The sequence below is a fragment of the Pectinophora gossypiella genome, chromosome 7 (assembly GCF_024362695.1).
Source record: "Pectinophora gossypiella chromosome 7, ilPecGoss1.1, whole genome shotgun sequence".
NCBI classification, from domain to species: Eukaryota; Metazoa; Arthropoda; class Insecta; order Lepidoptera; family Gelechiidae; genus Pectinophora; species Pectinophora gossypiella.
In genome coordinates, this window is record NC_065410.1 from 881062 (window position 1) to 1457777 (window position 576716).

At 38.3% G+C, this 576716-nt stretch overlaps 7 protein-coding genes and 1 long non-coding RNA gene across 12 annotated transcripts; 5 read left to right on the forward strand and 3 right to left on the reverse strand.

Moving 5' to 3' along the window:
* Nucleotides 1–44847: 44847 nt before the first annotated feature.
* On the reverse strand, nt 44848–46580 carry LOC126368238 (uncharacterized). Its single transcript, XR_007566557.1, has 3 exons — nt 46437–46580; nt 45888–46013; nt 44848–45021 (listed from the first exon to the last, which is right to left on the reverse strand). It is a non-coding gene; the product is annotated as an uncharacterized LOC126368238 (long non-coding RNA).
* Nucleotides 46581–155588: 109008 nt separating this feature from the next.
* On the forward strand, nt 155589–157901 carry LOC126368167 (uncharacterized). The gene has a single exon (XM_050012053.1). It carries the CDS (start codon nt 155589–155591, stop codon nt 157899–157901), a length of 2313 nt encoding a protein of 770 aa, XP_049868010.1.
* Nucleotides 157902–199135: 41234 nt separating this feature from the next.
* Nucleotides 199136–205405, forward strand: LOC126368160 (uncharacterized). Of its 2 annotated transcripts, none has more exons than XM_050012045.1 (4): nt 199136–199675; nt 199820–199996; nt 200384–200596; nt 201232–205405. In XM_050012045.1, exon 4 carries the CDS (start codon nt 201478–201480, stop codon nt 204838–204840), a length of 3363 nt encoding a protein of 1120 aa, XP_049868002.1. In that variant the 5' UTR covers nt 199136–199675; nt 199820–199996; nt 200384–200596; nt 201232–201477; the 3' UTR covers nt 204841–205405. The 2 variants fall into 2 exon arrangements, with proteins under 2 accessions (XP_049868002.1, XP_049868003.1); XM_050012046.1 differs by having other exon boundaries at nt 199146–199675.
* A 14791-nt stretch (nt 205406–220196) lies between these two features.
* Nucleotides 220197–455637, forward strand: LOC126368174 (GRIP and coiled-coil domain-containing protein 1). 2 transcript variants are annotated; one of them, XM_050012064.1, is made up of 11 exons: nt 220197–220269; nt 353926–353950; nt 442068–442175; nt 444557–444660; nt 446380–446525; nt 448759–449014; nt 449364–449577; nt 450598–450992; nt 451762–451968; nt 453398–453585; nt 454312–455637. In XM_050012064.1, exons 2-11 carry the CDS (start codon nt 353941–353943, stop codon nt 454481–454483), a joined length of 1800 nt encoding a protein of 599 aa, XP_049868021.1. In that variant the 5' UTR covers nt 220197–220269; nt 353926–353940; the 3' UTR covers nt 454484–455637. The 2 variants fall into 2 exon arrangements, with proteins under 2 accessions (XP_049868021.1, XP_049868020.1); XM_050012063.1 differs by lacking the exons at nt 220197–220269; nt 353926–353950 and adding an exon at nt 429406–429693.
* LOC126368170 (ATP-binding cassette sub-family G member 1) lies at nt 321203–378140 on the reverse strand. Of its 2 annotated transcripts, XR_007566549.1 has the most exons (9): nt 377961–378140; nt 356029–356204; nt 341470–341775; nt 335120–335694; nt 331803–331997; nt 329168–329563; nt 328826–328926; nt 322712–325089; nt 321203–322630 (listed from the first exon to the last, which is right to left on the reverse strand). XR_007566549.1 is itself a non-coding variant. In XM_050012058.1 (8 exons), exons 2-8 carry the CDS (start codon nt 356172–356174, stop codon nt 324589–324591), a joined length of 2220 nt encoding a protein of 739 aa, XP_049868015.1. In that variant the 5' UTR covers nt 356175–356204; nt 377961–378140; the 3' UTR covers nt 321203–324588. The 2 variants fall into 2 exon arrangements, 1 of the variants encoding a protein (XP_049868015.1); XM_050012058.1 differs by having other exon boundaries at nt 321203–325089.
* On the reverse strand, nt 378521–385813 carry LOC126368207 (uncharacterized). 2 transcript variants are annotated; one of them, XR_007566553.1, is made up of 3 exons: nt 384915–385813; nt 383886–384080; nt 378521–383253 (listed from the first exon to the last, which is right to left on the reverse strand). XR_007566553.1 is itself a non-coding variant. In XM_050012105.1 (2 exons), the coding sequence occupies exons 1-2, from the start codon at nt 384934–384936 to the stop codon at nt 383237–383239; spliced, it is 1068 nt and encodes a 355-aa protein (XP_049868062.1). In that variant the 5' UTR covers nt 384937–385812; the 3' UTR covers nt 378521–383236. The 2 variants fall into 2 exon arrangements, 1 of the variants encoding a protein (XP_049868062.1); XM_050012105.1 differs by having other exon boundaries at nt 383886–385812.
* On the forward strand, nt 421789–426159 carry LOC126368206 (ELAV-like protein 1). Its single transcript, XM_050012104.1, has one exon. It carries the CDS (start codon nt 422155–422157, stop codon nt 423235–423237), a length of 1083 nt encoding a protein of 360 aa, XP_049868061.1. The 5' UTR covers nt 421789–422154; the 3' UTR covers nt 423238–426159.
* Nucleotides 455638–462049: 6412 nt separating the features above from the next.
* LOC126368187 (uncharacterized) lies at nt 462050–465294 on the forward strand. Its single transcript, XM_050012080.1, has 2 exons — nt 462050–462790; nt 463399–465294. Exon 2 carries the CDS (start codon nt 463418–463420, stop codon nt 464885–464887), a length of 1470 nt encoding a protein of 489 aa, XP_049868037.1. The 5' UTR covers nt 462050–462790; nt 463399–463417; the 3' UTR covers nt 464888–465294.
* The last annotated feature ends 111422 nt before the right edge of the window (nt 465295–576716 follow it).

Sequence of the window (576716 nt, forward strand, 5' to 3'; positions counted from 1 at the left end):
TTTTCATAACAACTACTCAAAGTTTGGAGCGAGGTGAAGTATCCTCCGACTTAGGTACTTGCCTTGCAGATGTTTCGGTTTATACACCTAACTACGCCAGAAAGTTTCGGAACTCTATATATTTCAACTCCTAATTTAGATATTTTGAATATTTTGTCATATTGTCAATTGTTCATGTATTGTCGAATACTATTTTTATTATTCACATAAGAGGACGACTATAGAATTCCATTTGCTTTGATCCTGAAATACTTCTCTTGCTTTCCTCCTTATTTTATCAATCGTTTCATAAACGCACGCCGGTTTAGAGTAGATCGTACTGAACCTTTTCTAAGGACATCTCCAATGTGGTCAATGTACGTCATTCTAGGTCTTCCTCTGCCAGCCCTACCACCAACATTCGCTTAATATACTGCTTTCGTAATTCTATCCTAGTAATCCTATTTTTCACAAATAAACAAATTTTTAATATTATTTGTTTGAGTAACAGGATGAAACTGTCGCAGTAAATAAGCTTCTTTCATGACTGTGTCTATTCCAATGTCAGTCCCAAATATAATAAATATGTAATGAATGTAATAATTATAGTTTTTCCTTGTAGGTACACCTTGTATATTATGTTGTAAGCATTGATGTATAATATGTTACACATTGTAAGGGTACATAATGTTACACACTGTAACACGTTGTAAGTGTTTAGTCATTTATACCTCTACAGTCGTACCTACAACGAGTTTTCATAGAGTTGCGACACGACGCATTTGCTTCAGCGTGCGCTGTAGTCAATTTATTTATTTTTTCTACTCCTCTACTTTAATCTGGCATTTAAATAACCAAAAAGTCTAATATAAGTACATACATAATTAAACTCTTTGAAAAAGTGTACGCTCTATGGCCTATAAAAGCATTGTTTACAAAGTGTAAGTAACTGTACTATAATGTCGCCAAAAAAGCATTGTTGTTTTTTTTTTTGACCTGGAAACTGGCACCTTTACTTTGTTTGGTGCCATAGATATACTATAAAAAAAAAGTATACATTTGCCGCCATTTTCCCGCGCGTTGGAAAATAAATTGGAAATTTTTTGTGTTTCGTTTCAAAACACTAAAAAGTATAAAATAAAAAGGAAAAATGGATGAAGAACTATTGATTACCATATCACACAATACCATTCAAAATTTACATCTTCATTTTTATAAATAAAATTTTTCTTAGTATAATTTTTGTTTCATTTAAAAGTACGTCGTCGTAGAAAAAGTATTGTATGCAACGTTGTATAACTAGGTCAAAAAATGCTCGTGGCGTCTCTTATTGCGATGTTCGCCAAGGCTCACATCGCAACTCACGCCACTCGCATTTTTTGACCCTTCTTATACAACTGTTGCATAAAATACTATTATTTATTTATTTTGAGGAAGACTTACGGCCATATACATTTTCTAAAATAATAACCAAACAATAACTAAAGGCTAATTACAAGTCTCCACCTAATAGTGGCTAAGTTATTTACCCTTTTACAATCATAAATCAAGAATTAAGTAAAGTAGGTTAAAGCAGGTTAAGTAAGGTAGGTACAAACATTTGACATTCTCAAACTAGGGCTAATAAGTTACTTGTGTCTCAAAGAAAGTTTTCGCAATTTTTTGTCGCATCATGGATACTTTAGAACAAAACAAGTCTAGATCGTACTCAGGTGGTAAGCTGTTAAAACTGTCAATAGATCGTATCAAGTAGGTATCATGCCTATAGTTAGTTAGTTCAAACTAGCAATAGGCTTTTTTCCCGACTTTTAAAGAGGAAGGTAATGTTTGTCTGTTTCTTTGTGGCCTCCTGTAGTCTAAACGCGGGCTTGATGGATTTTGATGTATGAGGTATCGTTAGATTCGTCTTGATCACGGAAGTGTGGATTCAAGGCCAAATGCCCCCGTTTTTAAACGGTTTTATTTTAGTCTAATATGCCTAAAAGCTATTCTGCCTAGTACTAAAATATTTCTGAACTGGAAGTTCAAAATACTTACTTGTTGTGGTGTGGGCTGCTTAGTTTACCTACCAAGCAAACCCTGGTGTTAGTGTTCTTTCATGAACCACCTTTCGGCCGCTGACATTGTTTATGTTATGACGATCACTACCATCAGAGATAGTAATGACCGGGACCACCTACGTAGGTCGATAGCTAAGTAACTATTTAGTTATTTTCTAGTTTTCAGTGCATATAAAATAAAACCGTTTAACTTAAAAGTTTTTTTACCGACTTTTTATTGTCAGGTAAGTTGATGGAAAATATCGCAAGCGGGGACCAACAGAGGGTTACTTCTATTAATTTTGGTTGCTGGTTGTGAAGTTCACCATTTAGCAGAATGTTACTTAGGTAGGTATTATCGTAGGTCCTCGCGATACTTTCCATCATCATTATAAATTATACAAGGTGTTAGTGACAGCCTGAATACATACATACATAAACTCACGCCTATTTCCCACCGGGGTAAGCAGATACTATAGAATTCCATTTGCTTCGATCCTTACACACTTCTCTTGCTTCCTCCACATCCATCAATCGCTTCATACACGCGCGCCGGTTCAGAGTAGATCGTATTAAACCTTTTCTAAGAACATCTCCAATTACCGAATACTATGGAGATGATTCAGCTCATTATTTTTATTTAATATCAAGTGGAATTTTCCATGAAAATAATATTAACTCAGAATCATGAACTGAATCATCCCCCTCAGTATTCGACATGATGTCACTAACACCCTGCATTTAGTTAGTTAGGATTTAAAATATGTTTTTATTTATTTAACTATTAATTACGAACACATTTTCATAGTGCAATTTATATTGGTCAAACGGAATGCCGCCATGGAATGCCATGGCTTAGTTTTAGCATTTGATTAAAAAATATTCTGGAGGGCTTCTGTTTTCCTCTTTTTAGTATGCAGTCGGGTTTTATATTTTTTGTAGCAGAAGAGTCTATAGCAGTGACGAAAGTGAACGTTAGGACCGCCATAAGTAATATTGCATCTCTTATTGAAATTTCTTCAGAACGATTGTACATAATTTGTTGTTTGTGTTTCTTATATTGCAGTATTTTTTATTTATTTTTTAAAATTTATTATGCGGGTACTCGCGTTTCACCGATCGGCGTGGGTTGAAAATCAGTGTTGCCCTCTGGGTAAATTTTCACTGAACCCTGGCCTTTTTTGGTGAACTGCGGCACCCATATACCTTTATGTTTTCCAACTAAATATTGATTTAATGTGTATATTTTAATGTTGTAAATGTATATGTGTGTCGTAGATTTTTACTAATTAAACTTTTTTATTTTTTTATTGCAGTGTTCACTAACGCAGTTGGCTCGAGCATTATACATGGCGATACGGCCCACTTGTTCTAACAGAAAGCTCGGTAAGGTGTGGGTCCTTAGTTCATCATACGATGGATGTACCTCTGACTACCCCAATTGTGATATAGCCGTGAGCTTATCTGTGTGTGTGTCATTCGATGTAGTAACAATTTCCTTGGCTACCTATACACCCAGTCGTGCGGTAGGTATCTCAAAAGGTAGTCGTATATACTGTGCTCGTAATATCAGTACGTCTGATGATCCTTACATTGTAAGCGATACGGGATATCTTGCAACCGGCACACAATATGCCATCAGCAGCTGTGCCTGTCACGTGATGATGTGAACGCTTCCTTAGCTACGGCGAATGAATAATGTGTTCTGGCATTGTGTTTGCAAACTGTATTATTACATTTTGGTACCGCAAGTTATGTTAGAATTATAAGAGCCATGGTAACCTAGTCGGAGGAACGCTTGGCTCTTATGGCAATTAATTATAAAATTAACATCTGCTAATCGTTCATCCTTTTCTTCTTCGGGGGATAAATAAAATAAAATAATTATTTGGAATATTATTCATATCATTATAATTATGGGCACCTTCGCGCCCGGATTAGTCAGGACGGACTTTTTGACGAGTGCAGTAAATAGCATTATTTTTTAAATTATTGATAAGTCATTTCGTGTTTAGAAGTGTTCTTCTTCTTATCGTGTGGGTTGTGAGGTGACGTACCAACCTCATCAACCCTGGTGTCAGGGTTACTATTGAGCCGCCAAAGGCCCCTGACATGACTCATGTAACGACTACTTACTTAAGAAGTGTTTAAGTGTGTAAATAAATAGTTTTTTTTTATTTTTTGGAATTGTTTTTTTTTGCGATACGGATAAACTTAAAAATAACTGTTTATTTTTTTATATTACGAATTGTATGATTCCATAGAGATTGCATGACTTATCTGTGAAAACTGTTATGTTGTAAAGCTACTAATACTCATTATGTACTTATGTAAATCTGTTATTAACACAACTATTTGTTTCCCAAAAAAAAATTACAGGTATAACTTAATAAAATTAGAAGACGTCTGCAGGAATCAAAGCCAATAACTGTCTGACACCCTGCCACCATTCCTTCACAACTCAAATCCTGCATAATCCCCAATTAAATAATTAATAAAGCTGAATTACTATAATATTCATCAATAGTATTAATTGTGACAAAGCAACCACAAATCTACACTACGTACGGGCACGAGTACTAATATGTATACACTTTGCAACCATGTCACATTAACTTTTTTGACAAATTAAACCGTAAGCCTCATTAAATGTCAAATGTGATAGTGCGACAGGGTTCTAAAGTGGGTACATGATATTGCTCATGACTGTACCAGGTACGCATACACGTAGGTATAATATGGCATTGACCTATGGAACTGGGACATCCCTCCTCTCAAAACCTCTCGCCTTTACCTCTCGCCTATCCTCGCGAGAACTTCATCTAATATTAATTAAGAGGTGAACCAAATCGCTAATCACTTATTTAGCTAACACCTTCGGAGCGAGAGTTTCGTACACAATTATTATTATTATTAATCATCTAAAGTGGATAGTTCTTGACCACTTGTTTCGGTGTGTTCCTGTTTGGGCCATATTGAGTTTTCTACTGGGTCAAAGATAAATTATATAATGCTAATATAGCAATAGAAGCCAGTTTAAAGTTAGCAAAAATCAAAGCTATTTTTCTTTGTGAATTATTTTAGAATATTCATTGGGGATTAAGTAACAATGAGTGCGATAGTTGACTGCTTTTTTCTGATGACATCATAAAAACAGTATTACCAGAGAATAAGGAATAATACTACATATAGAACGGCAACTCTCCGCTCGGCGTCTGAGCTAGGTTTACCTCAATCCCCCTCGAACTTAGTTTAGACTTGAATCGTGAAGCCTGCATACGGACCGTTGTTTTATTAGTTTAATTTATATGTTCGAATTTTGAAATTGGACACCGACGTTCTTTCGTCTGATTCAAATATGGATCTTACAGTAATTGCCCACGCTGGCTCGCCTGCGCGGCACATATAAATATTTGCTTTTCATGATGATAGTTTATCAGGTTGACACCTGAAGACCCAGAAGATGAAAACCAGCCCGCGCCTAAACGCAGGCGGCTCACTGGGCCTCCCCCAACGGGGTCTCAGCCGGTGGGCTAGGCCGCGAAGGCGGGGCCAACACCTAAGAACCCTTCCGTAGTTACGGGAGGCGTAGAATACAACCTTAAGGGGCAGGTGCCCCAGATGGGTCAACGTGTGAAAGTTTAGACAGACGTTAGTGGCCAGGAGCGATGCAAACCAACTTTTACATTGTTTGTACTTAACATGGCTGACCGATTTAGACGCAGATATATCAAGCGATGGGTTAATGGGGTATTTACTGTTCAGGGGCATACAGAGCACAATATAACGGAAGACCTTGCGACATAGCCGTGAGTGGGAAACCATAATAAGCATCACAAGCATTTCAATAAACCACGCTCATATTTGGCACGCGGGCGATTCCCCGAGAGTTCAGACCTCGCGACTTCGCAGCGACAACAGCGAAACACAAAAGCTCAGTTATTTAAAGTGACAGTATTAAATGCGGCATTGTTACTGGAGTGACACAAATGACTCAACCAGCCCAGTTGGAGCCGGGCCAAGAGTTCCAAGTGGTTGATCGTAGTGGACAAGCACGGTTCGATATTACCTGGCCAATGGTTTTGAGGGTCGTTACTTCCTTTACTTTATGATATTATATATTTTACACCTATTGAGAAATAGGTCATGTGTGCTATCTAGCTTCGGATAAACGGATAAAGCACAGGATAGGTATAAGGATCAGCAGGGCATGTGCAACGTGATAAAATGTTGTCACGGTAATTTTATCGCTACTGTTGATATATATGTCGTTGGTGCTAACGGTTGCAGTGTGTACACTTTTTCTAGTAGGCAAAGAAAAATGAAATCGCTTTTGTCCGCTTATCATCCTGAGGCATAAGTTGCGAAACTTAAAACAAGAAGTTGCAAACAAATAATAACGCAAGGCGACAGTGTCATCAGCCCATTAACGTCCCCACTGCTGGGGCACGGGCCTTCCCTATGGATGGGTAGGGAGATCGGGCCTTAAACCATCACGCGGGCCCAGTGCGGATTGATGGTTATTAACGACTGCTAATGCAGCCGGTACCAACGGCTTAACGTGCCTTCCGAAACACGGAGGAGCTCGAGATGTAAACTTTTTTTTTTTGTTTTTTGTGGCCATCCAATGACCGGCCTTTGCGAAAGTTGCTTTACTTCGACAATCGCAGACCGAGCGCGTTAACCGCTGCGCCACCGAGCTCCACGACAGTGTAATCAAATAAAATAATAAGTATGTTTTGTTTTTATGAAATGCATACAATATAATCTATTTATCTATATATTTGTGAGTTCCCATAAGATCCCATAAGATTGACAGATTATATTAATAACTCATTGGTGCATGTCCGCATGTCCGGTACCGGAAATTTTGGAATCGACTAAGAGAATGGGCAAACGAAGAATAAACCGGTTAACCTACATACGTCTGTATGAATATTGTATGAATTTTGACTGGGAGCTAGCCAACGCTCATTATACTAGTACGTGATCTCATGAAATTTTGATTCACCGTCAGGCTTCAAAGACCAATAGTGAGGAATTACCACTAAATGCATCTATTAACCCAAATGGGGATTGATTTTTTAGTGACAATAATAAAATGCTCTATTTAAAAGGCCTTATTTCATTATTGTTTGGTGCTGGGTACGAAGGAAACTTTAACATTTAATCTTAAGGTCCAGTCTCCGTTTGCAGAATTCAGAATTTGAACATTTTGACCCCTCTCAGGGAGCACCCCCGCTGACGGCCACTATACCTGAAGTTGCTCTACTTTACTATTCCAAGCATTCGGCAAAGAAAGAAGCAAAAGTAAACTTCATCATCATCATCATCAGCCCATGAACGTCCCCACTGCTGGGGCACGGGCATTTCCTATGGATGGATAGGGAAATAAGGTCTTAGACCATCACGCGTGCCCAGTGCGGATTGATGGTTAGTAACGACTGCTAATGCAGCCGGGACTAACGACTTAACGTGCCTTCCGAAGCACGGAGGAGCTCGAGATGAAATTTTTTTTTTTGGTCACCCATCCTATGGCCGGCCTTTGCGAAAGTTGCTTAACTTCAAGAATCGCACACCGAGCGCGTTAACCGCTGCGCCATCGAGCTCCACGAAAGTAAACTTAATGCTCACGAAACAGGGTCTGGAATTGAATGTAGGTACCTTACTACAGTAGAAATAATTGTACCTACCACAGAAATAATTATACGTAGTAGTAGAAATAATTGTACTCTGTAGTACTCTGTAGTTGGTCAGCTGAACTTTTGATCAAATGACCATCTTTATTTTAAACTTTGTTGATTTGTACGTTGTTCTTTTGAAATTTGCTCCAGAAAGTTTTGATTTTCTAATATGCAACCGTAATCATTTATGATCCAAACATGAATTCGAAAACAAATTCGGAAATCACTGCGACCTCAAAGAGAGAGGAGAAGCATTCTACCTACAGGGCTACCATGGCTCAATATAAGTATATTACAAAAATTTGTGTATGTGTGTGTGTGTGAGTGTGTAGTGTGTGTGTGTGTGTGTGTATACTTGTTCTTTAATAGAGATCCACGCTTGAGACAAGACGATGCTTTGGAGAACCGTTGGGACGTCAGAACGTCTTTTGGCGTGACTTCTTAATGTATTTTTCCTTGGATTGTCTATTTGACTGGAGAAATGGGGAACGGTGAGGGCTCCCGATACAAAATTCACCACGGCGGGGACACTGTCCATCAAGACATAAAATCTCAACAATATACCTCATGGTGCGGCGTTACGGATTGTTTACAAGAACAGATTATTTTTTATTTTTTCGATTAAAATTTTTCTCTTTCTGAGTTACCCTAAGCACGGGTTATAAATAAAAACAAAAACCATTTATCAAATAAGTAACCTTGTAAATAAAACCGATTAAGTACGAGATTGTTGAAGAGTGAAAATGTGTTTCAATGAAGAGTACTGAATCCTGTTGAACTAATTAATTAAGAGCGCCTGTTGTTGTTTACTTTGTTTACGGTTGCGAGTTAATTCTGTTGCAAAATTCTGTGCAAATTCTTCGAGACAAGATTTAAAGTTACATTTTACGCTAGCATATGTGCCCGGTTGAACGCCATAGACTCGCCCCTTTTTACATGGGACTTTAAAACACATAATAACGGGTTCTTACCGCGTTTAAAGTAGGGATATGAGACTCCCGATATTTCGACACTGTTGCAAGTGCCATGATCACGGGATGACTGATGAGATTAAACACAGCTGGTAATGATAACATAGGTGTTCGGGTACCCGATTTCCTCAGAAAGGAGGACTTATTTCTGATGTCCGTTTGGAGGTTGAATTGCGTCGTGTATTAAGTTCAAAATAAATTATGAAATTCTGTTTACATAAATAAAGACAGATCTAAAACTAACGAAAAACACTTTCTTTATCATATTTAACTTATTTATGATTTGTAATCAAGAAAAACGTAATAATAAGTCCGACATTTTATCACCTTTTTCTATGACATCACAGTGTGCTTTTTCATACAAAGTCCATAGTACCTATTTTACGTGTTCCTAGGTCTGCCAACCATTGCCCAATGGCTCAAATTAGCTTCCAAACGTTTTTTCGATTCTGCTCCGCACCACCCAAATCCCCTGGTAGTTGCGGCTTCCGAGTACATTCCGCTTAGGGACGGTACTGAAAAGTATCGGCGCCCGAAGGACGTAATATACGATCCCGACGACCCGAATACTCTAGCCATAGAGGCAGCCAATCAGCTCGCGACAAACACTTCAGAGCCCCGATATCGACCCCGCCGGCGTGGTCGACGATTTCCCTCATTCAGCGCTTATCGCTATCGACCCACTAGGGTCGATTAATTCTTTCAAATATTTTTCCTCTCAGACGACGCCCTGAGCCGAGGTTCGCGCCCAACTGGGCACCCTCAGGCCTGTTGTCTTAAACGTTGTACCGGGTGAGAGCCTTCAGCGCTCCCCATTTGTCCGGCCAAGTAGTTAATGCCATCTGCGGCAAAACTACAATAAGTCACGTCAAAAAAAAAAAAAAATTTACGTGTTTTGACGTTTAGTATAAAAAGTAAATGATTTGACTAGTTGGAAACTAGCCTATTGATTGATACTGTCAGTGCACTATGAGCAACGTAACACGCCATGACGCCTGTAGCCCCGAACTAGGCAGTGGGGTAGGTGACAGAGGTGTGTATTACACCTCGCCAGCTATGTTTAAGTCCCCTATAAAAGGGGGCGAGCCTATGGCCTTTAACCGGGAACGGGATAATATCCTGATAATCATCATCATCAATTTAAGAGCCACGCTCTTGTCGGTGTAGCATTTTCCATTCCAGCCTATCAAAGGCCAATTCCTTGACTTCCCTAATACACGACGTTAACCTTTTCTTTAATCTGTTCCATGTAAGCTCTCCTTGGTCTTCCCCTTCCTCTCTTTCCTTCTAGCTTTCCTTCTATGATGTTTTTAATGAATTCGTCGTGTCTTATTAGGTGTCCAATCATCTTGCCTCTTCTGTCCTCAATAATTCTCAGTATGCTGACGACCGAGGTAGCCTTGCTATTACTACCCCTGCCGGACTCAGACCGCCACGGGATGTGCCATCGTGGAAGCCCGTTGTCAAGAACGTTTCTTTTCTGTAAAATACTCTCCATGCTACTTTTTTAGGGAAAAATAGGGCAGTGGTTTCCCTCTTGCCTTCCGCCCCGCAGTACTCTGTCTGACGCGAGTGGGATGGCGCCCAGAGTAGTCTATTACAAAGCCATACTAGGACTCCTGTCCTGATAATAACACGTGATAAATCAATTATCCAAACATGGATTCAGACTCATAAAACGAATCCAGTGTTTAAGAGCTCAAGCTGGGATTCGAACCCGTGATTTTACGATGTAAACGCGTTCTCCAGACTATCACGGATTTTTGACTAAACCACTTGCACTTGTTGAAGCTTACTTTATGAAAAAAAGATGTGTTGCTGTTGCAGTTTCTTGTCATTTCTCCTCAGCAATACCTTGCGAAATGACGTAGATTCAAAAATGTTAAATTAACTTTCAATAATTAAAGCACATAATAACGGGTTCTTACCGCGTTTAAATGGGGATATGAGACTCCCGATATTTCGACACGTTTTGCAAGTGCCATGATCACGGGATGACTGATGAGATTGGAGTGGAGAAGGTTATAATTATTATGTGCTTTAATTATGATAATAACCGCGTAAACTTAAAACTTTCAATAAGTTTATCTATGATAATTATGTTGAATGAAAGATTCTGATTCTGATTCGGCCGCAAGAAAACTGTACATAAAATTTCATGGCTGACATTGCCAACTGACGTATCTGTGATTTTTTGGTAAAGTGATTTATGTGTTTTTGCCAATTGTAAAAGGTGCAAATCAGTTTCGCCAAACATTGCAGATACGTCTTTTAGCGATATTAGCGACAATATATCCGAGCCCTGTCTGTATACTTAACGAACGACATTATACATGTGGTTAATACCGCCAAGAAAAGCCACGCTGCTTAGTGATGCACGTTGTCTACAAAATATTTAGGGAGAAGAAGGCGTCGTGCTGCGGTTTGCATAATATTGCATCGTACTAATGACAGTTATGTCGCTTCATTGGCCCCGTTTCCTGCAGACACCTCCTAATTTTATTTTAAGTTATACCCGTCATTTTCTTATCCGCCGAAAAGGAAAGGGACGATAATTTTTAAACGAATGAATAACTCGGGCGAATAAAATAGGAATCTCGCTGGTATGCAAACCGTTTGACATACCGGCTCCCGGGTTATATGTCTACTTAACTCTGTCGGGTTATTGTCCGATGTAAAATTTTTAGACGGTTGTTTTAGATTTTTGCTTAAAATTTACGTGTGTTCCATAAATTTTATGCCTGTCGATTACCCGTCCCTTTCTTTTTCAGCGGATAATAAAATGACAGGTATAATTTAAAATAAAATTAGCTGGCGTCTGCAGGAATTAGTACTACTGTATTCTCTGCATAAATTAAAAGAAAAAATAGACTATGATAGATTTATTTTTTACCTTTAATCGAGGTCTAAGAAGGAGCGAGCTCGCCCAGAAGGTGCCTCTCCACTCTGGCCTTGAAAGCTCTCGGGTTATATGCATTCGGAAATACAGAAGACGGCAGAGAATTCTACTCCTTAGCAGTGCGCATGATGAAGGACGATGCGAAGCGTTTTGTCCAAACAGTTGGGATACCCACCAAATAGGGATGGAACCGGGCTGTTAGTCTGGAAGTCTGAAGATAAAAGGGGGGTGGTGGAATGAGCTCGTGTAGATCCCAATATTGGCCTCCCTTCAACCGGAAGGGGTGTGGAGCATTGAGTATACTCCATCAACATCTCCATTGCGGGTAAAAGGAGGATTTGTAGCCCAGAACCAACGGCTTGACGTGCGTTTTGACGAACGAAATCATTTTACTTTTTGGACATTCAAACAAAGGACAGTCCCAGAAAGTTATTTCGATAGTGTCCCGGTCGGGAATCCAACCTGGACCTCCAAACACGACGCTTAAGGGTTTAGATTCATGTAGGTTTTTTCGGCATATTTTGCACTGTAAATATCTACCTCTAGATGAGAAAATGCAAAAACAACGGCCTCTGTGGTCCAGTGGATGAGCGTTGGGCTCATGATCCCGAGGCCCTGGGTTCGAATCCCGGTGGGGACATATCACAAAAATCACTTTGTGATCCCTAGCTTGGTTAGGACATTACAGGCTGATCACCTGGTTGACCGAAAGTTAGATGATGCGTGCTTCGGAAGGCACGTTAAGTCGTTGGTCCCGGTTACTACTTACTGATGTAAGTAAGTAGTCGTTACATGAGCCATGTCAGGTGCTTTTGGCAGCTCAGTAATAACCCTGACACCAAGGTTGATGAGGTTGGTGTTCCACCTCACAACCCACACGATAAGAAGAAGATAAAGAATGCAAAAACAACGCTCTTGTACGAATGTTTCACATAGACACACCACACTGTATGAACTAACCGCTTGAATCTAATCGTTATAAATGAGGCCTAACAAAAGCTTCTTTTTATACCCCGAACCACACGTGTAACAAATTCAAAAGCATTAGCTTCATAAAAACATTTTATGTAAAACCAGATAGCAGATACATTTGCTTTACAAACGTACCTATTATACGTCATAAAGTAACGTAGGTAAAAAGGCAAAAAGCTGAATAGGCATTTCAAAGGCACGTGAACCTTTTGAAACTTACGAATAAGTTAGCAAAGTACATTAGATCATACATGAGCGAATGAATAAGTGCAAGCCTTGAATGGCTTGCAAAATCCACCGAAATGTGAATAGAATCACAGCTGAAATAACATCTCATTAATTTGAAACGAATTTAGGGAGTTCAAATTTTTGGGTTGAAGTTTATAACGTTGATGAGTGTTTTTGTAGCTTTACTAGCCACAGACGATTGGTATGAGGTGCGATCCATACTGGCTCGCATAAACCACGGGGTAGAAGAAAGAGGATGGAAAGGCCCTAATGCACTTTTTGTATGAGGTTCGCGGTGACAACCGGTTCAGCCCCACAGATAGCTACGATTGCTCTACTACTTACTGCTGTTATGATAGGCTCTAATATGGCTAGCAAAACCGAACTTCGATTTGAAGGTTCGGCCACATGGCGCACAGAAAAACTGGCCAGCAGAATTAAATGTATAGTTGTAGGAGGGCTTGTATCGACATGGGATAGACATTTAGGAGTCGCCGTCGCCGGACACGGCTTGGATGATGATGATGATGACTTACTGCTACTAGAGGAGCTCGGTGGCGCAGCGGTTAACGCGCTCGGTCTGCGATTGTTGAAGTAAAGCAACTTTCGCAAAGGCCGGTCATAGGATGGGTGACCACAAAAAAAAAGTTTTCATCTCGAGCTCCTCCGTGCTTCGGAAGGCACGTTAAGCCGTTGGTCCCGGCTGCATTAGCAGTCGTTAATAACCATCAATCCGCACTGGGCCCGCGTGATGGTATAAGGCCCGATCTCCCTATCCATCCATAGGGAAGGCCCGTACCCCAGCAGTGGGGACGTTAATGGGCTGGTGATGATGATGATGATATGATGATGCTCTACTACTTCTCGAATTTCATAGCCACTTTACCGGAGACAGGCAATCGCTTGTAGAAGTTCCATCTTCTATGTATCTAATCACGGAAACATATTTTTATTTATGATTCTTATCTTATAAGTACTTATATGGATATAATAATTATTATTTATGAAGAAAAAATGTATGAGGTAGAAATATACGAGGAAAACCCTGGCTCATGTAACGATTAGGTACCTACTTCATACTTATTGACGTAATTTGTAGCCGAGACGGACCGCTTAACCTACCCTGCCTTTTTTTGATGTGACTTATTGTAGATTTGCCGAAAATGGCATTGTCTTGGCCGGACAAATGGAGAGCGTTGAGGGTTCTGACCCGGCACAAAATTTAAGACAACAGACTTGAGGGTGCCCACTTGAGCGGGAACCTCGGCTCAGGGCGTCGTCTGAGAGGATAACATGTAAAAGATTTAACCGGGTAGCGGGTCGATAGCCACATATAGCGCTGAATGAGGGAAATCATCGACCACGCTGACAGGGTCGGTATCGGATTTCTGAAGTGTTTGTTGTCGCGAGCTGATTGGCCGCCTCTATCACTAGAGTAATCTGGTCGTCGGGTCGTATATTACGTCTTTTGGACGCCTATATTTTTTAGTACCGTTCCTATGCTGGATGTATTTGGAAGCCGCAACTACCAGGGGATTTGGGTAGTGTGGAGCTTAACGTGTCATCCGAAATATAGATCATCTTATTTTCGGACAATCGGGTGATCAGCTTGCAATTTCCTAACAAAAATAGAGATTACAAAGTGATTTTTTCGTAATATGTGCCTAATGTTTGTTTAATGAACCCCATACTGGATACATGGTACGTACAGTCATAAGCAATATAATGTACACACTTTAGGACTCTGTCGCACTAACATATTTGACATTTAGTAAAACTTACAGTTCAATTTATCAAAAAAGTTAATGTGACATGGTACCAAAGTGTAGGTATACATTTAATGCTCGTGACCGTACCTCATGTCTTCTGTAGCCGCAGTATTCGCAAATAAGCAAATAAGGAAATGAAACACGATCATTTCTATCAACCTAATTGTCCAAATGTTCAATCAGTCATGCCCCTATTACAATAAATAAATAAATAAATTACTTTTCAAATATGAGTGTAATCAATATTGTAGCCGAATTGAATTGAAACCATTTCAATATCAAAAGCAACTTTAGTTTAAATATTTATAGGTAAGGCGGAAGTTTATTTTGATATAGCGGTTGAGGAGGCTTACTTAGTTCACTAACTCATGAACTCATAATTTACCGCCGGTACAATTTTCTCGTAAATATAGAGCGATGCGGCTCACATTGATCAAATTGGAAATGTCCTTAGATAAGGCTTCGTACGATCTACTCTGAACGGGCGTGCGTGTATGAAGCGATTGATGAATGTGGAGGAGGCAAGGGAAGTGTGTCAGGGTCGAAGAAAATGGAATTCTATGGTTTCTGTTTACCCCGGTGGGAAGTAGGCGTGAGTTTATGTATGTAGGGCTCACCACTTGTCATGTCAGTCTAACAGAAAGCTAGGTGAGGCGCGGGTACTCAGTTCATCTTGCAATGGATGTCCCTCTGATTTGCCCATTTAGGCTGTTTTAAGACAGTAGGTAAACAGAAACTTAGCAAAAAAAAGTTATTATAAAGTTAGTGATTATTTAGAAGATATGAATGCATGGGATTAACTTTCTGAGACCTGATACAGGCAGAGATATAGGCAGATGAATTACTCAATTGTAAACAATATTTCATGATTATTTATTTTTTTAAAGAACGTCTAGGGCCATGTGCCGAGGTTTTTTCGGTTTTTCTTGTTTTTCTTGGATTCTCTTTATTTCTATATTGCAATAGGCTCTTCTCCTATTACATGAGATAGAAAGCGACAAGGAGTGGCTGTTTATATTATACACTTCTGCCTACCCCTTCGGGGACACAAGCGTGATGCTATGCCATGTTTATGTATTTTCTGGTAGACTGAAACTGGCAAGAGTTAATGCGAAGAGCTTTACCTTCAAACTTCATTTAAATGTACATCCACTGTGAAACATTCGCTTCGTAATCTCTGCGGAAACGCAGTTGAATTTCTAAATGTTCTGTCGCAGTCAGATTGTCAAAACTGGAATATTGCAATTATACTAAATAGGTTGCGCTATGATAATAATATAGGGTATGGCGGCCAATCAGCTCGCGAACACAAACACTGAATTCAGTGCTTATTCCAATTAATTCCTTCAAATATGACTCTTTCAGACGATGCCCTGGGCGGAGGTGCAAAGCTGGGCACGACTGGGAACCTTCAGGTCTGTGTCTTATTTTTTATTGGGTGAACCTACAGCGCTTCAAATTATATGCGATAAATATAGACGATAAAGTATCCGCAAAACTAAAATAACGCATACTCATCATTTCCCTAGTGTTATCCCGTTTTTTACAAGCTCAGCTAACTGAGGGAAATCCAGACCAATTACAGATTAGGAAGTATGTGACCTCCGAAAATATATTTCTACAATAGGTAGGTACATTTTTCAAATATATTTCTTACAACAATGCAGACTTAAGTTCCAAATTGATCAAATTTAACTAATAACACTCAGAAAAGAAGCAATCTTACGAAGATCTTATTCTATCGTGTGGGTTGTGAGGTGGAGTACCAACCTCATCAACCCTGGTGGGTTACTATTGAGCCACCAAAGGCCCCTGACATGGCTCATGTAACGACTACTTACTTATATCAGTAAGTAGTAACCGGGACCAACGGCTTAACGTGCATTCCGAAGCACGGATCATCTTACTTTCGGACAATCAGGTGATCATCCAGGAATGTCCTAACCAAACTAGGGACCGCAAAGTAATTTTTGTGATGTGTCCTCCCGGGAATCGAACCCGGGACCTCCGGATCGCGAGCCCAATGCTCAACCACTGGACCACGGAGGTCATCTTAGGAAGATTACAATATTCCAGTTTTGACAATTACACTGCGACATTTCCAAATGTATTTAATGTTGGAAGATAAAATTGAATGTGGCCATTGGAACGGCCCGGTCGATATAAGATAAGCCTTTGCATTTTTCATGCATTATTATTGCGGGGTTGGAAGTACCTATCAATGTAGATACAGGCATGCCATACATATTTAAGTTTTATCCAACTACGCTGGAAATTCCGTCACATACCGTATATCTCGCACTTACCATACATTTCGGTAATTGTAATCCCTTTTCTAATTTGGAGGAAGAGAGAGAATTATGTCAGTATCGGAACAAATGTAATTCACGGTCTTGAGACAACACTAACAGCATATGCTATATCTGGTTTTGTCCCAACAGTTAGGTAAGTTAGTGCACCAACCACCTGTCTATAAGAGAATGGAGCTTCTCTCTCATTTTCTTGTAGAATAGCATCTTTTACAATCGGTGTCACAGTTTTTGTAGTCCTGCATATCGAACCTCTGTAGTAGTCGCTTGCTCTGCTTACCCCGATGGGACATAGGCGTGAGTTTATGTAGGTATGTATGTTTTACTTTCAGATATGGTTCTAAGCTCAAAACTATGAATAATTAATTGCACATGCTAGTTTAATGACATTTCTCTCTTTTTTTTTTTGTTATGAATACTACTTATACAATTACGATGTCAATTTGCGATGCCCTAGTTGGGTTATGTACTAATACTATTATTAACTTTAAGACCTTTTTATAATTTACATGATGCAAATGAATAAATGAATGAATGTATGTCGCAATTGCGGTAGTTAGAGGTATCAATAACTAAGTAACTACCCACGCCTCACCGAGCTTTCTGTTAGACCGACGTCATAGTGGTGAGCCGTATCGTCTATAATAATCATGTATAATAATCTAAAAACTACTCCCCTTAGGCACTAATACGTAACATGCACACACTTCCGCATGCAAATTCAGGACGTTTTATTTATTTTATTTTGTTTGTTTAAAGAAAAGGTCATGAGCACTCTAAGTCGAGAAGCTCGGTGAACGCGCTCGATCTGCGATTGTTGAAGTTAAGCAACTTTCGCAAAGGCCGGTCATAGGATGGGTGACCACAAAAAAAAAGAAAAAAAAAGTTTTCATCTCGAGCTCCTCCGTGCATCGGAAGGCACGTTAAGCCGTTGGTCCCGGCTGCATTAGCAGTCGTTAATAACCATCAATCCGCACTGGGCCCGCGTGATGGTTTAAGGCCCGATCTCCCTATCCATCTATAGGGAAGGCCCGTGCCCCAGCAGTGGGGACCTTAATGGGCTGATGATGATGACTCTAAGGCGATGATCATAAATTCGAAGATCAGAGTGGAGAAAGTAACAAGTGATGTAACAGCGTCTTAGTTGACAATGTCACATCGCATAAGCAAACACCGCAACCAGAAAGTTCTGGAATGTCACCGTAATCCTTTTTTCTCTTTTCTGACGCATAGCATCGTCCTTGTTTTTCTTTACTAGAAGTTTCCCCCCGAGATTATTCGAGAAAATAGTCGACAATAAATTCTGGTACAGACCATAGGGTATATAAAGAGCGGCAAGAACAAGGAGAGCAGTTCGGTTTTTTTAAAGTGATCGGAGTAATAGGAAGAAGTGGAAAAGTAGATGTGAAGAAAAAGTGGAAGTGAAGCAGTGTCAAGTGCAGTGTTAAGTGCAGTGTTAAGCCCAGTGTTAAGCGCAGCATTAAGCGCAGTGTTAGTGCAGCGTTAGTGTAGCGATTCGTGCTGTGTTCGAGTGTAGCGAAATAAAGTGAAGTGACGGTGACGGAGTTATACCGCGAAGCTCTGTGCGGAAGCTTTACCATGTGTATAGTAACAAATTCGTTTTTTCTTGGACTCAGTGAATTTCCTTCAATCCCGAAACCCACTTCCGTAACAGTACCTTAGTAGAATTCTGTGGTTTCTATCTCCACAGCGGGAAATACGAGTAATCTTATTAATGTAGGTTGATTTCTTCCTTTTTCGAATCATTTGTCCGGTATCATAACGCTTGTATCCCAGAAGGGGTAGGCAGAGGTCTATACTATCATCAGCAACTGATCCGTGGTCCAGTGGTTGAGCGTTGGGCTCACGATCCGGAGGTTCCGGGTTCGAATCCCGATGGGGACATAGCACAAAAATCACATTGCGATTCCTAGTTTGGTTAGGACATTACAGGCTGATCACCTGATTGTCGGAAAGTAAGATGATCCGTGCTTCGGAAGGCACGTTAAGCCGTTGGTCCCGGTTACTATTTACTGATGTTAGTGAGTAATCGTTACATGAGCCATGTCAGGGGCCTTTGGCGGCTCAATCATAACCCTGACACCAGGGTTGATGAGGCTGATATTCCACCTCACAATCCACACGATTAGAAGAAGCAACTGATACTATGATTCAAACATGAATTCAAGATTTAGTAGTTTAGAGCCCTAATCGGGATTCTAACCTGTGATACCATGATGTCAATCACGCGTTACCGGACATGCTAACACAGATTCTCAGTCTATCTTTATTTAAATAAAACTGCACTTCATTGCAACTGGCTTAACATTGTTCAAAGCAAATATTGTCGAGCTCAAGTTAAAACTACCGGGGTTGTGTTACTAACTACGCCATGTTTTACTCTTGCTAATTGTTTCGCGACATCTAATGGAGTTTTCTACTCCACCCCAGGGCTATTATCATCCTGAATATTAATAAGCTCTTTGAAACTTTAGTAACTTAAAAAAAAATAGCTTAAAAATGGGTAAAATTAAAATGCCATTTCTTTTGTCGTTTTTTTATTGGAGAGTAGTGTAATGTAGGCAAAAAAATATATGTTTTGCCTGTCATACATACTGATGAATTCAAACTCAGTATCATGACGCACATGTACTCATAATAATAATAAACTTTATTGCACAAACACCATTATCTTACTAATATTATAAATGTGAAAGTTTGTGAGTATATTAAAATTTGTGAGTAACTACTGAATGGATTTTGATGAAACTTTACAATAATGTAGCTTATGTATCAGAATAACACACAGGCTTTAACAATTAAAAAAGAAATCGGAAATTCTTACCGCGGAAACCGAAATCCACGCGGACAAAGTCGCGGGCTGCCGCTAGTACAAAAATAATTTTGTTAAAAAAATTACACAATATCCTGCGCAATTTTACATTGCAAGTAAAATCAGTGGTAGTTCAATAGGGGTCCCCAAACTAGGCTGTGCCTGTATCTTAGGGAACCTTAAAACATGTAAATATTTAAAAAAAATTATATAATAATTATAATTATTATTTGTATATTCTTTCCATGTTTCGGGACTATGGAGACCAGAACTTTTGGAACACTTGCGTGGGGCCGATCTTAACACGTGTTGTGACTATATATTTTATTAGATTATTTAAGACTGTCACATTTTATAATCGTTTACATCTTGGCTAAGGCCCCAGATAAGAAAGACCATCTTCTACAAATAAATGTCCAATGTCAAAAATTCTAAACAATATCGCCCAAGGACTTTTGAAATAGGTTAAATTTGTTTTTATATAAAACAATTGCCATATATTGACTTGGTATTTTCTTACTCGGCCACATCGTTAATTAGCATCAAACGAGATGGAAGTTCCAACCTATTTTTTTGCATAAAAAGAATAGTACCTATTTAACAAATTTTAGTTAAAAAAAATGTTGAAAAGACGTTTTTATTTCTTTTGCAAAATCAAACTGTGGTTTTATTTTTACGAGTTTATTTTTAAATAGGAAGTCATGGAAACAATAATATACCTATTCCTCTCATGCTTATTTTTTAATTTTGAATGATTTTCGAGGTTGCGAGGTGATTATTTAGGAATAAAGGTGTCAAATGCTAATTAATTTCTACAATAAATTGGATATTCGATTTCCGATTTCAGGAATTTATTTTCGTTGCATATTTTGACGTCTGCGTTATATTTCTCTATTATTACGCCTCTTTCCCGCCATCTTTTCCTGTTTTGTGCAAGTCTCATCCATTGCTTTCCGGCGTACCTCACAATGTCAGGATTTTGTAGTCTTATGCAATGATCACGTGTAGTGGCACCCCCTTTTACTTTCTTACTTTGCTGTTGGGCAACGTCTCCAAACAATTTATATTGGAATGGCTTCGTTGCCAAAGCGTCGCCAAGTGAGTTACCTACCTGCTATATATTTCAATATGAATTGTTTGGCGACGTTTTTTACCAGTACCAGTAAAAAGAAAAATGAGAAATAAAAATTAAAGAAAAATCAGAAAGATTCAGGGGAAGAAAAAATTGCCCGTGGTACTACTGGTAGTACCAATGGCAAAAAACGTTTGGCGACCATCGCTTATGCTTAAACGCAAAACCTTCATCGATGAAAATCACAAACGTTTGTGTAAATAAATACAATTATACGATATCCCGCAATCACACAATATTCGTTCAATTTAACGAACTTTATGCCTCCCAAAGTTTATACGTCGAACATAAAATGAACATACATTGAAAATTATTATTGTTTGCGAAATAGTCGTATCAATAATTATACTATCACTGAGTTTAACACGATTGCACGCGAATTTTAAGTAGGTGATGTATGGGAATTGAAAACTGCGAGAAAAAGTTAAGCATGGTCTGGGGCAGTAAGCCTGGCATATACAATAGCGGACAGCTACTCATTGATTAAGACATTTCCACATCTGAGACAAATTCACAATAAAACTCGTAAATAGAAAATTAAATAGAAAAATCTCGGAATTTGAACCTAAGCATAAAAAAATCGTAAGGAAACCCACATTCCCGAGAAATGCATTTTGGAGATATGTGAGGTACCGTTATTGGGCTGGTTTTCCCCTCGCGGATTGGGAGTTTAGACAGGCAGTCGCTTCTATAAAAATCTGGAACTGTCACATCTTCATACGCTGGTGTTGGTACTTGAACCCGTAGCTTTTGTCAAGCTGGAACGAGCGTTACCCATTACAACCGGGTCTTGACTCTATCCATCCGAAATTTTACGATTTATATGCAATACATGCACGTCCCGGTTTGCCAAGAGCTGCTGTGTTAAAGTTCCGTCCGAATCAAACTTTTTCAAATTAATTTTCTCTTTGTTATTTTCCCTTAACACCGATGAGTGTTATATAAACAAAAATTCTCTTAAGTTATATAAACGAAAAGTGATTGCATACTTATATATTTCCAATAGGCAATTTTCCTATAACAATTGTACAAATAAAACCCCATTATACTTCCAATCACTCGGACCGTTCATCTGTGACCTTCGTAGATTGGATGTCCTTTCACCTTTCACCTTTATAAAAATGTTGTTTCATAAAACATAACAATATCACGCATATAGTATACAGGGTGTTAGTGACATCGTAACGAATACTCAGAGGGATGATTCAGACCATGATTCTGAGTTAATATCAAGTGGAATTTTCCGTCGCAAAATTCATGTTATTTTTTTAGTTTTTTTTAATTATTTTCAATTCTATACTTTTGCGATGGAAAATTCCACTTGATATTAACTCAGAATAATCAGCTGAATCATCCCTCTCAGTACTCGTTACGATGTCACTTACACCCCATACAAGTACATACAGTAGCCATACAAGTAGATATGGGTGTTAGTGACACTGTAACGAATACTGAAGGGGATGATTCAGACCATGATTCTGAGTCGATATCAAGTGGAATTTCCTGTCGGAGAAGTCATGAAAATTTTAGTGCTTATTTAAATTATTTTCCGTTTCATACTTTTGCGATGGAAAATTCCACTTGATATCAACTCAGAATCATGGCCTGAATCATCCCTCAAAGTTTTCGTTACGATGTCACTAACACCCTGTATAAACCTACTCCTAGCCAACTGTGTTTAAGTCCCATCTAACAGGGGCAGATAGCCATAACCGGACACAAATCCTGCAAACCTCGTGATATCAATATTCAATTATCTATGATTTAAACATGAATTCAAATCATATTATATAAAGTCGAATTCAGTGGTTTAAACCCCAGACCGGGGTTTCGAAATTCGAACCCGTGAGACGTCGTTCTTACCGTTACGTAGACCAAAATTCGTAAATAAGTCAAAACGAAAAATAAAGTTGATTTTTTATCATCTTAAACAACTTTTTAACCGAATTCAAAAAAGAAGGAGGTTGTCAATTTGACCCACACATATACATATATAAATATTATTTCTAAATTATCATTTCATAATGTATCTTTGATATTACAGTTTTCAATTCCACTTCACGCACGTGTGATGTGTCATGACAAATACGGATTTACACACGTTTTCCGGACACGGATCTTTCCAGAATGCAAATCCGGGAAACCGGAACGGACTGTCCGAAAATCCAACCGTACATTTAAATGATGAGAAAAAACAAAATATCTGTTCAAAATTTTATCTGGTTTGGACGTTACTTGTCAATAGACAGTCTGTAATTTATTTTTTCTTTGCCCAGCAGTGGGCGTCGTACGGCTGATAATTATGATGATGATGATGAATATTTTTTACGACTTCTTTGTTTATAATTTTATTCTAAGCGTGTCTGTGTAGAGCATAAATCTATATGTATGTCCCTCTTTGGGTTTCGACTTCTCTCTCTCTCGTAAATAGACAGATATAGTAAATTGTCAACTTATTGTCTTTTTTTGCAATTATTTTAATAAGTAAGTAAGTAACTTAACTGTTTTGCCAACGGCATGAAACAGTTTTTTCACCTAACGTCTATGTGATGGTAGCGAAACGGACAAGCCCCATTTTTTACCTAACATGTAGAGTTTGTGAACATAGGGTTTCTATGGTTGGTTGGTTAGAACGAGTAGAGTTACAATGTTGGCTCTACATATCTGATAACTTTTTGAAATTGCGGTCGATATGTTTTCGTCTTGGCAATGTTTTATTGTAGGTTTTCCCCAAATAGCATTAACTACTTGGCTGACCAAATGGGGACCGCTGAGGGCTCACTCATCTAATAATAACTATACTAATGAATACGACATGCAATCTACGGTAATACCTGTCCGTATGCACATTTGTGGAACAAATTATCAAATCAAATTATTAATCATCGTCTTGCAACTAATATTCTATTTTTACTTTATATATATTTATTTATTTATTATACATATTTTTTTATTTATTTATTTATGTTTTTTCTCTTATTCTATTTTACTTTTTTGCGCGCTACACTGCAGCTGTACAAGTGTACTATATCCTCTGCCGAAGGTTGTCTGGAAGAGATCGCTCTTAGCGATAAGGCCGCGTTTGCCCACCTTAGAATAAGTTTACCCTGTAAATGTTTTGTGAATTTGTGTGCAATAAAGTGTTTTATTATGTATATATCTGGATTGATTCCATCTCGGCTCTTTAAGGCCGGTACTTTTAAGTGATCACGGGCCTAAACCAAGTGATCACTCAATAAATTGGGTTAAGTTGCAGGTCGGTCTGTCTGTAAGAATTTTCGGACTATTCGGCATGTATTTAATATTGTTAGAACGCGGCTGCCGGTAAAGTAAATTCAATGTCTGTAGTGCTCTATGTAAGTAGGTATGTACCTCGTAATTATTGTTCTCTGCAGTAGGAGTAATTATTTTGTATGCGTAATGGTTTAAGAGAGAAGAATCTGTACGGGGGTATGTGACTTAACCTGTATTGGGCTGGTTGGACAGACAGTCGCTTCTGTAAAAAACCGAACTTGTCAAATCTTCAAGTTAGGTAATCGGACCCTGTGAGAAACGGGACAATGCTAGGGAAATGAAGAGTTTAAGAGAGAAGCGCATACCTTATCTCATCAACAGTTTGCCTGAGAACATTAAAAATGAGCCAAAAACGTTTGAAAATAAGTTAAAAAATATTTATTAGATTTAATTTAGCACGTACTTACCTATTTTTAATTCTTAATTATTGTAATTTAACTAAGTGAGCGAGACTGTGATCCTGCAGACAAATTGCTTATGCAATTTTGCAGGACATTGCATTTAAACTAATGTTATACTTAAGGCTTAATAATAATAAATAAATAAATAATAAATAAGAATGTTTAACCCTTCCACGGACAGAGATCATGAGTCAATGATGGTTCATAATAGGTAATATGACACCTTGGGATCGGAATGTCATTAGACGTTCTGTCCTTGAAAGTGTTAAGAGATGGTGTGACGACTTGGACGCTTGCCGGAAGGACTGGCCGGTGTACGTACAGGACCGCATAAAATGGACAGAGGAAGGGTCTTTGCACAGCACTGGGATCTTGTAGGCTAGATAAAATTAGAATAGTTCAATTTGATGATGATCTACATAAAATTTCGTGTGACCTTGGTCGTAATTTTGTTATAAAGCATCTCGTTGCTTATTTTGTTGTAACGAGGGTGAGAAATCTTCTGTGGCGACGCAAACCGCGGAGCACGCAAAATATCAAGGGCTTTGCGCACTACGCGAATAGGGCAAATTTTCCCGAGCGCACATTTTCTAAACGCCTTGTGTCACATAGTCTAGATGCGTACTGCTTTCATCCTAACTCGATACATAATCTTTTTATTTAATTTTGTTACGCATTCAATGTTTTAATCCGTGATAAGTCTTTTCAGACAATCCGTGATAGCTCTGTTCGGAAAACGCGTGTTCTACATCGTAGCGTCACGTTTTTGAATCCTGACTCGGGTTCAAAACCACAAAATTTGGGTTGGGTTGGAATTCATATTTGGATTATAGATAATTGATATCAAATGATTTCGAGAATAAGGCTCCCCACCTATTGCGTGATTACTATCGAGGCCGGTAGGACCCCTGACGGCGGCAGACTATTCATATTTGACTGTGTGCAGTCGTATCCATCGGGCCAGCAACCGTGAGACCCATCGGTCCGCCAGCAAAAATAAATAAAATTAAATAAATGTAGTGCCTTTTAATTTCAAGACCAGTAGAAACCCCAGACGAACTCAGACAAATCCGAACTACTTACAGTCTTTAGTAGTTTGTCTTTATGCATCAGCTGCGTTTAGAGTGAATCGCAGGAATTGCTTTTTTGCGGAAAAAGCGAGGTATTCGCAAAAAGTTTCCACTACATTTGCCGTCACATAGAAAGTGGTAATTTAGCCTCTTATGAGGTAAAGTGAAAGAGAATTCGAGATAAGTGTATTGTGATTGTGTCGGTGTTTTTCTTAACGTTATTACTTGGGGTAGTGGTGTGTCTTATTGGCTCTGCTTTATTGATGGTTTATTTACTTCTGTGCTGGACTTGAGTGTAAAGAAAAAACATAGAATGCACATGTAGTTCAACACATATTAGAGCGTGTGTGTGCGTGTGTGTGTGTGTGTGTGTGTGTGCGTGTGCGTGTGCGTGTGCGTGTGCGTGTGCGTGTGCGTGTGCGTGTGCGTGTGCGTGTGCGTGCGCGTGCGCGTGTGCGTGTGCGTGTGCGTGTGCGTGTGCGTGTGCGTGTGTGTGTGTGTGTGTGTGTGTGTGTGTGTGTGTGTGTGGGTGTGTGTGTGTGTGTGTGTGTGTGTGGGTGTGCATCGCGCCTGTATCAAGGGGTGGGCAGAGAAGTAAAACATAACGCCCACTCTTCGCCAGATTATGTAATAAGGGGCAAGCCTATTGCCACTAATGAATTCAAACTCATATCGACTCGCAAAGAAGAAGAAGAATTCAAACTCATAAAGGCGTACTCATTTGTCCCGGACACTTATTTATTTATTTATACAAACAACCCAAACACAGACACTACACATTGACGTTATCGTACACGCGCAACTGTGTATATGACGTCTGACGCCCATACGATTGAAGACTAAACTATGCCCGAGGGGTGTGAGGTAAACCCAGCTCAGCCGCTAGGAACCAAACCTCCGCGGTTGCCCATCTATAAGTATTATTCCTTATTCTATGCTAGCAAGTACTTGTTTCCCGCAAATCAAACTTCGTCTCGCGAGGGCCATGCGCCGATCGATCTTGATTTAACACGAGCGAGTACCTCCAAGCTTGACGCAATTAAACCACTTAAACCCAGCGCACATTTAGATAAGATATTGAATAACGCTCCAGAAATTTGAAATACTCGAGTTTGTTTACTAGATACATAACCAACCTAACCAATAATTATAAACCAATAATAAAGACCTCCGTGGTCCAGTGGTTGAGCATTGCAGTTACGACCCGGAGGTCACAGGTTCGAATACCAAGGGGACATATCACATAATATAATTTGTGAAAAAAGTTTTTTTTGTTAAATGTTCCCATCGCAACATTGGGGTCAGAATTGTTACTGAGCCTCCTCTAACATGACACTGTAATGACTGCTTATTTACATCAGTAGTAACCGAGACCAACGGCTTAATGTACCTTCCGAATTACGGAGCATCTTCGGGTGATCAGCCTGTTATGACCATCAAACAAGGGATCATAAACTGGTTGTTGTGATATGTCCCCATATTCCACCTCACCACTCAACCGCTTACGTATTTTCTCATTACTCGGGTACATAATAAAATTATTTTAAAAGGCCCAGGTGGTAACTCACCCAGTGTAAACTCACCCAGTGGGTGAGTTGCCAGCTTTTCAGATTATTAGGGATCATTTCACCCAATACCTCAGCTGATTGTAGGTGACTTTACAGTGGGTAAGTTACCACCTCATCATCACTAATTTAAGAGCCACGCTCTTGTCGGTGTAGCATTCTCCATGCCACTTTTTAGGGAAAAATAGGGCAGTGGTTTCCTTCTTGCCTTCCGCCCCAAATCCACTACCACCTAAGCCTTCCAAAATACAAATACAATTGCAGAAGCATATATAAAAAAATAATTGTTGCTTGATATTTGGGTCACATTATGTATAGAATGATGCTATTGCTTACATTGCTATATGTAATGAAAAAGGCCATCTGTTATCCATGAAATTTGAAGGTTTAATGAAGAAAAATCTCTACAGCGTCATCTATATTGCTTTTGAGGAACGTAGCCTGGAAAGCTACTGGAAGCATTGCTTCCAGAGGGTGAAAGAAATTACTATTGCGAACTCCTCGCAGAACATTTCATAACCTTTTTACACGTTTTTATATTTTATTTTTTGTGGTAACCCTTTGAATTTTGGTTTTGTTTTTATAAAACGCCTTAGGATCCATGTGGTATAGTGATGAAAGGAAATAAAACGCTCTCTCGGAAGAGTTCAGGAGGATCGAATGAAGCACGGGGGTATACCTATGATTTTTGAAATCAGTTTTCGAATTCATGTTTGGGTCATACATAATTATCATGTGCTCAGCGGTAAAGGAAGACATCGTGAGGAAACCCACATTCCCAAGAAATACATTTCGGAGGTATGACGTATGTGACATAATCTGTGTTGGGTTGGTTTTTCCCTTGCGGGTTGGAAGGAGAGACAGGCATTCGCTTCTGTAAAAAACCGGACCTGTCAAATCTTCAGGTTAGGTAAGCGGACCCTGTGAGAAACGGAAAACGTGGGGATGATGATCTCAGCTATCACCGTAGTTCACAAGTTACAATAGGAGTTACCTACTCCACGCTTGACATAATTAAACGACATAGACCACTTACTTCGCCATCTAGTTACCGAACTTCGGTTTGTTCCTGGCATTTCCTGGTTTCTCTTAACAGTTGAGACAATGTAGCGAATTTCATATTGAAATAGTTAAATCAGAGCTCTCTTTGGGAGATCTCTTCGAATTGTTTATTTTCTAATTTTTTTTACATTTTGTTTTGTATAAAATCTGTGAAATATTATTTAATACTAGTTGTAAGATTTTTTTCAACATTTAACATAATTATAAGCAAGCTCACGATTGTACTTTTAATATGATTTAATTGCATTAAAGAGTGTTTGTATTGTATTGTATTGTACATCACGTACTTGGGATTGAGACGCAGTTGGAATTTATTTATTTATTTCGAATACTAGTATTTTTTGTTTTATATTTATTTTTCTCCTAATTCAGAAAGGAAGTTGAGGTGCTACACTTATCAAATCGATTTATAAAAGTATATTATCCTATAGATGTTTGACGTAAATCTCTTGTAGATTCCTTGAAAGGCATTTCCGGCTAAATGGTTAATGCCATTTGCGGCAAATCTACAATAAGTCACGTCAAAAACAAACTTAAAATGCATTAAGGGTGTAGGGACCCGTCTAGTTCCTATCTATTACCTAGTGTAAAACGTAAAATAAGTTAGCCTTAAAAGCAAAAAATACACGGAAACAGACAATTAATTAGTTTCATTCACGTTGAATTACTTTGAAATCGTTTTTGCGTCCTTCATACAAGCGTGCCTTTAATCTGAGCCACGTTTCTAGCGGGAGCAAAAATAAACCATCTCAGCTCTGCCAATTAATCGGACCAACTAATCTGGGTATTGCAATCGTTTCCCGCCTTCGCTGAGGCTACAAAACAAGCGATAATAGTTTAATATTTTATTTCAATCAAATAAACACAAATACATTTAGGTGCGAAAATCATGCACTAGTCGTCAGAAATTTATTTAGATACATTTGAAAATATTTATTTATTGTGGTACATCAACAGTAGTACATACACAAACACACAATATAAAATACACATAGAAAAAGTTCCGGTATGCCTGCCAATTATAGACGCACACAACACAGATAATAAAAAGTATAAATTAAAGTTAGCAAATTAAAAAGAACAATAATTGAAAATAAAATTTAAAAAAGAAAAAAATATAATCTACATAAGTACTGATTTTTTTGGTGTTGATAATAAATAGATAAAAAATATAGAATTATTGTATCCTTTCCAATATGTTGATATATTCATTACGACATACATTTTATTGCCTAACCAAACCTAACCTAACCATGCGGATCAACATACCCATCTTATTTATTTATTTATTTTTACAGTCTCAGTTATCAGTCTGAGTTAGTCTCAGTTAGGTGTCAGTTATCTTAAGATTCTAGTACCAGTAGAAGACTACCTCTAATTCTCTGATGATGGTCTTCCTTCTCCAATAGGTATGTAGGTTACGTAGAATACATACATTTATAAAAAAACGCCCGTATTATTTAATGGGGTGGGCAGAGCCACAAGTAATCGAAGACAACTTGCAGCTACTGTACCTGGGTGTGCTGCATGAAGAATATTATGTGAAAATACGCTTTCATGTCGCTTATCGCTTTCCTCCTGCATGCAACCGAAGCGCAAAAGAACAGACGCTGGGAATATCGCTCGTCCTGAGTTACCAATGCGTCAAAGTCTTGCAAAATAAAAAGCGGAGGATTTTCTTAAAGTTTTCTTCGCAGACCTAAATACAACTAGACTTCGCATGGACTTTATTGCACTTTACCAGTCCACCTGGATAGTCAATTAAGAACTCGGCATTTCAACGGGGTGAGAGACCTTAACGCGTTGTAGACGCAAATCTACAAAAATATTTTAAACAATCGACATATTTGTTCGTCCACTCGTTTGCATAACTCCTCATTTCCTGTCATTATGATGGTACATAGATGAAGTCCCATATAAAGTTTCACCCCTTTTTGAAGCCATGAGCCATGTCAGGGGCTTATGGCGGCTCAAAAATAACCCTGACACCAGGGCTGATGAGGGTGGAATTCCACCTCACAACCCACACGATAAGAAGAAGCATTTATTTTGTTTGTTTTCGGTAAATCCGATGCTTACACATAGATGTGTTTTCAAGCGAAAATCAGAAAAGAAATAGACTAAAAACAATTAGAGTATTGTAGATAATATAATATTACGCTTTTCTGACGCATGAAATATTATTTAGTTCTGTTGTGCTGTAGTTACACAAATAAAATGAACCAAAAATGCAATTATTTCAGTGAAAAAATATTGTATGTAGCGTGATTAAGTATTTTATTTTATGATTGATTCTTATGTAATTGTAGATGCATGTGTAGCACAACAACATAAATTTGCATGCTTACTTGTACACTGAAAACACGGACTACTGTATACAGTAACATCTGTAAATACTGTTTTCTGGCAAATAAATTATTCTATTCAAAACACAATTTTAAGAATAGAGTAGTATTCTATTCTTAAAATTGAACTGTACATGCAAATGACAGACGAGATGTCAAGCCACCGTAAACTGACTCGCCGTAGCGGGAATCGCCGTTCACAGAGTCGCTGTCAACGTTACAATTCGTTACAATTACCGACTTCATATCTAAATAAAATTTCTCCAGACAACTTTATTATAGTCATAGTCATAGTCATTTATTGATAATAATAATTACACGTCACAGATATTACAAAATTCAATAAAATTAAATATTATGACATAAATAATATTATCAATTACAGGTCCTCAAAACTAATGAATGCCTGCTCAATAAGCCATTTTTTAAGTTTAATTTTAAATATAGTACAATTCTTTAGGCAGTCTATCTTACACTCCCGGGCCCATGACATGCACAGTCTTCGCGCTCCTCCGGAGCCTATGAGGCACCCTGTTGAGTAACATGCGCGTGCCGAGCATCTTGTCCTCGTCTGTCACCTCTGCAATTGTACAACTCTCTAACTTATTATGCCCTACTGTTGGTAATGTTGTAATATAGCGCCCCATGCACGATGCTTCTGACCCTCTATATCATTCAACGCACCCCATTTGTCACAGCCAAGTGGGGTGGCCATCTGTGCATGTATATTTCTATTTTTATTAACTGTAATAGGATAGTTTCCAAAAAGTCGAATCACTTACTTGTTACTAAACGTCAAAACACAAAATGACTATGGAATTTGAACTGTGACGTCATAGAAAAACGTGATAAAATTTAGGACTTATTATTAAGTTTTCCTTGATTAAAATTAATATTAATAAGTTAAATAGATAAAAGAAAATGTTTTTCGATAGTTATGGACCTGTCTTTATTTTGTAATCATAATTTCATAATTTATCTTGATCCCAGTACACGACCCTATTGTTTTGAAAGTATGTACATAATTATAACTTTTGATTACGTATGTTGTTCTTTCATTGCTGGCTTCTTCAAACATACATAACTCCATACTGACACACTACTCTTGCTTCCTCCACATTCATCAATCGTTTCATAGACACGCGCTGATTCAGAGCAGATCGTACTAAATCTTTTTAACTACGTCCTTCTAGGTAGGTATTCTTCTGCCAACCCTACGTGCAATCTTATCTACCCTTTTCGTAATCCTAATATCCTTCATCCGATCTATATGTCCAAATTACTTCTAGAATACTTCATAATAATATCATGTTTGTTTTATATCAATACTGTTATTTTGTTTGCTCTACTCTGAACCGGCATGCATATTATAAAACGATTGATGAATGTGGAGGAAGCAAGATAATTTTGTCAGGCTTGAAGGAAATGGAATCCCATAGTCTGTGCTTACCTCGATGGCAAATATGTGTGTTACTTTGTTTGCTTGGGACTCTACCGCCGACTTCCCGTACATACGTTAGTCATAATACAAATAGACGCCAATTGACTCTGACTAAGCAGCATACAATAATTGTTTTTGAACATAGTGAAAAGTCTATGTTGTATCCGATCTGTGGTTTTTGCAGATGCGATGCGAAAGTGTCAGCTTTATACATTTTAGTCCAAGCTTTAGCTTGACTAGAAAACTTTTATCCCAAAGAGAATATGTGAATGAAGTTTGAGACTGATTTGAACATCAACATAATAATAATGTAATCTCACTCACTATATTCCCAATTGGGGTAGACAGATGTGCATCTTTCGCAAGATTAATTAAATACCCACGCTTACCGACCTACGGTAAATATAAACCGGGTGAGAGCCTTCAGCGCTCTCCATTTATCCGGCCAAGTAGTTAATGCCACCTGCGGCAAATCTACAATAAGTCACGTCAAAAAAAGTTAAATATTTACAATAAATATTAAGGTCAGATTATATATTTAATATAACCGAGCTTTCTGAGAATGATTTATGATATAAATATGACTATATAATTTTGCATTACTAAGTAACGTAACTGTTTAGTTTCGGTGTTTCTTAGTACTGATCCGCCAAAGACCCATGACTCGGCAATTATTGCCTTTCCAAATAAAAACAATTTGTAATTTCCATATTTACGAATCGAAAACTTCCAATCAAATACATTTTATTGCACAGAAATTAATTTATTTTGTGATTCTCGCGTGAATAAATCAACATTTTGTTTATAATCTTAGTTCTAAATACAAATTCTTTTACAAGGTAAATATAATAATTGAAGAACATAGAAATTAACATTCCTTTGTATTCGGAAATACGATGATTGCCGTGGAGATTTTAGGAAATAGAAGCATTGTTTTTACATTGTTTTAAGTTAGAAATAGAAGCACCTTCAATCAGAGAGCAACACAGGGGGAGTAGACATACGTAGGCGTATCTATATGTACCCAGGACAGGTCTTCTTCTCTTCTTATCGTGTGGGTTGTGAGGTGGAATACTAGCCTCATCAACCCTGGTGTCAGGATTATTGTTAAGCCACCAAAGGCCACTGACATGGCTCATGTAATGACTACATACTTACAATATTAGTAAGTAGTAACCGGGACCAACGGCTTAACGTGCCTAATAGGACAGGTAGTTCTATAAAAAAATGTTGCAGTCGGCCTGCGCGCTGGACTGAATCTAGGTGGCGTGCGTAGCTGATACGACGTCCTTGAAAAATGCCTAATTGTTCGGTATTTTGTTGCTACAACGGATTTGCCTAGTCAAATTTACAAAAAAGATGGAGTTGGCTCTATTTTTCAGTAATGTTATATCACATTCATCATCAACAGCCCATTAACGTCCCCACTGCTGGGGCACGGGCCTTCCCTATGGATGGATAGGGAGATCGGGCCTTCAAACCATCACGCGGGCCCAGTGCTGATTGGTGGTTATTAACGACTGCTAATGCAGCCGGGACCAACGGCTTAACGTGCCTTCCGAAGCACGGAAGAAGCACGGCTCGAGATGAAAACTTTTTAGTTTTTTGTGGTCACCCATCCTATGACCGGCCTTTGCGAAAGTTGCTTAACATCAACAATCGCAGACCGAGTGCGTTTACCGCTGCGCCACCGACCTCCTCATATCACATTATTACCACTTAATTTACAGAAGCAGAAAATGTAGTATTGGCAACTAACGCCATGGCTACTCCCCTCCGATCCGCGGAGGTCCGTATTGCTCTATGCCGTAAGTAGGTAAATAGTAGCTGTCATAATAAAAGGGAAACAGGCAATCTCTCTACTGTTTTTACGACATTCCCGGGTAGATAAACATCGTTAACGTCCAGTTTTTGGTTCGCTCAGTGCGGCATTGAAGCAAGACTTCAAGTCAAGATAACAGTTTCTTTAACCTAATTAATTACGTCGTTATTCTTTGATTTTCCCTCAGATGGTGACAATATTTTTTCAGGAAATTGTTTTATTAAATATTTTAGGTAGGTACTTATAGTTAATTGCGAAGTGTTTGTTAATTTTACTTGAGTATTTGTTTGACGTGACTTAGTTTAGATTTTGCTCCGACGGATGATTTTTGTAGGTATTTATTTTTACATAAAAACGACTAGAGGATTGCTAGAAATGAAGAAAATGTAAAACATAGATGTTTTTATAAATTCAACGTTTATTGTCACTGGATTATTGCATCCCAGTTTTTCAAATTAATGCAAACAAAGATCGACCTGATCTTTTATGAAATAGTGATTATATTTGTATCTAAAACTAAAAAAGTTTTGTTTGCTTACTTTACTTTTGAGTGGATTTTAAATTTGATTATCATATACAAAGAAAAGTATGCAATGGCAGTGTGTCAACGGTATTTTTTCTTTTTTTTTATAAAGCTTCGTATGTATTGGCGGGAATTTTAGAAGTTTTGAACTGAAAGTGTTAGTGGGTTTCCTAACACCTATCATATTTGGAACCTCTCGCGTGTTTCATTCAAATATCCTCTTAGGATAAATATATCTTGCTTACCGTAACTTAACCTTGACAATGGCCCCGATTCCTGCAGACACCTCCTAATTTTATTTAAAGTTGTACGCGTCATTCTCCGCCGAAAAGGAAAGGGACGGATGATTGTCAACAAGTTAATTTTAAAATGAATGAATAACCCGGGCGAATAAAATAGGCATCTCGCTGGTATCCAATCTGTTTAACGTGCTGTCTACTTAACTCTGTCGGGTTATTGGCCGATGTAAAATTTTTAGACATTTGTTTTGGATTTCTGCTTAAAATTGACGTGTGTTCCATAAATTTTATGCATGTCGATTACCCGTCCTTTTCTTTTTCAGCGGATAAGAAAATGTCAGGTATAACTTAAAATAAAATTAGATGGCGTCTGCAGGTATTTGCACCAATATCAGTCGTGACATTCCATTTATTGTCCTCCCACGGGAGGAAATATATCGCTGTATCTATTGCTTTGATAATTTCACCCTTAGTTATTCCCTTAATAACATTGTAACACAAATATCTATGGAGCTATAGGATAATGCTCGTGAGATCTGAAGCGTTTTGGAGTGGAACCTTATCGTATAACATGGCGCGTTTGTACATTAAGTTCGACTAGGTTCCATCAATTGAATTGGAATCTGTATCAAGCTATCAAAGTTCTACTATAACACGCTTCTAGATTACAGTACAGAGCTATAGCAATTGCATCCTTGTGATCTATACACACACACACACACATACACATACACATAAACACACACCTATTTCCCACCGAAGTAAGCAGATACTACGGAACTATGCCTACGACTATGTGATCTATCTACTATTAGCACGGCCTCCGTGGTACAATGGTTGAGCGTCATGCTCACGATCCGGAGGTCCCGGGTTCGAATCCCGATAGGGACAAATCACAAAAATCACTTTGTGATCCCTAGTTTGGTTAGGACATTACAGTCCGATCACCTGATTATCCAAAAATAAGATTATCCGTGCTTCGGAAGGCACGTTAAGCCGTTGGTCCCGGTTACTACTTACTAATGTAAGTACGTAGTTGTTACATGAGTCATGTCAGGGGCCTATGGCGGCTCAATAATAACCCTGACACCAGGGTTGATGGGGTTGTTCATCCACCTCACAACCCACACGATAGAAGAAGAATATTAGTAAGAGAACGGACCGTGACATATGTTACGTCATCGACTACCACGACGGGACCAGTTTATAGTAGTCACTGTTTGAATTGGCTTTCGAAAAAATAGGGTTGCCTCACCTAATCCTGGAGCGTTTTATAAAGGAGACAATTATATGTGACATTTTCTTGGTGAAATTTCCGCTCTCCTGTATTATTTACAACGATAATAATGATTACATTTTAAATACTTAAACTCAACCCCTAATATCAACAATAATAAGGTTGCTACCATCTCGCTAGGACACCATGGTTGCACAACCAACAAGACACTCGGTGTCAACTGCGTACATTTTGTTGATGTCGCGACCTCAATGACGTCCCTATAATGTCCTAATGAGACATGGCTCTTATAAGACAACTTGCACTTGCCACTTTTGAGACGAAGTCTCAAAATACAATAAAATGCCAGATAATATTTAAAATTTGTCAGAAAATAAATTTAAAGTTCTTTTTTTTTGAAGCTGCTTTATATAAAAAAAGCTTATTAACGATTACCTACATGATAAAAGTTCTCTAGAGATTAATGACTACCTAAATGATAAAAAATTCTGATATTGAATGTGTTCCTCTAGTTATTAAAATAACTTGTATACATACATAAAGATGTGTTGCTGTTGCAGTTTCTTGTCATTTCTACTCCTCAGTCATAACACCTTACGAAATGACGTAAATTCAAAAATGTTACATTGACCTTCAACAAGTTTATCCATGATAATTACGTTGAATAAATGATTCTGATATCTGATTTCTGGTGACTTAATATGATCAGCCCATCGCCCATTATACGTATTATGTTAGGGAAGATACAATCCCTCTGTCAGCTCTTCAAGATTAACAGCTGATTACATTTTATGTTTATTCACTACCACTCTATCTTAAAAGCGATACATAATTTTATTTTTAGAACACTTAGGACTTTGTTTTCATTCAATAAACCGATAAATTATTAGTTAATGAAGTAAAAATATCGGAGCACTTCATTCTACGAATAGATGTTATCTGACTATTACCCGTGTTTAAGTAAAACTGACCACACCGCTCCATTCAAAAACGATTCAATAGTCACAAACACAGGAGTTCAGAATCGTATTTCTGGGATATTTCCTCACTCCGGTAAAAAGCAAGCTACGCAGACAGTTTAGAATAAAACGACGTATCCTTTGTAACATTACCTAGTTTTGGTATCGTGAAAGCTCTCCAGCGGATTTTTACAATCCATTAGCGAGTCTGTTAGGAAAAGAATAAAAATTGCGAATCTCAGTTAATGTTTAATGCCTTTTTATGCTGGAGCGTTATACCACAGCTTTTTATTTAAAATAGAAATAGATTGACGGCCCTTGTTGGTAATTCGCCTCACAACCCACATGATAGAAGAAGAAGATAGAAGTTGCCGGAATTTGAATATGATGATAGTCCATTATAATTAGGGGTCGAGCCGCTGATGTAGAAACTATTTTCATTATTCAAAAAAGGGCAGTTCGCGCTATTTATAATCTGCGTTGTCGGGACTCTTTAAGGGAGCTGTTTAAAGAAATAAATATACTGACGGTCGCAAGTCAATATATTTATGAAAACATTATGTATGTGCGTAAAAATGTATCTCTCCTTCCGAGAAACTGTGAAAGGCATACTTACAATACAAGGAATAAAAATAAAATTGTTGTTCAAAATTCTAGATTAAGTAAATTAAATTCATCTTTTTTGGGGTTATGTATACGTTTTTACAATAAAATACCAGATAATATTTTAAATTTGTCAGAGAACAAATTTAAAGCTCACGTGAAGCTTACTTTATGTAAAAAAGCCTATTATAAGATTAATGATTACCTAAATGATAAAAATGTCTGGTATTGAATGTGTTCCTCTAGTTATTAAATAACTTGTAATGTACCCTCATTGATTTAAAAGATGTGTTGCTGTTGCAGTTTCTTGTCATTTCTTCTCCTCAGCCATAACACCTTGCGAAATGACGTAAATTCAAAAATGTTACATTGACCTTCAACAAGTTTATCCATGATAATTACGTTGAATAAATGATTCTGATTCTGATTACAACCGTTACGTATATTTTTTTTAACAAAATACACTGTTATAATATAATAAATTATTAATTTGTTTATTTGATAACCTATGACGAACATAATAATTTCGACCACCACGGCTAGACTTACGCCACCTATTGTAGTCGAAACGTATATAGCGAAAGTTCACACCCTTAGCCCCCTTATCTATTTTCTGCACTCAGGAATTGGTCAGCTGAAGTAGAGCAAATTCTCTTACAATCGAAATCATCCATCGATTACCAACCATCATCAAATCAAATCAAATACACTTTATTAAACAAAACTTGACTTTAACAATCAGACATAGCACATAGATACATTACACTTTGGGCGGCCTTATTGCTCTGGAGAAATTTCATCCCTCTTAGTATAATAATAAGATAAATGATAAGCAGTTAAACGCATTACAGGTATCTACGTTTTTCTTTTACTTTTAATCCTGTAGAGAAGTTAGATAGCTTAAGTATACCCACTTATAGATTTTTATAAAGTTTCTTAAAAAAGATGGCGGAGCAAGCCCCTTCTTAGCCGTCCCCTTCGGCAATTTTTAGACCCCTAGCTCTTATAAGGGCCTTATCATACTGGCGGTTTGGGAGCGGTTGCGGAGCGGAGCGGGCGCGCGGCGAATGCATTGCGGAAACGCCGCGGCTGCGCAGCGGATGCGTCGCAGATTCGCAACGTTTTCATCGCGTATTTGTAGCGGGTTAACAACGTTCAATACAGTCAGTAACAAAATGGCTTCCGACGAGGAATCTTTGCTATTAGCTTTGTTACTTCGAAGACGCCGGAGAAGAAAACGAAAACATCGACGGATATGGGAGGATCCATTATCAATTAATCGAATGCAAGAGAGCGACTACTATGTATTGTTTTGTTTTTTTCTTTGCACTTTGGCATGGCAGGCGAAATAGGAAAGAAGTATGAAGGAGGGGCGGGATGAATCTGTCATCTTCTTTAATATATGCAACCATACACATAATGCGAGAATGAGATGTATGAAGATAACCGCCCATGCATTACGGAATGTCGTTTGAACGAGACGGTACAAAATGGCGTCCACGTTGCTATTCATAGCGGTTAAGTTGCGCGTTCGCGACGAATTCGCTACGCATGCGCGGCGAATTCGTTACGCGTCCGTAACGCATTCGCCGCGCGCCCGCTCCGCTCAAACCGCTAGTATGATAAGGCCCTAAGGGAGTGATTAAACAAAGTAAAGATTTTGCACCCCCTAACTTAAGCGAAAGAGGCCAGAAGGGGATTAAAATTTGTAACAACTTACTATATAGACGGAGTGTGGGGGAAGAATTTAGTATACCATCATTCTTACAAGCAATATTAATTGTGTGAACTTTGGGAGTAAGTACTTATAATAAAACACACTTATACACACAAAACTCTCGTAATCTGTTTCCAAACCGGGTTAGAGCCCTCAGCGCTTCTAATTTGTCCGGCCAAATAGTTAATGTCCTTTGCAGCTAAACAAATCATAATTAAAACACATAATAACGGGTTCTTACCGCGTTTAAATGGGGATATGAGACTCCCGATATTTCGACACTGTTGCAAGTGCCATGATCACGGGAAAACAATAAAAAAAAACAATGAAAAAAAAAATGTATAAACAAATCATGTCAAAAAAATACCCAATGAGTTTTAAAGAGTATCAAATAATCAGGAGACGAGTAGATGTGATATGAAGTCTCAAGTTGCATATAATTATGATGAAGCGTACTTTTTTAAATTCAAATAGTATATAGTAATCTTGGCATTATTATCCCTCTTAAGGAGGTTAAGAAAGTGTTGACGATGTAGCGAGGTTTCCCCGTGTAGATGTCTTATTGTACATTTGCCGTAAATGGCACACACTACTTGACCGGACAAATGGGGAGCGCTGAGGGCTCCCTTCTCTTGCTTCGTACACAATCATCAACCGTTTCAAACACACACGCCGGTTTAGAATATATCGTACTGAACCTTTTCTGAGGACATATCCAATTCCCTGTTTATTATTGTATATTTTATACTTATTCCAATAAAACACATAAATTATTCTATACAATTATTATAATAAAGTAACCTACCCTCCTTCCTATGTAGACCTGGACCGCGAGGGAACAATTAATTAATTAAGCTTCATAATTATAATATACGTAAGTAATATGAGGTGGTAAAAATACGGCTATATTGAATTTTCTGTTAAATACATTAACTCCGTGATTGAATGCATAGCACCTTATCAATATAATATTTAATTATTTTTTTTACTTAAATTCCATCTTTGCTTACCCCCGTAGGAAATGGGCGTCAGTTTATGTATGAATTTAATAAATTAATAAAATATTCATTTATTTATTTAAGTAGGTAATTTCCGGAAAAGATAGTGTGAAAGAGAGGATACAGACTAAGTAGATAGGTAGTTTCAAAAATAAATAATAACAATAAAAGTTTATTCAGGTAAAACCTACGACACAAATATACATTTATAACATTAAAATATACACACATTAATATTTAGTTGGAGAACATAAAGGTATATGGGTGCCGCAGCCCACCAAAAAAGCCAGGGTAATATAAAGTGGAAATTGTTCAACCTACCTATTCCATATGGAATGATATAAAATAATTATATTATATTTTGAAAATTCCAACACTGGTGGAGTGTAATGGTAGCTTGGAAGAAATCGCTATAAGCAATAAAGCCACCACCACCTATAGATAACATTGTTTGTGCTTAACTGTTTCCTTGTTTCAGTGCAATAAAGTATATTATGTTTATTGTAGACAAAAGCTTCGATCCATGTTAACGGGCATTTTAAAAAATGCTCTGCTCTACGCAAATTATTATTTGACATATTGTTCTTTTATTTTCTGACTCTGGATACCCTCTCCGCTTTAAAACTACACCTACCTATGCCTTATGACAAATACTCGTATTTTTAGTAGACAGTTACTAAAAAAAAACCGAAATTGAGTCGATTATTTTATACACCAGTGTAGTATATATACATCATGATGGACAGGAATCCAATCGTGTTTAATAATAATCTCGGAGAGATAAGAAATCGAAAACGTTGTTTTTCATTACTCCCAAATTTCATTCATAAACTAAGTAAATTGTGCGCCTATTACGCTATCGATATTATACTCTACTAGATGTTCATGTCCTAATAACCTCTGAACTTACAAGCTTATGTCTTCTCGAATATGGTAGATGATCCTCTCCTATTAGGTGTGAACGACTGACTCGGTCTTTTTATTCTATCGTGTATCCTGGTGGCCCCTGACATGGCTTAAGTAACGACTATATACTTACATCAGTAAGTAGTAACCGGGACTAACGGCTTAACGTGCCTTCCGAAGCACGGATCATCTTACTTTCGGACAATCAGGTGATCAGCCTGTAATGTCCTAACCAAACTAGGGATCACAAAGTGATTTTTGAGGATTCGAACCCGGGGCCTCCGGATCGTGAGCCTTACGTTCAACCATTGGATGACGGAGGCAGTTAACAGACTTGATAACCCGTCACTATATGTACAGTTCGGAATATCCATGGGAGTACATATTGAAATACTCTAATTTGACTCCACAATAGCTTTTAAAAAATGAACAGTTCAAGTTTCCACTTAAACCAAGTTTCCAAATCAGTAAACCGATCTTATTGTCAATATGCTCTACACTCAACGTTGGCACAACTACGGTAAGTAAACGATTTTTTTAATGAACCCACTACGTGTATCGTATTCGAAATTCTAATTGCACTTTTGCTGAGCGAACGCTAGAATCAGCACAGATAAGTGGGTGATCCGAAAACAGAAAAATAAAGTTGGTCTCGATAGTGGAAGGGGCGGCGGGCCGGGCGAGGGCGACTGCGCGGCGCCGGCGCCCCCGCGCCACCCTCCGTCGCCCCCAACTCAGTCAAATCCAACCCTCTGTTCGACGCGACGCTTTCGCGAACGATTTTTTTCGCTCCCAAAAAAAAGTTGCATTCTAACCAAATTATGCCAGCACCTGTCATAAATGTTGACACCAAAACTATCCATCCAAAGTGGAAAGTGATTTTGTAAAGTGTTGCAAAAGTGAAAGTGAAAGTGAAAGTTCCGTATGCACTATTATGAGATTTTGCAGTCAAAGTGGATTCGTCGCATCGATGTTTTGCAAGTAATTATGCACATTTGTGACGTAATAAAACTAGTTAGAACGTTGGTGGGATGAATGCGATCGTTTTGTCGATTTTCGCCCTTTTTACGGGCGAGAGCAATCGCGGTAATAAGATACAATTCGGGGTGTTTACTGTGGGGGCAAACCTCGTATCACAAGCTTAATGTATTACGTATATATTCGTTCTTATAAACGCTGAATGTTGCTGTTTTTTTCTGTGGTAAAATTTATGTTAATACGAATTTGAAAAAGGAACAGCACATAAAGTTTCAAAATTTTAGAAAGCTCTATGAAAATTATGTTTCCTACAAATTACTTTAAATGTCCAAAAATATTATTGTTTAATCAATTTTATATTAAAATTGATGGCTTTGCGATATCGTCCAGAGGTTTTTAGCACCCCTGACTTCATTGCTGGTGAAATTGGAATTGTTAGGTAATATTCAAATTCAAATTCAAAAATATCTTTATTCAGTAAGTAACATAGTTAAGTTACATTTTGAATCGTCAATTTTTATATAACGAACGTCTCATCCGCCTAAAACTACGAGTACTGCAGCTTCTCACAACCTGTATAGCCGGGGAAATAAAGCTGCAAGAAAAACCTCGGCACAGGGCGCTAGACGTTCTTTAAAAAAAAATATACATAAAATATTGTAATGAAAAAGAATCAATGTGTATATAATGCGTTTGCATACCTAACAGTAATTTAAGCAATTCAATATAAGAGACTCACCTCAAAAATCTATGAAACATTTTTGGCTATCCTTAAATTGGGTAAAAAATCGCACCCTTCGTGGAAAAACGCAGTAAGTTGATTTTATCAACTTTTCAGGAGCTAAAAAAAACTGTCCTACTAATTAGTTATAAGTCCTGGAAATAACCTTCAAAGAGAAAATAATAGCAAAATGTAGCCCGGATTGACTCACATTTATTAATTTTTAATTAATTGTGTATATTTATAAAAAAAAATAAAAAAACACGATTGCGTAGATATTCCACGAAACTATAATCAAACGTTCCGTTGTAAGTACAGACACTGCTTTATTATTACGTAGTGCAAACAACATTGACAGTTGTAACTTTACCTACAACGTTGTTCACCTTCCGATTTCATCGTACTCGGATGTTGTAAGTATTAGTTACTTCGTTCTTACACGAAAAATTTTAACAAAATGTTTTGCGTAAGTTGAGAAACCTATTTGTTCCACGTGAAAGTAAATGATCTTTGATAGTGTAACTATAGAAATTGCTTTTTTAATAAGGAAATATCTCAAAATAATTGTATGTATCTTTAAATACATGTTTGTTGCAGGGGTTTGTCTAGAATGTAGAAGTATGTATGCTCATACATTATACGGGGTGGCCCAGAACTTCAAGTTCAAAATGAAAAATTAGATAGAGTGGCTCATTGGCTACTAGAAACACCCCCATGTATGTTCAGCCATTATTTATTATTATTTATAGTTTAGGAGATATGACCTGTTTTGTACCTTTTTTCTAGATTTTCTAGCTTACTGCAGTAATCATCAGTTTGTCGCTATCCCTTACTTCATAATTATCTTATTATACTTCATAACTATGTCTAAAGACATATACCGCTAGGTAAAAAAATAAAAACAGTCAAATCAAAGATAAAAAAAATGTTATTGGAAGTCAAAGTGAGAATTGGACCAAAATTGTCACAGTTGTTAAAACTTCGCCGAAGAATAATTAACACATGAGATTGGCATGGACGCTGAAAGTAAGTATCTCTGAAAAACTGCTCCATTTAATAGGCTTTTAGACACATCCAAAAAAAGTACCCTTAATAGAAGCAAAAAACTAAGTAATTAGACCTCAAAGATTGCAAGATAGACAGATTTGAAGGAAAAATTACATTCTCATACAATGTAGGTAGCTGCTTCTTTCTAACGTTGTTAAAGGTGCTCAAAGACACATTTTCAATAAAAAAATCACGCTCATAATCGCTAACAGGGTAGACATAGCAACAGTCTGAAGACAAACCTTGCAGTCACTTTTGGTATTCATATTGTAATGAAGGAAAAAGTTTGGGTATCCCCAAACCGTTACTACATACATACTATGAGATACTAAAATAAAATCTTTCTGTCTTAAAATCTTTGAGGGCTAATTACTTAGTTTTATGCCCAGGAGGTCGCGGGAAGCCGCTGGATGCGGGCAGCGCAGGACCGATCGTCGTGGAGATCCTTGGGAGAGGCCTATGCCCAGCAGTGGGCGTCATACGGCTGATGATGATGACCCTATTAAGGGTACTTTTTTGGATGTGTCTAAAAGCCTATTAAATGGAACAGTTTTTAAAAACACTTTCAGGGTTCATGACAATCTCATGTGTTTATTATTCTTCGGCGAAGTTTTAACAACTGTAACAATTTAGACGAATTCTCACTTTGAATTCCAACTTCCAATGACTTTTTATCTTTCATTCGACTGTTTACCTAGCGATACACATCCTTAGGTATAGTTATGAAGCAAAATAATTAGAAATTAAAAAGAAAAAAATTGAATTATTAAAAAAGGGATAGCGACAAAATGATGATTTCTGAAGTAAGATAGAAAATCAAGAAAAAGGTGTAAAATGGGTCAGATCTCCTAAACCGTAAATAATCGCTGAACATACATGGGGGTGTTTCTGGTGGCTAATGAGCCCCTCTATCAAATTTTTCATTTTGAACGTGAACTTTTGGGCCTGTATATTGAAATAAATAAAATCAGTGTTAAATTAAGTGTTTATTCTAATTTGTTTTAAAAAAATGAATATTTATTTACTAGCTGTGCCGAAAGCCGTTTGAGCCGCATGGGTTTTCAGTTTTCAGGGAGTTATTTATATTTGTAATTAAAATCTAACTTTGAATTTTAAAACGTTTATTAATTATTACATGCATAATCACAAAATATATTTATACGGTACATTTTGGCACTTGCCTTTATTAGAAAAACCTTCATTTTTAGTTAGTCATTAAGAGTTTTCTTGAACATTTTGCTCCTTTCCGATCACCCCCTCTTTGCTTTTCGGTAGAACCTGCAAATGACAAAATATAAAAAACTATTAAGTATGATAACAAATTACTAAAAAGAAAAATAACCATTAATACCCATTATAGTAAGCTTAGAGATGAGCCAATTTTCCAACGTATCCAAAAAAGCGACAGTGTCAGTGATAAAAATGTATGTGATTACATGTCAATCTCTCAAATCACTATCACTGTCGTTTTACGTACTTAATCGTTTGCAACTTGGCTAAAACCCCATAAAAGCCAGTTGGTTTGCATAAGAGATAACTCTAGAAAAAACTACATTAAGCAAATCAAAAATATTTGTGGTTGTTATGATAAGAGGAAAATAACAGAATAATTATACCACAAATACACAGGCACTGACTATTTCAGAGAAACTTTACCACGCGCCGCTTCCAGGTTAGTAGGTAAATACCTATATCAATCTAGAATACAAATACTGAAAGGATATTCCGGCATACAAAACATGGAACGTTTTCAGCTGCTTATCTTCCCGGCCAAGTCGTAAATCAGAAATGGTACTAATATTAATTTTAAAATTAGTACTATTTCTTAATTACCGACATACATAAGTACTCAAAGTGACACCCATAACGCAGCCGAGCGGCGAAATCACTAGGACATTGCAGTCTGGTTACCGGATTGCCCAAAAGTAAGATGATCTGTGCGTCGGAGGGCATGTTAGGCAGTCGGTTGCGGCTTAAATAAGTATGCAGGTGTGTCGTCGTTACATGAGGCATGTCAAGGACCTATGGCGGCTCCGTAGTAACCCTGATACCAGGGTAGATGAGGTCAGTCAATTGTCTCAACCCACACGAGAGAAGGAGAAGTTTACTCGACTTTAGTAGGATACGGATAGGTACATACGAACCTTGAAGAGAATGTGTCTCATGTTGACTACGACGAGAAAATATCCCATAGTTTCTTGAAATATTTTTGCATTTCTGGTCATTCTTCCACTGGGTTGTACTGGATTGGGTTGCAGTATTAGTGGAATCTGTTAATTGTAACAATGGTTTAAATACATTGTTTGTAGGTAGGTACATAATGGACGTTAAGAAATAAAAAGGACCCATTACCAAATCACCCTAATAATTAGACACAAACCTAGATATTTTATCGTTATTTAGGTATTAAATAGAAGGTTAGTACCAATGCGTTAATAATAAAATGCATATCAAACTCAAGCGAACAAATAACAACAAAATCAAGGGAGTTTTTGCAAAAGTTAACTTATATAACTAGGTAGATTATTCACAACCACGCCGAAATACTACAGTTGATGCTTCTGTGTAGGTAAACCTTACAAAACAAAATATTTATAATATTAATAGTCTAATAAATAGTAATATACTAAGTAGGTAAGGTAATAGGTACTTACCTAAAATCTAGCTAGTCTATTTATAAGTAAATTACTCACCATCTTTGATTTTGTCCAAGTTGAGCATACGTATAATCCTTGGGTTTTTTACTTCCACACAAAGATATGCACGCTTCGAGTAGCCACCATGAACAAATTAAATAGAGAGATAATTATTACATCTATCCAACATTCGTCAATCATGACTTTTTATTCTAACAAAAATCGACCTTATTATTACTACAATGCGATCGTTATTTGTAGGGTCGTATGCTGACTGACGGAATACCGTGGTAAAACCACGATCACAAATAGACAATCAGCTTTCACTCTACAAATAACGATCACAGTGAAATATTAATAAGGTCGTTTTTTTATAAACTTCGTCGGCAATAATTTTGTCTATGGGTGATATTTGTTTTACCGTGGTAAAACCACGATCAGCATACGACCCTACAAATAACGATCACAGTACAGTAATAATAGGGTCGATTTTTGGTTGAATAAAAAGTCGATATTGACAAAAAATTGGTGGATAGATGTAATACCTCTCTAATATCGCCGGCGCGGCGTAAGTACAGTAACCAAATAAAACGTAGGGATTTACGCTAGTGATAACTAAGTATATTTATTTAGGACATTAATAAGTAGTATATATTTGTAGGTAATTAGAATAACACGACAAATGATTCAAATTATTGCCTTTAAAAGAGTTGTATTCATATAATACGAAGAGTATAGTGTAAAAATATGTCATCGAAAAATGAAGTTAATTGAAATAACGTAATAGTAATATCAAACCTTGCTTGGAAAAAACTACGTATTTATATTTACACCAAACCGTTACGCTAAAAGATTCGCAGAATAGGCAAGTAGCTGGAGTTACACCAAAAAGTAACGCTACAAGATTCGTGAAAGAACGAAGTAACTAGACGTACAACCATTGTCGTGTCGTATAATGTCGTGAAACATGTCAGTACGTTTACTTACGACTCGACCATCCTAAAAAACTTTCGTGTAAAATCGACGTAAGTGTTATTATGACTTTACTATATGGGAAAATTAGAAAAAAAAATCATGTATTTATACTTACTTTCTTATTATGGGGGAAAAATATTTTTATGAATGTTGCACAATTTCATTATTTTTGTAATATTTTCTTCATTTTTACTGATATCGTAATGAAAATTTGTGAGAAGGTGTATTCGTGTACGCTGAATTGAATGGTGCAATAAAAAAAAAATGTCGCTAGTCCACTTACTGCGTTTTTCCACGGGGGGTGCGAAATATCCATCTATACTCGACTATCCGGTATTACTAGCTAAAACCGTAAAATTTACTTTCTACTATATCTATTATTAATATAGAATCAATAGCCATTCTCATTCCTGATAAATTATTCTATAATTATGATTTTTGTTGTGTTCAGGATAAAGCTCCTGTTTCTCGCTTCAGGTCGATCTCAGTAATGCCTCAGTGTATAATGTGCTTTACAGACTACCTCTCGTTACTGCCTACGTCTATCACACATTGCTCTAATTGGCACATATTCTAGTCAAAACAGACAGATGGATTATGTTCCATGGAAGCGTATTTCCTTTCATGCGGATCTAGCCCTACATGCGGAAGAGGTCCGCATGCACCCGCATATCGGCACCTTATAGTGAAAACCATGTAAAGGCCTTATTGAAAAAATCACATTCAAATGTACTTACCCTTATTTTTTTTTTTTTTTTAATATGAATGTTGATACTGACGAAGCCTGTGGTGGATTTACATTACAATACAATACAAAAACTCTTTATTGCACTTAAATCACATTAAAAAAAACATTCTGTTTTTTATTATTATTATTCCTGAATAAATTACGTAATTATATCTTTTCGTTAACAATTTTTTTACAAATATCGTGCCGAGGTTTTTCTTGCAGCTTCTTTTCCCCGGCTATACAGGTTGTGGGAAGCTGCGGTAGTTTTAGGCGGATGAGACGTTCGTTGTGTAAAAATCGACGATTCAAAGTGTAACTATTTTACCTACTAAATAATGATATTTTGGAATTTGAATTGAATTTGTGCCCGTGTTAGGTTTCGAACGTGCAATCTAACAATGAGAACCAAGCGTTTTACCGACTGCGCTACCAAGGATCCCTTGTCTACACCTATATATAAAAAAAATATATATATTATAATGGAAATGTTAATTGGAAATATCGCGATATGTCAACAACACAATCCACTTTATACGCGGCTGACGCGCGGGAGCTTATTTCGAATGCTAATAGCTATCAGCCAATAAAACGATTTATCGTTCCTTCTAGAGATATTGCTGTTAGACCTTTTTTTTTGGATTTTATGATACAAACTTAAAAAAACGACTCTACTAGATAGAGTCACAGCCCGGACACTGCATACGGAAACCTCGTTCTTACAATGACACTAAACAATTGCAACTAGTGTCGTTCTACCACGTGCAAGCGAGACAAACAGTTCTCGCGCGCTCCCTTCTTAAGGGCTTAAATTGGCTACAGCGGGAGGGTGTCCCTTCGAAGTAAGTACATAACATAAAGTCGAAGTACATAATACCAGATATTATCAACAAAATACCCATAGAGACTAAAAATAAAATAAATGGTAATAATATACAAGCTACAGTAAAAACCTATTATTTGGAACAAATAAAATAATATCATATTAAATAGTATATACTACTTTTGAAAGTAAAAAAAATAAATAAAAATAATTCAAAGTTAAAAGTAGCATCCTGTAGCCACCAAACGGGTTTCACTCATTACGCACACTATCGTAACATTGAATGATACCTATCCTAGCATTCTTTTGTCGAACGATCATTACGATGAACATAGCAACTTGTTATTCTTTATGTGAGGTTAGTTTGATATAGGTTTTATTATCATCTTTAGATAATAAAACTTACTGATGTTTGTGAGACGAACGAACTGAGGAGACTGGTACCGAGACAAACCGTATTGTGGTTTAACGGTATCAGTGGTGTACCTAATTATGTAATACATGATATAAATAAATAAAAAAAAAAACTGCTTATTCTACCAAGTAAATCCAGCAGGGTCTGCATTACAACAGCTCCGCGCGCGACGCGAATTATATCGAGGGCTTCAACCAAGAAACGCAGCGAATACTATCTACGTAGACGGACGTCGAACGGCTATTGGTCGAAGCCCTACAGGTAGGAACGTAACAAAAACGACAACAAGGGCCGTGCTCCTGACAGTGACTAACTTGATTTTCATACTCACCCGTATCCGAGAATGAAAAATATTTTAACAACACTGCATTATTGATATATGGACGCGTCCCAACGAGTTTGGGCCGAAAGGTTTTGGCGGGAGATTCGTCTGGGACTTTGAATTTGGAATAAAATAAAAAACAAATGAAGTCGTAATTTTGTAAGTATTTAACTGAAGTATGTAAGTGGAAATACAAACGAGTCTTGGCGACTTTGTGTTGTTGTTGAGAACTTGAAACTCTCGGCTATGCCTGGAAGCAAGTTATTGAGTCAGCACAAGATCGTCAAAAATAGAAATCTGTTGTTTTAGGTTTACGCGGTTATTATCATAATTAAAACACATAATAACGGGTTCTAACCGCGTTTAAATCAGGGATATGAGACTCCCAATATTTCGACACTGTTGCAAGTGCCATGAGCACGGGATGATTGATGAGATGGATTGACGCGGTAAGAACCCGTTATTATGTGTTTTAATTAGAAATCTGTTGTTTGGAGAAGAGAAGATTTTCATCCTTGGTATCTATCTGCGTTGAACAAAATGATTTTGATTTTTTATTTTCTTTCCATTAGACGCTCACCCATCTAGTTCCTAACAAAAAGCGCCATAACTTTACTAATAATTAACCCTAAGCACGTCCTATATGGCTCCCCGAACAGCCCTAAAAAGTTTTAACTCTCAACCCGCGATATAAAACTCACCGCGAAAATAAATTGCGAATTACACGCGACAAAAAACGTAATTAAATGGTCATGTCAAACGAACATGGCGATCCAGATTGTGAACGGAATAATTAATTCGTCCATTCGTCTGTTTGTTTTAAATATAAAGGTTTTTGGGTCCGAGTAGCTCAGTTGCAAACGAGTACGCGGCTTGTTTCAATTGGCAGGAATCCCGAATCCCAGCTCGACTCAAAGGGGTTTTGTTTGGAATATCTTTATTTAGAATGAAGGTGTGTCCCTGAAATGCGTCCTTCTAACATGCTGTTCAGAGCTTCCAGCGTTACCAATTTGTTCGGTCAAGTAGTTAATAACATCGGCCCATTGGGACGATTAATTCCTTCAAATATAATCCTCTGACGACGTCCGGAGCCGAGGTTCGCGCCCCGCTAGACACTCACGGGCCTGTTGCCTTAATTTTTTGTGCCGCGTTAGAGCCTTTAAAACTCTCCATTTGTCCGGCTAAGTAGTTAACGCCATTTGAAGCTTCGAAGACTTCGAATACTTGCTATACAAATCAAAGAGTCTTGAACTTACCAAAAATTGCTTAAGTACCTGAAAAGAAAAAAACATTAATTAATCGTTATTATTACTCTCTTGTACTATTTTTAGTCCCATTCGTGCATGTCATAATGATTCCAATCCAAATAAGTGACTTTGGCTTACGTCTCACGAAATTATGTTACTTTCAACACCTACTAATTTATTCATAACCACTTCTAACAGTACCCTTCTCAAAATAAAATAGAGAATAATTTATACCTTTTCTTTCTTTTTTTTTATTTATTTAGTTAGGTAAGTATACCAACAGTACACATATTGTAAAGTTATAAAATACAAGTCTTAAATTAGTTTTTGTATATGTGCTCCAATTACAGGTACACACAACATTCGTAATTACAACAATAAACTTATATATCTAAGTGTATATATATTTATATATAAATAAATATGTAACTTAAACAGAAATTAACTTCTAAATTAAAACAGCCATAAATCTTCTTAGAAAACATAAGAGTTAAAACTATAACATATACATAGGTATACAACAAAATTAAGTATTGTTGGAAACAAACGAATTAAAATTAAAAATACAAATGGGAAAATGTACGTTATGAATTTATGATGATATAGAGTTTGTAACATGCCTCAGTATCTTAGCTTTCAGTGTGTGAATGGAATCATGGAAAATATCCTTTATTTTAGAATTTAATAGGTTGTATTCGTCACAGATCCTTAATACTGGCGAATGTGAAGTGAGGTTCTACAGAATGGTAGTTCGAAAGTTCTATTAACAGGAAACCGAGGAATACAGCGAGGAACTTTCAGCGCCAATTTACTTAAAATTTGCTCTTTCTTATTTTTTTTTCTGAACTTGCAATAATATGATCGGGGTTACATATAAATTCTTCCAAATACATTCAAAGTAACTGTGCGGCTAAGTTAAATAGTAGTACTTAATTTTTGAGGTTAGCCCTCTAAAGAGGCAGTCGTTGGGTAGGTACATAAAGTCGGTAAAATTAATTAATGGTTTGGCTAAAAGCGTTCTAAAATGGTGACCACGTTTAGGTAACGCAGTTAATTAACAACGAAACAACGTTCTCGAAATGCGCCATTTTGTGTTTTAAATATGTACGTGTACCAGTAGTATGTTTAAAAATTCGTCTAGATTTCAATCTTCTTCTTATCGTGTGGGTTGTGAGGTGGAATACCAACCTCATCAACCCTGGTGTCAGGGTTATTACTGAGCCGCCAAAGGCCCCTGACATGGCTCACTTAACGACTACGTATTTATATCAATAAGTAGTAACCGGGTCCAACGGCTTAACGTGCCTTCCGAAGCACGGATCATCTTACTTTCGGACAATCAGGTGATCAGCCTGTAATGTCCTAACCAAACTAGGGATCACAAAGTGATTTGTTGTGATATGTCCCCACCGGAATCCGAACCCGGGGCCTCCGGATCGTGAGCCCAACGCTCAACCACTGGACCATGGAGGCTGTTAGTTTTCAATAATAACATAGCATCACGCCTACACAGGCGCTTATGTGTATGTTCGGAGACACCCCCGAACAAGTAGGCAGAGGTTTACAATATATCACCCACTCTTCGCAAATTATGTTCAACACCCGTATTTTAAGATATTAAAAAAATAATAATAATAAAAAAGTTTATTTAGGTAAAATCTACGACACACATATACATTTACAACATTAAAATATACACACATTAATATTAATATTCACTCGCATTTTGGTATTGCAAGTTGACATTCACGTCCTCCGCTTGATGACTTTAATCATTGAAATCCAGCATATCATATTGCCAACATCATCATCATCAATTCAAGCCACGCTCTTGTCGGTATAGCATTTTCCATTCCAGTATATCAAAGGCCAATTCCTTGACTTTCCTATAAGACACGACGTTAACCTTTTCTTTAATCTGTTCCATGTAAGCTCTTCTTGGTCTTCCCCTTCCTCTCTTTCCTTCTAGCTTTCCTTCTATGACAACATAACCAACAAAAATAATACAAAAATAATGACGTCATAATGAGGAGCTCGGTGGCGCAGCGGTAAACGCGATCGGTCTGCGATTTTTGAAGTTAAGCAACTTTCGCAAAGGCCGGTCATAGGATGGGTGACCACAAAAAAAAGTTTTCATCTCGAGTTCCTCCGTGTTTCGGAAGGCACGTTAAGCCGTTGGTCCCGGCTGCATTAGCAGTCATTAATAACCATCAATCCGCACAGGGCCCGCGTGATGGTTTAAGGCCCAATCCCCCTATCCATCCATAGGGAAGGCCCGTGCCCCAGCAGTGGGGACGATAATGGGCTGATAATGATGATGAATGACATCATACCTACCCGGAGTAAACTCCAGGTAAAGTTGAAGAGCCGTCTAAGAATACCGATTTTAAGCTGAGTTCGAGGAGGTCGCCTCAACTAAAACCTGTGTGGAGTTAAGATCTGAGAATATGAGTGTTAGTTCCATGTAATAGAAGGCGAATTCCCTCAATCAGCGCTTATCGCTATCGACCCACTAGGGTCGATTAATTCTTTCAAACATTTTTTTGCTCTCAGACGACACCCTGAGCCGAGGTTCGCGCCCAGCTGGGCACCCTCAGGCCTGTTGTCTTAAACTTTGTATCGGCTGAGAGCCTTCAGCGCTCCCCATTTGTCCGGCCAAGTAGTTAATGCCACCTGCGGCAAATCTACAATAAGTCAAGTCAAAAAAAGGCGAATCTGTTACAATTAATTATAAATGTACATATCCCGGAAACCACGTGATATCAATTATCTATAATCAAAACATGAATTTATAACGTCTAATTTAGTGGTTTAGAGCCCGAGCGACACTCGTCTTCGAACAGGGCAATTACGGAATCAAATTATAACAGTATTTGCAATTATAGTCGACAAGTTTACTGAGAATACGTAGGAGGCTGCTATATAAGTAAATTTTATGGAGTGTTCTCAGACAGCCTCCGTGGTCTAGTGGTTAGAGCGTTAGGCTCACGATCTGGAGGTCCGGGTTCGATTCCCGATGGGGACATTGTCGAAATCACTTTGTGAGACTGTCCTTTGTTTGGTAAGGACTTTTCAGGCTTGAATCACCTGGTTGTCCGAAAAAGTAAGATGATTCTGTGCTTCGGAGGGCACGTTAAGCCGTTGGTCCCGGCTATTAGCCGTAAAAACACCTCCATATATATAGTGGAGTATGCTCCATACCCCCTCCGGTTGATTGAGGGGAGGCCTGTGCCCAGCAGTGGGACGTATATAGGCAGTTTATGTTTATGTTATGTATGTTCTCACAAACCATTACAATGTGGCGAGGTTAAAAATTAACTTCAGTAGCGACTAACGGCCTCCGTGGTCCAGTGGTTGGGCATTGGACTCCGGATGTCCCGGGTTCGAATCCCGGTAGGGACATATCACAAAAATCACTGCGATCCCTTGTTTGGTTAGGACATTACAGACTGATCACCTGATTGTCAAAAAAAAAAGATCCGTACGTCGGAAGGCACGTTAAGCCGTCGGCCTCGGTTACTACTTACTGATGTAAGTAAGTAGTCGTTACATGAGCCATGTCAGGGGCCTTGGTGTCAGGGGTTTTGGGTGGGTTAGGAGTACAACCCAGGTTTCTGTTAGACCAAGGTGATAGGTGGTGAGCTGTATTGCCATCTATACTTAATGATTCAGCCAACTGCTTGACAATATAAGTAAAAAACCGTGTAGTTTCCTAACGTAAAACACGTTTAAACTAGCATTAAGTTTCACTTCCAGCGAGAGCCCTCAGGAGATTCAGCTGAATCTACGCTAAGTGAAAGTTTTAGGTTTGAGTTCGCCCCAACTCTACATAAAGTGTAGATTTCAGACTTGAAGCGACACGCGTCTCACTTGAGCCTCTGTTCTATTAACCAGATAGCCTAATTCCCCAAAGAGCGACTTTCCAAGTCACATTTACATTTTGCTAGTGGCGCGACCATGGTGTACTAGTGAGATAATTATGGTCTTAAAGCCGTGAAAAATATGTATTGCTTCTTCTTCTTCTATCTAGTGGGTTGTGAGGGGGAGTACCGACCTCAGCAATTCTGGTGTCAGGGTTACTGTTGAGCCGCCAAAGGCCCCTGATATGGCTCACGTAACGACTACTTACTTACATCAGCAAGTAGTAACCGGGACCAACGGCTTAACGTGCCTTCCGTAGCACGGATCATCTTACTTTCGGACAATCTGGTGATCAGCCAGTAATGTCTTAACCAAACTAGGGACTACAAAGTAATTTTTGTGATATGTCCTCACTGTGAATCGAACCCGGGACCTCTGGATAGTGAATCCAACGCTCAGTCACTGGACCACGGAGCTCGTTGTGTTGCTTTTCAACAGTTACTTATGATTAAAACAATTATGTAACGAAAAAGATACGGCATTGCGCAAAATTGTTGTGTTGTACAAAGAGGAGCAGCGTGGAGCGAGTATTCAACAATAGAGCTTATGATTCGGCTAAATACACAAATTCCTCGACTAGAATTTAATCCGCCGTCTTTCAACTGAATTTCAACATTATTACACGGAGTTCTGTGACGAACAGAATTAGATATGCCATTATTTACTCACGTCATTTGTTCTCTTGTCCCATTTTTAGGGTCCCGCATTCAATATCGAAAACCCTTAATGTTTACCTGTCGGTTACAATAATAGGTCTTTGAAGGCTCTCTATTTGATGAGCTTTTGGGAGTCGTCGTTTGAGAAGGTTAATAACGGGTTGTGGTAGTAATACATTATTATACCTACACAATATATTATTATATCCCTAGACGAATATATGACGGCTAGGGAGGTGAATGGACGCAACCTGCGGAATGGTGGTAGACTGGTAGGTGTTTGTCACAGACTCGCCAAGTCCGATCGGCTGACCCACGTCATGGGCCCGTCGGTGTACAATAAACTGCCGACACACGTCACTGACGCACCGTCTACGTATACCTTGTTTTAAATCGCGACTCAAACTTTGGCTTCTTGAGCACACGTTCTACTGTTACGATGAATTTATTAATTTGTAATTTAGATAATTAGGTACTGGACAGTACAGTTCAAATATTATGTAGGTACATTATTTGTATGAATGTATTGATGTAACAATTTTATTTTAATTTTTAATATTGTAATTTGTGACTAATTTTGATCCTGACGTGTAATACGAATTATTACCAATAAATAATATGAATATGAATATCTTTATGTATTAGGTACAACGCCTCCGCATTACTTTATTGCATCACAATTTTTATTTTCCAAGATACATTGGAGTAGAGCGCAAAATTATAGATTATTTATTAAATTTTTAAGTCGATAGGTAATAAATTAAGGAGGAAAACAGATTATTCTTATAAAAATATATACAATATAAGTATTTAAGTTGGTACTACAAAGGAAGCATTTGACTTTGAGCACAAAAGCAATATCATGCAGTATAACTTCGGACAGAGTAAAGGTCAATTTTAATCTAAAATTATAATTTCTGCTTTATATAGCTCAAAAAGTACGTGGTTCATTAGAACTACTTGAAGCACACCTAAATTTTTCGAGTCATTGAACAGACAGAACCTTATAAACGTGACTGGAATCGTTCTTAACTTTTGTAAAGAATTTTTTTATAAGATACAAAAAAATTCCTACTGGCGAAATCCACAAATCTTTGAGAGAGTAACAAAATGCGAATACAAATGTATAATAAATGTCTCAGGCATGATTGATCATCGTGAAGGAGTCCTCGGGATTTTCCTATGCTTTTACGACGGTCAGCGTTTGGGGTTGACGTTTTATGATGGCGTAGAGTAACGAAGCTTTGATAAAAAAATCGATATAGTCTGTCCTCTCAGTCCTACATTATTTTGGTGTACATAAAGGATTTTTTTATGTAACACGGTTCCTCTTGGGTAGTCAAATTGATTGTACTTGAATAAACATTTTCTCATTTTCTGCTTATAATTATATTCAGGAGATAAGATTATATATTAGCTGTTAGAATTTTTAGGTTTGTATGGAAATTCGCAATATATAGGTAAGTTCAAATTGGTTTTCTAATTTTTTTTTTTTAATAAACAAACTAAAGTCTTGTTCAAGATAAACTATGAAATACTGATAACTTATAAAGACAAAGATATTATAAAACAAACGAAAAACATTTTCTTGTTTCTACTCAATTTATTTATGACTTTTAATCAAGAAAAACGTAAAAAATAAGTCTGACATTTTATCACGTTTTTCTATGACCTCACTGTGTGCTTTTTCATATTACAAATTCCATAGTAATTTCGAGTTTTGACGTTTAGTACAAAGTAACCGATTTGACTAGTTAGAAACTAGCCTATCCACCTTTTTAGGTTTTTGATAATATTAATTCTGGCTTGAAGGGATATTTGAATTTGGAAATCGAACGTCACCGTCGCAGGCAATTGTTTTAAGCTAGCACGCGAGTTTGCGGGGACAAGTAGTTTTGGCGGGAGAAAGACAACGACGACTTGGGATGAAGAAGTGTTGAGAAGTTCAGAATTATTACGTTTTAGTATCATTCATTGTAATAATACCTACGTATCCACAAAGCACAAAGATCGCTCCACTAACCACCCAGAAACTAGTCACCAGTTCAGTGGAATCGATTTATCTGCATTCCGCCCGATGTCATGGAATTTGGCATCGGACGCACAAAGCAATCCGGCTGAGCGTCTAAACCGCTGACTAACATCGGTAAATTCGGTAATGCTCTTTTGGTTTGTCGAAAACCACGTATAGGTACACTCGTATACCTATCTCAAGTTGACTATTCTAGGACTTTGGTAAATCTTGTTGGTCTTTGAACAGATCTAAAGCCAGATGCTTTCAAAACAACTTTTGTCTTGTTCATACATAGACTCACGCTTATTTCCCTCTGGGGGTAAAAGATTATGGAATTTGTTTCAATCCTGATACACTTTTCTTGCTTCCTCCAGGTTCATCAATCGTTTCATACACCCATCACGTGTGTAGCACGTGTCACGACATTATGCTGAGGGAGATCCTTTTATTTTTCATTTTTGGACGCTTCCACAATGTGTAATTTAGGTGATTGATATTATATTTTTAATTATTTTTGTCATTCATATTTTAAAGTAAATTTAAGTTTGTTAAAATGGCGTCCCATATGGAAATAAATGTTTGTCTTTCTTTTTTTGTTTATATTCTTGAATAATTCGGGTGTTACCCAGTAAAATAAAATGAGATAAATATACTCCCCAAAAAAAATATACATATAACATTTAAGTAAGTATAGTAAAATATATAATTTGTCCAGTGTGGAGATAAATGCTTCGTAGGGCACGTTCCGGTACCGGCGACAATTTTAGTTAAGTAAGTAAGTAGTCATTACATGAGTTATATAAGGGGTAGTTAGTAAACCCGACAACACGGTTGAAGAGGTTGATTTCAGCCCAAATGACAGATGAAGAAGAACATCTGTTGCTCATGGGTGACTATACAAGAAGAAGAGAAAGAGACAAAATTAGTTGAGCACCTACAGCTGATCTAACTTCTTAATAAATAGTCGTCAGCTCACTGTCGAATTGGGGACAATTTGCATTACAACGACCTTTATCTGTCAACAGGCTCCTCGAAGAACTTTTAAGTTAAACATTTGAAATATTCATGAGAAGCAAAGGATTTGCTCTCAAAGGACCGTTTTGGGGCAGAATAATAATACACCCACTTTAGTCAGACTTGAACTACAAATATTGCACGTCAAGTCCTAAATTGATAAAGACCTAAGTCATACAAGGACTGACTATCTAATCTAATCTAGTCTACAAGATCCCACTGCTGGGCAAAGGCCTCCCCTTCTTACAATACAATACAATACAAATACACTTTATTGCACCAAAATAAAAAGAAATAATTACAAAAAGTCTCTTAATTAAGTACATGGCAAATGGCGGCCTTGTCGCTTAAAGCGATTTCTTCCAGACAACCATAAGGTGAGGAAAAATGTAAAAAAAATAATTGAAAGATTGCGGGTACAAACTATAAGTACAACTTATTACCAATAAAGTACAATTTTACCAATAAAATACATGCAAATAAATATATAACATACTTACAAATATAATATATACCTAACCTATATACATAACCTAACATATATACCTACTTCTTACTTTCCTTCCTTTCTTCCTTTTTTTTATTGATTTTTTTTACGCACAAGACCGCGAAAATGGACTCACTATATTGAACTAACCACGGCGGCGCAACCAACAAATTGTATGTAGTGTTAGATAGAATAGAATAGATCGACCTAGTACATCACTGTGCTAATGAACGTCACTTAGGTACACAGTACTTTGACAGGTCCAACTCGTACTGCGCATTGAAACTATTGTAAAACATTATCTATATTGAAATAAAACACTAATTGTACTGAACTAGACGTTATCTAAACACGCGGGAGCGTATCAAGCCAAGTTCAGCAAGTAACAGAACTGGCGAGCAGCACCGTGTGTAATATTATTCTGTTGTTTCTTTATTTTATGTAGATTGTCGTCCTTTGTAGCGTTAATAAAGTAACATGTTGTGTTTGCCTATAATTGGACGAGCACTAGTCCAGTATTTGTAAATAGGTTAAGTTACATGTAAAAGTGTTTTTGTCTGTTGGCAAACCTAATAAAATAAATAAATAAATAAATTACACGAACCATTTGGAGCCACTTGTGACCTCATAGTTCAAAAACTATTTCACATACACGTATCAAATTTGGCTTATATATTAAGACTTGCGAGATACATATGTGCCTTAAATTTCATAAACGCGTCTCAAACGGTTATTTAGATATTAACGTCCAAAAATCGTCATTTTTATCACTCAAGTCGGACCTTAGGCTACCAAAATATTATCTAAAGTTTTAAGAAGAAATTATATTTTATGTTGTTATAAATACAAATACAGCGTCATGTCGAACATGATGGATCATCTGTAAGAGCGATAGGCTGATCCCCTATCATCATACGGTTTATCATTATCCACCTTAGGACTATCAAAAGTGGCTGCAAATAGTTTCGTGATTATTTGTAGTTCTGCCCACCTCTTCGGGGAATACGGGCGTGAGTTTATATATCGAGGGTTGAAAGGCAAATGGGTTTAAGCGACATTTTGGGCGAAATTGACTTATATATATATTCGGAATCAGCGATTTTTTCCGCGTCGACTGATCTTGGTTTCAGATCAATCGAAGCTACTTTTTGGCGCTTCAACCAATTAGCACTTTGGGTACATTTTTAAAAACCCGTGTTTTAACCGACAAAAAAATGCACAAAATTCTGGGCGGGTGGCATATCAGTCGTATTCCGGGATATGAGTCGGTCACATAAGCTGTTATGTCTTTTCATTTTCATGATTCGAAGTCTGTTAAAGCGTTTTCCCTGACAGTGTTTTGTTATAGATAAGTCGGTTAAATCATTTGTCCTTAGACGAAACGAAAATAGATTTGGCGCTTAAATCTTTTTGCTTTAATCCAGATTTTATAAATATTGTCGCTTCAACCGTTTTGCCTTCGACAGTTTAAAAGTAAAATTGGCACTTGAACTGTTTTGCCTTTACCGAAAATATTCATAGAATTTGACTTCAGCTATTTATGCTACATTTTTTTAAAATTTTTGTCGTATAAAACAACTATCATTTTCTTTTGAAAGGACTTAAAACGTTTTTCCAAAACAAAAAAGAAATAATGTTAACATTTCAGTCATCGCAATTTTGTATGAAACCTTGTGCCCGCATCACTTCAACATATCAAAATAAGTATGGGCAGGTCCTGGTTGGTCGGTTCACACAGCTAAAAATTACGATTGGGAAGACCGGGAGTGTGCGTGTCATCATGTCACCCAAGCCGTATCCGTTGATGGTGACTTCTATTTGTGTCTATCCCAAGTCGTTGTTGTGGTAGACTTTGACGTGGCTAGCGGAACCGAACTTCGAATTGAAGATCTGGTCACATGGCATACAATCAAGCTGGCCAGCCGAGTTTACCGTGTAATTGTAGGAAGGTTTCCGTTGAGTTTTCCGTATTTGGCGTCTTGGACTAAGATTTTCGAGGACTATATCACGCGCTATTCCAGGTTCAGACACACTCATCCCAACTATCAGTTGGCATGTTGAAAGCCACATGGTTGCGCTTGAGTACGTCTTTGTACCGCAGGTATTGTCCACCTTGTTTACAGTTCCTTCTAGACACCTCGAAATAGAAAACCTTTCTGTCATCCATTCGCATCCATTCGCGTGATGTTTTATGATGAGAGCTTCTATTCCGAATATGCCAGAACGACGTAATACTTCTGTTATTGGAAAACCATCTTGCCGCTTTATGCGAAGGATGGACCTTAGACATTTAAAGTGTTACGTATCAAGTACGCCGCTGAGACTTTGTACACTAATATTTTAAGTTTTCCAAAGGCTGCCACCGCACCTGTTATCCGGACTGGCAACTCCGATGACTTTGGAGTCATTTCGTATTTGAGAACCCAAATATTTTAATTTTGAAACTTCCTCCAGCTCAGCGCCCTTTAAAGCAACATTGGAAGAAGCTACATCCCCCGAGCATCCTCTGGATGGTTATTTTAAAAGGGTTTTGCACAAAACTATAAATATTCTGGTGTGTGACTTAATTGAATCGGCCATTCCTCGGCAAGTTTGGTTAACTGACGCATAGATGTGAGACGTGAGAGATCAAAAATGATCTTATTCATTTAAGCCTTAATTTCAACTAAGCTATAAATAACAATTCCACAGAGTATCCCACTTATGCGTGATACAGAAGCGATATATAAAGAAAATAGACTAGGAACCATGGCTCCATGTGTTATGACATAGCCTTGTTTCGCGCCGTAGCTCTGAAAAGTTACTTCTAAATCAAACTGTCGTCATCATGTCGTCATGATATTGTCGTATCAGGATAAGTCATAACTTTTCAGGACAATCTGTTTTCTTTAGAGCAATCCACAAGCCGCGTGAAGCCTCACGCAGCACATAACAAAGGCCGATGTTGTTTAAGCCTTTTGGCCTGAATCTGTTTAATAACAAAACCGTACCCCCATATCTCTGTCCGGACAAAATCATCATTGGGTTTCCGGAAGCACCTTTTCTGCATCACGGGATAGAATAACGTTAAGGCTAAAATTTAATATCGATCGCCATCGACTCGCAAAGAGGAAGAAGGCTAAAATCATTCCAGCAGCTGACTCCCATATCTTCAGGATAAGTTTGTATAACCAGTTATTAATGTGTAGGCATATTATACAGTTCAGATGGTATTTTTGATGTGTTGGTATTCGTCATCCTTCTTAGCGCGGTAAGAAGTTCTTCGAAGGTCGGGGGTACCGCTAGATCTTAAGCGAAACCCCCGACCTTGTTGTAACAAACTCGACCGATATGTTGTAACTAACAAGTCACTGGTATTACTATTGGGATTTAAGACATCGTTAAAATGTGTCCAAAGCGCTGCTAATAAGTCTTTCTGATCAGTGAGGCGTTGGGTCTTTTCCTTGTTGTAGATTGAAACTCTCTTCAAAGTTTGTGGCCGAAAACAGTCTTGAAGCTGTCGAAAATCTACCGGAACTGGATTGATAGGAATCAGCATAGAGCTGAATTTCACAAGCTTATTCCACCTGGCATTTGTTTTTGAGACATATGGTGACAGAAAAGCCCGCCTGTAGTTCCCCACGAGCTGATTTTCACGTTAGAACCATCGCACCAATCTTAGTTTTGCGGTCTGGTTTACCAACCAATAACTTCGGTAGAGCAGAGCACAGCTATAAAAATGCTCGGCAAAGGAACACCATCTATTTATTATTATTATCATCTATATTATCTCATCGACAGATGTGTCTGCTGCGATGTCCGACGTATCTTGTTTCTAAAAGCATGATCGAGTTCTGTTATTGTTTGTCAACTTCGACGGTATCTTATGGCCAGCTCGAAGTGGAGGTCTTAGGCGCAAATGTAACAGAAATTTTGATCAAACAAGTCGCTGATCTATCCACCCCTGGCCGCCTCTTAATATGAGAGCAATCAGTACTTCACTGCAGTCTGTCCTAGTACCGCGTACCATCTAGTAGGAGCCAGTGCTTGGAACTTGCATCCAGTCACGTGGTCTTAAATTTTTCAGTAAATCGGAAACAGGTTGTGATAGTGAGATTAAACTCAGCACAGAGTGTAAGCATATTAAGACTTTTTCAAAGCTATTTGTTTCTTTTATTGCCCGCATTCAGTTGGTGACAGTCATCTGTCATCCGCCATCATACGCGGTTTACCATATACTTAAAAAGTCGAATTAAGCATGTGTAACAATCTTTATGGTTATATTCTAGATCCTGTTTCTTAATGAAATCGATTTACTCATTATATCCGCCGTGATTTTTCCTAATATTGTAAGGTACAAATGCCTTGCCCGACTAAAATCTCTCCCAGGAAAAACGGCTTAAGGACCGACTTTATTTCCGATCTTACTAATATTTGGATTTCATACAATTGAAATTAGTAGCGGATGGTCACTTAAGATATTTTCCTTCCCTGTCATATAACCTTTTATGGAGGTTAAGCTGATTTGCCTCTAGTCTTCTTTTTTTAAGAAGTCGTTTAACTCATTTAGCTTTAGTCAAACTAATAAGTGAGAGGTCTCTTAAAGCATTTTGCTTTTAGCCAATATTTGGCTCTAGTGGATATCAACCGTTTTTCCTTCAACTGTAATTTAGTTCAATTGAGGCATTTTGTATTAAGCGACTTCTAAAATCTATAACTGATGTGTTTTTCGAACCAAATAAATACAGAATTCTGCAACGTTTAATTTAAAATAATTCTTAGCATTTTGAACACTTTTGATTCAGTAGTTTTTTTTATATGAATTTTTTTCGAAAAAATAAAACTTTAAATGGCTCTCCTGTAAAGTTCACAAAATGTCGCTTAAACCCATTTGCCTTTCAACCCTCGATATGTATGTTAAAAATAAATTTCAGGACTGACCATTGAACTTAGCACCCATTTAGATCTCACTTCTTTTGTCGTTGAAGTCAACAACCAAGGCATAGGTATATAAATCATAATATTGAACTTGGCTCTCATTTCATATTTATGTTTTCGGTGGGATATTTAATAATAGCTTTGTATAAACGCTACTGCGCCCTACGTGCCCGAAAGTACATAAATGTTTTTATTTTCAACTGAACATATTTCACGCCACTTAAGAAGATAATATAGGCAGCCATTAATCGTAGCTAACGACTTTGCCAAAATAAATCGCTTAGCAGTAAGCTATTTGAGTGGCAGTAAGTACTACTATTTATTTCTAGTTTTTTACCAGCTAGATATGCCGTCTAGGTTTTGCAAGTGGCTTTATTACTTCAGACGACTTTAATATGACACCAATTTCTTCAAATCGGCTATAGAAAGAAATGTGTTGATACCTAAGTATTCTTATTCTCTCTCTTCTATCGTGTGGATTGTGAGGTGGATTACCAAACTCGTCAACCCAGGTGTCAGGGTTACTATTGAGCCGCTAAAGAACATGACTCATACGACGACTACGAGTACTTACTTACATCAGTAAGTATTATCCGGGACCAACGGCTTAACGCGCCTTCCGAAATACGAAGTATTCTTATTGATTTTAACATTATAAAAATAACATACTTTATACTACATTATTTATATATGTACAAAATTCAAGGTTAACGGTTGGGAGACAAACTCACTGCATTTAAGCTGCATCCCGGTTGCAATTTTGCAGTTTTTGTGCGAATGGGGTTTCATTGCAATTATGATAATTACAGTCAGTTACAGTGTGGAGCTGCAAGAAATCAACCAGTCTATCATCACAAATTTAAGAGCCACGCTCTTGTCGGTGTAGCATTCTCCATGCTACTTTTTAGCCGTCTACGAATAGCTTTAATTTTGCAATTATAATAATACAGTCAGTTGCAATGTGGACCTGCAAAAATCGACCCGTCTATCGCTACTAATTTAAGAGCCGCGCTCTTGTCGTTGTAGCATCCTCCAGGCTTTTTTTAAACTTTAAAAACAAAGATGATAAGTTGCAAACATCAACACACACCAATATTAAATGAAAAGTTATTTATTATTTCCATCCTTAAAATTCTTAGTAATACTAAACGTGATTCAAATATCCACCTAGGCAGATCTACGAATAGAATCCAGACTGCTCCGAAATGGCTAAGCTAAATCAATTAAATGTGAACACGGGCTTAATTCGTTTTTGGATCCCATTTGGTGCTGGATTTATTTAGCGCCGGCGGTGCCAACGGCTCGATGGACAAATACAGACAGTGTTGTAGCTTGTAGACACACCCCGGACACTTCATACAAACTACCTCGTTTTACACAGACACTAAACACTGATATTATCAACACGTGCAACTTTGTGGGTGACGTCTGAGGGCTGCCAATTACAGCACCTAATTTAAACGTTATTACTTAGGTAGGTAGTACTACTTACGAAAGATACTTTTATAATAACTAGTTAATATTTTTTTATTTACCACACAAATCATAAACAATAAATTTTGAACAATGAAGGTTCACAATAATATAAATAAATGGGCTTTAGATAATAAACTGCGCCGCGCAGGCGTACACTGCGCGGGCAATTACTGTGAGATCCAATATTTGAATCAGATGAAAGAACATCGGCATCCAATTTAAAATTTCGAACATATAAATAAACTGGTAAAAAAATAAAAACAACGGTCCGCGCACAGCCTTCACGATTCAAGTCTAAACTATGTTCGAAGGGGGTTGAGGTAAATCTAGCTCACACCTCGGTAGGGGGCGGAGCGTTGCGTATTCGTAGTATTATTCCTTATTCTATGCTGTAGGTAATTTTTTGCTGTAATTTGCTGTTCTCACTCTTTATTAAAGAGCTGCGCTCTTGTCGGTGGAGTAATCGCTATTCCTCTCTTCTTCCCGCCAAAACCTTCACCTCCTGATACGACACGACCTGCACCTTTTCTTTTATTTGTTTCATAAATGTTCTCCTAGGTTTACCCCTTTCTCTCTTCCCTTCAATTTTTCCTTCTATAATGTTTGTTATAAATGAATCATGTTGTATCAATTTACTGTTATAGGTCGGAAATTCTGTTGCATAATCTAAACTTGATGGTAGTACATAATATAGAGTTGATATTACCGTTAACCTTACGTGATCGTTTAAAAAAGTATTTTCTGAAGTATTGCACCAAATTTCACACCTTATACTTATTGGTATAAACTAGCGGCACGTTACGGTGGCCATTTTGATATTTGTCTCGCTTACCAAGTTTTGTATGCTGTTTTAACTGTGTTAAAAAAGCAAATAGCTGTGCTTTCTTGTGTTCATCAAGTTTCGTATTAACTTATAAATCAAAATAAAAGAAAAAAACAAAATAATTTATTTGCTTCAAATAGTACATCATATAGTATATAGATTTAATAGTACATCATATATAACCCCGTTATTGGGACTTCCTAGTAAGCCTCATGTAAAGACCTGTCTCAGGAAGCCCCGAATAACTGTATTGACGGAACGAATTGCTGTTGTACTGTACTGTAACTAATTATGATAGTTTATTTTAAAGTTTGTTTTAAGTGCAATATAGAGTTTTATATTGTATTTTATTACAAAGAGTATTTAAGATAATTTTGACTAAATTAAAAAAGAAGTGACACATGCTCAAATCTGCTTCACGTGTCTTCTATTCCATTTTCTGTTGCATTAATGTCCACTTAAGTGTCTATGTGACTATTTCAAATAAAATAAATACTTACTAAACAAGTTAGCTAGCTACATTACTGTAATTATATCTGGGAGATTCTAAATCAAGAGCGGTTAATGATTATTGAAACTTATGAAAATTGATTACAGACAACCTTATTTGTCTTAAGTCTGTGCCTGAAGGGTACAAACAGAGGTTACTTGTCGCTCAGATTTAGCACAGAATATATAAAGTCCCGGCCGTTGGTCCCGGCTATTAGCCGTAAAAACACCTCCACGTGGTAGAGTATGCTCCATACCCCCCTCCGGTTGATTGAGGGGAGGCCTGTGCCCAACAGTGGGACGTATATACGCAGTTTATGTTTTATATAAAGTACTACATACAGTAAGGTTCCAATTTATATACTTAAGTTTATTAATACTATTAAGACGCTATAAATTTCCCAAATAAGTAAAATAAATAAATAAGGATTACCCCCCCCCCCCTCTCCTCCCGCACCCCCGCACCGAATTACGATACCGCAACAGTCCCCGCACGCTAAGAATACCATACGGGCTTTTAGTTTTGAATGTCTGGCGAGTAAATTGTATTTGTCGTATTTTGTTTGAATTCAAATTCAAAAATATCTTTATTCAGTAGGTAACATAGTTACACTTTGAATCGTCAATTTTTACATAACGAACGTCTCATCCGCCTAAAACTACTGCAGCTTCTCACAACCTTGTGACGATGACGGTGATAATAAATAAATTATATATCTTTAAGTATAACTGAGTGTTTACGCGTCAAATTAAGTAAGCGTAAATATTTAATTTTGTTAATATTTTTATCCAGCACAGGCCTAAACCAATGGTTGCCGAATTTGTTCTCGAATTCATGTTGGATCACAAAAATGGAGCTCAGCGGTGAAGGAAAACATCGCGAGGGAACCCACATTCCCGAGAAATTCATTTTCGGAGGTATGTGACCTATTAACCTGTGTTGTGCTGGTTTTCTCTTCGCGGGTTGAAATGTCGGACATCGTTTTTGTAAAAACCGGACCTGTCAAATCTTCAGGTTAGGTAAGCGGACTCTGTGGAGAACGGGATGATGTTACTATTTTTTACAGTGTTAAGATGCTAAATTATTAGACGTAAAAAAAAGCAACTGGTTGTATGGTGTGTAAATATGAGGCTACAAAAGTTTATCGTATATTATAATTTCGTATTTCTGCCTTTTCAGACTCTAATAAATCAACTAGAAATGTTTCGAAGACCCTAGTAGGTCACTTACACATACGCGCATGTAAAAACGCAAATCGAGTATATTGTATAGAGCGTCCGCGCTGCGGTTTTACTCAGAAATCCTCGGGGAACTATAAACTAACCTATTTGTACAGATCCGTAATATTTATACAACTACTGGTGTATAATTGTTATATACTAGTTGGTGTATAAATATTATGCCGTTTTAAACAAACATTCCATTTAGGATGTCAGTTTCCACGTTCCGACCCAACTAATGGGTTGCCTGAATGTTGTTTCTCAATTAACGGGTTATGATGAGGGCTCTATTTCGTATGTGGCGTTTATTGACTAATTGAGTAGGGTTATATTTGTTTTTATTCAGTTTTGTATTGTAATAGTTACAAGGGTTTTATTACGGTATGGTAATTTTGATTCGATGTTTATTTTGGTGTCCGTCAGAATCGCAGGTCACTATTTTGTTGGCATATTTTAAGTTGAATTGGTGCTCAACAATTTACTACTTGACAATTGAATCAATAAAAAAATAAATAATGTTGGATATGGTAGCTTTTCATTTAACGATAATTAATAATAATATAATAATAATAATTTTTATTGCCAAAAAAGTAGGTACAATTCTTTCCTTAAGATAGCTTAGTCTTGGACACAGGTATAAATTGGTAGGTACCATAGCTGACTAAGTATATGAATACTTACTTGTATTACAGCCTATGATGCCTCTCTCCTGGATATTTATGTTACTTAAGCTAGCTAGTATACGCACTTATGTTACCAAAACAAAGGAATACAAAAGTTTTTAATGACTGGTTTTTATTATCCAATAATTTTAATTTTAATAAGAGACAAAATAAGAATACGATTTTTTTATCTGTGTATAACAAGATCCATAACACGTCGCGGCCATGATTGAACTTCGTGTGACGTCACATATGACTAAATAAACAAAAAACTATCTGTCAGGTTTCAAGTTAATACTGTTTGACGGTTTCTTTGTTTAATGAAATATTACATTACTGAGCAAAATGTCAAGTGATCAAGCATTTTCGCGCGAAATTGAAATTATCGAAGAAAAATACGTTTTTTATCTCTATTATAGAGAAAATAAAATATTTGAAGCCAAGCCAATTGCTGCCTACCTAGTGCCGCCTAGTGTCTTTCACTAGACATTTGCTACCAACGTATTTTCGAAATAAAATAACATGAAACAAATTATAGAGTGAGGAACACAATAAGCAACTGCTTTCCAGAACAATAACACTCCTAATTAGACCCATGCTGACCTTATTTATCTAAAGCCCAGAAACAATAACTCAATATTAATCTCAACAATGCTTCCGTTGAGTAAATATAGGCTGTAGTTCGTAAGGGAAATAGTGTTGCCTAAATATCGATAGTTTTATTATCGATACTATGTTCAGTCTATCGTCAGTTTAATATCAAACAGGCACTATTTTAGATGAGTGCTTACTTAATTTGTATGTTTCTTAAAGTAAATATAGGCTGTAGTTCAAAAGGGAAGTCGTGTTGCCAATATATAGATAGTTTTGCTATGGGATTCTCTTAAAATGCATAAATGGTTTTGTCATAATTTTAATTAACATAATCCTTTTTGCATAACGTTTTTAAGCATAATAGTACTTTCCCATAATAACATCTAAGCATACTGGTTTGTTAGGTATAACTTATTTTTGGACTAATATTTGTTGGTATAAATTTGATTCGCATATAAATAGGTATCCATTATTCTTTTTTAGAATAATAGTGTTTTGTCATAATTTTTACAAGACATAACAGTAAGTTAGGGTGCGGCGGGGGTGGCCCTCGGGCCACCCCTACGCCGCCAGCATGTTTATCTTACACACAAAAAGTATACTGAATGATGACCAACAGCATGAAATAGAGTCAAAAAATATAAAAAGTCACAATCATGAACCAAATGCAGCCTAGGAAAAAATAAGTTTCGGAAATGTTAAAAGTTGTGCCAAAGCTTTTCTCATTCGGAGTATAGTTTTTATGCTTGTAATAATTATGCTTATATATCATTATTGCCATTAATTATTATGCTTATAGTAGTTATAAGTTTTAAATTTATGCTTAAAAAGTTATGACAAATTAATACTATGCGTAACTAATAATAGGACAAGTAACATTATGCCATGGTAAATTATTACATAAACTTTTATGCGTTAAAATAGAGAACCTTTTGCTATTGATTATAATATGTTGGAGTTTATCGTCATTTCAGTATTTTTGTTAGATGAGAGCTTTTTTTTACCTTCTTCTATCGTAAGTTGTGAGCTGGATGACCATCCATCCTCATCAATCCTGGTCTCAGAGTTATTATTGAGTCTCCTAAGCCCCCTCATGCCTGTCGACTTATTATCCCGGGTGAGAGCCCTCAGTACTCCTCATTTGTCCGGTCAGGTAATTAATGCCATATGCGGCAAACCAGAAATAAGTCACGTCAATCAGAAAACGTTTTTTTGTGGACAGACGTCATAATCCAAGCGCTGAGGTTGCTTGTGACATAAAATGTATATTCTTTTTAAATTCAAGTTCAAAAATATCTGTATTCGTAACATAGTTACACTTTGAATCGTCAATTTTTACATAACGGACGTCACTTCCGCCTAAAACTACTGCAGCTTCAGAAAAATAAACATAAAATATTGTTATACAATAGGTGTACCGTATTACGTAATCTTATCGATACTTTCCCAACACGCGACACTAAAGAAAGATAGGTTAATAGTTTACCCGTGGGTTTACCCGGATAGATTTACCCGGTTCAAGGTTCGTTCAGGGATAAGTTGGAAGGAATCCCTTTGTTCCAGTGTGCTCTGGGGACCGGGCCGGCCTGTCATTGGTTGGGTTTGTCCGGGTTCGCTTGGGTTTGCCTGGGCTTCCCGGTTTAGACCCCTCTTATCCATTCTGGATTGTCATGTGGCATATGGACTTTATGGATGGCAAGTGTGGATTAAGTTGTCAAAGTAGTTTGGGGGTGTTAGCAGCACGTAGAGTTGAAGATTTTCGGGAAAATTATAGTTTGGATTCCACAAACTGTAACTGGTTACCTTGTCCTATAGACTTTTCTGGACGCTTTATACCAGCGTTTTATTCACTTGTGGAGTTTCTACATAAAGCAGCAGCCCCAGAGCTTTCAGTAACCCAGATTATGTGTCATTGTGGGTGTCATTTCCCCAAAAATCTTTTGTAAATATTTATATTTCTTAAAGTCGACGAATATGATGCTTTTGCATTCGTATTTTAACAATTATCGTCGAATACTACGAATAAGTTTTGTTTAAAATTTCCTATTACTTGAGTTGTAAGGTTTGTTATAATTATACCTGTTACAAAAACACAATGATTATACTTCTCTTCCATATCTTTGGCATTTAATCTTTGAACCCCATAAAGTTTTAATTAAAAACTTTTAATTTTTTGACGTGAATTATTTTAGATTTGCCGTAAATGATATTATTAAGTTACTTTAACTTTACTTGGCCGGAAAATAAAGCGCGATTTCATTCGCGATTCAAATAATTTCATTTATGGAATTCATGATTTTTCAAATTTTTCTTTCATTCAAATGTGACGTTCACGTTGAATTCATTATTCTTCTCGTTCTAAAGGTTTTACTGATTGCGACCTACAAATACCTTTTCGATGTAATGAACCCGTATAAAGTTACTTTCTTATAATAAATTAGAATTCTAATTAGACGCTCTCAGTGAGATTTTATTCTCAGAACTTTTTTATTTCTTTTAAGAGTGCAACAAATAAGCTCACGACTATAATTGCATCTCAAGATGAACTAAGTACCCGCACCTCAACGAACTTTCTGTTACACCAACGTGATAGGTGGTGGGCCGTATCGCCGTCTAATAATGGTCGCGCCAACTGTGTTAGTGAAAAACCGGAAAAATGCGACTACGTAATTGATTGGGTTTAGAACAAAATATATTGTCCTGTAGTCATACAGCAACACACATCATAGAAGGGAAGCTACAAGGAAAGAGAGGAAGGGGAAGACCAAGAAGAGCTTACATGGAACAGATTAAAAAGAAGGCGAACGTCGTGTCTTATAAGGAGGTGAAGGAATTGGTCTTTGATAGACAAGAATTAAGAATGCTACACCGGCAAGAGCGTGGCTGTTAAATTAGCGATGATGAGAGTTTTATATTCTTTTTAGTACTCTTATCTGGGTTAAAATTATTGCGGCGCATATGTATACACTATACGATGCAGCCGCGTAAGTTGAACTATTCAAATCTATTGAGCTTACACTCAGTTCGCAATTAGTTACTTAAAGGCATACAATATGATTAAGTATATATATTTTTTATATTTTCTGACATTGTTAACAACACATCATGAAATTACGAAAGATCCATCACCATCTAGATATTAAAAAATCAGATTATTTGCATTAAAAGCTGACTCATTTCTTTTTGCCCGTATTCATAATACAGGATGGCCCAGAGGTTACGTTCAAAATGAAAAATTAGATGCCTCTGAGCCTTCCTGTATACCTAATTAGTTCTTAAAAAAAGGACACTGTTACTGGCAATACATTTATTGCATTTTTATTATTCTTAACTTAAATAATTTTGTTTACTTCCAATCCAGAAGTGGAATCCTAATAGACTTGAAAGTAATTAATACCTAACTCTCAGTATCTCAATTAAAATCGACCGTGGCTTGCCTTGGTAGTAATTAAGATGTTAGGAGCTTAGACACTCATTATGAAAGGTTTAGTGGTAATTAGTATATAACTTCTTACATAGATAGTGCTACTACATTATACGATCTACGATGGAATTAAGTAGGTACTTATAAAATATTATAACGATAAATATCCCTTCCTCATAGAAGCCATAAAATGGTTCATCAAATGAAATATACTCTATTGCGCACATCAGAACATACAATATATAATATACAATATTAATTATAACTACAGTAGAAATGGGCGACCTTATTTCTGTGAAGCAATTTCCTTCGGACATAAGCTGGACTGCATCTAGGTAGCCAGCAAATGCATCCGGTTTGCAGTTCTAATTCAGTCTCTCTGTAATTTGAAATTGTTATCGACATTGATTGTATTCAGTACTTCTTTTGGCGTGACTTATTGTAGAATGGCCTCCGTGGTCCAGTGGTTGAGCGTTGTGCTCACGATCCGGAGGTCCCGGGTTCGAATCTCTGCGGGGACAAATCACAAAAATCACTTTGTAATCCCATTACAGGCTAATCACCTGATTGTCCAAAAGTAAGATGATCCGTGCTTCGGAAGGCACGTTAAGCCATTGGTCCCGGTTACTACTGATGTAAGTACGTAGTCGTTACATGAGTCATGTCAGGGGCCTATGGCGGCTCCTTAATAACCCTGACACCAGGGTTGATGGGGTTGGTAATCCACTTCACAACCCACACGATAGAAGAAGGTTGTAGATTTACCGCAGACGACATTAACTTGGTCGGACAAATGGGGAGCGCCAAGGGCTCTCAACCGGTGTAAAATTTAAGACACCAGGCCCGTGGGTGCCCGTTTTATTCAGTATCTATAATTCTATACACTAACACAAATGCAGGCTCCGCATGACATATGAATACAGCATAAGAGGCTTTTCGTGTCGTACACAATATACGTGATAGATGTGTCTGTCTACGAGTACGTACTACGTATGGGTGTACTCAATGTTGGTTTATTTCAGAAATGCCTTTGGTATCTCAAACTTGTTCGTCTACGCATGTTTCGGTAAGCTCCAAAGTCAAAGTGAAGTCAAAGGTTTGTAATGTTGGTATTTCGACGTATTATCGAAGCATGGTATTTTTGTAGAGGACATATTTAAAGATAGATAATATAGTCTCTCTCTTCATTTAAGAGTTTTGCTCTTGTCGGTGGAGTAATTGCCATTCCTCTCTTCTTCTCGTCATATCCTTCACCTCCTGCTATGACACGACCTGCACCTTCTCTTGTATTTGTTTCATAAATGTTCCTCTCTTCCCTTAAATTTTTCCTTCTATGATGTTTGTTATAAATGAATCGTGTCGTATCAGGTGGCCAATCATATTTCCTCTCCGGTTCTCTATAGTCTTCAATATGGTTCTCTTTTCTTCAACTCTTTCCAGCACTTTTTCATTTGACACCATATTAATAAAACCACCATACTACCGCTATACCACCATATTATAGATAATATAGTGTGGAACAAAATACACACATAATGGAAGTTATAATCTTTGGTCGCTAACCAATGATTTTCGGATTTATTTTCGAATTCATATTTGAATCATAAAATTATTATCACCTGCTCAGGGGTGAAGGAAAACATCGTGAGGATAGGTACCCACGTTCCAGAGAAATCCATTTCGCAGGTACCTGTGTGACGTAACATGTACCTATTGGCATATTTTTCCGTGTTTGAACAACAGACCGGCAGTCAGTTCTGTAAAAAACCGGACCTGTTTAATTTTCAGGTCAGGTAAGCGGCCCTGTATAGAGATGATGATGACTCTTTGGTAATGTGCTTCCAACCTTGATGTTTTGTTAGTAATATCGGAAAATTTTATCATTTTGTTTACAATGTTGGATAAAACCTATATAATAACATTATTTCTTTGCCTTTAAGTGCCTAATTAGGAATTGATTGATTGAAATAAAATCATAAAGGTGAAGTGAGTTTATTTATACTGAAATGTTTTTGTAATAAGTTCAGTGGGTGCATAGCGAGCTAAAGGTGAGAGCCTTGACAAAAAAATGTTATTGCTGTAATAAAATTAATAAATATAAAAGAAAAAAAAATATATTTAAAGAACTTTTGGCTTTTTAACGAATAATAAGTAATTACACTCTATCAAAGTAGCTTATACATCTCAATGTTTTGAAGTGTTTTCAAGTACTTTTCCAATTTACCCTTGAGACAACGATCATACTTATTTGACTTTGAAACATCTTAATTACTGCGTTTGAAAAATAAAATAATTTTAATGGGTACATTGATTTTAATTAGAACTTTTCAGACAAATCGAACAGGTTTTGATGACTTCAGGTATTAATATTACCATTATTCAATGGTGTAGAGAATGTTTTTATTGGCATTATACCTATGTCAAAGCAGAGCCTGTATTGGGCTGGTTTTCCCTTCGCGGGTTGGTAGGTCAGACAGGCAGTCGCTTTTGCAAAAAAACCAGACCTGTCAAATCTTCAGGTTAAGTAAGCGGACCCTGTGAAAAACGGGATAACGTTAACGCAGAGAATATATATTAACCGATTTCAGAATTTAAACTTTCTACTTATTCAATAAAATATTATTATTCCTTACTTTATATTTGACAGATTTTTAAGTCGATTTAATTTTTAAATTAAGTTTTTTCATCGTTACGGATTCGAATTGTAATTCGGTTAAAAATTGAGATCACATTTTTACTAGGATTGATACCAGCGAGTCTGTCGCGAGTTTTTGTTAACAAAAATCACATCCTTATGTGATTTTTCAGAATACGGTGATATGGTTGTCAACTTGTCACCGTAAGGCGATGATGTGATCCGCGACGTTTTTACGAGATACTCAGAAATATAAGATTATATTTCTAAGAACCAAATACCTTTTAAAATCCAAATCCCATTGTGGAAATTCGGTTTTTGCAGCTGAACCCTACGTAGATAATTATATACATTGTTCGAGGTCCACTTCAATTTCATCAGTCATCCCGCTATTATGACACTTGCAACAGTGTTGAAATATCGGGAGGCTCATATCCCTGATTTTACGCGGTAAGAATCCGGTATTACGTATTTTAATAACGCAAGATCTATGTTTAGCTTCGGCATGGTATTTTGGGTTTTAAAGTTAATTATGTTACTTCTTATGAGTAATGCCGTCTATCTCGCCGTTTCCAAAGTGATTGCTTAAAGTATGTGAGATCTAATTCAATTAAGCGATATACAATTCCAGATTTAGCACAGAATTCGTGTTAGATAATTGTTGTGATTAAATTGGAATTGTAAAGGTTAACGCTGTGAAATACAAACGACTTCATTAAGTATTTCACGTGAACAACAATGATGTATTTATTATTTATACGGTTGTCTCAAGGTTTGTTAGAAGAAAACTTGAATGTCAAGTTGATATTGTGATTGCAGTACATACGTACATAAATCCACGCATATTTCCCACTGAGGTATACAGATTGTTGGGCTGCTTATTAATTTGGAAGTTGCTTCTGGAGGAATGTGTTGGATGTGCTATAACGAGCTCTTCGAACGTCGAACGAGTTCTGCGAAATTGGAGGTTGTTTGATTTTCTAATATTTTTATTTTTATATGGTTGTCGCGAAGTCCTTTAATAAATTGTAACGTTAGGAAGTTGTTGCTTATGAATCCTTACAACCGTCACATGTGAATTCGCAGTCCTGCGCCAGGCGCTTCAGTTCTGACGTGTACGTCGCTATGGATTCATCTAACTCTTGCACGCCCCATACGTGTATTATTCTATTTTCTATATCTCTACGATACAGAGTAACATTAATTTTATCTCATTGCAAGTTTGTGTTGCCAACTTTCTCGTTGCGAAAAGTAAACCTGCAGGTGCAAAATAAAGTTTCAAATTCAAAAATATCTTTATGCAGTAGGTAACATAGTTAAAAAGGAAAGACGGGGCAAGTCACAGGGACTGTAACCTGGAACCTGACAGAGGGCAGCAGTAACTGTAAGTACTATTCAGAGGCGGAGGACAGGAGTCCTAGTATGGCTTTGTAATAGATTACTCTGGGCGCCATCCCATTTGCGTCAGACAGAACACTGCGAGGTGGAAGGCAAGAGGGAAACCACTGCCCTATTTTTCCCTAAAAAAGTAGCATGGAAAATGCTGCCCCCACAAGAGCGTGGCTCTTAAATTGATGATGATGAACATAGTTACACGTAAATCGTCATTTTTTACATTACGAACGTCTTAAAATTACTGTAGCTTTAATGACAAAGAGAATCATTAATGTGCTGTTAATTTAAAATGATTTTGAAAGTTGGTATATTTTATTACACCACGTTTATAGTTTCCGAGGGGACATCATGTCAAAGATTGAAATTTGATTTATTTTATTTGTTTGATTTTGATTTAGTTTTGATACTACGCAGTTTCCAAAATTTGGGCCTAGTTAATGGTAGTGGGTTCGCCTCCTAAGACTTAAATGTATATAATATACACTTTTGCCTACTTCTTTGGGGATACAGACCTGATGTTACGTTATGTTGAAAAAAAAATTGCTAAAAATACACAGGACGAATTTCCATTACATAACTTCACACTAAAAAGGGAAGAGAGTGACGTCAAATAAGAAAGTATTATTTCTATTCTCGTCCCCAGATTGAGAGAATCTGGGAATATTTTACCATTTGTAAGAGCAAGGGTGACTAATATTTTAGCAGACTTTATAAAAAGTAACACAAAGGTTTGTACCTTTTGTGGGTAGGCAATAAAATACCGGTAACCGAACGCGCTTTATAGCGGAGTCGTAAAGTATACATGGAATCGTGCCAACCTGATAACGGGAAGATTACACGAAAACTGATTTGAATATTTTTATGGCCATCCAAATGTACACGCGAACGGGAATTTTTATTAAAAGTAAACCAAATGATCAGGGAGACGCCATTTTTGATCCGGTTACCTACCAAAAAAAGCAAACAAAAAAAATGCTCGATAATATCCAGTTTGAACGGAAGGCTAAATCGAACATCAATCAACATTTTTCCCTAAAAAAGAAACATGGAGAATGCTTTACTGACTAGAGCGTGGCTCTTAAATTAATGATGATGACTATCCAGTTTAACAATAAAATTAATAGTAAAAAGTGACATACAATAATTAACGAGACTTTTCTCATAGTGAAGCGATTCTTGCGATATCGAAACAGTTGGCTATTGAAAATTTGAACCATCAAAATGTGTCTTTAGTATTTCCATGAACTACCTACTTAGGTTGAGGTAGAGTTGTAACGTCATCACAAAATAGTCATAAGTCGACCTGTTTGTCATGTGATGAAGACACTAGTATAAAGCTAAATACGGTACCAGTATAAGTGCTAGTAACGATATTTACGTTAAATCTATATGTAGTATAACTAGTTACCAAATCCGAAATCAGGGCTTCTCATACACTCAAATCTGATATTAATGAAGTAACTAATACCAGTGGCAGCGTAATTATATACTAGAAACTCCGTCAACGATTTTATAGGAAGTTTGTTTTTATTCCATTGTTTGGTTCAACATGTTAGCTTGTAGCTTTCCTCACGATGTCAACGTCTATATTGAAGACTGAACATGTTAGAAATCCCACAAAAATCTAGCACCTGTAGCATATAAGTCAGATCTTAATACCTAGTTGCTTCTATGCATGAGTGGGAGTAAGTAACTTAGTATTATATTATTATTGGTGCTCATTCCAGTCTTAATTTATTTTAAGTCATACTTGTCATTTTCTTATACGCTAAAAGAGAAAGGGACGGGTAATCGACAGGCATAAAATTTATGGAACACAAATCAAGTTTAGTGTGTCTAAAATAGACATGTGTTTCAAAACCCTTCCAAAATTTTATGTTGGCCAATAACCCGACGGAACTAAATTGATGAGCGAGATGCTTATTTTATTCGCCCGGATTATTCATTTATTTTCAAATTAACAGTTGTCAATCATTCGTCGCTTTCCTTTTCGACGGATAAGAGAATAACTTAAAATAAAATTAGGAGGTGACCGGTATAACTTAAAATAAAATTAGGAGGTGTATGCAGGAATCAGGACCATTGTGTATATTATGATGTATTTGTGTAAGCATGATGTGTAAGTCACGGTAAGTCACAGTGGTGTACACCGGTTTGCTTCTCGAACGGATAATAATAATAATAAAAACATTTATTTCCTCGATATACGTTGTTAAAGGTCTTAAATCTAGTACAGTAGGTATATTCCACTTGTTTTCAGGTGTGCAAATTAAGGCGAGGGCATGCATAACATAATTTCAGTCAAAACAAACAGAATTAATTGTGGGATTATATAAAATTAAATTAAATTACTTACAATTTATAGCATCGGATTGAACCGCAATAACAAGACTTGCACTAGTAAGTTACTTATTAATTTATTTAAATTGCAGTTTTCACTTACACAGTTGGCTCGACCATTAATAGACGGTCATTACGGGCGGGATATAGACGGGCTCACCAACTAACACGTTGGTCAAATAGACAGGTCGCTGAGGTGTTGGTACTTAGTTCAGCTTGCGATGGAAGATTTCACTTCATATTAACTCAGGAACATGGTCTGAATCATCCCCCTCAGTATTCGTTACGATGTCACTAACACCCTGTATATACGTATATACTATATACATAATAATAATATTTTCTGTGTATAATTATGATTGATTCGGTACCTAATTGGTGATACACGTGTTAGGTACACTTTATGACACAGACATTAAGTCGAAAGTGATTTATCACGAACTTGTCGAAGTTAGCAGACTGAAATCAGTTATTTTAGTTCTAGTACGTTGAAAAGTCAGTCTAAATTACTAGTCATGTAGGATCTATGTTGTCTGATAGGTTATAGGTTGTAAAAGTTGTAGAACATGAGATTGTAATGTGGGGAATAATAAGGGCTTATTTATCATTGTCGGTATGTTAGTGCCTCATTTATTTGTAACTAAATAAGAAAGAAAGAAAGAAATGTTTATTATAAAGGGACACCACAGTAACAAATACAAAACAAATAACAAATATACAAATATAAAACACGGAGCACACACAACTTACAATCAAACAAAACACATAGTAAAAACAACATTCACGAGAAATACAAATAATAATTGAGTGTATGGACTGGTCAACGATGGTGGTGGTGTCCTTTATAAAAGGGCCTCACTCAGCATAAGCCGCGGCGCGAGCCACGACGCTGGTATTCTACGCTGGTAACTAGTAAACCAGTCAAACGTTATCCCACTCTCGCCACCTACCAACTCCAATTGTACATACATACATACATACACTCACGCCTATTTCCCACCGGGGTAAGCAGAGACTATGGAATTCCATTTGCTTCGATCCTGACACACTTCTCTTGCGTCCTCCACATTTATCAATCAATCAATAATACTTTATTGCACAACAACATATTTATACAAAGGACATAAACATACTTATAATAAGGCCATATTGCTAAACAGCTATTTCTGCCAGGCAACCTTAGGGTGAAATTAGATTATGCATCTGAAGATTATGATTATTGAGTAGATCGTACTAAACCTTTTCTTAGGACATCCAATTTGGTCAACGTAAGTCCTTCTAGGTCTTCTTCTGCCAGCCCTACCATCAACTTTCGCTTTATATACCGCTTTCGCAATTCCAATTGTAAATCAAAATCATGCATGAACAAACGCACATAAATAACATCAAAATCGGTTAACGTTATGGAAAATTGAGCTCGGACATTTCGTTACAATTGTTTTTTTTTTTTGGATGTGATTTATTATAAGGTTTGCCTCAGATGGTACTAAGTAACTAACCGGCCGGAATATGTTACAATTTGCTACTTGACGGTTGTAACAATAAAATATGCAAGAAAACGGTAGTTTATCCCTAAACAATAATTATCCAATAGTTGTATTTATTAAGAACATTTTTAAATATTTAATTTTTACAAAGTAAGCCTATTCTTCTTTTTTTTGTTGTAGTGTTGCCTGGCTGTAACTTTTCATTCCTTTTGTTATTCCGTTATTTTTTGGTTTTTTTTTTAACAAATCTACATACATGTTAATTACATAAGTTGTGCACGTCTGTAATTGGTGCAAACACTAGTACTAGCCTTAAGAAAGTTTTATTAATTGTTGTGTGTTTGTACTGTTATGTTTATCTATATCTTTCTTTTATATTTTTCTTTCTGTACTTAGGAGTGCAGATGGATGTGTGTGTGTGTGTGTGTGTGTGTGTGTGTGTGTGTGTGTGTGTGTGTGTGTGTGTGTGTGTGTGTGTGTGTGTGTGTGTGAGTGTGTGTGTATGTATGTAATGTGTATGGTGTGTGCATGTGTGTGAGTGTATGTATGTATACGTGTGTGCGCTTATGTATATTTATAATAAATAAACTCATCGGCCGACTAGTCGCCGTCGAATTATATATTGTTACTAATTATGATAAATATAGATATTATTACTAATTTATTACCTATTGGTTTCAATAGTTATTAATTTATTTATTTTTATTGATATTATTTTTAAGACTATTGTCTAATGCATCCTGTATGACGTATAATGAATATTATGAATAAATGATTTGATTTGATTTGAGTTCCCGACCACGCACATCTCAATTTTAAACGTAAAATAAAAACCCTGCATTTGGTTCGTTTTCTAACAATTTGTTGTTGCCTGTTTGTTATGGAAATTCCGTTTACCATATAAACGCTCTTTTTAATAACATTTGCATTAAGTACATTAATCTCTCATATAAAATTAATACGCAATCTGTTTTTAAATTAATTAATAAATCATCCCATTCCTATCAACAACCATTTGTGTCATCGGGTGACCTCAATAATATGATTTTAATTATGCGATAATGCTTGTAGTAATAAGCTGCTGATTTAAGTATGTGTTGTAACGAGATGAGTTTAATACCAAACCGTTGATCGCAGGTTCCACTTTCGGTCAGATCAAGTTTTTTATAATGGGTAAGTATGGGTTTTAATCCATTCTTAGGACTCTATCTCACTAAGACACTGTTATATATTAAATTACAGGGTAATCATATAAAATATAAACTGCACACTCAATTCAGAACCATCGAGTTTCATTGCAATACAAAATCGTCAGTTCGAGTTTGGAATTCGGATAGTATCTACGTTCTGTATAATTTTATTGAAATAAATTCTTTTAGCGTAATAAAAATAGTTTTTTAAAAATCATCACGTCACCCGCACCGTAATAGCACCACGTATGCAGTTTGTATAATCCCCAGATCATAGATATTTGTTTGTTTAGGTTTTCCACGAAGGGCAAGGCAAAGGGAACTATGCCCATACAGCCATGTCTTATGTATTTTTTTCTTGATGATGATTAATGAAATGATGAAAGATGATGACGATGAACGATGAAACCTAAGTGCAGCAGACAAAATACCCACGGAGCAGAAAAAATATTATTCACTTTCTATTTAAATTGGAAATATATCAATAAAATAAAAATCGTAAAAGGCAATAAATTAAATTAAAAGAAACATTTTCATTTGCTAAATTGTAGAAATCAAAATGTTATTTGACTTTACAATCGAAAAACACATTGTAAAAAATAACAAAACAATTACTTACCGCCCAAATTTCGCACAACAATACAGATATGCAAACATTGGATAACTTGTGCAATTGGTTATAATTTAATTATTCTGTTTATTGTTCTAAAACGGCTTGTATGTTTACGCTGAAGTTAGCTCATTGAATTTGCCTACAGTTTCAAACAAAAAGGCATAATGTTTGCTAAGGGGTTGTTGAAACACTGTAGCTTGTAACTTCTGAACTACTTATATTGCGTATAATTACATTAAAGGAGGAAGTTATTCACCGAAACAACTAACAGGTAAGTAATTGAGTAGTTACACGATTCATTTACTACTTAAGCAATTATCAGCTGGTTTTGGAGAAAAGAGAATGTGTTCAGCAATTGTTTTTTCTTACGAATATATCCCAATTGGAGTAGACAGAGGTACATCCATCGCAAGATGAACTGAGTACCCACACATCACCGAGCTTTCTGGTAGATCAACGTAAGGTGGTGAGCTGTTCGCCACCTATAATGGTCAAAACAACTGTGTTAGTAAAAGCTGCACTTAAGATAAATTAATAACTCACTGGTTCAAGTCTAATACCAGGATTCAAACTGGCGCTCCTGGTCCTCTTCCCTCAATCCAAGCTTTGTTGTGCCATATCAGGCGTTGTTCTTGCTATGGTTCCCATCCAAGTAGTCGGTGGGCGGCCAGAGAATCTTTTAAGTTGCTTTACAGCAATTATTTTATTTATAGTTCTTGTTTAATGCTACTGTCAATTTTATTTATTTATTTATTTTATTTATTTGGGAAATTAACAGCGTCTTAATAGTATTACAAAAAATAAAGTAAGTATATAAATTGGAAGGCCATTACAAACTTCCACATACAATTAGTTAAGTTCAACAGCTAATGTCAATTTTCAAAAACGAAAACTTTATTCTTGAAGTTATTTTATAAGAAAGAAAGATAGATTTATTGTTTTTAGACGCCACAGACAAAGGATAGAAGCGACACGGAAAGTAACGCCTCGTATCCACTAGGCAACAATTAAGCGCAATACGTAACGCTCAACCTGTGTGGCCAGCTGATGCGCAAAATGTCGCGCATTTTTGTTGTTTGTTTAGAGAGCATTGTAAGCTGAGCATCAATTGTTGTCGTAACATAACGCGCAACAACTCTAGTTCATTTGGCAACATGTTGTCAACGACAGACGCGTATTAGAAATTTATGAATGCATGGGATTAACTGTACGAGAACTGATATTGGCCCCGATTCCTGCAGACACCGCCTAATTTTATTTTAAGTTATATCCGTCATTTTCATATCCGTCGAAAAGGAAAGGGACGGATGATTCACAGCTCTTAATTTTAGGAAGAATGAGTAAATGAATGAATAACCCGGGCGAATCAAAAGGTACGTCGCTGGTATGCAATTCGTTTGACGTGCTGTCTACTTAACTGTGTCGGGTTATTGACGGATGTAAAATTTTTAGACGGTTGGTTTAGATTTGTGCTTAAAATTGACGTGTGTTCCATAAATTTTATGCTTGTCGATTACCCATCCTTTTCCTTTTCGGCGGGTATTTACAGGAATTAGCACCACTAGGCAGCTAAATTACTCAATTGTATTAAAATATTTTATGTTATTTTTTTTTAAAGAACGTCTAGATGTTTTTCTTGCAGCTTCTTTTCCCCGGCTATACAGGTTGTGAGAAGCTGCAGTAGTTTTAGGCGGATGAGACGTTCGTTAGGTAAAAATTGACGATTCAAAGTGTATAACTATGTTACCTATTGAATAAAGACATTTTTGAATTTTGAATTTGAATTTGAAGATGCGTAGACAGACAACGTTGTCAAATAAAGCATGTTTGACAACATGTTGTGCAACCTGTCGCGCGCCAAATCCTGGAAACTTAGATTCAAAATGTTAATGAATTAAATTGTTTAAGAAATTATTTTAAAAGCACAATTATATAACAACCTATTTATATTACTTTCATACTTAGGTACAAATTAGAAGCTCGACTATTTCATTCAAGTTTTTTTACAGTTCAATTTTCCCTTGCCCAAAAAGGAAAAGCTTTACTTAGTTAATCTGTTCTTAAACTCCCACAAACAACTTAAAAGAAAATAGCTATTGAGAAAATACGGACTGCAAACAGAGCTACCAATCTTTTTTAACTAAAGCCTAAGTAAAGTAAGTACCTTTTCCATTTACGGAGGCGTACCAATTCCAGTCAAATAAACTATGACAAACAGCCGTACTTTACTCATTTCTAGGTCATGTCTAGTAAGATCGTTGCGTTAAAGAGATGTTGGATTCTCTCCAATTGTGCCACAAAACAGAAATCTTAAAGCGGCACCACATTCATGAGTTGCGGCGCCGTAATGAAACTATTTGCCGCGCTTTTGACCGCTTATTATAATAATTTGCCTCAACTAACATTACTGCTTGCGTGAGCAAACGAGAAGCGCTGAAGGCTCACACCAAGTAGGTGGCACCACCTAATTTTAAATTAACACGCCTGCAGGATTCCTAATGCACGTGTACCTAAGCCAGCTAAGGCGATTCTCACACTGCCCCGAATGATGCAGCGTAGCATCCACGCGGTTACATTTTCTGTGTGTTAGACCGTGCGTATTTTCTGTACAAACGGAGATACTTACAAGCAACGGAAGAACACGCATCCACGTGCTACGCTGCATCATGCGGGGCAGTGTGAGGATCGCCTAAGGAATTGTCGTTCTCACTACAAAATGTAGGTTAGGTACTACAATTTTGCGTTGCGTAGCCGCACCGTCACACCGGACAGATGTGTTACATCCCTTACTGAAAGTATTATTGCGACTTTTTCCGAAAGAATACAAGAGTCTTACGATTCTTGTAAAACGTTAGTATCTCGCTTCGTTGGATTTAACGGGTTTCCTACAATGAGATTTAAATTCACATTTAAGCGGCAATGGTGGAACGAAACAGTAAATTGCTGAGGTATTACTATTGTACCCGTTGTTTTGCGCATAATGTAGTTGAAGATGATTGTGAAATGTTATACTTTTGGAATGAAAAATACAGCGGAGTTTAACAGAGATTTTTGTTGCCAAAAGTAAATAATTAAAAATAAGTGAAGGCTGAATAATACCATCATATAGGTGTTATCTACATAAATGGGGCTTAAAGGAGTCGCCATACTGTGAATGTGGTCATCCGGATCAAACCATATCTCACATAGTGAACGAGTGCCCTCTACACCGGTTCCCAGGTGGCATAGCCGAGCTGCATTGTATGACGGATGCGGCAGAGACTTGGTTAGGGGAGCTTAAGCTGGATATATATGATCCACGCAGGATATTTTATTTTTGTCTGCCATACGCAATAATAATAGGCGTTATCCTGTTTTGCACGGAGTCCGTTTACCCTAATCAAAAGATTTGACAGATTAGGTCACATACCTCCGAAACGCTTTTTACGGAAATGTGTGTGTGGAGTATCCTCATGATGTCCTCACGGTGATCCTTCGCCGCTGAGCACGTGATAATCATTAGATTTGTTATCATGAATTAGAAAACAAATCTGAAAATCATTGGTTTAGGCCCGTGCTGGGAATCAAACCTGCGATCTCATCGTGAGAGTTAAGTGTTCTTCCAACCGGGCTACCTCGACAAGGCCGGATGAACAATAAAATAAATATTTTTTATATTATTTTCACATGAGATAAGTCTTTAAACCTCAGAGTTATAACAAAAACATTGAAACCCTTTCACAAGGAACCTATTTAAAGATATTCCTCTGAACCACAAGGTTTACTATACTATAGCCATTGTAGACATAAATTACGCTTTCGCATAGAATGCTTATGCTAACAAATTCTTTGTCCCTCTATTGACCCTTCAGTATTAGTACCGCTTTTCGGATCAAAGAGCTTGTAACAAAGAGCAAAAGGGACCTCAGCCCTTATGCTGAAGTTGAACGATCCGAAAATTTCTGAGAAAAATTCTTATCATATTTTTTGGGCATTTTTTTTCAATCTTGTAAGTATATAACAGAACCCCGATACCGACCCCACCGGCGTGGTCGACGATTTCCCTCATTCAGCGTTTATTGCTATCGACCCACAAGAGTCGATTAATTCTTTCAAACATTCTTCCTCTCAGATGACGCGCTGAGCCGAGGTTCGCGCCCAATTGGGCACTCTCAGGCCTGTTGTTGTAGTAGTTAATGTCATCTGCGGCAAATCTACTACAAAATAAAAGTTGCAATGGGCATAGTAGCGTCCGACACGAGCCGGTCCGTGCTTGACACGGTTCTCCCCAGTATGAAACGGTGTAGTGGGCATAAGCCTTTAAAGTGAACTGAGGGATTGTGTCCGCTATAATATGATTAACTATCTACCAGTACCTTAGTATACGGTTCAACCGTTCAATCTTTATCTTTTTCTTCTTCTTCTTCTTCGTCGTTACCTCACTGCTGAGGATCGCGACCACAGGTTATGGTTTTCCACTCGGTACGGTTATATGCTGCGTGGACCGCCCTCTGTATGCTGCCGCCCACCGTCTTCTTCAGGATGTCAGACCACCTCGTAGGTGCCCTTCCTCGCGCACGTTTGCCATCCATTTGCCCAACGATGATCTGCTTCTCCAGACTGTGCTTCGGAGACCGCATAATATGTCCGAAGAATCTTAGGGCACGATTCCTGCATATTGAGAAGAGCCGCGTCGTGGTCTTGAGCTCAACCTTTATTTTTGATCTAAAAACTCTAACATCTAGTGAAGAAATGCAAATAATCTGATACTTGGGGCGTAGTTTGTGTTTATATGTTAGTCTATTTCAGTAAACGCAAACTTTGATATCGTGACCTTTAGATTCAAAGTCGATTGTAATTTTAACCGAACACCGACTCTACTTCAGGTCAAGGACCTCATAAACCAACATAAAAGATGTTTTAATGTTTTAATTATTAGGTATTGTTTGCGTAAAATTCAAAGTTTCAATAGAAGTATCCTAACACTCTTTTCATTGTAATTTATGCAGGCTCGTTTTAGGCTCCGTACACATTACGCGAATGAGTCGCGAACGCACCTACCCTGCGCAACCTCTGCACGCAGATAATAAACATTTTCTTCATTTATAATAATACAGTATCAAACAGTTTCGTGTGCGTCTTTAGCGCAACTCACGCAAAGCTCGCATAATGATATGCTCTCTATACTTACCTCTTTAAACTTAGTGATTTTTAATTATAGACAAACGCGATGTAGTAATTGTGCTGTGGTTCAGTGCTTTCCCGACGACCCGATTACTCTAGCCATAGAGGCAGCCAATCAGCTCGCGACACCAAACACTTCAGGACCCCGATACCGACCCCGCCGGCGTAGTCGACGACTTCCCTCAATCAGCGCTTATCGCTATCGACCCACTAGGGTCGATTAATTCTTTCAAATATTTTTCCTCAGACGACGCTCTGTGTCGAGGTACGCGCCGAACTGGGCACCCTCACGCCTGTTGTCTTAAACGTTGTACCGGGTGAGAGCCTTCAGCGCTCCCCATTTGTCCGGCCAAGTAGTTAATACCATCTGCGGCAAATCTACAATAAGTCACGTCAAAAAAAAAGTTCAGTGCTTCACCGGTTCGAACCCCGGTACCAGACTTGCACATATAAGTTATTAATTTTAAGTGCAGTTGTCACTAACGATTGGTTCGATCATTATCAACGACAATACAGCTCAGTTTTTTTTTTTTTTTTTTTTTTTTTTGACGTGACTTATTGTAGATTTGCCGCAGATGGCATTAACTACTTGGCCGGACAAATGGGGAGCGCTGAAGGCTCTCACCCGGTACAACGTTTAAGACAACAGGCCTGAGGGTGCCCAGTTGGGCGCGAACCTCGGCTCAGGGCGTCGTCTGAGAGGAAAAATATTTGAAAGAATTAATCGACCCTAGTGGGTCGATAGCGATAAGCGCTGAATGAGGGAAATCGTCGACCACGCCGGCGGGGTCGGTATCGGGGTCCTGAAGTGTTTGGTGTCGCGAGCTGATTGGCTGCCTCTATGGCTAGAGTAATCGGGTCGTCGGGATCGTATATTACGTCCTTCGGACGCCGATACTTTTCAGTACCGTCCCTAAGCGGGATGTATTCGGAAGCCGCAACTACCAGGGGATTTGGGTGGTGCGGAGCAGAATCGAAAAAACGTTTGGCAGCTAATTTGAGCCATTGGGCAATGGTTGGCAGACCTAAGTCAATGTGCAGATTTTCATTGCGAAGGAACCACGGAGCTCCCGTGGCTTTCCGCATGAAACGATTTTGTATTACCTGTAGACGGTGGATTTGAGAGGGACTCGCATGAGCGAAAACTACCCCTGCATAGGTCATGATCGGACGGATGCAAGTCGTGTAGATTTTCACCTTATTCCTAAGGGACAATTTACTTCGCTTGTTAAGAAGACAGTGAAGACGGCCCATTACAAACGCGGCGCGATCGCGCACACGTTTGATATGGGCCTTGAAAGTAAGACGTCTATCTAAGACTACGCCGAGATATTTGACTTGCTCCTCCCAAGGGATCGGCTTGCCAAACATCTTAATGATTTTAAGTTGACGGCGTGACCGTGGCGTGTTATAATAGCCCTTTGAAAAGTACACCGCTGCACTTTTCTCCGGGTTTACCTCGATTCTCCATTTGCGAAACCACTTGCCCAAGGCATTGGCCGCGCGTTGGAGGATTCCGGTCATCATAACTCGACCACGGCACGAAGAATAGATGGCTGTATCATCCGCAAATAAAGCTAATTCGGTATTAGGGGATTTGGGAATGTCACTAGTATACAATGAAAATAGTAAAGGGGAGAGGACGGAGCCTTGTGGGACTCCGGCATGTATCGGGTGCGGTGACGAGAGCGTCCCTTCTACGCGGTAGCGAAAGGTTCGATTTGAGAGGAAGTCTCGTATGATGTGCACGAGACGGTCTGGCACTCCCAGTGAATAAAGCTTGTAGATCAAGCCGTTGTGCCAGACTTTGTCGAACGCTTTCGCCACATCGAAGAAGAGCGCTCCCGTAGCGACAGGTTTTTTTAAGTTTAATCTACTGGAGATATGTTCAACAATACGGTGCACTTGTTGAACGCAGGAGTGTTTGGTTCTAAAACCAAACTGCTCTGGTGGAATAAGACTATTGGATTCGGCGTAGTCCCGTAATCTAGCAAATATGAGCCGCTCATAAATCTTCCCCATGGTATTGAGGAGACTTATAGGGCGGTAACTGGAAGGTTCGTTTTTAGGTTTCCCAGGCTTTGGTATACCAATTACAATTGCTTCTTTCCACTGCTGTGGAAAGACGCAGTTGCTCATGGCGACGTTGAATATTGCCGTTAGTAAGCAGATGAGGGGAGCACCGAAGTTTTTAAGGACACGATTCGTGATACCGTCTGAGCCAGGGGCTTTTCGGGTATGAAATCTTTTGATGATACCTAGTACCTCTTCCTCAGTAACCTGTGGAAGAGGAGGATCGGTGGGAGGTACAGTAGCCCTACGCTGAACTTCAGAGTTCACCGTCGAGAGGTGCCTACGATCGATAGGGAGAGTACTGGGCGAACATTGGGCTTCGAGACTGTCGGCAAGGCATTCGGCTTTTTCGTCATCGTCAAAAGCGGGGGGTTGGTTAGGCCTATTGAGAGGAGGAGTAGGAACAACCGTATCCTTTTGAAGAGACCTAGACAGCTGCCAGATGGCCTGGTGGTGGGGCTCAATGCCGCTCAAAAGATTATCCCACCGATTCTGTCGCATGTCATTAATACGTTTTCTTACAGTATGCTGCAAGAGACGCAAATGACGGCGACATTCCTCGGTGCGATTGGAATCATATGCGCGGGTGGCTGCGTTTTTCTCCGTTAGCAGATCACGGATATCGGTAGGCAGTTTCCAGCGATGGTCTTCCATCTCCGGAACCTGTTTTGAACTTTCATTCAAAACCGACCTCACGTGATCCGTGAGGGAGTTAATAGCTGTCGAGGCCTCCTCTAAGGAGGCTATTTCTACTGGGATACTATCTAAGTATACTGAACTAGAAGACTGGAGGCCTTCGGCCACCTTCTCCCAGTCCAGTACTGTCTTAGGGGTTGCTGGATTATCAGGGGCGTCTAAACGGGAGCCTAGTTTTAATATAACAGGTCGGTGGTCGGATTGTAACTCGTGTAGTACTTCTATAGAACATAAACGTAAGTTTATGTTCTTTAGAAGCGCCAAGTCGAGTATTTCTGGTCTGTGGTTCAAGTCAGGGGGATATCTAGTGGGCTGCAATGGTGTTATTATATCATAATGGAGGGGCTCGGCTAGAGTTTCTAATACCCTGCCTCTTGTGTTTGTTGTTAAGCAACTCCAAGAAAGATGTTTAGCGTTAAGATCGCCAGCAATTATGACTGAATTACTGAGATTAAAGAGGGCTTCGAGGTCACTTCTAAGTAACCTCTTAATACAGCTCAGTGCCTATCATGTTCGTCTATTAGAAATCTCGCGGTTGGGTTGGGACACGAATTGAGATATAGTCGAGTCGTAAACTTCTGTTATGGAAACGCGATGCACGGGACAGTTACGCGCGGCGCGTCGCGCGTCGTAAGCGCGCGTACACGCGCTCGGGCCGCGAACAGATCGCATTCACCGAGTCTATCCAGAGCCTAATTAACGCAAATGATCCCGACTCCAATTTTTTTTTGTGAGAATTGAGAATGGTGAATGCGAAAATAAGTGTTAACATTTAAAAAAATTTAAACATTAAATAAAAGCCTTTGATTAATCATTCGTAGGCATTGAAAGCTTTTGAAATATTGTGGTGGTTGAAAATTATTTCAAATTAAAGATTATGTTTTGGAAAAGTATTTGGATTTATTATTTATAATAACAATTGCTGCTTCATTATAGCTTCATTATAGTAAATATAAACAGACTGTGAGAAGTGTGTCAGGATCGAAGCAAATGGAATTCTATAGTCTCTGCTTACCCCGGTGGGAAATAGGCGTGAGTTTATGTATGTATGTGTATAAACAGACTGTGTATAATCAAAGAGCTAAAGTTCAGCCACTGAGCCCAGCGAATTATCACAGTTGTCATATTTATAATTTTTTTGTAGGTGATTTGGTCTATTACAGAAACAACATGTAACCAGGAGGCCTTAAGTGCAACCAGTTAATTTATTACTTTGCAAGAAACTGATTGTTCCAGTGTTTACAAAAGCCTTCTGTGTCTGACCTTCTAATAAGAAGGGTGAACCAGCCAAATACAGGTTAAGTCACATACGGCCGAAACGTATGTTTCGGGAACTCACGGTACTTTCCTTCACCGCTATACAGGTGATAATCATTTATGTTCCAAATATGAATTCGAAAATAAATTCTAATTCACCAACCACACCCAACTCTGGTGTCAGGGAAAAAAGTAGGTTATAAAAATAAACGTTAATAAGGGATCTTTTATTTTCCTCCTTCCGTTGAGGTTTCATTAATCGCTATCGGCTCACTTACCACAGAACGCAGCTCTCCGACGTAATCCTCTCAGACAATGTCCTTCGCGCCTACCTTGGTATCACCCACCGTTCAAATTCAAATTTAAATTCAAATTCGTTTATTCGTTTGTTTATTTGTTTGTTTATTCGTTTATTTTTTTGCGTATGTTTGTTTTTCGTTTTGTTATTTTGTACCGCGTAAGCACAGAACTCCATTCGTCTGACCAAGTAACCGATACTATCCGAAGCAAAATACAAATCTTTGTTGGTAACATAAAGTTACATGTCAATAGACGATGGTAAATACATTAATTAGGTGTATACATTATTATAATAAAGAAATTCATTAAATTCATAGAATACATTCTTAAACAACCACTTCTTTATGAGCCTTTTAAAAGATTGGGTGGACGCGTATCCAGTGTTATTACTAAGTTACGTTAAAAGAACGAATAAAAGGATTAGCCTCTAATAGCCCCTCGCAGTCTGTATTTCCATTTCAAATAGTTCTGATCACAATTTCACCAGGATCAGCGGCATTGGTTCCGAATTATATCAAAGGCTGTTACTAATAGACGCAGCGAATGCTATCTACGTGGATAATCGTCGAAGATATGGCTGTTGGTCGAAGCCCGCGATGTAATTCGGAACACGTGCTGGTGAGATTGTGACCAAACGCGCACTATTTGAAAATAAAAAGATGTAAGTACCTCAGAACAGTGACTTTGTGCATCGGTCTCTGTAACATGTACAAAATTTGAACATGACAGACGAATAACCAAGAATTTTAATCATGATTTCCATTTACTCTATTGAAACGGTGACGAAATTCACAGAACGGTCTATAAATTATTTCAGTGGGTTTTAGATATTATCATTACTTTGTTTTATAAAATATTTAAACGCATTTACCTTACAATGTCGTATTGGGTATGCCTGTGTGTTGGGTATGATTGGTGACTTGTATGAAAGATTTGATGAAATATAAACTGTCTCTTAATTATTTATATAATTAAATTTTTTAATAAAATAGTTAAAATATTTTTAAAAGACGAGAAGACCCTATAGAGTTTAATATATTTTTTAATGAATAAGTACAGATAGTGTTAAAGAATTGTATAAATAAATTATTTATTTATATGACCATTATTTTAATACCACCCTCTGTCTAGGATGGCTTAATGCATTTGGACCCTCTTTAATCCACGCCACGTAATTCCATCCCCTACTAATCTCATGAAGACGGTCTTACTCCATACATGTACAACTTTCTATACTATAATTTCACACACAGTTCACCGTTGGATATTGATTATAACAGACGGCGAAACCCGTCCGATTTAAGTTGGTTTAACAAAAAGCTCTATTTCGCGCGGGTATTCAGTTCATCAAGCGAATGATGTAGAGGTACTACTCCAATTGGGCTGTAGATTTCATCTTCGGATTATCGCTTGAAGTTTTAAAATATTTATACCCTGCAGGCTGTTAGAAATAGTTCGAAATAAATTGAAGACTTGAAACAGAGTAATGAAAATCATGACTAGAGGGAATTCTTGGTTATACGTTTTTCATGTTTAATTTTGTACATGTTACGGGTGAATAACAAAACGTGCCAAGTTTGGTGGCGAACTTTCATATTATTTTTTCGTGAAAAATTGGGTTCCGATATGAAAAAGGATCCAAAAGCATCTGAAAGAATGCCGGAACCTAATTTTTCACGAAAAAATAATATGAAAGTTCGCCACCAAACTTGACATTTTGATATTCACCCTTACAGAGACCGATGCACAAAGTCACTATTCTGAGGTTCTTACATTTTTTATTTTCATATAGTTCGCGTTTGATCACAATCTCACCAGCACTCGCGGCACGTGTTCCGAATTATATCGAGGGCTTCGACATGTACTCGTATAAGTCGACTTAGTAGTTACGGTATATCATAAATATCATTAATATACAGGGTATTAGTGAAATCTTAATGAAAACTTTGAGGGATGATTCAGACCATGATTCTCAGTAGTTGTCAAGTGAAATTTTCCATCGCAAAAGTATAGAATTGAGTATAGATTTGCGACGCAAAATTCCACTTGATATTAACTCAGAATCGTGGTCTGAATTATTCCCCCGTTACGATGTCACTAACACCCTGTATGTAATGATTTATAATAAGTAACATAACAAAACGCAACAAAATAGGTACATAAGCTCACAACTACATCCCAAATGTGGTAGTCAGAGGTACATGCATTGTTTTATTCTATTTATTCTACGTCTAGGGCCCTGTGCCGAGGTTTTTCTTGCAGCTTCTTTTCCCCGGCTATACAGGTTGTGAGAAGCTGCAGTAGTTTTAGGCGGATGAGACGTTCGTTATGTAAAATTGACGATTCAAAGTGTAACTATGTTACCTACTGAATAAAGATATTTTTGAATTTGAATTGAAATATGACGTCACTAGGCAAAATCTCACGTGTCCGACCGTTTTCGCGCGAATTAAAATTCAAAAATATCTTTATTCAGTAGGTAACATAGTTACACTTTGAATCGTCAATTTTTGCATAACGTACGTCTCATGCGCCTAAACCTACTGCAATTATGAAATTAATAAAGAAAAATATTTAGCTTTTAAAGATAAATCTTTTTTGAGAAAATAAAATTAAAAAGAAGTATAAAATAAGCAATTGTAATTTAAATTTCAAATACAAATACAAAAATTCAAATACTTATCCTAAAACTGTCAAGTAGTCAATTGTACCACATAATGACAGTAGACAAAAGTATTTTACTGTATAAAAGGACCATCCTAAATAACTAAGAAGCAGTTATATCTCAGGATTCAGCGTGTGTATTATTATTCCGAGTGTATAGATATGTATACTATAATGAGTGTATAGATATGTATACTATTATGAGTGTATAGATATGTATACTATTGCACAGTATTCGCAAATAAAGGCATGATGCTATGTTATGTTCTTGTAAACGTAGAATAATGTAACAGTGACAACCCTAATTCGCTTTATACAAAATATCTAGAAACGTTTCTCTAAATATTCAGGAACATTGTGAAAGCGTTTGTTGAGAACTTTCAACAAGCTTACAGAGTGAATTGTGTTTGAAAGGTTTCTTCTCATTTCAACGTGAAGAAAGCCGGTTAAGGGCGAGTCGGACACAGGAATTATAGGGTTTCGTCTTTTCATAAAGTTACAGCTATTTTAAGGAATTTTCGGTGCAATTTTATGTTTCGAGGTAAATAATATAATAGGTAATAGAAAATCATGCTTACGAGTACCTATCTTTGGCGTGCGAGAAGGAATTTTAACAGACTAGTAGGTGATCTAGGCATTGATATTTTTAAAGAAAGAAACATTTAGAATACTAGTTACACTGCGGCAAGGCGTATTTTAAGTCAAGGAACCCTGACTGTGTAACCTAACCTGTATTGGGCTGGTTATCCCTTCGCGATAAGCAGAAGCAGTCGCTTCTGTAAAACACCGCACCTGTCAAATCTTCAGGTTATGTTATGGGACCCAGTGAGGAACGGGTTACTGTTAGGGAGATGAATTATACCAACATTGAGATCGCAAGTTTTACCAAATGATTAATTTGCCTTAGCCGCAGTTCATAACTACCACAATTTGTCTCGCTGGTATTTCGAATATAACAGATGCTTAAGATTAGTACATGTGATTTATCAATAGTTAGAGGTGCTATTAATTACGAATGTTAGTGTAAATTAAGACTCTCTCTCTTTATTTAAGAGCTGCGCTCTTGTCGGTGGAGTAATCGCCTTCATTACTCCATAGATAGGGCGTGTAGAACGGTGGTTGCCCCACGAACGGAGGAACGCAACGGTGGGTGGTGTGTAAGTAGAGACAAATAAGCTAAAATTTATACTTAGATTTACATTCGGACTTTGATTAGAATAGAAGAAGCGAAAGTGATGTGTTAGAATCGTAGTGAATGGAATTCAGTGGTGTCTGCCAACCCCAACGGGAGAAAGGCGTGATATTGTTTATAGGATTACGAAAGCAGTACTTATATAAAAAGAAGGTTGACGGTAGGGCTTGCAGAGGAAGACCTATAAGGACGTACATTGACCAAATTGGAGATGTCATTAGAAAAGGTTCAATGCGATCTACTCTGAACCGTCGTGCGTGTAATGAAACGATTGAAGAATGTGGAGGAAGCAAGAGAAGTATGTCAGGATCGATGCAAATAGAATTCCATAGTCTCTGCTTACACCGGTGGGAAACAGGCGTGAGTAAATGTATGTATGTAAGTAAGCTAATTAATGAGACAAAATTAAATAGGTTAGTTTTATTTACTTCATTTGTTTGCTGTGCGCGCTTACTTTTATATGCGCAAATGTCAAATTGCAATATTGTTTTTTTAGATGAATTGCTTCGATGTGGCCTTTTTACTTCCTTGGTCATTTAAATTTAAAATAAATTTGAATTTCGAATTTCCGAAGAACGCATCCAATTTTAAAATAGTCAGTATTAGAAAACGTCAATTTCCATAGGTAAAAACTTGGAATTACTAGACACGGACGTACTATACTAAAAATAGGCCTCCCAAACCAAAAAGGGTTCCTATTTTCATTATACACAAACAAAAACTACGAAAAGATAAGCAAAACACACAAGCACTCACACCTCCTGTTTGAAACAGCTCGACGACGAAAAACAGAAAAAAAAACGAAACAAAACACCTCGCCTAAAACGAAACAAAACAGCGTGAATGTAAAGGACTTTCTGACGTCACAAGTCCCATCATTACCAAGTCTAGTGGGGAAAGTATGGTTCGTGGTGGATTAGCAAGTAAAATCTATATGTGGGAACGAAGCGCGAAGGGGAAAAGAGGAAAAGATGTTTTCGTGTTTCCGTTTTTGATAAAAGGCACACCTCGAACACTTCATACAAAACATCTCATTTTACACAGACACTACAGTAGACGTTATCGTACACACGCATCTGTGTGTGTGATGCCTGACTAAAGTAAGACCGAGGGGGCTGAGGTAAACGTAGCCGGGTGGGGAGCGGAGAGTGGCCATTCTATAAATAGTTTTCTTTATTCTATGTAAAAGGTAAGGGTGTTATCAAAAAATAGTGTTTAGTTGGGGCTTTGTCACTGTTTAAGATAAATAATTGCTTAAGCAATATTAAAGTTTAGTTAGTTCCGTTAACTACAGGGGGTCTATAATGACCAAATGTAAGCGACACGAGGGAATCTAAAAATGCCACATTAAAGTAATTCTTCTAAAAAATATTAAATATCTATAACTTTCACTTCAATATTGCTATTTGATATGAAAGTTGACTTACTCTTCATGCGCAAATATAAAATATAGGCTCTGTCGCTTCAATTTGGCCTTTTTTTAATCCTATACTTGTCGATGTCAAACTGTGTTGTAGATAAAAGGCCTGAACTGTCTTTGGCGATTAGGGGAATGAGTTATGTATCAAGTAGTGTAATTACTAAATTACTCACAGGTAATTTTGTTCGACAGTAAAACCAGAAGTACAAAAAGAAAAAATAAGAAGAATGTAGAATTACTAGAGAGTAGTAGAGGAAAAACAATGCAAAATGTGATTTTCGCTTTCTATCCTGTCAGGGATTACGGTCAAGAGCTCTACGACTATGTAAATAGAGAGTTGGGTTCCGTAAAAATATTTTTGCGTTAAACAACATTTGCATTTTATTCCGGAAATGCATAAGTCATCGCGCAACATGAATTAATACTACGTTATATCAAGGGAATGAATTTTAAATGTTTTTGCATTTTTATGAGCCCTAAAAGAACTTAATAAATATATTTTTGTAACGTTTTATGCTTTGTAATACGAAGCAACACAGCCTCTAGGTCTAGTGGTAAGAGCGTTAGGCTTACGATCTGGAGGTCCGGGTTCGATTCCCGATGGGGACATTGTCGAAATCACTTTGTGAGACTGTCCTTTGTTTGGTAAGGACTTTTCAGGCTTGAATCACCTATATAAGTAAGTTGATGTAAGTTGATTCCGTGCTTCGGAGGGCACGTTAAGCCGTTGGTCCCGGCTATTAGCCGTAAAAACACCTCCACCAACCCGCAGTGGAGCAGCGTGGTGGAGTATGCTCCATACCCTCTCCGGTTGATTGAGAGGAGGCCTGTGCCCAGCAGTGGGACGTATATAGGCTATTTATGTAATACGAAGCGAACTTCATAACTAAACCAGGGCCTCTGAGTCATGTGCGGATCTAGGGGGGGAGGGGTTTGAAATGGTGGTCACGACCCCACGATCCCACCCCTGGACGACAGGTTGGGTCATGCGTTGCCACTGCAATTTTATCTAATTCTCTATGGAGATAAGTTGTCTGTGACCTGGTTACCCCTCTCGTCCCTACATAAAACTAGATCCACTCCTGCTCTGGGTTCCGTCGGGTCAAATTTAAAGACAGTTCTTTTTTCTACGGTTGAAGTGGGAAGACCTGTGCCCAACACTGGGAGGCGTATCAACTATTTACATAGTTATGTTACGTGTTCATATTTTGCCTAAATAGCGCATAATGTCATAACAGTTCATTCAAAGAGTGAAAACCCAGTTTCTCTGTATACATAATAGTATTCCAAATTATATTATTATGATTAAGTTTAAAGGAATGTGAAACTCACGCCAGCCCAGGCAAGCTACCTGTTATATGATTCATACAATATTCATGTCCCGAGGTGATTGTGAGTAAAGCCTCGTTTATGAAGACGCGGCGCGATTCGCGAAGCGTTGCGCGGTATATTCAAACATATGGCAATCTATACGAGTGTTCACGCACGCAATTAAGTGATGTCCCTAAATAATAATAAAGTAACAAGTTTTGCTTTGTCCCGATTTTGATGGGCAGCTCCGGTCAAATAGTTAATGCGTAAGTCGCGTCAAAAAGAGATGGGACTTTCAGAATAATTAGTAACTGGAAAACTTTTGCCCATCTTGTTTGTCTTAATTTCTTGAAATTTTAATATGAGGTCATCAAATCCGTTCAGTGGTTTACGAACATACATATTGTCCGACGGAATTTTGTTTACATTTCATTGTCATAAATCTACTTTCTGAACATTAATAATCTCAGTAAGTTAATTACTAATCTAATTTAATATTCATAAAATTATTCATATAACGTAGGATCAAAGTTCTCGTCAACCAAAGAGGTTATAACTTATCCCATCATAAACATAAAATAAATTTAATGTTAAAGCCTTGACAAGTTTTCTTTGAGAAAGCAACCAACAAAATTGTAGGACCTCCAATCTCAACTTCCAATATTTGAGTTCTTTGAAACTTTCCGTAAATCCACAATAATATCTCACTTATTTTAACTATGTTGGTGAGATTTCATTTCCCGTACAAATAATCTTGTATAAATAATTGAAGCATTTGTCCATTCCGCTAAGGAGAAGCGTAGTGGAGTACCAGTACTTATACCACGAGTAAGTTTTTACTTACTATTTACTACAGAAATATAATAGGTACCAAACGTGACACGTAAAACGTATTAGGTGCTAAACGTGATGAGTTGAAGGCCCGTCCCCCTGCCGCTATTCATTATAATTACCAAAACGGTGTGCTCACGTACCCTCTCTGTGCGCGGGAGTTCACTGTAAAGATAGGCTACATAAGCCATCTTCGGGCGCATCAGCGTCGTGCCGACTAGGAGTCGAAGTGGTCGCCATGGCCGAAATCGGTCGGAGAGATCATCATCATCATAATAGGTACCCTATATACTTAAAGTTGAGGAGCTCGGTGGCGCAGCGGTAAACGCGCTCGGTCTGCGATTGTTGAAGTTAAGCAACTTTCGCAAAGGCCGGTCATAGGATGGGTGACCACAAAAAAAAAAGTTTTCATCTCGAGCTCCTCCGTGCTTCGGAAGGCACGTTAAGCCGTTGGTCCCGGCTGCATTAGCAGTCGTTAATAACCACCAATCCGTACTGGGCCCGCGTGGTGGTTTAAGGCCCGATCTCCCTATCCATCCATAGGGAAGGCCCGTGCCCCAGCAGTGGGGACGTTAATGGGCTGGTGATGATGATGATGATATACTTAAAGTATTAGATTATCATCATCTCCCTAGCGTTACCTACCGCTTACCTAACCCGAAGATTTGACAGGTCCGGTTTATACACAGAAGCGACTGCCTGTCTGACCTTCCAACCTAAAGGGAAAACCAGCCCGATACAGGTTAGGTCACATACCTCCGAAAATACCAAAATTATCAGATAATCGTATTATTATAACAAGTAACAAAAACAACTCTAGCCATAGAGACAGCCTAGCCATAGAGGCAGCCAATCAGCTCGCGACACCAAACACTTCAGGACCCCGATACCGACCCCGCCGGTGTGGTCGACGATTTCCCTCATTCAGCGCTTATCGCTATCGACCCACTAGGGTCGATTAATTCTTTCAAATCAGACGTCGCCCTGAGCCAAGGTTCGCGTCCAACTGGGCACCCTCAGGCCTGTTGTCTTAAACGTTGTATCGGGTGAGAGCCTTCAGCGCTCCCCATATGTCCGGCCAAGTAGTTAATGCCATCTGCGGCAAATCTACAATAAGTCACGTCAAAAAAAAAAAACAACTTCAACAAACGTTTCCATTACTGCAGCACTTAAAGAATTTATTCGTCGACTCAAATCAGGCGTCAACTGCATTTGTATTACAAAGGTGTTGCAGCTCAGCCCGCGAATTGATTCGACACTTTTCACGTGCAAGTGTGAGTGTTCGTTTAGGGCTTATACAGACTATTAACGGTAACAGTTGCATAGATCGATGATAAAAATTGGCCTTTCAAATAAATATCAGAACTTTAGCCGTCTATTTTTTAAGTATTTTTGACGGGACTGACTTTAGCTTTTCCTCTTATGGAATTAACTACTTCTTCTTTGCGAGTCGATGGCGATCGAAGCTAAATTTTTGCTGACCAATAATTGGCCACGCTTACGGCTTTGTCAGTGGCTTCGTACAGGTCTTCAATAGTGCAGGTGTTAGGGCACTTAGGACAGCACAAAAGGTGAGCCATAGTTTGTGGTGATACTCCACACTCGCAATCATCGCAACCATTAACTACTTGGCCGGATAAATGGACTACTTGAGATGAATATAGTGAATAGTATGGAGACGGCTGATCAGCTCCAATAGTATGATCCAAAATATAAGCAGCAGAACGTGATCAAATCCGTCTGATTCCAGCAGACACCTTCTTATTTCATTTTGTTATACCTGTCATTTTCATATCCGCCGAAAAGAAAAGGGACGAATAGTCAACAGGCAAAATAAATATGGAACACACGTGAATTTTGCGCAGAAATCTTAAAAAAAAAACTCTTACGAAATTCTTACACTGCCATGTGACCCATCAGAAATAAAATGACAACACACGTCAAACGGGTTGCATACCAATGAGATTCCTCTTTGATTCGTCCGTGTATTGTTTCATTCACTCATCAGCTCCTAACTTCGAAAACAAATTCGTCAATCATTGATTTAGGCCTGTGCTGGATTCGAACCTGCGACCTCAAAGTGAGAGGCAAGCGTTCTACCAACTGGAATACCACGGCTACTGGGCTACCCTGGCTCATTGTTTCATTCACTCATTCATTTTAAGATTAACTACTGTCAATTATCAATCAGTATGTTAAAAATTGGAAATTGACCTTCAACAAGTTTATCCATGTCAATTACGTTGATTAAATGAATCCGATTCATCTATAGCTTTCCCTTTCGGCGGGTAAGGAAATGAGAAGTATAAATTAAAAATAAATATGAGAGTGAGAATAAAAAGGTCGTGTACGTCGGGCCTTAAATAAAATATTCCAGATTCCCTGTGTGTCGTTATCTCATGAAAGTTTAAACCACGTGAGCCAATTTTCATTTGACATTCATATGCAAATAAATTCTGCTTCGCTCTAGGGAAACTTTTGCATTTTTTCTTTTCCCGGTTATTTACCTTGTTTAAGGAGATACTGGTTCAGTTCTGACTAAACATTGTCCTTCACTACAAAGGATACACCAGGGTGATGTTCCGTACCCTAAATAGGAACTTTCTCGGCAGTTAAAGGCACAATTGTTATGTAAAAAGGTTTTTATTACCGAGCCAAGAAAGAAAAAAATCAATAAAAAATCGGCTAATGTCCTTGCTATGAAAGAGTTGTTATAACAGGAACATTTCCACTGTGGGAACGTTCCCGAAAAGGACACATCTCTGTCTTCAACCACACTATTGACACGCTCGATTCTGCCGTGTACGTGTAAAATGTGAAACGAGCATTCTTCCGTGATTTTCCCACTACACGGTGAGTTCTTCAGAAAGGGAGATTAGCTTCAAAATGTTTTTTTTTTTAATTCTGCTCCGCACTACCCAAATCCCCTGGTAGTTGCGGCTTCCGAATACATCCCGCTTAGAGACATTACTGAAAAGTATCGGCGTCCGAAGGACGTAATATACGATCCCGACGACCCGATTACTCTAGCCATAGAGGCGGCCAATCAGCTCGCGACACCAAACACTTCAGAACCTCGATACCGACCCCGCTGGCGTGGTCGACGATTTCCCTCATTCAGCGCTTATCGCTATCGACCCACTAGGGTCTATTAATCTTTTCAAATATTCTTCCTCTCAGACGACGCCCTGAGCCGAGGTTCGCGCCCAACTGGGCACCGTCTTCAATACAGGCAATACCCTGGGCGCTGCTAATGTCTATAGACGGCGGTGACCACTTACTATCAGGTGGCCTGCCTGTTCGCCGTCCAAGTTAAGTACATAAAAATACTCACACAATCCGCCACCGTAATCGGATGTAATTAGATAAAAAAACTCACTGTAGTGTGATGCTTACTTCTCGAACGGGGAGCGCGTGTTTGATCCGAGGCACCCGACCTGCATCAATAAGATATTATAGTCAATCTTAAATGCAATTTTACTAACACAGTTGGCTCAACCATTAACAGACTAATATGCTCAGTTAGGAATTCCTTTCTTCATACTATCATCATCATCACCAGCCCATTAACGTCCCCACTGCTGGGGCACGGGGCTTCCCTATGGATGGATAGGGAGATACCATTCTTCATACCATTTAAATATTATTTAACACTTTCAAGGACAGAACGTCTGCGGACTTTCTAATTCCATACTACCTATTATGAACCATCAATGACCCATGGTCTCTGTCCGTGAAAGGGTTAAAGAAAGTTTACATGATATATGTTTTTAAATTTTCAAACTTTAGTATCTACTTTTTGTATTATTTTAGTCAGTGTTGTGTGTGCGCCTATAATTGGCGGGCATACCGGATCTTTTCCTATGTGTATTTTGTTTTGTGTGTTTGTGTATGTACTGCTGTTGATGCACCTTAATAAATACCTAAATAAATAAATGGTAAGTCGTGGTAAACCTACTCAGTTTTTCTTGTAACTGACGTGCGAGTAGCTCAGTCAAGAATAAGTGTAGTACTATGCTTATGTTGTGTTATACGTGTATGTTGTAAAATATTACAGTCATTTTCAGACAAGTATGCACATTAAAACTTTGCAGCGCCGGTATTTTGAAATGCATAATTCGAATATTCTCGTCAACTTCATCCTCATAACACAACGCACGTACATATTGTACTTCCGACGTAGAACCGATTTTGATACTCACATAAATGTCCGATGCATTTTCTTGTAAATAGGTATACGTAACAGCCTCTGTGGTCTAGTGGTTAGAGCGTTAGGCTCACGATCTGGAGGTCCGGGTTCGATTCCCGATGGGGACATTGTCGAAATCACTTTGTGAGACTGTTCTTTGTTTGGTAAGGACTTTTCAGGCTTGAATCACCAGATTGTCCGAAAAAGTAAGATGATTCCGTGCTTCGGAGGGCACGTTAAGCCGTTGGTCCCGGCTATTAGCCGTAAAAACACCTCCACCAACCCGCAGTGGAGCAGCGTGGTGGAGTATGCTCCATACCCCCTCCGGTTGATTGAGGGGAGGCCTGTGCCCAGCAGTGGGACGTATATAGGCAGTTTATGTTATGTTATAGGTATACGTATGCATGTTAAATTATTGTCAGTTCCATACTTTTGCGACGGAAAATTCTACTTGATATCAATTCAGAATCATAGTCTGTATCATCCCTCAAAGTTTTCGTTACGATGTCGCTTACGCATAGAACATAATGTAATTAAACATAACCAGGTCCTTAACAAGAGCCTCATTGAGTTTTAAATATGACCCTCCAGGCGATATAGCGAGGCATATACGGGAATACAAAACTTTTCACAGCATACAAAGTACTAACTAAACATTTTAATCGTCAAACGTAAATATAAAACATTCAACAAACACCGCACGTAAAACACAAGCTTCATCTACTAGATAGAATACGTTTAAAATTTCATACCAGTGCAGTGGAGCGATGTAAATAATGTGAGTGGATAAAATTTCATTCCATTTCTGTACTCATAACTAGAGAGAAACGCCGTCTGTGGTCCTGTAATTGAACGGTTCGATTCCCTTTCGAAACGTTTGTGACTCAAAATCGGCTATTAGCCCGATATACTACTTTTTTAAAGTAAGTATGGCCTCCGTGGTGCAGTGGTTGAGCGTTCTGCTCTCGATCCGGAGGTCCCGGGTTCGAATCCCGGTGGGGACAAATCACTTTGTGATCCCTAGTTTGGTTAGGACATTGCAGGCTGACCACCTGATTGTCCGAAAGTAAGATGATCCGTGCTTCGGAAGGCACGTGAAGCCGTTGGTCCCGGATACTACTTACTGATGTAAGTACGTAGTCGTTACTTGAGTCACGTCAGGGGCCTTTGGCGGCTCAATAATAACCCTGACACCAAGGTTGATGAGGTTGGTCATCCACCCATAACCCACACGATAGGAGGAGGAGGAAGATAAAGTAAGTATGTAGTCTTTACACGAGCCATGTCAGGGTTGATGTGGTCAGTCATTGATCTCAAAACAGTCAGAACTCACTTGAGACAACAGAAGACCGCACACATCTCCCTAGCATTATCCCGTTTTTCACCTGGTCCGCTTACCTAACTTGAAGATTTGACAGGTCCGGATTTTTACAGAAGCGACTACCTGTCTGACCTACCAACTTGCGAAGGGAAAACCAGCCCAATACAGGTTAGGTTAGGTTAGACATGCCTCTGAAATGCATTTGTCAGGAACGTGGGTTTCCTTACGATGTTTTAACAGTACAGAAGACTGCAGAGAAGAATGTTCATATTCTATGCAAACTGCCTGACTGGGAAAAATAAAAAATAGAACGAGTGCAGCTGCTGAAAGAGATGGCAATATCTTGTCTCGTTCTCGTTCGTACTCAAAGTGGTCCTGTATCTCACCGGCTTGCTTCTCAAAATGGGGGAGCGCCGCCGCGAAAAAATCTGATGACGTCACCAAAAGAATCTGGTGAGTAACGTCACTGGGTGGCATTCGAAAATTTCAAATCAACAAATCCAAATTCAAAATTCTCTGTTCTGTGATATAACATAACATAAACAGACTATATACATCCCACTGCTGGGCACAGGCCTCCCCTCAATCAACCGGAGGGGGTATGGAGCATACTCCACCACGCTGCTCCAATAAGGGTTGGTGGAGGTGTTTTTACGGCTAATAGCCGGGACCAACGGCTTAACGTGCCCTCCGAAGCACGGAGTCATCTTACTTTTTCGTACAATCAGGTAAGTAATCACTTGCATGTTACGATTACAGTCTAATCAAGAAAAAGGAGCAGCCTGTACATGGACTGGAACTGGTTCTGTTCTCTTTAAATACATGTACGACTGGTGTATTGTTCGGAGTATCGGGGAGGGATATACGGTACACACAAATATCCTACTACCCACAACATTATTTTTATTTTATTATGTTCTGTACTTTAATTGTTCTTGATGTATATAATGTTTTTGTTAATTGATTGATGACAGGAAACCTAGCATCGAGACAAACCATTCCTGGTTTAGCGATGCTATGCGTCAAAACTGTATACCTACTCAGTTTATCAAATAAATAAAAAAAAAAAAGGTGATTCAAGCCTGAAAAGTCCTTACCAAACAAAGGATAGTCTCACAAAGTGATTTCGACAATGTCCCCATCGGAAATCGATCCCGGACCTCCAGATCGTGAGCCTAACGCTCTAACCACTAGACCACGGAGGCTGTGTGTTCTGTGATATAACTGATTATTTTGAAAGTGTATTGCAGAAGCCGCTGTTAATATTAAACTAGAACATGGCATGTAAATAAAATATTTGCTCATTCGAAGTTGTCCTACAAAACAACTGAGTACAACATACAATTTGGCTAACATTTTAGTGATATTAATAAAATACCGCATAAGTTTTTGGATCAAATAATTGTATTATTAAGCACAATACATTATTTTATTTTATTTTTATTTAATTTTTTTTAGTTTTCTTTATAGTCACTCACAAACTATATTCTCGATAATTGTGTTTAGAAAGGGCCAAAAGCTCATTGCACTTGTCATTGGTCAGTCAGGCAGTCGCTTCTTTAAAAAACCGGACCTGTCAAATTTATGGCTAGGTAAGCGGATCCCGTCAAAACGAAATAATGCTAGTGGGAGATGAGTTTCGTGTATCATAATTTAGTCGTAATAATCTTCTTCTATCGTGTGGGTTGTGAGGTGAATTACCAACCACATCAACCCTGGTGTCAGGGTTACTATTGAGCCGCCAAAGGCCCCTGACATGACTCATGTAACGACTACGTACTTACATCAGTAAGTAGTAACCGGGAGCAACGGCTTAGCGTGCCTTCCGAAGCACGGAAGCACGGTCGTAATAATAAAACTATGTATTCAGAATTAGGAGTCCATTTTTTCCCAGACTATGGTGGGTGAAGCAAAAAGAGGGTTATGTTTTTAATGATAAATCAGTTGCAGTTGAAAATCAGCGCCGCAATCTAGCTATTGCTAGGCTTTTTTATTTAATAATTAATTACTTCTAAACAATATTTATTATGTTTATGCCGAATAAATATTTTTCTTCCATTTTTATAAGAATAAACATAGATACTTACATTCGTTTCAGTTATTCGGTATCACCTATAAGCAAACATCAAAATTTCTACGTTGAGTACAGCTGAGAACCATTTAAAGTTCAACATTGTTATGTTGAACGAACTAAGTTCATATGAATATCTGAACTAAAATGTAGGTAACATAGAAACCCGGGCCATTTAACCGATCGGCAAGGCGATTCAATAAACTCAAGCAGTTTTTCCGAATCTATATTGTATGCAGTGGTTTCTGTGAATAGATTCTTCGATTTCGCGCTTCATAAAGCCAAAGTTATTTTACCAAAACGAATATGTATGCAGTGCCCTTAGCAACCTTCCTCACGATACGATGCAATTTATGTCATATTGAAACAGGTTAGGGAGTATAAAGTGACAACCAATAGTACGTAAATATTTTACAACATACATACATACATACATAAACTCACGCCCGTAATCCCAAATGGGGTGGGCAGAGCCACAAGTAATCAAAGACAACTTGCAGCCACTGTTGATACGAAGTCCTAAGATGGATATGATGAACCTTATGGTGATAAGGGATCAGCCTATCGCCCATAACATCAGTCCATCATGTTAGAGGACGCAATCCCTCTGTCGGTTTTTACGACATGCCCGGGAAGACAAGCAGCTGAACGTGTTCTATGTTTTTTATTTGCTCCCAGAACAGCATAGAAGCAAAATATATTAAAAATAAGAATATTTTACAAATAAGTAGTCAAATAAGTGTCAAAGTGTCTAACACAGTTGACTCGACCACACCTATTACGTTGGTTTAACAGAAAGCTCAGTGAGGTGTGGGTACGGTCACAAGCATTAATATGTATACCCTCTGGTACCATGTCACATTAATTTTTTGACAAAATGAACTGTAAGTCTCGCTAAATGTCAAATTATGTTAGTGCAACAGAGTCCTAAAGTGGGAACATTATATTGCTCATAACTGTACTTAGTTCATTTCGCGTTGGATGTACCTCTTATTACCCTAATTGGGATATAGTGGTGGACTTATGTTTGTAGTCAAAGTATAGTGTAGTCTGTCATAGCGGTAAGTAGTTAGAAGTAGAAACATCTATGCTGGACACGTCCAGCTGCTCGTCTTATCGGGCATGTCGTAAAATGAGACAGAGGTATGGTAAATTGTTTTAGTCGATAGGTGATCCCACGTTACTACAAGGTTTATCATATCCATCTTAGGATTTCCTTCCAGGGATTCTTTGGCTGCAAGTTATCTACTTATATCTTTTACTAATTACTTATATCTCTGCCCACCTCATTAGGTATTACGGGCGTGAGTTTATTTACCTTCGTATTTACAAATAGTTGTATACTGTAAAAATCGTCCCCTAGCATTATCCCGTTTTTCACCTGGTCCGCTTACCTAACCTGAAGATTTGACAGGTCCGGTTTTTTACAGAAGCGACTGCCTGTCTGACCAAATACAGGTTAGGTCATGTACCTCCAAAAAATGCATTTTTCGGGAATGTGGATTTCCTCATGGAGGTTTCCTTCACCGCTAAACACGTGATAATCATTTATGATCCAAACATGAATTGGGAAACAAATTCGACAATCATTGGTTTAGGCTGTATAGTAATAATGTGTTATAACGTCGTCAAATATAAAATCGCCCATCCACGCGATCGTGCCGTGTCAAGGGTCGTTAACTTCGTGTAGGGAAGCAACACACAACTTAATAACCGGACAGTTCCGGGTGTCCGGAATTGAAATATCCGGGTGGTAAAGCGAAGTTTGTCTGCTCGAGCGTGAAATTCGGAACATGTGAAATTTTAGTACCGCATAAAGTTTGATAAGCGGGCTGAGACCAGTATAAACTAATATAAAATGAATTTTAATTGTATGAATAGTTTGTTTTCGACGTGCAAAGTTAGAAAACATATTTATTAGTTCACTTGCTAATATTTATAAGTACGTCCATAGTTGACTCCACCAATATTCACGGCGATACGGCTCACCACCTTTACGCTGGCCAAACAGAAAGCTCGGTGAGGTGTCGTTACTTAGTTCACCTTGTCATGGATGTACCTCTAACTACCCCAATTGGGATATAGTTATGAGTTACTAATACCTTATAGACACCTAATCAATCAATAATTCCTTATTGCACAAAGACATAAGTATAGGACATATACAAACGAATTAAATGAGCAGAATAGACGTCCTTATTGCTAAACAGCAATTTCTGCCAGGAAACCTAAGGGTGAAAGAACTATAAGTGCCGTAACATGAAAAAGAAAGCTGTTAGTCCTGGCTACTAGTGTGAACATCCTCTTATCTGTCTATTTCTGTAGTTCCGTAATTTGAGAGGAAGGAGGAGTGTTTTGAAGCCGTGGTAGCTCAGTTGGTAGAAGGCTTACCTCTCACTTTGAGGTCGCAGGTTCGAAGTCAGCACAGGCCTAAACCAATGATTGTCGAATTTGATCATATATGTGATCATAAATGATTATCACGTGCTCAGCGGTGAAGGAAAAAGTCGTGGAAAAAACCCACGTTCCCAAGAAATGCATTTTCGGAGGTTTGTAACCTAACCTGTATTGGGCTGGTATTCTCTTCGCGGGTTGGAAAGTCAGACAGGTAGTCGTTTCTGTAAAAAACCGGACCTGTCAAATCTTTAGGTTGAGCAAGCGGACCCTGTTAAAACGGAATAATGCTAGTGAGATGATATTTTGTTTCTGTGCCACTGAGGTAGACTTAAAGAATTTTTTATTTGCTCTCAGTGCAGTATAGAAGCTATGTAAAAAGATTCACATGATCGAGTAACAAACACTCCTTAACGTATTCAGCCACAAAATCGAGGCAATAACCTCTAGGAACATTTTGAGTGATGACCGAGCTGTTTTTTGTTATTTCTAAAGTTCAATGAACTTTCTGAGGTTAGGATTCCTCCTAGTCATTATCGTTTGGGAAAGTTTGCAAGTCATTTAAAGTTCGTCAGAGATGTTCAAAGGTTTTTCTTATTAGATAATGCTGATATAGTCGACAAGGTTTCAACGTTCCCAATTACTTACTACTAAAAATAAAGTAACGGTAATGATAAAATAAAAATAAAAAATAATATTTCTTTATCTACGTACAAACAGTCTCATAAACTACCATACAAACAAAAATAATATTCAAATTGGGACTGTATGCAGACGGCAGGAACCCAAACTAGGTAGTATCTTGAGATCCTGGTCTCCCCCCACGAACCACATTTCGTTTTTTTTTAAATAAGTACCTATATCTGATGTCGGAGTTACCGGGTTAATGCCATCTGCGGCAAATCTACAACAAGTCACGTCAAAAAAAAAAAAAATTAAAAATAGGTGTCGGAGTTACTATTGGGCCGGCAATGGCGCCTGACATGGCTCAAGTAACTGCGAACTCATTTAAGTAAATAGTAGCCGGGGAAACTACTTGACGTGCTCTTCGAAGCACAGTTCATATTATTATGAATTGTTGGCAATCCAACAATTCATGATGATCACAATCTCGTGATGGTAAGTGACGATGAGGTCTAAGGAGCACAAATACAAATATAATTTATTGCACCAAAATAAAAATAAATTAACTACAAAAGGATCTTAACTAGGTACATGGAAAATGGCGGCCTTATCGCTTATCTTATTCTATCGTGTGGTTCACCAACTTCATTAGGACCCCTATAACGACCCCGCCGGCGTGGTCGACGATTTCCCTCAATCAACGCTTATCGCTATCGACCCACTAGAGTCAATTAATTCTTGAAAATATTTTTCCTCTTAAACCCGAAAGACGAGGTTCGCGCCCAACTGGGCACCCTCAGGCCTGTTATCCTAAACGTTGTACCGGGTGAGAGCCTTCAGCGCTCCCCATTTGTCCGGCCAAGTGGTTAATGCCATCTGCAGCAAATCTACAATAAGTCACGTCAAAAAAAAAACCAACCTCAGAACTCCTGACATGTATCGACTACGTAGTTACAATACTAAACACCATCATTAAGTAGTAACCGGGACCAACGGCTTTACGTGCCCACTAAACATTTGAACCACTCTAACTTCGTCAACTGTAAAATACATATGTGACAGGATGCTGAAGAGGAAGACCAAGACCAAAACAATATCGGCATACGTCATCATAAAAGATCTGAGTTCCTGCAATGTTTCTGCACACACGTCAGACAGAGCGAAATGGAAAGAAAAGACGCCAAAAGCGGACTTTTAAATCATGCAGGGGGAGGGAGGTTGTAGAGAGAGGGAGAATGAGACAAGATGATTATAGCGCCCCTCTTTCAAAGTTTTATCTGAAATCAAAATTTTGACGCACGCTACTCTTTCAACAATCCTGACGTTAGATAAGAAGTTTTCGTGACACAAAAAAATATTTTCGTGTTTCACTCTTATCTGAGAAATATTGTTCACCTTGGACCTTGAGGAAGGAAACCGCTTCCATCCGACAGTATCCCGATAAATTCAAACAAAATCTGAAAGTAACATAAATTTTATGGGTATTGTTGTAATAGTGCTGATAGTAGTTTGTTTTGTTGTGTAGTGTCGTACAGTATACTTAATAGTTAATAGAATAAAATAAATTTATTGCCAGTAACAATTTTCATTTTTTTTACAAGGTGATTATGAATATTACGAATACGGGCAAAAGGAAATGGCTCAGCTAACGTGCTGTGATGGAGCCATGCTATGCCGCCATCCAGCGCTGGTTTTCAGTCACTTCCTCTTCCTGGGATATTGTGCGGAAGTAATTGTCAACGAGGGCTAGAGGATATTAAATAAATAGAAATATACAGCAGATTTAGGTAAAAAAAACATTCAAATCAAAAGACAATCAAATAAAATTATATGTAGGTACTTTTGAGTGTGTGTGAGTGTGTTTGTTCGGGTGTAAGTGTGTATTTGTATGGTTTATATACTCGTAAGTAAGTAAATAAGGATTTACTTTTCATAGGATACAAAAAAAATATACTAAATACAATAAAAACCCCACAAAACCAATTTCTCGGTTTGTCTGTGGGGATGGAGTTCGCTTAAAATTATTATATTTTAAAGTACAGTTAACTAAGAGATCGTTTGTATAAGATGTTTAAATAAAGATTTACGGAATTTACTTATATTGCACTCCTGACGTATGACGACCAGCAGACATATATGTACAGATACGGTACTCGTTTATGAAGTGTTATGTTATGTCACCGAAGTGTTGGCTACTCCTGGTACAACATACCTGCCCATAGACATCGTCCGCGGACACTGGCCTTGCTCAACAAGTTATCTAAGTATAACTATCTTTGTATTTAAGTTTTATATATACAGGCATTACGGCGCTGCACTATCTCGGTTTACATATTATATAATATCAAATATCTCCTATATTTAAAGGTTGCCCGGAAAAGTTTGCAACTTAGTAATATGGCCGCCTTATAGATTTTACATCTTCTGGTTCTGATGCCTTATATAATATAATATTATTAGATTATTACGTACGTGTGTTTATCTGTTTGTCAAAGCTCAATGTTGTTTTTTTTCAACTCAAATGTGTTTTATGTGACCTCAATCTCAACAACTTAGTTTATGAACTAGACCTGAAAGAAATAAAATTCTTCTTATTTTTCTCAAGTTCTCGGCGCTGGTTTCGCTTTATTGTCGTTAACTTCTCACTTTATTTAAAGTGCTCTGTTCGGAATATTGCAAGGAAACAATCTCGTTGCGATATAAAAACAGGGTTTTGAGGGTTCCGAACCTCAAAAGGAAAAAAAACAGAATTCTTTTAGGATCACTTTGTTGTGTGTCCGTTTATCAGTTTGTCCATCTGTCAAGACTCTTTTTCTCGTGTCCTCGTGGAGATATCAAGTTGAAATTAACAATTATTACTTATGTTTGTGGCCTCTTAAAGATATAAAAAAATCAAGCTTCTAAATCAATGCAAACCAAAGATATCCCTGTTTTTGCATTCACAAACTTATATTTGCAGTTGGTTAACTAATCGCGATGTAGTCAGTGTATGGAAACGACAGTTTTACAACAGCAAAATAAAATTGTTTCTTCAATTACAAACTTATTTGCAGTTGGTAAACTGATCGACACCTATGTCGATGTATGGAAACATTAGTTTTTCAACGGCAAAGTCAAAGCCTCGGAACTCTTACGTGATCGGCTTTTTTTCTAGAGCTAGTATAATAACCGCAAAATTCGTCTTCATCTTTAGTGGCAAGACGGACCTTTATAACTCACAAGAAAAATAAAGTGACATAAAAATATATCCTTGTTTACCTAGATTTTGGATCCCTCTGCCTATGCCACAAGGAAAGTGGTATTATATTGCTACAACGTATAAGTGTGTAAGAGGATTATAAGGGTAAATTCTGCCCGACATAAGAAGTGAGTTATGTGCTTGAAATTCTCTTTCTTTACGATATATAAGCACTTGTGCGGCAAATATATTATGAGGTGTTTTTTTCCTTATATTAGGTAACACTGTACAAATGGTTACACCAAGAAAGTTTTTATTAAATCTACAACCTACAACAGATGTAGAAATTTTGTTATCATAAATGAAATAGGTATTTATCGAGGTTTCATTATTCTATTTGATATCCAACATCGACAGAAATGTAATTTATCGACTACTTATTTTGAAAGTACTATGTTCATATATATGTCGGAGTTAGTTATGAATTAAGAAGAGATATTGATCAAATCGGAAACTAAAATGAAGTTACAACACTTTCGACATGAAGTTGCAACGCTCCGACAACAGGTGGCATACGGCCAGAGCTAGGTGGCTTCGAGGCAGTCACTACACAGTCATCGTGTCGAGCGGACGTGCACTGCTGTTCTAGACGGACAGTCTACCGCGAATCATCGTTATGAACGGACGTGTGGAATAATTAAGATCGGAAAGTGAAGTGCTATAGTCGCTCACCTATAACTTGTAGAGTGACTTCAAGAAAGTGTGATCGGAAAAGAGCACCTAGCAAGTACGTTCACATGTCCCGATGATTCGGTCCGAATGTTGGAACCATGGGTGGTGGAGGGCCCTTCTCTTTAACGTCCTTAGGCGTGATAGGTTACGAGATACTGTGTAACTGTTATCAATACCGTGACGTTGCCTTGAGTGTGGACCTTATGCTGTGACTTTATCTAATCGTGGTACAAAAAGTATGTGGAAGTAAATAAAGTGATTGTGATACTAATGATGGCCATTAATGTCTTCTAACGCCCACACTGAAGATGGAAAATCATACGATAATGAATAGAGTGTAGTTAGACCATCTTGGTCAGTATAAATTCCCTCCTCCTTCCTCATGATGATACGGCATATATATGTCAAATTATGTTGCACTCACTAGTAGCGATTTGACGCGGGGGTCATCCAAAATGCTGAAATATAATTTTAAGAATTGAATTCACCTTTTCAAAAAAGCAATATTGATATATGTATATTAGTAAACATTAACATTGAACATATAAAATGTAACTTTTCAATCAAGAATCAATAACAGCAATCAACATTAACGAGAAATAAATGACAATAAAGGCAATTATCGTTTCACTGAAAACTCGACATGATAATTGTAATATAAACGACATTCATACCAAATTATGTAGGTATTCAAATAATAATTTATTTCAATTAATATGGAAACATGACGGTAATTTGTTCATTTGCTAAGGCTTCATCTACCCTATACACAGGGTGATTTCTTGATGAAATATAATTCAAACCAACCCAACCCTGAAACCAGGGTTGATGAGGTTAGTAATCCATCTCACAACCCACACGATAGAAGAAGATTCAAATCAGAATCAGAAGACAAATTCAGCCTCTATCTACATACACAATAGTTCAGCGTTGAGCTAATGATCCGGAGGTCCCAGTTTCGAATGTCAGTGGGGACATATCACAAAAATCACTTTGTGATCCCCAGTTTCGTTGGGACATTGCAGACTGATCACCAGAAACGTCAGCACAACATATTAATTGTATTCTTCTTGCAGAAGATATTTGAATATGACGGAAAATATGTTTTTAAATCTAAAAAAGCTTATTACTCTCATTAATAAATAACTTGTAATGTACACCTACGCTGATTTAATGCATGTGTTACTGTTGCAATTCTTGTCATTTCTTCTCCTCAGCATAACACCTTGCGAAATGATGTAAATTCAAATTATGTTCAATTGACCTTCAACAATTTTATCCACGATAATTTACATTGAATAAATTTAATGATTTGATTCATCCCTGACAGTCGTCATTTCAGTACTGAGTACTCACATGTTATGCCTATTTTCTGCATATTACGTACGTCACATTACACAATGTGTATAGCTCTTTTGTGTCTTATCTTAGAATTGATATTCGCATAGTATATCTCGATAACGTCGGTCTATAGAGGTCTGACAACCAATTGATGGGTTGAGCCTCTGTAAAAGCTGATGAAATCCCCCTTCGCGTTATATTTATGGCCTTTGAAGTATATCTTTAGTATTTTATTTAAAAAAAATGTTAAATAATGTTTTGTTTATTTGTTTCAACATTATTTATTGATCTGTTACCGTACTGTTTAAGTGGGTCGTTAGTATTCTTTATCCGGAGTTCGCTCAAGATATTGGGATCCAATAGTCTACGTTCTAAACATTCATTAACACGTTGACGGTCAGTTTTTCACCATGTTTTGACACAAGTATATTGAATAGACGAATGTGACCGTTCTATCAAGAAATTGATTTCATTTGTTCTTTATTCCCAGTCCAAATCCAAATTGGAGATTTCCTTAGAAAAGGTTTAATACGATCTACTCTGAACCGGCGTGCGTGTATGAAGCGATTGATGAATGTGCAGGAAGCAAGGGAAGTGTGTCAGGATCGAAGCAAATCGAATTCTATAGTCTCTGCTTATCCCGGTGGGATATAGGCGTGAGTTTATGTATGAATGTATGTTTATTCCCAGTCTAGTACAGGAGTAAGTTTCGCGTAACTATTAGCAAACCATTTAAGTACAAAGACCGAACTATTTGTCGTTCACACCCGCAGTCTGACCTACTTCTTTTTTCTTCCCCAGAGGTTTCACCCCACAGTTTTATTTCCCGATAAACTATAAATTCGACGCGAGTAATATATTGGGACGATTTATAGAATGTCTGTTATAAATTCGACTTGACATGTCACCTTTGTCTTTTACCTATCTTTGCTCGCTCCGATGCCTTCATGAAGTGCGTAGTTCGCAAAATGTATTTAAACAAAACTGCCTATGATAAAATATTTCTAATAATCTATTTTTCAATGTTATACTCATGTTGATTCCTACAAACACCTTCAATGTTATATACCTGTTGAGTGACGTAACAATTCGTAATCCTACCTACTACTTAATACAACCTAGAGTTACATACACATATAAGTTCACCGTTAGAGTAGGCAGCGACTACGGAATTCCGCTTACTAATATACTGACTCTCCATATTTGCTTCTTCCACTCTCATGAAAGTCATGCATGCTCGACGGTTTTGAGTACTCTGGTCTTTCAAAAAAAATAATTGAATGTAATCGCGTAATCTACGCTGAGGCCTTCCTCTTCCAACTCTACCACTTACACCCTCATTATATTCGCGTCAACTCGTGATCGGGTGCTGCGTATGTGGACAGGCCTGCTTCTGTCAGGGAGCTCATAAAACACTGTTTCTGTGATAAAGTCATATAAACTCTTTATTTTTCACTTTCCTTCCACCGACTGTAATTGGAATACCATTGTATTTAAGTCTATAAATTATGTAATACAAACTGGATTTAAAAAAAAGAAAAGAAAGGAAAACATGAAACAGTAGGACTAGGGCCCTGTGCTGGGAGGTTTTCTGGCCACGTCTTTCCCTCAGCGTTACAGATTCCGATGTAGTAGTAGTTTTACAGCTAGTTACATAATATGTAATTTAATTTTTTGACGTTCAAAAAGCGCTGACTTTGTAAGCCAATTTTGAAAAATAAATATTTTTGATTTTTTTATATATCTTTTTCATAAGTCAACTTTCACTCATTCTCTGTACATATCCGAATCGTCTAAAGTATAAGAACCGTCTTCCTTTTCTCAATTTTTGTCACTTAATTTTCTTTTTTTGGACTAATGTTATGGGCGATAGGCTGATCCCTTATCACCATAAGGTTCATCATATCCATCTTAGGACTTCGTATCAACAGTGGCTGCAAGTTGTCTTTGATTACTTGTGGCTCTGCCCACCCCATTTGGGATTACGGGCGTGAGTTTATGTATGTATGTATGTAATTTTCTTTTAGCACTCCCCAGTGAACTCCTCAATAACCGATTTACACTAGTATAATTAATGGGACCTCTGAGAGGTAGTCATCAGTTAGGTACTTAGGTCACCCAGACCTAAGGAAGTAGGTATATAAATCTAAGCCATCCATTATGAGATCCTGATAAATGCCTGACGATAATGTCTGAACCGGTCACGGTCGATTAGTTTGATTTCTTTTGTGGCCTTCTTATTTGACACATAACCGTAAGTAGTATGTACCTACTATTACGTGTAGGTTGTGAGATGGATTACCAACCCAATCAAACTTGGGGTCAGGGTTACTATTGTGCCGCCAAAAGCTCTTAACATGGCGCAAGTAACGACTACTAACTTACATCAGTAAGAAGTAACCGAGACCAACGGCTTAACGTACCTACCGAAGCACGGATCATCTTACTATCGGACAATCAGGTGATCAGCCTGTAATGTCGTAAACAAGCTAGGGATCACAAAGTGATTTTTGTGATAATAATATGTCCTATGGATTTGAACTCGGGACCTCCAGATCGTGAGCCTAACGCCAAACCACTGGACCGCGGAGGCCATGTGTTGTAAATAACCTTGATAGCCCTGTACGGAGAACGCGTGGCTTATATCGCAGTGTTTACCCCGATACCGACCCCGCGGGCGTGGTCGACGATTTCCCTCATTCAGCGCTTATTGCTATCGACCCACTAGGGTCGATTAATTCTTTCAAATATTTTTCCTCTCAGACGACGCCCTGAGCCGAGGTTTGCGAATAACTGGACACCCTCAGGCCTGTTGGCTTAAACGTTGTATCGGGTGAGAGCCTTCAGCGCTCCCTATTTGTCCGGCCAAGTAGTTAATTAATTTGCCATCTGCGGAAAATCTACAATAAGTCACGCCAAAAAAAATATTATATATCGCAGTGTCACAGGTTAGAATCCTGCCTCAGACTCTAAACCACTGAATTCACCTCAGAATTCGTGTTTAGATCATAGACAAAACGTCACATGGTTTCCAGGATATGTGTCCGGTTAATGGTATATGTTGCCATAACGACGAATTTATCGATTGATACCTCAATTAATTACCACTACCCACTAACCACTACCCTATTTTGTCCCTAAAAAGTAGCATGGAAAATGCTACACCGACAAGAGCATGGCTCGAATCGAATATAAAATTTAGGAGCTACGATTGAACATACTTAAATAATGCCGGTTATTAATGTGTTGCTCTATTTATTAAATAACTTTATATAGATTTATCACTTTGCGTAATGGCGCAAATTCAAATATGTATAATTGACCTTCCACAAATTTATCTATGATGATTATGTTGATTCTATTTATAATTTCATTGCCGCTAAAAACTATAATCCTTGCCTATGGCTTTGCTGTGGACAGGGAAATAGATTCTAGGCGCCTGGTACCCGACTGGATACTATATTTGATACGATAAATCGTAAAAATGTACTTAAGTAAGATTAAAACATAGATATTTCATATCTCTCCATCTGTACCGTCTCCGTATAACAAGTACACAAATCATAAACAATACAACAATATGAAAACTCAAAAATAAAAACGCGATAAAAACGGTTCGTTTGAAGCAACATCTGATTTGAATTCAGTTGAAAAAATGTAATTTCGTATTCTCTCGGGTAGCGATATAACTTTATTTCGATATCATGCTGCAATAAACGAAGATTGTGTTAGGTATTTCATCAAAAAGTTTATCTTTTAACAATGTATTATTCCAGCCAAGTAGTTAATGCTATTTGCGACAAATCTACAATACGTTACATAAAAAATCCGTTTATTATTTTAAATTCTCATGCGTCTTTCCGCCGAAGAGCCGTGGTAGCCCAGTTGGTAGAACGCTTGTCCCTCACTTTGAGGTCGCAGATTCGAATCCAATACAGGCCTAAACCAATGATTGTCGAATTTGTTTCCGAATTCATGTTTGGATCATAAATGATTATCACGTGCTCAGCCTGTGAAGGGAAACATCGTGAGGAAACACACAATCCCGAGAAATGCATTTTTGGAGATATGTGACCTAACCTGTATTGCGCTGGTTTTCCCTTCGCGGGTTGGAAGGAACACCGGACCTGTCAAATCTTCAGGTTAGGTAAGCGGACCCTGTGAAAAACGGGATGATGGTGCGTCTTTCAATCACGAATATGAATTCACCAACTTTTCGTAATGTCAACTGGCAAATTACAACATTTGTATCTGTCGATGAACTGTGAAGATTGACCTTATATGCCTTCTAATGTCTTATTAGCAATAGTCTGGCTCAAGTCACAACTCTATCTGTGTTCTGTCTCATAAATCAGTCAACTCGACGTAGTTAGGTTCGTTTCACAGAACTAATGGGTCGAATAACTGAATGTAGGCTTGTTTACGATGTCGACTGGATGGCACTTCTGAACTAAATAATTCAACTTCTGTTTCTTTGTAGCTAAGTTTTTTTTTATTTGTGGAACTCTGGCTGGTCTGGTTCTATGTCTCATAATTTTCATCCAAAGCGGCCCAGCGGTTTTGGCGTAATAATACATAACTCTGTATGTACTTACATAGATACCTATAGAGTCTTCTTCTATCGTGTGGGTTTTGAGGTGGATTACCAACCCCATCAACCCTGGTGTCAGGGTTACTATTGAGCCGCCAAAGGCCCCTGACATGACTCATGTAACGACTACTCATTTACATCAGTAAGTAGTAACCGGGACCAACGGCTTAACGTGCCTTCCGAAGCACGGATCATCTTACTTTTTGGACACTTAGGTGATCAACTTGTAATGTCCTAACAAAACTAGGGAACGCAATTTGATTTTTGTTATATGTCCCCACCGGGATTTGAACTCGGGACCTCCGGATCGTGAGCCCAACGCTCACACCATTGGACCACAGAGGCCTAACGGCCTGTAGGTAACCCTGCAGAGTTATAATTAATAACTATGTAACTTTAAAATAATACCGACAGAGTTATTTTAATATCTATCGTATTTATAGTATTCACACAGGATAAACGATAATGACTAGTTATTGGTATGGATAAATTCGACGCTGATAAAATGGTCAAAACATTGGTCATCTTTACAATAACATTAAGTCCAACTGTATAATAATCTTCTTCTAACATGTGAATTGTGAGTACAGTGATCGACCTCATCAACCCTTATTATTGAGCCGCGAAAGCCGTACGATATATAATATTTCATCATCATCAATTTAAGAGCCCACGCTCTTGTCGATGCAGCATTTTCCATGCTACTTTTTAAACTCTTTAACTCTTTTTTTAACTTTTTTTATTTTAAAATTTAAGCAAGAAAATTAATTTAATCATCTGGAAATAAGTATCGGTAAATTAACACTTTTTTAAACACCTCGGTGTGGTATAAAAAAGATTTCATGATATTTTCCCTGTTTTTAAACGCTATTAACCCTTCCGCGTGTTATATGGAACAATTCTTGAATTTTTGCGAACATTTTGGGTCTGTAGCGACAAAACGAGGTCACAGAAATGGGACAGTTAAGTAATCATTGAATCCCAACTTTTTAAGTGCTCGAGGATTCAGTTAGAAGTTGTTTTGGGTTCAAGATATTTACCTCGTGGAAAACGTCTTTGTAAACAGTAATGAACGCATGTTTATCATGCTAACTTTTCATCAAAATGTAACATTATGGTCTATCCATTAGGTAGGTGTACCTGACGCCCTGCGTTCGTTTCCCTGTTGGTCGGGTGACGAAAAAATAACTTCCACGAACAGTAACTATAGAGCGACTTCTGGCCTGCTGTGCGCGTGGAAAACCCTACGAGGAAATCCAAATTGGGGCGACCCACAGAGACCGGGCGACGCTCGATTGAATTAAAAACTCTCGGCATGTCATGGCAGCTTGCGAAACACTGCAAAAGGGAAAGCTGCAGACTGGAAAATGGAAATCTGTTATTCGAGCTATACATCCCAACAGGGGATAAAAGGATTAGAAGAAGAAGATAGAGCAGCTTAGTGGAGTATATTACATACTTAGATAAGTTGTCGGTAGGTTGCCGGTGGTCGGATGACATTTTACGTCGGAAAGCAATGGATGAGACTCGCACAGGACCGAAAAGGATGGCGTGAAAGAGAGGAGGCCTATACCCAGCAGTGGATGGATACAGGCTGAGTAGTAGTAGTAGATAGGTTGTACTCCTCAGGCCTCACACATCTTTTCCATCGTTTTTTAAATCGCATTATTTAAACAGTGTCTTTTTTTACGGAACAGTTCAGATACAGACAGAGAGACAGAACACAGATACAGTTAAACGCAATTGATCTGTCGCAAATGTCAGTCATTGAACACAAACCTGTGAATACTGTGGAGGTTGTACTAGTAGGTATGTAAAGAAGAATCACGACCATTCCTGAGATATGATTCAGAATATTATTAGTTCCACATGTGCTACCATTTCAGTATTGGGTGCTATCAAACTGTCAATAAAATGTACTCGTAAAACATGATATTCGATATATTTATTGCTATACAGAGATACGACATATTATTATTAACACTAGCTTTATTTATTGGTAAGAACTCTTTCCACTACATTATATTAACAGTAACTATTTATTTCCAGATCGCCACCATCCCTGGAGTCTCTTGAATTAGGTAAGTCAAGCACATGTTCATCTTGTATCTTACCTAACTTATCTTAAGTTACCCTATTAAGCTCGAAGCGGCTGCCACGAAGTCTAGCTAAGCATCAGAGTTCAGTAGTTATGCGCTAGCCGCTAAATTAGCTGGACAGTTGAATTTGTGATAAATAGTATGCTTGAAATCTCTATCTATCTCTCTCTCTCTGTAGCATAGAATAAGGAATAATATTACGTATAGAAGCGTCTGAGCTAGATTTACCTCAACCCACTCGGACATAGTTTAGACTTAAATCGTATGGCGTCAGACGTCACACACACAGACACGCACAAATTTTCCTCGTATGACATTCACTACTTCAGCGAACAAATTGTGGATTTGCTTCACGGCGACAGAAAAAGACATTCCGTATAATGAAAAAAAAATTTAAAGCCGCCTCTTATATGGTTGAAGTGCAAAACTCACATTTAGCCAGCTATTTAAAAAGATGGCATTTTTGCGGCAAAGGTCATTTTTATGACCATTTCAATTATGCTAATGGTCCATCAGAGTGTGATCAAAGGCTAAATGCCTTTATTTTTCCAATGTTTTAACAGCGTTAAACTCACTCAACTTTGATATTTAATTCAAAGGAGGTAACAAAGTGACACGTAGGTACCCTAATTAGGATAAAATCTAGAACCTAAATGTAGGCGGCAGCACTGTTGAGTGTTCCTAAATTTTGTCAGTTATCCATACTGTCGGGTTAAAATTCGTGATAAATTGTTACAAAATGTAGATTAACATGGAGTATATCCCGTCTGAAGGATGTTACGAAAAAGAAAAGCAGCCAGTTGTAAAAAGGGAGTTTTGAAAAATGGGTCTTAGCGGGAAAAAAAATTATATGAAAAAATCTAAACTGCATAAGTTAGATGCTTGAAATTTGATATGCACTCCCACACACACAAAGATTTGTAACACGCCACGCGGACGAAGTCGCGGGCAAAAGCTAGTTATGTATGTAAATTAATGTTATGTATTACTTTGGTTCCAGATTCTTATTGTTCGAATCTAATTCCATTATGTCTAAGAAAGCTTTATAAAACGCTTTGAAATAACAGAATTCAAAATCCCCATACTTATCGCGCTTTCTTTAAAAAAAAAACCCTTCTTTCATTATTCCTATCTCTCGGGAGTAAATGAAACCCTTGGGTTATTGGCAATACTGGACCGAATTTAAATTAACTGCCGGTTTTCATATGCGGGTTTTTTTCATCACTGGGTTATTCTATTTATAATTAAAAAACCCAAATTCCGGACCCGACCTTTTTAATTACTTTTACTTGTTCTAATTTTGTGAAATTAACGGGTTTCAGGTTTGAGAGATTTGTTGTCCGGTTTTGATTATAGAGAGAGAGTTATAAATATAAAGCTTGTTACACACAAAGCCGAGAAAGCGGGTCAAGCTGGCTGGGCCATGAGAATAGAGTACCTACTTTAAAAGGGAAAATTTGCCCTATTAGGGAACCCTTATTAGATCACTTTCTTCTCCGTCGGTTTGTCTGTTTATCCGACCTTTTTTGCGTTTACAAACTTTTTGCAGTTGGTAAAGTAATCGCGACCTATGTGTGATGTATGGAGACAATAGAACCCTTGTTTTAAGTTTACGCGGTTACCTAATGGCCCCGATTCCTGCAGACACCGCCTAATTTTATTTTAAGTTATATCCGTCATTTTCATATCCGTCGAAAAGGAAAGGGAAGGATGATTCACAGCTCTTAATTTTAGGAAGAATGAGTAAATGAATGAATAACCCGGGCGAATCAAAAAGGTACGTCGCTGGTATGCAATCCGTTTGACGTGCTGTCTACTTAACTGTGTCGGGTTATTGACTGATGTAAAATTTTTAGACGGTTGGTTTAGATTTGTGCTTAAAATTGACGTGTGTTCCATAAATTTTATGCTTGTCGATTACCCGTCCCTTTCCTTTTAGGCGGATAAGAAAATGACAGATATAACCTAAAATAAAATTAGATGGTATTTACAGGAATTAGCACCATTATCATAATTAAAACACACAATACCGGGTGCTTACCGCGTTTAAAGTAGGGATATGAGACTCCCGATATTTCGATAGTGACTGCAAACATTATGTATTCTTTTGTTTGATTTATTTATAATCATCCTCCTCATTTTTCCTTAACATTTCATTTTTAAAAACAAGGGTGAACAGACATCCAAGTCGTACTATTTCTCGAATATTCTACGAGTTCTGTTTACGGGCATAGACGCTGCTACGAAATGTATTGTCATAGTCGCGACACTTTGACGGACAGCCGGCACTAATGCATTTTCAACCGATATGTCAATGTGAGTGACGTGTGCTCGGTAAACAATACTGAATAAATTGAATTCTCCGTATCCCACGTAGAACATAAAATTATTATTGACGGCGCAAATACAGGGTGTTAGTGATGCCGTAACGAATACTGGGATGAATCAGCTCATGAAGCTGAGTTAACATAAAGTGGAATTTTCCTTCGCTATAGTATGAAATTATTATTTATTTTATTTATTAAAAATAAGTACAGTACTTCATACATTTTTTACAATTGACGGTGCAACAAAAACCAACTTTGGTTTGTCCGTGCACCGACATTCACCATCATCGCTTCCAATTTGCAAAATATTATGCTCGAACAAATAGGTACAATAAATAAAGAACATGTACTTAGGTAGGAATTTATACACTTGCAAGCGAAGTACACAAAAACTAGTTCGCTGCATCAGCTTCACCCCGCGCGTCCCACGTAACTACCGGACAGCGCGACACACAGGAGGTTTATGCGGTTTCTCTAATATTTTTCCTGATTTAAGAAATGGTGCTTTAGTTGGCAATAATTATAAAACACAAAATTGCGTTACTGAAAATTAGATATCAACCCCTCACGTGCAATGTTATTTTTCGATAAACACATTGTAATTTAGACTATAGACACACTATACCCAGAAAATAATGTGCCCCACATATGGGACAAGCACGTATGAGTTTCAAAGTCTTTACGTCATATGCGGTTCATACACAGTGAACGTGTTAACTCAGAGCTTTAAAACATAAGGAACATAGCATAGTGTAGTTTCGCTTTTTACTGGTCAGCCAGTATCACAGTATCACAGTCAGCCAGTATTAGTAAATTTGCGACGAAGTCAATATAAGATATAATTGATATTAACTAGTCACTTTGCAATATAGTCTTTAATATAGGTAGTCATATATAATCCTACATAGATAATCTAAGACCAACCCACCCGATTACACTATGGTCGGATATGTACCAACTATATTGCTATTCTTATGTATTCAATTGATGCGAGTGACGCGCGCGTCACACGACGCCTCAAAGCATTTTACAGGAAAATCAAAGATATTCCATAGGGAATAGGCGTAGGTTTATGTATGTGTACGTATACAAGGATATTCACTAATATGACTGTCAGCATATGTGATACTTGATTTCCAACCGTACAAAGGAAAACATTTCTAATTAAAACCAACGGAGGACTCTCGAACAGAAAGAAAAATAAAACCACCCACTCATTATTTTTATGTAAACGAAACATTTACGTTCCGTTTCATTATACAACTTTGAACAAGCCACGAACTCTTGCGATTTTTTTATTTTTTTACGCAGATGTGTTCTTTTTATAAACTTAAATGTGTCGGAGTATACAGACGGACAGACAGACACAGCTCACGTCCGTAACCCCCATATACAGGTGCACGGGTATGAGCATTAATATTCGTACTTTTAACTTTTTTTAATAATTAGATAATACTTTCCTTTCCCTTTCTTTTCCTTTTCTTTTGGTTGTTTTGTATTTTCCTGTTTGTGCAATAAAGTATCACTACATAGTATAAAAGAAACTCGCTTTTTCTGTCCCTATATCCCTATGTACCCTTAAATCTTTAAAACTACGCATCGGAATTTGATGGGTTTTTTAATTGATAGAATGATTCAACTATGTATAATAACATCCATTAAATAGTGAAGAAATACTGTTATTTTTGGGGTTTTCAATGTGATGTCGAAAATAATTTCATTCTTTCCTCAGCATTGAACCCGAGCGAAGCCGGGGCGGGTCGCTAATTTGTTATATTGTTATATTTATACTTAGCATTTTACATCAATGTATATGTCACCGTAAAATTGTAAATAACGTTAGATTATAATCTATCTCGCGAGATTGTGAACTGTCGAAAAATTGTGAAACGTAATATACTGCTTACAATTTAACGTATTATTATTCGTCAGATATTCGTTAGATTCGTCCTAGTTTGGTTAGGACATTACAGGCTGATCACCTGATTGTCCGAAAGTAAGATGATCCGTGCTTCGGAAGGCACGTTAATCCGTTGGTCCCGGTTACTACTTACTGATGTAAGTAAGTAGTCGTTACATGAGTCATGTCAGGGGCCTTTGGCGGCTCAATAGTAACCCTGACACCAGGGTTGATGAGGTTGGTACGTCACCTCACAACCCACACGATAAGAAGAGAAGATTCGTCAGATTATAATCTATCGAAGTAAAACTGTTAAATCACAATCTTACAATTGTCAAATTGTCAACTGTCCGACGGCTGTCCTTGATTGGTCGGCCTTACAGTAGACCGTTCTGTGTCCATAGAGTTAGGAATAAAACACAGGTGTCAGTCAAATAAAATAAATGCTCTTCAAGATTGTGAAATCAAGTACGTATTTATTAATTATTTAGTAAGTAATCAATAATTCTGACATCACATTGTAAGAAAAAATGTATCAAAATTAAAAAATCTGAAACGTATCATTCAGTATACTTTTCGTGTGTAAGATAAACATGTTGGCGGCATAGGGGTGGCCCAAGGGCCACCCCCGCCGCACCCTAACCTACTGTTATGCCTTGTAAAAATTATGACAAAACACTATTATTCTAAAAAAGAATTATGGATATCTATTTATTAATCCCAAAAATAAGTTATACCTAACAAACCAGTATTCCTAGATGTTATTATGGGAAAGTAAAACTATTATGCTAAAAAACGTTATGCAAAAAGGATTATGATAATTAAAATTATGACAAAAACATTTATGCATTTTAAGAGAATCCCAAATTAACATTATGCTCACTCTAATAGTTTTGTAACTCTATGGTATAGCACGCGAGGTGCGTTTCGTATCACAATTTGACGGTTTCACTTCGATAAATTATAATCTACCGAAAAATAATACGTTAAATTGTAAGCAATATGATACGATTCATAATTATTCGACAGTTCACAATCTCGCGAGATTGAAATCGATAGATTATAATCTAACGTTATTTACAATTTTACGGTGACATATATAACTGTTAAATCTCATCAAATGATAAATACGGATTCAAATTCAAATTCAAAAATATCTTTATTCAGTAGGTAACATAGTTACACTTTGAATCGTCAATTTTTACATAACGAACGTCTCATCCGCCTAAAACTACTGCAGCTTCTCACAACCTGTATAGCCGGGGAAAAGAAGCTGCAAGAAAAACCTCGTCACAGGGCCCTAGACGTTCTTTAAAAAAAATAATTCTAAAATGGATACATGATATTGCTCATGACTGTACAGAAGAAACATTATTATGGTCATGGCTTTTGCATCTTAGAAAATGGTGGTAGCAGTGGCTATACAGATTGTGAAAAGTTGCAGTATTTTCAAGCGGATGAGACGTTCGTTATGTTAAAATTGACGATTGAAATTGTAACTATGTGACCTACTGAATAAGGATTGTTTTTGCATGTGAATTTGATAATACAACTCACAAAATTTAAGACACTCGTCTTGATTTCGGGATTATTATTAAAGTACCAAGATTGATAAATAACAATTAATAACTGTGGCAGCAGTCTATCTCCGATTGATAGCTCAGTACGTTGAAGAGAAAATAATCCCTCTATGAGGTGTTAGCCAAGTTGCAATAACGATTCGATCGCACAGCGATAACGCAGGCGTACCTACACCGAATTCCCGTCCGAATTAAATGGAGTTATCTGGCTTGCGGGCAAATTTACACTTTATATTTTTTGCAGTCAACTCGCCTGAGGACTCGGTTACTATTGAGCCGCCAAAGGCCCCTGACATGGTTCAGGTAACGACTACTTACTTACTTACACATCAGTAAGTACTAATCGGAACCAACGGCTTAACGTGCCTTCCGAAGCACGGATCATCTTACTTTCGGACAATCAGGCGATCATGCAATGTCCTAACCAAACTAAGGACCACAAAGTAATTTTTGTGATATGTCCCCACCGGGAATCGAACCCAGGACCTCCGGATCGTGAGCCCAACTTTCAACCAATGAACCACGGAGGTCGTTAAATTATTTTAGTTTGATAGACTCCCCCAGGGCAAAAACAGCCCGTGTGACATTCAAGAATGCTAAAAATATCTCAAGCATTATCTTGGAAATGTAGGTATTCTTTTTAATGAGATTTTTTTATTCCCCTGGTATTGAATCGTGGAATTTTCGGGTCCGGAAAATTAGCGTAGTCCCGCTCCTAGGGAAATCCTTTGCTATTAAAACCGGGCGTCGTCGATTTGTCTCCTTTACAATAAAAAATAATACTTAACCTGACTTTTCCCTCTTCTATCGAAAAGAATTCGGTCAAAGTACCAGGTCGGAATTTCGGCTGTTTTGTAAATTATTCAACCATCCTTTTGCGCTTGGCTTTTATTAAATGTCTGCCTTTTCAAATACTTACAATCGTTAAGAACGACTATTAGATAGAAATAGTCGTGCTTTTATTGTGTTTTTAGCGCTTACTTTACATTGCCTGTATAGGCATAACATACATATAAAAACTTATGGCACTACGTAGTACAATGCAATGCAATAATACAAAACAGTGAACGTAGAAGGAAAACCGGAACACTGCAACACGTAACGCTTCCTGTCTGATAGGACCTCGAATTGAAGTTACAATTTACATAAGCTCACAATTCCACGGAGCAGCGTGGTGGAGTTGATTGAGGGGAGGCCTGTGCCCAGCAGTGGGACGTATATAGGAAAGAAAGAAAGAAAGAAAGAAACATTTATTATTTAGGACACCACAGACACGGATTACATATAATACATTATAATGACATCACATTAGAAATCAACGCACACACGAAATATTTTCTATATAGAAACAAGGAAAACGAACACAGAAACTTATACCTAAATTAAAATGTGACGTCATGTCGTATATATATATTATTCATAGGCTATTTATGTGTAAGTGTAGGCTTCTTCTTCTTATCGTGTGGTGTCAGGGTTATTATTGAGCCGCCAGAGGCCCCTGACATGGCTCATGTAACGACTACTTACTTATATCAGTAAGTAGTAACCGGGACCAAGAGCTTAACGTGCCTTCTGAAGCACGGATCATCTTACTTTCGGACGTGCCAGCCCAATACAGGTTAGATCGCGTACATCCGAAAATGCATTTCTCGGGAATGTTTTCCTTCACCGCTGAGCACGTGATAATCATTTATGATCCAAACATGAATTGGAAAACTAGTTCGACAATCATTGGTTTAGGCCTATTTAGGTTTGTTCTGGATTCGAATCTGCGACGTAGTATTATTACGTATTATTCCTTATTCTATGTCTGCGATCCCAAAGGTAGGCGAACGCCACAGTTTATAAATATAATAAGATCAATTTCCGTAAATAGAAATACCTTATCTACGTCGGTATTAGGTTAAAATATATTGGAAATTGTTAGAGGAAAACCTTCGTGAAATAAGAGGTAAACGATTTTACTTATTTACACTAAGTTTCACAGCAATCCGTAAAGTGTCAGGAAAAAATGGCCAAGGGTGAGTCTCTCATAATTTGGGTGCCGTAACAAATAGATACGGGAGTAGTTATATAAACCATTTTTTTTTTCTTTTCTTTTCACCCAGTAACACCCCAGCAGACCACACCCTACAGAATTCCTATAGACAACCTAAACCTTATTATCTACTGATTTTATTAATACATAACATAACATAAACAGCCTATATACGTCCCACTGCTGGGCACAGGCCTCCCCTCAAATTAATATCGAACTTTTAAGTAGGTAAGTATCTTTAAAAACCTAAGACTAGGAAATTATAATTATTGGCTGACAGACACGAGACTGATCTTTTAAGGTTCTCGTTTTTCTTTTTCACTATATGATACTGAACCCTGAAAACTAACGGTGAAGAACGTGTTCAAGAAATCGACTTACTGTCAGTGACAGGTTTAGCGGCTAGTGGTGGGACGTTTTATAAATATTACGTGATATTAAGAGACCAAACATGACAGAAAAATAAATAGGAAAGGAAACCGATGAGTATAAAAAAGATTTTTAACCAGTTTGACTTAGGAATTATTTTTTCTAAACAAGAGTAAAGAAATAAAAAATATACCAATTTATTTATTTCTTTTATTTAATTGCAATCCCACCACTATAAAAAACATTTATGAAAGAAAAATTGTTATTTTGACTCACTTTTTGAACTCCCAAGTTTTCTGTCAATTTTTCTTGTCAGCTTCTTCATTAACCGTCTAACCCACAATACAATAAAAAAATACGCCTACTATTGAAAAATATAATAGGGTCAATTTCTAGACTTGACTTGTTACGTACAAAAATGCGACAGTCATTGCACTTTACCTTTAAATACCTTTTGGTTGATAGAATTTATCAAACTTCTTCTATCGTGTGGGTTATGAGTTTGGTCATCCTAACCTCAGCAACACCACACAAGGCCCCTGTCATGGCTCATGCAACTACTGCGTTCTTACATTAATGCGTAAGAAGCATGGATCATCTTTCTTTTGGACAATCGGGTGATCAGCCTGTAAATTAAATGGGCACCACAAAGCGATTTTTGTGATTTGTCCCCACCGCCTACAGCAATCGAACCCGGGACCTGTAGACCATGAGCCCAACGCTCAACTGCAACTAGCAACAGGTGTTTATCATAATCATCATCACCCTATCGTACGTTACCCCGAACACACAAACAGAATTCTTTTGTTAAAGAACTCTAGAAAAAATGTATTTACCAGCGGCCGCAACGTATCCTTGTTTATTATTTTTTGTAGTTTAGTTTTTTTTATTACTTTTTCTGTGTTATTCAGAAATGTATACTATGTTATTAGTGCTTAGTTTCATTAAGCCCATTCAGTGATTTCTGTGCGAAGGTGTATCTAACATCCAGTTTTAAAAACTTTCAAGCTCTTATTATTATTATTTTTTGGTTATTATGGTGTACGAGTACATGCTTCCGTCTAAACGCACTGTAGTAGACTCACTATTTACCACTTCTATTATAGTAATATGTGGATATTTCATTTGGTTATACATTTAGTTATAACTTAGGCTAATATTATCTTAAGTATTACCCATTGTATAACTGTTTTTTATATAAAATAAAAATAAAGCACTAAAATTACATAAAACGCACATTCTTACTTAGAATAATTCACCCGGTAGCAATCTCATCCCTAGTAAGGGCGTCCTCAAACGTTTTAGCATGCGTAAGAACGCGTTTGTTCTTGTCAAAACTCCTTCGCCGCCACAAGTTTGTGATTGTCGGATATTCGTCATCGGTGTTGCCAGTAATGTATGTAACAAATGTTTTATGGTCGCTTACTAAACTTTGACTTGTAGAACAACCATTACTTCGGGAAACAAAGCGTCACTCATGGGGATAAAGGAAAGATGATGTGTGGAAAAGTTTTTGTTTTAAGACGACAGGTTTTTTTTGGATATTTTTCCTCACTGCTTCCTTATTTAAAGTTAAGCCACTTTGCTCAATTTTGGGCCAAGGATATTCTTTTTCGTCGTGTGGTTGTAACTATCTCCTTCTAGCACATTATAGGATCTGCAGATTCTAAAAAAACAGAACAATTAACTAGTTTCTATGCTAGACTAAGAGCGAATAAGAAACATAGACCACTTTCAGTTGCTCTTTCCAAGTTTGTCGTATCTTCTTCTATCGTGTGGGTTGTGAGGTGGATTACCAACCCCATCAACCCTGGTGTCAGGGTCACTATTGAGCCGCCAAAGGCCCCTAACGTGGCTCATGTAACGACTACTTACTTACATCAGTAAGTAGTAACCGGGACCAACAGCTTAACGTGCCTTCCGAAGCACGGATCATCTTACTTTCGGACAATCAGGCGATCAGCCTGTATACGTAATGTCCTAACCAAACTAAGGATCACAAAGTGATATTTGTGATATGTCCCGACTGGGATTTGAACCCGGGACCTCCAGATCGTGAGCCCAACGCTCAAACCTCTGAACCACGGAGGCCATTAGCTTGTCGTGTGATCCTATAGATACTTTTCTAACTCATTATGGTGTTACCTATAATAATTTTTATGGGCTTTTGTCGCCTTGAGGTTCATCACATCCATTTTATGACTTCGTATCATCGAATCAGGTATATATAGAAATATAGTATAAATAAACCATGGTATAATAACCTTTATTATACCATATTTTATGAGCAACTAAATAATTTTGAATTTTTGAATTTAGACATAAATAGAGATAGTTTTTCACTATCCTTAATAGTGATAAAACTATCTAAATTTTAAATGTTAATGGGAATCTTTTTGTAAACGTAGGTATGCTTTTCTCTTAAAAGATTTGGAAATTCCATGTAGTGAACTGACATACAAAGCAGGTTTATTTTTGTTCCGGATATAACACGGGTTGACAACATGGACACACTTTCGTTCTAAAAAAAACCTATATTATTCCACACCACATCGATTCGGTCTTTGCTTCACAAATCTTAAATTATAACAAATATAGTCACTTAAGTAACCATTTCTCAACATTCTAAGTGCTAGGGTCCAAAAATTATTATTAAGAAACGCGATCACGTATTTCAGTCCCCGAGGTCCGACTTGCCGAAATTGGACTTGTTAGGGCATCGTAACCCTCTCAGAAAGAAATATGGTTATTGAACAAGACGCTCTCATAATAAAACGTACTCTCCCTCTGTCCCTCCTTCGAGATATACTCTCAGAAGTAATATTTGTCAAATACCAACCTAGAAAGTAATAAAGTTCTTTTGACCAAGCTTCTCTATTCTCTAGCCTATTGGAGGAACAGCAATTTGTTGTTATATATTATACAGTGCAAATACTTAAGTATTTGCAAATCGCAGATCACATTTCGATTTACTTTCTTGAGGTCAAAATGGTGGTTCAACCATTCTTAAACTCAAAATCATAAAAAATATCTTTACTCGGTGGGTTCTAAGTGCGTAATTACGCTTGGAATCGTATTTTTTTACAAACATATTTTTCTCGGTGGGCCACGACTTCTTTTGATATTTGGCATCCTTTCTGTAGCCTTCCTTGCCCATTGTGTTTCCGGCATCCAGGTAACGTGCCCAATCCCGCTTCAGACTGGCAGCCTTCTGCGCAACGTCTGTGATCTTTCAAGATCGGGAGGTGTAGAAGAAAGAGAGAGAGGCCTTTGCCCTGCAGTGGGACGATGTGGGCTAGTAATGAAAATAATGAATATATTTTCGTCAAATGTCTCAATCTACTGCAGCTCCTCACAACCTGTATGATTGAGAAAAAGTACCCGCAAGAAAAACCTCAGCACAGAGCCCTAGACGTTCTTAAAAAATAAAAACAAACACATTATAAACGCAACCACGGTCGCGTCACTAACGAAATGTTTGCTTAAACGCTACCTCATCATTATCATTATGTTTATATACCAAGGTTGTAATAATAACACCCAAGCAAATTTCAGGAACAATTTGGTGTAATATTTTTACTAAGTTCACGTACATCAACTTGCGCAATAGACGTAAGTAAAGTTACGCTCTCATAAATGTTATTTTATTAACAAAAGTTTTGCTGTAATGAGAGCACAGATCCGCAACTTGTGTTCCACACTTCCGCTGATGGATCGTAAGAATTTCATGAACTTAAGATAAAGAGGAAACGGGTAAGCGAACTTAAAATATCAAAATAAAGTATGGAAATGAGCATAAGGAAATTATAATGAATTCCTTCATGAGTCTAAGGCTGCAGGCAGATTGAAATCCCATATAGCACGCGTTGTCAGAATTTTCAGTTTTTTTTTTAATTATAATTACTAATACACAGCAAATAAGATCGATTTTAATTGTTAATTGAAAACTTCTCGAGTCGGTTATTAGCCTCCCAATCCTCAAAACAAAGAAAAAAAGGTACATTTGTCATCTTCCTAGCGTTTAGTTTTCACATAATCCGCTTACCTAACCTGAAGATTTTGATCGGCCTCTGTGGTCCAGTGGTTGAGCGTTGAGCTCACGATCCGGAAGCCCCGGGTTCGAATCCCGGTGGGGACGTATCACAAAATCACTTTGTGATCCCTAGTTTGCTTAGGACATTCCAGTCTGATCACCTGATTATCCGAAAATAAGATGATCCGTGCTTCGGAAGGCACGCTAAACGATTGGTCTGGGTTACTACTTACTGAAGTAAGTGAGTAATCGTTACATGAGCCGTGTCAGGGGCCTTTGGCGGCTCAATAATAACCCTGACACCAGGGTTGATGAGGTAATTCACCTCACACGATAAAAGAAGACCTGAATATTTGACAAGTCCAGTTTTTAGGTTCGGTCAGCAGACATTACATTAGAATATTCAACAGCCCTATTTAATGTCCCTTTCTTCCACACGTGGCCTTCGTAGAGCGTCAAAATGGCAAGTCGAGACCCTAATCCTAGCAATAAGGTCACTGCGTTACAAGAGGATTAAATTCGGGGTAGGAGTTAGTTAATGGATGTCGGGGAACCGATTCAAATCCTGAGACTTAAGCTTATATCTTTAGTTTTTAATGTATTGTATACACACGTAAGTCTGCTGTGTGTATTTATTTGTTTGACAGCGTAGGTCTATGTTTCTTACAAAGCGAAGCTTAATCTTTCGAACGCCGGAACGCGGATCTCGACCAGACACAATGTAAAATCTATTGTGTCTGGTATCTCGGCATATGAGAGGTTAATACACGTGCATAGGCAGTAGGCCTGCGCCTTTAAGGTTAACTTTTCTTTTACTTTTGATGGGTTTGCTCTTGGCCCCAGACTTGCCTGAAGGCATTGACGGGGCCTAAGATGGAGCGAGCTCGCCGAGAATGTGCCTACAGTAGGCACCTTCACATCTTCATAGTCACTGGTTCTGTGTGTCACCAGTTTATTTCTCAAACGGGGAACGCCACCGATTCGAACCCGGCGTATCGGACTTGCACCAATGATGTATTACGTTAATAAGTAACCTTAACTGCTGTTTACATTCACACACACATCATTATGGACAGGGCGATACGGCTCGCCACCTATCACGTAGGTCCAAAAGAAAGCTCTGTAAAGTGAGGGCACTCAGATAATCTTGCAGTGAATGTACCTCTAACTAGCCCAGTTGGAAATAATATAATAATAGTCATTAGTTATCTTATATCGGTATATAGTTCATTAGTGTGTCATTTTATACAGGGTGTTAGTGACATCGTAACGAATAATGAGGGGGATGATTCAGGCCATGATTCTGAGTTGATATCAAGTGGAATTTTTCGTCGCAAAAGTATGGAATGGTAAATAATTAAAAAAAAACACAACAATTGTCATGAATTTTCCGACAGGAAATTCCACTTAATATCAACTCAGAATCATGGTCTGAATCATCCCCCTCATTATTCGTTACGGTGTCACTAACACCCATACGTACTTGTATGCTACCTGTATGTACTGGTACGGGGTGTAAGTGACATCGTAACGAATACTGAGAGGGCTGATTATAGCTCATTATTCTGAGTTAATATCAAGTGGAATCTTCGATCACAAAAGTATAGAATTGAAAATAATTAAAAAAATACTAAAAAAAATCATTAATTTTGCGACGGAAAATTCCACTTAATTTTAACTCAGAATCATGGTCTGAATCATCCCCCTCAGTATTCGTTACGATGTCACTAACACCCTGTATACACTACGTCTTACTTATCTAAAACTTCACTACATCGAATAGAATGGTTTTCATAGCGGTTTATATACGAGTACTGTGTTTGTGTAGTACACACTAAAATATATTTTATATTACGGAAACACAGCATTTTAATCTTTCTTCTACCCTTTGAACATCATGGCGATGGGGTGTTGCTTTTTCCACTTTTTGTTAATTTTAAATAATGCATGTGCATTTCGAAATGTTAAACATGTGTTTTTACTTATATTTAACACCAGGGTCGCACAGTGTTTTGTCCTACTTTGTCACTAAAGATTATGATAAACCGTCTATCAGCGTATCGTCCATAAACATAAGACAGTTTTATGTTAGATAGGACATAATCCCTTAGAGCGATGCCACACGATGCGTTACGGGTTCGTTACTAATAAGACTTCAGATCTTCGTCATTCTATTTACAAAATAGAAAGAAAGCACAACAACAATACAATTACAAAAAAAAAATTTACACAAATATAATACAGAAACAAAAAAGATGTTGCTCCACTCACTCAGTATTGAAGACAGTGGCCCCGATTCCTGCAGACATCTCTTAATTTTACTTTAAGTTATACCTGTCATTTTCTTATCCGCCGAAAAGGAAAGGGACGGATGATTGACAGCTCTTAATTTTAGGAAGAATGAGTAAATAAATGAATAACCCGGGCGAATTTTTAGACGGTTGTTTTAGATTTGTGCTTAAAATTGACGTGTGTTCCATAAATTTTATGCTTGTCGATTACCCGTCCCTTTCCTTTTCGGCGGATAAGAAAATGACAGATATAACTTAAAATAAAATTAGATGGTATTTACAGGAATTAGCACCAGTACGTTGCTATGACGCAACGGAACGAACGCGAGCGACAATTCTTTACATCGACCTACTTATTCAGTTTATCGTTTTCTTTACAGCAAAAAAAAATCGACATGCATCTGCATGCAATCGACAACCCGACATAATTAAGTTGATAGCACACGTCAAACGGGTTGCATATGAGCGAGATTCCTATTTTATTCGCCCGGTTTACTCATTAATTTTTAATTAACAGCTCTCATCGTCCGTTCTTTTCCTTTTCGGCGGATAAGAAAATGACAGGTGCAGTCATGAGCAATATCACGTACCCACTTTGGAACCCTGACGCACTATCATATTATAAAAAGTTAATGTGACATGGTTTCAAAGTGTATACATATTAGTACTTGTGATCGTACAACTTAAAGTTAGGGTATGTCTGCAGAAATTGGGGCCAATATTTATAACTTCTTCTTCTGTCGTGTGGGTTATGAGGTGGACTACCAACCTCATCTACCCTTGTGTCAGGATTACTATTGAGCCGCCAAAGGCCCCTGACATAGCTCATGTAACGACTACTTCAGTAAGTATCCGGGACCAACGGCTTAACGTGCCTACCGAAGCACGGATCATCTTCCTTTCGGACAATCAGGTGATCAGCCTGTAATGTCCTAACCAAACTGGGAACCACAAAGTAATTTTTGTGATACGTCCCCACCGGGAATGAACCCAGGACCTCCGGATCGTGGGCCCAACGCTCAACCACTGGACCACGGAGGTCGCGTTTATAACTATCAAAGTAAAGCTCTTTATCTTCTTATTAACATCCTACGTATACTATATACTTAGGTAAGTACGTACACGTCTTCCTCGATTAAGGAGCGGTGTGTGTCGCGGTAGTTAGTAAACATTTGCTTCGGAAAGATTTACGGCGAACGGCGACGGCAACTTTAGCTTGGAACGACATTAAATCAAATTCACTTTAGAATTTACACACACTGTATACAGTGTTTAGTTTAGTAACTAGGCATGAACGTTATTTTTAAAGGTATTTTTGTTATATTATTATTACATTTAATAATAAAATAATAAAAATAATATACCTTCAAAAATAATAATAATAAATAATAAAAAAATGTATCTCAGCTTGGAGACTGCCCTCAAGATCATGTCAATGTGACAATTCTCATATATAAAAACAGGTACTTGAGCATGATCTTGAGGGCAGTCTCAGCTAAGATTCGTTTATTAATACCACCTCTAGCGTTGACTACAGATTTATTAAATTTAACTTATTATAGACGGCACTTGGCAAAGACAATTTGGGTAAATCTTTAGAGGTCAGGAAATACGACGATTATTGCTAAAATCAACCCATCACCATTTGGCTGATTGAGAGCTAAAAAAGAGAAATAAAGCTAATCAACACGTAATCGTGAAATGGTTTTAAAAGTAGCGTAACTTTATTTTCCCTTACGTACCGAATTTAGCGGAAAAACAAAACAAAGTATTCACTCGTAATTGAGCTGGTAATTATAATTTAAATCAATTTTATGATCGAATCTGTTTTTACCTAAATGGCTAAAACCTTATAAGGGCAATAACTTAACTTACAACATAATGTAAGATGCGGTTCAAATACCTACCGTTTTAGTCTGAATTCGGTTTACCTCGAAATTACGAGGTTTTAATATCTGCTGCGAATATTCGGGGGTTAAATAAATGGTGGTAAGGGCTTTTAAAATATGCATAAGACCTACAATTTTTTTGTTAAATTTTAAAATTATTTTGCGCATGACCTCTTTGGGGCCAGAGGACTCTAACTTGTGTAGATTTAGCCACAAAGAGGCTGAAACTCCCCTACGTATACTAGATGAGTGTGAGCCCCTGATAAGAAAGTGCTGTGTCATCCTTGGAGGACATCTATTGACTCCACAACTAACAACATACTACACTATATGTATAGATAGGACAGGCCTTAGAGGAGAACTCTAGTAGAAGGCGCTGATCACAATAGATCTTACAGATGTAATATAACTGAATGAAATTAAAAAAATCCGTTTAACTAATTTGAAGATTTGACAGGTTCGGTTTTTTACAGAACTCTTTCCCCTCTGACTTTCCAACCCACGACGGGAAACCCAGCCCAGTACTAGGTCACATATCGAAACAAATTTCTCGGGAATGTGGGTTTACTCACGTTGTTTTCCTTCACCGCTGAGCACGTGAATCCATTCCAAACATGACTTCGAAAACAATTCGAAAATCATGTAAGTATCTATAAACTTCCAATATCAAAAGGTAAAACTTCATTACTCGAATGCGGTAAAGCAAAGAGGAGGGTTATTTCTCTACGAACATCCCTCATGTACGACCTAATATTATAAAAGCTTGTTCTGATTTTATTATATAAAATCAAGAAAGCGTCCCAATAAAATAAATAGAGGCCCAAATATTCCGATATTCTGAACGTCAAACGTTGTAACGAACTGTGATAGATATATCTAGTATATCATACTATATCTACTTTGTTCGGGGGCGATATCGATTGGGCTCCGAGAGACGCTGAGTTGGCGATTAATCACTATCAGATGAAAATCTGTAGAAAAAGTTTTGCTTGAGATTTTTTCTATAATGTTAGCTGGTTTCGGATGAGGCCGCTGCTAAGTGGAGCTTGTTGCTTACAGATCAACAGACTTAAGATGACGTCAGCTACTGGATGGGTGACCATATAGTATTATATTTGATTAATAGCCCTCGATGTCCCTCTGCAGGGTAAAGGCCTCTCTTCCCTTCTTCCACTCCTTCCTGTCCCCAGCTTGTTCGTGCCACCGTTTCGAAAAGCGGTCTCAACATTTAGACCGGTGAGTCGGTCAGACCATTTAGTATACCTACATAAAAACTTTATGAGTTTGAAATCATATTTGGATCATATATAATTGATATCACGCTGTTTCCAGGATTTGTGCCCAGTTAAAGGCAAAAAGCTCGCCCCTTATTACGTGGACTTATATAGCTGGCGACAGATAGCAGATATGCTTGGTAGAAGCGTACGAGTATAGTGCCACTCCTCGCGAGTTATGTTTAAGATTGCATTTGTTATTTATGTTAATTTATTTAATACAGCCAATGCAAAAAACTTAATTAGGTAGTTTCCTAGGTCAAAGATAAATTATGAAATTCTGATTTCTAAAGACAAATCTAACGGTGAAAAAAACTGTTTCTTCTTGCGTGTTTTTGTGTGTTTTTTGTTACTTATTTACAATTTTTAAACAAAGAAAAATGTAATAATAACTACGACATTTTGTCACGTTTTTCTATGACGTCATAGGTTGCTTTTCCATACAAATTCCATAGTAATTTAGTGTTTTGACGTTTATAAAAAGTAACTGATTTATCTAGTTAGAAACTATCTTACTGTATACGTTGCAAGGACCGGATTTCCAGAAACAGTAGTTCAACAATAGAGTTGCAAATTTAAAAGCTTTAAACTAACCATGCAAAAAACGACAAAGCATGAAGTCGATGAAGAATTGGTGTGATGAAGAGTATTCGAAGATCCTGTCAGTCGTCATCTCAGTACTCACACCTTACATACACATATTCTTCTTCACAATCCATTCAATTCACACTTTCATGGGTAATCCCATCCATATCCATCCACATTCGAAGCTTTAATACACTCTATATATATAACACGATCCAGTCTAGTATAGATAGATAGATAGATAAAATACTTTATTGAGCACAATGGACACAAAATACAGAGATAAGGACAGCATATACAGACAAGCACAACAGGCGGCCTTATTGCTCATGCAGCAATTTCTTCCAGGCAACCTTTGGGTACAGGAAAATTTTGTACAAGTATAATAATAGCGGGTTAGTGCATTCTAACAAAATAAATAATTAAAAAGAACAACCTACATAAAATAAGTAAAAACTACATATTTATATTATACATAAATACCTATACCTATACCTATATTATGATCTTGGTAATCCGATTACTTTAGCCATAGAGGCGGCCAATCAGCTTGCAGTAACCACTTCAACTCTCCGATGGGTATTTTCCTTGCTCTTCGAGATAATCTTTTACGACAATGCCTACAGGCGAGGTTCGTGTCCGCTTGGGCACCCTCTGACAAGATGTTTTATTTTTTTACGGGATGAAAGCTGTCATCGCTCCCCGTTTCTCTGAACAAGCGGTGAGCTCTAGAGTCCAAAGCAAATGTGCAAGAAAGATAAATAGATAAAATAATCATTAGGTTTAGCACACACACACACACACACATAAAACAGAATTATAGTTTCATTGTATTCACAGATAATACCAGTAGGTAACAGAGAACACTATAAAGTTATCTTCTATACGTATACAGGGTGTTAGTGACATATCAAGTGGACATTTCCGTCGCAAAAATTTTTAGATTTTTTAAATTGTTTTCATTTCTATACTTTTGTGATGGAATATTCCGCTTAATATTAACTCAGAATAATCAGCTGAAACACCCCTCTCAAGTACATAATGCGTGTTAGTGACACCGTAACGAATACTGAATGGGATAATTCACACCATGATTCTGAGTCGATATCAAGTGGAATTTTTGTCGAAAAAGTCATGAAAATTGTAGTATTTTTTAAAATTATTTTCGGTTCTATTCTTTTGCGACGAAAAATTCCACTCGATATCAATTCAAAATCATGGCCTGAAACACCCTCAAAGTTTTCGTTAACTAACACCCTGTATATGTGAAAACATTAAAAACTACCACATTTATTTAATGTGTGTATATTTTAATGTTGTAAATGTATATGTGTGTCATAGATTTTACCTAAATAAACTTTTTTATTATTATTTAAACAAAGCATACAATACTTTTGAGTATTTTTCGGAGAAAAATCTGTCTAATCCTTCATTACTCTGTAAGCAAAACAGTTAAATTTAAAAAATCCAGCTAACATAAACGACAAGATATTATGGCGTACACGAAAAACTGTAATCCAATTAGCAGCTGTCTTTAAAAAAAAACAAAGAACAACAGATTTTTTTTTAAATCTGATCGTGACAAACACCCTTTGTAATCATTATCAAGGAGTGGCAAAAATCTAAGGCGTGAGGCAAAAAACTGCCAGTGCGGACACCGCGTAATCCCTCATCCTTACGGGAAAGGGGATAAAAGGAAAACATTAAATGGCATTAGATGGTTGAACCCGGCCTTTGTGGGGTATCTCACCATCTCCCTTTTGTAAGGAATAGTCCAGTCATTAAGGGGTGCGTGATCGATTTTCAGGCCGATTCGGTTTGTGGTCAAAGATAACATACATACGTATAGATATAATTATAGACTCACTTCTAAGAACGCTCACAGACTAACGTCACTCGACATGAAGGCTGCTTATCAGAAATCAGAATCATTTATTCATCGTAATTATCATGGATAAACTTGTTTAAGGTCAATGTAACATTTTTGAATCTACGTCATTTCGCAAGGTGTTATGGCTGAGGAGAACAAATGACAAAGAAACTGCAACAGCAACACATCTTTTAAATCAATGAACCCTCATCTTCCCGGGAATGACATAGCATCACGCTTGTATCCCCAAAGGGGTAGGCTGACTTGCATAACCTATACACCCACTTCTAAGGCAGCTATATGTTCATGTAATTGGGGCCAAGTCTATTGCCATTAATCGCAATCGCAAATCATGGAAACCACGTAATATCAGTCATCTATGATACAACTCATATAGTCGAATTCGGTGGTCAAGAGCTCACGCCGGGATTCGATCGTGTGACATTACAATGTAGGTAAGTCACGCGTACTTCGAAAAAGGCTATCACGTATTTTTTTTTCGGGCATGACGGAACAACAAATTGTTTTTACTGTTACTATATTTTTGGCGGCGAGGGTGTGCTGCCGCTAAAGGATGTTTTCGGGGTACCGAACTGAGCATAGTACCCCGCTAGCCACAAGTTGGTAGTGTGACTAGGGATCGACGATCCAACAGTGTTGTGTTGGAAGTTGTATATATGCGTCTTGCCGTGTAAACTTCGATACCGCGTTTCACGACCGCTTGAAGAATGTGGCGCCATTGTTGCATGTGAGCGGAACTAGGTGGCCAACTAGTTGGGTCCGCTACATCACTCCCCCCCTCAGACCGGAGGTCGATTCAAGTGCTTCAGGAATGCCGTGGTGCCTGTAATCCCAGTGAGTCGGGAAGAGGTGTGTACGGCGTGAGTTGTGCTCCTATCCACGGTGAGTCGGGATGGGGAGCTGCTCCTATCCGCGGTGAGTCGGGATTGTGGAGCCGGCGACTGGCGTGAGGCGAGAAGGCGGCCTGCCACGTGGAGCGTGTGCTCGACAGCGAGGTGTGGCAGTGGACCTCGTGTGCTGTGTCGCTGTTGCGTGCGGAGTGCCAGGTCCAAGCAGCTTGGGCAGCTGGTCATGGAACTGTAGATGCTCCGAAGTCCTGGTGTGGAGTGTCCAGGCAGCGTCATAGGCGGCTGGCAGGTGGACGTGCTGATGATGCTCCGACTGAAGGCTGATGATGAACGCCTGTTGAGGGTTGATGCGAGGTGATTGATGCTGGTGGCGGATGATGCAGGTGCGATGCAGTTGACTCCGACTCCCAGAAGGTGTAGGCAGGAAGTGTTCTGTCGAGGGTCACCAGTTTGGCGGCGAGGGTGTGCTGCCGCTAAATGATGTTTTCGGGGTACCGAACTGAGCATAGTACCCCGCTAGCCACAAGTTGGTAGTGTGACTAGGGATCGACGATCCAACGGTGTTGTGTTGGAAGTTGTATATATGCGTCTTGCCGTGTAAACTTCGATACCGCGTTTCACGACCGCTTGAAGAATGTGGCGCCATTGTTGCATGTGAGCGGAACTAGGTGGCCAACTAGTTGGGTCCGCTACATATTTATAACTAACTACACTGTACTGCCGCTGGATGCGGGCAGCGCAGGACCGATCGTCGTGGAGATCCTTGGGGGAGGCCTATGCCCAGCAGTGGGCGTCGTACGGCTGATGATGATGACACTGTACTAAACTGCACCGCACTGTATACTGTAGGTATAAACATTTACAGGTCATCTGTTTTTCACAGGGTGCGCTTCGTCATCATCAGCTCATTAACGTCCCCACTGCTGGGGCACGGGCCTTCCCTATGGATGGATAGGGAGATCGGGCCTGAAACCACCACGCGAGCCCAGTGCGGATTGGTGGTTATTAACGACTGCTAACGCAGCCGGAACCAACGGCTTAACGTGCCTTCTGAAGCACGAAGGAGCTCGAGATAAAAACTTTTTTTTGTGGTCACCCATCCTATGACCGGCCTTTGCGAAAGTTGCTTAACTTCAACAATCGCAGACCGAGCGCGTTTACCGCTGCGCCACCGAGCACCTCAAGGGTGCGCTTACCTAACCTGATTTGACAGGTCCAGTTTTTTACAGAAGCGACTGCCTGTCTGACCTTCCAACCCGCGAAGGGAAAACCAGTCCAATACAGGTTACGTCACATACCTCCGAAAATGTATTTCTCGGGAATGTGGGTTTCCTCACGATGTTGTCACCCACTGCTGAGCACGTGTTATCATTTATGATCCAAACATGAATATATTTTTTTCCAACAAATTCGACAATCATTAGTTTAGGCTTGTGCTGGATTCGAACCTGGGACCTCAAAGTGAGAGGCAAGCTTACCAACTGAGCTATCACGGCTCCACTGTAAACGGTTAGGTATAAATATTAAAATACTAAATCAAAAGCTGTTACGTTATTAAGCACTGTTAAAGTAAAATTACTATTCTATTTATATCGTACTTCAAAGAATCAATTACTGATTTCGTACAAGAAAATTCTTGTTTTAGCAGTCTATCAAAATAATTTCGTTCTAGAGTAATACAAAGCCAAAATAACGGGAACCGAATCTGTGAAAATGTACAACCAATCGGATTTATTAATCGCTTTATTTGGTTAACAAGTATAAAACTCTTTAATCACAAAGAGATTGTTTGATCAGAAGCAAAATTAAGTGATATTGGGTAAAGAGGCGTGATAATCTAGTAGTCGAAGTTCGCTTGAACCTTCTGAAGTTGTTTATCGAATTTAACACTCATTTAGTCGACTTTTGACAGATTCTACTTTTGACATCATTGTCTACGCTTCTACGTTTGTTACATTTCATATATTCTAGAGGTATGTTTGAGATACATACATACAAAAACTCACGCCTATTTCCTATCGGGGTACGCAGAGATTATGGAATTCCATTTGCTTCGATCCTGACTCGCTTCTCCTTAACTAACTTGTCGTGTATCCGATCTCTCGAACTTTGGCATTGACTGTGTATTGCTCGTGCTAAATAAACCTAAATTAATTAATTTTAGTGTTTTATTACTCCAAAAACATAACATAACTCACTTCACTTATTCTTCTGATGTATGACAGATTCTCGGTAATTAACAGTTCGGTAACTAGCCTGCTGTAACTAACACCTGTAGATATTACGTAACGTAATACATAACATGGAGGAGCTCGGTGGCGCAGCGGTAAACGCGCTCGATCTGCGATTTTTGAAGGCCAGTCATAGGATGGGTGACCACAAAAAAAAGTTTTCATCTCTAGCTCCTCCGTGCTTCGGAAGGCACGTTAAGCCGTTGGTCCCGGCTGCATTAGCAGTCGTTAATAACCATCAATCCGCACTGGGCCCGCGTGATGGTTTAAGGCCCGATCTCCCTATCCATCCATAGCGGAGGCCCGTGCCCCAGCAGTGGGGACGTTAATGGGCTGATGATGATGATGATGATACATAATATAAACAGCCTATATTCATCCCACTGCTGAGCATAGGCGTCCTCTCAATCTAACGGAGAGGTATGGAGCATTCTATATTACGCTGCTCCAGTACAAGATGGCGGAGGAAAAATATGCTTTATACAATTTTCGGATAGACGCCAATAATTTCACGAAAAAAGATGTAGCCAGTCGAGTGCTAATAGACTTCATGAATAAAATCTACAGGTTTATACAGTGACCAAAAAGCGGAAAATATAAAATAATTTTACAGTTAAATTCACAAAATCTCGGAACAAAAAAGTAATATGTTTTTGAAGCGCATTTTCGGTTTGGTTTCCCGCAACGCTGCCCGTTTTCACTTTATTCTCAGCACGTTGGCACTATGTAATGGTCGCCTTTGCCCATTAAGAATTTAAAAAAACGAACCCTGATTGTTTCACACCCACTTTTGTGTGTGTTTAGTATTGTTTTTATTGTTCTTGCCGTCTTACGTATAGAATATAGATGTTGTCCCTTTTAGGGTCGACGGAAAGTGATTTCTGGGTTCGGGAACAATTGGAATTTCACTGTTGGTTTCCAGTTTCATTTGTTTATACGAAGTTCGTTCGATTTATACACAATTTCGATTGGGAGATGGAGCGAAATGTATTATAATAAATTGGGTACTTATACAACATACGGAAATATCGGTGTGGTATGGGTGCTTAGTTGATGTTGCGATGGATGTACCTCTGAATACCCCAATTGGGATATAGTCGTGAGCTTATGATATAGTGTTATGTTTATGTTAGGTATTTAGATGACCTCTGTGATGTGAACGCAATAGGCTCGTCTACTATAAGGCCCCAAACTGGATGACAGCGGCAGCGGCGCGGCGGCGGCGGCGGTGCGGGGAGCGGCGCGTTCAAATGCTAAGATTTATATTGAAGTGTTCTCGATGGCAGCGGCGCGGCGAGCGGGGTACGAGCGGTGCGCTCTATTCGAGCGGTGTCTCTGCGTTTGAAACTCGCCTTTTTGTTTCCTTTGTTCATTATAGGGATTCAGATCTTCTTTTGCCCATAATAAATAAATCGTACGAAACAAAAGAACTACTGTCGAAAATGCGTTGTCGCCGTTTCGACATCGCGTTCATTTGAGACACAACTCTATACCGCCGCAACACCGCGCGATCTGCCCGCTGGCATCGAGAACGGAACAGCGGCCGCCGCGCCGCTCCCCGCGCCGCTATCGCCGCCGCGCCGCCCCCGCTGTCATCCAGTTTGAGCCCTAAGATGCGACTTAAACATAGGTAGTGGCGAAGAGTGGGTATATACCTATACACTTCTACCTACCCTTTAAGGAATACAGTCGTGATGCTACGTCGTTAACACGTTCCTGTCCCTAGTGGGTCAATAGTAACCCTCGCACCAGGATTGATGATGTTGATCATCGACTACACAACCAACACGAGAGAAGTTTAGATTGATCAACATACAAAAATATATTCTCGGGTGCATTTACCGGTTCGGCTGATTTTGGAATCGAAAACACTTTGAATGAAAACCCCCCTGGTTACATAAACTGCCTATATACGTCCCACTGCTGGGCACAGGCCTCCCCTCAATCAACCGGAGGGGGTATGGAGCATGCTCCACCACGCTGCTCCACTGCGGGTTGGTGGAGGTGTTTTTACGGCTAATAGCCGGGACCAACGGCTTAACGTGCCCTCCGAAGCACGGAATCATCTTACTTTTTCGGACAATCAGGTGATTCAAGCCTGAAAAGTCCTTACCAAACAAAGGACAGTCTCACAAAATGATTTCGACAATGTCCCCATCGGGAATCGAACCCGGACCTCCAGATCGTGAGCCTAACGCTCTAACCACTAGACCATGGAGGCTGTTAGACCACGGAGGCTGTTAATAATAATCTTTAAAAAACTTGGTTCTTCATTTGCACGTATATAAACCTTTATCACTTGGCGCACTTAGTTAAGTGCGCAATGCAAACAAATGTCAAATAGCAATATTGCTTTCTGAGATGAATTGCTTCGATGTGGCCATTTTAACCCCCCAGGTCGAAAGTAATCTGAACTGGCGAGCATGCATGGAGTCTTTGGTGGAAGTGGAGGAAGCGAAAGTGGTGTGTCAGGATCGTAGTAAGTGGAATTCCGTGGTCTCTGCGTATCCCAACGGGATACTTCTTCTCTGAAGCCTTCTTCTTATCGTGTGGGTTATGAGGTGGATTACCAACCTCATCAACCCTGCTGTCAGTGTTATTATTAAGCCGCCAAAGCCCCCTGATATGGCTCATGTAACGACTACATACTTACATCAATAAGTAGTAACACGGACCGACAGCTTAACGTGCCTTCCGAAGCACGGATCATCTTACTGTCGGACAATCAGGTGTTCAGCCTGTAATGTCCTAACCGAACTAGGGATCACAAAGTGATTTTTGTGATATGTCCCCACCGGGATCCGAAGCCAGGGCCTCCGGATCGTGAGACCAATGCTCAACCACCACTGAACCACAGAGGCTGTTAAATAATAGGCTGAAATAAGCGTGATTTTATGTATGTATGTAGAATGTCAATACCAAAGACACTTATACTAGCGTCTTGAAGGCTCATCTGGATTACTTAATAAGACCCCACCTGAGAGTCTACCATTAATTTTAGTCGTGTTAGCCATCCCTGATCTTTCCGCTTCATTTATCCGGCACCGTCGCCTGACCCACTTAACGTGTCTGCCAAACATCTGACACCACTAGACATGTACATAATATATTATACATATGTCTAAGTATACAGGGTGTTAGTGACATCGTAACGAAAACTTTGAAGGATGATTCAGGCCATGATTCTGAGTTGATATCAAGTAGAATTTTCCGTCGCAAAAGTATGGAATGGAAAATAATTTAAAAGAACACAAAAAATTTCATGAATTTTCCGACAGGAAATTGCACTTAAAATCAACACAGAGTCATGGTCTGAATCATCCCCCTCAGTATTCGTTACAGTGTCACTAAGACCCATACCTACGTGTATGGCTACTTGTATGTACTGGAACGGGGTGTAAGTGACATCGTAACGAATACTGAGGGGGGTGATTTAGCTCATTATTCTGAGTTAATATCAAGTGGAATTTTCGATCGCAAAACGTATAAAATTGAAATTTAAAAAATAAATAATAAAATCATGAATTTTGCGACGGAAAATTCCACTTGATTTTAACTCAGAATCATGGTCTGAATCATCCCCCTCAGTATTCGTTACGATGTCACTTACACTCAGTATGTGTAGTCACTGTAGTACACCAGCTTGCTTCTCAATCGGGGAGCGCACCGGTTCAAACCATAGTACCAGCCTTCCACCAATGAGTTATTAATTTATCTTAAGTGAATAGAATAGAAATAGTTCATTATAAAATGACGCCACATGTAAAAACAAGACAATAACATCATATAAAACTTTTACAAAAAAAGCAAACACCTCAAAGTGCAAAAAAGTACAGTTTTCACTAACACACAGTTGGCACGACCATTTTATACATTTTATAACTCACCACCTATCACGTTAGTCAAGAAAGCTCAGTGATGTGTGGGTACTTAGTTCATCTTACGATTTCCAAGTAAACTTAGTCCAGTTTAATAGTGAATGCAGGCGTGAGATGCACGTCATATTCCTAAAACTGATCGTGTTTGCGCGTACTAATTTCAGCAGCTATCGAGGCGGAACAGAATCTAGGTATTTGCGTCCCGTTTCAGCAAAATTAATCCATTAGCCAGCTATAACCGTAACAGTTAATTGATTAGGTACTACACGCCCGTATTGAGTGGCTGCAACCGTAATGGATGTTCAATATATCGCTGGAGTGGGGACGGATTCGGATTCATAACGTCAAGAATAACACAGCGTATAGAACGGCAACACTCCACACCAAATAAAATAAAAAGAATAGAATAAAAAATGATTATTATTAACGGACGCAATACACAAAAACAAGACAAAGTCACTTGAAATTTTCACAAAACAATTATATTATAACAAAGCAAATAGGATGTTCGTTGAAATCTAAAGGTGGTGGTGAGTAAAAGGGCTTTATTCAGCACAAGTCGCAATTCGATGCCGAGCTAAATTGATTTGACAAGACCGGTCTTTACAGAAGCGACTGCCTGTCTGACCCACCAACCCTGATGGAAAACCAGCCCAATACAGGCTAATATACTTCTTGATCTCTCCTATTTTCCAGACACACCACGGTCGCTAAAAATATGTTTCTTAACTTTTTTAATATCAATTCCGAGCTGAAAACGTTTGTTATATTAAAGGCTAGCAACTAACTACGTCCCGTAGATGAACGCAAATTGCTGTCACCAGGGATTTAGCTCCTGTGTACCTCTGGCCAATTTATTGCCATGTAATCTTCCCTCCGATAACGGTTGAACTAATCTCTGTCCTCTCTAGCCTCCGAGTGATAGGTCAAAGGACTCATTAGTTACCACAGAGATAGAATGGAAATAACCATAAATAACACAGAACCCGCTAACCAGAACTTTTAAAGAATATCATTATTTTTGTAACAAAATCTTAGATCTGGATGTGTTCCATGATCCGCTGAATATATATATGAGAAAAATTCTAGATTATAATAAAGCTCAACAGATGTTAATTACTTATATTTTTACTTATATTTACCTAATATTTTTCTAATTTTTAAGTTTGCTTTGTAATTTTAATTTTACTTTATTTTTAATCACACACATCACCAGCCCATTAACGTCCCCACTGCTGGGGCACGGGCCTTCCCTATGGATGGATAGGGAGTTATTTTTAAATACTTATCTTTAATTGTATAAGTTATGTACGCCGTAATTATCATATACAGGGTGTTAGTGACATCGTAACGAAAACTTTGAGGGATGATTCAGGCCATGATTCTGAGTTGATATCAAGTGGAATTTTCCGTCGCAAAAGTATGAAATGGAAAATAATTTAAAAAAACACAAAAAAAAACATGAATTTTCCGACAGGAAATTCCACTTAATATCAACTCAGAATCATGGTCTGAATCATCTCCCTCAGTATTCGTTACGGTGTTACTAACACCCTACCTACTTGTATGGCTACCATGTACTGGTACGGGGTGTAAGTTACATCGTAACGAATACTGAGGGGACTGATTTAGCTCATTATTCTGAGTTAATATCAAGTGGAATTTTCGATCGCAAAAGTATAGAATTGAAAATAATTAAAAAATAAATAAAAAAAATCATGAATTTTGCTACGGAAAATTCCACTTGATTTTAACTCAGAATCATGGTCTGAATCATCCCCCTCAGTATTTGTTACGATGTCACTAACACCCAGTATATATTAGTCATAATACCGTAATCTTATAAATGTAAAAATGTTTTAATGTATGTGATGTGGCTGTACTTTATAAATAAATAAACACAGAGGTTTGATTATTTTGTCGGTGAATATTTTCTTACTTTGCTTTTGTAATTATGTTTTGAAATTACTGCCTCGTGGATCTATAATAACATCGTACGAGTATCGTGTGACTGAATTAGATTTTAATTACAGAACAAATATAGCATCATGGCTGTATACAGAGGTGTATAGCCTGTAGAGGTATTCCCTCCTCGCCAGCTATATTTAAGTCCCATTGTAAGGGACATACCTAATAGTCTACCATTTATGGTCAGTCACATCTCTAGCGCGAGCAAGCCATCGCGTCTCAATGTTTGGATCTTGTAATTTAATTGATATCCTAAGTAATACAGTTCATTCGATTATTTGTGTGGGGTTTTATCATAATTTACCAGCGCTCCCCTCACCCATGTCATAGCAGGCGAGCCAGTTCCCATTAACCGGGCAGAAATCCGTTACAGAAAGCACCATTATAGACAACGTTACGATTCAACACCTATCATAGTTGAACAGATTGGTGAGGGATTTGATTGGGTATGCGGTTGAAATAAGGTGACATTTCAATAGGGTAGTTTCAAACAAGTCACATCAGTTACTATTTACTAAACGCCAAAACACGAAATTAATATGGAATTTGTATGAAAAAGCAACCTGTGACGTCATAGAAAAACGTGACAAAGTGTCGTATTTATTATTACATTTTTCTTTGTTAAAATTTATAAATAAGTAAAATAGAAAAAAGTTTTTTTCACCGTTAGATTTGTCTTTAGAAATCAGAATTTCATAATTTATCTTTGAGCTAGGTAACTACCTGATTAAGTTTGTGGCATTGGCTGTATTAAATAAATTAACATAAATAAGAAATGAAATTGTCTCGTCCTTTATTAAACATAAGGCTATATTCCTATGTTCCATTATGTTCGAGGGGGTGAGGAAAATCTAGCTCAGCCGCTGGTGGGGAGCGCAGAGCCGTTCTTCACGTAGTATTATTCCTGATTCTATGTAGCAAGTAGAAAACTTTGCTGCAGCCGTACGACAGCAGCAATGCATTTGCTTGTCGAAATTTTTGGCATGAGTAATTGCATGACTGTGTGTAGTATGTAATACCTATGTGTGCGTATGTCTTTCAAATGAAAAACAAATATGGAATCTCCTCCCAACAATTTGAACCAAAGTAATTTCCTTTCAGAATCCATTGAAACACGCGAAATAATTCCCTCTTGTCTTTACATATTGTATCCCAGATAACCCGGATGTGACCTACTTACAATGATATTAGAGCCGAATTCTAATCGCCAGACGTCTTTCTCCTGTTGTTTTTCCAGCCGCTCGATCCGATGGCTCCTACATATTTTCTTATAGCAAAAACCGTCTATTATGCATGCGATGCATTATTTATGTGTATTGAACGCTCGAGCGGCTTATTTGCCCCGGGATGTTTGTAAGGATTCCTGTGTAAACAACTCTTGTTCGGTATCGAATTTGAAAGATAACAAGTAACAACCACAAAATTTTCTTTTATTTATCAGATATAGCAAAGACGGAGCGTCTCGAGTCGAGGCTGTATTTTAAGTGTTATACTTAGTTGATTGAGCAATATGTTTGGAGCAAGGAAAATGTAGCAATGTTTTTACAGAGTTTCCAAGTTTTGAGAATCTCTTCTAAAGCTCTCTTTCAAAGATACGCCCACCTTTTGTTACAAGTTTTCATTGTTTTTTTGTTACTTTTATATGTACTATAAATATATTTTTGGGCGGTAGGCAAGAGGGAAACCACTGCCCTATTTCCTTAAAAATTAGCATGGAGAATGCTACACTGACAAGAACGTGGCTCTTAAATTAGTAATGATGATAAATAATTTAACTAACTAAAAAAATATATGATGGTAAGTGGTAAAGTTAGAAGAGGGCGGCTAAGGCATGCCTACCTCTATCATATCTAGGATGTTTGAAACAAATACCTACTATCAACTAAATAAATGCTAGTATATATTCAAAATACTCTAAACAGACGAGCAGGCATGATATCTTTGATGAGAGTGGCAGAATCGAAAATAGTCTCTCATGATCCTGAGATCGTAGCAAGTGGAATTCCATGTTTGTTTGTAGCAATGCTGTCAAACAAATAAAATGTAATCAAACGCCTATTTGCATCGCTGCAAAAAGTATAAATGAGTGTGAATGTGCGTGTACGTGTGCGTGTGTGTGTGTACGTGGTGTGTGGCTTCAAAAGATGACATAGAGAGAATTATGTAATCAAAAATAATCTGTTGTAATACGTATAATGGTGTGTGTGTAATGTATCAGTCTTGCTTTTTTGTAATTGTTTAGTGGAAATATAATATGATGTTATTGTCTTTTTTGTGTGTGTGGCGCCCTTTTATAATAAACAACAACTTTTATAATAAAGTATTTCTATTCTATTTTCTCTCTTTACTTGATAACTATCAAATAAATAATTTCAATTGGATTCCACTATGTAGAAAACATCCAAAATGTTTCCATAGCTCGATTTTCGTAATAAAAAGAGCAAAATAATTTCCGTTACCGCAATATTATAATCGTTCGAAAAGCGAAAATTTTCTAGAAATTTCCCCAATCCCAGCGCGGCTATTCATTAAAACGCCGTTATAATTTCCTTTTAAACTTTCGGCAGGTAACTTTGTTGGTCTTAAAACACCAGTCACGTTTCGTCTCAGTAGACGGTTCTAACGAAGCTCCGTTCAGCTTCGACTCTCGAAGCTAGTTTTTCAAGGACGAAATATATACGAAGGACGTGACATAAGATTCTGTCCTAGTTTTCTAGCCATATGAAATAAAAGAATAATACTAAGTATAGACGGTACGATACGGTAATGCAGGACGGAAGCGGCAAGTCACAGGGACTCAAATCATCACCTACATAAATGGGGCGTAAAGGAGTGGCCATAGTGTGAATGTGGTCACCCGGATCAAACCATATTTCACATAGTGAACGAGTGCCCTATGCACCAGTTCCCAGGTGGCACAGCTGAGCTGCATTGTGTGACGGATGCGGCAGAGACTTGTTTAGGGGAGCTTAAGCTGGATATATATTATTATCTACGCAGGATATTTTATTTTTGTCTGCCATACGCAACAATAACAGTGACTGTAATCTTGAACCTTAGAGAGCAGCAATAACTCTCAGAACTATTCAGAGGCGCAGGACAGGAGTCCTAGTCCGGGTTTGAAATAAAGTACTCTGGGCGCCATCACACTCGCGTCAGACAGAGTACTGCGAGGCGGAAGGCAATAGAGAAACCACTGCCCTATTTTTCTATAAAAGTTGTGAGGTAGAGTACCAACCTCATCAACCCTTGTGTCAGTGTTACTATTATACTGACATGGCTCATGTAACGACTACTTACTTACAAGTAACCGGGACCAACGGCTTAACGTGCCTTCCGAAGCACGGATCATCTTACGGTCAATATTTTTGTCACCAATTCCCGATACGGATATTATCAAAACTAGGGCCCTAGGGACTAGGGCCCTGTGCTGAGAGGTTTTCTGGCCACGTCTTTCCCTCAGCGTTACAGATTCCGATGTGGTAGTAGTTTTACAGCTAGTTACATAATATGTAATTTAATTTTTTGACGTTCAAAAAGCGCTAACTTTGTAAGCCAATTTTGAAAAATTAATATCTTGAATTTTTTTAATTATTGAATTTGAATTTTTTTGTTAAGGACTTAACAGGCTTGAATCACCTGATTGTCTGACAAAATATGTTGATTCCGTGCTTCGCAGGGCACGTTTATTAGCCGGCTATTAGCTGTAAAAATAGCTTCACCAACCCGCATTGGAGCAGCGTGGTGGATTATGCTTCATATTCTTCATATTCCTCCGGTTGATTGAAGGGAGGTCTGTGCCCAGTGGGACGTATAGAGGCTATTTATGTTTATGTTTTTATGTTTTCTTAAGTACCCCATAATGATAGGGTTTCTTGTATCCAATAAATTCCTTAGCTGAGTTTTCTTTCCATTATTTTTCCGCCTTTCATTATCCCCATTTTATTCGGCCAATTAGTGAACGCCAGCCGAAGCAAATGAACCATAAGACAAGTCAGAAAATAAGGTTGTAATAAAATAACCTGATGGCTATCATAAAAGTGAAGAGGGATGGGTCACGGGCGAACCTGGATTGGGCAGGATGTCTTAAAACCGGAATAAATAAAAACAAAACAGTCAACCCTCGTCAATGTCCGGCCAGATACCTACTTTTAATTTAACAGTCTGCTTAACTCCAAATGTCACCAAATCTCGGAATTTCAGAACGCTCTCTTTTGTATTTTTTTAAATAATAAGGAACAAAATCACACAGCCTCCGTGGTCTAGTGGTTAGAGCGTTAGGCTCACGATCTGGAGGTACGGGTTCGAATCCCGATGGGGACATTGTCCAAAATCACTTTGTGAGACTGTCCTTTGATTGGTAAGGACTTTTCAGGCTTGAATCACCTGATTGTCCGAAAAAGTAAGATGATTCCGTGCTTCAGAGGGCACGTTAAGCCGTTGGTCCCGGCTATTAGCCGTAAAAATAGTAGGTAGTAGCCGTAGGCTGTTTATGTTACGTATGTTAAGGAACAAATACGTCGTTCAAATCTTTCAAATTATTAGTTTACTCTGCTTACTTTTTGTGTAAAATGTTTAACTTCAGACTCTTTTCTCGTACATTGAACCGTGCAACAATGCATTGTTCGTATATCTGAGACAATTATCTTCTTGAAAAACAATTCGGAATAATGCACACTTTAAACTCTGACGAGCGTAAACAAAAGAATTGCAAGCGCCCGTTCTCATTCACGTTTTTATTGTTTCAGATAATGCTCGCGATCTTCAGTGAAGCGCCAATGCCTTGAGGCAATATGAGAATCCACCGGAGTCTGGATGTGAGGCTGATCGCCCTGTGCACCACCTGCCTGCTGCTTCCCGCCATCGCCTGCCCCTCACAGTGCATATGCAAGTGGAAAAACGGGAAACGATATGTCGAATGCTCAGAAAAAGAACTAAAGGCCATACCCAACGCTCTAGACTCCGAAACACAAGTCTTAGACTTCGCCGGCAACGACCTGCAAGTACTCCAAAAAGAAACATTCCAAAAACTCGGATTACTAGATCTACAAAAAATCTATCTGCCAAGGTGCAGACTACAGAAAATTGACGGTCATGCTTTCAAAGGCCTCGCCAATCTCGTCGAATTGGATTTATCTAACAATTACTTAACAGTCATCCCTTCGCCCAATTTCGTATTCTTCCCATCCCTTATGAGGCTCTCGCTGAACAACAATCCAATAACGAACATAAAGACTCACTGCTTCCAACATCTGTCCTATTTGAATACGCTCGAGTTGAGCGACTGCAAAATCGAGACCATAGAAAAGGATGCTTTTGCCGGATTGAATCACTTGGAATGGCTGCGACTGAACGGTAACAGACTATCAAATATTCAAGGCGAAAATTTATTCCCTGACACGCTGCGCGGGATTGACTTGCAAAATAATAACTGGAACTGCGATTGCCACTTGCGAGTGTTACATAGTTGGTTGCTGAATTTCAACATGCCCCACGCCGTGGAGCCGATTTGTTCGTTGCCGGAGCGATTGCGAAAACGAACCATAGTCAGTGTGGCCGAGAATGATCTCGCATGCTTACCAAAAATGACACCAACTTCCGTGTTTTTAGAAACGAACGCCGGAAATAACGTAACACTCGAGTGCTTAGTGAAAGCTATACCAGAAGCGAAAATTTCCTGGTTATACCAGGGACAAATTATACATAATTATTCAACCGTGTTGCTGGAACCCCGCGACATTTATTACGTTGAAAATGGCGCTACAGACAAGAAAAGTGAATTGTATATATTCAACGTCAGCAACGAAGATAATGGGACTTATTCGTGTGTCGCCGAGAATCCAGCGGGGAAGGCGAGGGCTAATTACACAATTAGAATAATAGTAAAAGAGGAGCCAGTCGTTATAGTGGTAACGTTCCCACAGAGACACTTAGTGGTTATTGTGACAGTGGTGTTCTTAGTGATAGTTTTAATGATAGCTATAGTAGCGGTCGTATTATTAAAATTCAAAACTGACACACGGAGTCGCAAAAAGAAGGAAAGCGGTAAAGACGTTGCTCTGTGCAATCAAATTTTGCCGTCGAGTCGGAGCAACGGATCGTTGCCCAAAAATAATGGAAGTGTTATAGTGAACGCGCACTCTCATCATGCTCTGCATTATACCGTGCAGACGAACCGTGATTATGAGACGAGTGATGTGTACCAAGGGAACATGAAAGGCTTTGTCGACAGAAACCCTGACCTAATTAGCGACGCGGAAACAGTTGCCAACAATGCGCATAATGAGAACACAGTGATGTCTGTGTACAAACAAACTAACAACGGCGAGGGGTTTGAAGAGGAAACCGCATTCACCGCGCCCAGCGTGCCCCGGCAGGTCACGTGGCAGGACCAACAGGCTATCAACACGGTCAATCTGCCGCAAAACACGATAAACAACATGTACCAACATTCCGCAGACGTACACCTGAATCCGGGATGCTTTTTAGATAATGAAGGCTATCCGTACGATTACGGCTTACCGAAACATCCTTGCCGGCCGCCTATAATGTCGAACTATTCTGTAGTAGGACCATTCTATCAAACGTTGCCCCACAATAGGCCAAAGGGGCAGAAACTTGTATGCAAATTTGCCAAAGATACAGAATTCAACACGACTCCGCCGCCGTGCCCTAATTTCGAGCTATTCAGTGCGCCGAACGTGCGACGTACGTTAGACGGGTACCCGGTACCACGTAACAGGCCGATCGCTTTTGTGGGAAATGGAACTGTGTATTACAATGAGGAGTTTGTTCCGTCGCCGCCGGAGGGCTATAAGACGGAGCCCGTAGTGCAGTGTTGTGCGCCCGCAGAGGCGTGTACTTCTTGGAACCCGAAAGGAACGTGTGCAGTGATGGTGCCAGTCGGTATAACTGAGCCTAGGTGTTACCAGGTAGAGACGCGATGTGTGGACACGCAGACGACGGAGCCGACCGCGCGAGTTCCTGGTGAAGGGACCGAGAATGTTCTCAAGCCACTACCGCAGGTGTCGAACGCTAAATGCGCGTCGGATATCTGTTCCGAGAGCCCTGATGAAGGATATGTCGGCGACGCTAACGACATCTGACGACGTCGTCACAACGATAACGCGTAAACAGGGCTATTTAGACGCTAATAAAGTGATAAAGCGACTGAGTATAAAAGTAGTATTGTACATAGGTTTGAAAGGGTTCCAAAGGTGCATCAAGCTTTGGGAAGTTCATATGTACAGTGTACATTACTTTATTCAACACAAGAATAAATTAAGTTACTTTGTCACACTATAAAATATCATTTTAAGCTCATTGTGGTTAATAGATTTGTATACCAAATTTGGTTCTAGTCAGCTGTTTGATATTATATTTTACGTAGAACTAGTAGTTTGTTTTTGTTACAGTTTGTATATTTTTTTATCTTTAATAATTAAAACATGTACATTCTCTTAGAGAATACACTACGTATAGTGACAATGTCGATTGATTTGTAGATGTAAATTCACAAGTAAAAATAAGTGTCAACATTCTAAACTATAACATCAGGCGTGATAGAAAAACTTGAACACTTTGTTCAGTACCATGTGCAGTAACAGAAATTCGTACACACATAGGTACAAAAGTATTTTTACTTTGCATATCTCTTATTTGAAACTCCCGACGCAGCGAATGTGGAGTGCCATCACATTTTGTGCTTGTTTTCAGAGCAGATTTCAAGTTTTGACAGACTTGCATTTCCAATTAGAGTGTGAAACTTTTGGAACAGTCTCAAGTTGTACTTCAGCAATGGCTTTTTATTTCACTCGTGATTCTTGCCAAGAGAATCTCCTTTCAACACCGAATGGAAGCTTCAATAAAGTCGAATAATAAAACTGTATTGTCTAAGCTAAAATCGATGGAACGTCCCCAAGTAAGTATCACTTCAAAATTTAATATATTTTTTTCAAACAAAATTCTTTGATTCGAAGTTCAAAGTTATGTTAATGAGTAATCTCTGATAAGCTAAAATTTTAACTTACATTTCTATAAAAAAGGTTTGGGTAACCTAGGTTTTTTCCATGCCATTTGTTTTATTATAGTAATTTGAGCAGTAATATTTAAATATGAAAATAAAAAGTAAATTATCATTTTGAAACACAATTAAATTATCCTTACTAATCCACTGTAGGGAGAAAAAATATAACTTTTCAATCCTTTCTACGAATCGGAAAATTGTTTCTACCGGATTGTGTTCTTTTGACAGGATATAATTTGCTTTTTAAATCCTAGTTTATTACAATCAAAAACAAATAATTACTTTATTTTACTTTATATTGTTTTTAAAAATAACAAAATTTTTAAATCCACTTGTAGGCAATTGTGGATCAATCGAAAATATTATGATTGCAAATGGTGCAACGGACACAATTTATTTGAAAAATCGCCAATTTAGTAGACAAAAATACGTAGAAGTAGTGTTTGATATTTGTTTTATATTTTATTGATGTTTAATTAAAAGTTTGTATACAAGAAATAGAAAATAAATTGTTTTTTCATACTTAATATTGTTAATGCAAGTACATTTAACACTACAAAATATTTTGTCGTCAGAGTTTTGATTCAATTTAAAATTAAAATGTTGATCATGTTAGATCAAATTGAATTTGCAGACAAGTTTTAGTTTTAAATTAATTCTTTTCATAATTGAACGTAAATATTTTTGTGTTACTCAGCAAGCTCGAAGTATTGTGTAATTATAAATATTTACCTCTGTATATAAAATGTAAATAATTTAGGTTTTTAATAAAAAATAAATTAAATTAAATCTTTTCCGTGAGGAATTAAGTAGTGATGTAATATGTAACGTAATGTAAATCGATATCAGGGTATCTCCCTTTACTTGTATAAGGCGTTTCACTAACATTTTTCCGTGTCTATTTCTTATCCGTATTTTTTGTGCTTGTAATATTATATTTGAGTTACAGGAGATTAACTATACTGTCATATTGGACGTGATTATGATTGTTTACCTAAGATCAACATGATAAGCTGTGTGATATAGGTAAAGACCTATTTCAATACTATATAATGTTGCTTTATAGTGAAAACTATGTAAGTGCCATTACTTCGAATTATTTAAATTAATTTTCATCCGGGTAAAAAGTTAGACCGTTTTTTCTGGGTTTAGACTAGTTTCTTATTTTAAACAGACGCGCATGTGGTTTTTACAATAAGAAACATTAGTACACGACTGTAACAATACAATAGCGTTATCCCGTTTTCACAGCGTCCGCTTACCTAACCTGAGTATTTGACAGGTCCAGTTTTTTACAGAAGCAACTGCCCGTCTGACTTTCTAGCGCGCGAAGGGAATATCAGTCCAATATAGGTTATGTTACATTACACATACCTAGCGGAACGCTATTTTTAATTACACTTCATCTTTTTTCCAGTCGGAAAAACCGATGGCATTTTACAAATCCCCTCTCAAAGTTCAAGTGACAAGCGGCACAAAGTTTCAAATACCTAAATCCAAATGTTCTAACATTCTACTAACAACTTAACGCGCATTCCTGCAAAATTGTCGACTGCTGACTCGCTACCCCCATTTCTCAGGCGTTTTATCGGGACTATAGAAACGGATAACTTAGCACTGTTACCGCCCACACTGCTAGCGGATGTCGGAGTATGAGAGTCTTCTAAGACTTGGTATATGAAGTCACTAACTCCTTAATGGGTTAGGCACAGTCATAAATCATCTGCTCTCGTATGGGTTGTGAGACCGTAACACCTCCGAATAGTAGTGGGCAGCATTATGGGTCACAGCCCACTCAACATACATCTATTTAATATAGGGATAACGGACAGCCCACTTTGTAGAGGCTGTCTGGACGCAGAAGAAACTGCCCCTCATGTAAAACTGGAGTGTCAGCACAACGGATAGAAATCCTCAAAGGAATGAGGTCGCTTCGCGAAGCCTGTGTAAGCCCCAGGAGGCTTCTGAGCTTCTGGAAGGAGTTAGGTTGACTTACACGCATAATGGGCCATCTTAGAGTCTAAATGCGGAAAACAGAGCCCACTAACATAACATGGGTTGTGAGAATGACCGACCTCTTCAACCCTGGAGTCAGGGTTGTTATTGAGCTATTAAAGGCCCCTGGCATGCCTCATATAACAACTACATGCTTTAAGTAAATAGGAAGACAGTAGTAGTAAAACTTTGTGAGTTTGAATTCATGTTTGGATTATAGATAATTGATATCACGTGGTTTCTTTTCCTATTACTGTTGCCATGTATTATGTTATGTTGGTTTCCAGGATTTGTGCCTGGTTACTGGCAATGAGCTCGTCACTGTTAGATGGATGGGACTTAAACATAACAGTACAGTCATGAGCAATATAATGTACCCACTTTAGGACTCTGTCGCACTAACATATTTGACATTTAGTGAGACTTACAGTTCAATTTGTCAAAAAAGTTAATGTGACATGGTACCAAAATGACATACAGGCGTGACGCTGTTATGTTATTGTTATGTTGAGGTTGGTTACAAGAGCTGACCATCTTTCTTCATCATTTATTTGTCTCCGGTTTCAAATGTCACCGAAACATTGTGTAGCGGACCCAACTAGTTGGCCACCTAGTTCCGCTCACATGCAACAGATGGCGCCACATTCAATAATGCAGTCTTCAAGCAGTCCTGAAACGCGGTATCGAAGTTTTCACGGCAAGACGTATATATTCAACTTCCAACACAATACTGTTGGATCGTCGATCCCTAGTCATACTACCAACTTGTGGCTAGCGGGGTACTATGCTCAGTTCGGTACCCCGAAAACATCCTTTGGCGGCAGCACACCCTTGCCGCCAAAATTGTATCAATAATCTTAAATAAAAAAAAGATCCCACAGATCCGCCTCAACCGTACTCTTAATAAACCGGCACCACATACCAAAAACGTACCTCAGAATTTTGTTAACAAACAAATTTGTAAGAGCGCTCTTGAAAATTCCAAATAGAAAACTGTGCAAAGTACAAAGTGGTAGACACAAAATAGGGTCTTAACCCTTGACTTTTTGGTTCAAACTCGTCCGTCAACGAATTAATTAAGCTTGTCACTTTGACAGATTCCTTCTAGTAATTAATGAACTTGGCTTCTGCGTTATTTTGGATAATGAGACGCGCCATTGATGGTAGCGGCTTATAATTCTATAACATTGTAATTTGTTCCTATATTTGAACAACTTTCAACCAAATGGGGAAATCATTCAGTGCCAGTTGAAACCGTTTGAATGTATCTGTCTGTATATAGCATCACGCCTGAAGGCAGAGGTGTTTAGTATACAGAGTGTTAGTGACGTCGTATCGAAAACTTTGAGGGATGACTTAATTCATATTCAAATTCAAAAATATCTTTATTCAGTAGGTAACATAGTTACACTTTGAATCGTCAATTTTTAAATAACGAACGTCTTATCTGCCTAAAACTACTGCAGCTACTCACAACCTGTATATCCGGGGAAAAGAAGCTGCAAGAAAAACCTCGGAACAGGGCCCTAGACGTTCTTTAAAAAAAAAAACATAAAATATTGTTATACAATTGAGTAATTTAGCTGCATAATATCGGTTCTCAAACGGTTAATCCCATGCATTCATATCTTCGAAATAATGACTAACTTTATAATACCCTTTTATGTTTTTCATTCACATTGGTCATTCACAGGGTATGATTCTATGAGTTGATATCAAGTGGAGTTTTCCGTGTATCCGAATCATCCCCCTTAGTATTCGTTACGATGTCAGTAACACCCTGTATACTCTACTGTGTACGTCACGTCCTTCGTCAAACAGCTTATCTGAAAATATGAGATCAAAAACATAAACCCGACTACGGAAAAATCGCGCTGTAAAAAGTATGATACAAAAATATCATAATTTTTACAGCGCGAATACCATACTTTTTACTCTTTATCAAACACATAACCCTCCTTTTTGCTTCGCCGCAGTCGGGTAAAAGTCAAAACTAGATCTTTAGACTATCGACTGTTAAAGCAAATCTAATAGTGCTTCTTATAGTAATAAATTCATTCATAATTCAAAATACCTAAGGTATTCCATATTATTTTTGTCTCATAGTGTGGATAGTCCGTCAATTCTATACTATCGATGGTATCGATAGGGCTTTATGAGCAACACTATTGATCATGGCAATATTATCTATATTATTGACACGTATTTTTTGAGGTAGGAACAACACTAACCAAACGATATATATATATATATATATATATATGTACCTATACTTAACATGTTTCTAGATTAATTTTGGTACTTGTTTCTTTTTTAACTGACTTAGAAAAAAGGAGGTTATTTGAATACTTTTTTGCGATATTATTTTTAACATAGTCAACAGTCTAACGTTACATAAATAAAATAGATGAAGTGCGTCTTATTCGGGCCCTAAAAGCAAGAAAACAAAAGTATATTATTCAAGAAATCGTTAACATTATAAATACATAAATTGCCTATATATGTCCCACTGCTGGGCACAGGCCTCCCCTCAATCAACCGGAGCGGGTATGGAGCATACTCCACCACGCTGTTCCAGTGCGGGTTGGTGGAGAAGTCCGGCTATTAGCCGTAAAATCACCTCTACCTACCCGCAGTGGAGCAGCGTGCTGTAGCTCCGGTTGTTTGACGGGAGCCCTGTGCCCAGCAGTGGGAAGTAATAGACTACTTATTGTATGGGACATACCTAATAGTCTACCATTTATGGTCAGTCACATCTCTAGCGCGAGCAAGCCAACGCGTCTCAATGTTTGGATCTTGTAATTTAATTTAAAATCCTAAGTAATACAGTTTGTGTGGTCATTCATTCGATTGTTTGTGTGGGGTTTTATTACAATTACCAGCGCTCCCTACACTTATGCTTTATTTATTTATTTATTTATTTTTTGCTTTATTATGTGAAGAAATAAACCACGCTAATAAATTGACGTCAACATGCTCAAATCAAAAACTACGTATTTTATTATCAACGACGCCATTTATTTGAAAAGAATTTCTGTGAATATTTTACTCACTGCAGATGTCACTTATCCGTTTTCCCTGACAGAAAATCCAATTTCTATAACATCAGACGCATACTTACCTCCAATAAAGAATGCTTGGAAAATGTATAACATAATAAATGTAGAGAACATCGATATAAAACAAGATTCTATGAATGATTAGGTCGGGAATATAAAAAGTACAATTTAGCAGAGTGTGACGAAGCAAAAAAAGAGCTGTAAGTATTTATGTTTAGTGAACTGTCTTTTTGAGCCAGATTATTTAGTATATTTTTTAAAGCCGTGGTAGCCCAGTTGGTAGAACGCTTGCCTCTCACTTTGAGGTCGCAGGTTTGAACCCAGCACTGGCCTAAATCAGTAATTGTCGAATTTGTTTTCGAATTCGTTAAAAAAAGTTTGGTTCATAAATGATTATCACGTACTCAGCGGTGATGGAAAACATCTTGAGGAACCCCATATTCCAGAAAAAAAAATCAACAATTCTGAGGTATGCGATCTGACTTGCAATAGGTTGGGTTTTCCTTTGCGGGTTGGAAGGTCAGACAGGTCGCTTCTGTGAAAATCGGACCTGTCAAATCTTCAAGTTATTAATATTTAATAAATAACATAGATTATAGTCGCTACATGATCGACTTAATTATAATTTATACAAATAAGTAGACAAAAAGTGTTAGTGAAACGCAAATAGGGAAAACTTAACACATATTTATAAACACTATCTTTTGTAAGAAAACTGTTAGTTTATTTATCTACTATAATTTGTGTAAAATAAAAAAAACATAGCAATAATATTATCTATGAAGTTCTATCGTCGGAACGGAAACTGTATGTACGTAATTTTCAAATTTCTCTTTAATTTAGTGCGCGTAAAATACGTTGAATTTATACGTTATTAAACTATGAAATACGTGGATAGCCAATTTCGACGCGGCTTTTCACAAAAATAAATAAATGAACATTAACCAATTATTTAAGGCAATAAATGTAAATCCAACGAAATGCCATTTAGTAGTGAAATATTTTGATTCGAAACTATGATTATGGCTGTCAAATCTTTAAAAAATTTGGTCAATTCTATTTGTTTTTTTTTAGCGGTAAGACCGGAGTTAACATAGTTGGGTAACCAACTTTCCTTTTAATTAAAATCCGGACTTGAACTTTGACAACACTTCATTATTATCGAGTGCGAGTATTAAGTAAATTAAATTCATCTTTTTTAGGGTTATGTATACGTTTTTACAATAAAATACCAGATAATATTTTGAATTTTTTGGAAAATAAATTGAAAGTTCATGTGAAGCTTATTTCATATAAAAAAACTTAATAAAATTATTACCTAAATGATAAAAATGCCTGGTATCAAAATGTATTTCTCTAGTTTTTAAATAACTAGATTTAAAAGATGTGTTGCTATCGCAGTTTGTCATTTTTTCTCCTCAGCCATAACACCTTGCGAAATGACGTAGATTCAAAAATGGTAAATTGACTTTCGACAAGTTTATGCATGATAATTACGTTGAATAAATGATTCTGATTCAAAGGATTTGATTACAGTCCGTCTACCTGGAGTGTGTGAGCAGCAGAGCGAAAGTGTTAGACAAACACTGATTGGCGAAATGCGCCTGCTTGATATAAATGTCCGTCAGTCAGTCACTCGCATCCTCTTCCGTCTCACTCACACTCACTTACCTAAGGCGGTGACACAAACTTGCTCAAGGACTATACAAAATTAACCTGACATCTCGTACCTTAAAAAAAAATGGACACACTATCCTGTGCGACACTTATTGTGTTTACAGAGTTCTAATCTCTGCTAGACTGGGAGTAAAGAAAAAAACATAGAATGCGTTCAGCTGCCTATCTTCCCCTGCATGCCGTAAAAGACGACAAAGGGTCAGCATCATGTCGATGATGATGGATCATCTGTAAGAGCGATAGGCTGATCCCCTATCATCATACGGTTTATCATTATCCACCTTAGGACTATGTATCAAAAGTGGCTGCAAATAGTTTGATTATTTGTAGTTCTGCCCAGCCCTTCGGGGAATACGGGCGTGAGTTTATGTATATATGTGCAGATTTCTAATTAATTTCACTGCGGATTTCATGGCGAATCCGGAAGCGAGAATTATATTTCCGATAATGGCTGTCTATTCTGTCATTGATCCAATCTGTCACGTAAGCAAGGAGCTGCCACCGAGCCTTCATAACTTCTGACATAACCATAATGTACACAATAAAGGCATGCAATAGTAAAGCAGGTTCAATTACTAAGTAGGCAAGTAAGCAAGTAGGTTGTACATCATTACATTGTGTACGTTCATTAGCTTGATTGAATTGACTGGTGTATAATAGGGGTAATGTACTAACTAATTACAAACATGATGTTCTAATTATGTTGTAAGTAATAATGAAAATTACGTTAGTAATAACGCATCATTTAAAGCAATATAATTCAATGTAGTTTGCAATGATTCTTTGATTTGTCTATTCGAGTCGGATAACGAAGAACGTGCAAGTTAATCTATTATAGATGAAGATTTATTCATAAATAATTTAAATTCAAATATAGAACTTTCTTTACTAGGTTTATTTATGTGTTGTAACTTTTGAACAAATTCCGATGGAACGACGCCGTAGCAGGAGCTACGTTGCGTAGCACCTCGCTACGCATATACGTAGCAAAGAATTATTATTCTAAGTAGAACCTTCTAGAACCATCCATATATTATAAGAGAATTAATGTATTTTACACGCAATAAAGACAACCCCCCTTAGGTTGTATTGATACTGAATTTTTTATATAAATCGTTTGTAAAACAGTGGACTGGGTAGTTCCCCGATATAGCACAATGATATCACAATGTTATTCTCTAGTGAAAACAAATTGTAGATGTGCATGACATTGGAATAAAACGTGTATTTTTAAGTATGGCTTTTTATTTGTTGTCTCCTTTTTGATAGGACCCTTTAGACAGTTTGCGTCGTCTAGTGGTAAGAGTGTTGTGCTCACAATCTGGAGGTTCGGGTTCGATTCTCGATGGAGACATTGTCGAATTCGCTTTGTGAGATTGTTCTTTGTTTGGTGAGGTTGACTGTAGGCTGATCATGTAAGAAAAAGTAAGATGATGCCGTACCTCGGAAGGCACGTTTAGTTGTAAGTCCCAGACTACCAGTCCAAACTCCACTGAAACACTGACCTTCGTGGACTAGCGTGGTGAAGTATGCTCCGTAACGCTTCCACTTGAAGGAGGCCCGTGCCCAGTAGTAGAACTTATATAGTTGTTTATGATTATGATGAAAAGAACGAAGTAAAAAACAGAACCTTCAATTAAGACAAAATGGTCTACAAAGAATAAGCAATGCAAAAGCGTTACTATAACTGAAACTGTTCTTATCTGAAGTACTTTTGTAAAGTCATCCTTTCTCATAACCATGCAAAGATAAAATAAAACCTTATTTCTATGGGCTATTATCTGACTAAGACACCGTGGTTCAACTCATAAGGTGAGGTAGCGCTCATACGACTGTATACATTTTGTTATTTATATTTATTTATACATTTATTGTCACAAAATATTTTTACAAACATTATTAATATGACGTCATTAAGCCCGAAGATGGTTTGTTCCGACACCAGGCCCACAACACGTATTAACGTTGTATTGTATTGTGACATATAACGAAAGGGTCCTCGATATAGACCGCCTGGTTTTACAAGACTGTTCCAAGAAGGTAGAACAAAGTCAACAACGAAGTCGAGTCTTTTTTGGTGAGCTGCGGCACCCATATAATAACTTTATGTTTTCCAACTATATATTCATCATCATCAGCCGTACGACGCCCACTGCTGGGCATAGGCCTCCCCCAAGGAACTATATATTAATGTGTGTATATTTTAATGTTGTAAATGTATATGTTTGTCGTAGGTTTTACCTAAATAAACTTTTTTATTATTATTAACAATCTACACCGAACAACACTTCCACTCACTACACTACACCTCTCTCTCACACACACACACACTTTTTTTTTATTGGTAAGTTGTACTTATAGTTTGTACCCGCAATCTTTCAATTTTCATATTTTTCCTCACCTTATGGTTGTCTGGAAAAAATCGCTTCAAGCGATAAGGCCACCATTTTCCATGTACTTAGTTAAGAGTCTTATTGTAGTTATTTCTTTTTGTTTTGGCGCAATAAAGTGTATTTGTATTGTATTGTACTTCCGCTGGATGTCACTCACACATGAAATAGTACAAGTATTGCAAGTATTTAGTTAAATAGTAGCAGTATTGTGGGTAGCGCGACAGTGGTTGCGCCACCGTGGTGTTCTATAGAGGGCCCTAAGAATATCCTACTAATCTAATCTAGCCTATAAGATCCCACTCCTGGGTTAAGGCAAGGTGTTCTCGCTTGGGTTGATCGTCTATCGTAAGATTGTAGTTGAATTAATTTGAAGCAAATTAAAAGAAAATTGTTTTTAAAACCAGACATAATTTAATATTTTTTCTTTTTTCACATGACACAAAAATAAGGCAAAGGAACGACCTATATTCAGCCTACTGTCAAAAACATTATTTTACTCTACATTATTTTAACACGAGGCATCTTTCCATTTTTCACGGTCCCGTCCGTACTCCGGCCAATTCCTCCGGCAAACGACCAAGTCGTCAAGCCATCTCTTTCAAAGTCTACCACGACGCCAGTACACGTCATGAGGCATCCAATTCGTGACGACACGTGCCCACCGCTCAGAGCGTATGCGACCAACATGTCCTATCCAATCCCTAGTCTGGCGGCTTTACGAATAAAGCCGACATCTTCCTAACTAAATCAAAAGCGTCACACCAAGAAGTAAGTACACTTTATATCTCTCTAAAAAAAATATAATCTTGATAAAAATATAATATATAAGAAAGACTTTCTTGGAACGTCTCTACTAAACTTAACTTAATAAGCGGTCTCAGCTTGCATGGCAGAAACTTACTGAATTCTTCAAGCTTATCTTTACATTGCGGGTAAAATGAGGAATATTTTGCGAAAGAATGAAAAAAGGTGAGGTGAGGTATGGATACTCGGTTCATCTTGCAATGCTGACACACAACACTCACAGTCTTCACAGATACGTCTGACGAACTTAACATTTAATTACGTACGACCTATTACAAATAGTTTACTATGCTTAAAGTGTCTCTAAGCAGATATATGGTTGGATAGCTTTTTTTTTGACGTGATTCATTGTAGATTTGCAACAAATGACATTAACTACTTGGCCAGACAAATGATGAGCGCTGAAGGCTCTCACCCGGTACAAAATTTTAAGACAACAGGCTTGAGGGTGTCCAGTTGGGGCGAACGTCGGCCTAGGGTGTCGTCTGAGAGAATAATATTTGAAAGAATTTATCGTTCCTAGTGGGTCGATAGCGATAAGCGCTAAATGAGAAAATCGGATTCTGAAGTGTTTGTTGTCGCGAGCTGATTGGCCACCTCTTTGGCTAGAGTAATTGGATCGTCGGGAGGATGAAAAGCTAGAAATGTCTTGCAAATTTGAAACAGAAAAGTGTCCTTTTCCTTACAACATACAAATCTACAAAAACAACAAAAAAAACGCTACAACAGCATGTAACTTTGTTAGAAGCAACTTCCCAAATCCATTTAAGCGGGGAACGTACGCGTAAGTAATGAATATATCACGAAAACAAAGCTTTGTTAACGTCACAACTTTTATTTCAGGGTTCGTGACAAATTAAGAAGAAAGTATCGGTAGAGAGAGGTGGAGTGCACAGAAGTTAATGGAATACGGCTCGCTCTAACATAAAAAAGTTTAGGAAAATAGGGGCCCGCATTGCGAGCAGACAAGCGGCGGCCGCGGTAGCCTAGTCATGGTAGCCTATGAGTAGTTGGAAGAAACCTTAACTCTCGTTGTCTTTCTCAAGGAAAACATCTTGTTTTCCGTTTATATCGGTCACCGACCTTTAGCCTTAAATGGCCGTAATTCGTTAAAGAGTGAGACGGTACAGACTGTCTATATTTTCGTTTTCTGTCTATTTTCGCCGCACGCCCTGGACTTATGTTGAGCAAGGTCTTTGTATTCCGGGCGCCACCGCAGGTGATCGGACCGTCCAGTGCGTTGCATTTATGTACACTTACTATTATTATTATTATTTGTTTTATAATTATTATTTTTTTAATAATTTTTGTTCTTGGTGTTTTTTTTGTGTATTGATATTGATATTCGTGTCTGTGGTGTCAGGAAGTAATAAATGTTTCTATCTTTCTTTCTTTCTATTTTGCTCGCACTCACGGTAAAAATAAGTTTTTTTTATGGAGTATCCAGGGTGTGACCTCACTGTAAATAGTCATTCAAGACCGGTCCGTTCTTCTCGTCCCCCCGTATGTTTCTAAATAGTTAGCGACAACTCGACATCGTTGAAACTTTTTGCCATGAAAGTTGTACATAATTCTCAGGTATCTAGAACGTTCCAGAACGAGGTAAGTATGAAAACGATAGTGTGTCCAATTGTTAAAGTTTGTTATAAAGCGGAACTGCATCCGTTCTGTTATTAGAGATTTTCAGATAGTTTTTAGTTACGACTAGTTCCCGTAATAGTTTTAGTTCAAATTGCGAATATTTGGCAAAATTCTGAATATCATATTTGAAATACATTCTTTTTTTTTTCTAAAAAAATGTGTATTTTAAGTTGGTTACGTATGCTAGAGTTAAAATTTTGGCACAAGGCCACCGCTCAACCAACCAGACGGAATGTGAAGCATACTCTACCACGCTGCTGTAATACGGCTTTGAAGATCTGTTTATTTGTTGTAGATAATATTGTGAATTGGTAAGAGTGGAAAGGAAATTGTCGTTTTATGTTGCTTTCTTCTTAAGTATCATAAAAACATCGAACATCGCAAAACAAACCAATCTAAAAGACATCACAGGTAATAGAATATTACTTTGTAGTCGCTACATAAGGCATGTCTAAGATGGCACTATCCAACATCAATAGCAGTCTCTCCAAGACTTTTTGAAGAGGTCTCAACTTAGACAGGTAACAGCTGTTATAACTGGTCACGGTGTTTGCAACAAGAGAGAGAGAGAGAGAGAGATAAATGTTTATTTCACAACACTGCACCTATTTATAACAAACATCTATTTACACTAGGTGTCCCAGACAGCCCCCTGTGCAGAGTCTGCATGCAGGCGGAGGAGAAAGCGGCCCACGTGCTACTGGAGCAAGCAGGAGTCGTCAAGTACCCACCCAGGCACCTTGACCTGACGGGGTGCCTCCCTGAAGTGGTCAGCAACATCAGAGGCTTGTTCGATGTCCCTGGCAAATTAGGCTGGCTGGAGTAATTACAGCAGTAACTGTCAGTACTATTCAGAGGTGGAGGACAGGAGGCCTAGTACGGCTTTGAAATAGACTACTCTGGGCGCCATCTCAATCTCGTCAGACAGGGTACTGCGGGGCGGAAGGCAAGAGGGAAAGCACTGCCCTATTTTTACGTAAAAAGTAGCATGGAGAATGCTACACCAACAAGAGTGTGGCTCTTAAATTAGTGATGGAGTAATTCAGCCGTTTCAGGTATCACGCAAAATAGGTCGACTTCTGGAAAACGCCTGCGAGTCCTAATACCAATACCATGAGCCATGTCAGGTGCTTTGGCGGCTCAATACTCATCCAGACACTAGTGTACTTAGATGAAATTGGTCAATGACCCCACAACCAACACCAGAGAAGAATCAAATAAAAGCTTTGTTATATAACATTAGGATACAAACATTTATGGCGGATAGATATAAATATCAGTTTATGGAATATGCATGCTCTTATATAACTCCTTTTTTGTGAGTTACAAGTAATGTAAATTAAAGCGAATAATATCTGTTCAGAAACTTTTATAAAAAAACTTTCAGCTTTCTCAAACAGATCGCACAGTCAAGAAGAAAATCGTTTTTTTTTTCTAAAGTTCTGAACTTAGTTAAGAAATATTATCGAGACAGAAAATATAAGATACGACTTAGTACGTTTTGAAGCATAAGGTCAAAAGAGCGAAATGTCAAGTGGTAGCAAATTGTCAAAAGAGCAGAATGTCAAAAGCGCATATTGTCAAAAGCGCACAATGTCAAAGGCGCAGAATGACAAAAGCGCATAATGTCAAAAATTCTACTTAAACGGATTAACTGGTAGTAGGTATAGTTGTTAAACACTGATTGCCAAATGAGATTCGATGCGCTGTCCGGCTATTATATTACGTAACTAATAGCAATTATTTATTTATTTATTGTTACAATACAAAACAAGTTGTACACACATGGACGAAAGATATAGTACAATTTGGTGCGGGACGCGGGTGCAACATCTTGTATAAAATAAATACTTACAAATAGGAAACAAAAACCTACTAACATTAAATACATAAATTAGATAAACATAAATTAATAAATACATACTTACATATTAAAACATATATAAATACATACAAAAAAATCTGTAAGTATTATTCAGGTAATCAACAGCTGATATAGTATAAGGCTAAGGCTATTACTTATAGATTACCCCGGGGTAGCACTTGAAATGTGTATCACATAGTTAACAAGTTACAACATGGGAAACCTTCGATATACAGGACATCGTAACGAAAACTTTGCCGCGGGACTCAGAGCATCATTCTCAGTCTAAATCGCAAAAATATGGAGCTGAAAATAATAAAAAAAAAAACACCGACATTTCATGAATATTCCGACACGAGAAATTTTGAAGGACCGACGGACTTTGAAGGCAGTCATAATTCCAGTAACGTATTAACGTTATACGTTGAATACACCGGAACAAGTCGTAATCTAAACGGTATTATGTGCTCTAACCTCGAACCGCTACTAATAATGCCGGCTCGTAACGGTACCGTACCGGTACAATGTGCAAAGATAGTGTAACTATAAATATGTTAAACTATCGACCTACTAGGGTCGATTAATTCTTTCAAATATTTTTCCTCTCAGACAACGCCCTAATCCGAGGTTCGCGCCGACCTGGGCACCCTCAGGCCTGTTGTCTTAAATATTGAACTCACGATCGAGTAGGGAGGGACATAGTCCATATATTATTTGTAAGTACATAAAACATAACATAAACAGCCTATATACGTCCCACTGCTGGGCACAGCTGGCCTCCCCTCAATCAACCGGAGGGGGTATGGAGCATACTCCACCAAGCTGTTCCAAGTTAAGTCAAGTTATTTGTATGTATGTAACTATTAAAAATGTAATTTTAAGCAAGAAGCTTATAATCCTATCATCTTTAATTAATTCAAAATGAAGGAGCATCTTACTTAAAATCGAAATAATACCCTACTAATATACATTGAAAATCACAAATTCATAATACCTCTGAACGTAATTTGACAAAGCACACCATCGGATAAAAAGCCATCGACAATACAATAAATAATAAAGTCCAAATGAAGTCATTTTTCACCTTACCTTACCGCGAATCACCGTTTTGAGTAGTAAGTCCATTCAAGCATAATTTCTTTTCGCATTTTTTTTCTTTTTACAAAACAAATAGTAAAATTCCAGGTTTAAAAAAATGTCCATGGATATTAAATGGAACTAATTGAGAAGTCACAATAATTACTCACAAAGAGAAAATTAAATAGAAAAAATCTGACTCGGACGGGACATAAACCCGCGATTCTTGTCAAGCCGAGACGAGCGTGTTTTAGAATTCGAAAAAACGAATAAAAAACAAACCATGTAATATATTTAACGAATAAGAATTAGGTAGTTTCTGATGACTCAATAAAGACAGATCTAAAGGTGACCAAAAGGCGTTTTTTTTAATTTAACTTATATTTGAATTTTAATCAAGGAAAATTTAATAAAAAGTGCGACATTTTGTCACGTTTTTGTATGATTTTTCATACAAATTCCATACTAATTTCGTGTTTTGACATTTAGTAAAAAGTAACTAATTTGACTAGTTGGAAACTACGGCCTGTCACAGAAACACATGGTAACAATAACTAGTATTTTAAGAAATTGACAGGCTTACTTAGTAATGAAAAACAAATACGAGTAGTTTGAGAAACTTTTCAGATTTGATTTAAAGGTAAGTATGTATTATTTTTTTAAAAACTTTCCTTACTGTATTGTCATGATATTAATTAAATAAATAAATCTCTAAATAACGATACACATACTTAGACGTTATTCCGTTTCCACGGTGTCCGCATACCTAACCTGAAGATTTGACAGGTCTGGTTTTTTACAGAAACGACTGCTTGTCTGACCGTCCAACCCGCGAAGGGGAAACTAGCCCAATACAGGATGGGTAATAAAGATAAAGATAATTTATTTATAATAAGATAATTTATACTTTTGTAACTACAATTATTTAATATAAATATGCGTAATTTGTGTGCTCGTATTGTTGACGTGACTTTAAATAATAAATACAACATAAAACCGTAAGCACATTATCTAAGCCCGAGTCTTACAATGTTCAGTCTTATCCAAGAAGTAAATAGTTACTTCAAGCACACTTTGATCCAACCAACCACTTACTCCAAGAGAATTTTAGAGCAAGATAAATTACCTTGAAACAGAAAGTTGGAGTCCGTCCAAAACTGACCTTTACCCAAACATCTCCCGCATGCCAGACATGACAGCGGAAAAACTACCGCATTGGGCAAAAAAACGATGGCGAAACGCGAATAAAGGAAAGTGGTTCGCATGTTCGCATTTCTCACTTTTTCGCATGTATGCATCTACGATGTGAGGACTATAATTTATCTGAGATAGCCGCGTCTGGTCACATAAATCACGGAGCGTTTTTCACGCGGAGTCGAGATAGGGATAGAGGAATATACGGATTACTGTTTCGGACGAAAACGCTAAATGGTTTTGACCGCAACGTTATTTTTGTTAAGTTTCATACTGGTTCAAAGACCTAAGAGAAAAAATGAGAACTAAGAATAATTATAATAAACGCGGCTTCGATATTACTTAAGATATATGTATGTTGCTTGTTATCCCATTATTATTATTATTATTATTAATAGCCCTCAATGTCCCACTGCAGGGCAAAGGCCTCTCTTCTCTTATTTTTTTTTTGTTATCCCATAGCTAATGTCATATGCGACAAATCTATTATACGAAAGAGTATTTCTATTTCTACATCACGTCAAAAAAAAAGCATTGTTCAAGTCGACTAAGAGATTTTCTTGTTCTTTCTAACCACAACATTATAAATTCTAGACAGCACAGATCAACTAATTCACATGACTGAAGATTGAACGACATATGGACAAAACGTCGTTGGGATGGAGACGGCACTTGAAGAAGTACTTACGTCACATACACTGAGACATCACATAGATGTTCCCTGATACCTGTACGCGAGAGGAGCTGATGAATGCCACCGAAAATGCTGTCCGAGTAGCAAAATACTGGGCTGAAAACATCTGAATGCCATCGAAACAACAAGAAGAAGACATAGATTTTTTTTTATTTTTTTTTTTTGTGATAGTTTACCTTTTAATTTTGAAATTGTAATTTTTTATTTTTTTATTGTTTTTCATGTTCATAGTCTTATTTTTCTTTTTGTTTCTTTTTTCATTCATTGTTTATTTTTTGTGTTATATTAGTTTTTATATTGTCTTTTTTTCTCGTCATACAGCGCATTGGATTACACTGTAATGTTGTATGTACCTTTTTTTATAAATAAAAATAAATAAATAAATAGATGTTATCGGTTTATGACGTCATGACGCTTAACAGGAGCAGTACCCCGATTGTGAGGGCCGGACCGAACGCAGCCCGCGAGGTCACTGCGACCTTGACAGATCTATTGTGACCTGCAGTACCCCGATACAGTGACTCCATCTTGCTGTATCCAGGAACGTTGCAGTCATGGTATTCCACGCCGTTTGTTCCTGGTAATCTTCCTGCGGCCCGGTCCGCGGCGGCACCGACTACATCCCCACAATTCAAGCGTAGACCGCTTCTCACCGCCAGCCGTGCCGAATGTATAAAAAGGCAATAGCCACCCGGTACCTACGAGGCTACTTCACACCAACTCATGATATGTGGCTCTTGTTTTATAAACAAAACAATATCTCTGCTTATTTATGTGTCTGACACGTGTCGGGGGAATTGTGTGGGTATCGTTTGGACATCGGCCTCCATGGTCCAGTGGTTTAGCGTTGGGCTCACGATCCGGAGGTCCCGGGTTCGAATCCCGGTGGGGACATATCACAAATATCACTTTGGGTTCCCTAGTTTGATTAGGACATTACAAGCTGATCACCTGATTGTCCAAAAGTAAGATCATCCGTGCTTCGAAAGGCACGTTAAGCCGTTGGTCCCGGTTACTACTTACGAGTTACTTAGCGAGTAATCGGTATATGAGCCTTTGGCGGCTCAATCATAATCCTGACACCAGGGTTGATGAGGTTGGTATTCCACCTCACAACCCACACGATAAGAAGTTAGCTCAATCTAGATGTCCACATTTGTGACCCCAACGTTCTACAGCAGGGTTATAACTTTGTCATATCAATTATTTGGTTAGGCAGGCTGATCAACCCCAGTTTTCCGAAAAAGAAAGATCTTCTAACTGGAATCGTCTTCGATTCCATGTTTCGGAAGGCATGTTAAACCGTTGGCCTCGGCTGCATGTTCAACGCTTCCACAAGCCCGCAGTATTGGAAATAGGCATAAAAACATGGATGCGGGACGTATCCTACAAAGTGCTGATAACGTCATCAGAAGAATTCGGCGCGTAATTTCACTGTGCAAAAATCGACCTGTTTTTGTTCTGTGATAGGAATCATGTAAAACGTAACAAATCGTATAAACCTATAGCATATCTAAATGAACTATTTATAGAAAAACAAATAGATTTTGTATTTAAATGTACTAAACGACGTACGACGCGGAAGAATTGTGAATTTCAGACACCTCTGGCATTGAATTTTTCTAGCATATGGGTTTGAAGTGGATTACAAATCTCAGCAACTGTGGTGTCAGGGTTATTATTGAGTTGCCAAATGACCCTGACATGGCTCATGTAACGACTACGTACTTACATCAGTAAGTAGTAACCGGGACCAACGCTGTAACGCCTTTCGAAGCGTGCATCTTACTTTCAGACAATCGATGGGCAATTATCATTGGAGTCCATATCGCAAATCCATTTGTATCTGAGCACAACAAAACGCTTGAATGAGTACCTGGCCGTCAGAATCATGACACTACGACAATAAAATCTCCAACTGGGCCAGTGGAACGAAAAGAAAAAATAGGACGAAGTTTTTGGTCCATTGTAAATAACGGTCCCATATAATACGAGTGGCCGCCGAAAGTCCATGCTATTACGAAGAGCATAAATTTCATCAACTTATTGTTATTACTTGCAGTCCTGCCTTTGACTCGACGCCAGTGACGTAACTTGGCTTTTGGTTTTCGTATCTTGACGAATAAAACGTTGATTGGTCTTAATAAATTATTTGTACTAAAAATAGACTATTTGTACTAGATTCGAGTAATAAGGTATTTACGAAAACAGGATTAGGAGCGTTACAAACCAAAAATAAACATAAGTAAGTAATCGATTTTTTTACGCAACGTGATAAAATTATCAATTTTGTCGGAATCGATAAGTTTGTTTTTTCCTCTAACATGTGTGCGACGTGATTTTGTTCGTATTTTGACAGAACAGCATTAACTTATTTGGATTCACATAATGCTCCAATCGACAAAACGACATAATTCAATCGTCAGAATCGATAAAATGACCGTGACAAAATGTTATCACCTTGCGCATGCTAGCGTTACTGATCATCCGAAAATAGTCAAGATTCTATTTTAGTATGTTATCACCGCTGAGAATGTGGTAAATAGGTAATACAACGAAGCAATTGTATGTATTCGGATCTTATTTATTTATCACTTACTAACGCTTCGAAATAAGTCATAGTTCGTATATGTATTATGTACACGAGTGTATTTAGGTACATCACTACGTAACCCTCCCAAGAGAGAGGGGAGAACTCACAAGTACTCCAGTAGTAATTTAAATTTATTATCATTGTACTATATAATTTGTACTTAATTATTTAAAGCAAAGAGCTGGAGTTGCACCCGTGGAAGGTTAAAGATGGGCCTAATGAATTTTTAACTCTTCAGATTTATGGTATTTTTATGGGATTTTCTATGGAGCCTTTCTTGGGGCTTCAGGTCACGTCCGACCTTCCTTTTTATTTTGATCCTTTTTATTACATATTTATGTGGGCGGGTATCGTATTACCTTTTTTATCGGTTGAAGATATAATAATATAATAGGTACGTCAAATAGTAACTATTTACTTGTAACAAAAGTTAGTTACCTACTATAAGCCAATGAGTGACATTATATGAGAGTGAGTAACCGTAAATAAAGTGAGTAATCTTATATTGCACTGCATGTAAATCAAAAATTGTTTATTCCCAATAATACACACATATATCCACGCCCGTAATCCGTAATGGGGTGGGCAGAGCCATAAAATAACATAAGCTAATTACTATACCCTGAGGAGCTCGGTGGCGCACATGAGAGACCACAAAAAAAAAGTTTTCATCTCGATCCCCTCCGTGCTTCGGAAGGCACGTTAAGCCGTTGGTCATCAAAATTCAAGCGTAGACCGCTTCTCACCGCCAGCCGTGCCGAATGTATAAAAAGGCAATAGCCACCCGGTACCTACGAGGCTACTTCACACCAACTCATGATATGTGGCTCTTGTTTTCATCTCGATCTCCTCCGTGCTTCGGAAGGCACGTTAAGCCGTTGGTCCCGGCTGCATTAGCAGTCGTCAATAACCATCAATCCGCACCGGGCCTGCGTGATGGTTTAAGGCCCGATCTCTTTATCCAACCATAGGGAAGGCCCGTGCCCCAGCAGTGGGGACTTTAATGGGCTGATGATGATGAAGAATTACTATACCCTAATTGGGGTAGTCAGAGGTACATCAAACGCAAGATGAATTAAGTACCTACACTTCACCGAGGTTTCTGTTAGACCAACGTGACACGTGGTGAGCCGTATCGTTGTCTAGAGGTATAATCGACTAGCCAAGTGTGTTAGTAAAAACTGCACTTGAGATAAATTAATAACTCATTGGTGCAAGTCCGGTAGGGTAAGGTGGTGCAGGAGTGCGCACTTAAAGTTCAATTAGTTCTAAAAATAAAACAAAAGCAATTAGGAAAATCAACTCTATTAAATATTATACAGTAACTAATAGACTATTATTTGGAATATATTATTTTCATCTATAATAATTATCTTTGGACGTATTTCAATTAAATCACAAAATGAGATTTGCGCACTCTTACACTCAGGTGTGTGTAAGAGTGCGCTATGAGACGGATAAGAGTGCGCAGTTTATTTGTCCACGCAAAAGTCACATATGTAAGCTCCTACGCCTGTATACGCTGTACATTTTTCATGCCACCAGTTTTTGCATCCGGAGCACTCAATCCAGTCTTCATCAATAGGTTTTTTATATATTACGTCGCACCCTCCAGATTTCCACTTTTTTATTTTGGGAGCATTCTTAGGCTTTTTAGGCGTCTTAAAATCTAATCGAGGCTTTTTTGGTATTTTGTTCTACTTTTATCGGAAATGTAAGATCATATCTTCCTGATTTGGTTGCAATTGAAGTTCTGAGCAACCTCTTTCTTAAAGTAGATACCGCAATTCCAAGAGATTTAGCAACCGATCTCTTACTTCACCTCCATTGACGCGTTTACGAGCTTCTTCTTTCTAATAACGAAAGTGGTCAATTTTGTCGGTCAGTTTTCCTTTATCTTCTGGTAATGCTGCAAGTCAATAAAAATTGCATAAAAAATAGAAATCACTAAAATATCCACCGTAGTGTAAGAGTACGCACGCGCCATCTTACACATCCTCGTAGTGCGCACTCTTACATTTTTTCTCAAATCGCAGTAATGACTTTACTAGCACCATCTCTGCGCAGCGATTATAATTATTTCTTTCGAGCTGCAAGTTGACAGGTTAGGTTGTTTAATAATTGTAATCAAATACTTGTAGTGGGTTGTTTTTTGAAACAATCACACATTGAAATAGTTGATATTTAACATAAAAAGCATTAAAAAACTTCTGGCTTACCTGAGAGACACAGTTTTCACTCAATCGCGATTATTTTTGGGGAGCGTAAACCGGCATAGTAGGTGTTCAAAACATGATTGAAATTAGCAGCAAATATCTTTCAGTTTTTGCACAGAGCCATATGCGCACTCTTATCGCCTGCGCACTCTTGCACCACCTTACCCTACTGGTGTTCAAACCAGCGTTTCTCTGGTTTCAACTTGATCAAGCAATAGGTATTTCATTCCACTGTCGAGGAACGAAACAATATACAAGCATTGAGGTCCTCAGTTTAATATCTCGGTAACTTCGAAACCTGTACTTTGACATAATTCCGTGCGGTTTTTGCATAATTTCGACATGAAATCGCGTTTTGTCTAATGGCGGGACATTTCACCTGCCGTTTAGAAGCGAGATGGTATTTCTGAACTGGTTTGGAAGTATGGAATTAATTTCGCCGGGATAAGTTTCCATTCTGAACAACCTTGGTTGTAAGTAAGGTTTAAAATGGGTTTTAACAAAATTAGTCCATGTTACCGTATTTTGGACGTGATTTGATTCTAAAGTATACTAAATGTAAAACTGTAAAAATAAATAAATAAATAAATACATATGGCTGCCGAAGCGGTGTACAGCCATTTAAGACTGAAGTAAGACACTGAGGGGGTGAAATCGGCGGCCGATACGAATTGGTGCGGGCGGAATGTTACCGTTCTATGCGTGGTGTTTGCCTACCCCAACAGTAAATAGGCATGATCCTAATATGTATCCCAACAAAAACATTTTCATGTAAAAATGTTGCCAAGACGAGATCATATCAATCACAATGTCAAAAAGTCATCAGATCCCATGTAGCGCCAAGTTTCTAAATCTACACATCCTAATTATACAAACTATAAGTTCACAAACTCTACACGTTAGGCAAAATATAGGGCTTGGCCGTTTCTCACATTTATACAACCTTCTCGGACTTCTGTGTCAAACCGATTGACTCTCTGAGCAACCGACCTGACGGAAGTAATGTAACACGTTTGCAACATGCAATATGTACGTATGTATGTCTGTTGCGCCGTGCGCGTGCCAGCCCCAACACCATCATGAGCGCATTTGGTGGACCTGTACGAATCGCCGCTGCTGAACCGCTGGATGCGATTGCACGCTGTTACATAGCTGCCCGCGGCTTCGGTGATTCGGGCCGGCCTCGTGTAGTTTATTTCAAAGTTGTCGTCTTTCGAATCTGTTACTGATACTAGGATAAGTTTTATACAAAATATTGACTAGTTTCTGAAATAAATATTTTGAATTTGTTACTGTTAAAACGTTTATGTTACCCTCCAGTTTTTAGTATCCAAAACTTATATCTGTATTCAAAGATGTTAACTCGAATCTACTTCCACTCGACTCGGCCTCAGCCAAGTATATTGGTATTTAAAGTGAACATTTACGTCTTGAATACTTTACCCACTGGAGTCGAGCATATCATACTGCCGACATAATAATAATACGAAAATAATGACGTCATGCCTCTACTCAAACAAAAATAAACGCTTATTTTCTTGTAAGCTCGATATAAGGTTGAGGCGCCACTCAGTGGATCAGCTTCATACAACAGCCCGAACACGCGGACTTGATGTGGATTATGTGAAGTTTATCAATGATTTTAGACTAAAATAAATAACTCCAAGGCGACAAATGTTTAGTTCCTAAGAGGCTAGACTATCTTGATTAAGATAGAATGATTATCCTTCAGATAATGTTCAAAACATTTTGGAAGCGATATCGCTGTCGTTGTATGACGCCCGTCCATAGTGCGCCAACAAAGAATAAAGAATAATACTAAGTATAGAACGGACCCTTTCCGCCCCGTACCAATTTGTTTCGCGCGTCAAGTTAGATTTACCTCACCCCCTCTGCGTCTCACTTTAATATAAGTAGGCGTAAGTCGCTAAGAAATAACTGTCTTGATCTCGCGGTAAGATGGCACACGATTAGAATGAGATTTTTCTATGAAGTGTCCGGGGTGTGGCGCCACCTAAGAACACCTATTTTGAGCTGAGTTTAAGGTGTTTTTTAAAGTCGCCTAAGTCTAAGTGTTTCTTAAAGTCGACGGGGTAGAGGAAGGTTCGAGTTAACATTTTAGAATGTTAGGGTGCATTTCCACCAGCGATGTGATATGCAGCTATGCTGCGAAGATGTGAAATCTACGCTACGAAACTATGTGACCTTTTCCACCAACACTAAGATATGTAGCTGTGCGAGGAAGATGTGCTGCGAAGATGCGCCTCTGCAAAGTAGCTGTGTTACGAGCTATGCTACGTATCCACAGCACACATCTATAGCTCCCATCCTTCCATATAAAAAAAACATATCTTAGTTGAATCCGTTTCCACCGGTGCTATGCTATGTGCACCAATGAATATGATTGGTGGATATCAATCGCATCCTTAGCATTACAGCTATGCTGTGAAGATGTGAAATCTACGCTACGAAAATATGTGACCGTTTCCACCAATACTACGCTAGGTAGCTGTACGAGAAAGTTGCGCATCTCGTCAGGGTAAAAAGCTGAACAACAATTCATCTTCCTCCATGAGTTCTTCTTCGCTCATTGCGAGATATAAAATAACTTTTTGCTTCCACGATGGCATGTCTCCTTTCAGCGAAAAACGCGGGCATACTGCAAGCATTCCCGATGGCTCATAGCAAGCATCTATAGCACGCATCCATAGCACGCATCCATAGCACGCATCCATAGCAGACATCCATATCACGCATCTTTCCATATAAAAAAACACATCTTAGTTGAATCCGTTTCCACCAGTGCTAAGCTATGTGCACCAATTACTATGATTGGTGGATATCAAACGCATCCATAGCATCGTAGCATAGCAAATCTCTGGTGGAAAAGCACCCTAACGCTGCGTTTCAATTGACGCGGAGATGAGCGGAGATGTGCAGGAATCAACCAATCACCGTGAGGGAGAGAGTGAAAGAGCGTCTTCGTTTTTCGCTCTCTCGAACGCTGTGATCGGTCAAATCCGCAAATCTCCGCTCTTCTCCGCCCATCTCCGCGTCAGTGGAAACCCGGCCTTAGTGTCTCCGGACCGTCCAACTTTTCCGCTAAGTACGTGCGAAAGGAATGATGCAAATTAGCACCGTTACAACTAAGCACTTAGTTTTGTGCAACAAGTGCCGACTTACTTTCTGTCAACTTGCTCTTAGGTCAAACATTGTAGTTGAATGGATTTTTTAACCTTAATATTTTTTTGCAGCTTATTTCCAGCAGTTGTGAGAAGCTGCAGTAGTTTTAGGCGGATGAGACGTTCGCTATGTAAAAAATGACTATCGATGTGTAACTATGTAACCATTGATGGTCCTGTAACTATTACTATTACCTAGCCGAACGTCAGTAACCGCTCTGTTGAACTATTATTGCCCTATAACACGATTGGCATATCTTTACTGGCAACTCAATTTTATGGTCTACTGGAGGATTGCGAATAATTCAGACGTATACTATTCTGACTTGACTCTAGCTTAAATAGTTGAGAAGGCTTTATATGCTAGTTACTGTTATGCTACATCTTCTTCTATCGTGTGGGTTGTGACGTGGATTACCAACCCCATCAACCCTAGTGTCAGGGTTATTATTGAGCCGCCATAGGCCCCTGACATGACTCATGTAACGACTGCGTACTTACATCAGTAAGTAATAACCGGCACCAACAGTTTTACGTGCCTTCCGATGCACTGATTATCTTACTTTTGGACAATCAGGTGATCAGCCTGTAATATTCTAACCAAACTAGCTCTAACTCGGGACCTCCGGATTGTGAGCACATCGCTCAACCAGTGGTTTGATAAAGATCTTGCTGGCTGATCTCCAGGTTATCCGAAATGACGATGATCTGTTAAGCCACTGACACGCTGATGTAAGTACATAGACATTACATGACTCATGTCAGGGGCCTTTGGCAGCTTAATAATAACCCTGACACCAGGATTGCTGAAGTCATCCACCTCACAACCAACACGATTGGAGGTCATGCGAAATCTATTAAACTGGATACATTATTCGTTTCGTAGAATTTATATCAGTATTCAATCACCGTAAAACGGGATATATCCACCCACATATTTTATAAATTATGCCCGCAAATATACGTCGTAGCTATGACGCATTTTGAATATTTGCTCTCTCTTTACTTTCCCTGCATTTTTACGCTACATCCTCTTTGAAATACTTGAAATACTTACGGAGGGGGATTTAAGGAGGGCGCACGGAACTTCCAACAACTCCTTAAAGGAATTTCAAGTGCGTGTATGTATTTAATGTACTGTGAAAAAGTAACAATAAATTTCACAACGGGATATAAATCTTGCTTGTAAGATGAAGGGATGTTATTTTAGTTGGTTATTGCAGTTGTACGGGAGTTTGCGTGACTGCCTGTTAGGGTGCGAGATATAATAACAATATAGTGTATCTACCCCTTTATATAGAGGTTGTTTTAGGTCAACGAACTATTATGAGCGAAACAACAATACTTTGTTGTGTCTACACAAGAAAAATTTAACATAATCTAATGGGTAAATGGCTTCATATCATTTAACTAAGCACGTACATACATACATACATACATAAACTCACGCCCGTAATCCCTAATGGGGTGGGCAGAGCCACAAGTAATCAAAGACAACTTGCAGCCACTGTTGATACGATGTCGTAAGCTGGATATGATGAACCTTATGGTGATAAGGGATCAGCCTATCGCCCATAACATTAGTCCATCATGTTAGAGGACACAATCCCTCTGTCAGTTTTTACGACATGCCCGGGAAGACAAGCAGCTGAACGTTTTCTATGTTTTTTATTTGCTCCCAGAATAGCATAGAAGCAAACTAAGCACGTATCAAAAGAAAAATTAAAGGTGAACTTTCTATTACAAATAAGCTAAATTCTTTGTCACACTTTTGTTGGTATAATTGGCTTTCAATCCTATGTTGTGTACAAATTGTTAAATAACTAAATAATAATGAAATAACACTAGTAACCCTGATACGGGGGTTAATGAGGTCGATCATTCATCTCACAACTCACGCGAGAGAAATGATGAGAAAATCAAAGTTTGCCAAGATTACAAAATGCTCATATTTTTTCTCCTATCAATTGAAATCAGAATCATTTATTCAACTATATTATACGTCATTTCGCAAGGTTTTATGGCTGAGGAGAAGAAATGTCAAGAAACTGCAACAACAACACATATTTTAAATCAATGAGGGTTTACGTTGCAAGTTATTTAATTCCTAGGGGAACACATTTCTATCATATAATTTAGGTAATCATTATTAATAATAAATTGTGGTAGCCACATCCAACGCGAGATGAACAAAGTACCCACGCTTCACAGAACATGGCTTACACATTTTTACAATGATCAGACTATCACTGTCTTGCGTCACTTTGTCACAACGAGTGATAAATTAACTTCTACACATATACCGATTTCACAGAACACCACAAACATTCCTTTTTCTGTGCCCCAAATCCCCACTTCGCGGAGGGCTAACCTCGAGAGGGAAAAGTGACTGATCGCTTTTCATAAAATCCGCCAGGCTTAACGAGTTTGGACCGAGAACTTTTACCGTTTGCGCTAAATACGCAGCGTGCCATTTGTTTAAGTCGTAGAGGTGTGATAAATCGATTCCGGATACTTACAGACGGAAATACGGATTCTCATTTGCCTAAATTTGAAAGGTAGGGGGAAATAATTTTGTAGAGGAGTCCGTGGCCTAGTGAGGGACCAGGTTATAGCTTACAACCCAGTAAAAAGCCAGTGGCTTATAAAGAAGCCTACCTGAATGTAACTCTGGCAATTGGTGACCAATTAACCCCTTCAACAACCCGCAATGAAACAGCCAGATGGAATATTTTTAGTGGAAGGCGTTTCCGCGTGACTAATATCAATGCAGAACTGGCAAACATTGTCTTCAATATCCTTCTTCTCAAGAATAAGCTCACAACTATATCCCAAGTGGGGTAGTCAGAGGCACATCCACGTCTCACCGAGCGAGTATCGAAATCAGAATCATTTATTCAACGTAATTATCATAGATAAACTTATTGATGGTCAATTTAACATTTTTGAATCTACTTCATTTCTCAAGATGTTATGAGTGTCTGAAGAGCAGAAATGACAAACTGCAACATAATAATATCTTTTAAATCAATGTAGGTGTTCATGTGAAGGTATTGAATAACTAGAGGAACACATTTATTTTAATAGCAAGCATTTTTATCATTTACCTAAAATCATTGACACACAGGGTCCACATAATAATATCAGCGTCGTGGTTCACGCTGCGACTTGTGCTGAGTGAGGCCCTTTTAACTCAGGACGTCCACCACCACCTTAAATGATCATTTCGACAAACATCCGTCTTGCTTTTTTTGTAATTGTTAAGTGTTTCTAACGTTATAAGAGAATGGCAATGAACAGTCAATAAATTTGTTACCTATGGTGGCGATAGCGAAATAGTTTTTTCACCTTAAGTTCATGTGATGTTTCTTTCTTTCTTTCTATGTGTGTCTGTCTGTTTGTTTGTCCGTCTGTCAGGGCAAAACGCAGCGACGAATTTCCGTGATTTTTAAGTGGAGAAAGATGAAGAGTGACATAGACTACTTTTTGTCTCGTTTTAACTACCTAAATGGAGATGGAATTTTCTAAGAAGCATCCGCAATTTTCAAGGTAGAAATCTAAATATTGGTATTCGGATTTATTTGTGACTAACAAAAACATCGTGCATCCTTTTTTATTCAAATCTGTTCCCAACCCCTTAAAAGAGGAGGTGAAATTTAATATGGGACTTTCCGCAGTTTTCAGGGTAGGAAGCTAAAAATTTGTTCAATAGGAAAGGGGGACCGTGGTACCCCGAATTTAACGCTAGCGAAACCGCGGGATAAAGCTATAAAGAATAGTTGCATTGGTTTTAATTCTAGTAAGATAAGTATATTATTTTATACGAGTATGTACTTATAACTTAACACCTCCGTGGTCCAGTGGTTTAAGCGTTGGGCTTACGATCCAGAGGTCCGGGTACAAATCTCGGTGGGGACACATAACGAAAATAACTTTGTGATCCCTAGTTGGTTATAGGAGGTTACAGGCTGATCACCTGATTGTCCGAAAGAAAAATGATCCGTGCTTCGGAAGGCACGTTAAGCCGTTGGTCCCGGTACTACTTACTGATGTAGTCGTTACATGAGCCATGTCAAGGGCCTTTTGCGGCTTAATAGTAACTTTGACACCAGGGTTGATGGGGGTCGGTAATCCACGTCACAACTCACACGATAGAAGAAGAAGTATTAAATACACTCATACAGTCAGATATGTTTATTTTATTAACGGTTTACCATTTGTTCAACTTGTGGAGGTGTGATAAATTGATTCAGGATGCCTACAGAACGTAAATACGGAATCTCATTTGTCTAAATTTGAATGTTAAGGAAAATAACGCCGAACAGTTATTGGTTCGAAAAACATGTCAAGAAAATTCGTAGAAAATTTCAAGCGTGAAATATATTAGAATACTCGGCCAAACAGTAAATTTGTGAAAGCATAAATTATGTTAAAATGGCGGTTACAAAAAAATTGTATTGTCGAATTTGTTCTCCAATTCATGTTTGGATCATAAATGATTATCATGCGCTCAGCGGTGAAGAAAAACATCGCAAGGAAAATCACATTCCCGAGAAATACATTTTTGGAGGTATGTGACTTAAGCTGTATTGGGCTGGTTTTCCCTTCACGGATTGGAAGGTCAGACAGGCAGTCGCTTTCGTAAAAAATCGGACCTGTAAAATCTTCAGGATAGGTAAGCGGACCCCGTGAAAAACGGGATAATGCGAAGGAGATGATGATGGCGTCAAAGATAAATTTTAAAATGCTTTCGCTCCCAATGCCTCTAATCATTCGTTTTTTTTTTATTTATTTATTTGGCTCACAAAACAGGTTGTGATTACAACACTAAAAATAGGTACAAAAAAATAATGTTTTGAACTAGATCCCAGCCCAAGACATGTGTGCTCAGCGTAGCCAAATATTACGAAGCTTGTACGGTATGTTTGTTGCGGCATCTAGTTTTACAAAATACATAAAACGTAAATGTACCAGGTGCATTACCTGTTGCATTACACAAACAATGCATTAATTCTTTACCGGATGAGACTGTCCAAATCGACGCCAGCTATCCTGAGGGAAACTTCGGACGGAACCAGCTACTAGATGGTTCGATTAGTCTTTCGCCCCTATACCCAGTTCCGACGATCGATTTGCACGTCAGAATCGCTACGGTCCTCCATCAGGGTTTCCCCTGACTTCGACCTGACCAGGCATGGTTGACACCATGGTATTTCACCTCACAACCCACACGACAAAAGAAGAAGAACACGAAGATACAAATATACGTCGTTAAAAATAAAACCCAGTGAATCTAATTACGTGGTTTGGCTGTGGGAGCGGTGTGTGAATCTTTACAAAGTCAGTGGTGTAAACTTAATAATTATTTCAACAAAAAACAAGTGAATAACCTGTGGCCACCCTTACTAATTATTTGCAAAGCCAGACTTCCTTGAAGGAAGTTGGATATTAAATAAAATACCTACTTAAAGTTGGAATAAAAGACTACTACTGCGGTAGACGTTGCGTCAGAAGTTTTAAGCAGCTCCGTAACTAGCTAACTGGGGAAATTAGCTCTGTTACTATCAAAGAAACTCAGAGATAGTCAATCTAGCGAAAAGTTCTTTATCATAATCCCAGAAGATTGCTGAGGAAAAATATGAGTATAGATGACTGATGACTGAGTCACCGTTGTCTTTTGGTTCACCGGCTTGCTTTGCGGGGTCGCCGGTTTGAACCCCGGTACGGGAATTGCACCAATGAGTTACTAATTTATCTTAAGTGCAGTTTTCACTAATACAGTTGGCTCGACCATTATAGACGGCGACACGGCTCGCCACATATGACGCTGGTCTAACGGGAAGCTCAGTGAAGAGGGGGTATTTAGTTCATCTTGCGATGGATGTAACTCTGACTACCCCAACTGGGATATCCCAGTTAACATTTTTGAATCAACTATATAGTTGTGAGCTTATACTATGTTATGTTAATATGGCGTCTTCGCATAATAAATAAAATATTGAACCCGATACATTTATGAAAACATCATGTATGTACGTAAAAATGTATCTCTCTTTCCGAGAAACTGTGAAAGGCATACTTTACAATACAAGAAATAAAATTAAATCGTTATTGAAAATTCTAGGTAAAGTAAATTAAATTCATCTTTTTTTGGGTTTTTACAATAAAATATCAGATAATATTTTGAATTTTTCAGAAAATAAATTTAAAGCTCACGTGAAGCTTACTTTATTTAAAAAGCTTGTTATGAGATTAATGATTACCTAAGTGATAAAAATGCCTGGAATTAAATGTGTTCCTTTAGTTATTAAATAACTTGTAATGAACATTGATTTAAAAGATGTGTTGCTGTTGCATTTTCTTGTATTTTTTTCTCCTCAACGTAAACCTTGCGAAATGACGTAAATTCAACAAGTTCATCCATGACAATTACGTTGAATAAATGATTCTGAGGATTTGATCACAGTCCGTGCGCAAGTTTTTGTCTCTACTTGGAGTATGTGACCAGCAGAGACAGGTAGACAAATACTAATGGGCGAAATGCGCCCAACTTGTCTTGTACCCATGACAATTACTTTGAATAAATGATTCTGATTTTGATTCCCATCCAAACAATTGACCGTACTTACATTTGTTTAACTTTGTCAATCGGTAGCAACCCAGCAGCGCCGCAATAAATGGATTTTGCAATGCAATCTGAGAACAAATAAAGCAAATGACTGTTAACCGACCTCCGATAGAAACTGCAAGTCAAACTATATCCGTGATAGGACAATAATTGGTGAAACTGGCAAACCAGGCTATTGCCGGCTTTGTTCGGGATATTGGATATTCGAATATCCGACATTATGGACGTCTGCATAATGATGACATAGATTGGAAAATCTGGACTTGATGTGGATCCGGTGCAGTGTATGGTTCACTCTCGTCCCGGCTTGACAAGAACTGGGGGGTTAAAATGGCCACATCGAAGCAATTTATCTAAGAAAGCAATATTGCTATTTGACATTGGTTTGCATTGCGCACTTACTTTTATATGCGCAAATGAAAATTGCAATATTGGTTTCTTAGGTGAATTGCTTCGTTGTGGCCATTTTAACCCCCCTGTTGTCACCTTATTACATTACACCTTATGTCAATCTAATACATTTTTATCACCGATTGTGACAATACTAACGTTTGCCTCTTACTTTGTTGTCGCAGGTTCGAATCCAACACAGGTCTAAACCAATGTTCGTCGAATTTGCTTTCGAATTCATGTTTGGATCATAAATGATTATCACGTGCTCAGCGGAGAAGGAAAACATCGTGAGGAAACCCACATTCCCGAAAAATGCATTTTCGGAGGTATGTGACCTAATCTGTATTGGGCTGGGTTTCTCTTCGATGGTTGGAAGGTCAGACAGGCAGTGGCTTCTGTAAAACACCGGACCTGTCAAATCTTCAGGTTAGGTAAGCGTACCCTGTGAAAATGGGATATTGCTAGGGGGATGATTGTGACAGAATACCAATCCGCCGACGTTATCGACGATTTGCCATATCGCTATCGGCCCACAAGGGTTAATTGTTTTAAATATAATCCCTTCGCGGAGGTTCGCGCCTAACTCCAAGTAGTTAATGCCATCTCCGGCAAATCTACAATAAGTTACGTCAAAAAAAAATCTGTTGATTGTCATTATCATTTGTAACTTGACACAGTAAATAATTATATAAGCTTAGTGGCAGCTTTTAAAAGAAACGCCGTTTGAATCATCTGATAAAGATGTAAAGGCCTGAGATGATGATGAAGTTTAGTAAGCTTGTGAGATCGAATTCCGTCCGAATCTAAATTTTTCGTTTAAATTTTCTCGTTATTCGAATATCCAATAGTATCTGAACCCCACTCTATACTCCGCACTAGCAGTTTGTTATCGATTTATTCCGTAAGATAAAACGCAACTTTTTTACGGTAATGATCGGAAAACGGATGGCAATAACATCGGGAGGATAACTGTGACAGATTGTGATAAGATACTGAGATGAGCGAGCGACAGGGATAGCAATCCATCGTCTATAATGTAAGCCTATAATACGAACGATCACGTACAGTGAGAATTAGAGGTAATCCCATCCAAAAAAAAAACATTTCGACCAAAACCTCCCACAAAGGCGACTTCTTCTTCTTCTATCGTGTGGGTTGTGAGGTGGAGTACCAACCTCATCAACCCTGGTGTCAGGGTTACTATTCACTCGTGGACGTGGACTACGACGACCTCCGTGGCCCAGTGGTTGAGCGTTGGGCTCACGATCCGGAGGTCCCGGGTTCGATTCCCGGTGGGGACATATCACAAAAATTACTTTGTGGTTCCTAGTTTGGTTAGGACATTACTGGCTGATCACCAGATTGTCCGAAAATAAGATGATCCGTGCTTCGGAAGGCACGTTAAGCCGTTGGTCCCGGTTACTACTTACTGATGTAAGTAAGTAGTCGTTACATGAGCTATGTCAGGGGCCTTTGGCGGCTCAATAGTAACCCTGACACCAGGGTTGATGAGGTTGGTACTCTACCTCACAACCCACACGATAGACGAAAAAGGGTTACTATTGAGCCGCTAAAGGCCCCTGACATGGCTCATGTAACTGTAAAGGCGACTTAAAAAGGTTATTTCAATCTTACTTCAAATCCCTAAGTGCTTCATGAATTGTATCGTGTATTATGTTCAAGATAAATTATCAAATTCTGATTACTAAATAAAGACAGATCGAAAACTGACAAAAAGCATTGACTTTTTTCTATATAACTTATTTATTAAAAAGGGAAGCTACAAGGAAAGAGAGGAAGGGGAAGACCAAGAAGAGCTTACATGGAACAAATTCAAGAGAAAGCGAACGTCGTGGCTTATAACGAAGTGAAGGAATTAGTCTTTAATAGACAAGAATAGAGAATGCTACATCGATGCGTGGGCCTTAAATTACTGACGATGAACTTTTTTATATGAATTTTAATCAAAAAAGTCAATAATATTTCAATTTCAATAATAATTTTATATAATAATAAGTCCGACATTTTATCACGTTTTTCTTTGACGTCACAGGTTGCTTTTTCATACAAATTCCATAGTAATTTCGTGTTTTGACGTTTAGTAAAAAGTAATTGATTTGACTAATTGAAAACTAGCCTATTTTAAAATGAAAATTCTCATTGCAATGTTCGCGGCAGCGGGGACGTACCCTTGAGTGCTTCTGTGCGTGTTTATAGCGTGCTTACACAAGTTATCACCTCGCTGATTCTATCGCGTACGGTCTCTCTATCTCGCTCCAGTAAATCACGGTTCTAAGTAAAAGAAAAGGATAAAAGCGTAGAAAAGTGTTATGGATGATAAAAATGCACAGAATTACATTTTAACAATCTGTAGTTATAAATCTATTGAGTTTGGCAATACCACAGGTCGTCTATGTAATGTATTAGTCTTACCGATGAACGGCCTCCATAGTCGAGTGATTGAGCTTTGGGCTCACGATCCTCTAGATTCAAATTCAAATTCAAAAATATCTTTACCTACCGAATAAAGATATTTTATAATTTGAACAGAAGCTGTATAATGGAGTTGAATTAGATGATACCTTTGGTGTTATTGCACCTCACAGCCCACACGATAAGAAGAAAACCGATGTCAGAAGAAGTTATAAACTCACAAACATTATTTTATTTACTTTTTTTACCTCAGATGAATATATTTGCACTGACAATCCTGAAATTACATTCATCACATAGCCCGCTTTTTCCAGCTTAAAACACACATAATAATTTAATCCTCGCTGTGCCCCATATCTCTGTACGTCAGGGGTGTATAATGTGATACTTTAGTTAAACAATTACTCCAACCTCGTAAGGGTACTGGGTACAAATGACAAATGACAGGCCCAGCCGATGTCGAATCAAGTGTCGACTACAGGCTCGCCCGGCCTTTGTTCTTACTGAATAATGACTGCAACTTTACCTAACTACTTCCCTTTGTTTTGATGTTTTGTTTCTAATACGGTGATTTTCGTGTCTGCGATTGATGTTTATTGTTGTGATGCTTTGAGAGGAATGTTGGCATGAATGGAACGGAAATGCACTCATATGTCAGAAGGGGAGGGAAACATCTTCTTCTATCGTGTGGGTTGTGAGGTAGATTACCAACCCCATCAATCCTGGTGTCAGGGTTACTATTGAACCACCAAAGGCGCCTGACATGGCTCATGTGACGACTACTAACTTGCATCAGTAATTAGCAACCGGGATAGAAACCACACGGAAAATAATATAAAAAGAACACTAAAGTTAAAACATATTAGAAAAAAAAACATAAATTAAAAATAATAATAACAAATATTTAAATATGCAACTGACGGCCCGATCATCTGCGGTGGGGCAGGGCGTCCTAAATAAAAGGACCTCCTAGTCCTCCTCCTCTACCTTACCTAGGCTTCTAAGTTAATGCTTTCCGTAGCTTAACTGTGTCTACACTGTCTTGCTTCACTTTCTACTTCTGTGCTTGTCAATTCTACTCTTCCGTGCTTGTGTTATTTATGTACATTATTTGGGAACGTGAAATAAACATGATTGGAGTGTATTTGCTGTGTTCGAATTATTATAACGATCCCGGTAGGTGCACCCCATAACGGCATCTGCAACTGCTTGTATAATCGCCACGTCACCTCAACAACTGCATACTGGTGGCGCGACAGTCGTTACGCCACCATGGTGTCTTAGTGAGTTATGGCTCTAAAAGACCCTACATTAGACTGCTTTTTTTGACGTGAATTATGGCAGATTAGCCGTAGAGTGCATTAACTACTTGACTGGACAAATGGGGAGCGCTGAAGGCTCTCACCGGATACAACGTTTAAGACAACAGGCCTGAGGGTGCCCAGTTGGGCGCGAACCAAATTAGACTGCAAACATAAGCGTTACGTTGGTAAGTCAGACATTTTTTTTTCTTAGCGCAGTGCATATTTATGTTGATAATTTAATTTCCTAAATAAACACTTATATTTTGAAGCAGATGTAAAACGAATGCTAAGAAAAAAAACACCTACCTATTAGTTTATTCACCCTTTAGTTTATCCATCCTGTTTAAAAAAATATGATTTATGTAACAATGCATCTTCTTTATATTGGAAACATTATTTGCAGATACTTTTTACCACAATCTGCACCGAAAAACTGGCGTCCGAAGGACGTAATATACGATCCCGACGACCCGATTACTCTAGCCATAGAGGCAGCCAATCAGCTCGCGACACCAAACACTTCAGGGCCCCGATACCGACCCCGCCGGCGTGGTCGACGATTTCCCTCATTCAGCGCTTATCGCTATCGACCCACTAGGGTCGATTAATTCTTTCAAATATTTTTCCTCTCAGACGACGCCCTGAGCCGAGGTTCGCGCCCAACTGGGCACCCTCAGGCCTGTTGTCTTAAACGTTGTACCGGGTGAGAGCCTTCAGCGCTCCCCATTTGTCCGGCCAAGTAGTTAATGCCATCTGCGGCAAATCTACAATAAGTCACGTCAAAAAAAAATGCACCGAAAAAAGTATTACAAACATAAATCGTAGCTGTTGTAAAACACGTTAAAAACTGTCATCTTCCAAAAAAATTAAGGTTAGAATTTATCACGAAAAGTCGTGAACAGTCTCGAACCCAACCAGGGCATGAATTAAGTAGAAAGTTTTAAATTAGTTTAGACAGGCCAGGCCAGAATCGTTCAAGTCTCGACCATCGACGCTTATACTGCTATTTGGACTTTGATTAGTTGGGGGGGGGGGGTTATTTCGGAAGTGGGGTAATGGACTTTCGATTAGCAACAAGCGTACGATTGATTGTTTGCGTAATGGGTTCAAGTGTTCAATTTATTAACTATAAATAAAGATGAATATTATACTTCCGCCATTGAGTTATTAGAAAAAGATTAAATACAAGGGACAAAAACTAACTTATCGTCGCCATAAGGTAAAAAAATCACTATCAAATGTGTGATTTTCCTTCAACAACAGTTTAGGTGTGTTGTTTAGTTGTAGCTTTTATTACAAAAAGTCACATCAGAATGTGAATTTTCAAGAGAATATGCTTACGTGGTTTTCACTATTAGGCGACGTTGTGTCATAATTTTATATTCTACAACAAAACGGACAGTCAAAAGCGAAGGTGGTGTGTCTGGGGGGTTAAGACCACATCGAATCAATTCATCTAAAAAGCAATATTGCTATTTGACATTTGCGCATATAAATGCAAGTGCGCAATGCAAACAAATTTCAAATAGCAATATTGCTTTTTTAAATACTTACTGTGGTCTTTTTAACCCGAAAATCGTAGTGAGTGTAATTATTTTTTTTATGACGTGACTTATTGTAAATTTGCCGCAGATGGCATTAACTACTTGGCCGGACAAATGGGGATCGCTGAAGGCTCACCTGGTACAACGTTTAAGACAACAAGCCTGAGCCCAGTTGGGCGCGAACCTCGGCTCGGCTGAGAGGAAAATATGAAAGAATTAATCGAGTCTAGCGGATCGATAGCGATAACCGCTGATTGAGGGAAGACGTCGATCACGCCAGCGGGGTCGGTATCGGGGTTAGTAATTCCATGTGCCTACCCCTAAATATGCGTGATCTTATGAAAGTATAACAGACACGTTGGTCAGAGAACAAATTTAAAGCTCACGTGAAGCTTACTTTATGTAAAAAAGCCTATTATACGTATAAGATTAATGATTACCTAAATGATAAAAATGTCTGGTATTGAATGTGTTCCTCTATTAAATAACTTGTAATGTACCCTCATTGATTTAAAAGATGTGTTGCTGTTGCAGTTTCTTGTCATTTCTTTTCCTCAGCCATAACACCTTGCGAAATGACGTAAATTCAAACAAGTTTATCCATGATAAATTATTACGTTGAATAAATGATTCTGATTCTGATTCACGTTTTGTTCATGTATCTGACTGTAGCTATCGCAATGTTATCCGACTATTTTTGAACTAGTTTTACCTAAAATACAATCAGTATTAATGAGTTTCGGAATATACCTCCAGCTTTTCCCCCTGTACAGCTTGTCGCTAATTCTCGTCTGCATTCCCGAGTCTTTCAGGCGAAGTTAAATTATCTTTCCGATTGCGATAGAAGCTGGAAATCGCATGTAAATCACGCTGCGGAATTAAAGAGCGTTTGGATAAGGTAATAACGGGAAAAATCGTTAGAAAATTTAGTTATGTAAATTGACAGCTATGATTAGTTCTTCACCCTTATGTACGGGTTGTGAAGATAACTTTTGAGTCGGCAGTGGCTCATGTAGGTAAGTCATATAATGATTACATACTCATTTTACGTGTAGTGTTTCCCGAAAATCGGCTAATATCCATTAATAATCGATTATTTTCTATGGACCCAAATTAGTAAGTAACATAATTATTATGCCTAATAGAATGTGACGTATCATTCGGTCACCGTCTAAAAAACCTTTTGTTGGATATGGAGCTATATTCTGTCGACGATTTTATGAAAAATTGACATTGTATTTTATTGTAATTACTAAAATGTCATTTTATTTTATACATAATTATTTTATTACACATATTAGCCATGACATTGTATTGATTAATTTATCTTGTGACATATTATTATAATTTTTTTATCTCTATGTTGACATTCTTTTGTTATAATTTTCGACGATCATAATTATATTATTTAGGTATGTTGTTACCGTTTTATATTGTATCTGAATGTGTTGTACAATTAAATGTGAAATAAATGAATATAATCTATCGATTAATCGGTAGTATCGATATTTAGATTATTTAGGGGGCTCCATAATCGATTGATTGATAACTGATTTTTCGCCAACTATTCTTACGTGAGTAAATAGAAGCCGGGACTTACTGCTTAACGTCCGTCCGAAGTACGGGTCATCGTTCGGACAATCAGGTGATCAGCATGCAATATCTTAACTAAACTAGGGATCACAAAGTGACTTTTGTGATGTCCTTATCAGGTTTAAAACCCGGGACCTCCGGACCGCGAGCCCAACGCTCAACCACTGAACCACCGGGGGTGGTTATTTATTACCGTTGTTAGTGACATAGAGCTTATGGACATGAGTTGTATCCTATCTGTATTAATTTACGTTGACTTCATTATAACGACATCCGTGGTACAGTGGTTGAGCGTTGGACTCACGATCCGGAGGTCCCGGGTTCGATTCCCGGTGGGGACATACCACAAAAATTACTTTGTGGTCCCTAATTTGGTCAGGACATTACAGGCTGATCACCAAATTGTCCGAAAGTAAGTAGTACTTTAGTTTTACTTTTAGGTATTTATTTTTTGTTGCACCATCCCGCATCCAAGTTTGTAAATGTTTATTTCCTTTTGGTGGTTGCCTGGAAGAAATTGCTCTAGAGCAATAAGGCCGCCCAAATTGTACTGTATTCATGTGTTATGTCTGATTGTATAAATGTAGTTCTGTGCAATAAAGTATATTTGATTTGATTTGAAAGTAAGATGATCCGTGCTTCGAAAGGCACGTTAAGCCGTTGGTCCCGGTTAGTACTTACTGATGTAAGTAAGTAGTCGTTACATGAGCCATGTCGGGGACTTTGGCAGCTGAATAACCCTGTCACCAGGGGTTGGTAATCTACCTCACAACCCACACGATAGAAGAAGACTTCATTATGTTACATTACTTCCGTGTTCATTGTCGGGGGCAAAGTTCAAACAAAGCTCTTGCTTTGGGAGTATTTTAAAATAATCCTTTACAACACTCGTGTTGGCTTCAATCTTATTACATAATGAGTTCCTCGTTGACACGCTAATGAAAGCAATATGCATGTTGTTATATTATTGAACAATATCTGCAATGTTATAAACAAACTCTTTGGACAGATTGGCATACGACCACGGCTATCTTCTAAACAGAAACAGAAATAAATAATTAAATGTTTATTTTTTTACTTATCGATAATAACATACATTTTAGGTAGCAACTTGATTCTATACATAATTTAAAAAATATATTTAAATAATAAATAATTTTAATTTTTTAACTTATATTTAGAAGAAATTCAGAGAAATATACCTATTTTTTTTGTTTTATACTTTTTAAAGCGTGATTTTCCGTTTGTCGGATTTTAGTTTTGCCACTTAATATACATATTTTTATTTATTTATTTTGGGGTGTTATTTATTAAGAAAATGTGCTTCCCATACGTGTTTTATGCAAGATTTGGAGATAAAACCTACCCGGAACATGTCTGAGAAATCATGTTATCAATCCAACGGAATTATCGAAAAATAATTATAATAATGTAAGTCTACTTAAATTTATTGTTTATATTTTTATTGTGTTATTATTTTTTGTCTTTATATTAGTAAGTATAATTGTTCTTGTAATTTCATAAGACTTGTACGCGTATGTAGGTGTTGGCATCCCCAACAAAATTATATTTTTAATATTTAAGTATGGCAATACTTGCCTTCGAATCTCGAAACTAACGTGTACCTATCGTGTGTTAAACATTTTATAATATAAATTAATAAAAGTGCAGTCAACATTGTCCAGCTGTGTTATTCCCATACCTACCATCAAGCAGAGCATCGACCACATCTAGATGCCCACATTGGTCCTTCGTCCCGGTAATAAGAATCAGCCAGCTGCGAGGAAGATTGCCGCGATCAAGTCGCGATTTACATACGACTTCGGCTTTCTAACGACAGTGCAGAGAAGACGAGTACTATTTGGCACACGCAGAAAAATACACAGTGCAGCAAGATATTTCATCATCGTTGAAGAACTACAACATTTACATCGTTTCATACAATTTCTATCAAGATAATTTCGCATTATTACATTTCGCCGCCATTTTACTTCTTTCGTCATCGTTTTCGTCGTGGTGAAGTTCCCTGCGAGCGACAGTCACCCGTGTCTACAGGAAATAAGGTCGGATTTTGCAGCATATTTTCAGAATTCACCCTAAACACAATTGAAACGTCCCGCGCTTTACCGGAAATTCATCATCGACCGCTCATCGACCGAAGCGCGAAACGTCAACGCGCCATTGGCTGAACACAGAAGCAACGCGATCGCCTATTCGTCGAAGTTGAAGTTCTGCCAACGCGACGCAATAAGGAGGTATTGGTACACGAAATCGAGTGAAACGCAAGATAGTAGTTCTCAACGCAAGTAACAAGGACAGCATATATTCCTACTAATTTTAAGAGGTTGTTTAATTTAGTCGTGTACGTTTGACGTTACTCAGTAGTTTTTTAGTAGCGTAAACGCAATTTTTATACACGCCATTTTGATGTAATTCCGTGTTACAACAGAATATTTAGAATTTTTTGAGTGTATACGTTGTTATCATTGTGAAAATGTCTGTTTCTAACGGAGAGGAGGACGTAGCTGCAAAACTAAGCAAACTTAAGTTAAACCGCGGCTATAATAAAGGTACGTTGACACGTTTTCATACCACATTATCCGACGTCAATAAGTTAAAAGATGTTCCGTTAGCCACGCTTGAAGAAAAGCGCAAAAAAGTGCTATTGACTTATGAACAATACGAAAATTATAATAGAGAAATAATCTTTCTAGATCCTAAAGAGGAAATGTCGGAAGATATCGCGACAACAGAGGACAAAATGTATTCCGTCCTCTCTATTTTGGATCGGGAAATTGCGTCCCGCAAGCAGGTTTTGCAGCCTCCGCCTCCGCCTCCTCCAGCTAAGAGATTGGTGAACCTACCAACTTTAGGGATTCCTATATTCGCAGGTAAATATTCCGAATATACACCATTTATTGAACTGTTCAAATCTGTAATTCACAATGATGCCACGCTTGACAATATACAAAAACTCCATTATTTGAGAAACTTTTTAAGCAGTGAACCACTTAAATTGATTCAAAACTTACCACTCACCAGTGCCAGCTATGATGAAGCAATCAAAATGCTCGATGATAGGTACTGTCAGAAATTTCAGGTCATTAATGAACATGTAAATATTTTATTGGACTTGCCCCACATATCTCGTTCGACTCCCACCCAGCTTAGGGAATTTATTTGTCAAGTCAGACAACACTTGGCCGCAATCAAAAACATGAATACATGCGTTGACAACTGGGATCCCATCCTAATTTGTATTTTGGTACGGAAATTAGATTCTTACACGGGAAGAGCCTACCACATGGAACGTGACACGTCTGCAGAGCCCACGGTTAAGGAGCTGCTGGCATTTTTAGAGAAGAGAGCGCTCGCAATGGAAAATGCTGAGCCTCCTGCGAAGCCCTCTACCAGCAACGCCTATGGTAACAGGCAGTCCAGATTGGCAGTCAACGTAGCAGCGGTGGGAAGCAAACCAGCATGCAATTACTGTAAGTACACAGAACATAAAATATTTTCATGCAGTAAATTTAAACTTCTACCTATAGTAGACAGAATTAACTTTGTTAAAGAAAAAGAGCTGTGCAATACATGTTTAAATAAACACATGGGTAAATGTAGATACCATTTTAGATGTGGTCAGTGCAAGCTAAACCACAACACACTGATCCATCTCGATTCAAAGACAGAGCCAGTCATTATGCTCTCAAGTAAAGTATCTAATGACATTTTACTCCCCACAGCTCGCATCAAACTTATTGCCCAGGACCAGAGAGAGGTCCATGTAAAAGCAGTGCTAGATTCTGCCTCCCAAGCTTCCTTGGTGACAAGCAAGCTTGTGAAAGTCTTGGGATTGGCTCCTGTGCAGAATAGCACTCACATCATAGGAGTCACAGACAATAAAAGCAGTGTAAAATTTTCCATCCCATTAGAAATACATTCATTGAAGTCTCCTTACAAAACATCCATCAACTGCCACGTAGTGGACACAATAACATGTCGCTTGCCTCAGCAGAAGATAGACACATCCAGGATCAAAATACCTGCAGGAATAGAGCTGGCTGACGATGACTTTTTCCTACCATCTGATATACACATGCTGATTGGTGCCGACGTATTTTTTCAGATACTGGAGCTTCCGGCGAGCCAGCAGAGCGAGCCTCGGCCGAGCCACACGCTACTGCCGAGCCCGGCGGCGCTGCGGCCTGAGCCGTGCGCCTACGCGACATCTACCGCTCCGCCCGAGGATGGCCCGCGCATTTTAAACACTAAGTTTGGACATATAATTGGCGGTGCTTTACCAAGTCAGCATGAGGTAACAAAGCTTATATCGCTCTTATGCACGAAGTGTGACAACAATTTAAATGATACTATGGCAAACTTCTTCCAAACTGAGTCTGTACCTGAGGTATATAAGGAGCAACTTTCAGAACATGACATTGTAGAAAATAACTTTCAAAGTACTATGAAATTGGAAAATAATAAATTCCAAGTGGACTTACCACTAAAGATTCCTATTTCTGATGTGAATGAAACATTAGGTGAATCTTTCGATTTAGCTTTGTATAGGTTCTTAAGTCTTGAGAAAAAATTGAATAACAATAGTGTTTTACACTCAGAATATACTAAGTTCATAAACGAATATGTAGAGCTGGGACACGGTCATTATATTAATTTGGATTCTTATAATTTGAGGCAGGATCCCGTATATTTTCTCCCACACCACGCGGTTATAAACGAGAGCAGCAAAACCACTCGTACACGAGTAGTGTTCGACGCGTCTATGAACACGCGCAGTAAGGTTTCTCTCAACGACATTTTACTTAACGGCCCAGTCGTGCAAAGGGATCTCTTTGACATAGTCATTTTATATAGATTCGGAGATTATACATTTAATGCAGATATCAAACGTATGTTTAGGGGGGTCTTAGTAAATCCTGAACACACCTCATTACAAAATATTTTATGGCGTGAAGACCCTTCCCAACCCATTAAATGTATACGATTAGATACCGTCACATATGGATTAAAATCGTCAAGTTATTTAGCGACTCGATGCTTACTAGAGCTTGCAAAACAGAATGAAACTAACTTACCTTTAGCCGCTTCCATAATTAAAAACTGTACCTATGTCGATGACGTCATGGTTTCGCATTCTAATTTGAATACATTACTTGAGGCAAAAATGCAACTAACACAATTGCTGGCTCTGGGTAGCTTCGAATTGCACAAGTGGTCATCCAACAACAAACAGGTGTTGTCAGATATTCCCACGAGGCTACAACAGTTGGATGATATAGAACTTCAAAAGGAAAATTATAATATAAAGGCGCTAGGTCTGTCTATAGACGTACAGGAAGATTGCTTTGTCATAACACCTCCCACAAACATGCATACACAAAACATCACAAAAAGAAATATCTTAAGCCATATTTCTCGATTTTATGACCCACTAGGCTTTGTTTGTCCGATTGTGGTGAAGGCGAAGGTCATTATGCAGCAGCTATGGCTTGAGAAGATGGAGTGGGACGCATGTCCGCCTCAGCACATACATGACGAGTGGGTACAATTTTCTAATAACCTAGCTTCTATGGACACTATTAAATTAAAAAGAAACATACAGATTCCCTCAGACGCTGAAGCTGTGCAGCTCATTGGATTCGCAGACGCCTCGAGTTCTACGGGCTACGGTTGCTGTGTATACCTACGAGTGGTTCACTCATCAGGTACAGTTGAAACATCCTTACTGTGTTCGAAATCACGCATCAATCCACGCACGAAACCGTTGACCGTTCCGAGGCTCGAACTCAACGCATGTCTGTTACTAGCAAAGTTAATAACCAGAGTGCATGAAACGCTCACAACGAAGATACGAGTAGACGATGTTTACCTATTTTCTGACTCGCAGATATCTTTAGCTTGGCTTAAAACGGAAGTCACAAAACTACAAGCGTATGTTTCGAACAGAGTGAGAGTAATCCAACAACTCACTAATAGATGGCGCTGGCTGTATGTGAATACTCAGGAGAACCCTGCAGACTTGGTGAGCAGAGGAGTGGACGATCCGCGAGTACTAGCTTCCAGCACACTGTGGTGGAACGGACCAGCCTTCCTTCAGCACAGGGAGTATTCATTTAACAATAAAATACAGTCGCCTACAGAATTACCTGAATTGAAACCGCAAGCAGAAGACGCAGATCATGGCGCAGTTATCCTTTCTTGCACTTTAGATCAGTCGCAGGTACTCGACATGATGATACGTAACATTTCAGACATTAACAAAATGCAGCGTATCTTAGCATACATACTTAGATTTTGTCATAATAGTAAGCCGACGAACACAAAAATAAAAACGAAATTTTTGTCGAGCAATGAATTGCAGAGGGCTCTGCTACTTTTAATTAAGCACGAGCAAACAGTCTATTATAACGAAGAAATAAAATGCTTATTGAAAGGCGATCATATTAAAGGCTCATTAAAACCTTTGCATCCATTTCTCGACGAGGAGGGCGTACTTAGAGTAGGAGGTAGACTACACAACTCAGACATTCCATACACACAAAAACACCCTGCTATTTTGCCAAAGCAATCGCGACTAACGCAACTTATTATACGTCACGAGCATTTTCGATTGCTTCATGCAGGGCCCAAACTGCTATTAGCGCAGATAAATCAAAAATACTGGTTAGTAAACGGTATCAGAACGATTAAAAAAGTTATTCATAACTGTTTAGTTTGTTTCAGAATGAAAGCAAACACTGCAGGACAGCTCATGGGTTCCTTGCCAAAACAGCGTGTCACCGCTTCAAGGGCCTTTCAAGTTGTTGGAGTGGACTTCGCTGGGCCGGTGCAGTTAAAAAATTCACGCATTAGGCGAGCAACTCTTAGTAAAGGTTACATCTGTGTATTCGTCTGCTTCACAACAAAAGCGGTTCATCTAGAACTAGCTTCAGACTTATCCACGGATACCTTTCTCGCCTGCTTTAAGAGATTTATTTCGCGTCGATCACTGCCCACCGAGGTCTTCTGCGACAATGGGACCGCATTTGTAGGGGCAAGGAACAAATTAACTGACTTGTACAAGCTGCACGGCTCCGTTGACCACCAGACACAGGTGCAAGGGTTTGCGTCCCAACAAGGAATAAAATTCCACTTTATTCCTGCATATTCACCGGTGTTCGCTGGTCTAGCGGAGGCTGCAGTCAAAAGTTCTAAATATCACTTAAAAAGAACAATAGAAAAAGATATACTTACTTACGAACAATTGAATACGGTTTTATCTCAAATTGAAGCCATTTTAAACTCGCGACCCATCATGCCGATTTCATCCTCGGACATTGCAGATTTTAGTTACTTAACACCAGGACATTTTTTAGTAGGAGGTCCACTTGTGTCCTACCCTGAACCTGACATAACGGAGGTTCCTGCTAATAGGCTCAAATTTTGGACTTTGGTTGAGAACATGAAACAATGTTTTTGGAAAGCGTGGCACAAACAATACTTAAACATATTGCAAAGTCGACCAAAATGGCGCGATAGTTTGCCTAACATAACAGTAGGTTCATTAGTTATAATGCGCGAGCCAAATTCAGCTCCTCTGTACTGGTCTATGGCTAGAGTGACTCAGATTTTCCCAGGCGGAGACGGTAAGGTCCGAGCCTTAGAGTTAAAAACGTCCAATGGCAAGACGTATACTCGATCGTTATCGAGCGTTTGTATTTTACCTTTAGAATAAGTTTTATTATTTACATAAGATAGCATAAAACACTTTTCTCTTTTTTTGTGTGATGTATCCTAAGATAGGTTTATTCTATAAGAGTTAATTATTATACTATTATTACCATATACATTCATATACCTAATTGTAAAATGTTGAATTAGTTATTTCACATATATGTTAAGCTTGCTTATTAGAGTAAAAAGTAAAAAAATATATCACGTTTCCTACAATTTCATTGAATTTATAAGCTATATTGTTATTACTATAAAAACAAAGTTAAGATTTGCAAGTTTAATTTAATTACTGTGTTAGTTGATGATATGATATACCCGACTTGTAATATTATTTCGCAGCCATGAGTTATTCATTTGATTTCTTGAGGATAGAATAAGTTGTATTGTATTCTTTTAGTTTAAATTCTCTCAGGCCGCAGCATGTTGGCATCCCCAACAAAATTATATTTTTAATATTTAAGTATGGCAATACTTGCCTTCGAATCTCGAAACTAACGTGTACTTATCGTGTGTTAAACATTTTATAATATAAATTAATAAAAGTGCAGTCAACATTGTCCAGCTGTGTTATTCCCATACCTACCATCAAGCAGAGCATCGACCACATCTAGATGCCCACAGTAGGTATGTCTATCTGTAGTATTATACACTGCATGTCTCCTTATCATGTAGGTCAGCTGGAAGAAATCTCTTTTTTAGAGATAAGCTTACCTGTACTGTCTGATTTCTTTGTGTGTTTCTTTCTGTGTTCTATTGTGTACAAATAAATAAATAAATAATAAAACCCGCAAATAATAGCTGTACAAAATAAGCCCTTTCGAAAAATGAAACTTTTTGGTCCGCACTCTATGTCACCTAGAGGCCGCCACATTGAATATAACGTGACGTCACATAGCCTATAACAACCGGACAATCAAGACGCTTCTAGTGACATTTTATTTATAGAATTCTGACAGGTGGTATAGAAGTTAGGTTGAGCAAACGTGCTTGCATATACACATACATAAATAAATACATAGCGGTAAAGTAAAACACATAACCCTCCTTTTAGCTTTGCCGCAGTCGGATGAAAACAGTATTTTCTTACACAGTAGCAGCTGGATAATTGCACTAGTTTTCCAAACCTGTAGTCGGCAGAGCCATACAGAAAACAACACTTGGTGTAAGAATGGATATGATGGACGGTGTGAATGATTCCGTGTTTCAGAAGACACGTTAAGCCGTTGCTCCCGGCCATTAGCCGTAAAACATCTCCACCAACCCGCAGTGGAGCAGTGTGGTGGAGCATGCTCCATACCCCTTCCGGTAGATTGAGGGGAGGCCTGCGCCCAGCAGTGGGACTTATATAGACTGTTTATGTTTATATAATTATGTTTATGTGAAATTATAAAAAAAAACAATAAGTACTTACCTAAAGAATTGTACAGTCATGAGCAATATAATTAATGTATCCACTTTTAGAACCCTGTCGTTTAAACTGTACACTGTACTTTACACTTAAAGTACATAGTATTATTCTATATTCTATGCTTAAACTTCAATTTGTCAAAAAAGTTAATGTGACATGGTAGCAAAATCCTCTTGTGACCGTAGAAAACATACATCGATCTCTTCTCTTGTCTAATATGTTTAGAACAAGTTTTATTATTGAAAAGTTGGTGAATGTGTCTGAACTATTTTCGCCCCCGGAAAGTTGGAAGCGATTGCCCGGGTTGACACTAATCCCTCGAGACAGACATCGGTCCTAACGTTTTGTTATCAGCCCTAACATTATGGAAAATTTGTGCGCAACCGACAATATCGAAGGGGCCTATTGAAGGCGATTTAGATCTTGAATTCTTATTAGAGTATACAGAGTGTTGACATCGTAACGTAAACTTTGAGGCGTGACTCAGACTATGATTCTGAGTTGATATCAAGTGGAACTTTCCGTCGCAAAAGTACAATAAATAATAAAAAAATTAATAAAAATAGTTTATTTCTTAACCTGTTACATTTTAACAAATATTTTTTGGTTACTCCTTTTAAGTAAAAAATATACCTGTAGTAGGAGTATCCGCTCTTCCAACAGACATTATGTAATACCAGGTTTGACGAAATGAAAAATGAAAAATAGGAAAAAAAATAAGTATAAGAAATATAAGAAAAATAAAATAAGTACAAAACAAAAAATAATCAAAAAATTTTTTTATGAATTTTCCGACAGGGAATTCCACTTGATATCAACTCAGAATCATGGTTTAAATCATCCCCCTCAGTATTCGTTACGGAGTCACTGACACCCTGTATACCTACTGACGGTCAGCGCTAAGCATAAACTCACGACTATATCCCAATTGGGATAGTCAGAGTACACGATAACCCGAAAGCAAGATGATCCGTGCTTCGGAGGGCATGTCAAGCAGTCGGTCCCGACTTCTATATACTTAAGTATGTAGTCGTTACCTGAACCATCTCAGGGGCCTCAATAGTAACGCTGACACGAGAGCTGTTGCGGTCACTGATTTCACAACCCACACAATAGAAGAAGAATATACAATTGAAATAATCAAATCTCACGGCTGTATGCCAATGGTGCAGTCAGAGTTAGATCCATCCCAAGATGAACTAAGTATCCACACCTCACCGCGCTTTCTGTTAGACCAACGTGATAGGTGGTGAGCCGTATCATCGTCTATAATGACCGAGCCAACTGTGTTAGTGAAAATTAAAAACTCATTGGTGCAAATCCGGTACCAGGGTTGGAACCCCTAAGCCAAACCTCTGCTTTGTTATGAAAATTATCGAAGTAAAACAGTTTACAGTGTACAGAACCCTATCGCATTACCATACTTGATATTCATTGCGTCTTTTTGTTACAATATATTTAATAAGTGAATGCGACATAGTTCTAAAATATGTATAAATACTATTTTCTGTGACCGTACCAGACTTTTTAGTGGAGGAAAGAGTGTGTCAGGACCGAAGCAAATAGAATTCCATAGTATCTGCTTACTCCGGTGGGAAAGAGGCGTGAATATGTATTGTGGTGAATATCAGTGACATAACCCCTGACGGCTTGTGACTCTTCGGCTTCAGCTTACGTAGATATGAATATTATGACGTCATTGTATATTTCCTACATTTCAGAAATCAGAATTTAACGTAATTATCATGGATAAACTTGTTGAAGGTCAATGTAACATTTTTGAATTTACGTCATTTCGCAAGGTGTTATGGCTGAGGAGAAGAAATGACAAGAAACTGCAACAGCAACACATCTTTTAAATCAATGAGGGTACATTACAAGTTATTTAATAACTAAAGGGACTCATTCAATACAAGACATTTTTACCATTTAGGTAATCATTAATTTGTAATAAGATTTTTTTACATAAAATAAGCTTCACATGATTTTTCATTCTCTTTGATCTCTCTATCGGCCCTTTCACCATTTTTGTCTATCTATCTCTATCTGTTACTAAAAGTAGCTGTCAATGTAGCGATTAATACCCAGAGGGATATTAACTCCCGGCGATTTGTCACTCTTTATCACTTCCAAAACACTAGGCACTAACAGTTCTCGGTGTGCTCATACATGATACCGTATGTTAATAACAATATAGTACACTTAGCTATACTACACACATAACAATAAAATGGGGGAAATAACTGCTTACGACGTTGATAATATCCTCTTCGCATGGTGAAATATCTATATTTATTTACCCGACTGCGACGAAGCAAAAGGAAGGGATATGTGTTTGACCTCTATGTATACTATACATGTATGTGTGTATGCACGTCTGTTCCAACCTAACTTCTAAACCATCTGTCAGAATTTAACAAATCAAAAAAAAAATAAAGAAAGCTTTTATTATCAGGATATAAAGAAAGAAGGCGAATGTTTGAGGTAGGATACAATATCATCATCATCAGCCCATTAACGTCCCCACTGCTGGGACACGGGCCTTTCCTATGGATGGGTAGGGAGATCGGGCCTTAAACCATCACGCGGGCCCAGTGCGGATTGATGGTTATTAACGACTGCTAAAGCAGCCGGGACCAACGGCTTAACGTGCCTTCCGAAGCACGAAGGAGCTCGAGATGAAAACTTTTTTTTTGTGGTCACCCATCCAATGACCGGCCTTTGCGAAAGTTGCTTTACTTCAACGATCGCAGACCGAGCGCGTTAACCGCTGCGCCACCGAGGTCCAGATACAATATCATCATCATCAATTTAAGAGCCACGCTCTTGTCGGTGTAGCATTTTCCATTCCAGTCTATCAAAGGCCAATTCCTTGACTTCCCTATAAGACACGACGTTAACCTTTTCTTTAATCTGTTCCATGTAACCTCTTCTTGATCAAAGCTAGAAGCTAACTAGCTTTTTTGTTCAAGTTAGAGGGAAAGAGAGGAAGGGGAGGATACAATATGAGATATACGAAATGAACAGAGGTTCCCAAACTAGGCGGAGCCTGTATCTTGGGAAACCGTGGACCATGGAGTAGATTGATGCAAATTGAGGTGTCACTAGAAGCATCTTGATTGTCCGGTGGTTGATAACTATGTGACGAGCGGAAAAATCACACTCTAAAAAATATGAAACAAAGAAATTAGCATGTTTTTCTGAAATTCTTCTGAAGAGTGATGTTTAGAAGATAGCCATGGTCGTACGCCAATTTGTCTTAAGAGTGTGCTTACCACAGCATACGATCTTCTAAACATCACTAAGTACTCGGAAGAATTTACGAAGCATACCTATTTTCTTGTTTCATACTTTTTAGAGCGTGATTTTTCCTCAGGGCGCGTAGGGTTTTAATTTTTTTTTTACTTTTTTTGAGCATAATGAGAGTGTTTTCTGAGCGGTCGGACTTCTCACTTCTTCGGTGATGGATGCAGCTTACAGCGTGCAACATACAGCGTGCATAATAAATTTTGATTAATTGTATTATATTAATAAGTTCTAACATACTAACACCAGTATTTAAGTGATTTTGTTCTAACACACCGGGTATTATGATCCGAAATAAATAACACAAAATAACAATGAAAAAGAATGAAATCACAGCTGGTATCTGTAGTAGAGTTTGTAACTTTTGATTTGTATCAAACCGTACGATCGCCTAGCAACGCCCTTTCTTTATTAGTTCCTGGTACGAACCGACACTTGTAGGGTGAGTGGTTAGTTGTGGACTCACATTTTTGAATTACGTAAAGCTTACTTTATGTAAAAAAGCTTATTATAAGATTAATGATAACCTAAATGATAAAAATGTCTGGTATTGAATGTGTCCCTCTAATTTTGATTTAAAAGATGTGTTGCTGTTGCAGTTTCTTGTCATTTCTTCTCCTCAGCCATAACACCTTGCGAAATGACGTAAATTCAAAAATGTTTTGACCTTCAACAAGTTTATCCATGATAATTACGTTGAATAAATGGTTCTGATTCTGAACACGCCTAACAACGCACGACAACATCCCTATCGGGGTAGGTAGAAGCACATTCATCGCAATTGGTCTGTTAGACCAACGTAATGGGTGATGAATGACGAACCGTCTATGATGGGCGAGCCAAATGTGTTAGTGAAAACTACACTTCTCTTCTATCATTTTTATTGCGAGATGGAGTAACAACCTCATCTACCTTGGCGTCAGGATTATTATTGAGCCGCCAATGGCCTCTGACATGACTCAGTAATAACCGAGACCAACGACTTAACGTGCCTTCCAAAGCACGGATTATCTTACTTAAGAACTTTAGGGTGATCAGCCTGTAATGTGCTAACCAAACTGGGGATCACAAAGTGATTTCATTTAAAATTGCACTTAAGATTCATTAATAACTCGTTGGTGCAAGTCTGGTTAGTCCGGTACCGGGATTCGAAACGGCGCTTCCCGTTTGAGAAGCAAGCCGGTGAACCACATTTTTTTGAAATGTTTACCTTATCGTACAATAATTAAAAATATCGTATTGAACGTTACCTCTCATTACGGCCTCCGTGGTCCGGGTTAGACTTTTCAGGCCTGAATCACCTGATTGTCCGAATAAGTAAGATGATTCCGTGCTTCGGAGGGCACGTTAAGCCGTTGGTCCCGGCACTCTCTCTCTCTCCTTGGCATTTATTATTCCCATCTGATGGTGGGGTCTGCCTTCTTCGTACTTCTCTTCCACTTCGCTCTATCGGACGTGTCGTTCTCGGAGACATTGCTCATACACAGGTCCTTTTTGACCACATCCGCCCATCTTGTTTTTGGTCGTCCTCTTGGTCTAAGCCCTGGTATTGGCTGTAACGTTACCCACATAATCTGGAGGTCTTCTTTTTACGTGCCCAAACCAACGGAGCCTGCTCTCTGCTCCGTTGGTCCCGGCTATTAGCCGTAAAAACACCTCCACCAACCCGCATTGGAGCAGCGTGGTGGAGTATGCTCCATACCCCCTCCGGTTGATTGAGGGGAGGCCTGTGCCCAGTAGTGGGACGTATATAGGCTGTTTATGTATGTGCAATATGGGACTTTCCAGGGTACGTTTACCAAAAACAATATAGATGGCGTTGTTCAGTTTTAACGTGATAATTACCTATTTTTTAATTATCGGGTACCTACATAATTATACCAAAATACAATGTGTACCAACCAGCAGATATCATCTTAAAGTAAGTAGTATTTAAGCGTAATAAAAAAGTTTAAACAACCACTTATTGCATAGGACGTCACTCACTATTTTTATTCTTATTTAAACTATGATCTTTATTATAATTTTAAAAATAAGGAGAAAGAAATCACAAAATCCACCTAAATCGTAATGCGATTAAAATGTGAAAACAATTTGCTTTATAAATTTTGAAATATAAAAAAGAATTACGTACTTAGTCCTTGCATAAATTATTGTTTCCATGAAATCAGTTTAACGAAAAAAGAAAAACAAAATACTCTGCGTCCGATATTGACCTTTTCACCCTGAAACCACTTTAACAAAATATTTCTATGCCATAGTCAACTCTAACGCAATCACGCAAGGTATATTTATGAGACTCCTCGGGTCGTTACGGATATGTGTTATTTTTCTTGGAGATTTTTACGACAGGGCTCAGGGTTATGATTTTGAAATACAACCTCTATATCACATATGTAACTGTTATGGATGGACTAAACCATCGAAGACGTTCATAGGTAAGGTAGGAAATAGTATTCTGTTCTTGGATATCACATTGCCTTACAATAGGCTAGTTTCCAACTAGTCAAATCAGTTACTTACTTTTTACTAAACGTCAAAACACGAAATTACTATGGAATTTGTATGAAATAGCACACTTTCATAGAAAAACCTGATAAAATGTCGTATTTATTATTACGTTTTTCTTGATTAAAAACCATAAATAAGTTAAGTAGAAAAAAAAATGTTTTTCATTAGTTTTAGATCTGTCTTTATTTAGTAATCAGAATTTCATAAATTATTTTGAACCTAGTTCTCGACCCAATTACGACGGGAAAGAATATGGGCTTTGGTAGAAAGAAATAGCGGGTTTTGTTATAGTAGTAGTGACCTCTCTCTCTCTCACACTGGACGTAGCAATTAGAGGATTCGATCTCGGGGATCCTGAATCCGGAAATTCCAGGATCCCGGTCATATTTTAGTCCCGAAATTTTCGGGATTGAATTTAACGAATCCCGGAATTTTCGGGATTATTTATTTTTAGATCAGTCAATAAAACGTGCGTGTAACGAATGTGTAAACGTGTATAAAATTTTCGCTTCTCGTCGTGTAAGTATTGATAGATTTTTTCTTAACAAAAATGCATTAATTTGTCTGAGTAAATATAGATGAAAACCAGTGTTATTTTCTGTAGCATGCGCCTTAAGCATAGACTTAAATGTTTTTAGCATTAAAGTCTTTTTTATAGTATAATTAAACAAGTTTTAAGTAGATGATGTTTTTATAATTTATTGGAAAATATAAAAAAAACTAGGCCATTATCAAACTATTTCATAAATTATTTAAAGAAGTGTCAAGTCGTAGGTGTCAAGTCATGTTCTACAAGTACATTGCGTAGCTTCCGGTTTTGTGTTACGCCCTTGGCCAGACATTGATTTTTCCAATCGGAATGTAAATATATATAAACTGTTATGGAAAGCGGCTCTGACATAGTTACTTTAACGTAGTAAGACCGAATGTCCTTTTAAAATCCAAACCCCTTTTTAACTATTGTGTCTGTAGATCTCTGCCTGAGGAGGTTGAAGCAAGTCAAGGCGCATTTCCTTACTTCTATTTCCTCTTCATCTTCATAATCTTTCTACGCCTTTTCTTCCATAGTATATGTAGTTATCATAAAAACTATATGTGTATTATTATTATGTTGTTTACGTACTCGTAAGTGTATCTATCTTTGTATTTATTTTTATACGTACAAGTATTCCCATGCTGCACTATCCAGCTACATTATTCCTCTATAATATTATATATCTCCTATACTTAAAGGTTACCTGGAAGAGATTGCTACTTAGCAATAAGGCCGCATATTGTATTCATTCTATTTCTCTTTTGTTTTGTATTTTCCTGTTTGTGCAATAAAGTATTTGTTATGTAAAGCATTATCGTCTTTAATCCGTTAAAGTGATATATTTCACATGGTTACGGACAGTAACTTGGGCCTTTTGGTCACTAGGACACTATGGTGGCCGCCACAGTCGCGTCACCACCAAAATGTGTGTAGTTGCAGTTGAGGTAGCGTTTATACAACTGCATACATTATACATTCCCACCACCACCACCACCACCACTCACAAATGTGAGGACGTGATAATCATTCTAAGATGCAAACATGAATTCGAAAACATATTATTGGTTTAGACCTGTGCTGGATTCGAAACTGCGACCTCAAAGTGAGAGGCAAGCGTTCCACGCACTGGGCTACCACGGCGGCGTGTACTTATGTTATGTTATGAAAAATATTCGATATAAAAAATCCATATTTTCAAATGATTTACAAAAAAATATCGCTGCCGCGTTCCGATATTTTCCGATATTTATATCGACATATTTAGTGTACTATGTATGTATAGTAAGTACTCGTATTTCATAAGACGCAAGGCCTCCTACTATTTCAATATTCACCTCTCGGGGCAGGTGTTTGCACTCGAAGTGCCGATAGCGAGACTGTAATATTCAATAGGTGCTGAGTACTGAGTGACTGAGCTGACGGGGGCAATCTGGCCGGATTTCGGTCGCATTGCCTCAACATATTCGAACGGAGATCGCAATATGAAATATTGCTTAAATGATGCACTTACATCGATAAAAATACATGGCACCGCAACAAAATGATTCAGACCATGATTCCGAGTTGATATCAAGTGGAATTACCTGTCGGAAAATTCATTTCAATTATTTTCAGTTCTATAGGTACTATTGCGATGGAAAATTTCTCTTGATAGTAACCCAGATCATGAATGGAATTTTTTGTTGCACCATCCCGCATCCAAGTTGTTTGTAAATGTTTGTTTCCTTTTGGTGGTTGCCTGGAAGAATTTGCTCTAGCGCAATAAGGCCGCCCAAATTGTACTGTATTCATGTGTTATGTCTGATTATTGAAATTTAGAATGACCTCGTAATCACTTTGTGATCCCTATTTTGGTTAGGACATTACAGGCTGATCACCTGATTGTCCGAAAATAAGATGATCTGTGCTTCGGAAGGCACGTTAAGCCGTTAGTCCCGGTTACTACTTACTGATATAAGTTAGTAGTCGTTACATGAGCCATGTCAGGGGCCTTTGGTGGCTCAATAGTTACCCTGACTCCAGGGTTGATGGGGTTGATAGTCCACCTCGCAACCCACACGATAGAAGAAGATGACGGTGTTATTTTCATATTACAAAATCCTCAATAATGAAATCCCCGTGAGTAAGCGTTTAATCTCAAGAAGATTAAGTTATTAATAGGTACCTTAAAGAGGGGCGATAATAACGCAAAATTCTAAGGATTATAGCTGGCGGAATAGACTAAAAAGGGAAAAAAATGCTGCTTCAGTGTTTTGGCAAGATTTCGTAGCTGATTAGTGTGTTTAATTGCTTTAAAAAATTAATTTACTTATAACTAATAATTTAATTATAACTCAATATAATAATTAATACTCAATATTTAACAGAATATAGAAAGCATCTGCAGATCAAATCTGACAACTACCCCTATGGGAATAACAGTGATTTTTTTTTGACGTGATTTATTGTAGATGGCGCAAAGTATAAAGTACTTGGCCGGAAACAGTGAGATAATTATAAAGCTAGATAGAGCGAAATCGATCGACTTGGGGCAACACAAGTAATCAAAGACAACTTGCAGCCACTGTTGATAACATAACAAGTACTTTATTGCACAAACAGGAAAAAACAAAATACAAAACAAAAGAGAAATAGAATTAGTACAATAGGCGGCCTTATTGCTAAGTAGCAATCTCTTCCAGGCAACCTAACAGGCAGGGAACATAGTACATGACAGCCTAACTTCTCTGTAAATAATTTATGAAATAAAAATCTCTAAATTACCTTTAAACACGCAACCCGAGATGTGTATTTTCTCTACTCCCAGTCTAGAAACAAACATACACAAAATATTACAATTGAACACAAAATATTAAATAATTAATAATATTGGCGTATCCATAAACACAAAACGTCATAAAACGTAGCTGCCTATTTCACCCCATACCTTACAAAGCCTTACGGTACAAGCATCTACCCAGAACTATATGAAACCGTATTTTAGAAGGCACTTAATTCCGTACAATGTTACCTAGAGAAATCGTTGTCGTGAATATTAACGAGTCACGGTTAACGAGTAACAGTTAACGAGTAAGGAATAACGACATGCGTGAACGGGTGTCGTAAATTAACGACTGGAATTACGACATGTGCCTGAAATTGTTTTGTTGGCCTATGTTCTTATAAGCTAGAGGTACACTTACTATAACCTATTTGTTTACGGTGTACATATCGTCGCCCTACAGTAAAAACCACGTAAGCGCGCCTTTTTGAAAAATCACATTCTAATGTGAATTTGAATTTATTTCCGAATTCATGTTTGAATCATAAATGATTCAGCGGTAAGGAAAACATCGTGAGTAAACGCATTTCGGAGGTATGTGACCTAATCTATCTTGGGCTGGTTTTGACTTTACGGGTGGGAAGGTCATACAGGCAGTCGCTTTTGTAAAAACTGGACCTTTCAAATCTTCGGGTTAGGTAAGCGAACCCCGTGAAAAACGGGATAACACTAGGTCGATGATGATGACATTCTAATGTGAAATTCTTCAACAAAACCATGATTTATTTCAATTAGCCTCATTCCGGGTTTTACCTGTACTGACACTAATTATCTACCGCGTTGTTTTGTTAACAAAATTAACACTCGAACACCTGTGTTTTTTCATAAAAGCACTTACGCGGTATTCACTAAGACGATGATAAACATAAACGACTATATATCCAGTTGGGATAGTCAGGGGTACAGTGCATGATTGACTATACCTATTTACCAACTCACGCCTATTTCCCACCGGGGTAAGCAGAGACTATAGAATTCCATTTGCTTTGATCCTGACACACTTCTCTTGCTTCCTCCACATTCATCAATCGCTTCATACACGCACGCCGGTTCAGAGTAGATCGTATTGAACCTTTTCTAAGGACATCTGTAATTTGGTCATCGTAAGTCCTTCTCGGTCTTCCTCTGCCAGCCCTACCATCAACTTTCGCTTGATATACCGCTTTTGCAATCCTATTATCCTTCATCCGCTCTACGTGTCCAAACCAACCTAACATTCCCTTCTCAATCCTAGTCACTATATCGTCTTTTACACCACATCTCTGTCTTATCACACTGTTTCTCACTCTATCACTCAACTTCACAGCGCAGATGCTACGCAAAGACCTCATTTCTACGGCACTGATCCTACTTTCATGCTTCTTCTGCCATACCCAACATTCACTACCGTACTTCAGCGTAGGGACAAGCACTGCATTGTGAACAGCCATCCCCGCATCTTATTATTACATAAAATAACGTATACGTACTAAATACGTTCCTCTGCCGGGCAAAGGCCTAACCTCAATCAACCGGAGCGCACGCCATCCGACATTTTATTTTAATTATTTCAAAAATCATACGAATGAATCGCTTAATTACGTAACATAACATAAATAGCCTATATACACGTCCCACTGCTGGGCACAGACCTCCCCTAAGCACAATACGTACCTACCTACAAAATATTATTTTTAGATACCTCCCTCCGACAAGACCAATGTACATTCGGGATTGTCTACACAAAACAAAGAAGGGACAGAAATTTCCAATGTTTATATTACATTAACTTACCTATTCTAGCCACGCACTATAAAGAGACGCTGTAGCGGGAATCGACGTCCGGGAACTCGCTGTCAAAGCCATGTCGTATATATTCTTATATACGATCCACGCGCGGCGGGGCGCCAGTAGCTACGAAAGCGTTCCGAGGTTTACAGTTCAATAATCATGATTACATTACTTTTGAAATAATAATGTTATTTATTTCACTCAAATGTTATTTATGTCACTCGCGTTAAGGTTTATTTACGTGTATTTTCACAAGTCCAATTTTCTGGGCAAATCGATCTGCCTCCAGAAAACCGGCAAATGTACTCAACGACACTACCAGGATCACCGCAATCGCAGCCGCAATCCAATCCTGGCTTGCGATTGAAGGAAACGTATACCCATACGTGGGTCAAAATTTGAACTAAACCAAAAAGGAAGAATAGCGCAAAATTTGAAATTTGAATAAAGTATTATGGAATATAATTATTTTATCTTTATTCACAATACAGTTCAAATATTTTCAATAACACTGGCAGTGAGGCGCCATCAAGGCGCCATTGTATTAAATAGGATTTTATTCACATTAAAAACGCAGGCAAAGATTTTGAAACCCTGCAGCCTTGTCTGTAATTCCTAGTAGCTAAAATGCCTTGTCTTCGGTATTCAATATCAGGACGCCTTATTATTATTTAACTACTACTTATAAATAATTAAATTATATCTACAAAGTTAATAAAATGTCCTTACCTACCTAATCTAACATTCAAAAGTCCATTTTAAAGGATAGGTGGCAGAAAGGTGCTTTAGGGGCGCCATAATTATTTTTGTAGTAGTAGTACTTTTATTCACCTAATAAAGGTAGGCAAAGATTTTGAGACCATACAGTCTTGTCTTTAGTTCCCAGTATCTTCAATGTAATGTCCATTTTACGCCTGACAGGTGTATTTAGTATTAATTTTTATTATTATTATATTTGTTATTTGCCTAGATTTGTAAAAAAAAAATTAAGTCTAACATTTACAAGTTCATTCACAAAAAAAGCAATACAGTGGGACGCCATATTTGTAGAAGTATTTAGTAATTTTTATTCGCCTGAAACAAGGCAGACAAGGATATGTAATCCATCCAGCCTTATCTTTAGCTTACAGAGGTATTTCTTTTGTCAAAACCATTTAAAAATATAATATAGGTACATTACATATTTAATAAAATAATACAAGCGTTTGGCCGAATTTTAAGGACCAAAAACTTGTAGAACCCTCAAACTTAATACCGATACTTAATTAATTAAAATGATAATTAATTAAATTTACGTGACTCTTAAAATCTTTGGAAAACTTGAAAATGAAGTTTTAAAGTTAAACAATTTATCATTTTTCCTCAATTTATTTTTTATGTCCAATCTTTAATACCTACGTTAGGTATAAAAAACACCAGGTCTTTCATAGCGTAGATATTAACACGTTGACCAAGTATTTGGGAGATGCCTGGTGAATTAATCCCGCGTCAGTTTATAAAACGACCATTTAAAAAAAAATGTTTCGGGCCTGGAAAATTTTCACCTACTAACAGTGGAGCAGCATCGCATCGTAAAGAAATTGGCTCCGCAGGCTTTGCTTAGGAAAGGCGTGTGTCTGGCCTGGGACGTACGCGTAGGTACCTACTTAAGCAGTTTCTATTATAATCATTTGTTACAAATTGAAAATGTTTCCTTTTAAAAAACGCTCCTTCCGTAAAAATATATTATGACCACAAAACGCACCATGTCGTGCGTCAACTTCAAAGAAATAAAACGCAACAGACGTGAGTTTTTTTTATGTTTTTTTTCTTGAATGGGTATTTTTAAGATGACATGTGCAAATTATCAAAAAATGGCTTTTTGGCGGGAAACGGGAACGGGACAGTTGGTTTCTTCATTGAATAATCTAAATAATTAATACTAAGTGGTGTGTTGTGGTTAATGATCGCATTAAGTTAGTCGGAAGACATTCGCGAGTGTTATTATATCGGAGTATTCAATAAACAAAGTGTATCTGCCTATTTTCGCGTCGTGCCAAGAAGCCGCTTCATAACTCGAAAGTTTATGCGGACTTTTGAGTTAATTCGTTTAGGGTTGGAATAGGAGTCTACTCCGAGGGTGGGGGCTTAGGTTTCATCATCATCACCTTTCATCATTTCATCAATCATCAAGAAAAAAATACGTAAGACATGGCTGTATGGGCATAGTTCCCTTTGCCTTACCCTTCGGGGAAAATCAAAACAAAAAAAAATGGGTGTTTTATGATGACAAGTGCAAATTTATTAAAAAAATTGAGTATGGAACAGAAAATCGAATCGAAAGCGGGCTTTTCGGCGGGAAACGGGAACGGGACAGTTGCTTTCTTCATTGAGTAATCTAAATAATTAATACGAAGTGGTGTTTTGTGGTTAATGATCGCATTAAGTTAGTCAGAAGACATTCGCGAGTGTTATTATATTGGAGTATTCAATGAACAAAGTGTATCTGCCTATTTTCGCTTCGTGCCGGGAAGCCGCTTCATAACTCAAAAGTTTATGCGGACTTTTGAGTTAATTCGTTTGGGGATCGGAGTAGGAGTCTACTCCGAGGGTGGGGGCTTAGGTTTCATCATCATCACCTTTCATCATTTCATTAATCATCAAGAAAAAAAATACGTCAGACATGGCTGTATGGGCATAGTTCCCTTTGCCTTACCCTTCGGGGAAAACCAAAACAAAAAAAAAAAAAATCGAAAGCTGTCATGAAGTTTCAAATCTCCGACGACAGATGACTATGCGCGATCCGAGTGAAGTCAAGTCAGTTCTGAACGGGCCGCGGTGATGAGTACAATTGTCGGGCAGTCACCAATAAAACGTTACGCGGGTATTTATGATCGAAACGTCGAGTGCGCTAATGGCTCTAATGGCTCGTGTAACTTAATGAGATAGTTCGTTATTTGAAAAGTGTTACGGTTATGAATTCCATATTGTGTACATTGTGATGTGCTTGTGACTACCTATGCGGACATTCTAGTGAATTTGATACTATTGACAGTAACAGTGTCTAACGTTCACATTGGAGAATCATGTCACCGCTAATGTAAGTACTTTTTCTATCTCCTGTTATGTTTACCAGTTTGTGCTTTTTCGCATAGGTACTTTTAAGTAGGAAAAGAAAGAGATAGTTGTAGTAAGTTGCCATTTACTAGAAACGTGTCACCATGAACACGCTTGTTCCATAAAAAATAAACTGTGTGTAATTAGAAACATAAACAATGTATTTCCTACGCACTACTCGAAACACTTAAGAGCTAATCGGATACATCTCAAAATGATGGAACGTGTAACATAACCCGACGTAATGCCCCCAAAAGCTGCCGCCACGTGTGACGTGAGCCTTAGGCCGCTTAGACACGAGCGGCTGAGTTTCAACGCAAATTGTAAGACGAAAAAAATTCTACTTTTTTATTGTATTTATTACTAATTTATTAAGAAGTGAAAGGGCACTGACTGCCTCACTCAGCGCGAAATCTGGAAAACTATAAGTGCTCTAAAAAAATTTTTAAGTGTTTTTTTAGGCCGTAGGTCACTAAGTGGCTTTTTTGCCCCCCTTAAGAGGTAAAATGGGGGGGGGGTTGCATATTTGCATTATTCTTTATTTGCATACTATGATGGTAAACTTACAAGTTAGAAAGTAACATATGAGTTTCACATCTTAGACCCTTTCGGGCACAACAAAATACTTGATACCACCAACGACACGGTACTTGTTTAATGTTTTTTGTTAGTGTGATACATTCACAGTTTTAATAGTTGTAATAGTGGGTGAACGAAGTTGCGAGTCACAGCTAGTTTATAATGACTTTCCCCAGTCTATGCCCTACCTTACCATAAAGAAAGTGTCATTTTCGTGCAAGTAATAGCATCCACAAGCTTATGTAAATAAAGCACTAAACAAGAAGCTGTTACCGAAGTATGCGAAATATTTGCATTTACGAACCTTCCTTATACCGTGTACGTAAGATACTTGCACACTTTCCGCCCGCGACTTTGTCTACCTGGGTCCTATTTCATAAAACTTACAAATGCGTAAATTACAACGACAATTGGGTGTTCATTACGTAGCTAATATGAGGCTGCAAAATATTTGTGATGATACACTCTGCAATGTACATCAAATTGTCTTTGTAATTTACAATTGTAAGTTTTATGAAATAGGCCCCTGTAGGCTCTGCACGGCAACCGCGCTGCGCACGGCGCGAATTATATCGAGGCCTTCGACCAATACCCGTTTGAAGTCCATCTACGTAGATAGCATTCGTATCGTTTATTGGCCGAACAGTTAACGACGTGGACACGGCCACAGTTAAGAAATATAGATGTCACTCTTATCACGGTCGCGGATGTAATGCGTCAGTAGAATAAAATTTAAGATTGGAAGAGAATTTTGAAATTTAAAATGATTGGCGGCAAAAAGGACAGGCCAGTATGTGCACAGATTGTACTCTGCCTGCTACAAGGCTTCGGCGCACCGAAAGTAGTATTTTGTTATATAAGTATATAAACTCACACACATTTATGTATCACACCAAAAGTAGTACCCACGTGTCATGGATTTCCAAAAAAAAAACAAACGAAATCATGCGTAATAAATGCAATGATTATTTTTGTAATGTAATAAATATGGATTTAAATTTGATTACGCGATTTTAATGCGGGCATGCTTTGAAACTGCCCCGCGCTGCGTTACTATTAGCACACCCCGGACCCTTCATACAAACAACCTCGTTTTACACAGACACTACACATTGACTTTACCGTACACGCGCATCTGCATGTGTGACGTCTGACGACATACGATTCAAGTCTAAACTATGTTCGAGGGGGGGAGGTAAACCTAGTTCAGACGCTGGTGGGGAGCGGAGAGTTGCCGTTCTATACGTAGTATTATTCCTTAGTCTATCCTATTAGATTGTTAAGCGCTAATGGATGGACCATATCGACCTTATAGACTGTGCAGAGCCCTATAAAGTTAATACCATCTACTTACCCACTTTAAAACCCTGTCGCAATAACATATTTGACATTTAGTGGGATTTAAACTTCAATTTGTCAAAAAGTTAATGTGACATGGTATTAAAATGTACACAGTATATTATCCACCTTAACCTCTTAACGCCGAGATTTCCAGACACAATAATTAAACAATGGGTTTTGGATTTTAAAAGAACATTCGGTCTTACGACTTTAAAGTTCTGGGGGGTTATAAAGGCAATTCATCTAAAAAAGCAAAATTGCAATTTGACATTTGCGCATATAAAAGTAAGTGCGCAATGCATACAAATGTAAAATAGCAATATTGCATTCTTAGATGCATTGCTTCGATATGGCCATTTTAACCCCCCTGATCTATCAATTTGCAATATTTCTTCCAAATCAGTCCAGCGCGTAAGACGGGGACAGATAACATACAAACGGACAGTTACTTTCATATTATATTAGTATGGATAATACGTCCGACCTTGTGTTGAGGATTTATGGACTTGTATCCCCTTGGAAGGCCTACTTGGGTAGCCATTGTTAATCATTCTACAGACATCTTACATGCTACTCTCGGACACATACAAACATAAACTCACGCCTATCTCCCGCCGGGGTAAACAGATACTATAGAATACTATTTGCTTCGATCCTGACACACTTCTCTTGCTTCCTCCACATTCATCAATCGCTTCATACACGCATGCACGGTTCAGAGTAGATCGTATTAAACCTTTCCTAAAGGACATCTCCAATTTGGTCAATGACTTCTGGATTTAAGAAATAAAGTGGATACACGTATAACATAGGCGATGGTTGATCGCCTGTCACCATGGCATACGGCTTCAGCGGTCTGCGATTGAGCGTTGGGCTCACGATCCGGAGGTCCCGGGTTCGAATGCTGGTGGGGACAAATCTCAAAAATCACTTTTTGATCCCTAGTTTGGTTAAGACATTACAGGCTGATCACCTGATTGTCCGAAAGTAAGACGATTTTTGCTTCGGAAGGCACGTTAAGCCGTTATTCCCGGTTACTACTTACTGATGTAAGTACGTAGACCTTAGGTACGTGAATCATGTCAGGGGCCTTTGGCGGCTCAATGGTAACCCACCTGACAACCCACACACGCACACGATAGAAAAAGACCATGGCATAATAGAATATTCACTGGGTCAAAGATCAATTATAAAAAGTTTACCTATCTAAAAATAAGAAAACAAAACAACAGTAAGATTCTGTGCTTCAGAGGTCACTTCAAGGCGTTGGTCCCGGCAATTAGCTGTAAAAAACACCTCCACCAACTCGCAGTGAAGCAGTGTGGGTGGTTTCGGGTGATTGAGGGGAGGCCTCGCAACAGGGGAAAATATTTAGGCTGTTTATGTTATCTAACTTAAAAATAGAAGCCAGTCTCATCCAAGATTATAAAAAATCGAATTTTTCTTTTTCACTTATTTAAGAATTTTAATGAGGGAATTTCCATGCTATATTCAATAAAAACAATATGGATAACAACTTTAACGTGATAATTACCTATTTTCTCATTACTCGGGTACATATAATTATACCAAAATACAAAGTAATGGCAAAAGCATTATATAAAAATAATTGTTGCTTGATATTTGGATCACATTATGTATAGAATTGTGTTGCTACCTATATTGCTTCTCTTTATTTTGATCAGAATAATAATGAGTGGAAGATGTAATTGTGCCTGGATGTAATAGGGTCATCATTTATACACAAAAACAAAGTTTTTTTTTAACCAAAAATAAACCGTCTTGGGTTTGTCCTGGTATGCCATCGCTTCATTATATCTTGTTTTAGAAATTGTTTTACTTACTATTTTTAAACAGTGATGTGTTTTATTTCAACTGAATTTCTTTTCAACCGATAAAAGATGCATATGTCTGTGACCCATGAAATTAGAAGTAAGCGAAGAAAAACTTGTACAGTCATGAGCAATATAATGTCCCACTTTAGGACTCTGTCGCACTAACATATTTGACATTTAGTGAGACTTACAGTTCAATTTGTCAAAAAAGTTAATGTGACATGGTACCAAACTGTATACATATTAATGCTCGTGACCGTACAGTGCCATCTATTACTGTTTTTGAGGAACGTAGCTTGGAAAGTCTCACATCATCACCAGCCCATTAAAGTCCCCACTGCTGGGGCACGGGCCTTCCCTATGGATGGATAGGGAGATCGGGCCTTAAACCATCACGCGGGCCCAGTGCGGATTGATGGTTATTAACTGCTAATGCAGCCGGGACCAACCGCTTAACGTGCCTTCCGAAGCACGGAGGAGCTCGAGATGAAAACTTTTTTTTGTGGTCACCCATCCTATGACCGGCCTTTGCGAAAGTTGCTTAACTTAAACAATCGCAGACCAAACGCGTTAACTGCTGCGCCACCGAGCTCCTCAATTACGGATTAAATAATAATGAGTACTATGCTTTAGTGGTATATTGATGACGTCAATACACAGTTTCCATCATTGGATTTGAATGTATTTGTAGGGAGCGCTGGTAATTATATTAAAACCCCACGCAAATAACTGAATGAATTTTTTTTTGTTTGTGTGTGACTTATTGTAGATTAACTACTTGGTAATTATTAATACGTAAATAATTCTCTCTACGGCAGTGAGACGTGGCCGCTTACTATGGGTCTCGTGAGGAGGCTCGGTGTCGCTCAGCGGGCAATGGAGAGAGCTATGCTTGGTATTTCCCTGCTTGATCGAATCAGAAATGAGGAGATCCGCAGGAAAACTAAAGTCACCGACATAGCTCGGAGAATTGCAAAGCTGAAGTGGCAGTGGCAGTGACACATGGCGAGGAGAACCGATGGCCGCTGGGGCGGAAGGGTTCTGGAGTGGCGGCCGCGTGTCGGACGACGCTCAGTGGATAGGCCCGCTACAAGGTGGACCGACGATCTGGTGAAGGTCGCGGGAAGCCGCTGGATGCGGGCAGCGCAGGACCGATCGTCGTGGAGATCCTTGGGGGAGGCCTATGCCCAGCAGTGGGCGTCGTACGGCTGATGATGTTGATGATGAAATAATTCTCTGGCGCAGTGACTGAACTTAAGCTCTTTGATTGTACGTATACAAATATTTATATTTGTTTCTATGTTGCCCCGTGTATGTTACTGGGAAAATCAACAGTGTAGGAGTAGCAACATTCTAAGTCAAATCGAGGACGGTTGAATCAAATTGAGAACGTTTGAACTGAACGCCAGGTCAAGAGCAGGTACTCCAACGAACAAGTGCAGTAATGAAGATTTCGATAAGTGGATGAGACAAAAGATTTAGCGTAATTCAATTGTCTTAGATGAAATATACATACAGGTTGTTAGTATCATACATAAACATAAACAGCCTATATACGTCCCACTGCTGGGCACAGGCCTCCCCTCAATCAACCGGAGGGGGTATGGAGTATACTCCACCACGCTGCTCCAATGCGGGTTGGTGGAGGTGTTTTACGGTTAATAGCTTACCAACGGCTTAACGTGCCCTCCGAAGCACGGAATCGTCTCAGGTGATTCAAGCCTGAAAAGTCCTTACCAAACAAAGGACAGTGTCACAAAGTGATTTCGACAATGTTCCCATCGGGAATCGAACCCAGACCTCCAGATCGTGAGCCTAACGCTCTAAACCACTAGACCACGGAGGCTATTAGTAACACCGTAACGAAAATTTTCAGGGATGATTCAGAGCATGATTCCTTTTCGCAATTGAAAAAATAATATTGTATGAAGGAACTTCTGCCGAATGAAAAGATGGTAGAAACATGAAACTCTGGAAACTCCATCGGATCGGGTGCAACTTTAACAAAATAACTTCTTTTTAAAAAAGTTAAGCAAACCAATCCGATACTTCATCTCATTTTCAGGTTAAAGAAAGATCCTGCTATTGACAATTTTACTTTTCAACTTAAACTTCTGCAGCTAGGGTAAAATTTTAATTAAACTATACATCCACAACAGAAATTCAACTTGCAGCGGTTGTTCTAAGTAAGTAATTAAGTACATCTTATATGAAAACTCAGCAATAGTTGAGAAAACGCGTGACTTATATCGTAAGGTCGCGGGTTGGAATCTCGTGCTACCCGTGAGTTTATTTTCAAATTCATGTTAGATTGGGAAACTCTCATTGGCAGTCGCTTTTGTAAAAATAGTTTACCTGTTATTAATAGTCTTCTAAATTAGGTGATCCCCTGAATCTGGACTAGGGGACATGATGAAATAAAAAAATTACTATAAAAATAGTGACCAAATTAAAAACAGGAATATTCGATGCTATGACAGACGTGTCGTAAAAATAAATTAAAAGACCAATTTATTAGTATTTGATAATGTTCATGAATCTGAAACCTATGTCCGACAGTGGCTTCTCCGTCGAATGGTTGTGTGATGCTCTGTCGCGGAGCCACCACCTCCAATTCAGTTGAAAACGATATAGATTACTGTACGTACCATGTACATAGTGTACGTGAAAAGATTTTATGTGTACGTGCTATAATTAGAAAGAAAACAACAAATTAAAGTGGCTTCGCTGGAGAGCATACTCCCCAGCGGAGCCACTCAGTTTGCATACTTCGAGATGTTTTCTTCCTGTAAATTGAAGTATAGTTTGATGTACGTACTACGTACATAGTGTACGTGAAAAGATTTTATGTGTACGTGCTATAATTAGAAAGAAAACAACAAATTAAAGTGGCTTCGCTGGAGAGCATACTCCCCAGCGGAGCCACTCAGTTTGCATACTTCGAGATGTTTTCTTCCTGTAAATTGTAGTATAGTTTGATGTACGTACTACGTACATAGTGTACGTGAAAAGATTTTATGTGTACGTGCTATAATTAGAAAGAAAACAACAAATTAAAGTGTATATGACGGCATGAACAAAACGTGAAGCGCTGAAGATTTTAAGAAACAATCTCCTTGCGAGAACTTTTTATCTATGCACAAACTACTAAGAGAACCTATTTCAGACGAACGTCTCTCATACAAAACAAAGAGCCTCAGAATTTAGAGTATGACACTTGATTTGACATATAAAATTATATTGCCACACGCAAAAATAATTGTGGGGTTGCCATAGTAATGATATGGCACGGCGTGGCAGTAGTGATAGCTTTAAATTATTTAGATTACTTTAAATTTTGATGATAAGGTTTATAAAAAAAGACTGCAATTGTATAACATTTTATTTTTTAATTTTGTTTTATATTTTATGGATTTTTTTTTCTGAAATAGAGCTTTATTATTATTATTTTAAATATGCCTTTTTGCATTAATGGCAAACTTTCCTCTAAACTCTCTAATCCAGAGACATCTGTACCCTTTAATATTTTGTTTATAATAACACTGCTAATCTTGAGAGACCCGGATAGTTTTTAATAAAAATGTCTTTGTGCAATCCGCATGGCAAACACAATTGTTCACAGTAGTCGTAAGCCTTTGCAAATTGTCATCACACAAACACTGTAACTTCTGCACTTCTAGAGTTCTTCCTAGCTCACTTTTAGGAAACTGGTGAAATATAGCGTCTTTTCGTCTTTTCGCTTACTTATCTTACACTCATACTGTATGGAAATCACAGTTTTCTAGTTGAGAGGCTAACTACGGAATTTATTCAACGCAAATTTCACTCGATCACTTACATTTATAAAACTACAATGAAACAATGATTGATTTTGGATTTTGTTTGGTTAGGACGCCGGGCGGGCAGCGCTTGCCCTTGTGTCTATGTTTATATCCTAACCTAAGATTGTCCCAAGATGGCGGAAGATCGCAGAGGGGTGAAATGAAGTAGGAGAGGGGTGAAGTAGATGTCATTTTCTAAACTCGGTACATTTGCGCTATGGTACAATTTTTTTGTATGAACATTTCCGGCCGTGTATCTATGACAGATTTGACATAAATTGTCAGTGCCGTACCGATCCGTCACTAAACCTTGTCATCAAAATTTAAAGTAATCTAAATAATTTAAAGCTATCACTACTGCCACGCCGTGCCATATCATTACTATGGCAACCCCACAATTATTTTTGCGTGTGGCAATATAATTTTATATGTCAAATCAAGTGTCATACTCTAAATTCTGAGGCTCTTTGTTTTGTATGAGAGACGTTCGTCTGAAATAGGTTCTCTTAGTAGTTTGTGCATAGATAAAAAGTTCTCGCAAGGAGATTGTTTCTTAAAATCTTCAGCGCTTCACGTTTTGTTCATGCCGTCATATACACTTTAATTTGTTGTTTTCTTTCTAATTATAGCACGTACACATAAAATCTTTTCACGTACACTATGTACGTAGTACGTACATCAAACTATACTACAATTTACAGGAACAAAACATCTCGAAGTATGCAAACTGAGTGGCTCCGCTGGGGAGTATGCTCTCCAGCGAAGCCACTTTAATTTGTTGTTTTCTTTCTAATTATAGCACGTACACATAAAATCTTTTCACGTACACTATGTACATGGTACGTACAGTAATCTATATCGTTTTCAACTGAATTGGAGGTGGTGGCCCCGCGACAGAGCATCACACGAATGGTTCACCGACAGAACCTTTCAGCTACGAACGATTCGCCGACAGAAAGTTTTGTTTATAAGCGACTGTCGGACATAGGTTTCAGACTCTATGGAGCGTATCTCACCACTCTGCTACAAGGGGTATTTGTATTATAGGTACATGTATATATACATAAAATATGCCGTTATCAAACTACCTCTGCAAAGTTGCAAATTAAAAAAACTAGTCGTCTTGGCATAATTAAATAACTTACAAGGACCAAGTCAGAGTTAAGACCTAATTTCAGAATGAACGTTTCAAACTATTTCCAGCTTAGAACTAAAGGCAAACACTTTAGGAAAATGGTGTAGATATTCGAGAACCGTAGGCGAAGTTTCTCTCTCGCATGCACAGCTATGCGGATTTTCCTCGTATAATCAATTCTGACAGACTTAATGTGTCTTGTTCGTCAGAAAAGTGTTTAATTTGATAGGTGTTTCTGAGGTGTTTCTCCAGTCACGTTGGTCTAACAGTTCATCTTGCTGTGGATGTACCCCTAACTACCCCAAATGGGACATAATCGTGACTTTATGTTTTGTTGCATAGTGTTTCTGAGAATTTAAAACGGGTACAGATCGCCAACAAAATTAACTGCTACCTTATGCAGGTATTGCTAACCTAACCTGTATTGGGCTGCTTTTTTGAAAGAAAGAAAAGACAGAAAGAAACATTTATTACTCCCGGACACCACAGACAGATAGGTACATCACATTCAACACAGGACAGAAACCACACGGAAATCAATACACAGAAAAGAAGAAAAAAAAACACTAAACAAGAAGAAAACCAAGATAAAAACCATTAACAAAAAAAAGCACACACACAGACAGGCAGTCGCTTCTGTAAAAAACCGGACCTGTCAAATCTTCAGGTTAGGTAACCCGACCTAGTGACGGGCCATAACTAGATTTCGTTAGTGGGTAGGTTAGTAGTCGTTACATGAGCCATGTCAGGGGCGTTTGAGGGCTCAATAGTAATCCTGACACTGGGGTTGATGGGGTTGGTAATGCACTTCACAACCCACACGATAGAAGAAAATAACTAGATTTTGTAGTGAAAACAAATTCAAACCGAAAATTAGCGAGCGTCGGTATGACCGGTCGACGAGTGTAAAGTTAAAATGGTCCCTAATTAGAGGCTGCTTGGGAAGGCAATCGCCCCTCGTGCACTAGGTTCAAGATAAATTATGAAATTCTGATTACTAAAGAAAGACAGACCTAAAACTAACCAAGAACATTTTCTTTTCTCTATTTAACTTATTTACGAAGTTTAATCAAGAAAACGTTATAATAAATCTGACATTTTATCACGTTTTTCTATAACGTCACAGTGTGCTTTTCCATACAAGTTCCATAGTAATTTCGCGTTTTGACGTTTAGTAAAAACTAGCCTATATACAACCAAACATGTTTCTATGTAACAACACATCGACTACACACGTAGTATCAAACAAAACATCCTGTAAAAACGTACACACCAAAAATCAAGCTTTATTTTCTTTATCTACCACAAAAGAAACACGAACGGAATCACAATCAGTTATGTAGTGGGAAATGGGAATGCAAGCCACTTGTTAAGCTAGCAAAGGCAGAATCGTACTCCCAAAGGTGAATAGCCTGGCTCAGGTGAACGCCCCGAGCTACGTGGTTGTGTCATTGAGCACGGAATCACATACCTGGTTACTGCTAGACAACCCTTATCCAAATAAATGACCTAAAATCGCAGGTCAGAGTACCTACCTCCAGCAGGTAACCTACCACAAGAAACCTGGTAAGAACCCTCAGCGCTCCCTATTTGTCCGGTCAAATAGTTAATGCCTAGAGGCTAACCTAAATAAACAAGATATAGGAAATTGTCATAATTCGTTCAAAAGTAATCTCTAAGAACATGTTGCGACTGGTAACCTGAAGGGTTGCAATCAAAAGCCAAAAATATCCCGTTCAAAATAAGAAACTATTTACTCGGACCATGAGATAATCACCAGTCATCACTAGTTCTTCATTGGTGCTAATTCCTGTAAATACCATCTAATTTTATTTTAAGTTATATCTGTCATTTTCTTATCCGCTGAAAAGGAAAGGGACGAGTAATCGACAAGCATAAAATTTATGGAACACGCGTCAATTTTAAGCACAAATCTAAGACAACTATCAAAAAATTTTACATTGGCCAATAACCCGCCAGAATTATGTTGACAGCACACGTCAAACAGTTTGTATACCAGCGAGATACCTTTTTGATTCGCCCGGGTTATTCATTCATTTACTCATTTTTCCTAAAATTAAGAGCTGTCAATCATCCGTCCCTTTCCTTTTCGACGGATAAGAAAATGACAGATATAACTTAAATTAAAATTAGGATTTGTCTGCAGGAATCGGGGTCATTATTCATCTTGACTCAACAAACGTTAAAAATGCAGTCACAGGTACTTTACATTGTCTAAAACTTAATCGGGAAGGCATGATATACCTACATTAACTACCATAATAACGGCCTCCGTGGTCCAGTGGTTGAGCGTTAGGCTCATGATCCGGAGGTCCCGTGTTCGATTCCCGGTGGGTGTCCCCACCACATATCACAAAAAATACTTTGTGGTCCCTAGTTTGGTTAGGACATTACTAGCTGATCACCAGATTGTCCGAAAGTAAGATTATCCGTGCTTCGGAAGGCACACTAAGCCGTTGGTCCCGGTTACTACTTACTGATGTAAGTAAGTAGTCGTTACATGAGCCATGTCAGGAGCCTTTGGCGGCTCAATAGTAACCCTGACACCAGGGTTGATGAGGTTGGTTCTCCACCTTGCAAGCCACACGATAGAAGAAGAAAAAGAAGATAACGACAGTCGCCTCTTGCAGCGACTTTTTTGTTTCTTGCTCTATGGGGTGTATCAGATGGAGGGTACTTGGAACCTTCTAGAATCTAGATTATCTTACGATGGAAAAAATCGGCTTGTATTCCTAGCCTGGATAAACAGCAGGTAGTACTCCTAGAGTTCTTTTACCTACATAATAAAGCGGTAAACGGAAATAATAGGTACTTAGAAAAATAATAATGACCATAAAATAACCTCATTAAGCTTTTTAGGGTTCCGTAGCCTAACGGCAAAAAACGGAACCCTTATAGATTCGTCATGTCTGTCCGTCCGTCAGTCCGTCCGTATGTCACAGCCACTTTTCTCCGAAACTATAATAGCAATGCTGTTGAAACTTGATAAATATGTGTATTCTGTGAACCGCATTAAGATTTTTACGCAATGATAGAACTGAAACTCAAAAAAAATTTTTTCATCAAACCCAAACGTGTGGGTTATTTATGGATAGGTCTTCCAAAATGGTATTGAGGTTTCTAATATCATTTTTTTCTAAACTGAATAGTTTGCGTGAGAGACACTTCCAAAGTGGTAAAATGTGTGTGTGTGTGTGTCCCCCACCCCTGTAACTTCTAAAATAAGAGGAGGATAAAACAAAAAAAATATATGATGTAGATTAGCATGCAAACTACCAACGAAAATTGGTTTGAACCAGATCTAGTAAGTAGTTTTTTTTTTAATACATCATAAATCGTAAACCGTAATTTACTTTCATAGTTAAAACATCAAAAGTTACTACAAACTAAAAAAAAAATTATTATGTTACTTGCTGTTACGGAACCCTTCATGGGCGAGTCCGACTCGCACTTGGCCGATTTTTTATCTTACACTGAACTTCTAAAAGTCTTTCCTCACGGAAGCTTTTAATTGCTTAACTATAATATATAAGTTCTAACCAAATTAATAGGTAGGTAAGTATACGTGGGATAAGGCAGTACCATTACGATTAATTATAAGAATAATTACTATTCATCAAAATATACAAGCAAGATGTTCAAAAATCAGTTACTTACCAATTTATATTTCCTTTGAAATTATTCAAAAGCCTTTCACATATTCAACTCAAAGAAACGCGTGACAAACTCGCTTTGCAGTTTTTATTCGAACACCACCTACTCACACCTTTCTTTTAGTCAAACGAATGTAGGCTGAAAAAATAAAGATGTATGAAAAATAAAAAATGTGCCCTACGCTTGAGAATCTCAGATAACGCCCATCTGTACTGTTGCTAAATGTTTGTATGTTTTGTTTGTGTGAAATAAAGTATAATATTTGATTTGATAACGAGTTAGACGGAACTAGAGCTTGTATACATGATGTTAGCGACATCGTAACGAAAACTTTGAGAGATACTTCAGACCATGATTTTGAGTAGTTATCAACTGGAATTTTCCGTGACTAAAATAGGGACCTGCAAATAGTAAAAAAAAAACACACCAAAAATCATGAATTTTGCGACGGAAAATTCCATTTCATATTATAAAAGCTACACTAGGTTTATTTGTAAGGCCGTAAATGTTTTAAAATCTTTAAACCTTAGCTCTAGCACACTTATTATGATAAAAAATATTATATTTTGGAATAATTACTTCCAACCAATCCACCTTAATAACGACAGATTCAATACGTCGACATCTTTTAAGTCGGTACTTCAGCGCAGAGTAATGAAGGATTACGAAACGTTCGTCTCGTACGAGATCTCGTTTCGTTAATCCTAGATTACGCTGATGAATACATAGGCTTTACATATCGACTTCCCATTTCTTAAACGAATTCTTAGCTAGGGTTTTCGCTTAGAGTCGAATTACGAAAAGATTCTGAGAGTTGAGAATTTAAATTTTACATAATCTTCCTGATATCCCAGTAATTTGGGAATATTAAGCTAGTGCCTGAAATTTAGCGGGGGTTTCCAAATTGCTGGTGATTTTATATATTTTGACGTTCTGTTTTTAGCATGACGTTACATAGCCTATATGTCTCGAACTGTAATCAGTTCTCGAATTTAAATAATCAAATTCATAATAATATTAAAATGCATCATATCGATTTTATTTTTACTCGAGTGAGTAATCGATTTGTAGGTTATATATGTCATAATAACACTGGCCAGAAAAAAGTTGATGCTTTTTGGCGGGCTGTCATTACGAAAAAACTAAATAATTTTCAGAGAACAAAAGAAGGTGCATTAGAACAGAGAACAGAAATCAGTGAACATTCAGATTATTCAGAAACAGATCAGAGCAGAAATAACAGTGTATTTTCAGATATAACAATCAACAACAGTTTTATCAGACTTCCTGTCGATGCGCAGGAAGAATATTCAGTTAAGTCTTATCATCATCATCAGCCGTACGACGCCCACTGCTGGGCATAGGTCTCCCCCAAGTTAAGTCTAATAATACTTATATATTTTCCTAATTACTTAGATATCAGTTATGCTATATTTGTATTATCCGATACAAATCGATAAAGAGAACAACAGACAGTAAACAGTAAAACGGATAGTAAAACAAACAGTAAAACATTGCAGTAGGTAATATCGTTGTGGTGATTTATCAGGTAATCAGATGAATTTATCAAGGCAATCAGGTGGACAGGGATGGCTGTAAGGGGCGGTTGGAGGCCATTCGCGGGGTTTCACCCCATATTCAAACATCGTGGGCTTTTTACCCTATATTCAGACGGCTATGGGCACGTTGTCCATTTGTGGGTATTTTGCCCCATAGGTATTCATATAACTATGAAACATTCTAATCACATATTCTAACATCGTTGGCTTTTTACCCTATATTTAGACAGCTATGGGCACGTTGCCCATTTGTGGGTATTTTGCCCCATAGGTATTTCATATAACTATGACACATTTCAGTTTTGGAATGTGATTCAGAATTCAGATAATTCGTGACCTTACATGATTATGTATGGTTCACGACACTATATCCATCTACTAACATCTATTTAATTTAGGGATAACGGACAACCCACTTTTTAGAGGCTGTCTGGATGCAGAATAAACTGCCCCCCATGTAACCCTGGAATGCACGGGAGTGGCAGCACAATGGGTAAAAATCCTCAAAAGAATGGGGTCGCTCCGCGAAGCCTGTGAAGACCCCAGGAGGTTTCTGAGCTACTGGAAGGAGTTAGGATGGCTTACGTAGTCAACAATTACACGCATAATGGGCCATCTTAGAGTCTAAATGCGGAAAACAGAGCCCACTAACTAACTAGCCTATAACCACCGGACAATCAAGGCGCTTCTAGTGACGCCTCATTTGTTAAATTCTGACGGGTGGTTTAAAAGTTAGGTTGGGACAGACGTGCATACACACATACATGAAATAGCGGTCTAACACCCACTTTAACCCTCCATTTTGCTTCGTCACAGTTGAGTAACAAGTATAAAAACTGATGATACATTTACATGTATATGCAATACGACAAGACAACCAAAATGTCTGTCAATAATAATAATGAATATTATCATAATACCATTGGGTCAGTATATTTGTCAAAAATAATCCACATTTATTCCCGGTTTACTCTCGCCCCCAAAACCTACGGCCTCACACCAAACTAGCCCGACCTTTTAGTAAATTGCAAATTATTCTCTCAGGTCCATTCGCTATGTCTGTTAAAATCTATACTTATAATAAATCTGTAGAGAGGTCAATTCTGTACATTAAATATTTTTTCAAAATAACTATCAGGGGGTGATAAGTGATCGATACTGATGCCAAAAATGCAATCAGTAAAATTTTTGTCTGTCTGTCTGTCTGTATGTTCCTTATAGAAACAAAAACTACTGGACGGATTTTAATGAAACTTGGTACAATTATTCTTCACACTCCTGGGCAGGTTATAGTATACTTTTCATCACGCTACAATCAATAGGAGCAGAGTAGTGAAGGGAAATTTTGGGAAAACGGGAGAAGTTACTCCATTTTTTAAGCTTCCGTCACGTGAGCAGCCTTAATGGTTAAAGTTACATAGAAATCATGTATGGCGGAAATATCTAAATATATAAAAGGAGAAACTGACTAACTGACATATCAACGCACAGCCTAAACGGCTAAACGTAGGCACTTGAAATTTGGAAGGAACGTAGCTTAGTTACCATAGAGGTACATTAAGAAAGGAATTCCCGAAATTCCCACGGGAACGGGAATTAGCGGGAAAATCCTTTTGTATGAAAAATCTAAACCACTCAAGTTAGACGTTTGAAATTTAGCATGCAGGTACCTTAAATACCGTAGAGGTGCACTAAGAAAGGAATTCCCGGAATTCCTACGGGAACGGGAATTAGCGGGAAAATCCTTTTGTATGAAAAATCTAAACCACTCAAGTTAGACGTTTGAAATTTGGCATGCAGGTACCTTAGGTACCGTGGAGGTGCACTAAGAAAGGAATTCCCGAAATTCACACGGGAACGGGAATTAACGGGAAAATCCTTTTGTATGAAAAATCTAAACCATTCAAGTTAGATGTTTGAAATTTGGCACGCAGGTACCTTAGATACCGTAGAGGTGCACTAAGAAAGGAATTCCCGGAATTCCCACGGGAACGGAAATTAGCGGGAAAATCCTTTTGTATGAAAAATCTAAACCGCTTAAGTTAGACGCTTGAAATTTGGCATGCAGGTACCTTAGTTAACTTAAAGCTTAGTTGCAACAGGATATTGCAAAATTCCCACGGAAACGGGAGTTAGCGGGAAAAAAACATTTGTATGAAAAAATCGAAACCGCGTAAGATAGATGTTTTCAATTCAATTCAATTAAATTATTTATTGCATTCCATGTAGTACAATGGGGTGTTACATAGGCATAGGAACTAAAACATGGACCCTGTAGGGCACAGCAACGTTGAAGGGAAGAGAGGAAGTGTGTATTAAAATTAAAACTCAATGAACAATCAATTCAAATAAAAATCAATTCAATCAATTGATTCAATCTAGCATGCATGCATACCTTAGTAAATATAAAGTTTATTTATGGCTGTATTTTGAAAAATGGGAGTTATTGGGAAAAAAATTGTATGAAAAAATCTAAACTGCATAAGTTAGATGCTTGTGATATGCACTCCCACACACACAAAGATCTCTCTTTTATAACACGCCACGCGGACGAAGTCGCGGGCAAAAGCTAGTATTATAATAAGATTCCAAAAGCCTTGCAAGACATCACCGAAATAAATAAATTCAAAAAAAGTTTAAAACAGTATCTAATACACAAAAGTTTTTATACTCTGCAGGAGTTTTTTAATGATTAGTTTTTTTTTAATGAGTTTTTTTTTTAATGATTAGTTGTTTAAGTACTTTAGTTTTACGTCTAAATTATGTATACTTGTTATTATTTATTTTGTTTAAGCCTAAAAAATATGCTTTAACTCTCTTTTAAATTGCTGTGCCCAATCCGGGTCCATATGTGTTACATACCTTATATTACCAACCTCCTACCATGTGGAACGCAATAAATGATATGATTATGATTATGATTATGGGTTCACACACGAACAATAATAATTACTGATCACGTGCCTACAATGCTTTCCTCAAACAAATTATTGGAAATTGGCATCCATGTCGAAATCAGACATTTTATTAGCGAAGCTCTGAGTTTAATCATGTTTACTGAACCGTGGCCGTCAGAAGCCACACTCCAAGAAATCCAATATTCCATCCTTGACGTTATTTATGAGCTTATGTATGTTATTTGTGTATGTAATAATGCCTTTGGCTTTGGTTTCAAACAAGGACATTAACCCGTCCCCAGGGGGACAGAGTCATCTTCTCTGCTCTCCACTGCAATGCCTGTTCGACGCGTCCTAGCCGAGTTGGTGGGCGCCTTTTACGTCAGCAGGCCGGAGTCAGAGGGTGGCTGAGTTCGGATAAGGACCCAGACTTAGTGGGTATAACGTAGAACCCTTGCCCAGGAATACGGGTGAAGACCTCAACGGTAGCAGAGGCGGAGATGGGAGCCATCGGTACGGCAATGCAGGATGGCAGGCGCAAGTCACAGGGATTGTAACCTGGAACCTGACAGAGGGCAGGAGTAACTGTCAGTAATATTCAGAGGCGGAGGACAGGAGTCCTAGTACGGTTTTGAATTAGACAACTCTGTGCGCCATCCCACCTGCATCAGACAGAGTAAAAAACTACTGCTCTATGTTTCCCTATAAAAGCCTATATTTAGGTATGCCTCCCACTGCTGAGTACAGGGCTCCCCTGAATCAACTGGATAACACGCTATTCCACTAAGGGTTTGTGAAGGCGTTTGATTTAGCTTGCAAAATCCTAGCCAAACAAAGGACAGTTTCTCAAACTGATTTCGACAATTTACCCATTGGTAATCGAACCCGACTCTCTAGATCGAGAGCCCAATACTCTTACCACTACATCACGGAGGCGGATACCTTACTTCATCACCAATTCACCAGCCCATTAAAGTCCCCACTGCAGGGGCACGGGCCTTGCCTATGGATGGATAGGGAGATCGGGCCTTAAACCGCCACGAGGGCCTAGTGCGGATTGGTGGTTATTAACGATTGTTAATGCAACCGGGACCAACGGGTTAACGTGTCTTCCGAAGCACGGAAGAGCTCGAGATGAAAACTTTTTTTTTGTGGTCACCCATCCTATGACCGATTAACTTCAACAATCGCGGACCGAGCGCGTTTACCGCTGCGCCTCCGAGCGCTTCAACCTTACTTAAACCTACCTAAAATCATAAAAATATCGGAAAAAAATTACCTTCAAAGCACATGTTTAAATAGTTGACTCTTTTACGATGGTTAATTGCGAACCTATTAAGTACCATCTCACTAACTCACACCCTGTGTTGGCCATATTATCATCTGAAAAGTAATCTGTCAGTTTCAAAGACCACCAATTTAATAATATTTTTGTTCGCTGACGCGCGTGGTAACTAATTGGGATGAATTGACGTGGAAAAAAATACTACTATAATTCCAATTTGCTATTTTTCCTTCCATTAATGTTTTTTGCCGACGCTTAATGGACCAGAATATACGACTGGAATTTCCTTCATTTCGGGAATATGCTAGAATGATCTGGAAAAATATAGGGTTACTTTTTTACTCTGAATAATTTCAAGGTTCAATGTGCCAGTCATTCGGAACATAATGTTATTCAAATTAAAATTATTTATTTCAGACTTCATCCGTAAATGTTTGTCACAAACAAGTCACTTTCTAATGTTAGTAATAACTTTTAATATTTAAACTTATTTTTTAGTTTTTTTTTTCCTTTGGCCTATTATAAGGGTCAGGCTAAGATCATAAGACCATGTTACCGAGCCATCAGTACTTCTTAACCGACTTCAAAAAAGGACGAGATTCTCAATTCGTCTGTAAGTATGTACAATATATATATTATATTTATTTTTTATGAAAACTGTTGTCACCACTGTGAAACGTTTATCGAAATTATATTTTTTCTAACTTTTTGACATTTGTCTGCTCCTTTGATGAGATGCCTGTCCCGTCTAAGATCGATATATATTCAAAGCGGAATCGAACTTTTCTGGTATGTAGGTACCTATTTATGTACCTACGTAGAATGGTACCAAATATGACTTATGGTCGACAAATTAAACAAATGAATGTATAAAAGTTTAAGGACGTTACCCTTATCTGGCAACGACTGAAAACGCACTCTTCCATGATTTAGGTTCGAATAATTAGAAACAAAACATTTCCCTGTATGGGGTTTATCTCATCACCGTTTACCCAATATCTGGCGATTAGCGAATTTGGTATTTGTTTCATTTTCAATCTCTAGTTGAAGTTATAGATTGATAAATAAGATCATCATCATCATTCATTTTTATCAGCCGTTCGACGCCCACTGCTGGGCATAGGCCTCCACAAGGGTCTCCACGAAAACCACTGCTAGATACGCCTCTCACAGCTGATTACAGGGCTCCCCTGAATCAACTGGACAATACGCTATTCCACTGTGGGTTGGTAAAGGCGTTTGATTTAGCTTGCAATATCCTAGCCAAACAAAGGATAGTTTCTCAAACTGATTTCGTCAATTTACCCATTGGTAATCGAACCCGGCTCTCCAGATCGAGAGCCCAACACTCTTACCACTACATCACGGAGGCGGATACCTTACCTAAACTTACCTAAAATCATAAAAAAATCATAAAGCAAAGAAAATACATGTTTAAAAATATCACTTATCTTTTAACTTTTAAAAAGCCACTATAAACAACAAAACATAATTTCACGAACACGTTATTATGTGCTTTAATTATGATAATTTCACGACTCTTTGCAATTGGGGTAGGCAGAGGTACATCCATCGCAAGATGAACTAAGTACCCACACCTCACCGAGCTTTCACTATAATATTCTGTAATCATTTGTATGTTTCCTTTGTGAGAGGCTTATATGAAATGTTATAACTTATTAGTCTAAAAACTGGTTACCTAGCGTACCGACCTTTCTGCGAAGGCTTACTAAAGAAAATCAATTATGAATCGTAAAACATATATTCTTTTTACAAAAGATCTTATGTGCGATGGGTAAACGTGTGCTCGCTACTCGGTAACATACGAACGGCATGTCTAAACGGCCTGCTAAAATAATAATAATTCTTTTATCGTGCAAGACTTGTACAAGTTTAAATTAGTTAACACTTAGGAAAAATCAGTAGGTAAAGATTGTACACGATTCTTAAACTCTGTTGATCCAAACTAAGCACAAAGGGCTGTATCTTGGAAAGTGTGTGTGTGTGGGAGTGAGTGAGTGTGTATGTGTGTGAGCGAGAGAGAGAGTGGATGTGAATGAGTGTGAATGTGGAAGTGTAAATTAAGTAACATTGAAAAGATTTGGTTCCCCATGGCAGTTTTTTAATTTCGTTATTTTTCCTTAAAATATATTTTATCTAAGCTACGCAAAGATTCTTTGTAGGCTTTCCGCTAACAAATTATACAGAAAAAGGAAAATGTAGTAATGAAAATAACGTATTTAAAATTACGCAGGTAAATAGACAATTAAACCCAATTATTACATCTTAAATGATGATCATAAATGATTATCACGTGTTCAGCGGTGAAGGAAAACATCGTGAAGAAACCCACATTCCAGAGAAATGCATTTTTCGAGGTATGTGACCTAACCTGTATTGGGCTGGTTTTCCCTTCGCGGTTTGGAAGGTCAGACAGGCAGTCGCTTCTGGGAAAAAATCCGGACCTGTCAAATCTTCAGGTTGGGTAAGTGGACCCTGTGAAAAACGGGATAATGCTAGGAAGATGATGATTAACATAACATGGCATCACATTGGTATCCCCAAAGGGTAGGCAGAGATGTATATTATATGTACCCACTTCACGCCGGATATGTCTGAGTCCCTAATAATTGTTTGCGAGCTTATTGCCAAATATCAGCTACCACGTGATATCAATTATCTACGATCAAAACATGAATTCAAATAAAGTCAAATTCATTCCTTTTGTTGGTTGCCTGGAAGAAATTGCTCTAGAGCAATAAGGCCGCCCAAATTGTACTGTATTCATATGTTATGTCTGATTGTTGAAATTTTAGTTCTGTGCAATAAAGTATATTTGATTTGATTTGAATTCAATGGACCATCCTCAATACTATATAGGAGGAGCTCGGTGGCGCAGCGGTTAACGCGCTCGGTCTGCGATTGTCGAAGTTAAGCAACTTTCGCGAAGGCCAGTCATAGGATGGGTGACCACAAAAAGAAAAAAAATTAATCTCGAGCTCCTCCGTGCTTCGGAAGGCACGTTAAGCCGTTGGTCCCGGTTGCATTAGCAGTCGTTAATAACCATCAATCCGCACTGGGCCCGCGTGATGGTTTAAGGCCCGATCTCCCTATCCATCCATAGGGAAGGCCCGTGCCCCAGCAGTGGGGACATTAATGGGCTGGTGATGATGATGATGATGAGGTGGAATAGCAACCTCATCAACCCTGCTCAGTAATAACCTTGGCACCAGAAAAATATTTGCTCGGTTTTGGTATATATGTGGGTAGTCTATAAGTTATATCTTAACGCCGCTGCGACGGTAGTTCCCTTTGTCTAATAAAACAGTGTGCAACTAGCCCGTGAGTTTGCTTGTCGCCTGCGCGTCTCGCTCCCGATATTCACATACTTAACAGTGGCGACGAGCGTACCCGCGATAGTATAATGTCTTCGACAACAGCATCAGTGTCGTTTGGTGTGCTTTCCACGTTTGATCACCAGACACAAGACTGGGAAAGCTACAAATCCAGGATTTCCATGTGGTTCATAGCGAACGACGTGAACGACACGACCGACAAGGCCAAGGTCAAGCGACGGGCGATTTTGCTGAGCGCGTTATGCGAGCAAACACATAAGCTGGCTAGTAATCTAGCTCAACCTGCGAAGCTGGAAGAAGTGGAATATGACAAAATAATTAATATTTTAGACGAACATTTTATTCCGAAGAGGGTAGGCTTCTCGGAGAAACATCGTTTTTTTTTCAGCGGTTCAGCAGATAGGGGAAACGCACACTCAATGGGGGGCACGTGTCAGGGGGTTGGCGACACACTGCGAGTTCAAAAGTCTCGAGGAGGCACTCGTGGACAGGTTCCTGATGGGCATGGTGGCAGGTCCCGAACGGGATAAGCTATATGCCCGAGAACAGAAAGGTCTCACTTTGGCGAAGGCTGTGGAGGTGGCTGAGAGCGTGCGCTGCGCGAGGAAGGCGGCGGCCGTGGGGAGCACCACCCCGGGCGCGGCAGAGGCACACGCTATCGCCGAGCAAGGTGTTTTTAGCATCGTAAAGAGTGAGAAGTGCGGTGTGTGCGGATATACCAATCACAAATCCGACAGGTGCAGGTTTAAAAATTACAAGTGCAAAAAATGCGGACGTAAGGGACATTTACGTAAAATGTGTGATCAAAAAGCGCAGGTGCAATACGTGACAGAGGGGTCGATGGATGAAGGAGATGATGGTAAGCGATTATTTAATATTAAGTGCGAAAATGGAAAACCAATGACGGAGCGAGTTTTAATAGGTGATCGTTTTTTGGAGTTCGAAATCGATAGCGGATCAGCGGTCAGCGTTATTTCTGATTCGACTTACTCATCTATTTTCGAGAAAGCGCCATTATTACCCGCCAAAAAAATATTAACAAGTTACAACGGTAGTAGCATGCAAACATTAGGGGTCATCCGAACTAACGTCACGTACGGCGCGAGTACGCATGCACTCGATATATATGTAGTGCGCGGCGGCGGGCCGCCGCTGCTGGGCAGAGATTTTATTCAAGGGTTTAGGTTAGAACTATCGCCAGCGTCCGAGGTCCACTACGTCAGTGAAGAGGATACACAAGCTGTCGCAAATCTAATAAATCAGTACCCAAAACTTTTTTCCGGAAATCTCGGCTGTTTTAATAAATATAAAATTAAACTACATTTAAAACCCGACGCTAAACCGGTTTACTTCAAGCCGAGACCGGTCGCTTTCGCATTAAAAGAAAAAATAGATAGTGAGTTAGACCGCTTAATTGATTTAGGTATTTTAGAACCGGTAGAATTCTCCGATTACGCATCACCCATAGTGCCCGCTCTTAAAAAAGACGGTACTATTAGATTGTGTGTAGACTACTCGGTGACATTAAATAAACAACTGTTAGTAGAAAAATATCCGTTTCCTACCTATGAAGAAATGTTTATCAAATTACACAATGGGGAGCAATTTACTAAACTCGATCTGTCGATGGCTTATAACCAGTTTGTGTTATCGGATGAGTCACAGCTATTAACTTGCATAAACACGCATCGAGGTCTTTTTAAGTACACTCGCCTGGTATTCGGACTCTCGAGCGCACCCGCTATTTTCCAACGGGCAATGGAAACTGTTTTGTCTGGGTTAGACGGTGTTATAGTTTTCCTTGATGACATTTTAGTAACAGGGGAAAATAAAAAGCAACACCTTATGCGGCTGTCATCGGTTTTAGAGCGGTTAGATAAAGCCGGTTTAACAGTGCAGAAAAGTAAATGCGAGTTCATGAAAAAAGAGATAACGTATTTAGGGCACGTAATAGATAAAAACGGTGTTAGGAAATCCCTGGAGAAGGTTAAAGCGATTTTAGAAGCGCCGAAACCAACAAACGTGTCGCAGTTACAATCCTTTTTGGGATTGGCAAATTATTATCGGAATTTTGTACCAGACGCCGCGACTACCTTAGGTCCTTTGTACCACCTTTTACATAAAAATACTAAATGGGAATGGACATCGACACACGATAAGGTATTTAACAAAATTAAAAAATTGCTAGCGTCAGATCAGGTTTTAGCGCATTTTAATCCAGAGGCTAAAATAATTTTAACGGTGGACGCGTCCCCGACCGGGCTCGGAGCGATCTTATCACAAATAGGTGACGACGGTACTGAACACCCGATCTCATATGCTTCGCGAACCTTAACTCCGGCGGAAAAAAGGTATTCACAAATACAGAAGGAGGCAACCGCGATAGTTTTTGGGGTTAGGCGTTTTCACCAGTACTTGTACGGGCGAGATGTTCCATTCGTGTTAAGAAGTGATCATAAACCATTAATTAGTATTTTTGGGCCGCAACACGGAGTACCGGAGGTAACGGCGAACAGATTACATCGATATGCTTTGTTTTTAACAGCGTATAATTACGTAATTGAGTACATTCGCAGCAATAAAAACAGTGCCGATTTTTTGTCACGGTTATCTTTACCGGGAGGGGAGGCGCAAGGGGAGCCCCCCGAGTGCGCGGAGCGGGCCGCTTACGTTAACTTCGTAGTGGAGGGCACTCTGCCGGTCACAATAGATAGGGTGCGGCGCCACACCGAGCGGGATGCTGTCTTGACGAGAGTCGTTGGTTACGTAATGAACGGATGGCCGCGGAAGGTAAATGAGGACAAAATTAAGCCTTTTTACAATTGTCGATTACAATTGTCATGGGAAAATAGTGTACTTATGCGCGGTCACAAGGTAGTAATTCCGGAAAGCCTATACGACGTCATCTGTAGGGAATTGCATAGTTCTCATTTTGGCATAGTTAAAATGAAGGCAGAGGCTAGGAAACGTTTTTGGTTCCCTGGCATAGATGCGACCCTGGAACGGTTAGCAGCGGCGTGTGTCGTTTGTGCACAGTTGCGTCCGTCTCCGCCTCACGCGCCGCTCGCGCCGTGGCCCCACCCGCCACACGCTTTCTATAGGATTCATTTGGATTTCTTAGGCCCTTTTAATAACCGAATGTATTTAATAATAGTAGATGCATATTCTAAGTGGGTGGAGTGCTATCCGATGACGTCGTCATACGGAACCAAGGCGGTAATTAATAGTCTGTGCGACCTAATGTCGAGGGTAGGTATACCTAACGTCGTGGTGAGTGATAATGGCACTTCGTTTACTTCAAACGAGTTTAATGAGTTTTGCTTGCTAAACGGGATCAAGCACATGTTTTCGCCGGCATATCATCCATCCAGTAATGGACAAGCGGAAAGCTTCGTTAAAATTGTGAAAAAAGGTTTGAAAATGATTATCCTAAATAATAATAATAAGGCTATGGAGCAGGTAAAATTAGCAAAATTTCTTTTCGATTATCGAAACTCCAAAAACAGTACAACTGGTAAATCACCCGCCGAGTTATTGTACGGCCGTTCCATGCGCACCAGGCTAGACTTGTTGACGCCGAAAGTCGCTCCTTCGTCCACAGCCGTCTCTCACGCGGTAGAACGTCAGCAGTGTTCACAGGTTAGAGCGTACGGAGGTAGAAATAGAAAACAATTAAACGTGAAAGACAGTGTATGGGTGAAAAAATACACAAATAATAAAGGACAGTGTTGGATCGAAGGGATCATCACGAAGAAAACGGGAAGTGTGACTTACTCGGTGTATCTGCCAGAGCTACAATGCGAAGTAAATAAGCATGTGGATCACTTAAGGAAGAGAGTAGCGGGAGAAGTCACAGCGGGTAGCAACATTACAGAGAGTATATGTCCAAAGAGACCCCCGGTTAATCAACCGCCGTCGATAGTGTTGCCCGAAGACAGTGACAGTGATGTAGAAACAAGCGAGGAACCAGATCCGCCGGTGAACGACAGCCGGAGTCAAAGAGCCGAGAGCGCGGAATCTTTCGACAGTGTGGAGGGAGAAGAGGCAAGCGCAGAGAGCGATGGCATGCGTGATAACGCCCCACAGCCGGTACCAGTCGGCGAGCCAGCTGATGAACCCCCGATCCAACGACGTGCTTTAAGAAGTAGATTTAATGTGGACTTCAAACGTTATTTTTAGTATAGTGTTGTGATTAGTATCGAATAAAAGGGGAGGGATTGGTATATATGTGGGTAGTCTATAAGTTATATCTTAACGCCGCTGCGACGGTAGTTCCCTTTGTCTAATAAAACAGTGTGCAACTAGCCCGTGAGTTTGCTTGTCGCCTGCGCGTCTCGCTCCCGATATTCACATACTTAACAGGTTTTAACTACTGTTTCCTTGTCAATATGTAAATGGAATTAAGTACGATTGTATTTTTCTACCTTTAAAAGAGAAGCCTAAAATAACAAATGTTTGGGTACGATATCAATGTTTGATTATGAAACCACAAAGCATTCAATTTCATCGATGTAAAATAAAGTGTCTGTTTTTTTAAAAAAAAAAAAAGAACGTTGTGTTTTTGTATTATTAAACATATTCCAGGAACAACATTCTAAAAATCATGAAAAGTTTTATAAAATAAAATTGACAAATTATAATTATATTTACTTAGAGATTTTTGTTTAGTAAAGATTTTAGTTTTATAAAAATACAATCTAATTACTAAGATGTTGTTTCTAAAAAAAATCGATCTTATGATGGACTTGTTCTCTCATCATCGTCAGTCTTCTTCTATCGTGTGGGTTGTGAGGTGGATTACCAACCTCGTCAACCCTGGTGTCAGGGTTACTATTGGTATATACTACGAAATTAAAAACTAGTCTACTGGAAGAGATTTCTACTAGAAATAAGCTGTACCGTTTTGTCTGTCTTGTGTTAGTATATTTGTTTTTATATACAGAGGGGTTAAAAAGGCCACATCAAAGCAAGTCATATACAAAAGCAATATTGCTATTTGATATTTGTTAGCATTGCGCACTTCGCACTGCGCACGTCTTTTATATTTGGCAATGTCAAATTGCAATATTGCTTTTTTAGATGAATTGCTTTGATGTGTCCATTTTAGCCTGGGGGGTTAAAATGGCCAAATCGAAGCAATTCATCTAAGAAAGCAATATTATATACGCGCGTATAAAAATAAGTGCGCAATGTACAAACAAATGTCAAAAAGCAATATTGCTTTGTAAGATGAATTGCTTCGATGTGGCCATTTTAACCCCCCTGTTCTGTGTACAATAAACTGTTAAATAAGTAAAAAAATTAAAATATTTCTCCAATGTCAAAAGTGTTGATATATCCTAAAAGTGTTGATATATCCTGTGTTTAACGATAACCTTGCCCGGCCAAATGACCTTAAATTTGAAGGCTCCAGGCGGTTGCCATTACTAAAAACACCCACTTAAATATTTATAAGCGTCAACCTTTGTATAAAATTGCAATAGCTATACACAATATTCCCATGTAATGATTACCTAATACGACACGATTCATTTATAACAAACATTATAGAAGGGAAAATTGAAGGGAAGACAGGAAGGAAGAACATTTATGAAACAAATAAAAGAAAAGAGATTTAAGAGACTTTTTGTAATTATTTATTTTTATTTTGGTGCAATCAAGTGTATTTGTACTGTATTGTATTGTAAAGGTGCAGGTCGTGTCGTATCGGGAGGTAAAGGTTTTGGCTGGAAGAAGAGAGGAATGGCGATTACTCCACCGACAAGAGCGCAGCTCAAATTCAAATTTAAATTCAAAAATTTCGTTATTCAGTTGGTAACATAGTTACACTTTGAATCGTCAATTTTTACATAACGAACGTCTCATCCGCCTAAAACTACTGCAGCTTCTCACAACCTGTATAGCCGGGGAAAAGAAGCTGCAAGAAAAACCTCGGCATAGGGCCCTAGACGTTCTTTAAAAAAAAATAAACATAAAATATTGGTATACAATTGAGTGATTTAGCTGCCTAATGGCCCCGATTCCTGCAGACACCGCCTAATTTTGTTTTAAGTTATATCCGTCATTTTCATATCCGTCGAAAAGGAAAGGGACGGATGATTCACAGCTCTTAATTTAAGAAAGAATGAGTAAATGAATGAATAACCCGGGCGAATCAAAAGGTACCTCGCTGGTATGCAATCCGTTTGACGTGCTGTCTACTTAACTGTGACGGGTTATTGACGGATGTAAAATTTTTAGACGGTTGGTTTAGATTTGTGCTTAAAATTGACGTGTGTTCCATTAATTTTATGATTGTTGATTACCCGTCCCTTTCCTTTTCGGCGGATAAGAAAATGACAGATATAACTTAAAATAAAATTAGATGGTATTTACAGGAATTAGCACCAATATCAGTTCTCAAACAGTTAATCTCATGCATTCATGCTCTTAAATAGAGAGATAGAATGATTACCTAACGGCCTTCTTAGTCCAGTGTTTGAGCATTAGACTCACGATCCAGAGGGCCCGGGTTCTCGAAGGAGACATAATATCACAAAAAGCACTTTGTGAGCCCTGCAGGGCTAACATGCGCATGATAAAATTATCGATCGATTAAATAAATTTCGTCGGAATCGATAAGTTTGTTTATCCTCTAATATGTCTGCACGAGATTTTGTTCGTATTTTGACAGATCGACATAACTTACTTAGGTTCACGTATTAGCTCCAATGGAGAGAGCTATGCTCGGTATTTCCCTGCTCGATCGAATCAGAAATGAGGAGATCCGCAGGAGAACTAAAGTCACCGACATAGCTCGAAGAATTGCAAAGCTGAAGTGGCAGTGGGCAGGACACATAGCGAGGAGAACCGATGGCCGATGGGGCGGAAAGGTTCTGGAGTGGCGACCACGTGTCGGACGACGCTCAGTGGGTAGGCCCGCTACAAGGTGGACCGACGATCTGGTGAAGGTCGCGGGAAGCCGCTGGATGCGGGCAGCGCAGGACCGATCGTCGTGGAGATCTTTGGGGGAGGCCTATGCCCAGCAGTGGGCGTCATACGGCTGATGATGATGATTAGCTCCAATCGACGCAACGACATAATTATATCGTCAGAATCGATAAACTAATCAGAATGATAAGAAAATTGTATAACGTTGCTCATGTTAGCCCTACTGGTTTGGTTAGGACATGGCATGGAAAGTAAGATGAACCGTGCTTCGGAAGGCAGGTTAATCCGTTGGTCTCGATTACTACTTATGAAGTACGTAAACGATACATGAGGCATGTCAGGAGCCTTTGGCGGCCCAATATTAACCCTGACACCAGGGATGATGAGGACGATTACCGTCGTCCAGTTCAACAACGCTTTAGGGTGTTAATACGGCTGCCTCGCTTCTGTAGCGCCTCAGGCATGTTGATTAATTATTTCAAGTATAATTTTATATATTCGCGCCTAACTGGGCATCCTCAGGCCTGTTGTCTTTTTACTACGTAAGAGCCCTCAGCGTTTCCTATTTGTTCCAAACGTTTTTTCGATTCTGCTCCGCACCACCCAAATCCCCTGGTAGTTGCGGCTTCCGAGTACATTCCGCTTAGGGACGGTACTGAAAAGTATCGGCGTCCGAAGGACGTAATATACGATCCCGACGACCCGATTACTCTAGCCATAGAGGCAGCCAATCAGCTCGCGACACCAAACACTTCAGGTCCCCGATACCGACCCCGCCGGCGTGGTCGACGATTTCCCTCATTCAGCGCTTATCGCTATCGACCCACTAGGGTCGATTAATTCTTTCAAATATTTTTCCTCTCAGACGACGCCCTGAGCCGAGGTTCGCGCCCAACTGGGCACCCTCAGGCCTGTCGTCTTAAACGTTGTACCGGGTGAGAGCCTTCAGCGCTCCCCATTTGTCCGACCAAGTAGTTAATGCCATCTGCGGCAAATCTACAATAAGTCACGTCAAAAAAAAAAAAAAAAGTTTCCTATTTGTCGTATTCCCCATAAGTAGAAGCCATCTGAGGCAAACAGTAAATAAGTCGTGTCTAAAAAAACAAAGCTAAGACGAAGACGAAATTACTTCAATCAGTCGTTATTCTTGCCGTAAATTACGATCTCTGCAGACTCAAGTCATAATTACACTCGTACAAGTGTAATAGGGTACATAAAGTGTTATTGCCCTCATAAATACAGAGACTTGATAACTAGTTAGTGACTAAGTGTTGTTAGGGCTCTTTAAGACTCCTGGATTAAGGGCAATGAATAAATGAAATGTACTAAGCTGGAAAGTTAGATCTTTCTAATTGAGCGCTTAAATATAGAGCGAAGATAAACGGACTAAGTTTCAAGTGAAGCAAAAGTACGTTAAGTAGGTTGTAAGTACAACAATTTAGTATAAGGATTTGTGTTTTGGATTGTACACAATAATTAGTTCCTTTTCGAATAATACTAACTTTCCGCCCGCACCATTTCGAAGCGGACACCGACTTCACCCCCTCTGGGTTTTACATTAGTCTTAAAAGGCCGTGAGCCGCTAAGGAAGAAGAAAGAGAGCGCTTGGACGTTGTGTCGCTCGTCTCACTCGCATTGATGCATTAGGTGCCATCATCACTAATTTAAGGGCCACGTTCTTGTCGGTGTAGCATTCTCCATGCTCATTTTATGGGAATAATAAGGCAGTGGTTTCCCTCTTACCTTCTGTCCCGCAGTACTCTGTCTGACGCGAGTGGGATGGCGCCCAAAGTAGTCTATTTCAAAGCCGTACTCTTGTCCTTCGCTTCTGAATAGTAGTGACAGACGCCATACCATAATATAAAAGTAATATATCTATACGAAGTGACCGGGATACGGCTGTATAGCCAACAGAACACGTTCAGCTGGTTAGAATCCCGGGAATGTCGACATTTATATGGGCGATGCGATACGTTGACCACTTTCCATTCAAGTATCATAAATGGGCTCAAGTAGTCTGCCATTTAGAAGCCTCGCATTAATGACAAAACCGACTAATCATATAATACAATAATTGTAGAGTGTGAGATGCGTTACAAATCTAAATAATGTGTATTTTCCATTGCTACAGAAACACAAATGGTCAATCACACTTGACACGCTCCACTCTAATAAAACGAAAGTGGCACATTAACATTTCACTCGGAATAAAAACAAAAATGTCACCTGAAAAACACCCAAACAAAAACCTCATAAATTATGCAACAACGGGAAATGAGACACATAATTAAGTTCAGGGCCGCATGTCGCATGGGAATACGTCCGCATACGCCATCGCTCATAACATAACATGGGTTTGAATACCAGTGGGGACATATCACAAAAAATACTTTGTGATCGTTAGTTTGGAACATTAGGTACAGGTTGATCACCTGATTTTCCGAGGACAGTAAAGTAATTAAAACTGATAAATTAATTACTTTGTTAATGTCTCCATCGGGAATGGAACCGAATCTCCAGGTCAACCATTGAAGTGCCATCGTTCACGACTTAGATATCCCCGCCGCTGTATAAGAATATGATGAAAATTACACAGGATATTACGGGATATTTTCAATTGGGCTTACGCACACGAGGGATAATATCTAAGGATAATGCCTCGGTAAAGAAAAATGCTTCTTCTTATCGTGTGGGTTGTGAGGTGGAATACCAGCCTCATCAACCCTGGTGTCTGGATTATGATTGAGCCGCTAAAGGCCCCTGACATGGCTCGTATAACGATTACTCACTTCATCAGTAAATAGTAACCGGGACCAACGGCTTCACGTGCCTTCCGAAGCACGGATTATCTTACTTTCGGAAAATCAGGTGATCAGCCTGTAATGTCCTAACCAAACTAAGGATCACAAAGTGATTTTTGTGATATGTCACCACCGGGATTCGAACTCGGGGCCTCCGGATCGTGAGTCCAACGCTCAACCACTAGACCACAGAGGCCTTACTAAGCCGTTGTTTTTATTGAGTTTCATTTTACTTTTTGGGGACCTAGATTAATTCCTAATAAATGCAAGACATTGGTGCTAGTCCGGTACTGGGGTTTGAGTAGCAAGCTGGTGTACCACAGGGCCACAGTGACTATTAAGCAAGAAATAAAGTTCACAACTCTGACACCAGATTTCACGAGGTTGGTAATCCACCTAACTAAGAAATATTTATCCAGGGAACCACGGGAACTAGGGAACACATAAGAAAACAAGTCCTTTCGATACTTGGCATTTAATCGAAGAGACCTAACTAATAATATATTATAATAATAAATAAGTTACATCTACCTACCGTACATCACAATAACCTAGACAATAAAAGAAGAGGAAGTTCACATTTACCATTATAGGTACCAACAATACCCACACATTATTAATTTAATTTAATTTGTCGGTGTAACATTCTCCATTCTTGTCTATCAAAGGCCAATTCTTTCACGTCCTTATAAAACACGACGTTCGCTTTCTCTTTAATCTGTCTCATGTAACCTCTTCTTGGTCTTTCCCTTCCTCCTTTTTCTTAATAAATTCATCGCGTCTTACCAACAATACCCATGCCTATATATAGGTCACAAAATTCACGAGCACGCAGTCGTTCGCGCAATAAAAGTAATGGTTCATTCTCCGGCTAATAGAGATGGATGGCAGATACAAATTGATTGGCGCACGAATTGATTGCAGCCGGTCATGCTTCATGCGCATACCATGGAGGGAAATGTTCCTTTTTTTTCGTCTGACTGCTCGCCTATGCTGAGATTCACTACTTGACAGGAAAAATGATGGGTACAGAGGAGATTTCGACTATAAATGACTTTCTTAAAAAGGGATTCCATTACACACTTTTACTATTTTCCGTCGTCATCTTGTTTAACTTGTTTGCGTTTTCTAAATCGCATTTTTTAAAAATAGAACATAATCATCTAAAATAATATGTGTGTGAAATGTATGATTATTGCTTTAATCAAAGTTTGGAAATAAAGAGTACTTACTTTTTTTAATATCTTTATTTAATAAAGAGGGTTTTGTCAAACATTGACCACGCCACCCACGTCGGACTAACCGAGATTTTCGCCTACGAATACAATTTTACATATTTATATAGCACCCTAGCCTTGTCCGACAATGGGCAAGCCAAGATACTTTTATACAAACCAACATCTTCATCATCATCGTATTATAAATTGTTGTCTTTCCGCTTCGAACCGCGCACACGTCACATTTTGGTGAGTTTACTTTCCTCATCAAAAAACCGAAACTATTTAGCGGAATGTGTCCGGATCCAAGTCGATGGGCTAACACAATGGATTCCCTACTCATGCCAGTACCCGCGAACCACAGGTTATGCGGTAAACTGGGTAGTATAGTCTTGTACCATATTGCCTTAGTCAGAGACCTCTCATCAAAATGTACTTTCCACTGCTCTTTATATAGTTCTTTGATACTATTCAAGACTTACGTAAAATATGGTAACCAAGATAGCAATTCCCCATTCGTAGTCGTCCTTTGCCAAATTATCGGCTTTTTCGTTTCCAGTTATACCAGTATGAGAAGGAATCCACTGCAACACAACCTTCTTCTTCTGCGCAGTCAGTTCATACATGGTACCTATAACGTCATATACTTCAGTTAAGATAATATTCGAAAATGTGTACTCTATACTTTTCGACCCTTGCTCCAAAAATAATTAATTACCATAATTACATTAATTAATACATACGAGGAAAAGTGAAGACCTCAGCATGCTCCCTTGTGTAACACCATAACTTTGAATAAATATAGCTCAAATAGAGATGGATAGTATCTACCATGTTGATTGGATTGCAGTTGGCGTTTATTCTTTGTGTATTTTTTGTGTATTGTTTGTTTTTTTGTGATGTGTAATTTGAATAATGACTTTGTAAATCATTTTATTATTATTTCTATATTTGATGTAACATATTGCCAATTGTCTCTCAATATGTAAAGTTTTTAAATACTTTTTGTGTAAAATTAACTCTATGCAATTTATATATCAAAAATATATTATAGTATTGATAAAAATACTACGTTCTTTAAATTGATGAAAAGATTATTAAAAACACATTTATAAATTTATCTACACCTTATCTACATCATTACTTTAAAATATTTACCTTACTAATGAAGTATCGAAACGCTTTTATGTGGAATCCGTTGTAGGATTCTAATTACATTTAGATTTCAAAGGATCGAAACCACAGCCAAACATTAGGATCCAGATTTGCCTATTTCTAGGTCGGCTTAGGCCTTCGTCATTCAATTACTAATCTAAATAGTGAAAGGAAAGGACTTCAGATTTCTAGCAAATTCTACTTTGGTAAAAGGGTTTGTTGTAATGTGATTAATATACATACATACATAAACTGACGTCTATTTCCCACCGCTAAGCAGAGACTATGGAATTCCATTTCCTTCAATCCTGATACACTTCTCTTGCTTCCTCCACATTCATCAATCGCTCCATACACGCACGCACGCCGGTTCAGAGTAGATGGTACTGAACCTTTTCTAAGGACATCTCCAATTTGATCAATGTACCTACGTCCTTCTAGGTAATGTGATTGGAACGGGACAAATATTCATTTATACTCATTTATACTTACTCACTATTTTTAATACGATATGGTTCGAAAGTATGATATCATTAATAAATAATAATGACCACAGACACGCCTTCCAAAAGTCCTGGGCCCCATCGACCTGAGATGTAGAAATGACATACAAATAATAATTAATCTTGGAAGTAAAATAATAAGGATTAATTTACTAAACATTCGTTATAACCTCGAAGGGGTAGGCAGAGGAGTGTAGTATATACACGCTAACGGCGCGAGTAGAGCGAGTAAATGTCAAATTGTTGTCAAATTTGACAACTCGCGCTTTGAGTTAAGGTTTCTCGTTCACGCATCGACTTGCTTGCGACTTAAATATAAAAGGTATGACACACAAAGTCACACAAATGATGTTGATATCTATAAATTTTATAGTATATTATGTTATCTTTTCTTGGTTCTTCTATAAGCAATATACAATAAGATATTTCCTTTGGAGTGCGACATCTTGAAAAATCACGGATGTCCAGGTAGTCGCATGTACCAAGGACCTTATTTTTTCTCGCGTCGCGCTTACATAGCCTGCAGCTATATGCTAGTCCGATGTAATGTAATACTGTAATATAAATATTAACACCACAGGACCAAAAAAGAGAAGTCACTCACTGTTGTGACTTCTCCAACCTTGACATAATAAAGAATCAGATAAGAAAAATATTTATCCTCAAGGCCGCAATATCTCTTGCTTGTCGCAAAGTGACAGATTCGTGTCGCAAAGTGACAAGCTATGTAAATAAGCCGCAGGAACGCAGCGGAGGCGCGATAAAACACAGTGGGCTATTATAAGTCGAGATTGTGTCAAGCAGTTGTATCTCTTACGTCAGTTACATAATCTCACTCATGCCTGTCAGAACATTGATATACGACCGAACGTGTTATTTATGTCCTGGTGATCTGATTACTTACAACACAATGCCTAATATTATGTCATCATCATCCTCATCCAAGCCGTGTCCGGCGACGGCGACTCCTAAATGTCTATCCCAGGTCGATGTTATGATAGGCTCTAATATGACTAGCAAAACCGAACTTCGATTTGAAGATTCGGCCACATGGCGCACAGAATAACTGGCCAGCAGAATTAAATGTATAGTTGTAGGAGGGCTTGTGTCGAGTCTTCCGTATTTGACGTTTTACGTCAAGATCTTCTAAACGCTTCTTTTCGTACAGTTCCACGTTTTTGTGGACAGTGTAACGCCATTCCGGTCTAAGACGAGCTCGCTCCTCCCAACTATCAGGTGGAATATCACAAGCCACAAGGTTGCGTTTGAGCACGTCTTTGTAACGCAGGTATTGCCCGCCCTATGTATTACGTGCTCATACTAATATTATGCTCGTGCTAATATTATGTGCTCGGTGGCGCAGCGGTAAACGCGCTCGGTCTGCGATTGTTGAAGTTAAGCAACTTTCGCAAAGGCCGGTCATAAGATGGGTGACCACAAAAAAAAGTTTTCATCTCAAGCTCCTCCGTGCTTCGGAAGGCACGTTAAGCTGTTGGTCCCGGCTGCATTAACAGTCGTTAGTAACCACCAATCCGCACTGGGCCCGCGTGGTTGTTTAAGGCCCGATCTCCCTATCCATCCATAGGTAAGGCCCGTGCCCCAGCAGTGGGGACGTTAATGGGCTAATGATGTGATGTGATGTATTACGTATATTATTAAAGTATAGAATAATAATAATATATTTATTTTCTGTGTGACGGATGATTCAGATCATTATTCTGAGTTAATATCAAGTGGAATGCACAATTCACGATTTTTTTTATATTTTTTAAATTAAACTCTTGCGATGAAAGATTCCACTTGATATTAACTCAGAATAGTCAGCTGAATCACCCCTCTCAGTATTTGTTACGATGTCACTTACACCCCATACAAGTACGGTCACGAGCATTAATATGTATACACTTTGGTACCATGTCACATTAACTTTTTTGACAAATTGAACTGTAAGTCTCACTAAATGTCAAATATGTTAGTGCGACAAAGTCCTAAAGTGGGTATATTATATTGCTCATGACTGTACATACAGGTAACCGTACACGAAGTATCTATTAACGAATACTAAAGGGGTTGATTCAGACCATGATTCTGAATCGGTATCAAGTGGAATTTCTTGTCGCAAAAGTCATGAAAATATTAGTATATCTTTTTAATTTTTGTCTGTATTTAGTAATCAGAAATTCATAATTTATCATTTAACATTGAATGTACCTAAACATGCAAATACCATTACTCCTTCTATTTTAATACTACAACTAAACACGGAATTACATAAATAGTTAACAAAAATAATGCTATTTACTGCACTCGTCAAAAAGCCCGCCCCTGACTAATCCGGGCGCGAAATCTTTTTAATTATTTTCAATTCTATAGATTCACGACGAAAAAAAATTCCATGCTACTTTTTAGGGTAAATAGGGCAGTGGTTTGCTTCTTGCTTTCCGCAGTACTCTGTCCTCCGCCTCTGAATAGTACTAACAGTTACCGCTGCTCCCTGTCAGGTTGCAGGTTACAGTCCCTGTGACTCGCCAATTTCGTCCTGCATTGCCGTACCGATGGCTCCCATCTCGACCTCTGCAGCCGTTGAGGTCTTCACCCGTATCACTGGGTAAGGGTTCTGCGTTATACCCCGTAAGTCTGGGTCCCTATTCGAACTCAGCCACTATCTCACTCTGGCCTGCTGAAGTAAGAGGCCCACCGCCGCGGCTAGGACGCGCCGCACAGGAATTGCCCCAGTGGAGGGCAGAGAAGATGACTCTGTCCCCCTGGGGCCGGATTAATTAATGGTCTTGTATGGAACCAAAACCGAAGGCAAGATGTTACGTTAGGTAAAAAACCTTCTTATGATGTTACGGTAATTAAAAAACCTTATTTAATTCTTGGAACCTTCCGCTGAGTCCTTCAGAAGCATATTTACATGCCTTTGATTACAAATAGCTAAGTACCTATTCACAGAAAAACATTTTCAACTCTGATTCGAAAAATGTTCTTGAGAATAAGGAAAATGAAAAATTATTACTGAACTAGGGACCACAAAGTAATTTTTGTGATATGTCCCCACCGGGAATCCAACCCGGGACCTCCGGATCGTGAGCCCAACGCTGAACCACTGGACCACGGAGGTCGTTATTGTTGTTGTCGTCATATATTTCGACGGCTCACTAACCCTGACAACAGGGTTGATGAGGTTAATAATGAAAATATTTGCCCGGTTTTAACTACTGCTTCCTTGTCAATATTAAAATAGAATTTTAAGTACTATTGTATTTTAAACCGTCGAAAGAGAAGCCTAAAATAACAAATGTTTTGGGTACGATTTCACCGTTTGATAGTGAAACCACAAAGTATTCAATTTTATCGATGAAAATATAAAGTGAGTGTGTTTTTTTTTTTTTTAAAAAAAAAAGAAGAAGAAGTAGGTTATTTTATTATATAAATTATGTAAACTGTATCTTTTTGCGTTGCGCACACTGTAATATGTATTTATTGTATCACATCACCAGCCCATTAACGTCCCCACTGCTGGGGCACGGGCCTTCCCTATGGGTGGATAGGGAGATCGGGCCTTAAACCACCACGCGGGCCCACTGCGGATTGGTGGTTATTAACGACTGCTAATGCAGCCGGGACCAACGGCTTAACGTGCCTTCCGAAGCACGGAGGAGCTCGAGATGAAAACTTTTTTTTTGTGGTCACCCATCCTATGACCGACCTTTGCGAAAGTTGCTTAACTTTAACAATCGCAGACCGAGCGCGTTTACCGCTGCGCCACCGAGCTCCTCCTGTATTTATTGTATATTTATCCTCTATCAGTAGTATGGAAGAGAGCGATAAGGCCGCCTTTGCTCACTTTTGGTTTTTTTTCTAATTTTTAAGTGCCAGTTCTGTATTTGTGTGTGCAATAAAGTGATTAAACGCGCATTCTAACTTGACTGATAACTAGCATAACAACGAAACTTTGTTTAAGTTCGACAGAAACGAACTAATGGAAACGGTGACGGCTGAAACTGACTGTTTTGTCCATTTTTAATTAAAAACTCGAGTGCGACTGGTTTGTACACTTGGCAGCTTTTTTTTTATTAAATCCAACAATGGACTTTATTAAGCTTCCACATTTTACCCTGTATTGATAAAAGTTATTGAAAATAAATCCCGTAGACAAAAGGGTTGTCTATTGATTACCAACATTCCGGCCGCAACTTCGCCCGGAATATGGTTATCTTTTTTTTTAATAAAATAGTATTTTGTCGACAATCTCACCTGATGGTACGTGACGATGTTGTTTAAGGTAGATCACGCTTACCCAGCAAATGCCTATTCAATCTAGCTTTGAAGACTCTCAGATTATAACGAGTTGGAAAAACAGACGACGGCAGATAGTTCCAGTCCTTTGCTCGCATCAAAAAGGAAGAGGCAAAACGTTAAAAATAGTGGAAATAAGTATCGTCGCTATAAATACTGTAAATTAATATTTAAATTATGTTATTTAGATACTATCTCGTGTCTTATCTCATCGTTACTGTCATATGGAAATCAAGCAATTGGGTATTTGACTTGGTCAAAGATAAATTATAAAATGCTAATCTAAAAATAGAAGTCAGCATAAGATGATCAAAAATTCTCTCATTTTATTCTCTCTCTCTCTCTTTATTTAAGAGCTGCGCTCTTGTCGGTGGAGTAACCGCCATTCCTCTCTTCTTCCCGCCAAAACCTTCACCTCCTGATACGACACGACCTGCACCTTCTCTTTTATTTGTTTCATAAATGTTCTCCTAGGTCTACCCCTTCCTCTCTTCCCTTCAATGTTTCCTTCTATAATGTTTGTTATAAATGAAACGTGTCGTATCAGGTGGCCAATCATATTTCCTCTCCGGTTCTCTATAGTCTTCAATATGGTTCTCTTTTCTTCAACTCTTTCCAGCACTTTTTCATTTGACACCATTTCAGTCCAGCTTATACCCTCCATCCTTCGCCAACACATCTCAAACGCTTCCAACCTCTTCTTATTCTTCGACTTATTTTCGAATTTTATGTATGAATTAAGTAACAATGAGTACGACGTTTGACCGCTTTTAATGATGACGTCACAGAACCGTATCTCTATACAAACTTCAAAGAAAATTTTCGTTTTGTCGTTTCATAAATAGTATCTTATTTGGCTTGCTTGTCAAGAAGCCTATTGGTCGTTGATAGACATATTATTGTATAATTTTAAAGTCTACAAAATCATAAATAAAATATTTTCCATACAAACTTACACACCCTGTTTCACCCATATGTAAATGTAAAAAATATAATTATTAAATACATTTTAATTTCTTTTAAAAATGAGTAACTTGTAGTAATTTGACACCCTTTTATTGCCCATTTTATTATAAAACTATAGAAATTTCATTAAGTATAAAATTTATAATGAAATTTTATAATGAAATTTTTTAGTATAAAATTTATTCTTACACCATTTTATTATAAAACTATAGAAATTTCATAAAAACTTTTCCACCACGTTTTACCGCCTTAGAGATTGAGTTTCCCGTCTCAGTGACCACCTACGATATCCCTCAATCAGCGCTTATCGCTATCGACCCACTAGGGTCGATTAATTCTTTCAAATATTTTTCCTCTCAGACGACGCCCTGAGCCGAGGTTCGCGCCCAACTGGGCATTCAGGCCTGTAGTCTTAAACGTACCGGGTGAGAGCCTTCAGCGCTCCCCTTTTGTCCGATAAGTAGTTAACGCCATCTGCGGAAAATCTACAATAAGACACGTCAAAAAAAGAAGATCATCCACAGAGAATCATTGCCCAATTCCCGTTAAAATGCAAACATCAGCTCTAGGCCCGCGATAAGCCATTCCAATTTATCTAAATCCAAAAATAAGACGTTCTCGTAACATATGAGTCAATTTCCACTCGCGTCTCGGCATCTTCATTCGAACCGGCAATCGTTTTATTACCCTGTTTTTACATAAACCTCACATAAAACTAATTTATTACCGTTAGTATGTCTACTACATGCTGTGAAACAATTTTTAATATTATCCGGGCTATGGATTGCTTATCTTGGTATATAAATCGTTATGTAAATAGTGTTTTCCTTCGCTGTCGTGGGTTGGCGTAAGGGTATCCTTTAGAATTTGCAGGGTTGCCAACCTAGCCGACAATCACTAAACCAATTTGAGGTTTATTCTTTCATCATCATCAGCCGTACGACGCCAACTGCTGGGCATAGGCCTCCCCCAAGGATCTCCACGACGATCGGTCCTGCGCTGCCCGCATCCAGCGGCGGTTTATTTTTTATTATCATTTATTTATTTGATGATTGGCCCTATTGGTGGGCAATGCAGGCAGATTTAGGGAATGAATTGTTTCTTTTTGTAGTATAAGGTATTACTGAGATCGTAACGAAAACTTTCGCAGTTGATTCAAACCATGACAATTTGAACTGAAAATAATTTAAATTTAATATTCTTCATTCTACAACATTATTAACATGTTTTATGTTATGTATTCTTCATTCTATGCCTCTTAGCACAATTGAGAATGTAGTGAGCTTAAGTTATTTTATATTATAAACATAAATAAACAGCCTATATAGGTGCGTTCCATTGATGGGCACAGGCCTCTTCCTCCTTCCGCAACGTGCCCTCCGAAGCACGGGATCATCTTACTTTTTCAGTCGATCAGGCGATTCAAGCCTTCAATGTCCTTACCAAACAAAGGACAGGCTCACATAGTGATTTTGACAATGTCCCCATCGGGAATCGAACCCGGACCACCAGTGAGCCTAACGCTAGACCACGGAGGCTGAGGAGGATGGTATGTAATAAATGTTAATCTGTTATAGACCTGCATTTTCCATTAATTAAAACAACTTTCAGCAATATCATGAAGTAATTTTCCGAAAGAGCGATTTTGTCAGCATGGCTGCAGCCTACAGGTAAAATCTGATTTTTGGTGAAATTTTTCGTGTGCGAGTATATCACTCGGGATGTGAGAGGAAATGAGGTTTAACTTGATTGGTGATATCGGGGTTTAAAAAAATAAAATGTTCATTTACGTTCAATATGATTATTTTCTTTAACATAGGTACGGTCACGAGTACTTTACGTGTATATTCCGCCGAACCTTTATCCCAAAGGACAGATAAGTTTGATATTTTTTTTTAAGTTATCGGGTGCTGCGTATGTGGACAGGCGTATATTATGAAACAAAAATGAACCAAAAATGCAATTATTTCAGTGGAAAAAGAATATTGTATGTAGCGTGATTAAAATTGTGTTTTGAATTGTACATGTAAATGACAGATGTGATGTCAAGCAGTCGCCGTTTGGGGAGTCGCTGTCCACGCTACAATTCCTTCTGTCAGGGAGCTCATAAAACACTGTTTCTGTGATAAAGTCACATAAACTCTTTATTTTTCACTTTCCTTCCACCGACTGTAATTGGAATACCATTGTATTTAAGTCTATAAATTATGTAATACAAACTGGATTTCAAAGAAAAGAAAGAAAAACATGAAACAGTAGGACTAGGGCCCTGTACTGGGAGGTTTTCTGGCCACGGCTTTTTCTCAGCGTTACAGATTCCGATGTGGTAGTAGTTTTACAGCTAGTTACATAATGGTGCTAATTCCTGTAAATACCATCTAATTTTATTTTAAGTTATATCTGTCATTTTCTTATCCGCCGAAAAGGAAAGGGACGGGTAATCGACAAGCATAAAATTTATGGAACACACGTCAATTTTAAGCACAAATCTAAACCAACCGTCTAAAAATTTTACATCAGTCAATAATCCGACACATTCATTTACTCATTCTTCCTAAAATTAAGAGCTGTGAATCATCCGTCCCTTTCCTTTTCGACGGATATGAAAATGACGGATATAACTTAAAATAAAATTAGGCGGTGTCTGCAGGAATCGGGGCCAATATGTAATTTCATTTTTTGACGTTAAAAAAGCGCTAACTTTGTAAGCCAACTTTGAAAAATAGATATTTTTGAATTTTTTGATTTTTTTTTTGTTAAGTATATTATGATTCAAGGATCCTGAAGTAACCCAAGGGTTGTCCTACACTATACGTGTACATATGTCTTTGGTTAATATTCCAGCACCTTGAGGGGTGATGTTTCTCCTCTCTGACTGTACGGTTACGAGTACCAATATGTATACGCATTGAAACCATGTCACATTAACTTTTTTGACAAATTAAGCTGTAAGTTTCATTAAATGTCAAATGTAATAGTGCGACTGAGTTCAAAGTAGGTACATTATATTACTCACTAGCATTTGCCCGCGACTTCGTCCGCGTGGCGTGTTATAAAAGAGAGATTTTTGTGTGTGTGGGAGTGCATGTCAAATTTCAAGCATCTAACTTATGCAGTTTAGATTTTTTCATACAACATATTTTTCCCGCAAACTCCCATTTTTCAAAATACAGCCATAACTAAACTTTATATTTACTAAGGTATGCATGCATGCTAGATAGAAAAAATCTACTCGTATCTTACGCGGTTTAGATTTTTTCATATAAATGTTTTTTTCCCGCTAACTCCCGTTCCCGTGGGAATGTTGCAATATCCTGTAGCAACTAAGCTTTAAGTTTACTGAGGTACCAAGGTTTCAATTTCAAGTCTAACTTAAGTGGTTTAGATTTTTCATACAAAATGATTTTCCCACTAATTCCCGTTCCCGTGGGAATTTCGGGAATTCTTTTCTTAGTGAACCTCTACGGGACCTAAGCTACGTCCTTTCCAAATTTCAAGTGCCTACGTTTAGCCGTTTAGGCTGTGCGTTGATATGTCATTCAGTGAGTCAGTCAGTTTCTCCTTTTATATATTTAGATGACTGTACATAACGTAACATTTTACTGAGAGTTAAAAAACATCCAAATCCAAGTTAATTTTGAAGAATTTGTTTACTAAAGTAACGACAAAGTATAAAATAATTTATGTCGGAATATAAAATGTGATGAAACATTATAGCGTATAATGTTGTCGTTACATCCTCAAAAAGCAAATTGCTTTAACGACAAAGGACAGAGTACAATGTAGGTTTTGTAGTTCATAGTTCCAATACGATGAAAAATATACGTAAGGTAGGCAATTATTCTGTATCTATCTTGTGTATGCTAAAATGTTTCTTGTGTGTGTGCAATAAAATAAAGTAAGCGCCTTTTAGAAAAATAAAACGTAAATTTTCCACAACAAATCCTCGATTTATTTTAATTAATTTCAATCCACAAATCGTAGAAAGGTAGAAATTGAGACCAGAAAATCACATACGAAAGCGATTTTTCAAAAAAAGAAACACGTGATTTTACACCATAACACAGCAGACACCTAAGCTTCGCCTTTGCCACGAGGGGCGTTCACTGCTCGGCTGAAAAAGTCTAAACGCTTCCACCAACGCGCAGTGGAGCAGCTTCAGTGTCTTGTTGGGTGCGTAGCCAACAAGACACTATCTGAAGTAGCCATTATACAACTGCATACATTTTGTTAAACATATGACACTTAGGGGCCTTATTTAAATAGGACGCCATGACGTATTGAATAAAGGCTACCTCACATGGTGTCTTGTTGGCTGCGCACTCAACAAGACACTGATGCTGCTCCTGCGGCGTTCTATTCTGCATACATTTTGTTAGATCACAATAGGACACCATGATGTCTTATTGAGATAGGGCCCTTAAGTGTCGTACCAACCACAACAGCTCCAAAATGTTCTCTATATCTGAATCTAAGCACACAATTGTAGTTGACAACAGCTGCCGGATAACGACAGCCTATCCGAAAGCGATCCAAAGAGCCTTTTGCAGAAGAACCTCTCACAACAAGCAATTCAAGTCACTCAAAACTTGCTCAAAACTATTTCTTGAGGCTCAGAGGGGTGTTTTAAGGCGTCTCTATTTACATTGAAAACAATTTCGCGGACTCATTTGGATTCAGACGAGGCGAGGGGGAAAGGACACTCGAGAAGATTTCCAAAAGTTAAATTAGAGCCACTTGTTACTGTCTCCTTTCCTTTATCTTTGTCGTTTGTTGCTCGATAACAATATTTATTTTAATGAAATTTTTGAACAGGACATTTGGACGTCTTGAAATTGAAATTCTTAGACTGAAAAAACTTCTCGAATTAAATATTAAGAGTGTATTTTTCTGACTATCTGTCAACGTAATACGGTCCAAAATAGACGCTCAGTATTTCCGTTGATTAGATGAATTGGTCCGCTTTATTTTAAGGTTCCGTAGTCAAATACTGATTGAAAACTAATGAATAAAGACTTGGAAGTAGTTAACAAACGCCGAAATGATTAGGTACCTAATTACTTTGTTCGCAGAGGACGAACCAAGTCTTTGTACTTTATAATCGTAGCATTCCGACGCACAGTGGTGAAGCTAGGGTAGGGGGACAAATTTACAAAACCTAAAGCCTGGATGAAATTTCTGTAGAGCAAAATTCCGCCAATGGTACTGTAATTTTATGTTTGTTTCTTGTGTAGTGTTCAAAAAACAAGTTCTTTCGATTTCGATACACTCTTATTGGTTGCTTGCTTGTTGGTTAAACTGTTTAACCAAGTTAACATAACAAAAAGATAAATAGCCTATATACGTCCCACTAATGGGCACAGGCCTCTCCTCAATCAACCGGAGGAGGTATGGAGCATACTCCATCACGCTAACCAAGCGTAGGTACATCTGTAAGTGTGACCTTAAGTCAAAAAAGTAGCACAAAAGGTTGCTTTATAAGTAAGTATAATTAATTTTACCAGGATTCATTTTGGGGTGACACCTTGATATTCTTGCCGGGTGTCCCCCACCCTAGTTACGTCACTGGCGATACTGTAAAGAACGCTCAAAGCATCAGCAGTTCAAAGTAAATCTGCTCGGAATGTACTGCGGAGCAATTGAAGCCAAATACTTTACACGTTACACTCACGTCAAGCCAGCTCGGCGTAATATACTGGCGTATATAAATAGGGTTGTTGAGAAACAGGTTATATAATTAGCATAATATCGTCCTTATTATGAACGTTGTTTAAATTACCGAAATTGTGTTCCTTAAATTTATATTTTTCTTTTTAAAGACGTCTAGAGCCCTGTGCCCGAGGTTTTTCTTGCAGCTACTTTCCCTCGACTATTATAGAAGGTTGTGAGAAACTGCAGTAGTTTTAGGCGGATGATATTTATGTAAAAAATGACGATGACGATTGTTGTGTTCCTATATTATCTAATAAATAAAGATATTTTTGAGTTTGAGTGTTATAGGAAAATCCAAGTAAATGTCTTTTTAAAAATATTGTTCGATTGTGTTTTTGTTACCAAAACCACGCAATAAATTAAACTAGTTTCTTGTTTACGAATTGAAAGTAATCAAGATTTTGTTTATTGAATAAAATCATATCAGCATATAATAACGGGTTCTTACCGCGGTCATCCCGTGATCATGGCACTTGCAACAGTGTCGAAATATCGGGAGTCTTATATCCCCATTTAAACGCGGTAAGAACCCGTTATTATGTGCTTTAATTAAATCATTATTATCAGAATATGAATTTTCAAAAAGGCTTTGGTTTTCACTATAAGACGACGATATTATGTAGAAAGTAAACAAGAGGCAACTGGAGACCTTCACACAAAAAAAAATTGAGTTTAAATTTAAAATCCCGACTACGGAAAAATCGCGCTCTAAAAAGTATGAAACGTACTTGTTTTGTCATGTTTCTTTAAAGCAATAAAGATCATACAAACAAATGAACAAACATGAAAATATTTCACCAAAATTCTTCAAAATACTGGCGGTTAGGAGATAGTCGTGGTTGTAGCGTAGTTTGCGAACTCTTAGACTATCTCCTAAAAACCACTATTCGGAAGAATTACTGAGAAATATTTTCTTGTATTACTTAACGAAACCTTTGAGATTAACATCCAAATTTAATACTTTATAATACTCATGCCTATTTCCCACCGGGGTAAGCAGTGACTATGGATCCTGACACACTTTTCTCGCTTCCTCCGCATTCATCAATCGTATTATGCACGCACTCCGGTTTAGAGTAGATCGTACTGAAGCTTTACTTAAGGATATAAAGAAAGAAAGAAAGAAACATTTATTACTTCCGGACACCACAGACAGACTGGCACATTACATTCAATACAGGGAATCAAAACACAGAAAAAAAGAAAAAACAAAACTAAAAGAAAACCAAGATCAAAAATCAGTCATTTTGATATCTCCGATTTGGCCAATGTACATAATTATGTACAGTCATAAGCAATATCATGTACCCACTTTAGAACCCTGTCGCACTATCATATTTGACATTTGATTATGAGACTCACGGTTTAATTTGTTAAAAAAGTTAATGTGTACATACATAATTAATGCTCGTGACCGTATATCTGTATGTAGTATGTTATATACTTCACTAGCTTTTGCCCGCGACTTCGTCCGCGTGGCGTGTTATAAAAGAGAGATATTTTTCATACAAAAGGATTTTCCCGCTAATTCCCATTCCCGTGGGAATTTCGGGAATTCCTTTCTTAGTGCACCTCTACGGTGCCTAAGCTACGTTCCATCCAAATTTCAAGTGCCTACGTTTAGCCGTTTAGGCTGTGCGTTGATATGTCAGTCAGTCAGTTTCTCCTTTTATATATTTAGACTAGAAGATGATACACAAATAACACCTCGAAAGTTATGCTTTTCGCGCCTTCTATAAGAACATCACTCAATACGCTGAATACAAAACGTCGGCTTATTACGTATTCCAATTGGACTCGACGTCGGAAACGTTCGCAACACTTTTACAACACGTAACACAAAGTATCGGGGTTATCCCCCCCTGATTCTGGGACAAGGACGACCAAGTTGCTGAGATGTTCCACTTATGTCTACTTCGTCTCTTCTATCTGGTGTCAGGGTTATTATTGAGCCGCCAAACGCCCCTGACATGGCTCATGTAACGACTACTTTTTTTTATTTTTTTACCGACTTCAAAAAAGGAGGAGGTACTCAATTCGACCGTATATTTTTTTTTTAATGTTTGTTCGGGCATAACTTCGTCGTATATGAACCGATTTTGATAATTCTTTTTTTGTTCGAAAGGAGATATACCCAAGGTGGTCCCATGTTAAGGAAGTCAGGGTCTGATGATGGCAGACCAGAGAAATCGAGGGGAATTTCCAAAAATCGTAGGGGCGACTAGTGCGTTTGTAATGTCAAATTAGTTGGATCTTGCTTTTTAGTTTTGCGTTAAGTCGGTTTCTTTTTTGTTAAAAAATTTATTTATTTACTGTCTTTTTTATATGTCTAAATAGTATAATTACTTACTTATATATAAGTACGTATTGTGTTTTACAAGATTAAGCTTATTCAAAATTTTATTTTTACTTTTAATTACCAACTTACCCTCTAATTGTGAATGTTATGTCCGCCGTAATTGTCAAATATATTAGTTAAAAATACATTACCTGTTCTATAGTTCTGCAGTAGTTTCAGGCGGATAAGACGTTCGTTATGTAAAAATTGACGATTCAAAGTGTAACTATGTTACCTACTGAATAAAGATATTTTTGAATTTGAATTTGAAAATATAAATGTTATAATATATGTGATATGGTTGTAAGTACTTTAAAAAATACATAAATAAATATATATTTGTAAGTGGGAATATTTTGAGCTATAATGGATATTTTATCCGTGATATAGGATAGTAAGGGGTTAAAAGCCACATTACGCACTTACTTTTGTAATTGCGCAAATTTCAAATGTGTTTTTAAATGATATAGTTCAACGTGCCCTTTTTACATGCGTACATATATAAACTCACGCCTGTTTTCCAACGGGGTAAGCAGAGACTATGGAATTCCATTTGTTTCGAGCCTGACACACTTCTCTTGCTTCCCCCACATTCCACACATTCACGTGACCTGTTTAGACCCCCTGTCCTGAGAACGCGCGACTTAAAACGGTTTGTCACGTGTTCGAATTTTGGTTCGGGCTCTAAACCACTAAATTGGACTTTATGAATGTTTGAATCACAGATAATTGATATCACGTGGATTCCAAGATTTGTGTCCGGTTAATGACAATAGGTTCGGCCCCTATTAAATGGAACTTATATAGCTGGCAAGGAGAGTGTATAATACTAAGCGTCGCTACCTACTTCTTCGTGTGTGTGATTTTGACAATATCACCATCGGGAATCGAACCCGGACCTTTAGATGACGGAAGGCCTATGCCCAGCAGGACGTAAATGGGTTGTTTATGTACTTTTAAGTATAATACAATACAAAACGTTTTATTCCACATATAAACACAACACTAAAAACAATTACAAAAGTGACAGGAGAAGCACAATCGGCGGCCTTTTGCTAAATAGCAATTTCTAAGTAAGTAAATAGTATTTGGCAGTCATCATCAATTTGACAAGAGCCACACTCTTGTCGGTGCAGCATTTCCATGCTACTTTTTTAGGGAAAAATAGGCCAGTGGTTTCCCTCTTGCCTTCCATCCAATTTGTAAGTACGTCCTGCATTTAAAACATTATTATTTTAAACTATGTTTTTACTTAACCTACACTCTTGCATGTTTAATAGTGATTCCGAGGCTAGAATATAATGGTCACATTGTAAGTTTGCTACAAGAACTTAAGATAAACACTGCTTCGCGTAAAACCTAATTTAGTATTCAAAGAGTGTTCTAGAATAATCCATGGAATGAATATAAAGTTAGGTCCAACAAATTTGTTACTTAGTATTATTCGCGGAATTGTAAACGTGTTGCCGCTCGCTGTTTTAAGCAGAAAGCACATTTGCTGATAAAAAAATCAGTTTGGTATGAAATTAATTATAACAGTGTCTGTCTAACAGAAAGCGCGGATAGATGTATCTCTGTCTACTCTAATTCAGATATAGTTGATTGTATTACGTCCAATAAAGGGCACATGGATCTTCCCATTATACTCAGCGTTTTGTTCCTCTAGAAACTCGTGGAGTAGTATTCGAATCTTAAAATAAATAACAGATGTAACTAGGTTACCGCCAAGTCCCCGAAGCCTTCAAGTTGTCAATCACTACGGATACGTCATCTCTCATTGTCTTTGACTGACGAAATGCCACACTACACTCTATTTTTATATGTTCCAGAAAGCACGTTCAACCGTCAATCTTGACTGCCCCGAATAAAACGTCAATAGTCGCGATTTGTTCTCAAAAACCCTCTGGGCACGTATGCGCCATCTGTTAGTGGAAATCCCAAAGATTTCCTCCTCAAGAAAATAGCAAAAGTCCAAATGAATGATAGTTTGCATTACGCCGGGGAGACGGATGCGTGTAATAGAATAGGCTTCAACAGCTCTCTATGGAATAGAGCTGGATGAATAAGGAAACGATATCCGATTATTTTTATCCGAACGGTGAGTGAGTGAGAAGGAATAGCTCGTTACATAAGTAGATTGTTAAGACTCAATGTTATAATGTTACATATTATGTTAGTTATGCAAAGTGCCACTAGATGTCGCTGTACCAGTTTAGAACGCGCTATCATTTTTAAGTAAATAGTACGATTTTTCCAATACATAATAAATCTTATAACTTATATCTCATATATTGTGTTTCAATTCTGAAGCAATATTTAATTTAGTGGGATTTTTTGGGCTTGTTCATAGATTTACTTCTAAATTATATTTTTTTATTTTTTTTTTAAGTTTATGACATTTTACTTGTTATTGCGGAGAAAAGAAAATAGTCAACAGTTTATTAGTATTCATCTTTGTCTGCCTTGCGTTGTCCCGTCTTCACAGAGTCCGCTGAGCTAACCTGAAGGTTTAACAGGTCCGTTTTTTTTACAGAAGCGAGTACCTGTCTGACCTTCTCATCTTAAGAGCAAACCAATCAAGGTTAGGTACCTCCGAAACCATAATTCTCGTGTTTCACACGATGTTTTCCTTCACCGTGATAATAAAGTTTGATCCAAACATGAGTTCGAGAACGAAATCGGAAAACATTCAAACATATTATCGTATATATAAAAAATAACGATATAAAATCCAGGATGCGTGGATAAAATAGGTAAACAACCGTATGATGTCGAATACAAACAAAGGAGATCATCGGATTTTGGCCCAAAAGTCAAAGTGCCGGCCAAAAAATAATTTCTGAGCATTTATTACTATGGCACCAAAGCTGTAGGGTCAATATCTTCGGTTTTATTCGAATTAAAAAAACCGTATTTTTCGTACATTTTTGGTGAAAATGTAAAGTGCCGGCCAAGTAAAAATAATGGTATATATCCCTAGAACTTATCCGTCTGAGCATTTATTTCTATGGCACCAAAGCTGTAGGGTCAATATTTTCGGTTTTATTCGAATTAAAAAACCTGAATTTTCATACATTTTTGGTGAAAATGTGAAGTACCGGCCAAGAAACAATATTTGTATATCCCGTTAGAACTTATCCGTTTGACCATTTATTATTAGGGCACCAAACGTCTATGACCATTATTTTGACTTTTGTTGGACTTTACGTTATAGTTTCTGAGTGAAAAGTGCCGGTCAGCAAAAACACATGTCAAAGCTATCGAGAAGATACCTGTAAACATTATTCACTATGACAAAAACGTGTGTGACCATTAGTTTGGCTTTTCTTGGATTTAAAAAAACTTTATTTTTGATTTATTTTGTAAAAAAATAAAATATAACAGGCGCCTTATACAAAGGATCGTCGGAATGTTTATTAAAATGGCATTAAACGTCTATGACCATTATTTTGAACATAATTCGAATTTTCAAAAATCTGGAGTTTTCATAGATACCTACACTTTGGCGAAAAAAAGTTTTATCTGGTGATAATGGAACTATCTTGCTAGGCGTAATATGGTGGTCGTCTTTTGACACATTTTTATAAATTAAAAGTAGGTTTGCGTTTGACCACTATCTTACCTGATGGTGATACATATACACGCTTTAGAAGCTATTTTTTTTTAAGAAAAGTGTGTATACAAGGAAAAACAGTGGGGTGATAGAGGTACTATGTTATCGGCCAAGTAGCACCAAGACATTGTGATCGGCATACATGCAAAGTACAACTGCCCGACTCCTGTCTTCCCTAACAGCTACTTCAGACGTCATGCCAAAATAAGAGTTTCGTCACTAGATGGCAAGCTTATCTTTGGACGGTGGTAACCATCTACGGTCAAGGTGAATCAATACACCCTAAACTAAACTATCAACCTAAACTTAGGCGTAACGTTGAGTCGAATGCAAAAACTACAGCCAACGTCATATCTAAAATCAGATAGTATTAATATAGAAGTTCACCTAACAACACACAAAACAATATTCAATATTCAATATTCTTGATTTGCATACTAAAACACAAATTATTTATCTGACTAATAACTAGTCATTGGGAAAGCTCTGCTTGTTGTCATTGTTAAAATGTATTAAAAAAAGATTTTTTAAAAGTCCAATAAAAGCCAGCCACTACTGTTGAATTTGTAAATTAGTTTATTGATTGCGAGTGCTATGTACACCATTATTGTTACACATATCAGTCAGAATAGTACCTAGTTAAGTTGTGGAATAAGCTCAATATGTGTGATGTGGTTGCACTTTTTTTAAATAAATAAATAAAGCCAAAGTCGACATTTGGTAAAATAGTAAAAGTAGTAGTAGTAGTAGTAGTGGTAGTGTGGTAGTTCATGTGTTATGTCTGATTGCTGAAATTTTAGTTTTGTGCAATAAAGTATATTTGATTTGATTTGATTAAAAAAATACGTTTCAAGTCGTTTACCAAAAGATTTGACTTATTTTGTTTCGCTGGCTGACATTTTTCCATTTGAACCAAAACGGAAAGAAAAACGAATAAAAGTCAAAATAATGGTCAAAAATGTTTTGCGCCAAATTATTAAATGTTCTAAAGGTCCTATGTAATCCGCCGTACCCCAAAGCACTTTATTTTTAGACAAAATAAATAAGAAATTAAGATTTTAAAATACACTAAAAAGCTAAACTAATGGTCATACACGTTAGGCGCTATAGAAAAAAATGTTAACAGGCATCTACTCGATACTCTCAACATGGTATTTTTGCTGGTCGGCACTTTTCACATTTGAACTAAAACGTAAATTGCAATAAAAGTCAAAATAATGGTCATAGATTTTTGATGTTATATTAAAAATATTGAGAAGCAACTATTAGACAGATTCGACGTATTTTTTTCAATGGCCGGCATTTTAAAATATTAACCAAAACGGGAAGTCGAATAAACGTTAAAATAATGGTCATAGAAGTTTGGCGCCATACTAATAAATGTTCTAACGGTCCTTCGTAATACGCCTGTATACCTCTTTTTTCCAACGGACATAATATTTTTTTTTACAAAATGTATGAAAAATCAAGATTTTTAAAATCCAATTAAAGCCAAACTAATGGTCATACACGTTTGGTGTCATAGTAAAAAATATACAGAGCAATCTACTCGAAAGGTTCGACACATTTTTTTTCTCTGGCCGGCACTTTCAATTTTGGGCCGGCCAAAGTATGGAAAGCCGATGATCTCCTTATTTAGATATAACAAAGCGATAGAAACACTGTTCTTTCTCCAAATAATATTTTCTGTGTACGTCAGGACCGCCATGTACTATCACATATCTTAATAAAATATATGCAGAAATAAAATAAAGATAATGAATATTTGTACTTTTTTTAATTCCTTTATTTAGCATAATAATAAATACATTTACAAAGACATCTTATTCTACATCATAAACAAACAGATATAATTGTTGCCTAGGCTGACTCACCTCTATGAACATAATATGATAAACATACGTTTTACAATTATTTTAATTAATGAAGTTACATTTGTAAAATTACATCTTACTTATTATAAATATGGTACTACTTTTTAGATATGTAGTACAAAATTATTATTGTTAGCTATAAAAATACTTGATTTAAGTAAGTCCAATCGTGATTAATTTACTTATAAATGAAATTTACACTGATGTTTAATTAACAGGTAGGTATCCGCACAAGAATTTACACGTTCGGTCCGCGCTTGACCGGCCCGTCGGTAGGTAGGTGTCGTCATATAATCGTCAAATATTTGTACATTTTTTTTTTATTTGCGCTAAATGGTATGTCTCATACACCGGCCATCCTGACGTCAGGACCGCCGGTGTATTTCAAAACTCGTTAACGGCTACAGCTATCATTCTGAAACCTATGCCAATCTTTAGTACGCATTTGTGTTTCCGAATGCACGCAACATCCAATTCACATTCAAAAAATATCATCGAGGTAAACGGCAAAATAAAAAACGCACTTTGTATGGACAAAATCACGTTATTCGAAAGGTTGTTTGATGTGGATTAATTGCTTCTATGGCAGTTATACTGAGAGAATTGTACTTCAGAAGATTTTCAGAATCTGATGTAGGCAAACTTTTTGGCTTATTCGAAGCGGTTATATTCGAATTGAAAATAACCGCTCGCAGCCCTATCATAGAGTAGGGGTGCCAATTGTGAGAAATGTAAGGCCGACGTCCGTTTATGTGCGCGCTTTATTTTAACTAGCAACACTACGCCTGTTGTGATAGACCGCACCTGTGGCGATTGTTCTGTGAGTGTCTATTGTTACTCTGTGGCCAAGTTTTTTCATGATGCCACTGAAGACATGCTTTTTTACGTGACTTATTGTAGATTTGCCGCAGATGGCATTAACTACTTAGCTGGACAAATGGGGAGCGCTGAAGGCTCTCACCTGGTACAACGTTTAAGACAACAGGCCTGAGGGTGCCCAGTTGGGCGCGAACCTCGGCTCAGGGCGTCGTCTGAGAGGAAAAAAAAATGAAAGAATTAATCGACCGTAGTGGATCGATAGCGATAAGCCCTGAATGAGGGAAAACGTTGACCACGCCGGCGGGGTCGGTATCGGGGCTGAAGACATGCAATAAGTCAATAGAAGTGTGAAGAATTCTGTTAGTCGACCAAATAGCTCGGTAAAGCGAGGGTATACGGTTGTATCCCAATTGGGAAAATTAGTCAATAGCTTATGTAAGAGCTTCTTATGAGGCCGTGATAGCCCAGTTGGTAGAAGGCTTGCCTCACACTTCAAGGTCGCAGATTCGAATCCAGCACAGGCCTAAACCAATGGTTGTTGAATTTGTTTTCGAATTCATGTTTGGATCATAAATGATTATCACGTTGTAACGCCCCCCCCCTTACTTATATTACTTAAATAACCCCACACACTCAATCCACGACTAAACTGACCAGGATTCGACCCTGGGTTATAGTCAAACTAAGTGAATAAATTGGCCATTATTATTGTTCTGATCGTCTAGTATAAAGGTAGGACCTTATGTTGTGTTTTGTAGTAACTCAAATTCTTTTATATGAAGGTAGCTGAGTCAGATATGAATGCATGTTATTGAGGGCATGTAAATAAAGAATAATACTAACTTAATATACTACATATATACTTTATAACAATACAAATAGGTTATAATTATGTCACTATGGTATATTAGAAAGTCAAGGAATTATCTAAGTAATAGGGCAATGGAATGTAAGATATTATAAATATTTATAGTTTAACAACAGTCAAGTCAACGCCAAGCAAACCTAAACTTAATGACACTGATTAAAGCTTATAATTAAACAAATTAAACAAGAGAGATTTACAAGAAGGTAAGAAATAGTTAATTAAAATATGTTTAGGGATTAGGTATTATTATTGTAAAAGATCTAGGAACAGGAAAAGGATTAGAATCCCATACCAACAATGTAATAGTATAGGGTGCCGTTTCGAGCCCCGACCACGCTCACCGGCGAATGAGGCCCTACCCTGATTTAGGCCCCTCTCCGAAAGAACAAATAGGTTTTTTTTATGAAATGATAAGCACATAAATGTGGCATATCAGGAGCAATAGGTAAATAGTTGGTAGGTAAAGGGAAGAGCTTCCCAACACCAATTTCACATATGTAATAAAATTATTTAAGTTAGACAGATTTACATCCAATCTAACAACACAACTCATTGTGATGCATAGTTAGCACCATAGCCATGGCGCAAAAAGGTAAGTATGTGAGCGACTTAGCAACCGGAAGACAATATGCAGCTACTCATCACTGTCCTCCCCCCAATACACCACAGTGCAAGAGGATCAACAGAAGCAGTGACTACCGAACTGGATTGACCCCAAATATACTAAGCAAAAGGTCCCTAACAAAACGAATGAGCGACTTAGCAACCGGAAGCCAATATGCAGCTACTCATCACTGTCCTCCCCCCAATACACCACAGTGCAAGAGGATCAACAGAATCAGAGACTACCGAACTGGATTGACCCCGAGTATACTAAGCAAAAATGTCCCTAACGGCCCTACTATGGCTTCAGCGGCATTGCAATAACACCAGCCATAGGAATAAGTATGAGTGTGAGATGGATGGTCATGAATATGACACCAACCATGAATCACAAGAATATATGCAGTCAAACTGGATGTAATTGTTATGCATAAATGCATTATTGCAATAATATTGCATGTTAGTAAGCAAACAAGTTGCATAGTGAAATCAGGCCAGGTAAACCCCCGGACAAGGTATAGGTTGTAAAGTTAGGTATGTCACTAACTAGCAGCAGTGACATTAAGGTATTATCAGGTAGATGAATAGTAAAATAACACAAATAAATTGTGTTGAATTGGTTTATATATCAGTGTAATCAAGCCAGGCAGGCCCGGACAATACAGTAAGTATATAGAAGTCATGTTAAGTCACATAGGTGAAATAACAACACAGATTCAAAGTATATAAGTTTATTCAAAAGCCATTATCAATACCATTACCTTCATCTCATGGTATCCAGACTTTTATAATTCAATTCAAATTAGTAATTTAGTGTATTATTTACATGGCTTAATAAGCCACAATAAGCTGATTGGTCCAGAGAGGGTCATAATAAATTTACATTATAACACAAGAGGACAAAGTTGACCCATACCATACAATACTGATTATATGGCATCGGCTAGAGTCTTCATACTCGAAAGCATCGCCACGCACAACCGCTCATCAGGAGGAGGCAATCCAACCTGACTATCCAAGTCGCAGCGCTGGCTCGATACTGATTATCTAGCTTCATCTCATATTGGCGGATGGTCATCCTGTCCCCAATATCAGAAAGAAGGTCATGGATAATAATATCTCACCGCCCCACTCCTGTAGATAGCTGTATCTCCCAAAGCACCACTATAGAACAATCCAGAACCATGTTACAGTGGTAACAACAACTGTTCCTACAATTATTCTACATTGACACAGTGAGGTAGCAGGCCGTAAACCATAAAGGTTCACCCTGTGTAACTTCAGATTGGTTTTCGAATAGAATCCTCAGGGGAATTCTAACTACAATAAAACACAGCAAGATTACAATCCATCCTGGACCAACAGTCTAGGTTGACAATATAAGGTAAAAATCTAAATCCATGAGGTTACCTCTAAAACAAGGATACCTCATTCTGCATACTGATCTCCCCATCTCCAGGCAATAATTATATTACCCCGAAATGCGGATCCCAACACACAAAACTACAAGAAGAACATTTTTTTGTTCAGTCTATGCGGCAATATGTACAATTTTCATTGTAAACATTGACACACAGCCCAAACATAACCAATAAGATAATAAAATCCAGTCAGAATATATCGCAAGCAGTCATTCCCTACGCGTCAGTAAAGTGTCAGTCAAAAAGTTAAATAGATAAACATACATAAACTACATAAAATAACATAAATAATAACAAAACACAAACAAAGGTAAACAATCACAAGCAGCACATGATCCCTACGTTCGCAAGCTTCCCTACACACTTTTTACACATCCTACTCCTATCGGGCCCTATCTTTAGCGTAAGATTGTACCTGTCGTCTGAGATCTGATGATCTCAGACCTGTTTCCAACGATGCCTGTAAGAAAAAGGTAATTAGTACACCACACTTCCTAGTTTAAACCTAACAAGGTCCCTACAGCGCACTCCGCGGACTTTTGTCGGACAAAACCTACATAATTCACGTAATCTACGCGCGGAAGCTAATTCTAATCCCTATCCTAACGCGGTAGACGACCAGCTACACCACCGAAGGTTCGAATAGCTAATTAAAGAGCAAATTTACATAATTTGACAAAATAATAATCGCGCACTGTAATCCTGAGCTACGGAGCTCTCAAAAGTCGCGACAGCTGGTAATCCAGCAGAACGAATCCCTACCAACTTACAGAATAGCTAGTCCGACTTGAAATTCCTAAACCGGCAGCACCTCCTGCTGTTCTTGCTCCCAGCGAAGTTCCTATCAGACCGACAGCACCTCCTGCTGCTAATGCCACGAACGAAGTTCCTCAAAAAATCGCGCAAAACCCGTTTTATACCCGCTATTCTCTGACTCCTCCCTCAGGCAATCGCGATATTGCTACCACTAGCGTTCCAAAAACATCAAAATGACATTTACCCGACATTGACAATCGAGGTATTTATTGAAAATCTCATACTTTCTATTGACATAAAAATCTTCAAATAATTTTATTTTTATTCTAAAGTAGACTATAATACTAATGATGTTATTTATTTAATCAAATTATATTTAATTTAACAAATCAGAACTGCAGAATTTTAGATAAAAAATATATCCAATTTTGTAGAATTTCTAAAAAGCCAAACACTCGCTCGACCATTTGCCTGACGTTTCTCGCACACATCTCTAATTTACATAATCTACACAAACCAAGCTCCTCAACCTTATTGGCTGTTTCTCTGTGTACGCGAAAGTGGCGTGACTTCTGCACAACACCTATTTTAGAGTCTAAAACGCGTACAATACAACACCTTGTCAACAATCCAAAAACGGTTCCGTTTTTGGAGACAAAAACCATGAATAATACCTAAATTCCTCTATATCTCTTAAACTGTGACAATTAGGTAGCTGAAACTTTCAAAAACAATGCATCTCCATTGCCATCACAACTACGAGTTCAAAAAAACACAATAAATCAAACATTTAAAAAGATCCCCCACTCTACAAACCCGATCCACCAATGCAAGTTTTGACTTGTCATTAACAACGACAACATACTAGCAATATAAAATTCACGATCAACTCACGTTCATGTTTTTGTTCACTAAATGTTCTTTCAATTGTAAGCACGGAACCCCTCCAAATAATGCGATTCACACTTGGCATTATTTTAGTTTTACTTTTTTTTCATGATTTTTTCAATTTTCGCGAATTACAGTTCTAAAAAAATTTGAATAATATTTTAAACGATAGGTACGAACTTCGTATGCTTTATAAATCAATTTCAACAAGAAATACTATGTAATATAGCTAGTATTTTCAATTTTTGTAAAATATACCAGCTCAAAACCCTTCGTTCATATATTTTTACATCGACACCCTATAGGTGTTTGCTACTCCCGCGAAAATTCAAACTATCCTAATGTCTATTTTTGTATTTTAAATAATTTTATTCCATAAATTCGTACATATTCTTTCAAAATTACATCCCTATCTCGACTCCTAATTAACAAACTTTAAAATTTCGTATACCTTTTTATAATCTATGTATTCCTGTGACGTAAACTGAACATATCCTTCATTCGTTCTCACAGTTAAACAAAACACTTGAATCAAGTAGTGTGGTTTGTATTGTTTGGACAATTAGTGTACCTTTTGTGTTAAATATAATTATGAAACCTTTCAGATCGTGTTTAATACGACTACAGAATAGTGGGAAACATAATGGAAAGAAGACAAAATAAGATGCAACGTACGGTATTTAGCTACAATAATTAGTAAGATTGAAGACTTCTTGACGATGTTTATAATGTATCCTATAAAATATTCACTCACCAGGTAAGAAATTAATAAATACCTTTTGTATTCGTTAGGTATTTTATAGAAAAATCGTAATGCAAAATGTCACTGTTTCAACCATTTGTTCCAATTTTTCTTATGATAATTTCAACTATTAAACAGCAATCAACCTAAATTTTATTACTTAACTCCATGTGTGGGAAGATAGTTCTTATCAGGACTACAAGAATTATTTGAATCTGTTTAGGATTTAATGAGATATTAACAGATGAAATTTTTCAAATATTCCTTAGATTCCTACACATGCTCAGTCACTAACAACCTTGTTTTATTGATGAGTAATATAATAATTAGTAAATTACATACCTACCAGACATGAAATCAACCAATAGTTTCTGGACTGATACATAAAATAAAAAGTTATTAACAAAACGGTTTCGCTTAAAACTGGCTTTCATGATGAGATTTGATCTCCCTTCATATTCTTTTGAGAATAAGAATGAATCCTACTCCTATTGTACTTACATGTTTTTATTAGTTTATTAGAGCCTTGTGAATCACAAATAATACCTGTAGAAACAATAAGTAAATGCAAGTCATCGTCTTAGTAGGTACTAGACAGTGATTATGCTCTTACATAAAATTTACCCCTAATTTCAATTATGAATTACTTTCAGAATCGTCCAAAGATCCAGGAGAGACAGATATCTACTCCAAACCTGGAATCTGTTGCAGAATATGAAAGAAAATTATGGGAAAACAAATGTGAATGACGGACAGATTTAGCAAGATGAAAGATTTGAGCCTACAAGCACACTACTGGTTCTCACATCAAAGGTACTTGTTAATTATGCGCATCAATATTAAATAAAGCAGTTTTGGAGAAAAATAGTATGTTTCATTAATAATACCCTGGTTGATTATTTTTATTGATATTTTACAGCTCCATCTATTGACAAGCCATGGTACTACAATGACTTCTAACTATGGTACTACAAAGTGGTAAAGCTATAGTAAAGTCTTCTAGTATTGAGTTGTTGAAGTCCTGTTTCTCACAGATGGCAGGCATTTTCCCACTCCATCTATGTACGAGTAGACGCACTTATCCAAATCTATTCCCTAATAGATGGCGTTAAATTTATAAAAATTATTAAAAATAGTTGGCTTATAGAAAACACTAGATTCAAATTAAGAAATAAATAGTTTCATAATGATACAACCACTAGAAAATCATTATCACTCTCATAAAGGTTTGTAGGTACATACATACACAAACTCACGCCCACCTCCCACCAGGGCAAGCTGAGACCATTGAATTCCTTTTGTTTGTAGGTCTATGAAATTATGAAACGTAAAGGTGAAACAAAGCCTACATGTTTCTCAAAGTTCCAATTTATGTTTTTCCCTGTCTAAAGTCTTAAAATTAAAAGAATATTATAATAATAAAAATATAAATTCAAAAAGATGAAAATAATAAATAAATGTCGAAAAAATATTTCACCCCATAGTCAAACCTTTTAGTTACTGTTAAGTACTAACTTTTAGACAAATATATGAACGCATTATTGATGTTCATTAAAGTTTATTGAAAATAAACTAGATGACTCCATCCGCGACGATTATTGTGGTGCGTTCTGTTACAACGTGCTTAGCGGTGAAGTAAAACATCGTGAGGAAAATTCCAGAGAAATGCATTTGTGGATGTATGTGACCTAACCTGTGGACTAGTTTTCCCTTCGCGGGTTGGAAAGTCAGACAGGCTTCTGCAAACAACCGGACTTGTCAAATCTTCATGTAAGGTAAGCGAACCCTATGAAAAACGCGATAATGCTATCTCCCTAGGGAGACGATGATGAAATACTACTATAAATTTCTTTACCTTAACTTTCAAAGTAATATCTGTTCCAAGATTGTACAGAGCAGGTAGATACATACATGAGAGATCTTAATAAGACAGTGACTTAAGGATTCAGCCGCCGTAGCGCAAGACAAACTCATACGATTTGGCAAACACGTTCTCAATCGGGAGTGTTCAAACAGGCGGATGTGCCGAATGAATTATCAGCTGAGCTGGAAGCTTCTAGAAGGTTCTAGACGTCTGCTGTTAGCTACTTGTCTATTTGAAGCAATTTTAACAGAGTACTTTTGTACAGAGCTACAAGTAATATAATCATATAAGTATTACTTGTACCTCTGTCTTCTACATTATGGTTTGCGAGCATATTTTTTTTTCTTTTGCCCATTTGAAGGTCAGGCTAAGATCATAAAACCATGCTGCCTAGTGCGAGCATTAATTATGTAGTTAGATAATAAAGATTTTTTTTCTTTTGGCTTTCCCAAAGGATAAGGCAAAGGCAATTGTGTTCATACAGCCAAGTCTTATTTTTTTCGTGATGATGATTAATGAAATGATGAAAAGTGATAATGATGAATGATGAAACCTAAGCCCCCATCTGCGGAGCAGACTCCTAATCCGAACCGCAAACGAATTAACTCAAAAGTCCGCATAAACTTTCGAGTTATGAAGCGATTTCTTGGCACTTATTATAAAGGTGTCAATCTTATTGGTCGACATCCTTCATCGAAATTCACGTGCTACATTTTTGAATTTATTCATAATTCAAATCATATTCAAATTCTAAATTCTATTTAGCTTCCCTCTTCAGTCATATCATTCTATTCTTCCCGGGCATTCACACCTTTGACACCAACCTTTGATGTCAGAATATAAACGATTATTTTCAGAAAATAAAGGATTATTTTCTGATTTCTTTTTAATATCTAATAAAATCTTATTTTAATATCACAAAAATAAATGCAGTCCAAATTATTAAATAAGTATGCAATAGCTGATTCGGTCTTTCTTTTATTGCCCTTCAAGAATCATAGACGTTAGAAGAGGATGTACAGTCATGGGCAATAACATATACCCACTTTAGAACCCTGTCGCACTATCATATTTCACATTTAATGAAACTTACGGTTTAATTTGTCAAAAAAGTTAATGTGACGTGGTTTCAAAGTGTACTCGTGACCGTACAGTCAGAGAGGAGAAACATCACCCCTCAAAGTGCTGTAATATTAACCAAAGACTTATGTATACGTTTAATCTTGGAGAACCCTTGGGTTACTTCAGGATCCTTGAATCATACTCGTAATATAATAGGTACTTAACATAAAAAAAATCGAACTTATCTGTCCTTTCAGATAAAGGTTCGGCGACATATACACGTAAAGGTTAAACAAATAAACAAAACAAAATTGCAAACACACCAAACAGCGTAATAAAAAGAAAACACCAATATATCATTATCTCACTCGAAGCTTAGGAAAACACAATATTTTTAGGGACCACAAACAAAGTACTTCACGAACGCGGCAGGCTGGTGGCTTTGTTTATGAATAGGAGATTTCACAGCAAATATAAATGAATTGTTGTTATTTTTTTTTCACACGACAACGTAGGATTCCAATGACAAATGAGCGAGCGGTGCCGGGTGTAATCGGAGGGAACACATTAAGTAATATTGCGGTCGTGTCGCTTATATCGTTTGTTATAGTGACATAATTAATATGAAGAGAACGAAGGTTAATGACCTACGAAGAAAGCTGAGGACAATGGTTGAATAGGAAAGGCTGATAAGCATCTGCTTTTGATGGATAATAAACTTATTCCGCCTTATTTCAAAACGAATACTAAATATAATAATAGAGGAGCTCGGTGGCGCAGCGGTAAACGCGCTCGGTCTGCGATTGTTGAAGTTAAGCAACTTTCGCTAAGGCCGGTCATAGGATGGGTGACCACAAAAAAAAAGTTTTCATCTCGAGCTCCTCCGTGCTTCGGAAGGCACGTTAAGCCGTTGGTCCCGGCTGCATTAGCAGTCGTTAATAACCATCAATCCGCACTGGGCCCGCGTGATGGTTTTGAGGCCCGATCTCCCTATCCATCCGTAGGAAAGGCCCGTGCCCTAGCAGTGGGGACGTTAATGGGCTGATGATGATGACTTAATATAACAAAAGATTAAAGTCCGCGCCGTGAAAGAAATCTACATATTTTAATGGAACTAATTGACAAGTCAACCCTCCGGTTGATTGAGTCCCAGCATTGGGACGTATATAGGCTGTTTAATTGTTTATGTTATGTGCAGAATCTACAATATTAGATAGCACCGCGCCCCCAGGACTTCTTTCGAGTAGTTTGTATTTAAAAACTGCTTAAAAACATAAACCAATCTTACTAAAAACTTTATTATTCAATAGAATAATACTATAAAACGCTTGACTCTCACTTTGTGGTCGCAGTTTCGAATCCCAGAACGGGCCTAAACCAATGATTTTCGAATTTGTTTTCGAATCAATGATCAGATCAGTAATGACTATCACATTACGTGCTGAGCATTGAAGGGAAAATTCATGGAATACTCACATTCCTGAGAAATGCGTATCGGAGTTGACTATGTGACTTAACCTGTACTGGGCTGGTTTTCCCTTCGCGGGTTGGAAGGTCAGACTAGCAATTCCTTCTGTAAAAAACCGGCCCTGTCAAATCTTCAAGTTTACGTAAGCGGAGTCCGTGGAAACGGGACAACGCTGGGGAAATGATGACAATAATACTGTAGCAGAGTACAAACTCTGCACATACTGGCCTTTTGTTCGGACCATCATCATTTTAAATTACGAAATTCTCATTCCATTCCATTCGCATTTCCGTTCATTTTACTCACTTTTGACTCACTGCATCCTCGACCTTCATATAAACAACAGGTGTATTATACTGTTTAGGGCCGTGCCCTCTGAAACCCTCCTCAGTGCCCTCCTCGTGTGAAATGTGTATATTGTGAACTACTTATGTACATTCTTATCCTATTTGTGAAGTGCTTTTAATAAACTGTATATATTCCTGCTTGCTGTTGCTTCTATTTTATCATCGTCATCACCAATCATTCCCCTACTCTGCCGGCACGTCGGGATACCATATCCTCACCTCTCAGCGTGCCGCAATACTATATACCAATCGAATACAAGTGCGAGAGGGTGTGTATGTGTGAAAGGATGAAAGTAAGAGAGGATGTGTATGTCCAACATCACACCAACATCATAGTTACAATCATTTTTGTCCGTGCTCTGTGGTACGCAACTACCAAATGATTCCTACATTAGCAATGCACCCACCCTATCCATCTCACAGGATAATGCACCAAAGACCGGACGAATTACGAGCACCCAAACAGAGTACTTAAACAAAATACGCGAAAGCACTTTAGCGTAAGTGCTTAATTAATACTTAGCAGCGAAGTTTCTTAGCTGTTACTGGTATCAGATTATTAACGCTTGGAAGTAGCAGTTGGATAACAGACACCAACCTTAACAGGTAAATCAGTTAATAATTTAACAGTTAAAAAGATAACGAACAACCCTGTGCAAAAGGAATATAAAAAAATCCTTTGGATAAGCTGTCATAATTCTGCCTCGATGTTAGCCGTTTAACCCTCTGGATTAACACGAAGATGCCTTTAAGTGGTATCTGATGTGGATTTAGTAGATACTGTACTGGCCGAGAAACTTCCCTTCTGGAAAGTAAAGAAAGGACATAATCCGTTCAATTGCTCTGTTAATTTCCCACCGGAATTCGAACCCAGGACCTGATCATGAGCTCAACGCTAAACCACTAGAGTGATCCAGTGGCCTCCATGGAGAGAAGGTCCCTGGTTTGGTTAGGGCATTGCAGGCTGATCGCCTGATTGTTGAAAATAAGATGATCCGTGCTTCGAATGACAACATTAGGCAGTCGTTCCCAGCTATATGTTAGTCATTACTTGAACCATGGCAGGAACTTTTGGCGGCTCAATAGTAACCTTGACACCAGGATTGGTGAGGTCGGTTTTTGACCTCACAACCCACACGAGAGAAGAAGATTCTTGTCTATCCAAAGCGAATTATTTTCACGCTCGACAATCTTTTGAAAGCGTTTCATACTAAGGCCTCTAAAGTAGATTAGATTTCTCTAGAGAAATCGACCCTGTAATATGTGGGTAGTCTTGTCAGGATTGGATGTAGGAGTGTTGTTTTGTATAACTTTATTTTGTCTACCCGCCTAGCACACTGTTTCTAAAAAGCACAATATTGGATTTGTGACCTACAATCCCCACAAAGCAGTTCAAAAACAGCTTTGCCGGTAAAAGCAAGGATTTTTTGGTGAAACCTAGCTTTTCAGGCAGGAATATGCACGGTGCTAATTCAAACCAATCGAGTTACCACTTGGCGGCGTACAATCGCGGCGAATACAGGGTGTCCCACGGTAAAGTGCAGTTCTGAAAGGGGGTGAAAATAGTCAAAAAAGGAGATAAATACATACACCGATTTATTGGCAATCATTCCTATTATTCTTGATTATTTGATTCCTATGTACAAAAATATCTATACCAAAAATATTTCTGCCAAAGTATTGCGATCGCGGTAAACTAATAAGAATGATGAGTACTGATAATCACGAAACTACAAAAAAAAATCTTAAGAAAAATAAGTAGCTAATGGTAAAAAATCTCGAAATTTCTAAAAATTATACCCATATACCTATATAATATTTTTTGATTTGTTCTGTATCATTTCTCTCTCTTTATTTAAGAGCTGCGCTCTTGTCGGTGGAGTAATCGCCTCCATTTTCATTACTCCATAGATAGGGTGTGTAGAACGGACGACAGACGACGGACGGAGTCCTTCAAATAAAAAAACACATGCTTTAACTTAAAAGACATGCTATATTTTTACTTTTATGTCGATATTTTTTGTCCGATTTCAATTTCTTTTGGGACAGCACTTTATAGTGGGACAGCCTGTATAACACGCTGCATTCGGAACTAGGCTTTGTTAGCAAATTACATTATTGTGTCCCTGGATATCTCTTGCATCGAGTGGGATGCGGCATTTGCAAGTCCTATGTGGTAGCTGTGAGGTTGGGAGTTGCGAGATTTTTCAATCTGACTTTGATAAACATTCGTTGGAGTATTAGTGGATTAGAAAGTGCTATATCGTCACGGCACAGGTTAGAATCCTGGCTCGGGCTTTAAACCACTGAATTCGACTTTATTACTAAGAATTCATGTTTTAATACCAAATAGTTGGTATCTCTGGTTTTCCAGGATTTATACCCGGTTCATGGCAAAAGGTTCGCCCCTATTATACGAGACTTAACATCCCAGCATAGCTGGCGAGGTATATCTTCTTCTTTGCGAGTCGATGGCGATCGATACTAAATTTTTGCTGACCAATAATTGGCCACTTTTACGGCATTATCAGTAGCTTCGTGAAGGTTTTTAGTAGTGCAGGTGTTAGGGCACTTAGGACAGCACAAAAGGTGAGCCATAATATTATTATGCACCTCTACCCACCTCTTCGGAGATACAGGCGCGATGCTATGTTATGTAAGAATAGGATATTATTATTTATTATTTTTTTACTATTTTTCGTTATTATTATTTAATTTTTAATATTATTGTATTGCAATTTGCACTATCCCGCGCTCCAATGCAAAAACTTCTTTCACCCTAAGGTTGCCTGGCATATATTGCTGTTTAGCAATAAGGCCGCCCATTGTGCTTATTTATATTGTCAATTTTATTACGTTTCATTGTTTTCTTAATGTCTTTGTCAGTTTTTCAATAAAAAAATCAGCTAAGAATGTTTTTTTGCTTTTGATATTTTAATGAAGGACTATCCAATCGGCATTCCCAAAAACACGATAGATGGCTTTGTTAAGTTTTTTCTTCATTTAAAATTCTAATTTCATGGACATTTGCATCATTTATCTTCGTTTTTGGATATAGATAATTATTACACCAAGGTACAATTACAGAAAAAGAGATGCAATATAGGTAGCGTTTCTTTCTTTCTTCTTCTTTCTTTCAACATCATTCTATACATAATGTGATCCAAATATCAAACGACAAGTTTAAGTGTTCATTGTACATAATTTATTTTATTTTGAGTTCAGTTTATTTGTTTTCGTTTTATTTAATTGTATTTTTGTTTTGTTTGATATTTTTGTTCTGTAACTGTTTTGTTTATGGTGTAAATAAAGTGTTTCTAAATTTTGGAATGAACAAAACAAATTGTTTCACCAGTAGATGGCAGAATCAGCTGCAAAATTAGTAAGGCTACTTGATATTAATTTTATATATGAATAATTTTGAATAATTATGTACCCCAGCAATAAGGAAATAGGAAATTATGAAGTTAAAAGTGAACAACGCCATCTATCGTGTGTTTGAGGAACGCCGATTGGAAAGTCCCTCATTCAATGTATACACTCTCAACAGTCCATCAGGATAGTCACAGAAAGTTTTAGTCACAAAAATCCTTACACTATGGCTGGAAGAATCTAGGACATAGCCAGCTGACTATTAATCTTGGTAATAGCTAAAACTACCTGAATAATGCAAATGGAAATTCCTCTTAATGGAAATTACCGCGGCGCTTTCAAGCTAATTTCAGATCTTTTTCAGCTAGTTTCTCTTTGATTCCGCTCCCTTATTCATTTTTTTCTTTTTCTTTTTGATACCATTGAACATAAGCTGATGTTTCAATTAAAGTTAGTGATGTAATGGCCCCGATTCCTGCAGACACCTCCTAATTTTACTTTAGGTTATACCTGTCATTTTCTTATCCGCCGAAAAGGAAAGGGACGAATGATTGACAGCTCCTAATTTTAGGAAGAATGAGTAAATTAATGAATAACCCGGGCGAATCAAAAAGGTAACTCCCTGGTATTATTTTAAGTTATATCTGTCAATTTCTTTTCGGCGGATAAGAAAATGACAGATATAATTTATAAATAAAATTAGTTGATGTTTACAGGAATTAGCACCAATGACTAATGACAATACAATGATCATTGTAATGGGGTTTTTAACTGTACAGACAATTGGGTCCTGTACTAGGCTTAAGATAAATTATAAAATTCTGATTACTAAATAAAGATAAATGTAAAACAAACGAAAAACATTTTCTTATTTCTATGTAACTTATTTATATTTTTTAATTAAGAAAAATGTTATAATAAGTCTAACATTTTATCACGTTCTTGTTTAACGTCACAGTGTGCTTTTTCATACAAATTCCATATTAATTTCGTGTTTTGACGTTTAGTAAATAGTAACTGGGGGGTTAAAAATGGCCACATCGAAGCAATTCATCTAAGAAAGCAATATTGCAATTTGATTTGCGCATATAAAAGTAAGTGCGCAATGCAAACAAATGTCAAATAACAATATTTTTTTTTCTTGAATGGCTTCGCCTTCGCATTTAGCCAATCACCAAAAATAACAATATTGCTTTCTTAGATGAATTGCTTCGGTGTGGCCATTTTAGCCCCCCTACTACTAGTTGGAAACTGACATGCGCGACGTCGCGCCGCCTACTAGAAAGAGACTCGCCGTAGAGGGAATCAACGTTCGGGGCTTCTCTGTCAATGTCACTCGCCATAATTCATACTTATTAAACTTCTTTATACGAATATAAAACACAGATCGCGTTTAGCTGCTTGTCTTTCCGCCAACGTTGATTAATCCGACAGACACTTTGAGTTCTTTCTAGAAATGATGAACGTTAGTACTGCGACGGCATACGACGGTGAATACGGGAAAGTCCATAAAGGACAAAAAAGAGTTCCTAATTGACTTTCCTGCACTTTCTATCGCAAGTCAGCATGACGAAGTTGACCTGATTTTGTAGTCGGAAGAAAAGTCCCATACTCTCTACACATGGCAACACCTCTGTATCCCCAAATATTTATTTTGTTGTAATGTTATTTTGCGCCACGTCTTTTTGATGGCTTCGAGTTAATGTTTATTTGGCCGGGATGATATCTAATAATCACTACATAGTATAAAACAAACAAGCATAAAACAAACTCCCTATATCCCTCTCTCTCTCTCTTTATTTAAGAGCTGCGCTCTTGTCGGTGGAGTAATCGCCTTCATAGATAGGGCGTCTAGAACGGTGGTTGCCCCAATCGCCTTCCGTTCCGCAGTACACCGACCAATCTCTCAATCGGTGATGTTCTAGCTAGAGCCCTACCAGAATCCATTTCCTCGGCCTCCAACCAGTACTGATACCGCTGCTGCCCGGCATCAGGGGTGCGCTTTTGAAGTAGCGGCGCCTACTCGCTACGTCACAGGATCGTCATAGAACCTAAGTAGCATTTTATAGGTTAGCCCGTCCCAGTGAGCTACCCACTACGTTCTGCTAATCCTGTCGCTGTTGCCTATATCCCTATGTTCGCTTAAATCGTTAAAACTACGCAACGGATTTTTATGCGGATTTTTTAATAGATAGAGTGATTCAAGAGGAAGGTTTATATGTATAATACATACATAAATACATAAACAGCCTATATATGTCCCACTGCTGGGCACAGGCCTCCCCTCAATCAGCCGGAGGGGGTATGGAGCATACTCCACCACGCTGCTCCACTGCGGGTTGGTGGAGGTGTTTTTACGGCTAATAGCCGGGACCAACGGTTTAACGTGCCCTCCGAAGCACGGAATAATCTTACTTTTTCGGACAATCAGGTGATTCAAGCCTGAAAAGTCCTTACCAAACAAAGGACAGTCTCACAAAGTGATTTCGACAATGTCCCCATCGGGAATCGAACCCGGACCTCCAGATCGTGAGCCTTACGCTCTAACCACTAGACCACGGAGGCTGTATAATAACATCCATTAAACAGTGGAGAAATACTGTTATTTTTGAGGTTTTTATTGTGATGTCGTAAATAATTCGTTTTTTCCTCAGCATTGCACCCGAGCGAAGCCGGGGCGGGTCGCTAGTCATTTATAAAATCACGCGTATATACATAAGATCTATTTTCCAATGTAGGGAGGCAGAGTAAGCAGACACTTAGGAATTACACTCAAATTCTTCATCAAAATGTCTGAAAACAAATGAATACTTTAGAAATCAGCTTCTATTAAAAAATAATGAACATTCCCAAGTCATTGAACCTTGACGAACAATAACCGCAGAACCTGAGCTCAGAACCCCTTATGTTGGTGAAACAGGGACTTTGTTTTTTTTTTAGTTTCCCCGCTCATACCCGTCTGCTGGTGCTAATTGCGATGATGAATGCTCCGCCGGACGGGCCTCGACGGGCTAATTATAAATAATGAATGGATGAATCGCTAGAAATACCGGCGACTGTTGTGGTGCTTGTAAATGTTATTAAAATATAACCATTATATTAATATAGCACGCTATAAACAATCACAATTAATAAAACATAATAAATATTAATAACATTTATATTTTATTTATTTTTGTTTTTAATATTAAAATTAATCATATATTTTTTTTTTTATATAATTATTTGTGTGTGTTTTATTGTGTACAAATAAATAAATAAATAATAAATTAAATAACGTACCAATGAAGGGCAGGCTACGTTCCCAAAAAAAAAAGATGGCGCTGTACAGTGTTGCCTTCGTTTAACTTTTTTTTTATTCATTTTATATCATTAAAGTATTACATAGTTAAGTAAACCAGTTGTACCGTTAAACCACAATACAGTTCGTCTCAGTACCAGTCTCCTCAGTTCGTTTGTCTTAAACAGCAGTAAGTTTTAATCACTACATAGTATAATAAAAACAAAGTCGCACTTTCTGTCCCTATATCCCTATGTACGCTTAAATCTTTAAAACTACGCAACGAATTTTGATGCGGTTTTTAATAGATAGAGTGATTCAAGAGGAAGTTTTCTATGCATACTAACATCCATTAAATAGTGGAGAAATACTGTTATTCTTGAGGTTTTTAATGTGATGTGGTAAATAATTTCATTTTTTTTCCTCAGCATCCGAGCGAAGCCGAAAAAAAAAACGGGGCGGGTCGCTAATAAATAAAGCCAAACTAACCTCTCTCTCTCTCTCTTTGCTCACTATCCGGCGGTCCCGGGTTCGAATCCCGGTAGGTACATATCCCAAAAATCACTTTTTGATCCCTAGTTTGGTTAGGACATTACAGGCTGATTGTCCAAAAGTAAGATGTTCCGTGCTTCGGAAGGGACGCTAAGCCGTTGGTCCCGAATACTACTTACTGATGATGTAAGTAGTCGTTACATAAGCCATGTCAGCGGCCTTTGGCGGCACAATCATAACTCTGACACCAGGGTTAATGAGGTTGGTGATTCACCTCACAGCCCACACGATAGAAGAAGAAGCAGTGAATTCACAAAATATGGTAACTTTTATTCATAATACGGTCCTAAAGCTTCATAGTGGTCTCTTACCCGAATGTCGGTTAAACTACGTGGGCTGAACAGAAGCTGTATAATGGAGTTGAATTAGATTATAAAACTTTTGCACCATTCATTTGAATTTAGAACTGGTATAGTGGTACTGCCAGCATTAAAATTAGCGCCTTTATTCTACTATATTATCTGTCTTGCAATATGGCGCCAAAAAGGATTTAAAAAAAATAAACCGCCATATCAGAATCACAATCCGCGTCCAGCTACTCGTAACTCCGCGTTTAATGTGCCAGAATGCGTGCCCTATCTTATCCAGTGGCCCCTTCAGAAGTACAAACGGGAGTTCTAAGCTCGGACCACAGAGTTGAATAGACGTCGCATAATCTAATCCCTACTGAGAATTATTTAAGACAGAAGAGGCAAGATGATTGGACACCTAAATAAGACACGACGAATTTATTAATAACATCATAAAAGGAACGCTAGAAGGAAAGAGAGGAAGGAGAAGACCAAGAAGAGCTTACATGGAACAGATTAAAGAAAAGGTTAACGTCGTGTCTTATAGGGAAGTCAAGGAATTGGCCTTTGATAGACTGGAATGGAAAATGCTGCACCCACAAGAGCGTGGCTCTTGAATTGATGATGATGAATCTAATCCCTAGCGTCTATATACCTGAAGATATTGTCAGAGCTCGTTTACTGACAGCCCTTGCTCCTGTAACCCGAAAGAGACCATCTCAATTCAAATCTGCTTCAAAGAGATATTTTTTGATATAGTCCCTAGACATCAGGAATCAAACCCAGACCTCAAAATCGTGAGCCGATCGGTTTCAATATTAGACGACATAGACGATTCCATCAACTATGATAATTAATTTCGCGTCGGTATGTCTAATACATAATGCAGATAAAACTGACTTTTTAACATGCGCATCGAGATAAAATTTTGTCACGATGATTTTATCGATTCTGACGATATGTATGTCGTTTTGTCGATTGGTGGTAACATGACAACCAAAAAAACATGTCGTTCTGTCAAAATACTACAACGTGATAAATTGACGATAAACCCTAAAAGGCACTATATTCTTGTCAGATTCTGTCGACTTTTGACACATCTACATAATATGTCCATACTGTCACCTTTTATCTTTTAATGAGAAAAAATGAGCTTGGATTACAGTCTTTTAGCTTAAATCGACGTGGATTTGACAAAGCATTCAACACGAAAAGTATACAAAATACAAAAATGATTTTTTTACAAAATGGCTACTTTGGTAAACATGATAAACGTTTATCGTGACGATAATTTTATGAATCATGACACGTGTTAGGGAAAATGATAAACTTATTGATTTCGACAAAAAAATTCTCGACTCGATCGATAATTGTATCACGTTACAGGACATGAAACCTTTAAGCCCATTAAACTACTACTGACTTTAAAACGTTGCTATTGGTGACCGTCAGAAGGGTCGTTCACGGTCGTCACACGTATCATGTCGGCGAATTTAAACGTGAAATAGTGCTCAATCATTGCTTGCCCTATCAATGCCGCTTAGCACCTATCACCAGATATTTATTTCTAACGTAATAATATTTTTAAATGTCTAGAAGCCTAGACAGATGTATAGTCTGTGGCGCTGAAAGACTCGCTAATTACCTCGCTCACCGGCAGGTGGCGCTGCCAACATTAGCTGATGAACTGCCAAACGATATTTTAGTGCTAAGTAAAAAGATTCTAGACTTTGTTTTATAAAAATGGTGTTACCCGTGAAGTTCATAGTTTTATTGTGCCTTTTCTCATGTTTGTCATTAAGATTTAATCTACTTCAAAAAAGGAGGACTACTACTTATTAGATTTTAGAAGAACCACACACCAACGAATAATACCATTCTGTGGTATAGAGTTGAATCATAATCCGATCCCGACGACCCGATTACTCTAGCCATAGAGGTGGCCAATCAGTCTCGCGGCAACAAACACTTTAAAACCCCAATACCGACCCCGCCGGCGAGGTCGAGGATTTCCCTCATTCAATGCTTATAGCTATCGATCCACTGCGGTTGATTAATTCTTTCCAATATAATCCTATCAGATGATGCCCTGAGCCGACATTCGCGCCCAACTGGGCACCCTCAGGTCTGTTGTCTTAAATTTTGTATCGGGTAAGAGCCCTCAGCCCTCCCAATTTGTTTGGCCAAGTAGTTAATGCCATTTGCGGCAAACCTACAAAAAGTCACGTCAAAAAAAAAGTTGAATCATAATTTTCTTTACTACTACATTTGACACTTCTACTACTTTACTACTGCTGAGGTTGGTCATCCACCTCACCGATCCACAATACCTACTTTGGACTAGAAAACAAATTCACTCATAAAGATCCTACCCAGGATTCGAACCTCAAAGTTGAAGGCACACATTCTGCTAGACCATCTGTTCTCTACGGACAGAACCAATTTCAGAAGAGACTGCACATAGGGGCGGATTTAAGATTACATCCAAAGTTTAACCAATTCTTATGGAACTTTTTCATAATTCAAGACAGGTCCTGTGAAAGTTTTAACGGCCCGGATACCGGTAAAATTAAACTAGTTCAGACTGGTTCAGACCGGACAAAACTTGCATCGTGCCCGTACGTTACCCGGATAAAAGAGGGAATATTTTTTTCATAACAGCGGCTCCGGAGACTAGGTAATTCTATGAATAATCATCATCATCAGCCCATTAACGTCCCCACTGCTGGGGCACGGGCCTTCTCTATGGATGGATAGGGAGGTCGGGCCTTAAACCATCACGCGGGCCCAGTGCGGATTGATGGTTATTAACGACTGCTAATGTAGCCGGGACCAACGGCTTAACGTGCCTTCCGAAGCACGGAGGAGCTCGAGATGAAAACTTTTTTTTTGTGGTCACCCATCCTATGACCGGCTTTTGCGAAAGTTGCCTAACTTCAACAATCGCAGACCGAGCGCGTTTACCGCTGCGCCACCGAGCTCCTCTTATGAATAATGAACCTTGGAATAGTTGAACGATTCGCTTCTGGACATTTCAGGTTGGAAACCATAAGTTCTTTATAGAATTTAATGAAAAGGTGATGAGGGACTTTCCAGGCTACGTTCCCCAAAAATAAAATAATGGCGCTGGCGAAATTTAACGTTATCATTATCTGCTTACAGATCAGTTACAGCAGCTGTTATAACTGACAGGTGGGACATCAGCTTTATTAAGCACTGGACCCATCGGCATCTAAGCGTGTGCCATTATGGTGTATCCTAGTTGTAAGTACCTACCTATTTTATTTTATTTTCTTTTCTATTTATGTTTGTCAGTGTGTCAGCAATTGTCCAAAATAAAGAATATATTTTGTTTATTACCTATTAGCGCTCGCCCCGGCTTCGCTCGGGTGCAATGCTGAGGAAAAAATGAATTTATTAACGACATCACATTAAAAACCTCGAAAATAACAATATTTCTCCACTATTTAATGGATGTTATTATACATACAAACCTTCCTCTTGAATCACTCTGTTTATTAAAAAAAGACTGCATCAAAATCCGTTGTGTAGTTTTAGTGATTTAAGCGTACATAGGGATATAGGGACAGAAAAAGCGACTTTGTTTTATACTATGTAGTGATTTTCTCATTACTCGGGTACATAATTATTTCAAAATACAATGTAATGGCAGAAGCATTTATAAAAGTAACTGTTGCTTCATATTTGGTTCACATTGTGTATAGAATTACGTTGCTACCTTTATTGCTTCTCTTTATTTTGATCAGAATAATAATGGGTGGAAGATGCAATTGTGCCTGGTTGTAATTAAAAGGACCTTTATACCCAAAAATAAAGATAAAAGATGCATACGTCTGTTGTCCATGAAATTAGAAGGTTAAACGAAGGAAAATCTTTACAGCAATCAGACATCTATTTTTTTGCAGAACATCCCCTGGCATGGCTCATGTAACGACTACTTACTTACATCAGTAAGTAGTAACCGGTACCAACGGCTTAACATGCCTTCCGAAGCACGGATCATCTTACTTTCGGACAATCAGGTGATCAGCATGTAATGTCCTAACCAAATTAGGGACCACAAAGTAAATTTTGTGATATTGTCCCCACCGGGAATCGAACCCAGGATCTCCGGATCGCGAGCCCAACGCTCAACCAACTGGGCTGTTCCCCCGTTGTGGCCGTTCCCCCGAATCCCTCATGAAAGCCAGCTACTAAATTGCAGGAAGTAATTTTTGGGCACTTATCATAACATACACACGGGTGCAGGCGTCGTGGCAGACCTCGAAAGAGATGGCGTGATGATTTGGACGCTTGCCGGAGGGACTGGCCGGAATACGCACAGGACCGCAAAAAATGGAAAGAGGAAGGGGAGGCCTTTGCCCAGCAGTGGGATCTAGTAGGCTAGATTAGATTAGATCATACCATAACAAAGAATCACGTCTGTATACCTAAAAGAATTATGCAGAGGCGTAGAGTATAAGTATTGTATATTCAACCAAAAGTTATAATGAAAGCCATTTCAAATTGGCTAGGCCTTCAGTTATTGAATAGGACTTCCCATATTAGCATGGCAGAAATGAATCTCTAGACTAAGAGTAAACCCAGACTTGAATCAAAACATTTACTTGGTTAAGTCCAAGTATTTACTCTAAATTCCACGATTAACTAATGAAAACTATGTTTGACTTTAAAGGGAACGTATTCATTTGCATATGAAAGAAAACGTAATCTATTAAAAGGTTTACATAAACGTATGAGCGAGCTCGGCTACGTTTACATAACAGAAAGCATTTAGTTGTAGCCAAACCTCAACTCTAGTGTCAGGGCAGTGGTGGCCCTGGCAAAATATTTAGGTGGTGCGAGCCCTCAAAGTGGCACCCCTCAGCCCTTTAAAATAAAAAAAATGTTATTTACGGGTATGAGCAATCTAACCCGATGAAGTTAGTTTGCGGCCAGGGTGAACCAGTCTTGGTTGATTACGGCGATGACCCCCCCTATTTCGGCGCCCAATGCGCCTCGCACCGCCTTAAGGTCGCCCCTGTGTCAGAGATATTAATTGAGCCACCAAAGGCTGACACGGGTCATGTAACGACTATCAGTAGTTACCTGTAATGTCCTAGCCAAATATGTTGAAATAGGTGAGACTTTTGACTTTAAACTTATTTATTTTATATAAAACTAGCTTTTGCCCGCGACTTCGTCCGAGTGGCGTGTTATAAAAGAGAGATCTTTGTGTTTGTGGGAGTGCATATCAAATTTCAAGCATCTAATTTATACAGTTTAGATTTTTTCATACAATGTTTTTTCCCGCTAACTCCCATTTTTCAAAATACAGCCATAACTAAACTTTATATTTACTAAGGTATGCATGCATGCTAGATTGAAAACATCTATCTTACGCGGTTTTAATTTTTTAGTGCACCTCTACGGTACCTAAGCTACGTCCCTTCCAAATTTCAAGTGCCTACGTTTAGCCGTTTAGGCTGTGCGTTAATATGTCAGTCAGTCAGTTTAGCACCGGACGAACAAGAGAAGAGCCTATAAGAGCTCTGTGTCAAATACACCAACACGACGCGTTGCTATATATTAGCGGCAGGCGTTCATATTTCCATCAAAATTAAATACACTTTATTGCACAGAACTTAATAACAAACCACCAAACTAGGAATCGCAAAATGATTTTTGTGATGTCCCCGAGTTCTCCGGATTCTGAACCCAACACTCAATCACTGGACCACAGAGCTCTAGCACTATACGCTTCCCAGTTTGTCTGGCAAAGTAGTGTAAGTAAATGAATCACCCAACATCACACCATCAAATATTTACATTTATTTTTCTCTCAAAATAGTCAATTTATACAATACCTACAGATAGAGTATTCCGGCACACCCCAGACACTTCATACAAAACACCTCGTATTACACAGACACTACACACTGACGTTATCGCGCATCTGTGTGTGTGACGTCTGATGCCATACCATTGAAGACTAAAGTATGGCCGAGGGGGTTGAGGTAAACCTAGCTCAACCGCTGGTGGGGAGCGGAGGTTGCCGTTCTATTAGTATTATTCCTTATTCTATGATTACAGGCAGGTTCATTAGTCATAATGATGAAATACCATGTGCGCCAATATCGACATGAAAGACACTTGACTTTGTGTTCCTCGATAACATTAAATGGACAGTTTGACAGTAATAAATGTACCACAAGTTACACACACTAGCTAGAAATTTGTTTAAATCACGTCAAAAAAAAACAGACGTAATATACGATCCCGACGACCCTATTACTCTAGCCATAGAGGCAGCCAATCAGCTCGCGACACCAAACACTTCAGGACCCCGATACCGACCCCGCCGGCGTGGTCGACGATTTCCCCCATTCAGCGCTTATCGCTATCGACCCACTAGGGTCGATTAATTCTTTCAAATATTTTTCCTCTCAGACAACGCCCTGAGCCGAGGTTCGCGCCCAACTGGGCACCCTCAGGACGTTGTGTCGGGTGAGAGCCTTCAGCGCTCCCCATTTGTCCGGTCAAGTAGTTAATGCCATCTGCGGCAAATCTACAATAAGTCACGTCAAAAAAAAATGTACAGTTTGATAATTAAAAAGCTTAATATACGTTCCCTCACATATTTCCGGATGAAAAAATCTATAACTGAAATTTTATTAACTGTGCAAGAAAGTGAAATAAATGGTATTATTATAAAATAAAACAAAGGAGGACACTTCATAGCGATGGATAGAGGCAATTATATACAGTGTTAGTGACATTATAACAAATACTCAGGGGGGTGATTCAGACCATGGTTCTGAGGTAATACCAAGTGGATTTTCCATCGCAAAATTTAAGTTTTTTTTTTAGTTTTTTTAATTATTTTCATTTCTATACTTTTGTGATCGAAAATTCCACTTGATATTAACTCAGAATAAGGAGCTGAATCAGCCCCCTCAATATTCGTTACGATGTCACTTACACCCCGTACCAATACATACAGGTAGCCATACAAGTAGGTATGGGTCTTAGTGACACTGTAACGAATACTGAGGGGGATTATTCAGACCATAATTCTGAGTTTATATCAAGTGGAATTTCCTGTCGGAAAATTCATGAACATTTTTGTTTTTTTTTTAAGTTATTTTAGTTCCAAAATTTTTTTTTTTATAACAACTCAAAATCATGGTCCGATTCACCTATCAAAGTTTTCGTTAAGATGTCACTAACACCTTGTAAGTATACTTACTCTTAAAAATTACTATAATACAGCATGGAAAGGAGCTCGGTGGTGCAGCTGTTAACGCGCTCGGTCTGCGATTGTTGAAGTAAAGCAACTTTCGCAAAGGCCGGTCATAGGATAGGGTGACCACAAAAAAAAAAGTTTTCATCTCGAGCTCCTCCGTGCTTCGGAAGGCACGTTAAGCCGTTGGTCCCAGCTGCATTAGCAGTCGTTAATAACCATCAATCCGCACTGGGCCCGCGTGATGGTTTAAGGCCCGTTCTCCCTATCCATCCATAGGGAAGGCTCGTGCCCCAGCAGTGGGGACGTTATGACAACCTGGTGTGACCACGAGTCCGGAACGATTACTGGGCTGATGATGACAGCATGGAATAGATTCACTGGGGTGTACACCGGCTTGCTTCTCAATCGGAGAGCACCTATTCTAACTCCGGTGCCGGACTTGCACCAGTTATTAACTTATCTAAGTACAGCTTTCACTAAAACAGTTAGCTCGACCAATATAGACGGCAATACGGCTCACCACCTGTCACGTTGGGCTAACAGAAAGCTCAGTGAGGTGTAGGTACTTAGTTCGTCTTGCGATAGATGTACCTCTGACTACCCCAATAGGGATGTAGTCGTGAACTTATGTGGAATAGAAATTCAGGTTCCAGGCACTACTGAAGTTTGAAGTACGCTTCGCAGTATGCGTCCGTAAAGTTCAACTCAAAATTTTGAAGCCTCTTGAATATTCTAGAGACAACTTCCATTAATGCAATGAACTATTTTCCTTTTCTGTGACTCTGTGGTTGAGGGTCGGGCTCACAATTCAGAGGTCATTGGTTCAATTACCAGTCTTCTTCTATCGTGTGGGTTGTGAGGTGAATTACCAACCCCATCAACCCTGGTGTCAGGGTTATTATTGAGCCGCCAAAGGCCCCTGACATGGCTCATGTAACGAAATGTAATGTAATTACCAGTGAAGACACATCTAACAAAAGAAACACTTTGTGTGACTGTCTCCGGTTTGGCCAGGCGATTGCAGGCTAAACTCGTGAACGTCAGGGCCGCCTATGTAAGTTTGTTTTTTATTTTGCCGTGTATCCCAATCCAACCCGCATTGGAGCAGCGTGGTGAAGTATGCTCCATACCCCCTCCGGTTGATTGTGGGGAGGCCTGTGCCCAGCAGTGGGACGTATATAGGCTGTTTATGTTATGTGTTATGTATCCAATTATTGCCTCGGATAGCATCATTTGGTCGGACAAATGGGGAGCACTGAGTGCACTCACCTTTTACGAAATCGATAACTTATTTTTAGGTAATTCTAAAAATTACGAGGGCTGTCAATTGTTATAAGAGAAAAGCGATTTAGCAGCCATTTCTTGAATTGAAATATCCATTACGAAGGACAAAGAGAAAAATGGGCAAAAAATTGAACACTAATGCACCTATTGTCCGTATTCGGGGCAGAGTAGTCTTCGTTTGTTTTGGTAGATAAAGCACAATGTGGAGCGTTCACACACTCGCTAGCGAATATAATTATTTAAACCCCACCTCGTCTTTTTCCAGCGGGGTTTTCTATCGTGTAGACTGTGAGGTATAATGACCTACCACACCCATTGATATGTCGTTTCCGAGAACGTTCTCAGTTTGGGAACATCATTGATTTACCACTACCGTAGATACAGTGCTTGATACAAAAATGTACATTCGTACACAGCGGTATATACATTCAATAAAGTCGTGCCAAATTAAGAAAGTACGCATCGTTTACTAATATACTTAATATTAGCTTATGGTGCTTCGTATCGCGGCCGGGTACTGCGACTCGGATTGACAGGGAGTCGTTGCTTAATAAATAATAATTTTGGTGGGTTTTACTGCGAAAATTAAAATATTTATACTGTGATAACATTACTTATTAAAATATGATGTTCCATCCTTCTTTCTCGCTTAGAGCTTCTATTTTTGCAAGTTCACACGCACTTATCCGTGTTGCCAGTTCGGCGCCTAATCGCGCACTGAGGTAAATTACTGTCGACGTCGCTATATTAACAGTAACTTTGTGTCCCACTTTTTGAGCGCTGATGTTCAATCTACGGTAGTAGTAGATCAATGGAGAACATCCTCGGCAGTAAAAACGTGCAAAAGTTATACAAAAAGAGGTTTATTTACCTAGCCTTTAAGCATATAGAGTCAAAGTACAAAAAGAACAATTTGAAACAAAAGCAGGCAATGTCTCTGTCGTGGCCAGATCGTAGAAAAAGTGAAGCTAAAATGAATGAACGAACATTTTTTATGTGCACACACATTTAGAAACTAGAACTAAAATTAAAAATATTTCAATAAGTACTTAATCTTCAATCAATCATTATTTTTTTATTACATATGACAAGACATAATCTTCAAGAAAAGTTTTTATTTATTTTTATTTTGGTCATCGTAAATAAACGTTACAAACATACGCTCATGAATAACCACGAATCGTCATTGTGGTGAAGAACTCAATTGGGGTGGTCAAAGGTCATCCATCGCAAGATCAACAGTAAAAATTAAAGGAGAACAGTCAAAAGGTAATATAAATAAAATAAAAATGTTTCTTCAATTCGTAACGGGTATGTGAACAAACCATATCATGGAAACTTTCCAATGTTCCACGTTCCCAATTCGAACCTATTTTTTTTCAATCAGTATAAATATGGGCCATTCGGGAAATGACACGAGCAACTAGGTGACATGTATCGTGTCCCGAGGTGACCGGAAGAAGGAAACAAAGTTTCTGCTATACGACTACATACGTAATAGAATATTGCTATTACTACATACATAACACACTAGCTTTTGCCCGCGACTTCGTCCGCGTGGCGTGTTATAAAAGAGAGATCTTTGTGTATGTGGGAGTGCATATCAAATTTCAAGCATCTAACTTATGCAGTTTAGATTTTTTCATACATTTTTTCCCGCTAACTCCCATTTTTCAAAATACAGTCATAACTAAACTTTATATTTACTAAGGTACGCATGCATGCTAGATTGAAAACATCTATCTTACGCGGTTTCGTTTTTTTCATACAAATGTTTTTTCCCGCTAACTCCCATTTCCGTGAGAATTTTGCAATATCCTGTTGCAACTAAGTTTTACGTTAACTAAGGTACCTGCATGCCAAATTTCAAGCGTCTAACTTAAGCGGTTTAGATTTTTCATACAAAATGATTTTCCCGCTAATTCACGTTCCCGTGGGAATTCCTTTCTTAGTGCACCTCTATGGTACCTAAGCTACTTCCAAATTTCAAGTGCCTACGATTAGCCGTTTAGGCTGTGCGTTGATATGTCAGTCAGTCAGTTTCTCCTTTTATATATTTAGATAGATAATGGACGCACGTTTAATATATAAGACCCTAAAATAATATAAGTTTAAAATCTAAAACCCGTTTTTCTTTTTATGATATTTGTTATGTTGTGTGTGTTTTATTCCAGATAATCAAGACAGCTTCTTAGTTAAATTCTGATTCATGGTTTAGAAGTTTGGTGGGATAAACAACTCATTTTTGCTTCGGCGAGGTCGAATAAAAATATGTTTTCTCTGAAAATAACGCCAAATGAAGCGCTGTGAGAGAATCAGAGCGGAAAATCTAATTTTATCTAGAATCTAGATCCTTAATGAATAATGAGTAGGGCTGATGATAACAAGAACTTTAATGTTAGACGCCCGACTGAGCATAAATCAACGCATATAATTGTTTTACTTGGGCAAAAATTCCAGTAGAAAAGTAGAGTGTAACTCTCATACATACATTTTTGCTTGTCGTGATTTTTTTTTCTTGTGGGATAAGCAGAACGTAGTGGATAGCTCACTGGGACGGACTAACCTATAAAATGCTACTTAGGTTCTATGACGATCTTGTGACGTAGCGAGTAGGCGCCGCTACTTCAAAAGCGCACCCGTGATGCCGGGCAGCAGCAGTATCAGTACTGTTTGGAGGCCGCGGTAATGGATTCTGGTAGGACTCTAGCTAGAACATCACCGATTGAGAAATAGGTCGGTGTACTGCGGAACGGAAGGTGATTGGGGCAACCACCATTCTACACGCGCTTTCTATGGAGTACCTAATGAAAATGGAGGCGATTACTCCACCGACAAGAGCGCAGCTCTTAAATAAAGAGAGACAGAGATTATTTTACCTCTTCTTCTAACAACCTAACATCACCGCTCAGGGTGGCGCCGTCGCAACAAACCGAGCGTATCTAAATTAGTGATGTGCCGGATCGATAAAAATGTATATCCGCGGATACGGATCTGAATACGGATATTTAGTGTAAAGATCCGCGGATACGGATACGGATCTTTATTTCGATTGGTGTCGGTGCCCGCGACCTTGAAACGATAGTTGACGTCTTCGCTCGCCGCAACGTCAGGCAGCAGGACACGTTTTAACTTGCATTGCGCGGGTAGTACTTTTGTTTTGGTTATGGTAAAACAATCTGAATGGAATTTTATAGTTTTTTATTTAATAATTCTACTCAATCACCTGAAAAAGATCCGTAAAAGAGCCGCGTGAAAAGTAACGGACACGGACACGGATACGGATTTTTCTTTTATCTCGGATATCCGCGGATACGGATACGGATATTCGGAACATCACTAATCTAAATAATTATAACTGTAAATGACAACTCTCTAACTCTAAATGATCACCACACGACACTAATTGAAGAGCGACTATATATTCAATTCATGTTTGGATCATAGAAAATAGATATCATGTGGTTTCCAGGATTTGTGCCCAGTTAATGGCAATAGGATCGCCCCCTTTGAGACATAAACGTAGCTGGTAAGGGGAGTGGTTGTATTATACATGTCTGCCTACCCCTTCGGGGATACAGTCGTGAAGCTGTTATGTTATATTTACCCTAAGTAGGTACCGTGAACTATAGGTATTTCTATATTGGTAAAAAAATACATTATCACCAGAATTATTATAGAAAAATATTTTTTATCGCAACAACACCTCGACGCCTGAATATTCAACGCCTAAATGCTTTGTAGTCGAAAAGGTAATATTATAAATTGCTTTGTAAAAAGTGTTATCCAAAATACATGTGTGACATGGTAATATACTAAAGTATCTAAGTATTACGCGTAAGTAGAAAGTAGATTTACGAAAAAGATTTATAATGCGGTGGTAAGTGGTAGTGTTGGAAGAGATTGGAAGAAGCGGTGTGTTGACAATTGCAACTTAAAAATACCTTTTAAAAAAATACTAATTATTTATTTATTTATTTTTTTAATTAATTTTATATCCATCGATCTATCTCTTATTGTCGGACCTGTTTTTAACTTTTATAACTACTTAAAGTAAATTAAATGCGAACTGGCAAAATAATCAGTGTTTTTTACTACAGTCTATGAGAAGTGAAAGTAATTATTAAATAGTTTGTTTTATTAAGATAATTTATAAATATTTTATTTTACCAAATAAAATGCGAATTTTTATCTGTGTATTACAAGACCCGCAACACGGGCGGCCATGTTGGAGGTTCGTGTGACGTCACATTTCACAAAATAAATAAAAACTATCTGTCAGGTTTCAAGTCATAGTGTTTGACAGTTTCCTTGTTTGTTGAAATGTGACGTCACTGCACAAAATGTCACATGACCAATGGTTGTCGCGCGTAATTTAAAATAATTGAAGAAGAATAAATATGTTTTTTCTTTCTATTATACAGGATGTTAGTGACATTGTAACGAATACTCAAGGGAATGATTCAGACCATGATTCTAAGTTAATATCAAGTGGAATTTTCCGTCGCAAAATTCTTTCTTTTAGTTTCTTTTAAATTATTTTCCGTTCCATACTTTTGTGACGGAAAATTCCACTTGATATCAAGTCAGAATCATGGCTTGAATCGTCCCTCAAAGTTTTCGAAGCATTTTCAAAAAAAAGGTAAAAATATTTTAAGAGGTATTAAATAAACGTTTGTAATTTTTAAAATACTTATCCGAAAACTTTCAAGTAGCCAATTGGAGGGGCGGGAAGGGGGTGGCCCAACAGTGGGACGAATACAGGCTGTTTGTTTTGTGTTTATAATTATGTATACACGTGGAAGGCCCACAGGCGGACAATCTGTACAAACAATACCTCTGAAACCAGCTTGTTAACAAGGCATTAACCATGTGGCAATTAGTACCAAACGGGAATATTGCAATTCAAAGCACAAACTGACATACGCAAACGTGAATGTTACCCAAAATTACATTCCAATATTATTCGCTTCCCCACCCAGTACGGTTGTGAGCATAATCAAAATCAAATTGTAACAAACGGAGCAAAGTCAAAACGAAATCAGGTCAAATCAAATGTTTGCTAATGAGCCCGTCGCCTTCAAATCAAAGCTTGATTTGAACAAATATAACATTGAAGAAAAACAGGAAAGAAAACCAGGTGAGCAACAAAGAAGGCAAATATTGAAGAATAATACCATGTATTAATAGGACGGTCACTTTCCGGCCAAGCAGTTAATGCCATCTGCGGTAAATCTATAATAAATCACGTCAAAGAAAAAAAAGAACGGTCATTCTCCGTTCCCCACCAATTCGTATCGGGCGCCGACCTCACCCCCTCTGGGTCTTGCATAACATAACATAAATAGCCTACATACGTCCCACTGCTGGGCACAGGCCTCCTCTCAATCAACCGGAGAGGGTATGGAGCATACTCCACCACGCTGCTCCACTGCGGGTTGGTGGAGGTGTTTTTACGGCTAATAGCCGGGACCAACGGCTTAACGTGCCCTCCGAAGCACGGAATCAACTTACTTTTTCGGACAATCAGGTGATTCAAGCCTGAAAAGTCCTTACCAAACAAAGGACAGTCTCACAAAGTGATTTCGACAATGTCCCCATCGGGAATCGAACCCGGACCTCCAGGTCGTGAGCCTAAAGTCTTACTTTAGTCAAAGTCGCTGAGCAATAAGTAAGACAGCACGCAGACTGTCTCGCTCGCATGTACGCGCTAGGCGGTACGGTCACGAGTACTAATATGTGTACACTTTGAAACCATGTCACATTAACTTTTTTGACAAATTAAACCGTAAGTCTCATTAAATGTTAAATATGATAGTGCGATAGGGTTCTAAAGTGGATACATGATATTGCTCATGACTGTACATGGTAAGAATGATATTTTTGTATCGAGGTGTACGGTCACGAGCATTAATATGTATACACTTTGGTACCATGTCACGCCTCTTCCTCTGCGGCTTGGGTCCATTTGGGCCGTTCGCCGCGGCCATGAGCGAGCTCCTCGCTGTCGGCTCGCTGGTTGGGTCCACGGTGGAGGTTGCTGGGACAGCTCTTCTTGCGCCGGTCAAGGGCGCGGTGCCTGCCCTCGTGTTGCGCAGCTCGCGCGACTTGATAGGGCAAGAAGGGCTGTTTGCAGGGTGGGCTCCCCCGCAGTTGCAGCACGTCGCCGGTACCTCCCGGGGTCGCGTGCAGTCCTTCGCTGCGTGGCTCTCGCCACAGCGAACGCAGGCCGCCGGTCGGTGGCAGTTGTGGCTGCTGTGCCGAAACTGCTGGCAGCGGTGACATTGGGGGGCTCCTTTGCGTCCCCTCCATGCTTCAACCTTCACACCGGGCATGCAGAGGAGCTCGGTGGTGGCGTAGATGGACTGGAAGCCCAGTGTCCGTCGTATCTCCACAAAGAAGATTCCGCCCACCCTGCCCTGGATGGGACGGATGTACTGGGGGTCGAAGCCGCGGTTACGCAGCTCCTCCTCCAGTTCGGCGGTGTTGGTCTCCATGGGCAGGCCCTTGATGGCCAGCTTCAAGGCGCGTTCCGCCGGGGGGGCGTAGGCGAACCAGGAGAGTCCCGTCGCTTTTTCCAGGCCGGCAAGGTAGCGCTGGTAAAGCCGGAACTCTTCGTTGGTCTTCGCCATAAAACGCACACCCTTCCCGTACGGGCGCGCGTTGGGGACGTGGCCAAGCACCTCCCGCAGCTTGCGGAAGTGGTGCGGCCAGTCGGGCAGCTGGTCCACCACGATGGGCGGAATCTTCTTACTCGCTGGGGCGAGCGGCGGCTGAAGGCGGACGGGCTTCGGCGACGGCGTGGGCGTCGTCCGGAGGGACGGACGCGGAGGCGCGTGCGGCGGCGAGCCTGGATTGGTGTTGAGCACCGCCGCGTATGAGCGCGGCGGTGTTGTCTCCGTGTCCGGCCTGGACATGGAGGGCGGCGAGAAGGGATTGGTGGGCGCGAAAGAAAAAGTGCGCGGTGGCGTTGTCTCCATGTCCAGTGAGGGCATGGAGAGTGCGACGGGCGGCGTGGTCCTCACCACAGGCTGTGATGGGTGTCGCTGGTGTTCAGGTGGCGTTGTGGTCCTCCTTGCGGCAGCTCCTGCTCCCGGAGTCAACGGGAAGAGGGACATTTTGGTGCCTAGGCCGGTAAGGCGAGGCGGAGGCGGCGGTAGGTTGGCGGCTGCTGGTGTCGTGACGACGCGCGTGCGTAGGAAGGTACGCGCCCTGCGTTTCGTCACTCCGGCGGCGGTTGGGGGAGCCATTCCTGCCCTGCTCACCCCGTTTGGATATGGGCGCGATGCGACTGGCTGTACACTGGTCCACTTGTGCGGAGCCTGGCGGTCCGCCTGGCAGAGCACGCGTTATCACACCCTCCCCGGTGAGACCCGCTGGTGGGAGGCCGGGGGTGGTAGGTGCGACAACGGTGATGCCGATTGGAGCCGCGGAATCCTGGAGGGTATTTTAAAATAAAAATACCCCCCCCTGCTTCTGTTTCGCCAACGGCGTCAGTGTGTGGGTAGGCGAAGATTTGTGGCTCCCGAACAAGGAGAGTAGACAGAGCGATCCAATGGATCACCGGGGTCACCAGTTTGGCGGTGAGGGTGTGCTGCCGCCAAAGGATGTTTTCGGGGTACCGAACTGAGCATAGTACCTCCCAGTTTGGCGGTGAGGGTGTGCTGCCGCCAAAGGATGTTTTCGGGGTACCGAACTGAGCATAGTACCCCGCTAGCCACAAGTTGGTAGTGTGACTAGGGATCGACGATCCAACAGTGTTGTGTTGGAAGTTGTATATATGCGTCTTGCCGTGTAAACTTCGATACCGCGTTTCACGACCGCTTGAAGACTGCATTATTACTGCATTATTGAATGTGGCGCCATCTGTTGCATGTGAGCGGAACTAGGTGGCCAACTAGTTGGGTCCGCTACATCACTCCCCCCCTCAGACCGGAGGTCGATTCAAGTGCTTCAGTGCCCTTCAGGAATGCCGTGTGCCTGTAATCCCAGTGAGTCGGGAAGAGGTGTGTACGGCGTGAGTTGTGCTCCTATCCACGGTGAGTCGGGATGGGGAGCTGCTCCTATCCGCGGTGAGTCGGGATTGTGGAGCCGGCGACTGGCGTGAGGCGAGAAGGCGGCCTGCCACGTGGAGCGCGTGCTCGACAGCGTGGTATTGCAGTGGACCTCGTGTGCTGTGTCGCTGTTGCGTGCGGAGTGCCAGGTCCAGGCAGCTAGGGCAGCTGGTCATGGAACTGTAGATGCTGCGAAGTCCTGGTGTGGAGTGTCAGGTGTCCAGGCAGCGTCGTAGGCGGCTGGCAGGTGGACGTGCTGATGATGCTCCGACTGAAGGCTGATGATGAACGCCTGTTGAGGGTTGATGCGGGGTGATTGATGCTGGTGGCGGATGATGCAGGTGCGACGCAGTTGACTCCGACTCCCAGAAGGTGTAGGCAGGAAGTGTTCTGTCGAGGGTCACCAGTTTGGCGGTGAGGGTGTGCTGCCGCCAAAGGATGTTTTCGGGGTACCGAACTGAGCATAGTACCCCGCTAGCCACAAGTTGGTAGTGTGACTAGGGATCGACGATCCAACAGTGTTGTGTTGGAAGTTGTATATATGCGTCTTGCCGTGTAAACTTCGATACCGCGTTTCACGACCGCTTGAAGACTGCATTATTACTGCATTATTGAATGTGGCGCCATCTGTTCATTTGAGCGGAACTAGGTGGCCAACTAGTTGGGTCCGCTACAATGTTATTGCGACAGAGTCCTAAAGTGGGTACATTATATTGCTCATGACTGTATGTGCAAAGAATAATGGCGGACTTCAACGTCAGCTTGCGAAATTAATAAGGTGATAATACATATAGGTTAGGTTGTGAGATCAATGACCGACCTTAATCAACCTTGATGTCAGGGTTAGTATGACATGACTTAATTATCGACTACATACTTAAGTAAATAGTAGCAGGGAGCTATTACTTAATGTGCCCTCCGAAGCATAGATAATCTTATTTTTCAGGGCTGCTGAGATCAGTCATTGATTTGTACATTGAATAAGGTATAATATTACGTATAGAACGGCGAGTCTTCGCTCCCCACCAACATTTGAGCTAAGTTTAACTCAACTGTCGGACATAATTTTTAGACTTGAACCGTGAGGCAACGCGCGGACCGTTGTTTTTATTTTTTAATTTATATGTTCGAATTTTGAAATTGGACGCCGACGTTCTTTCATCTGATTCAAATATTTGTTTAACATTTGGATTTCACAGTAATTGCCTAAATAAAGACTAAAAATAGATACTTCATAAATTACTTGACGAAATCTTTTATTCTACGTACAATGTCACAGAAATTCTTATAAAATTCAAACTTCATTACGATTTAGTGAAAATCAAGAAAATTCCTTGAATTTTCCGGCCGCGCCGATGGAAAAGGTTACAGCAATAATTCTGATTTCTGGGGACTGTAAATTGTATACCGAAGAGATGTTGCTATGCTAAACAATTATTTTGAGATTAAATGTTTCCATCTATTTAGTGCTTGAAGCATTACAGACTTTTGGGCGGATAAGTAGGTGCTATTTTGTCAATGGAATACACCATGATAAAGGCGAGACGTGACATCCGAGAAAATGGCCTCCATGGTCCAGTGGTTGAGCGTTGGGCTCACGATCCGGAAGTCCCGGGTTCGAATCCCGGTGGGGACATATCACAAAAAATACTTTGAGATCCCTAGTTTGGTTAGGACATTTCAGGCTGATCACCTGATTGTCCGAAAGTAAGATGATCCGTGCTTCGGAAGGCACGTTAAGCCGTTGGTTACTACTTACTGACGTAAGTCAGCAGTCGTTACATGAACCATGTCAGGGGCCTTTAGCGGCTCAATAATAGCCGGGGGTTAGTAATCCACCTCATAATAGAAGAAGACCCGACTGCGACGAAGCAAAAAAGAGGATTATGTATGTTCCAACCTTGCATTTAAAGCACCTGTCACAATTTTACAATTAAGGTGTCACTGGAAGCGTCTTGATTGAACGGAGGTTATAGGCTATGTGACGTCACAGTGTGATGGATTTTTTTTTTCAAATTATTCCTTATAGTAATGTTTAGATGATAGCTGTGGTCGTATGCCAATCTGCCCTAAGAGTTTGCTTCGACTACGACATACGACTGTTACCTAATCATCAATATTTGGAAGAATTTCAGAGAAATATTTTCTTGTTTCATACTTTTAAGCGCGCGATTTTAATGTAATCAGGTTTAAGTTTTGAAACTAATATAATTATTTTACTTGAAGCGTTTTCATGCGTGACATAGGTAAATAGGTACCTACTTAAACATGTATGTTTGAATATGTAATGTATACAACCTACCTGTTAGGTTGAGGCCACACGTTGCAGCGCTGTGATTTCAACGCACTGAGTACCTCTTGAGTGGTGCTCTGTCGCAACGCAATCTTGCGAACGAAGCTATCCCGTGACGTCATAGCTTACTATATCTTACGATAGCACAGACAATACTACACTGCCGCCGTGAGCCGTGGTAGCCCAGTTGGTAGAATGCTTGCCTCTCACTTTGAGGTCGCAGGTTCGAATCCAGCACAGGCCTAAACCAATGATTGTCGAATTTGTTTTCTGTGGCGCAGCGGTTAACATGCTCGGTCTGCGATTGTTGAAGTTAAGCAACGTTCGCAAAGGCCGGTCATAGGATGGGTCACCACAAAAAAAAGTTTTCATCTCAAGCTCCGTGCTTCGGAAGGCACGTTAAGCCGTTGGTCTCGGCTGCATTAGCAGTCGTTAATAACCATCAATCCGCACTGGGCCCGCGTGATGGTTTAAGGCCCGATCTCCCTATCCATCCATAGGGAAGGCCCGTGCCCCAGCAGTGGGGACGTTAATGGGCTGATGATGATTAGTAAAAGACACCGCTCACGCTAGGCGTCGCAACGTATCCACAAAGCGTCCTCAATCTTACATTCCTTCTACCCTGTAGCCTGGGGCTATCAAGCGGATACGGCTATGACTTCGCGTCTCGCTATCTCGCAGTAAATCCCGTGGAAAATCTGACTGGAATTATACACTGGGTTATGTCACGGAATAACTTATTTGTATATAATGTTTCGCTTATCTTCCGTCCTAGTTATATCTCAAAGAAAGTACAACACAAAATTACTTTTATTTGATTTTTTTAAACGGTTTGCGTAACGCCTTTGCTATGATCGACCCATAATAAAACCTATACCTCATACATAAGCTCACGCCTATTTCCCACCGGGGTAAGCAGAGACTATAGAATTCCATTTTCTTCGATCCTGACACACTTCTCTTGCTTCCTCCACATTTATTAATCGCTTTATACACGCACGCCGGTTCTGAGTAGATCCTATTAAACCTTTTCTAAGGACATCTCCAATTTGGTCAATGTACGTTCTTATAGGTCTTCCTCTGTCAGCCCTACCACCAATCCTTCATCCGTTCTACATATGAGGTACAGGGGATCGATTGCGTATTCAATCATCACTAAACAATAAAGCATCACGCCTGTATCCCCAAAGGGGTAGGCGGAGATGTATAGATACCACATACATGTAATACGGAGTCAGCCTAATGCCATTACTGGGCACAAATTCTGAAAACTACGCGATATCAATTATTTATGATGCAAACGTGAATTCAAACTCATAAAGCCGAATTTAGTGTTTTAGAACTGTGAATTTAGAACCCGAGTTCAGTACCTATTAAAACTGTATTCCTATTCCTTGTGGCTCTGTCTAAAAATTCCACTTCATATTAACTCTCTCTCACACACAGGTATATGCACACACACACTTACACCCACACATTTTTTCAATTCAAATTCAAAAATATCTTTATTCAGTAGGTAACATAGTTACACTTTGAATCGTCAATTTTTACATAACGAACGTCTCATCCGCCTAAAACTACTGCAGCTTCTCACAACCTGTATAGCCGGGGAAAAGAAGCTGCAAGAAAAACCTCGGCACAGGGCCCTAGACGTTCTTTAAAAAAATAAACATAAAATATTTATACAATTGAGTAATTTAGCTGCCTAATATCAGCTCTCAGACAGTTAATCCCATGCATTCATATCTTCTAAATAATCACTAACTTATATATAATTTAACACACACACGCTTACACAAACACACGTTGATAGTTAAACACAGATGGATTTATATTATTGTTTATATTGTTTTTTTAGTTTTCTTTTGTTTTCTGTTTTTAACTTAATCTTTATTTATAGTTACGGAAGAGCGGTACCTCCTGACATCGGCTAAGCTTAAAAGGAGGTACCAGTCACTAGTTTTATTGTAAACTCTTTTGTTAAAGAAATAAAGCATTTTTATTTATTTTATTATTAACTCATGGTCTGAATTACCCCTCAAAGTTTTAGTTACGATGTCACAAACAACCTTTAAAGAAATATTGGTAGAAGCAGCGATAATTTATATCAATACTCCATTAGCCCCTTTGAAGAATAAATCAGATCTAAAAATACACTGAATTGTATGTCTTCACGATTGACAAGATCGTAGTGCTATCGACGGGAGCAAACGTGATGAATCGAGGGCAAATAGTCGTTTGCTAATTGAATCTCAGTTGGCTGTGAGGTTTCTAGCACTAAGGGCAGTAACTCAGACCGGACATTCCATACAAAAATCTCGTTCTTGCTTCAACTGGACCTCAATATTGTGACAATAATGTCCTATCACACACAGCCAGCCTCCGTGGTCTAGTGGTTAGAGCGTTAGGCTCACGATCTGGAGGTCCGGGTTCGATTCCCGATGGGGACATTGTCGAAATCACTTTGTTAGACTGTCCTTTGTTTGCTAAGGACTTTTCAGGTTTGAATCACCTGATTGTCCGAAAAAGTAAGATGATTCCGTGCTTCGGAGGGCACGTTAAGCCGTTGGTCCCGGCTATTAGCCGTAAAAAAAACACCTCCACCAACCCGCAGTGGAGCAGCGTGGTGAAGTATGCTCCATACCCCCTCCGGTTGATTGAGAGGAGGCCTGTGCCCAGCAGTGGGACATATATAGGCAGTTTATGTATATGTAATGCCCTATCGACTAATATAGTGGAGTCCCGCTCTGCTAGAGATCGGTACTCAGTAACTTGAAGTCACCATACGTCTGATTCCTTCGGTGGTCGTCTTCCGCCTTCCGCCGATCTAATTTTTGAAACCACCCTTGAACGTTAACGAATGGTGGCACCACTGTCATAAAATTGTTACCAACCTCATAATAATCCCGTTTGACGTTGCTATTCCGTTGTGACATAAAATCGTGACATTTGATTAAAATTACTAAAACCATAAGAGGTTTAATTTAATTATTTGTTAAAATCATGACATCATTTTCAGTTTTGGTGAAGTTATCGTAAATCCATCACTGTATCTTCTGTATTAAAAGTAATATTCAGGTCTTTTAGTTTTTCCTGTAATTCTGTTTTGTTTAGGTCATAAATCCGTGACCGTTTTGTTGTGGAATTGTTCGACATTGAATTATAAAAGTACTAACATATTGATGTATCGATGTCAGTGAAGATAGATGACACGGCATTTTCTTGTTGCAAAATGGCGGATCTTCCCCCAATACGTGTTACTGGTTTTACATTTTAGACAACACTGTATTTTCGTAGTTTCGCTTATTTATTTTTATTTGATTTAGGCACGTGGACACTTAATATCTCGTCGCCAATGTTATATCTTCAATAAAACGCCGGAATTAATTAATCCCTTTTTATTATAGAGATAAACATAAAACACAGTTGACACTTTTTGAGAGAGAGCGAGACAGACAAACACGGAGTGACCGAAAGGCAACACGTGTATAATTTGGATACAAAACATACCTATGTACCTATGAACTTATACAGATACTACTCTACTATACATTTACACTACTATAGGCACTACTATATATATCTACGGTATATATATGTTACCGGCCGAACCCGATTTTAGGACAAACCAGTATAGCCTAGTCCAAACTAATTTGTCCTAAGCCCGATAGGATAGACTAGTTTAGGCTAGGTCAAACTAGTTGATCCTGATAGAAATACGCACACTCTAGGATAATCTGGTAATAGCCTAGTCAAAACATATACATATCTAAAAGTCAAAATAAATAGATGAACTAAATATAATAATCCGTGTTTAGAATTAGGATCGAAAAATATTATAGGAGGAGAAAAATATTAGGATCAACTAGTTTTGCCTAGCCTAAACTGGTCCGTCCTATCGGGCTTAGGACAAATTAGTTTGGTTATATATACAGGGTGTTAGTGACATCGTAACGAATACTCAGGGGGATGATTCAGGCCATGATTCTGAGTTAATATCAAGTGGAATTTTTCGTCGCAAAATTCATGTTTTTTTTTTAGTTTTTTTAAATTATTTTCAATTCTATACTTTTGCGATGAAAAATTCCACTTGATATTAACTCAGAATAATCAGCTGAATCATCCCCCTCAGTATTCGTTACGATGTCACTTACACCCCACACAAGTACATACGGTAGCCATACAAGTAGGTATGGGTGTTAGTGACACCGTAACGAATACTGAGGAGGATGGTTCAGACCATGATTCTGAGTCGATATCAAGTGGAATTTTCAGTCTGAATATTTCTGAAAATTTTTGTGTTTTTTTAAATTATTTTCAATTCCATACTTTTGCGACGGAAAATCCCACTTGATATCATATCAGAATGATGGCCTCAATCACCCCTCAAAGTTTTCGTTACGATGTCACTAACACCCAGTATATATCGTAGATATCGTCAATGAGTAGTGTCTGTATAAGTTGGTGTTGTGTATCCAAATTATAAATGTGTTGCCTTTCGGTCACTCCGTGTTTGTTTGTTTTATTTACTTACGGTATTTTTTAAGTTTGTTGGTATCATTAGATGTTTATTGCACCATCCCGTGCTCCAATGCATAAACTTCTTTCACTCTAAGGTTGCCTGGCAGAAATTGCTGTTTAGCGATAAGGCCGCCTATTGTGCTTATTTTTATGTCCTTTGTATATGTCGTTGTGCAATTAAGTATTATTGATTGATTGATATTGTACACGCGCATCTGTGTGTGTAACGTCTGATGCCCGAATTGTGAGGTAAACCTAGCTCAGCCATTGATAGAGAGGGAAGAGGGGAGTTGCCGTTCTGTACGTATTCTATGCCTCGGAGCGTCGTAATATAGCGCCTACGGACGGTGAACTTTGATTGTGTTTAAAGTGACGTGTTTGAGTAAGTAGCGTAATATTGGGTTATCATTGTAAATCATTGTAAATCGGAGCCGCTTGTCCGGCTAAGTAGTTAATGCCATCTGCGGCAAATCTATAATAAGTCACGTCAAAAAACAGCTATATTATTTTGTCATAGTTCCGTTGTAACAAGGACAAAACACTGCATGAAGAGTTTCCCGTGCTACGCAAAGTACCGACAGAGCTTCAAATAGATTTCCTGACGTTTCGTTTTGTTCATTGTTGTTCTTTTCCGTTTCCCATATCTCGTTTAGAACACGATAAAGGTTTCGAAAATAGTAAAAGAGAGTCTTTGCATGAGTTTCAATACGAAGAGATCGATTGTATCCCAGTATTTTCAGTTTTGCTTCAGCCCTGCACCTATGAACTTTTCAATTTCCAACAATGTTTTTCAAATTTTTGCTCGAATCTCTAACAAAAATTTACTGTTCGTAGCTGTGATACAAAGGGAATAGATAGTGTTAGTTTGCTTTTGCTTTTCAAAAGTATGTGACACACTGTTTCAGCGTTTGTGCAGAATACGGCCAGCTACTTATCATCACGGAAATCTTATACTTAAAAGGATTATTATTGTGTTGTCTTCAAAAAGATAGGTGGTCATAAATAATGCTTTTTATTATATCTTCGAACTTAGATTGCCTAGACTACCTGTTGTCTATGTTTGTATACTTGCATACGCGCCAGTTTTTTTTTTTACATGTCCTATTGTAGATTTAGACAAATAGGGAGCGCTGAGGGATATCACCGGGTACAAAATTTAAGACAACAGGCCTGAGGGTGCCCAGTTGGGCCACACGCCAGTCAATGTGTGCGTGGGCTACTACCCTGCACTTCGTACTTTATATGAAAGAAAGCAGCAGTGTGAATCTAACTCTCGGTCGTATTGCTTGTTCCCTTTTTTTTTTGTTACGAAGGGGAAATCCTCATGGATACCTCGCCACCCGGGGGAGCGACGAGGTTATGTCGGACTCTTACCGACTTTTTTTTACCGGTTGATTGAGGGGAGGCCTGTGCCCAGCAGTGGGACGTATATAGGCAGTTTATGTTTACCGACTTAAACCCCTCCGATGGCCCTCTGCTGCGCATGTCGGGAAGCTCCGGGATCTCTAACGAACGCACCGGTGCTTCCCTCGCGCCTGCTATAAAAAGCGCGTCCCGGGGTAGGTCCCCACTCCTACGCAATCCCAGTTTTACGGCAACGCGAGGCCATGTCACATTGCCGTCCCTCCCGGAGACCGTATGAAGAGCGGCTCGGGCCCCCGCCCTTACCACTCACGGTCTCCAGTGTCCCCTTTCAGTCGCCTTTTACGACAGGCAGGGGGTACCGTAGCCCTATTCTTGCGCCCGGAACTACAGGGCGGAACCTAACCTAACCCAACCAGATAACCCCAGTTCGATTCCTGCTCGGGTCAAACTAAAAATTTCTCTAATTTGACTTGGTTCTGCTCTAGGAGCGTTACAGCGGCATCATGGACTCTTCTCCAAATAGTTCTTACCGTATAAGTGTGAGCGAGATAAACTATCTACGCTCGCTCCCTCACTCCTTAACGACTTACGGCCACTTAGACTAAAGATCTAAAGAAAATGAGGTTCGGGTAGCTCGTCGCCCTGTACGAATGAAGGAATTTTCAATCGCAAAAGTAAAGAATTGAAGATAATTAAAAAAAAACTAATAAAAATCATGAATTTTGCGACGGAAAATTCCACTTGATATTAACTCAGAATCATGGTCTGAATCATCCCCCTCAGTATTCGTTACGATGTCACTACCACCCTGTATAATTATATTAAGCTAAAGACATACATAATATAAAGATATAGTCGTAAACCGAATGTCCTTTTAAAATCCAAACTCCATTGTGTAACTATTGTGTCTGGAAATCTCGGCCGCAAGAGGTTAAAATGATAAATACATAATTATATAGAGAATAAGGTAAAAATAAAAAACTTCCCAAGTTAAGCATCAATGAAAAATGCCCTCACACTACTCCTGAAGGACTAACAAACACAGTCACAGATAAGTATAATTTTATTAACGTGTAACAGTTTAATATCTGTTACCAGTTACTTAACTAGTTGCAAACATTGTTACTATCACTGAATAACACATTCACTATTCTATCCGGCTGAATACGTGTACTCGCAAATTGGATTTCAGTTCAGTATAATTTTAGCTTCTAAAGTGTATATGTGTAAGTGTGTGTGTGTGTGCCTTTAATAATAATTCTAAAATGTATTTGACTACTTACTAAGTTACGTAACCTACACTATTTTAGTTTGAACTTTGGCAGAAATAGCATTTGATTTTGTTCAGGTAGATATAATTTTAGTTTGATTACGTCGTATAGGTAATAATAAATTGTAGGTAGGAATCGCTTTAAGGTATAAGTCTTATAAAGATCTTAAACGCTAAGAGCGATCTCTTTCATACAACCATAGGCAGACGATATAGTCTTGAACAACTGCAGTGTAGCGCGCTAAAAAAATATACTAAAAAAATTGTCAAACTTTACACAGATATTTATACTATAATACTATATATAGTGGTGGTACTATATATGTGGTGTTGGAGGAAGATGGAAAGAATAAGTTAGACTGAAAGAGTTACTAATGAGGAAGTGCTAATAAGATTACTCTTATCCCTTACGGGAAAAGAGGCAAATATTGAGAGTTATTGAGGACAGAAGAGGCAAGATGATTGGACACTTGACAAGACATGACGAATTTATTGAAAACATCATAGCAGGGAAGCTACAAGGAAAGAGAGGAAGGGGAAGACCAAAAAGAGCTTACATGGAACAGATTAAAGAGAAGGCGAACGTCGTGTCTTAAAAGGAGGTGAAGGAATTGGTCTTTGATAGACAAGAAAGGAGAATGTTACACCGACAAGAGCGTGGCTCTTAAATATTTATATTTGTAAAAATAATTCTATGTGGAAATAAGTACAGTTACTAAACCACTTTCCGAACCACAAAGGGAAAAACGGAACGCTTATAGAATCATTTTGTTCTCCGTCCGTCTTTCCGTCAAGACCTTTTTTTCGGGAACACATGTGAGTATCAAGTTGAAATTAATATAAATATAATACTTTTGTATGCTCGGAGCTCGGTGGCGCAGCGGTTAACGCGCTCGGTCTGCGATTGTTGAAGTAAAGCAACTTTCGCAGAGGCCGGTTATAGGATGGGTGACCACAAAAAAAAAAGTTTTCATCTCGAGCTCCTCCGTGCTTCGGAAGGCATTAGCAGTCGTTAATAACCATCAATCCGCATTGGGCCCGCGTGATGGTTTAAGGCCCGATCTCCGTATCCATCCATAGGGAAGGCCCGTGCCCCAGCAGTGGGGACGTTAATGGGCTGATGATGATGACTTATGTATGCGATCCCTTGACTCTGTATAAAAGTCAAGTCGGACTCACACTTGACCGGCTTCTTTTTTTATAGGTTAAAACAGTGCCCTCTGTGTAAATTGTAGGAAAGCGCGAGCCGACGTTTAAAGCCCTAACTGTAGATGGTTTAAATTCGCTTCATTCGTAGTTTCATAAGAAACTGATAGATGGCAGTAAACACAAATAATACCTTAAGGTGCATAAATAAATGCCAACGAAATAAGTTTCAATGTAAAATTAAGTGGCGTGTGTTTATATTTGAGTAAATAAACTAGTATGGAAATCAAACCACAATACAATACAATACTCAAATACACTTTATTACAAAAAAGACTCTTAACTAAGTACATGGCTAATGTCGGCCTTATCGCTTAAAGCGATTTCTTCCAGCTATAAGGTGAGGAAAATGTAAAAATAAAATGTGAACTAAGTACCTTAAAATTAATTTATCTTACGTGCAATTTTCACTCAAATAGTATGTTCAACTCTATTATAGACGGCGATATGGTCAAATCACTATGGTCCTCCACAGTTAGCTCATACACAGCTCACCACCTATCACGTTGGTCTAACAGACAAGAAGCTAAATTGTGTCGACCATTGTAGGCATACACCAGGGACTGTAACCTGAAACCTGATAGTACTATTCAGAGGCGGAGGACAGTCCTACTACTACTTTGAAATAGACTGCTCTGGGCGCCATGTCATCGTCACACTCGCGTCAGACATATTATTACTGCGGGAAGGCAAAAGGGAAACCACTACCCAATTTTCTCTAAACTAAAGCATGGAGAATGCTACACAGACAATAACTTGGCTCTTAAAATTACTGATGATTGTAGGCATAAAACTGGAAACCTCGATGAAGTGCGGATACTTAGTTCATCTAGCAATTAGGGTGCCTCTTTCTGACTATCCCAATGATGGAGTTTCCAGGCTGTGTTCCCCAAAAACTATATAGATGGCGCTGTTCAGACTTAGCGTGATAAGTATCTATTTTCTCATTGCTCGGGTACATAATTATTCAACATTCAAAAAAATAAGCTAATGGCAAAAGCTTAGGTGAGACCCCCCACACTAGCGTCTTTCGAGCGTCGTCGTCGTGCCAGCGTCCGCGGAACGTCCACGCGACGTCGACGCCGCGGCGACGCGACGCCAGCGCTGGCCGGCGGCCGAACGCCCAGCGTGCGCTGCGCTAGCGTCGCGTAACCGCGGCTCCTGTCGCGTACAATCAGTGTGAAAATGGATTCCGACGAAGAAACACTGCTGTTGATATTACTGATCCAAAAATTACGCAAACGAAAAAGGAAACATCGTCGTCAACATTGGGAATATCCTCTGTGTAGTGCTAGAGTTCAGGAAAGCGATTATTTCGTATTGTATTGTCAACATATAAAAAATAATAAAAAACACTTCTATGATTATTTACGGATGCCAAAACGAATATTTGACGAACTATTACAATTGATACAGAACGATATAAAATAAAATAAAATAAAGTAAAAAAATAAAAAATAAAGATAAAATAATAAATAAAGATTGCGTTGTGCATTGTACTTGTTCGCAAAAAACGTTGAACTGACGCCGCGGCTACGCGACGCCAGCGCCGCGCACGCTCGGCGTTCGGCAGTCGGCCAGCGCTGGCGTCGCGTCGCCGCGGCGTCGAAGTCGCGTGGACGTTCCGCGGACGCTGGCACGACGACGACGCTCGAAAGACGCTAGTGTGGGGGGTCTCGTACTTATATAGAAATATATTTTGCCTGATATTTGGATCAGATACGTATAGAATTATGTTGCTACCTAGAGGTATATTGCTTCCCTTTACTTTGAATAATAATGGGTGGAAGATGTGTTGTGCCAGGGTGTAATAACAAAGGTCATCATTTAACCCAAAAACAAAAATAAAAGATTCACACAGGGTGTTAGTGACATCGTAACAAATACTGAGGGGGATGATTCAGACCATGATTCGGAGTTAATATCAATTGGAATTTTCCGTCGCAAAAACGATATTTTTTTAATTATAGAATTGAACTGTGCTTGATATTAACTCAGTATAATCAGGTGGATCACCCCTCTCAGTATTTGTTTACGATGCCACTTACACCCCGTACAAGTACGTACAGTAGCCATACAAGTGCGTATGGTTGTTAGTGACACTGTAACAAATACTGAGGGGGTGGCTCAGCATATTATTCTGAGTTAGAATCAAGTGGAATTTCCTGTCGGAAAAGTCATGAAAATTTTCAGTTCTATGCTTTTGCGACGGAATATTCCACTTGATATCAACTCTGAATCATCCCTTAAAGTTTTCGTTACGATGTCCCTAATACCTGTATATCTGTTATCCATGAAATTGGAAGGTTAAACGAAGACCAGTGTATAGAGCGCTATCTATATTTTTTTTTAGAAAACTTACCCTGGAAAGTGCCTCATTGGGAATAAATTGTTAGCTTATGATTATCTTTTTATAGACATTTTAGGTAAATATTCAAATCAAACACAAAATATTATAAAAATCACAGTCGTTTATTATTTATTAAATACTGGTAATTAGGATAGACATAGAGATTTACCGAATATCTTTAGCGTAATGAAGGGTTTTAAGAGTCTAGTAAAATCTAGAATTTTTAATGTAAAATTGAGTACAGTAACCGGTAGAGTTCTACGTCGTGAGTTTAAATATAAATTTAACTAATTAATAATTAAGAATAAGTAATAATAATATCATTAAGTAAAGCGGGATATACATTGGGATTAAAGTTGCATAAGATGGAAAGTGTGGTGGAGTCCTATCAAAACGGCAGTTATTAGGGCCGAAACTATGAAACCTAAAATGAGTAATAACTATTTATAACTTATGCACCCCGGACACTCCATAAAAAAAAAATCAGCTCTGTAAGTGTAAGCCGCGAGTGCGGGGTATAACGTGGAATCCTTGCCCACGGATACAGGTGAAGTCCTCAATGGCAATCCAGGACGGAAGGGGCGCGTCACAGGGACTGTAACCTAGAACCTAACAGAGGGCAGCGGTAACTGCCAATACTATTCAGAGACGAAGGACAGGAGTCCTAATACGGCTATGAAATAGACTACTCTGGGCGCCATCACACTCGCGTCAGACAGAGTGCTACGGGACGGAAGGCAAGAAGGAAACCACTGCCCTATTTTGCCATAGAAAACAGCGTGGAGAATGCTACACTGACAAGAGCGTGGCTCTTAAATTACAAGAAGCATTCCCCGTTACTGCCCCATTTAGTATTCTATATTCTATGACTTAAGAGTCTGTTTCACGTTTGCCAACTATTGCACGATCCAATCTGTCTGACAGATAAATAATATGTCAGATAGCCGAACTGCTATCTACTAGATAATTTATGGATATACTGCAGACAGAATCACCATGTAATATAGGGGGACGAGCCTATTGCCATTAAAGAGACACAAAACCTGGAAACCACGTGATATTAATTTATTTAGAATACTTAGTTTAATTATTATTGTTTTTATGATTTTGGTTTGTTTTTCTTTTGGATTTTTTTTGTCTGTGTACTTATTGATTTCCGTGTGGTTTCTGTCCTGTGTTAAATGTAATGTACCTGTGTCTGTGGTGTCCGGTAGTAATAAATGTTTCTTTCTTTCTTTCTTTCTATCAGTTATCTATGAGCCAAACATGAATTCAAACTCCTATAGTCTAATTCAGTGATTTAAAGCCCGAGCTGGGATTCAAACACACACTACGATGTAAGTCACGCGATTTCCGAACAGGGCTATTACGGATTTACATAGCATAGCTGGCGGGTAGTGGGTGTGTATACTATACATACATCTGCCTACCCCGATACAGGCGTAATGCTATGTATACCTACATCAGCAAGTGCTGCTGCAGACCGGGCCGGGCGCGAGGTTTTGTATCAATGCCAACAAATGATCCACCTTGAGCGAAATACTAGACTTGAGCGAAATATTAGACTCAAGTCTAGTACTTCGCTCAAGGTGGATCACTTGTGGCTTCACGTGTTATGACTGCCGTTATGACTGGAAACCACCACAAAACGTCCAATATCGCATAAGTAATTTAAAGAAGTTAGGGTTTTGTTTTGTATTTTGTTTTTCCTGTTTGTGCAATAAAGTATTTCTTATGTTATGTTAGTGTAAACTCGTTACACCGTCGACAGGGGCAGATTCATGTCAAAAAAGTTGACAAAGTTAAAACCTTTAGTTTGCCTCTTCCCTACGTAGTAGTCAAGAAAGCAGAAGCAAAAGTAAAAGGCTCTTAAGTCTATCTTATAAAGCCATGAAAGACAAGACATTGGTTCATGATAATTCCACAATTTTTTTTTAAGTATTTAATTCTTGTATTTGCAATGTGTTGAGATAATTTGTCCAAAATTACATAGGTATTCGACAGTAATCAACATTAAATATTAAACTTGTTAGATAAGCAAATTCTGTTATAAAAAGACTATGACGCAAAATAAATGAAATAAGTATAACTATGATTCACAGCATTATATACCGGATTTTTTTATTTTACATTTTTATTTAAAAACATCAAATAACCAGTAACTCCTAATAATCGATTGGACATACCTAAAAGTGAGCAAAATTTTACAACTTGCTAAATCTACAGTTGCTGCCAATCGATTCGGGAGTTGTTGGAATATAAACTGTAAGAAAACTGAGGGCCTAGCCAAATGGCAAATGTTCCTGTTTCTAAACTCGCTAAAATACAAATAGCCCATTTGAATCGAGACGGACGGACGCCAAAATGTTTATTAAATCCGTACGGGTTATATGAACCGTGGCAGCCCAGTTAGAAGAACGCTTCACTCCGAAACCAGAAAACCTACAAACCCCAGAATGGTGTTTTCGTAGGAATGTGATCTAGAGATTTTCCCTTCGGGTTGAAAGGTCCGACAGGCAGCGGCTTCTGTAAAATACCGGACCTATTAAATCTTCAGGTTAACGCTAAGAAAATGATGGGGTAAACGTTAACGACTATAGAAATAGGAACATTTGCATCTTGGATAGGCACTCTGGAATGTTACCCTAGCGATTCGTTCAAATATTATCAAATATTAGGCGTAATTATTATACAAAGTATGGCGTAAAGCAATATTGCACATGCAACAACTTCAACCCTAATGCATATTCAGCAATTATAAGGAACTTAACATTAAGTCATGGGCCCGATCTCCTATAAAACCTTAACATCTACCCCTATAAGTACGTATAAACAACTATTTCAAGGTCTGCCCCCTATAAAGCTAAATATTTCGAAAACTATCAGTAAACCTACAACTCAGGGCGTTGGTGAGAAGAATGTTTTAATCATGAGGTGACTGTGACTCACATTATACATATCGCTCATTCCATTAACTATTTCAGGTACAAGAGCAAACACTCCGCAGAGTTTATTTTTGCTTAAATTTAGGGAACCGATGTATTAAGTAGCTAGCTTTCTAACAAATTATTACATGTAAAGTACAGGCCCTACCGCCATCGAAACACCAAAACCAGATTCCTATTAATATGAACACAGCGTCGCGAACATGAACGTACAGGGCTTGAAGTAGAGTAACATTATATAATATCTATAAAGGATCCAAATATTACTGAAAACCTATAAATCATTACCGTTATTATAAGGGTCAATATCATACGTCTATGAGATGAAGCAACTTTTACGATATGGTGCTGTGACCGTCTTAAAATGAAAATTTTATACGAAAACTATCTAATTTTAAACCTATTCGTTCCTAGTATCTATAGCTACTATAAAACACTTATATTTAATTTGATCATTTTCAAGCCCCGTTTAATCCTATCAGAACATTTTTCAGACCAACGCCTTGGCCGGCCGCAACTGGAATCAAAGCCTTTGTGCTACACTACTGCATCATCTTCAACTTGAACCTCAGCACTAGGTACGAGATTATTCTAATAAATACGAAGAACCCGCACAGGGCTCCAACATCGATCCAAAAATTCGCGTGTTCCATTGACATTTCTGACAAGAACTTCGACGGTACACGGAAATGGCAGTATGCTTCTGAGCAATGTAGTTTTTCCCTGCCGTACCCATAGACGGACAGCATGGCTCCTTCGAAGCCGTATCTAACATAACTCAAGTACGTGAGCCATTGTAAGTAACTGGGAATTGCATTGAAGTTGACGAAGAATCCAGAGAATAACACTACTGGTATTGTGGTGACCGGGCCAAGGTAGACGCCTGTTTCTATCTTCATGGCAGCACCGATGAGAAGACCTAGCGACTGAGCGACGAGTGCTGTTAGTATGTTTATTGTAGTGAACATAAGCACTCGATCTGTCTGCATCGGTTGGCCTGTCATGAAGTAAACTATTATCACGTAGACTCCGCTGAAGACGATCTGGAAAGAGACAGGTGACGTTATTGACAGGGTCAATGCATAATTACTAATAGCGCAGCTATAGGTCGGTCCTAATTTGGACGAGTTGTGGAAAATGGAAATGAAAATTACACCCCAGTAATTCTGTTGACAACAGAACTACTGATTGACAGAACTAATGGTACAATAAATCCCAGGAATTCTGTTAACAAACCTAGGGGCACGCAGGAACATTCTCAACCTTGTAAGTACTGTGTGCGTCAAGCTAGCGGCCTCAAAAAAAAAATGGGCACGAAAAAATAATTTGACCATACCAAAAAATAGTACTCTTATTGAAAAAAATAGTACCTGTTGTAAAAAAAATAGTACCATCACGGTTCTGGATTTATAGCCATGTTTTATTGCACTTGCTAGCTTGACGGTGAGCGAAATTTGGCGAGAGTTAACGACAAGGTCTTTCGCTTTGATTTAAACGCCAAAAAATAGTACCGAAATAGTACTCACCCCCTGCAAAATACCGAAATGAGTACTTCAACGGTTCCAAAGTTATAAAGGCAGTTCTTTGATCCCGCTGGCTTGACGTTTTGAAAATACCTATTATCTAGGGAACGCTTGCATACTTCAGTATGTAACTAATGTCAATAAACTCGTATGAAATAGTACTTCCTACCATCATAATTTTGATCCGATTCTCTTTGTAGAAATATGTCAAAAAGTCATTCTAACCTATGTCATACATTTATCAAGACAGGTACCGTCGCGAACAAAATTATTACACATGCTCAAGAAGAATGTTGTCAGATTTTAGTATTTTTTCCCCATTTTTGGGTAAAAATTGGTGAAGTGTCAGGGTTGTCAGATGAAAGTAATATCATTGTTGAAACTCTTTGAGTTATTCTACAAATACTGCAAATTGTTTATTAACAAACACTTCGATCCGTAACAAATTGAACATGAAGGTATAAATTATAAAATAAAACAGTAAATTAAAAATGTATTATGATGTATTAAAATCACAGATTGTTTTCAATAAGAACTAGACCCATGCAGCCATTTTCTATTAAAATTATTGCTTATGGGTGTATGCAATAGCAATTTTTTGTAATAGCAACACTCTGAAGTGCAAAGAAATGGTAGGGTAGACCTTCAAAATGGCAATACTGGCGATGGCAATACTTACGAATAAATTGTGAGGTTATGTAATTGTCTACGTGACTGTATCAACAACAAATGTATGGCATAGGTTATGATGATTTTTTAACATATTTTTACAAAGAGAATCGGATCAAAATTATGATGGTAGGAAGTACTATTTCATACGAGTTTATTGACATTAGTTACATACTGAAGTATGCAAGCGTTCCCTAGATAATAGGTATTTTCAAAACGTCAAGCCAGCGGGATCAAAGAACTGCCTTTATAACTTTGGAACCGTTGAAGTACTCATTTCGGTATTTTGCAGGGGGTGAGTACTATTTCGGTACTATTTTTTGGCGTTTAAATCAAAGCGAAAGACCTTGTCGTTAACTCTCGCCAAATTTCGCTCACCGTCAAGCTAGCAAGTGCAATAAAACATGGCTATAAATCCAGAACCGTGATGGTACTATTTTTTTTACAACAGGTACTATTTTTTTCAATAAGAGTACTATTTTTTGGTATGGTCAAATTATTTTTTCGTGCCCATTTTTTTTTTGAGGCCGCTAGCTTGACGCACACAATTGATATTATAATACGTATTTTCGAGAATTTTGGCAATATAAACATAGCTGGCAACGAGGTTTACACCTCTGCTTACCCCTTCGGGGATACAGGCATCATGCTGTGTTAGGTAAGCAGACTATGGAATTCTATTTGCTTCGATCCTGATCCACCTATATTCCCAATCGCCACCGTATGGATTGCCCCCAGGTGGCAATCGGGAATAAAATTTGCAGTGTGCGTCAAGCTAGCGGCCTCAAAAAAAAAATGGGCACGAAAAAATAATTTGACCATACCAAAAAATAGTACTCTTATTGAAAAAAATAGTACCTGTTGTAAAAAAATTAGTACCATCACGGTTCTGGATTTATAGCCATGTTTTATTGCACTTGCTAGCTTGACGGTGAGCGAAATTTGGCGAGAGTTAACGACAAGGTCTTTCGCTTTGATTTAAACGCCAAAAAATAGTATCGAAATAGTACTCACCCCCTGCAAAATACCGAAAGTAGTACTTCAACGGTTCCAAAGTTATAAAGGCAGTTCTTTGATCCCGCTAGCTTGACGTTTTGAAAATACCTATTATCTGGGGAACGCTTGCATACTTCAGTATGTAACTAATGTCAATAAACTCGTATGAAATAGTACTCCCTACCATCATAATTTTGATCCGATTCTCTTTGTAGAAATGTTAAAAAATCATCATAACCTATGCCATACATTTGTTGTTGATACAGTCACGTAGACAATTACATAACCTCACAATTTATTCGTAAGTATTGCCATTTTGGAGGTCTACCCTACCATTTCTTTGCACTTCAGTGCTGCTATTACAAAAAATTCCTATTGCATACACCCATATGCACTAATTTTAATAGAAAATGGCTGCATGGGTCTAGTTCTTATCGAAAACAATCTGTGATTTTAATACATCATAATACATTTTTAATCTGCTGTTTTATTTTATAATTTATACCTTCATGTTGAATTTGTTACGGATCGAAGTGTTTGTTAATAAACAATTTGCAGTATTTGTAGAATAACTCAAAGAGTTTCAACAATGATATTACTTTCATCTAACAACCCTGGCACTTCACCAATTTTTACCCAAAAATGGGGAAAAATACTGAAATCTGACAACATTCTTGACCATGTGTAATAATTTTGTTCGCGACTGTACTCGTCTTGATAAATGTATGACATAGGTTATAATGACTTTTTGACATATTTCTACAAAGAGAATCAGGTCCAAATTATGATGGTAGGGAGTACTATTTCATACGAGTTTATTGACATTAGTTACAAACTGAAGTATGCAAGCATTCCCCAGATAATAGGTATTTTCAAAACGTCAAGCTAGCGGGATCAAAGAACTACCTTTATAACTTTGGAACCGTTGAAGTACTACTTTCGGTATTTTGCAGGGGGTGAGTACTATTTCGATACTATTTTTTGGCGTTTAAATCAAAGCGAAAGACCTTGTCGTTAACTCTCGCCAAATTTCGCTCACCGTCAAGCTAGCAAGTGCAATAAAACATGGCTATAAATCCAGAACCGTGATGGTACTAATTTTTTTACAACAGGTACTATTTTTTTCAATAAGAGTACTATTTTTTGGTATGGTCAAATTATTTTTTCGTGCCCATTTTTTTTTTTGAGGCCGCTAGCTTGACGCACACGTAAGTACTTTGGGAGCGAAGACACCGTGTACCAGTTATTCGAGTTTTACGCGGTTATTATTATAATTAAAACACATAATTTAGTCATTTCGTGATCATGGCACTTGCAACAGTTTTGAAATGTCGGGAGTCTCATATCCCTGATTTAAACGCATTAAGAACCCGGTATATTATGTTTTAATTGTGTACCAAGTGTTCATCATAACCACTGTTGCTACGCACGATCGAATTCGTAAAATACATCCAGAGTGTGATACGCCTTAGTTAGCCAACATCTAAAATAGTTTTTGTGTTGTTCTAAAGCTGCCTACCTGCTGCTATAACGGCAATAAAATAGCCAGTATCGATGAAAATGTACACAATCATATTTTGAATATAATTACCTGGAAGGGCAGATCCGCCATAGTCTTAGCGAAATAGAACGCCTTCAGCGAGTACCAGTAGTTAAGATGCTCTCTCACAAACACACTCATCTCTGTTGGGACTGAAACAAGACAAAAACCTTATAAAAAGAGTCGAACCATTCGAAATGAGGATCCTCTGCCTTGATTGTCCACAAAAGCAAACATGAGACGCTCTTCTTGATGTAGTATAACACCGTACAATATTTACAAAAACATTTATTTCGTCTACAGACATACATACAGGGAGTTAGTGACATCGTAACGAAAACATTGAGGGATAATTGAAACCATGATTCTGAGTTGATATCACAAAATACCTACATGTAAGTATTGTAGGCATCATTGCCGTGAACATAGTGAACATCACAGTGAAGAAGATACAGCCAGCGTTGCTCATAACCTTCGCAGCATCAGACCCAATGTCATAATACAGGAACCCAATCAGTAGACCGACTACGGTATGGGAGCACAGCCTTAGATGCGTCAGCATTTGATCCCTGAGTATACTCCTAAAGGTCCTCTTCAGCAGGATCCAGAACTGCTTCCATCCTGATGTAGGGAATCCTGCTTTAACCGGCTTCTTGGTGAAACTTTCGCTGGAGTCGAGGAGTGATGTGGTGCAAGTTACAGGAGCCAAGTTGGTAACATTGGGTAGCGGTTGTTTTTCTGGGTTGAGGGCAGGTTCCGACATATCTATCACAGTGCAGGTTGGTTTATCTGGAAGTAAAAGAAAGCGTGGTGTAAAGTTTTTGAAGAACAATTTTAATGTAGATAGATTTAAACAAATAGCCTACATAAATCCTGCTGCCGGGCATAGGCTCCATCAATCACCCGGAGGGTCATGGAGCATACTCCACAAAGCTGTTCCATTACGGGTTAGTGGAGGTGACATTATGGCTAATAGCCGGTACCAGCGGCTTAACGTGCCGATTTAAAGGTAGATTTTAAAAGATCCCTTTAAGCAGCTGACGGTAGCAGAATAAGACCTAATATTGACAATGATCACTAACATCTTTCTTCACTTTTTTCAGTTAAAATAGATAAAAAAATATTTGTAATATGCTTAGGTTCCGCATATTTAAACAAAAAATGAAATTTCGTCGTAAATAGGCTAAATCTAGAGAAAAGTAGTAGTGATCATATGTAAAATTGTTGAAAATGTATATGCTACATGACCATAATGATATATTGTTTATTTTCGAAACGTCGATCTGTTCATTATGTGGCGTATGAAAAACGGTGACATGTTATCGTAACATATTATACATCAATATCTTCAATAAAATTGGGGTTCGAATCCCGGTGAGGACGGGACGTATCACAATAAATTTATTTTTAATCTCTAGTTTGGTTAGGACATTACAAGCTGATCACCCGAATGTCCAAAAGTTACCCGTGGTGCTGGGTACTACTTACTGATGTAAGTACGTAGCCGTTACATGAGCCATGTCAAGAACCTTTGGCGGCTCAATTCAAATTCAAATTCAAAAATATCTTTATTCGGTTGGTAACATAGTTACACTTTGAATCGTCATTTTTTACGTAACGAACGTCTCATCCACCTAAAACTACTGCATCTTCTCACAACCTGTATAGCCGGGGAAAAGAAGCTGCAAGAAAAACCTCGGCACAGGGCCCTAGAAGTTCTTAAAAATAAAAATAAACATAAAATATTGGTATACAATTGAGTAATTTAGCTGCCTAATATCAGTTCTCAAACAGTTAATCCCATGCATTCATATCTTCTAAATAATCACTAACTTTATAATAACCTTTTTTGTAAAGTTTTTGTTTAACTGCTGTCTTAAAACAGTTGAAAGGCAAATTCTGAAATAATGACTCTGACACCAAAAGAAGAAGATAGAAGAAGAATAAAATTGGTCGAAGTTTGAACATCAATTTCTGATTCTACGTCATTACAAGGCGCAAGGTCTTGCAGCTGTTATATAGCACAAATTAACGGACTAAGCACAACGTGTAGGTAATAATTTACTTCTAAATGTAGCTTATATTTAGAATGAAATAGTTTTAATTGTTGACACTGACTGACATTGCAATGTCTTACGTAAGTAAAATTATGCAGTACGTAGGATAATTATACCTGTTTGTAGTGAAAAATTGTAGCCAAGAAAAGAAATATTTATATTGAGTATGAATACTGTATTAGAACAGAAGAATCAACGCAATAGCACCGACATTTTAAATATTTTATGCTCTATTCTTATACCGTAAGTATTTACTTAGAAAAACAAATGAAAAGTTCATTTTTATATTTAATACAGTACATCACAAACTTATAAAGTTATTTATTTTTTAATCGACGTCAAAAAAGAAGAAGGTTCTCTTTTCCTCGAGATCTTAGATCTTTTTATATCAGTAAGACCCAACCAGCTCTGAGCTAATGTGCGATTGGAAAACGCAAAAGGGGGCCCAAAGAGACCTGGCGACGTTCGATTGACCGAGAATTAAAAACTCTCGACATGACATGAGAGTAAGTTAAACAGGCTTACATCCTAACAGGACACATAAAAGGATTACAAGACGAAAACACGATAAAAGTACATCAAATATCTTGGCTTCAAAAGTGCTGCGAACTGGACCTTTGAGATAATCGTCAATCAACTGGAGGGTAGGGGGTAGGGGGTCGATGTGACGCATTCGAGAAGGTGTTTTATTTATAAGATTAAGTGTTTGTTATTTGTCCCATAAATCAATTACAATAATATAATGTCCTAATGTTTTCTGTATATTTATCTATTTGTACACTCTCGTGTAAGTTGTTTTCATTAGTTTTGTTAATTGTAAGGTATGTATTCCGTATTTACTTTTATAATCATTTGTTACTGTGGAGATTATATAGGGACTAACACACTTACCATGAGATTGATTGACTGATTGATTGATTGATTGATTGATTGTTGGTGAGATTATTAAAAAAAACTTAGATGTCACTTACCTATAACAATTTCCGTAGTCTCATTCTTGGGTGCGTTGTTCTTAGTCGCGAGATTGTTGTAGATGTAGTTGCTGTTCTGTGGCACGGAGGATGATGATGATGATGTGGACTGTCCTCGGCCGCAGTTGCCCTTGTTCACCGCCATCACCAGCTTGTGCACCCAGTCACCATGCTCGCCGGTTGCCACTTCCATTACTGGAAATAATTAAATTCAATTTACACAACCATATCATACAACATAAACCACAGACGAAGGGTAGCTTGTCTGTCGGTCCTTCATAGGATACACTTCGATGAGTGTGCGCAGGAACTTCACGAGTTAATTCCACCCACTCCTTTCCATCTACGGACAACTAGGCGTCGGCGGGGATTTCATCCTTATGTTGTGGATATACCACCAATCCGCACTAAACGTTTTGCCTCTTCCTTTCTGATGCGAATAGCGAAGGATCGGAACTGTCTGCCGTCGTCTGTTTTTCCAACTCGTTATAATCTGGGAGTCTTCAAGCGTGATCCACCCTAGACTACATCGTCACTTACCATCAGGTGAGATTGTGGTCAAAAGCGAGTCTGTATTATTTAAAAAAAAAAACAAGCTCATGACGATATCTCAAGTAGTCAGCAATGGATGTACCATTGCAAAATGAACTAAGCACCCACACCTCTTCAAGATCTTTTAGACTTTCCTTTACTTATGTAAAAATAAAATGTTGCTTGATATTTAGATCTTTGTATAGAATTATGTTGCTAGTTGCTACTATATTGCTTCTATTTATTTTGTTTAGCATAATAATGGTTGGAAGATGTGTTGTGCCTGGGTGAACTATCAAGGGTTTTATTTTTTACCCAAAAACAACGGCTGAGTTCTCTGCTCGTAGGAAGCGGGAAAAATATAGGGAGTAAGAAGGTCGCTACATTTTTATCCCGCTTGCTGTTGAAACGACGGGTTGTTGGGGTAGCGATGCTAAAAAATTTATAGCGGAAATCGGACGTCGTTTAAGAGAGAGTGGAGATGACCCCCGTGCCGGATTGTTCTTGGCGCAAAGGTTGTCCATTGCTGTACAGCGAGGAAATGCGGCTAGTGTAATGGGCACCTTCGCGCCCGGATTAGTCAGGGGCGGGCTTTTTGGCGAGTGCAGTAAATAGCATTATTTTTGTTAACTATTTATGTAATTCCGTGTTTAGTAGTAGTATTAAAATAGAAGGAGTAATAGTATTTTCATGTTTAGGTACATTAAAAAAAAACAAAGATATAAAATGCATATGTCCAAAATGAATAGAAATCCATGAAATTTGAACATTAAACACAACTTCATACAGCACCATCAATATTGTTATTAGAGAACGTGGCAGGGAAATGTCCCTCATTGGAGCAATCATAGGTACGGTATGTACACATTTTGGTACCATGTCACATTAACTTTTTTGACAAATTGAACTGTAACTCTCACTAAATGTCAAATATATTAGTGCGACAGAGTCCTAAAGTGGGTAAGTACATTATATTGCTCATGACTGTACTCACGCTTCAAGGAATTTTCTGTTGGGCGCAGAGTAGTGAGCGTCGAAATAATTGATTGGATGTTGCGTGCATTCTGAAGCTCAGCGTACTAAACATTGGCATAGGTTTCGGAATGATAGCAGTAGCCATTAACAACATAATAGAAACACACCTGCGATTCTGACGTGAAGATGGCCAATGTATGAGACATACCATTTAGCGCTCAAAGCTTTTAAGTACAAATCTTAATAATATTAGAACATTTTTTACTCCACTCGTACATACCCTTCAATTGTGCATTATTTTGTGAAACCCATCTATGTACATTGTGGAGAACAAATAAAAAGATCTTTATTATTATTATTTTAGCTCAAAATGCGTACAATCTTTCTGCGTATATTTTATTAAGATATGTGATATAACATAGGCGATCCTGACGTTCCCACAGAGTAGGTTTCTGTTCTAATCTAAATATATAAAAGGAGAAACTGACTGACTGACATATCAACGCACAGCCTAAACGGCTAAACGTAGGCACTTGAAATTTGGAAGGGACGTAGCTTAGGTACCGTAGAGGTGCACTAAGAAAGGAATTCCCAGAACTTCCACGGGAACGGGAATCAGCGGGAAAATCCTTTTGTATGAAAAATCTAAACCGCTTAAGTTAGACGCTTGAAATTTGGCATGCAGGTACCTTAGTTAACTTAAAGCTTAGTTGCAACAGGATATGGAAAAATTCCCACGGAAACGGGAGTTAGCGGGAAGAAATATTTACATGAAAAAATCTAAACTGCATAAGTTAGATGCTTGAAATTTGATATGCACTCCCACGCACACAAAGATCTCTCTTTTATAACACGCCACGCGGACGAAGTCGCGGGCAAAATCTAGTTCTATACATAATCATCATCCCCCTAGCATCATCCCGTTTTTCACAGGGTCACAACCTAATCTGAAGATTTGACAGGACCGGTTTTTTTACAGAAGTGACTGCTAGTTCTATACATAGTATTATTCTTGATACTACGCCATAATTTGAAGTTTTACACTCCACCCAGTGTACGTACCTACTAATTTAAATAATAATAGTCTTAAAGACAAGTGTCCATCAGCGACGGTTGAGGAAAAATACTGTCAAGGTTATGGCAATAGTAATGTCGAGGTTATAAGATGTTTCGTTGTTAGGCAACCCATTGACACGCATTGTTTTACATCCGGGAGTGTATTATTGTCATTCATGGCTATCCTGATAATAACAGCTCTACTAGACCGCACGTAATGAAGTTTTCGACTCGTGTCCTAATTCATGCTACCAATTTATTTAGTTCAAAAATTTGATACACTGTTAAGTGTAGTGTGTGTACTGTGTGTTGTTGTTAATTGATACAGGGTTGATGAGGTTGGTATCCTCACAACCCACATGATAGGAGATGTGATACACTTTGCATTTTGCTTACCATTTAAGTACTTCCAATTTAGCAGAAAAACCAGCTCTGTGTACGTAATTTTATGAAACACTTAAGAATAATAAAAAAGAATAAACAGCTAAAACGTGGGTTAAGCCGACCTGGCATTTTAACCCTAATGGCAGAGCTGTTAACGCTGAAATATGGTCATTTTATTACTGCGGCGCACATACCATGCTCTTGACTTTTAATCTTACACTTCTTGTCCTTGTACTTTGTACGGTACGGTTCCTCACTTCATTCTTAGTAGATACTTTGTTCTGAACACGTGTGGGTCTGCCCAAACGACGGGCAGAAAAAGTGTTACTTTCTATATCATAAAGCTGAATAAAATAAAGTAAAAAACTCACCGTAATCAGCAGGATTGTGATAACTCGGGCAGTGGAGTCCCATCGACGACAGGAATGGCACCAGCCCGCTGACGCGCCCCTGGTATATGCACTGCCCTTCCGTCAACGTGTACAAAAAGTCAAACATCTCGAAAAGTCTCGCGGACGGCTGATGGATGGTGCAGATGATAGTCCTCCCGCCCCTTGCGAGGGACTTCAACAAAGATATACACTGGAAACACGACGAACTGTCCAATCCAGAAGTGGGTTCGTCAAAGAACATCACAGGAGGGTTGTTAACTAACTCTAAAGCTATGGATAACCTCTTCTTCTGTCCTCCAGAGAGGTTTATCGTTCTGGTGTCGCTGGCTTCGACCAGTCCTAACATTTCTAGTATCTCGTCTATGACGATTTTTTTGGCCGCTGCGGTCATGTCTTTGCCCAGTTTGAGGTTGGCGGAGACGAACATGGCTTCTCTGACGGTGAGGTGGGGTAACAGGCAGTCGTCTTGCATGATGTAGCAGGACAGTTTCCTGAACCTCCGCAGGTTTCGCTCCTTCCCGTTTATGAGGATCGATCCGCTTACGTTCGATGTCCTGGAAGTAAAGTAAATGTGGTTTTAGATATGTCATACTGTAGATACGCGCATGATGTGTAATGTGACACTTTTTTTTAGGTATCTTAATGCATTTATTGACTGCTCAGTGACGACGATGTTGTTCCTCTGTAAACGCCCTTAAATAGATTACATTGCTCATAATACGCTTATCAAATTATTTTCAATTACTTTTCATTTTGTATAAAATCTCTAAATATTATTTAGTAGGTAAACCTACTAGTTGTAAGATCCTTTTCTTTATTTTTATAAATCATTATTTTTCAATTTCATTAAAAAATAAAAAATAATAATTAAATAAATCATTTTATTAATAATACAATTTGTCGCATAATCAGAAACATACGTAACTTCGTCACGTCAAACTAGGCGTTATAATTAAATTAATTAATTTAAATTTGAGAATTACGAAGAAGGCAGACCCCACCATCAGATGGGATAATAAATGCCAAGGAGAGAGAGATTAATTTTCAATTTAGATAAATAGATACCTACATTTATTCGCGATAAAAAGGTGTAGCCGTCTCTTATTACAATAAAACTCTTTAGATTCCAATAAAATCTTAAATCTGTGAAATTTTATCTCGTTTCCAAATGAATTCGAGTGAATATGAAGCCAAATAAAATTCTTGGCAATATTTCTTTTTATAATGCGGTTTTTCCTTACATTGTTGCGTATTTACACGATTCATCACGAAAATATTTTGCGCTCGAATAATTTCGCTAGATACGGTTATAAATCCAGCTTAAGCTTAAGGCACACAGAAGTAGTACCAGCTGCTGGGGCATTCCAGGCTCAAATAATGTAGTTATAATGTTCATTCATACTGAATTTCGCCGTAAGTAGGCTTTATTATACAAATAGGCTAGTTTCCAACTAGTCAAATCAGTTACTTTTTACTAAACGCCGCCAAAGTCCCCTTATATGGCTCATGTAACGACTACTTACATCAGTAAGTCGTAACCGGTAAGTTCTTCTATTATGAGGTGGATTACTAACCCCATCAACCCAGGTGTCACGGTTATTATTGAGCCGCTAAAAGCCCCTGACATGGCTCATGTAACGACTGCTGACTTACATCAGTAAGTAGTAACCAACGGCTTAACGTGCCTTCCGAAGCTCGGATCATCTTACTTTCGGAATATCGGGTGATCAGCCTGTAATGTCCTAACCAAACTAGAGACCACAAAGTATTTTTTGTGATATGTCTCCACCGGGGTTCGAACCCGGGGCCTCTGGATCAAGAGAACGCTCAACTACTGGACCACGGAAGCCGTTCTTCGTTACCAATAATATACTATACGATGCGTTGCGACGTATATCACTCAGTGAGCTCAAATTACAAGCGACGCCAAGCCTCTCTCTAATCTGTTCTATATCCAGAATCAATTTACGTACAGCCTCGTATTTTTAAAGATTCCTAAGCTCGATACGAGAGTACCCGTAATGAAATTGAAACGATGGAAAAGGCAATTTCAGTCGTTACGGAAATGGCGTTTATGGAATATTCAGCATCGGAAAGTAACGTAATGGAGTACTGAAAGCTGATACTATTCTTGTCCCAAAAGAGATGGTTACATGAAATTACTTTTAAAAGCCCAACGACTCGTGTAGACAGTTTGCAGAGTAACATACTATAAAAGGTATTAGTGACATCGTAACGAATACTGAGGGGGATGATTCAGCTCATGATACTGAGTTGGTATCAAGTGGAACTTCCTGTAGGAAAATTCATGAAAACATTTTAGAATTAAAAATAATTTAATACTTTGGCGATGGAAAATTCCACTGCATTAACTAACACTAAATACAAATTATACCCCGTACAAGTACATACAGTCATGAGCAATATAATGTACCCACTTTAGGACTCTGTCGCACTAACATATTTGACATTTAGTGAGACTTATAGTTCAATTTCTCAAAAAAGTTAATGTGACATGGTACCAAAGTGTATACATAAATGCTCGTGACCGTACAGGTAGCCATAAGAGTATGTATGGATGTTAGTGACACCGTAACGAATACTGAGGGGGCTGATTCAGACCATGATTCTGAGTCGATATCAAGTGGAATTTTCTGTCGGAAAATTCATGAAAGTAGTTTTTTCTAAAACTATTTACAGTTTCAAACTTTTGCGACGGAAAATTCCACTTGATGTCAACTCAAAATTATGATTCATCATCCCTTAGTTTTCGTTACGATGTCACTGACACCTTGTATATCAATGGTTTGACGGGGCTAAGAAGACCAGGATTCGAGTAGAAATTGCTACAAAGTCTAATGAAATACTGTTTATAAAACGTCAAATAATATAAAAATATTCATAAGCGTGTTTATTATACGTGTCTAAATGACGACCCATCTGACCTACAAAAACTTGTTAGTCTGCCTCTGGAACTTGTTTATGTACCTTCTGCGTTTGCGTCATCATCACCAGCCCATTAACGTCCCCACTGCTGGGGCACGGGCCTTCCCTATGGATGGATAGGGAGATCGGGCCTTAAACCACCACGCGGGCCCAGTGCGGATTGGTGGTTATTAACGACTGCTAATGCAGCCGGGACCAACGGCTTAACGTGCCTTCCGAAGCACGGAGGAGCTCCAGATAAAAACTTTTTTTTTGTGGTCACCCATCCTATGACCGGTCTTTGCGAAAGTTGCTTAACTTCAACAATCGCAGACCGAGCGCGTTTACCGCTGCGCCACCGAGCTCCTCAGAGCTGCGTTTGCGTAATCTTTGATAATTATCTAAGACCCAATTTTTTTTTTATTTTGACATGAATTAATCAATTCAAGACTAAAGATGAACTCCGCGCCATGACAATTCATTCAGCGCTTATCGCTATCGACCCACTAGGGTCGATTAATTCTTTCAAATATTTTTCCTCTCAGACGACGCTCTGAGCCGAGGTTCGCGCCCAACTGGGCACCCTCAGGGCTGTTGTCTTAAACGTTGTACCGGGTGAGAGCCTTCAGCGCTCCCCATTTGTCCGGCCAAGTAGTTAATGCCATCTGCGGCAAATCTACAATAAGTCACGTCAAAAAAAAAAAAGCACCATGACAAGTTATAATAATGATGAGGGACTGTCCAGTTGATGTTCATCAAAAACAATATAGATGGCGTTGTACATCTGTAATGTGATAGTTACCTATTTTCTCGTTACTCGGGTACATAATTATTCCAAGATACGCATATAAAAATAATTGTTGCTTGATATTTGGATCACATTATGTATAGAATTATATTGCTACCTATGTAGATTCTCTTTATTTTGATCAGAATAGTAATGAGTGGAAGATGTAAATAAATTAAAGTAGAATTTAGAGGTTTAGAACCTGGGATTCTAACCCGTGACACTACTGAAAAAAGGTATATTTCCATGAAATTCTTCCTAATAGTTATGTTTAGAAGACAGCGGTGGTCTCGTATCTCGCAAGCAAAGTTCAGTAGACCACGGCAATCTAAACATCACTATTCGGAAGAACTTCAGAGCATACCTATTTTCTTTCTAATTGGATCACACCTAGCCACGCCGGTAAACAGGGGGATTATGGCCACATGGAACCGATTCATCTAAGAAAGCAATATTGCTAGTAGATAGTAGACTTAAGAAAAATATTTGATCTGATCTGAAGCGGTCAGGTACGCAGGATATATTAAGGTGCGCAGACGTTCGCGCAAAACGCAGGCGCACACACTCGTCTTACCCCTCCTTGCTTCAGTGGAACGGAAAACCGATACGACTGAAGGAGAGGTCAGGTGATGTGTCTGGCCGACGATAACTATTTGCCCTCTATCGTCGCCCTAGGCCATCCACCTTGCCTTGCTGAGTCGCCAAGTCAGCCAAGCCCTTTTGCATATCTGCATTGCTCACCGTAACAGACTTTATGCGCTTTGCGCGAGGGAAGCGCATACGAAACTTGTTCACCGAAGTAGCAAGCCCCTCATCCAGGTTTAGCCCGTGCGCCGACACGGTTTGCCAGGGTGTGGAGCTGCACGCATCACAGCTACTTGGAGCCACTGGAGAGAGTTTGTGGTCTAACAACAGAATTAACACTTCTCTGTCACTTCCATAGAAGTCGGCTGGCAGAGATAGGCGTTATTAACCCACTACACTTATTTTATGATGTGTGTATAAATGGTATAGATGGAAGAGGAAGGCATAGATTGATGAGATTAGAAGAAGCAAAAGTGGTGTATAAGAATCGTAGTGGAATTCCGTGGTGTCTGTCCCAATTCCCTACCCCTATCTGATGAGTATGTACGTGCCTAAATACTTACTCACTTCATATTGTATCCGCCTCAAACGGAAATAATACCAGGTGTAAAAATATAGGTGTATAAATAAATATTTAGATGTTTATTAGATAAGGGGGTTAAAAACACATCGAAGCAATTCATCTAAGAAAGCAATATTGCTATTTGACATTTGTTTGCATTGCGCACTTACTTTTACATGCGCAAATGTCAAATTGCAATATTGCTTTCTTAGATGAATTGGTTCGATGTGCCCATTTTAACCCTCCAGGTCGTTCAAACACGTGAATGCCCCCAGTTCTCCGTTGACGATGAATTGCGCTTACTTGGCATCGATCCAAATATTTCCCGATACAATCACAACACACTGAGTCGTTAGAACATTCCTAACTCTGTTCTACTAGATATTGGAAGAGTCCCATGACACAATTCACACACACACACACACACACACACTCACACACACGCACACCTTTCATCTTCCTTTTCAAATGTTTAATTGTTATATACCTATACAAGTATGTACTAAATAAGGACAATTTATTTGGCTAATTTGTTATTATCCGTTGGGAACAGGCGCTGCATGCTGAGATACAGGTTTCACCTAGTTCGGCTGCAGAGGCTTATTACCTTACCTGTTATAAATATATAAAAAAAAAAAAACAATTAAAGGAAAAAAAGCCGGTCAAATGCAAGTCGTACTCGGGGTCGGGGTCGTTAGTGATGAATGTATCAAAAAGGTTCTGTTTAGCATTGATATTTCAGCCAGAGACTGCTTAGGCACGCGAAATCTATCGATTGAGTGCCGACGATGGTATGCCAATCATTTTTGTACGAACGGGTCTGTTCGGCCTAGACTGGCCTAGATCTGTCATCTTTTGCGAACCTGTCATAGCTGAGTCTTCAGTTTTCGTATTGAGAATTTCAAAGTTACGTAAGCCCCTTTTATTTCGTTTTGCATCAACACTTTTTAGTATTTTTCTAAACAATTTAAAAATTGTTGTGAATTCAGCTTTACGAGACTGAATGCTGAATCAGTAGCAATATATTTGGATTTGAATTTATTAATCATTTACATATACATATATAAGATAGATATCAACAGTAGTCCACGAAAATCGATGGATAGGTATATGTAATCTTCTATCGTGTGAGTTGTGAGGTGAATTACCAACCTCATCAACCCTGGTATCAGGGTTATTATTGAGTCGCCAAAAGCCCCTGACATGGCTCATATAACGCCTACTTACTTACATCAGTGAGTAGTAACCGGGGCCAACGGCTTAGCGTGCCTTCCGAAGCACGGATCATCTTACTTTCGGACATACAGGTGATCCGCCTGCATTGTCCTAACCAAACTAGGGATCCCAAAGTGATTTTTGTGATCCCACCGGGATTCGAACCCGGGACCTCCGGATCGTGAGCACAACGCTTAACCACTGGACCACGGAGGCAGTAAGATAAAATTAAAAACACGATATTAAAATACTCACTTGTAACCCGCTAAGATGTTCATCAGAGTACTCTTGCCTGCTCCAGAAGGCCCCATGATGGCGGTCAGCTCTCCAGACCTGAACGTTCCATTGATACACTTCAACAGAGCTTTGTACCCTCTCTTTCTCCCTTCACTGACAGAGTAAGAGAGGTCAGAGAACTCTATGTCCACTGGTGGGCGTTTGGGCAGGTGTGTGAGAGTTGCCATTGGCTTCTTCTGGTCTCCAAGGCCGTTGGGAATCTTCGGCACCAGGCCTGTCATTGATGCGCCCGCGCCGCCGTTGCATAGGTTCATTTGTGAGCCACTGGAAAGAAACAGAATAAAAATGTTAAAAATAATCTGCATAGAAACTTACTTAGTGTTAAAAAATTACAGTGCGCAAGTCCGACTTGCAACTACAATGATGTAGGGGATAGGCCCCTCTACCCCTTCGGGGATGCAGGCGTCATGCAATGTTACGATTACCTATTAATACGCGTTCTTTTGAAACATGATATCATTCCGCCGTTTCCATAACAAATGAAAATAAAAAATATATATATTAAAATATTCGATTAAGTACTGTAGTTTTATATTGACAACAAAACAATGCAATATGAAGCTCATACATACAATATTGAATCATAAGAATTTAAATGAGCGATGAATCATGCGCATCGCGCATCTGCAATCAATCTCGGAAACGGAAGCCGCCATATTGATATTTGGCTGAACAAAAAAAACCGTTTCAAATTCACGGTTATAAAAATGTTATGTGACACTGTGGTCCTGTGATTCATCGGCTTGCTTCTCAAACAAGTAGCACTAGTTTGAACCCTGGTACCGGATTTGCACCAATGAGTTATTAATGCAGTTTTTCCTAACACAGTTGGCAGTATAGTCAGTGATACTATAGCTCAGCAGAGTACAAACTCTGCACATACTGGCCTTTCGTTCTGACCGTAATCATTTTAAATTACGAAATTCTCGTTCCATTCCGCATTTCCTTTCATTTTACACTCTTTTGACTCACTGCATCCCCGACCTTCATAAAAACAACACAAGTATTATTATACTGTTTAGGGCCGTGCCCTCTAATTCTTGATTCTTTTGTGAAGTGTGTATATTGTAAACTATGTATATTCCTATACTGTTTGTGAAGTGCTTTTAATAAACTGTATATATTCCTGCTTGCTTCTAATTTATCATCGTTATCACCGATCATTCCCCTACTCTGCCGGCACGTCGGGATACCATATCCTCACCACCCAGCGTGCCGCAATAAGACCACCTATTATTAAGTTGGTTTAACAGAAAGCTCGGTGAAATGTAGGTACTCAGTTCACGATGTACCTCTGACTATCTCAATTGAGATATAGTCGTCTTCTTCTTCTTATCATGTGGGTTGTGAGGTGAATTACCAACCTCATCAACCCTGGTGTCAGGGTTATAATTGAGCCGCCAAAGGCCCCTGATATGGCGTAAGCTTATGTCATATTATTAGGGTTATATTCTTACTCGTTCTCTTCTCTTCTCGTTCTCTATTGATGACTTGTAACTCTGTCTACCCCTATAGGAGTACTAGCGTAACTTTATTGTGAACAGAACAGCAGGCTTAGCACCGTAAGCGCGCGACTATTTCTCGCCTCGACACACGTCACCCGTCACTCTCTCACAGTACTGCACAGAAAGAGACAGATGATCTCTGTCGCGGCGAGAAAGAGTCGCGTGCTTACGGTGCTAAGCCCAGAGAACATCGTAGTCATCACAATAATATTTACGTTTAATTTACGGCTCATCTCAAATATTTTCAAGTTTCACTTCTTAGAAGCAATTTACACACTTTATAACGGTGAGTCAATGACACACAAATCTTCGTGCAAACATGCTTCATAACAAGCGAAATCATTACACTACTCACTAAAGGACATTCTCACTAGGCGACGGTGGTGGCGCTACCAACAAATTTACTGATATTTTTGTATTGTTACTGTCTTCTTCTCTTCTTCTAATCATTTCATTCCCTTTTGGGATGTAGGGTTCGAATCCCGATGGGAAGAAATAAAAAAAAATCCCTTTGTGATCCCTAAGCAAGCGGCAAGCGTTGACGGGATATTGAAAAACGGATATCAGATTAATTTATTTTTTATATACGCATTTCAGAAGAGCCTAATGCGCTGAATCGCGAGAAAATGTAAATAAGATAATATACAAAAAAAAAAACAAGCAATAAAAAAACTATACACAGTAGTACACGAAAAATAACAAAAATAAAATTATTACGTAAACTAACACAAAAAACAGTGGCAGTCACACACACACACACACAAATATACACAGGCCCACACCTCTATCAACCTATTAAATCAATCGACAGTGGGACTAATAGGTTGATTTATGAATTATCATAAATAGGCTGTTTATGTTACGTTCACGTGAGTATATTGATAAAAATAAAAATGTAGAACCACAGTCGACTACGAACCCTATTGGGAATACAAGGTGTTAGTGACATGGTAACGAATACTGATGATTCAAACCATAATTCTGTGTTAATATCAAGTGAAATTTTTCGTCGTATTTTTTTTTTGTTTTTTTTGTTATTATTTTCAATTCTATACTTTTGCGATGGCAAATTCCACTTGAGATTAACCCAGAATAATGAGCTGAAACATCCCCCTCAGTATTTGTTACGATGTCATCATGTACAAGTACATACACGCAGCCATACTAGTAGATAGGGTGTTAGTGACATCGTAACACATAAATACTGAGGGGGATAATTCAGATTTGATATCAAGTGGATTTTCCTGTCAGAAAATTCATGAAAATTTTAGTGTTTTTTTATTATTTTATATTCCATACTTTTCGGACGGAAAATTCCACTTAATATCAACTTTGACTCATGGCCAGATTCATCCCTCAAAGTTTTCGTTACGATGACACTAACACCCTGTATAGTGAGTTTGTGATGTTATGAAATCTGCAAAGCCTTGTAGTTGCGTGCGTGATTTCATACAAAATCAATAACAAGCCACAAATACACAAAGTTTATACCACACATAATACCTCCTACATTTTCTAAAGAAATATTGTATGAAAAAATCATATTTCTCTGTCCAGACAAGCATAACATATAAAGAATGACAGGAGCCAAGTAGAATGATTTATGAAACAAAAAAGTGGATAAAATATTATGTATTTTGTATACACTTTACCACAAAGTAGGTATATTTATAAGGCTTTTTCTCTATTAGGTATATTCAACAATACATCACACATTCGATAACATAACATTTTCAAGTTGTTACAAACGTTTGAACTTTCACCAAATAATGTAAAATATCAATGGAGTATCTATACGTGTTACATCTTTTCAAGAATATTAAGGGTTGGATAATCGACAGGCGTACAATTTATGGAACACACATAAATAGGAAGAAATTTAAACAACCCACTTAAAATTTTATATATTGACCTATCGGCAATGCTAGGGAGGTAGAGAGTTATTACTCGACATAATTAGGTTGGCAGCAGTTTGAGTTGCATATTAGCAAAATACCTATTTGATTCGCCTGGCTTATTCATTAATTCACTCATTCATTCGAAAATTGTCAGCTGTCAATCATCCGTCCCTTTTCTTTTCGGCGAATATGAAAATAACAGGTATAATCTAAAATCAAATTAGAAAGCGTCTGCAGGAATTAGGATAAATGTCTACAGTTTACATACATTTTTCCACCATAACAACCGTAAGCGCGACAAAATTCTATATCTATAACAACATTTATGTCTTTGCGCTGGTGACGTTTATTTGTACTCCACCTGACGCATCCAGAAACCACTCAGCAATATTGATGGCCAACAAATAAACGCCTACGTAATATCGTCATTATTCCATTCTCCCGCAGTACCTACACACATCTTCTATCGTGTGGATTGTGAGGTGAATTACCAACCCCATCAACCCTGGTGTCAGGGTTATTACAGAACCGCCAAAGGCCCCTGACATCACTCATATAACAACTACTTACTTAAATCAGTAAGTAGTAACCGGTATCAACGGCTTAACGTGGACAATCAGGGGATAACCCTGTAATGTCCTAACCAAACTAGTGACCGCAAAGTAATTTTTATGATATGTCACCACCGGTAGGTAATCGAACCCGGGACCTCCGGATCGTGAGCCCAACGCTCAACCACTGGACGTCAATATGACTAAAATGATACAAGATCTCACGGTTACAATATGTCACCGGAAGCAAAAAACACGTCTTGAGAGATTCGGCCAATAGTCGTAGGACGGTTTGTAGGGAGTGCTGGTAATTATAATAAAACCCCACACAAATAATTGAATGAACTATTACATAGGATATTATATTAAATTACAAGATCCAAACATTGAGACGCGATGGTTTGCTCGCGCTAGAGATGTGACTGACCATAAATGGTAGACTATTAGGTATGTCCCATACACGGTTGTCCTCATAAACATTTTTCGTTGCATTTATTTAACAAAAGTTCGAAACTACGGTAAACTACGGTAACGGTACCAATCGCGGCGCGAGCGATAGCGCAAGCATACATACCCCACTGTTCTCAAAATTTCTTCCTTGTTTTCCAAGAATCCGTATTTCATCTAGAAAATCCATACTCTGGCTTCCGCGGAAGCGGCGTGGTATAGCGGGAATAACTAAATACGTCGCATAGTACATGAGTTTGGCATCGTGCCAACTTAACGATTACGAAACTGTTTTGATGGAATCTTTTGGACATAGTGTATCATAATATAAAACAAAGTCACTTTTTCTGTGCCTATATCCATATGTACGCTTAAATCTTTAAAACTACGCAACGGATTTCTATGCGGTTTTTTTTTAATAGATAGAGTGATTCAAGAGGAAGGTTTATAATATATGTATAATAACACCCATTAAATAGTGGAGAAATGCTGTTAGTTTTGAGGTTTTCAATGTGATGTAGTAAATAATTTCATTTTTTCCTCAGCTTTGCACCCGAGCGAAGCCGGGGCGGGTCGCTAGTACCTTATATAGTTCAGAGGTTCAGTGGCACTCTCAAGAAATGTAATTGTACTGCTGTTAATTCTAAAGCTACGTGTCTACTAGAGCTAAATTAAAACTACCGTACTGCAATGTAGGGGGGTGGGAAGAATAATACACTCTTTGTATCCTGATATGTAACTGATACATTGATATTTAAGATGGTCCTTTGATACAGCACAATACTTCTCTCTGCTGCTATTTTTTTTTTGACTGAAGTGTTCGGTGTCGCGAGCTGATTGGCTGCCTCTATGGCTAGTGTAATCGGGTCGTCGAGGTGGTATATTACGGCCTTCGGACGCCGATACTTTACCGTCCCTAAGCGGGATGTATTCGGAAGCCGCAACTACCAGGGGATTTGAGTGGTGCGGAGCAGAATCGAAAAAACGTATTGAAGTTAATTTGAGCCATTGGGCAATGGTTGGCAGATCTAGGTCAATGTGCAGGTTTTCATTGCGAAGGAACCACGGAGCTCCCGTGGCTTTCCGCATGAAACGATTTTGTATTACCTGTAGACGGTGAATTTGAGAGGGACTCGCGTGAGGGAAAACTACCCCTGCATGATCGGACGGAGCAGCAGCTCTCTGCTGCTACTGTCCGTATATGGTACAACTATTCTGGTTATTGCTTAATGTTTTATGCTTTCTATTAGCTATTATTTTTTGGACTACCTCATACGCTTCAGAATTTTATGCTTTTTATTTATCGTTACAGGTACGTAAACATTCACGGCTCTACCACAAAATAATATTTAGAATATTAAGAATGAAAGCCAAAGAAAGTTCAAGCGAATTATTTGAAAATCGGAATCACTTTTGCTTAACATTCCACTTAAACAGTGTCTAAGTGTTATTCACCGCATTGTCATAAAACCATTATTTACCTTATTAAAACAAAATTAGATGTGTATCTATAATTAAAAATATGCTAATTATAATATCCTTGAAGAAATCGTTTGGTAAGGTAGATACGTTCTCCCGGTATCGGAATGTTAAGTCTGAAAACTTTGAAATTAATTTACTTCTGCAAAAGTTTTATAAGTACTGTAAGAAACCGTAATTTATATGAAGGGCGAAAAATAATGGAAAAGTAAGTTTTCTACGCAACCAAAATATTTACTTACTCAGACCAAGACAAACAATCTCGTATTGCGAAAACAAATCATTCGATATTGTATACACAGAAACCAAAGGCTCATAAATAATTCACCTCCAATTCTAATACTCGGATAAAAGGTAATTTACCAATACGAGTACCTACGTTGTTGGAGGCGTTAACAATAATATTTGCAAACAAACTGAAAATGAAACTTGAGTTTATGAAAGTAAATCTAAACACGTCATTATAGTAGAATAATTAACTTCTGCACGTTCTGCACGGCAAACACTCCGCGAGCAGCGCGACATAAATCAAGGATTTAGACCACGAAATAGAAAAAAAAGTTAGAAGGGCCAATGGAGTTCGAAACGCGTGCCATAGTATATACTTCAACTTTGCACTCCAATCGTCCGCAAACTTTACGACGCACGGAGCTCCGCGAAAATATATTAATAGGTCGTTTAGTATAATATAACCTACAGGACAATAAGTCAAATATCAACTATCATGCAAGGAGATCATTTCTTATCATAGAAAAGCTAGAAACCTTAGTACTGTTGAACCGGCGAAAGCGGTTCTCATCATACAAAATGCGTGTTAGGGCCTTTCTAAGCCCTTTCTTCTATTCCGTGATTTCGACCAATAGATGCAGCGAATGCTATCTACATGGATAGACGTCGTAACGTTCACTTGGCCCTTCCAACCTCTTTCTTTTATTCCGTGGACGACACCCAGACAGATGCGCTTGTACGATAACGTCAATGTGTAGTGTCTGTGTAAAAAGAGGTTTTTTATCCACAAATGTGGTCAATTACTGCATGAGCAATATGGCCGCCTGATGTGCCTTTCTGTATCTGTTGTGCTTATTTCTGTATCTTTTGTCCATTATGCTCAAAAAGTATTTTATCAAATCAAATCAAATACAGGGTGTTAGTGACATCGTAACGAAAACTTCGAGGTATGATTCAGGCCATGATTCTGAGTTGATATCAAGTGGAATTTTCCGTCGCAAAATTCATGTTATTTTTAGTTTTTTGAATTATTTTCAATTCTATACTATTGCGATCGAAAATTCCAATTGATATTAACTCAGAAATTAAAAGTAAACTAAAGTAATTTAGTAGTGTAGTTTGGGTAGTTTTATCAATCTATCTAAAATTTATTTTCTCATGATAGGCGACCATTTGACAAACAATCTCACTCGATGGTAAGTGATAACGTAGTTGAGGATTTGATGTGGTGGTGGTGATACACGATTACCTATTTAGGTAGTTATTCTATTAAAAAAAAACATTTTAGGTTTTAGGAAGTAATTAAGTGGAATTATGCACACTGCTAGGGAGTGGAATTCTCTGCCGTCTTCTGTATTTCCGAATGCATATAACCCGGGTGCTTTTAAGGCCAGAGTGAACAGGCACCTTCTGCGAGCTCGATCTTAGGCCTTATTAATGCCTTCGGGCAAGTCTGGGGCCAAGAGCAAACCAATCAGAGGTAAAAAGAACCCGTAGTGTCTGCCTCTACCATAGGGGAATAGGCGTGGTAAATTCGTATGTAAGTATTATATTAATACAAGTTCATTACACTTAGCTAATCAATACGGTGTTCCATATTTCTAGTTTCTAGTAAGTTCTACAGAGGAGGTTCTGCATGTGAAATTAAAAAAGTTTCCAACTCGCTTACCCTGGTAAATAAATGCAGTCTAGATAAAAATGTTAATGTCTGCGCTCGTCGAGAGTTCGTGAGATACTGGCAAAATTTATCACGCGACAGTTTAGCAGTTACTTACTCCGAGAAATTTGTTAAGCATTTTTCGCGGGTTTTGACTAGGGATGACCCGTGGTAGTCAGAAGAACGCTTGACTCTCACTACAAGGTCGCAGGTTCAAATCTCAGCACGGGCATAAACCAACGATTTTCTTATTTGTTCTCGAATCCACGTTTGGATCAAATGTTTATCACGTGCTCAGCGGTGAAAGAAAACAACGTGAGGATTATTTAAAGGATATTTCTGAGAAATGCATTTTCGGAGGTATGTGATTTCAGAACAGTGTATGTGACCTAACCTGTATTGGGTTAGTTAGTAGGTTACTTTACTGAATTATAAAATCCTCTCCGTTCCAACCTCGTGTGAATAAAGTAATAAACCTAAGTAGATTATGTCATTTAACTTTCTACTTTTCTAACGTTATAACATTATTTTAGAGTAGATATGTACGTAAATTACATGTGTATGAACATAGAAAGAAAAATATATTTTATCACTACATAGTATAAAACAAAGTCGCTTTTTCTGTCCTCTTGTACGCTTAAATCTTTAAAACTACGCAACGGATTTTGATGCGGTTTTTTTTAATAGATAGAGTAATTCAACAGGAAGGTTTATATGTATAATAACATCTATTAAATAGTGGAGAAATGCTGTTATTTTTGAGATTTTTAATGTGATGTCGTAAATAATTTCATTTTTTCCTCAGCATTGCACCCGAGCGAAGCAAGTACGTAGTGGATAATTTGTAATAATAATATTTAAACCATAATTATAATAATTAAAATGTCTATTTAAAGTATCTATTTTTGAATATAACGATGTGTAATTTAAAAAATTTCTAAAATACGCTGGAAGCAAATGTAGACAATAAATGAATGTAGAAGGCCGTGATAGCCCAGTTGGTAGAACGCTTGACTCTCACTTTGAGGTCGCACGTTCGAATCCCAGCATAGGCCTAAACCAACGATTTTACAATTTATTTTCGAAGTCTAGTTTGACTCATCAATTATTATCACGTGGTAAGGAAATCGTGGCTCACATTCCCGAAAAATGCATTTTCGGAGGTATGTGACCTAACCTTTATTGAGCTGGTTTTCCCTTCGTGGGTTGGAAGGTCGGACAGGCAGTCGCTTCTCTAAAAAACCGGGCCTATCAAATCTTCAGGTTAGGTAAGCGGACCCTGTGAAAAACGGAATAACGCTAGGGCGATGATGATGATGACGTTGGAAGCAAATGTCTAGGCATTAAGTGACCAGCACTTATTGAGCACCATTTCAACCTAAAATACGCCGACGATATACGAGTGACCGGCGATTCAACTTTATCTTTCTAAAACTTTTACTTGCTATATCTATCAACTTTTATTGAGGGCAAACTTACAAAGGTCAAACAACCATTATATAAAACATGTAAAAATGTCATCTGAGTGTGTTACGATATTGCGATACGTATTCAGACCTTCCTAACTTCTTAACCCGTCCGAAAGGCTCAAAAGGTCACTGGGTATTTTCCGCTGTGTAACTTTTGTGACCCTCAGCCTGGTTACATAGTCAAGTTGATGGTAAGCTCGGTTCATAAGCGCGCTGATAAACCGCGCGACTGTGTAACCCATAACCCATGTAAGCCATATGTTACCATTGGTGTAACCTGATAATAAATATCAGTGCGGTTCACACAGTTGCACGGTAACGAGTATTGACCATAAAATACATACATACATAAACTCACGCCCATAATCCCTAACGGGGTGAGCAGAGCCGCCAGTAATCAAAAGCAACTTGCAGCCACTGTTGATACGATGTCGTAAGCTGGATATGATAAACCTTATGGTGATAAGGGATCAGCCTATCGCCCATGAGTCCATCATGTTAGAGGACACAATCCCCATGTCGGTATTTCCGACATGCCCGGGAAGACAAACAGCTGAACGTATTCTATGTTTTTTATTTGCTCCCAGAACAGCATAGAAGCACTGTTGACCATAAGGGTCATAATTCATCATCATCATCAATTTAAGAGCCACGCTCTTGTCGGTGTAGCATTTTCCATTCCAGTCTATCAAAGGCCAATTCCTTGACTTCCCTATAAGACACGACGTTAACCTTTTCTTTAATCTGTTCCATGTAAGCTCTTCTTGGTCTTCCCCTTCCTCTCTTTCCTTCTAGCTTTCCTTCTATGATGTTTTTAATGAATTCGTCGTGTCTTATTAGGTGTCCAAGGGTCATAATTGTCCCACTAAGATACCATAGTGGTAACATAGTGGACACAAGTAACACAACACGAACCAATTGTTCATGTATATCGGCAGAGCTGAACGCGCGCGCATGGCATCTCCCGTCTATAATTTCTCTGGTCGTCGCCTCGTCAGTGTCTACGACCACGTTCAGGTACCTACTAGCTGCCGGAAAAACAAACATATGACAATGTACTGAGCGTTCTCGGCGAAGCGTTTTTGCAGGAGTTCATTTGAATTGTAGCGACACATATGGCGGGTGACGTGGCGGGCGACGTGGCGTAGGTGACGCGGCGGGCGACGCGGCGTAGGTGACGCGGCGTAGGTGAGACGGCGGGCGACACGGCAAGTGACGCGGTGGGTGACGTGGTCAGAACCGATATGTCACTAAACTGCGCGCGCTGCTGCCTGCATGAACGAAGAAAACGCTTGACGCCTCCCGCACTGCGCCGTTTTGTTGGTCGCGCCATCAACAAAATGTATAAAATTGACACTTGGTGTCCTGTTAGTTCTGCGACCAACAAGATACCGACGACCTTAGAGAGATTAAAGACGGGAGTTGACGCGCACACGCCTCCATATATAAACTATATGAACAATCGGTTTCATGTTTTATTTTTTGTGTGACGTTTTTGTTTTGATAAGCGTTTATATTATAAAGAAGTTGATTGCCTCATATGAGCGCGCGGCAGTGAGTAGATGTGAATCTTCCCCTAAAAAGTGACGAAAAAAAATACAGTAAAAAAACTAACCCAAAAGCAACTCGTCTGTAATTTCTCTTATTACGATTTTGCCAATGACCCTGAATACAATCAGTAATTAAGATCTGTCGATTACAGGCGTGCTGTGAAACGATCCTCTAATTATGATAATACGGTATTAACTGGTACTGTCTAATCGAGTGAACTAGTAACGGCCGATAAGACTGGTTGTATCAAGACTAAGATCGCTGATTAGTCACTAATGACATGTGTAAAGTACAAAATTACGGATCGTGAGTAAGCCTAGTAAGAGTAAGAGAAAAAAGGCAAATATTGAGAGTTATTGAGGACAGAAGAAGATGGTTGGATACTTAATAAGACACGACGAATTTATTAAAAACATCATAAAAGGGAACCTACAAGGAAAGAGAGGAAGGGAAAGACCAAGAAGAGCTTACATGGAACAGATTAAAGAGAAGGCGAACTTCGTGTCTTATAAGGAAGTGAACGAATTGGTCTTTGATAGGCAAGAATGGAGAATGCTACACCGACAAGAGCGTGGCTCTTAAATTAGTGATGAGTAAGCCTGCCTGTCAGACCCTGAGCTTCAACCTGAGGGCAGCAGTAACTGTCAGTACTGTTCAGAGGCGGAGGACAGGAGTCCTAGTACGGGTTTGAAATACACTACGCGCCATCACACTCGCGTCAGAGTACTGCGGGGCGGAAGGCAAGAGAGAAGCCACTGCCCTATTTTTCCCTAAAAAGTAGCATGGAGAATGCTACATAGGCAAGTGATGAGTAAGTCTGGACTCTGAACCATATAGAACGGACAGTCTCCGCCCTATATGGCCCAGATGCAAAAATGCGTTGTAAAATTAGTATGAAGTATCCGGGCTGTGCTCTGGATTAGCCCAGCACTCTGGGGCCAGACCTTTAGTAGATCGGTGGCGGTATGAAGCGTACTCCACGATACTCCACTGCGAATTTTAAAACGATTTGTTAGAGCGATCGTCGTCTTAACGCCTCTAACGGCTCTAAAACGTATGAAACGAGAAAATATGTATATTTTTCTGAAATCCTTCCGAATAGTGATGTTTAAGAGATAGCCGTGGTCTTATATGCCAATTTGTCCTAAACGTTTGCTTATCACGGCATACGACCATGCCTATCACTACATAGTATAAAACAAAGTCGCTTTTTCTGTCCATATATCCCTATGTACGCTTAAATCTTTATAACTACGACACCACGGTATTTTTAACAACAACGGTATTTTGATGCGGTTTTTTTTAATGGATAGAGTGATTCAAGATGAAGGTTTATACGTATAATAACATCCATAAATAGTGGAAAAATACTATTATTTTTGAGGTTTTTATATCGTAAATAATTTTATTTTTTCATCAGCATTGCACCCGAGCGAAGTAGGGCGGGTCGCTAATATACTAAACATCACAATTACAGAGAAAATGTGTTTTTTCGTAGTCGGGTTTTAGTTTTTAAACTTTTATTTTATTTTTTTGTATGTACCGCTATTTTTCCCCTGGCATGGGCCAGGGACTTTATCTAGCTGTACACGGACGTTTATAATTATTTTTTATTTACTTTCTTTTCAGACCTTGCTCTGGTGGATGGCTGTGAGTAAGTACCTTTTAACTTATCACAATTGATTTTTAATAATTATTGATAATTGTACCGCCGAACCCACACGATAAAAGTTTAGCTATCTGATTAGTTTATGCATATATGTAAGTAGTATATTCTATAGACCATCACTGATTTAAAGAGAACAACCGTTAAACTATCAAAATCAATAAACAGCTCCATACCCAAGGATCAGTTAAACGAAATGGCACTCTATTCCATTAATTTAGTGGCCATTATTCTCCATCATAACAATAGCTAGCTAGACACCGCTGACCTGGCTTCACCAAGCCTATCTTTTGCCAAATTGCTGCTTTTTGCTGCCAAAACGCAACCATTTCTCTCACGTCCCAATATTATACTGTTCTAAATTATCTATGGAACTACGAGAATCTTCGAATCCCGTTCCCCTGGGATTCCCAGGAACTCTTCGATTTGGCGGAGAAAATTACACGATATTTCGTATAGCAGCATTGGAATTGGATATTCAAAATGTCTTCCTTTCTGCTTTCCTTTGCAAATTGTTGCTATGTACCTAAGGCGATTCTCACACTGCCCCGCATGATGCAGAGTTGCGCGTGTATGCGTGTTCTTCCGTTGCTTGTAAGTATCTCCGTTTGTATTGAAAACACGCACAGTCTAACACACAGAAAATGCATCCGCATGAACGCGTGTGGAACGGAAGAACACGCATCCACGCGCTACGATGCATCTTGCGGGGCAGTGTGAGAACCGCCTAATACTTTCTGAAACTATCTTTTAAAAGTTGTTTCATTACCTATAGGAAAGGCAACTCAGCTCATTCATAAAAACAATGGAATCAATAATTACTTTTTTCAATTCATCATCATCATCATGATGACGATGAGGACACGACGAAAACGAATATTGATGATGTCATTATCTAACACCACCAATTCATAATATCATTAGGATAAAGATTACGAGTATTTTGAAATTCGAAGCCATCTCATGCGACCAAGATAAAACCTCGAATGTGTCAAAACTTTTAACTTCATTAACAAGATGGGTGTGTCTCTTAACGACTTTGGAGTTTCCTTTCACGTCCTTCTCGACTTCTAACTTATAATCCGTGTCAAATTGAAGGACACTACTCTATAACATAGAGTTTCAAAGTCAACTTATACTTTATATTAAATAACATTACGAGTCTCACATTCAGCGCTTATCAGTATCGATTATTTTTTTCAAATATACAGGGCGTTAGTGAAATCGTAACTAAAACATTGAGAGGTGACATTTTCCGTCGCAAAAGTATAGAACTAAAAATTATTTAAAAAAGTAAAAATTTTCATGAATTTTCCAACAGGATATTCCACTTGATATCAACTTAGAATCATAGTCGGAATCATCCCCGTCAATATTTGTTACGGTGTCACTACCAACCATACCTTCTTGTATGGCAACGGAAAATTCCACTTGATATCAACTCAGAATCATAGTCTGAATCATCCCCCTTAGTATTCGTTACGATGCCACTAACGCCCTGTATAATTCTGTCAGACGACGCCGTGAGCCAGGGTTGGCACCCAACTGGCTGTTGTTTAAATTTTGTATCGGGTGAGAGGGAAAATCTACAATAAGTCACGTCAAAAATGGCCATAACGCGTTTCATCGGTCACGATCACACGACACACACACGATCGGAGACGATCGGACACGATCGGTAACGGCCTCCGTGGTCCGGTGGTTAAGTGTTGTGATCAGGATCCGGAGGTCCCGGGTTCGAATCCCGGTGGAGACAAATGACATTACAGGCTGATCACCTGATTGGTCCAAAAAGTAAATAGATCCGTGTTTCGGAAGGCACGTTAAGCCGTTGGTCCCGGTTATTACTTACTGATGTAAGTACGTAGTCGTTACATGAGCCGTGTCAGGGGCCTATGGCGGCTCAGTAATAACCCTGACACTAGGGTTGATGGGGTTGGTAATTCACCTCACAAACCACACGATAGAAGAAGATCGGTCACGATGCGCAGTCACGAGTTCTTCGAACTGGACAATCACGGTTTTCACCAACTCAAATGTGTCTTAAAAGTAAAATTGTTCCTTACCCTAGTAGTTGTCCATTATTGAGCTGCTCCGGCGGAGACTTGACTGAGAACATGACCTTGTCACTGAGCTCCCCTCTGCTCCCCCTGCCCATCAGCGGAAGGTGGATCTGGGTGCCTTTCGACTCCATCTTCATGCCGGTCGTCATCGTTGCATTACCATCATGTACTGGAAGGTTCTGGAACGAAGAAAAACAAAATAAGGATGTTTCTAATATATATTTGGGCGGTTTGGGACCTAGAAGAACGTACAGTGCACAAATTGTGAATGTACTTAGAAAAGAACCGGCGTGCGTGTATGAAGTGTCTCTAATCGCCGATTTTGTAGAGGAGACTTTAGAAAATATCCCGCCTCCAGAGCGCTCAAAGAAGATATCGGCTATACAGTCGTGAGTAATATCATGTACCCACGTTAGAACCCTGTCGCACTACCATATTGGACATTTAATGAGACTTACGGTTTAATTTGTCAAAATAGTTAATGTGACATGGCCTCAAAGTGTATACATATTAGTGCTCGTGACCGTACATGCACTAAGCCGTTGGTCCCGGTTACTACTTACTAATGTAAGTATATAGTCGTTACATGCGCCATGCCAGGGGCCTTTGGCGGCTCAAAAATAACCCTGCCACTAGGGTTGATGAGGTTGGTATTCCACCTCACAACCCACACAGTGTGAAATGAGAAGAAAAAGATGCACTAAGCTTCACTGAAAATACTAAGTTTAGATATTTTGATTATAATGCAGGCAAGCCCAGTTGGACGATCAAGCGTTCTTCTCATTGTGACGTTCCAGGTTTGAATCCCAGCACGGGCCTAAACCAACGATTTTCAAATTTGTTTTCACATGTTGAATCATTAATGAGCGGCGAAGGAAAACATCGTGAGGAAACCCACATTCCTCCAGAAATGCGTTTCGGAGGTATGTGACCTAACCTGTATTGCGCTGGTTTTTCAGTCGCTCCTGTATGTATAAAACCGGATCAATCAAAACTTCATGTTAGGTAAGCGGACCCTGTGAAAAACAAGATAACGCTAGGGTGAAATAAGAGAAAGAAAAATTCTAGAAGTGTGTATACTGAGTGACTCCGCTCGGTATGCTCTGTAGCGAAGCCACTTTAATTCGTATTTTCTTTCTCATTATAGAACGTACGCATAAAATCTTTTCACGTACACTATGTACTTATTACGTACATTAAACTGTATCGATTTCAACTCAATTGAAAGTGGTGGCCCCGCGACGGAGCATCACACAAATGAACGGTGCTAGTACAAATAAATTAAAGATTAGGTTTCAAAGTGATATCTCCAACTATCGACCGACGGATATTCTAGGACGAAACCCAGCTAGTTGACATCCCGACCGTGTCGTTGAAGTCGACAAAGAGGTCACGTAGTGTCTAACATGATGAGTATCGTGTCTACCATGTGGGAATAGACAATGAGTTGGAAACCTAGAACTATCTATTAAGTACAATATTTCAATGTCGTCTGAATAGCGGTCAAGGGAAAGAAAACTATCTGTGGGTGTACCTTTAAATTATAAATAGCCTATATACGTCCCACTCAATCACCGGAGGGGGGGTATGTATGGGGGGGTATGAAGCATACTCCCCCACGCTGCTCTACTGCGGGTTGGTGTAACGGCTTAACTTCATATTTCTATTTCTTTTTCAGATAATCAGGTGAAAAACCTGAAAAGTTCTTACCAAACAAAGGACAGTCTCACAAAGTGATTTCAACAATGTTCCCAATGGGGACCTCCAGATCGTGAGCCTAACTTTCAAACCAATACACCATATAGAACGGTAATTCTCAATAATTTTGCAGACAAACAGAACAAGAATTTATGAAAATTTTCAATTTACTTATTCGGAATACTGTTGCCAGCAATGTTGGGCGACCAAGTAAGGTGATCAGCCTGTAATGTCCTAACCAAGCTAGGGATCACACTTGGCCGGAATTAACTACTTGGCCGGAATTAACTACTTGGCCGGAATTAAGTACTTGGCCGGAAAAAAAATAACGAAATAGTATAGATAAATAACAGACACGTTTAGCGAATACAACGATAAAAGATACAATTTCCAGACGTCAGTACAGATCGCGTTTGTCCAATTAGGATGGTCACGTTCCTTTTTTTTAGGGTTCCGCAACTGAAATATCTAATTATCCCCATTATTATCATAGCTGTAACTCATTTATTCGAATATTGATATCGTCGTTAATTCAATCATAGCTACAAAATACCCTTCAATTGTATAAGTATCTAAAATAGGTACTACATAAAACAGATTCACGTATCAAGAGTTCGATTGAAAAGAATCATTCGACCAAGAATATTGACTGATACGTCACTATGCTAATGAACGTCACAACACTATCTTACGTACTTTGACAGACCTACATGTAATTCTTACCGCGCATTGAGACGATTGTAAAAATTGTATCTTATTGAATTAATTGAATTAATACAAGATATATTTTAATTCGTCATTTTCCATATTTTCACCCGATTTAAACCTTCCTCGGACTTCCACGAATTTTTCAAGACTAAAATTTGCCAAATCAGTTCAGCAGTTCTCGGTAGAGAGAGAAATCATCAGATAAGTTACTTTTTTTTATTCCAGATACCAATAAAGGGTACATAATTTAAACCACGTTTTGACCGTTCGAAACCTGAAAGTAGTACAAAACCACACCTGGTCGGTATTGGAATCCAGAAAGAGACAATAGTGTGCAACACTCCTGAGTTTCACCATAAAAGCTACGGAACAGCATTGCAACTTCGATACTCTCTTGACCGATTTTTTTGCCCAGTGACCTAACTGGATGGACGTAGCGAGCATGTCCAGAGGATCCCAATTAGGCTGTACGGCTGATGAAATTGGACCCATATCAGCTTTATTTAGGGAGGTGTATAGACAGGGCGAAAGTTCATGTAAATAGAATTAATATACTTACAAAAAAAGAGAAAAAATACAAATGATAAACAAAATAGAAGTGAGAAAATAAATGACAAATGGAAGGACTATAATTATAATCGAAGAATAATTGAAGGAATTATAATGATAATCATGAGTTCAGAAAATATTTTTAAGTACTTACTCTCCAATAGTAAGATAAATTATTTTATCCTTTATTAGTTACAGGAAACTATTGATGTCATATCTACATGTAATGTCATATTTAATTAAAATATATACGTCTGATATAAATGGGTATATGTATGTATGTATTTATATTTATATATTACTATTTTATTTATTTTACTTTTATTTGTTTTTTTATTTTATTTTTTATTATTTTATACAAGATGTTGCACTGTCCCGCACCAAATTGTAATAATGTTTCCTATCCACTGGTTGCCTGGAAGAAATTGCTGCTTAGCAATATCTATCATCATCTGTGTTAATTTGTTTTGTATGTTGTGTGCAATCAAGTATATTTTATTTGATTTGATTTGATAAATTACTGATGAAAATAAAAACGATAAAATATATAATTAAAGGAGTGGATGTCTCTGCCGTCTTCTGTATTTCCGAATGCATATAACCCGGGTGCTTTCAAGGCCGGAGCGAACAGGCACCTTCTGGGCGAGCTCCATCATAGGCCTCGTCAATGCCTTTAAGCAAGTCTGGGGCCAAGAGCGAACCCACCAAAGGTAAAAAAAAATGCAGGCGTAATGCTATGTGGTGGTAAATCTTCGACTATTTACATGCCTTCGCAAGTTCACTGCATTATATTATTGATTGAAGGTATTGTCATGACGATGTAGGCTCTAATCATAAAATATGTCGGAAGGAGGTCAACTCGAATGCTGGTAGGTCATCTCTGATTCAATTAACTGCGCAAAATGCAATTATGTAGAACATACATACATAAACTCACGGCCGCTTTCCCTAATGGGGTGGGCTGAGCGACAAGTAATCAAAAATAACTTGCAGCTAACTCCGACGCGTTACCGAGAAAAAGGGTCTTCTTGACAGACAACAAACTGATCCTATAAGCATTCCCGGTGGGGACATATCTTTGTGTTCCCCAGTTTGGTTAGGTGGTATATATGCATGCGCCGCCTCGCCGCCGTACCGATCAGCTGTACTCAGTAATAAACTAGCCTACTATTCAAACGGTCGTTTCATTCTAATACATAACAATTGGCGACGAGGATGGGATACAAACACACACACAACACACACTGTGTGTGTTGGGATACACTACAGGCTGATCACCTGATTGTCTGAAAGTAAGATGATCCGTGCTTCGGAAGGCACGTTAAATCGGTGGTCTCGGTTACTACTTACTGATGTAAGTGAGTAATCGTTACAGGAGCCATGTCACAGGCCTTTGGCGGGTCAATAATAACCCTGATATCAGGGTTCATGAGGTTGTTAATTCACTTCACAACCCACAAGATAGAAGAAGGGTTCTATTTTTTCCTTTCTGAGGTTTGGAACTCTAAAAAATTACCTCATTGAAGGATGGTGTTGTTCAGTTTTAACGTGGTCCTTTGTAGCGTTAATAAATTAGCATGTTGTGTTTGCCTATAATTGGACGAGCACTAGTCCAGTATTTGTAAATAGGTTAAGTTATATGTAAAAGTGTTTTTGTCTGTTGGCAAACCTAATAAAATAAATAAATAAATAAATTACCTATTTTAATTCTCATTACTCGGGTACATAATTATTCCAAAATACAATGTAATAGCAGGAGCATTATAAAAATAATTGTTGATACTTGTATTACATTATTCAAATTCAAATTATTTATTTTCAGACACAGGTCCGTAGATGTTAGTAACAATGCAAACTTAAAAGCTAGGGTTAGTATAAAACAGAGCAAATGAAAACTATTATGTATAGAATTATGTTGCTACCTACATTGCTTCTCTGTATTTTGACCAGAATTATAATGGGTGGAAGATGTAATTGTGCCTAGGTGTAATAAAAAGGTTCCCTAAAGTGGGGGGTGGATATTTGTATGAAGCTTTCAGCAATTATTATTTTCAAAATCTGCCCCCTAACCCCTTCAAAGAGGGTGTGAATTTTTTTATGGGACATTTCGCAGTTTTCAATGTAGGAAGCTAAAAATTAGTACATTAAGAAAAGGGAACCGTGTTTCTCTGAATCAATGTTGCCAACTTTATTTTTACCAGCCCACCAAATGCGGCCGTGCAAACCACCAGAAACCACTACAACTGAGCGGTATCTCAAACCACCAGAATTTCACTAGATAACCCAAAGCCGAATCAGTGCAGTCAGATCGTGGGATGTTTTTTCCCCCTCTTTAGCGCCGCGTCATAGGTAGAGACAGGGTAAATTATTCAATTATTATTAATAATGACTCTTTAATAATATACCAAATAATTTGCACTTAGCAACTGGACCACCAGTGCTTTCGACTATTTGCAACCAATCCTTTAAAACTGGGTCACGTAACCAACAATCACGAAACTTTTTGGGTATACTGTGGCTTAGGCATCTTGATCTTACTCAATATGAAACTAATGGTATGTATTACTAATAAATAAACTTTATATTGGTTCTTTCGCTCAAGTAACTCATAAACCATATTATTTGGTTGTGTTAGTGGTTAAATTCGTCACTTACCGCTAACTGAAAGGACTCTAATCCACTAAAAAATCCACTAGCTAAATCATGTCTAAACCACCAGATCTACTGGAAAATCCACTAAGTTGGCAACACTGCTCTGAATTTAAAGCAAGCGAAATCGCAGGCGAAGGCTAGTAATATAATATAATTTGACCCCAAAAAGATGTCCTGTAAGAAATTCACTAATAACCGAATAAAAGAAAACACATCAATTTTTAGAAACCTTACGTCTAAACACCTACACACCGAACTAATCCTGCTTAAATATTCTATGACGTCATTCGGGCTTGGTATCTATATTCGTATATTACTTTCCAGTCAGGAAAGCCAAAAGAAAAACAGTAGATACCTATAAAGTTACGTACTGGTGTTACGTTCTTACGTAATTAGAGTTCCCCAGTGAAAGTTTCTTTAACAGTAAGTGATTTATTTTTGAAATCGAAAAAAAATGACTTGGACTGGAATATTACACCACCGGGTCCTGTCCATGCGAAATTCTTTCGATCTATGTATCGTCATTAGGCCTACGCCGTCATTAGCTCAACAGCCTCCGTGGTCTTAACAGCCTCCGTGGTCTAGTGGTTAGAGCGTTAGGCTCACGATCTGGAGGTCCGGGTTCGATTCCCGATGGGGACATTGTCGAAATCACTTTGTGAGACTGTCCTTTGTTTGGTAAGGACTTTTCAGGCTTGAATCACCTGATTGTCCGAAAAAGTAAGTTGATTCCGTGCTTCGGAGGGCACGTTAAGCCGTTGGTCCCGGCTATTAGCCGTAAAAACACCTCCACCAACCCGCATTGGAGCAGCGTGGTGGAGTATGCTCCATACCCCCTCCGTTTGATTGAGGGGAGGCCTGTGCCCAGCAGTGGGACGTATATAGGCAGTTTATGTTATGTTATGTGACATTGTCAGAAATACACCAAATAGGTACCATTTAAATTTTAAAAGTTTTTGTTGGTTGGTTGATGTTCTTGGACGAGCACCGTGAGATCTGGAGTTCCGGGTCAAAAATCACTTTGTGAGACTGTCCTTTCTTCGGCTAGGACATTGCAGGAGGGCATCACCTGATTGTCCGAAAAAGTAAGATAATATCACGCTTCAGAAGACACGTTAAATTGTAGCTCTCGACGCCCACACAATTCTACTAGCCCGCACTAGATCAGTATGGTGAAGTATGATCCATATCCCCTCATGTGGATCGAGGGGAAGCCTGTGCAGTAGTGGGGCGTATATAGGCTAATCGTTTTGATTGACAAACGCAGAGTGACGTCACTTTTAGTTTACCCTGACATCAAGGGTGATGAAGTCACTCATTAGCTTCACAACCCACATGAAAAAAATACTGGTAGATTAAAACACAAACAGACATTATGGACTATCTATATAAATAGCAGTAAGCAGTGGTTGCCCAGTTGGTAGAACGCATGCCTCTCACTTTAAAACGCAGATTCGAATCCAGCACAGGCCTAAACCGATGACTGTCGAATTTGTTTTCGAATTCATGTTTAGATCATAAATAATTATCACGTGCTCAGCGGCGGCGAAGGAAAACATCGCGAGGAAACCCACATTCCTGAGAAATGCATTTTCGGAGGTATGTGGCGTAACCTGTATTGGGCTTTTCCCTTCGCGCGTTGGAAGGTCAGACAGGCAGTCGCTTTACTGTAAAAAACCGGACCTGTCAAATCTTCAGGTTAGGTAAGCAGACCCAGTGAAAAACGGGATAATGCAAGGGACATGATGATATAAATAGCAATCGGTCGCGGTTACTATACTGATGTAAGTATGTAATCGTTACGTGAGCCATGTCAGGATCCTTTGGCGACACAAAAGTAATCCTGCCACCAGGGTTGATGAGGTTGGTTATCCACTTCACGACCCACACGATAGCAGACGTAGGTCAAAACATACATATGTATGGTGACCGCGAAACCAGAAGTCAGTTACCATTTATCATAGACGTGTGATATTTGACGTGGGAACCGTATCTACATAACAAAAACGTCACGATATCATACATTTAGAATACAGTTAGATAGTCAAATAATCCATGAATATATATAGTTGTATACGTTTGTAGGTTCCGTTTTGCGGAATAATTTTCCGATAGTTGCTTGCATTTTTTTTTACGTTCTTCTTGTAGATTCGCCGTATACATCATTAACTACTTGGCCGGACAAATGCGCGCTGAGGGCGCGTAAACAATGAATAACCTTCCTTACCCAAGGAAGGTGATATGTCATTATATAGGCTTTCAATTATTGGTCGAAATTCTAAGAATTTAAGAAACATTTATAAGTTCGCAGAAGTATCAGATATGGAGATTGACAGATTCTATCGATAGGCAACACTAGTTTATACAACTGCATACATATTGATGTCCTGAGTCATGGTAGCTCACTTGGTAGAACGCTAGCCTCTCACTTTGAGGACGCGGGTTCGAATCCAGCACAGGCCTAAACCAATGATTGTCGAATTTGTTTTTGAATTCAACTTTGGAACATAAATGATTATCACATGCTCAGCGGTGAAGGAAAACATCGTGAGGAAACCCACATTCCCGAGAAATGCATCGGAAGTATGTGACCTAACCCGTATTGGGCTAGCTTTCTCTTCGCTGGTTGGAAGGTCAGACAGACCAACCAGAAAACCGGAAAACCGGACCTGTTAAATCTTCAGGTTAGATAATCGGACCCTGTGAAAAACGGAACAATGCTAGGGAGATAATCATACATATTGGTTTCCTTAGAAAAGGTTTAGTACGATCTACTCTGAACGGGCGTGCAAGTATGAAGCGATTGATGAATGTGGAGGAACCAAGAGAAGTGTGTCAGGATCGAAGCAAATGGAATTCTATAGTCTCTGCTCACCCCGGTGGGAAATAGGCGTGAGTTTATGTATATATGTATGTATTGGTGTCCTAGTGAGGTACGGCCCCTGAGTTCAAAACACGTATTTAACTCAAACATCCATTGTAATCGCAACAATAAGGTATTTGACTGGGTCAAAGCTAAATTATAAAATGCCAATCTAGAAATAGTAGCCAGTCTAAGATTATCAAAAATCAATTTCATTTTATTTTTCGAATTATTTTCTAATTTTATTCATAAATTAACTAACAATGAGTACGACGTTTGACCGCTGTTTGATGACGTCACAGGACAGTATTTCCATACAAACTCCAAGGAAAACTTTCGTTTTGACGTTTCGTAAAAAGTATCTTATTTGACGAGGTTGTCAAGTAGCCTATTGTTTTAGACATTTGTTTACTATGTTAATTGATTCAGAACTGTAATGAATTGGTGAAGTCACGTGAAATATATGTATGTGTTTATTGTTATCTGTCTATTTTTATAACAAACTGTCAATGAATAGTTACTTTATTTGTGTTCATTTGACAACCTGTTAGCACGGTTAACATGTTACTTTAAATAAACATTCTTGTTATATCTTGAAATTTTCAAGTGTATTTACATTATTTAGATGGAGGCAAACGTTATATAGGTAGTAAAATAAAAATAATTGCCTAAAACAGGATGTGTTGCAGTTGTAGTCTTTTGTCATTTCTTCTCCTCAGCCACACCACGTTATCCATGATAATTACGTTGAATAAAATGATTCTGATTTCTGCAGTTCCTTACCAGCAAATAATACAACGTTTAATTTAAGAAAATAGCCTAGACAATTTAAATGTTTTTCGAAATTCGAATCGAAAATTCGAAATTGATTTTCATTTTCGAACTATTTTTTTTTAATTTCGGCCAGTGTCGTCAATTTTTCGTAAATATTTTACTGGATTACAGTCGACCTTACACTCGATTCCACGCTTACTAGTAGGTATGTGCTAGTATTACGTGTTGGCTGAATATAAATAACTTGGTGGTCGAAAGGTCGTAAACGTGAACTACACTATTTAATACAGCTGAATTTGTACGCAGTCGTATAAGTATTTTGTTTTACTTTGATTTCATCGCGACGAATTCATACATACGCAGACACATTAAACTCACACGTATTTAATTTTTATCAAGGTAAGCAGACACTATGGAATTCGATTTAAACTATTAACTATATAAATAATGGAGCTGATTCCTGTAGGCTCCATTAAAAACCCTTCCTTATATTGACCAATAACCATACAGAATTAAGTTGATAGCGCACGACAAACGGATTTCATACGAGCGAGAGCATATTTTATTCGCCCGGGTTAATCATTCATTTTAAAATTAACAGTTGTCAATCATCCGTCCCTTTCCTTTTCGGCGGATAAGAAAATGATGGGTACAACTTAAAATAAAATTAGGAGATGTCTGCACGAATCGGGGCCAACTTTTACTTCACCTACTTGCAATACCACGTGAAACGATATACTCGAAAAGGAACGTAAAATTTTATGTGTTTTTGTGACGAAGTTTATAGCGGCGATAATGGAAATACGATTCATTATTTGCTAAATGGATGCGCAATATTTTACATATCACGTAATAGATACAGTCATGAGCAATGTCATGTACCCACTTTACAACCCTGTCGCACTATCATATTTGACATTTAATGAGACTTTTAATAAGACACCCTTTAATTTGCCAAAAAAGTTAATGTGACAGGGTTTCAAAGTGTATACAATACATATTAGTACTCGTGACCGTACATACTACAGAATTCAGAATTTGCCTTTCAACTGCTTTAAGACAGTAGTTAAACAAAAACTTTACAAAAAAGGTTATTATAAAGTTAGTGATTATTTAGAAGATATGAATGCATGGGATTAACTGTCTGAGAACTGATATTAGGCAGCTAAATTACTCAATTGTACGTATATATCAATATTTTATGTTTATTTTTATTTATTTTTTTAAGAACGTCTAGGGCCCTGTGCCGAGGGTTTTCTTGCAGCTTCTTTTCCCCGGCTATACAGGTTGTGAGAAGCTGCAGTAGTTTTAGGCGGATGAGATGTTCGTTATGTAAAAATTGACGATTCAAAGTGTAACTATGTTACCTACTGGTTAACTATGTTACCTATTGGTTTACTGTAAACAACCTGCTACTTAATGAAAATAAAACAAAATATGTTTATTTTACGTTATCGAATGTTAGTAGGCCGCTCGATTCTATTATTGTAAAAAATAAGGAATTGGACCTCACGGATACTGCTGTATTTTTGGGAATTACTTTGGACGCTAAGTTGCAATGGAGTCCTCATATTGATAAGTTGTCCAAAAGGCTCAGCTCAGCAGCATTCGCGGTCAAAAAAATTCGTTTAATAACCGATGTAGAAACCGCGCGATTAGTTTATTTTGCCTACTTCCACAGTCTAATGTCGTACGGCATCTTGCTGTGGGGTCATGCTGCAGATGTGAACAGCATTTTTGTTCTGCAAAAGCGGGCCATTCGGGCGATTTACAAATTGGGACCCAAGATGTCACTTAGAAATAAATTTAAAGAAATTAATATTTTAACTATGGCATCACAATATATCTTTGAAAACTTAATATATGTAAAAAAACATATAGGATTATTTGCAAAAAATAGCGATCGGCACATTGTTAATACCCGGAATAAAAATAAACTTGCTTTACAAGTCAGTCGATTACATAAGATTACTAAATCTTTTAAGGGGCAATGTATACGTTTTTACAATAAGATTCCCATTGACATTCAGAATTTGCCTTTCAACTGCTTTAAGAAAGTAGTTAAACAAAAACTTTACAAAAAAGGTTATTATAAAGTTAGTGATTATTTAGAAGATATGAATGCATGGGATTAACTGTCTGAGAACTGATATTAGGCAGCTAAATTACTCAATTGTATATCAATATTTTATGTTTATTTTTATTTATTTTTTTTTTTTTTAAAAAGAACGTCTAGGGCCCTGTGCCGAGGTTTTTCTTGCAGCTTCTTTTCCCCGGCTATACAGGTTGTGAGAAGCTGCAGTAGTTTTAGGCGGATGAGACGTTCGTTATGTAAAAATTGACGATTCAAAGTGTAACTATGTTACCTACTGAATAAAGATATTTTTGAATTTGAATTTGAATTTGAACTGAATAAAGATATTTTTGAATTTGAATTTGAATTTGAAAAACTACACTGACGACGACTGTATAGAAGGGTATACAACATAACATAAGCGCACGACTATATCCCAATTGGGGTAGTCTGACGTACATCCATCGCAAGCTTAACTGAGTACCCACACCTCACCGAGCTTTCTGTTAGACCAAGCAACGTCATAGGTAGTGTATCTCTCTTCTCTCATTTTATCCCCTTTTGGAATGTAAGGCTCGAATAACAGATTTCATTTCCACTCGGTGGATATCTAATTTTGGATAGAAAAGATTCGATCGACTTAATATCGACTGTTAATTTGTTTACAATGCTGTTACTAACTTAAGCATTATTTACTAACTAGCATTACATACATCATCATCACCAGCCCATTAACGTCCCCACTGCTGGGGCACAGGCCTTCTCTATGGATGGATAGGGAGATCGGGCCTTAAACCACCACGCGGGCCCAGTGCGGATTGGTGGTTATTAACGACTGCTAATGCAGCCGGGACCAACGGCTTAACGTACCTTCCGAAGCACGGAGGAGCTTGAGATGAAAACTTTTTTTTGTGTTCACCCATCCTATGACCGGCCTTTGCGAAAGTTGCTCAACTTCAACAATCGCAGACCGAGCGCGTTTACCGCTGCGCCACCGAGCTCCTCAACATACATACATACATACATATAATACATAAAGAGCCTATATACGTCCTGCTGCTGGGTACAGGCCTCCCCTCAATCAACCGGAGAGGGTATGTAGCATACTCCGCCCCGCTGGTCCACTGCGGGTTGGTGGAGCTGTTATTTACGGCTAACGTGTCCTCCGAAAACCCATCAGCAATATTTGTACTAGGTTTATTTGTTTACTCTGCTTATCAATAACAGACTACAAAGAAGTTAGCAAATAATTATAATTGCACAGAGCTACCTTTCATCAAAGAGATAAGGATTTAATGAACTATTTGAATGAACAAGAAATAAATGCTATCTTACAAACAGCAGTTATGATTCAATGAAACCTTTTATTCCTTACACGAGATTTCATTACGTACTTCATTTATTATTCATATTATTTACTAGTACGTATACTAGGGCATCCAATCCGGAATACCGGAATTTCGTACGACTTTTTTCGATATCTGAAATCCGGAATTTAATACTCGGATATCGTAACCCCAGAGTTCGGAATTATATTCCTAGTCGATATGCAGACAGTTTGAGACCCAACGAAAAAAATAAAATTATACTAATAATATTAATACTTATTACCGACATCGCCTAATCTTCTTCTTCTCATCATCAAACAGTACATACAACAGGACGAATAATCAACGGACATAATTTATGGAACATTACGTCAATTTTAGGCAGAATTCTTAACAACTCTCTCAAAGGAACACAACACGTCAAATGGGTTGCATACCAGCGAGATATCTATTTGATTCGTCCGGTTATTAATTCATTTTAAAATTAACACCTGTCAATCATCTGTCCCTTTCCTTATCGCCGGATTAGAAAGTGGCAGGTATAACTTGAAAAAAATGGATGGTGTTTTCCATTATACACGTGGTTTTACCCAGGGTCTACGTAAATTCCACTTGCTACGATCCTGACAAACCACTTTCGCTTCATCTTCTCTTTTCAGTCTTCGCATGTGCTCATACCCTTGACCTGGCTCTTTTTAGGGTTCCGTAGCCTAATGGCAAAAAACGGAACCCTTATAGATTCGTCATGTCTGTCCGTCCGTCCGTATGTCACAGCCACTTTTCTCCGAAACTATAATAGCTATACTGTTGAAACTTGATAAATATGTGTATTCTGTGAACCGCATTAATATTTTTATACAATGATAGAAAAAAAAACAATAAAGGGGGTCCCCATACATAGAACTGAAACTCAAAAAAAATTTTTTCATCAAACCCACACGTGTGGGGTATCTATGGATAGGTCTTCCAAAATGGTATTGAGGTTTTTAATGTCATTTTTTTTCTAAACTGAATAGTTTGCGCGAGAGATACTTCCAAAGTAGTAAAATGTGTGTCCCCCCCCCCCTGTAACTTCTAAAATAAGAGGTGGATAAAACTAAAAAAAATATATGATGTAGATTAGCATGTAAACTACCAACAAAAATTGGTTTGAACCTGATCTAGTAAGTATTTTTTTTAATACATCATAAATCTTAAACCGTAATTTACTTTCATAGTTAAAACATCATAAGTTACTACGAACTAAAAAAAGACTTTTATATTATGTTACTTGCTGTTACGGAACCCTTCATGGGCGAGTCCGACTCGCACTTGGCCGCTTTTTTTAAATATCTTCAATAGGCTAGTTTCCAACTAGTCAAATCAGTTACTCTTTACTAAACGTCAAAACACAAAATTACTATCGATTTTGTATGAGAAAGCACACTGTGACGTCATAGAAAAACGTGACAAAACATCGGACTTATTATTACGTTTTTCTTGATCAAAATTCATAAATAAGTTAAATAGAGAAAAGAAAATGGTTTTCGTCAGTTTTAGATCTGTCTTTATTTAGTGATCAGAATTTCATAATTTACCTTGAACCTGGTACAGTCATGAACCATATATCATGTACCCACTATAAAAGCCTATCGCACTATCACATTTGACATTTAATGAGGATTACGGTTTAATTTGTCAAAAAAGTTAATGTGACATGGTTGCAAAGTGTATGCATATACTCGTGACGTGACCGTACACGACCCAATTTATTTGTCTAGCCTTTCGTCTTTCGACTCTACCATTTACATTCTCTTAATAATGTTTATTCGATAATTGGGTCGTGTACTTGGTTGAAGATAAATTATGAAATTCTGATTACTAAATAAAAACAGATCTAAAACTAACGAAAAACATTTTCTTTTTTGTATTTAACTTATTAATGAATTTTAATCAAGAAAAACGTAATAATAAGTGCGACATTTTATCACTTTTTCTATGACGTCATAGTGTGCTTCTTCACACAAATTCCATTGTAATTTCGTGTTTTGACGTTTAATAAAAAGTAACTGATTTGACTAGTTGGAAACTAGCCTATTGTCCACCTCTTTCAAAACAACATTTATGCGAACATTGGCCCCGATTCCAGCAGACACCGCCTAATTTTATTTTAAGTTATATCCGTCATTTTCATATCCGTCGAAAAGGAAAGGGACGGATGATTCACAGCTCTTAATTTTAGGAAGAATGAGTAAATGAATGAATAACCCGGGCGAATCACAAGGTACGGCGGCGCTGGTATGCAATCCGTTTGACGTGCTGTCTACTTAACTGTGTCGGGTTATTGACGGATGTAATTTTTTTACACAGTTGGTTTAGATTTGTGCTTAAAATTGACGTGTGTTCCATAAATTTCATGCTTGTCGATTACCCGTCCCTTTCCTTTTCGGCGGATAAGAAAATGACAGATATAATTTAAAATAAAATTAGATGGTATTTACAGGAATTAGCACCATAAAGTCATTAAACATTATGAAAATAAATTAAAATCATCATATTACTTACAGAAATTAATCTTTGGCAAACTTAGATGACGGATTACCACACGCTCTCAACTTTGAAACTTTGCCAATTATCACTTTAACAACGTACGTAAACGTTGTTTAGAACTACCTACCTGTTAGCATAGATTACATTATAATACTACATACTATTTAGTGTTGGTTATAGTGGTAGACAGAGTACCTACCTACAGGTATAGCTTGTAATTTTTATTAAATATAAGACAACCATTGTGACGTAGTGCGAGGAGCAGGCATTGAGACAAACTTTTGCGGGTTTACCGATGTCTGTATTCCATTGTTTGTATGTAACATTGTTTTTATAAGAAAATAAATAAAATAAAAATAAACGTTAATATAATTTGCACTTTTTGTATAGATATAATCTGTGCTATCATGTGCTTTAATGATAGAGTAATAACGAGTATTTTTGTTCCTGAGGGTAAGTATAGGCATGTTGACAGTGGTAAAATTGTATGGGATTGTCAAAAAAATATACGGTCGAATTGAGAACCTCCTCCTATTTTGAAATCGGTAAAAAGGTGACATGTCAATCGAGCAAATAAAAAACTTTAACTTCACGGTCTATTAATCAAAGAACGGCTGTACGGCTCACCACCTAACAGATAACTCGATGACGGGTGGGTACATAGTTCATCTTGTGATGGATGTACCTTTGTTTTTTTTTGTTTTTTTTTTTGACGTGATTTATTGTAGATTTGCCGCAGATGGCATTAACTACTTGTCCGGACAAATGGGGAGCGCTGAAGGCTCTCACCCGATGGATGTACCTCTCACTACCCCAAGTGGGACATACAAGTCTTGAGCTTATAGTAAGTATGTTCATTAAACAGGCAATGAGCTGATTGCCAGTTGGTTACAAATTCTGCTACGATTCACATGACATCTTAAGATGAAATCTTGGTTATTGTACACAGAATATAAAAACACAAGACAAACAAACAGTTCAACTTATTTCTAGTAGACATCTCTTCCAGCAGACCGGGAAAGAGATAAAACGGGAAGAGGGAAGATAGTAAAGTGGTAGCAAATTGACTTTTAATATACGTGAATTTATATATGAATTAATGAATAAAATACAGATATTAAGAAAAAAAAACTTCACATACCTGAACACTGTTACCAATTTTATACGTTAAAAGCACCATATTAGAAAACAAAAATCGTATTTTTACAAATCTTTTATAAATACGACCAGTTTTTACTTAACTACGATCTTAATGAAGTAATTAACAGATAGGTGAATGTGTACAATGTTTTATCGAATAATTTATTGACGTGTACGCGTGGCGTGAGACATTTCGTTGTTAATAGGCAGAAAATTATAAGTCGATGTATATCATTTTAATCTTTGCCACAGCTGTCATCAGCATATTATGACGTAACATCATTTACATGAATGTTCGCTAACGTAATGTAAAGAAATACGTAAAGGTTAGGTACATTACAGTATGTATGAGGCAGCCATAAAGTATTTAGAACAACGATTGTGTATACCAAGGGGATAGCTAATAGAAAGCATAAGTAATACATACTTATCCTAAAAATTATACCATAAACTGACACTAGAAGAAAGTTATAGAAGAACCATCCAAATGTCAATTGTAATTCAAATTCAAAAATATCTTTATTCAGTAGGTAACACACTCGTAGTTACAAGTAGTTAATGCCATCTGCGGCAAATCTACAATTACACTTGGAATCGTTAATTTTTACATAACAAACGTCTTATCCGCCTAAAATTAGTTACTGTAGCTTCTCACAACCTCAATATCTTAGGATTCAACAACTTTAGTGAAAAATAGCTTTATTCATTAGGTAGCATATTTACATTTGGAACCGTTCGCATTGAATATATTTTTACCTACAATCACTAACAGTACATTGCATGGTAACCCAATTCAACTGACCAGGATGATTTCATTCTTAGAATGAGTAGCATCAAAGGGTTGGAAATAAAGGAAGGTACACCTTTCTCTTTCCAACCGTCCCTGTCTTGGGCATCGTTCTGCCAGGTGTTCTGGAAGGCGTCTAGTCTAAGTATTCCTCTACCGGTCGTCGTGGTTTGCTCGACGTCGACGATCTTGTGGGGTCCAACCTGACGTAATATTATGAGTAGCCCACTGTTCCGGATGCATTCATAGATTAAAGAATACGCATAGAAAGTTAACTCCTTAACGTCAAAGAGTAGTTTCCGGGGTGTGCCCAAATAATGCAACTTCAGCCTGCATTTTTAAAAATAGGATAAAAACGTGGCTTCTTGAGAAACAATTTTACAATTTTTCATTTTTAAATTTATTTTTTCTAATGTGTAATTGTATTATAATAAAAATTTAATTTACTTATATGAAATGACATTCGATTGCGATTATTATTATATAATGATTTTATATTTAATTTGATATTTTCTTAATATACTTGATATTTACATTATTTGTCTTTTTCATGTCGATTCAGTTGGTAAGTTCTAACGAACCTACTCTGTACTATTGTATTTAATTGATGACTTGTAATAGTATATTCCCAATAAAATTTTCATTTTCAAATTCCCTTTTTGAAAACAATTTGAAAACGAATTCGCCGGAAAAGATCTTTCCTTAAATAAGTAAGCAAATACAAATTTTCAATAAAGTCGTTAAAGGGCTTATTTATTTAAAGATGAACTTATAGTATCAAGTTAATTTCTCTTTATCTTTATTAGGCGTAATCTCAACATGATTTCGATTACACTCATCAGTCATATCTTATCATATAGGTAACAACATTGTAACCAAGTAAAATTATGTATTACCATTATCATCTGTTATCAAAATTACAATTTTGATTTACCCGATTACTTTGCCATAGAGGCAGCCAATCAGCTCGCCACACCAAACACCTCAGGACCCCGATACCAACCCCGCCGGCGTGGTCGACGATTTCCCTCAATCAGCACTTATCGCTATATTGTATATAATTATGTGATGCACGCCGGATTGACTATGAATTAAATTTTAATATTGTAATATTTAAGTACATACCTATGTAATGTTGCACGCCCGATTGCGTTAAATTGTACCTAAGAACTGTATTTTTCTTTTTATAACGTAACTATGACATAATTTTTTGTACTGTACAATTGCAATAAAACTCTTTTGATTTTTTTTGTCTCCTTTTTGGTAGTGTAGGCGGCAGTTCTGGATAAGCTTACAGATATCGTGATAATAATATATTATTTTTAAGAATAAGAAGAATAAGAATAAACTACGGGCGGGCGTCGTCTGAGAGGAAAAATATATAACAATGTGTTTGAAGGACGATTTTGAAATATTTAATGGAGGTGTAAACAGGTTTAGTGTAGTCAAACAGTAGATAGTAAGGTCAAGAGGACGACGGACTTTGATGTTGTAATTATTTATTATGATTTTCGTATTTAGTAGAGATGCCGAACCAAACTAACCCGCAGCGGAGCAGTGAGGTGGAGTATGCTCCATAACCCCTCCGGTTGACTTTGTACCTTCATCTTGACGTGTCCCTCTATCTAAATTAATTTCGTATCTTACTTTCGGTAATAGGCTACTTAATGAGATACTTTTTACGAAACGTCAAAACGAAAGTTTTCTTTGGATTTTGAATCGAAATTATGTCCTGTGACGTCATAAATAAAAGCGGATAAACGTCGTACTCATTGTTACTTAGATAGATAGATAAAATACTTTATTGAGCACAATGGACACAAAATACAGAGATAAGGACAGCATATACAGAAAAGCACAACAGGCGGCCTTATTGCTCAATTCATAAATAAGTCGAAAAGTAGAATGAGTATATTCTATTTCTAGATTAGCAATTTATAATTCATCTTTGACCCAGTCAAATGCCTTAAAGTCAGTTAAATACTTAATAGGGTTATTAAGTTACTGTTTAGAAACATTTTAGTTGTTTAGTAACTTTACTTAAATATTTATTACGTTTTAATATTTATTTGAGAATATTTTTTTCGTTTATCATCATCATCTGCCCTTATTCCACTCTCACAATCTATCCACTCTTTCTTGGGATGTCCTCTACTCTTATATCCATTAGCTTTATTAAATTATCCATTAACATTAAACTTAATATATGTAAAAAAACATATAGGATTATTTGCAAAAAATAGCGATCGGCACATTGTTAATACCAGAAGATTCCCATTGACATTCAGAATTTGCCTTTCAACTGTTTTAAGACAGTAGTTAAACAAAAACTTTACAAAAAAGGTTATTATAAAGTTAGTGATAATTTAGAAGATATGAATGCATGGGATTAACTGTCTGAGAACTGATATTAGGCAGCTAAATTACTCAATTGTATACCAATATTTTATGTTTATTTTTATTTTTTTAAAGAACGTCTAGGGCCCTGTGCCGAGGTTTTTCTTGCAGCTTCTTTTCCCCGGCTATACAGGTTGTGAGAAGCTGCAGTAGTTTTAGGCGGATGAGACGTTCGTTATGTAAAAATTGACGATTCAAAGTGTAACTATGTTACCTACTGAATAAAGATATTTTTGAATTTTGAATTTGAATTTTGAATAACATTCATACTCATAACTTTCCTCATTTTGCCTTTCATCCTTCATTAAGATCCTCCTATCATCCTTTATTATATTTCCTTTCTATGCTAACATAACATAACAAATACTTTATTGCACAAACAGGAAAAAACAAAATACAAAACAAAAGAGAAATAGAACCCACTACCACTACTACTGCTATTAACTATTAATGGACTATTAACTATTACCACCTACCTAGAAGGGCGTACATTGATCAAATTGGAGATGTCCTTAGAAAAGGTTCAGTAAGATCTACTCTGAACCGGCGTGCGTGTATGAAACGATTGATGAATGTGGAGGAAGCAAGAGAAGTATGTCAGGATGGAAGCAAATGGAATTCCATAGTCTCTGCTTACCCCGGTGGGGAATAGGCGTGAGTTTATGTATCTATATAACTGTAACCAATCTATATCTTTTAGTACATATATTCGAATATTATATTCATATTTGGGTTCGACTCCCGGTGGGGAAATATCACAAAAATTACTTTGTGATCCCTAGTTTGGTTAGGACATTACAGACTGATCACCTGTTTGTCCGAAAATGAGACGATCCGTGTTTTAGAAGGCATTAAGCCGTTGTTCCCGGTTACTACTTACTGATGTAATTAAGGTGTCGTTACTTGAGCCATGTCAGGGGCCTTTGGCGGCTCAGTAGTAACCCTGACACCAGGGTTGATGAGGTTGGTAATCCACCACACAACCCACACGAGAGAAGATGTACCTACATACGTGTTAGGAATAAATGCCTATGACAGATTTATTTTTAGTTAGCTTAAATCGCGCTATAATCGATGTACTATGTATTCTTTGCTCTTATATAAACCCCAATATATCTGTCTGCTCTAAATTCAGCTGAACTATCAAAGACTTAGTCTTGTTCGGAATATACTAAAATATTAGCAGATTTAAAATAGCTTCATAGTGAATGGACTTTATTTTTATATTGTGACAGTGACTAAAATCGACGCTATTTCACTGTTCAGCCACAATTTAGTGACTAAATAAAGACTCAATTACACTAAATACTGACTTTTCGTTACTAAATATTCTTTTCGTTATTTAATTATAATACTAATTTATTTTTAATGTGATTTAAGTGTAATAAAGAGTTTTTGTATTGTATTGTAATAATGAACTACCCACTGTTTCATTAGTGTTTTGTTTTTATTTGAAGAGTTAATAGTAGAATATTTGTTCATTAATCATTGGAAAATTCAGTTCATCTAATCTTAATAGAATTTGATAATAATGATGATTGATGAATGAAAAGTCGAGATGTAGCTTGGTAGCGTGGTTTTTAAGACACTATGATGTACCTATTGTACCTAAATTAATGTTTTTTTTTTAAATAGAGTACGAGGTATTGCATTTTTAAATTTTGTATGTATATTTTTTTGCCATACTAAGACATAAGCTTGCCGCTCGTGTTTAGTCCTCGTGGACTTCAGTTTTAACGCGTGTCACGATTTTCCACCCCTTTTCATCCCCTTAGGGGCCGAGTTCCAGGATAAAAACTATCTTAATTTCTTCCTTAGGTCTCAAACTATCTCCATTATGAATTTCATCTAAATCGGTTCAGCGGTTTAAGCTTGAAAATTTACAGACTGACAGACAGATTTTATGCTTATAAATATCGTCTGGATACGGATTATTAAAAGTACATAAGTAAGTCATAAGTCATAAATCAAGGAATGTGTAAGTTTACAATCTTTTTGGCATTAATGTAACAGCAAAAAGTAAGGTATGTTTATACCTACTCGATTGATTAGTAAACAAATTAAATATTATAAAGTTATTTCAAAACTGGTATATATTAAATAAGAAATGTGGAACGGACATAGCTTATAATATTAAACATTTATTTAAAAGTAAAGTCAATTAAATATTCGCGGAAAAATACATACATGACTATTTTCGTGTTATGTTACGTGATTCAGGGAGAGTCGTAATTTTCAGGAGAGTCGCAAATGTTTGCGTTTTTCCACGCCAGAATTAACGCCTGGCATTCAGCATCACAAATAAAGAGCAAATTTTTCTTTGAATTCTAATCACCTATTGTTACCAAAGTAACAGAAGGCCCAAAACGAAAAACAAAGTTGTTAACGCCGTTACATCTATTGTCTCAACTAAATTTAAAAAAATAAAATACAAACCTGAATGACTACCAAATCCACAGATTATAAAAACTTAAAACTATCACAAAGAGCACTGGCACACACGTTTTGAAAAAAGAATGAAATGAAATGAGGTTTTATTGTGCGTCGGTTGAGCGACGCGATAGGCCGGCGCGAGTGATCATGTGCTACTGCCGCCGAGTTGCCGCCGCCGCGGCAACGAACCCGCTTCGACTTCTCTCTCTGTGACTGTACTGGTACACTCAGCGTGCCAGCAGGCATTCAGCACACGCTAGATGCTGTCTAGCTGGAATCTGGTCAAGAGCACTATCATATTTAGAACCCTGTCGCTTTAACATTATTTAAAGTTTAGTCAGACTTTGTTTCAATTTGTCAAATAAGTTAATTACGACATGGTTCTAAAGTGTCAATGTTCGAGCACACTATAGGTGTCTAAACTATACTAGAACACTGCGTTCTATACATATTTACTATTTGTTAGGTTACTCGAAGGACCAATGTTAGGTTTGGGGTGTAAGGTTCCTAATGGCTGTGAGGGCTGGTTATCTGAGGCGAAGGCTGAGAATGAAACGTCCAGAAGTAGGCACAATTCACTGAATTTAATTAAATTCGTACAAAAAAGTGTTCACATCACAGTAGTTGAATGGAGAGCAAGCACGGAAGGGAAGTGACAAAAGTGTTGTCACACTAAAAAATATAAATTTAATGTTGGGGATGCCAACATGCTGCGGCCACAAAAGAAAGCTTTAGTTACGAGCAAAGTACTTTTATACAAAACAATTAGTACAAAAAACCAAAATTCTAATGACTTTAAACATTATACAAACAATTCAAAGCCAAACTAAACTTTATGGCAAAGCAAAAGCTAGCATATTAAAAACAGGTTTGTTATTGACTATAAATTACTTTACATAACAATATTATAGTGACAAACGCTAGTGGCTTTGAACAAACACAAATCTATCAAACAAACTAAACATTTTATGAATGAAATTTAGAATGTTAATTTATTAACTTGATAATGTTTGTGGTCGCATATAAAACGATATAAAAGAAAATCTAGTAACATTTATGCCTACAAATGGTTATTATGACAAAGAAGTTGTACATTTGTAAAACATAAGATTACATTTTTTAAAGAAAATGTTAAATGACAGCATTCAAGCATGTAAGATACAAAAAATAATTATCAGTAAGTATGGATGTACCTATTGACATAACATACAACATTGTCCTAGTTAAACTTTAGTTACTTAACTATTTAAAAACTTTTACACCTAATCATCACAAAAGAAAAGGATCAATTTGACACAGTCATGCACTAAAGAAAACTTTACACATACTCATTACAAAATAGAAGGAATATGTCCAAATTGACTTAATAAACATAACATAATGTCCTTATCATAACATACCTACAATAGGTGGCTTAATAAACTTAATATCTAGTAAATAGAAATGCAGGAACGTCTACACTTAGATATTAAACATAAACATGTTTCCAATAAAAGAAAAATATATGTAGTACCTACTGACATCTGCACTTGACAGTACATACTAATTATTATTAATTAAAAAGACATAACGCAGCGAGTACGCCTGCACCTCGGGAGCACGAAAATGGTATACATTACCCAGCCTAACACTTTAGAAAACAAGGTATAATAATGTGTATACTACAAGGAAAAATGTCTACATTGTAAATAAGAAAGTAAATTGTATAATGATTAAATAAGTTACATTATGGACTTTATTTAATTGGTAATACACATACGCGAGTTATAGATCTCGTATGGGTATTCCCATTAGCTGTTTTAACTTCTACCGCACGAACAATATTATCAGAGCCAGGAAACAACTTAGTCACCCTTGCCATAGGCCAATACAAAGGGGGTGAATTGCTTTCACTGAGTATTACAAGAGAACCTACTTCTATATTAGGCATTACGTCTGTCCACTTTGGACGTGATTGTAAAATATTCAAATAATGTCTATTCCAAACTTTCCAGAAACATTGTTGCATACTAGTACATATTCTCCAGAACTTGAGTCTGTTCTGAGGTATGTCTGTTACATCTTGCTCTGGATAGGAATTTAAAGCTGTTCCAATCAGGAAGTGGCCTGGTGTTAAATAAGAATAGTCATTAACATCATTTGATAACGGAATTAAAGGCCTGCTGTTTAGAATAGCTTCAATTTTACATAGTACAGTATGTAACTGTTCATAGGTTAACAATGCCTTCTGAACGACTCTTTTCATGTGGTGTTTCACACTTTTAACACCAGCTTCCCAAAGACCACCAAAAATGGGTGAATAGCAAGGAATAAAATGAAAATGTATGCCTTTTTGAGATGCATATCCTTGTACCTGTGATTGGTGGGCTTTGGAAGTCTGTAACTTATAAAAGTCATCAAGTTTGGTTTTTGCACATTTAAAAGTGGATGCATTGTCACAGTATACGTCTGTAGGAAGGCCTCGACGGGAAATGAAGCGGTCAAAACAGGCAAGAAATGATTCTGTTTTTATATCAGAGAGCAATTCTAAGTGTACTGCTTTTGTAACGAAGCAGACTATGACACAAATATAGCCTGTTGATACGACAGACCGACGTATCGTTGATTGTTTGACGCTTATCGGGCCAGCAAAGTCAATACCGATTTTCTGAAATGGACGACATGCATTCACTCTGTCATGTGGTAAAGAACCCATCAGTTGTTGAGATACATTCTTTTTTAATTTCCAACATACAATACACTTGTGTATGACCTTTTTGATTTCACGAATACCGTTAAGCAGCCAGTATTTTTGATTCATTGATGAAAGAACAAGTCGTTGTCCCGCGTGAAGGTTTTTCTCATGCTCGCTTCTAATAATTAACTCTGTTACTCGGGAACCTTTAGGCAGGACAATGGGGTGTTTTTGAGAATAAGGAATATTGGCGTTATGCAATCGGCCACCTACCCTTATTAAACCACTGTCATCAATGAATGGATACAAGGCCTTAATATTACCCTTTACAGTATTATTACATTTTAAAGAATATAATTCCTCTTTCATAAACTTTTGTTGTTCATATCTTAATATTAAATTTAATGAGCTATTTAATTCAGAACTAGATATGAAATTATGTTTTATTTTATCAGTTTTTGTGCGTGTGTTACTACAGAAACGTAAAATGTAAGCAAGAACCCTTTGCATTCTATTTATATCTGAATATTTATCAAGAAAATCAAGGTTTATGTCTGCCTTATCAGAGAGAGTACAAACCATTGCACTAGAGAACTCAGAGCTCCTTCTCACCTCGGGTAGACCGTCGGCCGTGTACTGCTCTTGTTGGGGAGCAACATACTTACTGTCATGGAGGAATAAAGGTGCTGTCCACCACAACTGGTTGCTCTCGAGCTCATGGGGTAGGACGCCTCGGCTCAGGCAGTCGGCAGGATTCTCGTGCGTGTTTACATATGCCCATGTATACTTACTGGTGAGCTGGGAGATCTCCTTTACCCTGTTTGCTACATAAGTATTTAATTTAGCAGCATTAGTCTGTATCCAAGCCAGAACAATCTGTGAGTCGGAGTATAATACAACATTGTTAATGGTCTTTTTTAATGAGAGTGTATCATGCACTCTGGTGATAAGCTTCGCAAGCAGCAGTGCGGCATTGAGCTCCAGTCGCGGCACGGTGAGACTCTGTTTGATGGGGTTGACGCGAGACTTCGAACAGAGTAAAGAAACATTCACATTACCTGTTGAGTCAACCACACGCAGATACACACAGCAGCCGTAAGCAGCGGAACTCGAGGCATCGGCGAAACCTATCAGTTGCAGACATGTTGCATTTTGTAAGCAGACATAACGATTGAAACTCATGGGAGCCATAATTGAAAGACTTTCATAAAACTCACGCCATAGCTTTCTTAAATCATCGTTAAGTATGGAGTCCCATTCAAGACGTGCTTCCCAAAGCTTTTGCATAATGACCTTAGCACTTACAACGAGCGGGCCCGCCAAGCCTAGCGGATCAAAGAACTTACTTATAAAGCTGAGCACTTCCCGCTTAGTGTCAGGTATATTAGTGCCTGTATTAGGCGCAGAAAGGGTTAGTGTATCAGACTTAATGTCATAATTAACACCTAACGTTTTCATACATAAATTAGTTTTTTCTAAGTCAATAGAGTCGAAATACTGTTTGTCTGTCGGTATGTCGTGCAAAGCCTCAACTCTATTAGAAGACCACTTATGTAGCTGGAAGCCTCCCAGGTCCAGAAGCTTGCAAAGTTGCTCTTTCGACTCTATCAATGCGTCTAAGGAATCATTGGTAGCTAAAATGTCATCTACATAAGTTTGATTCTTTAGAATGGATGATGCTAATGGAAAATCCTCTGCATATCGATCAGCTAATTCTATTAAGCAACGAGTGGCTAAATACGACGAGCTTTTTAGCCCATAGGTAACGGTATTTAGCTGAATACATTCAACATTGTTGTCTGGCGAGTCACGCCAGAGAATGTTTTGCAATGGGCGATACTTTTCATTAAGACTAACTGCCCTAAACATGTGTTTAATATCAGTGACAAATACATATTGTTCGAATCGAAATAGAATTAAAATGTCGAACAATTCTTTCTGTACTACAGGACCATTTAAAAGCAAATTATTAAGTGACACTTTTTTATTTGTTTTCATTGAAGCGTCAAATACAGCCCTGCATTTAGTACTTTTCTTATCCATTCTTACTACAGGATGGTGGGGCAAAAAATAAACTGGATCTGAATTTAAATCATATTGTGCAATGTCAATTTTAGATCCATGTCCCAACTCTAAATATTCATGAATGAAATCTTTATATAATTTCAATAAAACTGGATCTTTATGCAGCCTATTTTCCAAATTATGAAATCTCTTTAATGCAAGGTACAAGGAATCTCCCAGAGTATCATTGACAGAGTCGAGAGGCAACTTTAATGGTAAGGCAACTTCAAATTGGTTGTTAGTTAATTGTACATTCTCTTGAAACATTTGCTCACATGCTTCGTGCTCTGACACTTTTTCTGTGAATACCTGAGGCACATCTTCAGTCTTCCAGAATAGTGACATAGTGTCGTTAAGATCAGAATCACACGTAGTACAAAACAATGATACCACCTTCTTGATTGACTTTGAGGGGTGAGCAGGAAGGCTGGGGAGGTTACCCGCTATGACATGGCCAAACTGAGTGCTGAGTAGTGTTGGTGTAGGTGCAGACTGTGACGCATTAGGTGCTGAAGGTGCAGGCGACTGGATGGAGACAGGCTCATGTTGCAGTAACACCTGGAAAAATATGTCAGCTCCTATTAATATATGTATGTTACTCGGCTCATGAAAGTCTTTGTCAGCAAGGACAACATCGGGGGGCAGTATAAAATTGCTCATGTCAACCTTCTGCTGGGGCAACTTGGATGTGATCCTGTCTAGAATGTAACAAGACACTTGTATATTAAAGTTTCGTACAAGAGAATGTATTTGAAGTGGCACATACTGATTTACATTACTGACAGTATTGCCAATACCTATAACACCTGACTTCTGTGTTTTTGTTTGTAACTGCAGTAATTGTACAAGCTCAGCAGTTACAAATGATACTTGGGCACCACTGTCAAGAAGTGCTTTGACATGCACTTCTGTACCATCTTGTGCATAGAGCTTTACTCTAGCTGTAGGTAGGAGTACCTGTGTAGAAGAATTTGACAGCAGAGTGACTGGAGTAGGTGCTTTGTCCTCATGCAGTAGTGTGTTGTGCTTTTGCTTGCAAATGGAGCACTTGAAGAAGTACCGGCATGGTCTCTTTGGATGACAGGTAAGACAGATCTTGCATATATTATGTTTTGTTGTGAATGTGTGTCTGTCTGTAACATTCAGAAGTTTAAATTGGGCACAAGTAAATAATTTATGTGCAGACTTACAGAGTAAGCATGATGGTTGCGGCTTGGTCATCACGGGGTCTGCAGCTGGACGCTGGTCCTTCACAGCTGGAGGCTGATCCTTCACAGCTGGAGGCTGGCTCTTCACTGCTGCAGCTACCATCCTCGCCGGTGCTGTCTGCTTCTCATGGAGTGAAGAAGGCCGCTCTGAGTTCTCAAGTGCTAATGCACGTTTTTCTAGAAAGGTTATGAGACATTGAACGGTTGGTGTATCGACACTCCGCACCAATTGAAACTCCCTATTACATAAGAAATCTAGTTTCCGTAGTAACACACACAAAATGATTGGGTCCCACTCTTGTACATTACAATTTAAATTTTTTAAAGCAGCTAACTGTTGTTTTACAATTGAAATAAACTGTCTAATATGATGAGCAGTTGACTTTGAAACTTGTGGGATATCCAATAACATAGATATATGCTCATTTCTGATTTTATATTCATTGTTGTACCTGTCATTCAATATTTGTAAACTTTCAGCATAACTTTCACTGACCATAGGCAACATTTTAATCAAATCTAATGGTTCACCCCGCAGAAAAGTTCTCAGATAATAAAGTTTCTGTATTTCTTGCAAATGAATGTTGTCATGCACCATAGAATTGAAAAGGCACATGAAGGTTCTATAATCTGAGTACTTTCCCGTAAAAGGTGGCACTGTAATTTCAGGTAACTTAGTTGGCACATAATGACGAGAACTATTTTGACTTTGACTTTCGTTAGACAAAGAAAGTGAGGTTAATTGTTTAATAATCGTTAACGTGTGCAAGTATTTACTTTCGACAACGTCTGAATCCTCTTTATCACTGGGATCAAAACCCATAATCTGAAAATTACATTCTTCATAACGGCTGAACAAATTACGAAGTCGTTCTTCTTTAACAAGAAGGGCCTCCCGTGTCAACTGAGGTTCAGAAGTTGTGTCTTTTAATTGATTGTATAATTTAGTAATTGAACTTTTGAGTGAGCCTCTTTGCCTGTTTAAGGTGGATATATGGTCAATTTGTTTACCTGATGACAAATCCGTTTCCATTTTGCAAGATGTAACGCAGCTTTTTCTAGCACAACACAATAATATGTAAAAACTAGTTACGTAGATCTTAAAAATATTACTAGATCTAATTATAATTAGTCTCTGAAAAAATATTTTATTACGACGTGGCACGAAACAAGGTGAGCAATCGACGCGAAGAAGAAACAAGATGGCGATTGGGCGTCGGCCGGAAGTCGTCGGCGGCAGGCGCGAGCGCGGGTGTTCAACGATGCACGCAGAATTTCGCGACCTCTTGAATTCTTGATTACGTCCCTAAACCACATATGTTTATGGTCGAGATTACCTTCTTGCTTGATTGATGTCGTGTCACGTAGAAATGTTCTATGCGTAGAATGTAAAAATGATGACGCAATAGAAAATAAAATGGATGACTCCCGTTGGAAAAAAAAGTTTTCTTGCAGCTCACTGACTGAATGTAAATTTATGGCACTTCACGCCGCTTCTTCACGTGGCGAATCACGTCGGTTGTCCTTGGCGTATGGTTTAACTGCTCAAGGAGTTACTCGTACGAGATTTTTTAACTGCACACGTAACACACACTGCGGTTGGCTTCGTTTCTTCGTCCTTTTCCTCAGTCTTTTCGAAGGACCAATGTCACGGTTACTCGAAGGACCAATGTTAGGTTACTCGAAGGACCAATGTTAGGTTTGGGGTGTAAGGTTCCTAATGGCTGTGAGGGCTGGTTATCTGAGGCGAAGGCTGAGAATGAAACGTCCAGAAGTAGGCACAATTCACTGAATTTAATTAAATTCGTACAAAAAAGTGTTCACATCACAGTAGTTGAATGGAGAGCAAGCACGGAAGGGAAGTGACAAAAGTGTTGTCACACTAAAAAATATAAATTTAATGTTGGGGATGCCAACACTATTATAGTCACAGAAAAATAAAAATAAAAACTCAAAGCTCAAATGTAGGTAAAGTAAATTATGACAGAAAAAAATCTTGATAAATTGCTATAAAATGTGGAGCAACATGGAGTGTATCTCGCTTAAAGGATGAATAACGGAAAAGAAATGAAACTAGTTGGAAAAAGGCAGTTTTGATTGAAAATAAGTTTTTCTACGTTTTCTTCTTTCTGGCCTTTAGGGAACAAATATAACACTATGATTTTGCAGTTAAACGCTGTGTAAAGGGTTATAGAGTTAAAATATAACCAAAAAACCACGTTGTTTTGTCAAAATTTAAGAACAATCAACAGCAGAAAAAAAAAAGAAAAAACATAAAAATATCCTCATTGGGTATCAAAAGTGATAGCGTAGTGACAAATAACTGTAATGTCATCTTGGATGATATTGACTATGAAAATGACGAAAATGTCAAAATTGATGCAGTTGTTAATTGGTATTAAAATATGAAAGGCGCTGAGCTTAATAATGCTTTAAATACCTTTCTTTATAACACAACTTTCATTAAGTACCTAAAAGTATAATTTTATATACTTACATCTGATCTCTTTTCGTCGACCAAAGGAAAGCAAACTATAAGTATGAAGGTACTCAGCCTAAAGTGAATACATTCTTTAACAAAAACCTGTAAAAAATCTATGAATAATCTTCCTACACAATTAAAAATTTACAATTCTACATTTCTTAAATAAACGTTCCTGTCATTACATTTTCAAAATATATATCTAACAGAAAGTGATGATCATTCTTAATTTGCAACTACAAAATTATCCTGATCATCTATCTAAAACCGACATCCATGTCGCATCGCTTTCTCTGCTCGACGACTAATACGAAAAGCGATGTCACTGGACGGTTTCAAATTAGACAGCGGCGTGTAGGCTAAGAGGGCGCCTGCTCAGTCCAATGTGGTGTTCCAATCGTATGCCCTCGGACAAAGGCGACGCGGCCCGAAGCGGGCTACAGCTGTTTAATGTTTGTGAACCGAGACATTGCCAATCGATTCTCGTTTCAACTGACGTAACGTGTGTCTTTGCAACCCTAATAGTGCGTACTTGCATCGGTTTCCTTCCTCTACAATTTGAATTCAAACAATAGAACTATTGCATTAGTTATTCATTTGTTAGCATTGTCTAACTAGATTTGTTTTTGTATTAATTATTTACACCCTATTATTGTTATTGATAAGTTTGTCGAAGTTAGCGATTTTCTTTGTTCACTAAATTATTGATTTATGCTTGATTAAATATTGTTCAATTTGTTGCGAACTATTAGTAAGTAGAACTTCATTTATTTCTCTCATCGTTTGATTTGAAACGTGCCTTTTATGTCTTGAAAAAACATTTTAGTTTGCTTGACATAGTAACTAGATTTGGATCTCTAGTTCTAAATCACTGGCCATTTGATGCTAGTTGGAAAATAAAACCACAAAGCGATTAAAGTTCAAGCCACCAAATCATTGTTACGAGTCGGTGCAAACTCGGTACAAGCGTATTGCCAACAGGGGCTTCGGTGCATTCTTAGTACACCCGCACTCGCGTAGAAAGAGACGGGTATATCTCTCCCCTTGCTTCCCTCACATCGATTTCGGTAGACTTTCCTTCTTGCTCTACCCCAATGTACCTTTCACTCACTGCGGATGTTTGGCTATAGAATATAAGCTGTCCTATTTTAGAATTAAGTTTCGTTGCAACTCGTTTCCAGTTAAAAATAAATTGTGTTGAATTTTTGAATGGGTCTTCTAATGCTTCTATGCAGGCGTGAGTATTTCTGGTTGGGATTTAGGTATCCTTAATAAATTTTGTGTTTGTTTGACGTAATTCTTTAATTAGATTTTGGCAATGTGAACCCTGATTTATTATCGGGAAGGAAACATTTCTCTAAAGACAACTTCAAGCAAAACGTTGAGCACAAAATTGGTTAGGTGTAAAATAATACTAACATAATATTTTCAACCTTGCACGAACGTAGCAACGCAATTATTTTTCTCTGCTGAGAAAATATGAGGTGGAACAATAAATTGCCTTTTCCATCTGCGTCGGAAAATATAGAATTAAAATCGTAATGAAAAATACAATGCATATACTTACTTAAGTAAATATAAGAAACTACATTTGTACACTTTGGATGGCATTACTACTGGGCCAGACAAAAACTTTTTTTTAGCGTAACTACTTACAGATTTGTCGCAAATGACTTTAACTACTTGGCTAGACAAATGGGGAGCGCTGAGAGCTCTCACCCGGTAGCCAGACAAAAGGGAAGCTAGAGTGATATACACATTTACTAGGTAAGCAAACGCGTTCCATAATCTCATTTGGTAGTAACGTAAAATAGAACAACCTAACCTAATAGGTATTCAGTTTAAAAGAACAAAATGGTATAACGATGATAATGTAATTATAGTTCATAATCACATAAACTCTACCTAACGGGGCATGTACGGTCACGAGCATTAATATGTATACACTTTGGTACCACGTCACATTAACTTTTTTGACAAATTGAATTGTAAGTCTCACTAAATGTCAAATATGTTTCTGTGTAAAATACATGTCAAATACATTATATTGCTCATGACTGTACATACTTCACTTTTTTCGATGTGACTTATTGTTTATTTGCCTTGAATGTCTAAGGCCCTTTGTCGACGTTTTTCTTGCTACTTTTCCTCGGCTGCAAGTTGAGAAGCTGCAGTAGTTTTAGGCGGAGAGGATGTAGGAACAAAAAAAATACGATTTCGGTTTTGTGAGTTGAGTCAGTTTGTCAAGTGACACGTTCCAATATGATGGAGGTAAAAGCTACCATCTAATCGATTTTGAATAAGGAATCTCCTTTTATTAAAAAAAACAACGTAGTAGCTTGGAAGAATGCTTGAACTCTTGTCGCAACTCAAATCCAGCACGCGCCTAAGCGCTACGCGCAATGACTTTCGAAATTGTTTTCAAATTCAAGTTTGAATCTTAAATGATTATAAAATGAAGGAAAACATCGTGCGGAAACCCAACAAAATATACCCGACAAATTTTTAGAGGTATGTAACTTAATCGTAATTGGGCTGGGTTTCCCTTCTGGTTCGAAGTTCGAACGTCAGATAGGCAGTCCCTTCTGTAAAAAACCACAACTGTGTTAGATGGACCCTGTGAAAAACGGTATAACGCTGGGGATATCATAAAATCTCCTTTTCTTGTTTTTAGTTTATTCCTTTGATCGCCCAAATCGAGAAACATAAAAGGTGGTTATGTATGTATGAATGTAAGTATGTGTGATTGTATGTATGAATGTATGCATGTGTAAAATAAAGTATAAACAATGCGAACGACCGGGTGGAAAACTCCGTTTATTAAACCCGATGCATTTCTGCATTAGTCATTCGCTTCCGCAAAGTTTACAAAGAACTGAGGAATTGTTATAATTTATGTATTGTGATGACGACTGATGAGTTATTGTTCATGATTAATATCAATATCAACATTTACAAGATAAATTGCAATCGCTTATTGTTGTAAAGATGTTGCAGCTTTTAGAAACTTATAAATCTTACTTATAAAAAGAGCTCTGTACACAGCAATTTTTAACAAAAAGTTATTTGACGACTGAACATAAGGTCACGACTATATCACAATTGGGGTAGTCAGAGGTACATCCATCGCAAGATGAACTTACTTGTTATGTTTCTGATGATTGTATAATAGGATAGACAGAGTCGTTATGGTACTGCCATAAGGCATCTATAATCGGACGATTGTCAACTCCGGAGCTCAGTTACGATATTGAAGTTACAATTCCGAAACTCAATGAGTTTTCTGCGATAAATTGAGTGTTCGATAATTAGTTTTCCGGCATGTAGTCATTCGGGATCACGTAGTTTCGGCCTCCGGAGTTATGATATTGGTAATAATCAATTCCGGAGTTGAAATAAAGGACAAAAATCTACGGAACTCCGGAGTTCCGAAACTCCGACTCTTCGGATTGGATACCCTAAGTAGGCATAAACGGAGAGGTACGGAAATACTTCACTGCGTGTAACTAGATCTGATAAACTTAAAACTAGTTTACAGACTTAGTATACTTACAACTTAGTTTATTCCGTGTAAAATCTAAGATGGTAATCGCTAAAATTATAGGTTGAAAAGTCCAGCGTGTAAATGTTCGGCAGCGGGTGCGCGGAAATAAATAGAAAAACTAAGGAATATCACTTATACTAAAAATATATACAAGGAAAAAGAAAATACATAAAAGAAAAGCAAAAAGAAAATAAACTTAAAAACTAAGCGACCGATCTTGGAGACAGCGAAAATTGGAAGAGAAAGAAATAAAAGACAGTCAAACCATATAGAAGAATAAAACAGTAATTCTTATAAACTAAGGAGATTGTATATAATTATCAAAAAATATAAAATCTATATAAAAATGTCCGTGCGTCATTAACACAGCGTGTGTTGGAGCTAAAATTATTTTATGTTGTAAGCTATTACATAGTAGAAATTCAGAAGAAGTAAGTATAAGTATAATATGTTTAAGTCCATGATATAGGGGGGCAAGCCTATTGCCATTAAACGGGCACAAATCCTGGAAAATACGTGGTATCAATTATCTGTTATCCAAATATAAATTCAATCAAATTCAAGCTGGGATTCAGACATATAACCGAGGAATTGGTTTTGTGGGGTTTTTATTGTAACAAAATTTTCTGTAAGTATTTTTTTTTTTGAAAAATAAACCTTTTACTTTTTTTTTACTTTATTGGCACAATAAGATTCTTCTAGAAAAAAAATATACAAATAAATAAAAAAGTATAATCTACACAGAATCAGAATGATAACATAAAGATAGAAATCCAATAAATGTTAAAAATATTATCATTATGTTATTGTAGCATCATTTTTTAGATTGAAAACATAAAAAAATAAACCTGTTCCAAAATATATCAACAACAAAAAATAAAAAAACTCTGTAAGTAGGTAATAGTTACCATCCAGCTCCGGGCCTCTTTTATTTTTTATTTTATGCAAATATAAAATACAATTTAATTTATTTGCTTAAACATGAGTAATATACCTACAGTTGTCAGTGTTCACATTAAACGTTCTTTATATTTGCCTGGCAGTGTTCAAATCTACAAACATTACAAATAAAAAATAAACAATAAATTAATAAAAAATAAAAATTAAATTCAACTATCGTACAATTCGTCTGAACTTTGCTTGGCTGTCAAATACTTAATTCCACGTTCATCCCTGGCTTATTTTTTATATGTAAGGTGGTAATTATCTATGCATGCATTATGAAAATTATAATTACAATTAGAGCAACGTATGCTTTAATTAAATCGGAACTAAAACCTGCTTAAACCCACAACTGGGGCAATATAAGAGCATAAACTAATTATACTCTCAGCAGCAGCTGAAACTAATGACCGTGATTCTAATGACAGAGAAAGGAAAACACAACTACTGAATAGTCGAATACAGGCACTTATCAGTAAAAACTGCCTGCCTGAGTTAATAATAATATAAGTTTTTTTTTTATAAACTGACATTCAATCTCCAAATTTATAGATTCAGGAAGTTATACCGATCGCTACTCCAACAAACGTCGCCCACACTTTGACTGCACCAGACACTGAAACTGTATACCAATCATCATCAGCCCCTTAACGTCCCCACTGCTGGGGCACGAGCCTTCCCTATGGATGGATAGGGAGATCGGGCCTTAAACCATCACGCGGGCCCAGTGCGGATTGATGGTTATTAACGACTGTTAATGCAGCCGGGACCAACGGCTTAACGTGCCTTCCGAAGCACGGAGGAGCTCGAGATGGAAACTTTTTTTTATGGTCACCCATCCTATGACCGGCCTCTGCGAAACTTGCTTAACTTCAACAATCGCAGACCGAGCGCGTTTACCGCTGCGCCACCGGGCTCCTCGATAAAAATATATTTAATAATAGATTCCTAAGTTGCAAGTAATAGCATTAAAACTACTTACTACTTAGTTCCTCTTGTAATGTACCTCTTACTACCCCATTTCGGATATAATCGTGAGTTTATATTGTGTTTTCATCATCACATATTTAACAGCCACACTCTTGTCGGTGTAGCATTCTCCATTCTTGTCTATAGAAGGCCAATTCTTTTACTTCCATACGTATAAAACACGACGTTCATCTTCTCTGTTCCATGTAAGCTCTGCTTGGTCTTCCCGTTCCTTTGTTTTAAGTTCCAAACTTATCATGACCTGAACCATCCCTCAAAGTTTTCGTTACGTTGTCACTAACACCCTGTATATATGCTGTTTATGTAATTATGCTAGGGCAACCGTTACAGTATAAACCGGGTCAAGAAATGTCCGAAAAAACCGGGTAAAGTTTAGACCGGGTTGCGAAGCGAACGATTTATTCCTGGTAACTGGAGGTCAATGACCGGACGCCATTAATAACGGGAACTATTCAAGCCTCCAGTCGGCGCAGGGTAAAATCAATGATATAGGCAAAGCAGGGTAAGGAATGAAACTATGGTGAATTTAGAAAAAAAACATAAGGAGTTTCGCTTAGGTAAAGTAAAGTAGGTAGTTATTTTTTTTTTGCATGTGACGTATTGCTTGCCTCAACTGGCATTAACGACTTGGCCGGACAAATGGGGAGCTCTCACCCGATTCAAAATTTGAGGAGGCCTAAGGTTGCCCAGTTAAACGCACACCTCGGCTCAGGGCGTCGTCTGACAAGATTATATTTGCAATAACTTATATCGACTCTAGTATGTGAATAGTGCCGAATGAGGGAATATCGTCGACCACGTCAACAGGGTCCGTTTCGAACAAACACTACACATTGGCATTATCGTACACACGCATCTGTGTGTGTGAGGTCTGACGCCATACGATTCAAATTTAAACAAAGTTCGAGGGGGTGAGGTAAACCTAGTTCAGACGCTGGTGGGGAGCGGAGAGTTGGCGTTCTATACGTAGTATTATCCCTGTAGTAAAATCCTGGAAACCACGTGCGTGATTTTATCTTTCCCAAAATGAATTTTAAGTTCAAGGTCAAATTCAGTAGTTCAGAGTCGGAATTCGAACCCATGACATTAAGATGGAAGTCACACGTTTCCCGGACAGGGTTATCAGAAATCAGAATCGTTTATTCAACGTAATTATCATGGATAAACTTGTTGAAGGTCAATGTAACATTTTTGAATTTACGTCATTTCGCAAGGTGTTATGGCTGAAGAGAAGAAATGACAAGAAACTACTTACTTACGTGTTGTTGCTCTGTCCACCAAGTAGAGATGTCGGTCAAACGAAAAAGCGCTCTATTTAAAAATATTGACCTGTAAAAATCAACTCTATAGTGAAGCATATCGACCGCAAACCCTAAACCGCACATGTAACATCGTATTTTCACGAAACAGCAAAACAAACTGAACCGTGGCTTATTTGACCCAAATAACGTATTAACCGCAACTCTTTGTTTCTAGTCGCTATCAAATTGTTGACGTATTACGTACATATTATAATCATAGCAACTGATAGAGATACCACAGCTGCGCGTTTGGATCGTTATGTTGAAATGAGATGACATCGAAGGGTAGCTCGGTGAGTGTGCGCAGGAACTTCACGAGTTATTTCCAAGCACCTCATTCCATCTACGGACACCTAGATGTGCCCCGCATTTCATCCTTACATTCTGGATATACTACTAATCCGCACTAAACGTTTTGCCTCTTCCTTTTTGATGCGAACAGTGTCTGCCAACAGGTAGATGCGGCTTCCGAATACATCCCACTTAGGGACGGTACGGAAAATTATCGGCGTCGAAGGACGTAATATACGATCCCGACGACCTGATTACTCCAGCCATACAGGCGGCCAATCAGCTCGCGACACCAAACACTTCAGGACCCAGATACCGACCCCGCCGGCGCGGTCGACGATTTCCCTCAATCAGCGTTTATCGCTATCGACCTACTAGGGTAGATTAATTCTTTCAAATGTTTTTCCGCTCAGACGACGCCCTGAGCCGAGGTTCGCGCCCAACTGGGCACCCTCAGACCTGTTGTCTTAAACTTTGTACTGGGTGAGAGCCTTCAGCAGTCCCCATTTGTCCGGCCAAGTAGTTAATGCCATCTGCAGCAAATCTACAATAAGTAAAAAAAAACAGTTTTTGTATTGTATTGATGAATTTGACGCAATTAATTATCAACAAACACCCAGTTTTGGAGATGATAGCGTGATGAGTACGCGTATGACGCACTACGCACCAGTAATAACCTTTGATCCGGCGTGTTGATGATTCTTTAGTGCAAATTAGGGTTGGATTGTTTAAAAAAACTATAACTTTAAAAAGTCACGCCCGTAAATGCTTAGTGGGCAGATGGAAGAACTAAAATTAACCTAACACACATACACACTCTTGATACTAAGTCTGAAGTTATTGTAAAGAACAGCGTTTCAGTCAAAATTTTCATTCGCGTTCTTTCATTTCATTACTTATATTCGCGTTTCCGAGAAAAACGCTCTGGAAAGAAAGACAGGCAACAAAGTGATTCTATAAAGATTCCTTTTTAGGATTCCGAACCTCAAAAGGATTTGTCTTAAGCACTGATGAGCACTCTCCCTAGGTCGTAGGTATTCAGCGTCTGATGATGAGCAGGTGGTCATAGTATAGGAACTCAACATTAAAATGACGCACAACCCCCGAATTTGGACTAGTTTGATTTGTCTTGATGAGCAATCTGGTCCTAGGTGGTTGCTGGTGGCATTCTGGGTCTGATAATGACCAGATGGCAATTTATGTGGAACCCTCGGTAAGCGAGTCAGATTCGCACTTGATCGGATTTTTCCCTTTTGAGGTACCTACGGAACCATACAAGTAACAAGAAACTAAAAATAGGTCACATATAAAAATACATATTCATAACTCACTGATACTAATAACTGTAATGTTCACAAAACTTATTTGTTTACAATACTTATACGTCAAAGGATTTAGTTTAAAAATATTTTTTAACAGCAATTATGAACGAAAGGTCAGTAACTTTACAATAAAATAAAGAATAATGACGTTACGTAAGTAATAGATATATAATAGACCTAAAATGATACCCGTATAAATCTACTCCTGCGATTTATGCGTGTGGACTTCGGTTAGAGCGCAGTAACGTTTTAGTCGATTTTTGACAGATTCTACTTTCGACATCATATTGCAGATTCTATCAAACGTACAATCTGTCAAACGAAGAATCTATTAAGAACCACGCTCTTGTCGGTGTAGCATTCTCCATGCTACTTTTTAGGGAAAAATAGAACAGTGGTTTCTCCTCTTGTCTTCCGCCCCGCAGTACTCTGTCTAACGCGAGTATGATGGCGCCCAGAGTAGTCTATTTCAAACCCGTACTAGGACTCCTGTCCTCCGCCTCTGAATAGTACTGACAGTTACTGCTGCCCTCTGTCAGGTTCCAGGTTACAGTCCCTGAGACGCGCCCCTTCCGTCCTGCATTGCTGAATCGATGGCTCCCATCTTTGCACCCCGGTGGTGTCATGGGCACGCGGAATAATACCCTTGACACTACCTGTGGTGCCATGGGCACGGAATAATACCCTTGACACTACCGGTGGTGCCATGGGCACGGAATAATAGCCTTGACACTACCGGTGGTGCCATCGGGTAGTGTCAAGGGTCCGCGGGGCTCCGCCTCTGCAACCGTTGAGATCTTCACCCGTATCTCTGAGCAATTTGTGGTGTTGCCGTTCTATACGTAGTAGTTATTCCTTTCGCATTTATTTAGCATGGATGTATGTATAGATATCCCAACTCTTTTCTCTGTCTAAATGTTTTCAAAGTGAAACATAAATGTTGTCTTGAATCCAATACAATGATTATGTTTTCGTTAGTGTTTCAAAACATGAGTAAGTATAATATTGTTACGATTGTATTGTGTACGTTTGTATACGCAGTAGTATTTCTTTGCTTATGTAATACTTACTGTATGTGTTTACTTGTGAACTATCAACGTAATAATAGTTTTATTATCTAATTAATGCTTCATCATCATCATCAGCCCGTTAACGTCCCCACTGCTGGGACACGGGCCTTCCCTATGGATGGATAGGGAGATCGGACCTTAAACCATCACGCGGGCCCAGTGCGGATTGATGGTTATTAAGGACTGCTAATGCAGTCGGGACCAACGGCTTAACGTGCCTTCCGAAGCACGAAGGAGCTCGAGATGAAAACTTTTTTTGTGGTCACCAATCCTATGACCGGCCTTTGCGAAAGTTACTTAACTTCAACAATCGCAGACCGAGCGCGTTTACCGCTGCGCCACCGAGCTCCTCATTAATGCTTACTTTGTATAAAATTCACTGTGGTTATATGACACACCGAGAAGCTTCTCAAAGGGAGAGCGCCGCGCGCCAATTCGTACCCCGATACCGAACTTGCACCAATGAGTTTTTAATTTTTCTTAAGTGCAATTTTCACTAACACAGTCGGGTCGAACGTTATGTTATACAGCGATACGGCTCACCACCTATCGTTGGTCTAACAGAAAGTCGGTGAAGTGTGGGTACTTAGTTCATCTTGCGATGGATGCTTTATTGCGAACACAGGAAATACAAAAATACAAAACAAAAGAGGAATAGAAAGAGTACAAAAGGCAACATTGCTAATTGCGTTGTACCAGTATATATACATTATAATTATTAATAACATATACATACATAAACTCACGCCTATTTCCCACCGAGGTAAGCAGAGACTATAGAATTCCATTTGCTTCGATCCTGACACACTTCTCTTCACACTTCTTCTGTATTTTTATAATTATTAATAAATTAATAAAATACTGGGGGGGTTAAAATGGCCACATCGAAGCAATTCATCTAAGAAAGCAATATTGCAATTTGACATTTGCGCATAAAAAAGTAAGTGCGCGATGCAAACAACTGTCAAATAGCAATATTGCTTTCTTAGATGAATTGGGTCGTATACTAGGATCAAGAAAAAATATGAAATACTGATTACTAAATAAAGACAGATCTGAAACTTAACGAAAAATATTTTCTTTTTCCTATTTAACTTATTTATGAATTTTAATCAAGAAAAATGTAATAATAAGTCCGACATTTTATCACGATTTACTATGACGTCACAGTGTGCGTTTTCATACAAATTCCATAGTAATTTCGTGTTTTGACGTTTAGTAAAAAGTAACTGATTTGACTAGTTGGAAACTAGCCTATTGTACCGATGTGGCCATTTTAACACCCCAGTATTTTATTTTACTGAGTAGCGGTCGTCAAAAACTTCGTTTAAGTGTCCGGATCGTAAACTCCAACATCCGGAGTTTTCACACATCTTGTCCTGGTTGACAGATTTTCAGAGATGGCAACAATATTAACATGTATCAACCATACTACACAGATGACTCAAAACTACGTATTAGCCTGAAAGATAAAACTTTGTTGAAGATAAACATTAACAGCCACTGATTTTAGTTTATACAAACAACACTACGCATCTCGTTATAATAATATTAACAATTAGTTATTTAAAGCAGGAACAACGTGAGACGAGTTGTTTCTTTTTTTGTGCAATGAATGTGGGACTTTCCAATAGGCGTTCCCCTAAAACATGATAGATGGCGTTGTTAAGTTTTTTCTTATCACTTTCAAAGACAGAACGTTTAATGACGTTCCGATTCCAAGGTGTCATACTATCTATTATGAACCATCAATGTCCCAAGGTCTCTGCCCGTGAAAGGGTTAAGTGTGTAGATATGGGCAGGACACTTGGCAAGACGGGAAGACAATACATGGACTAAGACTGAATGGTGGCCAAGGGATGGTATGCGATATCGAGGCAGACCACCAGCCCGGTAGTCCGATGACATTGTAAGGTATGCCGGAAAGCAATGGATGACACTTGCACAAGACCGGAAAGAATGGCGTGAAAGAGAGGAGGCCTATACCCAGCAGTGGGTGGATACAGGCTGAGTAGATAAAATAGATAGATCATCATCATCAATTTAAGAGTCACGCTCTTGTCAGTGCAGCAATTTCCATGCTACTTTTTTAGGGAAAAATAGGGCAGTGGTTTCCCTCTTGCCTTCCGCCCCGCAGTACTATGTCTGACGCAAGTGTGATGGCGCCCAGAGTAGTCTATTACAAAGCCATACTAGGACTCCTGTCCTCCGCCTCTGAATAGTACTGACAGTTACTGTTGCCCTCTGTCAGGTTCCAGGTTACAGTCCCTGTGACTTGCCCCTTCCGTCCTGCAAAAAAGAAATAAAAATAGACATAGATAAGTGTGTAATAAAAATGGTCAACATTTATACCCAAACACAAAGGTAAATAAAAGATGCATTATTATGTCTGTTATGCTTGAAATTATACATGAGATTCTGTACAGCGGCATCTATATTGTTTTTGAGAAACGTAGCCTAGAAAGTCCTTCATTGTAAGTTTAGTAATTTGTATAAGAGTATAGACGCTGTCTGAAACAAATCCACTTCATTAACAGCTACTATACAATGTTTAGGCGATTTGCACACGGCGCCGCGCACCGCCGCGGTGGGCGGTGAGGCGGTTCTCATGTCGCATTGGCCTGTATGAAATCCGTTGGTGCCTCGCACACGTACACCGCCCGACCGCGCGGTGAAGCGGTGCTCTCGCCGCCACCGCCCCTCCGCGCTGCCATCCGCGCGGATGGGCGGCGCCTAGCACACGAGGAACCGCATAACCGCGCGAATCGTCGTGAGTGCAGGACGTGTTAATGTAACTTAAAAATGGATTTCGATGTCGAGAAGTTTATTTCGGAGATTGAAAGTCGCTCTGCTATTTGGAACATGAAAAAACTTTTATAGAATAATATGAATGTCCCATTTCGAGTTCTGCTTTGCAAAAATGGATGAACCCAATATCTTCTTATTTTTTTCTTTCTACGCCATAAATAACTCCACAAGAGCCAGATTGCTGCCACCACTTCAGCGTCCATTATTGCCAGTGTCTGTGATCAAACTGTCTAAAACCGCGTTAAATCCATCCGCGCGGACAGGCGCGTAAACCGCCTCAGCGCGCGGAGCACCGCTACGAAATCCGCTTCACCGTCGCCGTCCTCCGCGGCGGTGCGCGGTGCCGTGTGTGAATCGCCTTATAGCTTGCAGCAACATAAAACGTTGCATCTAGGAGCTCATTTGCCGCCGCTTGTCTTTTTAGGTCAAATGTTGTATGGCTGTTTGTGTACCGGGCCTTTACTCAAGATGTTTCTAATTTCGTAGCACACTTGCGTGAGATAGGCCGGTGTTCTTTCTCCTATCTTGTTTAAAGAGTGTTTAGGACTCGGAGTTTCTTACCAAATCATGTTTCTGCAAGTACCTCATATATCCATTTTTTGGAAGTAAAAACAGCGTACAGGGTTGACGTGATTATAATTTAAGTCTGTTAACAACGGGTAGTCATAGACAGACGCAGACAGACACACACACACACACACACACAAACACACACACACAAGCACACGGTTACATACACACGCACAGGACACACAGAGATAGATGTTTAATTTAAGTACCTAAGTTTTGGATACGCCTAGACAGTATAGTGTAAATCAAATTGTACTGTTTGCGTTGGAAGAGCGAGGCATTCCCATCACAAGTGTTATCCGACTACTTTTAGGGAAGCCCCTGTAACTTTTTTGTTATAGATTTACAGAAATAAAACTTTTTTTTATCCATGAATTCTAGTACTTCAGGACCCCGATACCGACCCGACGTTTTCGTGGTCGACGATTTCCCTAATACAGCGCTAACCGCTATCGTCTCACAAGGTTCAATTACTTATAGTCTTTTAAATATAATCCTCTCACTTTGTTGAATCATTGATTTTGCATAACATAACATAATATCACGACTATATCCCAATTGGAGTAGTCAGAGGTACGTTTACCGCTAGATTCATCCAACTTTCAGTTAGACCAACGTGGTAGGTGACAAGCCGTCGATAATGGTCGAGACAACTGTGTGAGTGAAAAGGGCACTTAAGATAAAACACATATAAAACATTTTGTTTTGTGCATATTTTGGTCCCACATCACATTACAATAATAATAATAAGGCGTAGGGATGTGACGACCCCATCGCCCTCTGGTGAATTCATCAGCGAACCTGGTGAATTCAACAGTGCAGTCAGTCTCCGCAGGCCAGCTTGGGGCGAGCTGTTAGTCAGGCCCTCCGTCTCCGGCTTGCCTTCACTGGCCGGCCGGAGTGAACCCCAGCGGGGGCCGCAGGAATCTGACCTCTGGCTTGACTTCATTGGCCGGCCAGAGTGGGGCGTTAGAGCTATATGCTCGCAGGGTGGAAGTGAAAGATGCATAAGTCGCGAGTTGGTGAGCGGGTAAACCGCCTCGCAGAAGGCGGTGTACACCTCTCGACACCCCGAGCTGCTCACAACCATGTTACTGCCTTGCCCTCCTGTCGCGTCGGATAGATAGGTGGCCCATCCAGTGAGTGGCGAGTCACCGCCTGCTCATTGTATCCATGTTATTAACATTGGTCGAGCAGGCGCCATAGTCCCCCTTAGCCCCAGTATCCGGTCCATTATCCCGTATTTAAGAACGTTTATGGTAAATAATCAGAAAATCCTGATTTTTACATAGACTTTTTTGTTCGGGAAAACCAGTCAATTAGGCCGGACATTTGGATAAAAAGGCCGGGTCGAGTAGGGTTGCCAGCTCGTTAAACCAATAGGTTTGACCCGCGGCATCTCTTTATAGTAAAAACTCTGTGGACACGTCACAGTATGAAGTCGCATTTCAATTATGTACCTACATTACTTTATACCAATTGACGTATGTCAAGCAATTAGGACTGAGGCCGTCTCCAGTTACCATTTATGTCAATTACTTGCTCATCTAATACGAAAGAGACTATTACGTACATTGTTAATTTATTTCGTTGTTTGTTTGTTTCTATGCTGGAGTAGAATGGAATAATAAACATATAACGCGTTTTCGAGATCCTTTTTATTAAATTGACTAAAGATAAGATAACTGAATAAAGATACTTTTGAATTTGAATGTGATGAACATTTCATACCGGGCGCTCTGCTAGATTCACTTCAGTCCCTCGTGTATTTTTTCAAATATTTCTTATCACTCAAATTCAAATTTGAGCCAAAAAAAAAAAATCAATTTTGAGTTTTTACTATTGAGCCGCCCAAGGCTTCTCACATGGCTCATTTAACATTACGTACTTATGTCAATAAGTAGTTACCGGGACCAACGGCTTAATGTGCCGTCCGAAGCACGAATCAAAGGAGTGGAGATAGTTTCACGTGTGCTGTCAACTTAATTCAGTCTCGTTATAATGCCACAACGTTTTTATACGTATTTTTTTAAAAGGGTTGTTTAAGATTTCAGCCTAAATTTGATGTGTTTTTCATCAATTTGGCCGTCTGTTACCCGTCCCTTTCCTTTTCGGCTGATAAGAATATGACAGGTATAACTTAAAATAAAACTAGGACGTGTCTACACTGTCGTGGCATACTAAACTACTCAAGGACCTAACCATAGCTGTAACAAGTTAGCACATTTACATAGTAATGTGTGCTTGAGTAAACTGCTCTAGATTAGCCTTGATATAACGGTGACGACCGTAAGCCCTCTCTTCTATAGTGTGGGTTGTGGGATTACCAACCTCATCAACTTTGACAGGGTTACCATTGAGCCGCCAAAGGCTTCTGTCAAGACTCGTGTAACAACTACGTACTTACATCAGTAAGTAGTAACCGGGACCAGTTAACTGCCTTCCGAAGCACTGATCATCTTACTTTCGGACAATCAGGTGATCAGCCTGTAATGTCCTAACCAAACTAGGGACCACAAATATTTTTAGTGATTTGTCCCCACCGGGAAACGAACCCAGGATCTCCGGATCGTGAGCCCAACGCTCAACCAATGGATCACGGAGATCGTTCAAATATATTTAATTTATTTTTTTAACTACCTAATTTTATTATTATTTATTCGATTATAATTATTTTTACTATCGTACGGTCTATTTTCCATGAATTACAAATCTAACACCAAATTTAGAAACTAGATCATAAATTACCGGTCTCTACAAAGATCAATGGAACCCAATCTAGATTATAAAACCAGTGGCAGTTCAATTGAGAACCAATTGCTACCAGTTAGTGCGTTTAACACTAGTTACATCCAATCGTATCGATTGCGACGGCGCACAACCACAACAGATGTTCGAATATTCTGCACGTTCGAAAAGAATTAGCTTTTTTAAAACGTGACTTATGGCGCGGTTCCTATGTTGATTACAGATACCTGAAATAACATCCTAGGGTATGACATGCTTGTTTTTGCATGCACGTAATAGATGTACCTTTAAATTGCAAAGGAATTACTCTGTCCTAGGTAAAAAGATCGTAATCTAGAAATAATCACATACTGTTGCCGCTAGGGTTACCAAATCATGTTAAAATATTATAAATATTATTGTGTTATAAATTATTGTCGTTGTAGATGTCCTTAGAAAAGATTTAGTACGATCTACTCTGAAGTGTAAGTGTATGAAACTATTAATGAACGTGGAGGAAGCAAGAGAAATAAGTCAGGATCGAAGCAAATGGAATTTCATAGTCTCTGCTTACCCCGGTAAGAAATAGGCTTGGGTTTATGTATGTATGTGTTATGCAAAAGGGCCCTTTTGTGTTTTTTTTATAATTTTTGCTGTTTAAAAAGCAACTGACCGCAGTCTATGCTATACTATTAACACACGCGATATAATCTAGTGTTCTTTGTCTTATGCGGAGATTCGTATGAAATTATACTTCTACCATACGCCGGACACTTCATACAAAAATGTAATTTTTTGCGTGTACCGCCTGACACGTAAATGTGAGCGAGACAGGCGGTCTGTGCGCGTTCCCTCTTACTTTCTTAGCGGTCATTTAGACTAAAGTAAGACCCAGCGGGGGTGAGGTAAATCTAGCTCGGCGTCTGGTACGAATTGGTGCGGGGCGAAGAGTTACCGCTCTATCCTCGTAAGCCCTGGGGTCCTCTGAGAAGGACCAAATAATTGTAGTCATAAAGGCCGAAGGTTTTGAAATAGTTTGTTCTAATAATCAACGAAGGTACTTTTAAAAGTACCAAAACTTTGCCTGTCAATTTAATTCAAACCTTTGCGTCGATTGAGAAAAAAAGTATTTTGTCTATGAACTAGTTCATTCAATTTCGTGAATAGGTGGCTTTAATAAAAAAGAAATATGTATCACTTGTCGTAATTTGTCATTTTATTGGTAAAGATGGCGCGCACACGGCGACGAGGTAAAAAAAAATCAAGTTAATAATCGAATTTCGTAGTTTTTCATACACATTATTTTCAGAAATCGCAGGTAAGATAATAATCAACAACATGACATAGTTATTTTATCAATTTTGTATCGATATCGTTAGCAATATGAAAGCAAACTTTTTTAGTCCTTTGCAAGGGACTTTAGGTGTCATGTCCGGATATTTTTCAAAAAGTTTTTTAAATTGTTATATGTGATTAAATCATACCGATATAGACTGACTTGCTTACGTGATCTTATGATTAAAAAAAAACTACCGTCTTCATTTTATTTCCTTTTTCCTTCTAATGATGATCTAAACTGACACCATGAATTATTCTTTTTCCTAATAATATAAACCTAATGTACTTCCAGAGGGACTAATCACAAACTACATCATAAAAACTAAAACTCGTTACTTATTTTATATTTAAATATGTAAGTATATACACATATTTATGACGTACAAATAGGTATGTATGTTAATGAAAAAATACATAACCCTTTATAATAATAATATTTTTCAAATTTTACTAAAAGTAGTGACTCAAACCGGGAGTCCTTCTGGAAGAACTAAAAAAAAACGTATTTTTTTTTCAAAAATGTCTTCTATTCATCCTTACATAGGTCTCCACTTAATTTGAACCCGATCGGATAACTCTAACACTTTAAAATTTGTACTTGAAGTGCTCGGCCTTTACGACTACAAAAATTTGGTCCTTTTCAAGGTACCACCGTCGTTTATTACTTCGAAATCGTAATTATGCTTCGGCGTTACGAGGCTATACGTAGTTCTTTATCCTATGGGTATGTTACGCACTGTATGTTTTAAATTCTAAAGTAAGCAAAAGTTCAGAGCAACGTCAAAAAATATACTACCTATAAATCTAAATGAGATTTTTTGCTATGTGAGTTCATTGTGCTGTGGTCAAGACATTTGAGCAACGAACGAACAAAAAATGATATGACCTCTGTAATGAATCCATTCGAATCTTCTGATGTAAAAAGATACTTATTACCCTTCATCATTGTGACGTTGGCATATTATTATTGTAATAACATACGTAATGTGGCTTATTATGCTATTGAAAAAGTATCTGTGTGTGATATTTTATTGCAAATTTGTGAAAAAGTTAACGGACAATTCCGATTCTTGCTGGGGGCTCTTTTTTACAATCATTAAAACAAACACTAGAAGATCAAATGTAGGCGGCAGCGCTGTTGAGTGTTCCTAAATTTTGTCAGTTCTCCATACCTACTGTCCAGCTAAAATTCGTGATAAGTAAATTGCTCTAAAATGTTGAGCAACGTGGAGTGTATAACGTCTGAAGGGATAGGTTACGAAAAAGAAAATGGCAGTATTGATTGAAAATAAGTTGTTCTAAGTTATCTTCTTTCCGATCTTTAGTGAATACATTGTATAACACTATGATTTTGCAGTTAAATGATGCGCGTGTTATAGTATAAAAAAAAGAAACCAAAAACAATATGCTTGTTTACTCAAATAGTATTGAGGAGCTCGGCGGCGCAGCGGTAAACGCGCTCGGTCTGCGATTGTTGAAGTTAAGCAACATTCGCAAAGGCCGGTCATAGGATGGATAACCACAAAAAAAAAGTTTCAATCTCGAGCTCCTCCGTGCTTCGGAAGGCACGTTAAGCCGTTGGTCCCGGTTGCATTAGCAGTCGTTAATAACCAGCCAATCCGCACTGGGCCCGCGTGATGGTTTAAGGCCCGATCTCCCCTATCCATCCATAGGGAAGGCCCGTGCCCCTGCAGTGGGGACGTTATTGGGCTGGTGATGATGATGATGACTCAAATAGTATGGGGAACACTCAACAGTAGCGACACCTGATGGGAGAAATAGGCAGTTTTTATCCTCATTGTCACGACTAGATATAAACTATAGTCATACATTTTTTATTTATTTTTTTCTCTTTGCCCATTCGGGCAGGCAAAGGGAACTTAGCCCATACAGCCTAGTCTTTGGTCGTCTTGATCTTTTATGGAGAAGCACCCAGAAAATGTCTTCAGTCTTCACTCTTCAGGTAACGTCCTTAGTTTTCAATTTTACAGCTTCATGTATAATCCGATAAATAATGTCTTTTTTGGTGTTTTGTAGAAACACCATTTGACTTATTTAAAGAAAGCAATATTGCTATTTGACATTTCTTTGCATTGCGCACTTACTTTTATATGCGCAAATGTCAAATTGCAATATTGCTTACTTAGATGAATTGCTTCGATGTGGCCATTTTAACCCCTCTGATTTCTTTTTCGATTTGACTTATTGATGTATAATAAATTGATAAGATTGATAAGATGTATAATAAAATGCTAATCTAGAAAGATTAGCATTATTATACATCTTTAATCCAGTGATGTTCACCTAATGCATGAGACACTCCATTAGGCTTACAGTAAAAAAAACGTAGGTATCTTCATCTAAATCTTTCTATCGGCATGTCATGGGAGCAAGCCACAGAGGCTAGAAAAAATTGCGAGGAGTGGAAATCTGTTATTCGAGCCCTACATCCCAACAGGGAATAAAAGGATTTGAAAAAAAAGTCAGCTAAAGGACTATGTTACGTGCATAGATAACAAAAAGCTTTAATAAAACAAAATCTCTGTATTCCTATCAAGTATCTGTAAGTTATCTTCTTCACATGTGGTTTTACCCCCCTCCTATAAATATTACTCGGGCGATATATAACATAAACTGCCTATATACGTCCCACTGCTGGGCACAGGCCTCCCCTCAAACAACCGGAGGGGGTATGGAGCATACTCCACCACGCTGCTCCACTGCGGGTTGGTGGAGGTGTTTTTACGGTTAATAGCCGGGACCAACGGCTTAACGTGCCCTCCGAAGCACGGAATCATCTTACTTTTTCGGACAATCAGATGATTCAAGCCTGAAAAGTCCTTACCAAACAAAGGACAGTCTCACAAAGTGATTTCGACAATGTCCCCATCGGGAATCGACCTCCAGATCGTGAGCCTAACGCTCTAACCACTAGACCACGGAGGCTGTTACACGGGCGATATATACTTCTCTACCATTCGGTCAATCGGGTAAGCATAATTTCATTTAGTCGCAGCCCTAAGCCGCGCAAAGGTGCTTGCCCTCTGGTGCACATGCACGCAACGCACCGCTTCGGATGTAAACTCGCTGCAGTTTGAGCCACAACGACATAACATAATCCATCACAACGCGACTATTTATCAAACATTCACGACTTACTCAACACACTTTTATTAGTAAAATTAGCTTTCCGTTCGCTCAGACTTCGGCTATCGCGCGCGGCATATTCTTTCCATCCCCTTAGGGGACGATTTTCGGGATAAAAGCTATCCTATGTTCTTATATATTAATTATTATTTATTTAAATATTTTTACATAATATAACATACAAAAGAATCATACAAAGAAAACAAACAGTACAGGTGAACTTATCTCTAAGAAAGAAATCTCCTTTACGTCTAAAACTTTTTTTTTGTATTTGTAACTATATCCATACTGAATTCAGTGGCTTAAGGTAATTTCGCTTTTATAAAATTAGTGTGGATGTATATACCTAGTCTTTAACTTTCTCGTTATATGATCTGATTTTCTTTTTTCGTTCGGTCTGGCGCGCGGCTTCTTCTTTTCCACCCTCTTTTCATCCCTTAGAGGGATGATTTTCGGGATAAAACTGGCCTATATTCTTAAACTAGCAGTTTAAGCATGAAAAGGTAACAGATAGTATTATTTGTTATATTTATTTGGTATAGCGTGTATGTACGGTCACGAGCATTAATATGTATACAGTTTGATACCATGTCACATTAACTTTTTTGACAAATTGAAATACTTTCATAAGTCTCACTAAATGTCAAATATGTTAGTGCGACAGAGTCCTAAAGTGGGTACATTATATTGCTCATGACTGTAAGTGTAGACCTAACCTTAAACTTTCTCGTTATATGATTATAATATTTTCTTTTCTTCTTTCCATCTGGCCTTGTAGACGTCATAAACTGTTACGTTGTATTGTAACAGATGGTTTGATCTTGGCAATACCTTTTCATATAACCTATTTGACGTTAGGTATTGGACGTAACAGCCACGTAATACCGATGGGTTTGGAATATGCTCCATATGCCCTCCAGTTGATTGAGGGGAGTCCTATGCCCAGCAGTGGGACACATATCAACGCCTTAACCCACCTGGAGCAAACCAAGTAAGCGCCTTTTTGAAACCTCACTTTCGTTTCACTTTTGTTTTTTTTACCAATATACAATCAAAGAGCAAAAGTTTAGTCACTGAGCCCAGCGAATTATTTGTAACCAGTGGTGAAATTGTGAACCATTAGTTGCCATAATAATAAAAAAACATATATATGAATCCAGGAGGTCTTAAATGCAACCAGGGCCACATCAAGGCAATTCATCTAAAAAGCAATATTGCAATTTGACATTGCGCACATAAAACCGGGTGGGAGCCTTCAGACAGAGTGAGAGCCTTCAGCGCTCCCCATTTGTCCGGCCAAGTAATTAATGCCACCTACAGCAAATCTACAACAAGTCAGTTAAAAGTAAGTGCGCAATGCAAACTAATGTCAAATAACAATATTGCTTTCTTATCTGAATTGCAACAATGTGGCCTTTTTAGACCCGCTGTTATTTCTTTGAGAAACTGATTGGACTTTTGCAGCTTATTGTACATAATTCGATTCGAGTAAAAAATCGATTTGTTCATTGTTAACAAAGTCTAAAACAGTCATTCGCAAGTGCGCACGCACGCAATGCACCCGGCCCATACATACAACATTTGTAAGCACTGTGCAGCCACAGGCCACAGCTGTGCACAATGGGCTCAATCGATGAAAATATTAACAGACATAATTATGTTTACATCCGATTGTTTTGTTTACAAGTCGCAGTCGTTTCCTACTATTATAACACTTTACAATGAAGCTGATTCACAAGCTACTAAGACATACATTCACGCCCGTAATCCCTAATGGGGTGGGCATATCTATAAGTAATCAGAAGACAACTTGCAGCCACTTTTGATACTACTTCTTATCGTGTGGGAATACCAATCTCATCAACCCTGGTTTCAGGGTTGTTACTGAGCCGCCAAAGGCCCTGACATCGCTCATGTGACGACTACATACTTATATCAGTAAGTATGTAGTAACCGGGACCACTTTCGGACAATAAAATCAAATCATTTGTTTTGCAAAATAAACAGTTACAAACCATGCAAAAATAGTTTAAGTAGTACATAAGACTTCAAGTATCAATTAGCAATCAGGTGATCAGCCTGTAATGTCCTAACCAAACTAGGGATTTTGTACCGGGTGAGAGTCCTCAGCGCTCCAAATATCTTAATCGCCCCGGCCAAGTAGTTAATGCCATTTGTGGCAAATCTACAATAATTTTAGAAAAAATCTAACAGACCGTCATCGCCTTAACGTGCACAAAGCACAGATATCTGTAAATCAATTACTTATTGATCATTTTCTACATTTTCCCTCGCAAAGTTTAAATTCAACTTTAAACTACTTAAGTTAGTGTTGAACATAAATTATTCAACTGATATCGATTATTTCAGGTTTTCCGTCTATGTAACTCTTACTAAGTATAGCTCATAGAGTATGGAACGAAAGTAAGTTGGCCCGCTACTAGAGGGGAAAGTCGTATGAACTATTGAGTATTTATCGTGCTGGCCGACTCTGCATAAAAGGGTCCGGCGGAACTGCACACTAGGGATCTTTCACTCTACTTATATTTAAGAGCCTCGCTCTTCTCTCTGCCAAATCCTTCACCTTCTGATACTACACCACTTGCATCTTTCCTTATCTTTCGATTCTAAAACGGTTCATGAGTGCAAAAAAATAGCCATAGGTTGGCTATTACATTTTAACTATGACGAAACTGAAAATCTATTACACCCTGTTAGATAATAAGATTTGTTTAAATCCGTACTTCACACATACACACACACACATATACACACATACATGCACACAAATACTCACACACGTACATACACACCTTCACACACTCACATACTTACACATAAGTAGCTTGAACTATTTAAATATATTATAATAATTTTCATAATTTTATTTTTTTTTATTTTTCTTTTTGTCACCTCATTGTTAAATTGTATAAAAATATATAGATAATAATTGTATTAGAACTCCGCACAACTCATGAATATAATACTGTACAAATGGAAGATAGCTGGTACTTATAGCACCTACCTATTAGTTTTTAAGTTGTTGGAACAATAAATACATTTTATTATTATTATTATTATCTTATCTTTTACTTATTTATTTCATAAATGTTCTCCTAGGTCTACCCCTTCATCTCTTTCCTTCGTTTCTCCTTCTGTTCTTTATAAATGAATCGTATCGTATCAGGCAGCCAATCATATTTCCTCTCCTATTACAGTAAGGATTAACATTTAAAATAAGAATAAGAGTAATAAGAATTCGAAGAACGTGTAATTCACATCGTATTGTAGGGTCGAAAAGAACAGAATCTTTCGACCTAATATCGACAGATACATCACTATGCTAATGGACGTCACAACACTGGCTTCTGTACTTTGGCAGATCTAACTCATACCACGCATTGAAGCTATTGTAAACCTTTACCTATATTGAAAACAATCACTAATTGAACTAAACTGGAAGTTCTGTTTAATAGTAGGTATGAACTGTTAGATGCAATAGAATCGATCAACCTAATATCGACTACATTACCCACGTCCAATGTTTAATTTACTTTGCAAGGAATTTTTGTACTTTTATTAAAAGATTTACGTACAGTTTTAATGATTTTTGTATAAGTGATAAATATTCGTTTTTTTTTTGACGTGACTTATTGTAGATTTGCCGCAGATGGCATTAACTACTTGGCCGGACAAATGGGGAGCGCTGAAGGCTCTCGCCCGGTACAACGTTTAGGACAACAGGCCTGAGGGTGCCCAGTTGGGCGTGAACCTCGGCTCAGGGTGTCGTCTGAGAGGAAAAATATTTAAAAGAATTAATCGACTCTAGTGGGTCGATAGCGATAAGCGCTGATTGAGGGAAATCGTCGACCACGGCGGCGGGGTCGGTATCGGGGTCCGGAAGTGTTTGGTGTCGCGAGCTGATTGGCTGCCTCTATGGCTAGAATAATCGGGTCGTCGGGATCGTATATTACGTCCTTCGGACGCCGATACTTTTCAGTACCGTCACTAAGCGGGATGTATTCGGAATAAATATTAGTAATTAACTACATAAGTCAGTAATTCATTTAATTTTCAATAATAAAATTTGCGCCCTTTGAATGTTGGAGATACCAATTGAACACTTACATCATCAATGGGCTAGCAATGGCGGCTTGTCATAGGATTGAGCATACCTGGTCTTCTTATACCATGGAGAGATCTAATTGGGTCGTGTACTAGGTTCAAGATAAATTATAAAATTCTGATTACTAAATAAAGACAGATCTAAAACTAACGAAAAACATTTTCTTTTTTCTATTTAACTTATTTATGAATATTAATCGACAAAAACGTAATAATAAGTCCGACATTTTGACACGATTTTCTATGACGTCACAGTGTGCTTTTTCATACAAATTCCATAGTAATTTCGTGTTTTGACGTTTAGTAAAAAGTAACTGATTTGACTAGTTGGAAACTAGCCTATTCTTACCGCGCATCTGAGACGATTATAAAATGTTGCCTTATTGCAATATAATCAATAATTGTACTGAACGGTCGTAGTTCTGTTTAATAGTACGTACTGGTACTGCCGGCTCTTGTAGCGACGAGCGTGATTTTATTCCATGCTCTGTGTTACTATGTATAGCCTAAGGAATGTTGCACAATTAAGTTGCTTACTTGCGTGACTCCAACAGTATGGATTAAACAAGGTCGAAGTAAACACTATGCCTAAAGGCGGCCAGCTGAAAGAATTTTGGAGTACAAAGGTTTTTGTGTAAAATTCCGTGAAATATGACTGTACCTTTTAGTAGGAACAAATTGCGCTTGGCAAGCTATTAATTAGACAAATATGAAGTAAAACACCAGTAAATAAATTGAATACGGTGAATAAAAACATCGTGAGGAAACCCACATTTTCATGAAACACGTCTTGAAGGTATGTGACCTAACCTGTATTGGACTAGGATTCCCTTCGCGGGTTTATTTATTTATTTATTTAAGTACACATACAGCAATATGAAACTTTTACAGAGAGCATTATAAATAGAAAGACTTGGTATATATGCTTGCCAATTACATACGTACACAGCATCAGCAGCAGCGGGTTCGAAAATTGGAAGATCAAACAGACAGTCGCTTTTGTCAAAAACCGGACCTGTCAAATCTTTAGGTAAGCGGACCGGGTGAAAAACGGGATAATAATGACAGGAAGATGATGAATTTATCACCGATCCAGTCGATAGTTGTGTAATAGTGGTTATACGGAGGAATTTTGGCGTACTTTCAGCTTTACAATGAATATTTGCCTGTAACGACAAAATAAGGGAGATTTCCTTAAATCTGATTTCCTTCCAGTCAAGGTCATGATTATTTACGGCTTTTCGTATTTCAAAGTGGAAGTGGACCTGTATCAATGTCAATTTGAACTTGAAGGATGATAGTTTTTTTTTTTGACGTGACTTATTGTAGATTTGCCACAGATGGCATTAACTACGTGCCCAGTTGGGCGCGAACCTCGGCTCAGGGCGTCGTCTGAGAGGAAAAAATATTTGAAAGAATTAATCGACCCTAGTGGGTCGATAGCGATAATCGCTGATTGAGGGAAAAGGATGATAGAGAAATGTATCATTTGTATTGTACTATAATTATAATATAACAATATTGTACATAATAACGGGTTCTTACCGCGTTTAAATGGGGATATGAGACTCCCGATATTTCGACACTGTTGCAAGTGCCATGATTTGTATTGTACTGTTCAGAGGCGGAGGACAGGAGTCCTAGTACGGCTTTGAAATAGACTACTCTGGGCGCCATCCCACTCGCGTCGGACAGAGTACTGTTGTTGCGACCTTCCAACCTGCGAAGGGAAAACCAGCCCAATACAGGTTAGGTCACATACGTCCGAAAATTGCATTTCTCGGGAATGTGGATTTCTTCAATCATTGGTTTAGGCCTATGCTGGATTCGATCCTGCGACCTCAAAGTGAGAGGCAAGCGTACTACCATGGCTCCTAAGATCGATGATAAATTATAAAATGCTAATCTAGAAATTTAACCCACTCTATGTTAATACAACATCAGCAACAGCCTCCGTGGTCTAGTGGTTAGAGCGTTAGCCTCACGATCTGGAGGTCCGGGTTCGATTCCCGATGGGGACATTGTCGAAATCACTTTGTGAGACTGTCCTTTGTTTGGTAAGGACTTTTCAGGCTTGAATCACCTGATTGTCCGAAAAAGTAAGATGATTCCGTGCTTCGGAGGGCACGTTAAGCCGTTGCTCCGTAAAAACACCTCCACCAACCCGCAGTGGAGCAGCGTGGTGGAGTATGCTCCATACTCCCTCCGGTTGATTGAGGGGAGGCCTGTGCCCAGCAGTGGGACGTATATAGGCAGTTTATGGTGTGTAAGTTAACACAACATAAGATAAGCTCGTGACTATAAAGTCCATATCCCACTAAGGGACTTTTCAGGCTATGTTCACCACAAACAATATAGATGGCGTTGTACAGCTTCAACGTGATAATTACCAATTTCCTCATAATTCCATAGTAATTTAGTGTTTTGACTAGTTGGAAAATACGATCCCGACGACCCGATTACTCTAGCCATAGAGGCAGCCAATCAGCTCGCGACACCAAACACTTCAGGTCCCCGATACCGACCCCGCCGGCGTGGTCGACGATTTCCCTCATTCAGCGCTTATCGCTATCGACCCACTAGGGTCGATTAATTCTTTCAAATATTTTTCCTCTCCGACGACGCCCTGAGCCGAAGTTCGCGCCCAACTGGGCACCCTCAGGCCTGTTGTCTTAAACGTTGTACCGGGTGAGAGCCTTCAGCGCTCCCCATTTGTCCGGCCAAGTAGTTAATGCCATCTGCGGCAAATCTACAATAAGTCACGTCAAAAAAAAAAAAAAGACTAGTTGGAAATTTTATGGTCTCTGCTTACCCCGGTGGGAAATACGCGTGAGTTTATTGAACGTATGTACAAAAAAACATTTTAGATAAGGTCGGTGTGACTCGATGGAAACCCAATGTTTTGTAACTTTTGGCCTATCGCTTTAGTGCGTGTGCACTCAACGCACCGGAGGCGGAGGCTGGATCGTACTCTCGAACCGTACCACGGCCGTTGCTTTGTGACGCATCGGTAAACGGTTGTATGGTTTTCAATAGTATCAAAGTTCAATAAACATTCTTGCTTTGGTTCTTGTAATCGTGTGGGTTGTGAAGTGGAATACCAACCCTATCAACCCTCGTGTCAGGGTTATTATTGACCCGCCAAAGGCCCCTGACATGGCTCATGTTACGGCTACGTACTTACATCAGTAAATAGTGACCGGGACCAACGGCTTAACGTGCCTTCCGAAGCACGGATCATCTCACTTTCGGACAATCAGGTGATCAGCCTGTAATGTCCTAACCAAACTAGGGATCACAAAGTGATTTTTGTGATATGTCCCCATCGGGACTCGAACCCGGGGCCTCCGGATCGTGAGTCCAACGCTCAACCACTGGACCACAGAGGCCGTTGCTTTGGTTAGGTACCAAAACATAATTGTGTAGGTATTTATTTAATGTTCGGATATTGTTATACTAGCTTTTATTTAGGGGCTTTTAACAAAGTTTGATAAGACAGCCCTATCGATCAACACTGTCTATAACTGATAAAAAACATATTTATTTCATGCTTAAAAACCTAGTTACTTATTTGCGTAAGAGCACACAGTGTCATAGAAAGAAGAGAATTAAATAGGTAAATATTTGTGCCCGGTTAATGGCAATAGACTCGCCACTTACTTTTTTTATTTAATTTATTTATTTGATTCAGGCAACTAAGGCCCATATAACCTAACCTAACCTATATACTACCTAAGAATACATACAACATTATAATTATAATAAACTATTTAGGGAATTTATTGTTCATCTACGCCATTCTGAAGCATATTAGTATGTCTTTCATAAAAATCTTTTCCGACAACATTTATCCCGTTAACCTGAATTTTTTTACAGAAGAGATTGCCTCTTTGACCTTCCAACCCGCGAAGGGAAAGCCAACCCAATACAGATTAGGTTACATACCTCCGTAAATGCATTTTCTCGAGACCCACGATGTTTTCCTTCACCGCTGTACACGTGACAATCATTTATGATCCAAACATGAATTCGAAAACAAATTCGTCAATCATTGATTTAGGCCTGTGCTAGATTCGAATTCGAACCTGCGACCTCAAAGTCAAGCAAGTCAAAGGCAAGCGTTCTACCAACTGCGCTACCACGGCATCTTTTCCGACAACAAAAAGAGTAAATGGCAGTTTCAGATACCCACTTCCCATAGCGCAGTGCACGGGTTCACTACTCGCTCGTAATAATCAACAATTGTAAAAATAACGAATTGTAATTGTAACCGACAGTAACTGTACTTCAATTGTCTGAGTGTGCATGCACTGAATGCACTGAGAGCCTTTCTAACTCAGCTGTTACGTAGTGACTCATTTGTGAAAGGCCGTGTCGTTATGAGGAAAAATACTTTGACAAACTGATAGGTACTTAAATAATAATAATAATACTAGGTAGTAAAAAATAGCGGTAGTAAAAATGCCAAAGTTTAATTATTTTTTATTTAAATTCAGCTAACGTAAACATAAGTAAAAGTTATATATATTTGTGATACACTTAATAAAGAAAACCCCCTTACAACTTGAACAATGTTTAAAATTTATAAAAATAATTTAGTTTTAAGTTATTGTTATGATACTTTTGCGGTACCCTTACAGGGTACCCTTACAGGGTACCCTTACAGGGTACCGCAAAAGTATCATGTCACATGTTTGTACATATTTACTTATAAAAACTGTAATACCATGTGACATGCAATAAATCAAATAAATAATACGACAATGTAAAAAAATAATAATAAATAAATGATTATGAATTATTATTATTATGTCTACTTTATAACATTGATTTTTTGAGTATGTTGTTTTGTGTTAAATTAATACAGCCTACCCTGAACCGGCGTGCGTGAAGCGATTGATGAATGTGGAGGAAGCAAGAGAATTATGTCAGGATCGAAGCAAGTTGAATTCTATAGTCTCTGCTTACCCCGGTGGGAAATAGGCGTGAGTTTATGTATGTGTGTATGTTAAGGGTGGTATTAATAAACTAATCGCAGCTTTGAAACTGCTCTCAAGATCATATCAATGTGACAGTTCTTATATAAAAACAGGGACTTGAGCATGGTCTTGAGGGCAGTCTCAGCTGAGATTAGTTTATTAATACCACCCTAAGACGGCCTCAGTGGTACTGGTTTTGAGCTTTTTTTTTTTTTTTTTTTTTTTTTTTTTTTTTTTTTTTTTTTTTTTTTTTTTTTTTTTTTTTGACGTGACTTATTGTAGATTTGCCGCAGATGGCATTAACTACTTGGCCGGACAAATGGGGAGCGCTGAAGGCTCTCACCCGGTACAACGTTTAAGACAACAGGCCTGAGGGTGCCCAGTTGGGCGCGAACCTCGGCTCAGGGCGTCGTCTGAGAGGAAAAATATTTGAAAGAATTAATCGACCCTAGTGGGTCGATAGCGATAAGCGCTGAATGAGGGAAATCGTCGACCACGCCGGCGGGGTCGGTATCGGGGTCCTGAAGTGTTTGACTGGTTTTGAGCGTTGGACTCAAGATTAGGAGGTCTTGAGTGCGAATACCGATGGGGACATATCACAAAAATCACTTTTTAAGCCCTGGTTTAGAACATTTCAGGCTGAGCACTTGAGCCCCGAATACTACTTACTGATGTAAGCACGTAGTCGTCATATCAGGCATCAGATTATCGTGCAACACGGACCTCCGTGGTTTATGTCGCTCAGTAAACATTTTAAACACATTTTTACATCACAAAAATCTATTTCAACTCTTCCTCGTTTTAATGATACTTGTATAAAAGAAATGCCCATCATCAGTTCAGTTATTTTGGCCGAACAAATCGGTCGTTAACCTTATTTCGTAACGTTCAGTTAAGCTTAGTTGCGCGTCCACGAGAACTTCGGTGCGCGTGCACTGAGATTGCACTGAGGGCGCAGGCAGTATACGTAGCAGGCGCAGTATACGTCAAACAAAGAACATATAAATGTATATAAACCACTCCGTTCTTATGTAATAGTTTACTAACCTATCTATCTATATATTATAGCTAGTCTTATTCTTCTTCTTCATCTTATCGTGTGGGTCGTAAGGTGGAATACCAACCTCATCAACTCTGATGTCAGGGTTATTATTGAGCCGCCAAAGGCCCCTGACATGACTCACATAACGACGACAGGCAGTCGCTTCTGTAAAAACGGCCTTGTCAAATTTTCAGGTTAGGTAAGCGGTCCCTGTGAAAAACGGGATAATGCTTCAGAAGGCACGATAAGCCGTTGGTCCCGGCTACTATTTACCGGTGTAAGTACGTAGTCGTTACATGAGCCATGTCAGGGGACTTTGGCGGCTCAATAGTAACTCTGACACCAGGGGCCTGTTTTATAAAACTTACAATTGTAAATTAAAATGACAATTTGGTGTTCATTACGTAGCTAATATGAAACTGCAAAATATTCGTGATCACACACTTCGCAATGTACATCAAATTGTCATTGTAATTTACAATTGTAAGTTTTATTAAACAGGCCCCTGGGTTGATGAGGTTGGTAATCCACCTCACAACCCACACGAGAGAAGAAGACAGGCGTGATATTATGTTATGTATGTATACAAGGTCGGACAAAAAAACAAAACGGATGATAATAACAACTTAATTTGCATATGACTTGGACTATGGTCCATGACCCTTTAAATATATTCATAGTACCTACGTGACAACACAAGCATATGAGTAGAATAATTATTGTAATGTTCTGGTGGCCCAACGCCTTAGGCGATTCTCACACTGCCCCGCATGATGCACAGATGCAGCGTAGCGCGTGGAAAATGCATCCACGCGCGTTCATGCGGATGCATTTTCTCTGTGTTAGACCGTGCATGTTTTCTGTACAAACGGAGATACTTACAAGCAACGGAAGAACACGCATCCACGCGCTACGCTGCGTCATGCGGGGCAGTGTGAGAATCGCCTTAGATAGTTAGTTCTTCTTCTTCTGTCGTGTGGGTTGTGAGGTGAATTAGCCCATCAACCCTGGTGGCAGGGTTATTATTGAGCCACCAAAGGTCCCTGACATGGCTCATGTAACGACTACGTACTTATATCGGTAAATAGTAGCCAGGAACAACGGCTTAACGTGCCTTCCGAAGCATTATCCCGTTTTTCACAGAGTCGGCATACCTAACCTGATTTGACAGGTCCGTTTTTACAGAAGCAACTGCCTGTCTGACCTTCCAACTCGCGAATGGAAAACTTGCCCATACAGGTTAGGTCACATAACCTCCGATAACGCATTTCTCGAGAATGTGGGTTTCCTCACAATGTTTTCCTTCACCGCTGAGCACGTGATAATCATTTTATGATCTAAACATGAATTCGAATTCAAATTCGACATGATTTAGGCTTGAGCTGGATTCGAACCTGCGACCTCAAAGTGAGAGGCAAGCGTTCTACCAACTGGGCTACCACGGCTCGTTTATTTGCCCAGAGAGTGTATTTTAATAATGAAATTAGTGTTTAATGTAAATTTTCATTGGTCAATTGCAGTTTGTTTTGAAACAGGAACCCGGCCCGAGCAGCCGTTAGCCGGATTTCAGTACGCATGCACCAACTTCGCACTTAGCTTGGCCTGCGGTGTAAGTTATACGCGTTTTATTTGCGAATATTTAAAAAAATAAATTAAAATATACTGTAAACTCAGATATGAAGGGAGATGACCATGGGGGTCATGACCCCTCCGCCACACCCTCTAGGCGACAAAAATTCAAAATTCAAAAATATTTATTTTTCAGAATTGCGCTTTTTCAACGGCAAGAATTCAATTAAGTACATATTATGTAACTAGCTGTAAAACTAGTACCACATCGGAATCTGTAACGCTGAGGAAAGACGCGGCCAGAAAACCTCCCAGCACAGGGCCCTAGTCCTACTGTTTCATGTTTTCCTTTCTTTTTTTTTTAAACATAGACAGTTTGGGTCATTAGGAGATCCGCAGGAGAACTAAAGTCACCGACATAGCTCAGAGAATTGCAAAGCTGAAGTGGCAGTGGGCAGAACACATAGCGAGGAGAGGTTCTGGAGTGGCGACCACGTGTCGGACGACGCACAGTGGGTAGGCCCGCTACAAGGTGGACCAACGACCTGGTGAAGGTCGCGGGAAGCCGCTGGATGCGGGCAGCGCAGGACCGATTGTCGTGGAGATCCTTGGGGGAGGCCTATGCCCAGCAGTGAGCGTCGTACGGCTGATGATGATGATGGTGATGAGTGTGCCCCACCCCCGTCTGACGTAAAAGCTGGATACGCTCTTGGTAAAAATAATAGGTATGAACTCTCTGCTCTTCCAACTTGGCTCAGCATGCAGTCATTACCCGGCTGTGAGTCACGTCGCTGTAACCCAGGAGACGGCGCGGCCTGTGGCTGCCATCTTTATGATATATCTGTTCATAATAATATCATCATAATAATGTCAAAACTAGAGAACTTGCTAGAGAACAGCAATATCAAAAAAATCAATCAATAGTATGTACGATTAGCTGCAAAAGTCCAATCAGTTTCTTGCAAAGTAATAAATTAACTGGGTGCACTTATGACCTCCTGGTTGCTTGTCGTTTCTGTAATAGACCAAAACCACCTACAAAGACTTAAATTGTATAATTATGACAACTAATGGTTCGTAATTTTATCAATGTTTACAAATAATTCGCTGGGCTCAGTGACTGAGCTGTTGCTCTTTGATTATATTTAATTTTTCACTTCAGTCATGCCTATGACCGCCTAACCTATGAAAAAATCGTTCGACACTATATGCCTCGAGTGCACTACTTTTTCCTATTTATTTTACGAGCGGGTTTTTTCTATAAAGAATACAGTCACCCTCGTAGAATTTACGATCTTTACATAATATGGATATTTATATCTACTTATCCAGGATTAGTGCTAACTTGCAATAATTGTATAATAGTCTAACAGTTGCGGAAGTTGTCCAGAATACCTACTATTACAGAAGTCCACTTGTGTGCATATTAAATGGAAAAAAAAAACCAAAAAAATACCTTTTCTCCTATGAACATCGAGAAACCTGGCAAAACAAAGAATCCCACAGGTACAGAAAGTAAATAAAAACATCTGTAAAAGTGGAATGCGGAAACAAATTAATTTTTATGTGATGAGCCAACGAATATGACAAAGCGAATGACAGCGTGTTTGAAATTAATTGTTTTATATTTAAATAATTAGTTCCATGTACGACTATGGATGGAAATAAAATAATGTGCCTGCTTTATATGCTTGTCATCCTGGGTGTTAACACAAGAGAAGAAAAAAAAGTATAATAAGTAATATTTCATAAAAAGTGTTATGATAATAATAAATTTATTTATCAAATAATACAACACCCATACAAATTAAAAAATACAATTAATTAAGGTTGCCTGGAATAGAATACAACTAAACAATAAAACTACCTATTGTACTGTTTCTTTATTTCTTTTTTGTTTCTGTATATTGTACTTCCTGTCAATGCAACAAGATATTTGTTATGTTATGCTAATATTTTAAAATCTTAGTTATTCTAAAGTATTAGGTGACTATACATTTATGATACTATGCTAAAGGAATTCCATAAATAACTAAAATATTTAATAAACTCGTTTCATTGCGACTACTATAAAAACAAAATTTCCACGCCTGCACAAAGTTACATAGCAATGTTGCGTTGCCATATAACTGTAGGAGTTTGGGTTAGTTCAGCAATCGGTCTTTTCGACTAAGCTATCGGCACGCTGCCGTTACGAAGGCCGTTTTGACGTTTGTCTTGCTTATCAAGTTTCGTATTAATTAATAACTACGTTAAAAAAGCTAATAGTTCATACTTCATTGTGTCGTAACTATTAATTTATATTTTATAACTATTACGCATATTGCTAGAACTTTATTACGTCAAAACGGTCATCATAGCGCGTAGCGCGTCTGCCGCTAGTTAAAATATTGTATTTTTGCCAACAAATGAACTGACAAAAACAATTTACATTGAACTTTAGACATTGTAGGTAATGATGTTATAAACCTTGAATTTGGTTAGGTACATTACACAATGCTATCGCCAATTTTCTGATGCTAACCAAGTAAGTCCTTTATAAGGCAGGGAATGTCCTATGCAAACATTTTGTTAGTCCAGATTATACGCTTAATCCAAGAGATTCTGTTTATCTAAGACCTTTTGGGACCCGGAACGGAAACTGAATAGATTGCTAAGCTCAATGTAGACTGAATTATTTTAAATGTTTGTGGCCTACTTTGGACCTTGAAGTCGGTAGGTATAAAATTGGTGGTACTACTTAGGTACTTAAAATAAATAAAATATAAAAATATGTCCAGCTACTTAATTGAAATAGGTTGGTTGTTACCCCTACTACATGGGACTTAAACATAGCTTTTGAGGAGTCAAGTGGATGTATATACTATACACCTCTGCCTACCCCTTCGGTGATACAGGCTTGATGCTATGTTATGGTTGTTGCAGTTATAGGTAAGTACAGCATAAAACATTGATTGCATCAATATAAGTGAAAATTAAGAATAAAAAAACGCGATTCCTTTTCTTTACCTTCAAAAGAATATATTAGTATAAAAAAATGCCTACAACTTTTTTATTATGGTAAACTAAGCACAAAATCCAATTTCATAACATAACGATCAAACATAACGATACTTATTTTACAAACCTACTTTTATTTTATAACCATGCTTTTATTTAAAAAGCACCTACCTATCTTTGTAAACACTTTGATTTTATTTATTATGTTGGCTGAATTGGTAGACTACGTTATGTTGGCTAAACTGTACCAGTGTTGTATGACAGAAAAAAATACCCTCCCGTTAAGTTGATGTATCCGAACATTGTCGATAAAGAGATTAATAAACCATACTTTTCTTAATAATATTTGTTATTTTATAGAAAACGTTCTAAATATTTAATAAATCATCAGGTACTAATACTAAACATACCATAATTCAGTTTAATGTTATGATTTGATATAAATTTGCTGTAATTTTTATCATGATTTCTATTATGAAAGTATTATTCGATGACAAATAAATAGTGATCCCAATTTTTAAATATGATAGCAAAAAAGCAAGACTTATTTTACCACCAAAAATAATCATGACAATCCATTTTAGAAAATAGGGTGTCTTTGCATCATGTGGAGTTTTAGTTTAGTTAATTGGCAACATTTCAAAAAGAAAGTGAAGTGAAAGAAATGAATTTACGAGAATAGGTCGCATAGATTTTTGGTTGATTTCCTTTTCACTTTGCTTTCATATTCTCATTAAGATCTAATAAACTCGTGTTATTTTGTATTTCTGGTTATACTTTGATTCAGCGAGTCTCGGTGCCGTAACACCGAACACAAGATAAGTACGAGAGTGAACAGCATCTTATTGATTTTCTTCCTTGCATATGCTTTCAACCAACGCGAAGTGGTGTAATTACAACTAGCGAAGAACTCATGATCTAATTGGAATACGCGTTCATTTATGTAATAAGTCACATATCGTGTGACATTTCTCCTAATTCGGTGTAAACAGGAATCAGTAAAAATGATGGCAAATTCACTTGACACCGTAAACGCGAATCAACCCACGCAAAATGGTAGCAAGTTGCAGCCCTGCCATAACGAGTCCAAGACAAATCTCATAGTGAATTACTTACCACAAACGATGACTCAGGAGGAGATCAGATCATTATTCTCAAGTGTTGGTGAAGTAGAAAGTTGCAAGCTCATCAGGGACAAAGTGACAGTATTCCCTGACCACATCCTGAACGGACAGAGCCTGGGGTACGCTTTCGTCAATTACCATAAGGCAGAAGATGCTGAGAAAGCTGTGAACACACTCAATGGCTTGAGATTACAGAACAAGATCATTAAAGTTTCTTATGCTCGCCCAAGCTCTGATGCGATCAAAGGCGCCAACCTATACGTGTCTGGTCTGCCTAAACACATGACTCAACAAGAATTGGAGAAGCTCTTCAGTCCATTTGGCACAATCATCAGCTCACGCATACTCCATGAGAATGTGAATGTTGGTCACTTACTGCAGGGAGGTGGGGATGAGCAGACGATCCAAGGACCTTCAAGAGGAGTCGCTTTCATACGCTATGACCAGAGAACTGAAGCTGAATGTGCTATACGTGAGTTAAATGGCTCTATACCCCCAGGTGGCACACAACCCATAACAGTTAAGTGTGCAAACAATCCAAGCAATCAGAACAAGGCCCTGGCCCCATTAGCTGCTTACTTAGCCCCCACAGCTTCACGTCGGTTCGTCGGGCCTGCTGGCAAAGCTCTTCTCGCCATCAACAAGGGTCTACAACGATTTTCTCCCTTAGCTGATCCCCTCATCCAAGGTAATGCTCTAGGAGGTTCAGGTTGGTGCATCTTTGTCTACAACATTGGTGCTGATACAGAAGAAAGCATCCTCTGGCAGCTCTTCGGCCCCTTTGGTGCTGTCCAAAGTGTGAAAATCATCAGAGATCCAACCACCAACAAATGCAAAGGGTATGGTTTTGTAACAATGACAAATTATGATGAAGCTGTTGTTGCCATCCAGTCGTTGAACGGATACTCGCTCAATGGCCAAGTACTGCAGGTCAGCTTCAAAACGAACAAAAGTAAATCTTAAGCTTTGCAAAGTCTAGTCAATAAATTGTAGCTAATTGCAAAAATGTTGATCATTACTCTGTCATGGTTTGACATCAGGCACTTGATTTAGTTTACGGATTGATTGTGATGCGAATCATGACATGATTTGAACCAGTGTAAGAAGTACAAACCTACAACTATCATCACATTATTGCTACACTGAAATAGGGAATTTTTTTTTTGTATTTACTAAATGAGTGGCAACTTCAACTTAACTGTTTAATATTTATGACTTACTAATTTTGTGCCTGTACTCATGAGAAGTAAAAGCGAGACGTGCAATTAATTTGTGCAGTTTAGTGCTTATTATGTGTGTTCCAATAAAAAGATTTTCATGGACACGAATTTTGCATTTTGTTTAAAAATACAAACATTGGGTTTGCTCAAACAAGCCAAGATTGTGTCAATAGATGCTGGATGTCTGTTGATGCGGAAAAAATGCATGTCTCGCTTTTCTTGAACAATTGTTGTAATAGATGTTTTCTTATCATTTGCCCACTTATTACGTAGGCAATAATATTGACCTGATTTTGTATAGGAGCCATACCTATAGCGTAATCCTTGAAATAACACCATTACTTGGTGTTAATTTTCTCTTTTGATATAGGTTGTACGGTCTAAGTAAGACTATATAATATAAAGTTTTATAAGGCCAACAGAATTTCTAGTAGTTTTCTGGCAATAACATATTTTTAAAGACAAACTACAGTGCAATAAACTTTTTACTGTAAGTAAAAATAAAAAATATATAATTGAAAGATATATACAATATTATGTATATTAAACCCAGTGCAATTATACCCCACATCTATAGTATATTGGAAATACAGAATATTTATTATGTATACACTTTTGCAACTACCAAAGAGTCAGAATATATAAAAATGTGACTGATAAAAATAACACTTGATTGAAATAAGTGACATTTTGTGTGTAATTCTTCCATGCTGTAAAGAAATAAAAGTTACTCCATCTGACTGTTAATCAAATAAATATTTAATAATTTTGTTTACATCTTTATAATTCTAATTTTCGCCAATAGTATATCTAACAGTCATAGAATTTGAATACAATTTGCATTTAACTCAGGGTCATGTAACTTGTTTAAGTAACTCTTGTATCTTCCTACTCATTATGTAGGTATTAGTAAAAGTTGTCCAGTTGTCTCTCTCGAGATTAACTTATGCACAAAGTCATAAATTAATGTGAGTGTTTAACTTAATCGTCATTAAATGTGTTTATTTCAATAATCGTACGTAAAATTTTGTACCTATTTTTAAGACGCAAATCCATTAATGGACAAATTTGCGAAAAGACATCGAAAATTTGAATAGTTTTAAAATCAAAGTGAGATGTTTTTCGATATATTTGTTCTTTAAATGTATGTGCTTCTTAAGCTATATTAGTAATAGTAATATTTACATTATTATGTATTCAATAATCTTCATTATTTTAGCTTGTTTCAAATATGGCACTGCTAACATATAGGGATTCAATTTATTTACTAGCTGACGAGGCTTTTGCCGATTTAACTATTAAGTGTACAATACTGTATTCAATAATAATTGTTGTAATCTACTAAATGTTTTACTGTTTATCTTCCAACTTCATGGAGTCCAGTTGATACCCATATAGAAATGGAGATAATTTAGGTACAATTAATTATATAAATAAAATATTGATTATATTAAATATGGCAGTGTCATAAAATAATTTGATTTAAATGTTCCAAATAAACGAATCTCTCAGACTTACAACCACCTAAATATAAAATCTCAATCAAAATTATGAAGTTGAAAGGACCATGACAAAAATACTGTAACTAGAATTGATCAACATTTTATTGAACTAAATTTTGTATTGACTAAAATATTTGGGCGCACGATTTACGGTGGAAGTCAAATAAAGTAGTGTCCCAAGCATTTCTCGTATATATACTTAAATGTCTCAATTGTTATACATGTTTCAATGATATCTTATAAAACGCGATGTGCAAATGAGAATATTTGACTTCTACAACATGATATTGTCTCTCTAATTCTTTTAATTGTATAATCACCTATTTATTATTACATTTAAGTAATTTATAATTCATTATATAAACATAATTTATTGTCATAATCGTAATAGAAATATAGATTTCATTTTGATGTTATAATTAATATATTGAATATTAGTGTAAGTTCAAAATTAGTTGAGTAAATGTACTCGATATCGAACATTATACCTATCTCATGATTTGTATTGTTCTGGGACTTGAAACTGGTACTTATGGGTACTGGAATATTCTACCCGAAATACCGGTAATTCGTACCTAGATAATTATATACTTCTCAAAATGTATTCGGACGTTTTAAGAGCATTAGTGGATCATTTCAGCATTAGTGACATTTGCTATTGAAATACTCTCAACTGATCAAAAGTCGGTACCAAATAAGTACCAGTACTTCTGTACCACCGGTCCCTAGATGATACCGGTTTTTCAAGTCCTGTTTGTTCCAGATATTTGTATTGGTAGTATCTATAACTACATAGTTAAATTATTCATAGATAACAATAAAATGCATATCATATAAAAGAACTACTGAGGTGTGAGATTCTCAAAGTAGATGGGCTTGTTAATGCATTTTGGAATAAGTATTTTCGTTTAATGTCTATAATACTACTAAGGATAAATGTTTCATTAAGAATAATCATTATTTATTTAAAGTACTTAACTACACGGAACTAGTCAGTTATAATTTTGCGCAACATAAAATTTTAGGTATAATACTTATTTAAGTATTTAAAAAAAACTGTGTTCTCTAATTTAAAATGTAGCTTAGGGATTTGAGTTTAAATTATGTTGGTGTGGTGTTTGGTTAACATAAGTATAACATACCCTTATGGAGCACACATTACATAACGACGGGGAAGAAGCAAATACTCCTATCTTACACAGACCTAACTGTAAGATAGGAGTATTTGCTTCTTCCCCGTCGATAACAATATCGAAATGGTGTGTATGTAAACTAGTCACAGGTAATATACCTCTGAGTAAAATATGCTATCTGTAGATGTGTCCCGAGTCTTAGCGCATTCGGTAATTATTGGCAGTACCGCGTTTCCAATTTTTGATATTATACAATGTCCAACGTTTTTATATATCGTATGGACGTATTTGGCCAGCGCTTGAAGGTTCGGGGCATTATTTAATACCAATATTTAATATAGTTTGTGTTGTGTCGTCCTCGACTTGTGAATACAATGCTTTTCCACCGAACGAACGTACCACAGTTGCTCCCATTACACACCTGTCCCAATTATCGTATTGTTTCGTTCTACATTATTTGTGTTTTAGACGTGGTATTTTGTGTTAGAATAGTTTCAGTTAATTTAACTAACATCTCGATTTTTTTTAGTGTTACTTACATATTTATCTTAACCACATAATATGATTTGGTTTAATTATTTTTTTTCTTGTTTGTTTTACTGGGCAGGTTTGGGTATTGTAAGGTTTTGGCCTAGGTGTAGCTAGAGTTATTAAGACAGAGTACAAATCGCCGATAAATGTATGGGAAACTTTTGGCTTACTTACATTTAATTTGAAATGTCAACGAATGTAATCTGACGTAGGGAATATTGATAGACATTAAATATTGACATTAGCAATAATATGTAAAATATTCTTTTATTTTCCACCCACTATATGATATACATATGTATATTCCTTCATACCTTTCGTTCCTATAGTAACATATTATACAGCAATGCCTTCCATACATACATACATGCATAAACTCACGCCTATATCCTGCTGGGGTAAGTTGCCACCAGGGTTGTTACCTTTCCTTTCCATAAAACCATGTGTGCAGCAATGTTCCCTAATGTGACATTACTTGAAGCAGAAATATTAAGATTTTCATGTTGTCTATAATATTGTCTACTTAACACAGAGTGTTTGAATTTGTGATAATAATATGGGATAATTGAGGTAATAAACTGAACTTTTTGCAGATTGGATTCCTATTGAAGTTTCCTTTTTTAAATTTAATTTATTAGCTATAGAGTAGCAGCTGCTGAAAATAACATAATATACCTAAGAAAAGTAAATAATTTCGAGAGAAAAAATTTAGTTGCTGAGTCTGTTGTTTTTGTGGTCGCAAAAAGCTAAGATTTTCAAAGTCTTGTTTAGGCAAAATAGCAGATACAGAAAGAAGTACAGCAAATCACACTAATAGGTTAGCGCTGTTGCGGGTGTAAATAGAACCACAGATCATATAATACATAGGACTAATCAAATCCCATGCATTTTGTTCATTGCAAGATATTCGCTGTAAAACCACTCGCTCGACACTAGCATAATAGGGTACCTACTAAGTAATAGGATGGTATACCCAAAACAGCACATACATTTTATGAGTTAGGTATCGAAACCTGAACAAAAAGTAGGTACCTACGTAATTATCAACATTCACTCTTGTCTAGTACCATTACTGGACACAGTCCCATGATGAAACTAACAGTGGGTACAACTATTTCTTTTCGAAATTCAGTTTAAATTCTGTCCTTTTAAATTCGGTAGGTATGTACAAAAAGGTCCCTGTCTTTATTTTTTTGCTATAAAACAGAAGAATGAATATGTCCGGGAAAGTTAATGATCGATAACTATCTAGTTATATTTTACTTAAAGATTTAAGCTATGACAAATGTTGAAAATGACCCCGTATGACCCCTTAACAACATCGTCTATCACCCCTTGTGTATAAAATCGATCGATAGCTGTGACCAAAGCCATAATGGAAACCTCTGCAACACTTACATTGCTTCACTACCATAATCGCACCCTACTCGATCTCTTGGAAAAGCCAGCAATGTAAATAAAACGTGTTTATAGATACAGCCATGTGCATATGTGTTAAGTTTGTAATTTGTTTATTTATAAGAAACTTTGTTCATAATTATATTCAGCAACCTTGAATGGAACAGTCAGTTCAAGTCGGCTAGCAGGAAGACAAAAATAGTTTTGTTTTTATTCGTGTAATTATCAAGGCAATCTTCATAAATGCATTTTCTGTGACGTTTGGTAATGTCAATGTGGTAGTGATGCGTAATGTAGTTTCTTCCTTATCGATAAAAGTATTATTACTATTATTTCTTTATTTTTTCTTTTTTATTATTTAATGTTTCACTCTTACCCTAATCTTACAAATATTCACTTGTTTACTACGGAAGAGCGTTGGCTCCTAACACAGGCTTTTATGCTTAAAAGGAGTCATCAACCCTAACTTAGAATTTACTTTGTAAAGTGAAATAAAAATATTTTCATTTTCATTTTTTTTTCAAACGTCTTGGAATTTGTTCATTTATTTATTGAAAAAGTATACAATATTCGCCAACCTACACAAAATTTAGGATAAATCTATTCTATTCTATATTAATATCCTTATCCATTGTCAACGCTAGTAAAACATATCGACTTTTACAATGAGGGTCTCACCAGACTACGTTCCCCAAAAATATAAAGATGGCATTGTATATATTTGTCGCGATAATTACCTATTTTCTCATTGCTTGGGTATATAATTTTATTACTCAAAAATATAATGTATTGGCAGAGGCATATAATAAAAATAATAGTTACTTGATATTTGGATTAGATCTGGTATAAAATTAGTGTGCTACCTATATTGCTTCTCTTTATTTTTTATCCGTATAACAATGGGTGGAAGATGTGTTGTGCCTGGGTATTATAAGAAGGGTCATCATTTATACCCAAAAACAAAGTAAAAAGATGCATTATATCGGTTACGTATGAAATTAGAAGGATAAACGAAGGCAATTCTGACCAGCGCCATCTTTATTTTTTTTTGAAACGTAGGCTGGAAAGTCACTCTTTACTAAGGTAAAAGTAAGAAACAAGTCTTTATTCTATGGTTGCTCGGTAAAATGAGGCGGTCAAGTTGTTTAAATTTATATAATTATACTCATTTATTTACATCTTCAACTTTTCGGTAAATATAAAAAGTGACTAGGTACCTACATGGATGGATAATAAAATAATAAAGGTGATGATAATAAGTGAGAACATCTATGTTCTGTAAAGTCGATATCAAATTAATTTAATTTTCATCGATGGGGTGGATGTCTGACTGAAGTATGAACAGCACTAGTATTTTACTGTTTCACTGCGATTTCGTTTGAGATGGTGTTCGAGTGGCAAAATGTATTGAATTGCATTTAATTGAATTAGAAAAAGTGTTTACAAATGTGAATTTCCTGATCCTTTTACCTTTAAATACTTGTAAGGAGTGAAAAGAGCTCATGGGATCGTAAATTTTGAGCGGACTTAATGATACTTTCTTGGTCAACATGGAATCTTTATCAAAACAAGAGTTAATTTCTACTATAACGAAGCAGGCGGATCAAATAAAACGCTACGAAGGCCGTCTTAGAGGTAAGTTGCGATAAGTTTTGTATTTTACACGTGTATCGAGGTATAATTATGTACTTAACTACTATAACTTGATACCATATGTTTAGGGAAACATTGGTATGATTACTCACCTGTTGTACGAGGATAATTAACTGTTTTGTTCTAAATTAATATGATATTATAATGAATTAACCATATAATAGGCAGGTAGGTACATCAAACCGTTAACATAACTGTTGGATGTTTACATTAGAAGATTGTTTATTGTATTGAGTCTTGGCGAGACCTTTGTCCAGCAGTGAACTATTTCCGGCTGATGATGAAAATGATGATGAGGTACATCAAATGTGGGTTAATGATTTCGAACTTTATTCATAGAACTGCTTAGTTTAGAATCCCTTTTTTTTTTTTTTTTTTCATTTTTGTGCCCAAACATGCGATCGGTCGACTGACCATAAGCAGTTTTGATGGTTTGGTTTTATTAACATGCAGGACAGGCCCCCTCATTAGAAGGCTGCCTTCATTAAGGTGCTACTGCATGTTATCCCATATGTGCGTCCTTTTGAGGCGTCTCATGTAGTGGTTGTCACTTAAACTCCGGGCCAGTTTGTTTTGGTGATGAGTAATTCGATCTCTGTATAGCCTTGTAGTTGTGGCAATTTCTTGCTTAACTGTCCTCATTCCAAGGTACTCGTGTAGTTCGTCCATGCGAGTGAACCAAGGTGCTTGCGCTATTGATTTGAGCACTCCGTTTTGGAAGCGTTGTAGTATTTCCATATTTGATGTTTTTGCAGCACCCCACAGCTGAATGCCGTAAGTCCATACTGGTTTCAGTACCGCTTTGTACACCAGTATTTTATTTTCGACGGAGAGCCGTGATCTTCTGCCCAGGAGCCACTTCAATGTCCTAAATCGGTGGTTACATTCATCACGTTTCTTTTGGATATGTGTTTTCCAAGTTTGCTTCCGGTCTAGATGAAAGCCGAGATATTTTACTGTTGTATTGTGTGGCATGGTCTCTTGGCCAAGTTTCACGGGTGGGCAGTCTTCTTTCCTCAAGGTAAAAGTTATGTGGTTGGACTTTGTTGCGCTAGCCTTGATACGCCAGGCTTTCATCCAGGTGTGGACCTTGTCTAGATGTATCTGCAGATTACTTGAAGCAGTCGCAGCGTTAATGTCCGATGACAGGATAGCAGTATCATCCGCGAATGTAGCCGTCATCACACTGTCTGACTCAGGTACGTCAGCCGTGAATACGAGGTATAACAATGGTCCGAGCACTGATCCCTGGGGGACTCCAGCCTTGATGTCATAGAAGTCTGAAACTGCGTCGTTGATTTTAACATAGAAAATGCGGCTCTCTAGGTAGGATTCTAAGAGAAGGTACATATTATGTGGTAGCGTTTTTTTGAGCTTGTACTTTAGGCCATCGTGCCAGACCTTGTCAAAGGCCTGTTGCACGTCGAGGAACACTCCTGAACAGTATTTCTTGTGTTCGAGGGATTTTCTAACGTGCTCACACACTCTATGCACCTGCTCAATAGTTGAGTGATGCCTCCGAAACCCGAATTGATGTTCTGGAATGAGCGACCCTTCCATGAGACATTCATTCAGTCGTGTTGCCAAGATTCTCTCAAACACCTTCGACAGAACCGGAAGAAGACTTATGGGTCGATATGAGGACGTCAGATGTGGCGGCTTTCCAGGTTTTGGAATCATTGTTATCTGCGAGACTTTCCAAATACTTGGATAATACGCAGACCTTAATATGGCGTTAAACAGAGAAACGATCAAGACCAGCGCCTTTCTTGGTAAGTTTCTTAGAACTTCCGCTGTTATTAGGTCAAACCCGGGGGCTTTTTTGAGTTCAAGGTCATGTATTGTCCGACGGAGCTCTGCAGGCGTACAGCATCGTACAGGAGGACTAAGCTGGAGATCGCTTTTTAGAAATGATGTCACCTCTCGATCCGTATCTCTATCACCAAGATCTTCGTTGGTCGTAAAAACACCACTTAAAAACAATCCAAACGCTTCCGCCTTTTCTTGGTCTGTTTTTGCCCACGTGCCATTTACATTTCTGAGTGGATGCTGAGCTGATTGAGGTTTTTCACGACATTTTACAGTTTTCCATAGCGAATATTCGTTTTTGGTGGGAGCAGCGGGTGTTAGGTTTTGCAAATGTACTTCCAGCGTTTCATTCTCGGTATCAATCAAAAGTTTTTTAAGCTCTGCCGCAGCTCTATTAAAGTCCTTTTTATCAGCTGGGTGTCGACTGCAATGCCAAACTCTCCGTAAGCGCCGTTTTTCCAGGATTTTCTCCCTGACGACATTTGGTATGTATTGATTGAACGGTGCCTTTGATGTTACTCGGGGTATTGGAGTACACAGCCATGCAGCTTCCTGAATGTTCTTTGTTATGTACTCGGCAGCACTATCGATGTCTTCTTTCGTTTTCATACTTAGTCTGAGATCTAGGTTTTCATTTTCAGTTTAGAATCAAAATGTTTATACCTATATTTATATCTATACTTTACCTTACGGGAACATTCAGTAGTAAATTATTATTAACCTCTCATCTGCCGAGATACCAGACACAATAGATTTTACATTGTGTCTGGTCGAGATCCGCGTTCCGGCAGATGAGAGGTTAATAGCCTATATTGTCCCACTGCTGGGAAAAAGCCTTTCATCTTTCCACTGCCACTTTCGGTGAAATCCCACTGATCTGTTGGATAGGCATTAAGATCGGTGATGTGCCATTTTTGGGAATAAAAAGTGGGAGTAAAAAGGCACAAAAGTTATGTAAAAAGAACATTATAACCTAACATTTAGCCAGATAGGCTCAGAGTACAAGAAAGAACAATTTGGAAAAAAAAAGAAAAACAGCCAGTGTTCTTACTGTTAAAAGAGTTTTTACAAAGGAACATTCATATCACTTTCAAGGACAGAACTTCTAGTGATGTTCCGATTCCAAGTTGTCATACTCTACAGTTGTGTTGGTATTATGAACCATCAATGACCCATGGTCTCTGTCATATATGACATTCCCAGTTACACCTCATCACTGATCAAGATTGTCTCATCACTTTTTTCAAGGTCTTCATTTTTGCTGTCCAAAAACACATTCTGTATGATTCATAAGTTTTCTTTAATATTATGTTAATCATGGGTTCTCATCGCGAACATTAGGAAACATTGTTCAAAAAAATTTCAATAGATGACGCTAATAGTACCGATTTGTAATTAAAGTTTCTTTAAAAGCCAATAATCGATAAATAGGCACTAAAATTATGTTTTATAATTTAAAAGTTATACTCCAACCAAAAGTTAATCAAAGATATTGGCATTTAATGGAGATTTTTATATTTTTAAATTTAGTGGTTACTCTAGCGGATTTACGTCGGAACTACGTCGAGTATGGAGCTTGTTGAGGGGTTGAACGTTCTCGTTTTTATTAACGCCATCTATAATTATGTGTAAGAAGCTCGCTTAAAGTTGCGCCATCTATCGTTAATTATTGCAACATCGATCTAGCTTTGCCACAGATAATAAAATATTACGTTTTTAAAAGATTGTGTTTATTTGCAAAATACATTTTATTGAATTAATTAAATGTTTAGTTGTAATTCTCATAAATTATGGGAGATACAATATCAAATTTTAAAAAAAAATATAACCTGTATAAATATCATTTAAAACTAAATTTGAGAACAAAAAAAAACGCAACTTTCAAATAACGTAGGTAGGTTAGTAACCTACCTATGTTTGAAAATGTTTGTTTTCGTTTGAATTACGAGTCGAACGCGCCTTCTACGTTTTGTGTATTGTGGTTTACAAACTAACCCTGGACTGAAATCGGACTTTGATTTGGCTTCATGAAACCTGCTTTCACGTAGCGGCACAGGAACAGTGGTTATAAAAAATGTCTGCACACAATTTGTTCTTATTATAATTGTACAAATTCTTCGGAACAGAAGTCAATGTTCCGTTTTCCGTGGGATGACGTCAACCGCCTAAAAGTATGGCTTGAGAATTGCGGTAAGTAGTTAAATGTTTACTTTTATTTATTTTTAATATTAAAGTGCAAAAAGTTATCAAACAAACAATTTGATAGAATCAATGACAATCAAAACTGGAATAAAATAAAAAGAAATACCTAATTAACATGGTGGGAAAGTTATTGCCACTCCCCCTACTTGCTAGACTATTATTTTGGTACCTAATCGGTTTATCATTTGTCACCATTTATCATTTAGTTTACCATAATTAATGTAATACTTAAACTCATGCTGAGATCAACAGTTTAGAGTAGTAGAACAGTTTTTTCTGTCTGAAGAACATAATATAATTAGGTATTGTGCTCAATGTCAATTTGGAATTATTAAATTAACTTTTGTACAATTGGGTAATTTAGCATGGCATATAGATATACTAATCAAACTTGAAAATCATAATTAGTGATTTTTAACATATTCTTACTGGGAACTCAGGGCCTCCAGATTCTGAACCAATTGCTATAACTACTAAAGCACTGGAATAGTCAAAAACTTGTAAAGTACCTACTATATACCAAACTGTATGCGATGGATTTATATTTCCAAGTGAACTGTGGAATAAAAGGGACAAAAGTTAAAAAAAGTCAATCAAGTACATAATTATTGCTGAATTTTGGACTGTTTTATTGAACATTTTATAGACCAGGGCGGTTAAAATAGCCACATCGAAGCAATTCATCTAAGAAAGCAATATTGCAGTTTCACATTTGTGCATATAAAAGTAAGTGTGCGATGCAAACAAATGTCAAATAGCAATATTGCTTTCTTAGATGAATTGCTTTTATGTAGCCATTTTGGCCCCCCAGATATCTACTTACACATTTACTTTTAATTTAAGATGAAAATAAATAAAAATAAAACATTAATTTATTTCTTCTTATACAGTCTTAATAGATACCTAAGATAAACTACTATCTACCAAACCTACAGTTTTGTACCAATTTCACACATCGGGACTGTGTACAGAAGCCAGGAACCCAAATGAGGTATACCTAGTATCTTGGTCTCGCTCACACCTGACCACCTTTAGACACCTTGAGCAGGTAACAATCTATACATACATTATGTATAGGTAGGTACCTACAAGAACTTAATAAGACATGTCAAAAGTTGCTGTTTTAGTAGATTCTGCCTCTGTGTATTATTGATTAGAACATTAGGCTTATGATCTGGAGGTCCGGGTACTGTTTCTGATATTATCAAAATTACTTTGTGAGATTATTCATCACAAATCAAATATTTTTAATGATCACAAACAGTTAGAACATACAAAAATTTATGCAACATACCTACTACAGTACACATGGGAGGCCTGTTTAAGCAATTTCTTCCAGGGAACCACTACCATGATCCAACCATTAATCTTTGTTTAGTTATGACATTGCGGACTAAGTCACTTAATTGTCCGAAAATGTAAGAGTAAGCTTTGCTTCAGAAATTATATAGTTGGTCCGGGCTACCACCAAAACGATTACCTCCTGTTATTTGAGGGTAGAGACGATCCAGCAGTGGAACATCTATAGGCTATTTATGTTTTATTGAAAATTATATTCTTTTCTTGTAGGTAATATGAACATTGCCCACTTGCCTGCAGAAAATTTGCGGTCAAGGTATTTATGCATTGACCATTTCAATATCAAGTATGTACGAAATGAGACTGGTCATAGAAAAAGACTCCAGAGAAGTGCAGTTCCAGAACCATATCAGACTCAAGACGTTCAAAATCGCTCAAGCACTTCCTCACCAGGTAAGCACAATTAATTTGTCAAGTTATTACCTACAATTGGGTAGGTAGGTACTTACCTACCACTGAATTAATACAAATACAATCAAATTTTTATTGTAGGTTAGGTACCTACCTATTGCTTGAATATCTACATAATATTGGGTTTTAGTATAGTGATAGTGAGTTATTACTACTTATTACCTACATGAATGATACCTACCGACCTTGAGTTTTTTTGAAATGTTAGGTACCTAGCTAATTACAACTTACCTACTACTTAGATGTAGACAAGTTAATGTAGGTACCTACCTACCTAGTTAAATGTTTAAAGTAGAGGGGATAGGTTGTTTGTATGAAGCGTCCGGGCTGTGATGATAGATAGGTTCGATAGGTGCCTATAGACGTCTCGATTCCGAACCATTTTCAGTAACTAAACTATAATAAAGCCGTATTAACATAAATTGTAGGGTTTAAAATAATTAAAGACGTAAAATATTACTTTATTGTACCTATACCAAGATACCTACCTACTATCTATAATACCTACTTAATACCTTAATGACAAATTGACAGCCTCCGTGGTCTAGTGGTTAGAGCGATAGGCTCAAGATCTGGAGGTCCGGGTTCGATTCCCGATGGGGACATTGTCGAAATCACTTTGTGAGACTGTCCTTTGTTTGGTAAGGACTTTTCAGGCTTGAATGGTGATTCAAGCAATCAGGTGTGATTGTTCGAAAAAGTAAGATGATTCCGTGCTTCGGAAGGCACGTTAAGCCGTTGGTCCCGGCTATTAGCCGTAAAAACACCTCCACCAACCCGCAGTGGAGTAACGTGGTGGAATATGCTCCATACCCCCTCCGGTTGATTGAGGGGAGGCCTGTGCCCAGCAGTGGGACGTATATAAGCAGTTTATAATACCTTAATAGGTAAGTATCTACCTAGGTAAGTTAGGTAGCTATAGGTAGAAAAGTAGCTTTTCGCTTTCAACTTTACGCAGACGGCGATTGTCGTAGATGGGTAGGTAATGTAACCTACCATAACGTAACCAGTTGTTTAAGCCTGAAGGGGTAACAAATATACAGGCAGATTTACCTACATACCTAGGTACCTACTACGCATCGCATCGCATCGTACGTACCTATCATTTGCGTTTGCGCGACTCAGCCAGTAGGTAGGTACCTGCCTACCTACTTACCTACAATCGTAATAACACGTGACCTCGCGCAACGCAACAAGCTAGAATGGATCTTATCTTTATAATGACATAAAGTCTATAGTTGCTCGACACACGGAATTGAGACGTAGTTGTTTACAATCTTGTACAAAACAGTGCACCGCGCTTACAGGGCTTATAGGTATATATTATAGCGGTTATTAAACTACCCAAACGCGATGCGTCGAGATCGCGGGCTCGGGCATCAGGATCGGGCAGTGTTATAATAAACAGTTCATTGGTGGGCGACCCACGATTTCGTCATACATTTTATAGGTAGGTAGGTTACATTGGTACACACGATGACCTGACGCATCGTGTGTGGCAGATGAATCGAGTTAATGTAGGTAAAGCCTTATCATTCCACTTACTTAAGTAGGTAGGTACCTACTATGTTTGTGGCTCTTTCACGCAAAACCTATACCGCAGCGTAGCTACCTAAAATCATATAGGTACGTAAAGTAAGGCCAACCAGACGAGATACAAAAAGGTAAACAAACGGACCATTACTGAGTTACATTGCGATAACCAGGGATTATCATCTCTGTCCTTATCACTCGTACGCGCAGTTATGGTGTCAGTTGGTCAACGACAGCTGTCGTTGTGTTTCGTGGTAGGTACAGGAAAGCAGTCGGTACTGCAGCTGTCAACATTTGGACCGCCATTTTATGAACATGTTCATTTCTGTTTGGATTGCGTTCGAAGTGATACATATTTTTTCGTCCCCGTATTTACCTACTTAGATTTTTGTTCTTATTATTCCGTTTCTGTTACTTTTATTTTTGATTTTTGCTGGTATTATGAGTAGTTGTTGATTTAAACACAGTATTGACAACATGATTGATAATACGATAGATAGTTTTATCATAAACACAGCTGACTCGGACTCTTCCGACGAATCATCTTTGTCTAGTACAGACGACAGCGATTAAAATTCGAACTTTATGATAATTTATTCAAATATAAATGTTTTGAACCTCTGAAACTTTGTTTACATTCTATATCTCGTCTGGTTGCCTTTAACACGTCAGTAATCTAATCATTATTTTTATTTATTTTATTTTAAGTTATATCTGTCATTATAATTAAAATCAATTTATTCAAACAAAAACAAAACAAACACACCCTATAAATAAAACACCTCCTCCAATGCGTCACATCGAGGCAAGGTGCCCAACAGGCTGGCAGCATTACCCCTCTGAATCGCCAGGCTAATTCTCTGACAGAAATAACTACCAGCCCTAGCATCCCCCGAAGCCCCGATAAGACGCATTGAGAGATCTGTCATTATTATTTTTTTATTCTATCTGTCATTATAATAATATTATAAAACAAAGCTCCCACGCCATTCGCTCGTCTGTTTGTTGGCGGCTATCTCAAAAGAAAAAAATAATAATGACAGATATAACTTAAAATAAAGTTAGATGTGTTTACAGGAATTAGCACCAATGTCATGACTAACAAGAAGTGTTATAGTCCGTTCAAAAATGATCTTCATAAAAGGTAAACAAACCTGTTACTACAAAGAATGTTCGAATTTCACCTAAACTACGCAAAGTATTCTTCTAATAACATCCGTAGCACTCAATAGATGTATGATTTCTTAGCTCAATGTGAAATCAACGTAAAATAATTATTAAAAACACATTTTTTCATGTAAAAACAAAAATCAAACAAAACCTCACACAAAAAAGTTGACATCATAAATTCTTGTTAATCTGTGGCTAGCTGTCAATTTGACGATTAGTGATGAGACATTTCATTCAGGTCAGGAAAACGAGTCAGTTCCGTGAATAACTTAAGTGAGTGTACTGTACTTAATAAGCCGAAATGCGCAGAATAAATGACTTTCAAAGTGACTTAGTGTAACCACAAAGAAACATACAATATTATTTTAATATTATCATACAAAATATTCAAACAACCCAAGAGAGTCAGTTCAATTTGATAAAATAACTTGAGCTAAAATCAATTCAGCACTTCACTAGTATACAGTTTGACACAGATAAAAAATATCGGCAGCCATATTTGTTTACCTTTTATGAAGATCATTCTTGAACGGACTATACATATTTTTTTCTTTGAGCTTCTATATTTGCAACTTTTTACCACGCACTTCGCATGTTGCCAGTTCGGCGCCTAATCGCGCACCGCGGAGAAATACTGCCACGTCGCTATATTAACAGTAACTTTGCGTCCCACTTTTTGAGCGCTGATGTTCAATCTATGTCCGAAAAAAATCAAGACTAGTGGGAGCTTTCATCGAAAAAGCTGCCTAATGGTTTTGAGATATAACAAAACAATGTATTGTGGTTTTTTATAAGTACCTACCTATGTCTATCTTTTAGGAATCACTTATCATACACATTTAAATATTTATAAAATGGCTACGTTAATACGTTAGTTACCTACCTAATTTAATGAATGTTATAATTGCCCTTTTCTTCCTTTATGTTAGGTATTGTTATCTCCAACAACTTTGCTTTACATTAATCTTTTGGGGCCTTTGGCGACTCAATCATAACCCTGACACTAGGGTTGATGAGGCTGGTATTCCACCCACGATAAGAAGATAAGATTCACGACATTATTTAATACATACTATTTTTCGTTTTAGGTTCATCAGGTACTTTTAAAGTACTGACACCGAAAAAGGTGTACAAAAATAAACGGCTTCGCGACTGCGAACTTGAAGAGCTCGTGGAGCCGCCAGCAGTAGCATACCAGTGCAACACGCCGAAGAGAAGACGGTTGTCAATTACTGAAGACACGCCAAAATGCAAAGTGTTAAAAAAGAAATTAGTATTGTATCTAACAATAACAAAATGTAATACCTTTTGAATTAAAGAAGTAGTTTAATTGAATATTTATTGTATTTTCATTCTAGTCATTAAAAAAAAATCCAACTTCATTAAATTTGTTAATTTTAATAATCAAGTAGGTATCTTAATTATAATATACTAATACTACTTTTATATAAATTGTAATGAACAATTAATTATTTATAGTTACTTTAAATGATATCTATCTATGTAATGGAAAGGGGATAGTAAAATAAAAAAGACACATTTCTATTGTTTAGTTATTTATTCAAAACCATACACAAACTCAGTTGAATCAGAAAAGCTGGATCAGTGTTTTTCCCAGGAAAACCTAGGTAACTATTTGGTACTCAACTAAAACTCATTTAAACAGGCACATTATTGCCAGATTCACATTCGGCTGTTTGCACATCCTTTCCTTTACTACTTGGGCCACATTATCTTTCCACTTATTTTATATTATCTTGACTCAACCAGGGTACTCGCTATATTATGTTACCTACAAATGAAAATATAATAGTTATTAAAAGAGCACATTAATTTTGATCGGCAATGATATTCAGAACAAAACATTTCTACCACCCATTAGGTATTATAGGCATTAGTTTATCTATGTATCACAGATAATATAATAACATAACATAAGCAAGATCTTGCATCCCATTGAGGTAGTCAAAGTAACATTCATCACAAGATGAACTAAGCACACGCACCTCACGAGCTTTCCGTTAGGCTAACGATAGGCTGTATCGCTACCTATAATGGTCAGGCCAAGTGTGCTAGATGTGAACTGTTTAAATTAAATTAATGCAAGTCCGGTACCAGGGTTTGAACCGGGTTCATCGTTTGAGATGCAAACAAGTCTACCATTATGACCTATTTTATATTAGAGTAATAGTGACTATATAATAATAGTAGGTATATTGCAATGTATGACAAAACTTGTGTGCCAAAACTCTGCTCTGTCCGCCCTGAGAAGGAGAGTAAGTGTGAGTTAATACTCTCATATACCAATGAGTAGTAATAGTAGGCTCTATTTTTTACATTTAGACACATGGATGACCTATTACACATGTAATCCGATGAGTTTGAAATTTATCTACTTTATTGAACATTTAGATATTCGGGCTCAAAGAAATGGGTTAATGGGATAATAATTTAAGCATACATACCTGGCATAGTGCGATTCTCATTTATGCAGAACAGAAGTCAGGATTAAGTTTTCACTATAATACCTACAACTCCAAAGAAAATATTTTTCTTTGAAAAGTAGTGTGGCTTTCATGAGGTAGACTTGTATCATATTCATCACTTGGTCATGGTCAGAAAATTGTTGATATGTGGTTCAAATAGCCTTTGCATGTCATTCTTCATAATGGTTATCATCGTCTTTAGAGATCTGAAATAAATTACAGGCTTAAATTCACAACACGCTCACTGCCTAACTAGACTTATTTAACTTTTTTTCAACAAACAGTATATTATGATTTGTACCATAGATAGGTGACAGCTACACAAAAAAGTATCTACTACATACATACTTATACTCACGCCTGTAATCCCGATTAGGCTGGGCAGAGCCACGAGTAAGCAGAGACCAATTTGGAAGCACTTTATACAAAGTCCTCAGGTGCTTAACCGGTGGTCCAATGTAATGTTTCATCATGCTAGAAAAGACTTGTCTTTCATAAAGGTTCTCCTCAGTCGGGTTTACGACACGCCCGGGATGATAAGGGACGATTGCGTTCTAGGTAGGACCTTAGCTATGTTTTTAATTACCTTCCAGTTTTAGTAACTAATTAGATACTTACAGGAGTTGGAGATATATTTTTGCCAATACAAAATGAAGACGTAATCAATAAACCCCACCAAACAAAGACCTTGTATTCTTTGCCCACCAAACATCAGATATAATCGTATGTCAACATTGTCAACTAACAACTGTCACCTTGACAATGTCACAGATCATTGTCACAGATTATAATACTAACATGTCAACGTTGAGAAAAAAAATCCGTTTGCGCCATCTATTATCTTAATTTTACTCTAACTCTAAGTAAATATATTGTGCTTGCAATAACTTGCACTCAGTAAGCTGAAATTTCACTAGATGTCGCTCGATTCGTTCGATCCCATCAATAAATGACCACTAGATGCCGCTAAAAAAGGGGCGTTTTAGCGGCATCTAGTGGTCATTTATTAGAACTAAAAATAGCCCGAAGAATTGCCCGAGTTAGAACGGCACAGTTTCGTTGTATGACGTGAGGCATCTGTACGTTAGTATTATATGATCTGTGATGTTAATATTATTATTTATGTGTTTGATCTTTATTATAACAAATTATAAAAATAAACAATTTTGTAAACAATAATTCTTTTCATTGCTGAATCATTGTTTGGTTCTTCATAACATTGATATTTTGAGACAAGATACTGTGGATTTGGTGTACTAGACACTTCTGCCACCCCTTTGGGGATACACAATCTATGTTAAACTAATTTAAAATTACATCAGTGCCTGGCAGAATCCAAAATACCAGAATTCCACCAGAATACCATTGTTTACCATTGTTTTCCAGATGTGGTTGCCGCATATAAGGGTTTGGCAAAGGAGAAGGAGGCATTGGAGATCAGCTTGAAGGCTCTAAATAGAACTGAGGGTCCTGCTGTGGAGGGAGGAGAAAAAGGTATGAAAATTGATTGTTTTTTAAATGCCAGAAATAAATTAAAATGACATTTAAATACATTATGGTGCTAATTCCTGTAAATACCGTCTAATTTTATTTTAAGTTATATCTGTCATTTTCTTATCCGCCGAAAAGGAAAGGGACGGGTAATCGACAAGCATAAAATTTATTTATTTATTTTATTTATTTATTTTGACCGTCTAAAAATTTTACATCCGTCAATAACCCGACACAGTTAAGTAGACAGCACGTCAAACGGATTGCATACCAGCGACGTACCTTTTGATTCGCCCGGGTTATTCATTCATTTACTCATTCTTCCTAAAATTAAGAGCTGTGAATCATCCGTCCCTTTCCTTTTCGACGGATATGAAAATGACGGATATAACCTAAAATAAAATTAGGCGGTGTCTGCAGGAATCGGGGCCTATTTATTACTTATTTATTACACTACTCCCTACATTAAGGAATATATTATTGGAGTGTTTAAGTTATAAGCTTCTATGAGGGACTTTCCTGGATGTTTTCCTCAAAAACAATTAAATGGTGCTGTCAAAATTTTATGTGATAAATACCTATTTACTCATTATTCGAGTACATAATTATTCAAAAAAATAATGTATTGCCAGAAGGTTAATGTATAAAAATAATTGTTCCTTGATATTTGGATCAAATTACGTATAGAATTATGTTGCTACCTACATTGCTTCTCTTTATTTTGATCAAAATAATAATGGACGGTACAGAAATACCTATTTACTCATTATTCGAGTACATAATTATTCAAAAATATAATGTATTGTCACAAGTTTAATGTATAAAAATAATTGTTCCTTGATATTTGGATCAAATTATGTATAGAATTATGTTGCTACCTACATTGCTTTTCTTTATTTTGATCAAAATAATAATGGACGGTACAGAAATACCTATTTACTCATTATTCGAGTACATAATTATTCAAAAAAATAATGTATTGCCAGAAGGTTAATGTATAAAAATAATTGTTCCTTGATATTTGGATCAAATTATGTATAGAATTATGTTGCTACCTACATTGCTTCTCTTTATTTTGATCAGAATAATAATGGGTGGAAGCTGTATTGTGCCTGGGTGTAATAAAACAGGTCATCATGTATACCTAAAAACAAAGTGAAAAAAAAAATTCAAAAATATTAATTTTTCAAAATTGGCTCACAAAGTTAGCGCTTTTTGAACGTCAAAAAATTAAATTACATTATTATGTAACTAGCTGTAAAACTACTACCACATCGGAATCTGTAACGCTGAGGGAAAGACGTGGCCAGAAAACCTCCCAGCACAGGGCCCTAGTCCTACTGTTTCATGTACGATGCATGTCTGTTATTCGTGAAATTAGAAAGTTAAATGAAGGCTTTTTTTCTGGGGAATGCCTGGAAAGTTCCTCAATGCAATACAATATTGTGTAAAACAGTCAAAAACAGATTGGGAAATGATGGCATTTGATTTTATTGTTGCCATTTTATTCCCTCTCTCTTAATTTAAGAGCTGCGCTCTTGTCGGTGGAGTCTCGAATCGCCATTCCTCTCTTCTTCCCGCCAAATCCTTCACCTCCTGATGCAACACGACCTGCACCTTCTCTTTTATTTGTTTCATAAATGTTCTCCTAGGTCTACCCCTTCCTCTTTTTCCTTATTTTTTCCTTCTATGATGTTTTTTTATAAACACTTTATTTTGCCATATAAAAATGCATTGCATTATAATTATCCCACTTCTGGATTGTTATCTTGCTTTTGATTTTGTTTTTACTAGTTTTATCAAAAAGTAATATGCAATGTATGATGAATTAATTTAATTCTACTATGTTTTTAATAAATTCGTCGTGTCTTATTAAGCGTCCAACACGTGTCCAATTAATACTTGCTTCTTTTTCCTTACTCTTACAAGCACTTCCTCATTAATAACCTTTCAAAGGCTTTGAGTCTCTCTGTCTAGGAGAGAGAGGAAGGGGAAGACCAAGAAAGCTGACATGTCAGTGCGTTGCATTTAGAATTCTTAGTTTTATTATTATTGTTTTTATGATTTTGGTTTGTTTTTCTTTTTGTTTTGGTATTATTTTTTTTTGTCTATGTACTTATTGATTTCCGTGTGGTTTCTGTCCTGTGTTAAATGTAATGTACCTGTCTGTCTGTGGTGTCCGGAAGTAATAAATGTTTCTATCTTTCTTTCTTTTCTTTACATGGAACAGAATAAAGAGAAGGCGACAGTCGTGTCTTATAACGAGGTGAAGGAACTTTGATAGACAAGAACTGAGAATGCTGCACTACTGCTATTTCGGTTTTTATTTCTCATATTGTAGTTTTTTTATGACAGTAAAGTTTTTTAAACTGTAATGGTTCCAGATGACTCCGTGGCGGCTCTCACTCTGTCTCTCTCCACCCTGACGGCGGAGAAGTCTCGCATGGAGGAAGCCTTCCAAGCTGACAAGAAACTTACAAGAGAAAAGGTAGGAAACTTAGGAAATGGCTTTTGTTATTTGAGTAGCATTGAACGAAGAGTGTAGATTTTTTTTTACTTATTTTTTAATTACTATAATACACACTACTCCTCACCAGCTATGTTTAAGTCCCATGTAACAGGCGACTCAAGAGAAAGGATATATTCAGAAGAATGAGTGGTCATAGATTAGCTAATTATGAGTAGCTGTCCTCGCTGGAGGACACACTCTACCTGACACTTTACTTATAACAAATCTGCTCATAGTAAACAGAAAAATAAGATACTGATTGCAGATATAGTCAGGAAAAAATGTAACAGGAGGCGAGCCTATTCCCATTAACCGGGCACAAATCATGGAAACGTGACAATAAAATGTAGTTCACGCTTTCTCCCAGCAAGTCTATCACGTCTTTTTATAATACTAACATAACATAAGCTCACGCACTACTATCTCCCAATATGCTACTTGCAGTGTTGCCAACTTTATTTATATCAGCCCACCAAATGCGTCCGTGCAAACCACCAGAAACCACTAAAACTGAGCGGTCTTTCAAACCACCAGAATTTCACTAGATAACCCAAAGCCGAATCAGTGCAGTCAGATCGTGGGATGTTTTCTCCCCCTCTTTAGCGCCGCGTCATAGGTAGAGACAGGGTAAATTATTCAATTATTATTAATAATGACTCTTTAATAATATACCAAATAATTTGCACTTAGCAACTGGACCACCAGTGCTTTCGACTATTTGCAACCAATCCTTTAAAACTGGGTCACGTAACCAACAATCACGAAATTTTTGGGTGTACTGTGGCTTAGGCATCTTGATCTTACTCAATATGAAACTAATTGTATGTATTACTAATAAATAAACTTTATATTGGTTCTTTCGCTCAAGTAACTCATAAACCATATTCGGTTGTGTTAGTGGTTAAATTCGTCACTTACCGCTAACTGAAAGGACCCTAATCCACTAAAAAATCCACTAGCCACTAAAACTAATATTTTTTCGCCGAACCACATGTCTAAACCATCAGATCTAGTGGAAAATCCACTAAGTTGGCAACACTGGCTACTTGACAATCTAGTCAAATGAGCTACTTTTTACGAAACGTCAAAACGAAAGTATCTTTGAAGTTTGTATGGAAATACTGTCCTGTGACGTCACCAATAAAAGCGGTCAAACGACGTACTCGTTGTCACTTAATTCATAAATAAAATTCTAAAATAAGTCGAAAAGTGAAGTCAGGTTGATTTTTGATCTTCTTAGACTGGCTTCTATTTCTAGATTAGTATTTTAATTAATTTATCTTTGACCCAGTCAAGTACCCTATCGGGGTAATCAGGGGTACATCCATCGCAAGATGAACTAAGTACCCACACCTCATCGAGCTTTCTGATAGACAAATGTGTTTTTGTATGGATTTTTTACATCATCATTAGCCCATTAACGTCCCCACTGCTTGGGCACGGGTCTTCCCTATGGATGGATAGGGAGATCGGGCCTTAAACCATCACGCGGGCCCAGTGCGGATTGATGGTTATTAACGACTGCTAATACACCCGTGACCAACGGCTTAACGCGCCTTCCGAAGCACGGAGGAGCTCGAGATGAAAACTTTTTTTTTTGGTCACCCATCCTATGACCGGCCTTTGCGAAAGTTGCTTAACCTCAACAATCGCAGACCGAGCTCCTGAAATAATTAATAAATTATAATTTATTTTCAGTACGAAAACCAAATAGCGGTGATGAGAGAAGAGACAAGAACATTGGTTCAGCAGCACTTAGCTGAGGTTAACAACCTCAAAGCCAAGATCGCGTATGAGATACAAGAAAGAGAGAAGGAGAGAGCTGATCACGCTGCTATGATGAAGTAAGTTCTGGGTACAGTCATGAGCAATATCATGTACCCACTTTAGAACTCTGTCGCACTATCATATTTGACATTTAATGAGGCTTACGGTTTAAATTGTCAAAAAAGTTAAAGTGACATGATTGCAAAGTGTATACATATTAGTACTCGTGACTGTACTTAGTATATTATATACATACCTACTTCCCTCTTGTCACAGAATAGATATATGAATAAAATCTTTATTTAGGTTTATGACGTTACATTGTGGCTGCTTCCAGTGCAAACCATCTAATTTTAAGTTATACCTGTCATTTTCTTATCTGCCAAAAAGGAAAGGGACGAATGCCCATTCGACAGCCACGTCAATTTTAGGCAGAAAAAAAAACACTCCCAAAATTTTATATTGGTCGTTATTGAGCCGTATCGCTGTCTATAATGGTCGAGCCAACTGGAGTCAGTGAAAACTGCACTAAAGATATGTTGACAAGTCATTGGTGCCAGTTCGGTGCCGGGGTTCGAACCGGCGTTCCTCGTGCCATTAAGTGAGGATTCAAAATGTTTCATAGTAACAAATCAAGTAATCACTTTTGTTTACAAGTATCCGTGCGCGACTTGTTTTTACGATAGTATTGTCTTTGTCACACCCCGGACACTTCATACAAACAACCTCGTTTTACACAGACAACACACATTGACATGACGTTATAGACGCGCATCTGTGTGTGTGACGTCTGACGCCACACGTTCGAAGACAAATTATGAGGGGGGGTGCGGTAAACCTAGTTCAGACGCGGGGAGCGGAGAGTTGCTGTGTACGCACGGTCCTCACGCCCCCCGCCGCCGCCGGTTCCCTATTTTGTTGCATAAAAATTTATGTCATAAATTTGCATGGCATATATTTACTATTCCTAAAACGCATAACTATTTACACATAATATAATAAAGCATAAACACTTTAAGCATAAATTCATACCTATTTAAATAAACATGTTGGCGGCCTAGGGGTGGCCCAAGGGCAAACAGAATAGGGCAAGAAGAATATGGCAAACATCATTAGGCTTAACAAGCATTATCTATGCTAAGTAAAACAGTATGACAAGTAACCATTATGCCAAAAGACGATTATGACTAAAAAAATATGCATAACCGGTTATGCCTAATTAAAATAGGACAAATAACATTATGCGAAAAAAGAGGGTCCCGCCGCTGCCGCCCCCCGCGCCCCGTGGATCTCTCCTCGTCCAAACGCGCTCGCGACAACTCATTTCCAAAATTGTATTTACTTTCTTTCTTTCTTTTTTTTCTTTTTCATTATACCAGTTTTCATTTACAGTCCACCTTTTTCATTCAGCCACCCAGGCCATTACAGTTACCGTTCTATACGTAGTCTTATTCCTTATTCTATGGTATTGTTTACTTCGGAACAATAATAAGTATACTATTCTTTACTGTGAATGATAAATGTTTGTAAACTTCCTTATCCACAATACTTTTGATTCATTTCTATCATTGGTATAGAGGCGACCAACCAGCTCGCGACAACAAACACTTTAGGATACGGGTACAGTACAGACCCCACCGGCGTGGTCTAACTTTTCTCTCTAGGTTGATTGATTCTTTGAAATATAATCCTGTGAGACGACGGCCCGAGTCGAGGTTCCAGACCCTCAGGCCAGTTGTCTTAAATTGTACTGGGTAAGAGCCTCTCCATCTGTGCACTAAGTAATGTCAAAAAACTAAAAATACTATCATTCACAATTTACAGAGTGCTCTATAAATATTCTTATTTAATCTAAAATAATATTAATGCTGGGAAAGGATTCCTTTGCCTTCAATGTTAGAAAGTTCCGAAGAACAGAGAGCCAAAAGTTAAAAAAGTCTATTATTAAGAATGTGTAAGAGTATTCTATATAAAAATAATAATACAGGGAATATAAATAATATAAACTCACACATATTTCCCACCGGGGTAAGCAGAGATTCTGACATACTTCTCTTGCAATTTTAACACATAATACCGGGTTCTTACCGCGTTAAAATCAAGGATATGAGACTCCCGATATTTCAACACTGTTGCAAGTGTCATGATTACGGAATGACTGATGAAATTGGAGTGGAGTTGGTAGATCCATCCATAATACACCGCGTAAACCTGAAGCAATGTACTTCTCATGCTTTCTCCACATTCGTCGTACATACACGCCGGTTCAGAGTAGATCGTACTAAACCTTTTCTTTTTTTACAATTACAGAGAACTCCACGCAAAACTGAATTCTGAGCGTAAAAGCAAAGAGAAGCTGGAAGATAAAGTGGTGAACACATCGGAGTCGCAAGCTTCGCAAGCAGAACTAGAGAAGCGAGTCAGGGACCTGAGCAGTTCGCTTGAAGCGGCTCAGCGGAGACTGAAGAGGGCTGAAGAACGGACGGTGGAGACCCCAGCTCTGTTGGTGCGCCTGCAACAGAAGTTGGCTTTGGTTGAGCAGTCACACTCCGTTGCTATAAGAGAGGTGAGTTAAAAGGTTATTATAAAAGAAAAAAAAAACAAAATAAACACATGTTTTGAAAAATTGTCATCGGCACATAAAAAAAAATATATTAATTAACGGCCTCTGTGGTCCAGTGGTTGAGTGGTTGCTCTCAGGCCCCGGGTTCGAATCCCGGTGGGGATATATCACAAAATCACTTTGTGATCCTTAGTTTGGTTAGGACATTAAAGGCTGATCACCTGATTGTCCGACAGTAAGATGATCCGTGCTTCGGCAGGCACGTTAAGCCGCGCGGCGTGTCTTTTTACAATTTCTATTCTATTTTCAAAAATAAATGTTTTTTTAACTGTAATATTTTCAAAAAATCCAGGAACAAATCAAAGCGAAACGCGCAGAGGAAGCGGCTCGCAAGATCTGTGCGAGACAAGAGGAGAGGGTGGCCCTTCTAGAAGGGAAGTTAGCAGAACTGTCGCAGACCGTTGGAGAGTACGACCTGCGCAGACGCCGGGACCAGCAGCTGATACAGCAGCTGCAGGAGTCCTTGAACGGACGACTTTTGGACAAGATCGCTGTTAGTCCAAGCGGTGAGTTGTCTTCCTGGACATGTCGTGTCGAAGATTTGATTCTTAAAAGCCCTTATCTCACCAGAAGGATCATCATGTCAACAATGGCTGCAACTTGCATTTGATTACTGTGTACAGTTTTAAGACAGTAATTTAACAGAATCTTTGTAAAAAAAAAAGTTATTATAAGGTTAGTGATTATTTAGAAGATATGAATGCATGGGATTATCTGACTAGGAACCGATATTAGGCAACCAAATTACTGAATTGTATAACATTAAGTATTTATTTCAATATCTTCTAAGGGCATGTGCCGAAGTTTTTCTTGCACATTTCCCCGGTTATACAGGTTGCTTTTTTACGACATGAATTTATTTCCCACCGGTGTAAGCAGAGTCTATGGAATTTCATTTGCATCGATCCTGACAAAGTTCTCTTGCTTCGTCCACATTCATCAATCGTTTCATACACGCACGCCGGCTCAGAGTAGTTCATACTGAACCTTTTCTAAAGACTTCTCCAATTTGGTCAATGTACGTCTTTCTAGGTCTTCCTCTGCCAGCCCTACCACTAAACTTCGTTTTATATACTGCTTTCGTAATCCTATTATCCTTCATCCGCTCTACGTGTCCAAAACAACTTAACATACCCTTCTCAATCTTAGTCACTATATCGTCTTTTACACCATATCTCTTATCTCACTGTTTCTCACTCTATCACTCAATTTAACACCGCAGATGCTACGCAACGATTTCATTTCTACGGCATTAATACTACTTTCATGCTTCTTCTGCCATACCCAACATTCACTACCGTACTTCAGCGTGGATAGTAACTAATCTAGAAAACATTTTAATTTAATTTCCAGAAGAAACTCCACAATGAGCGTCACCCTATCACTCAATTTAACACCGCAGATAACGACCTCATTTCTACGACATTAATACTACTTTCATGCTTCTACTGCCATACCCAATATTCACTACCGTACTTCAGCGTGGAGAGTAACTAATCTAAAAAACATTTTAATTTAATTTCCAGAAGAAACTCCACTAAAGAGTGAGACAGACAACGAAAAGTTGGCGGACAGCGAATACCTTCAAACTCTGATCGACAAAATCCACATTCTGAAGAAAGAGCTGATAGCCGAAAACGCTAAACTAGGAAGCCCTATAGATTTAACAACTGTCTTCAAGATAGAAGGATATGAAAACGTCCATACGAAATGCAGGGAGGAGTATGAAAGCTTAAAAGCAGAATTTGAAGCTTACAAAACTCTAAATACGAAGCCAAAGGATGAAAGAAATGATTTCCTAAGCGAAATTGCCGAGTTGAAAAGTGAGATTGTCTTGTTGAAAGAAAAGATTGAGACATATAAAATGGTTTTAGAGGAAGAAAAGCAAGACAAAGCGGATAGTTTGAAGCTTTATGAAGATGTATGTATTTTTTTTAATAAAGTTTATTTTTCTCCCATAGAACAGTTAAAGAAATAACTCTTTCCTAGGAGGCCTATACCCAGCTGTGGGTGGATACAGACTGAGTAGATAGATACATAGATAGTACAGTTAACATGTAGCATTATGTATGCTATGTACGGTCACGTGTACCAATGTGTATACACTTTGAAACCATGTCACATTAACTTTCTTGACAAATTAAACAGTAAGTTTCATTAAATGTCAAATATGATAGTGCGACAGGGTTCTAAAGTGAGTACATGTTACTCATGACTGTACAAGCCTGTTTATTAATCATCCATAGTGTGTAAGGTGGAAGACCAACCTTATCAACCTTGGTGTCAGGGTTTTTATTGACCCGCCAAAGGTCCCTGACATTGCTCATTTAACTCTTAACCGGGACCAACAGCTTGACGTGATCATCTTACTTTCGGATAATTGGGCCTCAGCTTGTAATGTCCTAACCAAACTAGGGACCAAAGTGTTTTTGTCCCCACCGGGATTCGAACCCGAGACCTCCGGGTAGAGAGCCCAACACTTAACCACTGGACCACATGGGTAATTTATTTTCACGAAATGGCAACGCAGGGTGGGATGACGTCATCTGGGCTAACCTTGAAATGTTAGCTGTCACTTTTGAGCACACCTGGTCTTCTTATACCATGCTTCTGCCTACCCCTCAAGGGATATTGGTGTGTTGCAATATTATGTGATGTAAGAAATCTCTTAACTTTATTGTTCCTTTCAGAAATTAAAGAACGAGAAAGATTACCACAAGGAGATTGTAGCAGACTTAAAAACCCGCATTCAAAGCCTCGAAAAACAAGTACAAACACAAAGAGATAGATACGCCGGGTTACTAGAAGAGACTGACAATCTGATCCGAGCTAGAAGCGATAGGCAGCGTCGGGTGAGCGCTGAGGAACATTGGAAAGATGGGCATAACATGCTTACGGTAAGTATCTGCGTCGCGTCACTTGAGGTTGTTCCAATTTGAAATGAACGTGTGTAGATGCCGCAGGAGTCGCACTCGCCGAAGGCATCGCATTTTCGGATTTTAGCCACTGATATCCCAATTGAAGTAGTCGGAGGTAATGTTGACGACAGGTCGACATGGCAATCGGGGCATGAGGTGAGCCGCGGAGGCGGGGTCGCCCCGCACACCCGCACAGTCCCCGCGGCGTCTTAGTCTTAGTGTCGCACGAGTCCGTATCGACCGCGTTTATCGATTATAATCTCGCTCACATAATTTATTGAATTAGAAATTAACATTAACACAAAAGAAAAACAATAGATTTAAAAGAAATCTAATCTAAATATTTATGGTCAATCAAAATTATAAATATAGCAAAAGAAATTATTGAAAACTAAGAATAATATTTTAGAAATAAAATTAACGTTAGATGATTCAGATGAATAAATATGTATTAACTTAAATGAAAACGTGGTATTATTTTATTCACATTTTGTTACATACATAATAAAAATATATCGATATTGAAAACGTCACGTCACTAGAGAATTGCCATGTCGACCTGTCGTCTACATTACATCCATCGCAAGATGAACCAAGTACCTACACCTCACCGAGCTTTCTGTTAGACCAACGTGATAGGTGGCGAGCCGTGTCTCCGTCTATAATGGTCGAGCCAACTGTGTTAGTGAAAACTGCACCTAAGATAAATTAATAACTCATTGGTGCAAGGCTGGTACCGGGGTTCGAACCGGTGTTCCCCGTTTGAAAAGCATACCGGAGGTACAGTCATGAGCAATGTACCCACTTTAGGACTCTGTCGCTCTAACATATTTGACATTTAGTGAGACTTACAGTTCAATTTGTCAAAAAAGTTAATGTGACATGGTACCAAAGTGTACACATATTAATGCTCGTGACCGTACACATGATCACAGTGACTTTTAAATTAATAGGACATTATCGATTTCTAAATTAAAACCCCTCTACTGGATTAGTAATAATCCATAGACATTATTCATAATGACCAGGTATTATGTCATCATCATCATCACCAACCCATTAGCGTCCCCACTGCTGGGGCACGGGCCTTCCCTATGGATGAATAGGGAGATCGGGCCTTAAACTACCACGCGGGCCCAGTGCGGATTGGTGGTTATTAACGACTGCAGCCGGGACCAATGGTTTAACGTGCCTTCCGAAGCACGGAGGAGCTCGAGATGAAAACTTTTTTTTTATGGTCACTCGTCCTATGACCGGCCTTTGCGAAAGTTGCTTAACTTCGACAATCGCAGACCGAGCGCGTTACCCGCTGCGCCACCGAGCTCCTCATTATGTATAATACCCAATTTATAACTTGCTCCATAACAAATGTATAGAATGTATCATACAATTTTACCAATGTTGACAGGACGTAACGGCACCGCCGCATATGCTGCACTATGCGCACGAGTTGGCCAGGAAGGACCTCGACATATCGCAACTGAGGAAAGAGAAACACATACTGGAAGGGCAATACAGGGACTGCCAACGTGAGGCGACGATAGATAAGGAACGATTCAAAGAAGTCATCAGGACTCTAAAAGAAGAAATTGACAGGTAATGCTATGCTTATTACTACTATTATAAAAACTAGTATTATTCAAATTCAAAAATATCTTTATTCAGTAGGTAACATAGTTACACTTTGAATCGTCAATTTTTACATAACGAACGTCTCATTCGCCTAAAACTACTGCAGCTTCTCACAACCTGTATAGCCGGGGAAAAGAAGCTGCAAGAAAAACCTCGGCACAGGGCCCTAGACGTTCTTTAAAAAAATAAAAAAAATACACAAAATATTGTTATACAATTGAGTAATTTAGCTGCCTAATATCAACTAATCCTGTGTGTATCGTCCATGTGACCCTGCGTGTAAGGTCACTGTGCACCTGTGTGTATAGTCACCGTGGCCCTGCGTGGATAGTCGCTGTAAGCCTACGGATATAGTCACTGTGACCCTGCGCGTATAGTCACTCTGACCCTGCGTGTACAGTCACTGAGGTCCTTTGTGGTATAGTCACTATGACCCTGCGTTTATAGTCACTGTGCCTGTATGGTCATTGGGGTCCTATGTGACACCGGCTTGCTTTTCAAATGGGAAACGCCGCGTGCCAATTCGATTCCCGTTACGGCCACCTCACCACCTATCACGTTGGTCTAACAGAAAGCTCATCTTGCGATTTTCGAATGTCTGAGTAGCCCAATTGGGAATCCTAATCTTAACTAAAAAGTATAATCAAATAATGTTTAGAAATACCTAATAATCAAATGTCAATTCCGCAGATTAAGAAGAATCCAGTCGCGGGAAGGGGCTAACCTCGAATATCTAAAGAATGTCGTGATGGCATACCTGCTGTCCACAGACTACGCTGGACGCAAGCACATGCTCAACGCCATAGCCGCTGTACTCCACTTCACTACTAGCGAAAAGAACATGGTTCTTTGTAACTTATAAACAACTTATTTTTACTACTCAGAAAGCTCTGTGAGGTGTTAAGTAGGGTCACGAGTACTAATATGTATACACTTTGTAACCATGTCACATTAACTTTTTTAACAAATTAAACCGTAAGTCTCATTAAATGTCAAATATGATAGTACGAAAGGGTTCCAAAGTGGGTACATGATATTGCTCATGACTGTACTCACACCTTGCGTTTGACCTCAATCTCATCAGCCTCACTAGCAAGGAATTAGACCACGATAAACATCTTACCCGTACTGGTTTATATTCACTATATTATTATAGACTTCTGCTGATTCAAGTACATACCATCTAATTTTATTTTAAATTATACCTGTCATTTTCTTATCCGCTGAAAAAGAGAGGGACGGGTAATCGACAAGATTTATGGAACGAGGAGCTCGGTGGCGCAGCGGTTAACGCGCTCGGTCTGCGATTGTTGAAGTTAAGCAACTTTCGCAAAGGCCGGTCATAGGATGGGTGACCAAAAAAAAGTTTTCATCTCGAGCTCCTCCGTGCTTCGGAAGACACGTTAAGCCGTTGGTCCCGGCTGCATTAGCAGTCGTTAATAACCATCAATCCGCACTGGGCCCGCGTGATGGTTTAAGGCCCGATCTCCCTATCCATCCATAGGGAAGGCCCGTGCCCCAGCAGTGGGGACGTTAATAGGCTGATGATGATGATAGGCAGCAATTTAAAATAAACTTCCAAAATGTTATATAGGCCAATAACCCGACAGAATTAAGTTGACAGCACACGTCAAACGGGTTGCATATTGTGAGCGAGATGCCTATTTTATTCGCAGATATTATATATTAACAGTTGTCAATCATCCGTCCCTTTCCTTTTCGGCGGATAAGAAAATGACAGGTATAACTTAAAAAAAATTACGAGGTGTCTGCAGGAATCGGGGCCATGTTAAGTAACTATATTCCCAATAGGGGCGTCAGAGGTGATGGGTTGGCTGTAGTATGTGTTCCTAAAAGTGTTTTGTTGATCACCTTTTATTGTAATAAATTGAATTATGGAAACTGGATGTATTTAATACAGTATATTTTATTAAAAGAGAAATTGTTGATTAATATGATCATTCCATAAATTTAATACTTGTATTATAAAGAATTATATTTATTAAATTGACTACAGCAGTATAGTTTCATTTGCAATTACTGGGGAGGAGGAGGAGGGGAGATAAAAAATGCCTCATTGAAGCAATTGGAATAAGAAAGAATTTTGCGCATATGAAAGTAAGTGCGCAATGTAAATAAATGTGAAATAGCATTATTGCATCATTTTAACTCCGCTGATCTCTAACTGTTCTGTGCTTAGATTCATGATACTGTTATAAACTGTTTAAATACGTTATTGATAATTACATTGTCTTATCTAAGACCAAAACAATAGGGCATTTGACTGGGTCAAAGATAAATTATAAAATCCTAATCTAGAAATAGAAGCCAGTCTAAGAAGATGAAAAAACAATCTCATTTTACTATTCGACTTGTTTTCGAATTTTATTTACGAATTAAGTAACAATGAGTACGACGTTTGGCCGCTTTCATTGATGACGTCACAGTACAGTATTTCCATGCAATCTCCAAAGAAAACTTTCGTTTTGACGAGTATCTCATTTGACTAGGCTGTCAAGTTGCCTATTATGTAACTAAAATTGTTTGGCATAACATTTTATAACAAGCAAGGAAGAAAAATTCGAAAATCGAATCGAATGAAGTTGCAACGCTTCGACCGTTGATAGATGGCGTTCGCGCTACCGTGTGAAGTCGGATCAGTTACGAACGGATCGTGGTGACGAACGCGCGCGCGTCGGGCAGTCACCAACAAAACACCGTGCGGGTACTCGATCGGAACGCGGCCGCGCGCGTGTTGTAATTGTTTTACCATTGGGATTTTTGTACTGTTTTCGTGCCCTATCGTTTAAAGGGGTTGCGTAGGTGTCCGAGCCGCCGCAGTGACAGGATTGTTGGTGATGTGCGGTGTGAGCAGACATTTTTCATGGAGGTGTCTTTGGCGGTTTCATCGGAAGGTAAGTACATCCACAATCTTTAAAAATTTTCCTTATTTTATGATAATTAGGTACCTATATCGTAAAACAGTATTTTTCATTGTGCTCGCTCGTGTTTATATACTAAACCATGCTATTATGTAACAAAATCTGATCTTATAAATGATCAAAAAGGTTTTAATTTGAAGGAAAATAGTAATCTGAACGTAGTAGGTAGTATTATTCCTTATTCTATGTCCCAGCCACAGATATTTTTTAACAAGATGAAAATGAGAAAGCGTCTAATAAACTAATTTTGTCGTTTTTATCATGTAGGTATCAAGTTTAGTAAAGGTAGGTAGGTACATCAATTTATTCGCGTGTTTTACAGCTCACCAACATTTGACAGTTTCAAAATATGTTCCTCAAAAAAATATATAGTTCATATCACTGGGTTATGAGTTATGATATCCATACATTGAAGGCATTTAATTACTTTTTATATTTTTTTTTTTGTTTTTTTTTTTTTTATTTATCATGATGCTCTATGAAAAAGGGGTTTACTTTTCAAAGAGAACTGTTTTGTGCTGCTTGCCATCTGTTGACAAAATATTGTACTACATTTCTACGTCATCGCTTTGAGAGTGCTATCATAAGTTTCGCGTTTAACAACGAAGTTCACTTGCAATCCGTTAGATGTCACTACAAAAATATAATTCTCATAATTACTTACGCACTCTAAAAACTTTTATGATTTTTCTAGACTTTCTATACCTACCTATTCAGTAGGATTGATCATTTTTCTGTGTTGTCTCCGTCGATCTGTATAATTTCGATTACCCAAAATCCGGAGGCAGGGTTATCAAACTTTTACTGTACCTATATCTACATAATTTAATCACCCCTAAAATCTATTTATTTTGTTTTTGTATTTGAAAATTTAATATTTACTTATTGACATGTGATTTTGACATTGGATTATAATAATAAACTCACACCCGTGATACCAATGGGATGAACAGAGCCAGTATAATATATTTATTAGCTAAAACAAAATCTTAGAAATAGTAATTTCACTATGTTTGAAAATCAATTTAAAATATATTTGGTAAGTACTAAAATAAGGAAGTTATTGACCCAGAAAAACCTTTCAGGCAAATTACCATTGGGACATTTAGCATCCCTTAGCATGTTACTCGTTCGTATCTTATCCATATTGAAATGAATATTTATGTTAAAGCTAGCGACTCGCCCCGGCTTCGCACGGATGTTAGCCACAGTACCTATATGTTACATTATTTTTTCTATCATAGCGTTGTGTCAGTCAACGAGTCGAGCCATAGAGGCCCTAGGTCTCTGATACGGTCCCCGCCGACGTGGTTGGCGTTTTTCCTCTTTCACTCTCTAACATCCTCTCAGACGAGACTCCTTTAGCCGAGGTTTGCTTCCACCTAGGCACCTCCAGGCTTGTCGTGTTCAATTTTATACCGAGCGCCTCCGAGACCTAGTAGTTAGAGCGTGCGATTCACGATCTGGAGGTCCGGGTTCGATGCCCGATGGGAACATCGTCGAAATCTCTTTGAGACCTCGACGTCCTTTGTTTGGTAAGGAAATTGCAGGCTTGAATCACCTGATTGTCCGAGAACGAAAGATGATTACGTGCTTCGGATGCAAGTTGAGTCGCTGGTCTTTCAACGTGGTGGAATATGCTCCATATCCCCTCCGGTTGAGAAAATGGGAGGGTTTAAGCTCATCAGTGGGACGTGTAAAGGTCATTTATGTTATGTTATTCACCTTAGCCTGACTATAAGAAGTTACTCGAAAACTTAGTCAACTTGAAGTAGGTAGGTACTTACATATTTCGGTAAGTGAGTTGTAACCGAAACGGTTTAACATGCCTTAATATTTATTGACTTACCATAGATAATGTCAAGAACCGCTTGCAAATCAATTTCCACAATATACAACGGAAGTATGACTTGCCATACTTGACGTTAATACCCCCACCACCCCATTAATCGGCTGAGTACCACGCAGACCGTAGACGCGAATCGACTATTATGTGGTGAAGCTTGATTTAATTACAAACAGCTAATAACTGTCTGGCACCAACAGGTCATTTTCCTTTACTTACCTATCCATTTATTAGACAAACACGTATGGATTGTTAGGTGAATTACCAACCCCATCAACCCTAGTGTCAGGGTTCTTGTTGAGCCGCCATAGGCCTTTGACATGGCTCATGTAACGACTACGTACTTACATCAGTAAGTGGTAACCGGGACTAACGACTTAACGTGCCTTCCGAAGCACGGATCATCTTACTTTTTGACAATCAGATGATCAGCCTGTAACGTCCTAACCAAACTAGGGATCACAAAGTGATTTTTGTGATTTGTCCCCACCGGGATTCGGACCCGGGACCTCCGGATCGTGAGCACAACGCTCAACCACTGGACCAAGGAGGCCTTACATAGTATTAAACAACTACAAGTTCCGTACAATTAGTGATTATACTCGTTCCTTGTTCGAGACGGTATTTACCACGGAATAAGAAAGAGGTTGGAAGCGCCTAGTGAGCGCGAAACGCGCGCCATACAAGTATGAGCAAATAGTTCATAGTTCCACTTTGTACTCCACTCGTCCGCACACTTTACGACGCACGGACCTCCGCGATATTATATTAAAAGTGTTGAAATGTGTGTGGATTGATTATTTCACCACTCGTAGACTGTATTAAAGGAAACGCTGATTGTTTTGCCACTTCGTATATAATTCGGTTTTAGTAGATAATTACAAAGGTTATAAACACGTCCGACAATAAGAGAAGATCGATGAAAACAAAATTAATTTAAAAATAGTAAAGAATTAATATTTTTTATAACCTTTTTTTTAAAAGGTATTTTTATGTTGCAATTGTCAACAAAAAGGTCGCCGTGACCGACGGTTCACATCTCTTACATACAAGTCAGTACTACCTTGCCTTGGCTTCACCGCTGGACTTGGCTTCCTGTTGATAACCGCCTAATTTTACACCGATAAGTGATCAACCCATCGTCATAATAGTCCATCACATTAGGTACTTTTTTTATAGCCTCGTAACGCCGAAGCATAATTACGATTTCGAAATCGACGGTGGTACCTTGAAAAGGACCATTGTAGTTATAAAGGCCGAGCACTTCAAGTACAAATTTTAAAGTGTTAGAGTTATCCGATCGGGTTCAAATTAAGTGGAGACCTATGTAAGGATGAATAGAAGACATTTTTGAAAAACTTACGTTTTTTTTTAGTTCTTCCAGAAGGACTCCCGGTTTAAGTCACTTACTTTTAGTAAAATCTGAAAAATATTATTATTATAAAGGGTAATGTATTTTTTCATTAAAATACATACTTATTTGTACGTCATAAATATATGATATACTTACATATTTAAATATAAAATAAGTAACAAGTTTAGTTTTTATGATGTAGTTTGTGATTAGTCCCTCTGGAAGTACATTAGGCTTTTATTATTAGGAAAGAAATTAATTCATGGTGTCAGTTTAGATCATCATTAGAAGGAAAAAGGAAGTAAAATAAAGACGGTAGTTTTTTTTTTTCATAATCATAAGATCACGTAAGCAAGTCAGTCTATATCGGTATGATTTAATCACATACCTATAAGCTTTAGTCGTTGGACTTTTAGCAGTTCTTTTGTACAGTATTAGACGTCGAGTGAGGCTTGTCCTTCCATTGTTGAGCAGCCTTTATTAAGTACATTAGGTACTTAATCATAATCATTCCATGTTTTAGAACGTTGGTATTATAAGGTGACTGACACATTTCATATGGACTCGCAATGGGCACTTTTAAAAACGAGTTACTGTTTAAAAAAGAAAAAAACGGTTATAAAAACTTTTCTCAATTAGGACGTAATATCTCACTGTTTTACCATATGTCTGGCAAGATGAGCAGCTGATTGTTTCATATTCGCTCTAAAGGGGTTTAAAGAGGCCATATTGAAACAATTCATCTAAAACAAGCAATATTGCCAATGAGGAGCTCGGTGGCGCAGCGGTAAACGCGCTCGGTCTGCGATTGTTGAAGTTAAGCAACTTTCGCAAAGGCCGGTCATAGGATAGGTGACAAAAAAAATAATATCTCGAGCTCCTCCGTGCTTCGGAAGGCACGTTAAGCCGTTGGTCCCGGCTGCATTGGCAGTCGATAATAACCATCAATCCGCACTGGGCCCGCGTGATGGTTTAAGGCCTGATCTGCCTACCCATCCATAGGGAAGGCCCGTGCCCCAGCAGTGGGGACGTTAATGGGCTGATGATGATGATGAAGCAATATTGCAGTTTGTCATTAGTTGAGCGCTATCTTTTATGTGCGGTCTAAAAAGATTGATCAACCAAATATTTACGAGTATTTAGTCAAACACAAACGTCGTTAAAAAAAAGACCTAGACTTAAAAAAAACTGCAATACTCCATTCTCTGGCAATGCCATTTAATTACAAGGCATTCTGTCTGGCACCTTTGGCAACATTGGCATTTCTGGCATCGTAGCCCAGCCGCAAACATCCAGTGGACAGCGTTTGGCACGGACGCCCAAAAAAAGGTGTCGAATTGTTTCTGTGTAATTGCAGCGGGAATTTGTGAATGTTAGGCAAAAAAGCGATTGTTATGTCCGATTTTTTGCGACAGCGTTTTTGCGTTTTGACGCCAATTTTCGCTTGGTTTAGTCGCAATTTTAAAGTGGCGTGGAAGTTATGTGACTGCGGTTTTAAGTGTTTCGGTTTTTAAAGGGAATGATGTCGAGTAAAGTTTAGATTATTCGAATTTACTTATGACCATCTAATACGTATTTTCTTATAACATTATGAAGCAGCCTTAATTAACCAATACATTTGAGTGGCATGAAAACGATAATTTGTCTGTTTTAACAATCGAACCGAACAAACAGCCTCCGTAGTCTAGTGGTTAGAGCGTTAGGCTCACTACTGGAGGTCCGGGTTCGATCGACATTGTCGAAATCACTTTGTGAGACTGTCCTTTGTTTGGTAAGGACTTTTCAGGCTTGAATCACCTGATTGTCCGAAAAAGTATGATGATTCCGTGCTTCGGAGGGCACGTTAAGCAGTTGGTCCCGGCTATTAGCCGTAAAAACAACTCCACCAACCCGCAGTGGAGCAGCGTAGTGGAGTATGCTCCATACCCCCTCCGGTTGATTGAGGCGAAGCCTGTGCCCAGCTGTGGGACGTATATAGGCAGTTTATGATTTATGATTTATTCTCAGCACGCCTGTATCCCTGAAGAGGTAGCCAGAGGTGTATAATTATATTATAAACATCCACTCTTCGGCAGCTACGTTTAAATCCCATGTAACAGTCGAGCTTATTGCCGTTAACATATTGCATGTGAGTTTGACGGAATGGCTTCACTACATAGTATAAAACAAAGTCGCTTTTTCTGTCCCTATATCCCTATGTACGCTTAAATCTTTAAAACTACGCAACGGATTTTGATGCGGTTTTTTTAAATATATAGAGTGATTCAAGTGGAAGGTTTATATGTATAATAACCAGTGATCGGAATAGGTAGTGCAATTTGGCGGGATTGCGTGACGAAATCTTAACATGGACATGCCAACCGCGCGGGATTACTATTTCGATACGAGCTGGTCACAATAAAGATTATTAGGGTTTAAAAATGTTATATTACATTAAATTATTATGCAATTTAACGCGACTTAACTTAATTGACCGCCATATTTTTCCTTATTTCAAACTCAACTAAAATTCTTAGAAAATGTATTGTACGAATACAAAGGCACGCAAATTGCACTCTTGTACGATTAGCGATAAGATGCCAATTTGAAATGAATGCAGTGTTCTACTTTTTTTTTGTTGGCGGCATTTGCCTTTCAAGTGGCGGCGGCATGCGCTAAACAATAAAAGAGTGAAACTTCTGTACTTATTATTGTTTTTGCTTAACAAAGGCAACGACTGATAAGAGTACTAACATAAAGTGTAAATGGGAGAAAGAGACAATAAATCCCATATTTCTGTCTCTTTTTTGCAAAAGGGATGATGAGGTGATACGGCGGTGTTTGTTCACTCCTGTTCTTCGGTTCATTGAGTGCATACGTTGTGAGTTCGAGTTACTTATTTGATTATCTTGACGACATCTTGGCTTGTTTTATGGACTGACGAACCTCTGCATTTGTGATGATTTGGCTCTTGTATACCGGACTTCTGATTTTTGCGTGACTGAATTGGATTTGTTTATGAAAAGGACCATTTTTGGGTGAAAATCGGTAAGTACTAACATTCATATTTAAATGTGTAAGGTTTTGTTTGATTGTAACCTAGAAAATTACAATTAGAAATAGTTTTAGTCTATCAATGTTACTTCGTTGATATTGGTTTTATACTTGAATCATATTTAAGTTCTCTTGATTTGTCTCTATTGTTTCAAAATAGTACTTAAGAGTATTAAAAATATAAAAGGCAACAAGGTTTGATCCCGAGCCCTTTTTTAAAATACTTAGCTATGAAGACTTGTAAAGTTTTAAATAAGATTAGGATATTAAAATGCTTAAAGGTCTCTCCACAAAGAAAAAAGCTAATAGGATTTGAATAATATTTGGCTCATAGTTAGGTTGCTTTTTTAAAGATATTTTGAATGATAAATATATATTATAGTCTACGAAAAATTAAGAGGCCATCGTAATTTACTTTTAAAAGTACAAACAGTTCGATGCAAACTTTATGGTGCCTCGGAAGTCTCGGAATATCGCGGGAACGGTAATGTTATCTAGTATTGACTATAAATACAATATGGCTATTTATACAACAGGACTAACTTTTTATAAACATGTACTTCATGTTTACATAATAGTCTAAACGATTTTTTTCTTTTCAGATTACTCAGCTCAGACAACATGAGTTGGCGAGCAAAGGAAGAGACTGTTCAACGCTGGATTGAATCCTATCCTGAACTGATGTACGAGTCCACAAATCATACAATTTACTGTACGAAATGTGAGACTAACATCGGATGTCGAAAGAGCACCATCAAGAGACATGTTGAGGGAGTTGTGCATAAGGGAACACCGTCGATGTCTCCAAATGATTTTTTATTTGATTTTATAGAGTTCCTTATTCTCTGTAATATTCCGTGGGCACAAGTTGAAAACCCATCTTTTAAAAACTTTTTTCAAAAATACATGTGCTGCGCTTGTTCTAATCGAAAAAAGCTGCCCAGTGAATCAATACTCAGAAAAAAATATTTGGACGAAATTTATGCAAAGAAGCTTGCTACAATACACAGCGAGATTGTGGACGAAAAAATATGGATTTCATTGGATGAAACTACTGATTTCTTAGGAAGATATGTAGTGCACTTTTTGGTCAAACCTTTGAACTCTACAGCATCAAAAAAAGTTTACCTAATAGCTTGTAAAGTATTAGAAAATATTAATGGAAAAACAATTTCTCAGTTTGTCATTGATTGTTTGAAAAATCTGTGGGGTGACTCCTATGAAGATAAAGTGGAAAGTGTTCTTTTGTTATGTACAGACAGTGTTGCGTACATGTTGACAGCGGGGCGAGTTTTAAAACAACATTTTCCGAACATGAAGCATGTCACTTGTTTAGCTCATGCTCTCCATCGGGTAGCAGAAAAAATACGTTCTGAATATCCGGATGTAGACACACTGATTGCCAACGGAAAGAAATTTTTTTTGAAGTCTCCCAGTAGAGTAAAATTGTTAAAAGACATGTATCCCAATTTACCGTTGCCACCTCAACCAATAATAACACGGTGGGGCACTTGGCTTGCAGCAGCCTCTTATTATGTGAAATATTTTGACGAAATTAAACATATTTTGACATGTTTGAGAAGTTCAGAAGCAGTCTCAATAAAAAATGCGAAAAATATTATTAATAAAGACAATATTCGAAATGATTTAAATTTCATCGACGAAAATTTTAAAATAATACAAATAGCGTTGACAAATTTACAAAAACGCGATAGATCCATAGTCGAATCATTTCAAATATTTGATGAAGTAAGGTCAGTAGTAAATTGGAGTATGAGTTCACCTATACAAAATAAATTAGAAGCAGTCATATCTCGCAATCCGGATATTGATATTATCAGGACGTTTTCAGAACAAATCGCAAGCGGTTCAGCAACTGACGATATTTTAATTTGGAAATTTGCCCCGCTGACATCAGTAGAAGTTGAACGGACGTTTTCGACATATAAATGGATATTAAATGTTAAAAGAAATAGATTAAAGTTGGCAAATATGGAAAAGATTATCGTAATTTATTTCAATTCCACAGAAAACGAAAATGCTATTTCAAATGTTGAAGAAATTGATAGTGAAAATGAAGATGACGATTGAAGGAAACAAACTTTTTAATTCAATCGTTCGTTCGTTCGTTTTCTGTCGAATTGAAATAAATTACGATAATTACTGTTTTTATTTAATGCAAAGGTTAAATTAAATATTAATCAACAATGTTAAATTTCATTATGATTATCATGTGCTCATAATTTGGTGCCCGATAAATGGCAATAGGCTCGCCCCCTATATGCGACTCAAACATAGCTGGCGAGGAGTGGGTATTTTATACTTCTGCCTACCCCTTCGGGGTTACAAGCGTGATGCTATGTTTTCTAATGGTATTTCTCTGATTATGTTGTTAATTAACAAATGATTATTTTAACTTGTTGTCTACATTGTATGAACACTTTTATTCGTAACTGAATGCTTACACGTTTTACAATAATAAAAAAATATTTAAAGGACCAATGTTTTTTATTTCTTCCATACTTTTCACTTTAGAAATGATAAACATTTAAAATATAATACTTATAAAATAATTGTTTTCTTTTATAATACCAGTATAGATAGAAAATATCCGAAATCCCGCAATCCCGCAATCCCGCCGGGCGTATCCACACTAATATAATGTTTGAGGTCGTTGACCCTAAATTGCACTACCTATTCCGATCATTGATAATAACATTCATTAAATAGTGGAGAAATGCTTTTTTTTGAGGTTTTTAATGTGATGTCGTAAATAATTTCATTTTTTCCTCATCATTGCACCCGAGCGAAGCTACCTCGCCAGTCGTCGCCAGTTACCTATAAATGATAAGCAGTGTCATTTCACGCCGTCAGTCCCTAGTTGCGTGGGCAAAACCACAAGCTATCAAAGTAATTACAGCACCTCTTCATATCATAATGTCTTTACAACGTTCAGATATACTCGTAAGACACGAATTTGCTCCTCAGAATAAGTTAATTCTGACAAGAAAATCTTCTCACTATCCTTAGAAACTTTGGAATATTAGCAAAGTTGCAGTACGAAGTAGCTACAACAAGACTGCTGAAATAAGCAAACCGTGTTGCTAAGTCTTATAGCACGGGAACATGCGTCTCAGTTTACGAAACAAAGAGAATTATCACTTTGCATTAGTGATGTACGCGTATCGATAGATTGGCTATCGAAACTTTCGTATTTTCCCTAAAAAAGTAGCATGGAGATTGGCTCTTAAATTAATGATGATGGTAGAGTATTTGCATATAATTTATTAGAAAGAAAGAAAGAAACATTTATTATTTTTGGGCGCCACGGTTACAGATATTATTAACAAGGCAGCTTTCAATTGAATATCGGGCGGAGTGTAGCGATGGGCTCAAGGATTTAAAGGTTCTGGGATCTAATTCCGATAGAGACATATTACAAAAAAATACTTTTTGATCCCTAATTTTGTTAGGATATTTTAGGCTGATCATCCGATTGTCCGAAAGAAGGCGACACGTGCTTCGGAGGGCAAGTTAAGCAATCCCGGCCAATAGACACGTTAGTTCCAATCCAGGTAAAAAATGTAGTCTCAATCCCACATTCTGATGTGATTTTCTTGAACAAAACCTACATTTCTTTCAATTACTTTCAGTCCGATTAAAAATTGAGACCACATTTTTTTCTATCTAGCTTTTTTTTTCTAGCTTGTCTATTGCAAGATTTAGTTACCGAAAATGACATCCGAATATGATTTATCAAAAAGGCGCTTGTAAATTTTCAGTTCCTATAAGCCGACGGTATGGACCTCAGCTATACCGTAGTACCAACATAGTCAAGATCTTAAAACTATCGATTTAAAGCTAACAGGCATCACTAGCCCCACAAAATGCTCTTAGAATACTCGCAAAACTTACATTCGAGACACAACTCTGTGTCGTAGGAAATAGAGGTAAACATTATGCTTTAGGTGAAAATGACAAATCTAGGAACAATAATTTGGTTTGCAACGAAATGTCTGCACCTCACTTGTTTGTTCTGACGGATAAATTCAAAATAGATTAGATTCACATCCTCTTTGGATGAGAATTTCTCACACCAAGTCGGCGTTGAATTTGAAATTGAATGCTCTTTGTGTTGAATTTTGTTTCGGGAGTGACTAAGCTGTTAAGAATTTGAATTTGAATGTCAAGTTCGAATTCGAACGAGTTGATACGGCTAGGGTCTAAAACATAATATAGGTAACATACATATCGTCGCTGGAAATTTCAATTGACGTAAGGGACAAATGACAGGTTTTCAGGAGAAACAAAAAACATTTCTTGATACTTAAAGTCTCATAACTTTCGTCATTCTAAACGTATTGAAAGACGTTAAATACCATAATTCTTAGAATTTTCTTGTCTACCACTTAAAAATAGAATTACTTTAATAACTAGCAAAATAAGAAAGTTACTAACCCTTACGCCCTTGTGTTATTTAAAAAACTTCCCTTACAACTATTAGGTAAACATTATTTTTTTGCATTTTTGGGTTGTAAAAGTCAGATTTTTTAATATTTTGTGTATTTTTGGGTTGTAAAGGTCAGTTTTTTAAATATTTTGGTAAAATATTGAAGTAAAGGTCTGTAAAAATTCACAACAATTGGTTAAAATCACTTATATTTATTGAAATTATAGTTGAATTTTACTTTGAGACATCTAAACACCATGTGCTTGAATATGTTTGCCGATTTTTAATAATAGGCAAATTAAAAAATACATACTTATTAAACATTTGTGTCATTTTAAACTTATTGTATCTAGTTTTGTTGAAATGCAGGTAAATTACCTATAGTCTTAGGTTATCAGATTGAGAACAACATACAACAGAATTGACAGAATCGCACTTCACAGACACATTTTTCTTTTTAGCTTTCGGCATCATTAAAAAGTATCGCCCCTTCGATTTGAATTCTAAACAAAACGTGTCCTACTCTGATGGCGCTTGAACACAACCACTGTGAACGCAACTGAGGAGCCGAGTCATTACCGTGGGTCGCAAACACGCGAGCGGGTACGGGTAGGGAGGGCCACAAGGCTCCGTCCTCTCCTTTACTATTTTCATGGTATACTAGTGACATTCCCAAATCCCCTAAGACCGAACTAGCTTTATTTGCGGATGATACAGCCATCTATTCTTCGTGCCGTGGTCGAGTTATGATGACCGGAATTCTCCAACGCGCGGCCTTGGGCAAGTGGTTTCGCAAATGGAGAATCGAGGTAAAACCGGAAAAAAGTGCAGCGGTGTACTTTTCAAAGGGCTATTATAACACGCCACGGTCACGCCGTTAACTTAAAGTCATCAAGATGTTTGGCAAGCCGATCCCTTGGGAGGAGCAAGTCAAATATCTCGGCGTAGTCTTAGATAGACGTCTTCCTTTCAAGACCCATATCAGACGTGTGCGCGATCGCGCCGCGTGTGTAATGGGCCGTCTTCATTGTCTCCTTAACAAGCGTAGTAAATTGCATCCTTCCGATCATGACCTATGCAGGGGTAGTTTTTGCTCACGCAAGACCCTCTCAAATCCACTGCCTACAGGTAATACAAAATCGTTTCACGCGGAAAGCCACGGGAGCTCCGTGGTTCCTTCGAAATGAAAATCTGCACATTGACCTAGGTCTGCCAACCATTGCCGAATGGCTCAAATTAGCTTCAAAACTTTTTTCGATTCTGCTCCGCTCCACCCAAATCCTTTGGTAGTTGCGGCTTCTGAATACATCCAGCTTAGGGACGGTACTGAAAAGTATCGGCGTCCGAAGGACGTAATATACGATCCCGACGACACGATTACTCTAGTCATAGTTGCAGCCAATCAGCTCGCGACTCAAACACTTCAGGACCCCGATACCGACCCCACCGGCGTGGTCGACAACTTCCCTCAAGCAGCGCTTAATCGCTATCGACACACTAGAGTCGATTAATTTCTTCAAATATTTTTCCTCTCAGACGACGCCCTGAGCCGAGGTTCGCGCCCAACTGGGCACCCTCAGACCTGTTCTCTTAAACATTGTACCGGGTGAGAGCCTTCAGCGCTCGCCATTTTTCCGGCCAAGTAGTTAATGCCATCTGCGGCAAATCAACATAAGTCACGTCAAAAAAAGGGTGTGGAGGGGATTCGGTGCACGTACACGTGTACGTGCACCGAATCCCCTCCCCACGAACGCCCACGTGGGCGTAGGCATAAAATGTACGGTGAAAAAGTTGAGTAGTGTAATAAGGTCTTAAGCGAAGTTCTATCTTTGTTTATTTCTAAATGAAAGAATAATAATTAGTATACCAGTTTAGGTTGTATGGTAAATATAAAACTACAAGATTTTTAAGACAGCGGACTCATTGCTAGTTACGTCGTGTTAATACGTGTAGACATAAATGACAAAATAAATAACCACAGTTACTTACGTCCCTATATCAATATTGTTTGTTATAATTTCATGTTAGCTTTAGTGTCGTAAAAGACATTGTCATAATTTAAATAACTTTTTTATAAATCAAGACCCTTACATCACTTAAGTAAAAAAAAAATGAGATATACGTCATACTTTCAAAATCTTGGGTCCTTTACGACGTTTTATTCAAAAATATCAGAAAATTCAATCGTTATTAAAATAAAAAATATGAGGGCTATTGGTATTTCAAATGTATCAATCGATAGAGAAAAACAAGCTCTATCGAATAATGCAATAAAAAATTTTTGGCCAAATGTCCCTTACAGCAATTGAAATTTCCAGCGACGATATAGATAAGTATATAGCGCACGCCCATATTATATGCTGCGTCTTCGAAGGGTTAGACTCTTCGCTAGCTATGTTGAAGCGGTATGCCTATTACTGGCCATAAAATCTGGGAACTATAATGATATCAATCAAGTATCTAAGATCCAAACATGAATTCAAACTCAAAAAGTCGAAATCAGTGGTTGCCGGTATTCGAACCCGTGATAATACGGCGTTAGTCACATTCTAGGGGCTAGAACAAAACTAACCATTTCGTCCCGTTACCAGGGATACCCATAAGTTCGTCATTATAACTTTATCATTCTATAAATAATATAAATTCAAAAAATTCAAATTCAAGTAATTTATTTTGAGACCATAATAACGTCCATAGAAAAAATAAATAATAATGAACACTAAATAAGTACAAAAATTGTTAAAAAATAAAAGTACAAATACATAAAAATTATAAACAAGAAATTAAAATTATATTATTATTATTTATTTATATTTCTCATCAAAAATTATAAAAACACTTGCAAATATTATTCAACAAAATAAGAGTTTAATTAAGTTAAAAGTTAATAATATTTTAAACCCACAGTGGGTTAAAGGGCATTTACTTTTTTATTTCTACTATTCGTGTAATCTTCATGAGTTTAATTGCGACGTTTCGATTTTTCTGATGAGACGTGTTATATATTGTGATTATAAAAGGAACTCTGTGTATGTATTTATTTTACAAGTTACGAGTAACGATTACGAACACTCGAAGTACATTACGGTAGACACGGACCGACAAATAACATTTTCCTTTTAAACTTTGTTAGGACGCTTCAGACAAAGTGATACAATCATTCAAAACTGAAACCTGAAAGTGGCTAGAGGGAACTCCAGTAGACAGTGGAATGGTGGTTCATTTTTCACGGAGCTCCGTCGATGACATTACATTCATTTTGCCATTGTCCTGCCGTGTCCCGCTTTCCCCGCAATGTCCCGTCTTCGTGCCCGTCTCTTGGCACCACTGTGGAATATCAAACCAGGGTTGCAATGAGGATTGTAATGTGTGATAATGTGTGATCTTCTTCTTATCGTGTGGATTGTGTCAGGGTTATTATTGAGCCGCCAAAGGCCCCTGGCATGACTCATGTAACGACTACATACTTACATCAGTAAGTAGGAACCGGGATCAACGGCTTAACGTGCCTTCCGAAGCACGGATCATCTTACTTTCGGACAATTAGATTACAAAGTGATTTTTGTGATATGTCCCCACCGGGATTCGAACCCGGGGCCTCCGGATCGTGAGCCCAATTCTCAACCACTGGACCACGGAGGCCGTTGCAATGTTGATAATGAGGGGTAACGTGAAATACTACATCACGCCTATTTTCCACCGGGATTATTCAAGCAGAGATTATTGAATTCCAAAGACCGTACTAAATCTTTTTAGTACAGCCATAGAATAAGGTATGTATAGCATAGCAGCGTTCTTATAAATAATTAATACGTTTTTCTTTCAAATCAACTTAACATGACTTAACAGATAAACGACAAAACATGAAACAGTAGGACTAGGGCCCTGTGTTGGGAGGTTTTCTGGCCACGTCTATCCCTCAGCGTTACAGATTCCGATGTGGTAGTAGTTTTTACAGCTAGTTACATAATAATGTAATTAATTTTTTTGACGTCCAAAAAGCGGTAATTTTGTAAGCCAATTTTGAAAAATAAATATTTTTGAATTTTTTTTTGAACTTTTTGGGTCGCTTGGGTCGTAGGTTCCCATCCCAGCACTGGCCTAAATCCAAGATGTCCGGATTTATGTTTGGATCATAAATCATTCCCCGAGAAATGCGTTTCTTAGGTATGTGACTTAACTTGTATTGGGCTGCGGGCTTAGCATCGTAAGCGCGCGACTTTTTCTCGCCTCGACATACGTCACCCGTCACTCTCACACAGTACTGCACAGAAAGAGACAGACGATCTCTGTCGCGGCGAGAAAGAGTCGCGTGCTTACGGTGCTAGGCCCGTTTCCCTTCGCGGGTTCAAAGGTCAGACAGGCAGTCACTTCTGTAAAAGCGGACCTGTCAAATCTTCGGGTTAGGTATGCGGACTTTATGAAAACGGGGTAAGCGATGACGATTTCTTTCAGATCCAATTGTAAGTCCAGCCCTGGATAATGCATTTTTACCAGGACAGGTAACGAATCCTCACATTATACAGTTTATTTACAAGTCTCTTTGTACCCGAACTTTTGTTTTGTCTGTTCCAGTCCGTTGCCCCGCAGGTCTATCCTGTCGTTCCCTTACTGCTGAGGCTCGTGATTATTGTAGTCTTCTTCCACTAGGTTCATTCCTGTGCCATATGTACACCATTTCGTAAAATATGAAATTATTTTTATCTTTTTCTTTTTTTTTTTATTTTTTTTTTCTTTTTCCGGCGTGCGTGTATGAAGCGATTGATGAATATGGAGGAAACAAGAGAAGTGTGTCAGGATCGAAGCAAATGGAATTCTATAGTCTCTGCTTACCCCGGTGGGAAATAGGCGTGAGTTTATGTTTATGTATGAAATTATTTTTATCATAGTTAGGTACGTGGATTTTAGCCGCCATATGACAAACGGCGGAGCACAGGAGTCCTAGTATGACTTTGTAATAGACTAATCTGGGCGCCATCCCACTTGCGTCAGACAGATTACTGCGGGGCGGAAGGCAAGAGGGAAACCACTGCCCTATTTTTCCCTAAAAAGCAGCATGAAAAATGCTGCTCCGACAAGAGCGTGGCTCTTAAATTGATGATGATGATGACAAAAGGAACACTTTTAATAATCATCTCCCTAGCATTATCCCGTTTTCCACAGGGTCAGCTTACCTAACCTGAAGATTTGACAGGTCCGGTTTTTTTACAGAAGCGACTGCGCGTCTGACCTTCTAACCCGCGAAGGGAAAACCAGCCCAATATAGGTTAGGTCACATATCTCCGAAAATGATTTTCTCGGAAAGTGGGTTTCCTCACGATGTTTTCCTTTACCGCTGAGCACGTGATAATAATTTACGATCCAAACATGAATTCGAAAACAAATTCGAGAATCATTGGTTTAGGCATGTGCTCCAGCACCTTCAGCACCTCCAGCACCTTTCTTTTTTGACGGATAAGAAAATGACAGATATAACTTAAAATACAATTAGACGACGTCTGCAGAAATTAGCACTATTGTTAGCCAACCTTTTCTGGACAACGAAAGCGTTATTCCCTCCGTGTATAGTGGTGGTCAAGATATATTGTGCAAGTGACGGGACGTAAGCTGGACACTTGAATTTCCCGTCACGACGCTGAGACGTGTCGCGGTCAAATCCCAACACTAGTCATCGCAGCACTTTTACGTGCCTTCGGGTAAAAATGTTTACAACATTCATTTCGACCTCGTGTGGTATGAAGTAAGAAACGGTTTTCCCTAGGGATGTATCGGGTGCTGTAATATGTAAGAAAGGCCAGGGGGGTTAAAATTACCTTTTTTTTACCGTGACTTATTGTAGATTTGCCGCAGATGGCATTAACTACTTGGCCGGACAAATGGGGAGCGCTGAAGGCTCTCACCCGGTACAACGTTTAAGACAACAGGCCTGAGGGTGCCCAGTTGGGCGCGAACCTCGGCTCAGGGCGTCGTCTGAGAGGAAAAATATTTGCAAGAATTAATCGACCCTTGTGGGTCGATAGCGATAAGCGCTGAATGAGGGAAATCGTCGACCACGCCGGCGAGGTCGGTATTGGGGTCCTGATGTGTTTGGTGTCGCGAGCTGATTGGGTCTCTTTGGCTAGGGTAATCGGTTCGTCGGGATCGTATTTTACCTACGTTCTTCGATTAAAATGACCACATCTAAGAAAGCAATATTGAAATTTGACATTTGCGCATATAAAAAAGTAGAGCGCAATGCAAATAAACGTCAAATAGCAATATTGCTTTCTTGGAAGAATTGCTTCGATGTGGTAATTTTAAACCTCCTGGTCAAGGTCACAGGTAGGGTAGTTTCCAACTAGACAAATCAGTTACTTTTTACTAAACGTCAAAACACGAAATTACAAGAGTGTAAAGAGTGATAAAATGTCGGACTTATTATTACGTTTTCTTGATTAAAATTTATAAATAAGTTAAATAGAAAAAGAAAATGTTTTTCGTTAGTTTTAGATCTGTCGTTATTTAGTAGGTAATCAGAATTTCATAATTTACCTTGAACCTAGTAGGCGCACGACCCAGGTGGGTAGTTTCCTAGTTCAAAAATTAATTATAAAATTCAATAAAGACAGATCTAAAGGTGACACTTTTCTCTATTTAACTTATTTATGAATTTTAATACAGAAAAATTTAAAAATATGTGCTACATTTTGTCACGTTTTCTATGACGTCGTTTAATACGATCTACTCTGAACCGGCGTTCGTGTGTCAGGATCGAAGCAAATGGAATTCCATAGCCTCTGTTTACCCCGGTGGGAAATAGCCGTGAGTTTATGTATGTATGTATCAATACAAAAAAAGACAATACAAAGAACTTATTAGTCAGAGCAATACGTAAGATACATCATCGGTAGGCGAAGTTCTGTATGCCAACGATGTCTGCCTAATGGCTGATAGCATGAACCTGCTTCTACCTACCCCGTTACGAACGTTATGTGTGCATGTCCGCGATAAATGTGTGTGTTGCGCTTGAGATTCCCGTCACGCGCGGTGTGTGGCGGCCGGCCAAGTCGCGACACTTGTCACTGTCGACGTTGCCGCGTCCCGCCATTGCCGGAAACTTTCGCCAAATTATGGATTACTTTTACCACTGAAATACGGCCTTTGGTTTTGGTTTCATATAAGACCATTAACCCGGCCCCAGCGGGGACAGAATCATCTTCTCGGTCGCGGGGATGAGCGCCTCTTGTTTCAGTAGGCCGGGGTGAGATGGTGGCTGAGGTCGGATAGGGACCCACATCTACGGGGTATAACGTCGACCTGGGATAGACATTTAGGAGTCGCCGTCGCCGGACACGGCTTGGATGAATGATGATGATGATGATAACGTAGAATCCTAGTGGGGATACGGGTGAAGACTTCTATGAGCTACGAGTTAAATACTTGTTATTTTCTTGATGTGGTGTAAAAGACAAAATAATGACTAAAATGGAGAAGGGAATAAATATTAAGTTGGTTTGGACACGTAGAGCGGATGAAGGATAATAGGATTACGAAAGCAGTATATAAAGCGAAGTTTGGTGCTAGGGCTGGCAGAGAAAGACCTAGAAGGACGTACATTGACCAAATTGGAGATGTCCCTAGAAAAGGTTCAGTACGAGCTACTTTGAACCGGCGTGCGGTTATGAAACGATTAATGAATGTGGAGGAAGCAAGAGAAGAGTGTCAGGATCGAAGCAAATGGAGTACCCACACCTCACCGAGCTTTCTGTTAGACCTACGTGATAGATAGTGAGCAGTATTGCCGTCTATAATGGTCGTGCCAACTGTATTAGTGAAACGTAATTATGAATGAAAGAAGAATTCGGCGTGTAATGTCACTGGATAGTATTTGAATTTTCCAAAATTCTGACAATGCGTACAATGCGAAGAATTTTTTATCGCTGGCTAACTGTTGACCCGCCGCATTACATAATAGCCTGTAATATATAATCCGGCTGGATCACATCCACACGCCCAACTCGTCATCATCTCCTTAGCATTATCCCGTTGTCAGAGTGTCCGCTTACATAACCATATCAAGCCTGGCTGATTTTCCAACCGCTGAAGGAAAAGTCCACTCAATACAGGTTAGGTTACATACCTCCGAGACGCATTCTCAGGAATTTGGGTTTTCTCACGATGTTTTCTTTCACAGCGCCTACCTACTTTTATCAATTTCCACCCCATTCGAATTCAAAAATGTCTTTATTCAATACGTAACATAGTTACACGTTCAACCGTATTTTCTTACATAACGAATGTCTCATCCGCCTAAAACTAGTGCAGCTCCTCACAACCTGTATAGCTGGGGAAAAGAAGCTGCAAGAAGAACCTCGGCACAGGGCCCTAGACGTTCTGAAAATAAACTGTAATTCCCAATGCGAAGACTAGTTCTAAAGCAAATATCACATTAGACACACAAGTATTTTCCCTCGACGTCTCGCGAAGCAACTGAAGTTCTCTCTAATTAAAATTAAACTTATGTTAGGTTTATGAATTATGCCGTTCTCGTATTTTATCTCAACGCCTCTCGAGTTAACTGGGAATGTTTCAATGTACGAAATTTAAAATTAGGGTCTAGTTTGGTTTGTAGATTTGATTTAGCTAGTTTTGCTCCGTGCATAGCTGGGACGAGAGGGTATGAGGCATAAATACAAATACAAAAGTATCTTTATTCAGTAGGTAACACAGTTACACTTTAAATCAGTCACTTACATAATTCAAATTCAAAAATATCTTTATTCAGTAGGTAGGGTAAAAACTTGCATATTATTATGTTGGTGAGTGTGTGACGAACCAAAAAAATAACAAATACTTTATTTCACACATAGAAAATCCAAAATACTTAATAAAAATATAATTACTATAAAAAAAAAAACAAAAATCCAACTGCATCTAAAAAAAAGGAAAACCCCACACAAATATTGTTTATTTGTACTTAATCGATAGTTAAATAAATAAAAACTTATTCTAAATACTGGCTTCGATTCCTGCAGACCCCTAATAATTTAATAAAATTAAGTTATACTCGTTATTTTCTAATCTGCCGAAAAAGAAAGGGCCGGAAGATTGACTAGATAGGTAGAAAGTTCGTTATGTAAAAAATTACGATTCGAAAGAAAACGAAAGTGTAACAATGTTACCTACTGAATAAATATATTTTTGAATTTGAATTTGGAATAAAAAAATTGAAAAATTCAATTACTATCCAATGACATTACATGCCGAATTCTTTTATTGCATAAACACACAAGAAAAGTATCAATTACATACAGGACATAAGAAGTACAATGAGCGGCCTTATTGCTAAACAGCAATTTCTTCCAGGCAACAATGGTGAAGGCACTAAGTTAAACAAGTAAAAGAAAATCGTATCTATTTAATGTAGTTGTTATCTTACCTTTAACACACAATGAAATACAAACTATTTAATGACAGTTTCACCCAGGCTCATTACATTCTCAAGAAAATTAAGTCATAATATTCACCACATCAAAGAGTAAAGAATAATACTACGTATAGAACGGACACTATCCGCCCCGCATCAATTCGTATTGGCGCCGAGCTAGGTTTACCTCACCCCCGCTGGGGTCTCATTTTCTGTCTAAATGGTCGTAAGCTGGTCAGGAGAAAGAGAGCCACATTAGGCATATGACCGGACGAACGAACGAGAACGGAAACGAACGATGAATGAGATTTTTGTATGAAGTGTCCGGGCTGTGACCACAGTTAATACCACAAAGTAACCGATGCGACTACATTGTCTCTTTAGGTACTTTTACCAACAGTTCGTACGAAGTAAGTGTTCCGTTAATGTATTATATTTGGGAGATAAACGTACAACATAGTTGATGTTATAATGTCGTAGAGTACGAAGGATGTACGATAAAGGTTATGGATACACACCGGTGGATATGTTGGCAAATCCTTCCAACTGGGCACCCACAGGCTTGTCTTAAATTTTGTACCGAGTGAGACAATAACTGAAGAGCTCGGTGGCGCAGCGGTTAACGCGCTCGGTCTGCGATTGTTGAAGTTAAGCAACTTTCGAAAAGGCCGGTCATAGGATGGGTGACCACAAAAAAAGTTTTCATCTCGAGCTCCTCCGTGCTTCGGAAGGCACATTAAGCAGTTGGTCCCGGCTGCATTAGCAGTCGTTAGTAACTATCAATCTGCACTGGGCCCGCGTGATAGTTTAAGGCCCGATCTCCCTATCCATCCATAGGGAAGGCCCGTGCCCCAGCAGTGGGGACGTTAATGGGCTGATGATGATGTTGATGACGAGACAATAACAATACTTACCATCGTCTTCCCAGCGCTATCCCGTTTATTCAGGGCCCGCTTACCTAAGATCAAGATTTGACAGGTCCGGTTTTTACAGAAGCAACTGCCTGACTGACCTTCCAACGCGCCAAGGGAAAACCGCGAAAAGGGGTTAGGTTAGGTCAAATACTTCCAAAACGCATTTCTCGGAAATGTGGGTTTCCTCACGATGTTTTCTTTCACCGCAGTGCACGTCATAATATGATCCAAACATGAATTTGAAAAAAAAAAACAAATTCGGAAATTATTGGCGACCTCACAGTGAGTTTCAAGCGTTCTTCCGACTGGTTTACCACAGCGTCACAGCACAATAGGGTTCCAATTATTTATTTATCAAATCACCTTTTATTTTTTTCAATCTGCCCGTTCTTCATATCAGTGTGTGTCGTGACTTTACGAATACAAAATTTGAACCGCCAGCGCCATAAAACTCGTATCAACCGCCGCAGACAAAGCCACGGGATAAGCATATGCCGACAAATAGTACGTAAACTTTACGACGAACAGACAAGACGAGCGCTTTACTATAGTGATATTGTATACCTACAACTTTACTAGGTAATACTGGTACTACATTGATGTTGATACTGGTTATCTGAAAATGTATTTTTTCTTTTTGGCATGGTGTGGTTAGCAGTAACTGTCAGTACTATTCAGAGGTGGAGGACAGGAGTCCTATTACGGCTTTGAATTAGACTAGTCAGACAGTACTGCGGGGCGGAAGGGAAGAGGGAAACCACTGCCTTATTTTTCCCTAAAAAGTAGCATGGAGAATGCTACACCGACAAGAGCGTGGCTGTTAAATTAGTGATGATTATGTGGTTAGCATAGATTAAGTATTTACTGTGTAGCGTAATTACCTAACATAAGTACCTCATAGTGAAACCAACGTAAGCGCGTTTTTGGAAAATCTCTTTCGGGGGTAATTTTTGTTAATAAAAATCGCAATAGACAAGATAAGCTCCATCCAGGTAAAAATATTTGGTCAGGAAATTTTTTAAAAGATATTCGGGTTTTGTTGAAAAGTCACATTTTAATGTCAGCACAGAGTGGAGCCCAATCCACCACGATATTCCAGTGCGGGTTGGCGGAGGCGTTTGGGCTAGCAGCCTGGGATCTGCTTAACGTGCTCTCTGAAGCACGGATTATCTTACTGACCACCCAGGAACTACAAAGTGATTTTTGTGACGTATCCCCACCGGAATTCGAACGCGGAACCTTCGATCGTGAGCCTAACGCTCAAACACTGGACGACACAGAAAGTTAAACTTAACTTACAACTTGTTTATGTAAGTAGGTACTCCCATAATTCCTTCAGGAAGTCTTGCCAACTCATAATGGCCAGTGAGCCTACAGATATTGACAGTTTCTTGGCAAGCTGAATTTAATTACCGGCCACTTTTTACTCACTACGGCCAGTGAGTGAGCGGCCAAATAGTGAATATACGGGAACTCGTTGTGTATAAAACTGTACATCAAATTGTTGCGAACAATTTCCTTCATTTATGTCGTATTTTTAATTAGAATATTTGCCGGAATGGGTGTAATGAAAAAATATTAAATGCGTTTATCATTAATTTAGAACCATGTCGCATCGACAATGTCAAATAAGTTAATGCGACAGGGTTTTAAAGAATGTGCGTGCGGGAATACACAAGCTGGTAAAACGGCGTAACATTGGTAGTTTGCATGTACGTGGGTGGCACATTGTGGGTACATTTAAACATTAAGTCCGAGAATCAAACATAGAGCAAACTAGGGATTCCCTTAAAATGCATAAATGGTTTTGTCATAATTTTAATTATCATAATCCTTTTCGCATAACGTTTTTAAGCATAATAGTACTTTCCCATAATAACATCTAAGAATACTGGTTTTTTGGTATAACTTATTTTTGGACTAATATTTGTAGGTATAAATTTGATTCGCATATAAATAGGTATCCATAATTCTTTTTTAGAATAATAGTGTTTTGTCATAATTTTTACAAGGCATAACAGTAGGTTAGGGTGCGGCAGGGGTGGCCCAAGGGCTACGCCGCCAGCATGTTTATCTTACACACGAAAAGTATGCTGAATGATGACCAACAGCATGAAATAGAGTCAAAAAATATAAAAAGTCACAATCATGAACCAAATGAAGCCAAGGAAAAAGTAAGTTTCGGAAATGTTCAAAGTTGTGCCAAAACTTTTCTTATTCGGAGTAAAGTTTTTATGCTTATAATAATTATGCTTATATATCATTATTGTCATTAATTATTATGCTTATAGTAGTTATGAGTTTCAAAATTATGCTTAAAAAGTTATGACAAATTAATACTATGCGTAACTAATAATAGGACAAGTAACATTATGCCATGGTAAAGTATTACATAAAAAATTATGCGTAAAAATAGAGAACCCATGGGCACCGCCTACACTAACGATATGGCCAAACGTAGATTGAAATATCATTAAACGTTGATGTTTCAACGATAATCAACTTTAGTTGGCTATGTCATGAAATGGTCGAACACATCATGAAATGATCAATTCTACGATCTGGCCACGACATATACGTTAACTGAGTAGTAGTTTGCTGGTTCTCTTTTTTTAAGCATAAATTTTTATGTTAAGTTAGTAAGTGTAGGCGGTGCCCATGCTATGTGGTGTAATAAAAATGCGAATAGTCGATTAATTTCAAAATTATGTACTTATTCGATATGGAAAATTTTACAATTACATTGATTGATCGATTATAATATCAATCAAGTTTTAAATATGATTGCCAAAGTTTGGTTATATCATTGATCTGGCCAAACTACATCATGATGTGGCCAACCAGTGATATTCTATTTCATGAAATGATCGAGCATATCATAAAGTGATCAATTATAAGATCTGGCCATGACATATACACATGAAAGTAGCTGGCACGTGCGAGGTGCTGCCATGCAAGTGTGCCAGCTACTGGCATAGACGTGACCGTTCGTAAAGCGTTCCCGTGTATTCCTCCCATTTTTCCACACAACGAATTCCCCGTCACAAGTGTTTTCGCATTGTAATTTATGCCGCCATTGTCTCTATTTGCCGCGACTGTCGCGCAACTGTTGCTGTCACCAATTCAATCTGTGCAATAGTCGCGCTACTTTATAGTCCTACCAGGTTCAATTCCAGTTGGTTCCAATTTTACCAAAAATATTGGCGTTTCAGAGTGGACTTTGGATAGTGTTTTGGGTCGTGAACAGTGATGTTCCTGGGAATTTTGCCGGGAACGGCATGTCACTGTGCAGCGGGAACATTCCATTCATTAAAATCTCATTAGGTAATAGTAAGGAACCATAATATTAACCCTTCTACGGACAGAGACCATGGGTCATTGATGGTTCATAATAGGTAGTATGGAATCGGAACGTCGGCAGACGTTCTGTCCTTGAAAGTGTTAAAGAGAACAATATTGAAGACTATAGAGTACCGGAGAGGAAATATGATTGGCCACCTGATACGACACGATTCATTTATAACAAACATCATAGAAGGAAAAATTGAAGGGAAGAGAGGAAGGGGTAGACCTAGGAGAACATTTATGAAACAAATAAAAGAAAAGGTGAAGGTCGTGTCGTATCGGGAGGTGAAGGTTTTGTGCGGGAAGAAGAGAGGAATGGCGATTACTCCACCGACAAGAGCGCAGCTCTTAAATAAAGAGAGAGAAAATAGTAAGGACTCCGCTGATAATAATAATAATAATGATGATGATTAACAACTGTTGATTTTAAAATGAATGAGTGGATGAATAAATAATCCGAACGAATCAAAGAAGCATCTTATTGGTATGCAACCCCTTTGATGTGTGCTGTCAACTTAATTAGGTTGGGTTACTGATCAATGTAAAATTTTTAAGCGGTTGTTTTATTCGTGCCTAAAATTGACGTGTGATCCATAAATTTTATGCCTGTCGATTACCCGTCCCTTTCCTTTTCTGCGGGTATGAAAATGACAGGTAGAACATAAAATTAAATTTGAATCAGCACCAGTGGCTCTGCCAACCAGCAATTGACTTCTCCGTTGCCAAGGGAATTCACACCATGAGAGCGAAAAAACCCTTCTTCTCACATCTAAATTCCGGGCACATTTAACAATATATGGTAAAGGTCATCGGTCTTATGACAGACATGGGACTGAGGAGAGGATTTGATACCCATTGAGTGATAAAACTTATTTGTTTTGTAGGTACTTATATTCTCATTTGTTTAAGTGTAAAATGTTGTTCTTAATCCAGCGGTACAAAAACTAGTCCACAATTGATGTAGCCGCAGCTCTTGCATGTTCGATCCCGGCTCGGTCATTACACGACCACCGCGTATTTATAGTGATGCTGTTACTTCCATACACACGGACTCACAACATAGTCAGTTTGATATACAGGAATTACAGGATGGCCCGGAAGTTCACGTTCAAAATGAAAAATTGATAGAGGGGCTCATTAGCTACCAGAAACACCCCCATGTATGTTCAGCGTTTATATACGGTTTGGGAGATACGACCCATTTTGTATCTTTTTCTAGATTTTCTACCTTACTTCATAAATCATCATTTTGTCGCTATCTCTTTCTTAATAATCACCCATTTTAACCTAATCTAACCTAACTTTACATTTCTTTTTTATGAAAATTTCCAGATCTCGCGGGATTGATGTATTTGTCGTGGCCAGATCGTAGAATTGATCATTTCATGATGTGTTCGACCATTTCATGAAATGGACATATTTTATGAAATAGCCTTTATGGTATACGCGACTATCGGGACATCCGCGTTAGTTTCAAGATGTCGGAATCCAAAGGAAATATTTATATTGTGCTCGGAGCTTGGGCTTTGAGCTCTGATGTTGTTGTGTTGTGGTAGTAGTAAATCTATGTTTACTCGCTCTTCTCGCGCCGTCAGCGTGCTAGGCCTCCCGTGTGTCACAAACCCGCTCTCCGCGATAAATAGTGAGTGCGGCAGAGAATCGGTTCGCCGTCCGTCACGTCGCGCGGATGGTCCGCCGGATTAATTGCGTGTCGGACACTGTGACGGTCGACCGCATCGGAGGCCGATTGATTGCTACCCACTGCCCAGGTCAATGGATCTTTTGGCCCAGTCCGATAGCAGTTACGCTCATATGTTGTGTCTTTAGGTGACGCTACGTCACAGCTTATAAAAGTTATCAAGTTATTAATTGCGTGTCGGACACTGTGACGGTCGACCGTATCGGAGGCCGATTGATTGCTACCCACTACCCAGGTCAGTGGATCTTTTGGTCCAGTCCGATAGCAGTTACGGTCATATGTTGTGTCTTTAGGTGACGCTACGTCACAGCTTATAAAAGTTACCAAGTTATCAATTGCGTATCGGTCACTGTGACGGTCGACCGTATCGGAGGCCGATTGATTGCTACCCACTACCCAGGTCAGTGGATCTTTTGGTCCAGTCCGATAGCAGTTACGGTCATATGTTGTGTATTTAGGTGATGCTACGTCACAGCTTATAAAAGTTATCAATTGCGTATCGGTCACTGTGACGGTCGACCGCATCGGAGGCCGATTGATTGCTACCCACTACCCAGGTCAATGGATCTTTTGGTCCAGTCCGATAGCAGTTACGGTCATATGTTGTGTCTTTAAGTAATGCTACGTCACAGCTTATAAAAGTTATTAATTGCGTATCGGTCACTGTGACGGTCGACCGCATCGGAGGCCGATTGATTGCTACCCACTACCCAGGTCAATGGATCTTTTGGTCCAGTCCGATAGGAGTTACGGTCATATCTTGTGACTTTAGGCGATGCTACGTCACAGCTTATAAAACTTACCAAGTTATTAATTGCGTATCGGTTACTGTGATGGCCGACCGATTGCTACCCACTACCCAGGTCAATGGATCTTTTAGTCCAGTCCGATAGCAGTTACGGTCATATGTTGAGTCTTTAGGTGATGCTATGTCACAGCTTATAAAACTTACCAAGTTATTAATTGCGTATCGGTAACTTTGACGGTCGACCGCATCGAAGGCTGATTTATTGCTACCCACTACCCAGGTCCATGTATCTTTTGATCCAGTAAGATAAAAAAGTCATAAGTTGAATTGTGGGGATGCTACGCGACTCCACACATGATGCGGTTCAACACATCATGAGCGCTTGTAAATCCTATGTTCTTTTATTAAGCATAACATAGTATCACGTCTGTGTCCTCGAAGGGGTATGCAGAGGTGTATTATATATATAATATATACAATATACCCCTTCCTCGCCAGCTATGCTTAAGTCCAATGTAATCCTATGATTTATTTATTTCACACCGTTTATAAAAGTTATTAACAGTGTATCGTGGATCGCCTCCACCAACTGTCGATTGAATGCACTCAATATTAGCCTTAAATTCCCGCTGCCAGAGACTGCGCGTCTGTTTGCTGATGCAAATGAATGTAAATGAGGGAATGAATTTCTTTATTGTGCACAGGACTTTATGTTTTTGTGATATTTTTTGTTTGTGCTGGAATATAAGTAATGTTATTGCTTACCTACCTTTGCAGTTGGTTCGAACATGTCATGTTTATTTTAACATGATAAGATAAGGAGCTCAAAACGTTTTATGATTTTTGATTGGCTCCTAGACCCGTCGTAGGACGACAAACATAAATATAAACATAAACTCACGACTATATCCCAATTGAGGTAGTCAGAGGTACAACCTCGCCGAGCTTTCTGTTAGACTAACGTGGTAGGTGGTGAGCCGTATCGCCGTATATAATGGTCGAGTCAACTAAGTGACACAAACATAGTAGATGAAGCGTCGCCAACATAATTACGCATTGAGCGTGAAATTAAAATTCTAAACAGAACTTTGGCAAGTTCTTGCAAAGAAACGTTTAAAGGATGCGAAGTTTGGACGGTCGCCACACGGCTCGCAGTATGACGATTTACACCCCACTCGTGACTGTTAGCGCCTCTACACTTCTCTACGTCCTTCTATACTTGACTGGGAGTGAATAAATAAATAACAGAATGCTTTCATCCGCTTATTTTGGCTTTGACTATACCAGGTGTAAGTGACATCGTAACGAAAACTTTGTGGAATGATTCAGCTCATTATTCTGAGTTAATATCATAGAGGAATTTTCCATCGCAAAAGTATAGAATTTAAAAAAATCTAAAAAAAAACATGAATTTTGCGACGGAAAATTCCGTTTGATATTAACTCAGGAACATCGTCTGAATCATCCCCCTCAGTATTCGTTATGATGTCACTAACACCCTATATAGTCAGAGAAAACATAACATAAGCTTATAACTATTACCCAATTGGGTTAGTCAGATGTATATCCATCGCAAATGAACTAAGTACCCACACCTTACCAAGCTTTCTGTTAAACCAACATGATAGATGGTGAGCCGTATCTCCGTCTAGGTATACTTATTGTAAACGCGAATCATTCACAAGCATCATATAAAAAAATCAGTAGACTTTACGAACCGTCATTGGATAGCGATCCAGCATACATGCGCTCTTCATTATAATTTAAAAACATCTTATTCCGACGTAATTATGCGGGTATTTTCATTCCGGAGCGACACTGCTGTGTATATTCAATCTGGGGTTTTGTGGACAAAAGTAGGACTGGAGGTGTATTCACTAAATTATGATCCATCATGTCCATCTAAGGACTATGTATCCTAAGTGGCTATAAGCTGTCTTTTGATTACTTCTGGCTACAAGTAAGGCTGCCCGCCCGATTATGGACTATAGGCGTGAGTCTATGTATGTATGTATGATTACGTACAGCTCTGTCCATCTCATTGTATCTTATACGTATGTACCTAGCGTTATCGCGTTTTTATTCCGTGGTTTGCTTGCCTAACCTGAAAAGCGAGCTCTTGAGCTCCTACTCACCTCGCACAGAGCTATAAGTCAACTTGTTAACAAGACACCACCTTCCATCACATCGCTGCTTAAGACCAGGGGGATCGGAAACGCACTCAAATCTTTTAAGACATACATACACATACATAAAGTCACGCCTATTTCCCACCGGGGTAAGCAGAGACTATAGAATTCCATTTGCTTCGATCCTGACACACTTCTCCACGATCTACTCTGAACCGGCGTGCGTGTATGAAGCGATTGATGAATGTGGACGAACCAACTGAAATCTTTTAATACTTAATAAAAAAAAAAAAACAACTCGCAGCCACTCTGAATGTTTTAATTTTAAATATATTAAAGATAAAAAAAATGAAATAAAAATCAACTATAACAAATATTTAAAGCTAATTCCAGTAAATTCGCAAATAAATATAATTTATCATTAAAAATATTCTTAAACTTCACAAATTTTTCACTGATTTAGTCTAAATATTACTCCAACTCTCACAGGCACCCTACTCGCTGCTATCTTTTAAAATCCCATAAAAATGCAAAGGCCAGTGGCGGCGCGTTATAAATATTTTTAATGACTATATTTAATTAAAACGTTGAAGATACCCTTCGTGAGCCCCATACGTAATGAGAGTGAATTTGTTGCGAAATATTACCCTTTCTTTGGGATATAAACTTGATTTATCTGCCCACTTTTTACGGTGTTGTTTGCATGAAGATTCTGAAATTAAGAATGAGAATGTTTTTGTGCACGATGTTGTGCTTGTTGCACTTGTGGAATAAAACTATGAGATATCACTTGAGAAATTACTTTTATATTGTATAAAATACGGTACAAATTGTGACATTCACCGGGTAGAGAGAGCCACAGACAAAAAATGTAAAAAAGACGCAACCATACAGTAATATACATTTTTAAATAATGCTTCTATTTTCTTAATGTCCCTCGGCATCATCGCATTTTCGAATACAAACAATTACTAATATCCATTTTATCGCGTACAGTCATGAGCAATATCATGTACCCACTTTAGAACCCTGTCGCACTATCATATTTGACATTTAATGAGACTTACGGTTTAATTTGTCAAAAAACTTAATGTGACATGGTTCAAAGTGTATACAAATCAGTACTCGCGACCGTACCTATCAGAATTTGAATTTAGAACTTAATTCTTCCGTTGTTTCGATTTGCGAGAACAACACAATAATAAAGTATGTAGTTAGTTCTGAATTCAAATTCTATGTGGCCCGAAAAAGTCGATTGGTATATACAGCTCTACCTACCTCTTCGAGGATACAGCTGTGTGCTCTGATATGTTATTTATTATCTTAACCTTGAACAAAATGGGACTCAGAGCGATCCTCTATGTAAATCTTGCATATTACCCCCATCTTAGAGAGGCAGTAATTACTCTCACGCGAGTTCACCGACTGTCGTTATGTCGTTACCGCGCCTACCTGGGCAGAGTACGCGAAATTTCTACACTGCATTATTCCTTAGAATAGAAAGCGCTACCCTTTGTTCTCGAATTTGCCGGGAATATTTTCTTTTCATCCCATAATTTGTAACTTTACAAGTTACAATTAAATACTTACGAGCTTTTTTGTAAATGGAAAATGTTTAGGTCGCGACGTAGCCGACGCTGGTTGTCTGAAAGAAATTTCAATAAGAGAGAGAGATTTGAGTAATAAGGTCGCTCTTTTAATACCCTTCATCTTAGAGAGAGGTGCAAGGGAGCGCAAGCTGTTTTTTTTTTTGATAAAATTTAAATGTGGTTTAGATTTAGATACATTTTACATTAACTATGGAGCGACATATTCATTTTTGAAAAAGCTCCTCAAATAAAAAGAAAAAATACTTTTGGCCGGCCTAGGAGTTGATACCACCTGAGACAAATCTATTAACAATCAATAAGCTCGTCCCCTATTTAAAAGCGACAGCTCGGTGTACTATACACCTCTGCCTACCCCAGCCGGGTCTGCATGACAACCGCGCCGCGCGCGGCGCGAATTATATTGAGCGCTTCGACCAATAGCCGTTTGACGTCCATCTACGTAGATAGCATTCGCATCGTTTATTGGTCCAAGCGCTCGGTATAATGCGCGGCGCGCGAGTTAAGGAATCTACTTTACATGTAAGAAATAGATTAAGAAATTGTATGTTGTTGCAATAACCTAGTTTAAGATTTTAGATGTAAGCAATTTATTATTGCATTAGGTCAGTATATAAACATAAGTAACTAGCTCTAAGATGTTCTTTACACTACGTTCTCTTGAATAAACGTGTCGTGTCTCCCGGAGTCTGTGTCTCAATTATCTATACCTTAATTCACGCGGTGCGGTTGTCATGCAGACCCGGCTTCAGGGATACATGCGTGATGCTTTGTTACGTTGTTAATCAGTGAGTTTAGACGCGACTTTCGAGTGAGTTCCGAATGGCATCCCGTCCGTTATAACCTGGGGACAGTTTAAGAATCCGTGCCAAGCCGGGACGTGAATTGCGGACCTTTCAGGTGGAGATTACTCTTGGCCGCTGATCAAACTCTGCGCTTCGGTTTTGAATAAGGCTTGTTAAATAAAATTCCGAGATGTAAGTGAACCCAGTTTGGGTCGTCGCCAACGGAAGCCAACTTAAAATGGAAAAGTTAAAGCTTGGAAGAAAACCTATCACGGGAAACCAGTGTGTTCGTTATTATGTGTGTAATGGACATTTTTATGGAGCAAATCGTTCCTGTTGTGCGTTTATTTGTTGGAATTGAATGTAAAGTGATTTAAACGGTTTTGGGGCTTATTGAATGGGAGTTTAAGTTGTTGTTATTTATATTCTTAGTTTCTTACTGTTTTATCATAACATAGATAAGTATAAACAACTCCTCGCGGAACATTTTTTAACCATTTTATATGTTTTTACATTTCCTTTTTTTGTCAATGCTTTGAATTTTGGGTTTTGTTTTTATATACGTATTATACGTATAGGAACGTAAGATTGATAAGAAAGAAAGATAGAATACAATGGAAGGATAATGAATGGGGATTTGGTTCTTTACGGTGTGTTTGGTTATGTAGGGTAAAAGAGGGACCAACAAACAGACAGACACACACACACTTTCCCATTTATAATATTAGTATGGATATAAAATCAATATCGCAATCCACTAAGGCGGTAAACGGCCCCTCAGTTCTCCGATGATAAAGCTCTTCGCGAGACAGTAAACATCGCATACGCAGTTATTAGACGTTATAGGTTGTAAAATTGGTAGACACGGTGATTTAACGACTCTCAGAAATTGTATGAAAACTTGCGTAGAGTTGTTTGTTTATCTATCTTGTAATTATAAAACATACATGAACTAACTTCCGCAATCCCCAACGGGGAACCAGAGCCATATATAATCAAAGACAACTAACAGCCACTGTTGATACGAAGTCGGAAGATGTATATGATGAATCTATGGCAACAAGGAATTAGCTTATCACCCAATGCAATTGACAATTATCCATCTTGTATTCTTTTATTTCGGAATGATTTCCACGATTATTACTCATAATAATTATTATACATTTTTGCACATATACATAACATACCTACATAAAATTCGAAAATTAAAAATATTAAATTCGAAATTTAAAATTTTATAATTCAATTGATACATTGCAATTTATAAATTACAAGTTTTTTATTTATTTATAGTACTCACTTGCTACGCACAGAGCCGGGAAAGCAGCCCTCGCGGCAAACAACATTATCACGAACCTGACGCATCGTTTCCTTTTCCTGCCATGATCATCTCCCTAGCATTGTCTCGTTTTTCACGAGGTCCGCTTACCTAACCTGAAGATTAGGTCCGGTTTTTTATATGCCACTGCCTGTCTGATTTTCCAACCCGCGAAGGGAAAATCAGCTCAATACAGGATAGGTAACATACCTCCGAAAAATGCATTTCTAGAAAATGTGGGGTTGATCATGTTTTCCTTCATCACTGAGCATGTGATAATCATTTAAAACCCAAACATGAATTCGAAAACAAATTCGACAATCATCTGTTTAGGCCTGGGATTCGAACTTGCGACCTCAAAGTGAGAGGCAAGCGTTCTACCAACTGGGCAACCATGGCTCCCACGGCTCGACGTTTCCATTTTTACCATTCTCATCAAACTCTTCACATGCTCGCCGGTTTAGAGTACTCTCGACCTGGCCTTTCGTATACGTTTTCATATACGTTTTCAATTTAAAGACGGATGTTTACCTAGGCGTTCCCCTGCCGAGTCGGCCATTTAACTTATAAATCTTTTACGTTAGTCGTTGCCTTTTTTGTTGAACTGGGAGCGCAGAAAAACAGCATTCGTTCGGCTGCTCCTCTTTCCAGGGACATGTCGTGTGATACTGAGTTTGTCTCCTTTCTAGCATGACGGATCATTAACTGAGCTCGGAAACTTCATGAAGTTTCGTTCTAGCCGTGAGGCGCCTAATCGCGCGAGCTCCTTTACAGTAAGACCCAACCGGGGGTGAGGTAAATCTAGCTCGGCACCGAAATATATTGGTGCGGGGCGGAGTGTCCGTTCTATACGAATGTCAGTTTTTTGGCGGTGAAGGTGTGCTGCCGCCAACCGATGTTTTCAGGGTACCGAACAGAGCATAGTACCCCCAGCCACAAGTTGGTAGTGTGACTAGTGATCAACGATCCAGCGGTATCATGTTGGAACTTGTATATTATGCATCGCGCTGTGTAAACTTTGCTTGCGCGTTTCAGGACTGCATTATTAGATAGTGGCGCCATCTGTTGCATGCGGGCGGAACTAGCTTGTCAACTGGTTAGGTCCGCCACAGTCTTTGATATGATATAAGCGATATGAAAATCGCCTGTCAGCATTATGATATGTTACATCCAAACAGATACAAATGCACAAAACTAGATAATTACAGAAATGGGCTTATCTAGACATTTATACACATGACAATAAATGATATGTAATAAACAGTGCTATTAGGAAACGTAAGTCAACATAGACTAGGTTAGGTTAGGCCAAGTCGATGTATTTTAATGAAACTAATTGACAAGCCATAATAATTCTATGCAGAGTCTGGGATAAAAGCGCCGCGGCCGCGAAACTTCATTTGTGACACAAATTATATTTTAATCCTAGTTTATTTTTTAGTCATTTTGTAATAATATTCTTTTTCCTTTATATGCGTTCCAAAATGCAGCCTATAAAGTACACAAAGCCTTGCATCTTCACGGCCCTGTTCTCTCGATCTCAAGTTACCGCTTATGACAGAGGTAATGGTTTGAATTTCTCAAGTAGAATGTTCGTGCCTACTCGATCGTGGGGTGGGACCGAGTGGCTAGCTCATGAATTTCTGCCGATTTCGATGTATGATGGTGTGAGGTTGAATCGCTGAAGTTTGTGCGGGTGAGGTGTTCTTAGATATGCGGTTCGAGTGACGTAGATAAGATAATGGTATTGTGGACCGTACAAAGACCAATGATGTATAAAAGTGTTACAATAAAGATTCTTCTTTAAAAATGAATTAATTCTTAATTGATTATGTTTTGTGACACGGTGCTCTGTGTCGGTAGAGTTCGGGGTGCGTGAACTTCCTCACGGTCTTTCCAGGGTGGCAGAATGAAACAGTTCATGTGGAGATACGAAAGATCCGCGTTTATTATCAAACGAGATGTACATTTTACAGTACCACTAGTGATTCTAACTTAGCGTCAAACAATATTATTAACGCAGTCTCTCACAGAACATTAGGAAATTACGGATAATAGGAAATTATAACAAAATAGAGTCGACCATTCTCTAGCACGTTCAAATACGGAATCATGCGGGAAGCCGAATCTCGCGCCGTCCAATCAGCGTGCAGCACGCGGGCCGCGCGGATTGGAGGGTGCGACCTCAGGTGTCAAAGACCTTGTATAGAATAGACGGAGCATATTTAAGACGAAAGAAAAACATAGGTTTTGTTTTTCGCACTCATGTGAGCCGTCATAAGTTAAAAAGAGATAAATATACTATCGTCGTAACGCCTTTTGTACTTGCGTAGCGGGTTTGTTATAGAAACGTACTTATTTGTATATATTTTGTGTCACGACCACTAGGGATGTTCTATGTCTTTATCGATATTATTTTAGGCCAAGATCTAAAACTTTGTGCATACAAATTGAGTGATTAAATGCAGAAACAAGGCCCTTGTATCCATATCGGAGTGGATAACAAGTATTTTAATCAAAACGATACCTATTCGTTCCCAAATAGATAGATACCTATGAAGAACCGTACGGTGTGCTCACAGATTCAAAATAACTTCGACCTTCTAGACCTTCTAGTAAATAATAAAAGCAAATACTTCTTTATAAGATTTTTATTCAATATAGTTAGGATACAATGACCACGAAGCACTTAACAATTCCGATTTTTGGTGGTAAAAAAATTTTTCCTCATGTTCACTTTCTTTAGAAGTGTACAGTGTCGGCTCTGGTCGTTATAACTTTACCTGCAAGAATGGCACATATTAACGTGGAGCACACAAATACACAAGAATTACATGTTTACACATTGCACATAGAAGGAATAATCACAGGTACTTACAAAAATAGTTATTCATACTAATTATTTTGTGCAATAGAGAATATTTGTATTGTATTGAATTATTTTTTCCATGGTAATGTAGAATACAAAAACGAAATAGCTGCAAATTCATCTACAAACTTATAACTAAACTTAAACTCACCTTATGTGAGATATGTGAGTGAATATTGTTGGTACTGCATCTCTATGTAATATTTTTGTTTGGTATCCTGCTCGATAGAAAGCAAGATACATCGAAATGTAATTAGCACAGGCTTAAATAAGGAGAAGGCGTCCTTCAGAAGAGAGAATCATCTCGTTTCATGGTCTGAATCCAATTGTTTCTTAATTTCTGGTTACGTAAATTAGGATATTTAGAAAATCTGGAAAATACAATATATTTATGTAATCTTCATACAAATCGGAAACAGGTCGAAAAATAAATTAAACGAGAATAGAATAACACATGTAGATGATACATTAAAACATAATATTATGTTATCGACATCAAAGGACAACACTACTTATAATACTTTGGGTACATGATCTGTCAAAGCTGATTAACGTAAAATGTGAAATCAATTATTTGTACAAATGGGACGGCTTTGCTGAAAATATGCATCTGCATCGTGTTTAGGGCTCAATAAACTTTACAAAAACCAGACCAGGTAATGTATTTCTTGCACACAAACATGTATTATGTGGTCGATAACTTACCCATGGTGAGACATTGTTTGATCGTTCTCCATTATAACACCCATTCTACTCTCACAACCAATAGCTACGCAAGCCATGGTTCATAATGAATAACTATTTCACAGATTGTTTATATAAAAAGTTAAAATAACGTCCCAAAACACCAAAAAACTAACGGGAGGTTTGGTATCCAGCTGACTACCACAACATCTCAAAACGGTAAATACTGACGTTCTAGACAGCGGTGTTTGTCTATGTTTGTTTCTTTTTTCCACAGAGATTGTTGCCATAGGGAAGAAAGAGAGCTGTGATAGTTTGATCGTCACTCTAAAATATTATCCGTCTATTCTATACAAGGTCTTTGTCAGGTGTGAAGTGTGCGGCGGAGGGGAATTTAAAGATTGGCGCGCTATAAATTTTTAATTGTTACGCGGACCTCATAAAAACGATATAACGCCAGGAAGACGATAATTATTCTTATTTTTTTATTGTTATTTAATTATTTTTATTTATTTGTATGTCGTTGTCATAATCGGGCCTATGGAGTGCCGGACTTTTGGAAGGCGTGCGTAGGGCCCAAGCCAATACGTCCCCAGACATTTTAATCAACTGCAGTATTTTGTAGGAGTTAATGGATATTATGGATACGGGGCTTTATTGATTTTATTTATTTATGTTTCCTTTATATTACTATCATCATTAAGTCAGTCTAAACCATTAGAGCTGACTTTTGTATGTAACTCCGTCCCATACAAAGGGAAACACAAGTATTGCATGGCACCTGTATTTTTTTTAAACCTCTTTGACAAAGACTACTGAATATCAGAATGGTCCACAGACAGAGTCACGGGCGGAGTATATATACCTACATGTGTTTTTATGGCGCCGTAGTAAAAGTACTTTGACTACCTTACAATGTATGCTAATGTTTGCAAACAAATTCTCTTTTACGATTGTTGTTCAGACAATTTTACTGTCTGTTTTTCATATGCTTAATGGATGCATTATGTTAATGAAAAGATGTAAAAAATATTATTATATTATTTTAATCTCGCGGTTGGCTCTCGAACATTACAGACGGCTCACCACTTTATACGTTATTCTGAACAGAAAGTTCGTTGAGGCGTAAGTACTTAGTTCATCTAGCGAAGGATGTACCTCTGATTACGGGTGATATTATGTTATGTGCACATATATAACAAACATTGTTCTGTTTTCTCTGTCCATCCCAGTGGGTAATAGGCATGATCTTACGTATTTATGTCTTTAAAGAAAGAAAGAAAGAAAGGAAGAAACATTTATTACTTCCGGACACCACAGACACAGACAGACAGGTACATTACATTTAACACAGGACAGAAACCACACGGAAATCAATAAGTACATAGACAAAAAAAAAAATACCAAAATAAAAAGAAAAACAAACCAAAATCATAAAAACAATAATAATAAAACTACCACTTATTAAGTAGCTATAGCGAGTAAAGTAAGCGCGCCACCTATAGGTGCTATCATCGTCATCAATTTAAGAGCCACGCTCTTGTCGGTGTAGCATTTTCCATTCCTGTCTATCAAACGCCAATTCCTTGACTTCCCTATAAGACACAACGTAAGCTCTTCTTGGTCTTCCCCTTGCTCTCTTTCCTTCTAGCTTTCCTTCTATGTTGTTGTTGTTTGTTGGTGCTAATCGCGCGCCAAATAAGCGCACTGTCCGCCCGCCCGCTCGCTACCGATCGCCATAGTTTCTGTTCGCTATATTTTATTTTTTACAATATCCTTTATTATACGGTTGTGAACCTTCTGATAGAATAACTAAACAATTAACCAGTGCAAAAGTGTTTTCATTCGAAGGACGGCAATATAGCTTTACAAGAACAAGAACCTTTAGACCTAAATTGGGTCTAAGCAACTAAACAAGTTCGAGACGAATAAAATAAATTAGGTACCCACTTATTACGTTGCTAGTAAATTGAATTTATTACTGGAATGCTCTTAAAATACAGTGTGACTTTATAAAGGCTGCCTTGAATTATACGGCTGTTATAAAGCTGGTCACGTCTTGTCACGTTTTCACGAGGAATTAGCAAATGACTACGGACTTAGGACACGTCTTAATGGAGAAACGTGTTGGCCGGTGAACAGCCTGAATTCTTCTTAATGTACTTTACTTCGGCCTTTGACGCTTTCAACTTGAAGTCTTGTGTATGTGGAATGTCGGATATAAACATAGAATACCTTATATACTATATATATAAACTAGGAGGAGCTCGGTGGCGCAGCGGTAAACGCGCTCGGTCTGCGATTGTTGAAGTTAAGCAACTTTCGCAAAGGCCGGTCATAGGATGGGTGACCACAAAAAAAAAGTTTTCATCTCGAGCTCCTCCGTGCTTCGGAAGGCACGTTAAGCCGTTGGTCCCGGCTGCATTAGCAGTCGTTAATAACCATCAATCCGCACTGGGCCCGCGTGATGGTTTAAGGCCCGATCTCCCTATCCATTCATCCATAGGGAAGACCCGTGCCCCAGCAGTGGGGACGTTAATGGGCTGATGATGATGATGATGATATAAACTAGACTATGGGCCTGTGTGTTGCATGCTTGCTTCTCAAACGAGGAACGCCGGTTCGAACCCTGATACCGGACTTTGCCATCCGTATGGCAATAGCGTAAGTGCTACGGCGTAGTAAAAACGTAGCAGTGTCGTAGCATTATGGTAGCTTCTATTTTGTCAAAGAATAATTAATTTGGACGCAGATATTGCGTATGTAATTTTACTTTATAGTCAGATGAAGTTTTTTTCTCCTTAGGGAGTCCCAATCTCACTTAGGTGTCACCATGGTTACGCTACCAGCGAGAAATTATTTAGGATTCGGTTGCAGGCAACAAGTTGGTTGCGCAACCAGATGAGGTGCCCTTTATTGTAACAAAAACACTTTCACGTAAAATGTAGCCAAGACGAGATCATATCGATCGCAATTGCAAAAAAATACCAGATCTCATGTATTGTAGAGCCAAGCTTCTAACTCTACACACCCTAACTATACAAACCTTAAGTTTACAAACTCGACACGCGCTTGGTAAAATATGGAGCTTGTCCATTTCGTTATTAACTAGGACTATACAGGGTGTTAGTGACATCGTAACGAATACTCAGGGGGATGATTCAGACCATGATTCTGAGTTAATATCAGGTGGAATTTTTCGTCGCAAAATTCATGTTTTTTTTTAGTTTTTTTTTTATTATTTTCAATTCTATACTTTTGCGATGGAAAATTCCACTTGATATTAACTCAGAATAATCAGCTGAATCATCCCCCTCAGTATTGAGTTGATATCAAGTGGAATTTTCAGTCTGAATATTTATGAAAATTTTTGTTTTTTTTTTAATTATTTTCAGTTCCATACTTTTGCGACGGAAAATTCCACTTGAAATCATCTCAGAATCATGGCATCAATCACCCCTCAAAGTTTTCGTTACGATGTCACTAACACCCTGTATAACAGAATGAAAATTAACAGCCAAAAAAATAGTCGCCCGTGATGACGGCATGAAATAGTTTTTTCTCCTTACGTTCATGTGATGGTAACGAAACGGCCATATCATATATTTTTACCTGAGTTATGAGGGTTAAAAAAATCGACGAATCGTTTCAAGAAAATGTAGGTAGCCTTGCCCTTGCGAGCGCTTTGCTCGTCTTGGCGAGGGCACTCCCATGCCCCCAGATACAACTGCATATGGTGTCTATGTGAGATAGTTTGGTTTACGTTAACATTACGGGATTTGCAGAGTAACTTATTTTAATTCTTTGTAACTGGCTAGATACACCAGCGCCATATTTTTATCTCTCAAAAAGTCGTTACAGGAGTGATGTCAGGGGCTCCTTTGGCTGCTCAGTAAAAATCCTGACACTAGGGTTAGTGAGGTTGGCAATCCATCTCACAATCTATACGATAGAAGATTAAGATCTTTCAAAAATAACAATAACAGTACAACTTTAAAATGTTTTTTTTTTTTTTTTTTTTTTTATTAAAAGCATAAACATCAAAAGGTACCTTTCAGCCCACGTGGATTCACAAGAGCATCCACTTCAAAATATAAATCACACTTCCAGGGTAATTCTAGCTTTGGAAATATTTCACACTTCAATGGCGGAATTATGAAATATCGCCCGCCGAGCCACAGTTCCGCAGGGTTGCCATTTTATACCTCCACCTCCATTTTGTAATACCACAGTGTTGCAATATTAAAAAACAAAATGGCCCTCCACTCCTCAGGGAAATTACGAGTACTTCGTATTGGAATTTGAAATGATTTATAGAAAACTAGTTTTAATTTATGTTAGGTTGCGAGTTGAAATTGAAGTTGAAATAGTTTTGGATTGTTTCAATTCTTAATGGAAACATTTTAACACTGCCATTGGTGGATTTTGACTGACGATTGAAAGTGTAGCTGTTACCGACTAAATAAATATATTTTTAATCCCCAACACTTCGCGACAAGGCGTGTTACAAGTTTATTTTTCGCTTTTTAAAGGCACGTTTTTGGTGTAGGAGGTTTTTAAATTTAAATTACATAATTGTTTTTGAGTTTGACGTTAAAATGATAAATTATAAATTTTTCGATCGCAAAAATATAAAATTATATTCAAGATTTGTCTGTTTGTTTTAGTTTTCAAATTAATTTATAATTCCACAACATAAAACCTCTTTTTTTGCAACTGTGGCATCCAATGATTTTACATGACAACCCTGAGTTCTGTGTTGCCACTCAAATGAAAATTTACGCGTGTAAACCGCGTAAGCGATATTGTTGTTTATAGCGCGCTCTGACGCGATTACCGTGCTTCGTAAACGTGATCTGTGGCTGTATGTGCATCGGCCGTTGCCCGACTTAGACGTGTTGACAAAAAAAAAAACTATATACATCACGCTTATTTCTAATCGGGATAAGAAGAGACTATGAAATTCCATCTGCTTCTATCTTGACAATAATTCTCTTGTTTCCTCCATATTCATCAATTGTTACATACTCGCGCGGCTCAGAGTACTGTCCTAATTCTAAGTAGGTACATACATACATAACCCGTCATTCCTAATGGGGTGGACAGAGCAACAAGTAAACAAAGACAACTTGCAGAAAAACTAGGGACCACAAAGTAATGTTTGTGATATGTCCCCACCGGGAATCGAACCCAGGTCTTCCGGATCGTGAGCCCAACGCTCAACCACGGGACCACGGAGGTCGTTAAATTCTGATAAGACGAACAATCCCCTGTAATGAGTAAAGCGATACCCCCCTATAATATTAAATAAAATCTTTTTTTAAGAAACTTCGTTAGTCTAACGAAGTAGGTAAGGAAGAAAAACGATACCTATTAGGTAAAATTCCGACAACCTCTCATAATTTTTAATTTTGGAACGAACAGACTTTATTTTCCAACGTGCTTTGTTTTGTATTTATTGCCTTAAAGATAGTTTACCTGGATGAAGTATAAGCTCTGAACTTGCACTATTATTCATGAATTGATATTATTTACTGGTATAACTTGGAAACTTCTTCACACAGCCTCTGTGGTTTAGTAACTACGAGCGTTAGGCTCTCGATCTGGAGGTCTGGGTTCGAATCACTTTGTGATCTCTAGTTTGGTTAGGTCATTGCAGCTTGATCACTTGATTTTCCGAAACTAAGATAGTCCGTGCTTCGGAGGGCACGCGAAGCAGTCGGTTCCGGCTACTATTTACTCAAGTGGATAGTCGTTACATGAGCTATATCAGGGGCCTTTGGCGGTTAATAGTAACCTTGACACCAGGGTTGATGTGTTTGTTCATTTATCTCACAACCCACACGACAGAAAAATTATCTGTTTTTAAAATGTTGTTTTAAGTTTACGCGGTTATTATCATAATTAAAACACATAATAACGGGTTCTTAGCAGGGATATGAGACTCCCGATATTTCGATATTTTATGTGTTTTAATTTTAAAATGTTGTTGAATGCAAGAGTTTTCAAACACAAAAAAGGCCTTTAAACAAACCCAAAACGGATTTTAAATCGAAATAAATTGTGTATTTGTTAGCGCACGTAGAAGACATGATATAGAGCGGATACACCTTGGCAAGCCGCTTGCTGGCCGCGCACAATCCCAACAGAAACTAAATCGGTAACAAACCTACTGAATTTCAACTCAAACCGAATGTAATAAGACTTGGGCTCAATGGCTACGAAGTAAATAAAGTTTTTCTTGTTTTATTTGGACTAAATCGTCGTTTATGTTACCATGGTCTAGGGTTATTTTTCTTTCCTTCCTTATACAGGGTAAACCCTAGCCAGTAGTCCCCGTATAACAGACACGCATCACTGACACATTGGCGATCACAACATAACATACATACATTTACTATTTCCCACCGGGGTATGCAAAGACTATGGAATTCCATTTGCTTCCATCCTGACATCTCTTGCTTCCTCCACATTCATCAATCGTTTTATACACTGAAACTGTTCTAAGGACATCTCCATTTTGGTCAATGTACGTCCCTCTAGGTAGGTAGAGGAAGCTCTACCAGCTCTACTACCAACCTTTGCTTTATATATTGCTTTCGTAATCCTATTATTCTTCAGCCGCTCTATGTGTCCAAACGAACTTAACATTCACATCTCAATCTAATATAACATAAATTATATATCATAACATAAATTGTGTATAATAGTGTGTGTGTGTGTGTAGTGTGTGTGTCGTGTTCCACTGCTGGTCATAGGACTTCCCTCCATCAACCGGACGGCATATGGAGTATGAACTCCATTATGCTGCTCAATTGCGAGTTGGTAACCAAGAGCGAAGTTGTTTCTCAACCTATCGCCTCAGTTTTATTAAAATTTCGCAATAGCCGAACCGTCAATTTTACTTGCCCTTCGAAGCCTATTCAATCTAAACCTAATACAGGGTGATCCCTAGTGCAGGGCTCGCTGTTAAGTGTTTAAATTGTACCTTGTTTCAGTAATAAAGAATTTTATTATTATCTAATTCGTAAGTGTGAGTGAGACAGAGCCGCGCTCTCTTTTCCTCCGCAGCAGTTTACGGCTCTTTTAACTAGAGTAAGACTAATAGAGGGGGTGAGGCAAATCTAGCTCGGCGCGCGATACGAATTGGTGGGGGGCGGAGAATTACCTATCTATGCGTAGTATTATTCTTCTTCGGTGGGTTGTTTAACAGCCTCTGTGGTCTAGTGGTTAGAAAGTTAGGCTCATGATCTCAAAATCACTTTGCGAGACTGTCCTTATTTTGCTAAGGACTTTTCATGCTTGAATCAGCGGATTGTCTGAAAAAGTAAGATGATTCCGTGCTTCGGAGGGCTCGTTAAGACGTTGGTGCCGGTTATTAGCCGTAAAAACCACTAACCCGCAGTGGAGCAGCGTGGTGGAGTATGCTCCATACCCCCTCCGGTTGATTGAGGGGAGATCTATAGGATGTTTATGATTTATGATTATGACTATGGATTTTAGTTTGGTTTATCTTCACTGCATTGTTTTTAACGTCCCACACCGCAGTACGCTTTACAGTCAGCGTCATAAAAACATTATCATCATTATGCCACGCTGACCCAATAAAACGTGGTGGCTAGACGACTCATAAAATCTTTTATGGCGTTCTACAATATGAAACTGTGACGACTTTTACATTTTAAATATGCTTTTAATGGATATAACAAGGTTGGAAAGTGCTGGAACTTACGGGATAAAACATACATACATACAGAGCCGTGGTAGCCCAGTTGGTAGAACGCTTGCCTCTCACTTTGAGGTCACAGGTTCGAATCCAGCACAGGCCTAAACCAATCATTATCGAATTTATTTTCGAATACATGTTTGGATCATGAATGATTATCACGTGCTCGGAGGTGAAGGAAAAAATCGTGAGGAAACCCATATTAATAAATAATAAATAATTTAGAAAATACTTTCTTTCTTTCTTTATTCCCGAGAAATGCAATTTTCAGAGGTATGTGACCTAACCTGTATTGGGCTGGTTTTCCCTTCGCGGGGTGGAAGGTCAAACAGGTAGTCGCTTCTGTAAAATACCGGACCTGTCAAATCTTCAGGTTAGGTAAGCGAACCCTGTGCATTTCTCGGGAATGTAGGTTTCTTTCACCACTGAGCACGTGATAATCATTTATGATCCAAACATGAATTCGAAAACAAATTCGACAATCATTGGTTTAGGCCTGTGCAGGATTCGAGCCCGCGACCTCAAAGTGAGGGGCAAGCGTTCTATCAACTGGACTACTACGGCTTCTATACGTGGTATTATTCGTTATTCTTTGTTATTGATCTCACAACCTACACGAGAGAAGAAAAATAATAATACAAATGCAGAATATTATCTCTACATAGTCAGATTTAGTAAGAACATTCTACAGAATATTACGTACAATGGTTTCGAGGTAAAATGGAGAGCGATTAACTAGGCCTTATATTTCGTTTCTGATTAAAATTAGTAGCTGCCCTGTGACAAGCTTTTTGGGCGATATTTTATGTTGGGATATCATTTTCTTTTAGGTGAAATGAGTATTCCAGTTTTGCGTATTATTTATTTTATTGCCAGAGAAATGGTGTAGATCTATTAATTTTAATGTACCTAAGGGTTTTTTCCTTTCTTCGGCTATTATATTAATTAATACTGGGGGCTTTAAAAGGCCACATCGAAGCAATTCATCTGAGAAAGCAATATTGCTATTTGACATTTGTTTGCGCAAATGTCAAATTGCAACATTCTCACACTGACACACACACGCACTCAAACGCACACAGAATCCTTACGTTTACTTTACATACTTCTTTTGTGTACCACTCAATTTTTATATTTTATGTTTTGTTTTGGCTTCACTTTCCTATAGTTCTAAGGTTATAAATTAGGAGTTCCGTAAGAGGTTGGGAGCCTGGTGATCTATCACACAGGGTCACACCTAGTATCGACACCAGTTTCTCACAAAGGCACTATAGTGTGTATCATTACCTTAGTTAAGTTTACATAATTTGTGTTACCTTTGTGAAGGCAAAATAAAGATTATTTTATTTTTATTATTATTTTATAACATTGCTTTCTTAGGTGAATTGCTTTGATGTAGGCATTTTAACCCCATTGACTGTCAAAAGAATTTAATGAAAAAGGAAAAAAAGATCTTTTAGAATGTCCGTATTTATGCAGTTATGTACGTATTCCATATTGGGTTGGGTTGAACCACAACTCATCAAAGATAACTTGCTGTCACTGTTGATTCGAAGTCCCAAGTTGGATAATCGTAAGGACAGCCTGTGATCAGCCTATCGGTCATAATAATTGTCTATGATATTAGAAAGGACTCAATCCTTCTGTCGGATTTTATGATATTATATACAGGGTGTCAGTGATATCGTAACGAAAACTTTAAGGGTGATCCAGACCATGATTCTAAGTTGATATCAAGTAGAATTTTCCGTCGCAAAAGGATGGAACTGAAAATAATAAAAAAAAACAAAAATTTTCTGACAGGAAAATCCACTTTACGTATATCATCTCAGAATCATGGTCTGAATGATCCTCTTCAGTATTTGTTACGTTGTCACTAACACTCATATTTACTTGTACGGCTACCTGTATGTACTGGTACGGGGTGTAAGTGACATCGTAACGAATACTGAGGAGGCTCATTTAGCTCATTATTCTGAGTTAATATCAAGCGGAATTTTCCATTGTAAAAGTATAGAATTGAAAATAATTAAAAAAAAAACACAAAAAAGTCATGAATTTTGCGACGGAAAATTCTGCCTGATATTAACCCAAAATCATGGTCTGAATCAGTGTTCGTTATGATGTCACTAATTCATGTTCAACGCGAAATTGCAGTCATCTAACATTTGTTGTCACATGGTCGAACGTGGGTCTAACAGAAAGTTCGATGAGGTGTGGGTACTTAATTCATCTTGTGATGGATGTACCTCTGACTACTGCAATGTTTCCAATATAAAAATATTATTTGGTGGAAACTTTTAGGTTCATAGATTATATTATCGGCATCTCTTTGGGGTTATGTATACGTTTTTACAATAAAATACCAGATAATATTTTAAATTTGTCAGAAAATAAATTTAAAGCTCACGTGAAGCTTACTTTATCTAAAAAAGCTTAAAGATTAATGATTACCTAAATGATATAAATGTCTGGTATTGAATGTGTTCCTGTAGTTATTAAATAAGTTGTCCCGGCTTGATAAGAAGTCCCATCCGAATCAGAATTTTTTTTTTGATAGAATTTTTCCTTTTATGAGTATCCCTAAGCTCGAGTAACTCCTATAAAAACATAAATCATTTATAATAGATATCAGTAATCGTAGTAGCAGTGAAGCTTACAACCTATTCTCAAATCTTTCCAAATTCAAATTCAAAAATATCTTTATTCAGTAGGTAACATAGTTACACTTTGAATCGTCAATTTTTACATAACGAACGTCTCACCCGCCTAAAACTACTCATTCTTATCTGCCCAGTTCGATTCCATTATTTCTCGAAACATCGCTAATGTAATATGAACTGCCGCAGTTAGTTTAAGCAACTGCTAAGTGAACTGCCACTACCCGAATGTCACGGGCGCGTTTGAAACTGCAGTTACGAGTAACTCGTGCATTTCGGCGCAACTGAGTTAGCTTGTCACAAAAACTTAAGCAACTAGCGACTTATACGCGGGCTAGCGTCTGAAAGGGACTATTCTGTAATCGCTAGAAAAGCGAACGGTTTAACCCAAACATTTTTCATCGATTTTTGTCTTTCCTTATGAACATACATAAGCTAACATATTGTAGTCAGAGGTACATCCATCGCAAGATGAGCTAAGGACCCACACCTCACGATTTCTGTCTTCTTCTTCTGTCGTGTGGGCTGTGAGGCGGATTACCAACCTCATCAACCCTGGTGTCAGGGTTATTATTGAGCCGCTAAAGGCCCCTGACATGACTCATGTAACGACTACGTTCTAACATTAGTATTTTATTATTTTTTTCAGTAGTTAATGCCATCTGTGGCAAATCTACAGTAAGTCACGTCAAAAAAAGAAAGGCCCGGAATCAGCCATTTTATTAAGTTTTGGATTTCTTAAATTGATGCTGCATACGTCAAATGCGCCCTCGAAATAGTACTTACCTACTGAGCTTATGAGCTATGTGACTGAATGTCTATTTTTGTTTTTTCGGATTCCTTTTCATTTTCCTTTTTATTGTTGGTTTATACACAGAAAATGCTACCCTCATATTATAGGTTTAACCTACCTTTTTCCGCTACCTTAAATTCAAATTCAAAAATATCTTTATTCAGTAGTGCAGCGTAATTTTGCTGCAGCGCAATCTTTTTGCTTATCAAGTTTTCTTTTTCTGGCTTTTTGGACGTATGCTGTATTTAAAATTTGAAATGTGAATTTGTCTCCATGGTTTGTTTGTTTGTTTCTTGACATTTTGAGAGATATTCTTTGTGGCTGACTGTTGGTTTTCTTGTATTTTATCTGGAAAATCTAATTTAATGTTCTGTATGTGTTTTTAAATGTGCTGTTTTAATTGTGAAACGTAAAACGTAATTTCTGGTGATATAATTATAGTATTTCATTTTCCCTGATAAGGGAAATCCCCTTGGGTTTTGGTTTTTACCTGGAGCTACATTGTGTGCGAAGCCGTCCTATCCCCACGGATCCTATATATGATTCGAGTTGTGACTGCGAAGTCGCTACGATAGCTCCGACTCTGCGGTTCCTGTCACTTGCCGTTACCCGTTGCACGTCGGCACGTATCACATTAAAGACATTTTGAAATAAATTTACATTTAAATCCCTTCCTTCCGCCCGCGAAGTTTCACTTCTTTTTCTTTTCTGTGGCGGTGGTGCTTCGCGGAGTTATATTCATTCGTCCCTTAACATTTTTGTTATTTTTCCGTAATTTATTTTCCTTGGACCATCATAGTCATTATCATGCATGTCATTTGTCATCACCACGTCACCTATTGCCATGTAATTTATTTGACACCAACAGACAGGCTGTTGGATTTTTACGTCACGCTGACTACTATTTGAAAGCGGGATCGTTTAGTTTTAGTATTTTCTTGTTGTTGTTGCTTCGTTTTATTTCATTCTTGTCGTTCTCATTTCACTTCATTTCATTTCACATTTACCTTAACCTTTTTTTCTTCTATTTCGTTTTAGCTTTACCTTTGATCATGTCTGCCGTTCCTACCTTCTCGTTTACACCTTCCACTGTTCTTGTTTTTTACTTCATCTGGTCTTCCAGGTTTCTATTTTTCTCTGGAAGGGGGATGACTGCAGCGTAATTTTGCTGCAGCGCAATCTTTTTGCTTATCAAGTTTTCTTTTTCTGGCTTTTTGGACGTATGCTGTATTTAAAATTTGAAATGTGAATTTGTCTCCATGGTTTGTTTGTTTGTTTCTTGACATTTTGAGAGATATTCTTTGTGGCTGACTGTTGGTTTTCTTGTATTTTATCTGGAAAATCTAATTTAATGTTCTGTATGTGTTTTTAAATGTGCTGTTTTAATTGTGAAACGTAAAACGTAATTTCTGGTGATATAATTATAGTATTTCATTTTCCCTGATAAGGGAAATCCCCTTGGGTTTTGGTTTTTACCTGGAGCTACATTGTGTGCGAAGCCGTCCTATCCCCACGGATCCTATATATGATTCGAGTTGTGACTGCGAAGTCGCTACGATAGCTCCGACTCTGCGGTTCCTGTCACTTGCCGTTACCCGTTTCCTGACCTGAAGCTGTATCGCTTCAACGGTCCCTACAAGACGGACGGATCGACGGAATAACTACGGCTGCGAAGAACCAAATTGCTTTTGTGTTCCTTTTTATATTCCTGAACGTTTTTCTAAATATTATTTCCGCTATTTGTTAATATTTATTTAGGAAGCCTTTTCAAAATTCTTAAAGCCCCGTGCGGCATCGTTTGTGTTTGGTATACCTTTCGGCATAATATTTAAAACTTTCGTTGATCAACGGAGGTAGGTGAAGTTCGATCCTTTTTTACCGTTGTTACCTTTTAACTATGTTCATGTTAATCTATATTAATTTAAATTACTTAAATTGCATTTCCTATTAAATTTATTTAATTGTTAGCGACTCCTCTTCTTTATCGCTACAGTAGGTAACATAGTTACACTTTTAATCGTCAATTTTTACATAACGAACGTCTCATCCGCCTAAAACTACTGCAGCTTCTCACAACCTGTATAGCCGGGGAAATGAAGCTGCAAGAAATACCTCGGCACAGGGCCCTAGACTTTCTTTAAAAAAAAAAAATATCTTTAATAAAAATAATAACATGTGAAACTTCCGGAATAAAATCGCACGAGTCTCCAAATACTCCCCGCGTATAAAAGCTAATGCTACAAACTATTTGTCGTAGTAAGCTCCTATTAACGCGACGGTGACGCGTATATTTTTACAAACCCGCGCAAACCCTGTATTTCAGCTGTTTAACAGCGTGTTTTTGCGAATTGCACGTGTAAATTACGAAGTAAATAGGGTATAATTTACCATAATTGTTTAAAAAGATCGGAAATTATCGAAAACAAATTGTTATTGTCGTTTTATGAGACAGTAATTATTTTATCATGTTTATCTGTATTCATGATTAGTATCGTAGGTTTTATTTTTAAGAACACATATTCAATATTATTATTTATATGTCGTTTCCATATCTCGGGACTATGGAGTCCCGGACTTTTGGAAGGTGTGCGTGGGGCCGAAGTCAACACGTAGAGGCCCCTCAAGACAATTTAATCTAAATGTGGTGTGACACCAACCGGCGATTATCGCTGTATGCATCATTTTTTTTTTAATAGGTAATGAAATTGTAATGAATATTAAATAGTAGCATCATTGCGTCTTTGTCCCGATAGATACAATTTGAGGGTTTTCAAAGAAAGAGTGAGTATAGACCACATCGCTGTTTTAGACCAGGCTGGATCGTGATCAAACGTACTCAAATATTTTAATAAAAAATGGTAAGTAGATAAATAGCAGCTCATTATATGTCCCATTACAGCCTATAAGGCAGACGTTGATCGGGGTAGATACAGAACATTTTCCGCCACGCCACTCAATTTCGAATGAATGACTGGGTGAGAGCCTTCAGCGCTCCGCATTTGTCCGGCCAAGTAGTTAATGCCATCTGCGGCAAATTTACAATAAGTCACGTCAAAAAAAAGAATGAATGACTCAAACATCTCAGTTTTGTCTACAGTAGTCGGGCCAAATAAGTATAAAAATCCATTTAAGCTCGTAAACTGATCACTGCCACAACTTTTTATTTGCACCATTCAATACCTGTAATATAAAGTGTACCGCCACAAAGTGAACGGACGCGATTTGAATATCTAAATTGGCGATCCCAAGTTTCCTCATTACGACACCTTACCCTCCTCCCGCTAATTTTACCCCGAGACACTCGATTCTCCCCGATTTCAGGGTAATTTTTATTGTAATTTATAGTCTATGCGTGACTAGGCACTTTTACAAGTTTGTCGCTGTAATAGTGTCTAGGGAATAATGGTGCATAATGCCTTCAGAAATGCATGAAGCTTTCTTTAAAGCATGCCTTTTATGTTCATTCTGACATTTGATACGAAATTTTCGCTATTAAAAAGCGAAATAACGTGTGGCTTTTATTGTTTAGGTGCAATTTTTACAGGTCATTTTTGTTGCTTTGTTTTCTGTAGTAATAGAACCGTGTTAGCCCAGATGGAAGAACGCTTGACTCCCACTGTGAGGTCGCGGGTTCGAATTCGTTTTCGAATCGATATTTGGATCATAAATGATTATCAAGTGCTCAGCGGTTAAAGAAAACGCGAGGAAACCAACATATTCGAGAAATGCGTTTTTGGGTACGTGACGTAACCTAACCTAACCTGTATTAACTTAGGCGTTCTCTTGACGGGTTGAGTTTCATTTTTGTACAAACCCGGAACTGTCAAATCTTCAGATTAGATAAGCGGACCCATTGAACATGGGATAGCGCTAGGGAGATGATGATGATGAAGTGTACATACATACATACATAAACAGCCTGTATACGTCCCACTGCTGGGCACAGGCCTCCCCTCAATCAACCGGAGGGGGCATGGAGCATACTCCACCACGCTGCTTCACTGCTGGTTGGTGGAGGTGTTTTTACGGCCAATAGCCGGGACCAACGGCTTAACGTGCCCTCCGAAGCACGGAATCATCTTACTATTTCGGACTTTACAACCAGCAAAAAAAAATAATTATAAATTCAACAACACAAAGTTTATAATAAATGTTGGCTTTCTAGTTTATAAATATAGTTGCGAAAGTAAGCGGGGAAGTAATTACGAAGCAGTTACAAATAAACATTTCCTTCTTGAGTAGACTACTTATTCTTCCTGCGAATGTCGTAAAAGAAGGACTCATTACTTTAAGCTAATATTGTATAAGTTCACGACTATATTTCCAATTGAGCTAGCCAGAAGTACAACCATCGCAGGATGAACTAAGTACCCTCGCTTCACCGAGCTTTCTGTTCGAACAACTTGATAGGTGGTGAGCCGTATCGCCGTCTATAGTGGTAGAGCCAAATGTATTAGTGAAAATTACACTTCTATACAGCCTCCGTGGTCTAGTGGTTAGAGCGTTAGGCTCACGACCTGGAGGTCCGGGTTCGATTCCCGATGGGGACATTGTTGAAATCACTTTGTGAGACTGTCCTTTGTTTGGTAAGGACTTTTCAGGCTTGAATCACCTGATTGTCCCAAAAAGTAAGATGATTCCGTGCTTCGGAGGGCACGTTAAGCCATTGGCCCTGGCTATTAGCCGTAAAAACACCTCCACCAACCCACATTGGAGCAGTGTGGTGGAGTATGCTCCATACCCCCTCCGGTTGATTGAGGGGAGGCCTGTGGCCAGCAGTGGGACGTATATAGATTTTTTTATGCTTATATTGGACGCGAATCTACCAACTATTCTAATTCTGGTCGGTGAACAACCAAACACTCAAAACGAAGGCAATATAAAAAAGTTAACTTGGCTCGACCGGAAATCGAACCCGCGGCCTCCAGTTTGATAGTCGATATTGAACTACATAGGAACACGTAAATGCTACGCTTGCGAAAAACAATTCGTTAACGGGTAGGAGAACCCTTACTTCCATTGTTTTCGTATCGAAAACTCCGTTGTATTTTACAGACTTTAAATGATCACACAACTTCACACATCATTCCTAAAGCCCTACACCAATTAGCTATATGACCTACTTATAATCTTCAATATGTAGTAACTATGTAGTGGTATTATAGTAACTAAATTGCCAGCTACCAAGTTTAACCTATCAGCGAGTGGGTCTGAATCGAGTGACGTTCTCAGTCTGACGCGAGGAGGCGTCCACGCCACGCGTGACGGTGCCAAACGCGTGGCATGCCAATTGCGTGGCATATGCCAATTGCCTGGCGTGTGCCATAACAGCGTGGTGGGCGCGCCAGTCACGTGACGCGGCCACGACCGAAGCTACGTCACAAACACGTGGCGTTTTTAGATGTTTTCATGGTTTGAAGTGTGTTTTGTTTTAGTGGTGTGTCGGACTTATGGAACGGCTTGAATGTAAGTATGAATGAGATACATTGTCTACCGGAGACGATTTGGGATACGAAAGAATTCTTTTATGATATTTAATACATAAAATGAGGAGCTCGGTGGCGCAGCGGTAAACGCGCTCGGTCTGCGATTGTTGAAGTAAAGCAACTTTCGCAGAGGCCGGTCATAGGATGGGTGACCACAAAAAAAAAAGTTTTCATCTCGAGCTCCTCCGTGCTTCGGAAGGCACGTTAAGCCGTTGGTCCCGGCTGCATTAGCAGTCGTTAATAACCACCAATCCGCACTGGGCCCGCGTGGTGGTTTAAGGCCCGATCTCCCTATCCATCCATAGGGAAGGCCCGTGCCCCAGCAGTGGGGACGTTAATGGGCTGGTGATGATGAATACATAAAAAAATAATTAAATATGATTATAAATTAGTTAAAAGGATTCATATTGAGATCTCATTTCGGTCCATTACTTTAGAAAAACAAAACAAATATCTCCTTTTATAATTATCTTGTTTTAAAGATTTTCCCCACTAACACTAAGTGACCTGAACGTAGCAAAATGTGCTCGAAAAAAAAAAGAAAAATGCGTTTATTTGCTTTAATAAAAGGTTTAGTAAACGACAAATGTACTTATAGTGGAACGTATATTGATTTATGTAATTTAGGTTATGTTATTGTGACCTTCACAGGTCATTGACGTGAAGGTCAGCGAAACAGCTGATTTCTGCAATGGAGTGCTACAGTAATATCGGTTCTATACACAGAGCATAGGGTTGGGAGTTCTGTTAGAGTAAGGTTTTGTCTGGGAGCTGTCTGTCCAATTCTACGTGTAGAGAAGGGTTTCATTAAAAATTTGAACGTTTTGTGTGTGATGTAGTGGGTTCATTATTAAGGTTAGGTTAGGTTAGATTATACATGACGTAACAGAAAGAGAAGACTCACGACTGTATCTCAATTAGGGTAGTCAGAGGTACTATGTCGTCGAAACCTTAATTGTCCCAAGTTCCGGCCTACTTGACTCGAAGCGACCTGGAATGTTCGCCATATTAACCTTACGCTTGTGAGATAACACAAGAGAACAATGTCTTAATATTATGAAAATGTAACATGGGGTAGTAAGAGGTACATCCATTGCAAGATAAACTAAGTACCCGCACCTCTCCGAGCTTTGACCTTAGACCAACGTGGTAGGTAGTGGTCGAGGAAACTTAACATAAATTAATAACTCATTGGTGCAAGTCCGACGCCGGGGTTCGAACTGGCGCTCTCCATTTGAGAAGCTTTTTTTTTTACTTATTGTAGATTTGCCGCAGATGGCATTAACTACTTGGCCGGATAAATGGGGAGCGCTGAAGGCTCTCACCCGGTACAACGTTTAAGACAACAGGCCTGAGGGTGCCCAGTTGGGCGCGAACCTCGGCTCAGGGCGTCGTCTGAGAGGAAAAATATTTGAAAGAATTAGTCGACCCTAGTGGGTCGATAGCGATAAGCGCTGAATGAGGGAAATCGTCGACCACGCCGGCGGGGTCGGTATCGGGGTCCTGAAGTGTTTGGTGTCGCGAGCTGATTAGCTGCCTCTATGGCTAGAGTATTTGAGAAGCCTACCACAGAGAAGTGTACCGCAGTGACTCACCATAGTATGATGATGATGTGATCCAGCCGATTTCTGCTACGGCGACTGCTTCAACTCCGACGTTCATGTGCTCGCATGTGGCTTATATAGCCAACCATAGTATAGACAGTGATTTAAGTACCATAATTTAACTGTTATCAAAATTTGGAGAAAAGTAAAACTTTCAAACCCTAAATTATAATAATAATCACTTTGTGATCCCAAGTTTGGTTAGGACATTACAGGCTGATCACCTAATTGTTAAAAAAATAAGATGATCCGTGCTTCGGAAGGCACGTTAAGCCGTTGGTCCCGGTTACTACTTACTGATGTAAGTAAGTAGTCGTTACATGAGCCATGTCAGGGGCCTTTGGCGGCTCAACAATAACCCTGACACCAGGGTTGATGAGGTTGGTAATTCACCTTACAACCCACACGATGGAAGAAGATTATAATAACGCCCATTTACGTTTTCCTATCCTAAGTATGCCGTTACATTAGCCGGGTAATATCCGAAGTAACTGGGGTGATTACTTAACCCTTCCATAAATTGGCAATAGCTCTATTAGCTCAACATTTTTAAGAGTTTCACCGGTCTACTTTTACCAAGATCTAAAACCAATGTTAGGGATGAGGTAAAACTAATTTCCGAACGCAAGTGGAGATACGCGGGACACATTACTCGAATGAGCAAAGAAAGATGGACCCGGAGATTGTTAGAGTGGCGCCCACGAGCATTCACAAGACCGCGAGGAAGACCACCAATGAGATGGAAGGACGACAGCGCACGGCACGCAGGATATGACTGGATGTCGATAGCCGAAGATCGTTGGAAGTGGAAAAACATGGAAGAAGCCTACGTCCAAACGCCGTGTATAAAATGTTCTTTCTCGTATAAATTAATAGCTCGCTGTACAAGCATAATTATCTATTCCGTAACGTCCGAAGGTTGGGGCCTGGTGATCTGTAACACAGGCCTACGCCTATCACAGACACCAGTCTCTCGCCTGCTTCATTAATCTGTACCCGTATACATTGGATATTGTATTTAAGTTCTAAGCTAGTGAGAGAAATAAACATTATTATTATTAATATTATTAAAAAAATATATTGAATATAAGATACTTATGATTGGCCACCTGATACGACACGATTCATTTATAACAAACATTATAGAAGGAAAAATTGAAGGGAAGAGAGGAAGGGGTAGACCTAGGATAACATTTATGAAACAAATAAAAGAGAAGGTGCAGGTCGTGTCGTATCGGGAGGTGAAGGTTTTGGCGGGAAGAAGAGAGGAATGGCGATTACTCCACCGGCAAGAGCGCAGCTCTTAAATAGAGAGAGAGAAGATACTTATTATTAATGTTTGTATACAATAGCTAAAGTTTTGCTATATTCTTTTTCTTTAAATTCCGAGTCTATCGCTGTTAGGTACAGCGTCAAATTTCATTCTCATATTACCAGTCCAAATCTCCATCAGGTATTCCGAGCTCGCATCTAGTTGTGAAGCGTCTAAAGGTGCAATTACAGCTCATATTTGCTTGCCACATATTTGTACTGCAGCCCGATTCATTGTAAACGGCGATGCAATTTGCATCAAGTACTGTTTGCCATCATTGTGCAGGAGTTTAGTTAATTATCTGTATATTGCTTCCATGGGTAAAATACTAAAAAAAGAAGCAAATATAGGGAAAAGAGGCAAATATTGAGAGTTATTGAGGACAGAAGAGGCAATATGATTGGACACTTAATAAGATACGACGAATTTATTAAAAACATCATAGAAGGGAAGCTACAAGGAAAGAGAGGAAGGGGAAGACCAAGAAGAGCTTACATGGAACAGATTAAAGAGAAGGCGAACGTCGTGTTTTTACACCGACAAGAGCGTGGCTCTTAAATTAGTGATGATGGGTAAATACTGTGGAGGCTGATATCAGCACACGGGAATGACGGTGGATTGGTCATGTCCTTATAAAACCTGTGGAACACCCGTCCCGATGTGCTCTGACCTGGTGTGCGCGTGGAAAACGCTAAAGCGGGCCCAAAGAGACCTGGCGACGCTCGGTTGACCGGGAATTAAAAACTCTCGGCATGTCATGGCAGCTAGCTAAACAGGCTGCAAAAGATCTCGAGGGTAGAAACCTATTATTCGAGCCGTACATCCCAACAGTGGATAGAAGGATTAGAAGAAGATATTGCATCCATGAAACTACGAACGAGTAAAACATAAATCGCGTTAAACTGCATATGATCCCGTACAAAAGTAAAAAATACTTCTCGTGAAATACATCAAAACACTTCGGAATTTTGTTCAGCAAATTACGCCTTAAATACGTTTAAAAAATTATTTGAAATATTAAGAAAATAATATATATATAATTATACCCCAGTGGTTATTTGACAGTTCAAATAACATATTATTTTATTCCTACTACTAGTATTTAATAGTTTAATCGTTTGGTTTATTCGTTTTTAACTATATCGTAATGTGCTGACTTGCAGTGAATGTGGCCCTACCGCGCAATAATATTTTACAACACATTTATACAATACAATACAAATACACTTTATTGCACCAAAATAAAAAATAAAAATTACAAAAAGTCTCTTAACTAAGTACAAGGCAAATGGCGGCATTTATTTGAAAAAAAAAAGAATTATAAAAGCAAGGACAGAATCGTCAAAGAATATTCATGTAATCAGAATGGAACTGCAGAAGAGACAACAAGTCCAATCAATGAATAACCATCAAGTCTCGGGGAGATAGGCAATCCCTGCATTATGCGATATGTAAATTTTACGAGACAAAGTGACTTTGGCGTCAATAGGCCGATAGATTTAAACATTCACCTCACAACCGTCACTATAGAAGAAGACATAACATAAGCTCATGACTACATCCCTATTGGGGTGTTCAAGGGTACATCCATCGCAAGATGAACTAAGTATCCACACCTCACCGAGCTTTTTGTTAGACCAACGCGATAGGTTAGCCGCGTCGCGCTCGACAGCAATGAAAATAAATTAATAACTCATTGGTGCAAGTGGAAGCAAGCTAATGTTCCACAGGACCACAGTGACTATAAGATAGAAGAAGAGAGAGAGAGGACACAGTCCCAACGCATCATCATCAATTTAAGAGCCACGCTCTTCTTTGTGTAGCATTCTCCATTCTTGTCTATCAACGGCCAATTCTTTGACTTCCATATAAGACACGGCCTTTTCACTTTCTTTGGCCTTCCCCGCCGGATTCTGACCAGTTCAGACGTGTAAAAAGTTAGCTCTTTATTATTATTTAAAATTACAATCTACAAAATTAAATCGTATTACAAAAATAGGATTGCATAAACATAAAGAGTTCTCCAGTCAGCTTATTGCGTGCGGTTTTCGTCTGATGCAGCAGTGACCTTATTAAGTGCGTCACGATACTTCACTCATTTATTAACAGAGATAGCTGACGTGTTTCAAGTGCACTGGATAGACAAAGACAAATCTAGCGCGTGAGTTACCTACCATTTTACTACATATTTTGCCCTCGCATCAATGAAGATATTTGATACCACTTATTGAGAGATCTTGGTAAACTGGACGGAAGAATTTTTCTATGAAATCATCGATCGCTGGCAAATTTTGAAGACCCCTGCATTATATTGAATGAGTTTTGGCGATAGACAAAGACATATTTATATTACTTAGCTGTACTCTCACTCAAGTCTGCTGTCTTTGTAATCTGTTGTCGTGGTACTTGATTTTTTGTTGACGAAATTATGCCTAAAGTCCGTCGCTCGCCACCACCATCCGCGCCGGCGACCCCAGCGCCATTTTCGGCGGCGGCGCAAAGTTCACATACCATTTGTACAAATGCTGAATGTTGTGACACTATGAATGTTACGCTGCGTAAAAACCGTTTTGATAACAAAATCGAATCAACTGACACTTCATTGGATCTCTTTACAAGTCTTCAGGAAACTTTGCGTACGATGTTCAAGGACTTTGAAGCGAGACAGGACGCGCGTTTGGATGCGATTGAAAATAAAATGTCATTAATCAAAAAACAGAACGACTGCATTAGAAACACTAATAATGACATTGAAAAATCAATTTCGGATGTTTCGGCTCGGATTGATCTGGTTCAAAGTACCATCACTCGTATGGAGGATGATCGAAAACAGCTGTCTGCACAAATCTTGAAGATTGAAGATAAATGTGATGCATTGGAGAAATCAATTATCAAGACCTCAATCGAAATACGCAATGTGCCCAAGGTTAAAAATGAGTCCAAAGCAGTTCTTTACACCTACCTAATTAAACTGTTTGAGACTCTTAACTTGAACCTAGGTCATGAACATGTTCGAGATATGTATCGTCTACCCAATAAAAAAGAAAATGAATCATCGTCCATAATTATGGAACTTTCTAACACTTGTTTTAAGTCCGAAGTACTTGAGGCTTGCAAAAAAACCCATTTGTTAAAATCTCTCCAACTAACAGCAGAAAACCTGGGATTTGAAAATAATAAAACCAGAATATACATATCCGAACATCTAACAAGTAAAGGAAGACGCCTGCTATATCTTGCGAAGACCCTGAGGACTGACAAAGGCTATAGATATTGCTGGACAGCTGGTGGCAACGTGTACCTGCGGAAGTCTGAAGGAGGACCTGCAATTTTAGTGAAAAATGAAGACCAATTGCTGAAGCTAAGAAACGAACTGTGACTAGATATAGCTATAGTATATTATGTTTCATTAATATCCTCCTTTATATAAGACTACTAGACTTAATTTACTAAACGGATTTCTTCTCCGTCCAAACATGTTCATAATACTAACAACGCATACACATTCAAACGTATACACAACACAGACATCTTACATACACTCAAACACATATTCAACACAAATACCTCTCATTCATTCTAACATATACAGAACTGAAATACCTCATCCACTTTCCAATATATATTTAATACAAACACCTCATGTACTTCCAAATAGACACTCAACACAATTTATGAAGCCTCTCGTAATTCTATCATGTTATATGGGACTTCCTATTCTTCGTAACATACTTTTCCGCTCAATAATTTGTTTAAAAATCTTCAAGATCAATGGTTTTATATCCGTTTTAATTCATTTCATCAAAGTTCGCGGACATAAATGACTTAATACACAGTTTAGATAACTTTAACATATCTGACCCTATAGCCTGTCTCGCTGAAGAGGTGTCCTCTCATCTTGCCCAACCACTTAAACAAACTAAGCTTCTTTGTCAAAATATTGTTAGCATCTCTGGGAACTTTGATGGGTTACTGACATTGTTGACCCGAATTAACCTAGAATTCGATTTCTTAATCCTGACTGAATGTCGATTATCAGACGCGCAAGTTTTACCAGCACTACAAGGCTATGACGTTCATCACTCTACCGACAATTACAATCAAAATGATGGAGTTGTTGTATATACAAATAACTCATTATCATGTTCTGTTATAGAGCCAATATTTCCCGAAGCTAACTGCTTAATCATAAAATATTCTACGCATACTGCCATTGTTGCTATTTATCGTCCATACTGCTTTAAATTGAATGTTCCATTGTTCCTAAATTCCTTAAACAATATACTTCTTTCACTTGCTTCGTTTTCGAATATTATTCTAGCAGGGGACATTAACATTAACATTGCCCCTGACAGCACTGAAAATTACTCTGAGGATTATTTGAATTTGTTAGCCATGCATGGAATGTTGCCCTCTCACACTCTTCCAACTAGACGACACTCATGCTTGGACCATTTTATCCTGAAAACTAAAAAGTCTAATAGCACTTTTGTGTTGCATTCATCCATTTCCGATCATGATGCCATTATACTTTGCATTGATATAAAAAAGCCTAAATTCGCTCCAACAATTATTTCTAAAATTGACCATGTTGGCCTGGATGCGACAATGAATTCGCTTGACTTTAGCCCGATCTTACTATCAAATGATGCCAATGCTGCAGCAAATCTGCTAGTTAATCTTCTTTCACATGCCCTTGTCTCCCATACCCAATTGTTACAAGTACCCCGGCGCGCTCGTACCATTAAACCCTGGATGACTATAGGATTACTACGATGTGTTCGCAATCGCGACAACATGCACAAAAAACTTAAATACTCCCCTGATGATAATATTCTCAAAGTTACTTACCGGAGATATAGAAATTTCTGCAATGACATCTTAAAAAAGGTTAAACGTGAACATCAAAGAAAGTTAATTCAAGAAGCTGGTTCTAACAGTAAAAAGATATGGGAAGTTATAAAAACGAATACTAATATGAATAAACCAAAAGACTCTGCCATCAACTTATTAACCACGTCTAGTACCCCGTCTCAATCTGTCAATATAGTAAATGATTACTTTGCTAATATAGGCAAGTCCCTAGCTGAAAATATACAATTATCTAACCGCGGCATAATCAATACAGGTTACAATACTGCTAATTTACCTCATTCCTTTGCGATGATTGATACTGATGAGTCTGAAATTGAGAACTTAATCCTGTCCCTAAAAAATAACTGTGCTATGGGTTGGGACGGCATTCCTGCATCACTCCTCATACAATTTAAAAACATCTTAGTACCCCCCATTACGCATGTTTGCAGGCTAAGTCTGTCTACCGGCGTATTTCCTGAAGCCTTTAAAAAAGCTGTTATAAAACCCATTTTTAAGGCTGGGGATCGAGACCGTGTTTCAAATTATAGACCAATTTCCATTTTACCATCTTTATCTAAAATTCTGGAACGTATTATTAATAAAAGGCTAATTAAGTATCTTGAAGCTAATAACCTTCTTTCTCCACATCAATATGGATTTCGAGCTAAAAAATCAACTGCTGATGCTGTCCATGACCTTACCGGATACATTGTTTCCAATTTGGATAAGGGTAAAAAATGCTTGTCTGTGTTTCTTGATTTAGCAAAGGCATTTGACACGGTCTCGATTCCTCTGCTCCTTGTAAAGCTAGAGCGTCTTGGAATCAGGGGGCAATCGCTTGACCTGTTCCGGAGTTATTTAACTAACCGTAGACAGGTAGTAAAAATTCATAATCATCTTAGTGAGGACCTACCAGTCGTCTATGGTGTCCCTCAAGGGAGTATTTTAGGACCCTCCCTTTTCTTGACATTTATAAATGACCTTTGTAATATTCACTTAAAAAACGGTAAAATAGTTTCTTTTGCAGATGACACTGCTTTGATTTTTCAAGCTGACTCTTACCAAGAACTTTTTCTCAACGCACAAGATGGCTTGAATTCTGTATTACACTGGCTGGCAAATAATCTTTTGACGATAAATGCAGACAAAACTAAATACATATTATTTTCTCTCCGTTCCACAGTAACTCATCAACACAAGCTTATAGCCCACAAATGTCAATTCGATCTACTACCTTGCTCTTGTCCTTGTCTCGAGAACGTACCAGTTATTAAATATCTTGGTATAAATCTTGACCAAAACCTTAGCTTTAAAACTCACATTAAGTCACTCTCCGCTCGCACTAGGAAATTAATATTCATTTTTAAAACCCTGAGACATAAGGCGGATCATAAAATTTTAAAAATAGTATATTACGCGTTGTGTCAATCAATACTATCCTATTGTATTACCATTTGGGGAGGCACCCACAAAACAACTCTAAAAAAGCTAGAAGTAGCTCAACGTGCGATATTAAAGGTTTCAACCTTTCGACCCTTCTTGTACCCAACGTCTAAACTCTATGAAGAATGTAAAGTTTTAACAGTTCGTCAATTATTCATCGCAAATACTATCCTCAAAAGACACTCGCAAATAACCTATGATCCTACCCTCACTCAAAATATGAGAAGACATGACCTGGTCTGTCCTACAAGATTATTTAAAACAGCTTTTTCAAAAAGATTCTATGACTTTCTAGGATCTTACCTTTATAATAAATGTAACAAAGATAATAATATTTACCCATTAAACATTTACCAATGTAAAAAATCAGTAGCTGAATGGTTAGAGAATTTTAATTATGACGAAACAGAGAATCTTTTAGACATAATTAAATAGAAGTGAGACGCACACACGCACGCATACACGCACACACACACACACGCACACACACATACACACACACGCACACACGCACGCACACACACACATACACATACAAGCATTTATAAATTTGATATTTTCTATTTAAGAAATATTTTATGATTTAGTCTAACAATTTAAAAAAAAAAAAAACTTAACTTAATTTTTTTTTATATTTTGTTATTTTTTCTTGACCATGAATTTTTGGGGGTGGAGGCCTGGAGTCCTAAAACACAGGGTATCCTAGTTTAGGCTCCAGCCTCTACAAATATTGTATTTTTGTATGTAATTATGTATCCATGTGTTTTATAATTTGTAGAGGAAATAAAGATTTTACTTACTTACTTACTTACTTACTTACTTACTTACTTTAATCTTTTCCATGTAAGCTCTTCTTGGTCCTCCCTTTCTTCTCTTTCCATCTATCTTCTCTTTTATGATGTTTGTAATAAATTCGTCGCGTTTTATTAATCCTAACGCAAGGAATGTAAAACTGAATCATCGTTATTTGCTAGTCCCAAAACTGGGCACTCTTATTCCTTCATTCCTCGGAGACCGCTTTACATAGCTAGTTCTAATAAAACTCCAGTAGGTATTTATCTTATCATCTCACAAAACCAACATTCCACTACAAACACTCAAATTTCCCAGCGGAACCTTACGCAAACGTCCTTTATTCCCCAAAACATCTTATCAGAGACATTTTTTACTGCTCAATATAGGCCCAGTATCACATAAAGATATCACAATACACATTTTTACGTAAAGTCTCTTAAGTTATTTGTCTGCGTATGGGAATCACGGGACTTTATGAATTAGGCAATATGGTTCTGTAATCACATAAAGATTGTCATGATACGGAGGTAAAAGCGAAGACCCGCGATAGCGTTGGTTTTATATCCAAACCATGGGACTTTAGGTATAACCTTCAAGTCATTACGTAAAGACTAAACATTTGTGTTTTGTTTGAAGTCCCGCGGTTGGTATAGTCATGCTTTAATAATGATGAGACTTTATGTAGGCATGTGGTGATATCCAAGGTCTTAGGAAGTTCTACGGAGTTGGTGCGTTGCGCGCGGTATTAAGGCGAGTTATTCCAGCAAGGCCGCGCTTTTGAGTTATTCAAAACCATCTCACACGTATAATATAGTGTTATAGATTCTGAAAACAAGACATGTGTTAGTTAAGGATCTAGTAGTTAGTCCCGGTTACTACTTATTGATGCAAGTATGTAGTCGTTATATGAGCCATGTCAGGGGCTTTTGGCGGTTCAATAGTAACCCTGACACCAGGGTTGATGGGGTTGGTAATCCACCTCACAACCAACACGATAGAAGAGAAGGATCTAGTCTATTCAAAGTCGCATTCAGTTACACGATACCGTGAATTTCACTCTATAGAAGAAAAAACTCAAAAGTTACCTACCTCTTTACGTAATTTTGTGACGACATTTTGACTAAACCCGGGTTCGATTTCCGATGGGGTACGGTCACGAGCATTAATATGTATACACTTTGGTACCATGTCCCATTAACTTTTTTGACAAATTGAACTGTAAGTCTCACTAAATGTCAAATATATTAGTGCGACGGAGTCCTAAAGTGGGTATATTATATTGCTCATGACTGTAGGTACATTATTATACACTTTGTGAGACTGTTCTTTGTTTGGTAAGGACATTGGAGACTTGAATCACCTGATTCAAAGTAAGTTGATTCCGTGCTTCGGAGTGCACGTTAATCCGTTGGTCCCGGCTTTTAGCCGTAAAAACACCTTCTTAACCCACAGCGGAGCAGCGTGGGGGTATGCTCCGTGCCCAGTTGTGGGATGTATATAGGTTGTTTATGTTATGGTTAAAGTAAGTATTTATATCTTTTTCGCGGTGTCGCCAATGACTTTACTATTAGCTTTAGCTTGTATTTAAAGTACGTACAAAGTATGGGGTCGTATATAATACATATAATAACCATTCAAGTCCTTTCAGCAAGGAAATAGCCATGATAATAATCGTTTTGGTATTCGATTACGGGTTCTATTTACGAATAATAAATTGGTTTTACGGTACAATGGAATTTGTTAGTGGTTGCTTAATAGTTTTGTTTGACAAAAAATGTTATGTTGTTCGAGATAACTGATTATTTACTTGAAGTAACTGAAAATATGACAGAAATTAGAATCATTTATTCACCGTAATTATCATGTGGTATGGATAAACTTGTTGAACATTACGTCATTTCTCAAGGTGTTATGGCTGAGGAGAAGAAATGACAAGAAACTGCAACAGCAACACATCTTTTTGGTCAATATAGAAGATATACATTACACGTAATATTAAATGTGTGTGCGTGTGTATGTGGCTTATATCGTACGTTTATTTCGTCCAGTAACTTATACTTAATCAACTAGCTTGAAGCTTTATGTCTTATTGGCGGTAATCAAAACAATCGGGGATATCTGATAACTGGTTCCACTACATGGAGGTCAAACCGTCTGTATTGTGGCTAGTCACGTCAGTCTGTAAGGTCACCATGGTTGCGCCAACAACGGGTAACTATTCGGGATTCGGTTACTTCTATCGTGAGGATTGTGAGGTGGAGTACCAGCCTCATCAACCCTGGTGTCAGGGCTACTACTGAGCCTCCAAAGACCCATGACATGGCTCATGCAACGACTACTTACTTACATCAGCAAATAGTAACCGGGACCAACAGCTTAACGTGCCTTCCGAAGCACGGATCATTTTACTTTACATGATCAGCCTGTAATATCCTAAACAAACTAGGAACCACTAAATAATTTTTGTGATATGTCCCCAACGGGAATCGAACCCGGGATCTTCGGGTCGTGAGCCCAACGCTCAACCACTAGACCACGAAGGTCGTTATTCGGTTACTGGCAACGAATATCAATTCGATGAGCAACAAGGTGGAGTACAGTCATGAGGAATATTATGTACCCACTTTAGAACCATGTCGCACTATCATATTTGACATTTAATGAGACTTACGGTTTAATTTGTCAAAAAAGTTAACGTGACATGGTTTCAAAGTGTATACACATTAATTTAAAAAAAACAACTTGCTTTCCCTTGCGCCTCTCTCTAAGATGGAGGGTATTAAAAGAGCGCCCTTATTGCTCGAATCTCTCTCTCTGTTATTGAAATTTCTTCCAGACAACCAGCATCGGCATCGCGACTTAAAACATGTTCCTGTGTGAGTTTATGTATGTATGTGATTGTATGTATGTTAGTATATATATATATATATATGTAAGTATGTATTTCCTAGTGAAGAAATGGTTCTGTCCATCGTAGGTATGAGAATATAATTTAATATATTCCCACGAAACCTTAATCCAGGCAGTGCGACGTGCTCTTGCCAATTCTTTTTATAAATTTCCACACGTCTAATATCTATATAGAGGGTCGTCTGTCGTTCCATCACCACGCCAGACTGCCATTTGCATTTTATTAAAATCACAATTTTATTTTTGAGCCACGTCAGCTTCCTAGAGGCTTGGGGGGTTTTGCTGCTCTATATAGGTATGTTTGTGTGGTTTTACTTCAAAGGTGCTGATAAACTTGAGCATTCACTTGTAATAAGCATTTGTGCGAATGTTACAATACGAGAACATTTTAGCGAGCATTCTATTGAGCGTTCTTGCTCATGAAATCGTTCATAGCTCTATCTAAGAAAAATATTGTATAAAATGTTACATAAACAGCCTATTTACGTCCCACTGCTGGGCATACGCCTCCCCTCCATCAACCAGAAGGATTATGGAGGATATTCCACCACGCTGCTCCACTGCGGGTTGGTGGAGGTGTTCTTTACGCCTAATGACCGGGACGAACGGCTTCACGTGCTTTCCGAAGCACGCAATCATCTTACTTTTTCGGAAAATCAGGTGATTTAAGCCTCCAATATCCTTACCAAATAAAGGACAGTCTCACAAAGTGATTTCGACAATGTCCCCATCGGAAATCGAACCTGGACCTTCAGATCGTGAGTCTAACGCTCTAATCACTAGACCCCGGAGGCTATTAACAAAGAAATATCGTATTATAAACTCACCAGTATATTCCCAATACGAGTAGTTAGTAGAGGTACATACATCCCATGATAAACTAATAAAAATATCCTTTAATAATAAAGCATAGAACATTTTAATTCCAACCACCCATGTATTTGTACTTATAAACTTGCAACCTCTTAAACCACGCCAAAACTGCACACAGCCACAACCTTTCACCTCTGCCAAAAATTTTAAAATTCCCGGCAAATTTTTATACTAAATACGGGACCATTAGTCAAACAGGGTTGTCTTTTTGAAGACGCCAGTCCATAGCCAAAACAAATCATGAATCACTGCCAGATCCTGTGACGGGGGATGTCGCATTAGAGGGGGGGTATGGGGTTAATTCGTCGGCATTTTGGGTGGATAAAATTTCAGGAACCGAAATGATGGAATATAATGTTGACTGGTGTGTTGTGATCGTTTGGACGAAAGCGTGCTACATAAATGAACCGGCATAAAGACATGAAAACAAAAGACTAGACATATTGGAATTGGCACTATTAGTCACTGTGTCACTGTTTAACAGCCTTCGTGGTTTAGTGGGTAGAGCGTTCACTCACGATCTGGAGGTCCGGGTTCGATTCCCGATGGGGACATTTTCGAAATCACTTTGTGAGACTGTCCTTTGTTGGGTAAGGACTTCAGGCTTGAATCACCTGATTGTCCGAAAAAGTAAGTCTATTCCGTGCTTCAGAGGGCACGTTAAGCCGTTGGTCCCGGCTATTAGCCGTAAACACACCTCCACCCGCATTGGAGTAGCGTGGCGGAGTATGCTCCATACTCCCTCCGGTTGATTGAGGGGAGGCCTGTGCCCAGCAGTGGGACGTGTATAAGCTGTTTATGTTATGTTATGTTGTTAGTCACTGTGGTCCTGTGGTGCACAGGCTTGCATCTCATCTGGAGAGCGCCGCCAGTTCGAACCCCGGTACCGGTCTTGTCTCTGTTTGTAGTGAGGCCTACTTAAAGATATTCTAGTAAATATCCAGCTATTGAAATATTGTTGTAAGTTTAGTTATTTTCCTCTGTTACTGATGATTTTTGTTCTTATAGCACTCACTCTTGCTTAGGGAAACTGACAAAGAGAAAATTAAATCGAAAAAAATCTGACTCGGACGAGATTTGAACCCGCAGCTCTTGCCAAGCTGGGACGAGCGTGTTAACCATTACACCACCGGGTCCTCCTCCTGTCCATGCGAAATTCTTTCGATCTTTGCATCGTCATTAAGCCGACGCCGGTCTGGACTTACAGTTATTAATTTATCTTAACACTTTCAAGGACAGAACCTCTAATGACGTTCCGATTCTAAGGTGTCATACTATCTATAATGAACCATCAATGACCCATGGCCTCCGCCCGTGAAAGGGTTAAGTGCAGTTTTCACTAAAAAAATAAATAAATAAATAAACACAGTTGGCTGAACCTTTATAGACGGCGATAAGACTCACAAGCTATTTTGTTAGTCTAACAGAAAGCTCTGTGAGGTGTGGGTACTTAGTTCATCTTGCGATGGATGTACCTGTTACTACCCCATGTTATGTTAGATTTTCATAGTATTAAGACAGTGTTCTTGAGGAGCTCGGTGGCGCAGCGGTAAACGCGCTCGGTCTGCGATTGTTGAAGTTAAGCAACTTTCGTAAAGGACGGTCATAGGATGGGTGACCACAAAAAAAAAAGTTTTCATCTCGAGCTCCTCCGTGCTTCGGAAGGCACGTTAAGCCGTTGGTCCCGGCTGCATTAGCAGTCGTTAATAACCACCAATCCGCACTGGGCCCGCGTGATGGTTTAAAGCCCGATCTCCCTATCCATCCATGGAGAAGGCCAATGGGCTGGTGATGATGTGATGATGAAGACAGTGTTCTCTTGCCTTATCCCACAAGCGTAAGGTTAATATGGCGAACTTTCCAGGTCGCTTCGAGTCAAGTAAGCCGGAACTTGGGACAATTGGGGCTTCGACGACATAGTTTAATGAATTACCTCGCATCTTCTACCATGCAAGATATCGTAATGTGTATGTTGTTGGAAATACGGATTTATTGTTTGAGTCCTATGGTATGTTTTTCTACGGTTTTGTGTCGTGTCACAGATGTCAATCGAATTGTTTCTGCTTCCTAATAAAAATGCAAGATTTCACCGGCGTAAGTTAGTAGTAACCGGGACCAACGGCTTAACGTGCCTTCCGAAGCACGGATCGTCTTACTTTTTGGACAATCAGGGGATCAACCTGTAATGTCCTAACCAAACTAGGGATCACAGGGATTGTGATTTGTCCCCACCGGGAATCGAACCCGGGACCTCCGGACCGTGAGCATATCGCTCAACCACTGGACGACAGAGGCCGTCATTCAATTAATTTCATTTAATTCATTCAATTAACTATTTTTTCATTTAATTTATATTATCCATCTTATGCGCACTTATTCGCCCCGACCTAGAGAGGTACTCTAACCATGTATCGGATTGAAAGGGCAACTCTAGAGACTAACTCAGGATAGACCGCAAGTGCTCTAAAGTTGTTCGCTATCAAATAGGTATCTACTGTGGGTACTGTAGTCTATGGTTTAGGAGAGGTTGGTGTGGTTACGTGTAATGAGTTGGTAAGTACAACATACCATCACGCCTGTATCCCCAAAGGGTAGGCAGAGGTGAAAGTTTAGTACGGTCACGAGCATTAATAATACACTTTGGTACCATGACACATTAACTTTTTTGACAAATTGAACAGTAAGTCTCACTAAATGTCAAATATGTTAGTGCGACAGAGTCCTAAAGTGGGTACATTATATTGCTCATGACTGTACCTATAGGTATACTCACTCCTAGCCGGCTATGTGTAAATCACATGTAATGGGTCTCCCCCTATTGCCATTAACCGGTTACACATCCTAGAAACCACATGAAATCGATTACTTATTTAGACCCCAACACGGGATATGAACCCGTGACGACTACTTTTAGAACTTGCGCTGTTTTGTTTTATTAGCGCAAATGTCAAGTTGCAATAGTGCTTTCTAGAAGAATTGCTCCAATGTGGTCTTTTTATCGTGCTCCTTATGTCTGTCTCTTTAGGTAGGATGTCCATTCCGTATTTGAGTTTTAAGACATGCCCTAAAAGATAAAAATACAAGTTATTAACGAACCTATTTATTAAACACGTTAGGTCCGTTATCAACCAAGTCAGCAAAGTGTTAAATTCCATCCGAACTCACATCACTAACTTAAGAGCCACTCTCTTGTCGGCGTAGCATTCCTATCTATGCTACTTTTTGGGGAAAAATAGGGCAGTGGTTTCCCTCTTGCCTTCTTCCCCGCAGTACTGTCTGAATCCCTCTGTCTCTGTCTGTGCGTGTGGTTATAGTCCTTTGTCTCGCCCATCTCCGCCTCTGCAACCATTGAGGTCTTCACCTGTATCCCTGGGCAAGTGTTCTACGTTATACCCCACCCCATCCGAACTCAGCCACCATCTCACTCCGGCCTACTGAAGTAAGAGGCGCCCACCCTCGCGGCAAGGACGCACTGAACAGGAATTGCCCCAGTGAAGGGCAGAGAACCCTGGGGTTAATGGTCTTTTTTGAAACGAAAACCAAAGGCAACCATCCGAACCAATGTATCTATAATGTAAACTTGACCCGTTTTTTATACCCTTTCTGTTCAGCTTCAAAGTCCACCCAACTCCGACTTGTGGCCAGCAAAATTTCATATATAAATTTTTTGCTGGCCGCTCCAACACAATTTCGGTAGTAGAGAGCCTTATTCTGGGCTTCGATAGACGAATGTTTGCGCGCTCCCACGTTCCCCCAATGAGGGATATTTCAGGTTTACGTTCCCCAAAAATTATAAAGATGGCGTTGTCGATTTTATTTTGTGATAAGTGTCTATTTTCTCATTAAACCGGTAGGTACATAATTATTCAAAAATACAATGTGATGGCAGAAGACAAATATGTTGCAATATTTGCTTCTCTTTATGTTGATCAGAATAATAATGGATGGAAGATGTAATTGTTATTGGGTGTAATAAAAAAAGCGGTCATCATTTATACCCAAAAACAAAGATAAAAGTTTCGGGTGAGTGCTGTAAGAACAAAAATCTGTATTTTTTTGTTAACTAATAGAAATAATAAGAAAGCTTCACCAGAATAGTGACTCCTCCATTATTGAGGGCTGAGTGCCAAGACGGCCTAAACGCTATCTCGGCCACTCGCATCACCTTCCACTGGCGTTATTCAAACGGGAATCGAAGCCGGCTGAATGCGGAACTTTGACTTACTTCTCGTAATATATTATGAAGAGAGGGAGAAGATTTTGGTACTATTATTTAAATTTCATTTATGTAATTTGTCAAGACAAATACAAATATATATTTTTATTATTTGTTTTTGGCCCCAGACTTGCCCGAAGTCATTGACGAGGCCTAAGATGGAGCTCCAGAAGGTGCCTGTTCACCCTGGCCTTGAAAGTACCCGGGTTATATGCATTTGAAAATACAGAAGACTGCAAAGAACTCCACTTCCTAGCAGTGCGCATAATGAAGGACGACGCAAAGCGCTTTTTGCGAATAGTTGGGATATCCACCAAATAGGGATGGAACCCGGCCGTACGTCTGGAAGTTCGAAGATAAAAGAGGGATGGTGGAATGAGCTCGTGTAGATCGCGGGCACACTCCCCGAAGTGCAGTCTGTAGAATACCGACATACTGACGACTTTTCGCCGATGTGCTAAGGAGTATAGCTTAGCTGTTAGCCGCATGTCGCTGATCATCCTCTTGGCTCTGTGCTCCACATATACTTTTATTAAAATAAGTCTTGCGTTTGACCACAATCTCACCTGACGGTAAGGGACGATGTAGTTTAGAGTGGATCACGCTTACCTAGGGCATTCCTAGGTAATGAGAAGAATAAAGAGCTATTCACTCTAGCCTTGAAAACTCCCAGATTATAACGAGTTGGAAAAACAGACGACGGCAGACAATACCAGTCCTTTGCTGTTCGCATCAAAAAGGAAGAGGCAAAACATACTTCATTGCACTTTACAAGTTAACAGTAGACTAATACTGAACCGCCTCCGAGGTCAGTGGTTGAGCGTTCGGCTCACGATCCGGAAGTCCTGGGTTCAAATCCCGTCGGGGACATCGACACGTTACAGGTTGATCTCCCGATTATCCTTTTTTTTGACGCGTTTTATTGTAGAGTTGCCGCAGATGGTATTAACTACTTGGCCGGACAATTGGCCGGCTCTCACACGGTACAAAATTTAAGACAACAGGTCTGAGGGTCCCCAGTTGGGTGCGAACCTCGGTTCAGGGCGTCGTCTGAAAAGATTAAATTTGAAAGAATTAATCTACCCTAGGGGTCGATAGCAATTAGCGCTGTATAAGGGAAAACGTCTACCACGTCTCACCAGTGTTGTTACGTCAGTAATAGTCGATAAATTATCTAACAGACCTTCAGATACAGGAAGCATACTCCGATGCTTCATATCCCTTCCGGTTGTTGTGGAGGGCCTATTATATACGGACTAGTAGGGTGTAAACAGGCAGAAAGATAGTACAACCATAGTGTGCAGGGTTCTTTTATTCTTATTATATTCCTATAAGTGTAGTTTTCACTTACACAGTTGGCTCGACAATTATAGACGGCGATACGGCTCACCACCTATCACGTTGGTCTAACTAAAATGGATGTATCTCTGATTACCCCAATTGGTGAATAGTCGTAAGCTTATAATAATGTTCTTTTTGATACATAAATAGCCTATATATGTCCCACTGCTGGGCACAGGTCTCCCCTCAATCAACCAGAGGGGGTATGGAGCATAGCATACTCCACCAGGCTGCTCTATTGTGGGTTGGTGGACGTATTTTTACGGCTTATAGGGACCAACGGCTTAACGTGCCCTCCGAAGCACGGAATCAACTTATTTTTCAGACAATCAGGTGATTCAAGCGTGTAATGTCCTTACCAAACAAAGGACAGTCTCACAAAGTGATTTCGACAATGTCCCCATCGGAAATCGAACCCGGACCTCCAGATCGTGAGCCTAACGCTCTAACCAATAGACCACGGAGGATGTTAAGTTTGATACATATGTACATAAACTCACGCCTATTTCCCACCGGTGTAAGCAGAGACTATAGAATTCCATTTGCTTCGATCCTGACACATCTCTGGCTTCCTCCACATGCATCAATCGTTTCATACACACACGCTGGTTGTATGTTATTTTATTTTATGGTTTCCTTGCTTTCCCAGAAAACAACTTTAAGAAAACCATTCCTTATCACAAAAAAGCCAGAAAGGTTTCAAAGCGTCCGCGTACAAACCCCTAATCTCCTCTGGCACTTTCATCTCGAATCTTCAAGTCGATTCTGAAATCGCATTTGCAACAAATGAATGGCTGCATCGAGTCCGGGTAATCCGGGTGGAATTATTCATGTTGGGTCGCACCCGGGTGTACCCGGGTATACTTGGGTACGGGTAGAGTACCCGCACGGTATGAATGCTCACAGACGGACAGTGTAGCAGCTTATTATCTTTTTTTACAAATTATTTGGATAGTGATTTAAAAAAATATATATACTGTGCTGCAGTCTTATACAGAACATGACAAAAGTTTTTGAAACATTACTTACTTAGAGGTATAATTATGTTGTTAAATGTTGAAAAAAATTACATCACAACTTTTTACCCGGATGAAAACTATTTTGTCTAATGTGTTTTTTTAAATCAATATCATATCAAGACGCCCTTAGCACAAAATTAAACGTGTGATTTCCCTCTACCAACATAACATAACATAACAAATACTTTATTGCACAAAAAGGAAAAAACAAAATACAAAACAAAAGAGAAATAGAATGAGTACAATAGGCAACATGGTATATCTATAGATAAAAAAATAAAATCAAAAAAAATCAAGTAGTATTTATTATCTTTTCTTACATGTTTTTCTTAAACTAGTTACTGGAGCCTCCTTTTAAGTAATATATGCCTGTACCAGGAGACCCCGCTCTTCTATAACAGTAGTAAATAGGTAAGAAAGTTTTGTTACCTTTAAGTTTTACAAATAAGCGAATTTAATAAACTAACCCTTATTTCCTCTGGAGTAGACAGTGACAGTGGAATTCCGTTTCCTTTCGATCCCGATTTACCTCTGGCTTCCTCTAAGGTCATCAATCGTTTCATACATGCTACAAAATATACCTCTCGCATCTTGAGGATGTATTTACGTTAAGTGCACATGCTGAAAAAACCTTACCAATGAATTATAAAGGTGACATTTGATTGATAACGTGCATGCGGGATGACCGGGATAGTTTAGAATGGAAGTGGTCAGTACAGAGATTAGTGCGATCTCTATACTTGTCTACATTAGTTATGTAGTAATAGTTGTGTTACATAATGTTGCTACCTGTCTTACATGTGTAATTTTATAAAATTTATATGTCACATACATATATACATAATTGCACGTTTATTTCCCACCTGGGTAAGCAGGTTATGGAATTCTATTTGCTTCGATTCTGACATATATCTCTTGCTTCCTCCACATTCATCAATCGCTTTATACACGCACGCCGGCTCAGAGAAGGTCTTAGTGACCTTTTCTAAGGACATCTCCAAATTGGTCAATGTACGTCCTTCTAGGTCTTCCTCTGCCAGCCCTACCACCAACCTTCGCTTTATATACTGCTTTCGTAATCCTTTTATCGTTCATCCGCTCTACGTGTCCAAAGCAACTTAACATTCCCTTCTCAATCTTAGTCACTATATCGTCTTTTACACCATATCTCTTATCACACTGTTTCTCACTCTATCACTCAATTTAACCCCGCAGGTGCTACGCAACGACCTCATTTCTACTGTATTAATAATTGTGTATTCATTAATTAGGTATTACTTTACAATATTATTTTAATGATGTTGTCATGACATGAAGTTGTCATACCGCTTGTATACTATGTCGCTGGTATGCTGGGGTGACGCCTTCATCCCGCTCTAATGGCTACCGGCTGCAAGAGCCACTTTGCCATAATGACGTGATTGTTGCTTTTGAAACATTTTATTTGGCTTATTGGGTCGTCTACGGAATCATCAGCAGTAATGTCCTCCGCCATTGTTGAGATGTACCCTGATTTGATTTAGCCGCTTGTTCTCTCAGCTTGGAGATTGGATTTTGGCACGAGAATGTTTTCTTTATATGCTACACTGGGAGTGAAAAAAAATTGCCGCCAAGTGACGAAACTCTCCCCTCACCCCTGAGTCCTCTCAGGGGCTTAAGGCGGCTCAATAGTGACCCAAGGTTGATGAGGTTGATCATTGTTATAACAACCCACATGAGAGCAAAAGAATATTTTGTAAGAATGTTGATTTTTTGTCATGTGCCGCGGTAATACTCATTATAATTGTAAAAAAAGTAGTTCAATTTTCAAACACCATTTAACCAACCAATCAGTCTGCATCTTCCCACTATTGGGAATAAGCCTCCGCCGTTTTGAATCATCCTTTTTTACAACCGCAGCTTTCCCGGCGACAAACAAGGCTTTATTGTTTTTTTGGTACAATTTTACATAAAAATAAATCTTTCAGCAATCTAATTATAATAAAATTAACATAAATATATTTTTAGAAATGTCGCAGGTTCCATCTGTAAATGTATTTCTGTGATTTAATAACAACGTTAATTAAATCTGTCGTAGCACATCTGCTACGCAGGGCCTACGGGCTACGACGTAGCGACATATTATGTCTCGTCATTCACGCTCTGTTGGTAGAAAGAATAATTTAACCTACTTTAATATTTCTCATTTCATTTTGAATTTTATGAGATGAAGTATTTTGATAGGGTCTTGTATGGTTACGTTTAATATGTATACACTTTGATACCATGTCACATTAACTTTTTTATCAAATTAAATCGTAAGTCTCATAAAATGACAAATATGATAGTGCGACAGGGTTCTAAAGTGGGTACATGATATTACTTATGACTGTATTACTAAATTTAATAATGGTTTCTACCAACCTCTTTTTCGTGTGGGTTGTGAGATCAATGACTGACCTCATCAACCCTGGTGTCAGGGTTAGTATTTAACCTTCAAAGGTTCTTGACATGACTCATAAAACAACAACATAGGTACTTAGGTAAATAGTTCCCCGGCGTTCGAAGCACGCGTCATCTTTCGGACAATCGAATGATGATCAGATTGCAATGTTCTAACTAAACTGGAGATCACAAGGTGTTTTTTTGATAATAATAATAATAATAATTCTTTATTAAAGGCAGAAACAAAACCCATTGCAATATAAAATATAGAATATAAAAGTATAAAATATAAAAAATCCAATTATACAAAATAAAATATAAAATAGTTAAAATGTAAAACATGAAATTTTAAAATAATAATATGATAAAAATAGATCATAAAAATACAATAGGTACAATACAATACAATACTATTTAAAATTTGCGTCTTGGTGCAAGTGCAGCCAGTGACTAAGAATAGGACTGGTGATATCCTCACATATTCTTGCAAGTATCGCGTTTTTGGTTATTCTCAGCTTAGACCAGAAGGACGCAACACGCGCTCTGATCACGGCATAGAAGTCCAGAACACGCGACTCGGCAAACATGCCCGATGCGCTACACCAAGGTGGATGTCGCATGAGGATACGGAAGGCATTATTGTACTGTACCCTCATGGTAGTGTACGTTTTCTTTTTAAAATTGATCCATAGTTGGCAAGTGTAGAAGCACTGGCAGTAAGCTTAATAATATGTCTCACCACTGGAATTCGAACTTGGGACTTCCGTATCGTGAACCCAACGGCCCACAGACTGACGCCGTATACTCATCATAACTTTCTTTTAAGACATCACGCAGTAACATTGTAGAAATCAAATGTAGTGACTATTTCTCATACATTTTCACTCGATACTATATGGACACTGCCCAACTGGGCACCCTCAGGCCTGTTGTCTTAAACGTTGTACCTGGTGAGAGCCTTCAGCGCTCCCCATTTGTCCGGCCAAGTAGTTAATGCCATCTGCGGCAAATCTATAATAAGTCATGTCAAAAAAAATATATATATGGACACCCCACAGCTACAATATATGAGTGTGAACGCACTCATAGGCTGTACAGGCAATTATCCCGTGCCGATGACGTCAGGAGACGGCCGGCGCCGGCGACGTCGTAAACACGGCGCCATGCCTGCCTGTTTATGTCAACCTGTATACTACTGCTCAGATGAAACGATGTAACTTAGTATGTTTATTTTTTGCACTTCATATATAATAAAAGCTGTGGTAGCCCAGTTGGCAGAATATAACGGTTGGTAGAAATTACCATAATTAACACACATAATATCGCATACCGCATTCCATGAGGAATATAAGAATGAATATATTTTAACGCAAGTATGTGTTTGAACCATAATAACGATTATTGATTGGCCACCTGATACGACACGATTCGTTTATAAAAAAACATAGAAGAAAAATTTGAAGGAAAGAGAGGAAGGGATATACTTAGGAGAACATTTATGGAAGAAATAAAAGAGAAGGTGCAGGTCGTGTCGTATCAGGAGGTGAAGGATTTGGCGATGAGAAGAGAGGTTTTTTTTTGTCTTGGTTTTCCCCGAAGGGTAAGGCAAAGGGAACTATGCCCATACAGCCATGTCTTACGTATTTTTTTTTCTTGATGATTATTGAAATGATGAAAGGTGATGATGATGAAACCTAAGCCCCCACCCTCGGAATAGACTCCTACTCCGAACCTCAAACGAATTAACTCAAAAGTCCGCATAAACTTTCGAGTTATGAAGCGGCTTCCTGGCACGAAGCGGGAGAAGAGAGGAATGGCGACTGCTCCACCGACAAGAGCGCAGCTCTTAAATAAAGAGAGAGAGAGAGAGATGTGTTTAATGAAAAATGCCTTTGTTCAAAAAATATTATCTTTTTCAGTTACACCGTTTTAACTCAGGCTGCGTCACGTGCGTGACCCTTTACATCTTGGCTAGTCGTTCGTCATCACACCGCCGTTGTAAAAGCAATGGTCAACAAAAACCAATGGTTTAGATAGAGTACTTATAGTTATTTATGGGGCATGATAAAATGACGTATGGGCACATTGGCTGCTGGTCCCGGTTGCTTCTTAATAATGTATGTACATAGTAGTTACATGAGTCAGGGGCCTTTGCGGCTCAATAGTAACCCTGACACCAGGGTTGATGAGGTTGGTAATACACCTCACAACCAACACGATAGAAGACTAGGTACGGTCACGAGCATTAATATGTATACACTTTGGTACCATGTCACAATAACTTTTTTGCTAATTGAACTGTAAGTCTCACTAAATGTCAAATATGTTAGTGCGACAGAGTCCTTAAGTGGGTACATTATATTGCTCATGATTGTACATTAAACTCTTTCCTATCCACTTTTTATCTACTTATAGATTACACTAAATGATAATAATATTAGAAGACAACGCTTAAAATGCGATTTCTACTTTACTACCTAAATGATTAACCGGGGGTTACTCTCGGATTACAAAAATCCTTGATAGTCCAGTTCGGAGATCGTGTAATTTACATCATCGGTTCAAATCCTGGCTCCGGTGTTAAACCAATGATCATTAATATCACATATGGTTTTCATTATTTGTGCCAGGCGAATGGCAATAGGGTAACGGGTAGGGTCGATTAACATAGCTGGCGAGGAGTGGCTATATATATTCTACCAGGGATACGGGTGAAGACCTCAAAGGTTGCAGAGGCGGTGCAGGACGGAAGGGCAAGTCACTTTGACTGTAACCTGACAGAGGGCAGTAGTAACTGTCAGTACTATTCAGGGGCGGAGGATAGGAGTCCTAGTACGGTTTTAAAATATTACTCTGGGCACCATCACACTCGCGTCGTCGACAGAGTACTGCGGGGCGGAAGGCAAGGGGAAATCCACTGTTCTATTATTCCCTAGAAAAGTAGCATGGAGAATGCTACACCGACAAGAGCGTGGCTCTTAAATTAGTGATGATACTTTTATCTACCCATTCGGAGATAAAAGAGCGATGCTATGTTACGATATTTTTGCAATATCAGATGCTTCTCAGGCTTGCAAAAAGATGAACGCCAACTGTAAATCGTTTACATAAGACAGCTAAACAAATCGGCTGATAATATTTCCATTGGGGCATAAATATAGTTTGAGCCGTTAGAGAACACATTATCGAGCCACGTTTTACAATCTTGCTTCAATCCAGGCTCACTATTACAGTTTACATTCGATCGTGTGGTGCGAGCGGAAGGCAGAGGCGATCGTGGAATCGGCGCTTTTGAAGATTTTTTTTACCTTTGATGGGTTTGCTCTTGGCCCCAGACTTGCCCGAAGGCATTGACGAGGCCTAAGATGGAGCGAGCTCGCCCAGAAGGTGCCTGTCTCTCTGGCCTTGAAAGCACCCGTATTATATGCATTCGGAAATACAGAAGACGACGGAGAATTCCACTCCTTGAAGATTCACACGCTTCATAGATAGTAAGCTTTTAACGGGTAAAAACGTGATTAAATGTTATACATCTATTTAAGCATTTAGCACGATGACGATTTATCCATTTAGCATGAAAGTAGGATTCTCTCAGGCCTTTACATCTTTATCAGATGATTCAAACAGCATTTCTGTGGCAGCTTTTAAAATGGCTGTAAAGTCCGTTGCGAGAGCGACAGTAGCGACCGCATGAGTGGCATTGTAGTTGAGGCATTGTGGTTGTGGTTTAGCATGAAAGTAGGATTAATGCCGTAGAAATGAGGTATTTAAGTAGCATCTGAGGTGTTAAGTTGAGTGATAGAGTGAGAAACAGTGTGATAAAAGACAGAAATGTAGTGTAAAAGACAATATATAGTGACTAAGATTGAGAAGGGAATGTTAAGTTGGTTTGGATACGTAGATCGGATGAAGGATAATAGCATTACGAAAGCAGTATGTAAAGCGAAGTTTGGTGGTAGGGCTGGCAGAAGAAGACCTAGTAGGTCGTACATTGACCAAATTGGAGATGTCCTTAGAAAAGGTTTAGTACGATCTACTCTGAACCGGCGTACGTGTATGAAACGATTGATGAATGTGGCGGAGGCAAGAGAAGTGTATCAGGATCGAAATAAATGGAATTCCATAGTCTCTGCTTACCCCGGTGGGAAATAGGCGTGAGTTTATGTATATAACAATTTATGGAGGTAACAGGTTCAAATACTGCACTCGGCTAAACCAATGATTATGGAATTTTGTTTTCGAATTCATATTTAGATTATACTGCATGATTATCACATGCTCAGCGGTTTTTGTGAGAACCCGAGAAATTAGTTTCGAAGGTATGTGACCTAACCGGTTCGGGCTAGTTTTCTCTTCGAAGATCGGAAGGTCAGGCAGGTAGTCGCTTCTATAAAAAACCGGACCTGTCAAATATTTAGGTTAGGTTAGGTTAGGTTAGGCACCTACTCCTCGCCAGCTATGTTCAAGTCCCATGTAATTAACCGGGAACGAATCCTGTAATAAAATATTTATTATCTAATCATGAATTCAAAACTCATAAAGTCTTCCGTGGTTTACATATGCCGGGATTCGACCCCGTGATGCTATGATGAGAGTCATAAGTTTTCAGATCAGGGCTATTGTGATTTTACAACACCATACAATAGACGCTTAAATATTAATACATACGTAAACAGCCTATATGCGACCCATAGCTGGGCACAGGCCTCCCCTTATTCAAGCGGAGACGGTATGGAGCATACTCCACCGTGTTGCTCCACTCATCATCATTATCATCTCCCTAGCATTATCCCGTTTTTTCACAGGGTCCGCTTACCTAATGGTAGACTTTATGAGTTTGAATTCATGATTGGATCATAAATTTTTTTTACAGGATTTGGGCCCAGTTAATAGCAAAATGATCGTCTCTATTACAAATCCAATGCAGAAATCAGCTGTTTCGCTGACCTTGGGATAAAGTCCTAAGCATGTGTTATGTTATGTGTTTATTAAAAACTCATTACTCCTACGTCACCATCATCTATCCAGCATTATTCCGTTTTTCACAGGGTCCGCTTACCAAACCTGAAGATTTGACAGGTCCGGTTTTTTACAGAAGCGACTGCGTCTGTCCGCGTTGCTCAACTTTGGTGATTCAATATTCAAAGCATCCACAACCCCCTGGCTTGCACCGTGAGCCATGCATCTATCGCGGAGATTGGCCGGGGACGTATTCAATTTTGCACCACGCTGTATCCAAGGCTCTATTAGCCGAGTTTGATGCTCCGATCGTCCATACAACATGCCTGAATAAGCTTTTCATACCGGCGCGATACGTGATTACTTTTCGAAGAGTTAAGGGCCAAATATGGACGAAATACACTGGGGGTCAACTAAGCAAATGTGGAAGGGAAGTTTTTTTAAATTGATTGGACACTTAATAAGACACGGCAAATTTATTAAAAACATCATATAAGGGAAGCTACAAGGAAACAGAGGAAAGGGAAGAATAAGAAGAGATTATAGAGAAGGCGAACGTAATGTCTTATAAGGAAGTGAAAGAATTGGCCTTTGATAGCCAAGAATTGAGGATGCTACACCGGGAAGAGTGTGGCTTTTAAATTAGTGATGATGATGATGCATGTGATGATGGGACCAGCAAGATCACAAGTAACTTAAAGACATAGAATCAAAAAGAATCGCAATTGTCATTGATAAATTTGTTTAATTTTACTTTCTTTTCACCCTAAAACATCATCAATTTCACCGTCATGCATTAATTTTTCATTAAGTACTTTTTTTCCGTCCTTAGCAGCGGGCTCTTTATAGGCTGTTTATGTTACGTTACCTTATTTTAATCTACGTCATTTCATTAAGTGTTTTGGCTTAAGAAATGACAACTAACTGGAACAGCCACGCATATTCTTACGTTAGCCATAAAAACACCTCCACTAATCCGCAGTGGAGCAGCGTGGTGGAGAATGCTCTATACCCTCTGCGGTTGATTGACGGGAGGCCTGCACCCAGCAATGGGATGTATATAGACTGTAATTTATGTAATTATGTGAGATTTTTCAATTCTCTTCGACTAACCTGAATGAAAAACAACACATCGTCAGGTATGAGAAATGGCGGACAATTTTATTAAATTGAAACTTTCCAGTAGCAGGTAATAATTCACTAAAACTAGTATTTAAACCTGTGCCAAAACTAGTTTTGAAAGGTTATACTTGTACGAGTATCAGAGAACAGAATAAGTGCTGGTGTGTTTATGTGTGGCTCTTTCAGTTTGTTACGTAGAAGCGATGAGGAGTCATGGTAGCCCAGTTGGTAGACCGCTTGCCTCTCACTTTGAGGACGCAGGTTCAAATCCAGCACAGGCCTAAACCAATAATTCTCGAATTCGTTTTCGAATTCATGTTTGGATCGTAAATTTTTATCACGTGCTCAGCTGTGAAGGAAAACATCGTGAGGAAACCCACATTCCCGAGAAATGTATTTTCGGTGGTAAGTGAACTAACCTGTATTGGCCTGGCTTTCCCAAGCCAAGCTTTTGTAAAAAACCGGACCTGTCAAATCTTCAGGTTTGGTATGTGGACCCTATGGATAACGGGATAATGCTAGATGGATGATGATGACGTGGGAGTAATGAGTTTTTAATAAACATATCATAACATAACACATGCTTAGGACTTTATCCCAAGGTCAGCGAAACAGCTGATTTCTGCATTGTATTTGTATAATAATACCACAAAGCATAGGGTTGGAAGTTGTGTTAGAGTAATGTGTTGTCCAGAGCAGTCTGTGAAATTAAATGTGTTGAAACGAGATTTATTGAGAATTTGAATGTTTTGTAAAGATGTTTGCATGTGACTTATAAGCTCACGACTGTATCCCAATTGTGGTCATTTATACTTATATATATATATATATATATATGTATGGTGGTTGGCATTTTGCGAAGTTGTCATTATGAGATGAAAGGATGTATATATGTATAAACATTATAAAACCCGCATACAATCAGCAAGTCCATTTCGTCTGAGCTCATCCAATTCATTCGTACATTATTTACGTCCGTATCGAGTGTCACCATAAAAACACTATCGAATGCACTCAGTGGGATTGCGACGCCTTTCAGCGTTTCACTGTATTACTACACTACAGTACACCCACTATAAACATAGCATACTTACATAGTCATAACATATACACCCTATATACGCCCACTCCTCGATCAACTGGAGGGGGTATGGAGCATACACCACCATGCTGCTCCACAGTGAGTTTGTGGAGGCATTTCGGCCAGTAGCCCGGGACCAACGGCTTGACGTGCCCTCCGAATCACGGAATCATCTTAATTTTTCGGATAATCAAGTGATTCGGCCTGCAATGTCTTTGCTGTAATCTGCTTGTGTAATTTTTGATCGTGGGAATACTATCGGTATTCGAATCCGAATCTCCAGACCGTGAGCCGAATGATCTAACCACTAGACCACAGAGGCTATAACATAACGCAAACGCTTCATAACTTCCCTACTACACGCGAGGTGACGGCCTCCGTGGCTCAGCGGTTGAGCATTGGGCTCACGATGCGGATGCTCGAGTTCGAATCTTTGTAGGGACGTAATCACAAAAATGCCTAGATCGGTTAGAATAAACTCAAACCTAATTTCAAAAATATCTTTTTTCACTACGAAACATAACTACTTTGAATCGTCAGTAAAAACTTACGACTTGACTAATTCCAGCTGATCCCAAAAATAATACAACCGAAATTTTCTATAATAGCGTGTATTAATTAAATATTATGTTGACTATGTTCTAACAGATGTTAAAAAATATATATTTATGTAAAACATAAATGTAAAATATAAAACATAAATATATTTTTTGACATTGTATGCTAATCAACTTAATGTATGGTCTCCGTAAACTAATGTCTATGTCTATGGTTTTGGTTCCGTAGGTATTTATTTCGGTCCCGTTGGCTGCATATAATCTATATTTATCACTATGTTTCTTATTACTAAAAGGTCCTTTTGTCACTGGCAGCACTGAAATGTTTGCGCCGGTATCAACTAAAAATCTAAGTCCACTAGTTCTGTCCATAACACATAGGCGGTGTGCTGGGGTAACGGTGCATATCTCCGCCCTTGACTGCACCTCACTCAGTTTCCCTGATTGTTTTTGTTCCACGAACACGGCTCTACACATTTCTTTGCTCTGTGACCATACCGATAATGATAAGCACAAAGCCAGTCCGCGCTCTCAGGTGTGCGCCGGTGACGGCTCAGGTTTCGCCCTACTGATGCAGAACGTGAGCGCGGATGAGTCATACTGCGCCCGAATCTTGACCTCCCTCGTTCTAGGTCATTGATTTTTAGATTTAATTTAGCTATCTCGGCCAAAATTAATGCGGTATCGGAATTACTTGAAACTGTCGGGTTAGCTTGTATTTCTGATATTTGTTGTGGCCTTGCTGTCTCCATTATTTATCAGCTATAGTTGCCAAACTGTCTAATTTTTTTACATCAGTGACTGCCAACACAGCTCGTACTGACGACGGAAGATGCCCCTGCCACATGATACACAATCTCTCCTGCCAGATCTCTCATTCGGCGAAGAAGCTGTGATGGCTTCTCGTTGCCTAATTCCATCTCACTAAGCAACTTTTGGAATTGTCGTTGCTCTGACTCCTCGTAAACGTGCAAAAGGCGCTCCTTCAAGGCATCAAACTTCTTGGTTTCCGGAGGTTTCAACAAAATATCACTGACTTGCTGTAATACGTCCTTTCCTAATTTTGAAACAATCAAGTTGTACTTCGCTTCGTCCGCGAGCTTCTGTGGCCCAAGTATTGCGTCAGCTTGCACAAACCATAACCTTGGCTTGTCACACCAAAATTCTGGAATTCTCGAGGAAACTGTTATCGCTGCCAAACCAGTGGAGTCGTGAGGTCCGCCGGACCCTCCTGGTGTCGCCATCTTCTAGTGTTTCCCTTAGCGTGTCCAAATCGCGAATTCCGGGTCACCACTGTGCCAGATATGTTCCTTAGGGGTTATCTGGCAACCACCTGACCTTGGTTGTAGGGATGAAATAATGAGAACAAGGTGCGTGCGATTAACTCTGCATTTAATATACGACTGGTTACAAAATATTGTTTACATTATCTCCCATATATGTTATACAAAAGTGACGTGGCTCGGCGGCACAGCTGTTTTTATCAAATAATATTATATATTTAAGGTTCAGTACGATCTACTCTGAACCGGCGTGCGTGTATGAAACGATTGATGAATGTGGATAAAGCAAGAGATGTCAGGATCGAAGCAAATGGAATTCCATAGTCTCTGCTTACCCCGGTGGCAAATAGTTTTGTGGCAAAGAGTTTGTGTATGTAAAAGAACATACAACTACACATACATATACATATATAGCTTACGACTATATCCCAATTGGGGTAGTCAGATGTACATCCATCGCAAGATATACTAAATAGTAGTTTTAATAATAAAATAAATAAAATAAAATAAAAAGTCATTTATTTCTGAAAGTACATACTTAACAGTTGTTCGTGGATAGGACTTCCCAGTAAGTAATGAGGATACTTGAGTTGGGAATGTCCCGCTACTTCCCTTAGGTCTTACTAAAAATAATACAAGTTTGTAGGTAAATATTAAATGGTCTTAAGCTATGTATGTGTGAGATTCAACAAAAAATAAAAATAAAATTAAAATAAAAAGTAGTAAAGTAATTGTGGTGATGAAGTGTCCTTACGTTAAGGTGGATGAAAAGGAGAAATGTTTGTGTGTGTGTGCCTGTGCGTGTTCGTGTGCGTGTGCGTGTTCGTGGGCGTGTGCGTGTGCGAGTGCGAGTGCGTGTATGTGTGCGTGAGCGTGTTCGTGTGCGTGTGCGTGTTCGTGTTCGTGTGCGTGTGCGTGTGCGTGTGCGTGTGCGTGTGCGTGTGCGTGTGCGTGTGCGTGTGCGTGTGCGTGTGCGTGTGCGTGTGCGTGTGCGTGTGCGTGTGCGTGTGCGTGTGCGTGTGCGTGTGCGTGTGCGTGTGCGTGTGCGTGTGCGTGTGCGTGTGCGTGTGCGTGTGCGTGTGCGTGTGCGTGTGCGTGTGCGTGTGCGTATGCGCGTGCGTATGCGCGTGCGTGTATGTGTGTGTGTGTGTGACAGAAAGTGTTTGTACGTTGTGAATGACAGTGATCGCCCAGCCCTACGATTCTCATCTTGGGGTCGGATGTAGAGAGTCTACTAGATGATCACTATCCCACGTGTAATATGCCATACCCAGTCTAATCAGTGCCTACGACTAGAATGAAGATTTATTTATACTAGCCTATTTAAGAGGTGTTCCACATCACAGTAGGAGAGTGTGGTTAGCCATTTTTTAATAGCTGTCTTACAGTTGTAAGACTGCATCGGATATATGTTTAGAATTTTATTGACTTTATTGTAAATAAAGGGCGATTGACAGGCGTATTGGCGTTGGGCAAAGATAGTGCGAACTAGGTGTGTACGAGCGACGTTATGATTTCTACGTTTACTTTGTGAAGCTGGGTCAAAAATCAGTTTCTTATGGCTTTTTAGGATAAGGTCATGTATGTATAATATGAAGCTGTAATATAGTTTTCTATATTACAACTTCATTTTATAGTTTAGAGCTTGAATTCAATATTTTTTCTTTCCACAAAGTGGGTACACCACTCGTATAAAATTCCGACGCAGGTGAGAAAACAATTCCGAAATGAAAATGAAAACAAAAGTACTTACTGGTATCGCCATTTGTCATAGTCATCGATATGTTAGTGTTAATGGTAACAGTAGTGGTTTGTTTTTGTGCGCCTATTTTCGGTGTTCGAGGGTGTTTGGGTAAAAACATAACAGTGCACTAATGACGCAAGAAACTGTTATATAACTCAGCGTTTGTGTTGCGACGTGCAATGAAGGGAAAGAAACATTAATAATTTATTTATATCTTAATTTTATGTTACAATTTCTGTTCTTTTTTAAAATTTCTTTTCGCAGTCGAAATGCTGTCAAACATTAAGCTAAGCTTGTTTCACGAATCTGTGTCCAAAATCTAATATATCTAATAAATGATTGTAACCCTAAGATGGTAGCTGATGCCTAAAGCACAGGCTTGAGTCTATTTTAGGCAACAGCTGAAATTATTATTTTGTAATTTGCTCCTTACTAATTTTGTAACTTCAAAATTGTTATTAAATGGCTTTGTGTGGAAGTAAATTTTAATATATTATTATGTTTGTCATTTCCATATCTCGGGACTATGGAGTCCCGGACTTTTGGAAGGCGTGCGTGGGGCCGAAGCCAACACGTAGAGGCCCCTTAAGACAATTTAATCTAAATGTTATGTGACACCAACCGGCGATTATCCATGTATACACTATGGGAGTACACCCAAAGACAATTATTATTATTATATAGGCGCCACTTGACTAGGTATATTATCCGTCAAGTTTTGGATGGCTATAGGCCTTATTAGAAACACGGCGATATTGTGCGGCGCCTTGGGAAGTGCATCGCGCGGTGTTATGAACGCTCTTATATATTGCCATATGTTTGTTTTTACCGCGTGTCGTCTGTTATAAGTTAAATACATTATCATAGTAACACGCCTTTACCCATACTCAAACTATCTTTATTCAGTTCTTCTTCTTCTTCTTATCGTGTGGGTTGTGAGGTGGAATAACGACCTCATCAACTCTGGTGTCAGGGTTATTACTGAGCCGCCAAAAGCCCCTGACATGGCTCATGTAACGACTAGATACTTACATCAGCAAGTAGTAACCGGGACCAACGGCTTAACGTGCCTTCCGAAGCACGGATCATCTTACTTTCGGACAATCTGGTGATCAGCCAGTAATGTCCTAACCAAACTAGGGACCACGAAGTAATTTTTGTGATATGTCCCCACCGGGAATCGAACCCGGGACCTCCGGATCGTGAGCCCAACGCTCAACCACTGGACCACGGAAGTCGTTTATTTAGTTACCCAACATGGTTACACTTTGAATCGTCATTGGTATTTCTTCGTCTTCTTATCGTGTGGGTTGTGAGGTAGAATACCAGCCCAACAACCCTGGTGTCAGGGTTATGATTGAGCCGCTAAAGGCCCCTGACATAACTCATGGTGCTGATTCCAGTAATTTTATTTTAAGTTATACCCGTCATTGTCTTATCCACCGAAAAGGAAAGGGATGGGTAAATAAATTGATTTTAAAAAGTGCAAGTTGTTTTTTACCATTTACAATGATGAGCTCCTTCCTATGAAAGTCGACTGTTCGATTGCCTATTTTTTTATATAAAAAAAAAATCTTGAACCAAAGTACACTTAGGTGAAGTTGGAACACAAAAAAGCTATAAATAACCAAGTTACAGATATCCATGTTCAACGATTTAAATAGTCTGAGAGCTCATTCGGTGCCAAATGAGGCGTGAGCGATCGAGTTCCTAAGTTTTGTTGGCAGGAGCGGCAAGTTGGCAGTTTTTGTGGCGTGGAATATGTTTGAGATAGCTGGAGGGGGCTAATGAGACAAAATATGAGCCTGTCTTGCCGTAAAATTCCTACTTTCCTACACTTCAACGAAATATGTCAGTACAGTTCTATTTACCCGACTGCAGCGGAGAAAAAGGAGGGTTATGTGTTTGACGGCTATTTATGTGGCTATCACCCAAACAGCACTATTCGGAAGAATTACAGAGAAATATTTTCTTGTTTCGTACTTTTAAGGGCGCAATTTTTCCGTAGTTGGGTTTTAGTTTTTTAACTCATGTTCCAGCCAAGTAGTTTCCGGCCAAGTAGTTAATGCCATCTGCAGCAAATCTACAATAAGTCAAACAAAAAAGAACTTATATTTTTATTTATGTCCCTCTACAATCATCGTATTTCCGAATATAAACAAATGCAATATTTTTAGCAATAGATAGTTAGGTGTACCGTGTATCAGAATTTGAATTTTGATATGTCCACACCAGAATTCGAACCCGGGACCTCCGGATCGTGATCGGTTGTATATCTTGTTGAAGAGGACGTAATCACAGATTACTTAATAGTATAATATAACATAGCATCATGCCTGTATTCCCGGGGGGGGGCACATCATCATCAGCCCATTAACGTCCCCACTGCTGGGGCACGGGCCTTCCCTATGGATGGATAGGGAGATCGGGCCTTAAACCACCACGCGGGGTTTATCTTCTACTGCATTGTTTTTAACGTCCCACACCGCAGTTCGTTTTACAGTCAGCGTCATAAAAATTAAGCAAAATTAAAAATTTTGAAAAAAACCCACGACGGTAAAAATCTCATCGAAAAAGAATAAAATAACTCAAAACCCCCCACTTAACCCAATTATTATGTAACGAAATATTATATTAGACTTAAAAATACTTCCTAAAAAGAGTTGATATCTCGAGACATCGGTAATAGATATACTTAAGTACCTAAATAATGAATATGGATGTTTACAGTTTTTTCCTAACGTGTCTGTTTCTCGAAGATATACTTAAATGTAGCGATAATAATTTTACCATAATACATAACCGAGGAATATCCGTCAACTCAACAAACACAATCCCGTTATTGAAAACCGCCTCAAAATCGGATCATTAGTTTAAAAGATAGGTGGTAACATTACTTTGCACAAACGCACACACAAACATCTCTCACCCTAAACACATATACCTGCTCCGTTCCGTCGTGAGTAATAAATGTAATTAAAATTATACTAACCGTAATTAACAACACTTTGCTTTACTTAATACTACCTGATTATTGAGTGATAGGTTCAACTTTATGAATTAAATGAGGATTAATAGGATGAATTTGATTCACTTGACCACACAATCCACGTGCCACTTATAGTCGATCTTGATTTTTCTTTAATCTTCGCCAATCACTTCGTATTAATTTATCTACAATTTATTGTTTATGATCTTCTCTGAAATCCGGCTCGAAGGACCATGAATATGCCTGATATGACTTTTTACTGATTTTTAAGGGATTTAGGTAGCAATGAAACAGCACCGTGTTCGACGTAATTACGTGTAATCAATGGAACCGAAAAAAAAAACGCCTGTCAAAAACAATTAACTAATAAAAACTATTGCAAATAAATTGCTATTATAAATTGAAGAGGCGTTTCGAAAAATATTGACTCTAAACACTAATATTGTGGCGCCCCATAGTGAGTTACAGACATGACACCTATCTAATAACATGAACTCATCAAACACAAACCCGTTATTGAAAACCGCATCAAAATCGGATCATTAGTTTAGAAGATAAGTGATAACATTACTTTGCACAAACGCACACACAAACATATCTCACCCTAAACGCATATACCTGCTCCGTTCCGTCGTGGGTAAAAACATTATCATCATTATGCCACGCTGACCCAATAAAACGTGGTGGCGTGCGGATTGATGGTTATTAACGACTGCTAATGCAGCTGGGACCAGCGGCTTAACGTGCCTTCCGAAGCACGGAGGAGCTCGAGATGAAAACTTTTTTTTTGTGGGCACCCATCCTATGACCGGCCTTTGCTTAACTTCAACAATCGCAGACCGAGCGCGTTTACCGCTGCGCCACCGAGCTCCTCAATATACATATGCCTAGCTCGGCTAGCTCTCTGCTTCTTCTGCTTTGTTTGTTCTTCTGTATAGTCCTCCTAGTCGTATCTGACAACGGCGACCTCAGTCTCTTCTCTCGTGCGCTCGAATGTGACTGGCAATGCCAAACTTTGTTTTGAATAACCCGGTCACATTGGAGGCAGAATATACGTATACAGGGTGTTAGTGACATCGTAACGAATACTCAAGGGGATGATTCAGGCCATGATTCTGAGTTAATATCAAGTGGAATTTTTCGTCGCAAATGATTTCTTTAGTTTTTTTTTTAATTATTTTCAATTTTATACTTTTGCGATGAAAAATTCCACTTGATATTAACTCAGAATAATCAGCTGAATCATCCCCCTCAGTATTCGTTACGATGTCACTTACACCCCACACAAGTACATACGGTAGCCATACAAGTAGGTGTGGGTGTTAGTGACACCGTAACGAATACTGAGGGGGATGGTTCAGACCATGATTCTGAGTTGACATCAAGTGGAATTTTCAGTCTGAATATTCCTGAAAATTTTTGTGTTTTTTTTAATTATTTTCAATTCCATACTTTTGCAACAGAAAATTCCACTTGATATCATCTCAGAATCATGGCCTCAATCACCCCTCAAAGTTTTCGTTACGATGTCACTAACACCCTATATAAATAGTTACTGTATGATCCTTATTCCCAAAGACGGGAACTCCATGACTCTGAAGTTTGAAAATAATACATAATACATAACATAGAGTAGCAGTGGGCAGGACACATAGCGAGGAGAACCGATGGCCGCTGGGGCGGAAGGGTTCTGGAGTGGCGACCATGTGTCGGACGACGCTCAGTGGGTAGCCCCGCTACAAGGTGGACCGACGATCTGGTGAAGGTCGCGGGAAGCGCTGGATGCGGGCAGCGCAGGACCGATCGTCGTGGAGATCCTTGGGGGAGGCCTATGCCCAGCAGTGGGCGTCGTACGGCTGATGATGATGACATAACATAAACAGCCTATGTTCCACTTCTAGGCACAGGCCTCCTTTCAATTAACTGGCGGGGGTTATAAATATAAGTAAATAAATAAAAGTACGTACTTTAATAATAACTTTTAAATCCTGATTGGAACGCAAAATCCGATCTCCATAAACACCATAAAATTACCACTCAATTTTGTTGACAATACCGAAGTAATTCGTTAAATAATGAAGCAATTTTGATTTGAAAGTAATCTTTAGGGATGCGATATGAATTATTCAACATCCTACCTCGCTAAGATTTTCAAAAGACGCGTAAACTCGAAATATTATGCTTCGGAAGTTTGTTTTCATTTTGTAAAACTGTATTTATACATTTGCGTTTTATTTTATTTGTTTAACTATTTATTAAACAAATAAACCAAACCCACGGGGTATAACGTAGAACCCTTGCCCAGGGATACGGGTGAAGACCTCAACGGTTGCAGAGGCGAAGATGGGAGCCATCGGTACGGCAATGCAGGACGGAAAGGGCAAGTCACAGGGACTGTAACCTGGAACCTGACAGAGGTCAGCAGTAACTGTTAGTACTATTCAGAGGCGGAGGACAGGAGTCCTAGTATGGCTTTGTAATAGACTACTCTGGGCGCCATCCCACTTGCGTCAGACAGAGTACTGCGGGGCGAAAGGCAAGAGGGAAACCACTGCCCTATTTTTCCCTATAAAAGTAGCATGGCTCTATAGAGCGTGGCTCTTAAATTGATGATGAATTATTTATTGTACAGAGTTTAACACAGATACACAATATGACAACAAGAAAATGGAGAAAAGACACAGCTTATTTATACGAGAAGTTTCTTCCAATGATCCTGTTTGAGTGAAAGATTAACGAGAAGAGGACTGATAGCGTGTCCAAGCATTAGTAAAAAATATATTTACAACTAATTGGGTAGTTAGGTCAAAGATAAATTATGAAATTTTAATCATCATAATAAAGACAGAGCTAAAGGTGACACAAAAACGTTTTTTTTTGCTATTTATGAATTTTAATAAAGAAAAATATAATAATAAGAGCGATATTATGTCACGTTTTTCTATGACATCACAGGTTGCTTTTTTATACAAATTCAATAGCAATTTCGTGTTTTGACGTTTAGTAACCGTAAACATCATAGAAGGGAAGCTACAAGGAAAGAGAGGAAGGGGAAGACCAAGAAGAGCTTACATGGAACAGATTAAAGAAAAGGCGAACGTCGTGTCTTATAAGGAAGTGAAGGAATTGGTCTTTCATAGACAAGAATGGAGAATGCTAACCGACAAGAGCGTGGCACTTAAATAAGTAATGACATAAAAACTGACCTCTAACCATTGACGCACAGAGATCTAAAATACTTTTTTATTTCTTTTCAGAAACTCGCCGAAAGTGGATCAAACAAAAAATACATTAAGCCCGTGAAACTTAAACACTCGTACTCTGATACAAATGTTCGGGATTATTTCAAGTGACACTCCTTAGTACTACGCGAACTCCGGGGTAGAGACGGAGAATAAAATTAAGCCAAACACTTTGTATCTTGTCTTATACAAGTCTCTAAGTCGCTGCAAATGTAACTTGAATTAATTGGGACTATTTTTTTTCTTTCGTTTAATAAGCAGTAATCGGGATAGGAAGTTTTGAAAGCCATTTGGGGTCAATAACCGTGAATGTTGTGGTTAATAAGGATACGACCTCGAGATTTTTGATATTGCGAGATTGCGAGATTATGATACACTATAATCTTGTCTTCTTTTTGTATTCAATGAAAGTAAACTGTTTGAGATATCATAAGTACAGTAGTAAGTAAATAAGTAAATAAACTTTATTACCTCCACAAAACTTACATTGGTACTTAATAATATAACAATGTTGTTACACAATACAGGTATTGTAGAGGCTGGAGCCTAAACTAGGATAACCTGTATTTTAGGACTCCAGGTCTCCACCTCCGGAAAACAATAATGGCAAGTAACATTATTAACGATTCCCAAGTAATTGCAGAAGGTATACAAAATTAAAAAAAAAAGGGAAATAACAATAAGAACAGCTGCAACTGAAGTGTGTGTGTGTGTGTGTGTATATGAGTGTGTGTGTGTGTATATGAGTGTGTCTATGTGTATGTGAGTGTGCGTGTGTGTTGTGAGTGTGCGTGTTTGTGTGTTGTGCGACTAAGTGCAAATTCGGTGGGAACCAGAGATAGCCCTACGTTAGGTCAAATTAATATTATAAATCTGAAGACTAAAATAAATATGAATAAACAATAAAGCAAAAGAAATACGTAAAATACTTCACAAAATAAACTTAAAAGTTCATAATAAAAATTCGAATATTGTGTTTCGAGATTCAAGACTTGGGAGGCACATATTAAGATAAATGTCGCAAATGGCACTATCTATCCCGTTCATTGTTAATAATTCGTATTACGTAGTTATTGGTATGTTGGTTTTTCCTCTTTTGGGCTGGTTTTTCCTTCGCGATTTAGAAGGTCTAACAGGCAGTTGCTTCTATGAAAAACCGGAAATTTAAAAACTTAAATTTAGGTAAGCGGACCACGTGAAATCGAGATAACGCTAGAGGGAAATTGATGTTTGTTATATAGGTCTTGCTTGATTCAGGCTTAAAAAATTTTTTCAATTTTTTTTTGCAAATATAGTAGAGGCAGAAGAAGGCCTAGATGAACATATCGTGATGAATATAGGATGTTTCAAAGAAAAACAGATTAGTAATGGAATACTAGAGACAAATAAAAAAAAAGATTTTGATGAGAGTAGAAGCGGAAGTGGTACGTCAGGTTGCAGGAGGAAGTTGAAGGGTAGTTGGTTCCTATCAACCCGATGCGGAAAAGACATAAGTTGCAAACGATTATGACAAGCGACAGTGACGGCGATAAAAATATTTGGGATTTATATGTCACCTTACGTCAATGCTGTCGACTGTCATAATCATTTACTTTTTTCGTCTAACACCTCTGTCTGTAATTCAAATGTTATCGTAGTAGTTACAAACCACTTGACAATGAGGATAAAAAATGCCTATTTCTCCCATCAGGTATCGCTACTTTGGATTGTTCCTAAATTGTGACAGTTCTACACATTATTTGAGTAAATAAATATATTGTTTCGGTTATCTTGACACGCGGTAGCCTGTCAAGCCAAGTTCAAGAAACAGAACTGGCGAGCCGCACCGTGTGTAATATTACACGAACCATTTGGAGCCTCTTTTGATATTAATACACTAAAACCCTTTGTGCAGCGTTTAACTGCATAATCATAACCTTATAATTCCCTAAATGTAGGGAGGAAGAAAACTTAGAAAAACTTATTTTCAATCAAAACTGCCTTTTTCCAACTGGCCGCTTTTCTTTTTCCTAACTCATTCTTTAGACTGATTACACTCCAAGTTACTCCACAGTGATAGTAATTTATCGTGAATTTTATCTGGATAGAATTTTAGTATGAAGAACTGTCAAAATTAAGGAGAACTCGACAGTGCTGCCTCCTATATTTGAGCTTCTTATTTTTATTCTCATTCTCAGTGGACACACATGTTACAAAAGCTCGACTGTGTCCAAAATAAAAGCACAATAAACAGTCAGTTCCCTGAATAACCAACAACACGACTGGCCACTTGCAGTCGATTTATCGCCTTCAATAATTGATAGCGTTTACATGCCAACAGATTTGCACAGTTTCACTGGAGACATCTATACGCCCTCTGTGGTGCCATAGCTAAACGAGAACAGTATGATAAGTCAGCCAACCAGGATTGCATTCGCACTATCCGAATATTCAACTGGGATTAATTTCAATTTCATTTATTCCGTAAACTATACAGGGTGTTAGTAACATCGTAACAAATACTCAGGGGGATGATTCAGACCATGATTCTGAGTTAATATCAAGTGGAATTTTTCGTCGCAAAATTCATGTTTTTTTTATTTTTTTTTAAATTATTTTCAATTCTATACTTTTGCGAAGGAAAATTCTACTTGATATTAACTCAGAATAATCAGCTGAATCATCCCCCTCAGTATTCGTTACGATGTCACTTACACCCCACACAAGTACATACGGTAGCCATACAAGTAGGTATGGGTGTTAGTGACACCGTAACGAATACTGAGGGGGATGGTTCAGACCATGATTCTGAGTTGATATCAAGTGGAATTTTCAGTCTGAATATTCCTGAAAATTTTTGTGTTTTTTTTTAATTATTTTCAATTCCATACTTTTGCGACGGAAAATTCCACTTAATATCATCTCAGAATCATGGCCTCAATCACCCCTCAAAGTTTTTGTTACGATGTCACTAACACCCTGTATACATTGTGTTGGAATGTCTTACAAAATAAATAGATCACAAATTACAATTTAGAAATCACACTGTAGGGATATAAAACACTATAACACACTACACACATACACTATAGGGATGTGAAGTCGTAAGATCGAAAGTACTTTTAAAACCCAACTCTATTGTTTATTATTGTATGTAGAAATCTCGCTGAGAAGGTGAAGAACATAATGAAATGTGTTCAGCTGCTTGTCTAGACGTGGGCTTTCAAAATAAGCGACAAGTTTATAATTGACAGAATTTTGATTTCGGATAAACGCAAACCTATTTCTAATACCCCATTTTTTTGCATCTACAAATTGACTTATGGCTACTACGACCAATCCGATAAAGATTACAAACCCGAGTAATATCGTGTCATGATGTATAGCTCGGCTATGCCACCTGAGAACCGGTGCAGAGGGCACACGTTCACTATGTGAGATATGGTTTGATCCGGGTGACCACATTCACAGTATGGCGACTCCTTTAAGCCCCATTTATGTAGGTGATGGTTTGACTTTCCATGGTTGGTCCTACACCGGTTCAGTCGGCTGCATTGTGTGACGGATGCGGCAGAGACTTGGTTAGGGGAGCTTAGGGTGGATATATGTATGATCGACGCAGGATATTTTATTTTTGTCTGCCATACGTAATAATAATAATGATGTATAGCTGAAGCATAGAACAGGCAAAATCTATACGGTTGATTGTCCGAAAAGTGAACATTAATATGGAGTTAACCTACTGCTTTCTTTACTCTGTGCCGGTACTTCGTCATGAGATGACGCGGCTATTGTGGGACTTATCTGAGGTTGGTATGATTCATGACCTAACCTGAACCGCGCGGTTGGAGAGTTATAATGATAAGTGGTACTTGGCACTATTTTACGTCTCTCTGTTCTGTGATGAATAAGAACGTTGGACTTCTCGAATCTCGTTGCTAGTATAATTACCATAAAACATAATTATTTGTAGAATTTGTTTATATTAAGATATACCTACTACTTTATCTAGACAGATTACATACATCATATACATAATCCCACACAATTGACCATCGGGGTAAGCATAGAGTCCATTTGCTTATATCCTGACGCACTTCTCTTGCTTCCTCCACATTTATGCACGCCTGTTCTAGACAGTTTCGATAAAAATATATTCAATTATTACTCATTAATATTCTTATTAGAGTGATCTACTAAAAATAGGAGAAACTACTCAATTTTGTTCATCATCACCAGCCCATTAACGTTCCCACTGCTGGGGCATGGGCATTCCCTATGGATGGATACAGAGATCGGGCCTTAAACCACCACGCGGGCCCAGTGCGGATTGGTGGTTATTAACGACTGCTAATGCAGCCGGGATCGACGGCTTAACGTGCCTTCCGAAGCACGGAGGAGCTCGAGATGAAAACTTTTTTTTTGTGGTCACCCATCCTATGAACGTCCTTTGCGAAAGTTGCTTAACTTCAACAATCGCAGACCGAGCGCGTTAACCGCTGCGCCACCGAGCTCCTCAACACTCAATTTCGTTAATCAACTGAAACAATGTATTAAATCCCCTCGTCCCGAATCTTTAAGATGAAGCAATGACCGGTCCCAGCCTAGGAAGACTAATGAACTGTAGGTGCTGTAGGTAATATTACATTAAGGAATAAAGGTGGTTGTTTTATATAAAAGCAGGCGACGTCGAGGAAGAGGTCTAGTAAACTGGCAGCAAAATATTAGCACGCCCCGGAGCATCGATCCACGCTGACGCATCTTCGACGTTACGTGACTGAAATGGATGCTCTTACACCGTGTCACACCCCGGCCACTTCATACAAACAACCTCGTTTTAAACAGACACTACACATTGAGGTTATCGTACACGCGCATCTGTGTGTGTGACGTCTGATGCCATACGTTTCAAGTCTAAACCATGTTCGGGGGGAGGTGAGGTAAACCTAGCTCAGACGCTGGTGGGGAGCGGAGAGTTGCCGTTCTATACGTAGTATTATTTCTTATTCTTCTTAGAATAATCCGTGTCCCAGACAAGTACCTAGTTAATGCCGTCTGAGGGAAACCTACAATAAATAAGTCACATCGAATAGAATCAAAAATCAGAATCATTTATTAAAAATTCATTTCTCTTTTTTTTTCTTTTTTATTTGGCGTGTATGAAGCGATTGATGAATGTGGAGGAAGCAAGAGAAGTGTGTCAGGATAGAAGCAAATGGAATTCTATAGTCTCTGCTTACCCCGGTGGGAAATAGGCGTGAGTTTATGTATGTATGTTATTAAACGTAATTATTATGAATAAACTTGTTTCAACAATTTAAAATTTTTGAATCTACGTCATTTCGCAAGGTGTTATGGCTGAGGAGAAGAAATGACAACAACAAAGAAAAAAGGCAAAAGAGAGAAATGTCGTGCAATAGATCATTATAGTGACGAAGATTGAGAAGCGAATGTTAAGTTGGTTTGGACACGAAGAACGGATGAAGGATGATAGGATTACGAAAGCAGTATATAAAGCGAAGGTTGGTGGTAGGGCTGGCAGAGGAAGGCCTAAAAGGACTTACATTAACCAAATTGGAGATCTCATTAAAAAAGGTTTAGTACGATCTACTCTGAACCGGCGTGCGTGTTTGAAATGATTGATGAATTTGGTCTTCTTCTATTGTGTGGGTTGTGAAGTGGAGTACCGACCTCATCAACCCTGGTGTCAGGGTTACTATTGAGCCGCAAAGGCCTCTGTCATAGCCTGATGAATTTGGTGGAAGCAATAGAAGTATGTGGAAGCAAATGGAATTCCAGTCTCCCCCGGTGGGAAATATACATGTGTTTATGTATGTACGTATGTATTATTTATGTAATTAATTATTTTATAAAAAGTAAATTCGGTGCCAAACTTTGGTGTGACAACCAGCCCATTTAAACTTAACATGCCGAGGGCGTACTGGAATATTGGAACAATTTATGTGAAGACCTTTGTAATTTAGAACAGCTCCAAATTGGAAGAGGTGACACCTCTAGCCCTCGTAATTTAGAAGGCGTTCTTACCACTCTATTAATTGGGTTCCCTGGATCAAAGATAAATAAATTATGAAATTCTGATTACAAAGGTGTTAAAAAACGTTTTAATTTTTCTATTCAACTTATTTATGAATTTTAATAGTAAAAAAAATAATAATAATTGCGACATTTTGACACGTTTTTCTATGACGTCACAGGTTCATTTTCATACAAATTCCATAATAATTTCGTGTTTTGAAGTTTAGTATTGCAAAGGTAAAAGCCTATTGTAAATGCTATATCTAGGCGCTTAGGCATTTTATATTAAAGAAAGTGAATTACGAAATGTTTAACAATGTATGGAAAGAAATGAAACAAATATATATTTGTTTTATGCTTACATTTTGTTACGCTACCAAAAGAAAAAGCCTAGTTCTATTGGTCAAAAATAAGTTGGTGTGTGTTTTGATTTGTTTTCAGTGCTGTCCTTTTTTTAGACATAAATTATTATAAGTTTGCCTCAAAAGGCATTAACTACTTGACTGGTAAAGTGTAGTCCGTGTGTAGCACAATTAATGTATATAGTAAGTTGTTGGTATATCTGAACTACTCTCAGAATATGCTGGTATATAATGTTTCTAAGCATATCACAATGAGTCCCACAATGCCTCTCTTTAAAAACTTTTTAATACTGTTTTATGTTAATTAAAAAACCTGCATTTCTGTCGCCTTTAGCAACATCCTTATCAAAACTTAACCTAAGCAGTAGTTAGCGAGTGCCATTAAGAGAAACGAGACCTCTTTGTGCTTAATAAAAGAAGCCGAATAAAATCTCAAAGGCAAAGGAAGTGCACTAGTATTTTTAATAAACAGACGCAAATAAACAGATGGAAATAAACGAGTAGAAAATAAACAAGTTGCGAGTAATCTTCCGGGCTTAGACAGCCACAAAGACAAAGCTACAGAAAGGTTTATTTAAAACATGGAAATAATCGCAGAGCACTGAAAATCACGCTCGTCAGACTAGAGGTTCCTTTGTCACAAAATCTTTTATAGAAATATCTTCTCAGTCTGTGTATCATAATAATAAAATAGCAGCCTAAAAACCCTTGATATACCAACCTATATAATTACCACCATACACAAAACTACAATATTAAATACCTGTCGCATAACCCGAAAGTTCCTTACTTCGCCTACCATTTCATCGAATCACCTCGACCCCACTACACTTGGTTAAGGCCCGTAAGGCCCGGGTATAAATTACCCCTTAAAAAGGGAGAATAGAATATAAACTATAAAAATAATAATGATAAAGGCTTCGGCCCCATGCAAGCCTTTAAGAAATGACATACAAATAATAATAATATAATTTTGTATAATTTGTGTGGAATGAGGTGCCGAGGCCTGTGTGTGGGACGTACGTTTCTTTGTCCGGTCAAGTAGTTAATGCCATCTGCGGCAAATGTATAATAAGTCACGTCAAAAAAAGGTACGTACGTTTCAAGTTCTAATAATATTGTGATAGCCGTTTCTTTTCACATAGGCAGGTACCAATCGCAAAGTCGATAGATGACGTGATAATTATTATTATTAAGACCTACTTTCGCTTTGGCGGCCGTACCATTGTCATTGTTACGACTTCAACATCGCGGCTGGAAGTTGCAAGGTACTTTATAGTGTAAGTAAAAGACACATATGAATTACATAGTTTATGTTGACAGTGAACATACGCACAATGCGCAAATAACAAAATCTGAATTTCAATCCACTTCGACAGTTACGTTGCACCTATCTTACCGGGTGAGAGCCTTCAGCGCTCCCCATTTGTCCGGCCAAGTACTTAATGCCATCTGTGGCAAATCTATAATAAGCCACGTCAAAAAAAAAGTTGCACCTATCTGTGTCTGTCTGTAGCGACCTAGCGTAAATTGCTTCCGTGCTCTGTGGAAATAATCAATGAGGGTGCACACTGAGTTCGCTTAAAGGACTTTATAAAACGGCTACAAATGTTGTGGTAAAAGAGAACGAGACATAATATATTATGTTATACTTGAAAAGAAAGAAAGAATAATGATTTATTTCTATGATATTTTTTTTATGTTTTTTTTACTCATAATTTTGCTCTATCGTCATTTGTCACCCTCTAATCTAGCGAGGAGGTATGATCGTAATGTTATGTCTTGTTAAACCTACTTCCTCGTTTGCTGTTGAAAGTAGAACTTTGTAGAAAGTGTAGTTTTTTTAAGTTTAAAAACTAAAAACCGACTACGGAACAAGCGCGCTCCAAAAAATATGAAACAAGAAAATATTTCTCCTCAATATGTTAGTATTAGTACTGTGTTCAGGAGTACCCTATTTGCCAAATTGCGAGTTTCGCATGGACAGTAGGATAACATGCTCGTCCCGGCTTGACAAGAGGTACGAGTTGAAGTACCGTAAGAGTCTGATTTTTTTCGATTTAAATTTTCTCTTTGTGATTCGAGTTTCCTTAAGCACGGGTAAGTGTTATAAAAAAAAAAACATTCTGACAAGTACCTTAGAAGTTATGTGGAAACAGACGTACCAACACACACACATACATACATAGCGCTCAAATACATAATACTTTTTGCTTCTACGCAAAATAAATGTGGGTTTAAAATTGTGTTCCGTATGTGCTTTTTGCAGCGTGTCTAGACTAAGTCCAAAAAAAAACTCTCTTACTAATTTGACCAAAAACTCAACCGACCTAAAGTATAAAACCGAAATGATTTCTATAAAAGCTCTTAGTTAAATCGGGGATCGAATTCCATTTGTAGTAACTTGTGTTAGGGTACATTCGTTGGATTAAGTCCCGCCCGGCGCGCTGCGATAGGGGTCCTTAGGGAGCGACTGGGAACGCTTGCTGTTTAGTCTGTGGTCCTAGGTACTATCTTATAGCGTTTTCACTTTAGCCGCAGACCGGTCACTCCATACAAAAAACTCGTCCTTACCGTGTACCGGCTTACCCGGTGCGGGGAAGAGCGAGATAGTTAGTGCGAGACAGAGCCGCGCTTAAAATAATAAAAAAAAGTCATAAAACCGAATCATCATCGCTAATTTAAGAACCACGCTCTTGTCGGTGTAGCATTCTCCATTCTTGTCAATCAAAGGCCAATTCTTTCACTTCCTTATAAGACACGACCCTCGCTTTCTGGTTAGTCTGTTCCATGTGAGCTCTTCTTGGTCTTTCCTTGTAGCTTCCCTTCTATGTTGTTTTTATTAAGTGTCCAATCGTCTTGTATTTTCTATCCTCATTAACTTTCAATATTTGCCTCATTTCCTTTACTCTTACCAGCACTTCCTCTGTAACCCTTTCTGTCTAACTTATTCTTTCCATCCTCCTCCAACACCACATTTCAAAGGCCTCAAGTCTCGGAATAAGACCGAATGTCCTTTTAAAATCCAAACCCTATGAACCTTTATCTATAGTGTCTGGAAATATCGGTCTTAGGAGGTTAAATTTATCAAATCAAGCTAAATGACACAGGTTTATGACGCCAATGTAGATAGCGTCGGAGTAGAGAGGAAGGCCTAGGAATTCGCTTAAGTTTATAACTTTTAGTAAGCGCAAGACGAAATTGGACTCGAAATGATTGAATGCAGTTGTAAAAGCGACTCTTCTGAAATATCAGGAAACCTTTGTTTTAGACTTATTTATTGTGCCCACTGTACCTTGGTGTTTGCTCGATTCCGATCGCTTTGTTTGTATCGACTGTTGTATTACTAACTGCAAATAGAAATAGAGAATAAACGAGATTTTGTGCAAAAATTGTAATACATTTTTGTAAAATATTTTTTATGAAACGAAATTTGTTTAGTTAATATTTTTGTTGACTTTACTTACCAAATTAAAATTTTGGACGAGCACTATGCAATATAACAACGCGGGGGCCCGCGTTTCTCTATGCCAATATAATGATTACTTGACAAGTCATCATCTTCGAGGCAACTCGTGATCGGGTGCTGCGTATGTGGACAGGCTTGCTTCTGCCAGGGAGCTCATAAAACACTGTTTCTGTGATAAAGTCACATAAACTCTTCATTTTTCACTTTCCTTCCACCAACTGTAATTGGGATACCATTGTATTTAAGTTTATAAATAATGTAATACAACCTGGATTTAAAAAAAAAGAAAGAAAAACATGAAACAGTAGGACTAGGGCCCTGTGCTGGGAGGTTTTCTGGCCACGTCTTTCCCTCAGCGTTACAGATTCCGATGTGGTAGTAGTTTTACAGCTAGTTACATAATATGTACCTAATTCAATTTTTGACGTTCAAAAAGCGCTAACGTTGTAAGCCAATTTTGAAAAATAAATGTTTACGATTTTTTTTAAAGATAGTCTAACCCACTACGTCTACCTAGCGTTATTTTGTCTTTCCCAGGGTCCGTTTACCTAATCGAAAGATTTGCCAGGCCCAGTTTTTAACCATAGAGATGATGATAAAACTGTCAATTCTAACAGCCCCAATGCAGAAGCATTTTGATCTGCTTTTAGCGTTACAGGGAACCGTAAAGTAATTCAGGGAATGCACTGTACTTGTAACAGTAACATCACTGAGTACTTACAGTATAAGGAGTACTCACACTACTAACAGTACAGTGGGTACTAACACACAGTGCAGTGGTAACAGTATGGCGGCGCTCAGCGGAATTAATTCGCAATATAACCGCCGTCAACACAGATGTTACGTGTCTTCCAAGCTGTTTGTTATTTCCTCAACAATGCTCAGGATTTTCGCCTAACAATAGTTACACGTCAAATCTTATGAGTTTAGAATATATCTCGAGGTTTTCATGCTTCTTTATTGAGTAAATAAATATACAATGCAATTTTTATATGCTCGAGTGGAAGCGAATAAAAACAGACTTACCGGGCGTGTCTTAAAAACCGAAAGAGGGATTGTGCCCTTTTAAATATGATTGACCATTATACAGGCGATTAATTAACCTCCTACGAGTATTACCATACAGTTCATCATCTCTTCCCGGCTATACAGTTGTGAGACGCTAATTACTTGTAGTTCTACCCAGCCACAGATATGTATGTATGTATAGTATGTGGTAGGTATTACTCGCCTGAGACTTATTTGGCTTGACCATTAGAGGCGGTACGGCTCACCATCTATCGCGTTGGTCTTATAGAAAGCTCGGTGAAGTGTGGGTGCTTAGTTCATCTTACGATGGATGTACCACTGACTACCCCATAGGGATAAAGTCGTGAGCTTATGATTATTATTATCTCCTTAGTGTAATTACGTTTCTCACAGGGTCCGCTTACCTAACCTGAAGATTTGACAGGTTATACAGTAGCGACTGCAGATTAAGTCACATACCTCCGAAACGCATTCTCTGTATGGGTTTCCTTACGATGCTTTCCTTCACTGCTTCTTCTTCTATCGTGTGGGTTGTGAGGTGGAGTACCAACCTCATCAACCCTGGTGTCAGGGTTACTATTGAGCCGCCAAAGGCTCCTGACATGGCTCATGTAACGACTACTTACTTACATAAGTAATTAGTAACCGCTGAGCATGCGATAATAATTATGTTATATTATGTGTATTAGAATCATATTTGCCGCTAAGTTATTTAGCTGTGCTATTATTATCAGTGCTTGCACAGCACTGGTTAATTACTGTGTTAGGTACATGCGAATGTCGTAGTGGCTATTATTTGATATATATATGTGTATAGAGCAGTGGAATGCCTAAACACTAAATTAAAAATCATTAGGTGCCTCATTGGCAAAGCTTGAACATACAGGATAGTAAACTAAAAAATATAACTTTACTAACTAAAATTCGACTAAAATATTACTCTGAAATTCTTCCGAATCGGTCGTGTGCCGTAAGCAAACCTTTCGGAAGAATTTCAGATAAATATTTTCTTGTTTGATACTATTTATCAGCATGATTATTCTAAAGTCGGGTTTTAGTTTTAAAATTTAAGTTTTTCATTTATATTATATTGGAGTCGTAGTAACATAACGTGCTTCCATAATGTGTTTTAAAAAAAATGTAAAATTTGAAGATAAAACCTATCCGGAATATGTATGAGCAGTTATGTTAGCACTTCAACGTAATTATCAAGTAAATATAAGCAAACCTGCAAGTAAAAGCTAATAATGGCCCCAAGCTAATAAAGGGACGGATGATTGAGAGCTCTTAATTTTAGGAAGAATGAATAAATTAATGAATGACCCGGATGAATCAAAAAGGTATCTCGCTGGTATGCAAACCGTTTGATGTGTGCTGTCAACATAATTATGTCGGGTTATTGGCCAATGTTAAATTTTTAGACGGTCATTTTAGATTTGTGCTTAAAATTGACGTATGTTCCATAAATTTTATGCTTGTCGATTACCTGTCCCTTTCCTTTTCGGCAGATAAGAAAATGACAGATATAACTTAAAATAAAATAAGATGGTGTTTACAGGAATTAGCACCAATATGTACATATTTGAAATGTGCAAATTAAGCTTTTATATTTGATACCCAACACAATTTGAAAATAAAATGATATTTCCTCCAAAGTGTAGGTATGTCCTCTAGAGGGCGAATGTATAATGTCAAATAGCAATATTGCTTTGATATGGCCTTTTTAACCACACTGGCCTTTCTTTGAAACATCCTGGATCTGATGGCTGTATGGACACCTAGGCCTTCTTCACACGTACAAAAAAGATTATTATAAAGTTAGTGATTATTTAGAAGATATGAATGCATGGGATTAACTGTCTGAGAACTGATATAAGGCAGCTAAATTACTCAATTGTATACCAATATTTTATGTTTATTTTTATGTTTTAAAGAACGTCTAGAGCCCTGTGCCGAGGTTTTTCTTGTAGCTTCTTTTCCCCGGCTGTACAGGTTGTGAGAAGCTGTAGTAGTTTTAGGCGGATGAGACGTTCGTTATGTAAAAATTGACGATTCAAAGTGTAATTATGTTACCAACTGAATAAAGATATTTTTGAATTTTAAATTTTCCATCGCAATAGAAAATAATTAGAAAAAAAAAACTTTAAAAGAATCCACCAAGGAAATAACACTTGATATTAACTCAGAATCAAGGTCTGTATCTTCTCCATACATTATATAATACAATCCAATGCAATGCACCTAATATTCGAATACCATTTGCGGATTATATACTTAAACCATTCGAGACAACAAACACGCCTCATCTCACTAACTAACTAATCTCAAGAGCCTGTGATAATTAATTAATAATAACGTTAATTACAAATGTCATTAGCGGGTTAATGCATGTATGTACAATTGGAACCGCGTAGTTACGTGTTCGTGATGTGGTGTGTAACAGCCTCCGTGGTCTAGTGGTAAGAGCGTTAGGCTCACGATCTGGAGGTCCGGGTTCGATTCCCGATGGGGACATTGTCGAAATCACTTTGTGAGACTGTCCTTTGTTTGGTAAGGACTTTTCAGGCTTGAATCACCTGATTGTCCGAAAAAGTAAGTTGATTCCGTGCTTCGGAGGGCACGTTAAGCCGTTGGTCCCGGCTATTAGCCGTAAAAACACCTCCACCAACCCGCAGTGGAGCAGCGTGGTGGAGTATGCTCCATACCCTCTCCGGTTGATTGAGAGGAGGCCTGTGCCCAGCAGTGGGACGTATATAGGCTGTTTATGTTGTATGTTGTATGTTGATGTGGTGTGTATGTGAAACGGTTAAGTTATATTGACAGTTAAGAGTGTATTTCTTGTATTGATTAGGACTTGCTCATTGTCACTGTAACGGCCTCCGTGGACCAGCGGTTGAGCGTTCGGCTCACGATCCGGAGGTCCTGGGTTCGATTCCCGGTGGGGACATATCACAAAAAAAAATACTTTGTGGCCCCTAGTTTGGTTAGGACATTACAGGCTGATCACCTGATTGTCCGAAAGTAAGACGATCCGTGCTTCGGAAGGCACTTTAAGCGGTTGGTCCCGATTAATACTTACTGGTGTCAGTACGTAGTCGTTATATGAGTCACGTCAGGGGCCTTTGGCGGCTCAATAGTAACCCTGACACCAGGGTTGATGAGGTTGGTACTCCACTTCACGTGCGTATTAATTAACGTGCCTTCCGAAACACGGATCATCTACGTACGGATGTACATAGTTGTTACATGATCCATGTCAAACATGACCAAATCAGTTTGCTGAGGTTGAGGCTGAGGCTGAGGTAATGTACTTCATAACGTTTGTTATAATCGTCTGCAACTTTACATACCCGGGAAGATAAGCAGCTGAACGCTTTTGTTTTCCTTTGTTCCCATTCCAGCATATTGAAATGATTCTAATATCATTAGCCATAAAGTACAGTGTAAACTAGCGTTTGAATAATCTAGCCGGCGAAGTCGCTACTATACAACTAGTATAAGTTCTTGTCGGTTGTATGCAATCGAAAATAATTTAATACTGCTAAATTCGGACCGTGCTTGTACCAAAAACCGCTGGATTTACCAGTGGTTTGCGAACGGATCGCAAACGTGATGTTACAAGCCTAAAAGTAATTTGTGATCACGTCGCCGTGTCAATAACAATGCATGCTGATTGAGTGAATGAATCAACACTGAATTGCACATACATTGATGGTACATTGATGTATAATATGTTACTGCTGGATATTACCCGCAACTTGAACCGTGAACCGCTGAGGGAGTAAAAAGGAGTGGAATTTTTTTACTCTCTTAGGGGTTAAATTTCGCAAAATCCTTCTTAGTGAGCACCTACTTTCTAACAGGAATTCCCATCCAATATTTGAGACTCCTAGCACTTGCAGTTCCTGAGATTCGTGATGAGTGAGTGAGTCAGTCAGTGATCCTTCGCTTGGATACAAGGTGTTAGAGACATCGTAACGAAAACTTTGAGGGATGATTCAGGCCATGATTCTGAGTTATCTGAGACGTTAATAATAATGAATTTTGCGACGAGAAATTCCACTTGATAACTGCTCAGAATCATTTTCAACTCCAACTGAAAATAATTAATAAAAAAAAACCTCAAAAACATAATGAATTTTGCGACGCAAAATTCCACTTGATATTAACTCAGAATCATAGTCTGAATAGTCCCCCTCAGTATTTGTTACGATGTAACTAACACCCTGTATACACAGATTGGTGGTACTAGCTTTAGATTAAAAGGTCATATCATAACAGATACTTAGGTATCTGTCAGATTCCGTGCTTAGGAAGGCACATTAAGCCTTTGATCCCGGTTACTACTTACTGATGTAAGTAAGTAGTTGTTACATGAGCCATGTCAGGGGCCTTTGGCGGCTCAATAGTAACCCTGAAACCAGGGCTGATGAGGTTGGTAATTCACCTTACAACCCACACGATAGAAGAAGATACCTAAACACACACAGCTGGTGAGGAGTGAGTGTACTATACACTACTGAAATCAGAAATCAGAATCATTTATTCAACGTAATTATCATGGATAAACTTGTTGAAAGTCAATGTAACATTTTTGAATTTACGTCATTTCGCAAGGTGTTATGGCTGAGGAGAAGAAATGACAAGAAACTGCAACAGCAACACATCTTTTAAAAACCAATGAGGATATACATTACAAGTTATTTAATAACTAGAGGAACACATTCAATACCAGACATTTTTATCATTTAGGTAGTCATTAATCTTATAATAAGCTTTTTTACATAAAGTAAGCTTCACGTGAGCTTTAAATTTATTTTCTGACAAATTTAAAATATTGTCTGGTATTTTATTGTAAAAACGTATACATAACACCAAAAAAGATGAATTTAATTTACTTAATCTAGAATTTTGAATAGCAATTTTATGTTTATTTCTTGTATTGTAAGTATGCCTTTCACAGTTTCTCGGAAGGAGAGATAAGTTTTTACGTACATACATAATGTTTTCATATATATATTGACTTGCGACCGTCAGTATATTTATTTCTTTAAACAGCTCCCTCAAAGAGTCCCGACAACGCAGCTTATAAATAGCGCGAACTGCTCTTTTTCGAATGATGAAAATAGTTTCTACATCAGCGGCTCGACCCCACAGCAAAATACCGTAAGACATTATGCTGTGGAAGTAGCTGAAGTAGACAAGTCTTGCAGTGGGTACATCTGTGAGTTGTCGGATCCTTCTGACGGCATATGCTGCTGAACTTAGCTTGCCCGCTAGTGATACAATATGTGGGCCCCATTGAAGTTTTGAATCTACAGTAATTCCTAAGAAAACTGTGTGTTCAACAAAATCTAGTTTCTCGTCGTTAATTTTAATGTTATTATTTACTTTCTTTACGTTTGGTAGAACAAATTTAATACACTTCGTTTTCTTAGCATTTAGAACTAGGTTATTTACTGTAAACCAACTTAGAACCTGAGACACAGCGCTGTTTGCTTCGTCAAATTCCTCTAACTTTCTGTCGATTTTAAATATAAGAGAAGTGTCATCCGCGAACAGCACAATGTCAGCTTGGTTCTGTACTACATAAGGTAAATCAATTATGTACACTAAAAAAAGAAACGGACCAAAATGGATCCTTGAGGAACTCCCATTTGAACATGAGAGCCCGAAGAAGTTGTACTATTGATTTGTACCTTTTGTATCCTACCACCTAGATATGAATTTAACAAACTGAGAGCTCCATTATTTAGTCTACTGCCTTCGGAGCTACAGACGTGATGCTATATCATCATCATCATCATCATCATCAGCCCATTAACGTCCCCACTTCTTGGGCACGGGCCTTCCCTATGGATGGATAGGGATTTTTTTTTTTGACGTGACTTATTGTAGATTTGCCGCAGATGGCATTAACTACTTGGCCGGAATGGATAGGGAGATCGGGCCTTAAACCATCACGCGGACCCAGTGCGGATTGATGGTTATTAACGACTGCTAATGCAGCCGGGACCAACGGCATAACGTGCCTTCCGAAGCACGGACGAGAATTTCAATTATTATTTTTATGAATTTCTAAGTCTAATAGTTTATATTTCCCGGAGCATACAATGGTAGCGGACTGGGCATCGTCAGGCCCAAGTTAGAGCAACAACTAAGTGCCAAACTTAGCAAGTGGGCACAAGTTGCGAGATGTACAACGCCGCCAACTCTCTAACCGAGCGTGTCATGATAATTGCACCATTGTTTTTGGCTTAAGCTTTGATTTGTAACGACTTGCAGCTGTTCGTGGTTAGTACGAGTGTTACGTCGCTCACTCATTTAGCGTAACTAGGCAGTTAAATGTTTTAATGTTTCTAGGTGACGCACCATGCATCCTTATTTCATTTATAATGATCTTGATTTCAGGTTTATTTTAAATACAGACAAGCGCTGACTGAGGTCCGCAAAGTAGGTACCTAAAGCGAGCCTCGTTAATTGAGAACTGATATTAGGCAGGCTAAATTACTCAATTGTTTACCAATATTTTATGTTTATTTTTATTTTTTAAAAAAGAAGAACGTCTAGGGCCCTGTGCCGAGGTTGTTCTTGCAGCTTCTTTTCCCCGGCTATACAGGTTGTGAGAAGCTCGTTATGTAAAAATTGACTACTGTGTAACTATGTTACCTACTGAATAAAGATATCTTTGAATTTGTTTTTTTTTTCTATACCGAGCGCCTGCCCCTACGGCAGTCGTCGGTTGCAAGCCGCACAGTTACTGTCGCATATATCGAGCGGTATACCGAGTGGCACTCCGACACTTCTTTCTATCGCTATATATATATATATGCAATTTCAATATTAAGCAATTGGTCCCGCCATTTTCAGTTCGTGTTGTGATGGAACCATGCTATTGCATCATCCAGCATTTTGGTTATTGAATTTCTAATATGTAGTAGGTCCTATGACGTTGTATGGAAACCGATTACTCATAAGCTTCCTTATCAAGACCAAAAGTATTTTAATATATTATTAATATTAATTATATCTATGGACATACAGAGCCTGAGGCAAACTTTCTTAAAATATCTTACAGATTCCGATTGACTCGTCACATAATTTGAAGAGCGGAAACCGCTGCGACCCCGCTAAATTATGTATTTCTTTAATTCTTGCCAGAACTCTTCATTGTTTCAAATTCTCAAAAGAATATTACGAACGAAATAATATTACCTACTCAAGGAAAACGCAAACCGAGCGCTTGGCTGTAATAATATCTTCAACGAAACTCGTTTGAGTTAGGTAAATATTAATAATTCAGTGTGTGCAGACGGCCGCGACAAATAATGTAAGGAGGGAGAGTGTATGAAAGGTGTATGTTGAGAAATGCGGTTCTTGAGGATGTTGATGACGTCAGAGTATTACTGGCAACTCGTGCAATGTTATCACTATTTGACGTGGGTTAAATGTCATTAACTACTTAGCTGGACAAATGGGGAAGTGCTGACGGCACTCATAAGTCACAAAATTTAAAACATCAAGCCTGAGACTGCCCTGACGGGCGCAAACCTCGGCACAAGGCTCTAAGGGTCTGTGAGGATTATGTTTAAAAGAATTAATCGACTTTAGTGGGCTGATGGTGATAAGCGAGAGAAGATTATCGCGTAATGCGTTCTGAAAGATAAAGAGACTTCTGTGTCTATCCTTTCACTACCAAGCCATAAGCTTAATAATATTACGGATACAACTACGCACGTATTCAGCGGTGAAGGAAAACATCGTAAAGAAACCCACATTCCCGAAAAATGCGTTTCGAAGGTGTGTGACCTAATCTGTATTGGGTTGGTTTTCTTTTCGCGTGTAAGGTCACACAGGCATTCGATTTTGTAAGAAAACCAGACCTGTCAAATCTTCAGGTTAGGTAAGCTGACCCTGTGAAAACGGGATAATGCTAGGGAGATTATAAACGGTACTAAACAAAATCACTTACTTTCAAAACCGTGCTACAAGCCCGCAAAAAACAAAAAGCTGAGATACCCTATTCCCCACAGTCGTTCAAACAAACCTTGCATATTCATAGCTTTGGAAACATTTTTTGTTCTCGTTTCCCTCGGCTAACTAATTGCAGACTTGAGGTTCTTTTTGCCGAAGCCTTTGATTGGATATTAGTGCTGTTCAAAAAAGAATATGGATTCGTGATTTAATGAACTCTTAGTTTGGGACGTTCAATGAAACTGCTGAGTGTATAGGTATTCTCTTCTGAGCCGCTTTTGTAATCTTCTTCTGTTATATTTGAACGAATCCCATTGTTCAGTGGTTGAGCGTTCGGCTCACAATTCGGAGGTTTTGTGTTTGAATCCCAGTGGGGACATAATCACAAAAATTACTTCGTGAGGACCAACGGCTTAACGCCTTCCGGAAAACGGAATCATCTTACTTTTTCAGACAATCAGCTGTATCAGTCTGCAATGTAGTAGCAAAATAAAAGACAGTCTCACGAAGTGATTTCGGCAATATCCCCATCGGGAAACGAATCCGGATCGCCAGATCGTGAACCCAACTCTTTAACCACGTAGACTTTACTAACACACTTTGGGTACAGTCGGGTAATAAATAGAACGTGATTTTAGAAAGGCGTATGCTAACTTGAATAATTTGAGCTTGGTATAAGAAGACCAGGTATGCTCAATACTATGACAAACCGCCCTTTGACGTAAGTGTTATCACTGTGTCACCATTAAATTGATATCTCCAACATTCCAAGTACATAAATTTTATTATTGAAAATAATAATAATAATTTTATTGCCAAAAAAGTGGGTACAATCCTTTCCTTAAACACAAACATAGCTTAGTTTTAGACACATATATAAATAAGTAGGTACCATAGCTGACTAAGTATAAAAATACTTGTATTACAGCCTATGATGCCTCTCTCCTGGATATTTATGTTACGTTAAGCTAGTATGCATACTTATGTTATCGAAACAAAGAAATACAGAAGTTTTTAATTATCGGCTTATCAAAACAATAAGATCCTCTCTTTGTGTGGAATGTAGTTGTACGTGTGTGTGTGAGAGAGGGTGTGTAAAAGAGTAAAACATAAAAGGAATTCCTTTTATTATTATTGATCACTTTAGCGTTTATGAATTTTGATGTTATTCGATAATTAACTGACTAGTGTATTTAATTACTTGTCACATATATAAAAATCATTAAAGTCCCTCACTTTTATTATTGTACCTACAAATGGTATCAACTTACCAATGTATACAGGAATATTATAAACTCTCCCAATAAACTATGGAGGTACCGACAAACATAAGCCAATTCCCCCTAACAAAGCCAAGCTATTTTGTTAACCAAATCCAATCAAGTCAGAAAATATTACCATTCACCTTTCAGATGCAAACCTCTGTTTTGTTCGAAGCTCGGCCAATGAATAAGTTTCAGTTTGTTCTTCTATACAGGGTGTTAGTGACATCGTAACGAAAACTTGAGGGATGATTCAGACCATGATTCTGAGTTGATGTCAAGCGGAAATTTACACAAATGGAACTGAAAATAATCAAAAAAATCACTAAAATTTTCATGAATTTTCCAACAAAACGTAGCTCTAGATATCAAATCAGAATCATGGTCTGAATCATCCCCCTTAGTATTTGTTACGGTGTCACTAACACTCATACGTTCTCGTATGACTACCAGTACGTACTTGTACGCCTTTACGATGTCACTTACTGGTGTAAGTGGCGACGAGAAATTCCACTCGATATTAACTTAGAATCATGAGCTGATCATCCCCCTCAGTATTCGTTACATTGTCACTAACACTCTGTATAATTGGCTTGAATTGGAAACTAACTCGAGTATTTTGAGTTTATAACTTTTACCAAGCCAAGTTAAGCCGGTAAGAGAAACAAGCGTTTTATTTTCTCTTTTTCATGTAATTTGTTAAATAATCTTCTTCGGGTGGTTTATGCATGAATGTAGAAAGGGCAGCGTTAAGGATTTCCATTCGTTAAAGAAATAAAATGAAGCCAGGGACTGTCCAGGTGGGCGATAGAATCGCCTCACGGTATTGTCCGAAATGGTTATAATTATCGGAGATTATGACTAAAATTACATATCTCATTTTCATAAATTCTCTCAAAATAATTCTCAGGCAAATATAACTTAAGCTCACGACTACAGTCAGAGACACATCCATCGCAAGATGGACTAAAAACCCATGCCTCACCAAGTTTTGTGTTAGATCAACGTGAGCTGTTTCGCCGTTTAAGGCTTCAATGTGATTTGCAAGCAGATCCTGAAATAAAAAGGCTGAATACTGAGTGAGGTGATAACTTTTTGCTTATTTTAAAATATATAAACAGTATTGTAAATTCATAGTTTTATTCATTCATGAAAAGTAAACCGCCGCTGTTCGAAGCTCTGCCCATACATAAGTACCTGTTTAAAGTTTATTTTCCTACATAATTGATTTAGATTGGAAACGGGAAGTTATAGTTTTTTTAATTGTTTTTATTTGTTCCGAGTTGTTTACCTGTTTGTTGATGTTTTGATGTTCTGTTTGGTTCGGTGGAAAAGCGGAGTTAGTAGGTAAAAAAGTTGTTGGCGAATATTTTTAATGAGAGACTTTTTAGGCTATGTTCACCTAAAACGTTATAGATGGCGTTGTACAGTTTTAACGTGATAAATACATATTGGTGCTAATTCCTGTAAATACCATCTAATTTTATTTTAAGTTATATCTGTCATTTTCTTATCCGCCGAAAAGGAAAGGGACGGGTAATCGACAAGCATAAAATTTATGGAACACACGTCAATTTTAAGCACAAATCTAAACCAACCGTCTAAAAATTTTACATCCGTCAATAACCCGACATAGTAAGTAGACAGCAGGTCAAACGGATTGCATACCAGCAACGTACCTTTTGATTCGCCCGGGTTATTCATTCATTTACTCATTCTTCCTAAAATTAAGAGCTGTGAATCATCCGTCCCTTTCATTTTCGACGGATATGAAAATGACGGATATAACTTAAAATAAAATTAGGCGGTGTCTGCAGGAATCGGGGCCATTTTCTCTTTACTTGGGTAGAAAATTATTCCAAAATACAATTTAATGGCAGAAGCATATATAAAAAATATCGTTGCTTGATATCTGGTTGACACCACATATAGAATTATGTTGCTACCTATTTTACTTCTATTGATTAATTCTTTCAAATATAATAATATAATCCTTTATATAATTTCAAATATAATTATAATTCTGAGCCACCGAGCAGGTTCGCGCCTATTTGGGTAACCTCTGGCGTGGTGTTTTTAATTTTTGCACCGCATGATAGCCCTCGGCGTTCCCCATTTGTCCAGCCAAGTTAAAAAAAAAAAGCTGTTGCTTTTAATCATCCGTAAGTAGTAAATAAAATAATTAGTAGTAGGCTGATACATAAAATACACAATGCTCACAATGACAAGCTATACAAATATATCCACCACCACCTTATGATCATTTCGACTAAAATCCGTCTTGCTTTTTTGTAATTGTGTTAGTGGGAATTTCATATGATGTTGTTGTCTTTTTTTTGTGTGTGTGGCGTCCTTTCATAATAAACTATTTCTATTCTATTCTATATATAATTATCTAGATGTTGGTCAGTTCGCAGCGAAAATTCCAACGAAGCGCTACTACAAATAAACTCCTATATTGCCAAAAGCAACGTAACTTCAGTAACCTACATATATAGGTATCTATAAACGCGTCTACTCTACTTTCCCGGCCTCTACTCCCAGAGGCCGCAACTTCGCGCTGACTCGACGAACATAAGGGAATTTTCGGACGTAATTAAAATTTCTACTCCGAGGATTCAATTATGCAATTTAGCACTTCCTCACTATCGGCCTTGTGGCTGGCTACTTGGTTTTAATATGGTTTTTGGTTTTATAAGATATTTTGTAAATGTTTTTTCAAAAGTATTTTTGAGAAAAAAATGTGGGTACGCATCAACTTACTGCAGTGTATACATTAGAACAAAGGACTATAAACAAGCTGTTTTGTAGTCATTACTGAGGAGACTGCAAACCGACTGTAATGCAACTGTAATATAATGATTTGCTTTTGTAGTTGAATTGCAGTTAGTTTATAGTTTCGATGCAGTCACGTTAACGAATCTTACCGCCGCCTAACGCGTATTAGTGCGACTGAGTCACAGTACATGCGCTGTCCCCCTTACTCCTTAGTGGCGTACAAGTACGACAAAGAAAGGGGTGAGGTCGGCACCAGATATTATTGGTGCGGGGGCGGAGAATTACCGTTATATACCTAGTATTATTCCGTATTCTATGGCTCAGATTCAAATACAGTCGTCTGCAGTAGCATTAATTTTGCTTCTGCATTGAAATAGAAGGCTGATTATTATTTATACAAATGCATTTAAATTTTTTTTAAATGACCTTCTTCATAACATTTAGCAGACATATTATAAGAATCAAGCCTCATGCAAGTAAGTAGAATGCTATGACCCAAAAGAGGCGAGAAAATCTATGATTTGTGCCCCTTTCACTCTTGACTAAAGGGTTCTTTGTCTGAGAGCACACGTCTTTTCTGTAACGACTCTCCTCGCCTCTCATCTTCAGACTTGCTTAAAGTCTATGCTATATAAAACAATGTGTTTAGTTTACGGCGACAGATCTTTTTATTTTAATTTAAATTTGAATAAAGAACGTGCTCATGTACATGCGTGCTCGTGCTCGTGATCAATTTATGATTGAAGAGGTATAACGCAGAAATCAGAATCATTTATTCAACGTAATTATGGATAAACTTGTTGAAGGTCAATGTAACATTTTTGAATTTACGTCATTTCGCAAGGTGTTATGGCTGAGGAGAAGAAATGACAAGAAACTGCAACAGCAACACATCTTTTAAATCAATGAGGGTACATTACAAGATATTTAATAACTAGAGGAACACATTCAATACCAGACATTTTTATCATTTAGGTAATCACTAATCTTATAATAAGCTTTTTTAAATAAAGTAAGCTTCACGTGAGCTTTAAATTTATTACAACATTCAGGGTTGTGCTCCAGTGGTTATGCGTTGGGCTCATGATCCAGAGGCTCCGGGTTTGAATCCCGACGGGGGTCATATCGCAGAAAGACTTCGTGACCCTTAGTGTGTTGTATAGTACACCCACTCATCGTTAGCTATATTTAAGACCCATGTAAAAGGGGCGAGCAAAGTGAAACCACGTGATATCAATGATCCAAATATGAATTCAAACGCACAATTTCGAATTCAGCCGAATATAACAGTTATCTGAAAATATGGATAGGTTTTGAAGCGGCAATAACTACACCGAAATCTGTTATGATTCTTTAATATTTGGGTGTTGGGATCGTGCAAACTAAAGTAATAGAATTTTGGAGTAAGATATTTTATTATTCATAGGCAATGCAGGTTGACAATCCCTGTCCAAATAATGCCAAAATAATAACATTGGCAATAATAACCTATTCCATGATCTGCAAAATCATATTTTGTTTTGGGATGGAACAACAAATTTGCGATTTTCAGATTTTTCCTTTAGGTACGATAAGGTGCAAAAGTCCAATTAGTTTCTTGCAAAGTAATAAATTAACTGGTTGCACTTAAGACCTACTGGTTACATGTCGTTTCTGTAATAGACCAAAAACACCTACAAAAACATAATTTTTATAATTATGACAACTATTGGTTCATAATTTCACCACTGTCCACAAATAATTCGCTGGGCTCACCTTTGCTCTTTGATTGTACGTATGGTTAAGTCCTTCCTTGACCCGTACCGTGTTTGGGAGCCGTGGTAGCCCATTTGGTAGACCGCTTGCCTCTCACTTTGAGGTCGCAGGTTCGAATCCAGCACAGGCTTTAACCAATGATTGCCGAATTTGTTTTCGAATTCATGCTTGGATTATAAATGATTATCACGTGCTCAGCGGTGAAGGAAAAAACGGGATAATGCTAGGGAGATGATAATGATTACAGCCTTCCTTTTTGCGAAATTTCATGATTCTAGTTCTAATGTGAAGTACCTATATCTTTGCATTGATTTAGAAACTTGGTTTTTTACAGCTTCAAGGGATTGGAGACTTCATTGTTGCCTCCAAGTGTTACCGAGAAAAAGAGTCTTAACAGACGGACGGACAACAGAGAGGTTGAAAAGGCCACATCGAAGCAATTCATTTAAAAACGCAATATTACTATTTGACATTTGTTTGCATTGCGCACTTACTTTTATATGCGCCTATGTTTTAGATGGGTTGTTTGGATGTGGCCTTTTTAAATCAAATCAAATCAAATATACTTTATTGCACAAAACTAAAATTTCAGTAATCAGACATAACACATGAATACAGTAAAATTTGGGCGGCCTTATTGCTCTAGAGAAATTTCTTCCAGGCAACCACCAAAAGGAAACAAACATTTACAAACAACTTGGAAGCGGGATGGTGCAATAAAAATAAATAAATAAATACCTAAAAGTAAAACTAAAGTACCCCCCAGTTTTTCCTTTTGAAGTTCGGAACCTTGAAAGCTATGAACATTTACGTGCATACCGGTTCACTTAGTTTCGAACATTTATTGGTGGGGTATAATTTTGATTGATCGGCGTTCGGGTGCGTCAACGCGACGGTGAGGGGCAACCGTAATCAATCTAGTGCGGCATTTGACGACACTCTCCCTCTAACTCGCTGCTAAAAGGGGTGATGGAACTATAAGAGCAGGATTTCGGATTATACTTTCCTGTTTCAACAGCCCGCAGCAGTTTTCACTAGTACAGTTGGCTCGACCATTATAGACGGCGATATGGTTCGCAAGCTATCACGTTGGTCTAACAAAATTCTCGGAGAGGTGTGGGTACTTAGTTCAGTTTGCGATGGATCTTCTTCTAACTACCCCATTTGGTAATATTTTAATTTGGGATATAGTCTTGAGGTTATGTTATGTTATGTTTTAACTACCTCTACCTACAATAATAAAAAATGTTGGTCCAGAACCGTGGTCGCTCAACCCCACCCTACCCAACATCATGGTGTACTAGTGTAATATGGGCCTTAGAGATCACGGTTACGGGGCTTTTCAAACACAAACTCGAACACAACGGCCTCCGTGGTCCAGTGGTTGAGCGTTGGGCTCACGATCCGGAGGGCCTGGGTTCGATTCCCGGTGGGGATATGTCACAAAAATTACTTTGTGGTCCCTAGTCTGGTTAGGACATTACAGGCTGATCACCTGATTGTCCGAAAGTAAGACGATCCGTGCTTCGGAAGGCACGTTAAGCCGTTGGGTCCCGGTTACTACTTACTGATGTACCTAAGTACGTAGTCGTTATATGAGTCATGTCAGGGGCTTTTGGCGGCTCAATAGTAACCCTGACACCAGGGTTGATGGGGTTGGTAATTCACCTCACAACCCACACGATAGAAGAAGATGAAACACAAACTGATATTTTAAAAAAGTACGTAACATAAGCTACTGTTAGGCTGAATAGTTCGTTGACAGTAATAAGACATTTTTCTATAAATGGCAACACAAGAATGGGGTTGTCAAATCGGACGGATTGATACACACTCTCTTGCTTAATGTACCTAATTAATCCAATGCTATGTAAAAATAAAAAAATATATAAAAAATATATAGAAGTTTTGTTGTAAAGGGTTATTATGTTTGGTAAAGATTAACTTAAATATACTTTGTTAATTAGGTACATTAAACAAGAGAGCGTGTATCAATCCGTCCGATTTGACAACCCCATTCTTGTGTTGCCATTTATAGAAAAATGTCTTATAACTGTCAACGAACTGAATAGTTCGTTGTTTGTAGTTAGGCTAAATAGCCTAACACTACATTACATTAGGCTAGTTAAAGACACACCTATTGCAAGAAAAAGTGAGTACCCACACCTCACCGAGGTTTCTGTTAGACTAACGTGATAGGTGGTGAGCCGTATCGCCGTGTATAATGGCCGAGCTAACTGCGTTAGAGTCCGTTACCGGGGTAAGAACCGGCGCCTCTCATTTGAGAAGCTAGCCGGTGTACTACAAGACCACAGTGACTATCGACAAAAAAAAACTTCATTAATAAATTGTACGCCAATGTAGTAAAGATTCTATTCCAAGCAAATCGAAAATAAGTTACGCCAAAAAACCATTAGCAATTTTCACCTCTCATCCCCTACGCTCGGCATACAATGTAAAATTCTAATTCTCCTGTTAACCACTTCGGCTCCTCCGACCACTTCCAGTGCATATTAAACTGGCAAATGGATTTATATGGAAAATCCTAGCAACTACCCGTGCTGTACTGGCAACGAGAATGGGTTCGTTTAATTAGAAACATTAGTGGCGATGTTCTTTTATGTGAGGAGAGATTTTCATAGCTTATTCAGTTTCCATTTTCCAACATTTTGAGCTTTAGAAAGGTTTTTGACACACTTTAATGGTTTCTTAACACTTTGATCGACACTAACCACTTTAATTCATATTTATATTTATTATATATTTATTTGTGGCGATGTTCTTTTATGTGAGAAGAGATTTTCATAGCATATTCAGTTTCCATTTTCCAACATTTCGAGCTTTAGAAAGGTTTTTGACACACTTTAATGGTTTCTTAACACTTTG

Excerpts from the sequence above, each read along its gene's own strand:
- LOC126368167 (XM_050012053.1), top strand. The coding sequence starts at position 155,589 with ATGAGAATCCACCGGAGTCTGGATGTGAGGCTGATCGCCCTGTGCACC.
- LOC126368174 (XM_050012063.1), top strand. The coding sequence starts at position 429,609 with ATGGAATCTTTATCAAAACAAGAGTTAATTTCTACTATAACGAAGCAG. Across the intron at positions 429,694-442,067 it reads CTACGAAGGCCGTCTTAGAG|ATGTGGTTGCCGCATATAAG; the intron begins GTAAGTTGCGAT and ends ATTGTTTTCCAG. Across the intron at positions 446,526-448,758 it reads GATCACGCTGCTATGATGAA|AGAACTCCACGCAAAACTGA; the intron begins GTAAGTTCTGGG and ends TTACAATTACAG.
- LOC126368170 (XM_050012058.1), bottom strand. The coding sequence starts at position 356,174 with ATGACGACCGGCATGAAGATGGAGTCGAAAGGCACCCAGATCCACCTT. Across the intron at positions 331,998-335,119 it reads TCACAATCCTGCTGATTACG|TAATGGAAGTGGCAACCGGC; the intron begins GTGAGTTTTTTA and ends AATTATTTCCAG. Across the intron at positions 329,564-331,802 it reads GACTACGGAAATTGTTATAG|ATAAACCAACCTGCACTGTG; the intron begins GTAAGTGACATC and ends TTTTACTTCCAG.
- LOC126368187 (XM_050012080.1), top strand. The coding sequence starts at position 463,418 with ATGAGTTGGCGAGCAAAGGAAGAGACTGTTCAACGCTGGATTGAATCC.
- LOC126368207 (XM_050012105.1), bottom strand. The coding sequence starts at position 384,936 with ATGGAAACGGATTTGTCATCAGGTAAACAAATTGACCATATATCCACC.
- LOC126368160 (XM_050012045.1), top strand. The coding sequence starts at position 201,478 with ATGGCAAACTTCTTCCAAACTGAGTCTGTACCTGAGGTATATAAGGAG.
- LOC126368206 (XM_050012104.1), top strand. The coding sequence starts at position 422,155 with ATGATGGCAAATTCACTTGACACCGTAAACGCGAATCAACCCACGCAA.